The 417,771-nt window shown below is 44.8% G+C and overlaps 3 protein-coding genes across 12 annotated transcripts; 1 reads left to right on the top strand and 2 right to left on the bottom strand.

Moving 5' to 3' along the window:
* Positions 1–51,919: 51,919 nt before the first annotated feature.
* Positions 51,920–59,049, bottom strand: LOC137383632 (zinc finger SWIM domain-containing protein 3-like). Its single transcript, XM_068056787.1, has 5 exons — positions 58,946–59,049; positions 58,405–58,534; positions 58,146–58,312; positions 54,321–56,770; positions 51,920–52,955 (listed from the first exon to the last, which is right to left on the bottom strand). The coding sequence occupies exons 2-4, from the start codon at positions 58,507–58,509 to the stop codon at positions 54,475–54,477; spliced, it is 2,568 nt and encodes an 855-aa protein (XP_067912888.1). The 5' UTR covers positions 58,510–58,534; positions 58,946–59,049; the 3' UTR covers positions 51,920–52,955; positions 54,321–54,474.
* Positions 59,050–59,249: 200 nt separating this feature from the next.
* ift70 (intraflagellar transport 70) lies at positions 59,250–310,192 on the top strand. 3 transcript variants are annotated; one of them, XM_068055664.1, is made up of 21 exons: positions 59,250–59,439; positions 74,065–74,130; positions 83,406–83,615; positions 85,006–85,062; positions 107,024–107,159; positions 127,829–127,933; positions 132,737–132,865; positions 140,639–140,688; positions 196,063–196,215; positions 201,967–202,032; positions 210,270–210,323; positions 218,683–218,748; positions 220,451–220,527; positions 243,687–243,897; positions 247,710–247,739; positions 256,179–256,250; positions 279,207–279,310; positions 281,546–281,624; positions 283,934–284,063; positions 287,627–287,682; positions 309,526–309,634. In XM_068055664.1, the coding sequence occupies exons 1-21, from the start codon at positions 59,386–59,388 to the stop codon at positions 309,544–309,546; spliced, it is 1,926 nt and encodes a 641-aa protein (XP_067911765.1). In that variant the 5' UTR covers positions 59,250–59,385; the 3' UTR covers positions 309,547–309,634. The 3 variants fall into 3 exon arrangements, with proteins under 3 accessions (XP_067911765.1, XP_067911763.1, XP_067911764.1); XM_068055662.1 differs by lacking the exon at positions 287,627–287,682 and having other exon boundaries at positions 59,251–59,439; positions 309,526–310,192; XM_068055663.1 differs by lacking the exons at positions 247,710–247,739; positions 287,627–287,682 and having other exon boundaries at positions 59,251–59,439; positions 309,526–310,192.
* On the bottom strand, positions 248,651–395,028 carry c24h16orf89 (chromosome 24 C16orf89 homolog). Of its 8 annotated transcripts, none has more exons than XR_010977346.1 (10): positions 394,661–395,028; positions 389,704–389,856; positions 380,692–380,842; positions 375,870–375,987; positions 365,518–365,680; positions 360,107–360,208; positions 322,969–323,052; positions 322,136–322,453; positions 313,669–313,710; positions 311,177–311,253 (listed from the first exon to the last, which is right to left on the bottom strand). XR_010977346.1 is itself a non-coding variant. In XM_068055671.1 (9 exons), exons 1-8 carry the CDS (start codon positions 394,821–394,823, stop codon positions 313,694–313,696), a joined length of 951 nt encoding a protein of 316 aa, XP_067911772.1. In that variant the 5' UTR covers positions 394,824–395,028; the 3' UTR covers positions 311,177–311,253; positions 313,669–313,693. The 8 variants fall into 8 exon arrangements, 5 of the variants coding, with proteins under 5 accessions (XP_067911769.1, XP_067911768.1, XP_067911766.1 ...); XR_010977347.1 differs by lacking the exon at positions 313,669–313,710 and adding an exon at positions 312,924–313,071 and having other exon boundaries at positions 311,186–311,253; XR_010977349.1 differs by lacking the exon at positions 322,136–322,453 and adding an exon at positions 312,924–313,071 and having other exon boundaries at positions 311,186–311,253.
* Between the last annotated feature and the right edge of the window lie 22,743 nt (positions 395,029–417,771).

Below are 417,771 nucleotides of genomic sequence, written 5' to 3'. Positions count from 1 at the left end.
TCACACCCATTCCTGGGCACTCACACCCAGACTAGGGCACAGACACACCCATTCCTGGACACTCACACACCCAAACCAGGGCACAGACACACCCATTCCTGGGCACTCACACACCCAGACTAGGGCACAGACACACCCATTCCTGGACACTCACACACCCAGACCAAGGCACAGACACACCCATTCCTGGACACTCGCACCCAGACTAGGGCACAGACACACCCATTCCTGGACACTCACACACCCAGACCAAGGCACAGACACACCCATTCCTGGACACTCACACACCCAGACCAAGGCACAGACACACCCATTCCTGGACACTCACACACCCAGACCAGGGCACAGACACACCCATTCCTGGACACTCGCACACCCAGACCAGGGCACAGACACACCCATTCCTGGACACTCACACACCCAGACCAAGGCACAGACACACCCATTCCTGGACACTCACACACCCAGACCAAGGCACAGACACACCCAGTCCTGGACACTCACACACCCAGACTAGGGCACAGACACACCCATTCCTGGACACTCACACACCCAGACCAAGGCACAGACACACCCATTCCTGGACACTCGCACCCAGACTAGGGCACAGACACACCCATTCCTGGACACTCACACACCCAGACCAAGGCACAGACACACCCATTCCTGGACACTCACACACCCAGACCAAGGCACAGACACACCCATTCCTGGACACTCACACACCCAGACCAAGGCACAGACACACCCATTCCTGGACACTCACACACCCAAACCAGGGCACAGACACACCCATTCCTGGGCACTCACACACCCAGACTAGGGCACAGACACACCCATTCCTGGACACTCACACACCCAGACCAAGGCACAGACACACCCATTCCTGGGCACTCACACCCAGACTAGGGCACAGACACACCCATTCCTGGACACTCGCACCCAGACTAGGGCACAGACACACCCATTCCTGGACACTCACACACCCAGACCAGGGCACAGACACACCCATTCCTGGACACTCGCACCCAGACTAGGGCACAGACACACCCATTCCTGGACACTCACACACCCAGACCAAGGCACAGACACACCCATTCCTGGACACTCACACACCCAGACCAGGGCACAGACACACCCATTCCTGGACACTCACACACCCAGACTAGGGCACAGACACACCCATTCCTGGACACTCGCACCCAGACTAGGGCACAGACACACCCATTCCTGGACACTCACACACCCAGACCAAGGCACAGACACACCCATTCCTGGACACTCACACACCCAGACCAAGGCACAGACACACCCATTCCTGGACACTCACACACCCAGACCAAGGCACAGACACACCCATTCCTGGACACTCACACACCCAGACTAGGGCACAGACACACCCATTCCTGGACACTCGCACCCAGACTAGGGCACAGACACACCCATTCCTGGACACTCACACACCCAGACTAGGGCACAGACACACCCATTCCTGGACACTCGCACCCAGACTAGGGCACAGACACACCCATTCCTGGACACTCACACACCCAGACCAAGGCACAGACACACCCATTCCTGGACACTCACACACCCAGACCAAGGCACAGACACACCCATTCCTGGACACTCACACACCCAGACCAAGGCACAGACACACCCATTCCTGGACACTCACACACCCAGACCAAGGCACAGACACACCCATTCCTGGACACTCACACACCCAGACCAAGGCACAGACACACCCATTCCTGGACACTCACACACCCAGACCAAGGCACAGACACACCCATTCCTGGACACTCACACACCCAGACCAAGGCACAGACACACCCATTCCTGGACACTCACACACCCAGACCAGGGCACAGACACACCCATTCCTGGACACTCGCACCCAGACTAGGGCACAGACACACCCATTCCTGGACACTCACACACCCAGACCAAGGCACAGACACACCCATTCCTGGACACTCACACACCCAGACCAGGGCACAGACACACCCATTCCTGGACACTCACACACCCAGACTAGGGCACAGACACACCCATTCCTGGACACTCGCACCCAGACTAGGGCACAGACACACCCATTCCTGGACACTCACACACCCAGACCAAGGCACAGACACACCCATTCCTGGACACTCACACACCCAGACCAAGGCACAGACACACCCATTCCTGGACACTCACACACCCAGACCAAGGCACAGACACACCCATTCCTGGACACTCACACACCCAGACCAAGGCACAGACACACCCATTCCTGGACACTCACACACCCAGACCAAGGCACAGACACACCCATTCCTGGACACTCACACACCCAGACCAAGGCACAGACACACCCATTCCTGGACACTCACACACCCAGACCAGGGCACAGACACACCCATTCCTGGACACTCACACACCCAGACCAAGGCACAGACACACCCATTCCTGGACACTCACACACCCAGACCAAGGCACAGACACACCCATTCCTGGACACTCACACACCCAGACCAAGGCACAGACACACCCATTCCTGGACACTCACACACCCAGACCAAGGCACAGACACACCCATTCCTGGACACTCACACACCCAGACCAAGGCACAGACACACCCATTCCTGGACACTCACACACCCAGACCAGGGCACAGACACACCCATTCCTGGACACTCGCACCCAGACTAGGGCACAGACACACCCATTCCTGGACACTCACACACCCAGACCAAGGCACAGACACACCCATTCCTGGACACTCACACACCCAGACCAGGGCACAGACACACCCATTCCTGGACACTCACACACCCAGACTAGGGCACAGACACACCCATTCCTGGACACTCGCACCCAGACTAGGGCACAGACACACCCATTCCTGGACACTCACACACCCAGACCAAGGCACAGACACACCCATTCCTGGACACTCACACACCCAGACCAAGGCACAGACACACCCATTCCTGGACACTCACACACCCAGACCAAGGCACAGACACACCCATTCCTGGACACTCACACACCCAGACCAAGGCACAGACACACCCATTCCTGGACACTCACACACCCAGACCAAGGCACAGACACACCCATTCCTGGACACTCACACACCCAGACCAAGGCACAGACACACCCATTCCTGGACACTCACACACCCAGACCAGGGCACAGACACACCCATTCCTGGACACTCACACACCCAGACCAAGGCACAGACACACCCATTCCTGGACACTCACACACCCAGACCAAGGCACAGACACACCCATTCCTGGACACTCACACACCCAGACCAAGGCACAGACACACCCATTCCTGGACACTCACACACCCAGACCAAGGCACAGACACACCCATTCCTGGACACTCACACACCCAGACCAAGGCACAGACACACCCATTCCTGGACACTCGCACCCAGACTAGGGCACAGACACACCCATTCCTGGACACTCACACACCCAGACCAAGGCACAGACACACCCATTCCTGGACACTCACACACCCAGACCAGGGCACAGACACACCCATTCCTGGACACTCACACACCCAGACCAAGGCACAGACACACCCATTCCTGGACACTCACACACCCAGACCAGGGCACAGACACACCCATTCCTGGACACTCACACACCCAGACCAAGGCACAGACACACCCATTCCTGGACACTCGCACCCAGACTAGGGCACAGACACACCCATTCCTGGACACTCACACACCCAGACCAAGGCACAGACACACCCATTCCTGGACACTCACACCCAGACCAGGGCACAGACACACCCATTCCTGGACACTCACACACCCAGACCAGGGCACAGACACACCCATTCCTGGACACTCACACACCCAGACCAAGGCACAGACACACCCATTCCTGGACACTCACACACGCAGACCAGGGCACAGACACACCCATTCCTGGACACTCACACACCCAGACCAGGGCACAGACACACCCATTCCTGGACACTCACACACCCAGACCAGGGCACAGACACACCCATTCCTGGACACTCACACACCCAGACTAGGGCACAGACACACCCATTCCTGGACACTCACACACGCAGACCAGGGCACAGACACACCCATTCCTGGACACTCACACACCCAGACTAGGGCACAGACACACCCATTCCTGGACACTCACACACGCAGACCAGGGCACAGACACACCCATTCCTGGACACTCACACACCCAGACCAGGGCACAGACACACCCATTCCTGGACACTCACACACCCAAACCAGGGCACAGACACACCCATTCCTGGACACTCACACACCCAGACCAAGGCACAGACACACCCATTCCTGGACACTCACACACGCAGACCAGGGCACAGACACACCCATTCCATGGCACTCACACCCAGACTAGGGCACAGACACACCCATTCCTGGACACTCACACACCCAGACTAGGGCACAGACACACCCATTCCTGGACACTCACACACCCAGACCAGGGCACAGACACTCCCATTCCTGGACACTCACACACCCAGATCAGGGCACAGTCACACCCATTCCTGGGCACTCACACACCCAAACAAGGGCACAGACACACCCATTCCTGGACACTCACACACCCAGACCAAGGCACAGACACACCCATTCCTGGACACTCACACACCCAAACCAGGGCACAGACACACCCATTCCTGGACACTCACACACCCAGACCAAGGCACAGACACACCCATTCCTGGACACTCACACACCCAGACCAGGGCACAGACACACCCATTCCTGGACACTCACACACGCAGACCAGGGCACAGACACACCCATTCCTGGACACTCACACACGCAGACCAGGGCACAGACACACCCATTCCTGGACACTCACACACCCAGACCAGGGCACAGACACACCCATTCCTGGACACTCACACACGCAGACCAGGGCACAGACACACCCATTCCATGGCACTCACACCCAGACTAGGGCACAGACACACCCATTCCTGGACACTCACACACCCAGACCAGGGCACAGACACACCCATTCCTGGACACTCACACACCCAGATCAGGGCACAGTCACACCCATTCCTGGGCACTCACACACCCAGACTAGGGCACAGACACACCCATTCCTGGACACTCACACACCCAAACCAGGGCACAGACACACCCATTCCTGGACACTCACACACCCAGATCAGGGCACAGACACACCCATTCCTGGACACTCACACACGCAGACCAGGGCACAGACACACCCATTCCTGGACACTCACACACCCAGATCAGGGCACAGACACACCCATTCCTGGACACTCACACACGCAGACCAGGGCACAGACACACCCATTCCTGGACACTCACACACGCAGACCAGGGCACAGACACACCCATTCCTGGACACTCACACACCCAAACCAGGGCACAGACACACCCATTCCTGGACACACACACCCAGACCAGGGCACAGACACACCCATTCCTGGGCACTCACACACCCAAACCAGGGCACAGACACACCCATTCCTGGACACTCACACACCCAGACCAGGGCACAGACACACCCAGTCCTGGACACTCACACACGCAGACCAGCGCACAGACACACCCATTCCTGGGCACTCACACCCGGACTAGGGCACAGACACACCCATTCCTGGGCACTCACACACCCAAACCATGGCACAGACACACCCATTCCTGGACACTCACACACCCAGACCAGGGCACAGACACACCCATTCCTGGGCACTCACACACCCAAACCAGGGCACAGACACACCCATTCCTGGACACTCACACACCCAGACCAGGGCACAGACACACCCATTCCTGGGCACTCACACCCAAACCAGGGCACAGACACACCCATTCCTGGGCACTCACACCCGGACTAGGGCACAGACACACCCATTCCTGGGCACTCACACACCCAAACCAGGGCACAGACACACCCATTCCTGGACACTCACACACCCAGACCAGGGCACAGACACACCCATTCCTGGGCACTCACACACCCAAACCAGGGCACAGACACACCCATTCCTGGACACTCACACACCCAGACCAGGGCACAGACACACCCATTCCTGGACACTCACACACCCAAACCAGGGCACAGACACACCCATTCCTGGGCACTCACACACCCAGACTAGGGCACAGACACACCCATTCCTGGGCACTCACACACCCAGACTAGGGCACAGACACACCCATTCCTGGACACTCACACACCCAGACCAAGGCACAGACACACCCATTCCTGGACACTCGCACCCAGACTAGGGCACAGACACACCCATTCCTGGACACTCACACACCCAGACCAGGGCACAGACACACCCATTCCTGGGCACTCACACACCCAGACCAAGGCACAGACACACCCATTCCTGGACACTCACACACCCAGACCAGGGCACAGACACACCCATTCCTGGACACTCACACACCCAGACCAGGGCACAGACACACCCATTCCTGGGCACTCACACACCCAGACTAGGGCACAGACACACCCATTCCTGGACACTCACACACCCAGACCAGGGCACAGACACACCCATTCCTGGACACTCACACACCCAGACCAGGGCACAGACACACCCATTCCTGGGCACTCACACACCCAGACTAGGGCACAGACACACCCATTCCTGGACACTCACACACCCAGACCAGGGCACAGACACACCCATTCCTGGACACTCACACACCCAGACCAAGGCACAGACACACCCATTCCATGGCACTCACACCCAGACTAGGGCACAGACACACCCATTCCTGGACACTCACACACGCAGACCAGGGCACAGACACACCCATTCCTGGGCACTCACACACCCAGATCAGGGCACAGTCACACCCATTCCTGGGCACTCACACACCCAAACCAGGGCACAGACACACCCATTCCTGGACACTCACACACCCAGATCAGGGCACAGACACACCCATTCCTGGGCACTCACACACCCAGACCAGGGCACAGACACACCCAGTCCTGGACACTCACACACCCAGACTAGGGCACAGACACACCCATTCCTGGACACTCACACACGCAGACCAGGGCACAGACACACCCATTCCTGGGCACTCACACACCCAGATCAGGGCACAGTCACACCCATTCCTGGGCACTCACACACCCAAACCAGGGCACAGACACACCCATTCCTGGGCACTCACACCCAGACTAGGGCACAGACACACCCATTCCTGGACACTCACACACGCAGACCAGGGCACAGACACACCCATTCCTGGGCACTCACACACCCAGATCAGGGCACAGTCACACCCATTCCTGGGCACTCACACACCCAGACCAAGGCACAGACACACCCATTCCTGGGCACTCACACACCCAAACCAGGGCACAGACACACCCATTCCTGGACACTCACACACCCAGATCAGGGCACAGACACACCCATTCCTGGACACTCACACACCCAGACCAGGGCACAGACACACCCAGTCCTGGACACTCACACACGCAGACCAGCGCACAGACACACCCATTCCTGGGCACTCACACCCGGACTAGGGCACAGACACACCCATTCCTGGGCACTCACACACCCAAACCATGGCACAGACACACCCATTCCTGGACACTCACACACCCAGACCAGGGCACAGACACACCCATTCCTGGGCACTCACACACCCAAACCAGGGCACAGACACACCCATTCCTGGACACTCACACACCCAAACCAGGGCACAGACACACCCATTCCTGGACACTCACACACCCAGACCAGGGCACAGACACACCCATTCCTGGGCACTCACACCCAGACTAGGGCACAGACACACCCATTCCTGGGCACTCACACCCAAACCAGGGCACAGACACACCCATTCCTGGGCACTCACACCCGGACTAGGGCACAGACACACCCATTCCTGGGCACTCACACACCCAAACCAGGGCACAGACACACCCATTCCTGGGCACTCACACACCCAAACCAGGGCACAGACACACCCATTCCTGGACACTCACACACCCAAACCAGGGCACAGACACACCCATTCCTGGGCACTCACACACCCAGACTAGGGCACAGACACACCCATTCCTGGGCACTCACACGCCCAGACTAGGGCACAGACACACCCATTCCTGGACACTCACACACCCAGACTAGGGCACAGACACACCCATTCCTGGACACTCACACACCCAGACTAGGGCACAGACACACCCATTCCTGGACACTCACACACGCAGACCAGGGCACAGACACACCCATTCCTGGACACTCACACACCCAGACTAGGGCACAGACACACCCATTCCTGGACACTCACACACCCAGATCAGGGCACAGACACACCCATTCCTGGACACTCACACACCCAGATCAGGGCACAGACACACCCATTCCTGGGCACTCACACCCAGACTAGGGCACAGACACACCCATTCCTGGGCACTCACACACGCAGATCAGGGCACAGACACACCCATTCCTGGGCACTCACACCCAGACTAGGGCACAGACACACCCATTCCTGGACACTCACACACCCAGATCAGGGCACAGACACACCCATTCCTGGGCACTCACACCCAGACTAGGGCACAGACACACCCATTCCTGGACACTCACACACGCAGACCAGGGCACAGACACACCCATTCCTGGGCACTCACACACGCAGACCAGGGCACAGACACACCCATTCCTGGGCACTCACACACGCAGACCAGGGCACAGACACACCCATTCCTGGGCACTCACACCCAGACCAGGGCACAGACACACCCATTCCTGGACACTCACACACCCAAACCAGGGCACAGACACACCCATTCCTGGACACTCACACACCCAGACCAGGGCACAGACACACCCATTCCTGGACACTCGCACACCCAGACCAGGGCACAGACACACCCATTCCTGGACACTCGCACACCCAGACCAGGGCACAGACACACCCATTCCTGGACACTCACACACCCAGACCAGGGCACAGACACACCCATTCCTGGACACTCGCACACCCAGACCAGGGCACAGACACACCCATTCCTGGGCACTCACACCCAGACTAGGGCACAGACACACCCATTCCTGGGCACTCACACACCCAAACCAGGGCACAGACACACCCATTCCTGGACACTCACACACCCAGACCAGGGCACAGACACACCCATTCCTGGACACACACACCCAGACCAGGGCACAGACACACCCATTCCTGGGCACTCACACACCCAAACCAGGGCACAGACACACCCATTCCTGGACACTCACACACCCAGACCAGGGCACAGACACACCCATTCCTGGACACTCACACACCCAGACTAGGGCACAGACACACCCATTCCTGGACACTCACACACCCAGACTAGGGCACAGACACACCCATTCCTGGACACTCACACACCCAGACTAGGGCACAGACACACCCATTCCTGGACACTCACACACCCAGACCAGGGCACAGACACACCCAGTCCTGGACACTCACACACGCAGACCAGTGCACAGACACACCCATTCCTGGGCACTCACACACCCAAACCAGGGCACAGACACACCCATTCCTGGACACTCACACACCCAGACCAGGGCACAGACACACCCAGTCCTGGACACTCACACACGCAGACCAGTGCACAGACACACCCATTCCTGGGCACTCACACCCAGACTAGGGCACAGACACACCCATTCCTGGGCACTCACACACCCAAACCAGGGCACAGACACACCCATTCCTGGGCACTCACACACCCAAACCAGGGCACAGACACACCCATTCCTGGGCACTCACACACCCAAACCAGGGCACAGACACACCCATTCCTGGACACTCACACACCCAAACCAGGGCACAGACACACCCATTCCTGGACACTCACACACCCAGACCAGGGCACAGACACACCCATTCCTGGGCACTCACACACCCAAACCAGGGCACAGACACACCCATTCCTGGGCACTCACACACCCAAACCAGGGCACAGACACACCCAGTCCTGGACACTCACACACCCAAACCAGGGCACAGACACACCCATTCCTGGGCACTCACACACCCAAACCAGGGCACAGACACACCCATTCCTGGGCACTCACACACCCAAACCAGGGCACAGACACACCCATTCCTGGACACTCACACACCCAAACCAGGGCACAGACACACCCATTCCTGGACACTCACACACCCAGACCAGGGCACAGACACACCCATTCCTGGGCACTCACACACCCAAACCAGGGCACAGACACACCCATTCCTGGGCACTCACACACCCAAACCAGGGCACAGACACACCCAGTCCTGGACACTCACACACCCAAACCAGGGCACAGACACACCCAGTCCTGGACACTCACACACCCAAACCAGGGCACAGACACACCCATTCCTGGGCACTCACACACCCAAACCAGGGCACAGACACACCCATTCCTGGGCACTCACACACCCAAACCAGGGCACAGACACACCCATTCCTGGACACTCACACACTCAGACCAGGGCACAGACACACCCATTCCTGGGCACTCACACACCCAAACCAGGGCACAGACACACCCATTCCTGGGCACTCACACACCCAAACCAGGGCACAGACACACCCATTCCTGGGCACTCACACACCCAAACCAGGGCACAGACACACCCATTCCTGGGCACTCACACACCCAAACCAGGGCACAGACACACCCATTCCTGGACACTCACACACTCAGACAGGGCACAGACACACCCATTCCTGGACACTCACACACGCAGACCAGGGCACAGACACACCCATTCCTGGGCACTCACACACCCAGACCAGGGCACAGACACACCCATTCCTGGGCACTCACACACCCAGACCAGTGCACAGACACACCCAGTCCTGGACACTCACACACCCAGACTAGGGCACAGACACACCCATTCCTGGGCACTCACACACCCAAACCAGGGCACAGACACACCCATTCCTGGACACTCACACACCCAGATCAGGGCACAGACACACCCAGTCCTGGGCACTCACACCCAGACTAGGGCACAGACACACCCATTCCTGGACACTCACACACCCAGACCAGGGCACAGACACACCCATTCCTGGACACTCACACACCCAAACCAGGGCACAGACACACCCATTCCTGGGCACTCACACACCCAGACCAGGGCACAGACACACCCATTCCTGGGCACTCACACACCCAGACCAGTGCACAGACACACCCAGTCCTGGACACTCACACACCCAGATCAGGGCACAGACACACCCATTCCTGGACACTCACACACTCAGACCAGGGCACAGACACACCCATTCCTGGGCACTCACACACCCAGACCAGGGCACAGACACACCCATTCCTGGACACTCACACACTCAGACCAGGGCACAGACACACCCAGTCCTGGACACTCACACACCCAGATCAGGGCACAGACACACCCATTCCTGGACACTCACACACTCAGACCAGGGCACAGACACACCCATTCCTGGGCACTCACACACCCAGACCAGGGCACAGACACACCCATTCCTGGGCACTCACACACCCAGACCAGGGCACAGACACACCCATTCCTGGGCACTCACACACCCAGACCAGGGCACAGACACACCCATTCCTGGACACTCACACACTCAGACCAGGGCACAGACACACCCATTCCTGGACACTCACACACCCAGATCAGGGCACAGACACACCCATTCCTGGGCACTCACACACCCAGACCAGGGCACAGACACACCCATTCCTGGACACTCACACACTCAGACCAGGGCACAGACACACCCATTCCTGGACACTCACACACTCAGACCAGGGCACAGACACACCCAGTCCTGGACACTCACACACTCAGACCAGGGCACAGACACACCCATTCCTGGACACTCACACACCCAGATCAGGGCACAGACACACCCATTCCTGGACACTCACACACTCAGACAGGGCACAGACACACCCATTCCTGGACACTCACACACTCAGACCAGGGCACAGACACACCCATTCCTGGACACTCACACACCCAGATCAGGGCACAGACACACCCATTCCTGGGCACTCACACACCCAGACCAGGGCACAGACACACCCATTCCTGGACACTCACACACCCAGATCAGGGCACAGACACACCCAGTCCTGGACACTCACACACCCAGACTAGGGCACAGACACACCCAGTCCTGGACACTCACACACTCAGACCAGGGCACAGACACACCCATTCCTGGACACTCACACACTCAGACCAGGGCACAGACACACCCATTCCTGGACACTCACACACTCAGACCAGGGCACAGACACACCCATTCCTGGACACTCACACACTCAGACCAGGGCACAGACACACCCATTCCTGGACACTCACACACTCAGACCAGGGCACAGACACACCCATTCCTGGACACTCACACACTCAGACCAGGGCACAGACACACCCATTCCTGGACACTCACACACCCAGACTAGGGCACAGACACACCCATTCCTGGACACTCACACACCCAGACTAGGGCACAGACACACCCATTCCTGGACACTCACACACTCAGACCAGGGCACAGACACACCCATTCCTGGACACTCACACACTCAGACAGGGCACAGACACACCCATTCCTGGACACTCACACACTCAGACCAGGGCACAGACACACCCATTCCTGGACACTCACACACTCAGACCAGGGCACAGACACACCCATTCCTGGACACTCACACACCCAGACCAGGGCACAGACACACCCATTCCTGGACACTCACACACTCAGACCAGGGCACAGACACACCCATTCCTGGACACTCACACACTCAGACCAGGGCACAGACACACCCAGTCCTGGACACTCACACACCCAGACTAGGGCACAGACACACCCATTCCTGGACACTCACACACCCAGACCAGGGCACAGACACACCCATTCCTGGACACTCACACACTCAGACCAGGGCACAGACACACCCATTCCTGGACACTCACACACTCAGACAGGGCACAGACACACCCATTCCTGGACACTCACACACTCAGACCAGGGCACAGACACACCCATTCCTGGACACTCACACACCCAGATCAGGGCACAGACACACCCATTCCTGGGCACTCACACACCCAGACCAGTGCACAGACACACCCAGTCCTGGACACTCACACACCCAGACTAGGGCACAGACACACCCATTCCTGGGCACTCACACACCCAAACCAGGGCACAGACACACCCATTCCTGGACACTCACACACCCAGACTAGGGCACAGACACACCCATTCCTGGACACTCACACACCCAGACCAGTGCACAGACACACCCAGTCCTGGACACTCACACACCCAGACTAGGGCACAGACACACCCATTCCTGGGCACTCACACACCCAAACCAGGGCACAGACACACCCATTCCTGGACACTCACACACTCAGACCAGGGCACAGACACACCCAGTCCTGGACACTCACACACTCAGACCAGGGCACAGACACACCCATTCCTGGACACTCACACACCCAGATCAGGGCACAGACACACCCAGTCCTGGACACTCACACACCCAGATCAGGGCACAGACACACCCAGTCCTGGACACTCACACACCCAGATCAGGGCACAGACACACCCATTCCTGGACACTCACACACTCAGACCAGGGCACAGACACACCCATTCCTGGACACTCACACACCCAGACAAGGGCACAGACACACCCATTCCTGGACACTCACACACCCAGATCAGGGCACAGACACACCCAGTCCTGGACACTCACACACCCAGATCAGGGCACAGACACACCCAGTCCTGGACACTCACACACCCAGACAAGGGCACAGACACACCCATTCCTGGACACTCACACACCCAGATCAGGGCACAGACACACCCAGTCCTGGACACTCACACACCCAGATCAGGGCACAGACACACCCAGTCCTGGACACTCACACACCCAGATCAGGGCACAGACACACCCATTCCTGGACACTCACACACCCAGACAAGGGCACAGACACACCCATTCCTGGACACTCACACACCCAGATCAGGGCACAGACACACCCAGTCCTGGACACTCACACACCCAGATCAGGGCACAGACACACCCAGTCCTGGACACTCACACACCCAGATCAGGGCACAGACACACCCATTCCTGGACACTCACACACTCAGACCAGGGCACAGACACACCCATTCCTGGACACTCACACACTCAGACCAGGGCACAGACACACCCATTCCTGGACACTCACACACTCAGACCAGGGCACAGACACACCCATTCCTGGACACTCACACACCCAGATCAGGGCACAGACACACCCAGTCCTGGACACTCACACACCCAGATCAGGGCACAGACACACCCATTCCTGGACACTCACACACCCAGACCAAGGCACAGACACACCCATTCCTGGACACTCACACACTCAGACCAGGGCACAGACACACCCATTCCTGGACACTCACACACCCAGATCAGGGCACAGACACACCCATTCCTGGACACTCACACACCCAGACCAGGGCATTGTGCACAATCTGCAGTTGCGCCGACTCAACCCAAAATGCAAGCATCTGGTACTTGGAAAAAGGACACCGTGTGGCAGCAGTGAGCAGCTGAATCACCTGTTGCACCATTTCAAAATAGGTCGTGTTTGTTGACAATGCAATCACTAGCTGGTACACTACCCTGCACATGAACAAATGCAGTGTCATTGGCTGAAACGTCACTACCTGTGCCGTCTCAGGAAGCTGCCTGTAATAAAGAAGGCACTGCTCAATCATACACAAAAAAGCGAATAAACTCTGCATTGGCAAATTCCGCTTGGTGCATATGTACGTATTTGAGTCTGAAAGTCAGTCGAGAAAATGAAATCCCCCCGCCCCCTCAATCGCTTCTTCTCCCCTGCTTCCTCCTTGCTCAATCTCTTCCCTCTCCTTCCCCTCCATTCCCACACCCCTCCTTCTTGTCCTTTACTCCACTTCCTCCTTCACCCATCCTTCCCCCTTCCCCCCTGACATTTCCCTCTCTCCCTCCCTCCCCCCTCCAATTCCCCTTTCCCTCCTCCCTCCCGACCTTTCCCTCCCTCCCATCCCCCACTTTCTCCTCCCCTTCCCCTCCCCCCTTCCTGCTCCCTTGCCCGTTTTGCTTCCGTGAGAGACTGGGTAAAGTGGGGAGGGAGACAGGGGGAGAGAGAGAGAGAGAAACTGTGGGAGGGAGACTAGGGGAGAGAGAGAGTCTGGAGAAGGAGGGGGAGGGACGCTGAAGTGGTCTGAGATGTCACAGTCCCGCTAATGGATCGCCCCTTGGTTTAACTGTGTCCCCTCCTCCAGATCATCTGTGAATGCAAAGACATCCTGTTTCCTGCTGATGGCCACAGAAGGCCCTCACGAATGACCAAAGAGGCCTGTATGGAGGTCCAGTGCAGAAAGAGGAATGACCTCCTCCGCACCACAGGGGTGAGTTTGAGTGACAGACTCGGAAACAAAGTGGATGAAAGGTGGGCAGAGACAGAAGGGCCTCTCAATTATAATGGGCATTGACGTGTTCACCGTGGCTCCTCATCAGTTCCCCATCTGAATGGGTTTTGTGTGTGTCACATAAATCTGCTTCTTCCTTTCTGCCGCAGCCACCTTTCCAGAGAGCATAACTTTTGGAAGGACAGATGGGCAACATTACACTTCGTGGGACCAGGGGGCAGTCTGGTGTTAAGAGTTTTTACTCAGCATCACTGGAAACCTCATTAGCTCTCCCCTTATACTAACAAGACAAGAGAGCCCACAAAACAGGGAGAGGGCCAAGGCGGGGGTGGGGTAGGGGTGCAGTTCCAGAGATAAGACTGAGGCTGAGCTGGTAGCACTGGAGCTGGTAGGGGAGCAGGGAGGACACTCCATATCGGATGCTGAGTTTAGAGTGGCAGACATGGAGAGTGAGGAGGATTTGCACTTACCCATCATCTCTGTCTACAATGGTAGTCAGCTGCACACATAGATGGTAGTGGACCATTCAAACATTACTCAAATAATTGCGTTTGTGCTTCCTGTGCAGGTTCAGCTGCTGCAGAGTCTCAGGAGCAGCCCGCCTGTGCGTCACCTCACACCACCGTCGTGACGTCTCTGAGGGCGCAGCGTCACATCTGTCCCCTGCACCCAGCACATAGTAATGACCAAGGCAGGAGGAGTGCACCCTTTATTCTAGTCCCACTTCTCCACAGGTCACAACATATTTTTAAATTTTCCCACTTTCTGATACAGTTGTAGATTCTATTTTTCCCAGAATAAAACACACCAACCAGGTTTCTTTAAGAAACAACTAAATTATCTTTATTAAAAAACAAGTCCTAACCAGTAATGAAGTAAAGCATAAATGCACAGATTGAAATAATAAAGTTCCTTTTTTACCTTAGCCCCTCACACACACGCGTATACATACACACATACACTAGTTAACTGGAAAAAATAAAGGTTGCATTTGCTGACAATGCTACCGCTAGGGGGCGCTGCTGTGGCACATGTGCAAATGCAGCATGTGCCACTAAAACATCACAGACTGTGACTTCAGGCAGCTGCCGGGACTAAAGATGGCGCTGCTCAAATAATCACACGGAGGCAACCTAACAAACACATGTCAGCACACAATGGCGGAGTGAGAGAGCGAACGAGCGGGCCGGGAGCGGGCCGGGGAGGTGGGGGAGAGAGGAGCGGGCCTGGTAGGAGCGGAGCGGTTGGCGAGTGGGCGAGCGAACGGGCCGGTGACGGAGGGGAGTGGAGCGGGCCTGGGGGGAGCGGAGCGGCCGGAGAGAGCAGCGGGGGGGGGGGCAGGGGGGAGGAGTGCGTTTTACTGCACATGCGCCATAAATTTGCAACGGCAAAAGACGCACCGGCCGCTCCCCGCACCCGGCGACACCAAGCTCCTCGGCCGCTCGCTCCCCGCGGCTCTCTACGGCCTCTCGCTTCCGGCCCTCTCCATCCAGCCGTTTCTTCCAGCTGCAGATCCCCCATCCAGCCGCTTTCTCCCTTACTTCTCAACTGTACTTCAGGCATTGCAGCTCTCTGGTCCCTGCCTTTTGCGTCCCCCTCTTCAGGAGCTTCTGAATTTAACTCCCTCCCACTACACCCCCACACCCCCTCTCCCTCCACACCCTCTCTACCACCCCCCCACCCCCCTCTCTCCCCACCTCCCCCACATGAAGTGCCCCAGACAATGGAAATGTTTTCAGAACAACTTACCTTGGAGCAATCTCCTCTTTCTGATAAAAATGAAGCAGACTGAAATCTTCAAAACGACTAAATAATTGCGAGAAAATGCCCGACGAAGCCTCTCCTCCTTCCACTTTCAGAAACTCGGCCCGAAGCTTAACGCATGCGTGAATATCCAAAGGTTGACGCATGTGTGAATACCCGTTGGTGTTGCATAAAGCACATGCGCAGAGGCCGACCAGGCGCGTTGCCCGAAGATGCACACGTCAGGCGATGACGTCATCGGTGCATGCGCTAACCAGTCCTGGCAAGCCGGATTGCAGCGCATGCGCAGAGAGCAGGAGACCGTCTGCGCATGTGCGCACTGCGGCGCAGCCTGATGACGCCAGTGGCGGCCAGCGTTGTCAGGAATCACTTTGAAAAATAAAAGGGATTTTTATTTAGAGCTCTGTTACAAAAAAAAAGACAAAAAAAAAAACATTTAGGCTAAATACTTGCTCATTCTTGAAGAAAAAAAGAGAAGATATGGAAAGATGTCCTTTGTTTTGGTTTGGCGTCCCAAATGTGTATAGACTGCTGTTACTGGGATCTTCCTCGAACAGTTATTTCCAGGAGATGTTGAAGATCAGTTTGGGTAGCCTTTCCTAGAAATGCAGCTACAGAGGCTTCAGATGGGCCTTACTGCAAAAATGTGGCAACAGCAGTTTCAGTTTCCACACATTCATTACACAGGGTTTCTTCAAATACAGGAGGAAAGAGGAGACTGACACACTGGATATGCAGGGTTTCTTTCCAAGTGAGAGAAAGAGATGAGCTGGATTTTCTTGGCAGGCAAAAACCACCTGTCCTTTGTAACAATTCAAAGTGAAACCAAAACATTCCAGAAGTCATGCTCCTGACCTCTATAAATCTTGACCTATGACTTCTTTGTAAATGTCTCCCCAAGTCAAAGCAACAAGCTCCCTGCTGGCATTTTATCTGAAAATAGGTGGCTTCCAGTAAGGGCTTGTTTACAAGCCAAGTCCAAGTTCTGGTGACCTCTTTTGAAAAAACACTAAGTTCTGCATCTCTTCAAGGTTCCAAAGGAATCAATGTCCATAATTTAACTATAAGACTTTAAAACATATTTTACAAAAAATAAAAGCACTCTCGTAACAGCAGATACACTCACCTCGGTGGGTGGGGGCATGTTTGTGATTTGGCTCTGGGTCACAATCTGGTAAGTACCTCACAGCTATGCAGGTGCATATGGTGGAGGCAGTGGAAGGCGAGGCTACTGACAGTCAGAGGAATACTGGAGGCCAAGCGCCTGCTGAGTCCCAGGCTGTTGAAGGACCTCTGATGACCCCCATACTCAACCTGTTGGAGTTGCAGAGGTAAAGAGGGGAGAATCTGGTGGAGCACTCAGTGGATGCCTAGTGTTAGCGTGAACTGCAGACCAATGATGGTATCATGAGCTCACTGCAGCAGTGGGCCAGCGAGAAGTTGTCAGTGCCTCCTGGACACCTCTCCAGGTGCACCTCAATCAATGGGAAGCTGGGAGGCGCCATCTTGCACTGAGAGGCTGGGGAAGCTGCAGCCTGACACACTTGAGGGTTCTTCTCAAGCCACTCCGAGTGCTGTCAGGAGCTCCCCAGCCTCTCTGCCAGTGACCCAAAACTCCTCCAGCCACAGTGGCTACTGTAGGGACAAATATATCCCTCTAATTTTGATTTAGTTCAGATAAGTCAACCAATCTGGTGAGACACAGAGATGACAGCCAAAGTATAGTCAAGCAATCAGAATTTATTAAGGTATACTTAACAAAGAGGCAATGAGCAACGACTGTCCACGGGGCCTTGCTTTCACAAACGGTTGGACTCTAGGCGAGGTTCTCCCCTCGGGTCTGTCCTTCTTCTTCAAGTGGACCTACAGTATCTTCAGGCAGGTTTCAGGAATTTTTAGACAGGTGCAACAATGTATTTCCAGTGGTCCAGAATCTGACCTCATACATTCCTTTTCTTTTGAGGTCTTAGGCTCGTCAAACGGCATTCATTGTATTTGGTAAAAGCAATTAACTTTGACCCTCACCATCTACATCATAACTGATACAATCAATAGCACATTCATGGTTATGTTGGTAGACCATGAGGTATGATCATGGCCATCTCCTGGATTACCCTGGGTGAGGTTAACATGCAGACAATCACTTGTAGAATTGTAGCAACAGCCAGAGGAAACCAATCAGCAGCAAACCTGTAAGTAGTTGATGATCCCTTTAAATAGTGCTGGTAGACGGTCCTTCCTGTTGCTTAATATGTGTTCAGCTATGCGAGGTTAAGAGAAGGCGTCAGCTGGATCACTGAGGTCTAAAATGGCATCATGGGTGTCAAATCAGTGCTGCATGCTGATTGACATTATGACCTGCCTGCTCAGTATATTTCTGAAGGACATTAGCTGTGTGCATGCTAAAACCCTCACCAAGGTGGAGTCCTGTATGATTCATAGAAGTGAGTGTGTCGCATTGGATGTCATTTTGGTCCCTGAATGGAACATCAGGCACTACTCAGCTCAATTTCACCCCTTGTATTGATGTACTCTACTTTTAATGTAGAAAAGTTCCAGGATACTTCATAGAAGAATAACAAAAATGGATGCAGTGTCAGAGAAGGGTATATTAGGAGGGATGACCAAAACAGGTAGATTTTAAGGAGGCTCTCAAAGGACGACATTGAGGTGGAGAGGCTTAGAGAAGGAATTTCAGAACATGGCTCCTCGACAGCCAAAGGCATTACCAGCAATGCTACGCTGAAGGAGGGAGGGAGCAGGTGGAAACTGCTCTGAAGTCTTTTCCTGTAGAATGCCTATACCTCCAACCTAGCAAGTTACTTCCTTCCAACAATTATTAAACCACAAACACATATTTGAAGGATTTTGCTGAATGCAACTCACTTCTCAAGGCCTTCATCGTACTCATTTACTGCCTTTTTCACAGCTTCGTCATCTCGATTATGTCTCGCTTCCTGTACCTCTTTTACAATTAGATAGGCATAACTGAGTTGGTCTCCAGCTCACAGAGAGGTGATTATGAACCTAAAACGAACCCAGAAAATGCCTGACTTAGTTCTCTGACATTGCACCTCCACATCTATATCCCATTCCTTTCTGTGCAATTATCAGTGCTAGGGCTCTCCCATGTGTTTTGTTTAACCAAGATCAGAGGGGGTGACGCAAAAAATGCATGGATCGCTCTGTCTAATACTCATACTGATTCCACCATACAGTATCTGAGCTAATCCAAGGAAGCCATAAGATTACGGGCACAATTGAGTGGTTACTATAATCTCGATTCCCTTTACCTAGGTGTGCCAGTCCGTGCTGTCTGGTCTTCTCTACCTCATCATGATTGTGCAGCCATATTCTGATCATGGAGTCATTGACAACTGAGGGGACTCAGTTACATTCTATTTCATTCAATCCTGCCATTATTTTGTCTCACATGTAGCTCCCATAAATGGAGCATACAATGGCCTTAGAGATGCCCTTTTCTGCCTCCCCAAGGTCTTTGGTGAGGGCGGCACAGTGGCGCAGTGGTTAGCACCGCAGCCTCACAGCTCCAGGGACCCGGGTTCGATTCTGGGTACTGCCTGTGTGGAGTTTGCAAGTTCTCCCTGTGTCTGCGTGGGTTTTCTCCGGGTGCTCCGGTTTCCTCCCACAAGCCAAAAGACTTGCAGGTTGACAGGTAAATTGGCCATTATAAATTGTCACTAGTATAGGTAGGTGGTAGGGAAATATAGGGACAGGTGGGGATGTTTGGTAGGAATATGGGATTAGTGTAGGATTAGTATAAATGGGTGGTTGATGGTCGGCACAGACTCGGTGGGCCGAAGGGCCTGTTTCAGTGCTTTATCTCTAATCTAATCTAATCTAATCATGTCCCTGACCTTTCCCTCAATTTGCTTGAATATCGCTTGACTCTTGATGTTATTAGCATACTCTCCAATTCCTGTATCACATCTGAATTCTCCTTATTCATACTGGACAACAAACCTTCCAACTGTATTGTTATTGCTTCATTATGGTCCCACATGCTGTCTGTATCAACTCAGTGTCAGGCGAATATGCCTGCCGTGGCCCCAATGCCTGTCCACACCAACAATCCACTCCTTCTTCTAAAATGGGTATGATTATTAAATCCGGAAATGTCTATTTCTACAGGTGCTTGGTTTGGGTTCCAGGCGCCCCATCTGTCCTGAGCATGATTCCTTCCCAGGACATCTTTCACCATTTTCCCTACTAGTTGGTTATATTATGTCTGATATCCATGCAGGCACAACCCTAATGGGAGAGGGATGCCCTTGAAGTTAAGAACTACTCGAACTATCTCTTATCAAATGTTATTGTACAATTGTTCATATGTCTGGGACAGCACAAGACCATTAGTTGGTCCTTCCTCTGACTGTGAGCACTCTAGGCGGGGGGCTCTATATCTTATAGCTCGTGTCCTTTCTCCTCTCTGTCATGCTCACATGTACTTCCCATTTGTACATCCGGCCGGTGGTTTTCCCCTGCTTGCTGGATGAGGCTTCCAATGTATTCTTACATTCCACACCAGGGCACAATGATAAGTCTCCCCACCACCAGAGGGGCAGTCAGGGGCATGGATACATAATCTCGGCCCTTGGACGTTTCCTTGGACATCTAACAGTTGGTGAGAATGAATCACTGCTACTGAGGCGGGTGCCAGCTCTGGGGAATTCTCTGGGGGACTCCACGAGAGGCTATATTGGGGTGCTTCTCCAGGTAGGGGACCCCAATGTACATCTCTGTGATGAGGGTTTTCTCCCAAAAGAACAAAGAACAGTACAGCACAGGAACAGGCCATTCGGCCCTCCAAGACTGTGCACTCTTGATGCCTGTCTAAACTCAAACCTTCTGCACTTCCGGGGTCTGTATCCCTTTATTCCCATCCTATTCATGTATTTGTCAAGATGCCTCTTAAACGTCGCTATCACACCTGCTTCCACCACCTCCCCTGGCAGCAAGTTCCAGGCACTCACCACCCTCTATGTAAAAAACTTGCCTCGCACATCCCCTCTAAACTTTGCCCCTCACACCTTAAACCTATGTCCCCTAGTAACTGACTCTTCCACCCTGGGAAAAAGCTTCTGATTATCCACTCTGTCCATGCCACTCATAACTTGGTAAACCTCTATCAGGTCGCCCCTCCACCTCCGTCGTTCCAGTGAAATCAATCCGAGTTTATCCAACCTCTCCTCATAGAGACCAGGGCTTTTTGTCTCCCCATTTTTCTTGTAACTCCTGGATTTTTAACTGACACTGTGAGTGGTCAGCCTCTCTATGAGATTGTCTTAGGGCTTCATGCAGTGTCCCTCTTGTATTTTCAAAGGTTTGTTTAACAACAGCACTTTATTTTTTACATTTCTCTCGGAACCTCTTAGTTTCCTGCAGTTCCTGAATTGTACTCCCTGTCTGGAGGGTCATCATGCTCTGCTGCTTCAAGTTCCAACTCCCTCCATCTCAGCTACATGTACTTGTTTACTTAAATCTTCATTCTCGGACTGTAAATCCATCCAAATTTTATCTTTTTCATCCTTCAATTTCCTACAGTGCTTATCATCTCGCTGAGTGCTAATAGGAGGCTGCATATGTGATCAATTTGGTAGCTTTATCTGCCTTAATTTTCTTCTGGTTATCTCGCTCTTGTACGAAATTAATTACTTCCTCAGACGGGACTCTCCCTTATTTAAATATTCTGTCAACAGAACTTTCACTTCTTCTGTACATGCCTTACTGACTTTATCTTAATAGCTCGCAACAATATTTTTACTTGACATACCTAATCACAATACCAAAAATCCCCACAATTCCTGTGAACTATATGGGCCTATGTGTTTTACTAAGAAGATTCAAACATGGAAATCATTGGCGTGCCTTTAGACCTCGCATTCTCCAGGCTTCACCCAGGTTCTTCCCTCTCCGGTGTGGTTGCTGAACAGGCAAGCACAACTGAAGTCTGCTTGACTCAACTATGGGCTGAAGTCTGTTGTCTCTTAGTCTTGTCCTGCCATGGTCACTATTTCTAGGGACAAATATATCCCTCTAATTTTGATTTAGTTTGGACAAGATAACCAATCTGATGAGACACAGAGACGACAGCCAAAGTATAGCCAATCAATCAGAATTTATTAAGGGATACTTAACAAAGAGGCAATGAGCAACAACCGTCCACGGGTCCTTGCTTTCACAAACAGTCGGACTCTAAACAATGTTCTCCCCTCGGGTCTGTCCTTCTCTTTCAAGTGGGCCTACAGTATCTTCAGGCAGGTTTCAGGAATTTTTAGACAGGTGCAACTATGTATTTCCAGTGATCCAGAATCATACATTCCTTTTCTTTTGACGTCTTAGGCTCGTCAGATGGCATTCATTGTATTTGGTAAAAGCAATTAACGTTGACCCTCACCATCCACATTGTAATTGATACAATCAATAACACATTCATGGTTATGTTGGTGGACCATCACGGATAATCATGGCCATCTCCTGGACTACCCTGGGTGATGTTAACATGCAGACACCGTCAGAGCTTGTTTTTAACAATGAGATCCTTCCACAGTGCGCCCCTGTGACTGTCTTGTGGTCTTGAACTACACATTCCCCAGATAAACTTAATTCTTCTAAACTGTTCTCATTTCCATTCAATCATCCTGGATTGTTCCAATGTTCTGTCTTTTTTTTCTATAAGTTTCTGTTCTCCACTAACATAATGTCCCTAATCATCGTGGCACAGTGGCGCAGTGGTTAGCACCGCAGCCTCACAGCTCCAGGGACCCGGGTTCGATTCCGGGTACTGCCTGTGTGGAGTTTGCAAGTTCTCCCTGTGTCTGCGTGGGTTTCCTCCGGGTGCTCCGGTTTCCTCCCACGTGCCAAAGACTTGCAGGTTGATAGGTAAATTGGCCATTAGAAATTGCCCCTAGTATAGGTAGGTGGTAGGGAAATATATAGGGACAGGTGGGGATGTGGTAGGAATATGGAATTAGTATAGGATTAGTATGAACGGGTGGTTGATGGTCGGCACAGACTCGGTGGGCCGAAGGGCCTGTTTCAGTGCTGTATCTCTAAACTAAACTAAAATCGTGTGAGATCGTTTGTTTATGCTTAACGTAAACAATGCAGCTTTGCACATACCAGCAGTTCAATTCCTTGCTTCCCAAAAGAACCCACACCACACAAATATATATTACGGTGCCTAAAATTCACAGTTCCATGAACAATATATAAAAATTCATGCTTCTATGAAACCCCATACTTCTTACACCACAGAGGAGGCTCCTGTTCAGGTACAGGAGACCGTTAATTGCCCTGGCCCATTTGGGCCTGCAGCTGCCAGAGGACGCTCCCACGGTCATAAAAGGCCATGGGGCAACAAGAGCAGCAGCCTGCCCCCACCACATCTGTTGATGCTGGGGATGCACCTCACAGCAGCACTCAGAAACTTTTGAAAAAGGTCACACACACAGTAGGTTTGCACTGCTGCTTACATCATAAGAACATTAGAATAGGAGCAGTAGTAGGCCATTCGGCCCCTCAAGCTTGCTCTGACATTCAAAAAGATCATGGCTGATCTAACTGTGGCCATACTCCACTTTCCTGCCTGCCCCCACCCCCATAACCCCTGACTTCCTAATCAATCAAAAATCTGTCTAACGCAGCCTTGAATATATTCAATGACCCAGACTCCACTGCTCTCTGGGGATCAGAATTCCAAAGATTAATAACGCTCTGAGAGTAGAAATTCCTCCTTATCTCCATCTTAAATGGGAAACTTTTTTTTAAAACTGTGCCCCCCTAGTTCTAGATTCCCCCATGAGGGGAAATATCCTCTTAGCATCTACCCTGTCAAGCCCCCTCAGAACCTTGTATGTTTCAATAAGATCCCCCTTCATTCTTCGAAACTCCAATGAGTACAGGCCCAACCTACTCAACCTTTCCTCATAAGACAACCCTTTCATCCCAGGAGGCAGGCTAGTGAACCTTCTCTGGACAGCTTCCAATGCAAGTATATCTTACCTTAAGGAGACCAAAATTGTATATAGTACTCCAGGTGCGGTCTCGCCAATGCCCTGTATAGCTTTAGTAAGATTACCTTACTTTTATACTCTATCCCACTTGCAATAAAGGCCAACATTCCAGTTGCCTTCCTAATTACTTCCTGTACCCCCTGCTTTTCTACATTTCCTGGGATGCTTTTTGTGCCTTCTACTGTGAAAAGATACAAAATACTTGTTTAAATTCTCTGCCATTTCCTTGTTTTCCATTAGTAATTCCCCAGTCTCACCCTCTAAGGGACCAATGTTCACTGTCACTACTATCCTTTCTTTATATTTGTAGAGAACTTTTAATGCCTGCTTTTATATTTCTTACGGGTTTTCTCTCATACTCCAATTTCTCTCTATTATTTTTAAGTCAGCCTGTGCTGGTTTATAAAATTTTCCCAATCTTCTGGCCTACCATTAATCTTTGCAGCATTGTACATCATTTCTTTCAATTTGATACCATCCTTAACTTCTTTAGTTAGCCATGGATGGTGCATCCTTCTCATAGAATTTTTCTTTCTCAATGGAATATATCTTTGTTGAGAGTTATGAAATATCTCCTTAAATATCTGCCACTGCTTCTCTTCTGTCTTACCTTTTAACTTATTTCCCCAGCCCACTTTAGCCAACTTTGTCTTCATACCCTTGCCTTTGATTGTGATTTGGGAGATGGGGTGGGTGGGGGGGGGGGGGGGGGTGGTGGGTGGAGAGAGACAGAGAGACAGGGTGCGAGAGGGGCAGGGCGGAGTGAGAGAGAGATAGATTCTGGGGAGGGGGAGACACAGTCCACATCTTTGGGTGGAGCTCTCTATCTGACCCCTCAGTTAATTTTACTCCGTTAGCTTCCTGTTTGGTTCTGCCCACCACCCCTCCCCCACAACCCAGGGGGAAACATCTATTTAATCTTTTCTTTTCCTGATTTGCTTGGCTGTTATGATTGTTTGCAAGACAAGTCTCAAATGCATCTCGGAGGAGGGAGTTTTTAAATTAAATTTACTTCCGTAGCTGATTCTCTTCCAGCATCCCAGTGCAGCTCTTACCCTTTCCTAGCATGATCTTCACTAGGCGGGTTACATGGGTTATAGACATTAGGCAGGTTAGTGTTACCAATGGAACCACTGTCGTTGCACGAGATAATACGAACCAAAATTTGAGCGGATATATTAAGCCCAATACCCCGTCAGTGTGTAGTATCCCCTGGGTTATCAATCTCAAGGTTACTTTTTGTCTCAATATAGAAATGTTGCCTGGTGCAATTTAAACATTACACAAGCTCAATAAAGTCCTCAGGCTGAAATGGAACCTGGTAACTACTACTTAAGTGTTTTGGAGACTATTACTATTTTTTGTGTATGGGTTTTGATGTTGGCTGCATTTGTCTGAACTGGCAAATATGAGAAATGTAAAATGTTTCAAGCAAATAAAGCAGGAGTGGGGCAAGAGATAACAAAAGGCAAGGTGTTGATAGGACAAGGTCACAGAGAATAACTGACCTGAAGGTCATGGAGCAAAAGCTTCAGTAATACCTCACCTTTGCATCACCCCTGTGTTTCACATACAGTAACAAATGGACCCCTATCTCCTCCATCCTGCAAGCAGGACTAGCTATCTTTCCTTGCCTAATATTGCTCATCCTGAGCATCAACCTTATGTATGCTTGATCCCTTGTACATAAACATTGCAGTTGCTGCAGGCATGAGGAGTCAACAGCACCTTTGTAAACCTGCAAATCTGACACATATGAGCATTTATTCTCTACAATCCACCTTTTAAAATCTCAATTCGTAATCATCTCCCCTGCTCTATTGTCCAGGCCCCATATATGCTGGTGATCCCCAGAGAGGCCCCTTATCACAGCAGTAACTGCATGTATAGTTTGCTTGTCCTGGCTTGCTAGGTCTCTACCAGAGGCTTCCAAAGGGGGGTATACGTACCCCTGGCGACAACAGATGTCTCTGGGGGGTACTCTTCTTTTAATTGTGCAATGGCTGATTTTCCAGCCTCCCCCTTTCTGTAAATCAGGGATTCCAAAATGCAAGTGTCTCTGGTGCTCAGGCTAATGTGTCGCCACTCACCTTCCCACTGCTCCTACAATCACACGTTGTTTCTCTCCTGTGCTTGCTGCTAATAGGCACACGAGTGAGATGCAGTTGAGCCTATTAGCAGCAAGCACAGGAGAGAAACAGCCTGAGATTGGAAGAACAGCGAGCAGTGGGAAAGTGAGTGACAGTGCATGAGTCTGAGCACCAGAGTGGCGCAGCTGAGAAATTGTGGGGATCAGGTGCCAGGTAGAAAATACTATTGAGAACCAGGCTGAATATAGAAGGTCCAGAGAGGAAGTGAAAAAGCAAATAAGAGAAGCAAAGAGACAGCATGAAAAGAGACTGGCAGCTAGCATTAAACGATATCCCAAAGTTTTCTCTGAGGCATATAAATAGTAGAAAGGTGGGAAAAGGAGTGGGGCCAATTAGGGCCCAGAAAGGGGATTTACACATGGAGGCAGAGGGCATAGCTGAAATGTTAAATGAATACTTTGCATCTGTCTTTACCAAGGAAGAAGATGCAACCCAAGCAATGTTGAAAGAGGAGGTAAATCAGACACTAGAGAGATTTAAAATTGATAAAGAAGTATTAGATACTTAAAGTGGATAAAGCACCAGGATCAGATGAGATGCATCCAAGAATACTGAGGGAAGTGAGGGTGGTCATCGCAGAGGCACTGACCATAATTTTTCAGTCTTCCTTAGACCCAAGGTGGTGCCAGAGGACTGGAGAATTGCAAACATTACACCCTTGTTCAAAAAAGGGTGTAAAGATAAGTTCAGGAGCAACAGGTCATTCAGTATAACTTAGGTGGTGGGAAAACATCTCGAAAAAATAATTCGGAACAAAATCAATAGTCACATAGACAAATGTGAGTTAATTAAGGAAAGCCAGCATGGATGTCTTCAGGGAAAATCATGTTTAACTAACTTGCTGGAGTTTTTTGAGGAGGTAACAGAGAGGGTTGATGAGGGCAATACTGTTGATGTGGTGTACATGGACTTTCAAAAGGCATTTCATACGGTGCCACAGAACAGATATGTGAGCAAACTTGTAGCTCATGGAATAAAAGGGACAGTAGCAACCAGGATACGGAATTGGCTGAGTGAATGAAAACAAAGAGTAGTGGTTAATAGATGTTTTTTGGGCTGGAGGAAGGTTTGTTGTGGAGTTCCCAGTGTTGGGACCCTTGCTTTAATGACCTAGACCTTGGTGTACATGGCACAATTTCAAAGTTTGTAGATGATACAAAACTTGGAAGCATTGTGAACTGTGAGGAGGATAGTGTAGAACTTCAAAAGGACATAGACAAGTTGGTGGAATGGGCACACAGGTGGCAGATGAAGTTCAATGCAGAGAAATGTGAAGTGATTCATTTTGGTAGGAAGAACATGGAGAGACAATATAGAATAAAGGGGACAATTCTAAAAGGGGTGCAGGAACAGAGTTACCTAGGTGTACATGTGCATAAGTCATTCAAGGTGGCAGGACAGGTTGAGAGAGCAGTTAATAAAGCATACAGTATCCTGGGCTTTATTAACAGGGACATAGAGTACAAGACCAAGGACATTATGTTGAACTTGTATAAGACACTAGTTCGGCCTCAGCTGGAGTATCATGTCCAGTTCTGGGCTGTTTTCGTTGAAGAGAAGGCTGAGAGGTGATTTGTTAGAGGTATTTAAAATCATAAGGGGTCTGGACAGAGTAGAAACTCATGAAAGGATCGAGAACGAGAGGGCAAAGATTTAAAGTATTTATCAAGAGAAGCAAAAATGACATGAGGAAAAACGTTTTCATGCAGCAAGTGGTTAAGGTCTGGAATGCGTTGCCTGAGAACGTGGTGGAGGCAGATTCAATTGAAGCATTCAAAAGGAATTAGACTGTTCTATGAAAAGGAAGAATGTGCAGGGTTATGGGACTGGGAGAATTGCTCTTTCAGAAAGCTGGTGCGGACACGTTGGGCCGAATGGCCTCCTTCTCCACTGTAATGATTCTGTGATTCTGTGAGCTTCTGGGTCAGCGAGGGAGACTGCGAGAGAGAAACTGTGCGGGTCATGAACCATGAACCATGAGAGAAGATAAAAATTACAGTCTATAGAATTGTCACGCCATCAACTATTCATCAACTGAAGCTTCGTATGACAATGTTCATTTTAGCATTGCTGAAAATAGAGACATGTTGTCTAAGCTTTTCATCTTGCACTCGTCAGTACAATCCGCAAGAATACCAATACCTTATCAAACAACATGTCCCTTCTGCTGTTTGCAACGGGCAAGGTACAGCCCATGCTTGCAAAACTCAAAACACAATGTCCAACATTCGATGTGATTCCGCGATTGGACAACATTTGCTAAACAATCCTCAGTGTGCTAAGAATTAAATTGACAACCAATTTAAGATTGTCAGTAGGGCTCGCAGTGTGGCAGATTTGCGCATACTGGAAGCTACATATATTAATGCACAGGGCCTTGTTCTTTGCATACCGAAATAACATGTATGACATTGTGCCTGTTTCAGCTAAACAAAATAAGTGACAGGCATTCACTGGTTCATTCCTCAGGGCAATGCCTTGATCAATCAGAGTCAACCATTTGCCACCCCCTTGCCCACTTTCCCAGTTGATCTATATCCTGTTGTAACCTTAGACAACCTTCTTCACTGTCCACTATAGCACCAATTTTGGTGTCATCTGCAGACTTACTAATCATGCCCTTTACATTCACATCCAAGTCATTAATATATATGACAAACAACAGAGGGCCCAGCACCGATCCCTGCGGCACACACTGGTCACTGACCTCCAATCTGAAAAACAACCCTCCCCTACCACCCTCTGCCTCTTATCACCAAGCCAATTTTGTATCCAATTTGCTAGCTCACCCTGGATCCTATGTGTTCGAACCTTCTGGACCAGCCTACCATGCGGGACCTTGTCAAAGACCTTGCTAAAGTCCATGTAGACAACATCCATCGCCCTGCCCTCGTCAATCCTCTTGGGCACCTCCTCGAAAAACTCAATCAAATTCGTCAGACATGATTTCCCATGCACAAAGCCATGCTGACTATCCCTAATCAGACCATGCCTCTCCAGATGCATATAAATCCTGTCTCTCAGAATCCCTTCCAATAACTTTCCCACCACTGATGTAAGGCTCACCGGCCTGTAGTTCCCTGGCTTATCCCTGCTGCCCTTCTTAAATAAAGGCATAACATTAGCTATCCTCCTGTCTTCCGGTACCTCACCCGTGGCTAACGATGATACAAAAATCTCAGCCAGGGCCCCAGCAATCTCCTCCCTTGCTTCCCATAGCATCCTAGGATACACCTGGTCAGGCCCTGGGGATTTATCCACCTTAATGCGCTTCAAAACCTCCAACACCTCCTCCTTTGTAATGTTGATATGCTCCAGGATAACGGTGTTCCCTCCCTTGAACTCACTAGCTTCCATGGCCTTCTCCATGGTAAATACGGACGAGAAATATTCATTTCAGACCTCGCCCATTTCCCGTGGCTCCACACATAGATCACCACATTGATCCTTAAGGGGACCTACTCTCTCCCGAGCTACCCTTTTACTCTTAATATACTTACAGAATCTTTTAGGATTCTCCTTTATCTTATCTGCTAGGGAAATCTCATGGCCCCTTTTCGCCCTCCTAATTTCCTTCTTAAGTGTAGTCCTACATCCCCTATACTCCTCGAGGGACTCGCTCGATCCCAGCTGCCTATACCTGACATATGCGTCCTTATTTGTCCTGACCAGACCCTCAATATCCCTCGTCAACCAAGGTTCCCTAAACTTGCCAGCCTTGCCCTTCCATCTAACAGGAACATTCCGGCCCGGAACTCTTCCTATCTCACTTTTAAAAGCCTCCCACTTGCCAGACGTCCCTTTATCTGTAAACAGCCTCTCCTATTCAACTTTTGAGAGTTCCTGTCTGATGCCATCGAAATCAACCTTCCCCCAATTTAGGACTTCAACCTGAGGACCAGTTCTATCCTTTTCCATAACTATCTTGAAGCTAATAGAGTTATGGTCACTGGTCCCAAAGTGCTCCCCCACTGGCACAGTGGCGCAGTGGTTAGCACCGCAGCCTCACAGCTCCAGCGACCCGGGTTCAATTCTGGGCGCTGCCTGTGTGGAGTTTGCAAGTTCTCCCTGTGTCTGCGTGGGTTTTCTCCGGGTGCTCCGGTTTCCTCCCACAAGCCAAAAGACTTGCAGGTTGGTAGGTAAATTGGCCATTATAAATTGCCCCTAGTATAGGTAGGTGGTAGGGAAATATAGGGACAGGTGGGGATGTGGTAGGAATATGGGATTAGTGTAGGATTAGTATAAATGGGTGGTTGATGGTCGGCACAGACAAGGTGGGCCGAAGGGCCTGTTTCAGTGCTGTATCTCTAAACTAAACTAAACTAAACATCGACCACCTGCCCATCCTCATTTCCTAAGCGGAGGTTGAGTGTAACCCCTTCTCTAGTCGGGCTATCCACATACTGCTTCAGAAAACTATCCTGGACACACTTAACAAATTCTTCCCCATCTGATCCCTTGGCACAAAGGCTGTCCCAGTCAATATTAGGGAAGTTAAAATCACCGACTATTACAACCCTCTCATTCCCACACCTATCTGTGATCTCCCTGCATATATGCTCCTCCACTTCCCTCTGACTATTGGAGAGCCTATAGTAGAATCAAATAAAATAAAGAAGGGCTCGTCCGGGATAGTATAGACACACACAAGAACATAACCTTGAAATCTTTTCCATAAATCTGTGCCAAAGCTTTACAAACACTGCTCTAACTGACTGGCTTGGTTTTCCTTTTGCCAGGTGAATGCACGGTTGTGACCTGGACCTTTACTGGCTTTCTGAGCAGCAGTCATCATCATTGCCTCAGCAGATTGTTCTGTGACCAGTTTCTGCCGTGTGATTTCTAGCCATTTCCTCTGTTTCTCTTTTCCCTTTTCACCCCTGATGTTTCTCCTCAGCATACATCTTGTGGGCGTCTTGCAAACACTTCACCAGCTTGCTACTGACAAGGATCACTATTCTTGTTTTGTCTTGCAGTCTACTCCAAACTCAACTGATCCTCTTCTCTCAGTGCTTATTTCACATTTTGGATGGCTGTGTATGTGCTGACATTCATCTGGGTAGACCCTGAGTCAATGATGTTACCCATGGTGAAGGACAACAATGAGTTAACTTCTGGTGGGAGACTTTGCTTGCTAGGAGCCAAACCGCAGCACAAAAGGACAATGCTGCAAGAACAAAGATGGGGTCAAAACTGTTTAAAGTGACCTGAGCGTAGGAAACATGTTTGCCATCTGCTAACCTTATAGTCAGACAATGGGGCAAGAAAAGCCAACCGTCAGCAGGAAATAGATGGCCTTTGTGCCCCTTTGCAGAAAGATTAAAACCTGTTTAAAATGAATGAGGGCTTAAGTTAACGAGATCAGCCAAGTCGGCTGCCGGAGTTATGTGGAAATCAACATTGTGTGCGAAGAACTATATATAAATGTGAAGCAAGGTCTGCAGTATAACACTGAAGCTAACGCCAGTCAGAGGAAGCAGGTCGAGTCCAGTCAGCTCTACTGGGAGCTACATCATCATCGGAAAACAACCGAGGGGTGATTGTTAGCATTATACCAGGAACTTTGAGAATAGCTAAATAAGAGAGGGATAGTCTAGGGTCTTTATCCTCATATAGATCAGATGTGCAACTAAGTGTAAGCTTACTGTAAGTAAACATGGAAACTGTTCAATAAAGATTGAGAATTGATTTTGAATCGTGCATTCGTGTTGTTCTGTTGGATGTTGAACCTCGTTGTACTCGCCGTAATTCTAGGGTAGCGAGCCTAAAGGGATACTTTCCCCGACAGGATTTTGGCAAGTCATCCAGGAGCCCTAGTTGACAGTATGAGTAAGGAGATATTACACCAACAAAAGGGGGGTAAAGAAGAATAATAACTCGGTGACTATGCAAACCAGATTACAGTAGAATATCTGTAAGAAACTGAAACCCAGCAAAGGTTGGTTGAAGGAGATTGCTCAGAAAGAGTGAATGGAGTTACCCCAAAGAGGAAAGGCGACAGAAAAGGCTATGTGGTTATATGCATAGGACCACCAGTACAGATGGGATCAATGTGAAACCATTAAACTATGGAAAGAGTTAGAACAAGTGAGGAAACATTTTCGAGACCACAAAGCCATAGTGAACCGACTCATGAAGGAGTATTATTAAAGGCAGACAAACTAAAGGCAGAGCCTGTCTGTGAGCAGACTGTTAGTTACCATCAGGCCCAAGTGCAGTCTGAATTTAAATGTTAAAATGTGAGGAGGTTATCTGGGACGCCTTTAAGGATGCATTAAGAGTAGCCATGGGACAGGGAATGGGAGATCCTTTTCAAGCCTTGTCTGAGATCAAGCAGGGAAGCCAAGAGGCAGTAGATAGCTATGCCAAGCGGAAATGGGGAGCAAACCATTATGCGATGGGAGGAGTGCCAGTGAGGGCCAATCTGCAGGAGGAACAGAGGTTGAGGACTCTGGTCTCGGGACTCTGCCCTGGGGGAGAGGGAAAGGGTAGAGAACTGGTACAACCCCAGTGATCACAACCTTGACCCACCAGAAAACCCCAGTACCCATCCAAAGTGGGAAGGTACATGCAGTACAGCCAGGAACAGGGAAGACATCTGGGCCCACCCCTGCTGCTGCTTGGTAATAGGAGGGGGTGAAACCAAAGTCTGTCACCCGTCCAGTGAAAGGACAGTGTTACAACTGTGGAAAGGCAGGGTATTTTGCCAGAGAGTGCAAGGTTCCTCCGAAAGGGAAAGAGACCAACTCTAATTGGATTTTTTTTTTCATTCCTGGGATGTGGGCGTCGCTGGCTAGGTCAGCATTTATTGCCCACCCCCAACTGCCGTTGAGAAGGTAGTGGTGAGCTGCCTTCTTGAACCGCTGTAGTCCATTTGAGGTAGGTATACCCATAGTGCTGTCAGGATGTGAGTTCCAGGATTTTGACCCAGCAACAGTGAAGGAACAGGGATATAGTTCCAAATCAGGATGGTGTGTGACTTGGAGGGGAACTTGCAGGTGGTGGTGTTCCCATGGATCTGCTGCCCTTGTCCTTCTAGGTGGTACAGGTCGCGGGTTTGGAAGGTTCTGTCGAAGGAACCTTGGTGAGTTGCTGCAGTGCATCTTGTAGATGGTGCACACTGCTGCTACTGTGCATCGGTGGTGGAGGGAGTGAATGTTGAAGGTGATGGATGGGGTGCCAATCAAGTGGGCTGCTTTGTCCTGGATGGTGTTGAGCTTCTTGAGTGTTGTTGGAGCTGCACCCATCCAGGCAAGTGGAGAGTACTCCATCACATTCCTGACTTGTGCCTTGTAAATGGTGGACAGGCTTTGGGGAGTCAGGAGGCGAGTTACTCACCGCAGGCTTTCTAGCCTTTGACCTGCTCTTGTAGCCATGGTATTTATATGGCTACTCCAGTTCAGTTTCTGGTCAATAGTAAGCCCCAGGATGTTGAAAGTGGCGGAATTCAGCAATGGCAATGCCATTGAATGTCAAGGGGAGTTAGATTCTCTCTAGTTTGAGATGGTTATTGTCTGGCACTTGTAACCTGCCACTTATCAGCCCAAGACTGGATGTTGTGCAGGTCTTGCTGCATATGTGGACAGACTGCTTCAGTATCTGAGGAGTCATGAATGGTGCTGAACATTGTGCAATCATTAGCGAACATCCCCACTTCTGACCTTATGGTGGAGAGGTGGTCATTGATGAAACAGCTGAAGATGGTTGGGTCTGGGACGCTACCCTGAGGAACACCTACAATGATGTCCTGGCACTGAGATGGTTGAACTCCAACAACCACAACCATCTTCATTTTTGCTAGGTATGACTACAACCAGCAGAGAATTGACTCCAGTTTTACTAGGGCTCCTTGATGCCATACTCGGTCAAATGCTGCCTTGATGACAAGGACAGTCACTCTCACCTCTCCTCTGGAGTTCAGCTCTTTTGTCCATGTTTGGACGTCTTTACCTTTTCCCAGTTCTGATGAAAGGTCACAGACCTGAAACATTAGCACTGTTTTTCTCTCCACAGATGCTGCCTGACCTGCTGAGTATTTGCAGTATTTTCTGTTTTTATTTCACTTTTCCAGCATCTGTACTATTTTGTTGTATTTAGCATCCTGTGGAGTCTTGTGAAAAGGATGACAATTGTAGATGGTCTTTCAATTTTTTTTAATGGAGTTAGGTTTTGCTTAATTAACCTTTTAATTTAACTACTGCTACTACTCGATGTGATCTCTGCTGTGTTCAGCTGACGTTGCGAGAAATACAACAGCTTGAGTGACTTGTTACAGAATTTTCCTTGACCAATATCTTAGACCTGTACATTACATTACAACTGATCAGGTTCACCTTCATTCACACGTTATTAACCTTTGCAATGTTCATTTGGTTTCGTAAAATTGACTCTTGTGGAGATAAATCCTTCAGCTTTAATGATGTACCATTCAAATCATGAAACATAAGGTGAGGAGCTGAATGGCCCTGGCGGAAACCCAAAGTGAACATCAGTGAGCAGGTTATTGCTGATAGCCCTGTCGACAACCCCTTCCATCATTTTGCTGATGATCGGGAGTAAACGGATAGGGTGGTAATTGGCAGGGGTGGATTTGTCCTGCTTTTTGTGCACAGGACATACCTGGGCAATTTTCCACATTGTCGGGTAGATGCCAGTGTTGTAGCTGTACTGGAACAGCTTGACTAGGGGCGCAGCACAGGTCTTCAGTACTATTGTTGGAACGTTGTCAGGACGCATAGCCTTTGCAGAATCCAGTGCCTTCAGCCATTTCTTGATATCACGTGGAGTGAATCGAACTGGCTGAAGACTGGCATCTGTGATGCTGGGGACCTCAGGAGGCAGAGATGGATCATCCATTCAGCACTTTTGGCTGAACTTGGATGCAAATGCTTCAGCCTTATCTTCTGCACTGATGTGCTGGGCTCCCCCATCATTGAGGATGGGGATATTTGTACAGCCTCCTCCTCCTGTCAGTTCTTTAATTGCCCAGCACCATTCACAACTGGATGTGGCAGGACTGCAGAGCTTAGATCTGATCCGTTGGTTGTGGGATCGCTTAGCCCTGTCTATTGCATGCTGCTTCTGCTGTTTGGCACGCAAGTAGTCCTGTGTTGTAGCTTCACCAGGTTGACACCTCATTTTAAGGTATGCCTGGTCCTGCTGCTGACCTGCCTTCCTACACTTCACTGAACCAGGGTTGGTCCCCCGGCTTGATGGTAATGGTAGAGCGGGGGATATGTTGGGCCATCAAGCCCAAAATGTATGTGTAAAAGATAGACTGCAATTTAAAAAGGATAAATGGGTGGTGCCAGCAGGTAACAGAGGAGTTTATATAATTGGCCCATGGGGGAACCAGGGGTCGATAATACATTAAGTAGAGTTGCAGCTGTAGCCTGGTGACCAAACATGGGACAGGATGTAGAGATGTGCACAATTGCCTAGTACGTGCAGCTAACAACGCGGATGCTCACAAAAGGAAAGCATCAATGGGACAGACCCGATGGGTAGAGGGACCTTGGAAGATTTTATCAGGCCCCTCCCCACTACTGAGAAAGGGAATAAGTACTGTCTGGCATTAGTGGATAGAGATCCAGAATGGGCTGAAGCCTTCCCATACAAAGTTGCCACAGCTTTATTTATGGCAAAGACACTGGTAAAGGATGTATTCTCCCGATGGGCTCTACTGGACACAGAGGAATCAGATCAGGGAATCTCATTTTACAGACAGGTGATGCAACTGACCCTAGCCATCTGGGGAATAAAAGGGAAATGGCACATGCCCCATAACCCACAAACATCCAGGATAGGGGAAAGGATAAGCAGAACTCTCAAGGGAAGGCTGAGGATACAGCTAGGGGAAGCAAATGAGAAGAAATGGGACGTGGTTCTACCCTTATTCTGGATGGAGTTAAGAGCAGGAGTCTCGAGGTTGGCCGAGATAGATATGTACAGGAATTGAGAGAACAGTTGTGAGAAATATTGCTGAGAGCCGCAACTAACCGCAAGAGTCACTGGGAAAATAAGTTGCGACTGGAGTTCGCGGGGACTCAAGAATAAGACATAGACGACCAAGTTATGGTCCGGAATTATGCACAAGTGGGAATGTTTGAACCTGTACAAGGGCCCAAACACCATTGTGGATAAGGCTAGCCCTATGCCGTACAGCTGCTCAAGAGGGTAAAGATCAAACATTATCAAATCATTTGGGATGAGATAGATGGGTCCCCGCCTGACGGTGGAGGAGTATGCAGAGGTCAGAGGCTCAAAAGGCCTAAAGTGCATTGGACACCACCTGGACCTTTTGTGGTACGAGCGGCAAAATGGGTACCGACTGGGCCCACCGGTGCACCCTCCCCTACACATTTGGCTACCGCCAGACGAAAACCCTGTAAAGAAATGTTATAAACATGCATGTACATAACTAATACTTAATGTACTTGTGGCAGGAAAACCATCATGGAGCAAATCCGTATTGTATTCGATCTTGCAGATAACCCCATTGGACAGAGGAAGATGAGGACCCTCGTAATCTGTATAATCACCTTCAGCCTGAACCTGACCCAGGGGAGCACAGGGTTAGGAGTTAATACCACCCCATGTTGCTACCCTGAAATGGATCCACCCCCTCTGAGGACCCAAAGATCATGGTGGGATGATTAAGGAAAATGACATTTTGCAACATCATCGATACCAAAGGTTATTGTGGAATGATGTTTGTAGGAGGAAAGGGGACAAGGTGTGTAGGCATCATGCCCCATGGGAAAACAGGTCTGTTCTGATTAAAGATGACCAAGGGGTGGACACAGGATCTGAATACTGGGATCGTTGTACGACTGGGAGGACAAATAGGAGGGAACAGGGAGAATTGGAGAGAGTGAGGGGTTGTTATGGATCAGAAGAATAATGCAGGTTGGAGTTGTGGGAGTAACAAGCTAACATGGACAGGAGCCCACAAGGGTATAACCCAGAAAGATGTTCAAGTTTTTTATTCAGCTAAAGATGAACGGGACAGAGGAAATTAAGGGTGCACATAAACATAACAGCGGTAAAAGTGAGAGTTGTGGTGCAGTTCCATATTATGTGACCCTAACAAGGGAACAGGATAAGGGGGGCATAAAAGGAGGATCTGATTTGAAACAATTCAAAGGTACCGGTTGTTGGACTCAAAGGGGGAGCAGGGTGTGTACACACATGATGCCACCACAATTTTAACACTGGCACCTCTTTGGTTAATAGCTTAGATTTGGTCACATTAGATCAGGTGATTGAGAAGCCGGTTGAAGGAGATCGTGGAGGGAAACACAGAAGTTCAGGGGAAGGAACTAAATGAAAGCCAGGCTGCAATGATTCACCTACACAGAATAGTGGATTGGTTAGAAACTGAGGCGGTAAAAATAAATCAATTAATCAAGATAACAACACCTCGGCAAGAGCCGCACAGAAAGACGTGTACCTCTTGTATAGCTCCTGGCTGATTGAACAGCTAGGGAAAATTTCCAACAAATTAGGAAAGAGGAGGTACTGTCGTGGATAAGAGATGACGATTTGCATGATATGCACAAGTATCAGAATAATATCACCAAGTGCCAACTCAGAAGTCTGATACAGGTTTACCTTGTACAGGAAAATTGTAAATAGTCATTTGGTAGTACACGCACTAAAAGATTGGCCTCATCGACAACCGCGTAAATAGGGCCCGAGCCATTTGCTCACCATGCAAGCTTGACGCTGAAATAGGCCCAAAGACATCCTGCGTGACAATGGCTTCTCTGATCAGATCATTTCTCGCTGTATATCGCGCAAACTTATGAACTGGCCTACGGCCATGATTTTCAGACCTGAAAAGTGCCCAGTCTACCTCAAATTATCCTGGAAGGGTAATGTCCTGCCTACCACACAAATGAGTAATGTTTGTTTTTATTCATTCACGGGAGGGTTTAAACTAGTATGGCAGGGGAGTGGGAACCAGAGCAGTAGGACAGCAAGTGAAATAAATGAGGGGGAACTAATAAATAAGGCCAGTAAGACTAAGAGGAAGAGCAGGCAGGGAGATGTTGCTGAGCACAGCGGGACTGGTGGTCTGAAGTGCATTTGTTTCAATGCGAGAAGTATAACAGGTAAGGCAGATGAACTTAGAGCTTGGATTAGTACTTGGAACAATGATGTTGTTGTTATTACAGAAACTTGGTTGAGGGAAGGGCAGGATTGGCAGCTAAATGTTCCAGGCTTTAGAAGCTTCAGGCGGGATAGAGGGGGATGTAAAAGGGGTGGGGGAGTTGTATTACTTGTTAAGGAGAATATCACAGCTGTACTGCGGGAGGACACCTCGGAGGGGTCATGCAGCGAGGCAATATGGGTGGAGCTCAGGAATAGGAAGGGTGCAGTCACGATGTTGGGGGTTTTCTACAGGCCTCCCAACAGCGAGCGGGAGGTAGAGGAGCAGATATGTAGACAGATTTTGGAAAGATGTAGAAGTAACAGGGTTGTAGTGGTGGGTGATTTTAACTTCCCCTATATTGACTGGGACTCATTTGTGCGAGGGGCTTGGATGGGGCAGAATTTGTGAGGAGCATCCAGGAGGGCTTCTTGAAACAATATGTAGATAGTCCAACTAGGGATGGGGCCGTACTGGACCTGCTATTGGGGAAGACCGCAATTGTTGACAACGCGATCGGTAGGTGGCGCTGTTTTGGCACATGCGCAGATACAGCATGTGCCACGAAAACGTCACAGATTGCGACTGTTGCAGCTGCCAGGACTAAAGATGGCGCTGCTCAAAAAATCACAGAGATGAAACCTAACAAACACGTGGCAGAATACAATGGCCGGAGTGAGAGAGTGGAGCGGGCCGGGGAGAGCAGCGCGGAGGACGGGGAGAGCAGCGCGGGGGCCGTGGAGATCAGCGCGGGGGCCGGGGAGATCAGCGTGGGGGCCGGGGACAGCAGCGCGGGGAGACCAGCGGTAGCGGTACCGGGGAGGGGGGGGGAGAAAGAGGGAGAGGGAGGGGGGGAGAAAGAGGGAGGGGAGAGGGGGAGAAAGAGGGAGGGGAGAGGGGGAGAAAGAGGGAGAGGGAGGGGGGGAGAAAGAGGGAGAGGGAGGGGGGGAGAAAGAGGGAGAGGGAGGGGGGAGAGAGAGGGAGGGGGGAGAAAGAGGGAGAGGGGAGAAAGAGGGAGGGGGGGAGAAAGAGGGAGAGGGGAGAAAGAGGGAGAGGGGGAGAAAGAGGGAGAGAAAGGGGGAGGGGGGTGAAAGAGGGAGAGGGAGGGGTAAGGAAGGGGGGAGGGGGAGAGCTGGGGGGAGAGGGAGGAAGGGGAGAGAGTGGGGGGGGAGCAGCGGAACGGAAGAGGAGTGCCTTTTTCTGTGCATGCGCCATAAACACAACAGCAAAAGACTTACTGGCCAGTCCCTGGACCCGGTGACATCAAGGTCTTCGCACGCTCGCTCCCCGCGGCTCTCTACGGCCTCTCGCTTCCGGCCCTCTCCATTCAGCCGTTCCCTCCAGCTGCGGATGCCCAATCCAGTTGCTTTCTCCCCTACCCAGTTGCTTTCTCTACTTCTCCTCAGTACTTCAGGCATTGCAACTGTTTGGTCCCTGCATTTTGCATGCTCCCTCTCCCCACCCCTCCCCGCACTCCCCACCCCTCCTCGCACTCCCCACCCCTCCCCCTCTTCAAACACCCCTCCCTCTACCCCCCCACCATAGTTGAATATCTGAAGTGCAGTTGCAAAGTCAGGGAAATAGCATGCAAAACAAAACCTCAACAATTCTGGGTTTAATTATTGAAAAGTTTTATTAAGTTCATTAAGTATCCGAGGAACTGCTGTGCATGGATACGAGTGTTGTGTCCAGCATTCCCGTTAGACAGACAGGCCGAGTCTCTGCTATGCACAGCTAAAGAGATTGTTCCTGGAGAGCCTTGTGGTGAATAAAAGCTTTGGCTCTCTATTCCACTACTGTATTGTCCATGTGAAGAAGGCAAAGTCACAAGAGTCTGAGCTCAGTCTATTCTTGGTGAATGTTCCCCAAGTGCTTGACCCCTTTGGACGCCCTCTCTGCTTGACAGGCAGCAACTGGCAATTGCGGAGTCTCACAAGGCTCTGCATGGTTGTTTCAACGTCGGATGGGGTAACAGGTGGCTGTGTGTCCATGAGCACTGCCCTGATGGGTGTAGGAGCAGGTGACTGTGTAACCGAGCAGCAAGGAGAGGGTACCACAGGTAGGGGAAGTGGAGATTTGAACAGGTAGGCATATGCATGGTCCATCAGATCATTAGGCCAGGGGGTGAGACGCTCAGGATCCAGGGTTTGTGACACGTGACTGATGTCCAGCGCGCAGCCACCTCCATCCGAAGGTGCTTCCGGGCAATTGTTGGGCATAGTAAATGGCTCCATCTCATCAGCCAGTCCTTGCTGCCAGCGGAGAGTCTGTTGCCGCAGCCAGTCCAGTCTCCTCATGAATGCTGCCGTTCCACTCTGCAGAACGGCCTGTTGTAGCTGGTACAATTGATCTGAAAGCAAGCGGTATTTTTCATTGTGGCTGAGGGGCCTTGGCTGTTCCTCTGTAATCACAATGGCAGCAGCCATGCCTGTCGTGGTTGGTGTCTGAGATGCACGCCAGCGACAATTGGGGGCGAGCCTGTCCAAAGGCAGACCCAGATGCCTCTGCACAACAACAGCATGTTTGCAGGGCAACAAAGTCTGAATGGAGAAGATGCAGCTGCAGGTAGCCTGGACATCATGTATCTGCAGTGTGTACTGTTTGGCGCCAGAAATCACAGTCACTGTGCCTTCATCCTGCCACATGCGGTGGCCCAGACAATGGAAATGTTTTCAGAGCAACTTACAACAGGGACTGGAGAACATGCGGTGGCCCAGACAATGGAAATGTTTTCAGAGCAACTCACAACAGGGACTGGAGAACATGTGGTGGCCCAGACAATGGAAATGTTTTCAGAGCAACTCACAACAGGGACTGGAGAACATGCGGTGGCCCAGACAATGGAAATGTTTTCAGAGCAACTTACAACAGGGACTGGAGAACATGCGGTGGCCCAGACAATGGAAATGTTTTCAGAGCAACTTACCTTGGAACAATCTCCTGTGTCAAATAAAAATGAAGCAAGTCTCCAAAACGAATAAATAATTCAGATAAGATGCCCGACGAAACCTCCCCTCCTTCCACTTTCAAAAAGTCGCGCCGAAGCTTTGACGCATGCGCAGAGGCCAAACTGGCGCGTCGGCGAGGAAGACGAAATAACGCGATGACGTCATCTGCGCATGCGCACAACCTTACCGGCAGGTTGGACCGCAGCGCATGCGCAGAGATGAAGAGACTGTGTGCGCATGTGCGCACCGCGGCGCATCCTGATGACGTTTTCCGATGAAGTAGCGTTGTCATGAATTACTTTGATTGGGGAATGAGCCCGGCCAGGTGGTCGAAGTTTCAGTCGGGGAGCATTTCGGGAACAGTGACCATAATTCCATAAGTTTTAAGGTACTTGTGGAAAAGGATAAGAGTAGTCCTTGGGTGAAGGTGCTAAATTGGGGGAAGGCTAATTATAACAATATTAGGCAGGAACTGAAGAATTTAGATTGGGGGCGGCTGTTTGAGGGTAAATCAACATCTGACACGTGGGAGTCTTTCAAACGTCAGTTGATTAGAATCCAGGACCAGCATGTTCCTGTGAGGAAGAAGGATAAGTTTGGCAAGTTTCGGGAACCTTGGATAACGCGGGATATTGTGAGCCGAGTCAAAAAGAAAAAGGAAGCATTCGTAAGGGCTGGAAGGCTAGGAACAGACGAATCCCTTGAGGAATATAAAGACAGTAGGAAGAAACTTAAGCAAGGAGTCAGGAGGGCTAAAAGGGGTCATGAAAAGTCATTGGCAAACAAGATTAAGCAAAATCCCAAGGATTTTTATAAGTATATAAAGAGCAAGAGGGTAACCAGGGAAAGGGCTGGCACACTCAAGGACAGAGAAGGGAATCTATGGGTGGAGCCAGAGGAAATGGGTGAGGTACTAAATGAGTACTTTGCATCAGTATTCACCAAAGAGAAGGACTTGGTCGATGATGAGCTGAGGGAAGGGAGTGTAGATAGTCTCAGTCATCTCATTATCAAAAAGGAGGTGTTGGGTGTCTTGCAAAGCATTAAGGTAGATAAGTCCCCAGGGCCTGATGGGATCTACCCCAGAATACTGAGGGAGGCAAGGGAAGAAATTGCTGGGGCCTTGACAGAAATCTTTGCATCCTCATTGGCTACAGGTTAGGTCCCAGGGGACTGGAGAATAGCCAATGTTGTTCCTTTGTTTAAGAAGGGTAGCAAGGATAATCCAGGAAATTATAGGCCGGTGAGCCTTGCGTCAGTGGTAGGGAAATTATTAGAGAGGATTCTTCGGGACAGGATTTACTCCCATTTGGAAACAAACAAACTTATTAGTGAGAGGCAGCATGGTTTTGTGAAGGGGAGGTCGTGTCTCACTAATTTGATTGAGTTTTTTGAGGAAGTGACAAAGATGATTGATGAAGGAAGGGCAGTGGATGTTATCTATATGGACTTCAGTAAAGCCTTTGACAAGGTCCCTCATGGCAGACTGGTACAAAAGGTGAAGTCACACGGGATCAGAGGTGAGCTGGCAAGATGGATACAGAACTGGCACGGTCACAGAAGACAGAGGGTAGCAGTGGAAGTGTGCTTTTCTGAATGGAGGGATGTGACCAGTGGTGTTCCGCACGGATCAGTGCTGGGACCTTTGCTCTTTGTCGTGTAAAAAAAGATTTGGAGGAAAATGTAGCTGGTCTGATTAGTAAGTTTGCGGACGACACAAAGGTTGGTGGAGTTCCAGATAGTGATGAGGATTGTCAGAGGATACAGCAGGATATAGATCAGTTGGAAACTTGGTCGGAGAAATGGCAGATGGATTTAAATCCGGACAAATGTGAGGTAATGCATTTTGGAAGGTCTAATGCAGGTGGGAAGTATACAGTAAATGGCAGAACCCTTAGGAGTATTGACAGGCAGAGAGATCTGGGCGTACAGGTCCACAGGTCGCAAAGTGGCAACGCAGGTGGATAAGGTAGTCAAGAAGGCATACGGCATACAAAGAACAAAGAAAATTACAGCACAGGAACAGGCCCTTCGGCCCTCCAAGCCGGCGCCGATCCAGATCCTCTATCTAAACATGACGCCTATTTTCTAAGGGTCTGTATCTCTTTACTTCCTGCCCATTCATGTATCTGTCTAGATACATCTTAAAAGACGCTATCGTGCCTGCGTCTACCACCTCCGCTGGCAACGCGTTCCAGGCACCCACCACCCTCTGCGTAAAGAAATTTCCATGCATATCCCCCCTAAACTTTTCCCCTTTCACTTTGAACTCGTGACCCCTAGTAATTGAATCCCCCACTCTGGGAAAAAGCTTCTTGCTATCCAAACTGTCTATACCTCTCATGATTTTGTACACCTCAATCAGGTCCCCCCTCAACCTCCGTCTTTCTAATGAAAATAATCCTAATTTGCTCAACCTCTCTTCATAGCTAGCGCCCTCCATACCCGGCAACATCCTGGTGAACCTCCTCTGCACCCTCTCCAAAGCATCCACATCCTTTTGGTAATGTGGCGACCAGAACTGCACGCAGTATTCCAAATGTGGCCGAACCAAAGTCCAAAACAACTGTAACATGACCTGCCAACTCTTGTACTCAATAACCCATCCGATGAAGGAAAGCATGCCGTTTGCCTTCTTGACCACTCTATTTACCTGCGTTGCCACCTTCAGGGAACAATGGACTTGAACACCCAAATCTCTCTGTACATCAATTTTCCCCAGGACTTTTCCATTTACTGTATAGTTCACTCTTGAATTGGATCTTCCAAAATGCATCACCTCGCATTTGCCCTGATTGAACTCCATCTGCCATTTCTCTGCCCAACTCTCCAGTCTATCTATATTCTGCTGTATTCTCTGACAGTCCCCTTCACTATCTGCTATTCCACCAATCTTAGTGTCGTCTGCAAACTTGCTAATCAGACCACCTATACTTTCCTCCAAATCATTTATGGATATCACAAACAGTGGTCCCAGCACGGATCCCTGTGGAACACCACTGGTCACACGTCTCCATTTTGAGAAACTCCCTTCCACTGCTACTCTCTGTCTCCTGTTGCCCAGCCAGTTCTTTATCCATCTAGCCAGTACACCTTGGACCCCATGCGCCTTCACTTTCTCCATCAGCCTACCATGGGGAACCTTATCAAACGCCTTACTGAAGTCCATGTATATGACATCTACAGCCCTTCCCGCATCAATCAACTTTGTCACTTCCTCAAAGAATTCTATTCAGTTGGTAAGACATGACCTTCCCTGCACAAAACCATGTTGCCTATCACTGATAAGCCCATTTTCTTCCAAATGGGAATAGATCCTATCCCTCAGTAACTTCTCCAGCAGCTTCCCTACCACTGATGTCAGGCTCACCGGTCTATAATTACCTGGATTATCCCTGCTACCCTTCTTAAACAAGGGGACAACATTAGCAATTCTCCAGTCCTCCGGGACCTCACCCGTGTTTAAGGATGCTGCAAAGATATCTGTTAAGGCCCCAGCTATTTCCTCTCTCGCTTCCCTCAGAAACCTGGGATAGATCCCATCTGGACCTGGGGACTTGTCCACCTTAATGCCTTTTAGAATACCCAACACTTCCTCCCTCCTTATGCCGACTTGACCTAGAGTAATCAAACATCTGTTCCTAACCTCAACATCCTTCATGTCCCTCTCCTCGGTGAATACCGATGCAAAGTACTCGTTTAGAATCTCACCCATTTTCTCTGACTCCACGCATAACTTTCCTCCTTTGTCCTTGAGTGGGTCAATCCTTTCTCTAGTTACCCTCTTGCTCCTATAAAATGGGAATAAAAGGCTTTGGGATTTTCCTTAACGCTGTTTGCTAAAGATATTTCATGACCCTTTTTAGCCCTCTTAATTCCTCATTTCAGATTGGTCCTACATTCCCGATATTCTTTCAATGCTTCGTCTTTTTTCAGCCACCTAGACCTTATGTATGCTTCCTTTTTCCTCTTAGCTAGTCTCACAATTTCACCTGTCATCCATGGTTCCCTAATCTTGCTATTTCTATCCCTCATTTTCACAGGAACATGTCTCACCTGCACGCTAATCAACCTCTCTTTAAAAGCCTCCCACTTATCACATGTGGATTTACCTTCAAACAGCTGCTCTCAATCTACATTCCCCAGCTCCTGCCGAATTTTGGTATAGTTGGCCTTCCCTCAATTTAGCACTCTTCCTTTGGGACTACTCTCGTCTTTGTCCATGAGTATTTTAAAGCTAACGGAATTGTGATCACTATTCCCAAAGTAGTCCCTACTGAAACTTCAACCACCTGGCCGGGCTCATTTCCCAACACCGGGTCCAGTATGGCCCCTTCCCGAGTTGGACTATTTACGTACTGCTCTAGAAAACCCTCCTGGATGCTCCTGACAAATTCTGCTCCATCTAGACCTCGAACACTAAGTGAATCTCAGTCAATGTTGGGAAAATTAAAATCTCCTATCACCACCACCCGGTTGCTGCTACATCTTTCCATAATCTGTTTACATATTTGTACCTCTATCTCACGCTCGCTGTTGGGAGGCCTGTAGTACAGCCCCAACATTGTTACCGCACCCTTCCTATTTCTGAGTTCTGCCCATATTGCCTCACTGCTCGAGTCCTCCATAGTGCCCTCCTTCAGCACAGCTGTGATATCCTCTTTGACCAGTAATGCAACTCCTCCACCCCTTTTACCTCCCTCTCTATCCCGCCTGAAGCATCGATATCCTGGGATATTTAGTTGCCAATCATGCCCTTCCCTCAACCAAGTCTCAGTAATAGCACTAACATCATACTCCCAGGTACTAATCCAAGCCCTAAGTTCATCTGCCTTACCTACTAAACTTCTTGCATTAAAACAAATGCACCTCAGACCACCACTCCCTTTGCGTTCATCATCTGCTCCCTGCCTACTCTTCCCCCTAGTCACACTGACTTAGTCATGCTTGCCTTCATCGGTCAGGGCATAGAGTATAAAAATTGACAAGTCATGCTGCAGCTGTACAGAACTTTAGTTAGGTCACACTTGGAATATTGCGTGCAATTCTGGTCGCCACACTACCAGAAGGACGTGGAGGCTTTGGAGAGGGTACAGAAGAGGTTTACCAGCATGTTGCCTGGTCTGGAGGGCATTGGCTATGAGGAGAGGTTGGATAAACTCGGATTGTTTTCACTGGAACGACGGAGGTGGAGGGGCGACATGATAGAGGTTTACAAAGTTATGAGCCGCATGGACAGAGTGAATAGTCAGAAGCTTTTTCCCAGGGTGGAAGAGTCAGTTACTAGGGGACATAGGTTTAAGGTGCGAGGGGCAAAGTTTAGAGGGGATGCGCGAGGCAAGTTCTTTACACAGATGGTGGTGAGTGCCTGGAACTTGCTGCCGGGTGAGGTAGTGGAAGCAGATACGATAGCGACGTTTAAGAGACATCTTGACAAATACATGAATAGGATGGGAATAGAGGGATACGGTCCCCGGAAGTACAGAAGGTTTTAGTTTAGGCAAGCATCAAGATCGGCACAGTCTTGGAGGGCCAAATGGCTTGTTCCTGTGCTGTGCTGTTCTTTGTTTGTTCTTTGATGTGGGTGTCGCTGGCCAGACCAGCATTTATTGCCCATCCCTAATTGCCCTTGAGAAGGTGGTGGTGAGCTGCCTTCTTGAACTGCTGCAGTCGATGTGGGGTAGGTGCACCCACAGTGCTGTTAGGAAGGGAGTTCCAGGATTTTGATCCAGCGACAGTGAAGGAACGGCGATATAGTTTCAAGTCAGGATGGTGTGTGACTTGGAGGGGAACTTGCAGGTGGTGGTGTTCCCATGCATTTGCTGCCCTTGTCCTTCTAGTTGGTACAGGTTGATGATATATGTGATGTATGAATTTCAATGCCCAGTGTGATGCTGGGTATATAGGCCATACATCCCAAAAACTGGCGGATTGAATCAAACAACATGTCCCTTCCACTGTTCGCAATGGGCAAGGTACAGGCCGTACCCAACCCGCCGTGCTTGCAAAATTCAGAACACAGTGTCCAAGATTAGATATGCGATTTCACGATTGGACAACATTTGCTAAATAATCTTAAGTGTGCTAAGAATTACGCTGACAACAAATTTAAGAAAGTCGGTCAGGCTCACAGTGTGGCACATCTACACGTAGTGGAAGCAACATATATTAATACACCGGGGCCTGTTCTTTGCAGTCAGAAAGAACATGTACAACCATTGCGCGCCTGTTTCAGCTAAACAAAATAAGTGACAGGCATTCGCTGGTTCATGCCTCAGGGCAACGCCTTGACCAGTCAAGCTGCCTGGTTTAAATTTCAAACAAAGCTTGGCAGTTAACTGTCAGTCACCATAACTGGTGCATTCCCCTTGGGCCTAAGGAGTCCACTTGCCAACTCCTTAGCACTCTCTTCTCATACAGTATAACTTTGTTGTTTTCTCTTACTTTGTTATTCTTTCGAATTGTCCTGATGAGTGCAAGACGAAAAGTTTCGACAATATGTCTCTATTTTCAGGAATACTAAAATTGTAAATCAGAAATTTGACTATGCTTGGATTAGTGATGTACTTCCCTGTCCTCTCCCCTGCTGCCATACTGCTACCACTTTAAAATCGGGTGGAGAATATAGGGGTAGTCAGAGATGGCATGCTAGTAAAACACTAAGACATTACAACCTATGCAGTGAATCTGGGAGATTATATGATGGGAGTTAGTTTGGAGGGTTGTAAGGAATGGGACGGATGGATGGTATGTCTATACCAAATAAGACACAGCAGCAAGAACAAAGATGGGGTCAGAACTGTTTCCAGTGACCATTAACACCTGACCATAGGAAACATGTTTGGCATCTGCTAACCTTATAATCAGACAATGGGGTGAGAAAAGCTTGTATGGGTCAACTATTTTAACCTGATGTGAACAGTACCATGGAAGCTGAGATATCATGGTTTGCGGGTACCCAGGTTGCCTATGCTGAGTACTCAGGAAAAGGAATTGGTGTACAGTCAAAACCTTTCATGACCCAATCAAACAACACTCTGTTTTGTCCCAGAGAGGCCAGTCAGGTTAGTACAGCATGAACTGCTTAGCATTTACCATCACAATATGGGAGATAAAGGCAACAGATAAACTCTGAAGGCAGTTGAGACAGTATGACATTACCCCACTCCCTGAACATCTGAGAGAATTACACAAGGAGTAGAACAATCTAGATGCATGTTGTATAAATTGGAACAAAACAGGTGGTGGTTCAGGCAATCCCTGACCAAAATTGGTGGGAAATGTTTTGGAATTATGGGACCAATATTCAAATCCACCCTTGGATCTGTATTATCACACATGTTTTAGTTATTGTACAATTGTTTATTGTATTGTATTTGTTGTGGGATTTATGCCGTAGATTTGACAAAAGAAAATACAACACTTTGTGAAACCTATGAGGAGGGAAGAGAAGGAAAGACAAATGAAGGGAAATTAGTGAAGGGGGAGGAAATGCTTAGTCATCCATGGTTGGCAGAAGACACATGACTAAGTGGTAATATCTCATTTCAAGATTAAAAGAGATATTAAAAGGAGGACTGAAGGACAACAATGAGTCAACCTCTGGTGGGAGACTTTGCTTGCTGAGAGCCAAATCGCAGCACAAAAGGACACAGCTGCAAGAACAAAGATTGTTTAAAGTGACCATTAACACCTGAGTGTTTGGCGTCTGCTAACCTTATAATCAGACAACGGGGTGAGAAAACCCTGTATGGGTCAACCATCAGCAGGAAATAGATAACCTTTGTACCCCTTTGCAGAAAGATTAAAACCTGTTTAAAATGAATGAGGGCTTAAGTTAACGAGATCAGCCAAGTCGGCCGCCAGAGTTATGTAGAAATCAACACTGCAAGTGAAGGACTGTATAGATGTGAATCAAGATCTGCAGTATAACATTGAAGCCAATGCCAGCTGGAGGAAGCAGGTAGAGGTCAGCTCTAATGGGAGCTACATCGTCATCGGAAAACAACCAAGGGGTGATTGTTAGTTAGCTATTCTCAAAATTCCTGATATGATATTAAAAGAGGGATAGTCTAGCGGCTTTATTCTAAGTGTAAGCTTAATGTAAGTAAAAGTAAAATGGGAACTATTCAACAAACATTGAGAATTGATTTTGAACTGTACGTTCTTGTTCTTCTGTTGGGTGTTGAACCTCACCATACTCCCCTAATTCTAGGGTCATGAGCTGAAAGGGATAGTTCCCCGACAATGTGCGGAAAGAACATTCAACCATAGTTGCATAGAAGCAGCTCATCAAGACAAGTTTGCAGAGAGTGCTAAACTTGCCCTTCTTTGTGTGCTTTATTCCACCATAAGTCTACCCTTCCTTCCTCATTGGGGCCGGGGAGGGGTGAGGGGCAGCATTTGTCTGTCTGTATGAATGCGTCTCACCTACATATTAATAGGGAAGGCGCTCAACATATGCCAAAAACTCTCCTTGAATATATATGGAAGGTCAAAGATGTGGCAGACCAGGTGCATGCTATGAGTTTCACTTTGGCAACATTCAAGGGCAGGCCGAGTTTCTGGTATGCAGAATTAAGAGATCAAGAGTGGCTTGTGAATCTGGTGCAGTGTGGGCAACGACAGTGCAGTCATCTGCAAATTGTATATCTTGTACATCTACGGTGGCCATTTTTAGCTTTGGCACTGAGGTGAAAGAGTTTTCCATCTAGATGACATTTAAGATTGAAACCAGAAGGAAGTTGATCTTTGATGAGGTCTGAGGGGAATGGCCTGTATCAGGTTCATTGTAAATTGGCTGCGTTTGCTGACAACACAACCACTAACTCACGCAAATGCAGGGTCTTCAACTGGAACATCCGTGTCTGCGACGTTCAGGCAGCTGCCAGGATTAAAGATGGCGCTGCTCAATTTATCACAGGAAATGCTATGGCGAAATCGTTCGAGCAAACTAACCTTACATTAAGTTGGATGGATCCCCAGTAATATACTCTGTAATTATAGGATACTAACTGTAATCCTCAGATCCATTTAATATTCCAGTAATCTTATTAAATACAAAAGGAACTTTATGATTGAGTTTCCATTGGAAGGTAGTGAACTGTCACCCTGATTGAAAATCGGGCACAGTATAAAATGTGCTGTCAATTAGTCATTGTGATTTGTTTATATGACTGACCAAGACTGATTTCACCTGAACGCAGCTACTAGCTCCCGCCCCACTGAGCGCTCTCCCCCCTTGGCAACTCGCTTTCGCACACCCCCCCCCCTCCCCACTTTCACCCCAACAGCTGCTCGCTCCAGGCCTCGCTGCTTCCACCCCCCCCCCCCAACTTCCCAGATCGATTGTTCCCCACTCCTTGGCAACACGCTCTCTGGCCGCTTGCTCCCCGCATCGCTCACCACCCCCCCACCTCCAGCTGCTAGCTCTCAGCCACTCGCTGCCACGTTTGATCAGTAGGAGCGAGCTGCCGAAGAGTAGGGTGGCGCGAAGCAAGTAACAATCGGCCAGGGGAATGGGGGTGGGGTGGGGAAGCAGTGAGGTGTGGAGCGAGTGACTGAGGGGAGGAAGCTTCAAAGCGTGGAGCGAATTACAAGGGGGGTGGGGAGAGCGGCTAGTGGGACAGGGATCGAGCTCCAGCCTCAAAGTCTCCCATTCAGCCACTTCCTCCAGCCGAGGGGGGTGGGTCTCGATACCCGATGACGTTTATTCGCACATGCGCGAAGATGGACCAGGCAAAGCTACGCGATGATGTACCCCGGTCCACATTTTGAGGGTATCAGTTTCAGATCTCCCACTCAGGACAGTTACAGTCATATCATCACAAAGCAATTGCAGGATTGCAAAGTAGTTTCTTGGACATCCAAATTTTTGGAGCACAATCCGCACAGCCTCACGATTTATTGAGTCAAAGGCTACCTCTCCTCGTCCTGATGAAAAGTAGCCAGCTGGTACTCTAAACACTGTGTGATGGCATTCAAATACAGCTTCATCAATGTTCAGAGAAAGGAAACTTGTCTTCACATCCTCCTCTAGCTATTCTTGGAGGAATCTCCCAATGCCAAATCGCAGCTATATAAAGCTGATGTACGATCTACTGAAAGCTTGCTTGACACTTTCTGCTCTTTGGAAAACTCTTCGGCAAAAGCGATGACCTTTGCTGGCATGGTGAAAGGCAGATTGTTCTCAGCAAGAAAACCAAGAAGCATTGCTTCAAAATTTGACCTCTGATCTTTGATTGGTACAGATGGCTTTGGTGGAGATAAGGAAACGGATGCATAGGTACTTGTAGCAGTAGCAGCTGCAGCCTTGAAGAATGGATGTAGATTATATGGTTGATCCTTCAGAGTTTGACTGGGAGTCCTCAGCAGGCCAGCTGTAGAATGTAACAAAAAAAGTGCCGTCTTAGTTTCAATGCAATTGTACACTATTGAAGCAGACTGGCTGGCTAATGGTAAAACTAAATACCAAAGAATTTTGCGTGTACTATGAAAAAAAACTAAAAGATCATTTGGCTGTCTGCCCTTAGCAAAGTAGTAATGGGATTTTCATTGTACTCAGAACACGATTTCAGGAGACTCACCTGGAAGCTGATGATTGAAAATATGAAGCTTCATAAGATCAATGTGCTTTTCACTTGCACCGTGCAACAGTAGTGCATTCTTTCCCCATGCACCTTAGTGTACTTCTGAGTGCACCATAGGCACAACACTTTGCCTGACTTGCCTGAGGGTGGCAAAGTGGTTAGCACCGCAGCCTCACAGCTCCAGGGACCCGGGTTCGATTCTGGGTACTGCCTGTGCGGAGTTTGCAAGTTCTCCCTGTGACTGCGTGGGTTTTCGCCGGGTGCTCCGGTTTCCTCCCACAGCCAAAGACTTGCAGGTGATAGATAAATTGGCCATTATAAATTGCCCCTAGTGCAGGTAGGTGGCAAGGAATATGGAATTACTGTAGGGTTAGTATAAATGGGTAGTTGTTGGTCGGCACAGACTCGGTGGGCCGAAGGGCCTGTTTCAGTGCTGTATCTCTAAATAAATAAAATAAATCTTTCAAAGTCGCCAAGCAACCCATTACCAGCTTTTGCTCCCAGCTAGTGCCACATATTTTTCAATCCCTTGTCAACCTTACCAAGTCTCTCACCTTCGTCGCCACTATCAACAATATCCTTCTTGTGGCTTTCATGGTGCATGTTTGCATTCATGAGTAAACAACATGGCTGAAATAAATCAACAGCCACTGGCTGAATACTGTACAAGCTTTCAGTCCAATGTATATGAAGCCAATCACAAATGTGCTTGCAAATCAAGACCAATTCAATAAGAATATCCTAGAAGGGAGGAGGCCACTTGGACTGTGCTGTTCATTAAAATGGAACCTTAATCATGTTGGTGAAAGTTGGCTTTCATCCTTTTCACCCAGTTTGAAGTTAGTGGCTTTACACCAAAGTCACATAACTTCCACAGGATATTGTCACAATGAGACAACAAATCAATCCACTCAAGACACCATTTAACAACGTGTGCAGTTCACTCGCAGAGAGATTTGTAGCCTTTTTACTGCAATCATGCAGTGATTGGGAGCGATGTTATAATGTATATAATTTCCATACTCTAAGATGGCTTCAGGTTAAAGTAACAATGGTGCCACATTCCGAAGGCAGATTTCCCACCTGGGGAAAGGCTTTAAATCACACAACTACAAAACTAGGTTCCCCACAACATTCCAAATAAATTTTACTTACATTCCAATGGCTGTCTGCTATCTGATGTAGTCAAAGAACTTGGCGTTGCTGGCTGCAGGTTCCCTCTTGCCCTTCCATGCCGCTCCCCCAATGTCCTCGTCTTCGCCGCTTTCCCAATGTCCTCGCCGCTCCTCTAAGAAGATGGGGCTGGAGATTACAGGGCTGGAGAGGGGCAAGGCAAAGGGGATACTGGAGAACAAGAATGAGAATCATTCAAAGGAGGCATTGCTGAACTGGGAGCCAAAGTGGGCATTGGAGCACAGTGTGGATGCATTCCCACTCCAGCAATGGTGGAATCAGCGACAGCATTCATGTTCACACTGCCACTGGACACTGCACACTGTTGTTGTTTTGTGTGCCGTTTTTTCGTACTGACTGTTGCCCAAGTGCTTGATCCCTTTGTCGGTCCTCGCTGCTTGACAGACATCAGCTGACAATCACGGAGCTTCAGAAGGCTCTGCACGGTTGTTTCGTGGGTGGATGAGGAAACAGATGTTTGTGTGCCAGTGCCCATTGTTGTGACCCGTGAGGTGTTTGGCTCTCCCAGACTGACCGGACACAGAGAAGTGGGCTCCTCACGTGAGGAAAGTGGATCTGTGTACAAGCAGGCATACGTATGGTCCGTCAGCTCATTAGGCCAGGGACCTCCATCATCCATGGATGGTGGCGTGATGCTGATGTCCTCCTGACCCTCGGTGAACTGTGCAGGATAACGAATGTCATTTGGAACCTCGGGGCCACCTCCATCCAAAGGTGCCTCTCGCCAACTGGGTGTCAAATTACTCGGACCAGCACCTTCATCGAGACACTCCATCGCATCTGGTGGCCCTTGCTGACAGCTGTGATTCTGACGTCGCAGCCAGTCGAGATTTTGCTGGAAAGACACTGTTCCATTCTGCAAAATGGTGTGTGGCAGCTGATCATGTTTAGTTTCAGACTTATTGTATTTCTCATTATTGCTGAGGGGCCTTGGCTGGCTCTCTGTAACACCAATGGCAGCAGTCATGCCAGGCAACATGGGTGACTGAGATACTCGCCAGCGGCAGTTGGGGGCAAGTCTCTCCAAAGGCAAGCCGAGATGCCTCTGCACAACGATAGCATGTTTGCAGGGTAACAGTGTCTGAATAGAGAAGCTGCAGCAACAGGTAGCTTGGCCATCATGTGTCTGCAATGTGTACTCCTTTTCACCAGAACACACAATCACTGTGCCCGCATTCTGCTGCTTGACACTTACTTCATGAAGGGGGCTATGATCCTGATGCATCAGCTTCACCGCGTGACTGGTGAACCCTGCATAGAATGACTGGAGATCAGCTGGTGCCTCTGCGATACGCTTGAAAGAGGCTCCCTGCAGGAATGTGGAATAGGAACGCTCCTGATCCAGGACATCATTGTGGAACATCAGTGCGGAGATGCATTCCTTCATGGATGAGGAGCAGCGGAGCAGCTGCTTTATCTTGCCTTTCTCCGACGCAATGCGATTGTTGGTGTTGTTCCCAAAAGTTAGAATATTGTCTCGGAAACATGATGCCCACATCTCCTTCTGTGGAATCCAGTTTGTAAGCAGATACTCCTGCAGGGGTCGGTGGAGCTGTCCAATCCTTTGCACACATCTTGTTATTTCCTCCTCCAAAGGAGCATGAACCATCTCCTTGCAGGCCCAAAACAACTCCTTTTTCCTTTCACCGCTTAATGTACAACTGCTGATTTTGCTCCTCATGCTCTGCATTACATGAAAGTGACAGAGGAGGACCGTGACATCTGGAAGATGTTTCCTGATCGCATTGATCTCATCAATGTCCTTATCCACAATGGCCGTCTTCACCTGACAGGCGCTGGATCCCATGAACTCAACGAAAACACCCACAATCTCATCCAGTATCTCAGCTGTCTCATTCCACACTATGGCATAGAAAACAGCCCTGCCCCTGCCAACATTGTCCTGCACCATCACCTGATACAGAGGGTAGCCGCACTTGTTAATTTTGTATGTTCCACCCATGAACAGCAGTTCAGGAAAGGCCTCCAGACGGGCCTTCATGGCCAGTGTCATGAAGGCAATGTACAGGATGCAGTTTTCTTGCATACCAACATGCACGATGGCCCCGTCCTGCTGAATCTTCTCCAGTGTATCACAGAGTGCATCCATGCTGTCACCCCCTGCCTTGAGCTGGGTCTTTAAATTTCTGATGTAGCTCAGGGTTACAGTCTTATTGAATGGACGCTGGATGTTATCCTTGAGCTGCTTGTTCCCGGCCTGCAGCTTGACCAACTCTTCTATCTTCTGCCTTTCATCCTGGTTCAGTTGCCGTCTCCTGACATAGATACGTAAACATTCTGGAACTAGGACATGGCCGGTATGTACAAGACGATAGTCGGTGATACACAGCCTGTTCTTGAACGTATCGAATTTCACTGTGATGAAGGCCTCACAGCCCATGGCGAGATACCTGAAAAATAATACAGGAAATCAATGAGCACTCCAGAGATTAACATCTATCAGGCTCTGCTTTGAGTTCACACCCAAGTTCCTCAAACCCTCAGCAGAACCTCATCCATCCCTAGTTGTGTATGTCAATGGTTCATATACAGGCCATGACAAGGTTCCAAAAGGCTATGCGCATCTGTTTAGAAGCGAAGAGGTGGCCTTGCTGCTGCCACCCACCTCCACTTGGCATGGCTCACTATCCACTGCTGTATCAGAAGGCAACAGAGAATGTATGCCAGGGAGGGAGCTGCATACACATGGCTTTGAGGTTATCTCAATGCTGAGATGCATTGGTGCTGCAAAACTTATCTTGACTCAAATACTCACCTAACGTGTAAGCACACCCTGCTAATCCTTTTGGCACATGCCAGTCATCCTGGCAGCAGGATGGTACCTGCACCCGGTGCCATTCGGCTGTTCCTACAATTTGTTTGAGCCACGCAAAGCATCAGAAATGGCTATCCGTTCTACACCTGGCCGATGTCTCCCTCAACAACACTCATATGAGGAGAGCTAGGACACCACAAGCAACGGCATTGTGAAGCAATTTGGTGCCAAAGCAAACATACGAACAAGGAGCAGGAGTAGGCCACTTGGCCCCTGAAGCCTGCTCCGCCATTCAATAAGACCATGGCTGATTTGATTGTCACCTCGACTTCACATTCCCACCTACCCCCGATAATCTTTCGCCCCCTTGCTGATCAAGAATCTATCTACCTCTGACTTAAAAATATTTAAAGACTCTGCTTCCACTGCCTTTTGAGGAAGCAAATTCCACAGACTAATGACCCTCTGTGAAAAAATTTCACCTCATCTGTCTTAAATAGGCATTCCTTTATTTTTAGACAGTGACCCCGAGTTCTAAGTTCTCCCGCAACAGAAAAATTCCTTTCCACATCCAACCTGTCAAGACCCCTTAGAATCTTATATGTTTTAATCAAGTCACCGCTTACTCTTCTAAACTCCGGCGGATACAAGCCTAGCCTGTCCAGTTTTTCCTCATAACATAATCTGCTCATTCCAGGTTTTGCAGCCTTAGCTGCTGTGTGGGGGGGAGGAGGTGGTAAAGACCTCCAACATTTGGGTTATGATTGTGCAGAATGCAGCAGCAATCTGGAATGCATGAAAGCACAGCCCCGCCACAACTTACCTGGCAACATCAGGAGGAGAAGAAGAAAGAGGAGGAGGGCGCAGCATGATCATGCCAGATTTTGGGAGCTATGCATTGCTGCACCGTTAACCTGATACAATGGTCAACAACTGTTTTATCAAATGAAAACACAGCAATACTGACTGACACACTACACTACTGGAAAAGTACCAACTGCAACACCTACCTCTGATTTGGTCTCACCCCAGTGGAACGGATGCGTGGTTGCCCATAGTGGACACAGTACAGCTTCACTGAAGCATACTTAAAGCGGCTGGGAATTTGGATTCGCCGTCTCTTGTTCTCTCTCTCGAGTACATGGGTGCTTACTTTCTTAAATAGACTCCCTGTTGCCTGTAACCACAACAACGCACATTTAAACAGCTCCATTAACACAGTAAAACATAACAAGGCACATTACAGGATGTGCCTGCGGACTATGTTACCTGTTGAAACATCTCCAGTCTCATGCTGAATTCGTCGTAACTGTCGAACTCCAGGGTTGTGAAGGTGGCGAGGAACTGCTCTGTTGAATCAATTGAAGTATTCATCTTGATATTGGCAGTTCAAGGAAGCCTGAAAATGATCACACGTGAAACATGAGATGGAAGATACAAAAGGCACTTTGTATAAAACGAAGAGAAATAAAATGGACCACAATGCAGGAAAACAATTCCTGGTCATGAAGTAAGCTGGTAAGCAGGTAAAACTGATAATCCAGGAGCACATGGTCAGGGGATGGACAGCAAAGCCTCATGAAGACAAAAGTAACATTTAAACACTAAACATGGTTAGAAGCGACATCATAGAGAATAGCAGTGAGGCTTTTTGCAGAAGACAGAGGTTAAAAATGCAGTGGATGGAAATGGATTTTGATGTTCAGGAGCAGCACAATGGCTCCTACAGCTATTGAACCTCTCGCATAGTTCAGTGCGAGTAACAAAATAATAATATCCTTTCCCAACAAATAACGTCAGACTTACTCACCTTTCCAACAATATTGCTGTACGAATTAATTCCTGTAGCTGTGACCAAAGTTAAGCTGAGTACGTTCTGGCTGCTTTCCAAACACACACGACAATATCAAGTACTGCGCATGAACTAGATAACGCCACAACGTTGATGACTATGTGCGTGATGACGTTGGATCTATGCGCAAGCGCAGGCTGGGTTGGCACGACCTCTTTCCTTGGTTCGATGTCGACTTGCAAAACGGAGACTGTGCCAGTAGTAAAGATGGCACCCGCACCTCCGGTCAGCTGACCAATCGTACTGGATGCCTTATTTTCCGATTCTGCAGTCATTTCCGGTCGGTTGCCATGGTAACGCTGTAATTCTGTTCCAGATTCCGATGCTGCTTTGTGACCGATAATTAATGGGACTTATGTGAGGTTAATTTGCACAGTTATTTATTCAGAAAGTCTGAAATGGCGGTGTTGCAGATAAAGGATGGCGAGTATACAGCGACTATCTACAGGCTGGTGAGTTAGTGCAGCAACTCTTGGGGGAGGTGGGCCGGGAGTTCCCACTCGTGAAAGGATCAAGAACGAGACGGCACAGATTCAATAAAAACAAGAAATGCTGCACTCAGCAGGTCTGGCAGCATCTGTGGAAAGAGAAGAGTTAACATTTCAGGTCAGTGACCTTCTTTGGAACTAGCAAATATTAGAAATGTCAAAGGTTATAAGCAAGTGAGGCAGGGCTGGGGCAAGGGATAACAAAGGAGAAGGTGTAGATTGGACAAGGCCACATAGCTGACCAAAAGGTTATGGAGCAAAGACAAACAATGTGTTAATGGTGTGTTGAAAAACAAAGCATTAGTACAGATAGGGTGTTAACGGACTGAAGATTGAACAGCAGCAAGTACAAACATGAAAAAAGTGGGTAAGCAAACTGAACAAACTATGAAATGAAATAAACATTTAAAAAAAAATTGTAAAAAAAACTAAAAATAAAAGTAAAATGTGGGGGTGGCCCCGTCATGCTCTGAAATTATTGAACTCAATGTTCCCTCTCAATGCTCAATATTTAGGCTGTAGTGTGCCTAATCGGTAAATGAGATGTTGTTCCTTGAGCTTGCGTTGATGTTCACTGGAACACTGCAGCAATCCCAGGACAGAGATGTGAGCATTAGAGTGGGGGGAGTGTTGAAATGGCAAGCAACCGGAAACTCAGGGTTCTGCTTGCGGACTGAGCGGAGGTGTTCCGCAAAACGGTCACCCAGTCTGCGTTTGGTCTCCCCAATGTAGAGGAGACCACATTATGAGCAGCGAATACAGTATACTACATTGAAAGAAGTACAAGTAAATCGCTGCTTCACCTGAAAGGAGTGTTTGGGGCCTGGGATACTGAGGACAGAGGAGGTAAATGGGCAGGTATTACACCTCCTGCGATTGCAGGGGAAGGTGCCATGGGATGGGGACGTGGTGGTGGGGGTAATGGGCCGGACACGGTTGAGGGCCCTGTCAACAACAGTTGGGGGGTATCCTCGGTTGAGGAAAAAGGTCATATCAGAAGCACCGTCCTGGAAGGTAGCATCATCAGAGCAGATGCATCGGAGGAGGAGAAACTGGGAGAATGGAATGGAGTCCTTACAGGAGGTAGGGTGTGAGGAAGTGTAGTCGAGGTAGCTGTGGGAGTCAGTGGGCTTATAATGGATATTAGGCGGCAACCTATCCCCAGAGATACAGTCAGAGAAGTCGAGGAAGGGAAGTGTCAGAGATGGACCATGTAAAGGTGAGAGAAGGGTGGAAATTGGAAGCAAAGTTGATAAAGTTTTTCAGTTCAGGGTGGGAGCAGGAAACTGGACCGATACAGTCATCAATGTACCGGAAAAAGGGTTGGGGGGAGAGGGCCTGAGTAGAACTGGAACAAAGAATGCTCGACATATCCCACAAAAAGACAGGCATAACTAGGACTCATGCGGGTACCCATAGCAACACCTTTTACCTGAAGGAAGTGAGTGGAGTTGAAGGAGAAGTTGTTCAATGTGGGAACAAGTTCAGCCAGGCGGAGGAGGGTGGTGGTGGATGGGGTCTGGTTGGGCCTCTGTTCAAGGAAGAAGCGGAGAGCCCTTAAACCATCCTGGTGGGGGATGGAGGTGCAGAGAGATTGGACGTCCATTGTGAAGAGGAGGCGGTTGGGACCCCAACTCTGGGGATAGGTTGCCTACTAATATCCATTATAAGCCCACCGACTCCCACAGCTACCTCGACTGCACTTCTTCACACTCTACCTCCTGTAAGGACTCCATTCCATTCTCCCAGTTTCTCCGCCTCCGATGCATCTGCTCTGATGATGCTACCGTCCATGACAGTGCTTCTGATATGGCCTTTTCTCCTCAACCGAGGATTCTCCCCCACTGTTGTTGACAGGGCCCTCAACCGTGTCCGGCCCATTTCCCGCACCTCTACCCTCACCCCTTCCCCTCCCTCCCAGAACCGTTTTAGGGTTCCCCTCGTCCTCACTTTCCACCCCATCAGCCTCCATATCCAAAGGATCATCCTCCGCCATTTCCGCCACCTCCAGCGTGATGCCACTACCAAATGCATCTTCCCCTCCCTTCCCCTGACATCATTCCGAAGGGATCGTTTCCTCCGCGACACCCTTTTCCACTCCTCCATTACCCCCACCACCTCGTCCCCGTCCCATGGCACCTTCCCCTGCAATCGCAGGAGGTGTAATACCTGCCCATTTACCTCCTCTCTGCTCACTATCCCAGGCCCCAAACACTCCTTTCAGGTGAAGCAGCGATTTACTTGTACTTCTTTCAATGTAGTATACTGTATTCACTGCTCACAATGTGGTCTCCTCTATATTGGGGAGACCAAACGCAAACTGGGTGACTGCCTTGCGGAACACCTCCGCTCAGTCCACAAGCAGGACCCTGAACTTCCGGTTGCTTGCCATTTCAACACTCCCCCCACTCTAATGCTCACATCTCTGTGCTGGGATTGCTGCAGTGTTCCAGTGAACATCAACGCAAGCTCGAGGAACAACATCTCATTTACTGATTAGGCACACTACAGCCTGCCGGACTGAACATTGGGTTCAATAATTTCAGAGCATGACGGGGCCCCCACGTTTTACTTTTATTTTTAGTTATTTTTTCTTTTTTACATTTTTTACAATTTAAAAAAAATGTTTATTTCATTTCATAGTTTGTTCAGTTTGCTTACCCACTTTTTTCAGGTTTGTACTTGCTGCTGTTCAATCTTCAGTCCGTTAACACCCTATCTGTACTAATGCTTTGTCTTTCAACACACCATTAACATATTGTTTGTCTTTGCTCCATAACCTTTTGGTCAGCTATGTGGCCTTGTCCAATCTACACCTCCTTTTGTTATCTCTTGCCCTACCCCCGCCTCGCTTGCTTATAACCATTGACATTTCTAATATTTGCTAGTTCCGAAAAAGGGTCACTGACCCGAAACGTTAACTCTGCTTCTCTTTCCGCAGATGCTGCCAGACTTGCTGAGTGGTTCCAGCATTTCTTGTTTTTATTTCAGATTTCCAGCATCCGCAGTATTTTGCTTTTACTTTACAGATTCAAGGTAATTGGCAAAAGAAGCAATGGTGTCATGAGGAAAAACCTTTTCTCTGAATCTGGAATGCATTGCATTGCCTGAGAGTGTGGTGGACGTAAATTCAATCGAAGCTTTCAAAATGGAATTAGGCAGTTACCTGAAAAGGCAGAATGTACAGGGTTATCGGGAGAAGGTGGCAGAGTGGCACTAAATGAATTGCTCATTTGGAGAGCTGGTGCAGACACGATGGACCATATGGCCGCCTTCTGTACTGTAACAATTTTGTGATTTGTGTATCTACACCTCGGTCCTTTTGCTTCTGTACTCCATTTAATCTCTTATTATCCCAGCAGCATGTGGCTTTCTTATTCTTCCTACCGCAATGCAGCACGTCACACTTATTTATATTGAAATACATTTGGCAATTAAATGTCCATTCTGTAAGTTTATTAATGTTGTCTTATCTTAGAATATAATCATAAATGGCTGAGCACACAGAAGAGAGCCATTTGGCCAGTCGTGTCTGCATTGTCTCTCTGCAAGAGCAACTCAGCTAGTGCCACTCCACTGCCCTTTCCCTGTAGCCCTGCAATTTTCTTTCTCTTCAGGTGTTTATCCAATTCCATTTTGAAAGCCACAATTGAATCTGCCTCCACCACACACTCTGTGCATTCCAGATCCTACCCACTCACTGTGTAAAAAGTTCTTCCTCATGTTGCCGTTCTATTGCCCTTCACCTTGTATCAGTGTCCTCTGGTTCTCGACCCTTCTGCAAATGGGAACAGTTTTCTTTATCTACTCTGTCTACTCTTGAACACTTTGATCAAATCTCCTCTTCATTTTCTCTTTAAGAACAGCCCAGTTTCTCCAGACTATTCATGTAATTGAAGATCCGTGTTCCCAGAACCATTCTCCTGAATCTTTTCTGCATCCTCTCTGATGCTTTCACATCCTTCGTAAAGTGTGGTCCCCAGAATTGGATGCAATACTCTAGTTAAGGCAGAACCAGTGTTTTAATAAAGATTCATTATAACTTCCTTGCTTTTGTACTCCATGCCTCTATTTATAAATTCCAGGATCCCGTATGCCTTTTAAACCACTTTCTCAACCTGCTCTGTCACCTTCAACAGTTAGTGCATAAGCACCACCAGGTCTCCATCTTCCTGTGCCACCTATTGTATTAAAAACAGGAAGTGCTGGAAATACTCAGCAGGTCAGGCAGCAACTGTAGAGAGAGAAACAGAGTTGTCGTTTCAGTTCTGACCCTCTTTTTTTCATTTCCCCCAATTGTATTGCCTTGTATTTTGTCATATTCTGCCTTAGTATTTGGTGTCATCTGCAAATTTAGAAATTGTATTTCCAATTCCTGAGTCCTAATCAGTCATGTAAATTGTGAACAATAGTGACTTGCCAGTTTTTCATTCTCCCAATTCAACTTGCCTTAACTTCCACTGCCTCAGTTATTCACATGTTCTGTATGTCTTGTAAGTGTTTTTGATTTTACTGATTTCTCTCATTGTGCTAATATCACTCCAGGTATTTTACTGTCTCCTGTTTTCTGCTTGTACACTATACAGATCATTCTCTATGTGTGTGCAGTTAGAGGCGTTCCACAAAATGTGATCATATGGCATCTGCAGGTGTTGTTGCATTTACCTGTTTATAATGCCCTCTAGTTCAGTATGTTCATAGTTTTGCTGTTGTGTGAGAAGGCAGAGATTCAGGAGCCCATCTGTGAATACAAAACTGAGCAAGAGGGAAAAATTGAAGTCAGGGTAAGGATTCATGAGGAAGAAAGCAGAAGTACAGCCCCCACTTGCTATACTGCCATTGTTGCTCCAACCTAGGAAATTCTAGATCCTTTCCCACTCTCTCTTCCACCTCCCCCTGCACAGTCTCCTGACTCCATTCTGCAGTACCCCTCTCTCGAACTGCCTCAATCCTTGATACTCCTCTATCATTCACTCTTTTCCCATCCCATGTGCCCCAAACACCTGCTCCCTCGTCTCTGTTCATCCTAGCAACGCACTTCTCCCCACTCTGTCCCTTGTCTTTCTTTCCCCCCTCCCAGGCAGAAGATGGGATGATGTCACTGAGCAGAGCCTTCCCTGCGGCAGCAGCTGGCGATCTCATGGAGCAGGGGGTTTGTTGCTTCGACAGGAAATTTACATATGAATATATAAATTGGGTGCAGGAGTAGGCCACTCGGCCCATTGAGCCTGCCCCGTCATTCAACAAGATCATGGCTGATCTGATTGTAACCTCAACTCCACATTCCCATCTACCCCCATAATCTTTCACCCCCTTGCTTATCAAGAATCTATCTACCTCTGCCTTAAAAATATTCAAAGACTCTGCTTCCACTGCCTTTTGAGGAAGAGAGTTTCAAAGACTCATGACTCTAAGAGAAAACATTTATCCTCATCTCTGTCCTAAATGGGTGACCCCTTATATTTAAACAGTGACCCCTAGTTCTAGATTCTCCCACAAGAGGAAATATCCTTTTCACATCCACCCTATCAAAACCCCTCAGAATATTATGTTTCAATCAAGTTTGCCTCATGCTCTTCTAAACTCCAGCGGATGCAAGCCTAGTTTGTTCAACCTTTCCTCATAAGACAACCTGCTTATTCCAGGTATTGGTCTAGTAAACCTTTGAACTAACCTACTTTGCCAGTTCACTTTAGCTAGCTTTGCTTTTATGCCCTCATAACTGCCCTTATTTAAGTTTAAAATACTAGTCTTAGACCCACTCTTCTCTGCCTCAAATGTAAAATTTAATCATGCTGTGATCGTTGCTGTGGGAGTCGGTGGGCTTATAATGAATATTAGTGGACAGCCTATCCCCACAGATGGAGACAGAGAAGTTAGGGAAGGGAAGTGTCGGAGATGGACTATGTAAAGATGAGAGAAGGTTAGAAATTGGAAGCAAAGTTGATTGAAGTTTTTCAGTTCAGGGTGGGAGCAGGAAACGGCACCGATACAGTCATCAATGTACCGGAAAAAGAGTCGGGGGAGGGGGCCTGAGTAGGACTGTAACAAGGAATGTTCGACATATCCCACAAAGAGACAGGCATAACTAGGACGCTTGTGGGTACCCATATCAACCCCTTTTACTTGAAGAAAGTAAGTGGAGTTGAAGGAGACGTTCAATGTGAGAACAAGTTCAGCCAGGCAGAGGAGGGGATGGGAACTGGTTGGGCCTCTGTTCAAGGAAGAAGCGGAGAGCCCTCAAACCATCCTGGTGGGGGATGGAGGTGTAGAGAGATTGGACGTCCATTGTGAAGAGGAGGCGGTTGGGACCCCAACTCTGGGGATAGGTTGCCTACTAATATCCATGCATAGCGAAGAGGAGGCGGTTAGAGCCAGGAAACTGGAAATTGTCAAAATGACACTGGACATCAGAAGAGTCAAGGATGTAGGTGGGAAGAGACTGGACCAAGGGTGAAAAGATGAAGTCAAGATAGGAAGAAATAAGTTCAGTGGGGAAGGAACAAGCTGAAATGATGGGTCTGCCAAGACAACCCTGTTTGTGGATTTTAGGAAGGAGGTAGAAGTGGGCTGTCCGGGGTTGCGGGACTGAGGTTGGAAGCTGTAGAGGGAAGATCTCCAGAGGAGATGAGGTCATTGACAGTTCTGTGGACAGTAGCTTGAAGTTCAGTGGTGAGGTCATGGTCCAGGAGGAGGTAGGAAGAAGTGTCTGAGAGTTGGCACTCAGCCTCTGCAAGGTAGAGATTGGTATGCCAGACAACAACAGCACCACCCTTGTCTGCAGGTTTGAGGACAATGTCGGGGTTCGACTTGAGAGAACGGAGTGCAGCAATTTCAGAGGGAGACAGGTTAGAGTGAGTGACGGGAGCAGAAAAATTGAGACGGCCGATGTCTCGTCGACAGTTCTCAATGAAAGTGGGTAAGTGGCCGGAGGGAGAATGTTAGAGGTGGATGAACTGGTCTGCTGGTCGGGGAGGACTCCTGGTCAAAGAAGTGAGCCTGGAGGTGAAGGCAGTGGAAGAAGAGCTCAGTGTCATGCCGAGTGCGAAATTCATTCAGGTGGGGGCGTAAGGGGATAAAACTGAGTCCTTTGAGTACAAATCATTCAGCATCAGAGAGGGGAAGATCAGAGGGTAATGCGAATACACGGCAAGGGGTCAGATCAGAAGGGATGGGGGCAGAGGGGAGTAAAGGAAGGAGGATCTGGACGGACGTTAGTCCCCATCAGCTGCTGGAGCTTGTGTTCCGTAACACCTGAAAGGAAGGAAAAAAGTTTTTTGTCAATGTGTCGGATAAGATGAAGGATGAAATGAAACTGCGGAGTAGAACAGCTTTGTGGTAAGGTGAGGCGATGCTTCTAGAGAGAGAGGTCCAGTGTGTACATGTGGTGGCACATGGCACTGAGTGTGGATCTCAGGATGCGGTGAGAGCAGCAGTCTGAGGAACAATGTATTTCTTGGAGATACCTGTAATCCTGGGTGGATTCAAAAACGAAGGATGAAACTTCAGTTGGAATCCATGTGGAATAGGTCAGAGCCGGAGACAGTCACTGAGGAAGGAGATGTGGCTGTGAAAATTAGTTTTGGTAGACACTTTATCAAACACCAGGAGAGAAATAGAAAGCAATGAAGGTGAATAAGGTAAAAGAGATAAACCAAAATCCTGTCGGAGAGAAGAGCAGAACTTCAAGGTAGGCAATCCTGGAAGAGAAGTGGCAGTGAATTAAACACTAAAGTAAAAGCAAAATACTGCAGATGCTGGAAATCTGAAACTAAAACAAAAGGTTTCTGGAAATACTCAGATTATGCTGGAACTGTATAAATCATTAGTTAGGCCACTGCTTGAGTACTGTGTGCAGTTCTGGTCACCTTATCACAGAAAGGATGTAATTACACTAGGGAGGGTACAAAGGAGATTACAAGGATGTTGCCAGGACTGGAAAGTTGCAACAATGAGGAAAGATTGGATAGGCTAGAGCTGTTTTCCTTAGAACAGAGGAGGCTGGGGGGTGAATTAATTGAGGTGTACAAAATTATGAGGGGCCTCGATGGAGTGGACAGGAAGGACCTGTTTCCCCCCGTGGAGAGGTCAATTACCAGGGGGCAGAGATTTAAGGTGATTGGTAGAAGGATTAGAGGGGACTTGAGGAAAAGTTGAAGCTCAAAGTTATCTCTGGCTGGTATAGCAGCAGTCCCCAGGAGATTTGTGCTCCATTCTGGGAGGCCTTGAGAGAGAGACTGAGAGAGAGACTGAGAGAGAGACTGAGAGAGAGACTGAGACTGTGTGGCCGGCTGTTCCTCTGCACTATCGTCCAGTGCTGATGACGGGTCTACCCCGGACACATCGGCCTGTCAGGTCCGTCCATAGATATTACCACACCTATTCAGCATTTTCAGCATTGTTGATGTGATTTCACATTTCCTCCATTTGTACTTTTTCCTCTTTGCTGATTTGTGTCACTGTGTAACATGCAGCTGCAAGCTTGCATTTCAATCGTGTCTTTCATGACCTCGATGTCCCAAAGCGCATCTCAGGCATTGAAGTACTTTTATGGGGTGTAGTCACTGTTGGAATTTGGGGAAACATGGCAGCCATTTTGCATAGAGGAAGGTGCCACAAACAATCGTGACTTAAATTACCACATAATCTGTTTAGTATTGTTGGTTAAGGGATATTAACCAGGACACTGGGAAAATACCTCTCTTTTTGAGAGGACAGACAGGGCCTCAGCTTCTTCACACCCTACCTCCTGTAAGGACTCCATTCCATTCACCCAGTTTCTCCGTCTCCGACGCATCTGCTCTGATGATGCTACCTTCCATGACGGTGCTTCTGATATGACCTCCTTTTTCCTCAACCGAGGATTTGCCCCCACTGTGGTTGACAGGGCCCTCAACCGTGTCCGGCCCATTCCCCGCACCTCTACCCTCACCCCTTCCCCTCCCTCCCAGAACCGTGACAGGGTTCCCCTTGTCCTCACTTTCCACCCAATCAGCCTCCATATCCAAAGGATCATCCTCCGCCACCTCCAGCGTGATGCCACTACCAGTCGCATCTTCCCCTCCCTTCCCCTGTCAGCATTCCGAAGGGATTGTTCCCTCCGCGACACCCTGGTCCACTCCTCCATTACCCCCACCTTCCCCTGCAATCGCAGGAGGTGTAATACCTGCCCATTTACCTCCTCTCTCCTCACTATCCCAGGCCCCAAACACTCCTTTCAGGTGAAGCAGCGATTTACTTGTACTTCTTTCAATGTAGTATACTGTATTCGCTGCTCACAGTGTGGTCTCCTCTACATTGGGGAGACCAAGCGCAGACTGGGTGACTGCTTTGCGGAACATCTCCGCTCAGTCCGCAAGTAGGACCCTGAGCTTCTGGTTGCTTGCCATTTCAACACTCCCCCTTGCTCTCATGCTCACATCTCTGTGCTGGGATTGCTGCAGTGTTCCAGTGAACATCAACGCAAGCTCGAGGAACAGTATCTCATCTACCGATTAGGCACACTACAGCCTGCCGGACTGAACATTGGACAATAATTTCAGAGCATGACAGCCCCCCATTTTACTTTCATTTTTAGTTATTTTTTCTTTACATTCTTTTTTACATTTTTTACAATCTTTTTTTTGCATTTATTTCATTTCATCTTAGTTTGTTCAGTTTGCTTACCCACTGTTTTTTTTCAGGTTTGCACTTGCTGCTGTTCAATATTCTGTGTATTAATACCTAATCTGTACTAATGCTTTGTCTTTCAACACACCATTAACATACTGTTTGCCTTTGTTCCATGACCTTTTGGTCAGCTATGTGGCCTGGTCCAATCTACACCTCCTTTGTTATCTCTTGCCCCACCCCCACCTCACTTGCTTATAACCTGTGACTTTTCTAATATTTGTCAGTTCCGAAGAAGGGTCACTGACCCGAAACGTTAACTCTGCTTCTCTTTTCACAGATGCTGCCAGACCTGCTGAGTGGTTCCAGTATTTCTTGTTTTTATCTGTTTAATATTTTGTCTGAAATATGGCACCTCTGACCTGAGCAGCATTCTCAGTAATGTACTGAAATGGCAGTCTAGATTATATATTCAGCTGTCTGCAGTGGGGTTTAAACCCACAAACGTCTGACCCTGAGGCATGGGTATTGTTCCAACCGTTAGTTTAAATACATTAGACCATATCCAATGGTTTCCCAATGTATTTTCACAAAAGTTGCATTTATCTGAACGATTGTCAGCATCTTAATAAAACTGCTTAGTTTATCAGTTAACTAGTGCTGTCGTGGAGGGTTTAAACGTATTTGGCAGGGCGAAGGGAACCAGGATGAAGCATTAAAGAGAAGAACCAAATTCATATTGGACTAGTGGAGACATACAACCATACCAACAACAACTTGCATTTATATAGCACATTTAATGTAATAAAACGTCTCAAGACCCTTTGTTCCTTTGTTCCTTTGTTCCTTTGTTCCTTCTTTCATCTCCTTGTCTCGAGAGACAATGGGTAAGCGCTTAGAGGTGGTCAGTGGTTTGTGGAGCAGTGCCTGGAGTGGCTATAAAGGCTAATTCCAGAGTGACAGACTCTTCCACAGGCACTGCAGATAAAATTGGTTCTCCGGGCTGTTACACAGTTGGCTCTCTCCTTGCACTTCTGTCTTTTTTCCTGCCAACTGCTAAGTCTCTTCGACTTGCCACTCTTTCGCCCCGTCTTTATGGCTGTCTGCCAGCTTTGGCGATCACTGGCAACTGACTCCCACGACTTGTGGTCAATGTCACAGCACTTCATGTCGCGTTTACAGACGTCTTTAAAGCAGAGGCATGGATGGCTGGCGCGGGTCTGATACCAGTGACGAGCTCGCTGTACAATGTGTCCTTGGGGATCCTGCCATCTTCCATGCGGCTTACATGGCCAAGCCATCTCAAGCGCCGCTGGCTCAGTAGGGTGTATATGCTGGGGATGTTGGCTGCCTCGAGGACTTCTGCGTTGGAGATATGGTCCTGCCACCTGATGCCAAGGATTCTCCGGAGGCAGCGAAGATGGAATGAGTTGAGATGTCGCTCTTGGCTGAGAGACGTTGTCCAGGCCTTGCTGCCATGGAGCAAGGTACTGAGGACACTGGTTTGAAACACTCGGACTTTTGTGTTCCGTGTCAGTGCGCCATTTTCCCACACCCTCTTGGCCAGTCTGGACATAGCAGCGGACGCCTTTCCCATGCGCTTGTTGATTTCTGCATCGAGAGGCAGGTTTCCGGTGATAGTTGAGCCTAGGTAGGTGAATTCTTGAACAACTTCCAGAGCGTGGTCGCCGATATTGATGGATGGAGCATTTCTGATGTCCTGTCCCATGACGTTCATTTTCTTGAGGCTGATGGTTAGGCCAAATTCATTGCAGGCAGCCGCAATCGTGTCTGAGTCTCTGCAGACACTGTTCTGTGTGGGATGTTAATGCAGCATTGTCAGCAAAGAGGAGTTCCCTGATGAGGCCTTTCCATACTTTGGTCTTCGCTCTAAGACGGGCAAGGTTGAACAACCTGCCATCTGATCTTGTCTGGAGGAAATTCCTTCTTCTGAAGACTTGAACGCATGTGAGAGCAGCAGGGAGAAGAAGATCCCAAACAGTGTAGGTGCAAGCAGCGAATACAGTATACTAAATTGAAAGAAGTAGAAATAAACCGCTGCTTCACCTGAAAGGAGTGTTTGGGGCCTTGGATCGTGAGGAGAGAGGAGGTAAATGGGCAGATATTACACCTCCTGCAATTGTAGGAATTGTAGGGGAAGGGGACGAGGTGGTGGGGGGAATAGAGGAGTGGACCAGGGTGTCACGCAGGGAACGATCCCTTCTGAATGCTGACAGGGGAAGATGCGTTTTGCAGTGGCATCACGCTGGATGTGGCGGAGGATGATCCTTTTGGATCTGGAGGCTGGTGGGATGAAAAGTGGGGACAAGGGGCGCCCTGTTGTGGTTCTGGGAGGGAGGGGAAGGGGTGAGGGTAGAGGTGCGGGAAATGGGCTGGACATGGTTGAGGGCCCTGTCAACCACAGTGGGGCGGGGGGGGGTAGAATCCTCGGTTGAGGAAAAAGGAAGACATATCCGAAGCACTGTTGTGGAAAGTAGCATCATCAGAACAGATGCATCGGCGATGGAGAAATTGGGAGAATGGAATGGAGTGGAGTCCTTGCAGGAGGCAGGTGTGAAGATGTGTAGTCGAGGTAGCCTTGGGAGTCGGTGGGCTTATAATGAATATTAGTAGACAGCCTGTCTCTGGAGATGGAGACAGAGAAGTCGAGGAAGGGAAGTGTCAGCGATGTGAAGGTTAGAGAAGGGTAGAAATTCGAAGAAAAGTTGATAAAAGTTTTCTGATTCGGGGCAGGAGCAGGAAATTGCACCGATAGTCATCAAAAAGAGTTGGGGAGGGGGTCTGAGTAGGACTGGAACAAGAAATGTTCGACATATCCCACAAAAAGACAGGCATAACTAGGACCCATGCGGGTACCCATAGCAACACCTTTTACTTGGAGGAAGTGAGTGAAGTCGAAGGAGAAGTTGTTCAATATGAGAACAAGTTCAGCCAGGCGGAGAAGGGTGGTGGTGGATGGGGACTGGTTGGGCCTCTGTTCAAGGAAGAAGCAGAGAGCCTCAAACCATCCTGGTGGGGAATGGAGGTGTAGAGAGATTGGATGTCCGTAGTGAAGAGGAGGCAGTTAGGGCCAGGAAACTGGAAATTGTCAAAATGATGTAGAGTGTCAGAAGAGTCACGGATGTGGTGGGAAAAGACTTCAGCTAGAGTATTGTGTCCAATTCTGGGCACCACACTTTAGAAAAGATGTCAAGAGTTTGAAGAGAGTACTGAAGCAATTTACTAGAATGTTACCAGGGATCAGGGGGTTTCAGTTATCTGGAGACACTAGCGAAGCTGGTCTTCCAGCGCACAGAGTTGTCCACGACCGACTGTTGCAGACTGGCACATTCCAAGGTCCAGGACTACGTGCTGAGGGACGCACTAAAGCTTGGGGTAGCTGCAGCAAAGGCTCAATGGGGAAAGACCACTGTGTAAGGTCCCCCCCACACCCACCAAGGTGAACTGAGGGGCTGGATCCACGGAAAAGCCCTCAGGCTGTATCCAGAAAATATTTTATTGCTGTAAAATGTACATGGCGTGTAAAATGAAATGGAAGGGTTGTGAAGCAACTCACTCCTGTATTGAAGGAAACTGATCTCCTTTGCACTCTGTATTGTTTGACTTGGCGCTTTTTGGAACTGTTTTAGTTTAGTTTAGAGATACGGCACTGAAGCAGGCCCTTCGGCCCACCGAGTCTGTGCTGACCATCAACCACCCATTTATACTAATCCTACACTAATTCCATATTCCTACCACATCCCCACCTGTCCCTATATTTCCCTACCACCTACCTACACTAGGGGCAATTGCTAATGGCCAATTTACCTAAAAACCTGCAAGTCTTTGGCATGTGGGAGGAAACCGGAGCACTCGGAGGAAACCCACGCAGACACAGGGAGAACTTGCAAACTCCACACAGGTAGTACCCAGAATTGAACCCGAGTCGCTGGAGCTGTGAGGTTTCGGTGCTAACCACTGCGCCACTGTGCTGCATTTTTATGAATAAAGTATATTTTGGAAATAAAAACTAGAGAAGCTGGGATTATTCTCCTTCGAGCAGAGAAGGTTAAGAGATCAATTTGTGTGTTCAAAATTATGAATTGTTTTGAGACAGTAACGGAAGGGAGGCAGGAAGGTCATAAACAGAGGAAGCAGATTTAAAATAATTGGCAAAAAAAGCCAAGGAAGAGATGAAGACATTTTTTTTTCTGGAATGCATTCCCTGAAAGGGTAGTAACTTTGTCCACTATGTTTGCTAAGCCTAGTCCAATGCCCAGGTCAGTACAGGTAATGGAAGCAGATTTGATGGTAACTTTCAAAAGGGAATTGGATCTTTACTTAAAAAGGAAGTATCTGGAGGGCTATGGGGGAAAGAATAGGGAATGGGACTAATTGGCATTTCTTGCAGAGAGGCAGCACAGGCACAGTGGGATGAATGGCTTCTTTGTGCTCTATAATTCAATGATTATGAAGTAATGTATAAATGTTTGTTTGTTCCCCTTTCTCTCCGGTTATCATACTGTAATTTTAATTTTACTTAGTTTTCATAACCCGTTATCCTACTTTGTGAACATTTTACATAAATAATGTGCCTTTTTTCTTCTGCCTTCTGATTTTACTGCTCATTTTTACAGCTGCCAGTAACTTTTTTTATTTTGAAAACATGTATTCATTAGCTGAAACTGACTTTGAAATATTGGCTATGTTGTCCAGATGCAACTCTAGTGGTAGAATGCTGAGATGAAAATGCTGTAAAAGGGAATGGAAGTTATGTTTTCTGTTTTTTTTTTAAAGCGGCATGCAATCAATTTTTCTTTAGCATTATTTTGCACTGTTAGAATTGTGCTCCGAAAATAAATTTAATTTTATAATACATTATCTGAAATACACATGAGCAGTGATGTGTTCAGTATATTCTGCTTATCAGTAACTAGCATTTTTACTGCTGACATCTAATGGCATCTTTTAAATTTTCAGATTCGTGATGGAAGATATGGAGAAGCCATTCAGATACTCAGTAATGAACTTCAGAAACATTCAAAAGTAACTTATCATTTTGAACATGTTTTTTTTTTACTCTATCCGATTTATTGACAAAAAAACAATGTACATCCAATGTAAAGAAAATTGAATGTTATAACTGTGCCTTAAAACCAAACTTCTGAAAATGGAATGTCCATGGGTAAACCTCTTTGATAGCCATTTGCAATGGTGCAGAATATCTCTGCAGTACTATAGTGGGAGGTCCAGAAGCCGTGAAGTTCGATGCCAGTGGTTTAACATCTCGTTAACGACTTTGTTTGGCCTTATCTCATGAATTTCATTCAAATAGCTTCACTTTCATGTTATAATGATGTTTACATGAAATATAGTGTGAACAACAGAAATGTAGTGCTATCTATAGTGCAGTTTGATCAGATCTTCTGTGAACTGTTAAGTACATTTATTCTTTAAAAAGATTTTTTTTTGCCATCAAGCTGTAAATGTGAGGTCGAGCATATTTCTACAAAGAACAGTACAGCACAGGAACAGGCTATTCGGCCCCCCAAGCCTGCGCCAATCTTGATGCCTGTCTAAACTAAAACCTTCTGCACTTCCGGGGTCCGTATCCCTCTATTCCCATCCTATTCATGCATTTGTCAAGATGCCTCTTAAACGTCGCTATCGTACCTGCTTCCACCATCTCCTCCGGCAGCAAGTTCCAGGCACTCGCCACCCTCTGCCTCGCACATCCCCTCTAAACTTTGCCCCTTGCCCCTTAAACCTAGGTCCCCTAGTAACTGACTCTTCCACCCAGGGGAAAAGGCTTCTGACTATCCACTCTGTCCATGCCACTCATAACTTTGTAAACCTCTATCAGGTCGCCCCTCCACCTCCGTCGTTCCAGTGAAAACAATCCGAGTTTATCCAACCTCTCCTCATAGCTAATACCCTCCAGACCAGGCAACATCCTGGTAAACCTCTTCTGTACCCTCTCCAAAGCCTCCACATCCTTCTGGTAGTGTGGCGACCAGAATTGTATGCAACATTCCAAGTGTGGCCTGACTAAGGTTCTGTATAGCTGCAACATGACTTGCCAATTTTTACACTCTATGCCCTGACCGATGAAGGCAAGCATGCCGTATGCCTTTTTGACTACCTTATCCACCTGCATTGCCACGTTCAGTGATCTGTGGTCCCGAACGCCCAGATCTCTCTGCCTGTCAATACTCCTAAGGGTTCTGCCATTTACTGTATACTTCTCACCTGTATTAAACCTTCCAAAATGCATTACCTCACATTTGCCGGATCAAACTCCATCTACCATTTCTCCGCCCAAGTCTCCAACCGATCTATATCCCACTGTATCCTCTGACAATCCTCATCACTATCCGCAACTCCACCAACCTTTGTATCGTCCGCAAACTTACTGATCAGACCAGCTACATTTTCTTCCAAATTATTTATATATACTTCAAACAGCAAAGGTCCCAGCACTGATCGCTGCGGAACACCACTAGTCACAGCCCTCCATTCAGAAAAGCACCCTTCCACTGCTACCCTCTGTCGTCTATGACCGAGCCAGTTCTGTATCCATCTTGCCAGCTCACCTCTGATCCCGTGTGACTTCACCTTTTGTACCAGTCTGCCATGAGGGACCTTGTCAAAGGCTTTACTGAAATCCATATAGATAACATCCACTGCCCTTCCTTCATCAATCATCTTCAACACTTCCTCAAAAAACTCAAATCAAGTTAGTGAGACATGACCTTCCCTTCACAAAACCATGCTGCCTCTCGCTAATTAGTCCATTTGTTTCCAAATGGGAGTAAATCCTGTCCTGAAGAATCTTCTCCAATAATTTCCCTACCACTGACGTAAGGCCTGTAATTTGCTGGATTATCCTTGCTACCCTTCTTAAACAAAGGAACAACATTGGCTATTCTCCAGTCCTCTGGGACCTCACCTGTAGCCAATGAGGATACAAAGATTTCTGTCAAGGCCCCAGCAATTTCCTCCCTTGCCTCCTTCAGTATTCTGGGGTAGATCCCATCAGGCCCTGGGGACTTATCTACCTAATGCTTTGCAAGATGCCCAACACCACCTCCTTTTTGATAACGACATGACCCAGACTATCCACACTCTCTTCTCTAGACTCATCATCCACCAAGTCCTTCTCTTTGATAAATACTGATGCAAAGTACTCATTTAGTACCTCGCCCATTTCCTCTGGCTCCATTCATAGATTCCCTCCTCTGTCCTTGACTGGGCCAACCCTTTCCCTGGCTACCCTCTTGCTCTTTATATACGTATAAAAAGCCTTGGGATTCTCCTTAATCCTGTTTGCCAATGACTTTTCATGACACCTTTTAGCCCTCCTGACTCCTTGCTTAAGTTCCTTCTTACTTTCTCTTTATTCCTCAAGGGCTTCGTCTGTTCCCATCCTTCTAGCCCTTACGAATGCTTCCTTTTTCTTTTTGACTAGGCTCACAATATCCCTCGTTATCCAAGGTTCCCGAAACTTGCCAAACATATCCTTCTTCATCACAGGAACATGCCGGTCCTGGATTCTAATCAACTGACTCCCACATGTCAGATGTTGATTTACCCTCAAACAGCCACCCCCAGTCTAAATTCTTCAGTTCCTGCCTAATATTGTTATGATTAGCCTTCCCCCAATTTAGCTCCTTCAATTTAGGACTACTCTTATCCTTATCCACAAGTACCTTAAAACTTACAGAATTATGGTCACTGTTCCCGAAATGCTCCCTTACTGAGACTTCGACCACCTGGCCGGGCTCATTCCCCAATACCAGGTCCAGTAAGGCCCCTTCCCTAGTTGGACTATCTACATATTGTTGAGCTCTTGGCTCTTATTGTTGGATTGAAGTGTTCAGGAATGTCAAGCCTCTTGGTAGATCCAAACCTGTATCTTGCTATCTGCAAAATATGCTTGAATCCAGACCCTCAAAAAAAAAAAATAGACAGACTAATCTGGATCTAGTAATTTGAACATATTTAATATTTTTTTCTCTAGAAAAGCAATGAGTACTAAATTATAGAAAATAAGTCTATTTGGCTACGGGATACCATACTCAACAGATTTAAGGGTTAAAAGGAATGCTGATGAAATGATTATGAAGCTATGCTTTGCGCTGTATATTCTTTCATAAATTTTCTTCTGTCTAATCACTGCTTTTAAAATTTGTTATGTTCTATAAGCAAGGATGTGATGGCTGAATTATATAGCTTGGTGAATATGGTAGAAGCGTAATTCAAGTAAAACCTGGCTAGCTTTACTTCTGTACCAGAGCTCGGCAAAATAACACAATGAACTTTTATAGCTAGGTGTTTTTTAATAGCTTATTGATTTCTAACTGTTTTTTTGGTATCCTAATTAATATGCAACTCCATTATTGCTAGTATTATTGAAGGCTATTTTCTGCAACAAACTGTACTTGTGTAAACAATATTTTACTTGCACTATACAAAACTTATAAAATGTCTGTATTTATTGTATGCTGTATGCATCTTCCTGACAAATATTTATTTTGCTACTAGGTGAAAATGAAACATACTTTTCTCAGAGTGTATTTGAAATATTTAAGTTTTATTGAAAAAATCTAGGATTGTTCATTAGTGGAGATTAGTGGAGAGGGCGGCACAGTGGCGCAGTGGTTAGCACCGCAGCCTCACAGCTCCAGGGACCCAGGTTCGATTCTGGGTACTGCCTGTGTGGAGTTTGCAAGTTCTCCCTGTGTCTGCGTGGGTTTTCCCCGGGTGCTCCGGTTTCCTCCCACAGCCAAAGACTTGCAGGTGATAGGTAAATTGGCCATTGTAAATTGCCCCTAGTGTAGGTAGGTGATGGGGAATATGGGATTACTGTAGGGTTAGTATAAATGGGTGGTCGTTGGTCGGCACAGACTCGGTGGGCCGAAGGGCCTGTTTCAGTGCTGTATCTCTAAATAAACTAACAGTAAATAGAGCTCTGTGTTATGTCAAATAATGCTGTTCAATGGGACTATCGACACCACACTTGTAAACATTCATTTTCAGTGCTAGAGGGGTTGTTTGGCAGTAATTCAGATTTATTTCGCTTTTAAAGTTCACTTGTGCTGAAATGGACAAGCTCTAATTTTTTCTAGCTTCTGGAGGACCAGGGCAACTTGGACAGCAACTTCCTAATTTCTTCATTTAACTGCATGTGTATGGTCACCGAAGGTTACTGTACAGTTTACCCTTTGTTAATGGTGAGCGCTGATAGCGTCACCATTATTTTCATTGGATGGGTCTGATCTGGCGTATTGTGGATAATTCTGGGCACCACATTTCAGGAAAGATGTGAAGGGTTTAGAAAGGGTCCAGAGGAGATTTACCAGGACAGAGGGATTTCAGTTATGAGGGGCAGGGTTGGAAAAGTTAGAACTTGGAACAGAGAATGTTAAGAAATGACATAATGGAGGTTTCCGGGGATGATTATGGGTTTGATAGGGTAGATAGGGAAAAACTATTCCCTCTGGCAAGTGGGTCAATAACTGGAGGTGATAAATTCAAAGTCATTTGGCAAAAGATGTAGAGGAGAGATGCAAATACTTTTTCACTGAGTTGTTGGGATCTGGAACATTTTACGTGAAAAAGTGTTAGGAGCTGATTCCATAAATAATATTAAAAGGGAGTTGGACAGGTACTTCAGGTTGATTAATCTTACAGGGTTACAGCCAAAAAGCAGAAGCATGAGACTAAGCATGACTGCTTTTTCAAAGAGCCAGCAGACGCATGACGAGCAGAATGGCCTCCTTCTTCCCTTACATATTTCTACAAGATTTTGAGGCAATGCTATTGCAGTATTTGAATTCTGTCAATGTAAACTGTTAGTGGTTTTTACTGAACATACGAATTAGGAGCGGGAGTAGGCCACTCGACCCCTCGAGCCTGCTCTGCCATTCAATAAGTTAATGGCTGATCTGATTACTCCACATTTCCACCTACCCCCGATAACCTTTCCACCCCCTTGCTTATCAAGAATCTTTCTACCTCTGCCTTAAAAATATTCAAAGACTCTGCTTCCACTGCATTTTGAGGAAGAGAATTCCAAAGTCTCGTGACCCTCAGAGAAAACATTTCTCCTCATCTCTGTCTTAAATGGGCGACCCCTTATTTTTAAACAGTGACCCCTAGTTATAGATTCTCCCATAAGGGGAAATATCCTTTCCACATCCACCCTGTCAAGACCCCTCAGGATCTTGTATGTTTCAATCAAGTCGCCTCTTACTCTTCTAAATTCCAGCGGATACAAGCCTAGCCTGTTCAATCTTTCCTTGTAAGACAGCCCACCCAGTCCAGGTAAACCTTCTCTGTACTTCCTCCAATGCATTTATATCCTTCCTTAAATAAGGAGACCCGTACTGTACACAGTACTCCAGATGTGGTCTCACCAATGCCCTGTATAGCTGAAGCATAACCACTCTACTTTTGTATTCAGTTCCCCTCGCGATAAATGATAAAATTCTATTGGCTTTCCTAATTTACGTGCTGTACCTGCATACTAACCTTTTGTGATTCATGCACTGGGACACCCAGATCCCTCTGCATCTCAGAGCTCTGCAATCTCTCACCATTTAGATAATATGCTTTATTATTCTTCCTGCCAAAGGGGACAATTTCACACTTTCCCATATTATACTCCATTTGCCAGGTCTTTGCCCACTCACTTAACCTATCTATATCCCTTTGTAGCCTCCTTATGTCCTCTTCTCAAGTAACTTTCCGACCTGGTAAAAGAGGGGGGGGGTGTGGCATTGTTAATCAAGGAGAGTATTACGGCGGCAGAAAGGACGTTTGAGGACTCGTCTACTGAGGTAATATGGGCCGAGGTTAGAAACAGGAGAGGAGAGGTCACCCTGTTGGGAGTTTTCTGTAGACCTCCGAATAGTTCCAGAGATGTAGAGGAAAGGATAGCGAAGATGATTCTCGACAGGGGCGAGAGTAGCAGGGTAGTTGTTATGGGGGACTTTAACTTTCCAAATATTGACTGGAAATACTATAGTTCGAGTACTTTAGATGGGTCAGTTTTTGTCCAGTGTGTGCAGGAGGGTTTTCTGACACAGTATGTAGACAGGCCAACCAGGGACGATGCCACATTGGATTTGGTACTGGGTAATGAACCCGGCCAGGTGTTAGATTTAGATGTAGGTGAGCACTTTGGTGATAGTGATCACAACTCGGTTAGGTTTACCTTAGCGATGGGCAGGGACAGGTATATACCGCAGGGCAAGAATTATAGCTGGGGGAAAGGAAATTATGATGCGATTAGGCAAGATTTGGGATGCGTAGGATGGGGAAGGAAACTGCAGGGGATGGGCACAATCGAAATGTGGAGCTTATTCAAGGAGCAGCTACTGCGTGTCCTTGATAAGTATGTACCTGTCAGGCAGGGAGGAAGTTGTCGAGCGAGGGAGCCGTGGTTTACTAAAGAAGTTGAAGCGCTTGTCAAGAGGAAGAAGAAGGCTTATGTTAGGATGAGACGTGAAGGCTCAGTTAGGGCGCTTGAGAGTTACAAGCGAGCCAGGAAGGATCTAAAGGGACAGCTAAGAAGAACGAGGAGAGGACACGAGAAGTCATTGGTGGATAGGATCAAGGAAAACCCTAAGGCTTTCTATAGGTATATCAGGAATAAAAGAATGATTAGAGTTAGATTAGGGCCAATCAAGGATAGTAGTGGGAAGTTGTGTGTGGAATCAGAGGAGATAGGGGAAGCGTTAAATGAATATTTTTCATCAGTATTTACAGTAGAGAAAGAAAATGTTGTTGAGGAGAATACTGAGATACAGACTACTAGGCTAGATGGGATTGAGGTTCACAAGGAGGAGGTGTTAGCAATTTTGGAAAGTGTGAAAATAGATAAGTCCCCTGGGCCAGATGGGATTTATCCTAGGATTCTCTGGGAAGCCAGGGAGGAGATTGCAGAACCTTTGTCCTTGATCTTTATCTCGTCATTGTCGACAGGAATAGTGCCGGAAGACTGGAGGATAGCAAATGTTGTCCCCTTGTTCAAGAAGGGGAGTAGAGACAGCCCTGGTAATTATAGACCTGTGAGCCTTACTTCGGTTGTGGGTAAAATGTTGGAAAAGGTTATAAGAGACAGGATTTATAATCATCTTGAAAAGAATAAGTTCATTAGCGATAGTCAGCACGGTTTTGTGAAGGGTAGGTCGTGCCTCACAAACCTTATTGAGTTTTTCGAGAAGGTGACCAAACAGGTGGATGAGGGTAAAGCCGTGGATGTGGTGTATATGGATTTCAGTAAGGCGTTTGATAAGGTTCCCCACGGTAGGCTATTGCAGAAAATACGGAAGTATGGGATTGAAGGTGATTTAGAGCTTTGGATCAGAAATTGGCTAGCTGAAAGAAGACAGAGGGTGGTGGTTGATGGCAAATGTTCATCCTGGAGTTTAGCTACTAGTGGTGTACCGCAAGGATCTGTTTTGGGGCCACTGCTGTTTGTCATTTTTATAAATGACCTGGATGAGGGTGTAGAAGGGTGGGTTAGTAAATTTGCAGATGACACGAAGGTCGGTGGAGTTGTGGATAGTGCTGAAGGATGTTGTAGGTTACAGAGGGACATAGATAGGCTGCAGAGCTGGGCTGAGAGATGGCAAATGGAGTTTAATGCGGAAAAGTGCGAGGTGATTCACTTTGGAAGGAATAACAGGAATGCAGAGTACTGGGCTAATGGGAAGATTCTTGGTAGTGTAGATGAGCAGAGAGATCTTGGTGTCCAGGTACATAAATCCCTGAAAGTTGCCACCCAGGTCAATAGGGCTGTTAAGAAGGCATATGGTGTGTTCGCTTTTATTAGTAGGGGGATCGAGTTTCGGAGCCACGAGGTCATGCTGCAGCTGTACAAAACTCTGGTGCGGCCGCACCTGGAGTACTGCGTGCAGTTCTGGTCACCGCATTATAGGAAGGATGTGGAAGCTTTGGAAAGGGTGCAGAGGAGATTTACTAGGATGTTGCCTGGTATGGAGGGAAGGTCTTACGAGGAAAGGCTGAGGGACTTGAGGTTGTTTTCGTTAGAGAGAAGGAGGAGGAGAGGTGACTTAATAGAGACATATAAGATAATCAGAGGGTTGGATAGGGTGGATAGTGAGAGTCTTTTTCCTCTGATGGTGATGGCAAACACGAGGGGACATAGCTTTAAGTTGAGGGGTGATAGATATAGGACAGATGTCAGAGGTAGTTTCTTTACTCAGAGAGTAGTAGGGGCGTGGAATGCCCTGCCTGCAACAGTAGTAGACTCGCCAACTTTAAGGGCATTTAAGTGGTCATTGGATAGACATATGGATGGAAATGGAATAGTGTAGGTCAGATGGTTTCACAGGTCGGCGCGACATCGAGGGCCGAAGGGCCTGTACTGCGCTGTAATGTTCTATGTTCTATCTTTGTGTCATCAGCAAATTTAGGAACCATACCTTCTGTCCCTTCATCTAAGTCGTTTATATAAATTGTAAAAAGTTGATGCCCCACAACAGATCCCTGTGGCACACCACTCATTACATCTTGCCAACCAGAAAATGACCCATTTATACCTACTCTGTAGCTAATCTTCTGTCCATGCCAATATGTTACCCCTACACCATGAGCTTTTATTTTCTGCAATAACCTTTGATGTGGCACCTTATCAAATGCCTTCTGGAAATTGAAGTACAATATATCCACCTGTTCCCCTTTATCCACAGCACATGTAACTCTCTCTAAGAACTTGACTTCCCTTTCACAAAACCATGTTGACTCTCCCTGATTACCTTGAATTTTTCTAAATGCTCTGCTATAGCATCTTTAATAATAGCTTCTAACATTTTCCCCAAGACAGATGTTGAGCTAACTGGCCTGTAGTTTCCTGCCTTGTGTCTCCCTCCCTTTTTGAATAAAGGAGTTACATTCGCTATTTTCCAATCTAAAAGAAATAAAATGCTGTAAAAGTACAGTAGACCTAATGCTTTTATTGTTATGCCAGTATATTTTGTTTGCAGGTCTTTAACCCATGTACCCACAGATCAAAAAGTAAACACTGCTTAGGCTGATTTCTTTTTTTCTCTAAACCTGTAAATGATAGACCAGTGTGTTGATGCCCAGTTTGTAGCATTTACTTGTTTGAAATATTGAGTCCTATTGCAGATGTATTGTCTGTCAGTTTGATTGCGTTCTTTCAGTTGTCCATTTATGTTTGCTCTTAGCTTGTAAAGATCATATTTTGGTTTTAAAAAATGATTGTTATTGCTAAATAGTGATCAGTTCTCTATCGTTCTGTTCTTTTAAGTATGTGAATTTGTTTCCAGTCCCGGGCAGCGCTCTCTCTTCTGGGTTACTGCTACTTTCAGATACAAGATTTTTCCAATGCTGCAGACTGCTATGAGCAATTGATACAGGTTCACCCAGAAGTAGATGACTACAAACTCTACCATGCACAGTCCCTTTACAAGGCCTGCATGTATGCAGAGGCTATGAAAGCAACCTTTCTTATAGATAATCCAGCTTATCAAACTAAGGTAAGATTAGAGATACATTATACCATATGTTTAGAACTTTTATTCTTAAGAATATTGTTTTCTCCATTTTATTGGGAGATTCATCACTTTTTACCTGATTCAAAACTAAAGAATTCATGTAATATATTTCTGATATTGCATTTATATTTGGGCTGCAATTAATCATATGATGTAAATATATCCTTGTCAGAAGTCATCTTCCTGTAAAGAGCAAGTCTGTTCTAAAATTTCTTTGCTTCTCTATTTTGCAATTGTGTTATTACCAACTAATGAGATAGAACACAAAAATTTGATTCCTGCAGTTCTGAGGGGAAAGAAAAACCATAGTTCTAATTTGTGGAGCTATTATGTGGACTTAATATAACTCCAGTTGGATATGTTTTTTTCTTTCCAACGCAGGCATATTTCTGCTCTAAAAATGACAATTAAAAGCTCTTTCAATTCCATTTTCACAATGTGACCCATTTACAGAATATAGTTATTCCTATTTTAAGTAAATTTTCTCAGTTTTAGGCTCCCTGTACCAAGTAACATTTATTGCAAAACAGAGGGCTAAAAACTCAATAGATTCACAAATTTCAAGGGTTAAAATCAGTTACTGCTTTTTTCTTTTCTCATTCGGTAAGGAGCCTTTTCCCTTCCCTTCAAACAATTATACTTCCCAATCCAAGCGGAGCTAAACTGCAGGATCTTCAAGACAACGGGGTAGATTTTCTGCTTTGGCTGCAATCGGTAATCTTGGCGCAAATTGCACCAGTTTTGACAATTATTTTATTTTCCCTTGAATTTCTGCTCAAACTCAGTTACATATCGCCAGCCATGCAATCCGGCAGCGTTCTAAAACTTTATAATCTATTCCTTGCTGCAGTTTAATTATTATAGCTGATAATTAGTTTATCACAAAAATTTGCATTTTTAATGATGGTTTCATTCCAGCACCTGTGAGTAACCTGATTTTAAATTCTTGAAAATTGCCTTTAAAAAATTTACAGAGCCCTTTGCTCGGTTATGTTGAGGTAGGGGTCAGTTTCTTAATAAATGAAAAGAAAAAAAAATTCAGTAGATTTTAACACATGCTTATTAGTGCCCTTGCACCCAAAAGAACCAGCTTAATTTTTCGAGCCTTCTGAACAGCCTGCAAACAAGTGCAATTAGGAAACGCCCACTGGTGAATAATTCAGCCTAGGGGTATGGCCAGGTTCTAGCACAACGTTATTTTAAACTAGTGCAGCTATTGTGGAAACTTGACTTGTCCTTGAAATTCCACAATCTTTTGCACTGATTTCACCAATTTGTTTTTGATGTCGTTAGTAATTTATATGTTACAGTTCAAAGCTGATTTCTTAAAACATTTAGCAATAAATAAAATTGGATCTAATTTCTTAATCAGGTGTTGAAATTGCAAGCTGCAATTAAATATGGAGAAGAAGATCTTTCCGGAGCAAAGGTAAGCATTGAATAATTCTAATTAAGTTTCAGATACCAGATTGTTTAAAGCAAATCTAGAAACTTAATTTCAGTCTATATCTGAATAAAATTGCAACTTTGACTTGAGCATTGCAAATGTTTTCCCTTGCCAAAGGTAAACTGCACATGATCCACAAGAGCTGGCAAGTGCATTTACAGATAGTCCATTAGAAGATGCCTACATATCCATGTACCAGTTTATCTCTGCAATTCCTTCCCTCTCAAAATATCCTTCCTTCTGATTTATACCACAACCCAACCCCTCTGCCTCTTCAACTCTCTCTTCGCCTTTAAAAACCTTCTCGAAACCCATCTCATTGATGTAGTTTTGGTCACCCCTCCTAACTTCTTGCTGATTCAGCAGCTGTTCTTGTTATACCTGTTCATAAAGTGTCAATTTTTTTTACATTAAAGGCATTGGGATAGAGTTTCCACTTATTACGCCCAGACTGAACTTCTGTTGTTGGCCCAAATCAGTGCAACAGATTGGGGAATGTTAAACATGAAATTTATGTCCAAAGCCACTTTCATTAGCATTTCACATGATATTTTACATTAGTTTAAGTTTTAGTTCGCCTGGTTCAAGCCATCGCCACAAAACTGGGCATACCCCCAGGTCAGAACTGAGAGATTTGTCAATCAGTGCTGGTTAGAGATGGCTCTTTAAATTGCACTTATTTTCTTAGGCGCACAAGTACTAGGAGACACATTTTTAAAATGTTCTCATATCAAAAAGTTTAAGAAGTTGACTAGTGTAGATCAATGAAATGATTAAATGGTTAAGTGTAGATTTTTAAAATAATTTCCAGCGATTTGTAAAATCAGGTGTGGCGGCAGAAAATGCGGGCATGGCTCCGAATGAATACTTTGCGTCTGCACTCACAAAAGAGGGGGATGATGCAGACATTGTAGTTAAACAAGAGAAGTGTGAAATTTTGAATGGGGTGAGCATAGAGAGAGAGGAAATATTAAGGGGTTCAGCATCTTTGAAAGTGGATAAATCCTCAGGCCCAGACTAAATATATTCCAGGCTGTTAAGAGAAGCAAGGGAAAAAATAGTAGAGGCTCTAATAATTTTGCAATCCTGTCTGGCTACAGGTGTGGTACTGGAGGTCTGCTAACATTGTACCATTTTTAAAAAAGGGATGAAGTGACAGACTGAGTAATTACAGGCCAGTCAACCTAACCTTGGTGGGAAATTCATTAATTTCTGTGGGACAGTAAATTTCATCATTTAGAAAGTCAAAAAATTATCAAGGATAATCAGCATGAATTTGTTAAGAGAAGGTTGTGTCTGATTAACTTGATTGAATTTTTTGAGGAGGTAGCAAGGAGGGTTGCTGAGGGTAACATTTGATATAGCCTATGTGGATTTTTGCAAGGCTTTTGACAAGATTCTAGATGTAGGACTGGTCAGAAAAATTGTGCCCATGGGTTCCAAGGCCAAGTGGCAAGTTGGATCCAAAACTGCCTCAGTGACAAGAAGCAAAGAGTAATGGTCGATGGGTGTTTTTGTGATTTGAAGGCTGTATCCAGTGGAGTTCCCTTGCTGTTCGTGGTGAATATATATCAATGATTTATACTTAAATGTACAGGGCAGGATTAAGAAGTTTGCAGATGATCCCAAAGTTGGCAAAGTGATTGATAGGAAGAAAGCTGTAGATTGCAGGATGACTCTCTATGACTCTCGGTCAGGTGGAAAGGAAAATGGAATTCAATCTGGAAAAGTGTGATGTAATGCATTTGGGGAGGGCAAACAAGGTAAGAGAATACACCTTAAATGGTAGGTTACTGAGAAGGGTCGAGGATATTGGAGTTCATGCCCACAGAAGCTGAGGAGAGGCAGAGAGAGAGATAAAGGCCGCGAACAGGGCAGAGAGGCCAAGACTTGCGAGGAGCTGAGGAGAGGTATACCTTCGGGACCTTCAGGCAGCGGAATTCCAAGTGACATCAGGATTCAAACAATGACGTGGGCGCAGGGAAGCAGCTGATTGGTAAGTAGGTTCAGGTGAGTTTTTCTACTTTTTTTTACTATTTATACTACTGCAGTTCATTAACTTCAAAAGTAAAGGTAAGGACTTTAGATTGTAGTGGGTAGTGTTTGGAGTAGTACAAGGCCCCTAGCGTAATTTCAATTTTTTAATTGAAGGGAGTAACTAAGTAATCTAAAGGTAAGTCATGGCAGGAGATCTCGCACCCGTGATGTGGGAAATCAGGAACGCTTCCAGTGCCCCTGGTGACCATGTGTGCAGGAAGTGTATCCGTCTGCTGCTACTGACTACCCGCATTACAGAGCTAGAGCTGTGGGTGGATTCACTGTGGAGCATCCGCGATGCTGAGATCATTATGGATAGCACGTTTAGTGAGGGGTCAAATGCTGCAAAGGCAGAAAGGGAATGGGTGACCACCAGGCAGAGTAGAGAAAGGCAGGTAGTGCAGGAGTCCCCTGTGGCCATCCCCCTCTCTAACAGATATACCGCTTTGGATATTGTTGGGGGAGATGGCTCAGGGGAAAGCAGCAAGAGCCAAGTTCATGGCACCATGGGTGGCTCTGCTGCACAGAAGGGAAGGAAGAAGAGTGACAGGGCTATAGTGATAGGGGAACAGACAAGCATTTCTGCGGCTGCAAAAGAGGCTACAGGATGTTATTTTGCCTCCCTGGTGTTCGGGTTAAGGATGTCTCTGAGCTGCTGCAGGGCGTTCTGAGAGGGGAGGGTGAGCAGCCAGTTGTTATGATACATATTGGTACCAATGACATAGGTTAAAGAAAGGGATGAGGCCCTGCAAGCTGAATATGTTAGGGAGTTAGGACGTAAATTAAAAAAGTAGGACCTCAAAGGTAGTACTCTCAGGATTGCTACCAGTGTCACGTGCTAGCGAGAGCAGAAATAGCAGTTATATCAAATGAATATGTGGCTGGAGAAATGGTGTGGTGGGGAGGGATTCAGATTCCTGGGACATTGGGACGGGTTCTGGGGAAGGTGGGACCAATACAAGCTGGTCGGGTTGCATCTGGGCAGGACCGGGACCAATTTCCTCGGTGGGGGGGGGTGGGGGGGTTGGGGGGGTGTTTGCTAGTGCTGTCGGGGAGGGTTTAAACTGCAATGATGGGATGGGAATCTGAGCAGGGAGACAGAAGAGGGTAAATCAAGGATAGAAATGAAAGACAGAAAGGTAAGAAGCAAAAGTGGAAGGCAGAGAAAACAAGGGCAAGAAACAAATGGGGCCATCTTGCAAAATAAAGCTAAGATGACTAATAATGTTAAAAAGACAAGTCTAAAGGCATTGTGTCTTAATGTGCGGAGCATTCGCTATAAGTTAGATGAATTAACAACGCAAATAGATGTAAATAGGTATGATATAGTTGCAATTACGGAGACATGGCTGCAGGGTGACCAAGGGTGGGAACTGAACATCCAGGGGTATTCAGTATTTAGGAAGGACAGGCAAAAAGGGAAAGGAGGTGAGGTAGCGTTGTTAGTAAAGGAGGAAATCAATGCAATAGCGAGGAAGGATATTGGCTCGGAAAATCGTGGAGCTAAGAAATACCAAGGGGCAGAAAACATTGGTGGGGGTTGTCTATAGGCCCCCCAAACAATAGTGGAGATGTAAGGGATGGCATTAAACAGGAAATTAGAGACGCGTGTAATCATGGGTGACTTTAATCTACATATAGATTGTCAAACCAAGTTAGCAATAATACTATGGAGGAGGATTTCCTGTAGTGTGTACGTGATGGGTTTTTTAGACCAATACGTTGAGGAACCAACTAGAAAACAGGCTATCCGAGACTGGGTGTTGTGCAATGAGAAAGGATTAATTAACAATCTTGTTGTCCAGGGTCCCTTTGGGACGAGCGACCGTAACATGACAGAATTCTTCATTAAGATGGAGAGTGAAGTATTGAATCCAAAACTAGTCCTGAATCTAAATAAAGGAAACTATGAAGGTATGAGGTGCAAGTTGGCTATGGTAGATTGGGGAACTTCACTAAAACGTTTGACGTTGGATAAGCAATGGATAATATTTAAAGAACGTGTGCATGAACTACAACAATTATTAATTCCTGTCTGGCACAAAAATAAAACCGGAAAGGTGGCTCAACCGTTGCTTACGAAAGAAATTACGCATAGTATTAGATCCGAAGAGGAGGCATATAAACTTGCCAGAAAAAGCAGTAAGTCTGAGGATTGGGAGCAGTTTACAATTCAGCAAAAGAGGACAAAGAGGTTGATTAAGTGGGGGAAAATAGAGTATGAGAGTAAACTTGCGGGAAACATAAAAACTGACTGTAAAAGCTTCTATATATGTGTGAAAAGAAAAAGATTAGTGAAGACAAATGTAGGTCCCTTACAGTCAGAAACAGGGGAAATTATAATGGGGAACAAAGAAATGGCAGAACAGTTAAACACATACTTTGGTTCTGTCTTCCCAAAGGAGGGCACAAATAACCTCCCAGAAATGTTAGGGAACCAAGGGTCTAAGAGGGAGGAAATCAGTATTAGTAAAAAATATAGTGCTAGGGAAATGAATGGGGTTAAAGGCTGACTAATTCCCAGGGCCTGATAATCTACATCCCAGAGTTCTAAAGGAAGTGGCCCTGGAAATAGTGGATGCTTTGGTGGTCATCTTCCAAAATTCTATAGACTCTGGAACAGTTCCCACAGATTGGAGGGTGGCAAATGTAACCCCACTGTGTTTAAAAAAAAAAAGGAGGGAAAGTAAAAACAGAATTACAGACCAGTTAGCCTTACATCAGTAGTGGGGAAAATGCTAGAGTCTATTATGAAGGATGTGATAGCAGAAAACCTGGAAAGCATAAACGGGATGGACAAAGTCAGCATGGGTTTACAACAGGGAAATCATGCTTAACAAATCTACTGGAGTTTTTTGAGGATGTAACTAAGGAAAAGATAAGGGAGAACCAGTGGATGTGGTGTATTTGGATTTTCAGATAGCTTTTGATAAGGTCCCACATAAGAGGTTAGTGTGCAAAATTAAAGCACATGGGATTGGGGTAACATACTGGCATGGATTGAGAATTGGTTGACAGACAGGAAACAGAGAGTAGGAATAAACGGGTCTTTTTCCGGGTGGCAGGCAGTGACTAGTGGGGTACTGCAAGGATCAGTGCTTGAGCCCCAGCTATTCACCATATATATGAATCACTTGGGTGAGGGAACTAAATGTAACATTTCCAAGTTTGCAGACGACTCAAAACTGGGGGAGCGGGGTTGGGGGGAGAATGTGAGCTGCGAGGAGGATAGAGAGAGACTCCAATGTGACTTGGACAAGTTGAGTGAGTGGGCAGATGCAGTATAATGTGGATAAATGTGAGGTTATCCACTTTGGTTGTAAAAACAGAAAGGCAGATTATTATCTGAATGGTGATAGATTGGGAAAGGGGGAGGTGCAACGAGACCTGGGAGTCCTTGTACACCAGTTGCTGAAAGCAAGTACTCGGGTGCAGCAAGCAGTTAGGAAGGCGAATGGTATGTTGGCCTTCATTGCAAGAGGATTTGAGTACAGGAGCAAGGATATCTTACTGCAGTTATACAGGGCCTTGGTGAGACCACATCTGGAGTATTGTGTGCAGTTGGTCTTATCTGAGGATGGATGTTCTTGCCATGGAGGGAGTGTAAAGTAGATTTACTAGGCTGATTTCTGGGATGGCAGGATTGACATATGAGGAGAGATTGGGTCGACTAGGCCTATATTCACTAGTGTTTAGAAGAATGAGCGGGATCTCATAGAAACCTATAAAATTCTAACAGGACTAGACAGGCTAGATGCAGGGAGGATGTTCCCGATGGCTGGAGAGTCCAGAACCAGGGGTCACAGTCTCAGGATACGGGGTAGGCCATTTAGAACCGAGATGAGAGATTTTTTCACTCACAGGGTGGTGAACGTGTGGAATTCTCTACCGTAGAAGGCAGTGGAGGCCAAGTCATTAAATATATTTATTTAATTATTAGGGCGGCACAGTGGCGCAGTGGTTAGCACTGCAGCCTCACAGCTCCAGGGACCCGGGTTCGATTCTGGGTACTGCCTGTGTAGAGTTTGCAAGTTCTCCCTGTGTCTGCGTGGGTTTTCTCCGGGTGCTCCGGTTTCCTCCCACAAGCCAAAAGACTTGCAGGTTGATAGGTAAATTGGCCATTATAAATTGTCACTAGTATAGGTAGGTGGTAGGGAAATATAGGGACAGGTGGGGATGTTTGGTAGGAATATGGGATTAGTGTAGGATTAGTATAAATGGGTGGTTGATGGTCGGCACAGACTCGGTGGGCCGAAGGGCCTGTTTCAGTGCTGTATCTCTAATCTAAAAAAAAATATTCAAGAAGGAGATAGATATATTTCTTGATGCCAAAGGGATCAAAGGATAAGGGGAGAAAGCAGAAACAGAGTACTGAATGAGATGATCAGCCATGATCTTTTTTGAATGGCGGAGCAGGCCCGAGGGGCCAAATGGCCTACTCCTGCTCCTATTTTCTATGTTTCTATGAAGTTAACAAGATAGGTAGAAAAAGTGGTTAAGAAGTTATATGGGATACTTTCCGTTATTAGCTGAGGCATAGAATATATCTGCTGGCACAAACACAATGGGCCCAGTGGCCTCCTTCTGTGTCATAATCTTTTCTGTGTTTCAGTAAGAGTGGGGAGGTTATGCTAGAATTATACAGAACACTAGTTAGGCACAGCTAGTGTACTGTGTACGGTTATGATCACTGCATTACAGGAAGGATGTGATCAAACTAGAAAGGCTACAAAGGAGGTTTACGAGGATATTGCCAATAATGAAGAATTTTAGTTATGAGGAAAGATTGGATAGACTGGGGTTGTTTTCTTTGAAAGTGAGGGGAAGTTTAATTGAGTTGCATAAAATTATGAGGGGCCTGGATAGAATGAATAGAAAGGACCAATTTCCCTTGGAGAGGTTATTACCAAGGGGCATAGATTTAAAGTAATTGGTGGAAGAATTAGAGTCGAATTTTTGTTTTTCTTTCACCCAGAGGATGGTGGAGGTCTGGAACTCTCTGAAAGGTGTTACGAGGATTTTTTTGGTATTAAAACTTGGTATTCTATATTTTTAATAAAATTGAAAAGGATTTCAGTTGACATTGAGACATCTGGAAATAGCTGAACTTTATGGATGTTTTGAAAGGATGTTCAACAAAAGCTGAATTTGTAAACAAGGATTGGAAAGCAGGTAATTTCAAGGAAACCAGCAGAGGGTTTGACCTCAGCTACCCTTTGAGTGATGAGAGAATTTATGACGGGGCATGTGACTTGTTTATGCAAGGTTTTGGTTTCATTTTTGAACTTTAAAAGCCAATGGGTTTGCACTAAAGCAGGCAATTGGAATTTAATTTTGACCTCCTTGGAGATCAGAAGACGACCTAGAAAAGTATTACCACTTTGTAAAGAATCCTTTCTCTTGAAAAGCAAAAGCTTGTATGAAGTGGTACTGTTGCCTCCTGCATTTTCGAAGAAACCCTGAATTGGCAGAAATCTTGCATCTTTAAATAAAGGACTTTTGCATCGAATGTGAGAACTGACACCTGCTGCTAGACCCCTGATGGAAGACCTATGTGAAACCTTCTACTGTTGAAGTTCTTTGAATACCTACCCATCACAGACTGTTCACTAACGTCACCTGGAAAGATGTCGAGTGTCCTCCAACTTATTCGACTTTGGGCCACCTCACCAAACTGAAGAACTTTCTTCCAGATCATGAGAATCTACATTTTCTTTTTATTCCTCGCATTCCTATGAAACGGCTGTAAATCCTTTTTTTCCCCCGGTTAATCGGTTTTTGGATGTATGTGCATGAGGGCTGGGGAAAATAAGGAGCTTTAATATCTCAATTTGTCTATAGATTTACTTCATTATTGGTTAAGACTTGGTTGTTTTAAAATAAATAGTTAATTTTATTGATTAAAGAAACCTGGTTGGTGTGCTTTATTCTGTGGACAAATAGAATATCTATGGGCTATTTCAGTAACTAGGAAAATTTATTGATATGCTGTGATCTGTGGAGAAGTGGGACTGAATTAACAGTGCACTCCTCCTGCCTTGGTTGTAACAAAGGATGATAGAGGCAGAAATCCTCATCGCATTTAAAAATATTCAGATATGCACTTGAGGTGCTGTAACTTGCAGGGTTATGGGCCAAGAGCTAGAAGGTAGGATTAGGCTAGATAATGTTTTTCAGTTGGCACAGACATGATGGATCAAGTGGCCTCCTTCTGTGCTGTAAATTTTCAATTAGATTTGATTTCTATTACCACTCTCAAATATAGCAAGAAATACTTTCTAATGGGGAAAAAAGTAATTGTGCTCCATTACCTTGCTCTATTTGCATTGATTTATTGAAGATTTTATATTTTGCGATTATGAAAGTGAATTTTATGGGAAACCTGTATTGTAACTTAACAAATGTAATTTTCAAGTGCATTGTGGGTGTGATTTCCCAATTGTGTTCTAAGTGACAACTCTATCCCATTATATAAATGCATGTTCCTCCTTTGGGGAGGAAGGAGTAGGACTTCCAGAATGGAACTTGCCAGACTTGAAGGGTACTGTATTCCTTGGATGTGCTGCACTGGCTCAGTGTAAGTGGACTAAAGGCGTGAGGGCATTGGAGAGAGAACAGAAAAGATTCACGCGAATGGTTCCAGGGATGAGGAATTTCAGTTATGAAGAAAGATTGGGGCAGTTAGAACTATTTCCTTGGAGAAGAGAAGGCTGAGAGTTGATTTGATAGAGATATTAAAATCATGAAGGGTCTGGACAGAGTAGATAGAGAGAAACTGTTCCCACTCGTGAAAGGATCGAGAATGAGAGGGCACAGATTTAAAGTATTTGGTAAGAGAAGCAAAAGTGACATGAGGAAAAACATTTTCAGGCAGCGAGTGGTTTAGGTCTGGAATGCGCTACCTGAGAACATGGTGGAGGCAGGTTCAATTGAAGCATTCAGAAGAGAATTGGACAGTTATATGTAAAGGAAGAATGTGCAGAGTTATGGGGAGAAGGCAGGGGAATGGAACTGAGGGAGTTGATCTTTCAGAGAGCTGGTGCGCACAAGATGGGCCAAATGGCCTCCTCCTGCACTGTAACGATTCTGTTTGTACAGTGGCTGTAGACCTCACCTTTAACTTGACACCACTTTCAGACTGTTAGCTAAAGCTGAGCTAGCAGAGGGCATTATTTGGGGAAGAAGTGCCCTGTCTGTTTATAGGATGGTTCACCAAATGTTTTAGTTTCCAGCCTGTACGTAAAGTATTTCCATTTTAACAATAAGGTGGAGAGTTCACCCTCGGGCAGGAGGATTCCAATGGGGACCAGGTGATGTATGTTAGAGTCTGTTGAATCTGATATAGCAACAACCAGCTGTAATAAACAGTGTAAAGAAGCTGGTCAGAGGCTCAGGAATTTCATTCAGCTCTGAACCAAGCTGGCACAGAATGTGTGAGCCTGGGCCAGCAGTGGAGTCAGGAGGAGTACACTACAAAATGAAAGTAATGAGGGGGAGAAACAACTCTTGCCTCTGTAGTTGACCTCAAAAGACCCAGAACAACTGGGGATACTCCCCAGCCTGTGTGGAGTTTGCAGGTTCTCCCTGTGACCGCGTGGGTTTTTGCCGGGTGCTCCGGTTTCCTCCCACAGCCAAAGACTTGCAGGTTGATAGGTAAATTGGCCATTGTAAATTGGCCCTAGTGTAGGTAGGTGGTAGGGAATATGGGATTACTGCAGGGTTAGTATAAATGGGTGTTTGTTGGTCGCACAGACTCGGTGGGCCGAAGGGCCTGTTTCAGTGCTGTATCTCTAAATAGAAATAAAGATCAGTATTGACAACTGTTACAATCTCAATTAGGACCCCAATTCAAAATTGGAAATTATCTAATGTCTTGTGTGTAGGGGATTGTGATCCAAAATTGGCCAGTGGGCAAATAAGATTCCTTTTGGACAAGTTGAGGTTTCAGGAGATTGGCATGTCAGAAAGGAGTCTAATGCACTATCAGGTTTTGTTGGCAGAACCCAGCAATGCTGTACAAGGGCGGCACAGTGGTTAGCACCACAGCCTCACAGCTCCAGCGAGCTGGGTTCGGTTCTGGGTACTGCCTGTGCGGAGTTTGCAAGTTTTCCCTGTGACTGCGTGGGTTTAGTTTAGTTTTAGTTTAGAGATACAGCACTGAAACAGGCCCTTCAGCCCACCGAGTCTGTGCTGACCATCAACCACCCCATTTATACTAATCCTACACTAATTCCATATTCCTACCACACCCCACCTGTCCCTATATTTCCCTACCACCTACCTATACTAGGGGCAATTTATAATGGCCAATTAACCTATCAACCAGCAAGTCTTTGGCATGTGGGAGGAAACCGGAGCACCCGGAGGAAACCCACGCAGACACAGGGAGAACTTGCAAACTCCACACAGGCAGTATCCAGAATTGAGCCCGGGTCCCTGGAGCTGTGAGGCTGCGGTGCTAACCACTGCGCCACTGTGCCACCCCGGTTTCCACCGGGTGCTCCGGTTTCCTCCCACAGCCAAAGACTTGCAGGTTGTTGGTAAATAGGTCACTGTAAATTTCCCCTGGTGTAGGTAGGTGGTAGGAGAATTGAGGGAAGGTGGGGATGTGGCAGGGGACATGGGATTAATATAGGATTAGTATAAATGGGCGGTTGATGGTCGGTATGGACTCGGTGGGCCGAAGGGCCTGTTTCAGTGCTGTATCTCTCTATGACTTTATGGCAGTTGAAATAGGCAGTTGAAGTGATGACTAGGACAAAGGGGTAAAGCTGAGCCCTGGGTTAAAATTTCAAGTCAGTCAGATTAAATTTAAGTGAGTAGCCAGCAAGGGGGATAAGCTAAGTATTAAGGAGAGTATTTTATGGCAGGGGTGGAGAATGTTGACTTCAGCCTTCCTAGCATTGAAGGTTATAGAACCATAGAAAAATTATGGCCAGAAAGAGGCCATTCAGCCCATGTCTGCGCCAACTGAAAAAAAAAAACGAGCCATCCAACTGAATCCCATCTCCCAGCACCTAGTCCATAGCCTTGCAAGTTACAGCACTTCAGGTGCATGCTCAGGTAACCTTTTAAATGAATTGAGGGTTTCTGCCTCCACCACCATTCCTGGCAGTGAATTCCAGACACCCACCACCCTCTGGGTGAAAAAGTTTTTCCTCGTGTCCCCTCTAATTGTTCTACCAATCACCTACTGAATCATAGAAAATTGTAGTACATGATTGGCCTATCATGTCTCTGCTGGTTCTTTGAAAGAGCAATTGTGCTTAATCCTATACCATTTTTTTTTTGTCCCTGTTATGACCAGGCGGGAATGGTGTCAAGGGGTTCTTTACTGTCTTCACCTGGTCTTATTGTAACAGGGTTTAATTTTTAAACACTGTTTTGAGCTCCCCCTTTGGTGAATCCTTGTTCACAGCTTTCCAATTATAAGGCAAAGAAATGAGCATACCAGGTTTCTTAGGTTTAAAGAAGAAAAGTGAAATTTATTAAACCTTACACTTTAATACGGTTAACGTCTATGGATATACGACGTGCCCACGTTAGTATGCACAGGCGATACACACCTCAAAAGAGCTGAAAAAAAATAAATGGAGAGGGTTGAGGTAATATCAGAAGAGTTTCTTGTTTACTGTGCTTCAAGCTCACTATAGTCCTTTTGTAAGTAGTCTTGCTTTTCGTTGGGGCCCAGTATTCCTCTTAAACCTTGTTCACTGTAGGAGACTTTTCTCTCTTGGGATTCATGTATCTTCAATGGTTTCCAAAGCTGGTGAGAGCGAGATGAGAGGAGACAGGTGTTCTCAGTCCAGGAGAAAGCAGCCTTCTGAGTTTAAATTCCCTGTTGGAAGTTCAAATTCTAAAAACGCCAACAGTCAGTTAGTCATGTGACCAAACTGGTCTGACCACTTCTTCTGTGTTTTGGGGAAGCAAGGACTGGGGTGCCTTGTTTCAACACTGTCAATTATTATGCAAATGTATTTCCAGTCAGGGGCTCCAATTGTTTTTTTTAAATCAAGTTCTTTCTTCAATAGTAGTTTAAAATCAATGTTCATGTGGCAAAATTAATTTTCCTCATTCTTGGCAGGTTGTGGGGCTTGCCTGACAGTCCCTAACTCTAAGTTCATCATCCACGAGTACCTGTCCAACTTCCCTTTTGAAATTTATTTATGGAATCAGCTTCCTTTTCAGGTTGAGTGATCCAGATCCCAACAACTCTCTGAACAAACCTCTCATCTCCCCTCTAGATTTTTTACCAGTGATTTTGAATCTCTGACCTCTGGTTATTGACCCACTCTCGAGAGGGAATAGTTTTTCTCTCTATTCTCTCAAAACTTATCATCATCTTAAAAACCAGTCCTAACTTTTCCAACCCTCTCCTCATGACTGAGGTAAAGGCCTGCTCAGGTCAGGAAAAAGAACCCAACCTGAACCCGGCCGATCCACAGCTGACCCGGATCCGACCTGACCACCCCTTTACTTACTTTCCGACTGGGAAGCTCCACGAAGCTGCAGCGCATGCGTGATGATGTCATAGTGATGTCACTTGCTCACAGCGCAGACTCAGTTTCGTCCTGGACTCCCAGCTCAGCTAAGTTTTTTTTTTTTTTGTTTTTTATACTGACTGGCAGAGCACTTACCGTGCGTGTCCGACCCGACGCATGTCGTCGGATCGGGTTGGATAGCAGGCCTTTAAACTGAGGTCCCTCATTCCTGGTAACGTCCTGATAAACGTCCTCCGGACCCTTTCCAAGGCCTTTACTTCTTTCCTGAAGAGTGGTGCCCTGAATTATCCACAGTACTCCAGCTGAGACCTAACCAGTGATTTATAACATTCCACCATGATCTCTTTTTGGTTTTATATTCTATTCCACTATTTATTAGCCCATCTAACCTGCTTTTTTTAACCACCTTTTACCAATTTGCTCTGCCACCATTAGTGTATGTAGATACCAATGTGTCTCTGCTCGTCTACACTTTTCAAAATCATGCCATTTATAGTATACCCTTTTCCATAGAATCATAGAATGGTTACAGCACAGAAGGAGGCCCTTCAGCTCATCGTGTCTGTGCTAGCTCTCTGTAACAGCACCCAGCTAATACCACTTCTCTCTTTCCCCACCTCCACTTCTATGTAGCCCTGCACATTTTTTCTGTTCAGTTAATCCAATTCCCTTTTGAAAGCCACAATTGAACCTGCCTCCACCACACTCAGGCAGTGCATTCCAGATCCTAACTACTCGATGTATTTATATTTTTTTAAAAAAAGGTATTTTCTTATGTCACTGTTGGTTCTTTTGCCGTTCATCTTAAATCGGTGTACTCTGGTGCAGGATCCTTTTTGCTAATTCATTCATGGGATGCGGGCGTTGCTGGCTCGGCCATCATTTATTGCCCATCCCTAATTTCCCTTGAGAAGGTGGTGGTGAGCTGCCTTCTTGAACCGCTGCAGTCCATGTGGGGTAGGTGCACCCACCGTGCCATTAGGAAGGGAATTCCAGGATTTTGACCCAGCGACAGTGAAGGAACGGCAATATAGTTCCAAGTCAGGATGGTGTGTGACTTGGAGGGGAACTTGCAGGTGGTGGTGGTCCCATGCATTTGCTACCCTTGTCCTTCGTGTTGGTAGAGGTCACGGGTTTGGAAGGTGCTGTCTAAGGAGCCTTAGTGCATTGCTGCAGTACATCTTGTAGATGGTACACATTGCTGCACGGTGCGTCGGTGGTGGAGGGAGTGAATGTTTGTAGATGGGGTGCCAATCAAGCGGGCTGCTTTGTCCTGGATTGTGTCGAGCTTCTTGAGTGATGTTGGAGCTGCCCTCATCCAGGCAAGTGGAGAGTATTCCATCACACTCCTGACTTGTGCCTTGTAGATGGTGGACAGGCTTTGGGGAGTCCGGAGATGAGTTACTCGCCTCAGGATTCCTAGCCTCTGACCTGCTCTTGTAGCCACAGTATTTATTTTATATGGCTACTCCAGTTCAGTTTCTGGTTAATGGTAGCCCCTAGGATGTTCATAGTGGGGGATTTAATGATTGTAATGCCATTGAATGTCAAGGGGAGATGGTTAGATTCTCTCTTGTTGGAGATGGTCATTGCCAATGGTAACAGTTTTTCCATATCCTGTCCAGACCCTTTATGGTTTTGAACATCTCTTTCAAATCTCCTCACAACCTTCTCTGCTCTAAGGAGAACAACTCCACCTGTTCTAATCTAGCCACATAACTGAAGTCCCTCATCCCTAAAACAATTCTTGTAAATCTTTTCTGCTCTCTAATGCGGTCACATCCTTCCTAATGTATGGTGCCCAGAATGGGACACATTATTCCAGTTGAGGCTGAACCAGTGTTTTATAACGGTTCATCATAACTTCCTTGCTTTTGCATTCTATGCCTCTTTTTATAAAGCCCAGGATCCTATTTGTCTTTTTAATCACTTTCTCAACCTGCCCTGCCACCTTCAGCAATTTGTGCACATACACCCCAAGGTCCCTCTGCTCCTGCACCCCCTTGAGAAATATATCCTTTTTTGTATTGCCTTTACTCATTCTTCCTGCCAAAATGTATCACTTCATACTTCTCTGAACTAGTTATCGGCCACATGTCTGTCCATTCCACCAACCTCTTGAAGTCTATCACTATCCTCCTCACAGTTCACAATGCTTCCAAGTTTTGGAAGCATCTGCAAATTTTGAAATTGTGCCCTGCATACCCAAGTCAAGATCATTAATATAGATTGAGAAAAGCAATGGTCCAGGGAATTCCCACTGTATGCCGCCTTCTAGTGCGAAAAGCAATCATTCACCACTACTGTTTCCTGTCACTCGGCCAACGTTGTGTCCATGCTGCCACTGTCCCTTGTATTCCATGGGCTTTAACCTTGTTGACAAGCATATTCTGTGGTACTTTGCCTTTTGGAAGTCTATGTGCACCACATCACATTACACTCATCAACCATCTGTGTTAGCTAATCAAAAAACTCAATCAAGTTAGTAAAGCGTGATTTGCTTTTAACAACTCTGTGCTGGTTTTCTTTAACCCATATTTGTCCAAATGACAATTTTGCCCCCAGATTATTGTTTCTAAAAGCTTTCCTACTAACTGGCCTGTTGTTGCTGGGTTTATCCTTTCATCCTTTTTTGAACAAGTGTGCAACATTTGCAGTTCTCGAGTCCTTTGGCACCGCCCCTGTATCTAAGCAGGATTAGAAGATTATGACCACAATTTTCACCCTTACTTCCCTCCGTATCCTCCATGGTGACTGATCAGCCAGCCTTTTTAACACCTTTTTATCAATTATTATCCCATTTAGTCTCTCAACTACCTCTTGCACTATGACTTTGGCAGCATCTTCTTCCTTGGTAAAGACAGAGGCAAAGTGCTCATTTAGTACCTCAGCTATGCCCTTTGTTTCCATGTGTAAATCTTCTTTTTGATCCCTAATCAGCCCTGCTCATCTTTTTACTACCATTTTGCTATTCATATGCCTATTAAGGCTTTTGGATTCCCTTTTATGTTAGCTGCCAGTCTCTTCTCCAAACTCTTTCTTTGCTGCTTTTTTTTTACACTTCCTCTCGAACTTTCTGTATTCAGCCTGGTTCTCACTTGTATCATCAGCCTGACAACTGTTTCACACCTCCCCCTCCCATCGGCTTCATCTTACTCTATCTCTTTTGTCATCCAGGGAGCTCTGGATTTTTTTTGTCCTACCTTTTGCCCTTCATGGAAATGTACCTTGACCGTACCACAACCATCTCCTTTTTGAAGGTCATTGTTCCATTATGGTTTTGCCTGCCAATCTTTGATTCCAGTTTACCTGGGCCAGCTCTGTTCTCACTTCCCTGATATTGGGCCTCCTTCAATTAAGTATTTTTTTTACTCTAGATTGCTCCTTGTCTTTTCCATAGCTGATCTAAACCTCATGATGCTATGATCACTGTCCCCTAAATGTTCTACTGCCACTTGATCCATTTGATTCATTCTGCAGAACCAGATCTTGCAATGCCTTCTTCCTCCATGGGCCGGAAATAGATAATTCTCCTGTAAGCATTTCAGAAATTCTTCACCTCTCTGCCCTTTACACTGTTATCCCAGTGTGTTAATTAAAGCCCCCCATTATAATTACTCTATTGTTTTTGCACCTTTCTGAAATTGCCTTGCAAATTTTTTTCCTTTTATATCTTTCCCACTAGTTGAACTATAGTTCTGACTATAGCATGCACCCAGTAATATAATGGTACCTCCATTGTTTCTTACTCTAACCAAATAGATTCTGAACTTGACCCTTCCGGGATAACCTCTCTTTCCAGCACTGCAATCTTCTCCTTAATCAGTACTGCCACCTCCTTCTTTTCTCTCCTTCCCTATCTTTCCTGAACACCTTGAATCCAATAATATTTAGTACCCAGTCCTGCCATTTTTTTGAGTCGGGTTTCTTTTCCTCATGACATTGTATTCTCACTTGGCTATCTGCACCCGTAGCTCACCAAGCTCTGTGCATTCACATACATGCACTGTAAAGCTAGTTTAGACCTTAATTGCAGTCCCTCTTTTTATGACCTCATCTAATACCTTACTATTTCTTACTCTGGTGCTATCTGTTCTTCCCAATCCTTTTGTGCACCTTATTTTTCCTTTCTAATGTTAAATCATGGCTCCCACCCTGCCACCCCCTGCCAAGTTAGTTTAAACTCTTCCCCAGTAACAAGAGGAAACTGCCCACATGAAGATTAGTCCTGGCCCTGTTGAGGTGATATCTGTGGCTTGTACGGGTCCAAGCTCCCCCAGAACTGGTTTCAACGTTCCAAAATCTAAAGACCTCCGCTGCACCTTCTCTCATTCATCTTCTCTATCCTATTTCTATACTCACAAGCCCGTAGCATTGGGAGTAATCTGGAGAATACTGAGGTGCTGCTTGCTCGATTCTTTTCTAGCTCCCGAAAATCTGCTTGCAGGACCTTATCCCTCTTTCTGCTTATGATGTTGCTACTGATGTGAGCCATAACTATTGGTTGTCCATCCTTCCCTCTCTGTGCTCTGCAGTCACTTGGTTACATGCTTGACCCTGGCACCAGGATTCACAACTCCGGCCACAGAAACCCCTGTCTGTTCCCCTAACTATAGAATCCCTTATTATTGTTTTCCCAATCTTTCTCCTGTCCCCTCTGTACAGCTGAGCCAGCCGTGGTGCCTTGGAGTTGGCTCTGGCTACGTTCCCCAGAGGAACCAGCACTCTAACTGGTATTCAGATCGTAATATGGCTTGGAGAGTGAGATGTACTCAAGGGACTCCTGCATGACCTTGCTTGCTGTTCCTTGATTTCTTGACAGTCACCAATTCCGTCCCTGTCTGCATACCCTTAAGCTGAGAGGTGACCACATCTAGAAACATGTTATCGATGTAGCTCTCTGCTGACATCAGCTGCTGCTCCAGTTCCTCCAGCTGATGACACTTCCTGTACATGTGGTTGTACAGGATACAAGAATTTTCTTGGCGTTCCCACGTGGAACAGGATGTACATTGAATGGAACTAAGGTGCCCTAAAGCCTGGGTACCCGATCTGAACCCGACTGCATGTGTCGGGTTCAGGTCAGGTCTACATTCTGTGTCCAGCATTCGGGCTCGGGTCGGGCTGGACTACTGTTTAGCTTTGGCAGTCTTGGTGCCACTTGTCATGTCTGCTTATGTGAAAACCCCAATATAAATATTTATTATGTACTAAAACTTAAATGTGACATTTTTAAACCAAACTTTTCACTGTTATGATAAAAATAAAAAAAATATGGGAACATGTTTTATTTTTCCAGACTGGTTTTATGTCTGGAAATTTTTGTGAATTGCATTTCGAAGGCAATTGTTTTAAAAATGACTTTAGAGTATGAAATTCATTTTCACAAATTAGAGGCTGCCTTCTCTGCCCAAAGGAAACCCAGGAGTAGATTATAAGGTCCATTCATATTTCAGTTATTGACTGGATAATGTGAGTTAAAATTAGCCTCTAAAGGAATACGAATGTCTCATTTTATACATACCACATGCTTAAAATGTAATTTGTGAACTTGTTTGTTTTAACATTGCAAGTACAGACTGGAAAAATAGCTGTAGTGCCCTGCCCAGACCACCCTGGTTGTAAGCATGTTGATGATTTGTCTTAACTTTTAAAAAAAAAACAAAAATATTCAAGAATTCGATCTATCCAGTTATTGAAAGAGGACAAAAAAAAGGTCTACCAGGGAATTCCATGATGGAATTGTTTATGTAGAAAGTCATGTTGTAACTGTTGTGTGATGTACATATGGGAAGCTGTCACATTATGATTGAAAGCGAGTGCCATTGATCACCTTAATGGATCGTGTGGACAAAATCCACTAGGAGCTATGAGATAAGCCAAAATACAGGATCCAACTTGCTTAATTCTCATTACTGAATGGGTGAGAGACTAACCTATACTCAAATTATCTTAGTTTTGATAATCCAGTGTTTCAAAGGCAAATATTAAAAATGAAAATGCATAGAACCAATATTTATTGTACCTAGTCTAGACGCTAATTGGCATTGTGCACAGTTTTTTTAAGGATATATGGGGTGGGGGAGGGGGGTGGTGGTGTTGAATAATCACCACTGGCCATCCAAGTATAAATTCTAAATCTTCCACAGTACTGAATTAAAACATCCTGGCATATTAATCTGCCATTACAGTCACCCACACTGTTTGGGATTTTCTTCTCCCTGCTGCTCTCACATGCGTTCAAGTCTTCAGAAGAAGGAATTTTCCTCCACTCAAGATCAGGTGGCAGGTTGTTCAACCTGGCCCGTCCAAGAGCGAAGACCAAAGTACGGAAAGTTCTCATCAGGGAACTCCTCTTTGCTGACGATGTTGCATTAACATCTCACAATGAAGAGTGTCTGCAGAGTCTCATCGACAGGTTTGCGGCTGCCTGCAACGAATTTGGCCTAACCATCATCCTCAAGAAAACGAACATCATGGGACAGGACATCAGAAATGCTCCATCCATCAATATCGACGATCATTCTCTGGAAGTGGTTCAAGAGTTCACCTGTCTAGGCTCAACTATCACCAGGAACCTGTCTCTCGATGCAGAAATCAACAAGCGCATGGGAAAGGCTTCCACTACTATGTCCAGACTGGCCAAGAGAGTGTGGGAAAATGGCGCACTGACACGGAACACAAAAGTCCGAGTGCATCAAGCCTGTGTCCTCAGTATCTTGCTCTACGGCAGCGAGGCCTGGACAATGTATGTCAGCCAAGAGGGACGTCTCAATTCATTCCATCTTCGCTGCCTCCTGAGAATCCTTGGCATCAGGTGGCAGGACTGTATTTCCAACACAGAAGTCCTCAAGGCGGCCAACATCCCCAGCTTATACACACTACTGAGTCAGCGGCGCTTGAGATGGCTTGGCCATGTGAGCCGCATGGAAGATGGCAGGATCCCCAAAGACACATTGTACAGCGAGCTCGCCACTGGTATCAGACCCACCGGCCATCCATGTATCCACTTTAAAGACGTCTACAAACGCGACATGAAGTCCTGTGACATTGATCACAAATCGTGGGAGTCAGTTGCCAGCGATCGCCAGAGCAGGCGGGCAGCCATAAAGGCGGGGCTAAAGTGTGGCGAGTCTAAGAGACTTAGCAGTTGGCAGGAAAAAAGACAGAAGCGCAAGGGGAGAGCCAACTGTGCAACAGCCCCGACAACCAATTTTTTCTGGAGCAAGGAGTCAGGAGGGCTAAAAGGGGTCATGCAAAGTCATTGGCAAACAGGATTAAGGATAATCCCAAGGCTTTTTATACGTATATAAAAAGCAAGAGGGTAACTAGGGAAAGGGTTGGCCCACTCGAGGACAGAGGAGGGAATCTATGTGTGGAACCAGAGGAAATGGGCGAGGTACTAAATGAGTACTTTGCATCAGTATTCACCAAAGAGAAGGACTTGGTGGATGATGAGCCTAGGGAAGGGAGTACAGATAGTCTCAGTCATCTCATTATCAAAAAGGAGGAGGTGTTGGGTGTCTTGCAAAGCATTAGGTAGATAAGTCCCCAGGGCCTGATGGGATCTACCCTAGAATACTGAGGGAGGCAAGGGAAGAAATTGCTGGGGCCTTGCCAGAAATCTTTGCATCCTCATTGGCTACAGGTGAGGTCCCAGAGGACTGGAGAATAGCCAATGTTGTGCCTTTTGTTTAAGAAGGGTGGCAAGGATAATCCAGGAAATTATAGGCCGGTGAGCCTTACGTCAGTGGTAGGGAAACTATTAGAGAGGATTATTCGGGACAGGATTTACTCCCATTTGGAAACAAACAAACTTATTAGCGTGAGACAGCATGGTTTTGTGAAGGGGAGGTCGTGACTTACTAATTTGATTGAGTTTTTTGAGGAAGTGACGAAGATGATTGATGAAGGGAGGGCAGTGGATGTTATCTATATGGACTTTAGTAAAGCCTTTGACAAGGTCCCGCATGGCAGACTGGTACACAAGGTGAAGTCACACGGGATCAGAAGTGAGCTGGCAAGATGGATACAGAACTGGCTCGGTCATAGACAGAGGGTATCAGTGGATGGGTGTTTTTCTGAATGGAGGGATGTGACTAGTGGTGTTCCGCAGGGATCAGTGCTGGGACCTTTGCTGTTTGTAGTATATATAAATGATTTAGAGGAAAATGTAGCTGGTCTGATTAGTAAGTTTGCGGACGACACAAAGGTTGGTGGAGTTGCGGATAATGATGATGATTGTCAGAGGATACAGCAGGATATAGATCAGTTGGAGACTTGGGCGGAGAAATGGCAGATGGAGTTTAATCCGGACAAATGTGAGGTAATGCATTTTGGAAGGTCTAATGCAGGTGGGAGGTATACAGTAAATGGCAGAACCCTTCGGAGTATTGACAGGCAGAGAGATCTGGGCGTACAGGTCCACAGGTCACTGAAAGTGGCAACGCAGGTGGATAAGGTAGTCAAGAAGGCATAAGGCATACTTGCCTTCATCGGTCGGGGCATAGAGTGTAAAAATTGGCAAGTCATGTTGCAGCTGTACAGAACCTTAGTTAGGCCACACTTAGAATATTGCGTGCAATTCTGGTCACCACACTACCAGAAGGACGTGGAGGCTTTGGAGAGGGTACAGAGGAGGTTTAGCAGGATGTTGCCTGGTCTGGAGGGCATTAGCTATGAGGCGAGGTTGGAAAAACTCGGATTGTTTTCACTGGAACGACGGAGGTGGAGGGGCGACATGATAGAGGTTTACAAAGTTATGAGCGGCATGGACAGAGTGGATAGTCAGAAGCTTTTTCCCAGGGTGCAAGAGTCAGTTACTAGGGGACAAAAACAAGAAATGCTGGAATCACTCAGCAGGTCTGGCAGCATCTGTGGAAAGAGAAGCAGAGTTAACGTTTCGGGTCAGTGACCCTTCTTCGTAACTGACAGTTACTAGGGGACATAGGTTTAAAGTGCGAGGGGCAATGTTTAGAGGGGATGTGCGAGGCAAGTTTTTTTACACAGAGGGTGGTGAGTGCCTGGAACTTGCTGCCAGGGGAGGTGGTGGAAGCAGATACGATAGCAACGTTTAAGAGACATCTTGACAAATATATGAATAGGAAGGGAATAGAGGGATATGGGCCCCGGAAGTGCAGAAGGTGTTAGTTTAGGCAGGCATCAAGATCGGCGCAGGCTTGGAGGGCCAAATGGCCTGTTCCTGTGCTGTACTGTTCTTTGTTCTTTGAAACTATATATAAAAAAAAATTCTGATAACCATATGTAACCAATTACTCACTATTGTGATTAGAAAGAAGTTGCAGATAAAACTGTTATGTCGTGTTTGAATTATTGTTTCAGAACATATTTTTGCTGATATGATGCAGAATGAAGTGTAACAAAATATATTTTTATTATGTTAGAGTCTAGTGGAGCAGCAGCCCACTGATGATCCAGACACTGAGATTAATCTTGGATGCTTGCTGTACAAGGAAGGACACTATGAAGAGGCATGCAAGAAATTTACCACGGCCATGCAGGTTGTGGGCTACAAACCAGGTAGACTGCCTCAAACATAAAAACTAATGTTTGACTAAGTATTTGTCAAATTATACTTCTTTTAAAATCTTTTTAAGAGTCTTTACACCCCAGATTATTTTGACTGTTATAGAATCATAGAATGATACAGCACAGAGGATGTCATTTGGCCCATCATGTCTGTACTAGCTCTCTGGTAGCGAAATCCCAATTAGTCCCATTCCCCTGCTCTTTCCTCAAAGCCTTGCATTTTTTCCTCTTCAAATATTTATCCAATTCCCTTTTAAACATTACAATTGCATCTCCTTCCACCACCCTTTCAGGTAGTGTATTCTGGATCGCAACAGCTTACTACGTAAAAAGAAAAATGTTTTTTCCTGTTACCTCTGGTTCTTTTCCAATCACCTTAAATCTGTTTCCTCTGGTTACTCACCCTTCTGTCACTGGAAACAGTTTATCATTATTTACTGCTGTCAAAACCCTTCTTGATTTTGAACATCTCTATCAAATCTCCTCACTGCTGTGAGGATAGCAATCCCACCTTCTCTAATCTCGCCACATAACCAAAGTCCTTCATTCCTGGTACCATTCTAGTAAATCTCCTCTGCACCCTCTCGAAGACTTTGGCATGCTTCCTAAGGTGTGTTGGTTAGAATTGAAGAACGAGACTCCAGCTGACACCTATCCAGTGTTTTATAAAAGTTTAGCATAACTTCCTTGCTCTTGTGTGCTATACGTCTCTTGAAAGCTAAGGATCCCATATGCTTTTTTTTTTAAAACAACCTTGTCCACTTGTCCTGTCACCTTCAGCGATTTGTGTACATACACCCTCGGATCTCTCTGTTCTTGTACCCACTTTAAAATTGTACCATTTATACCGAAGCATGATGTTAAGAGAGGACGTTGACTGGAACGTGGAGCTCAAAAATGGTAGTCCTGGTGTCCGATCAGCTTGTAAGCTGATTGGTGTCATGACTTGTCTGCTCTGCATACTTGTGGCAGATGTTAGCTGCGCGCGAGCTAATGCCTTCACCAATACAGTGAGATTCGTGGCAGGGGTATGTACATAAGGTGACATTCTTGTCCCTGAACGGCACCCGTAGTGCCCAAACGACGAGTGCTATGGCGCTCAATTTTGCACCTATTGAGATTAAAATGAAACCGGAAAAGAAGGCTTATGATAAATATAAAGTTCATAATATAGTAGAGTATTGGGCAAAGTACAAAAAGTGCAAATGATAACTGAATGGTGTGATTAAAAAGAGCAAAGAGAACTAATGGGAAAAGATTAGCAAGTAACATAAAAGGGAACACGAAAATACCTTAGTGTACAAAGAGTGAAAGGGAAGTCAAAGAAAGGGTGGGCCAATTACAGAACATCAGGAAATCTTGTGAAGACAGGTTGAGGGTACTTGAGTACTTTGCACCTGTCTTTACAAAAAAGAGAAGCAGTTGCCAGTGCTACAGTAAAGGAGGAGGTTGTAGAGAAATTGAATAGAGCAAAAATAAAGAGCCAGTACTTAAAAGGTTGGCAGCACTTAAAAGTAGAAAACTGGTCTGTCTGGGATGTGTTGCAGGTAAATAGAAGTAGAAATGGAGATACTAGTGGTTCTGGCCACCATCTTCCAAAGCTCCTTAGCTATGGGAGTGGTGCCAGCGGATTGGAGAATTGCAAGGGTTACACCCCTGTTCAAAAAATGGGAGACTGATAAACCAGCTAACTACAGGCCAGCCAGCCTAACGTCCGTATTGAGGAAACTTTTAGAGACAATAATATAGAAAAAAATTAGTTGTCGTTTGGAAAAACATGGGTTAATCAATGGCAACCAGCACGGATTTGTTTATGGCAAATCATGTTTGCCAAATTAGATTTGAATTCTTGGATACAATAATGAAGAGGATTGAAGAGTAAAGCCATTTATATTGTTTATATGGACTTCTAAAAGGTATTTGATAAAGTACCACATAATGGACCTGTTAGCAAAATTGATGCCCGTGGAATTAAAGGGACAATGACATCAAGGATGCAAAATTAGAGTACTGGTGAACAATTATTTTTCAGATTATAGAGAGGTATACAGCAGTGTCACCCAGGGGTCAGTATTTGGACCACTACACTACTTGGTTATGCAAGGCATAGTTTCCGTGTTTATAGATGACACAAAGCTTAGAATGTAGTAAGCAGTGAGGAAGAAATGCAAAGTGATGCATTTTGGTAGGAAGAATGAGGGGAGGTAATATAAACTAAATTGTACAATTTTAAAGGGGGTACAGGAACAGAGGGACCCTGGGTTTTAGGTACAGAAATCTTTGAAAGTTGCATGGCATGCCTTTAAGGGTATTGTGGGAACAGGTTAAAGATAAGCTAACAGTTTATAAAGAAAACTAACATGTAGAAACTGACAGGACAGCTGCAGCTAATGGTTCAAGGAAGTGGGGGGGGAATGTGAAACTTGCTGGTACGAGCAGACCAATTAGGCTCTGACACCAGAAAAATTGCAGAAGTCTGCAGACCAATTAGGAACAAAGGGTGGGGGGGCGGTGTTACGGACAAGTATAAAGGAGGCTGGTTTTGGCGCGCAAAGAGCAGTTTGTTTTCAGTGTGCAAAATTTGGTCCGACTTTTCTCCAAGCTGTAACACAAAGTGCGGTCCGTTTTTATAACATGGCTGAGCTGTTTGCTGTAGTGAAGAAAACCTACATCAGGGAGAGGAAGTCAAGCTATAACAATTACTTACCTCAATAAAGTTTTGAAAGTTACCATCAGACTCTGACTGTCTCTGAAATTGATGAAATCTAACAACTTGGCGGAGTCGGCAGGATCGCTGGAGGATAGAGACCAAAGCCCTGGACATCGGACCTATATTGGCCCCGGAGGTAAGGACTCCTCTTTACTGAAAAAAAAAGTCCTCGGCCGTTGTCTAGTTTCGGTACTCCACCACGCGATCCCGAACTTTTCCGGCTCGAGACCCCCTTTATACTCGGCGGTGTTCGACGGTAACACACCGACCCGGCTAAAAAGCCCCACGGCATCTGCAAAAGAAGCCCCACGGCTCGAGACCCCCTACACAAAATCGGTACAATGCCTGACGAAGGCAACCGACAGTTACCAACCACCGTAAAAGGCGGACGGGCCCCGCCAAAGACGAAATTCTTCAGCAACTAAAAGAATACATAGAGCAACGGTTTAACCTGGCCAAAGCCTGTACCGAGATCGAAAAGAAATACGGTGTCTCCAAAGGACAGTAGTCCCTGGAAGATATAAAAAGAGTTTGGGGGAAGGCGACCCCTTTAAAGGATAAAGAACGAACCAGATGGTCCTTAGCCGTAATGGGCCAAATCCGACAGCGTAATGAAATTATCCGACAAGTTCAACATGGTCGTGACCTGAGTAATGCGAAGGACCAACTGAAGGTGGTCTGTGAACAATTAGGAAAGGAAAAGCTTAAATTAGAAAAATTGGAGACTGAAAAACAATCTGAAAAGGAAAGGCTGGAGACTGAAATTAAAGAACTTAAAAAAACAATTACAAGATGGACAGGTGCCTCAATTGAAAGGACCGGGACCGCCCTGCGGACCCCGCCGACCACAACCGTCTCGCCTGTACCCGAATCTGGAGTCGTTACTAAAAAAACTATGAAAAACACAACGGCGTGAAGACGGTATGGAGGAAGCTGAGTCCTCCAGCGATCAAAGTGATACTGATGATGAGTTGCCTTTTGCGTGGCTCGCCCCACTTAAGCAGAGACGCATTAAGGTCAAGCAGGAAAAGAGGACTACAGACGGTAACGAAGTGATCATGTCTGAGCACCACACTCATTGGCTGCATGTCCCGGCGGATCCTGAGAAAATTGATAAATGGTCTAAAGAATTGCCTGACCCGAAAAAGGGGGGCCAGAAGACATGGGAACAGTTGGAACGTCTGAAGGGAATTTACCACCTCCATCCGTGGGACGGGGTACAGATCTTGACCGTGATGATGCCCGGGCGAGCAGGGCGAAGGCTGAACAGAGAGGTCCAAACCGCTCTGGGCAAGGATGAGCAACAACTAGATGCTGGATGGGCTGCGATTAGCCAGTGGCTGCAAGCGTTCTTCCCGCAAAGACGGATTGGGGTAAAATTGCGCCCTGTCAGCAAAAAGGCACGGAGGAGGTGCGGGAATATGAAGAGAGGTTTAGATCTGCTTGGTTGGAATACTTGGGGATAACGGACATTGCCCCAGAGCCACTAGACGACGCCTGCTTTCCACCTCTGAAGTCGGCTTTTGTCACGGGATTAAAACCAGAACTATCCAAGATGTTGAAGGTAACCCTACCGAATTGGGACGGCACAGATATATCCTTCGCAGCATTGGTTGACCGATGCAGTCAGCTGGACAGGGACATGGGAGCAAAGCTCCGAGCCCTACAGGCGGGCTGGACGCCCAAAGGGCCTGATAAGCAACCCGGGACATGCCACCACTGCGGAAAGGAAGGCCATTGGGCTAAGATGTGTAGAGTTAAGGGACGGGGAAGAGGACGGCAAGGATACAATTCGGCACCAAGACTAGGTCCCTCCCCTGAGGACGATGACCGAGAAAAATTCCAACAGTTGTCACCCCAGCGACAGAAGGAGCTACTGGCATTATTTGGTGCGGTAAAAAACTAGCAGAGCCCTCCCTCGCCCTTTCGGGGCCCCGCCTGGTGCTAATAGAACAACGAAGCGATGGATTGCATATAACTGCGAGGGTGGGCGATCAAGATATAGACTGCCTATTGGATACTGGAGCCGAATTAACATATCGACCTCAACGATGCAGGAACTCTATACCGATGGACGGTAAAGTTAAGACTGCCCACGGAGCTGGTGGCCATGGGGTGGTGATCAGGAAAACTCAGCCCATACGTATTGGTTTTGGCCCACACGAATTGATAACACCAGTCTCGATAGGTTCGGTGGACCAGGCCCTTCTTGCTATGGATGTTCTTACCCAGCTGAACTCCTTGTTGCATTTCGAAGGCGGCCAGGTAACATGGTCTATCAGAAGTCTGAAGAAGGAGGAGCTGAGGGAGCACCCAATATGGGTTCAGGATAAGAAGGATTGTGGGCTACTTCAAATGGAACCGGCAACGTTTACAGGATCCGCTCCGCCTTGTACTAAACAATACCCCATTAGTCCAACATCTATTGCAGGAATCTTGCCCGTAATTAGACAGCTAGAGGAGCGAGGCATGCTGGTTAAAACACACAGTACCTCCAACAGCCCTGTGTGACCAGTACGGAAACCAAACGGGACCTGGCAGCTTACGGTTGACTATAGAAGGGCTAACCAGTGTATTGATCAAAAGGCCCCTCTGGTAGCTGAACCCTCCACAATATTCAATGCCCTGAGGCCGGAACATGAATGGTTCTCTGTTATCGACATGGCCAATGGATTTTGGTCGGTGCCACTGGCACCCGAGGTCCAACTGTGGTTCGCCTTTACGGTTCAACAACAACGGTACACCTGGACCTGGCTGCCACAGGGTTTCCACAACAGCCCTACGGTATTTCATATGGCCCTACAAAATCATTTGAGGGAGTTACCTCCCATGCATTCCACGGCCATCCAGTACGTAGATGACATCCTGTTAGCCTCTGAAACGGAAGAACAACACGAACAAGATCTGCGTACCCTGCTGGACCACCTTCATCGGAGAGGACACAAGGCCAGTATCGACAAAGCGCAAATAGCCCAAGAAGAGGTCGTGTACCTGGGACAGAAGATTTCGATAGGAAAGAGGGAACTTACCCAGGACAGGACCACAGCCATCCGAGCTGCCAAACAGCCCACCACTATCCAGGAGCTTAGGTCCTTTTTGGGTTTGTGTAACTTCAACAGAAATTGGATCGACTCCTACACACAACTGGCTCAACCGTTAAATGATCTCTTGAAACGGAAGCGGGCCTTGAAGGAAGCGGTCACCCTTACGAGAGAGTTCTTCGAGAATTTAAAGAGGGCCTTGTGTTCGGCGCTGACCCTGGGAATCCCTGACAACGGGAAACCGTTTACACTGTTTGTACTTAAAAAAGAGGGATATATGACTGCCATATTGACACAGGAGCATGGGGACCAACAGAGACCTATTGGATACTATTCGAGAAAACTGGACACCGTAGCCCTAGGATGGGGCAGTTGCCTAAGGGCCATGGAAGCCACATGCCAAGCTGTGATGGCTACTGCGGATCTGGTGTTGGATCAAAAGCTAACAGTCATGTGTCCGCACACCATCCACACATTGTTATCCATGAATGGAGTATTCCAAGTGACAGCAGCCAGATGGACCTGATGGACAACGGTCCTAGAGGCCCCCAACCTCCATATAGTCCGAGCCAGCCCGGTAAACCCAGCAACTATGCTCCCGTTGCCTGGGGAGCAAGAGGGGGAAGAGCATGACTGTGTGGAGGCTATGAGAGAGACAGAGGAAGTAACCTTAGTGGCGGAGGAGGCATTGCACAATCCGGATTTAATACTTTTTAAAGACAGCTCCTCCTCTGTTGACAACGGTACCCGGAAAGCAGAATGGGCAGTTACAACCCTGCATGAGGTCGTGGCGACTGGATGTCTGCCTTTGGGTCGTCAGCCCAACAGGCCGAATTACAGGCCCTGTCGGAGGCATGTCGGATAGCAGAGGGAAAGATGGCTAATATTTATACGGACTCACGATATGCCTTTGGAGTTGATCACGACTTTGGTCAGTTGTGGCGTAAGAGGGGATTTCTCACTGCCGCTGGTACACCTATCCGAAACGGGAAAGAGGTTCGAGACTTGCCAGAGGCGATGCAATTACCTCGAGGTGTCCATTCTGAAATGTAAAGTCCATACGAAGGACAATACCATAGAGACAAAGGGGAATGCCCTAGCCAACCAGGCAGCCAAGGGAGCCGCCTCACAGGGTGATTCTTCGGATGTACTGACGCGAATACGTAAACCGGATGCACCCAGTCTGGCACAAGATCTACAAATAATGCAGAGCGAGTGCTCCAGAGACGAAAAATGGACCTGGATAGAAGCAGGGATCAAGCTATGTGAAGACGGCATCTGGAGTCAAAGGGACACTGAGAGACCAGTCGTGCCACAGGCGCTGATGCCCTTTTTAGCCCAACAGATTCACTCCTGGGGGCACCTGGCCCCGCAACAGATGGGTCGGTTCCAGAAAAGCTGGTGGGGTCGGGGGTTCAAATAACACGCCCAGCTGGTGACTGACCGCTGTATGGTCTGTCAGATAAACAATCCAGGACCCACCACGATAATGCCTCAACTAAGAGCTCCTGCTCCAGCCAGCCCATTCCAGTGCTTGCAAGCCGACTATGTCACTCTCTCACCTTGCCAGGTATACACCGGCATTCGCGTCATTGTCGACAGATTTTCCAGATGGGTAGAGGCCGTCCCAGCCAGAAGAGCCACGGCCAATCACACTGCTAAGGTCCTGTGTAAGGACTACATCCCCAGATGGGGAGTACCGGTCAGCATTGATTCTGACCAAGGGACTCATTTTACAGGCGCGGTCTGTCAGGAAGTCTGTCGGCTACTGAACATTACATAGGGTTCACACTGTCCTCACCACCCACAGTCCTCGGGCCAAGTGGAGCGAATGAACCAGACTGTAAAACGACGACTATCTAAGTATCACCAGGAAGGAATACCATGGCTCCAGGTGTTGCCGATAGTTCTGTGCAGTATTAGAGCAACTCCAAACAGAACTACGGGCCTGAGTTCTTTTGAAATAATAACAGGGAGACCCATGTCTCTGCCAGGAACAATTGATTTGCGAAAAGCTGATTGTCACCTGATGGGTGATGCTCTATTAGAGTATTGTCAGAACCTAGCAAATGCTATCAGTTCTGCTTCCTCGCAGGTATTGGCAGCTTGGGGTGTCCCACCAGAAGGAGGGCACGACATCGTCCTGGGGGTCTGGGTCTACGTGAAGAAAATACATAAATAACCATTGGGCGTCAAGTGGGAGGGACCTTTCCAGGTGATACTGACCACCCAGGCAGCAGTTAAAGTCGAAGGGAAGAAAGCCTGGATACACGCCTCTCACATCAAACGAGCGATCCGTAACTAAACACCGACCTGCTATTAGGACAATTACCATTTGCAATATGTTCAGAATTTTTAAGTGTTGCTGCAAACAAATGACCGAAACCCCCGCCAAGCTTATGCCCTTACAGAGCTCCCACCGTTCCCTCTTGCAGCACAACCCCTCCGGGTTGCACCAAGGCAGGATTGAGGGAGTGATTCTTAAAGAAGTTTGAAGAATCAAAGGGGGGACTGTGCGAAAAGATTAAAGATAAGCTAACAGTTTATAAAGAAAACTAACAGGCAGAAACTGACAGGACAGTTGCAGCTGAACTGACAGGACAGCTGCAGCTAATGGTTCAAGGAAGTGGGGGGGGGGGGGAAGGAATGTGAAACTTGCTGGTACGAGCAGACCAATTAGGCTCTGACACCAGAAAAATTGCAGAAGTCTGCAGAACAATTAGGAACAAAGGGTGGGGGGGGGGGGGTGGGGGTGTTATGGACAAGTATAAAGGAGGCTGGTTTTGGCGCGCAAAGAGCAGTTCGTTTTCGGCGCACAAAGTTCGGTCAGTCTTTTCTCCAAGCTGTACACCAAGTTCGGTCTGTTTTTATAACATGGCTGAGCTGTTTGCTGTAGTGAAGAAAACCTACATCAAGGAGAGGAAGTCAAGCTGTGACAATTACTTACCTCAATAAAGTTTCGAAACTTACCATCGGACCCTGTCTCTGAAATTGATGAGATCTAACAGGTAATAAAAAGCATGCAATGTCTTTGGCTTTGTGAATAGAAGCATGGAGTAAAAAGCAAGTAAATTATGCTAAAACTTTCTCAATCACTGGTTGAGCCTCAGTTGGATATTGTGTGCAGTCCTTGGTACTACAATTTAGTGAGGAAGTTAATATTTGGAAATATTGCAGAAGAGGTTTACGATAATAAATGGCGAATGGTACCAGGGATGAGCGACTTCAGTTACAGACTAGAGAATCTGGGATTATTCTCCTTAGACCAAGGAGAGTTAATGGAGGTAATCATGAAAATCATGGAGGGTTTTGATAAACAAGGAGAAACAGTTTCTACTGGCAGGAGGATCAGTAACCAGAGAACACAGATTTAGAGTAAATAGAATGACAAGTAAGATGAGAAGTTTATGCAATGATTTGTGATGATTTGGAGTGCACTGCCTGAAAGGCTGATGGAAGTAGATCAAATAGTAACTTTCTAAAGGCAAAATAGGGTATAGGTTACGATCTGAAATTCTTCAACTCGTCGTTGAGTTCAAAAGGCTGCAAAGTGTCTAATTGAAAGATGAGGTTCTGTTTCTCGAGCTAAGAACAAAGAACAGTACAGTACAGGAACAGGCCATTCGGCCCTCCATGCCTGCGCCGATCTTGATGCCTGTCTAAACTAAAACCTTCTGCACTTCCAGGGACCGTATCCCTCTATTCCCACCCTATTCATGTATTTGTCAAGATGCCTCTTAAACGTCGCTATTGTACTTGCTTCCACCACCTCCCCTGGCAGCAAGTTCCAGGCACTCACCACCCTCCGTGTAAAGAACTTGCCTCGCACATCCCCTCTAAACTTTGCCCCTCGCACCTTAAACCTATGTCCCCTAGTAACTGACTCTTCCACCCTGGGAAAAAGCTTCTGACTATCCACTCTGTCCATGCCACTCATAACTTTGTAAACCTCTATCATGTCGCCCCTCCACCTCCGTCGTTCCAGTGAAAGGAGGAATGGAAGATTATGACCAGTGCCTCTGCAATTTCCACCCTTACTTCCCTCAGTTTCCTCAGACGCATCTGATCCGGTCTTTGACTCAGAAGAAAACTATGCTGACATTATATAATTCAAGCTAAGCTGTCATTGCAAATTTATTGTAAGAAATAAGATTACTGAAACCAACAGTAAGTCAACTGATGAGGTAGCAAGCCATCTATTATAGAATGAAACTGGTGAGTGCTCTCAACATTCTAATGAAATTATGTATGCATGCAGTGCTGTCCGCATAATCATAATATAAGTAGGGCTCTCCATAACATTTTTAAAAATTCCTTCATAGGATGCGAGAGTCACTGGCAAGGCCAGCATTTATTGCCCATCCCTAATTGCCCTTGAAGATGGTGAGCTGCCTTCTGCAGTCTTTGAAGTGAAGGTGCTCCCAGTACTGTGAGGTAGTGAGTTCCAGAATTTTGACTCGGCGACGATGGCCAAAAAGCAGTTATATTTCCAAGTCAGAATGGTTTGTGACTTGGAAGGGAGCTTGCAAGTGGTGGTGTTCCCATGTGTCAGTGCCCTTGTCCTTCTAGGTGGTAGAGGCCATGTGTTTGTGAGGTGCTGTTGAAAAAACCTTGATGAGTTGCTGCAGTGCATCTTGAAGCAGAATCAATCACAACCTGAAGTTCTATCCGACTGTCTCATTTTACTATTTCCTCCACTTCCCACCCACAGCCCCCTCCCCTCTCCTGGAGGTGCTGACTCTCACTGGGCTTCTGGTCCCCTCCTCTTCTGAAGGTGCTGACTCTCACTGGGGTTCAGGTCCCCTCCTCTCCTGAAGGTGCTGACTCTCACTGGATCTTTGACTACTTTTCGTGTACAAGTCCAGACAGCAAGTGTCAGACGGCTGCTTAACCTGGGGGTGCATCGCACACCAGTTTCTTCTTATCTCCTTTGATGTGTACACATGTGCACTTTCCACGGGCGGGAAAGGAGGTGGTTCTGTGGATAGTCATTGAGGGTTGCCACTGTGCACAGGTGGTGGACGTGGTGACAATCACACGGGCTGCTTTATCCTGGATGGTATCAATCTTTGAGTGTTGTTGGAATTGCACCCATCCAAGCAAGTTGAGAGTATTCCATCACGCTCCTGACTTGTGCCTTGTGGAAAGACTTTTGGGAGTCAGGAGGTGAGTTACTCACCAAAGAATTCCCAGATTCTGACCTCTATATTTATGTGGCTGCAGTCCAGTTTCTGGTCAATGGTGACTGCCAGGATGTTGATGGTGGGGGAATCCAACAATGGTGATGCGCTGTTCATCAAGGTAAGGTGGTCGGTTTCTGTTATTGGAGATGGTCATTGCCTGGCACTTGTGTGGTTTAAATGTTACTTGCCACTTATCAGCCCAAACCTGGATGTTGTCCAGCTCTTCTTGCATGTGGGCACAGACTGCTTCAATATTTGAGGAGTTGTGAATGGAACTGATCACTGATAAATTGCACAGTGAACATCCCTACTTCTGATCTAATGGTGGAGGGAAGATCATTGAAGCAGCTGAAGATGTTTGGGCCTAGGAACTACCCTGAGGAACATCTGCAACAATGTCCTGAGTCTGTGGTCATCTCCATCATATTCCTTTGTGCTAGGTATGACTCCAACCTGTGGAGACTTTTCCCCCTAATTCCCATTGACCTCAATTTACTCAGGCCCCTCCATGGTGTACTTGGTCAAATGCTGATGTCAAGGGCAGTCACTCTCACCTCGCCTCTGGAATTCAGCTCTTTTGTCCATGCTTGGGCCAAGGGGTTTGATAAACTACCACATATTAGGCTTGTTAGCAGAATTGAAGCCCAAAGGATAAAAGGGACAGTAGCAGCATGGATACAAAATTGGGATGGAACAGGGATAGAAAATGGGGAATTATGGTGAATGGCTTTTTTGGACTGGAGGGAGGTATTCAGTGAAGTTCCCCAAGGTTCAGTAGGAGGTCCAGTGCTGTTTTTGATATACATCAGTGCCTTGGTGTGGGTGATATAAGGCACAATTTCAAAATTTGCAAATGACGTGCAACATAGAAGTGTAGTAAATAATGAGGAAGATAGTAATCGACTTCAAGAGGGCATAGATAGCCTGGTGCAATGGGCAGACATAACAGATGAAATTCGATGCAGATAAGTAAAGTTGATACATTTTGGTAGGAAGAATGAGAAAAGACAACACAAGCTGAATAGTACCATTTTAAAGGAAAAATATGAGCAGTGAGATCTGGGGATGTTTTTGCACAAAACATTGAAGGTGACAGGACAGGTTGCAAAGAAGTTCATATAGCATATGGGATCCTGAGCTTTAAAAGGGAGCCATAGGGCTGAATTTTGTCCCCAAGGCACGAGTCGCAACATGGGCCGGAAAGCCGGGGCAACCCGGCCTTGACTGTTTGGAGAACCCTTGGCCATGCTTTCCGATGCTCAGGAAATTAATTGCCTGGCGCTGGGGCTCCCATACCTTTTAAATGACTGCCGATTGGTGGGTCGTAGCTCTTCAGTCAAAGAACAAAGACCAGTACAGCACAGGAACAGGCCATTCGGCCCTCCAAGCCTGCGCCGATCTTGATGCCTGCCTAAACTAACACCTTCTGCACTTCCGGAGCCCATATCCCTCTATTCCCTTCCTATTCATATATTTGTCAAGATGTCTCTTAAACGTCACTATCGTATCTGCTTCCACCACCTCCCCTGCAGCAAGTTCCAGGCACTCACCACCCTCTGTGCAAAGAAACTTGCCTCGCACATCCCCTCTAAACTTTGCCCCTCGCATCTTAAACCTATGTCCCCCAGTAACTGACTCTTCCACCCTGGGAAAAAGCTTCTGACTATCCACTCTGTCCATGCCACTCATAACTTTGTAAACCTCTATCATGTCGCCCCTCCACCTCCGTCGTTCCAGTGAAAACAATCCGAGTTTATCCAACCACTCCTCATAGCTAATGCCCTCCAGACCAGGCAACATCCTGCTAAACCTCCTCTGTACCCTCTCCAAAGCCTCCACGTCCGTCTGGTAATGTGGTGACCAGAATTGCACGCAATATTCTAAGTGTGGCCTAACTAAGGTTCTGTACAGCTGCAACATGACTTGCCAATTTTTATACTCTGTGCCCCGACCGATGAAGGCAAGCATGCCGTATGCCTTCTTGACTACCTGATCCACCTGCATTGCCACTTTCAGTGACCTGTGGACCTGTACGCCCAGATCTCTCTGCCTGTCAATACTCCTAAGGGTTCTGCCATTTACTGTATACCTCCCACCTGCACTAGACCTTCCAAAATGCATTACCTCACATTTGTCCGGATTAAATTCCATCTGCCATTTTTCCGCCCAAGTCTCCAACCGATCTATATCCTGCTGTATCCTCTGACAATCCTCATCATTATCCGCAACTCCACCAACCTTTGTGTCGTCCGCAAACTTACTAATCAGACCTGCTACATTTTCCTCCAAATCATTTATATATACTACAAACAGCAAAGGTCCCAGCACTGATCCCTGCGGAACACAACTAGTCACATCCCTCCATTCAGAAAAGCACCCTTCCACTGCTACCCTCTGTCTTCTATGACCGAGCCAGTTCTGTATCCATCTTGCCAGCTCACCTCTGATCCCGTGTGACTTCACCTTTTGCACCAGTCTGCTATGCGGGACCTTCGAAAAGGCTTTACTAAAGCCCATATAGATACAGTGGCGCAGTGGTTAGCACCGCAGCCTCACAGCTCCAGCGACCCGGGTTCAATTCTGGGTACTGCCTGTGTGGAGTTTGCAAGTTCTCACTGTGTCTGCGTGAGTTTCCTCCGGGTGCTCCGGTTTCCTCCCACATGCCAAAGACTTGCAGGTTGACAGGTTAATTGGCCATTATAAATTGCCCCTAGTATAAGTAGGTGGTAGGGAAATATAGGGACAGGTGGGGATGTGGTAGGAATATGGAATTAGTGCAGGATTAGTATAAATGGGTGGTTGATGGTCGGCACAGACACGATGGGCCGAAGGGCCTGTTTCAGTGCTGTATCTCGAAACTAAAACTAAACTAAACATCCACCGCCCTTCCCTCATCAATCATCATCGTCACTTCCTCAAAAAACTCAATCAAATTAGTAAGACACGACCTCCCCTTCACAAAACCATGCTGTCTCTCGCTGATAAGTTTGTTTGTTTCCAAATGGGAGTAAATCCTGTCCCGAATAATCCTCTCTAATAGTTTCCCTAGCACTGACGTATGGCTCACCGGCCTATAATTTCCTGGATTATCCTTGCCACCCTTCTTCAACAAAGGCACAACATTGGCGAATCTCCAGTCCTCTGGGACCTCACCTGTAGCCAATGAGGATGCAAAGATTTCTGTCAAGGCCCCTGCAATTTCTTCCCTTGCCACCCTCAGTATTCCAGGGTAGATCCCATCAGGCCCTGGGGACTTATCTACCTTAATGCTTTGCAAGACACCCAACACCACCACCTTTTTGATGATGAGATGACTGAGACTATCTGCACTCCCGTCCCTAGACTCATCATCCACCAAGTCCTTCTCTTTGGTGAATACTGATGCAAAGTACTCATTTAGTACCTCGCCCATTTCCTCTGGCTCCACACACAGATTCCCATCTCTGTCCTTGAGTGCGCCAACCCTTTCCCTGGTTACCCTCTTGCTCTTTATATATGTATAAAAAGCCTTGGGATTTTCCTTAATCCTGTTTGCCAATGACTTTTCATGACCCCTTTTAGCCCTCCTAACTCCTTGCTTAAGTTCCTTCCTACTGTCTTTATATTCCTCAAGTGCTTCATCTGTTCCTAACCTTCCAGCCCTTACAAATGCTTCCCTTTTCTTTTTGACTAGGCTCACAATATCCCGTGTTATCCACGCTTCCGAAACTTGCCAAACTTGTCTTTCTTCCTCACAGGAACATGCTGGTCCTGGATTCTAATCAGCTGACGTTTGAAAGACTCCCACATGTCAGATGTTGATTTACCCTCAAACAGCCGCCCCCAATCTAAATTCTTCAGTTCCTGCCTAATATTGTTATAATTAGCCTTCCCCCAATTTAGCACCTTCACCCGAGGACTACTCTTATCCTTATCCACAAGTACCTTAAAATTTATGGAATTATGGTCACTGCTCACGAAATGCTCCCCCACTGAAACTTTGACCACCTGGCCGGGCTCATTCCCCAATAGCAGATCCAGAATGGCCCCATCCCTAGTTGGACTATCTACATACTGTTTCAAGAAGCCCTCCTGGATGCTCCTCACAAATTCTGCCCCATCCAAGCCCTTAGCACAAATGAGTCCCAGTCAATATAGGGGAAGTTAAAATCACCCACCACCACAACCCTGTTACCTTTACATCTTTCCAAAATCTGTCTACATATCTGCTCCTCTACCTCCCGCTGGCTGTTGGGAAGTCTGTAGTAAACCCCCAACATCGTGAGTGCACCCTTCCTATTCCTGAGCTCCACCCATATTGCCTCGCTGCATAACCCCTCCGAGGTGTCCTCCCGCAGTACAGCTGTGATATTCTCCTTAACCAGTAATGCAACTCCCCCACCCCTTTTACATCCCCCTCTATCCTGCCTGAAGCTTCTAAAGCCTGGAATGTTTGGCTGCCAATCCTGCCCTTCCCTCAACCAAGTCTCTGTAATAGCAACAACATCATATTTCCAAGTACTAATCCAAGCTCTAAGTTCATCTGCCTTACCTGTTATACTTCTCGCATTGAAACAAATGCACTTCAGACCACCAGTCCCGCTGTGCTCAGCAACATCTCCCTGCCTGCTCTTCCTCTTAGTCCTACTGGCCTTATTTACTATGTCCTCCTCATTTATTTCACTAGCTGTCCTATTGCTCTGGTTCCCACCCCCCTGCCACACTAATTTAAACCCTCCCGAGTGACGCTAGCAAACCTTGCAGCCAGGATATTAGTGCCCTTCCAGTTTAGATGCAACCCATCCTTCTTGTACAGGTCCCATCTGTCCCTGAAGAGAGCCCAATGGTCCAGATATCTGAAACCCTCCCTTCTACACCAGCTGCTTTGCCACGTGTTTGGCTGCACTATCTTCCTATTTCTAGCCTCACTGGCACGTGGCACAGGGAGTAATCCAGAGATTACAAACCTTGAGGTCCTGTTTTTTAACTTACTACCTAACTCCCTAAACTCCCCCTGCAGGACCTCATCACTCTTCCTGCCTATGTCATTGGTACCGATGTGTACCACAACCGTTGGCTGTTCACCCTCCCCCTTCAGAATGCCCCCTGTCCGTTCAGAGACATCCTTAACCCTGGCACCAGGGAGGCAACATACCATCCTGGAGTCTCTTTCACGTCCACAGAAGCGCCTATCTGTGCCCCTGACTATCGAGTCCCCTATAACTATTGCTCTTCTGCGCTTTGTCCCTCCCTGCTGAACAACAGTGCCAGCCATGGTGCCACTGCTCTGGCTGCTGCTGTTGTTTTCCCCTGATAGGCCATCTCCCCCAACAGTATCCAAAACGGTATACTTGTTCGAGAGGGGGATAGCCACAGGGGATTCCTGCACTGACTGCCTGCCCCCTCTAGCGGTCACCCATCTATCTGCCTGCACCTTGGGTGTAACCACTTCTCTAAAACTGCTGTCTGTGACGCTTTCCGCCACCTGCATGCTCCTAAGTGCATCCAGTTGCCGCTCCAACCGATCCATGTGGTCTGTGAGGAGCTGCATCTGGGTACACTTCCTGCAGACGTAGTCACCCGGAACGCTGGAAGCGGCACGGAACTCCCACATCTCACAGGTGAAGCACTTCACCCCTCTAACTGTCATTTCGAGCACTATTTAGTTAATTAATATAAAATAAATAAATACTTATTAAATCCTTACTAAATTATGATACACTTAACTATATGGTCCCTAGTGCTAGATTTCTACAATAAATACTAAATGGTAACTAAATACAGTAATCTCCTCCCTCCGGTTTAGTTACTCTACTTATTAGTTAGTTAATTAGTGTTTTAATTAATTTTTATCAGTTTTATTTTCAAATTCGGTACAGGTGCCCTACCAGCCAATCAGGTGACAGCTTTACTGTGACGTCACTTTTTCAGTTTTTTTCCCCTACCCGAGTTAACTTGTCGGTCTGGAACTCTGCCCTCCGAGTCTGCTCCGACAATCCCCGAGGTAAGTTTTTTATATTTACCGCTCTGGAACTCCGCCCTCCGAGTCTGTGGCCACTGCTGGGACTGCAATCAGTCTCGAGTTTCAGTGCTCGTCGCTGACCTCCCTGCAAGATAAGGGGGGTGGGGGTCGGGGTTGCTGGGGCCAATTAGACAGACCTCAGAGAGGGTTGGGGAGTGTGCTGTGTTTCTGTGGGGATGGCCATTGCTGCAGGGATGGGGAGTGGGTATCCTCCGTGGACCACAGAGTGTCCCATCAAGAGGCCGCTCCCAGTACCCCCCAACCTACAGGGAGGCCACCTGGTTTTACTAGGTGGTCTCCGCATGGTGGGGAGGGACCCACTTGCCACTGGTAAAATGGCCCTTTAAATTACCCTTAATTGGCCGCAAGCGCCCCTGGGTGGGAAGGCCATCCTCAACCATCCCCACCCTGGTAGAATTCCATGGCGTTGGGAAGGTGATGGGCACTTCACCCCCTCTATCCCAGCCTTCCCTTGCTATTTTACGCCCCTTCGCCTCCCAACCTGTCCCTAGAGGGCTAGAATTTTTTTTAGTTCCTAACAGTACGAGAGCCAGGAAGTTTTTTGCTGGAGTATTGTCTGATTCTGAGTGCCACTGTTTAGGAAGTACGTGAAAGTTTTGGAGACATTGTGAAAGAGATTAACTGGACTGATTCCCAGGATGAAGGATTACAGGTAACTGGATAGATTAGAGAAGCTGGGTTGTTCTCCTTAGAACAGAGAAGGCTAAATAAGAGGAAATTTGACAGGTAGAATAAATAAAGAGGAACTGTTCCTAATGGCTGAAGGGTTGTTAATCAGAGGGCGCAGATTTAAGATGATTTGGAATGCACAGCTTGATGATGGGGTGATAGATACAGAATCCATAGTGGTCTTCAAAGGGGAATGGTCCTGGCAGAACCCAAACTGGGTATAAGTTAGGTTATTGGTGAATAAATGCCACTTGATAAGTGTCGTTGACAGTGCTTCCATCACTTTGCTGATAATTGAGAGTAGATTAATGGGCTGATAATTGGTGAGATTGGATTTGTCCTGCCTTTTGTGGATAGGACATATCTGGGCTATTTTTGGATAGATGCCATTGTTGTAACTGTACTGGAACAATTTGATTAGGGGTGCAGCTAGCTCTCTAACTAATCTTAAACACTGCATTTTGGGCTGTTTGGGACCCTAAAGCCTTTGCTGTATCCAGTGCTTTCAGTTGTTTCTTGATATCGCGTGGAATGAATCCTATTGGCTAAAGACTGGTATCTGTGATGGTGAGGACGTCAGGAGGAGGCAGAGATGGATCATTCACTCAACACTTCTGGCTGAAACTGTTTGCATATGCTTCACCCTTGTCTTTTATACTGACATGTTAGGCTCCACTGTCATTGAGGATAGGATGTACGTGGAGTCTCCTCCTCCTCTGGTTCATTGTTTAATTGTCCACCAGTATTCATAACTGGATGTGGCAGGGCTGCAGAGCTTTGAACTGATCCATTGGTTGTGGGATTACTTAGCTCAGTCAATTGCATACTGCTTCTGCTGTTTGGCATGCTGTAGTCCTGTGTTGTATCTTCACCAGTTGGCATCTCATTTTTAGGTATGCCTGGTGCTGCTCCTGGCATGCTCTGTGAAGCGGGGTTGATCCCTTGGCTTGATGGTAATGGTAGAGTGAGAGATATGCTGAGCCATGAGGTTACAGTTTGTAGTGGAATACAATTCTTCTGCTCCTGATGGCCCAAAGTGCCTCATGGATGCCACGTTTTGAGCTGCAAAATCTGAATCTTATCTCATTTAGCATGGTGGTAGTGCCACACAACATGGAGTGTGTCCTCAGTGTGAAGATGGGGCTCTGTCTTCAAGGGACTGTGCGGTCATCACTCTTTTCAATACTGTCATGGACAGATGAGTCCATGACAGCAAGTAGGTACTGTAAGAATTGACCAGCCTGGTCAGTATTGGTGCTACTGAGTCACATCCTCCACCGAGTTCATTCTGTGCCTTCAGTACTTCTTCCAAATGGTGTTCAACATGGAGGAGTATGGATTCAGCAGCTGAGGGAGGGCAGTAGGTGGTAATCAGCAGGAAGTTTCCTTGCCCATGTTTGAGCTAATGCCATGAGAATTCTTGGGGACCAGAGTCAATGTTGACTCCCAGGGTGACTGCTCCCGAATGTATACCACTGTGTCATCACCTCTGGTGGGTCTGTCCTGTTGGTGAGACAGGACTACCCAGGGATGGTGATGGAGGAGTCTGGGACATTGGCTGAATGTCATACTCACAGATTCATATCTATGTTGGACTGTTGCTTGTTGAGTCTGTGGGACAGCATAGAGTCATTATGCACAGAAGGAGGCCATTTGGCCTATTGAGTCCATGCTGGCTCTCTGTAGAGCGATCCAGTCAGTCCCACTCCCCCAACTTCGGCGCAAATCCCCAGATGTTAGTTGACTCGGCTGTGGATGCTTTTGCCGTACCAACTCTGATGTTTAGACCAATACTGGGAACCCTATTTGGTTTTATTCTTTTTTGTAGTGGTTTGATAAAACTGAGTTGCTTGCTTGGCCATTTCAGAGGGCATTTAAGAGTCAACCACATTGCTGTGGGTCTGGAGTCACATGTAGGCCAGACGGGGTAAGGGTGGAAGGTTTGCTTTCCTAAAGTGAACCAGATGTTTTTTTTTTAATGATCTGGTAATTTCACCCACAGCACCAGGCCAATGCATTTGCTGGTGCACAAACAAGTAATGTATGCAATTTTTAAAACTTTAATTGTAGTTTTATTTTTGTTTCTGTATTTAAAACTCAATTGGATTTCACATTCTATGATTCTATGACATTAAGGAAAATACTTTTGGTTCTGATGCCTTTCAAGTTCGAAAGTACAAATTTGCTGCTCCTTTAATTTCCTAGTTTCCTGTGCTTTACTAGTAGCTTAACATATTTAGCTATTAATAGTTATTTGATTGTTAAGCCATTTGGGAGAATGGCTATTATTGGCCAAGAAAATCCTAAGAAATAAACTCACTGAGTAAAAAAACTTAAGTATTAATAAAACTGATGCAATCAACAGTGATGGCATGTTTTTAATATTTATTTTTTATTTAGAGATACAGCACTGAAACAGGCCCTTCGGCCCACCGAGTCTGTGCTGACCAAGAACCACCCATTTATACTAACCCTACAGTAATCCCTATTCCCTACCACCTACCTACACTGGGGGCAATTCACAATGGCCAATTTACCTATCACCTGCAAGTCTTTAGCGGTAGGAGGAAACCGGAGCACCCGGCGAAAACCCACACTGTCACAGGGAGAACTTGCAAACTCCGCACAGGCAGTACCCAGAATTGAACTCGGCTCCCTGTAGCTGTGAGGCTGTGGTGCTAACCACTGCGCCACTGTGCCGCATAAAAATAAGTAAAATAAAAATGTTCTGTTAAACTTTGCAACAAGATAAAGAAAATTAGTTTAGATTACTGAGCATCATTTATACTTTGCAAAATGCAGCTATTCTGATTAGTACGAACTAAAATGGTAGAAGTGTATAGCATGGTAAAATATAACTTTACTCAAAATTAATTTGAAATTTTTTAAGTAACAATCAATTTACTTTTACAGAATTCTTGATTTAGTCATATTGGATTATGGATAACTAAAGTTTTAAAACAGGCAGCAGGTTGCAACTTTTATTTGGAATATATTCTGAATTTTTTTTGAAGTGTCACTGTTTTCTCTTTCAGATTTGACCTACAATATCGCCCTCTGTTATTACAGCATGAAACAGTATGCACCAGCTTTGAAGTACATTGCAGAAATAATAGAGCGTGGAATTAGGGAACATCCAGGCAAGATTCTTTATCTAATTTAGCCTTTATTTAAAAATGTTATCCTAAGGATGATAATCTCAGGATTACTACACTGCGGCGCAGTGGTTAGCACCGCAGCCTCACAGCTCCAGCGACCCGGGTTCAATTCTGGGTACTGCCTGTGTGGAGTTTGCAAGTTCTCCCTGTGTCTGCGTGGGTTTCCTCCGGGTGCTCCGGTTTCCTCCCACATGCCAAAGACTTGCAGGTTGATAGGTAAATTGGCCATTAGCAATTGCCCCTAGTATAAGTAGGTAGGTGGTAGGGAAATATAGGGACAGGTGGGGATGTGGTAGGAATATGGAATTAGTGTAGGATTAGTATAAATGGGTGGTTGATGGTCGGCACAGACTCGGTGGGCCGAAGGGCCTGTTTCAGTGCTGTATCTCTAAAATAAACCACATACTAATTGGCAGGGAGATACACAGATCTGCAGGTAAATATGTAACTGAAAGAGAGTGGTATGGGAAGGAGGGTTTTCATTTCATGGGACAGTAGTACAAGTACTGGATAGGAAAGAACTGGCTCCTCCTGAACCAGAATGGGACCAAGGTTCTAGATTAATAGGAATGTGGATAAGACGTTAAATTAGTAAAACTGGCGGAGGATCTGTTGGAAAAAGGAGAAGTCTGAAAATAAAAAATAGATGAGTGTAGCAAATCCATGTTACACATGGCTACACATTACAAATCCATGTTATCCGTGTTAGATGAGCTGAACAAATCCAGCTAAGGAGTAAGGGTAACAAATAGTCGGAACAGCTAAAATTATAGAGCATAAGTGTAAAGTAACTGTTAAAAAATAAAGAAGTAAGAATGATTAAATCAAATTAAATTCCCTTTACAGTATCTGAAGCAAGTGGGAACTAGAGGCAATAAATACATGGAGGAACCAGATGTAGTAGGAATAATTGAAACATGGCTACTTAAAGAACAGGACTGGCAATCAAATATTGCCAGTTGTCAAGTATTTAGAAAGGATAGGGAAGAAAGGAAATAAGGTCCCTGTACTAATTAGAGATAACATAATTTAGAAAAAAGGGCATAGCTAACAAAAAGATAGAAGCCATGTTTATATGCATTAAGACAAAGGATAAGAAGGAATCGATCATGCTAATAGGGGTATTGGTAGCCCACCTGATGGTGGAAAAGAATTGGAAGAAGAAGTACAGAGGCAAATGTATGAAATGAGTAGAAGACTTGGAATAATCATGAGAGATTTCAACAACCTCCAATTAAATAAGAGGTAGTAAAAGGGAATGGAGTTCCTACAATTGTACAGGACTCCTTTCTTACCCAGTATATAAGAAGTCCAATGAGGGAAGAGTCACTGCTGGATCTAGAAATAGAAAATGAACCAGAGCAGATAAAAGAAGTAAGTTTCGGGGAACATCTAGGCACCAGTGATCGCAACTTAAGATGTAAGATAACTGATTGAGAAAGACATAAACAAGACTAAGACTGAGTAATCGATTGGAAAAAGCTAATTTTGAGATGATGAAAATGGAACTAGGGGAGATAAGCAAGAAAACAAATCACAACGAATAGCAGTGAAAAATGTTTAGAAAGGTGTTTAATATAGTCAGGAGAAATATATTCTGCCAAAAGTCAAGAATAAACTATCTAATAACAGAACACCTGGATGATTAAAGAAATAAGGGCAAAATTGAAACTACATAGTGCATACTAAAGGAAGCTAGAGATGACATAGCAGAGGCATTAGTGTGTGCATAGTGAATAGTGCTATGGGACTGGCATATGTCTGATGATCTTGCATTTTAAAAAACAGGACTAGAACAAATCCAGGGAACCATAGACCAGTTAGTTGAACATTGATGTAGGAAAGACAAAGTATCGTTACTCAAAGATGTATTGGACAAATACCTAGAAAACTGAAAATATTGTAGTCAACACAGATTTCGCAAGGGGAGGTCGTGCTTGATGCACCTTATTCAATTCTTTGAAGAAGTAGCAACAGGGAAAGTAGATGAGGGTAATGTAGTGGATGCGATCTACTTGGATTTTCAAAAGGCCTTTGATAAGGTATTGCACAGTAGATTCATGACTAAGGTCAGAGCATTGTAATCAATTCGGACATGATGCCACAAAACAACGATAATAGAACCTCTCAACCCGACCAGAGATTGACCAGATTGGTTTTAATAGAATTCCACCTGATTGCCTTGCCTCCAGATCTAACATTAATCACCTAGCTGTCTTGCCATTGTTCAATGTTCATTAATTAGTCCAATTTACTATTTTGCTGCTTCAGTAACACAGCTTGTAAAGCATAATAGTTAAAAGCATTAAGCAAAAGATGTCAATTTGACCTTTCCCCAGTATTCGTACAGCATGTGGAGTTGGGACAAGTAGCAGAATGTATAGATAACTGACTACAAACAGAAAATAGAGCGACTGGTGGTTAAACATGTTTGCTCAGACTGGCAGAAGATTGGAAGTGGCATTCCACAGGGATCAGTGCTGGAGCCACCGTTGTTAGCCATTTCCTTTAAAACTTGGGCACTGGAGGTACAATATCAAAATTTGCAGACGATACCACATTGCAGGGTGTAGTTAACATTAAGACCTCAACAAACTTACAGAATGGACGTGCAACTGAGTATACATGGACATTCATTTTTAAATCATATTTTAAGGTGGCAGCTTTTAAAATGATGCTTGTTTTCCTAGCTTATTGCCAAGGGATAAATGCTTTATTTTGTTTTTTCTTCGAGATACAGCACTGAAACAGGCCCTTCGGCCCACCGAGTCTGTGCTGACCAACAACCACCCATTAATACTAATCCTACATTAATCCCATACTTCCTACCACATCCCCACCATTCTCCTACCACCTACCTACACTAGGGGCAATTTACAATGGCCAATTTATCTATCAACCTGCAAGTCTTTGGCTGTGGCAGGAAACCAGAGCACCCAGCGGAAATCTATGCGGTCACAGGGAGAATTTGCAAACTCCGCACAGGCAGTACCCAGAACCGAACCTGGGTCGCTGGAGCTGTGAGGCTGCGGTGCTAACCACTGCGCCACTGTGCCGCCCAGATTCTTCTGTGGGTCTAGAAAAAAACTTGTTTAAGCAATTCATGGTTCTGTGTTGCTGAATTGCTAATTGATCTGGTTTAGACATGCATCGCAGTCACAGTACAGAAACAGGCTATTGGCCCTACAAGTTCATTTATGCTCCTTTGAGTCTCCACGCACCCTTTTTCATCAAACTCGCATCAACATTTTTCTTCAATTCCTTTCTCCTTCATGTGTTTATCTAGCTACTCCTTAAATGTAGCTATGTGATGTGCTCACATTCTCTGCATAAACATTGCGCTCCTTAAGCCCCTATTGGATTTATTAGTAACTATCTTTTTTTTTTATTCATTCATGGGATGTGGGTGTCGCTGGCCAGGCCAGCATTTATTGCCCATCTCTAATTGCCCTTGGTGGTGGTGGTGAACTGCTGCAGTCCATTTGGGGTAGGTAGACCCACAGTGCTGTTAGGAAGGGAGTTCCAGGATTTTGACCCAGCGACAGTGATATAGTTCCAAGTCAGGATGGTGTGTGACTTGGAGAGGAACTTGCAGGTGGTGGTGTTCCCATGCATTTGCTGCCCTTGTCCTTCTAGTGGTAGAGTCCCAGGTTTGGAAGGTGCTGTTTAAGGAGCCTTGGTGCATTGCTGCAGTGCATCTTGTAAATGGTACACACTGCTGCCACTGTGCGTCGGTGATGGAGGAAGTGAATGTTTGTAGATGGGATGCCAATCAAGCGGCTGCTTTGTCCTGGATGGTGTTGAGCTTCATGAGTGTTGTTGGAGCTGCACCCATCCAGGCAAGTGGAGAGTATTCCATCACACTCCTAACTTGTGCCTTGTAGATGGTGGACAGGCTTTGGGGAGTCAGGAGGTGAGTTACTCGCCTCAGGATTCCTAGCCTCTGACCTGCTCTTGTAGTCACAGTATTTATATGGCTACTCTTGTTCAGTTTCTGGTCAATGGTAGCCCCTAGGATGTTGATAGTGGGAGATTCAGCGATGGTATTGCTGTTGAATGTCAAGGAGAGATGGTTAGATTCTCTTTTGTTGGAGATGGTCATTGCCTGACACTTCTGTGGCGCGAATGTTACTTGCCACTTATCAGCCCAAGCCTAGATATTGTCCAGGTCTTGCTGCATTTCTACACAGACTGCTTCAGTCTGCTTATTTATGGCCCATAGTTCTGGTTTCTCTCACAAGTGAAAACATTGCTGTCTACCCTGTCAAACTTGTTCATAACCTTAAAGGTCTCTATCAGGTCACCCTTGTGTTTTCTGGAGAAAAGTGCCCAAGCCTGTTCAATCTTTTCCTGGTAAATATAACCTTTCAGTTCTGGTAGTCTTCTAGTATATCTTTTATTTTCATCTTCTGCAGTGCCTCTATATCCTTTTTATAATGTAGAAACTAGTCCTGTTCACAGTACTACAAGTGTGTTCGAACTAAAGTTCTGTACAAGTTGAACAGAAGCTCTCTGCTTTTCAATTCCATCCCACTAAAAATGAACTCCAGTGCTTTGTTCACTTTTTTGTGTATATGTACCCTCAGATCTCTGTTTTTCTACTCCATTTAGACACTTCTAAGGAGTACGCGACCTCCTTATTCCTACTAGAATGTACCACCTCAGACTTATCTATAATGAATTTCATTTGCCAATTGCATGCTCATTCTGGAAATTTATTATACCTGATGATTTTTGAATTGCAACCTCGTGCTAATTGTCATATTAGCTTTTGTTCTTTTTCAGAGCTCAGTGTTGGTATGACAACTGAAGGGATTGACGTGAGAAGTGTTGGAAATACATTAGTGCTTCATGAAACAGCACTGATTGAAGCTTTTAATCTTAAAGCAGCCATTGAATACCAACTGAAGAACTGTAAGTGTACAAAACAAAAATAATTAGAACTATATTATAGCTTGTGATATATACTTACTGAAGCTAACTTGTTTTCTAAAAGTTTCAAAAAGTTTGTAGATTAAATTTGCACCTAAGTTGTCAACTAATTAATATAAGGCTGTGTTTGCTGACAATGCAACCACTAGGTGGAGCAGTACTGGCACGTGCGCAAATGCAGCCTCATCCACTGAAACGTCACTGTCTATGACATCTCAGGCAGCTGCCAGTAATAAAGATGGCGCTGCTCAACTTATCACAAAAAACAAATTAAACCCAAATCCCCTCAATGGTTGCAATTGCCACTTCTCTTCGCCACTCCCTCCTGCACCCATCTTCTTGATGCTCGCTCCCCACCTCACCGCTTCCCCCCACTCCTGCCGCCTCCCTCCTCTCAGCCACTCGCTTCCACGTCGCCTGTCATCTCTCACTCCCTGCCTTGCGCTTCGGTGGCTCGTTCCCCGCCTTTCCTTCAGATGGCGCAACAGGAAACGATCGGCCGAGGGGAGGGGGGAGCACTGAAGCTGGGAGCGAGCAGCCAAGGGAGGAGAGGAAGCGGCGAAGGCGGGAGTGAGCAACCGAGAGAGGCAAGGAACGCGGGTGGGAGCGAGTGGCTAAGGGAAGGCGACAGGGAGCGAGTGGCTAAGGGGGGGGGGGGCGGCGCGGGGAAGCAGCGATTGAAGCAGGGATGGTGGCAGCGAGCGGGGTACTGTTCGGGGGAATGGAGGAGGCTATTGAGTGGTGAGGACGTCATTGCGTGGTGACCACTTGCACGCATTCATACTGGCAGGACAGCAAATGTTCGTGCGCAGTAATGATGCCGCGATCGCTCCGTGCGTGCTCTGCATTGTCAGGAGTCACTTGGTTCATACTTTGTTAATGAGCTCAAGATCATTGATGCCAGCAGGCAATCTTTGTTGCTATTATTCTGTTAAAACATAATGGCCCAAAATATGCTGGGAAAATAAGAGATGTTAATGCTCACTGTTAATTGTGTGTAAATAACCTAGCAATTTGGGGCGAGGAGGCAATATGCTGTGAATTGCGAATAGCCACAAAATGCTGAATGATGTTTAGGCTTTCGCTGTTGGGGAACAATTTGAACTGTTCATTCTTATTCCTTCATATAATAAGTTCTCTGAGACTTAAATAGTTCAAAATTTATGACTTTAATAAAAACTTACTTTTCCTTTCTGTCCCTTATTTCTCTCCAATCAAATCTTTCTTTACTTCTCTCTTTCTCTTTCTATAGCTAATTTGACTCTAATTCACCCTATTTCTTGCTCACCCTATTTCTCGGTCATTCATCTATTTATTTCTCTATCCTTAAGTCTCATTGTTTAAGCAGATAGATTGATGGTCCCAAGGTTCACTAAGATTCCAGATACTCCATTATCAGCTTGCACAGTTATTAGCTTGTGATGCTTAGCACGTTCAGGATCTTTCAGCAAGTGCTGTCCAATCGTGCTGTTAGACATTGTGTTCTGAGTTTTGCAAGTATGGGCTGATTGTGTACAGTCAGTCCTCTGCCTATTGCCAACAGTTGAAGGGGCGTGCTCTTTGATAAAATCTGCCAGTTGTTGAAAATTGCAGTACAAAAGTTATCAAGCTGAATTATGAGGGGAAAAAATGTCCAACAAACTGGGCAGGCCCCAAATGCCCGACTCCAGCAACTTCTAGTCAATAACTACTTTTTTTGAAATTGGATTTTCTGATGGTAGCACTCAATATTTGATTTGATTTATTTCTCATACCTCAATATTTATCTATTTAATATATAGTTGCTTGGCAGTATAGAACTTGAGTATTGCTGAAAAAAAGAGACACGCTGTCGAAGCTTTTTGCCTTGCACTCATCAACTAGCTATTTCACATTGCTACTATGCAGTAGCAACACACATGGTGTTTTCCAATAATAGGATGCTGCCCTCAAGCCAAAAAGACGTTCTGCCTACCACACAAATGAGTAATGTGGTAAATGAATTCCAGTTCTGGTGTGATACCAGACACGCAGGCTGTACGACCCAACGATTGGTGTATCATATCAAAGAACACACCCTTTCAGCTGTTAGCAATAGGCAGAGTACTGACCGTACGTAGCCAGCCCACCAGCTCACCACCACCTTCTCGAGGGCAATTAGGGATGGGCAATAAATGCTGGCCTGGCCAGCGATGCATGAATGAATTTTTAAAAAACCCGTACCTGCAAAGCTCAAAGCACGATGTCTAATGTTAGATGTGATTCCACTTGCTAAACAATTCTAAGTGTGTTAAGAATGACACTACCAACCAGTTTAAGGTTATCAGTTGGGCTCCCAATGTGGCTCACTTACGCTTGCTAGAAGCTGCATATATTCATATGCAGGGATCTGTCCTCTGCAGGGAAAAGGAACATGTCCAGGCATTGTGCCTTTTTGAGTTAAACAAAAGCGTGGGGGATAATAGTTCCCTGGTACATTCTTCATGGCAAAGCCTTGACCAATCTGAGTCGACATGCCAACCAATCAGCACCCTTTTCTCATACAGTATAAATTGTTGCTGCCTTTGAAACTTGGCATTCTTGCATCTGTCCTGATTTGTGCAAGACGAAAATCTTCAGCAATATTTAATATATCTAACAAAAAGAAAATCAAGCTAGGGCTGCTAAAAGCTACACAAGATAAACTCTCAGGTAATGGCAGCAATATTGAATAATTATTATGCCTCAATATTTATCAGGGAGACTAACAGGGTGTACATGACATTTGAGGAAGAGAGAATCTAACCATCTTCCCTTGACATTCAATGGCATTACTTTTGCTGAACCCCCTATTGTTGAACAGCTCTTGGAGGAAGCACTGAGGGTGGCGAGGGCACAAAATGTACTCTGGGTGGGGGACTTCAATGTCCATCACCAAGAGTGGCTCGGTAGCACCACTACTGACCGAGCTGGCTGAGTCCTAAAGGACACAGCTGCTAGACTGGGTATGCGGCAGGTGGTGAGGGAACCAACAAGAGGGGAAAACATACTTGACCCTCGTCCTCACCAATCTGCCTGCCACAGATGCATCTGTCCATGACAGTATTGGTAGGAGTGACCACTGCACTGTCCTTGTGGAGACGAAGTCCTGCCTTCACATTGATGATGCCCTCTGTCGTGTTGTGTGGCACTACCACCGTGCTAAATAGGATAGATTTCAAACCGATCTAGCAATGTAAAACTGGGCATCCATGAGGCGCTGTGGGCCATCAGCAGCAGCAGAATTGTACTCAACCACAATCTGTAACCTCATGGCCCGGCATATCCCCCACTCTACCATTACCATCAAGCCAGGAGACCAAAATGAAAGCAAAATACTGCGGATGCTGGAAATCTGAAATAAAAACAAGAAATGCTGGAATCACTCAGCAGGTCTGGCAGCATCTGTGGAAAGAGTAGCAGAGTTAATGTTTCGGGTCAGTGACCCTTCATCGGAACTGACAAATATTAGAAAAGTCACAGGTTATAAGCAAGTGAGGTGGGGGTGGGGCAAGAGATAACAAAGGAGGTCTAGTTTGGACCAGGCCACATAGCTGACCAAAAGGTCACGGAGCAAAGGCAAACAATATATTAATGGTGTGTTGAAAGACAAAGCATTAGCACAGATTAGAGATACAGCACTGAAACAGGCCCTTCGGCCCACCGAATCAGTGCCGACCATCAACCACCCATTTATACTAATCCTACACTAATCCCATATTCCTACCAAACATCCCCACCTGTCCCTATATTTCCCTACCACCTACCTATACTAGTGATAATTTTATAATGGCCAATTTACCTACCAACCTGCAAGTCTTTTTGGCTTGTGGGAGGAAACCGGAGCACCCGGAGAAAACCCACGCAGACACAGGGAGAACTTGCAAACTCCACACAGGCAGTACCCAGAATCGAACCCGGGTCCCTGGAGCTGTGAGGCTGCAGTGCTAACCACTGTGCCACTGTGGTTAGGTGTAAATACACTGAATATTGAACAGCAGCAAGAGCAAACCTGAAAAAAAAAGTGGGTAAGCAAACTGAACAAACAAAGATGAAATGAAATAAATGCAAAAAAAAAAGATTGTAAAGAATGTTTAAAAAAAAAAGGAAGAAAAAATAACTAAAAATGAAAGTAAAATGGGGGGCTGTCATGCTCTGAAATTATTGAACTCAATGTTCAGTCCGGCAGGCTGTAGTGTGCCTAATCGGTAAATGAGATGCTGTTCCTCGAGCTTGCGTTGATGTTCACTGGAACACTGCAGCAATCCCAGGACGGAGATGTGAGCATGAGAGCAGGGGGGAGTGTTGAAATGGCAAGCAACCGGAAGGTCAGGGTCCTGCTTGCGGACCGAGCGGAGATGTTCCGCAAAGCGGTCACCCAGTCTGCGCTTAGTCTCCCCAATGTAGAGGAGACCACACTGTGAGCTAACTGGAGGAGGTGGCTCCACAAATATCCCCATCCTCAATGATGGGGGAGCCCAGCACATCACTGCAAAAGATAAGGCTGAAGCATTTGCAATAATCTTCAGCCAGAAGTGCCGAGTTGATGATCCATCTCTGGCTCCTCCTGAAGTCCCCAGCATCACAGATGCCAGTCTTCAGCCAATTTGATTCACTCCACATGATATCAAGAAACAACTGCAAAATCTATGGGCCCTGACAATATTCCGGCAATAGTACTGAGAACCTGTGCTCCAGAACTTGCCGCGCCCCTAGCCAAGCTGTTCCAGTACAGCTACAACTAGCAATGTGGAAAATTGCCCAGGTATGTTCTGTGCACAAAAAGCAGGACAAATCCAACCCGGCCAATTACCGCCCCATCAGCCTACTCTCAATCATCAGTACAGTGATGGAAGGTGTCATCAACAGTGCCATCAAGCGACACTTGCTTAGCAATAACCTGCTCAGTGACGCTCAGTTTGGGTTCCACCAGGGCCACTCAGCTCCTGACCTCATTACAGCCTTGGTTCAAACATGGACTAACGAGCTGGACTGGTGAGGTGAGAGTGACTGCCCTTGACATCAATGTAGCATTTGACTGAGTATGGCATCAAGGAGCCCCAGCAAAACTGAGGTCAATGGGAATCAGGGCGAAAACTCTCCGCTGGCTGGAGTCATACCTAGCGCAAAGGAAGATGATTGTGGTTGTTGGAGGTCAATCATCTGAGCTGCAGGACATCACTGCGGGTGTTCCTCAGGGTAGTGTCCTAGGGCCAACCATCTTCAGCTGCTTCATCAATGACCTTCCTTCAATCATAAGGTCAGAAGTGGGGATGTTCGCTGATGATTGCACAATGTTCAGCACCATTCGTGACTCCTCAGATACTGAAGGAGTCCGTGTAGAAATGCAGCAAGACCTGCACAATATCCAGGCTTGGGCTGATAAGTGGCAAGTAATATTCATGCCACACAGGTGCCAGGCAATGACCATCTCCAACAAGAGAGAATCTAACCACCTTCCCTTGACTTTCAACAGCATTACCATCGCTGAATCTCTCATTATCAACTTCCTAGGGGCTACCATTGACCAGAACCTGAACTGGGGTAGCCCTATAAATACCGTGGCTACAAGAGCAGGTCAGAGGCTAGGAATCCTGAGGCGAGTTACTCGCTTCCTGACTCCCCATTGCCTGTCCACCATCTACAAGGCACAAGTCAGGAGTGTGATGGAATACTCTCCACTTGCCTGGATGGGTGCAGCAACAACAACACTCAAGAAGCTCGACACCATCCAGGCCAAAGCAGCCCGCTTGATTGGCACCCCATCTAAAAACATTCACTCCCTCCACCACCGACGCACAGTGGCAGCAGTGTGTACCATCTGCAAGATGCACTGCAGCAATGCACCAAGGCTCCTTAGACAGCACCTTCCAAACCCACGACCTCTACCAACTAGAAGGACAAGGGCAGCAAATACATGGGAACACCACCACCTGCAAGTTCCCGTCCAAGTCACACACCATCCTGACTTGGAACTATATCGCCGTTCCTTCACTGTCGCTGGGACAAAATCCTGGAACTCCCTTCCTAACAGCACTGTGGGTGTACCTACCTCACATGGACTGCAGCAGTTCAAGAAGGCAGCTCACCGTGCCTTCTCGAGGGCAACTAGGGATGGGATATAAATGCTGACCTGCCTAGCGACGCCCACATCCCATGAATGAATTTAAAAAAATCAACATCCTGGGGGTTACCATTGACTAGAAACTGAACTGGACCAGCCATATAAGTTGGGAATTCTGCGGTGAGTAATTCACCTCCTGACTCTCCAAAGCCTGTCCACCATCTACAAGTTAGGAATGTGATGGAATGTTCTCCACTTGCCTGGATGAATGTGGTTCCAACAACACTCCGGAAGCTCGACATCATGCAGGACAAAGCAGCCCGCTTGATCAGCACCCCATTCACCGCCTTAAACATTCACTCCCTCTATCTCCGGCACAGTGGCAGCAGTGTGTACCATCTACAAGATGCACTCTGGCAATTTCCAAATGCTCCTTTGAGTGCACATTCCAAACTCGCAACTTATGCCACCAAGAAGGACTAGAGCAGCAGACACACGGAGCACCACTACCTGCAAGTTCCCCTCCAAGTCACACCTCATTCTGACTTGGAACTATATCGCCGTTCCTTCACTGTCACTGGATCACAAACCTGGAACTCCTTTCCTAATTGTACCTACATCAGATGGACTGCAGCGGTTCAAGAAGGCAGCTCATCACCACTCTCTCGAGCAATTAAGGAGATGGGCAGCAAATGCTGGCCTTGCCAGTGATGCTCACATCCCATGAAAGTATTTTTAAAAATATTTAAATGCTTTTCAGGGGAAGCTAGATAAACACAAGGGAGCAAGGAGTAGAAGGATCTGCTTTTGGGTTCAATGAAGTATGGAGAGAGGAGGATCATATGGACATAAACATCAGAATAGACCAGAAATAAAAACAAAAAGTGCTGAAAATACTCAGCAGATCTGGCAGCATCTGTGGAGAGAGAAGCCGAGTTAGTGTTTCAGATCAGTGACCTTTCAGTTCTGATGAAAGGTCACTGACCTGAAACGTTAACTCTGCTTTTCTCTCCACAGATGCTGCCAGATCTGCTGAGTATTTCCAGCACTTTTTGTTTTTATTTCAGATTTCCAGCATCTTTAGTATTTTGCTTTTATACCAGCATAGACCAGTTAGTCTGAATGACCTGTTTTCTGTGCTGTACATACTATGCAAATTTGCTAAACCCTTATTGTTCAACTGTAACACAAATGATACTTGTATATATTGCTCCATTGCAATTAACATGGGAACAAAGTGCTCTGTTCAATACCAGCTTTACCAGTCATTCATTTAACATTGTTTTGTTAAAGGATGGTTTCAAGAGGGTTTGTAGGAGAATGGTTTATTTTCCATTCATGATGTTGACAAACTCACTTGTGACTTCAGCCTGAAATTTCTTTGAAGCTGCTCTTGCTTCACATGCCGTAGCTTCACAGAAGTTGCCAGAAATTCTGTTTGTTTAACAAGGTTTCTGGCACGCTTCTGACTAAGTGGACTGAGCACAGTTCCAAGGAAATTCTGGGCCTTTTGTTATGATGCATTGGGTTAACCAATTTGAGAGAGAAATCATATCCCATGGGTTTTCTGTTTTGATTGATTTTCTGTGTTTTAAAGCTATTTGTAATATGTAATCTGGTTTCTTGGGGTGGTGGGAGTGTGAATATTGTTGCAATGATAATTACGCTGTCTGTCCTTTGGTGTCATTTAACAGATGAAGCTGCACAAGAAGCATTGACAGACATGCCACCACGATCTGAAGAGGTAAGCGGATTTGCTGATTGGTAAAGGCGTTTTATTAAACTCCACACTTAAAGATGCTAGTAACTTTGTTTTCTCAACTGTTTAAAATGTAACTAATTTGGTCTCACACATCCGTACAGGATTGAGATTGTGCCTATGAATGTTCTTTCTCTGCTTCATAAAGCTGGCAACTCTGACCCTTACAGCTATTCTTACTCTAATTTTCGTTCTAAAACTTGCTGAATTAAAACCAAAGGATAAAACACTACAAAAGCTATGCTCCGTTACCTTTTGAAATTCAGTTTTTAAGAATCTTTTCATTTTGCTTCAATTGAAATTATCCAGAAGTTACACCTGGTTTGTTTGCTCTGAAACTTCCACTTTAAATTTGTAGAACTAAGGCAAAAATCATAACTTTGAAAGTAATGGGAGCTTACAATGTAGGGGTACCAAGGACTGAATCCAGCGATTTTTGAACTGATATACAAAGGGATCAAAAATAAAGGTTGCCTTCTCAATGTATAAAAATATTATTGTAACTCTTCCAAGAGAAACTTGCGGATTTGGATCTCCTTGTCCAGACCAGGCCATCATCATCCACAGGACTTGATCAGGAGCAGACAGTTGTCCCCCTTTTGGTAGGTCATGAACAGCTCGAATCATTTCGTAGAAGAGACTGATGAAGGACACATCCCCTGAGGGGTGGGGGAATCTGGGGATGGCTGACTAAATAGAACGTCATCGATTACTTTTAAACTTGTGATTAGAAAACAGAGGCGGATCACCATTCCTGACTCATGATGTCAGTTTGGGGATGTCTGGTTGAAATGACTTCAGATCGGTGTAACAGTGCTGCTGCGTGACTCAATGGTGACCGTGTCTGTGGGGGAAGGTTTTTCTGATGGACCCAAACCTGAGTAGACACTGTGGCGCCTTTTGCAGCACAATCTACCTTATTATTCCATTTCTTAGTGTTCAGGTGTGGCCTTTTACTTTGACAGTAAAAAACTGGGAAATGTTGGTAGTTAAAGATGTAAGAAGTTAGTGTTTTTTGGGTTTACTGTTGGTGGACCAAAAGGAATTCAGTTGCCAAAATGAAAGGAGCTTCGTATGCACGGCACAAGTGAAGGTAGAGTCAGAGCATATTATGGTGGTATCTCTAACTGAGGTGCTCTGGAGGACCTGTAAAACAGCAGCAACCTCTACATATTGAGCAGAGGACAGTTTGTGCTTAGGCAGTTCAGGTTCTGTTGTGTTCTAGATACAAGGCCAACTACTGCAGGAGCTATCCACATAGAAAATGGGGAAATTACATAGAAACATAGAAAATAGGAACAGGAGTAGGCTATTCGGGCCCTTCGAGCCTGCTCCGCCATTCATTATAATCATGGCTGATCATCCAACTCGGTCACCTGTTCCCGCTTTCTCCCCATACCCTTTGATCCCTTTTGCCCCAAGAGCTATATCTAACTCCTTCTTGAAAACATACAATGTTTTGACTTCAACAGCTTTCTGTGGTAGCGAATTCCACGGGCTCACCACTGTCTGGGTGAAGTAATTTCTCCTCATCTCAGTCCTGAAAGGTTTACCCTGTATCCTTAGACTATGACCCCTGGTTCTGGACTCCCCCACCATCGGGAACATCCTTCCTGCATCTACCCTGTCAAGTCCTGTTAAAATTTTATAGGTTTCTGAGATCGCCCCTCACTCTTCTGAGCTCCAGCGAATATAATCCTAACCGACTCAATCTCTCCTCGTACGTCAGTCCCGCCATCCCATGAATCAGTCTGGTAAACCTTCGCTGCACTCCCTCTATAGCAAGAACATCCTTCCTCAGATAAGGAGACCAAAATTGCACACAATATTCCAGGTGTGGCCTCACCAAGGCCCTGTATAATTGCAGCAAGATATCCCTGCTCCTGTACTCGAACCCTCTTGCCAAGAAGACCAACATACCATTTGCCTTTTTTACCGCCTGTTGCACCTTGCATGCTTACCTTCAGCGACTGGTGTACAAGAACACCCAGGTCTCGTTGCATATTCCCCCCTGTCAGTTTATAGCCGTTCAGATAATCTGCCTTCCTGTTTTTGCTACCAAAGTGGATAACCTCACATTTATCCACATTATACTGCATCTGCCATGCTTTTACCCACTCAGTTAACTTGTCCAAATCACCCTGAAGCCTCTCTGCATCCTCCTCACAACTCGCCCTCCCACCCAATTTTGTGTCATCTGCAAATTTGGAGACATTACATTTAGTTCCCTCATCTAAATCATTCATATATATTGTGAATAACTGGGGTCCTAGCACAGATCCCTGCGGTACCCCACTAGTCACTGCCTGCCATTCGGAAAACAACCCATTTATTCCTACTCTTTGTTTCCTGTCTGCCGCCCTATTTTCTATCCATTGCAATACACTACCCTCAATCCCATGCGCTTTAATTTTACACACTAACCTCTTATGTGGGACTTTGTCGAAAGCCTTCTGAAAGTCCAACTAAACCACATCCACTGGCTCTCCCTCATCAACTCTCTAGTTACATCCTCGAAGAATTCTAGTAGATTTGTCCAGCATGATTTCCCTTTTGTAAATCCATGCTGACTCTGTCGGATTCTACCACTGTTCTCTAAGTGCTCTGCTATAAAATCTTTGATAATGGTCTCTAAAATTTTCCCCACTACCGACATCAGGCTGACTGGTGTATAATTCCCTGTTTTCTCTCTAGCTCGCATTTTAAATAGTGGGGTTACATTAGCTATCCTCCAATCTGTAGGAACTGTTTCAGAGTCTGTAGGATCTTGGAAGATGTCCACCTCTTTAAATTGCAGGTGTCCCATTTATGGTCAAGTTCAAGGGGATCCGACTATGAATCTACCACTCTCTTCCCTACTAAAGTGAGTGCTTGAATGGGCAGATGTCAAATATCTCTGTGAACAGGTTAGCTATCCAATTACTTATTCCCGCACCGGAAGCATAACTATCTTTGATTCGACTCTTCATAAGGAAAAGCAGAGGGCTGTGATGTATATAAACCTTAACCCCTTTGTCGCCCAGTAATGATTCTAAATTTGAGGAGCCTAGTACAGTGCTAGGACTTGCCATTTGCACTTAGTAAATCTTTGCTTGATAACTGTTAGTTGCTGTGGTGCCTCTGACCTAACATGGTCACAGTGTTCCCCAATGAATATAACGCAGTGGGGTAGAAATTCATCTCTGGCAGTGGCGCAAAGTATGCAGTATTGGATCAGCTGCATGTTATACACAGCGCGTGATAATTCAGTTCCATTGCAGGCCAATCTGATACCACCTGTTTTACGTCATTGCCTGAGTCTAATTTCTACCCCAATGTCTTTAGAATAGTCGAGGGTGAAGAGGATTCGGGCCACAGCCAGATATTTTTGTGCAAAATCACAATGAAACCTGTATACTATCAAAAAAAACACACATAAATATGAAATAAAATATCAAGATGCCATGGAAACCAGTTTTAAATAGCAATAAGCATGATGCAAATGGTTTTGACAAAAGGCAGACTATATATAAACAAATAACAGCAAAATACTGCGGATGCTGGAGTAAAAACAAGAAATGCTGGAAATACTCAGCAGGTCTGGCAGCATCTGTGGAGAGAGAAGTTGAGTTAACGTTTCGGGTCAGTGGCCCTTCTTCGGAACTGGCAAATATTAGAAATGTCAAAGGTTATAAGCAAGTGAAGCGGGGGTGGGGCAAGAGATAACAAAGGAGAAGGTGTAAATTGGACAAGGCCACATAGCTGACCAAAAGGTCATGGAGCAAAGGCAAACAATATGTTAATGGTGTGTTCAAAGACAAAGCATGAGTACAGATAGAGTGTTAACGGACTGAAGATTGAACAGCAGCAAGTACAAACATGAAAAAAAAAAGTGGGGAAGCAAACTGAACAAAATAAGATGAAATGAAATAAACATACAAAAAAAAGATTGTAAAAAAGAAAAAATAACTAAAATAAAAGTAAAATGGGGGGCCTGTCATGCTCTGAAATTATTGAACTCAATGTTCAGTCCGGCAGGCTGTAGTGTGCCTAATCGGTAAATGAGATGCTGTTCCTCGAGCTTGTGTTGAGGTTCACTGTAACACTGCAGCAATCCCAGCACAGAGATGTGAGCATGAGAGCAAGGGGGAGTGTTGAAATGGCAAGCAACCGGAAGCTCAGGGTCCTGCTTGCAGACTGAGCGGAGGTGTTCCGCAAAGCGGTCGCCCAGGCTGCGTTTGGTCTCCCCAATGTAGAGGAGACCACATTGTGAGCAGCGAATACAGTATACTACATTGAAAGAAGTAAAAATAAATCACTGCTTCACCTGAAAGGAGTGTTTGGGGCCTGGGATAGTGAGGAGAGAGGAGGTAAATGGGCAGGTATTACACCTGCTCTGGCAGTGGCGCAAAATATGCAGTATTTATATTATATATAAACAAAACTTTGTTCAGTTTTATCAAAATAATGCTTTTTCTGCATAAATGCTTCAAATTTCTTAAACATACAGTGATGATGAGGACATGACATTGTGCAAGAGGCTAGTACAGTGCGCAGGAGTGAAAGTCAAAGTGATTCTTTGTAATTGTACGAGCAAAATTCCTCAGCTGGGAGAGAGGAATAGATGGTGCATGTCAGTGGCGCTGCATGTATGAGCCACAAAACTGAATATGGATTGAACACAGTGAGCAGTTTATCAGCATGGGGACTTCTTTTACTGAATCATTGTGGTAACTATCTCATAGTTTTGGTTGTAGATGTTGCTGTTTCAAAATTTAAAGGGTGAAACAGTACAGAGACCATAGTCCTTGGCTTTTGGGGTTCTGTTCTGTCTGCTTGCTTTCTCTTCCAGCATTCAGCATTTGTCACTTTAATTTGACCCCTGTTAATTATTTGGAGATTCCTGTTTTATTGTTTCACCTTTACTATAGTCATGGAGAGGGACAGGAGCAGACGGGATGGGAAAATATTTAATTGGGGGAGGGGGAATTACAATGCTATTAGGCAGGAACTGGGGAGCATAAATTGGGAACAGATGTTCTCAGGGAAATGCACGACAGAAATGTGGAGGTTGTTTAGGGAGCACTTGCTGCGACTGCTGGATAGGTTTGTCCTGATGAGGCAGGGAAGGGATGGTAGGGTGAAGGAACCTTGGATGACAAGAGCTGTGGAACAGCTAGTCAAGAGGAAGAGCGAAGCTTACTTAAGGTTGAGGAAGCAAGGATCAGACAGGGCTCTAGAGGGTTACAAGGTAGCCAGGAAGGAACTGAAGAATGGACTTAGGAGAGCTAGAAGGAGACATGAAAAAGTCTTGGCAGGTAGGATTAAGGAAAATCCCAAGGCATTCTACACTTATGTGAGGAACAAGAGGATGGCCAGAGTGAGGGTAGGGCCGATCAGGGATAGTGGAGGGAACTTGTGACTGGAGTCGGAGGAGGTAGGGGAGGTCCTAAATGAATACTTTGCTTCAGTATTCACTAGTGAGAGGGACCTGGTCGTTTGTGAGGACAGCGTGGAACAGGCTGATATGCTCGAACAGGTTGAGGTTAAGAGGGAGGATATGCTGGAAATTTTGAATGATATGAGGATAGATAAGTCTCCGGGGCCAGACGGGATATACCTAAGGATATTACGGGAAGCGAGGGAAGAGATTGCTGCGCCTTTGGCGATGATCTTTGCGTCTTCACTGTCCACTGGAGTAGTACCGGATGATTGGAGGGTGGCAAACGTTGTTCCCTTATTCAAGAAGGGGAATAGGGATAACCCTGGGAATTATAGACCAGTCAGTCTTACGTCGGTAGTGGGCAAATTATTGGAGAGGATGCGGAATACAGGCTTAAAGACAGGATTCTTGGTAGTGTGGAGGAACAGAGGGATCTTGGGGTCCATGTCCATAGATCGCTCAAAGTTGCCACCCAAGTTGATAGGGTTGTTAAGAAGGCGTATGGTGTGTTGGCTTTCATTAACAGGGGGATTGAGTTTAAGAGCGCGAGGTTATGCTGCAGCTCTATAAGGCCCTGGTTCGACCACACTTGGAATATTGTGTTCAGTTCTGGTCGCCTCGTTATAGGAAGGATGTGGAAGCTTTAGAGAGGGTGCAGAGGAGATTTACCAGGATGCTGCCTGGACTGGAGGGCATGTCCTACGAAGAAAGATTGAGGGAGCTAGGGCTTTTCTCATTGCAGCGAAGAAGGATGAGAGGTGACTTGATAGAGGGGTACAAGATGATGAGAGGCTTAGATAGAGTGGATAGCCAGAGACTTTTTCCCAGGGTGGAAAGGGCTATCACCAGGGGGCATAATTTTAAGATGATTGGAGGAAGGTTTCGGGGAGATGTCAGAGGTAGGTTCTTTACACAGAGAGTGGTGGGTGCGTGGAATGCGCTGCCAGCGGTGGTGGTAGAAGCAGATACGTTAGGGGCATTTAAGTGACTCTTGGATAGGTACATGGATGATAGTAGAATGAAGGGTAGGTAGTTAGTTTGATCTTAGAGTAGGTTAAAGGTTCGGCACAACATCGTGGGCCGAAGGGCCTGTACTGTGCTGTACTGTTCTATGTTCTGTGTCCTATATCTAGGCAGGGAAAGTTAGGTTTTTTTTCCCCCTATAGTGAAGGATGCTATAATAACTCTTGTTCAGTCTTGCCACATTGAAGGATTGATGTCTGAAAAAGTAAATATTTCTCCTCCATTTTTTCATTTTGGTTTCCAACTTGAAGCATTGCATCTCCTGTTCTATAGAATGCTGGCAAAATCGTCATAGTCTTTTGTTATCATAGTAGCAAGGAAGGAAATGCGACCTAATTATTGACACTTCATTAGTTAACTCAGTACTGATTTATTATGTACTGACACCATGCTTCCATGGATCATTAGTGAGTGGGAACTGGGATACCCATTTGTTATAAATAAAAACTGAAAATGCTGGAAATACTCAGCAGTTCTGGTAGATTCCGTGGAGAGAGAAAAACAGAGTTAACGATCTGAAATGTTAACTCTGTTTCTCTCTCCATAGATGCTGCTGGGCCTGCTGAGTGTTTGTAGCATTTTCAGTTTTTAGTTCAAATTTTCAGCAGCAACAATATTGTGCTTTTGTACCCATTTGTTACCTTTTTTAACTATAGGATTTCAAAGGTGTTTGATCATTTCAATTTTCCCACTGGCAGGACAGACCCAGCAGAGGTGGTGGCACAGTGGTATAACAGTCGGTAGGGAGTTACCCTGGGAGTCCTCAACATCGTCTCCAGACCCCATGAAGTCTTATGGCATTAGGTCAAGCATGGACAAGGAAACCTCCTGCTGATTACCACCTACCGCCCTCCCTCAGCTGATGAGTCAGTACTCCTCCATGTTGAACAGCACTTGGACGAAGCAAGAGCACAGAATGTACTCTGGGTGGGGGACTTCAATGTCCATCACCAAGAGTGGCTCGGTACTAACTGACTGAGCGGGTCAAGTCCTATTGGGTATGTGGCAGGTGGTGGGGGAACCAACACGAGGGAAAAACATCCTTGACCTCGTCCTCCCCAATCTGCCTGCCGCAGATGCATCTGTCCATGACAGTATTGGTAGGAGTGACCACCGCACAGTCCTTGTGGAGACTAAGTCCCGCGTTCACATTGAGGATACCCTCCTTCGTGTTGTGTGGCACTACCACCGTGCTAAATAGGATAGATTTCAAACCGATCGAGCAATGTAAAACTGGGCATCCATGAGGCGCTGTGGGCCATTAGCAGCAGCAGCAGCAGAATTGTACTCAACCACAATCTGTAACCTCATGGCTTGGCATATCCCCCACTCTACCATTACCATCAAGCTAGGAGACCAACCCTGGTTCAATGAAGAGTGCAGGAGGGCATGCCAGGAGCAGCAACAGGCATACCTCAATGAGGTGTCAACCTGGTGAAACTACAACACAGGACTATCTGCGTGCCAAACTGCTTAAGCAGCATGCGACCGAGCTAAGCGATCCCATAACCAACAGATCAGATCTGAGCTCTGCAGTCCAGCCACATCCAGCCATGAATGGTGGTGGACAATCAAACAACTAACTGGAGGAGGTGGCTCCACAAATATCCCTGTCCTCAATGATGTGGGTGCCCAGCACATCAATGCGAAAGGTAAAGTTGCAGCATTTGCAACAATCGTCAGCCAGAAGTGCCGAGTTGATGATTCATCTCTGCCTCCTCCTAAAGTATCCAGCATCACAGATGCCAGTCTTCAACCAATTCAATTTACTCCGTGTGATATCACGAAACGACTGAAGGCTCTGGATACTCCAAAAGCTATGGGCCCTCACAATATTCCAGCAGTAGTACTGAAGACCTGTGCTGCAGAACATGCCGCGCCCCTAGCCAAGCTATTCCAGTGCAGCTACAACACTGGCATCTACCCTGCAGTATGGAAAAATGCCCAGGTATGTCCTGTACACAAAAAGCAGGACGAATGCAACCTGGCCAATTACCGGCCCATCAGCCTACTCTCAATCATCAGTAAAGTGATGAAAGGTGTCATCAACAGTGCCATTAAGCGGCACTTGCTTAGCAATAACCTGCTCAGTGACACTCAGTTTGGGTTCCGCCAAGGCCACTCAGCTCCTGACCTCATTACAGCCTTGGTTCAAACATGGCCAAAAGAGCTGAACTTACGAGGTGAGGTGAGGTGAGATTGACTGCCCTTGACATCAAGGCAGCATTTGACCAAGTATGGCATCAAGGAGTCCTAGCAAAACTGACGTCAATAGGAATCGGGGAAAACTGTGCTCCAGGACATCACTGCAGGAGTTCCTCAGGGTGGTGTCCTCGGCCCAACCATCTTCAGCTGCTTCATCAATGAACTTCCTTCAATCATAAGGTCAGAAGTGGGGATGTTCGCTGATGATTGCACAATGTTCAGCACCATTCGTGACTCCTCAGATACTGAAGCAGTCCATGTTGAAATGCAGCAAGACCTGGACAATATCCAGACTTGGGCTGATAAGTGGCAAGTAGCATTCTCACACAAGTGCCAGTCAATGACCATCTCCAACAAGAGAGAATCTAACCATCTCCCCTTGACTTTCAACGGCATTACGAGTGCTGAATCCCCCACTATCAACATCCTAGGGGCTACCATTGACCAGAAACTGAACTGGAGTAGCCATATAAATACAGTGGCTACAGGAGCAAGTCAGAGGCTCGGAATCCTGAGGCGAGTAACTCACCTCCTGACTCCCCAAATTTGTCCACCATCTACAAGGCACAAATCAGGAATATGATGGAATACTTTCCCCTTGCCTGGATGGGTGCAGTTCCAACAACACTCAAGAAGCTCGACACCATCCAGGACAAAGCAGTCTGCTTGATTGGCACCCTATCTACAAACATTCACTCCCTCTGCCACCGATGCATAGTGGCAGCAGTGTGTATCATCAACAAGATGCACTGCAGCAACGCACCAAGGTTCCTTCCAAACCCACGACCTCTACCAACTAGAAGGACAAGGGCAGCAAATGGTTGGGAACACCACCACCTGCAAGTTCCCCTCCAAGTCACATACCATCCTGACTTGGAACAATATCGCCGTTCCTTTACTGTTGCTGCGTCAAAACCCTGGAACTCCCTTCCTAACAGCACTGTGGGTGTACCTACCCAACATGGACTGCAGCAATTCAAGAAGTCAGCTCACCACCACCTTCTCGAGGGCAATTAGGGATGGGCAACAAATGCAGGCCTGGCCAGCGACGCCCACATCTCATGACTGAATACGTTTTTTTTTATCTTTATACCAAGTTGGTAACTGTTTTTCCCCAGTAACCTGCACCTGTTGTATCCAGAAACTATGGCTAGTTTTTATACGTGTTATTTTGTATTGCTCATTTTAGGATTAAAAATAGGTGAAGAGGTACACGATAAGTTGGAGCACTCAAAGTAGAAAAGTCACCCAGTCCATACAGCATGTAACCTAGGTTTCTGAGAAAGGTAAGGGTGGAAACTGCAGAGGCTCTAGCCACAACCTCCTATCTTAGATATGGGAGTGGTGCTGGAGCACTGAGGGATTGCAAATGTTTATACTCTGTTTAAAAAAATGACAGAGGGATAAACCTAGTTATAAGCTCGTCAGCCCAATATCTGTGGTGGAGAAACTTTGAGACACCTAGGACAAAATTAATTGGCACTTGGAAAATTGTGGGCTAATAAATGAAAGTCAGTATAGATTTGTTAAAGGCAGTTAAGTTTGACTAACTTTTTGGGTTGTTTGATGAAGTAGCAGAGAAGGTTAATGAGAGTAGTGCAATTGATGTTGTAAATATGGACTTTCAAAAGGTATTTGTCAAAGTACCATAAAACAGACCTGCAAGCAAAATTAAAACTCATGGAATTAAAGGGGCAGTGGTACTGTGGATAAAAAATTGGCTAAGGGACAGTAAACCCCAAGAATAGTGGTGAACAGTTTTCCACACTATGAGGAAGCGTGCAGTGCTTGACGGGGTTCGATATTAGGACCACTGCTCTTGTTGAAATATTCATGACCTGGACTTGGGCATAATTGCAAACTTTGCAGATGACGCAAATCTTTCAACTGTAGTAAACAATGAGGAGATAGTAACAGACCACAGAAGGACTTGGACAAAAGGAAAGTCTCCTCTGTATCCTAACCATCCCCTACTTGAATATTTCCTGTTGCATTATGATTACTGTTTTTTCTGATCGTCTGAGCTAGTTCCTTTTTAATCTAATTGAAGTCAGCATTTTTCCAATTAAGTATTGTTTCAATCTTTGTTTCCTTTTTAATTCCTTACATTGAACTTAATTATGTTGTGGTTGTTGCTTCTAGATGTTCCCCTATCTGTGCGTGACCTACTTTGCCACTTCCCAGCCCTGAGCATATTTCCCCTCCCGCCACCCTCGCCTCCCTTACCACTTACTTTTAAACTACTCTACATTTTAATAATGACAGTAAACAATTATTATGGTGCTGTTCTTGTAGGGTTTTTTTCTTTCATTTTCTATATATATCTCTTCCTCTATTTTCTTTACAGTGGTCATTGACTATAATCTACTCTCAGTCAAACAATAGGTCCCCTTCTTATTTCTTAAATCCAACCAAATGAATTTAGGGCCAATGTTACGGAATTTCCATTTTTTATATGTTAAAACTTGGTGTTACCACAGAGGCAGGAGCAACGCACTGTCAGTTCAGTCCTGACACTCCACAGGTCGCAGCATATTATTAAGCTTTCATACCCAATCGGAAAACAGCCAAATTAAACACTCTAGTAACCCCAGAGTGAAACAGACAAAACTTTAGACAACAGCAAATTAACTATTTATTTAAAAAAACCTAAATCTTAAATACTATTAAGATAAACCTATGTCTAAAGACCTTATAACTTCTTATTTTAACCTAACTCCTGCATTCACACACACCTACTCAAAAAACTAACAGTTAATCAGTTTTAAAAGTGGAGTTTTTAAAATTAGCTGTCTCTTAAGAATAAATAAAATAAGTATGTTCTTGTGGGTTACATTCCTGATGAATCAGGTCTTCTAATGTGAAAAAATAATCAAAGGTCACTCAAGGTCATCACGTGGATTTGATGAAAATAGTCCTTCAGTAAATAGGCATTCAACTCTTTGGCTGCAGCAAGCATTAAACAGTTCTTTGAACAATGAGCACAGCAATATTAATGATTACTTGAAAAAGAAGGCTTTTCTTTATATAGGGAATTAACTAGGTTTGTAGCTCCTTGTAGAATTTTCTGCTGACGGAATAAAACAGCTCCTTTTCTTCAGTACGCCTCACTGGAAAGTTTCTCAGAACTAACTGGTTTCTGCCAGTTCCCCACACAGCCAAGTGGAAACATTACCATGTGACCTCTCTCCTGCTGTTGCCCATGGTAACAAAAATGCAGCTGCTGCACACAGTGTCTCAGAAATTCCAGAACCTTTTCTCCCTCAAAGGTGCACTATTTTTAACCGTCTTAAAGGCGCACACACTGTTTTTAATCCGAGGAGAAGAATGATTACAGGTCCGTGACACCTCTGCCCTTGGCGAAGTGAAATGCCATTCACGAAATGTGTTTCATTGCAATGCAAAAAAAAAGAAACTGGAAGAACAGTAACATTTTCTCACATTCACGCACCATTCAGTCTACTAATAATTTGCAGCATTTTCTTTGTACCATCGCTGTCTATACAAGTTAACTGAGTGAGACCGGCGGTGTTTAAAAAGAGCAGAGACAGCGGGAAAGAAGGAGACTGAGTAAGACCAGCGGTGTTTAAAAGGAGCAGCATCAGCGTGCCTGAGTTTTGAAAGGGGAAGCCAACAGTGACATCACAGGAGAGCTGCAAGGTGATTGGTTGGTGAGTAGCAGCTGTTAGAATATCTTAAAAAAATAAGGGGTAAGTTTTTTTTTGTTGAAAATAAAACCTCTAGAGATAAGGTGAGTACTACTAAAGTGTTTTTTTTTCAAGAATTTTATATTGAAGTGGGTAGAACTAGGTCCCTAATAAAATTAGTATTTTTTAATTCAGGGAGTAACTAATTAACCTAAGGGTAAGGCATGGCAGGAGAGCTCAACCCCGTGATATGCTCCTCCTGCGCTATGTGGGAAATCAGGGACGCTTCCAGTGTCCCTGACAACCATGTGTGCAGGAAGTGTATCCATCTGCAGCAACTGACTACACGCATTATGGAGCTGGAACTGCGGGCAGATTCACTGTGGAGCATCTGCAATGCCGAGGACGTCGTGGATAGCACGTTTAGTGAGGTGGTCGCACCGCAGGTAATGGCTGCACAGGCACAAAAGAGATGGGTGACCACCAGACAGAGTAGTAGGCGCAGGCAGGTAGTGCAGCAGTCCCCTGTGGCCATCCCCCTCTCAAACAGATGGATATACCGCTTTGGATATTGTTGGGGGGGATGACCTCCCAGGGGAAAGCAGCAACAGACAAGTTTGTGGCACCACGGAGGGCTCTGCTGCACAGCAGGGGAGGAAAAGGGTTGGAAGAGCTATAGTGATAGGGGATTCTATTGTAAGGGGTGCAGATAGGCGTTTCTGTGGCCGCAAACGAGACTCCAGGATGGTATGTTGCCTCCCTGGTGCTAGGGTCAAGGATGTCTCGGAGCAGCTGCAGGACATTCTGAAAGGGGAGGGTGAGCAGCCAGAGGTCGTGGTCCATATTGGTACTAACAACATAGGCAGGAAATGAGATGAGGTCCTGCAAAGTGAATATAGGGAGTTAGGCAGAAGGTTAAAAAGCAGGACCTCTAGGGTTGTAATCTCAGGATTACTCCCTGTGCCACGTGCTAGTGAGGGTAGGAATAGGAGGATTAGGCAAATGAATGCGTGGCTGAAGAGCTGGTGCAGGCGGGAGGGCTTTAGTGACTTGGATCATTGGGATCTTTTCTGGTGCAGAGGTGACCTGTACAAGAATGACAGGTTGCATATAAACTGGAGGGGGACCAATATCCTTGCGGGGAGGTTTGCTAGCACTACTCGGAAGGGTTTAAACTAGTCTTGCAGGGGGGTGGGACCCAAAGTAGTAGTCACTCAGATGAGATAGCTGAGGCAAATGTAGAGATTAAAGCAAGCAAGTCCAGTAGGCAGGCCAGGCAGGGGCAGAACAGGGAGCGTGAAGGACTGGTAGGCTAAACTGCATTTACTTTATTTCAAGAAGCCTTACAGGTAAGACAGATGAATTCAGAGCATGGATCGGTACATGGGATTGTGATATTATTGCTATTACGGAAACGTGATTGAGGGATGGGAAGGACTGGCAGCTCAATGTTCCGGGGTACCGATCTTTCCGGCGTGACAGAGGTGGAGGTGAGAGATGAGGAGGAGTTGCACTATTGATTAGGGAGGACATCACTGCAGTACTTAGAGAGGATATCCCGGGGGGAATGTCTAGCGAGGCCATATGGGTAGAACTTAGAAATAAGAAAGAAGTGATCACTTTCATGGGATTATACTATAGGCCCCCCAATAATCAGAGGGAAGTGGAGGAGCATATATGTAGGGAAATCACAGATAGATGTAGGAATTATAGGGTTGTAATAGTAGGTGATTTTAACTTCCCTAATATTGACTTGGACTGCCTAAGTGCTAAGGGATCAGATGGGGAAGAATTTAAGTGTGTCCAGGATAGCTTTCTGAAGCAGTATGTGGATGGTCCTACTAGAGAAAAGACTACACTTGACTTCCGCTTAGGAAATGAGGATGGGCAGGTGGTTGATGTGTCAGTGGGGGAGCACTTTGGGACTAGTGACCATAACTCTATTAGCTTCAAGATAGTTATGAAAAAGGATAGGACTGGTCCTCAGGTTGAAGTCCTAAATTGGGGGAAGGCTAATTTCGACAGCATCAGACAGGAACTCTCAGAAGTTGAATGGGAGAGGCTGTTTACAGGTAAAGGAACGTCTGGCAAGTGGGATGCTTTTAAAAGTGAGATAGGAAGAGTTCCGGGCCGGAATGTTCCTGTTCGATGGAAGGGCATGGCTGGCAAGTTTAGGGAACCTTGGTTGACGAGGGATATTGAGGGTCTGGTCAGGACAAAGAAGGAGGCATATATCTGGTATAGGCAGCCGGATTGAGTGAGTCCCTCAGAGTATAGGGGATGTAGGACGACACTTAAGAAGGAAATTAGGAGGGCGAAAAGGGGCCATGAGATTTCCCTAGCAGATAAGATAAAGGAGAATCCTAAAAGATTTTATAAGTATATTAAGAGTAAAAGGGTAGCTAGGGAGAGAGTAGGTCCCCTTAAGGATCAGTGTGGCAATCTATGTGTGGAGCCACGGGAAATGGGCGACGTCAAAAATGAATATTTCTCGTCCGTATTTACCGTGGAGAAGGTCATGGAAGCTAGTGAGTTCAAGGGAGGGAACACCGATATCCTGGAGCATATCAACATTACAAAGGAGGAGGTGTTGGAGGTTTTGAAGGTATTAAGGTGGATAAATCCCCAGGGCCTGACCAGGTGTACCCTGGGATGCTATGGGAAGCAAGGGAGGAGATTGCTGGGGCCCTGGCAGAGATTTTTGTATCAACATTAGCCACGGGTGAGGTACTGGAAGACTGGAGGATAGCCAATGTGCCTTTATTTAAGAAGGGCAGCAGGGATAAGCCAGGGAACTACAGGCCGGTGAGCCTTACATCAGTGGTGGGAAAGTTATTGGAAGGGATTCTGAGAGACAGGATTTATATGCATCTGGAAAGGCATAGTCTGATTAGGGATAGTCAGCATGGCTTTGTGTGTGGGAAATCATGTCTCACGAATTTGATTGAGTTTTTCGAGGAGGTGACCAAGAGGTTTGACGAGGGCAGGGTGATGGACTTTGGCAAGGCCTTTGACAAGGTCCCGCGTGGTAGGCTGGTCCAGAAGGTTCGAACACATGGGATCCAGGGTGAGCTAGCAATTCGGATACAAAGTTGGCTTGGTGATAGCAGGCAGAGGATGGTAGTGAAGGGTTGTTTTTCAGATTGGAGGCGGTGACCCAGTGGTGTGCCGCAGGGATCGGTGCTGTGCCCTCTGTTGTTTGTCATATATATTAATGACCTGGATGTGAATGCAAGGGGCATGATTAGTAAGTTTGCAGATGACACCAAAATTGGTGGTATAGTGGACAGTGACGAAGGTTGTCTAAGGTTATCTCAGGATATAGATAAAGTGGGCAAGGGATTGGCAAATGGAATTTAACGCAGACAAGTGTGAAGTGATGCATTTTGGGAAGTTAAACCAGGGCAGGGCATATACAGTGAATGGCAGGGTCCTGGGGAGTGTTGTTGAGCAGAGAGACATTGGGGTGCAAGTACATAGTTCCCTGAAAGTGGCAACCCAGGTAGACAGGGTGGTGAAGAAGGCATATGGCATGCTTGCCTTCATTGGCCGAGGCATTGAGTACAAGAGTTGGGACGTCATGTTACAGTAGTACATAAAGTTGGTTAGGCCGCATTTGGAGTACTGTGTGCAGATCTGGTCACCGGACTACAGGAAAGATGTGATTAAGCGAGAGACGGTGCAGAGAAGATTCACAAGGATAATTGGGGCTCTTTCTGGGGTAGGTGGGACCTCTACAAACAGGATGGTCTTCACCTGAACCAGAGGGGTACCAATATCCTGGGGGGGAGATTTGCTAGTGCTCTTCGGGGGGGTTTAAACTAATTCAGCAGGGGAATGGGAACCTAAATTGTAGTTCCAGTGTACAGGATGTTGAGAGTAGTGAGGTCAGGGATAAGGTTACAAGGACGCAAGAGGGCACTGGCAAGCAAGAACTTGGTTTAAAGTGTGTCTACTTCAACGCCAGGAGCATCCGGAATAAGGTGGGTGAGTTTGCAGCATGGGTTGGTACCTGGGATCTCGATGTAGTGGCTATTTCGGAGACATGGGTAGAGCAGGGGCAGGAATGGATGTTGCAGGTTCCGGGATTTAGATGTTTCAGTAAGAACAAAGAAGATGGTAAAAGAGGGGGGGGGTGTGGCATTGTTAATCAAGGAGAGTATTACAGCGGCAGAAAGGACTCTTGAGGACTCGTCTACTGAGGTAGTATGGGCTGATGTTAGACACAGGAGAGGAGAGGTCACCCTGTTGGGAATCTTCTATAGACCTCCGAATAGTTCCAGAGATGTAGAGGAAAGGATAGCGAAGATGATTCTCGACAGGGGCGAGAGTAACAGGGTAGTTGTTATGGGGGACTTTAACTTTCCAAATATTGACTGGAAATACTATAGTTCGAGTACTTTAGATGGGTCAGTTTTTGTCCAGTGTGTGCAGGAGGATTTTCTGACACAGTATGTAGACAGGCCAACCAGGGGCGATGCCACATTGGATTTGGTACTGGGTAATGAACCCGGCCAGGTGTTAGATTTAGATGTAGGTGAGCACTTTGGTGATAGTGATCACAATTCGGTTAGGTTTACCTTAGCGATGGGCAGGGACAGGTATATACCGCAGGGCAAGAATTATAGCTGGGGGAAAGGAAATTATGATGCGATTAGGCAAGATTTAGGATGCGTAGGATGGGGAAGGAAACTGCAGGGGATGGGCACAATCGAAATGTGGAGCTTATTCAAGGAGCAGCTACTGCGTGTCCTTGATAAGTATGTACCTGTGAGGCAGGGAGGAAGTTGTCGAGCGAGGGAGCCGTGGTTTACTAAAGAAGTTGAAGCGCTTGTCAAGAGGAAGAAGAAGGCTTATGTTAGGATGAGACGTGAAGGCTCAGTTAGGGCGCTTGAGAGTTACAAGCTAGCCAGGAAGGATCTAAAGGGAGAGCTAAGAAGAGCAAGGAGAGGACACGAGAAGTCATTGGCGGATAGGATCAGGGAAAACCCTAAGGCTTTCTATAGGTATATCAGGAATAAAAGAATGACTAGAGTTAGATTAGGGCCAATCAAGGATAGTAGTGGGAAGTTGTGTGTGGAATCAGAGGAGATAGGGGAAGCGTTAAATGAATATTTTTCGTCAGTATTTACAGTGGAGAAAGAAAATGTTGTCGAGGAGAATACTGAGATTCAGACTACTAGGCTAGATGGGATTGAGGTTCACAAGGAGGAGGTGTTATCAATTTTGGAAAGTGTGAAAATAGATAAGTCCCCTGGGCCAGATGGGATTTATCCTAGGATTCTCTGGGAAGCCAGGGAGGAGATTGCAGAGCCTTTGTCCTTGATCTTTATGTCGTCATTGTCGACAGGAATCGTGCCGGAAGACTGGAGGATAGCAAATGTTGTCCCCTTGTTCAAGAAGGGGAGTAGAGACAGCCCTGGTAATTATAGACCTGTGAGCCTTACTTCGGTTGTGGGTAAAATGTTGGAAAAGGTTATAAGAGACAGGATTTATAATCATCTTGAAAAGAATAAGTTCATTAGCGATAGTCAGCATGGTTTTGTGAAGGGTAGGTCGTGCCTCACAAACCTTATTGAGTTTTTCGAGAAGGTGACCAAACAGGTGGATGAGAGTAAAGCAGTGGATGTGGTGTATGTGGATTTCAGTAAGGCGTTTGATAAGGTTCCCCACAGTAGGCTATTGCAGAAAATACGGAAGTATGGGGTTGAAGGTGATTTAGAGCTTTGGATCAGAAATTGGCTAGCTGAAAGAAGACAGAGGGTGGTGGTTGATGGCAAATGTTCATCCTGCAGTTTAGTTACTAGTGGTGTACCGCAAGGATCTGTTTTGGGGCCACTGCTGTTTGTCATTTTTATAAATGACCTGGAAGAGGGTGTAGAAGGGTGAGTTAGTAAATTTGCGGATGACACGAAGGTCGGTGGAGTTGTGGATAGTGCCGAAGGATGTTGTAGGGTACAGAGGGACATAGATAGGCTGCAGAGCTGGGCTGAGAGATGGCAAATGGAGTTTAATGCGGAAAAGTGTGAGGTGATTCACTTTGGAAGGAGTAACAGGAATGCAGAGTACTGGGCTAATGGGAAGATTCTTGGTAGTGTAGATGGACAGAGAGATCTTGGTGTCCAGGTACATAAATCCCTGAAAGTTGCTACCCAGGTTAATAGGGCTGTTAAGAAGGCATATGGTGTGTTAGCTTTTATTAGTAGGGGGATCGAGTTTCGGAGCCACGAGGTCATGCTGCAGCTGTACAAAACTCTGGTGAGACCGCACCTGGAGTATTGCGTGCAGTTCTGGTCACCGCATTATAGGAAGGATGTGGAAGCTTTGGAAAGGGTGCAGAGGAGACTTACTAGGATGTTGCCTGGTATGGAGGGAAGGTCTTACGAGGAAAGGCTGAGGGACTTGAGGTTGTTTTTGTTGGAGAGAAGGAGGAGGAGAGGTGACTTACTGGAGACATATAAGATAATCAGAGGGTTAGATAGGGTGGATAGTGAGAGTCTTTTTCCTCGGATGGTGATGGCAAACACGAGGGGACATAGCTTTAAGTTGAGGGGTGATAGATATAGGACAGATGTCAGAGGTAGTTTCTTTACTCAGGGAGTAGAAGGGGCGTGGAACGCCCTGCCTGCAACAGTAGCAGACTCGCCAACTTTAAGGGCATTTAAGTGGTCATTGGATAGACATATGGATGAAAATGGAATAGTGTAGGTCAGATGGTTTCACAGGTCGGCGCAACATCGAGGGCCGACGGGCCTGTACTGCGCTGTAATGTTCTTATTAAAAAAAAAGTATGTTGCCTGGTTTGGAGGGCTTGAGTTATGAAGTGCGATTGGATAGGCTGGGTCTGTTTTCCCTGGAGTGAAGGAGGCTGAGAGGGGACATGATAGAGGTATATAAAATTATGAGAGGCATAGATAGGGTAGATAGCCAGGGCCTGTTTCCTGTGGTAGGGGTGACTAAAACTAGAGGGCATAGATTTAAGGTGAGAGGGAGGAGGTTTAAAGGGGATCAAAAGGGTAAATTTTTTACACAAAGAATAGTGGGTATCTGGAATGAGCTGCCTGAGGAGGTGGTGGGGGCAGGAACAGTAGCGACATTTAAGAGGCATCTGGACAGGTACTTGAATGAGCAAGGCATAGAGTGATATGGAATTAATGCAGACAGGTGGGATTAGTATAGATAGGAATTATGGTTGGCATGGGTGCAGTCGGCCGAAGGGCCTGTTTCTATGCTGTACGACTCTGACTCTAACATGGTTACATTCGTGACAAAGCATCGGTGATGACATTTCTTTCCCCAAAATATATACAATGCTAAAAACGATAAGGCTGCAGCAACAACAAACTCCCTCAAAACATTTTGGCTTTGATATTTTTTACAAAGGTTGTCACATTCAGCCCATTGCAAACTTCCAAACATAGTCTCCCAGTTGTTTTTATGTTTTCCTTCCAAGTGTTCCTATAGTCCAACACCCCAGCCAAGGGTTTGGCACAATTAGGAACACTGGCTACTACTGGGTTCACTATTTTCTGAGAAGTCTCTTGAGTATCCATTAACCTGTGTGATATCACTTGATACTGAAAAACCCTGTCCAGTGTAACAAAACTGACTTTTCCTTATCTCAGGGTGTCAAAGGAATTTGACAGTATCTCTTCAATGCACTTGTCTCTGTAAGACATATGGTGTTACCCACTCTGTCCATACAATCTTCTAAATGAGAATTTGGGTAGGAGTCTGCCTTTGCCACTCACTGACTTCTCTGTAGTCTCTGCAAATTTGGGCTGACCCACCAGGTTTAGGCATCAAGGCCACCGACAAATTCCAGCTGCTCTGACTAGGCTCAACTAAGCTGCCCTCCAGCATGCTTTGGATCTCCTCCTTTTATTTGGGCCTGTCTGTCTGGAACTAAGCAGCAAGGATGTTGTTTTAAAGGAATGGTTCCCCCTATACCCACATCGTGTGTGGCTAAGGTTGTACATCGCGGCATATCCCGATAGACTTTTTTTTAACTGATGTGAAAAGCCTGGTTAGGTCTTTGCATTGTTTTGCCTCTGCCTGTTGTCCAATTTTCTTAGCCATTCTGTATTCGCGAATTTGATAGTTGCAGGTTCAATCTGAGAATTTTCTATGCCTCCTTCTGCCTCATCCTCACCATTCTTTTTCCTTCTCAGCAGTCCCGATTACCTGATATACCTGTACTGGTTTAGTCTCCTCCCTGCGATAACATTGCTTTAACATATTGATGTGACACAACTGGTTCTTCCAGCAATCAGCGGTGTCAATCAAGTAATCTACCTTACCCATTCTTTTGATCACTCTATATGGGTCACTGAACTGTGCTTTTAATTGTTCTCCCTGTAATGGGAACACCAATACTTCATCTCCTGGTTGAAAATGGCAGGCTTTTGCATTCTTGTCTGCCTATTTTTACATATTGGATTGAGATGCTTTAAGGTGTTCCTGAACCACACTGCAAGCTCTCGTGAGCCTTTCCTGGAACACAGATACATAGTCGAAGATTCATTCTTTGATGTGTTGAAGATGTCAACTGTCTAATCCCCACATTGCCCATGATTTCTTGAAATATCTTAGGCATGTAATTAGAACCTTGATCTGATGAAACTTCAAGTGGTAATCCATATCTCGTAAAGAATTGGGTTAATTTTTCTACTATTCTGGGAGTAATTGTCCTCATAGGAATGGCCTCTGGAAATCAAGTAGCCATATCCATGACAGTAAGTATTTATTGATGTCCTGCTTTTGTTTTTGGCAAGGGTCCTACACAGTCTAACAATACCCTGCTAAATGGTTCCTCAGTCACTAGTATGGGAACTAGTGGTTGTGGTTTTCCCACCATTTGACATGTATGACATGTCCTATAAAATTTTCTCACATCCTTTGTAAGACCTGGCCAGTAATAATGTTGACTTATGCGTGATTTGGTCCTCTGAATCCCCCTATGTCCTGAAAAAGGAATGTCATGTGCTAACCTTAATAATCCCTGGCGATTTTTAGGTGGTACCACTATCTGTTCAACAACTGTCAAGTCTTTGTCAGCAGGTCTATGAGGCAGCTTCCATTTCCTCCTCAGAACCCCGTTTGCCATATAAAATAGCCTTCCGGAACTCCTTTCGCCTCTGCTTCTGTCAGAGCCATCTGTGCTATTCGGTATATCTCTGGATCAGCTTGCTGTGCTGCAATGATAGATGATCTGTTAAACATCCCATTTGGACTATCTAAATTCCCAAATAAGGTTTCAGATACTTGGCTATCTGTTTGTTGTGCCACTTTTACCTCTGACAATGGATCCTGTTTAGCCATTGCTCGGGTAACTACACGCAGGAAATATTGCTGGAACTTGTTCCTGTAATTGCTCCGTTTCCTTAACTTCATTTGGTTCCTCTGTAATTATAGGAGAAACTGATGCTTTTGATCCAGCCAAATCATTTCCTAAGAGTACATCAATTCCCTCTACTGGCAAACTGTGGACAACTCCTACAGTTATTATCCCAGATATTAAGTCATACTCTAGGCATACTTTACGTAAAGGTACGGCTATATGCTCCCTGCCAATTCCGTTAACTAAAACCTTAGCATTCAAGGTGATCTCTGGTGGAAACATTATATCTTTCCCCAGCAAGAGTGTTTTGGGTTGCTCCTGTATCCCTGAGTATAATAGGTTTTCCTGCCTCACTTACAGGATATGGAGTTACTGTCCCCTTTGACAGAAATTCATTATAACTTTTGACTACCTTATACTTAATCTCTACACTCACTTTAGTTTTTGTATCTGGTTTTACAGCTGCCATCAAAGCTATAACCTGGTCTGCTATACTCTGTCAGAGTCTTTTCCTCTGCATCAGCTTTGTGTACACCAACAAGTCCTATGGGTTTACCTCACAATTTCCAGCATTCTGAACGAAGGTGATCCATTTTGTGGTAATGGTAACCCTTCAGCTTGCAAACCTCACTTCTACCCTCAGCACCTTCCTTTCTGGCCTGAGGAGGTGATCCTGGAACATCCCCAGCTGTTCCTTCTTGTCCCAGGCTACTTGCCTTCCTTTCACCCTCCCACTTTCTATTCTTGGGTTTATGGGGGTGAAGGACAAAAGGATTTGGCTTATTCACGAGCTTGAAATCATCATCAACTTCCACTGCTTGCTTTCAAAACCTTCAGGTTATCTACGTGAGTACTCACTACTGAAGAAATTGAATTTTTAAATTCCTCCAGGAGAATCAACTCTCGAAGGTTCTCGTATGTGGTTTCCATCTTCAATGTCCATATGCAACCTTCAAAATTAATTTGCTTCACCCTCTCAAATTCTACACAGTCTGCCCAGCCAATCTCCATAAGTTCCGAAACTTCTGACTGTAAACTTCAGGGACTAACTCGTACACAGCGAGAATGGCTTTATTGCCATCTCATAATCTGCAGAAGCCTCTTCAGGAAGCATGACATAAACTTCATAAGCCCTGCCTACTAACCTGCTTTGCATAAGCAGTGTCCGCTTTCCTTCTGCCATTTCATTTGTTTGGCTATTTTTTCAAAAGATATGAAAAATGCCTATGTCCCTTTCCTCAAACTTCGGAAGAGCTTGTATAAATTTAAACAGATTTTTTCTAGTTCCTGGGCTGAATTCAGATTCTTCCTGACCCGAATTTTTCCTGGAGTCAAGACCACCCCTTTGTCTTAGTTCCATCTTTCTTAACCTAAATTCCCTCTCTTTCTCCCTTTCCTCTTTTTCCAAGTTCAAGTTTTCTTAATTCTTTTTCAGCCTCGAGTTTTCTTATTACTATTTATTTTTCCTATTCAAGTTTTATTGTTACACGATGAATCTTAGCCAATTCCACTGCATCACACTCTGACTTTCTATCATCCTGTCCCACCTCCTCCTCTTCTAATTTTAAATGATGGACTATTACATCAATTATCTCTGCTTTTTTAGCACCTGATTTCAACTCTGACCTCAATTTTGCTGCCTGTTCTTTTAGTTTATTCTTAGTTAAAGTTATCAAGTCACTAAGGGAAACATTATCCTTACCCAGAAACTCCTCTTATTTATAACTTATTTAATCTAACTCCTGCATTCACACACACACACAAAACTAACAGTTAACTGGTTTTAAAAGTGGAGTTTTTAAAATTAGCTGTCTCAAGAAAAAATAAAATAACTAAGTTTTTGTAGGTTACATTCCTGATGGATGAGGTCTTCTAATGTGGAAAAATAATCAAAGGTCACTCGAAGTCTTCACGTGAATTTGATGAAAATAGTCCTTCAGTAGATAGGCATTCAACTCTTCGGCTGCAGCAAGCAAAACCAGATCTTTGAACGATGAGCACAGCAATGCAAATGGTTTCTTGAAAAAGAAGGCTTTTCTTCTTTACTTAGGGAATTAACTAGGCTTGTAGCTCCTTGAATTTTCTGCTGAGAGAATAAAAGTGCTCCATTTCTTCAGTACGCGTCGCTGGAAAGTCAGAACTAGCTGGTTTCTGCCAGTTCCACACACAGTCAAGTGGAAACATTACCACGTGACCTCTTTCTCTCCTGCTGTTGCCCCGGGTAATAAAAATGCAGCTGTTGCACGAATTACAGAACATTTCCTCCCTTTAAAGGTGCACTGTTTTTAACAGAGTCTTAAAGGCATACACACTGTTTTTAATCTGAGGAGGAAAAGTAACTACAGGTCCGTGACTCTTGGGAATCTATACTTTTAAAAACTAAAAAAGGATTTAATGGACATTGAAAGATCTGGCGATAGCTGAACTTTATGGATGCTTTTTTTTTTAAAAAAAAGAGGAAGGTCAACTAGTGGTTCCTGGTTTTGACCAGTAAACAAATACTGGAAAGCAGGTGATTTCAAGTAAGTAAACACCACAGGGGGTTTGACTGAAGAGCCATTCTTTGTTGTGACAATAGAGAATTTATGACTAGCATGAGAATTGCTTGGGAAAAAAATTAGTTTCACTTTGAACTGTTAAAAGATGCTGGTGTTTGGACTAAAAGTAGGCAGTCGGAATCTGCATATGGATCTGCCAGGAGATCAGAAGAAAAAAACAGACAAATATTACCTGTCTCTAAGGAATCCCAGCTCTTGAAAAGCAAAAGCTTGTATGAAGTTGTACTGTTGCCTCCTGTATTTTTTTTGAAGACATCCTGAATGCTTGCAGAAACCTTGCATCTTTTAAAGGACTTTGGCATCGAATGTGTGTGAGAACTGACCTCTGCTGCACACCTGCTATAAGACCTATGTGAAGCCTTCTGCAGTTGAATTTCTTTGAACGCCTACTCCAAACAGACTGTTCATCAACCTCGCCTGGATAAATTCCTAGTGGCAGCCAATTCTTCGACTTTGGGACACCTCGCCAAACCAAAGGACTGCCTTCCAGATCATTGCAGTCGAAGTTTGTTTTTCCTTCTATTCCTTTGTAATAGCTGTAATCAAAAATCCCTTTTTTCCACGGTTAACTGGTTTGTGGATGTATGAGTGTGTGAGGGCTAGGATATAAAAAAAAAAGGGCTTTAATATTTCAACTCGCATGTATATTTACTTCATTAGCGATTTAAGACCTGGTTTATAATAAAGGGATCATTTTGTTTATTAAAGAAACTTGGTTGGTGTGCTTTATTCTGGGAACAAATGAAGTATCGAATTGGCTGTTTCGGTAAGTGGGAAAATTTATTGATATAGAGTCATAGAGAGATACAGCACTAAAACAGGCCCTTCGGCCCACCGAGTCTGTGCTGACCAACAACCACCCATTTATACTTCTTTCTTTTGGGCCTCCTTATCTCGAGAGACAATGGATACGCGCCTGGAGGTGGTCAGTGGTTTGTGAAGCAGTGCCTGGAGTGGCTATAAAGGCCAATTCTGGAGTGACAGGCTCTTCCACAGGTGCTGCAGAGAAATTTGTTTGTTGGGGCTGTTGCACAGTTGGCTCTCCCCTTGCGCCTCTGTCTTTTTTCCTGCCAACTACTAAGTCTCTTCGACTCGCCACAATTTAGCCCTGTCTTTATGGCTGCCCGCCAGCTCTGGCGAATGCTGGCAACTGACTCCCACGACTTGTGATCAATGTCACACGATTTCATGTCGCGTTTGCAGACGTCTTTATAACGGAGACATGGACGGCCGGTGGGTCTGATACCAGTGGCGAGCTCGCTGTACAATGTGTCTTTGGGGATCCTGCCATCTTCCATGCGGCTCACATGGCCAAGCCATCTCAAGCGCCGCTGACTCAGTAGTGTGTATAAGCTGGGGGTGTTGGCCGCTTCAAGGACTTCTGTGTTGGAGATATAGTCCTGCCACCTGATGCCAAGTATTCTCCGAAGGCAGCGAAGATGGAATGAATTGAGACGTCGCTCTTGGCTGGCATACGTTGTCCAGGCCTCGCTGCCGTAGAGCAAGGTACTGAGGACACAGGCCTGATACACTCGGACTTTTGTGTTTTATACTAATCCTACATTAATCCCATATTCCCTATCACATCCCCACCATTCTCTTACCTACACTAGGGCCAATTTACAATGGCCAATTTACCTAGCAACCTGCAAGTCTTTGGCTGTGGGAAGAAACCGGAGCACCCGCGGAAACCCACGCGGTCACAGGGAGAACTTGCAAACTCCGCACAGGCAGTACCCAGAACTGAACCTGGGTCACTGGAGCTGTGGGGCTGCGGTGCTAACCACTGTGCTGCCCATATGTTGTGACCTGTGGAGAAGTGGGACTGAATTAACAGTGCACTTCTTCCGCCTTGATCGTGACATATTATTGGGGGCACTTGTCGGGATTAAACCCAACGCCAGCAAAGTTCACTTGTAAGTGGAGTAATAACTGAAAAAGGAAAATAAAAGAACCAGGTTTCTTGTGTAATAGGGTAAAGTCTACACCATTGGAATGTCTGGAGCAGTTGCTGAAACTTTTCTGGGGAAGGAGAATGTATCCCTCAGTGATTTGAAAACATTAACTGAAGTTGAACTAAAGGAGTTGCCAGCACAATTGGGGTTAGAATTGAAATCAGGTGCTAAACAAGCAGACATAATTGAAGTAATAGCCCAACATTTGAAATTGGAAGAAAAGGAAGACAGTAAATCAGAGGGTAGTGGAACTGACTTAGCTGAAATTCAGTTACAAATTAAACAACCTGAGCGGGAGAAAAGAAATAGAATTGGAAAGACTTGGGCTTGAATTTCAAAAAGAAAGTGAAAAAGAAGCAAGGGAATTTGAATTTAAAAAATTGGAACTAAGACAAATGGGTGGTCTTGAACCCAGTGAAAATTCTGGTCAGGAAGAATCTGAATCCAGCCCAGGACCCAGCGAAAAGCTGTTTAAATTTATACAGGCTCTCCCTAAGTTTGAGGAAAGGGATGTAGAGGCATTTTTCATATCTTTTGAAAAAAATAGCCGAATAAATGAAATGGTCAAAGGAAAGCTGGACACTGCTTATGCAAAGCAGGTTGATTGGCAGAGCTCATGAAGTTTATGCCATGCTTTCTGAAGAGGCTTCTGCAGACTGAGATGGCAAAAAAGGCTATTCTTGCTGCGTGTGAGTTAGTCCCTGAAGCTTACTCACAGAAGTTTCAGAACCTCGGAGATTGGCTGGGCAGACTTGTGTGGAATTTGAGGGGTTAAAGCAAATTAATTTTGATTGTTGGATGTGGGCATTAAAGATAGAAGCCACGTATGAGAATCTTGGAGAACTGATTCAGTAGTGAGAGCTCACATAGAGAACCAAAGGTTTTCAAGGTCCAGGCAAGCAGCAGAAATTGCAGATGACTTCAAGCTTGTGGTTGAGCCCAAACCCTTTGTCCGTCACCCCCACAAACTGAAGAAGGATAGAAGGTGGGAGAGTGAAAGGAAGGCAAGTAGCTGGGGACAAGAAGGAACAGCTGGGAATGCCACAGGATCTCCCGCCACCCCCAGGCCAGAAAGGAAGCTGCTGAGGGTGGAAGTGAGATCTGCAAGCCGAAGTGTTATCATTGCCACAAGGTGGGACATCTTTGTTTAGAATGCTGGAAGTTGCAAGGTAAACCCATGGAACTTGTTGGGGTACACCAAGTTAATGCAGAGAAAGGGGCAGATCAGACTGTAGCTTTGACGGCAGCTGTAAAGCCAAATACAAAACCAATATGAGTGTAGGGCTTGAGAATAAGATACCTGAAAGTTTTAGGGAAGTCTTGTTGAAAGGAAAAGTAACTACTCATCCCTCAAGTGAGGCAGGCAATAGTTATAGGGATACAGAAGTAACCCAAACACTTTTGCTGGGGAAAGGTATAACATTTCCACCAGAAATCTCACTGAATGCTAAAGTTTTAGTGAATGGTATTGGTGGGGAGTATATTCCTGTACCTTTGTATCGAGTGCACCCAGAGTGTGACCTAATGTCTAGGACGGTAACTGTCCATAGTTTGTCGGTAGATGGAATTGACCTACTCCTAAAGGATGATTTGGCCAGAGAAACCAAGTGAAGTTAGAGACAAAAAAGTTAAAGGAAAAGGTTCCAGGAATTTACTTATTTATTTTATTTAGAGATACAGCACTGAAACAGGCCCTTCGGCCCACCGAGTTTGTGCCGACCATCAACCACACATTTATACTAATCCCACACTAAACCCATATTCCTACCACATCCCCACCTGTCCCTATATTCTCCTACCACCTACCTATACTAGGGGCAATTTATAATGGCCAATTTACCTATCAACCTGCAAGTCTTTTGGTGGTGGGAGGAAACCGTAGTACCCGGCGAAAACCCACGCGGACACAGGGAGAACTTGCACACTCCACACAGGCAGTACCCAGAATTGAACCCGGGTCGCTGGAGTTGTGAGGCTGCGGTGCTAACCACTGCACCACTGTGCCGCCCATTATTCCATCGTGTGCAGTGTCATGCAGACCCCCACCTGCTAAGAATGAGTCATATTATTTTTGTTATATGAACATTGATTTTAAACTGTTGCTGGGCTGGAAGGACATCTGCATACTAAGAGATGCTGCTTGTGGAGACAAAGGACTATTCCCTGCTCCAATTAACCCAAATGGATTTTGATCACCAGACATTGAAGAGGTAAGGAAGTGCATTCCGGGTCCTGCTAAGATGTCCTGCTAATCCACAGAGCCAGGACTGGTTAAATCAGCTGGTCACATGACTAACTGGCTGGTCCTGGTTTTTTGAACTAGCCACAGGACAGTTTGAATTCAGGAGGCAGTGTGCAACTGAAGCTGACACAAGCAAGTCTCTCACCTGGCTGTCTCTCTCTCGCTTTCTCCCACGCCACCGGACCCACGAAGACATGTAAACCTCGAGAGAAAAGACTCCTACATCGGAACAAGTTGAAGGGTGAACTGGGCCCCAACGAATTGCAAGACTTAACGCCAACTAAAGACTCCACATTGAACGTAAAGGACTGTAACTACCAGATATTGCCTCAAACCTTTTCCTCTTTATTCCTCCTTTTTCTGTCTCTGTCTGCGTGTGTGTTTATCGCATATGCATGCTAGAGTGGTCGTGTTGCTTATTTGTAGTCGTTAACTGGATTAGAGTTTAAGATTAATAAACTTCTCCCTTTCTTGTTCAAATCTAAGGAAACATGTCTGATTTATTTGCCTTACAATTGGAGCAGTGAACAAGGATTCACTGTGGGGGAGCTATAAACAGTGTTTTTAAATTGAACCCTGTTGCAGTTAAACCAGGCAAAGGCTGATAGGGTACCCCTAGACCCCTTCTCACCTGGTTGCAACAGTAGTAACCCGAGTAATGGCTAAACAAATACCAATGTCAGAGGTAAAATTGGCACCACAGATAGCCGAGAAACTGAAACTTTCTTTGAGGATTTAGATAATCCAAATGAAACATTTAACAAATCGCCTCTGCTCACAGCTGAACAAGCTGATCAAGCGTTAGTGGCACAATCAGCTCTGACAGAAGCTGAGGCAAAAGGAGTTAAAGGTGGGGTTCTGATGAGGAAGTGGAGACTGCCTGATGGACCTGCGGATGAATGTATTCATTCATAGGATATGGGCATAGCTGACCAGGCCAGCATTTATTACCCATTCCTAATTGCCCTTGAGAAGGTGCTGGTGAGCTGCCTTCTTGAACCGCTGCAGTCCATGTGGGGTAGGCACATCCACAGTGCTGTTAGGAAGGGAGTTCCAGTATTTTGACCCAGCGACAGTGAAGGAACAGGGATATAGTTCCAAGTCAGGATAGTGTGTGACTTGGAGGGGAACTTGCAGGTGGTGGTATTCCCATGCAACTGCTGCCCTTGTCCTTCTAGGTGGTAGGAGGTTTGGGAAGGTTCTGTCGAAGGAGCCTTGGTGCATTGCTGCAGTACATCTTGTAGGTGGTACACACTGCTGCTACTGTGTTTTGGTGGTGGAGGGAGTGAATGTTTGTGGATGGAGTGCCAATCAAGTGGGCTGCTTTGGCCTGGATGGTGTCGAGCTTCTTGAGTGTGGTGAAGCTGTACCCATCCAGACAAGTGGATAGTATTCCATCACACTCCTGACTTGTGCCTTGTATATGGTGGACAGGTTTTGGGGAGTCAAGAGGTGAGTTACTTGCCGCAAGATTCCTAGCCTTTGACCTGCTCTTGTAGCCATGGCTACTCCAGTTTCTGGTTAGTGGTAACCTCTAGGATGTTGATAGTGGGGCATTCAGCGATGGTAATGCCATTGAATGTCAAGGGGAGATGGTTAGATTCACTCTAGTTGGAGATGGTCATTGCCTGGCACTTGTGTGACGCGCATGTTACTTGCCACTTATCAGCCCAAGCCTGGATATTGTCCAGGTCTTGCTGCATTTCTACATGGACTGCTTCAGTATCTGAGGAGTTGTGAATGGTGCTGAACATTGTGCAATCATCAGCGAACATCCCCATTTCTGACCTTATATTTAAGGAAGGTCATTGATGAAGCAGCTGAAGATGGTTAAGCCTAGGACACTACCCTGAGGAACTCCTGCAGTGATGCCCTGGAGCTCAGATGATTGACCTCCAACAACTACAGCCATCTTCCTTTGCGCTAGGTACAACTCCAACCAGCGGAGAGTTTTCCCCCGATTCTCATTGACTTCAGTTTTGTTAGGGCTCCTTGATTCCGTACTTGGTTAAATGCTGCCTTGATGTCAAGGGCAGTTACTCTCACCTCACCTCTTGAGTTTGGCTCTCTTGTCCATTTTTGAACCAAGACTGTAATGAGGTCAGGAGCTGAGTGGCCCTGGCGGAACCCAAACTGATAGTCACTGAGCAGGTTATTGCTAAGCAATTGCAGCTTGATAGCACTGTCAACCACACTTTCCATCACTTTACTGATGATTGAGAGTAGACTGATGGGGCGGTAATTGGTCGGATTGCATTTGTCCTGCTTTTTGTGGATAGGACATACCTGGGCAATTTTCCACATTGCTGGGTAGATGCCAGTGTTGTAGCTGTACTGGAACAGTTTGGCTAGGGGTGCGGCAAGTTCTGGAGCACATGTCTCCACTACTATTGTCAGAATGTTGTCAGGGCCCATAGCTGTGAGAGGTTCCGTTCCCTCAACGATAAATATGTTTTAACGAACCCACTAATATCCCTAATACAAATACCTCTATGGTTAGTTGAAAAGAAATAAAGAAAACTGTCCCCAATACAAAACCTTCTGCACTTATCTAAAATTGACGCTTCCAAATCCCAGCTGAACTCTTCTGTGATTTGACTGCTATTCCCAGTTATCCAAACGAGGTCGGTACAACTTGGTTTAAACTTACAAAACACAGGCAAAATCACTACATTTTTGTCCCAAAACCTTACAAAGCCCTCAGACCAATATCACTATGTTTTGGCTGAAAACCCTTACAACCCCAACACAGCTGGTCCGTCTGGTGTTGATTGTAGGTCCTGAGTCAAGATGACTGATCCTGAAATAAAAACAAGAAATGCTGGAACCACTCAGCAGGTCTGGCAGCATCTGTGGAAAGAGAAGCAGAGTTAACGTTTCGGGTCAGTGACCCTTCATCGGAACTGATCCTGACCCTTCTTTCGACTGCAGCCCCACAGTACAAACCTGTTCAAGATTTGACTGAAAACTTACAATCACCCACACGGCTGGTCGTTACCAATGTTGATTGTAGACCTGGATCTGGAGATGACTGGTCCCCATCCTTCTTCACCTGACTGCAGCATAGTCGTTCCAATACTCCCTCTTTTTATAATCATTCAACTCAAGACACATCAAACATATTTCCTGTTGTTCGTGCTGTTCAAAATGTCTGGTAGTTAACACCTTAGTTTATTTCACGCATACTCCAGACGAATATGATTAGCTCATATTGGTTGAAACAATACAGTCATACCATGGAAGAAAAATAGACCAGATGAATATGATCAGCTCTTGCATTGTTTAAACAATCCTCCTGCTGTTTTGAGGCAATACAGTAAAAGCACCTGGCTCCGAGGTTGATGAAAGTGTGAATTGCATTTCTCTCCTCGAGAGGAACCAATCATAGTTACAATGGCCAGATTCCAGTACCATTGTTTATGATGCTGCCCTTATTATCATATTGATGGCATGTTTCTTGTACCATTGTGTAGGGTAATCAGTCTCTTGATTGCATTCGCCGGTGGCAGGTAATGGCTTTTCCCTGGTACCATTGACTGATTGCTTTCATGGGACAATGTCCAAATCTTGTTAATGAGCCACTGTCTTTTACTAAATATCCAAATTAACCCCTTGCTGCCCACCCCTTTGCTGTTGGCTGCATCTTGGCTTTTGTATTTTATAGTTCAAAACATTAGGTCAAAACATGTCCGTGGGCCAGGGTTTTTATATTCCATAAATTTCCAAGTTGGAGGGGATTTCCATCCTACACCTTTGCAGTATCCAGTGCCTTTAGTCGTTTCTTGATATCACGCGGAGTGAATCGAATTGGCTGAAGACTGGCATCTGTGATATTGGGGACTTCAGGAGGAGGCCAAGATGGATCATCTACTCAGCACTTCTGGCTGAAGATTGTTGCAAATGCTTCAGCCTTATTAGATTAGATTAGAGATACAGCACTGAAACAGGCCCTTCGGCCCACCGAGTCTGTGCCGAACATCAACCACCCATTTATACTAATCCTACACTAATCCCATATTCCTACCAAACATCCCCACCTGTCTCTATATTTCCCTACCACCTACCTATACTAGTGACAATTTATAATGGCCAATTTACCTATCAACCTGCAAGTCTTTTGGCTTGTGGGAGGAAACCGGAGCACCCGGAGAAAACCCACGCAGACACAGGGAGAACTTGCAAACTCCACACAGGCAGTACCCGGAATCGAACCCGGGTCCCTGGAGCTGTGAGGCTGCGGTGCTAACCACTGCGCCACTGTGCCGCCCTAACCACTGCGCCACTGTGCCACCTATCTTTTGCAGTGATGTGCTGGGCTCCCCCATCATTGATGATGGGGATATTTGTGGAGCCACCTCCTCCGGTTAGTTGTTTCATTGTCCAACACCATTCACGACTGGATGTGGCAGGACTGCAGAGCTAAGATTCAATCCGTTGGTTATGGAATCGCTTAGCTCTATTGCATGCTGGTTCTGCTGTAGGTTCACCAGGCTGACCCCTCATTTTGAGGTATGCCTGATGCTGCTCCTGGCATGCCTTCCTGCACTCTTCATTGAACTAGGGTTGATCCCCCGGCTTGATGGTAATGTTAGAGTGGGGGATATGCTGGGCCATGAGGTCACAGATTGTGGTTGAGAATTCTGCTGCTGCTGACGGCCCACGGGGCCTCATGGATGCCCAGTTTTGCATTGCTAGATCTGTTCTAAATCTATCTATAGGTATGGCCAGGAATTAAGGTTAGCGCATGAAATTCGTATAGCAGGACATATGGGGATTCGGAAGACCAAATCACGTATAAGTCAATATTATTACTGGCCAGGGCTTTCAAAGGACGTGGTGCAGTTTTGTAAAACATGCCATGCGTGCCAGACTGTAGGAAAAACGCAACCTGCCATAAAACCAGCACTTCTGATTCCCATACCAGTTATTGGGGAACCATTTAGTAGCGTATTAGTAAACTGTGTAGGAACCTTGCCAAACACAAAGGTGGGACACCAATATATACTCACTATCATGGATATGACTACTTGATTCCCAGAGGCCATTTTCTTAAGGGCAATTACTTGATATGGATTACCAATTGAAGTTCAGTCGAATGAAGGTTCCAATTTTATGTCTAAAATGTTTCAAGAAGTTATGGGTAATTTGGGTATAACACAGTTAAAGTCTTCAGGATACCACCCACAGACACTGGGAGCTTTAGAAAGGTACCATCAGACTCTCAAAATAATGATTCGGGCATGCTGTCATGAATATCCCCATGATAAAGGGGGTAAAGAGCTAGACTTTTTTATTTGCCACTAGAGATTCACCGAATGAGTCTACAGATTTTAGTCCTTTTCAATTAGTTTACGGACATGAGAACAGAGGTCCTCTAAAACTAATTAAAGGAAGGTTTTTAGAACAGAGGGATGAATCTTCTGTACTGGACTATGTATCCATGTTCCAGAAACGACTCATGAGCTTGCAATGCAGGAACACCTTAAAGCATTCCAAACCACTATGAAAAAATGGGCAGACAAGTATGCTAAGACCTGAACATTTCAACCAGGAGATGAAGTGTTAGTACTATTACCTTTGCAGGGTGAACCATTAAAAGCATGGTTCAGTAGTCTGTATTAAGTCGTCAAAAGAATCGGAAAGGTAAATTATTTGACACCCCAGATCGCCAAAAAAGGAGTTGCATGTGTCATGTCAATATGTTAAAACAATATTATCACCGGGGAGCAGGATAAGCAAGCACAGGTATGTCGGGTAGTAGGGTCCATGAAGAATCAAAGGGAGAGTGAGAATGAGGCAGAAGGAGGCCTAGACAATTCTCAAATTGAACCTCCTACTATCTGGTTCGCTAATACTGAATTGCTAGGAAGATTGGACACCATGCTTTCGTATTTAGATACAGAACAATGAGAAGACCTTACAAGGCTACTCACAACATTTAAGAGTCTGTAGGGATAAGCCAGGAAGTACAACCTTAGCCACACATGATGTGGATGTAGGAGAATCTGTTCCTATAAAACAGCATCCTTATTACTTAAGTCCAGACAAACAGGCCCTAATAAATGCAGAAATCCAATACATGCTGGAAAACAACTTAATTGAACCCAGTCAAAGCAGCTGGAGCTCACCAGTAGTATTAGTCCCTAAACCTGATGGGTCAACCAGACTTTACAGAAAAGATAATGCAATAACAAAGGCAGACTCCTACCCAACCCCTTGTTCGGAAGACTGTATTGACAGAGTGGGTATGTCAAAGGGATATTGGCAAGTTCCTTTTAACACCCTGAGATCAAGAAATATCAGCTTTTGTCACACGGGACAGTCTTTACCAGTGATAAGTGATGCCATTCGGGCTAAAAGATGCCCTCGCAACCTTTCAGAAATTAATGAGTCAAATGGTAGCCAATGTTCTTAACTGGGGTTAACTGCTGGTATACAGTAACACTTGAAAGGAACACTTCAAACAGCTAGAAACTCTTTTTTAAAAAATTACAAGCAGCTGATTTAATGGCAAAACTAGTCAAAAACAAATTCGCAAAAGTGAGAGTGACCTACCTCAGGCATATAGTAGGGCAAGGATAAGTGTTGCCAAGAATGTCTCAAGTACAAGCATTGGTGGAGGTCCTTACCCCTAAGACTAAGCGAGAAATCATGAGGTTTTTGGAGATGTGTGGTTTCTACGGGAAGTTTGAACCAAATTTCAGCACTGTACCTGCTCCACTGACGGATTTGCTACAGAAAAAGAAAACCAAGGTAGTGTGTCAGGAGAGTGCAAAGCATCTTTTGAAAAGCTGAAGGCCATTTTGATTAATGAATCAGTGTTGGCTGCTCCAAATTTCACAAAGCCCTTCAAGGTAGCTATTGATGCTAGTGACCTGAGGGTTGGTGCAGTCCTGTTACAAGATGATAAATTGGGCATAGATAGACCAGTGGGATACATGCCTCCAAAAAAGATATTCCACCCTGGAAAAAGAAATGTTAGGTCTATTATTGGCTCTTAAACATTTTTAAATCTATGTCCGCCACGAGAAACTCCGATATGCACTGATCATAACCTACTAATCTTTGTGGAAAAATTTAAAACCCAGAATGCCAGAATATTCCGATGGAGTTTACTGTTGCAGCCCTATCATTTAAAGATTGTCCACATTTCAGGAAAAAGTAATGCTATTGTAGATGCTTTGTCGCGAATCTAACTTTGTTTGAGTTATATGATGGTACAAAGCAAAATTGTATTAACTACGAGTATAGAGTGAATGGGGGGCATGAATGTGGAAATGTGTTTTAAAATGTTTTCAACTTCTGTTTTTATTCCATTGTAATGAAGCGCATTCAAATATGGTGTTCCCTTTCGCCAAAGGCAGAGGTGTTACAGAATTTCCATTTTTTTGTTAAAACTTGAGAATCTATATGTACTTCATTGTCGGTTAAGACTTGGTTTATAATAAAGGGATAATTTTGTTGTTTAATAAAGAAACCTGGGTGTGCTTTATTCTGGGAACAAATAGAGTAGCTAATTGGCTGTTTTGGTAAGTGGGAAAATATGTTGTGATCTGTGGAGAAGTGGGGCTGAATTAACAGCGCACTACTCCTGCCTCAGTTGTAACACTAGAAATTTGTTTGCCTGATTTTCAGGCATGGTAGGTACAATTCACAACATGACCATGCCTGTTTAGATATAGGTGAGCAACATACAAAAAAAAAGTGTACCAACCTCATCTGAATGATTATGATGCTAGCTGGTGCACTTCCAGTGCTGCTCTCTGCTGCATAATGTTGCTGCACACACTGTAGGATGCCCTGGTCATGTGGTCTGCTGATCATGTGATGTAGACATCTCTTAAAGGCAATGTCAGGCAAACACCCCACCTGGCAAGACTGGGACACGCATGATTTCACCACATGAACATTAAAACTTAAAATTGCAAGTCCCTGGCTGGAAGGACATTTGCATAATACTGGACAGTGTTGAAACAAAGGAACCAGCCCCTGCCCCAGTCAAACCAGTCAGTCACGTGACCACCTGCTGGCCAACTAGGGGAGCGTTAAACTGGAAAAAACAGAATTTGAACTCAGAATACCGTGTGCTCCTGGAACTGAAGCAAGAATTACGTCCTCTCCTGTCTGCCTGCTCATCTCTCAGGGAACTGAATCTTGTGAAGACACGTGAACCTCAAAGAGAGAAAAGTTTCCTACGTGAACAGGGTTTAAGCAGAATACTAGGCCCCAACGAAATGCAAGAATTGCCTACAAAAGGACTATACTGTGAGCGAAGCACAGTAACAAGATATTGCCTCAAACTGTTACACTTTATCTTTTCTTCTCTTTTCTGCCCCTATCTGCATGTGTATATTGCTTGTGCATGCTAGCTTGGGCACCTCGTATAGCCGTAGGCGTGAATCGTATTAGAGTTTAAGTTTTAATAAAATTTCATCTTTCTTCTTTAAACCTCAGAAAGCCTGTGTGAATTAGTTTCTTTGTCTTATAATTGGAAAGCTGTGAACAAGGATTCACAAAAAGGGGAGTTCAAAACAAAGTGTTTAAAAATAAAGCCCTGTTACAATAAGACCAGTAACAGACCCCGAGACACTTCTCTCGCCTGTCGTAACAACAAGCTGCCTCTTAAATGGAAGCTGCACAAAAAGATTGCTGCAATGGAAATTCTTGAAAAATGAATACCAAGGTAGACAGAGGGATCTATATTGTGTCAGTTGTGGCTCAGTTGGTAGCACTCTGCCTCTGAGTCAGAAGATTCTGGGTTGAAGTCCCACTTCAAGGCTTGAGCACAAAAATCAAGGGTGACACTCCAGTGCAGTACTGTGGTAGTGCTGCATTGTCTGAGGTGCCAACTTTCAGATGGAGTGGATGTAAAAGATCCCATGGCACTATTTTGAAGAGCAGGGGAGTTATCCCTGATTCCCGGCCAATATTTATCCCACAACCAATGTCACAAAAACAGATCATCTGGTCATTATCACATTGCTGTTTGTGGGAGTTTGCTGTACTCATACTGGCTACCACATTTCCCGCATTACAACTGTGACAACTTACTAGGGATCAATTTGGTATCCCACTTCCAATTTCTCATTTGTCTTTTGATCCTGGATGATCCCCAAATTTCTGTTACGATCAGGTGAGGAGGGGTTGAAAGGCTCCACTCTTGTCCCTCTCCTTGTTTGACTGCAATGGGGTTTATTTCTTTTAAACAGTGGATATTCTTACCAATTCATTGAGTGTTTAACCCTTTTATGTGCTATGATCATAAAAGAACCAATCGGACAGATTTTCTTGAATTTAAACAAGGAAGAGGTTCATTTATTGTACTTAATCAAAACCCAATCTAAGTAAAAATAATAAGCTGCACTCCAACTTTCTCAAGCAAGAACCATGCAGACACAAATAAGTTACAGAGTGAAGAAGAATAGTTTGGTTGGATTAGAGTCCAGAACAAATAAAATAATATACAGTCCGTGGAGTCTGGTACTTCAGTTGTCTTCCGGCTGAATTCGTGGTCCTGAAGTTTCTGGTTGGTAGAGGTGGCTACCTGGTTCAGGGTTTTCATGGAGACAGTGATGTAGATGGTTTACTCCCTGGAGTCTCTGTCTGCAGCAATGATAGACTTGGATGTTTTGCTGTCCGCAGACCTGGTTCGAAACTTACAGTATTGCCTGTAGATGGAGAGAGACCACCCCCCACTGGGGTCTTGTACTGATTAGCACTCAAAGCTGGTCTCTCATGTCCAAAAGAAACTCCAAGGTTTCACAGATGGACAGACTGTCACATGATGGATCTCAAAGTGAAAAAGAGAACACACTGAGACAAAGTCTAAGAATTTCAATGTTCTGATGAAAGGTCACAGGCCTGAAACGTTAACTTGGCTTCTCTCTCCACAGTTGCTGGCAGACCTGCTGAGTATTTCCAGCACTTTTTGTTTTTGTTTCCGATTTACAGCATCTGCAGTATTTTGCTTTTATCTAAGAATTTCAATCTCTCTCAGCTCTTATTGTTTCACTGCTTACCCCTGGAGGTTCATATCCACTAAGGTTAATCTTCCAAGATGACTTTAAATGCCTTGAAACAAGGGTGATACCAGATAATTCATTCAGCTGCTCAAGCTATTGTTCTGGATGAGGGCTTGTTTAGACATGCATCTCCACCTCGATAAGATATTTCAATGAAAATTGTAGTGCCCATCTTACCTGTTGTCTTTTTAAAAGTTTAATGTAGATTTCCAACCAATGAAAAAAAAAATCATCCTTCAGCATAGCATGTTTTCATAACAAACTGAACTTTTAATCGAGTGAAATCTACAATCATCTCAGGCCTGCACCCAACAAGAATTCCATTTCCGAGAGAATTCAACAGGATTATCATGACCTCTTCCCCCACCCCCACCCCCGCCCAATAAAGATCACTTTCCCTTTTTTCCCCCTCTGTCTCTTGTGGGTGTGCGTGCGAGCAAATGCGTGAGTGGATGCGGTTGAGACAATTTTGTATTGATCAATAAGCAATTGATCTTTTGTTTTTAAACCTACAAGAAGACCTGTCCTGTTTTTTATTTCAAAAATAAAACACTAAGGGGTTAACCCTAATAACAAAACCCATTTGCCACAGTCAGGTGCGGAGTTGAACAATGGGAGCCATCCACATTGCACCACGTGGCCCTAACACTAGACTTGGTTATACAGTACATTAAATACTTGATTTAATTTTATAATATATTTAAACCCAGCTGCATTTTCCTCGGGTTCCACTGCTCCTCAGACATTGCTTCAGAGTTTTCCCTGCATCACAGAGACATTGAGTCATAATCCCTCTTCCCACGCTTTGCACACACCTCTCCCCTTTTTATGGCCTCTGTTCTCTGCTGCTGTTCTCGAATTTTATAGCTGCTCCTTCCATGCTTTATAACTGCTTCTCAGCCAATTTTCACCTGTTTTATGGTCTATGCTCTCAAATTTCATAGCGGCCCATCTCAGTCACTACCCCTGCATTTTATAGCCAATGTACCATTTAAGATTCTCATTTTATGATCACAGAAGTGCCTATTTGTTCCCTTGATTATGGAATTCTTCATGACTATATTTTTGCACCTTACAACCTTCCACTTTGGCAACCATTTTCTTCATGATGCTGTGGTTTAGTTGGTGGTTGCCTTTCTTCAAATCCCTGCAGATGGCCTTGGAGAATGACCATGGGCAGCTCTGGGTCTAGAGGCCCAGCTGTGCACTGCACCATCTTGGCATGGGTGGCAGCAGACTAGGCTGAATAGCTGACAGGCAACAGCAAGGGCACTGGCAGAGTGGCAGGGGTGAGAGAATAAATGCTGTCTTCCTGAAAGAGAACATGTTCATGCTCCATGGAGCCATGGCTGGGGTGACTCCTCAGCAGTCTTAGTACTCTGTTGGAGGACAGATTGTTGGACTGCTCTGAGACCCTACAAGGCCTTTTGTACACTAATCGAGAGCCATGATAGCAGTATTCTGAGATGAGGAGAAATTTCTGCACTCAAAGTTTTGTGAATCTTTGAAATTATCTGTCCCAGAGGGTTGTGGATGCCCTATCGTTGAATATATTTAAGGTTAAGATAGACAGATATTTTGTCACTCAGTGAATCAAGGAATATGGGGAGCAGGCAAGGAAGTGGAGTTGGGCAGAAGATCAGCCATGATGTATTGAATGGCTAAGCAGGCTTGAACAACCATATGGTCTACTGCTTCTATTTCTTAAGTTCTTAATTTTAGCCATAGTACTGAAGCACCTTAGCAGATTATCCAATAGCTGGTATGACTGCTTGTAAGAGGCAAACAGTTTTTACAATATAGGGTCCCTTACGTCTTCATCTCTGTCCAGCTCAGCAGAGCTGGGAGAGAACCTTGCCCTCTGTCAAGCTCTCGCTGGGTTGTCCCTGCACCTGTTGCGCTGGGTGCCTCACTATGTGCCGACCTCTATTTAAGTCACACAGGGTGCCAGTATCTGGACTAGTGCTTGGGAGGGATGGAGTATGTGACTTGTGCATTCTCAGGAGGATTGTACTACAGGGTCCAAGGTGCAGAGAAGGTCCTACAAATCCATTATGTCTGTGAAGTAGAGCTAACAACTATCAGTTCCTATTTTGATGGCTCCACTGTTAGTATTTCATCATCTACTTGCATTCTTGGCCTCACTATCTCTTCTGGCATCAAATGGAAATTTTCACATCTCCACTGCTGCAGTAACTACAAGATACTTCTTTCCTCTTTCAAATTGTTTTGAAATTATTTTTTATTCTCTATAAAACTCAAGTCCATCAAAACTGAATTTCTTTTATTTAGTTTGAGGACCAGTTGGTGAGACTGTCACACTGTGGAGGTTGCATGTTCTTCGGCATGCTTAGCCCAGAAAGTGATCACCCTGCAGACATGCCAAGTTAGTGAACAAGGGAAATGGGTAGGGGGCAGACAGGGCGAGGAGGGAAAGTTTACCTTTGTCACAGTCACTTCAGATTCGGGATTTGGAATGCACTGCCTGATAGGGCAGTGGATACAAATTCAATAGTAACCCTCAAAAGAGAATTGGATAAATACTTGAAGGAGAAATAAATTGGAGGGATATGACGAAGTGGCAGTAGTGCGACTAAGTGGATTGCTCTTTGAAAGAGCTGGCACAGACTCGATGGACCGAATGGCCTCCTTCTGTGCAGAACTGTTGTATGACTCTGTCATTTGTGAATTTAAGAGCCATTTCAGTATGGTGGCAAGAATGGAAAACTGATTGAAGGAATTCAAATATGGTGTTCTGGGGGAAAATGGACACAGATTTGGGAGGCAACAACATGTTCAAAGACTTCGGAGAGAAAAGTTAGATTCAAGATGTGGCAGTAGTTTGTAAGGATTGGGGGGGGGGGCAGTGTTTTTTTTTGAGAGGTGTGATGATGGCAAATTTAAATAGAGAGAGAGGCAACACCTGAAGAGAGAGAACCATTAATAAAATCGGAGAGTACCAGGAGGGAGAGATGGGTGGTTAGTAGTTTAGTGGGAATATTGTCGAGGGAGCAGAAGGTGGGTTTCATGAGCCAGATGAGCTCAGAGAGGGTATGATGGAAGAAGGGAGAGATAGAGAAAAATGCGAGTTCAGGGCTAGGGAGAGGGGAAGTTTGGCGCAGTGGGCCTGTGGAAGGGTGAGACGCAGCTGATCGGCTAGTCTTGATCTTAGTGGCAAAGAAGTCCATGAGCTGCTTACACTTACTGTTGGAGGTGATGATGGAGGAGACAAGGCAGAGTGGTTTAGGAAGATGGTTTGCAGTAGAGAAAAGAAGCCAGCGATTATCTTCACATTTCAGGGTGATCCTGGAATAGTGAGCAGTTTTAGCAGATGAGAACTGGACTCGATTGTGCTTTATGTGGTCCAGTCAGATCTGGCAGAGAATGCAAAACCAGTTGTTCGCCTTACTCTTTCAAGTCTATGTCCCTTGGACTCAAGGGAGCGGAGATGAGGGCTGCACTGAGGCAACAGTCAGGTTGAGTGAGTGTAATGGTTTTACTGAGGATTGGGGCATCAAAGGTGGAGGTGAGCACGCAGTTGAGAAAATCAGTAGCTGCAGAAATGTTGGGCGAATGGAGCACCAAAAGCTGGACATCTCTGATTTTGGAAGTGCAGTTGTAAGTGAATAGGGGAATAGGTTTTTTTTCCGGGGGCAGGTACAGAAGGAGGTAGGGTTGGGGCATGTAACTGGGATGTGGGTCGAATGTGATCAAATGAAGTGATCAGAAATAATATGGGATTAACATGACCACGTGAGATGGCAAGGTCAAGGGAGTACTGTGAATATGAGTTGGGGATTTTACATGCAGGGACAGATTTAAGAGGGGAGTGAACTCAGAGGAGAGGGGACATGATGAATTGAGATGGAGGATGAAATAACCAAGGATGAGAAGTCACTCGCTGCAGAGGCTGAAGGAGGAAAGCAGTGAGGATATCTTTTTGAGAAAACTTTTATCAGACTTGGGAAGGCAGTGGAAAATAATTATTTTGAATGAGATGAGGGGATGGAATAAGGCAAGATGTGAAGTGTACAAATGCCTTAAATTCATGATTACTGTATGACAGGTCAACTTAAAATGGCTGTGTTTTATAAATGATCTTTACACTCTAATCCAAAGGATGTACTTATTCTCCTAATTTTATCAATTTACATACAATTACAAGTATATACTTCACAAACTGTCAGTCCTTTTTTCATAAGAACATAAGAAATAGGAGTGGGAAAAGGCCATTTGACCCTTCGAGCCTGCTCCACCATTCAACAAGATCATGGCTGGTCTACCTTAACTCCACCTTCCCACATATTCCCCATATCCCTTAATTCCCTTAGTATCTTGAATATACTCAGTGACTGAACATTCAAAGTTCTCTGAGGTAAAGAATTCCAAAGATTCACAATCCTTTGAGTGAAGAATTTTCTCCTCATTTCAGCCCTAAATGACCGGCCCCTTATTCTGAGACTGTGACCCTGTGTTCTACATTCCCTAGCTACGGGAATCATTTCTTCAGCATCTACCTTGTCACGCTGCTTAAAAAGATTTCTATGTTTCAATTAGATCACCTCTCATTCTTCTAAACTCCAGGGAATATAGGCTTCGTCTACTCAATCTCTTCTCATAAAACAATCCCCTCATGCAAAGAACCAATCTTAAGAACCTTTATTGCAATCCCTCTAGGGCAAGTATGTAAGGGGACCAAAACTGCACACAGCATTCCAGATGTGGTCTCACCAATGCCCTGTAGAATTGTAATCAAACTTCTTTACTCTTATACTCCAATCCCTTTGCAACTAAAGCTAACATATCGTTTGCCTTCCTAATTGCTTGTTGCACCTGCATGTTAACTTTCTGTGATTTGTGTACAAAGACACCCAGGTCACTCTGAATGCAAACATTTCTCAGCCTCTCACTATTCAGAAAATATTCTGCTTTTGTTTTATTTTTCCTATCAGTGAATAACTTCACACTTTGCCACATTATATTCCATAAAAAAAACTCCCAACAGATTTGTCAAACACTATTTCCCTTTCATAAATTTGTGTTGGCTCTGCTTAATCATATAATGATTTTCTAAATGCCCTAATACCACTTCCTTCAGTGATCAGACACAGCCGCAGGATGGAAGTATGGTGATAGTTAGGGCAAAATGATCAGTGGGCTGCCCAAAGCTCCGCTTTAAGGATGCTTGCAAGCATAACATGAAGGCCTTAAATGTCAGTTGTTGTACCTGGGAGTCACCAGCTGACGAAAAAGGGAAATGACGACACATCTTTTGGACTGGTGTGCATTACCACGATGATCAATTGCTGCAGCAGCTTGGCAAAAGGGACCAAGGTCAAAAACAACAACTCACAGCATCACTCGGCAGCTTCACATGCAGCACTTGTGGCAGAACCTGCCTCTCAAGGATTGGCCTTGGCAGCCATCAACAAATGTGCACCAAGAGAAGTCACCCCACCTAAATGGATTGTTTGCTGCGTGTCCATCATCTTTCGTAGATGGAATGATGCCAACCAGATACCACCTCATTAATAATGTATTCTCGCATTTTGCCTACTACTGATGTCAGACTAATTGGCCTATAGTTTCTGTTTTCTCTCTTCCTCCTTTCTTAAATAGCAGGGTCGTGTTTGTTACCTTCTAATCCTTGGGAACTGTTCGAGAATCTATGGAATTCTGGAGGATCAAAACCAATGTATCCTCTATCTCTGCAGCTATTCCTTTTAAATCCCTAGGATGCAGGTCATCAGGCCCAGGGATTTGTTAACACTTAGTCCCATTAATTTCTCCAGTACTATTTCTTGTACTGATTTTTTTTTCAAGTTCCTCATTCTCATTAGACCTTGGTTCCCATTTATTTCTGGAATATTTCTTGCGCTTTCTACCGTGTAGACAGATACAAAGTATTTGTTTAATATCTCTGCCATTTCCTTATTCCCCATTATGATTTCACTTGTCTCTGCTAATGGGCCCACATTTACTTTCACTAATCTCTTCCTGTTTACATACCTATAAAAACGCTTTTATATCTCTTCCTATCATATTTTTTTTTCTCTCTCCTTACCAATTTTATGGTGCAATTTTGTTGAAGTCTAAAATCCTCCCGATCCTCAGGCTTACCGCTCTTTTTGGCATCATGAGCCTCTTCCTTTGATCTGATCCTACCTTTAACTCTTGTTAGCTACGGTTGGAGCACTTTTTCAGTGGGGGTTTTGTGCCTTAAAGGAATGTATATTTGTTGCAAACTATGTATTCTTGAAATGTTAGTCCCTCATGCCTACATAATTTGTTTTGTTTGGAGAAAAGACCCTAATTTGAAACTTAATTTAAATCACTTTCTTATAGGTTTTTACTCTACTGGAAATGCCCTTGCATTTAGTTAATTAGAAATTAGAATTTTGAGACTATATACATTTCATATGCTTTTCTAAAAGATTCAATTATACATTTGTAATCTAATAGCTTTTCGATAAGGTCTACTTTGGTTCCTGGTTAAGCAATTTTCATCCTGAGCTGCCAACTGCCACAGCCTCAAGATATGGAATTCCGTCCCTAAACCTCTCTGCCTTTCTATCTCTCTCTCTTCCTATAAAATTGAAGGTTTCAGGACATTAAGGGGAACCGAGAGGGTAGATAGAAAGAAATTGTTTCTGCTGGTAGGGGAGTCTGAGTGGGGGCATAGTCTAAAAATTAGAGCCAGACCTTTCAGGAGTGAAATTAAGAAACACTTCTGCACACAAAGGGTGGTAGAAGCTTTGATCTCTCTTCCGCAAATAACAATGAATGCTAGAGCAATTGGAAATTTTAAATCTGAGATTATTTTGTTATCTAAAGGTAATAAGCGATATGGGACAAAGACCCCATATGGAGTTAGGTCGCAGATCAACCATGATCTCACCGAATGGCTGAACAGGCTCGAGGGGCTAAATGGCTTGCCCCTGTTCCTTTCTTCCTACCTTTGGTGGCTGTACCAAGGTGCTAAGCTCTGGAATTCCCTCTCTACCTCTCTTTCCTTTTAAGACAATCCTTAAAACTTACCTCTTAGATCAAGCTTTTGATCATCTGCCCTAATACCTCCTTTTGTGGCTTGATGGCATATTTTGCTTTATAGTGCTCCTGTAAAGTGTCTTGGCATGTTTTATTGTGTTAAATGCACTATATAAATACAGGTTGTTTGTTTAGAATATTACTGTTCTCCAGTTGCACTCTTTTAACTTTTGATAGTTGAGTTAATTTTGGCATTAGATTAGATTACTGAGTAGCTTCTGACCTGAATCATTGCTGTACTACACTGGAAGGTAATTTCTCGCTTATTTGTAACCTTTGTGATACTGTACACTCTCAGCAATAGACAGTATTTCAGTAGATATGAATTCCTGCATTTAAAGCAACAATTACTAATAAAGTAGCAGGTACAAGTGATTTGAAGATGTTTACTGAAATAAAACCCTTCAGCAGAATTTCAAAGTTGGGAGGGGTTAGTTTGAGTAGCATAAGAATATAGAACATTCATTCACCTTTGATCTTGGTTTCAACGGCAGCCCATATCAAAGGGATGAAAGTTTTCTCAGTTGAAGATCCTAGAAGACATGGGTTCACACTAAAAGAATGTCTATTGTTTGAGTGGGAAGTTGGTGGAGTAGTGGTAATGTCACTGGACTAGCAATGCAGAGGCCCAAGCTAGTGCTCTGGGGACATGGGTTCAAATCCCAACACAGCAGATGGTGAAATTTGAGTTCAATTAATAAAAAATCTAGTCCAATTGTGACCATGAAACCATTCTTGTAAAAATCCATCTGGTTCACTAATGTCCTTTAGGGCCTACATGTGACTCCAGATCCACAGCAATGTGGTTGACCTCTGCAATGGCCTAGCAAGTGGCAATTAGGGATGGGCAATAAACATACAAATTAAGAGCAGAAGTAGGCCATTCAGCCCCTCCAGTCTGCTCTGCCACTCATTAAGATCATGGCTGATCTGTTTGTGTCTCAAATTCCACACTGCATATACCCCTGATAACTTTTGAGTCCCTTGCCTAACAAGAATCTATCTACCCCTGCCTCCACCACCTTCTGAAGCAGAGTTCCAAAGTCGCACAACCCTCTGAGAGAAAATATTTCTCCCCATCTCTGTCCTAAAAGGGCAACCCCTAATTTTAAAACAGTATCCATTAGTTCTCGACTCCCTCACAAGAGGAAACATCCTTTCAACATCCACCTTGTCAAGACTGTTCAGGATCTTATATGCTCCAATCAAGTCTCCCCTCACTCTTTTAAATTCGAGTGAAAACAAGCCCAACGTTCCTCATAAGACAACCCGCTCAACTGAGGTGCCAATCTAGTAAACCTCCTCTGAACCGCCTCCAAATTCACATCCTTCCTTAAATAAGGAGACCAAAACTGCACACAATATTCGAGATGTAGTCTCATGAAGCATAAATGAAGCATAACATCCTTATTTTTATTTTCAATTCCTCTCGTAATAAAGGATAGCATTCCATTAGCGTTCTTTATTACTTGCTGTAACTGTATACTAACTGTTTGTGACTCATGCACTAGAACACTTTGATCTCTCTGCACCTTAGATAAATGCTGACCTAGCCAGCGATGCCCACATCCCATGAATGAATTTTTTAAAAACCTCTTATCAGAAGCTGCAATGCTGGTTGTTGTGGAAGTGACAAATTACTTCTGAAGTTGAACTGAGGTGTATTTTGGTCTGGGAGTGTTTGCTGATGCTATGATAAAAAGTGGAAAAGTATTCTATTTTCCAACATTGACCATCCCTTCCTTTGAATCATAGATATTTACAGCATGGAAGGAGGCCACTCAGCCCAAAATGTCCATGCCAGCCAACAAGCAATCTAATCCCATTTTCCAGCTTTTGGTCCGTAGCATTGCAGGTCACAGCACTTCAAATGCATATCCAAGTACTTATTAAATGTTATGAGGGTTTCTGCCTCTACCACCCTTTCAGGCAGCGAGTTTCAGATTCCCATCACCCTCTGGGTGAAAAATATTTCCCCTTGTATCCCCTCTAAACCTCCTACCTCTTACCCTAAATCAACACCCCCTGGTTATGGCCCCCTCAACCAAGGGGAATAAGGTCTTCCTCTCCACTCTCTCTGGACTTCTCATAATTTTATACACTTCAATTAGCTCACCCATCAGGCTTCTCTGTTCCTAAGAGGCTACAACCGTAGCCTATTCAATCTTTTCTCATAACTAAAATTCTCCAGGCCAGGCAACATACTCTTAAGTTTCCTCTCTACCCTCTGTAGTGCAATCACATCTTTCCTGTATTGTGGTGACCAGAACTGCATACAGTACTCCAGCTGTGACCGAACTAATGTTTTGTACAGTTCCAGCATAACCTCCCAGTCCTTATATTCTATGCCTCGACTAATAAAGGCAAGTATCCCCTATGCCTTCTTGGCCACCTTATCGACTTATCTAGCCATCTTCAAGGATCTGTGACATGCACTCTTAAGGTCCCTCTGTTCCTCTATCCCTCTCAGTCTCCTACCATTTATTGTGTATTGCCTTGCCTTATTAACCTCGCCCAAATGCATTACCTTTCTCCCTTTAAAACAATGGTACAATGTGAGCTGTCCTCCAGTCCTCTGGCACTACACTTGTCGGCAGAGAGAATTGGAAAATGATGGTTAGAATCTCTGCTATTTCCTCTCTTGTTTCCCTTGACAGCCTAGGATACATTCCATCTGTCCTAGGGATTTATCCATTTTGAAAGCCCTGAATATGTCCTCTCTCACTATGTTAATTTCATCTAATATTTCGCACTCCTCCTCCCTGTTTTGCCATGTCTTTAACGTCCCTTTCTTTTGTGAAAGTCGACACCAAGTATTCATTACAACATCCTTTGCATCCACATATAGGTAACCTGTGTGGTCCCTAATAGGCCCTACTCTTTATTTAGTGATCTCTTATTCAGTATGTATTTATAAAATAATTTTTGGGTTTTCATTGATTTTACTTGCCAATATTTTTCATGCCCTCTCTTTGCTTTCCTAATTTTGTTTTTAATTTCACCTTGCACTTTTTATACTCCTCTAGGTTTTCTGCAGTATTGAGCACTCAGTCTCTGTCATAAGCTTCCCTTTTTTGCTTTCTCCTCTCTTTTAAGTCCCTTGTCATCCAGGGGGCTCTGGATTTGTTCGTCCCACCTTTTTATTTAAGGGAACATACTTGCTCTGAACCATTATTATCTCTAACTTGAATGCCTCCCATGGATCTGGCATTGATTTACCTTCAAGTAGCTGCTTCCAGTCCACTATAGCTAAATCACATCTCAACTTAGTAAAATTAGCTTTCCCCAGTTGAAAACTTTGATTCCTGGTATATTGTTGTCCTTTTTCATAATTACCCTAAATCTGACTGTATTATGATCACTTCCACCAAAGTGCTCCCCAATTGACATCCCTCATACCTGCTCAGATTCATTCCCTAAACTAAGTGCAGAACCACCCCTCTCCTGTTGGGCTTGCTATGTGCTGGCTCAAGTTCTTCTGAATGCATTTTAAGAATTCTGCTTCCTCTATGCCTTTCATTCTAATTCTATCTCAGTTAATATTTAGGGTGTTTAAAAACCCCACTATTACTACCGTATTGTTTTTTGCACTTCTCAGAGATTTGCCTACATATTTGCTCTTCTCTCTTCCTCTGACTATGTTTGAAGGTCTTTAGTACACTTCCAGTAGTGTGATTGCTCCTTTTTTTCTTCAGTCCAACTCATATGGCATCATTTGATGATCCTTCTACTATATCATCTCTTCAGAGCTATAATTATTTCTTTAATTAATGTTGTGACCTCCCCCTCTCCGCTTTATACCCCTCTCTATCTTGTTTGAAAACCCTGCAACCAAGAATGTTGAGCTGCCATTGCTGCCCTTCTTTCAGTCATTCTCAGTAATAGCTATAATATCACACTCCCACATGTCAATCTGTGCTCTTATTTCATCTGTCTTATTCCCTAGGCTTCTTGCATTGAAGTATATCCTACTTAACACTGCCAAACTCCCTTGTTATCTATTTTCTAGCTTTTCTTTCCTCTGCCTTCCAAACACCTTCCTAATTTTCTGCCTTTCATTTCCAACTTTGCTTCTCTCCCTTCTGAATCTACTCTTAGGTTCCCATCCATCTGCCAAGCTCGTTTAAATCCTCCCCAACAGCACTAGCAAAACCCTCAATGAGGATATTGGTCCTGACCCTGTTGAGCAAACTTTCTTTCAGGAGAGGAAGAATGACATTTTAAAGTTTCCATCACACAAGTTTTCTTTATAAGGTGCAGAGAGTTGGCTGCTGGGAAGATCATTCCTCTAGTTTGAGACTTGTAAATATCTCATAAGGACTAATTCTGTGACAATGTCAAAGCTAGGTAGTTTGTTTACATCTGCATTGGAATTTTACAAGCCATTTCCTCTAATTCTTGTCTGCAATGGAAATAAATTCAGCTGAATCTCTCTTTATAATAGAGTTCCAAACTCTCCTGGAATGACCAGGATTTTATTAGAATTGAGGATTCCTCGCCCAAGTGCTACCTCCAGCGTCTCAGGAGATCAACAATTTAAATTTTCCAGCACAGTCTGCCTCCGCACCCTCCACCGCCATTCTCCAGCTCCCTGCTCTCGCTGTCGTCACTAGATTACTAGCGCTAAAATCTGTGACCATGCAGTCTGGAGGGCGCTGAAGAGCAGTAGTGCTCAGAAATTGGAGTGGGGGTGTTGAGAGCTCTGAAATTGATGGGGACTTGAAAGTGGAGCAGAAAGAGCAGAAGACTGGGAAATGGGATCTTAGGGGGAAGGGAGACAAGGGAATGGGGACTTGGGAGGGGGAGGGGTGGAGAGAGATAGAGACTGGGGAATGGGAGCGGGGGGAGAGAGAGTAATTGGAATGACAATGCCATGAGTGGGAGCATCACTGAAAGGAGGGGACAGTAAAGGATTAAATGTAACCTTGGGGACCTTACTGTGGGTAAATCATGAAAGGTTATTTCCACTAGTGGGTGAATGAGGAACTAGGGAATGAAATCCATACTTCACCACCTGTGACTATTGCGGCAGAGACTAAAACTTCATTTGAAAGGAAATGGGATAAATATTTGAAATGGAGCAAGATAAAAAGAACAGTATTTTTCAGTGGTTATAGGTTTATTGCTAGTTACAGGTAGGATATCAGGGTATTACACCTAGTCTATATCAGTGAGTTATTGTGTTACTTTTGGTTATGAGTGTTAACTAATAGCAACAGTAATAGCGGTAACAGTGCAATTTCAGTGAGTTACTGTCGGTTACTGATGGAATCAAAGTTGCTTCCGGCTCTGGTTTCCCCTCTGAATCACTCTCCCACCTTCGCTTTCCCCACTTCACCTGCACTTGAGTGGCCTCCTGGTTATTGGAATTTACTACGTAACAATTGCTGGCGTGAAACCAGAAGCAAAAACACAGGGGACATAAACTTTATAAGGTAAACGCAGTAACATTTGTTGATGTCAAGTGATTGGATATCAGGTTTCTGGAATGTCATGACCAAACCTCCAGGAATGGCAACCCTACTTCATTTTTTTTTATTCGTTCATGGGATGTAGGCATTGCTGGCTAGGCCAGAATTTATTGCCCATTCCTAATTGCCCTTGAGAAGGTGATGGTGAGCTGCCTTCTTGAACTGCTGCAGTCCATGTGGGGTAGGTACGCCCACAGTGCTGTTAGGAAGGGACTTCCAGGATTTTGACCCAGCGACAGTGAAGGAACGATGATATAGTTCCAAGTCAGGATGGTGTGTGACTTGGAGGGGAACTTGCAGGTGGTGGCCTTCCCATGCATCTGCTACCCTTGTCCTTCTAGGTGGTAGAGGTTGCAGGTTTGGAAGGTTCTGTCGAAGGAGCCTTGGTGCGTTGTTGCAGTGCATCTTGTAGATGGTACACACTGCTGCCACAGTGCGTCAGTGGTGGAAGGAGTGAATGTTTGTGGATGGGGTGCCAATTGAGCGGGCTGCTTTGTCCTGGATGGTGTCGAGCTTCTTGAGTGTTGTTGGAGCTGTACCCATCCAGGTAAGTGGAGTGTATTCCATCACACTCCTGACTTGTGCCTTGCTGATGGTGGACAGGCTTTGGAGAGTCAGGAGATGAGTTACTTGCCACAGGATTCCTAGCCTCTGACCTGCTCTTGTCGCCATGGTATTTATAAGGCTACTGTAGTTCAGTTCTGGTCAATGGTAACCCCCAGGATCTTGGAAGGTGGGGGATTCAGCGATGGTCATGCCATTGAATGTCAAGGGGAGATGGTTAGATTTTCTCTTGTTGGAGATAGTCCTTGTGTGGCGCGAATGTTACTTGCCACTTATCACCCAAGCATGGATATTGTCCAGGTCTTGTTGCATTTCTACACGGACTTCTTCAGTATCTGAGGAGTCGAGAATGGTGCTGAACATTGTACAATCATCAGCGAACATCCCCACTTCTGACCTTATGATTGAAGGAAGGTCATTGATGAAGAGCTGAAACTGGTTGGGCCTAGGACACTACACTGAGGAACTCCTGCAGTGATGTCCTGGAGCTGAGATGATTGACCTCCAACAACCACAACCGTCTTTGCTAGGGCTCCTTGATGGCATACACGGTCAAATGCTGCCTTGATGTCAAGGGCAGTCACTCTCACCTCACCATAATCTAGTGGTAATAATTCATGACAAATGAGTATGATAAAAAGAAAGTAAAACATTGATTTATCAACTTTATAGCCTGGGAATTATTATATTCTACATACAACAAAAAAAATTATCAAGTTCTAGTTTGAAAGCAGTTGGGGCCTGACCTGATGCTTGGCAGCATTCAGGTCTTGTCTTTGGGCCAGTGAGCACTGGGGGCAGATGGTGGAGAACACTTGTAGGCAGACCACAAGGTATTATCACACTTGAAGGACAAGAGGCTGGCTGAAGTCTACAGAGACCTGCTTACCTTTTTTTTCTCATCGTTGTATCAAGGGGGACCGATCCCACTCCGGTGGATAATGGAGAAAATGTAGGAGAGTGATATGGTTGGCCGTGCCAAAGGCTACAGAGAGGTTGAGGCGAGATAATTGTATGTGTGTGTGTGTGTGTATCTATCTATATGGGCTTTCAAAAGACATTTGAAGTGTCATAGAATAGACTTGTTAGCAAAATTAAAACCCATGGGACTAAAGGGAAAGTGGCAGTGGGATGCGACATTAGCTAAGAGGCAGAGGAGTGGTGGAGTTTTTCAGACCACAGGGATGTATACAGGTGTCCCACCAAGGATTGGTATTGGGACCAATGATTCTTATGTATAATAATGACCGAGACTTGGGTAAAGAGGGAAATAATTTTGAAGTTTGCAGATGACACAAAACTTGGAAATGTAGTAAACAGTGTAGAGACATCAGGACAGACTGGTGAAACGGGCAGATACATGGCAGATGAAAACTAATGCAAATAAGTATGAAGTGTTACATTTCGGAAGGAAAAATACCAACTGTATTGAATTAAACCATTTTAACAAAGAGATCTGGGGGTTCATAAATCTTTGAAGGTGACAGGACATGATGAGAAGGCTGTTAAAGCATTTGGGATCACTGGCTTTATAAATAAAAGCATAGAATACAAAACCAAGTGAGTTATGGTAAGCCTTTGCAAATCACTGATTAGGTGTCAGTCGTGTCCAACTCGGGACACCACATTTCAGGAAGGATATCAGATGCTTGGGGGAGGTGCAGAGGAGATTTACTACTATGGTACTAGGGATTAGGGACTTCAGTTATGTAGAGAGATTAGGCAAACTGGGATTCTTCTTAAAATAGAGAAAGTTAAGAGGCGATTCAATAGAGGTGTTCACAGTTATGAGTTTTGATAGAGTAGATAAGGAGAAAAATTGTTTCCATTGGCAGGAGAGTACAGATTTAAGATTAGCAGAAGATGAGAACTTTTTAACCCAGTGAGTTATTATGATCTGACCTTCACTGTCTGAAAGAGTACTGGAAGCAGATTCAATAGTAGCATTCAAAAGGGAATTGAAAGAAAAAGATTGTAGCTCTGTGCAACGTTCCCTGTAAGCTGCGTAGATGAGTGGCCACACGGCATTCAGGAATGTGCCATGGCGGGGCAAACAAGCAGTGCTCCCTATAAGATGTGTGGCAATCTTAAAGGGATCGCGCAGTGTAAGAAACAGGCCATGCACAGCCAAGGGGAATTCAAGGGAACTTTAGGGCTATGGGAAAAGAGTAGGTGAATGAGAATAATTGAAAAGCTCTTCCAAATAGCTGACACAGGCACAATGGGCTGAATAGCTTCCTGTGCTGTATGAGTCTTTGATAATGCCCTCAGTTCCCTCAGCTGCACGAGGGGTGTGGAGTTAGTGGGAGCCCTGTGTTGAGTGCTGTTGGAGAAGTTTTGCAAATTTTTTGGATTTACAAGGGAGTGGTGCTGGATTTTGATGAGGAGGGGTTCGAAGGCCTTTCAGGAGAAAGCTTGCTTCCATAAAGGGGGCTCCCTCTTGGGCTGCTGCAAGACTTGGAAATGGAGCACAGGCAGCAGAGAGGGGAAGCTGTGCGCAGAAGAAGGAAGAGGTGAGAGAGAAGGAGAAAGGGATGTGGAATTTGGGACCCCTCACTTGGGATGGGCTGTCCATGAATGGATACTCAGACTTTGGTGCCCCTGAGATCCCATCCTCACATCGCAGTTGCTCCACAAGTGTCCACCTTTCTGTCTATCTGCGACGCTCTCTTGGCCAAAATTCCCGTATCTTTATCCCAAAACACTTTCAATAATTCATACAAAACTGAACTATGCACCCTTGTGCATTTCCTTAATGCCTATCCTAGTGCTGCTATGCAGTGCTATCCCAGTGGCTGCAGCATGGCTGATGGAAGGCTGCTGACTTTCAGTGGGGGAGACTGCAGATGACATTGCAGGGCTTCCCAAAGCAGCCACGGGTCTTCTGGGCCCTTCTTTGGACTACACCATCTCAACATGGGTGGCAGTAATCTGGGCTGGCTGGCTGAAAGGCAATAGCAGGAGTGGTGGTGGGAGAACGAATGCTGTCAACCTGAGAGAGGACAGCAGGTTCATACTCCACAGAGTCACTGTCACTCCCCCAGGGCAATGCCTCAGCAATCCTAGTAAACTGCTGAAGGACAGGTTGCTTAACTGCTGTGAGAGCCTGCAAGTCCCTTTGAGCACTGGTATCCACATCCATGATGGCAGCAGTCTGACCCTGTATGACATCAGACTGGGCTTGCATGGTAACAAGCATTGGTCTCATGTCTTCCATCTGAGCTTTCACTGCAGCACTGAGATGTTGGGTGGCTTCTGCTTGTGCTGCAATGGAAGCTGAAACATTGACTACTGATGCTGCATCACAGGTGGAGCTACAAGTGCTATCATGGAGTTTCCCACCACTTCCAAACTCTGCATTGAAGCCTTGTGGAGCTCCTTGACAGAGACAACAGAAACCACTAGGAGTACAGCTGGCGTTGATATGGAATGCATGCTGAAGAAAAGGCAGATCAGAAGACCACCAGAAAGCATAAATGTCTGGGAATCAGAAATGGCAGGACAGAATTGATGTGACACGTGGAAGAACTAGGAATGGGACTGGAGAACAAGGAAGAAGATGGAGCATGATATTAAAGTGGTGGGAACAGGCCCAAGGCAGCCCAGAAACATAAACAAGACTGCGATGGGAGGGAATGAAGGTGAAATCAAAGCATGGCAGGACCTGAAAGGAGGGGGAATAGAGCTAGAGGCTTCTGTAGCTGGCAGAGGGAGAGAAATTAGATATTTAGAAATATCTTAACTTATTTTAAAACTGAGGGAGAACCTTGAGTTTTTAATAAAGCTTGCTTCGTTAGCAGTTTGTCATTTTATTTCAGTGAAGATAATTAAGCCTGCACTAATCTACTGTATTTTCTTTATAGGAACTTGACCCAGTCACTCTTCACAACCAAGCCCTAATGAACATGGATTCCAAGCCAACTGAGGGATTTGAAAAACTACAGTTCTTACTTCAGCAGAACCCCTTCCCACCAGAAACCTTTGGCAACCTGCTTCTTCTGTACTGCAAATATGAAGTGTGTTTATTTCAATGCTTTTTTAAATATCTACTTGTATATGTTTGACATGTTCCACTTAGTGTGATTGACATTTTTACATAACATTACTTCCTTTTAAAGATTAAACACGGCAGCTGTGCAATGGAAAAAAACATTTTATTGACCAAAATAAGGTGGACCTTAGTTGTGCCTTTTCCTCAGTTAGAAAAATAGCCTGACAATCTTTTGCGATTTTCTTATATCCAGTATGCCATCATATCCTTCCTTTCCTGGGCAAGTTATCACCCCCTCCCCTGATTTATCTTACTGCCTTTAACCCATTGGAGGCACATAGGGTGGAAGGATATGGAGAAGCACATTGATGATGAGGAGGACTCAACTGCATTGAGCAGTAGTGAAATTTCAGGAGCATAATAAATGAAGAGAGAACTCAGACACTTGCAGAGAGGTGAAGTGCAACTGCGGGGGCCCAAAGCAGACGGTCATGGATCAGCCGCCTACTTTATAGTCCGCTCAATTTTTCTTTTCCATCAATATCTGTATTGGGGTGGCCAATGCATTGCTGTGCTCTCGCCAAAGTGGAGTTTTATCTCCATATAGTGAAAGTAAGGGAATAAAAGCCAAAAAGGGAAAAGACGAGGCAGAAATGAATTTGAGGAAAAATAACTTTTTAGGTAGAATGATCCATTATTTTTCCTCATTAATTAAATTCTAGGTTTTATATGATCAGTTTATGTACAGAATACCACAGTACAAGGAAAACTAAAATACATCAAGGGAAGGAACTTATTGAATATAAGTCTCATTTTCTCTATTACTTTTTTTATACATAAGATAAACAAATATCCTGAACCTGTTGGTTTCTACCCCAGAGTATTAAAAGATGTAGGTAAGGAAATTACTGGGCCTGTATTCTCTAGAGTTTCGAAGAATGAGAGGTGATCTCATTGAAACTTACAAAATTCTTACAGGGCATGACAGGGTGGATGTGGATAGGATGTTTCCCTTAGCTGATGAATCTAGAACCAGGGGACATGGTCTCAGAATAAAGGGTAGGCCATTTAAGACCGAGATGAGGAGGAATTTCTTCTCTCAGAGGGTCGTGAGTCTTTGGAGCTCTCCTCCTCAAAAGGTGGTGGAACAGAGTCTTTAGAAATTTTTAAGGCAGAAGTAGATCGATTCTTGATAAGCAAAGGGGTGAAAGGTTTTGGGGGGAAAGCGGGAATGTGGAGTTGAGGTTACAATCTGATCAGCATGACGTTGTTAAATGTCGGAGCAGGCTCGAGGGGCCGAGTAGCCTACTCCTGCTCCTAGTTCTTATGTTCGCACATATCTAATTGAATGGCAGAACAGGCTTGACGGGCTGAATGGCCTATTCCTGCTTCTATGTTTCTATATTACAGGGACACTAATGATAATCCCTCAAAACTCTCTTGATTCAGGAGATGTGCTGTTGAATTGGTAAATTGTTAATATTTCTCTATTATTTAAGAAGGGTGGGTGAAAGAAACCAAAGGCAGTATTTTTGCCCCCATATGGGGGTGAGTACGGAAGCGGGCAGGTGTGAAAATCGGTGCCACCAATGGCGTGCCCGTTTGCCACCACCATCCCTCCCCTGGGCCAGTTTCCCGGAAGTGGGATCAGGGGCGAAAGGCTACCCACTCACAAGCAGTGGGTAGCCAATTAAGGTAGGTGACAAGCCAATTATCAGAGGCCAACTGGAATTTTAAGATTAAATGATTGGGCAAAACTGGCAAATGGTATTCAATGTGAGGAAGTGTTAGGTTATCCATTTTGGATCCAAGAGGGGCATATCAGAGTATTTTATAAATAGTGAGAGACTAGAAACTGGAGGAGCAAATTGATTTGGGTGTCCATTTACACAAACCACTAAAGGCTAGTGGGCAGGTACAAAAAGCAATCAAAAATCCTCGTGGAATGTTGGCCTTTATCTCATGGAGAGGAAGTGGTGCTTCAGTTGTGTAGAACCTTGGTCAGTTGATGACGTGCATCCACCCATTTAATTTTAGAGATTTCCTTTCTCTCCAGCATTTATTTCGAGACAACAAGGTCAATCTGTAACCTTTTCTCACTCTCAGTGCTCATGGGGTATATATTATCCCACAATGAACGACTATCTACATAACATTCAATGGGTATACTATCTTTAGTACACCCCTTGTACAGAATCTCACTTAAAATATTTGACACACACAATCCCAAATCCACTCCCTCCACAAGACCCAGTGTTTCAGCAGCTAAAGAACTTTTAACAACTTTTTTTTATTAGCTTCCCAAACCAAAGGACTACATTTCCCATTTTCATCCATAAGAAATATTATGAAATCAGCTGCACCAGAATACACATTAGGAATATTAGCATCACTAAAAATGTTCTTTGGGTCACCTAAGATTGGGAATTTAAGTACACATTACTTCAGATTTAATTTTTTTAATGTTTTATTTGCCCTTAAAACATTCCCAAATTTAGGGTGTTTCATTATCGTACTTATCTCCAATACATCAAAACTAGCATCTGGTCTAGTCTGAGTGCCAACCAATTCAACTGACCAATCAAACTTTGCAATTGCTCTGTCTCTTTTAGATATAACATCATCTTTCTGTGATGACCTAGTATGGTTAACCAGGATGGGAGTAACACTCTCAAAATAGGATTGTTGATTTAAAGTTGATTTAAAGTTATTCCAGATCTACTCTGCTTAATATCTAAACCAATATTTAAATGTTCTACAAATGTGACTCCCAATTTTAAATTCTATTCTAATCTTATTAAAAATAACACATTTCTCAAATGCCACAGCACTACCCCTGAAGAAATCATCAACATAGAATTAGAATTAGAACATTACAGCACAGTACAGGCCCTTTGGCCCTCGATGTTGTGCCGACCTGTGAAACCATCTGACCTACACTATTCCATTTTCATCCATATGTCTATCCAATGACCACTTAAATGCCCTTAAAGTTGGCGAGTCATCATGAAGATGCCTGAAAGCTTTCCTTTATGATGCAAATAAAATATTGCAGGATCTGCTTTTAGTTAAGTACAATCCTTTTTTCAGCAAAACAGATTTCACTGAAAAATACCACACCCAGGCTTCTGATGAAAGGTCACAGACCTGAAACTTTAACTCTGTTTCTCTCTCCACAGATGCTGCCTGACCTACTGAGTATTTGCAGCACTTACTGTTTTTATTTCAGATTTCCAGCATCTGCAGTATTTTGCTTTTACTTTTATGTTAATTGACTTACACTGTCATGAATATTTCGCCTGAAGACCTAAAATGAGGTTACTTTTCCAGCTGTGAGAGAATCTAAACCATCATCTGTATTCCCCAGTCCTTCTTCAAAATTCCAAGCAACTAGCCTTGCTTTATCCTTATAAGTCCCATCTGCAAGGACTTTTTCAGTACAAATACACCTATGTGACAAAGCTGGTTGCTCCCTATCTGGTGCCTCAGAATAAACTCCAAACTCTCTTGAACTATCTAATTCCATGTTTTGCCTTTCTTGTTAGTTTATCCTCATGTTTATTGGCAGCCACCAAAACGTCACGATCATGAGGACTTCTGCATCTAATTCTGTTCTGAGACTGTTCTGTGGCTTTTATTACATCATGTAATCTATTTCAACAATGGCCTCTGCTTGCACTTTTCTGTCTGTCGGGACTACACATGTGCGATCGCTCTCTTGCAATATCAGAGGGTCTTTCTCCAGTACATGATTGTTTTCTGATGCAAGAGTCACTTCTGGATCCACTATCGATGTTTGCACTACACTTTCTTTCTCTCCACTCTTTCACCCCATTCTGCCAATCCAGGGATCCCACTTCCTGGCCATCATACTGAACATCCAACGAATATTTAAACTTGCCAGTTGCTTTTCCTGCACGTCCCACAATTGTTGCATCCCTCCATTAATTCATCCCCTCTGGAATATTTGTTACCCAAGTACCCACTCTGGGCAATTGGACTTTGGATGTGATATCTCTGCCATGTGTGTCATGATTGCTCACATTACCACTATCCAGCCCTTGATTCTGTGTTCTGTTCCCCAGGACCTTCATCCCAAAACACACGAGCACTTGAGGTACAAGGTGTCTTGTTTACTTCTACCAGCTGCTCAGCATTCTAGATTTCATAATTAATTCCAATTAATTGTGATGAATGAACCTTAATAGTTTGATTGCCATATTTGATAAGTACTGTCTTGCCATCACAACCTATTACCTTACCAGGGCCTTTCCATTCCCTATGACCCTCTCTTCCATAATGTACCAAATCTCCTGAATTAAATTGTCTTGGGTGGTCTTATACGATGCCTCAGTGCTCTCTGAATTTTCTGCGAGACCTCAGCCTTAATGAAAACCCGCCTCCCTGCATGCAAAACATTCAAATGTGCACAAATAATGGAACTAATTGTAGTACCTTCCAGAGCAGAAGAACTAACACATTATTAATATTAAGGGCTGTGTTGTTATTTTCATCTGATTTAGAGAGAGATACAGCACTGAAACAGGCCCTTCGGCCCACCGAGTCTGTGCTGACCAACAACCACCCATTGATACTAATCCTACATTAATCCCATATTCCCTACCACATCCCCAACATTCTCCTACCACCTACCTACACTAGGGGCAATTTACAATGGCCAATTTACCTATCAACCTGCAAGTCTTTGGCTGTGGGAGGAAACTGGAGCACCCGCGGAAACCCACGCGGTCACAGGGAGAACTTGCAAAGTTCACACAGGCAGTACCCAGAATTGAACCTGGGTCGCTGGAGCTGTGAGGCTGCGGTGCTAACCACTGTGCCGCCCTTTTTGCTTTATATTTATTTATGCTTCTGTAAAAAATTAGTTTAGATATTTTAGTTTAGAGATACAGCACTGAAACAGGCCCTCCGGCCCACCGAGTCTGTGCCGACCATCAACCACCCATTTATACTAATCCTACACTAATCCCATATTCCTACCACATCCCCACCTGTCCCTATATATTTTCCCTACCACCTACCTATACTAGGGGCAATTTGTAATGGCCAATTAACCTATCAACCTGCAAGTCTTTGGCGTGTGGGAGGAAACCCACGCAGACACAGGGAGAACTTGCAAACTCCGCACAGGCAGTACCCAGAATTGAACCCGGGTCCCTGGAGCTATGAGGCTGCGGTGCTAACCACTGCGCCGCCCCCTATTAAATTAATAGTTTGTGTATCTCAACCTAAATCACACAAAAGATCAAGTGTTGGTTCTCTGGAAACAGAAGGCTGTCTATGAAACACAAACAGGCTTCCTAACAGTGTTCACAGCTAGCAAATTAAATTGTGCAGACTTTCTGATTGCACTGTGCTGGGATAGAAGTCCGTCAGAATATACTTTCACATGACTTGACATAAAAGATCACATAGATTTTTGCAATTTAATACCTCACAAATATTTAAAGTCAAAATGTTAATTGATTGTTTTCCAGTGTGTTAATGTTAGTGAAATAATTCATATAAAGCCAAATTTGATGATTAATCCTAATATAATGCGTAATTGGAAAAGCACAGGTAGAGAGTAATTAAGCACGAAAGCTAGTAAATTCCATAATCATTTTAATATATGCATTATATTTATGTGAGATATTGAAGATGCAGTTTAAAATTTCATTATTAGAACTGGTATAGAATATAGATTATAAATTTCAAACACATTTTAATGGTACAACTCAGAAAACTGATAAATTGTTTTGCTTTACTTTTTCAGTATTTTGACTTGGCTGCTGATGTTTTGGCAGAAAATGCTCATCTTACTTACAAGTTCCTCACACCGGTAAGAAATTGGAATGGTTTGACACGTGTGTGTAAGGTATAACATAGAGTCTATTGGTGATAAAGTAGTTTTCTTGCTCTAAACAAAATACAAAAATTGGTCACGTGGAAAGAAACCTGTATAGATTTTAGGATCAGGTGGGCAAATGGAATTTGATCAGGAGATATGCAAGGTAATGTATTTGGGGAGGGCAAACTAGGCAAGGGAATACACAATAAATGATAAGATCCTGAGAAGTGCAGATGAACAGAAGGACATTTGATTGTATGTCTCCCGATCCCTGCAGGTAGCAGGACAGGTAGATAAAGTGGTTAAAAAGGCATACAGGATATTCTCCTTTATTAAATGAAGCCTAGAATATAGGAGAAAGCAAATTATGCTAGAATTATGTAAAACACTAGTTAGATCACAGAACTGCATACCATCCTGGTCACCGCTTTAGAGGAAGGATGTGATCGCACTGGAGAGGCGACAGAGGAGATTTATGAGGCTGTTGCCAGGGCTAGAGAATTTTAGTTATGAGGAAAGATTGGATAGGCTGGGGTGTTTGGAATAGAGGAGGCTGACGGGAGATTTAATTAAGGTGTATAAAATTATGAGGGGTCTAGATAGAATGGAGGTGGTGGTCTCATTGAACTAGTAATTCAGACGCCTAGGCTAATGTCCTGGGGACATGGGTTCAAATCCCACCATGGCAGCTGGTGGAATTTAAATTCAATTGATTGATTGAAAAAATTAATTAATCTGAAATTGAAAGCTAGCCTTAGTAATGGTGCCATGAAACTATCATCAATTATCATAAAAATCCATCTGTTTCAATCATGTCTTTAGGGAAGGCAATCTGCCGTCCTTACCCGGTCTGGCCTACATGTGACTCCAGACCCACAGCAATGTGGTTGACTCTTAACTGCCCTCTGAAATGGCCATTCAGTTGTCAAGGGCAATTAGGGGTGAGCAACAAATGCTGGCCTTGCCAGTGATGCCCGCAGAAAGAATAACAAAAAATTCCATTAGAGAACCAAATAATCAGGGGGCAAAAAGTTAAAGTAGTTGGCAGAAAACTTAAAGGGGAAAATTGAAGAGTATTTTTTCACCCAGATGATGGTGGGGGTCTGGAACTCACAGCCTGAAAGGGTGATGGAGGTAGAAACCCTCATTACATTTTGGAAATACTTGGCTATGCAATTGAAGTGCCATAACCTACAGGGCTTCAGACCAAGAGCTGGGAAGTGTAATTGGGCGAATAGCTCTTTTTAAGTACAGATACGATGGACTGCATGACCTCCTTCTGTGCAGTAAATTTTCTTTGTTTCTTGAAATGGCTAAGAATTAAGTAGTATTAAGTCATTACACAGCAAGGTGTGAATTTAGTGCTTAAAAAAAAGGATTGCACATCCATGTAAACACTAGTTATTAAGAGGGATTTTGTAAATACGTTTTGGCTTTGAGTTTGCCTTGTATATTCTCTCAGGTGCAGTGATGTTGATTACTCCCATAAGGCATTGTAGTGTTTTACATTCAGCAATGTTTAATTATATCATAGTGCAACCTGTGACTTTGACAATAGGATGTCTTGTGATCTAAACTGGATATTGTGTCATTTGCACTTGTGTGCATTTCTCCAATTTTTCCAAAGATAGATTGAAAAGGTTTAGTGGAATGGAAACCAGATACAATTGTTAAGCTGCTATATTTTAATAAGAGAGCAAGTGAATTTACAGCACAACGATTAACTGATACATGTATTCAAAATGAGTACAGTTTTTATTAAGGTAAATCTGGAAAAACTAGTTATAGTGGTCATACAGAAAATATTTACACTAGTCAGTGAGTTGGTAACAAGAAGATATAAACATAGAATCACAGAATAACAAAGAGAACAATAAATGGAGTAAGCTACCAGAATCATTGGTAAAAGCAGAATCCATAATAGCTCTTAAGAGGCAAATAACTAGCGTCTGTGCTGTAAAATTCTATGATTCTATGGGTTAAAGGAGCTGTGTTCTGAGTGTTTGTTTAGAAAGTACAGTGCAGCGTCTCATGATAATGTAAATTTGAGGGTTACTGGCTGGATCTTCCACTTGTGTGATTTTCTACTCATTAAGACAATTTCTATTATTCTTTCACCCACCAGTTCAAACTAGCACTTTTTTCCTTTCTCCTCCTATCACTGCCAACTTATACTGGCACTATTTTCTTCTTCGCTCCATCCAGTTCACAGAGATTCACTTCTCTGATTCTGTCTCCCCCAAGTTCACAGATACACTCCTCTACAATTCTCCAATCCTTTCCACATCTCTTCCCACCAGTTTGTATTGTTGCTGTTGTCCAATTCTTTCATGCTACGTACCACCAATTCAAACTGGCACTGCTTTGCGAGATCGGGAATTCCTGCATACTGCATAGAGCTTGGCTTCAGTCCCCTAGAACTGCGGCATTATCAGGGAGCAGTGATGAGGGAATCAGGAAGTCTCGCTGCTTTTTGCCCCCAGAAGCTAACAGTCTACGTAAGACATGTACGGATTGTTCAGTTATGGACAAATGAACTGATTGAGTCAATTCATTATTTTTCAGGTGTTACGACCAGGTGAGAAAGGTGTCTTATTGTAACATGGTTTAATTTTAAACACACTGTGTTTTGAGCTCCCTCTTGGTGAATCCTTATTCACCACTTTCCAATTGGAAGGCAAAGAAATGAGCATAACCAGGTTTTCAGGTTTAAAGAAGAAAAGTGAAAGTTATTAAACCTTAAACTTAAACTCTAATTCGGTTAGCGCCTACGGATACATGCCGCACCCCACGCTAGCATGCATACACGATATGCACATGCAAATGGAGACAGAAAAGAGAAGAAAAATATAGTAAAAAAGTTTGAGGCAATCTCTGAAGAGGGCTTTTTTATTGTGCTTCGAGCTTGCTGTGGTCCTTGATTGTAAGTAGACTTGCTTTTCGTTGGGGCCCAGTATTCTTCTTAAACCTATTCACTGTAAGAGACTTTTCTCTCTTGGGGTTCATGTGTCTTCAATGGGTCTTCAGTTCTGTGAGAAAGAGATGGGAGCAGACAGGAGAGAGGTGTTCTCAGTCCAGGAGAAAAGAGCTTTCTCAGTTCAAAAATTCCCTTTGGCAAGTTCAAATTCAAAAAAACTCCAACAGTCAGTCATGTGACTAAACTGGTCTGACCAAGTCTGTTTGTGTATTCGACCATCTTAGCAGTTAACCTGGAGTGCTAGCCTCTCAACCTTCAACGTCTGGTAATCAAATGTCCATTGTGGATTAAATTGGATCAGGGAGTGGCCCCTTTGTCCATTCCAAGTACTGTCTGTTACTGTGCAAAAAAGGTCTTTGCAGCGAGGAGCCTGGCAATTCCTTGTGATAGGCCCTCTTTTCTTCCCAGCAGCAATTTTAAGTTTTAATGTTCATGTGGTGAAATAATGTGTGCCTCATTCTTGGCAGGTGGGGGCCTGCATGACACCTCCACACCCAGGGGAATGAAATGCGATTTGAAAAAAAAAAGCGCATTTCATTACAAGGTTTGAGAGAAATGTAAGATACAGAAAGAAAAATCATGCATTTCTCTCTTCATTTCCATTCATTCATCAGTCTTAAAGCTTATTATAATTGTCTTTTCTGGGTGCTAGTTCTGCTTTAATTTCCCCTTTTTTTCCTCAGGAGAGTTAGAAGTGGGCAGGTCTATCCTGAACTCAGTCATGCAAAGACTTTTGACTTCAGGGAACGGGTGGTTCCCTTTCCTCTGACTGTAAGGGAGGATTCTTTGTTAATCTCCCCTTTGCTCTCTAGGACACTCCTACCTGCAGGTACTTGTGCAGACTCGACTGCACTCTCCTGTGACACTTCGACTAGGTGAGGCATCATCCTCACGGTTTGTGTATCCACGAGAGGTCTCTCTTTATCCTGCAGGTTCCTGTAAATGCTGTTAGCAAGTCTAGTTGGGTGCTTCTAGAGTCTGCATTTAGATAGGAGGATGTGGGGTCTAACTTTTCACCTTTTTCGGGGTTGGTTGACCGGACAGTAGAGGTTCACATCCGGGATTCCTCCCAAACTTCCTTTAATCTGCCCTCTTGGTCACTTTTCCCCCTTCTCTTTCTAAACTTTTGCCAGCCGTGTGCCTGCCTGTTCCCTTTTGCTCTCGGCGGGGTGGGGTTCCTTACAGTTCATTAGCCCTCGACTGGAGGGTCCTCCTAACACCTGTACAGGACTTAGGGGTGCAGGTTGGGGTTTCCCCTCAACCTGGCACATGTGGCAACTCCTGCAGTACTCCACCACATCTTTTTGGAGTTGTGGCTTGTCAAACTGCTGTCTTATCCGCGCTTTGGTCTTTTATACACCAGCATGTACAACCACTGTCGTCCCATGGGCTCTTCTTAATATTTCTCCCTGGTAACTCTGTGGCACCACTAACTGTTGAACGACTATCCACTCCTTGCCCTCAGGTCTGTGAGGAGAAGTCCATTTCCTCATCAGTACTTCATTCTTTAAATAGTAGCAATCAGGGACTCCCTCTGCTTCACTTTCAGACTGGGCAGCCTGTGCTAACTCTCGCAATGCTGGGTCAGCTCGCTGAGCCTCAGCTAGGGAAAATCCATTTAATTCATTCCCTGGGTCTCCTACCTTTCCAAAGGAAGTCTCAGACAGGCAGACCTCATGGTCATCTGCCTGCAGTGCCAATTCAGTCTCCTCTGAAAGAGCTGGTTTGATCATGGCCTGATCCACTACACATTCAGGGAAACTGCAGGGGACTGTTTCCTGCCCCTGCCCTGTCTCTGACCTCCTGTGGTCTTTCTTTCACTGCTGGGAGGGCTACCACCTTCACCCCCACCAGATCATTACCTAGGAACAGGTCAACCCCGTCCACAGGCAAACTGGGGACGATCCCAAGGTCACACCCGGTGTACAGGTACAAGCATACACTGCCCTCCAATACCATTCACCATCATTGTGGTGTTCACTGCACTCTCTGGGGGAAAGGTCAGTCCTTTTCCCAGTAAAAGGGATCGAGTGGCCCCTGTGTCCCTGAGAATCAGTATGTGCTTGTTTACCCCACTTGAGGGTTATGGTGTTACTTTCCCTTCAAACACAAAGCCCTGATAACCTTCAGAAATTCCATTAACTTTTTCTGCACTGGCTGTAGTAAGCTTCCTGGGTTGCACTCTTACTGCAGTTAAAGCCACAGCTTGTTCTGTATTTGCCATCAGGGTCCCATCTATTAAGCAGGCAGATATCCATTCACCAAGATGAGGAAGCTGATGACAGTCTCTGATCCATAACTGTTTTATTGTCAATTCATATTTCAGTCCAAATATCAGTTTCCATTCTGAACTAACTCTCTGTCCAGGCAACTCCCCCACTGGCTAAAAACCCATCCCTTAAATGCAAAACTATAATGAGCATCACCTGCTCTCTATTAACACTGAAAGGAGTCCTGTTTAATTAAAGGGCCCAGCATTTTCAATATTGTCAGAATCCCTTTTATAGCGTCATACAGCACTGAAACAGGCACTTAGGCCCACCGAGTCTGTGCCGACCAACAACCACCCATTTATACTAATCCTACATTAATCCCATATTCCCTACCACATCCCCACCATTCTCCTATCACCTACCTACACTAGGGGTAATTTACAATGGCCAATTTACCTATCAACTTGCAAGTCTTTGGCTGTGGGAGGAAACCGGAGCACTCAGTGGAAACCCACGCAGTCCCAGAGAGAACTTGCAAACTCCGCACAGGCAGTACCCAGAACCAAACCCGGGTCACTGGAGTTGTGAGGCTGCAGTGCTAACCACTGTGCCATTGTGCTGCTTTTTTAAGAATAAAAAATATTTACAGACAATAATATATAAAAAAGTTCCAATTCCCAAATGTTACATAGCAAGATATCCTCCTTCTAGAACCATCAACAACTTTTCAGTAGAAGCATTCCTTAGTGAAGCAGCCTGTTAGTTGATGACTAGTATTTACCTATCTTAGCTTAGAGATACCTTTCCAACATTTGCTTTAAACTGGCTTTGTCTATCCTCAGCCTTTTATCATTTACGCTTTTTGTCGAATGTATATTATCCCACGTGGATCAATGATCTATGTAACATTCAATTGGTATTGCCCTTTCAGTCTCTCTTTTATATAACATTTCTTCCAAGATCTTGGACAAATAGAACACCATATCAACAGCATCCACGAATGCAAGAATTTCAGCATTCTGCGGCGATTAACTCACCTCCTGATTCCCCAAAGCCTGTCCACAAGGCACAAGTCAGGAGTGTGATGGAATATTGCCCACTTGCCTGGATGAGTGCAGCTCCAACAACACTCGAGAAGCTCGTGATTTCACGATGGGCCGAAGGGCCTGTTTCTGTGCTGTATAACTCTATGACTCTAAACATCCATGACAAATAAGCCCGATTGATTGGTACCCCGTCCACCACCTTAAGCGTTCACTCTTTCCACCACTGGCACACCGTGACAGCAGTATGTACCATTTACATGATGCAATGCAGCAACCCATAAAGGCTCCTTTGACAGCACCTTCCAAACTCATGACCTCTAGAAGGATAAGGGTTGCAGATGCATGGACCACCTGCAAGTTCCCTTCCAAATTACACCCCCCCCCCCCGACTTTGAAATATATTGCCCCTCCTTCATCATCACTGGGCCCTAATCCTGGAACTCCCTCCCTAACAGCACTGATTGTACCTGCACTACATGGATTGCAGCAGTTCAAGATGATGGCTTTCCACCACCTTCGCAAGAGCAATTAGGGATGGGCAATAAATGTTGACCGAGCCAGCAATGCTAATATCCCATGAGCAGATTTTTTAAAAAAAGGAAACATTTAAAGAACCGCTGTCATCTAGGCAGCCACAGGCAGTGTTGTTCTTGCCCTACTTTGAGAATGCAGTTGTGGCCGCAGCAGTTTGCAGATTTCAGTCCTGGCCTTTTTGTGAAGCGAAGGTGTCGTCTACATTGTTGTTCAATGCAGTTGAGATAAAAAAAAAATCTCCCTTAAAGACCCTTGATGGATATGGCCACCTGCTGAGAGCCGTCTCCCCATCCTCCTCCTCCCTTTTCTAGCAGGTTGTCCTGCTCTGGGTAACCTCTCTTCATCCTCACAATGATGCCCAATTACCAGAGGAAGGCCTGTCAGGCCACCCATTTCTGGGAACAACTTATTTCAGCATAAGCTTGTAAATCAACTAAAAGCTCTTCAGCTCCAGACAAACCACTCCCTGTAAACATTCCAAACTTCAGGCATGTATTTTCTTCTTTTTGTTTAATTTTGTGCTCAGCTGTGCAAGACAGGTAAGGCATAGGCTGGAGCATGGAATTAGAAAATGGCAGTACAGCATCAAATCAGTGTTGCACACTGCTTGATGGTATCTGCTGGTTCAGCATGTTGCTGGCAGTCATTAGGTGCATGCACGCAAACCCTTTTACCAAGATGGCAGCTGACATGCTTCCTGCAGATGTGTGTGCACACATCTTGAGCCTTAGGAGGCCATGAAGTGGAGGATTAAGCAGGTACTATGCAGCTGTATTTCACCTCTGTGTTCAGATGTGATCCTACACTCTACCCTTTTATGGCTTATCATGTTGGCGATTCATTGTGCAGCACCACCACAACCCTCTGCAGCTCCTTGGATTTTTTATTTTATTTCCTCATGTAGGTTTTCAGTTTGGTAAATTGATCCGTAGCTTGCACCTTTTGAAATGCTCGCCTGAAAGTGAAAAGTATTATATTTGTAGAATGTTCTTAAAATCAGTTTTGATTTGCATCCTCTAAAGAACGTACGCCAAAATTGTCAGGACTTGAATATGAATACTTTTCAAGGCGCAGTGGCGCAGTGGTCAGCACCGCAGCCTCACAGCTCCAGCGACTCGGGTTCGATTCTGGGTACTGCCTGTGTGGAGTTTGCAAGTTCTCCCTGTGACTGTGTGGGTTTCTGCCGGGTGCTCCGGTTTCCTCCCACAGCCAAAGACTTGCAGGTTGATAGGTAAATTGGCCATTGTAAATTGCCCCGAGTATAGGTAGGTGGTAGGGGAATTGAATGAAGGTGGGGATGTGAGAGGGTAATGAGATTAATGTAGGATTAGTATAAATGGGTGGTTGATGATTGGCACAGACTCGGTGGGCCGAAGGGCCTGTTTCAGTGCTGTATCTCTAAATAAATAAAGGTTGATTAATATCTTTCTAATTATCTGGATTTTTTTTATTGTGCAGTACTTGTATGAGTTCCTGGATGCCATGATAACCTGTCAGACAGCACCAGAAGAGGTGAGAACTTGGTTTTCCTCTAAAGGTCTCAAATATCTTTTTGAATTCTGAAATATGTGTTATACTTCACCCAATACAATTATATTCCCAAATATTAAGCACCATGTAAATATTAATTAAATAGGCTTTGTTGGATAATATATCTGAATGCTCATTTTGTTCTTCTCATATGCCTCTTCATTATCTTAGGTGAGATGTTAACCTGTTTAAAATAATGTGTAAAAACTTCTTCAAAAATAATGGAGAGCTTCTCAAGTGTTATTGGCGCTGTACTCATTCAGGCAAGTGGGGAAAATTCCATTATACTCCTGACTTGTCCCTTGCAGATGGTGGACAGACTTTGGGGAGTCTGGAGTGAGTTACTTGCCGCAGGATTCCTAGCCTCTGACCTGCTCTTGTAGCCACTGTATTTATATGGCTACTCCAGTTCAGTTTATCGTCAATGGTAACCCCCAGCATCCCACTTTCTAACCGGTATTTAGTTCTGAGTACCAATGGGAGAGAGGGTTCCTCTGGAGAGTGCAACGAGTCATGACCAGAGCACCATGGGTGGCTCAGCTGTGCATGGAGAGAGGAGAAAGGACAAGAGAGCAATAGTGGTAGGGAATTCTATAATTAGGGGAACAGATAGGCGTTTTTGTGGTCGCAGATGTGATTCCAGGATGGTATGTTGCCTCCCTGGTGCAAGGGTCATGGACATCACCGAGCGGCTACAGAGCATTCTGGAGGGCAAGAGTGCACAGCCAGAGCTCGTTGTCCTGCAGGCTGAGTTTAGGGAATTAGGAACAAGACTAGCAAGTAGGACATCAAAGGTAATAATCTCCAGATTACTCCCAAGGCCACGTGCTAGTGAGTATAGAAATAGGAAAACATGCCAGATGAATGCGTGGCTGGAGAGATGGTGCAGGAGGGAGGACTTCAGTTTTCTGGGGCATTGGGACCAGTTCTGGGGAAGGTGGGACCTGTACAAGTCAGACGGTTTAATCTGAACAGGACTGGGACAAATATCCTTGCAGGAAGGTTTGCTAGTGCTGTTGGGGATTGTTTAAACTAGTTTGGCAGGGAGATGGGAACCTGAGCGCTGTCTTAGATAGGACAATTTCAGGGCAGGGAACAGGAGGTAGAAAATTAGCGAGTGACTCTGAAAGACAGAATAAGCAAAGGTTAAAAAGTATGCAGCACAGGAATTTGCTAGTGTTAAAGGGTACTTATTTAAATGCTAGGAGTATAGTAAATAAAACCAATGAGCTGAGGGCACAGATAGACACATGGCAACACACGATATTGTTGCTATAGTGGAAACTTAGCTTAAAGAGGGGCTAGAATGGCAGCTCAACATCCCTGAATATAAAGTTTTCAGGAAGGATAGAGAAGGAGATAAAAAAACGATGGGGTGTACATTATTAGTTAAAGAATCAATAACAGCTTTGAGGAGGGATGATATGCTAATTGAATCATCAAATGAGGCCATATGGGTGGCGCTTAAATAAAAAAGGGGCAGCCACACTACTAGGAGTGTTTAATAGACCCCCAAATAGTGAGAGGGAGATAGAAGAACAAATAGATAAACAAATTTCTGAGTGCAAAAACTATAGGGCAGTAATAGTTGGGGATTTCAACTACCCTAATATCAACTGGGATGCAAACAGTGCGAAGAGCACGGAGGGGACAAAATTCGTGAACTGCGTTCAAGAGAACTTTTTTAGGCAGCATGTAGCAAGCCCAAGGAGAGGGGGCGCAATTCTAGATTTAGTCTTCTGTAATGAAACTGGGCAAGTGGATGAATTAACAGTGGGTGACCATTTTGGAGCTAGTGACTATAATAGTTAGTTTTAGCATAATCATGGAAAAGGACAAAGATAAAATGGGAGTAAAGGTTCTATATTATATAGTAAAGGTTCTAAATTGGGGGAAGGGAAATTTTACAAAAACTGAGAGGTGACCTGGCGAAAGTGGACTGGATATAGCTACTTGAAGGAAAATCAGTGGCAAACCAGTGGAAGGCATTCAAAAGTGAGATAGTACAGGCACAATGTAGGCATGTCCCCACGAGGATAAAGGATGGTACTGCCAAATCTAGAGCCCCTTGGTTATCTGGAAGCTTACAGGGTAAGTTAAAGCAGAAAAAGAAAGCTTATGACGATCACAAAAAACGTAATGCTTTAGAAAACCTAGACGAGTATAGAAAGTGCAGGGGTGAAGTAAAAAAGGAAATTAGAAAAGCAAAAAGAGTACATGAAAAATTATTGGCAGGTAATATCAAGGAAAACCCAAAAATGTTTTATCAGAACATTAAGAGCAAGAGGAAAGCTAAGGAAAGGGTAGGGCCTATCAGAAATAGACAAGGGAACTTATGCGTGGATGCAGAAGATGTGGGTAGGGTATTTAATGAGTTTTTTGTCTCTGTCTTCACAAAGCAGAGGGTTGATGCAGATATTGTAGTTAAAGAGGAGATAAGAGTCAAAATATTAGATACGATAAGCATAATGAAGTACTAGAGGATCTGACATCCTTGAAAGTGGATAAATCGCCAGGACCAGATGGATTGCATCCCAGGTTGTTAAATGAAACCAGGGAGGAAATAGCAGATGTGCTGAGGATCATCTTCAAATCCTCACTAGATACAGGAGAGGTACCAGACGATTGGAGGTGTGCGAACGTAGTACCATTGTTTAAAAAGGGTGCGAGGGATAGGCCAAATAATTATAGGCCGGTCAGTCTGACCTCAGTGGTGGGTAAATTGTTAGAATCAATTCTGAGGGACAGGATTAACTGCCACTTAGAAAGGCACGGATTAATCATGGATAGTCAGCGTGAATTTGTCAGAGGAAGGTCATGTCTTACTAACTTCATTGAGTTTTTTGAGGAAGTAACAAGGAGCATTGATGAGGGTAGTGCCGTGAATGTGGTCTACATGGATTTTAGTAAGGCATTTGACAAGGTCCCACATGGCAGACTGGTCAGTAAAATGAAAACCCATGGGACACAGGGGAATGTGGCCGGTTGGATCCAGAATTGGCTCAGGGACAGGGAACAAAGGTTGATGGATGTTTTTGCGAATGGAAAGATGTTTCCAGTGGTGTTCCACAGAGCTCAGTGTTGGGTCCCTTGCTGTTTGTGGTATATATTAATGATTTGGACTTAAATGTGGGAGGCATGATTGGGAAATTTGCTGATGACACTAAAATTGGCCTTGTAGTTGATAGTGAAGAGGATAGCTGTAGACTCCAGAATGATACCAATGGTTTGGTTGAGTAGGTGGAAAAGGGACAAATGGAATTCAATCCAGAGAAGTGTGAGGTAATGCATTTGGGGAGGACAAATAAAGCAAGGGAATACACAATAAACAGGAGGATATTGAGAGGGGTAGAAAAAGTGAGAGACCTTGGAGTGCATGTCCACAGGTCCCTGAAGATGGCAGGATAGGTAGATAGAGTGGTGAAAAAGGCATATGGAACGTTTTCCTTTATTGGCCGAGCTATAGAATACAAAAGCAGGGATGTAATGCTTGAACTGTAGAAAACACTGGTTAGGTCACAGCTGGAATATTGCGTACAGTTCTGGTCACCACATTACAGGAAGGACATAATTGCTCTGGAGAGAGTACAGAGGAGATTTACAAGAATGTTGCCAGGGCTTGAAAGTTGTAGCGATGGGGAAAGATTGGATAGGCTAGGGTTATTTTTCCTAGAACAGAGGAGGCTGAGGGGTGACTTAATTGAGGTGTACAAAATTATTGAGACTGCCCTCAATGCAGCCCAGCCTCTACCAGTCATGGATGAGCTGGACATACAGCCAACCAAATCGGAACTCAGTGATGCCATTGATTCTCTAGCCAGCGGAAAAGCCCCTGGGAAGGACAGCATTACTCCTGAAATAATCACGAGTGCCAAGCCTGCTATACTCTCAGCACTACATGAACTGCTATGCCTGTGCTGGGACGAGGGAGCAGTACCCCAGGGCATGCGCGATGCCAATATAAAAACAAAGGTGACCGCGGTGACTGCAACAACTACCGTGGAATCTCCCTGCTCAGCATAGTGGGGAAAGTCTTTGCTCGAGTCGCTCTGAACAGGCTCCAGAAGCTGGCTGAGCGCGTCTACCCTGAGGCACAGTGTGGCTTTCGTGCAGAGAGATCGACCATTGACATGCTGTTCTCCCTTCATCAGATACAGGAGAAATGCCGCGAACAACAGATGCCCCTCTACATTGCTTTCATTGATCTCACCAAAGCCTTTGACCTCGTCAGCAGACGTGGTCTCTTCAGACTACTAGAAAAGATTGGATGTCCACCAAAGCTACTAAGTATCATCACCTCATTCCATGACAATATGAAAGGCACAATTCAACATGGTGGCTCCTCATCAGAGCCCTTTCCTATCCTGAGTGGTGTGAAACAGGGCTGTGTTCTCGCACCCACACTTTTTGGGATTTTCTTCTCCCTGCTGCTTTCACATGCGTTCAAATCCTCTGAAGAAGGAATTTTCCTCCACACAAGATCAGGGGGCAGGTTGTTCAACCTTGCCCGTCTAAGAGCGAAGTCCAAAGTACGGAAAGTCCTCATCAGAGAACTCCTCTTTGCTGACGATGCTGCTTTAACATCTCACACTGAAGAGTGCCTGCAGAGTCTCATCGACAGGTTTGCGGCTGCCTGCAATGAATTTGGCCTAACCATCAGCCTCAAGAAAACGAAAATCATGGGGCAGGACGTCAGAAATGCTCCATCCATCAATATTGGCGACCACGCTCTGGAAGTGGTTCAAGAGTTCACCTACCTAGGCTCAACTATCACCAGTAACCTGTCTCTAGATGCAGAAATCAACAAGCGCATGGGTAAGGCTTCCACTGCTATGTCCAGACTGGCCAAGAGAGTGTGGGAAAATGGCGCACTGACACGGAACACAAAAGTCCGAGTGTATCAGGCCTGTGTCCTCAGTACCTTGCTCTATGGCAGCGAGGCCTGGACAACGTATGCCAGCCAAGAGCTACGTCTCAATTCATTCCATCTTCGCTGCCTCCGGAGAATACTTGGCATCAGGTGGCAGGACCATATCTCCAACACAGAAGTCCTTGAAGCGGTTAACATCCCCAGCTTGTACACACTACTGAGTCAGCGGCGCTTGAGATGGCTTGGCCATGTGAGCCGCATGGAAGATGGCAGGATCCCCAAAGATACATTGTACAGCGAGCTCGCCACTGGTATCAGACCCACCGGCCGTCCATGTCTCCGCTATAAAGACGTCTGCAAACGCGACATGAAATCGTGTGACATTGATCACAAGTCGTGGGAGTCAATTGCCAGCATTCGCCAGAGCTGGCGGGTAGCCATAAAGACAGGGCTAAATTGTGGCGAGTCGAAGAGACTTCGTAGTTGGCAGGAAAAAAGACAGAGGCGCAAGGGGAGAGCTAACTGTGCAACAGCCCCGACAAACAAATTTCTCTACAGCACCTGTGGAAGAGCCTGTCACTCCAGAATTGGCCTTTGTAGCCACTCCAGGCGCTGCTTCACAAACCACTGACCACCTCCAGGCGCGTATCCATTGTCTCTCGAGATAAGGAGGCCCAAAAGAGAAAAAAAAGAAGAAAAGAACAAAATTATGAGGGGCCTAGATATAGTAGACAGGAAGGACCTGTTTCCCCTAACAAAGAGGTCAATTACCAGGGGGCACAGATTTAAGGTGATTGGTAGAAGGATTAGAGGGGACATGAGGAAAACCTTTTCACCCAGAGGCTGGTGGGTATCTGGAATTCAGTGCCAGGAATGGTCATGGAGGCAGAAACCCTCAACTCTTTTAAAAGATGCAACTGAAATCCTGTAACATGCAAGGCTATGGACCAAGTGTTGGAAGGTGGGATTAGACAGCGGCTAGTTTGTTCGGCTGGCATGGACATGACAGGCTAAATGGACTCCTTCTGTGCTGTAATTTTTCTATGGTTCTGTGATTCTATATGGATAGTGAGGGATTCAGCAATCGTAATCACATTGAATGTCAAGGAGATGGTTAGATTCTCTCTTGTTTGAGATAGTCATTGCCTGGCACTTGTGTGGCACGAATGTTACTTGCCACCTATCAGCCCAAGCCTGTATATGTCCAGGTCTTGCTGCATTTCTACATGGACTGCTTCAGTATCTGCAGTCGTGAATGGTGCTGAACATTGTGCAATCATCAGCAAACATCCCCACTTCTGACCTTATGATTGAAGGAAGTTCATTAATGAAGCAGCTAAAGTTGGGCCTAGGACACTACCCTGAGGAACTCCTGCAGTGATGTCCTGGAGCTGAGATGATTGACCTCCAACCACCACAACCATCTTCCTTTGCGCTACGTATGACTCCAACCAGTGGAGAGCTTTCCCCCTGATTCCCATTAACTCCAGTTTTTCTAGGGCTCCTTGATGCCATACACAGTCAAATGCTGCCTTGCTATATAGGGCAGTCACTCTTACCTCACCTCTTGAGTTCAACTCGTCTGTCCACGTTTGAACCAAAGCTGTAATGAGGTCAGGAGCTGAGTGGCCCTGGCGGAACCCAATCTGAGTGTCACTGAGCAGGTTATTACTAAGAAAGTGCCGCTTGATAGCACTGCCTACGACACCTTCCATCACTTTACTGATGATTGAGAGTAGACTGATGGGGCGGTAATTGACCGGGTTGGACTTGTCCTGCTATTTGTGTGCAGGATTTACCTGGGTAACTCTCCACATTGCAGGGTAGATGCCCGTATTGTAGCTGTACAGGAACAGCTTGGCTAGGGGCGAGGCAAGTTCTGGAGCACAGGTCTTCAGTACTATTGCCGGAATGTTGTCAGGGCCCATAGCCTTTGCAGTATCCAGTGCCTTCAGTGATTTCTTGATATCACGCGGAGTGAATCAAATTGGCTGAAGACTGGCATCTGTGATGCTATGGACTTCAGGAGGAGCCCGAGATGGATCATCAACTCGGCACTTCTGGCTGAAGATTGTTGCAAATGCTTCAGCCTTATCTTTTGCACTGATGTGCTGGGCTCTCCCATCATTGAGGATGGGGATATTTGTGGAGCCACCTCCTCCTGTTAGTTGTTTAATTGTCCACCACCATTCACAACTGGATGTGGCAGTACTGCAGAGCTTGGATCTGATCCGTTGGTTGTGCTTAGCTCTGTCTATCGCATGCTGGTTCCGCTGTTTGGCACACAAGTATTCCTGTGTTGTAGCTTCACCAGGTTGACACCTTATTTTAAGGTATGCCTGGTCCTGCTCTTGGCATGCCCTCCTGCACTCTTCATTGAACCAGGGTTGATCTCCCAGCTTGATGGTAATGGTAGAGTGGGAGATATGCCGAGCCATGAGGTTACAGATTGTGGTTGAGTACAGTTCTGCTGCTGATGGCCCACAGCACCTTATGGATGCCTAGTTTTGATTTGCTAGATCTGTTCAAAGTCTAGCCCATTTAGCAAGGTGGTAGTGCCGCAAAACACGATGGAGGGTATCCTCAATGTGAAGACAGGACTTGGTCTCTGCAAGGACTGTGCGGTGGTCACTCCTGCCAATACTGTCATGGACAGATGCATCTGCAACAGACAGATTGGTGAGGACAAGGTCAAGTGTGATATTCCCTCTTCTTGGTTTCCTCACCAGCTGCAGCAGACCCAGTCTAGCAGCTGTGTCCTTTAGGACTCGGCCAGCCTGGTCAGTAATGGTGCTACCAAGCCACTCTTGATAATGGACATTGAAGTCCCCCACCCAGAGTACATTCTGCGCCCTGGCCACCCTCAGTGTTTCCTCTAAGTGGTGTTCAACAAAGAGGAGTACTGATTCATCAGCTGAGGAGGGTGGTAGGTGGTAATCAGCAGGAGGTTTCCTTGCCCATGTTTTACCTGATGCCAATAGACTTCATGGAGTCTGTAGTCGATGTTGAGGACTCCCAGGTCAACTCCCTCCCAACTGTATACCACTGTGCCGCCACCTCTGCTGGGTCTGTCCTGCTGCTGGGGCAGGACATACCCGGGAATGGTGATGGCGGTGTCTGGGACATTGTAAGGTATGATTCTGTGAGTATGAGTATGTCAGGCTGTTGCTTGACTAGTCTGTGGGACAGCTCTCCCAATTTGGCACAAGCCCCCAGATGTTAGTAAGGAGGACTTTGCAGGGTCAACAGGGCTGGGTTTGCTGTTGACGTTTCTGGTACCTAGGTCGATGCCAGGTGGTCCGTCTGGTTTCATTCCTTATCGACTTTGTAGCGGTTTGATACAACTGAGTAGCTTGCTAGGCCATTTCAAGGACATTAAGAGTCAACCACATTGCTGGTATTCTGGACAATGTGTACTAGTGACTTTTTCAAACAATGAATTTTAATCATTGATTCTCTACATTTTTATAGGCATTCAGAAAGTTTGATGAAATGGCAGGTAAACTCACTGAGCAGTTACGGAAATTGACCAAACAGGTAATTCATCAATTTCAGAATCAATTGATCATTATTTGGATTTGATGGTCGTGTGTATTTCGTGCCTTTTTCCTTAATTGTCAGTTATCACAAGGCCTATTTCGCTTATCACTGTTATTTTTACCACAAAATTCAGGCCTAAATATTTTAACTTGCAAGGACTTAACATAGGATGAAGTCAAACTTCTCCAAGTTATACTGACAACAGAATGAACTGCTGATCACCTGAAAAAAACTGACGCGAAGAAGGGTAGACAACAACCACATGGTCAATAAACTGAAGTGTGGTGTCAGCCTCAAAGTATCACAATGCCATATGAAAAATTTGAATTGTGTTTTAATATACCAATGACTGTTAATTTATCAAACTCCTGCCTGCCTGTGACAAATCTATAATTGCTTCTCCCAAGTGCTGTACAGCTCAGATTGCTCTCTCGGCAAAACCCAAGGTTTGGAAGTACAAGATCTGTAATAACTGTTGGCTATTTTTCACTGCTCAAGTAAACAGTACATGCTTAATTGAAATTTTGCTGATGATGCTTTTTATGAAAGTGATTTACCCCAGTTTAAATTAAAATGTACTGTTTTCTTGGTCTTCCAAGTTACTAATTTTCTGTGGGCATGATGATTTTATGTAGATTTAATTATATTTTTTCCTCATGCTTAACAGCTATCTGAGTGAATTAGACTTCTTATAAAAAGAGGTAAACCTTTTTCTTTGAGGCTGGCTCCACACTTCAGTTTGTTGACCACGTGGCTCTCTTCTATCCTTCTTCGCGTCAGTTTTTTTCAGGTGATCAGCAGTTCATTCTGTCGTCAGTATAACTCGGAGAAGTTTGATTTCACCCTATGTTAAGTCCTTTCAAGTTAGAATATTTAGGCCCCAATTTTGTGGTAAAAATAACAGTGACCCTATTAAAGTGTAAATCGGACAGCAAATTCCAGCAACCTCATTTGCTGTAAGCATCTAAGTTTGTGAGGGTATTTCGAAGGATTAGGCATTGCAAGTGTTAAGTGTCCCAAAATTTATCTGGAACTAAGTCAGGGTTAGGAGCAGGGGGTGGGGTATTAGAAGGTCAGGGGCAATGTCATAGGGGCTGAGTGAAACAAATGGAAAGACCTGAATCAAGCAGTCATCACCTCATTTAAGCTGTCGGGTTTCCCGAGACCCAGAAAACGTCGTCGGCCCGAGTTGAATTTAAAATGGTAGTTAAATATGAGGCACACAGCCTCATTATAGTATTTAAATGGACAACCTGCCTCCTGGAAGCAGATTGGTTCTCCGCCCCCCTGTCCTGCCTCTGTTAAAACTGGAAGTGGCTGCGTTTGGGTATGGATTCAGATTTATTTTACATACCATCCATCCAAACCCATCTGTTTTTTTAGGGGTTAAAATTCCCCCTAAATGTTTATGGGCTTGGATACATGTTTTCATTGAAGAGAACATTTTCTCAAATGCATATCTTTATTTAGTTTAACCCATCATAGACTCCAAAATTTAAATTAGGACGATATTATTGTTACAAGAAAGGATTATTGATCATTCCACTGAGAGATATGAAAAATGTGGTATTGCTGTAGTGTCATTTTAACATTACACTTCTGTAACTTCCAGGAGACAATGATAGATTGTGTCTTTGATTTTAGAAAAAGCCTGTTAATGTGTGGTAAAATAAAATAGCAAAACTTGTTTTCCATCTAGGTACAGGAAGCGAGACATAATCGAGATGACGAAGCTGTGAAAAAGGCAGTAAATGAGTACGATGAAGGCCTTGAGAAGTGAGTTGCATTCAGCAAAATCCTTCAAATATGTGTTTGTGGTTTAATAATTGTTGGAAGGAAGTAACTTGCTAGGTTGGAGGTATAGGCATTCTACAGGAAAAGACTTCAGAGCAGTTTCCACCCGTTCCCTCCCTCCTTCAGCGTAGCATTGCTGGTAATGCCTTTGGCTGTCGAGGAGCCATGTTCTGAAATTCCTTCTCTAAGCCTCTCCACCTCAATGTCGTCCTTTGAGAGCCTCCTTAAAATCTACCTGTTTTGGTCATCCCTCCTAATATACCTAATATAATGGCCTCCTTCTGTGCTGTAAATGACTGACTTTAGAGGAATTTGATGAACGAATGTCAACTGTAAATGTAAATCTACATTGCTGTTGGTTATGCTTATTAATATGAATTTATTTGATATTTTAAACTTAAAATAAGGTCTGAGATGCTCCACTATGTTCAAAGACTGGAGTGAGATCTTACGGAGGCCCAGGATAACTCCAGTGGTTGAGAGCAATCACCAGACAGGGTTTGCTGTTCATCTCCTGGGCAGGGGAACCAAAGCTGACCCAGCTGGGGAAAGGAGATTATGATGCGATTAGGCAAGATTTAGGATGCGTAGGATGGGGAAGGAAACTGCAGGGGATGGGCACAATCGAAATGTGGAGCTTATTCAAGGAGCAGCTACTGCGTGTCCTTGATAAGTATGTACCTGTCAGGCAGGGAGGAAGTTGTTGAGCGAGGGAGCCGTGGTTTACTAAAGAAGGCGGCGCAGTGGTTAGCACCGCAGCCTCACAGCTCCAGGGACCCGGGTTCGATTCCGGGTACTGCCTGTGTGGAGTTTGCAAGTTCTCCCTGTGTCTGCGTGGGTTTTCTCCGGGTGCTCCGGTTTCCTCCCACAAGCCAAAAGACTTGCAGGTTGATAGGTAAATTGGCCATTATAAATTGTCACTAGTATAGGTAGGTGGTAGGGCATTATAGGGACAGGTGGGGATGTTTGGTAGGAATATGGGATTAGTGTAGGATTAGTATAAATGGGTGGTTGATGTTCGGCACAGACTCGGTGGGCCGAAGGGCCTGTTTCAGTGCTGTATCTCTAATCTAATCTAAAAAATGTTGAAGAGCTTGTCAAGAGGAAGAAGAAGGCTTATGTTAGGATGAGACGTGAAGGCTCAGTTAGGGCGCTTGAGAGTTACAAGCTAGCCAGGAAGGATCTAAAGGGAGAGATAAGAAGAGCAAGGAGAGGACACGAGAAGTCATTGGCGGATAGGATCAAAGAAAACCCTAAGGCTTTCTATAGGTATATCAGGAATAAAAGAATGACTAGAGATAGGTTAGGGCCAATCAAGGATAGTAGTGGGAAGTTGTGTGTGGAATGGGAGGAGATAGGGGAAGTGTTAAAGGAATATTTTTCGTCAGTATTTACAGTGGAGAAAGAAAATGTTGTCGAGGAGAATACTGAGATACAGACTACTAGGCTAGATGGGATTGAGGTTCACAAGGAGGAGGTGTTAGCAATTTTGGAAAGTGTGAAAATAGATAAGTCCCCTGGGCCAGATGGGATTTATCCTAGGATTCTCTGGGAAGCCAGGGAGGAGATTGCAGAACCTTTGTCCTTGATTTTTATGTCGTCATTGTCGACAGGAATAGTGCCAGAAGACTGGAGGATAGCAAATGTTGTCCCCTTGTTCAAGAAGGGGAGTAGAGACAGCCCTGGTAATTATAGACCTGTGAGCCTTACTTCGGTTGTGGGTAAAATGTTGGAAAAGGTTATAAGAGATAGGATTTATAATCATCTTGAAAAGAATAAGTTCATTAGAGATAGTCAGCACGGTTTTGTGAAGGGTAGGTCGTGCCTCACAAACCTTATTGAGTTTTTTGACAAGGTGACCAAACAGGTGGATGAGGGTAAAGCCATGGATGTGGTCTATATGGATTTCAGTAAGGCGTTTGATAAAGTTCCCCACGGTAGACTATTGCAGAAAATACAGAAGTATGGGATTGAAGGTGAATTAGTGCTTTGGATCAGAAATTGGCTAGCTGAAAGAAGACAGAGGGTGGTGGTTGATGGTAAATGTTCATCCTGGAGTATAGTTTCTAGTGGTGTACCGCAAGGATCTGTTTTGGGGCCACTGCTGTTTGTCATTTTTATAAATGACCTGGATGAGGGTGTAGAAGGGTGGGTTAGTAAATTTGCGGATGACACGAAGGTCGGTGGAGTTGTGGATAGTGCCGAAGGATGTTGTAGGTTACAGAGGGACATAGATAGGCTGCAGAGCTGGGCTGAGAGATGGCAAATGGAGTTTAATGCGGAAAAGTGTGAGGTGATTCACTTCGGAAGGAGTAACAGGATTGCAGAATACTGGGCTAATGGGAAGATTCTTGGTAGTGTAGATGAGCAGAGAGATCTTGGTGTCCAGGTACATAAATCCCTGAAAGTTGCCACCCAGGTTAATAGAGCTGTTAAGAAGGCATATGGTGTGTTAGCTTTTATTAGTAGGGGGATCGAGTTTAGGAGCCACGAGGTCCTGCTGCAGCTGTACAGAACTCTGGTGCGGCCGCACCTGGAGTATTGCGTGCAGTTCTGGTCACCGCATTATAGGAAGGATGTGGAAGCTTTGGAAAAGGTGCAGAGGAGATTTACTAGGATGTTGTCTGGTATGGAGGGAAGGTCTTACGAGGAAAGGCTGAGGGACTTGAGGTTGTTTTCGTTAGAGAGAAGGAGGAGAAGAGGTGACTTAATAGAGACATATAAGATAATCAGAGGGCTGGACAGGGTGGATAGTGATAGCCTTTTTCCTCGGATGGTGATGGCAAACACGAGGGGACATAGCTTTAAGTTGAGGGGTGATAGATATAGGACAGATGTCAGAGGTAGTTTCTTTACTCAGAGAGTAGTAGGGGCGTGGAACGCCCTGCCTGCAACAGTAGTAGACTCGCCAACTTTAAGGTCATTTAAGTGGTCATTGGATAGACATATGGATGAAAATGGAATAGTGTACGTCAGATGGTTTCACAGGTCGGCGCAACATCGAGGGCTGAAGGGCCTGTACTGCGCTGTAATGTTCTATGTTCTATACCCTTCTCTGACTCTGCATCCAATTTTGTTATTCTTCTATGAAGTATCCTGGAACTTTTCTACATTAAAAGTAGAGTACATCAATACAAGGGGTGAAATTGAGCTGAGTAGTGCCTGATGTTCCATTCAGGGACCAAAATGACATCCAATGCGACACACTCACTTCTATGAATCATACAGGACTCCACCTTGGTGAGGGTTTTAGCATGCACACAGCTAATGTCCTTCAGAAATATACTGAGCAGGCAGGTCATAATGTCAATCAGCATGCAGCACTGATTTGACACCCATGATGCCATTTTAGACCTCAGTGATCCAGCTGACGCCTTCTCTTAACCTCGCATAGCTGAACACATATTAAGCAACAGGAAGGACCGTCTACCAGCACTATTTAAAGGGATCATCAACTACTTACAGGTTTGCTGCTGATTGGTTTCCTCTGGCTGTTGCTACAATTCTACAAGTGATTGGCTGCTTTCCATAGTTCTTTCAAGTGGGAAAGTCTACAGGGAGTGGTATGGCAGGTGCTAAAGGACTTTTTGCTGACTTCAGAGCTTCAGCACAAACCAGTTGCTCCCAGACATAGGTAAAGTACCAGGCAGTGCCCTTGGAATACAGCACAGGTGAATGAACTGAGGCCACGTAGAGCAAGACAAGCTGCTGGAAGAGGGACGAGGAGGGAGAGAAAGGCTCTCAGCAGGAGGCTACATCCGCAAAGGGTGTTCAAGGAGCAATTCTCCTACGTGAAACTTAGAAGCGATATGTGAGGTATCTGTGCTTCAATAGGGATATCCTCTCTGAAATTTGCCACCTGCTGCAGCTACAACTGCAACCCAGAGCAGAGAAAAGACGACATTACCAATGGCTGTGAAGATGACCGTGATGATGAACTTTCATGTGTCTGGCTCCTTCCAGGCTGGAGCTGGAGTTATTTGCAACATCTCACAGTTTGCTGTCCATGGTTGTCTAAGACTCTCTATTCAAAGAGAGCTAACTACATGTTCTTTCTTGCCAGAGACCAGCAGGGAGAGCAAGATGAAGCTTTTCTAGGCTTACACACCTCCCCATGGTTCAGGGTACCATTGATTTGAGGGCACTGCATGTCAACTGTGCCCTATACCAGAACTGAAAGGGATTCCCCTTCCTCAACATCCAGCTGGCATGTGACCATCGACAGCGGATCGTGTAGGTCAATACAGGTATTCTGCCAGCAGTCATGATAACTTCATTCTGTTTCTGTGGTGGTCCACTTTGCCAGCTATGTTTCAGTCACCACGGCAATCCAAAAAGTGGCTACTGGGCAACAAGGGCTATCGACGAGGCCCATGGCTCCGAGGCACAACTGATGCACAAGTGTGAAGCCTGCATTGCAATGGAAGTCATGCGGCCACAGGAAATGTGATAGAGCAGACCACTGGCATGTTAGAATAATGCTTCCACTGGCTGGACTGCTCTGGAGGAGCCATACAAAATGGGTGTCAAGATTCATGGTTGTCTGCTGCATGCTGCAGAACCTTGCCAACATTAGGGGACTGCCCTTCCCACCGGCTATACGGCAAACAGCTGAGGAACAGGAGCATAAGGAGGGGGAGAGGAGGAAGGGCGGAGTCAATCTAAACAAACCTTTCTACTGGGCTATCCATGAAAAACTAATTTGAGTGCAAATCCTCATTCACCAGCAGTCCCACACCCTACATTCCCTCTGTTACTGACCATCACAGCCTCCACTTGGCCACAATGCAAAAATAAAAGCCACCACAAAGCAAACATTACAAACTAAATTTATAAATGAAACCATGGCATACTGTATACAAAAGTCAACTAACCACCCTTGTGCATTCTTTCATGCCTGTCCTCTGTGTCCCTGTGCTTGTCATGTGCTCCGATGCAGTGCTACCCAAGTAGCTGAGGCATGGTTGGTGGAAGGCTGCTGACTTTTCAGTGGAGGAGACTGTAGATGACCTCGGAAGATAATCTCGAGCAGCTCTGGACCTGGCTTCAGACTGTATGTGCGGCAGCGATCTGGACTGGCAGGCAACAGCAAGGGCACTGGCGGAGTCGCAATGGTGGGAGAATGAATGCTTTCTGCCTTCTACTGAAAACCTTGAAGCCTGCGCCCTACTCCTCACAGCTTCCGAAGACAGAGTCCCTTTCTGCACGACTCCCAACACCTGGTCCAGCCAAAATGCACCATCCCTCTAAGAGGTGCAGGCTAAGTTTAAGCAGTGCAAGCTAGCTTGAAGTGGTGCTAGAAGTTACGATTTTGATGTAGACTGCAGCAGTGCAAGGCGGGGGCTCACTATCACCACCTCAAGGCAATTAGGGATGGGCAACAAATGCTGGTCTTGCCATCGACACTCACATCCCATCCTATGAAAGAATTGAAAAAAATGCAGCAAATGACCAGTGTGGTTAGCGCTGGCTGCACCCAGCAATGATAATGAACAGGCAGCATGAAGTTGATGTACAGCCTGCATTAAAATCAACAGACATGGGTTAATGGCTCATTGTAATTCCCATGTCCATTTCCCCCTTGTTTTTTGATGAAGCTGTGTATCCATTGTTTCTTCAGTAGAATTCAATGGAAAATAAAAATTGTATATAATGAAATGAAAACCTCTAGCTAGGTGTAATTTCTCTTACCACATCTTCTCCTCCCCTCTACTAACAGCATTCCAAAACGACCATTCCCTCCATGACGCCCTGATCTACTCTGCCTACGATCATATGAATTAGGAGCAGGAGTAGGCCACTCGGCCCTTCAAGCCTGCTCTGCCATTCAATACGTTCATGGCTGAACTGATTACTCCACATTTCCACCTACCGCCCTTGCTTAGAACCCCCTCCACTTTCCACGCCACCTTCCTTTGCAAGTGCAGGAGTTGCAATGCCTGCCCTTTCACCCCCTCCCTTCTCACCACCCAGGGCCCCAAATAATTCTAAGTGAAACAGCATTTTACTTGTATTTCTTTTCATTAAGTATATTGTATTCACTGCTCACGATGTAGTTTCCTCTACATTGGCGAAATGTTCGGTCCCCAAGCGTGATCCTGAGCTTCAGATCTCTTGCCAGTTTAATTTGCCATCCCACTGTGGCCTCTCTGTCTACAGCCTCACTCACTATTCCATTATTTAAGAAAGGTGACAGGAAAACCAGGGGATTATAAACTAGTTAGCCTAACCTCTGTTGGGAGGAAATTGCTAGAGTCTACAGGTAAGGATAGGGCAACTCAGCACCTTGAACATTTTCAGCTGATTAGAGAGAGCCAGAATGGCTTTGTAAAGGGTAGGACATATCTGACAAATCTTATTGAATTTTATGAAACGGTGACTAAAGTACTGAAAAAGACTTGCATTTATATCGTGCCTTTCACAACCAGTAAATGTCCCAAAGTGCTTTACAGTCAATGAAGTACTTTTAAATTGTAGTCACTGTTGTAATGTAGGGAATGTATGATGTATCCTGTCGTGGCACTGGCACATTATCATTGGTCGCAACACACTCGGGCCAAAAGGGGAATGTCGGCCCGGGTTCCTACTCTTATTCTGTGACTCCTGCAATTAATCTAAGGGTAAGTCATGGCAGGAGAGCTCAGCCCCGTGATCTGCTCCTCCTGCACTATGTGGGAAATCAGGGACGCTGCCAGTGTCCCTGATGACCATGTGTGCAGGAAGTATATCCAGCTGCAGCTACTGGCTACCCGCATTATGGAGCTGGAGATGCGGGTGGATTCACCGTGGAGCATCCGCGATGCTGAGGAAGTCGTGGATAGCATGTTTAGTGAGGTGGTCACAGCGCAGGTAATTGCTTCACAGGCAGAAAAGAGATGGGTGACCGTCAGAGTAGTAGGCGCAGGCAGGTAGTGCAGGATTCCCCTGTGGCCATCCCCTCTCAAACAGATATACTGCTTTGGATACTGTTGGGGGGGAAGACCTCCCAGGGGAAAGCAGCAACAGCCAAGTTCGTGGCACCACGGAGGGCTCTGCTGCACAGCAGGGGAGGAAAAGGGTTGGAAGAGCTATAGTGAAAGGGGATTCTATCATAAGGGGTGCAGATAGGTGTTTCTGTGGCCACGAACGAGACTCCAGGATGGTATGTTGCCTCCCTAGTGCTGGGGTCAAGGATGTCTCGGAGCGGCTGCAGGACATTCTGAAAGGGGAGGGTGAGCAGCCAGAGGTCGTGGTCCATATTGGTACTAACAACATAGGCAGGAAATGAGATGAGGTCCTGCAAAGTGAATATAGGGAGTTAGGCAGAAGGTTAAAAAGCAGGACCTCTAGGGTTGTAATCTCAGGATTACTCCCTGTGCCACGTGCTAGTGAGGGTAGGAATAGGAGGATTAGGCAAATGAATGCATGGCTGAAGAGCTGGTGGGCAGGAGGGCTTCAGCTACTTGGATCATTGGGATCTCATCTGGTGCAGAGGTGACCTGTACAAGAAGGACGGGTTGCATCTAAACTATCTTTGCGGGAAGGTTTGCTAGCACTACTCGGGAGGGTTTAACCTAGTCTTGCAGGGGGGTGGGACACAAAGTAGTAGTCTCTCAGATGCGATAGTTGAGGCAATTGTAGAGGTTAAAGCAAGCAAATCCAGTCGGCAGACCGGGCAGGGGCAGGACAGGGAGCGTGGAAGGTCTGTTAGGCTTAACTGCATTTACTTTAATGCAAGAAGCCTTACAGGTAAGGCAGATGAACTCAGAGCATGGATCGGTACATGGGATTGTGATATTATAGCTATTACGGAAACGTGGTTGAGGGATGGGCAAGACTGGCAGCTCAATGTTCCGGGGTACCAATGCTTCCGGCGTGACAGAGGTAGAGGTAAGAGAGGAGGGGGAGTTGCACTATTGATTAGGGAGGACATCACGGCAGTACTTAGAGAGGATATCTCAGGGGGAATGTCCAGTGAGGCCATATGGGTAGAATTTAGTAACTTAGAACTATAATCCCATCACTTTGATATACTATAGGCCCCCCCAATAGTCAGAGGGAAGTGGAGGAGCATATATGTAGGGAAATCACAGATAGGTGTAGGAATTATAGGGTTGTAATAGTAGGTGATTTTAACTTCCCTAATATTGACTGGGACTGCCTTAGTGCCAAGGGATCAGATGGGGAAGAATTTGTTAAGTGTGTCCAGGATAGTTTTCTGAAGCACCAGGGAGGCAACATACCATCCTGGAGTCTCGTTTTCTGAAGCTTTACGAGAGAAGGGACTGCACTCAACCTCCTCTTAGGAAGTGAGGATGGGCAGGTGGTTGATGTGTCAGTGGGGGAGCACTTGGGGACCAGTGACCATAACTCTATTAGCTTCAAGATAGTTATGGAAAAGGATAAGACTGGTCCTCAGGTTGAAGTCCTAAATTGGGGAAAGGCTAATTTTGATGGCATCAGACAGGAACTCTCAAAAGTTGAATGGGAGAGGCTGTTTACAGGTAAAGGGACATCTGGCAAGTGGGAGGCTTTTAAAAGTGAGATAGGAAGAGTTCAGGGCTGGCATGTTCCTGTTAGATGGAAGGGCATGGCTGGCAAGTTTAGGGAACTTTGGTTGACGAGGGATATTGAGGGTCTGGTCAGGACAAAGAAGGAGGCATATGTCAGGTATAGGCAGCTGGGATCGAGCGAGTCCCTCAGGGACTATAGGGGATGTAGGACTACACTTAAGAAGGAAATTAGGAGGGCAAAAGGGGCCATGAGATTTCCCTAGCAGATAAGATAAAGGAGAATCCTAAAAGATTCTATAAGTATATTAAGAGTAAAAGGGTAGCTAGGGAGAGAGTAGGTCCCCTTAAGGATCAGTGTGGCATTCTATGTGTGGAGCCACAGGAAATGGGCGAGGTCTGAAATGAATATTTCTCATCCGTATTTACCGTGGAGAAGGTCATGGAAGCTAGTGAGTTCAAGGGAGGGAACACCGATATCCTGGAGCATATCAACATTACAAAGGAGGAGGTGTTGGAGGTTTTGAAGAGCATTAAGGTGGATAAATCCCCAGAGCCTGACCAGGTGTATCCTAGGATGCTCTGGGAAGCAAGGGAGGGGATTGCTGGGTCCCTGGCAGAGATGTTTGTATCATTGTTAACCACGGGTGAGGTACCGGAAGACAGGAGGATAGCTAATGTTGTGCCTTTATTTAAGAAGGGCAGCAGGGATTAGCCAGGGAACTACAGGCCGGTGAGCCTTATATCAGTGGTGGGAAAGTTATTGTGAAGGGATTCTGAGAGACAGGATTTATATGCATCTGGAAAGGAATGGTGTGATTAGGGATAGTCAGCATGGGTTTGTGCATGGGAAATCATGTCTCATGAATTTGATTGAGTTTTTCGAGGAGGTGACAAAGAGGATTGACGAGGGCAGGGCGATGGACGTTGTCTACATGGACTTTAGCAAGGCCTTTGACAAGGTCCCGCATGGTAGGCTGGTCCGGAAGGTTCGAACACATGGGATCCAGGGTGAGCTAGCAAATTGGATACAAAATTGGCTTGGTGATAGTAGGCAGAGGGTGGTAGTGGAGGGTTCTTTGTCAGATTGGAGTCCGGTGACCAGTGGTGTGCCGCAGGGATCGGTGCTGGGCCCTCTGTTGTTTGTCTTATGTATTAATGACTTGGATGTGAATGCAAGGGGCATGATTAGTAAGTTTGCAGATGACACCAAAATTGGTGGTATAGTGGACAGTGAAGAAGGTTGACTAAGGTTACAACAGGATATAGATCAACTGGGAAAATGGGCAAGGGATTGGCAAATGGAATTTAATGCAGACAAGTGTGAAGTGATGCATTTTGGGAAGTTAAACCAGGGCAGGACATATACAGTGAATGGCAGGGCCCTGGGGAGTGTTGTTGAGCAGAGAGACCTTGGGGTGCAAGTACATAGTTCCCTGAAAGTGGCAACACAGGTAGACAGGGTGGTGAAGAAGGCGTATGGCATGCTTGCCTTCATCGGCCGAGGCATTGAGTACAAGAGTTGGGACGTCATTTTACAGTTGTATATAATGTTGGTTAGGCCGCATTTGGAGTACTGTGTGCAGTTCTGGTCGCCGCCCTACAGGAAAGATGTGATTAAGCGAGAAAGGGTGCAGAAAATATTCACAAGGATGTTGCCTGGTTTGGAGGGCTTAAGTTTTCAAGAGAGATTGGATAGGCTGGGTCTGTTTTCCCTGGAGTGAAGGAGGCTGAGAGGGGACATGATAGAGGTATATACAATTATGAGAGGCATAGATAGGGTAGATAGCCAGAGTCTGTTTCCCATGGTAGGGGTGACTAAAACTAGAGGGCATAGATTTAAGGTGAGAGGGAGGAGGTTTAAAGGTGATCAAAGGGGTAAATTTTTCACACAAAGAATAGTGGGTATCTGGAATGAGCTGCCTGAGGAGGTGGTAGAGGCAGGAACAGTAGCGACATTTAAGAGGCATCTGGACAGGTACTTGAATGAGCAAGGCATAGAGGGATATAGAATTAATGCAGGCAGGTGGGATTAGTATAGATAGGCATCATGGTCAGTCTGGACGTGGTGGGCTGAAGGGCCTGTTTTTTATTTATTTGGAGATACAGCACTGAAACAGGCCCTTTGGCCCACTGAGTCTGTGCCAACCATCAACCACCCATTCATACTAATCCTACATTAATCCCATATTCCTACCACTTCCCCACCTTCCCTCAATTCCCCTACCTATACGAGGGGCAATTTATAATGGCCAATTTTCCTATCAACCTGTAAGTCTTTGACATGTGAGAGGAAACCGGAGCACCCGGCAGAAACCCACACGATCACAGGGCGAACTTGCAAACTCCGCACAGGCAGTACCCAGAATTGAACCCAGGTCGCTGCAGCTGTGAGGCTGCAGTGCTAACCACTGCGTCACTGTGCTGTACGACTCTATGACTCTAACTCTCGGTGCATGGATGCTGGCTGAGGACAAGATTGAGCTTCGGGTGTGCAAGCCCCTTCCCGACTATTGAACAATCTGCTGGACAGGGGAATGTCTATGGATGTTAATTGTAGGAACTTCCAAAAGTCATTTGATAAAGTTCCTCATAAGAGACTGTTAGCTAATATTGAAGTTCATGGAATTGAAGGCAAATTATTGGTCTGGTTAGGATCGGCAGGAGACAGAGGGATAAGGGGCAGCTACTCTAATTGGCAGAATGTGACTAGTGGTTGTATCCATATTGGGCCACAACTATTCACTGTATTTATTAACAACTTAGATGGTGGAATAGAAAGCCACATATCCAGCTTAACTGATGACACAAAGATAGGAAACATAGTAAGCATATAATTACAAAGAAATATTGATAGATTAAGTGAATGGGCAAAACTGTTCCAAATGGCTTTCAGTGTTGGTAAATGTGAGGTTATCCAATTTGGACTTAAAAAGGACAGAACAGGGTAATTTCTAAATGGTGAAAAGCTAGAAACAGTGGAAGTCCAAACAGACTTAAGGATCCTGGTACATAGATCATTAAAATGTCATGGAGAAGTACAGAAAATAATCTAAAAGGTGAATGGAATGAGGGCCTTTATATTTAGAGGACTAGAATACAAGGGGTAGAAGTCATGTTTCAGCTGTACAAAGCATGGTCAGACCACACCTAGAGTTACTGTGAGCAGTTCTCGGCCCCACACCTGAGGAAGGCTATAATGGCCTTGGAAGGAGTGCAGTGTAGGTTTACCAGGATGATACCTGGACTCCAAGGGTTAAACTACAAGGAGAGATTACACAAACTAGGGTTGTATTTCCTGAAATTCAGAAGGTTAAAGGTTGTTTGGCACTACATCATATTCTCACACCACTTTTCGTGCTTGTACCTCATTAACCTTATATACCACACTTAGTATGTTTACATAAATGCATTGTAAACCTGTCTTTGTATTCCTTGTAATCCTTCTTAGTCTGCTCCTTTCTCGCTGATGCAAAAGCCGTGTGTAATGGATAAAGCAGTTTCTCAGTGCTTCAATGTTGAGCCAGGCAGCCATCTTATCATTAATCGCTTTCTTATCTTTGTGGATCTTGATCATCTCAGATAGCCGGCAAAAGTCTGAAGCCACAATAAAACCTTTCAATCTTTGTCTTCCAGCATGCTTTCTTAAACAGTCAAGTTTAACAGTTCTGTGTTCTGTCTTTTTGGTTCATTAAATTCCATCTGTCACTTCTTAGCCCATTCCCCCAGTTTATCAATATCCCTTTGCAGCTTCCTTTCATCTTGTAAAGGTGTATCATCTGAAAATTTTGACACCACTCCCTTTAGGTTAATCAAAATCATTGTCACAATGAAAAGAAGTGGCCACAGAGCTAAATTCTGTGACAACACCACTTTGAAAAACTGCCCTTAACTTATCCTTAACTTGCCTAAAGTCCACGTATACTACATCTACTGAATTTCCGTTATCTACCATGTCTGTTACCTCCTCAAAGAATTCTATGAAGCTTATCAAGAACAGTTGTTCCTTTTAAAATCCTTTTTATCTAGATTCTATGGTGATTAAATCTTCAATTAGAGACTTAATCAGTAGAGGAACATTTAGGGGACAATGATCATTGTATGATAAGGTTTCGGCTGACTATGGAAAAGGAGAAAGAACAATCTAAGAATAATTAACTTGGGCAAAGCCAACTTCAATAAGGTAAGAAAAGATCTGAGACAAATAAATTGGAGTCAAAGGTTGGCAATGAAGAGATAGTTCAGGCACAGTCAAGGTATGTTCCCTCCAAGGGGAAAGATAGGGTAAACAAGTTCAGAGCTCCCTGGATGACAAATGGAGATCAAGATAAAAAAGAAAAAGTGTGCCGATGGCAGATGCCAGGTAGAAAATACCATTGAGAACCAGGCTGAATAGAGAAGGTTCAGTGGGAAGTGAAAAAGCAAATAAGAGAAGCAAGCAAAGAGCATGAAAAGAGACTGGCAGTTAACATAAAAGGGAATTCCAAAGTTTTCTATAGACGTATAAATAGTAAAAGGGTAGTAAAAGGAGGAGTTGGGCCGATTAGGGACCAAAAAGGGGATTTACGCATGGAGGCAGGGGGCATAGCTGAGGTATTAAATGAATACTTTTCCTGGGTTGCATCTTCTTCCTTAGTAAAGACAGATGCAATCTTGAAAGACGAGGTAATTCAGACACAAGAAGGGTTTTAAATTGATATGGAGGAGATGTTGGATAGGCTGGCTATACTTAAAGTGGATAAATCACCAGGACTGGATATGATGCATCCAAGGAAATTGTGGAGGCACTGGCCATAATTTTTCAGTCGTCCTTGGACTCGGGGTTGGTGCCAGAGGACTGGAGAATTGCAAATGTTACACCCTTGTTCAAAAAAGGATGTAAAGATAAGCCCAGCAACTATAGGCCATCAGTTTCTCTTTGGTGGTGGGGAAACCTCTCAAAAGAATAATTCAGGACAAAATTCATAGAAACATGGACCAATGTGGATTAATTAAAGAAAGCCAGCATGGATTTCTTAAGGGAAAATCATTAACTAACTTGCTGGAGTTCTTTGAAGAGGATGATGACGGAAATGCTGTTGATGTGGTGCACATGAATTTTCAAAAGGCATTTGATACAGTGCCACACAACAGACTTGTGAGCACAAAGAACAAAGAACAGTACAGCACGGGAACAGGCCATTCGGCCCTCCAAGCCTGCGCCGATCATGATGCCTGTCTAAACTAACACCTTCTGCACTTCCGGGGTCCGTATCCCTCTATTCCCATCCTATTCATGTTTTGCCAAGATGCCTCTTAAATGTCACTATCGTACCTGCTTCAACCACCTCTCCCGGCAGCAAGTTCCAGGCACTCACCAACCTCTGTGTAAAACACTTGCCTCGCACATCCCCTCTAAACTTTGCCCCTCTCACCTTAAACCTATGTCCCCAAGTAACTGACTCTTCCACCCTGGGAAAAAGCTTCTGATTATCCACTCTGTCCATGCCACTCATAACTTTGTAAACCTCTATCATGTCGCCCCTCCACCTCCGTTGTTCCAGTGAAAACAATCTCCTCAAAGCTAATACCAGGCAACATCCTGGTAAACCTCTTCTGTACCCTCTCCAAAGCCTCCACATCCTTCTGGTAGTGTGGCGACCAGAATTGTACACAATATTCCAAGTGTGGCCTAACTAAGGTTCTGTACAGCTGAAGCATGACTTGCCTATTTTTATACTCTATGCCCCGACCGATGAAGGGAAGCATGCCGTATGCCTTCTTGACTACCTTATCCACCTGCGTTGCCAGTTTCAGTGATCTGTGGACCTGTACGCCCAGATCTCTCTGCCTGTCAGTACTCCTAAGGGTTCTGCCACTTACTGTATACCTCCCACCTGTATTAGACTTTCCAAAATGCATTACCTCACATTTGTCTGGATCAAACTCCATCTGCCATTTCTCCCCCCAAGTCTCCAACCAATCTATAGCCTGCTTGTATCCTCTGACAATCCTCATCGCTATCCGCAACTCCACCAACCTTTGTGTTGTCCGCAAACTTACTAATCAGACCAGCTACATTTTCCTCCAAATCATTTATATATAATACAAACAGCAAAGGTCCCAGCACTGATCCCTGCGGAACACCACTACCCACAGCCCTCCATTCAGAAAAGCACCCTTCCACTGCTACCCTCTGTCTTCTATGACCGAGCCTGTTCTGTATCCATCTTGCCAGCTCACTTCTGATCCCGTGTGACGTCTCCTTTTGTACCAGTCTGCCATGAGGGACCTTGTCAAAGGCTTTACTGAAGTCCATGTAAACAACATCCACTGCCCTTCCTTCATCAATCATCTTCGTCACTTCCTCAAAAAACTCGATCAAGTTGGTGAGACACGACCTCCCCTTCACAAAACCATGCTGCCTCTCGCTAATAAGTCCATTTGTTTCCAAATGGGAGCAAATCCTGTCCCGAAGAATACTCCCTAATAATTTCCCTACCACTGACGTAAGGCTCACCGGTCTGTAATTTCCTGGATTATCCTTGCTACCCTTCTTAAACAAAGGAACAACATTGGCTATTCTCCAGTCCTCTGGGACCTCACCTGTAGCCAATGAGGATACAAAGATTTCTGTCAAGGCCCCAGCAATTTCCTCCCTTGCCTCCCTCAGTATTCTGGGGTAGATCCCATCAGGCCCTGGGGACTTATCTGCCTTAATGTTTTTCAAGACGCCCAACACCTCCTCCTTTTTGATATCGACATGACCCAGACTATCTACACTCCCTTCTCTGGACTCATCATCCACCAAGTCCTTCTCTTTGGTGAATACTGATGCAAAGTTCTCATTTAGTACCTCGCCCATTTCCTCTGGCTCCACACATAGATTCCCTCCTCTGTCCTTGAGTGGGCCAACCCTTTCCCTGTCCACCCTCTTGCTCTTTATATACGTATAAAAAGCCTTGGGATTCTCCATAATCCATTTTGCCAATGACTTTTCATTACCCCTTTTAGCCCTCCTGACTCCTTGCTTAAGTTCCTTCCTACTTTCTTTATATCCCTGAAGGGCTTTGTCTGTTCCCAGTATTCCAGCCCTTATGAATGCTTCCTTTTTCTTTTTGACCAGGCTCACAATATCCCTCGTTATCCAAGGTTCCGGAAACTTGCCAAAGTTATCCTTCTTCCTCACAGGAACATACTATCCTGAGGAACTCCTTCAGTGATGTTCTGGGACTGAGATGATTGACCTTATCAATCAGGACTCAGAGTACAAGAGCAAGGAGGTTATGTTGAACTGTATAAGGCACTCGTTAGGCCTCAGCTGCAGTTCTGGGCTCTGCACTTTGTAGGAAAGATGTGCAGGCATTAGAGAGCATGCAGAAAAGCTTCACAAGAATGGTTCGAGGGTTGAGGAGCTTTAGTTATGAAGATAGATTGGAGAAATTAGGACTATTTTCTTTGGAGAAAAGAAGGTTGAGAGGATATTTGATAGAGATATTCAAACTCATAGGGTGGTCTGGACAGAGTAGATAGGGCGAAACTGTTCCCATTCATGAAAGGATTGAGAACGAGAGGGTACAGATTTAAAGTAATTGGTGAAAGAAGCAAAAGCAACATGAAGAAAAATGTTTTCATGCTGCGAGTGGTTAAGGTCTGGTATACACTGCCTGAGAGTGTGGTGGAGGCAGGTTCAATTGAAGCATTCAAAAGGGAATTAGATTGTTGTATGAAAAGGAAGAATGTGCAGGGTTTTGGGGAGAAGGTAGGGGAATGGCACTGTGAGTTGCTCATTCAAAGAACTGGTGCAGACACGATGGGCCGAATGGCTGCCTTCTGTAATAATTCTGTGAAATTTTCCCGATAAGGATTATTAAATTAACTTAACCAGATTAACTCTTTTTCCCTTTTAGAAATCGATAGCATGTTACTTACTGCCCAATATTCATCACACATCCATATTCAGTCGACCCCTGAAATATGCTTCTAGGCTTCTAAGCCCTTGGCACTTTCCTTCCTTATTTCACACAGGATCTTATGATGTATTCTGTCAGAGATCTAGCCATTATCATTGGTCTCAATGCACTAGGATCAAGAAGAGGAAAATTGGCTCAGGTTCCTACTCTTATTCTGTGACTCCTACAGGAACTGAAGGTGTATTAATGTTGCTCGAGGACGAGGCTAAGCTTAGGATGCACAAGCCCCTTTCCCCACTATTAAACAATCTGCTGACCCCCATTTGTTGGGGATCAGGAGTTGGGGGTGTAAATCTGCCTGCCACAAAGATGCAACGCTGACCACTGCTATATTTATGACTTGGGGTCATTATCATATTAGAGGCAAACTCCCCATTGCCCACAAGATAGCAATGGCAATTAAAAAAAAGTCATGCCACATCTTGGGTCTGGGCAAGGCAGTACTCCCTGAGGTGACTATGCCAGGTTTTATGGACAATCCTTCTGCATAACACCAAATGCTGGCCTCTGCATCCAACATTTGTAGAGTATACATGGTGCAAAATACAGTGAAGACATGTTCTCTTCATTTGCATGAAGCTAATAGACACCTCCCCATATATGGATGTGTGTACTCCGTCAAAGAACAAAGAAAATTACAGCACAGGTACAGGCCCTTCGGCCCTCCAAGCCTACGCCGTTGCATTGGGAACTTCCATCGAAGGCTGCAGGAGGGCAAGGGCATGGCAGGTCTTTCCTATCCTGTCCACGTGAGAATGAACGAAAGATTACAATGAGTTATTTTATTTTTTATACAATTAGAGATACAGCACTGAAACAGGCTCTTCGGCCCATTTATATTAATCCTACATTGATCCCATATTCCCTACCACATCCCCACCATTCTCCTCCCACCTACCTACACTAAGGGCAATTTACCTATCAACCTGCAAGTCTTTGGCTGTGGGAGGAAACCGGAGCACCCAGCAGAAACCCTCACAGTCACAGCGAGAACTTGCAAACTCCGCACAGGCAGTACCCAGAACTGAACCCAGGTCGCTGGAGCTATGAAGCTGTGGTGCTAACCACTGCGCCACTGTGTCGCCTGAGTTGGCCTCCTTGTCTTCATCCGTGAAGGATAGTTACTTGACCAAGCTGGCCATGTGCCCTTCAAACTGTGCCCCGCAAGGAGTCAGATTGATGGAGAACTGGTAATGATTTTTTCAATGTATCCCTTGTAGTAATTTTACACCTTGACTATTATATAGTCGTACATAAGTCCAAAATTAGAATATTAAATTTAGATAAAGCCAATTACATATTTATGAGGGGCAAGTTGGCGAAAGTTGATTGGGAAATTTGATTAACATGTGTAACAGTAGATAAACAATGGTGGACGTTTAAGGAAATATTTCACAATTCTCAACAAAACTACATTGCATTATGAATGAAAACTCCACCAGAAAACTGACCCATCTGTGGTGAACTAAAGAGGTTAGGGATAGTATCAGATTAAATGAAGAGGCTTATAATGTTGCCAAGAAGAGTTGTAAGCCTGAGGATTGGGAGAGTTCTAGAAATCAGCAAAGGATGACCAAAAATTTAATAAAAGAAAGAAATAGAATAAGTGCATACTAACCAGAAATATTAAAAAAATTACAAGGGCATATCCCCACTCTACCATTACCATTAAGCTGGAGGACCAACCCTGGTTCATTGAAAAGCACAGGAGGGCATGCCAGGAGCAGCACCAGGCATACCTCAAAATGAGGTGTCAACCTGGTGAAGCTAACCATCTCCCCTGGATGTTCAATGGCATTATGATCGCTGAATCCCCCACTGTCAACATCCTGGGAGTTACCATTGACCAGAAACTTAACTGGAGTAGCCATATAAATACCGTAGCTACAACAACAGGTCAGAGGTTAGGAATCCTGTGGTGAGTAATTCACCTCCAGACTCCCCAAGCCTGTCCGCCATCTACAAGGTATAAGTCAGGAGTGTGATGGAATACTCTCCACTCGCCTGGATGGGTGCGGCTCCAACAACACTCAAGAAACTCAACACCATCCAGGACAAAGCAGCCTGCTTGATTGGCACCCCATCCGCACACATTCACTCCCTCCACCACTGACGCACTGTGGCAGCAGTGTGTACCATCTACAAGATGCACTGCAGCAACGTACCAAGGCTCCTTAGATAGCACCTTCCAAACCCGCGACCTCTACCACCTAGAAAGACAAAGGCAGCAGATGCATGGGAATGAAGCTCCCCTCCAAGCCACACACCATCCTGACTTGGAACTATATCACCGTTCCTTCACTGTCCCTTGGTTAAAATCCTGGAACTCCCTTCCTAACAGCACTGTGGGTGTACCTACCTCGCATGGATTGCAGCGGTTCAAGAAGGCAGCTCATCAGCACCTTCTCAAGGGCTATTAGGGATGGGCAATAAATGATGGCCTAGCTAGTGACGCCACATTTCATGAAGGAATAAAAAAAAATGTACAAATTTGTAAAAAGAAAAAGTTAGAGGTGGAGACAGGAGAAATTATAATGGAGAGTAAGGAAGTGGCGGTGACATTAAACAAGTATTTTAGGCTGCATCTTTAGTGTCCACCCGCCTTCATCCAGCCGTGGCAGGGCCTAAAATTCAAATAACAGAAATAGTGGGAAACCAAGGACCTAATGAGTGTGAGGAACTAAAGTATTAGAAAGAAAAAGTACTGGAGAAATTAATGGGACTAAAAGCTGACAAGTTTCCTGGATCTGACAACCTACATGCTAGAGTTCTAAAAGAAGTGGCTGCAGAGATTGTAGATGCACTGGTTGTGATCTTCCAAAATTCACTAGATTGTGGAATGGTCCCAGCGGATTGGAAGGTAGCAAATGAAACACTGCTATTCAAGAAAGGAGGGAGAGAAAATACAGGGAACTGCAGGCCAGTTAGTCTGACATCAGCCATCGAGAAAATGCTGAAATCCATACCTAATGAATTGGTAACAGGGCGTTTAGAAACTTGTAATATGATTAGGCAGAGTCAACATGGTTTTGTGAAAGGGAAATCAAGTTTGAAAAATCTATTAGAGCCCTTTGAGGATGTAACTAGCAGAGTAGAGATAGGGGGACCGCTGGATATAGTTTATTTGGATTTTCAAAAGGTTGTTAAACAAGATAAGAGTTCATGTTTTTTTTATATTAGTTTTTCATGGGATATGGGCGTCGCTGGCAAAGCCAGCATTTGTTGCCCATCCCAAATTGCCCTTGAGAAGGTATGGTGAGCTGCCTTCTTGAAGTCCATCTGGTGCGGGTACATCCACAATGCGGTTAGGGAGGGTGTTCCAGGATTTTGATCCAGCAAGAGTGAGGGAACGGCAATATATTTCCAAATCAGGGTGGTGTGTGGCTTGGAGGGGAACTTGCAGATGCTGGCATTCCCGTGCCTCTGCTGCCCTTTTCCTTCTCGATGGTCGAGGTCACAGGTTTGGAAGGTTCTGTTGAAGGACGCTTGGTGAGTTGCTGCAGTGCATCTTCTACATGGTATACACTGTTGCCTCTGTGCATCGATGGTGGAGGGAGTGAATGTTGAAAGTGCTGGGTGGGTTGCCGATTTAGTGGGCTACTTTGCCCTGGATGGTGTCAAGCTTCCTGAATGTTGTTAGAGCAGCAGTCATCCAGGCAAGTGAAGAGTATTCCAACACACTCCTGATTTGTGCCTTTTAGATGATGGACAGGCTTTGGGGAGTCAGGAGCTGGGTTACCTGCTGCAGAATTCCCAGCCTCTGACCTGCTGTTGTAGCCACAGTATTTATGTGGCTGCTCCAGTTCAGTTTATGGTCAATGGTAACCCCCAAGATGTTGATAGTGGGGGTATCAGCAATGGTAATGCCGTTGAATGTCAAAGTGAGATGGTTTGATTCTCTGTTTTTGGAGATCGTCATTGCCTGACACTTGTGTGACACGAATGTTACTTGCCCCTTATCAGCCCAAGCCTGAATGTTGTTCAGGTCTTTCTGCATATGATGTTGGGGATAATATATTCGCATGGATAGAGGACTGGCTAACTAACAAAAAATGGATCATCAGGATAAACAGCCAATTTTGGGTTGGCAGGATATTGCTAGTGGGGTGCCACAAGGATCAGTGCTTGGACCTCAGCTATGTGCAATCTATATTAAGGATGTAGATGAAGGGACCAAGTGTATCCCATCACAAAGCCCTCCCACCACCACCACCAGGTTGCCGATTTCTGGCCCCCTCCCCGCTGCTCCGCCATGAGGCATCCATTCCATCCAGGCCTACCCCCTCCCCACCTAGGCCTCCAAACCATGATTTGCCCCCAAACACTTCCTCCCTGAGGTCTCCATACCCCGCTAAGTCTTCACTCTTTCCCCACCACCAGACCTCCAAGCTTCATATTCACCTCCACCCACGCACCCCCTCCCGATCCTGCCCATCAGGCCCCCAACCTAGACCGCCAGCTCCCCCTCCCCCAGGAACAGCAGTCCACCCAACCAACTCCCTCCCTCCACTGTGTCAATCAGGTTGCCCTTTGAGGAGTTGATCAGTGACATCACTGACATGTCCTCTCCTCTTTGGCCTCCTTGTCTCGAGAGACAATGGGTCAGCGCCTGGATGTGGTCAGTGGTTTGTGAAGCAGCGCCTGGAGTGGCTATAAAGGCCAATTCTAGAGTGACAGACTCTTTCACAGGTGCTGCAGATAAAATTGGTTGTCGAGGCTGTTACACAGTTGGCTCTCTCCTTGCACTTCTGTCTTTTTTCCTGCCAACTGCTAAGTCTCTTCGACTCGCCACGCTTTAGCCCCGCCTTTATGGTTGCCCGCCAGCTCTGGCGATCGCTGGCAACTAACTCCCACGACTTGTGATCAATGTCACAGGATATCATGTCGCGTTAGCAGACGTCTTTAAAGTGGAGACATGGACGGCCGGTGGGTCTGGTAACAGTGATGAGCTCGCTGTACAATGTGTCCTTGGGGATCCTGCCATCTTCCATGCGGCTCACATGGCCAAACCATGTGACATGTGGTGAAGATAAAACTCCGCAGTGTGTGGGGAAATCCCGAATTGCGGGTTATAGAGTCATAGAGTCGTACAGCATAGAAACAGGCCCTTCGGCTCACCATGTCCATGCCGACCATAATGCCTATCTATACTAATCCCACCTGCCTGCATTAATTCCATATCCCTCTATGCCTTGCTCATTCAAGTACCTGTCCAGATTCCTCTTAAATGTCGCTATTGTTCCTGCCTCCACCACCTCCTCAGGCAGCTCATTCCAGATACCCACTATTCTTTGTGTGAAAAATTTACCCCTTTGATCCCCTTTAAACCTCCTCCCTCTCACCTTAAATCTATGTCCTCTAGTTTTAGTCACCCCTACCATGGGAAACAGACTCTGGCTATCTACCCTATCTATGCCTCTCATAATTTTATATACCTCTGTCATGTCCCCTCTCAGCCTCCGTCACTCCAGGGAAAACAGACCCAGCCTATCCAATCTCTCTTTATAACTCAAGCCCTCCAAACCAGGCAACATCCTTGTGAATCTTTCCTGCACCCTCTCTAACTTAATCACATCTTTCCTGTAGTGCGGTGACCAGAACTGCACACAGTACTCCAAATGTGGCCCAACCAACATTATGTACAACTGTAACATGACGTCCCAACTCTTGTACTCAATGCCTGGGCTGATGAAGGCAAGCATGCCATACGCCTTCTTCACCACCCTGTCTACCTGTGTTGCCACTTTCAGGAAGCTATGTACTTGCACCCCAAGTAAGTTTCTGACTGACTCACTCCCTGCGGGTCGTCAGTAAAAATTCCCCCAAGTATCCTGCAAAGAGCTAAAAGACAGGTTAGGTGAGTGGACAAGAAGGTGGCAGATGGAGTATATGTGTGACATTCATTTTGGTAGGAAAAATAAAAAAACATAATTTTTTTTAAATGGTGAGAAACTATTAAATGTTGATGTTAAGAGGGATCTGGGTGTCCTTAAACATGAAACACAGAAAGTTAGCATGCAAGTACAGAATGCAATTAGGAAGGCAAATGGTACATGGATCTTTATTGCAAGGGAGTTGGAGTGCAAGAGTAACAAAGTCTTGCTGCAAATGTACAGGGCTTTGGTGAGACCACACCTGGAGCACTGTGTTGTGCTGGCTTCCTTATTTAAGGAAGGATATACTTGCTTAGAGAGGGTGCAACAAAGATTCACTAGATTGATTCCTGGGATGAGAGGATTATCCTTTGAGGAGAGATTGAGTCGAATGGGTCTTTACTCTTTCGAGTTTAGAAGAAAGAGAGGTGATCTCATTGAACCATGTAAGATTCTGAGAGGGCTTGACAGGGTAGATACTGAGAGGCTGTGTACCCTGGATGGACAGTCTTGAACTAGGGGGCATAGTCTCAGGATAAGGGATCGGCCTTCAGCTGAGACGAGAAAACATTTTTACTCAAAGGGTTGTGGATCTTTGGAATTCTCTACCCCAAAGAGCTGTGGATGTTCAACCATTGAGTATATTCAAGACTGAGATTTATAGATCTTTGAACTCTAATGGAAGTAAGGGATATGTGATCATGCGGGAAAGTGGCGTTGAGGTAGAAGATCAGCCATGATCTTCTTGAATGGCAGAGCTGGCTTAAGAGGCTGAATGATCTATTCCTGCTCCTATTTCTTATGTTCTTATTATCTTATTTTGTCAGGTATATTCCAGTGCTTATGGCTCAGGCCAGAATCTACTGGAACTTGGAAAACTACCAAATGGTTGAGAAGATCTTCCGAAAGTCAGTGGAGTTCTGCAATGAGCATGATGTTTGGAAATTGAATGTTGCCCATGTTCTCTTTATGCAGGAGAACAAGTATAAAGAGGCAATAGGTTTCTATGAACCAATTGTGAAAAAGCATTACGACAATGTAAGATACCAACATTTGCATGTGCTTTTGTTTTATTTAAACCATAGTGAATTGTCATTTTTATGTCATTTTGTGTCCCTGATGATTTTATTTAACACTTGTTATTTACAGTCTAATGGCTATCAAACTACTGTAAAGAAATTATTGAGCGGTTAATCAGTAATGTGTGTGTGTATATATATATATATATATTCAACCAGCATTTAAAATTATTCTTCATAAAACATTTGTGGCATACTGTATATCCGTAATCCTAAATTGCGCTTTCTGATAGGTGACCAAGTTTGTGCTCTTAACCTGAGATTTTTTTTTGCTATCTTGGAGCCATACACAGAATCCTTTAGTTTATTTTTAAATTGAAAAGAATAACTTAGTAAAGGTGAGTGTGAGTCTTGGGTAGTATCAGTCATCTGATCACTACCTGATATTTTCTGTGATGTTGTTAGTTTTTTGGAAGAGTTCCTCGTGTGTGTGTATAGGATCAAGATTTTTCAAGGTGAAATCAAATGTAAACCCTAAATTTACCAGATTCGATGTTGAAGCAGTGACGAATATTTCCTCATTGAGCACAAACTTAATAATTTAAATTGACAGAAGACTGATTATCACTGAAATGTTTCCATTTGGTGATTTTTGTCTATCCATTAAGTTAGAACTATATGTACCAGTTTTTATTGGATACATAATGTACAATTTATACAAGCATTGAATTGGAAAATGCGGTCTCGCTAACAGTTTACCTCTGATTTCATTCACAGACTAATAGGCTGCCCTTTCTTTCAAGTAGTGCATTTTTTATATGGAATCCATGACATTCTACAGTCAGAGAGACTGATGAATTTCATCTAAATCTCCTAAAAGCTGTGCAAAATACTCCACAGTTCATCGAGCTTTCCCAACTTCACAGAATTTCATAGATTCTACAGAACAAATGTTTTAATTAAAATGTGTGCAGTACTCTTAAAAATATTGGTAATTCTATCTTTGGAATAAAAAGATGATTAAAATTGTCAGAATGTCCAAATCTATACAATAGGACAATGGCTAAGAATTAGTGGTCTCAAACACTGAAAAGGAGTTTGCATTCTGAATGTTATTCCAACCACAAAATGGTTCAACATGGGTTCACTGAAACTGAGTGAGCAAGCCCTCTAGTATTTCTTATATATAAACTGAGAGGCAACAATAGAGCCTTATGAAAAAGCAAAAATAAAATGTTATAAACAGGGGACATCAAAATATGCATTTTAGGATGCTACATAAAATTGATTGAGAACAAGGTTTTTTGATGTACATTTACGTACAAATGCATTGAATTAGGTAGAAATTACAAGACAGAAACAGGCTGTTAGACACAACCAATCCTTGTTGATGTTTATTCTCTACATGGTCCTGATCCCATATGCTCGCTCTGTTCCCATATTTTATTCCTTTTTCTGTCAACCACTTATTCTTAAATGTTAACATGGGTCTCTGTTTCAATCAGTAACTCTGGTAGTACATTCTATAGCCTCACAACCCCTTGTGTAAAATTGTTTCTCCTGCTCTCTTTCCTAAATCTCTCACATTTAATTTTGTAGCTGTACCTTTACATTATAGACCTCTCAATCACTGGGAACAGGCAGTTTTAATTCACTCCATCCCACCCCTTATTAATTTTAAACATCTCTGTCAAACCCCCTCATAATCTTACGTTGTCACTAAAGCAGTACCAATTTTTCAAGTCTCTCTTCATATTTGAACTTCCTCAAACTTAAGTAGCAGCTTCATGAATCTGCATTGTCCACTCTTACTGTCTTAACATCCTTCCTGTGGTATGAAGCCCAAACTGAAATCTGTGTTGCCTGCTTCTATTTCCTTTTCATCCAGATATTTAGGAATTTAATTTTTAAATAGATACCAATTTTTTCCTGGCCGCAGTTTTCTAGCACACAACCACTGTTTGTATTGTTAAACTCGAAAGCCAGTTGGTGAAGTACAGTCTCACATTTATTTACAGAGTGAGACTTTACAAGCATGCACCTCCTAGCTCAACCACACCACAGTTTCAATGTCTCTTTATATCTTCTTAAGGGAAACCTCAATTAATGCCCTCCACCTGCATTTAATTAAACACAATTGACATACAATTAGCATCTCGAACCCTGAAGTATCATTTTTATGGTCTATGCTATTTCTTCCCCCATTTCTTTCTGCATCCTCAGATTTTGGGCATCATACTATAGAAAGGATGTCACCTTAGAGAGGGAGCAGAAGAGATTAACTAGAACAGTGACAGGGATGAGGGACTTCAATTATGTGAAGAGACTGGAGAAACTGGGATTGTTGACTTTACAGCAGAGAAGATAAGGGTTAATAGAGACGTTCAAAATCACAAAGGGTTTTGCTAGAGTTCATAAAGAGAAGCTATTTCTACTGGCTGAAGGATCAGTAACCAGAGGTCACAGATTTATGGTAATTGGTAAAAGAGACAGAGGTGAGATGAGAATTGTTATTTTGTGGATAGTTATTATAAACTGGAATGCACTGCCTGAAAGGGAAGCAGATACACTGGTAATCTTCAAAAGAGAACAGGATGAATATTTGAAGGGAAGAAAATTGCAGGGCTATAGGGAAAGAACAGAAAGTTTAGCTCTTTCAAAGAGCCAGCACAGGCCTGATGGGCCAAATGGCTGCCTGTGCTATCAGGTTCTATGAATTTATGTATCCTCTTCAGGTCCTGGCACTTTAGCCTCCTTTAACTAATTAACTTTGCTAACACTTTCCTTTTGATTTATTATATCTCACATATCTTTAGACAATTTAGAATTTATCTCCTCCCCAGCATTTGTTTCTTCTGTATGCATCGAATCAAAGTAATTAAGTATTGCTGCCAATTTCTGCTCATCCTCAAGTCACTCACCACCTTCTCCCCCCAGGTCCTACCTCAAATTTGGCAATTGTCCTTTTACTAATATGTTTGGAAAATACTTTATTCTTTTTAAATTCAATCCTTGTACTCCCTTATTACTTTCCTATCCCTTTCTTAATCTGCCCTTTTCTTGCATTGTTTCTTAATTTTTATTATACCTATAGCCCTCATGTCCTGTTCTCGAATCTAAATTTGTTTTAGCTTCTTATCTTACCTGGAGTATTCTGAAACTTGAAGCAGTGTTGGTTTTTTAAATAGTATATATTTATTCTGCCATGTTGCAATCTTCTTTTTCAAAAGTATGCAATTGTTGATCTACAATTCTGTGTATCAGTTTCTCTTTATACCTCTTGGTTGCCAGATCACTCATTTTTTTTACAACCTGCCCTATTCCTATCTAGTGCCTTTGGTTTTGTAGTAATTACTTGCTTTTTTTATTTCAACCTGCCCATCTTTCTCCCAACAGTGCAATTTCTGACCAGAAATAGCAAAGTTAAAGGCCCTGTATTCCAACTACCATGTAGGTGATGCCAGGCAGCTGAGTACGCCAGCACCAAGAGATTGCCTACACAAATATATGTCATCCCTTGCAACATTGTCAGCTATAATACCTTTAAAAAGCTGTTAACTCATGCACTAGATTCTACAGGGAGCCAAATTATTAATACTCTTCATTAGAAAAAGTATATCCACTGTTAGGATACAGGAAAATTGGGAAGTAAAGTTATTCAAATGATTGCTTAAGAAGATACAATTATTGTAGAACATTGTTCCAAAAGAGAAATTATTATAAATGTTTCTTTAAATTTTGTAAAAATAATTAATTTTGGTAAAATATAATTTCTAGTTGTTACATTTTAAGGGAGATTGTTCTTAAAATATTGCATCTATATTCCATCAGGATTTGTACTTGAACATGGCAAAATTGCAGGTAATTTAGAGTCCATTCTAATCAGATTTTTTAGAATTGTGCCAAAATTAAAAATATGTTATTAAGTAACTGCTACAGTGGGCAGATGGTAGATATATTTCTGTGAGTTACCATTAACATTAATACATGAAGAGCATAAAGCATTAAATATGTATTGTTATCTGCTTAAGTAAACAAAGGATGTATTGCCTTATCTGGTAACTTCTCACCTGCGACGACTGTAGTCAGGTCAGTGTAACATCACCTTTCTCCAGTGACTACTCTAGTTGGGTCAGTGTAATATCACCTTTCTCCTGTGTCTACTGCAGTCAGATCAGTGTAACGTTACCTTTCTCCTGTGTTTACTGTAGTCAGATCAGTGTAACGTCACCTTTCTCCTGTGTTTACTGTAGTCAGATCAGTGTAACGTTACCTTTCTCCTGTGTTTACTGTAGTCAGATCAGTGTAACGTTACCTTTCTCCTGTGTCTACTGCAGTCAGATCAGTGTAACGTCACCTTTCTCCTGTGTTTACTGTAGTCAGATCAGTGTAACGTCACCTTTCTCCTGTGTTTACTGTAGTTGGGTCAGTGTAACATCATCTTTTCCCATATCTACTGTCGTTCGGTCAGTGTAACTTCACCTTTCTCCTGTGTGTACTGTAGTCAGGGCAGTATAACATCACCTTTCTCCTGTGTGTACTGTAGTCATCATCTTTCCCCATGTCTACTGTAGTCGGGTCAGTGTAACATCATCTTTCCCCTGTGTCTGCCATCATTAGGCCAGTGTAACATCACCTTTCTCCTGCGCCAACTGTAGTCAGTTCAGTGTAACATCATCTTTCCCCATGTCTACTGTAGTCAGGTCAATGTAACATCACTATTCCCTTGTGTGTGCTGTAGTTGGGTCAGTGTAACATCATCTTTCCCCCATGTCTGCCATCATTAGGCCAGTGTAACATCCAACGATGTCCCTGCAAGAGAAAAATCTGAGTAATCAACAATGGGAATTTTTTTTTAAACAACCGACAGTATGATTTAACAGAGCATGATTTAAATCTGTGAAGTGTTGTTTAGTATTAAAAAGTGTTCTTGTTACGTCTTTATTGTAATATATAACCTATGAAGTTGCAATATTCTATCTCAAGACTTCTATAGTGAATCTTCTAAATCAAATCATTTTTTATTGTAAAGTGACCTACTGTACTTCTACATATTATTTTCTTTTATCGCATTGTTTTAAAACTGGCATAAGTATCTATTTTGGGAACTGTCGGGACAGGTGATGATAATGGGGAGTTGCATATAAAAGTTTAAATTATGAAAACAACGAGTTAGGGGAACTATAAAGTGTTGATTGGCCTTTAAATCATAGGTTTGAGCTAAATTGTCATTCTCTTGCCAAGTCTATGAGTAAAACATAACAAATGCAGCCATTATTACAGAATTAGACCTTTCCTTATTATTTCCGTGATTATTCTGTTTTGGTCAAGATTATTGCACTAAAATGTACTATAATCTTTAAAATGTCACCAGATGTAAAATTTAAAATTTAAAAATGTTGCAAAATACTCAGATTATTTGGAAAATGGCTGTGACAAAACATTAAAATCAATTTCTAGTCAGCTTTAAATGTGACAACAGTTGCAAAAGAGGAAATTGTTAGACAAATTGAGAAAGTTAATATTCAAACATTTAGGAAACAACTATACAATATAGTAAAACTCCACCGAAACATGAAGGGCTGTTTCTTTATTTTCACAAAAATACATTTGAAAACATTATAGTTACTATATTCTGGATAAATAGGAAAATAGTCTAAAGATATATGATGTTTGGATAGGCAATATAAAACTTGTGGAGTATTAATTTTCCAAAATTCTCTAGATTCGGGGAAGGTTCCATTAGATTGGAAAATAGCCAATGTAACTCCTTTATTCAAAAAGGGAGGGAGACAGAAAGCAGGAAAGTACAGGTCAGTTAGCTTAACATCTGTCATAGGGAAAATATTAGAAGCTATTATTAAAGACATTATAGCAGAGCAGTTAGAAAAATTCATGGTGATCAGGCAGAGTCAACAGGTTTCTGTGAAAGGGGTATCATTTTAACCAATTTATTGGAGTTTTGTGAAGGGGAACTGTCCTTAGATTTCCAGAAGGCATTTAATAAGGTGCCACATCAAAGTTTATTGCAGAAAATAAAAGCTCATTGTATAGGGAGTAACATATTGGCATGGATAGAAGCTAGCTAACAGGAAACAGAGTAGGCATAAATGGGTCATTTTCTGGTTGGCAAGATGTAATGAGTGGTGTGCCACAGAGATCAGTGCTGGAACCTCAACTTTTTACAATTTATATAAATGGTTTGGATGAAAGGTCTGGTTGCTAAATTTACTTACGACACAAAGATAGGTAGGAAAGTAAGTTGTGAGGAGGACATAAGGAGGCTACAAAAGGATATAGATAGGTTAAGTGAGTGGGAAAAGATCTGGCAAATGGAGTATAATGTGGGAAAATGTGAAATTGTCCATTTTGGCAGGAAGAATAAAAAAGAAGCATATTATCTAAATGGTGAGAGATTGCAGAGCTCTGAGATGCAGAGGGATCTTGGTGTCCTAGTGCATGAATCACAAAAGGTTAGTCTGCAGGTACATCAAGTAATTAGGAAAGCTAATAGAACGTTATCATTTATTGTGAGGGGAATTGAATACAAAAGTGGGGAGGTTATGCTTCAGTTATACAGGGCATTAGTGAGAGCACATCTGGAGTACTATGTACAGTATTGGTTTCCTTATTTAAGGAAGGATGTAAATGCATTAGAAGCAGTTCAGAGAAGGTTCACTAGACTAATACCTGGAATGGGCAGGTTTTCTTATGAGGAAAGGTTGGACAGGCTTATATCCAGTGGAGTTTAGAAGAGTAAGAGGCCACTTGATTGAAACACATAAGATCCTGAGGGGTCTTGACAAGGTGGATGTGGAAAGGATGTTTCCTCTTGTGGGAGAATCTTGAACTAGGGGTCACTGTTTAAAAATAAGGGGTCATCCATTTAAGACAGAGATGAGGAGAATTTTTTTTCTCTCATAGGGTCGTGAGTCTTTGGAACTCTCTTCCTCAAAAGGCGGTGCAAGCAGAGTCTTTGAATATTTTTAAGGCAGGGGTAGATAGATTCTTTATAAGCAAGGAGGTGGAAGGTTATTGGGGGTAGGCAGGAATGCGGAGTTGAGGTTACAATCAGATCAGCAGTTGAATGGCGGAGCAGGCTCAAGGGGCCGAGTGACCTGCTCCTGCTCCTAATTCGTATGTACGTTCATATGACATCACCATCTTGTGTCCAGTAATTGATGTTGATTTTACAAAACTTAACTTTCCATGCCCAATATCAAATGAAGCATGAGAGGTTGTATGCAGTTTTATTGATCGTTTCCGCTATAGCTACACAAAAGCAAGTGCAATATTATTGCATGTAGCAATTTTAAAAAGGGACAACCTAAGTTACTTCATGAGTGATATTGAAGCAGCAGTGGTGAAGCTGAAAGATCCAGATGCCTTTGGAGATGCCATTCTCAGGATGGGTACCGCATGGATCAGTGTTGGGGCCACAGCTGTTCACAATCCATACAAATGATTTGGATTTGGGGACCAAATGTAATATTTCCAAATTTGCTAACAACACAAAACTAGGTGGAAATGTTAAGTTGTGAGGAGGATGCGAAGAGGCTTCAAGGGGACTTGGACAGGCTAAGTGATTGGGCGAACACATGTTAGATGGAATATAATGTGAATAAATGTGAAGTTATCCACTTTGGTAGAAAAAACAGAAAGACAGACTATTTCTTAAATAATGAGAGATTGGGAAGTATTGATGTCCAAAGGGATCTGGTTGTCCTTGTTATTGAGTTACTAAAAGCTAGCATGCAGGTGCATCAAGCAATTAGGAAGGCAAATGGTAAGTTGGCCTTCATCGCAAGGGGCTTTGAGTATAGAAGTAAAGAAGTCTTGCTGCAATTATATAGACCCTTGATGGACTTGTTGATGCCCAAGCAGCTCACTTGCCTTAAAGAGGCATAAGGCTGCTTCACTATGCAAATCCGGGTCCTACACTGGTTTTGGTGCCCCAGTGTAAAATTCAGGTACAAATGGGCAGAGCTAGACTGCACAAATTCCGGCTGCTTGTACTCGATGTTGGGCAGCCTAATCAGCAGTTCTGAAAAGGACCACTGGTAGCCAGTCAAAAAACACCTACAACATTTTTTCAGTTGTATTTTTGTGGAGCCAGAAGAGCGCTGCTCCTGACTCTATAAAACTACTCTGGGCCATTACCAGTCAGATTTCTCTCCCAAGGAGTGGATATCTGCATGTGGTAATGGGAGCAAAAACAAAAGAATCACTTGAGAAATTGTTGTGATGGGAAGTGCAGTGTCCTTCTGAACAAGTGAGCGAAGAATGGCCTTCCTTATCTGGATCGATCTTGTAAGCAAAACTTTTGTTACCTGCACTGTAAAAGGACAAGCGCGCATCAGAGAACAGATCAATGTAATAGTTTTCAGAGCCAATTTAAATGATAGATACCTGCTTATTTCTAGCTGTGGTTCTGTTAGCCCACAGACTGACCATGCAGTTAAATCTCTGTGATAATCAAAGGCTATAACTGTCTGATGTGAGACATCCTTCATCCTTATACATCCAATAAAATGATGATTCTTTCTTTGTCTTGCTTGTAATTAACTAGTTAAAGCATTTGAAAGTTTCATAGTATTTGCTACACAACTGAAAGGAACAGCAATGCTGTCTTAACAGTTAAACTACCAATTTACAGTAACGATCGAGTGCTAATCTTCCATCATTTAGCTTGTAAGGGACAGTGGAATGTTCTTAATAAAATCAGTGAAGTTACTGTTGGCAGTTGTAAAGCATTGAAAGAAAATTTTTAAAACCTTCATCTCAGTTTAGCTGCAGGAAATAGTATTTAAATATGATGTCTTAGTTGAAGTTCACTTAGATTATCTTCTAAATACTGAAATATAGCTCTCTTTATTCTTTCATTTAAAAAAATGTTTGTGATCTTAAAATCAACTGCTTACTATCACTGAAACTTGTGTTTTCTTTGTTTGATCAAACTGTTAATACTATTCAGTTTGCAATCTCCAGATATAATCAAATAAACCACAGTACTGAAAAAGGCCATTGAACTCATTGCCATTACACCAGTGCTGACTCCTCACCAGGAGCAATCTAGTCTAATCCCAGTTTCCTGCATCCTTTTATATTCCTTTCAAGTGCTTACTAAATTCCCTTTTTAAGTTATAATTTTTGCCTCAATAGTCATTTCTAAAGAATTATATGTTCCAATTTTAAGATACAGAAAATTAGCAAACTACAATAAAACATAATCCATAATCCGTAGGAAGTAAATTAGCAAACCCATACCCATAATACTCCCAATATTGTTCCTATGGAATTACATAGAATCTATAGAACACAACAGGCCATTCATCTCAACTGGTATGTGCCTGCATGTATGCTCCACACGAGCCTTCTCCCACCAATTTCAGCTGTCCCTGTTAGGATATCCTTCTATTCCTTTCTTCCTCATATGCCTCTCTGGTTTCCCTTCAAATGCATCTATGCTATTCACCTTAACTTCTCCATGTGGTACTGAGTTTCACATTCACACCTCTCTTTGACTAAAGAAGGTCCTCCTTATTGAATTTGTTGGTGAACATTTTATGGCCTTAGTTTTGGTCTGCCCCACAAGTGGAAATATCTTCTCTAAGTTGTTATTTTAATAATTTTAAAGACCTCTCTGCAGTCATCCCACAACCTTCTCTTTTGTAGAGAAAAGAGACCTAACCTGCTTAGGCTTTCCTGATAAGTATATCGTTTCAGTTCTAGGTTTTTTTTATTCTCACATAGGGTGCAGGAATCGTTAGAAAGACCAGCATTTGTTGCCCGTTCCTAATTATCCTTGACAGCTCACTTGTAGACCAGACAAGGTCAGGACAGCAGATTTCCTTCCATAAAGAGCATTAGCAAACCAGATGGGTTTTTATGACAATCAATGGTAGTTTCATGGCACCATTACTGAGACTGGCTTTCAGGATTTTTATTAATTGAATTTAAATTCCACCTGCTGCTGTGGTGGGACTTGAACCCGTGTCCCCAGGACATTGGTCTGGGCCTCTGGATTACTAATTCAGTGACATTACCACAGCACCACTGTCTCCCCTAATATTATCCTTCTAAACCTTTTTTGTATCTTCACAGAATTACAGAATCGATACAGTGCAGAAAGAGGCCATTCAGCCCATTGTGTCCACACCAGCTCTCCGAAAAAGCAATTCCCTCAGTTCCATTCCCCTGCCTTCTCCCCATAACCCTGCACATGTTTTCTTTTTATATAACTGTCTAATTCCATTTTGAATACTTCAATTGAACCTGCCTCCACCACGTTCTCAGGCAGCGCATTCCAGACCTTAACTACTTGCTGCGTGAAAACGTTTTTCCTCATGTCACTTTTGCTTCTCTTACCAAATACTTTAAATCTGTGCCCTCTCATTCTCGATCCTTTCAAGAGTGGGAACAGTTTCTCTCTATCTTCTCTGTTCACACCCCTCATGATTTTGAATACCTCTATCAAATCACCTCTCAGCCTTCTCTTCAAGGAAAACAGTCCTAACTTTTCCAATCTATCTTCATAACTGAAACTCCTCATCCCTGGAACAATTCTTGTGAATCTTTTCTGTACTCTCTCCAATGCCCTCATGCCTTTCCTAAAGTGCGGCGCCCAGAACTGGACACAATACTCCAGCTGAGGCTGAGCTAGTGTCTTTAAAGTTCAACATAACTTCCTTGCTCTTGTACTCTATGCCCCTATTAATAAAGCCCAGGATACTCTATGCTTTATTAACCACTCTCTCAACCAGTCCTGTCATCTTCAATGACTTATGCACATATACACCTAGGTAATTCTGCTCCTGCACCCCCTTTAGAATTGTACCCTTTATTCTATATTGTCTCTCCATGAACTTCCGACCAAAATGTTTCATGATATATTAACATCTAGACTCAGACTTCCTGCAACTCTTGCCACAGTATCCTTTTTATATTATGGAGCCCAAAACTGTGCACAGGACTGCAAGTATGTTTTAACTAAAGTTCTATACAAGTTTAACATAACTTCTCTGCTCTTCAATTCTATCCCTCTGGAAATTAACCTTAGTGCTTTCTTTGTGGCCTTATTAACCTGTGCCACTACTTTTAGTGATTTGTGTGACTGTATACCTAGATCCCTTTGTCCCTTACTCCATTTAGACTTGATCCAAGCTGTATGTGGCCTCCTTGTACTTCCAACACAAATGTTACACTTCACGCTTTTCAATGTTGAAATTAATTTGCCAATTATATGCCCATTCTGCAAATTTATTAATGTCATTGTATTTCACTGGAGATTAAGGCTGTTTAATTACCTTATTAGGATATATTTGATATGAGTGTTTATATCAAAATAATTCACCATCATATCTTGTTTTTTTTCTTTATAGTGGTTAAATTAAAGATAACGATGTATTTCTCTCCACCTGCCCCATTTTGTGGCCTGCTAAATAGACGCTATTTTCTGCTCACTTCTCAGCCTAGAATGTTCAGCACCACTGAACCATAATATATTAATGTCAAGACTCATCTCCTGCAACTCTGCCCCTTCCCTGCTATACTTAATGGCACATAGCAACTACACCATTTTCTAAGATTATTTAATTTGCAGAATGGATCTATAAATGTCAGGATAATGGATTATTTAATTTATGAAATGCAAATTAGAAATTATTCACACAAGACCAATAACATGATTTAAAATGACACAAATGATTTAGTTCACTCAATTATTTTCTGACATTTTTCCTCACTTTATGTTTTCTGGACTCATAGTTTATCATTTCACTCCATGTCCTACTGCTTCATCAACTAAGAAAATTTTTTTTCCCCTTTAGACAAGTTAGCTTTTGATATATTCTGAAGCGGGTGGCAGAAGATTTACACTTTCTCATGATTCGGTAGATATTTTGGTCAGTAAAATAGAATATGCTGCCCTCAACTAAACTAGTGCTGTTAGAACTCACTTCATTAACCTTACTTATATGTAGTAGACTTTACTACAATAACAGATTTGAACTTGTGTCACAAATGAATTGTGACTTGGTAACAATTTACATATATCGCATCTTTGCTCAGAATATGCTGATATGCTTACACATACTTAAATTTGATTGTACTACTTAAAATGCTTAAATTGCCCATGCTATTGAATGTGTGGTTAAATATTGTGTGCACTGTAGTTGTCACTTTGCTTGCTTTGATTTTGAGATCCAGACTTGGTGCATATAATTTTACACCCTTTACATTTTTAATGTAGTGTTACTTTTATGTAGACAAACGTTCATAATCATTTTACTTTGTTTCCAGATCTTAAACGTGAGTGCCATTGTCCTTGCTAATCTATGCGTTTCCTATATTATGACCAGTCAAAACGAAGAGGTGAGTGAAACATCTATCTACAGGTGACCTATATAAGAATACAGTAGATCACATTTGTATTTTATTAACTAATTTGTTTTGTATGGATATGTCTTAACTTCAGTCATTTTGTGTTTAAATTTGACCTCTACTCACCCTTCCGGTCTCTAGCTCGAAGGCAGCATGCCACTCATGTAAAAATGTTTTATGTCAATTTTGATATCCTTTGCAAGTTTCTTTTCATACTCCCTTTTGTAACTCTTACTCTGTTTTATCACTCTTTGCTGTTCTTTGTATGTTTCCTACTTGTCAGGATCTATTCCTTTTTTGTTACTTTTTATATGCTTTTATTTTTAGTTTTATGTTGTCTCTACCTCTTTAGTCATCCATGGCTGTTCTTTTTGGCAAGTAGAGCTCTTGCCCCTTAAGGGTATAATCTGATGCTTTATCATGTTAAAAATCTTTTTTGAACACCTCATTAATCATCTGTCATTTTACCCATTAACTGATTTGCCCAGTTTACCGTGGACAGTCTCTGTCTCATCCCATTGATGTCAGCCTTACCTAACGTAGAATCTTAGTAGCTGTTTTGTGTTTTTCACTTTCAAACACTATTTTGAACTCATTCATATTATGATCGCTATTGGATAAATGTTCACACACTGTGGGGCTATTATTTAAATCTGGCTTATTACTCATTACCAAATCTAAATAGTATACCCCCTTGTTGGTTCTGAAACATTGTGTCAGAAATCTCCCATTAAAACCACTCTGCCATTGCTACATGCGTGTCTAATCACTGAATTTATACAAAATGTCACTTCACAGCTGCTACCACTACCACTACAAAACTCCCACTACAGTCTTAAATCCTTTTCTATTTCTCAAATCTATCCATAAACTCTGCATGCATGCAATCAAAACCATTGGCATGCAGAATCAACGCTTCTACTGCTGTGGAGGAGCCCTGCAGTACTTGGCAGAGCAGGTGTCAAGGCTTATGGTGGTTTGCTGTATACTGCACAGTCTCACCATCATGAGGCACAGTCCTTACCATCTTGTGTGGGGTTTGTTTGTTTATTTATTTAGTCATTCATTCTTTCTTCCATGGGATATGAGCAAGGCCAGCATTTATTACTCATCACTAATTGCTCTTCTGAGCTGCCTTCTTGAATCACTGCAGTCCATATGGGGTAGGTACACCAACAGTACTGTTAGGGAAGGAGTTCCAGGAATTTGGTGAAGGAACAGCGATATAGTTCCAAGTCAGGATGGTGTGTGGCTTGGAGGGGAACTTGCAGGTGGTGGTGTTCCCATGCATCTGCTGCCCTTGTTCTTCTATATGGTAGCGATCACAGGTTCAAGGAGGAGATAGAGGAATGGAGGAAGCAACCTAGACAACCCCTTTCTGTCTGGGCTGTCTGTGAACAACTCGTCCAATTGCAATCCCAGTAAACAGCCCCAATTCCCCATTTTCCAAAAGACCCACACCTTACCTTCCCTCTGCAATTGATCATCACAGTATCTGCTTGGACACAATGCAAAAATAAAAGACACCATAAAATAAACGTTCCAAACCAATTTTATAAATCAAAGCATGCCAGGATGCAAACAAACGTCAACAACTCACCCTTGTACATTCCCTTGCATGTGCCTTTGCCTATTCTAGTGCTCATACACAGTACTGCTCCAGTAGCTGCAGCATGACTGGTGGAAAGCTGCAGACTTTCAGTGGGGTGACTGTAAATAGCCTTTAATGATGACTTCGAACAGTCTGGGCTGGCTGGCAGGGAACAGCAAGGGAACTGGCAGAGTGACAGTGGTGGGAGGATAAAAGCTATGTTCATGTTCCACAAAGACACTTCTACTCCTCAGTGCCTCAGTAATCTTGCTGAATCACAGATTGCTGGCTGGCTGTGGCACCTTGCAAACCCCTTTTAACATTGGTATCCGCAGTTATAATGTTATTAGTGTGAGCTTCCATGGCAGCAAGCTGACCTTGCATGGCAAAAGTCTGAGCTTCCAGACATTAGGCGGCATTTGCTTGTTTTACAGCAGAAGCTGAGACATCGGACACTACATCAGGGTTGGATCCGCAAGTGTGCTAATGGAGTTAGCCACCAGTTCCATGCTGGAAAGAATGGGCTCCAAGCTCAGCGCCTTGACATTGTATGCTGGCTTTCTGGCAGGCCTGCCAATGCACCAAGGCTTTCATTGTGCATACCCCTCAGCCTCCTTCTGTAGCCTGTCCCATCGACATACTCATCTGAGTCCTCTGCAGAAAAACTCGGGCTGGATCTAGTGTTCGCAACGTGACTTCCGGTGGTGGACCTGTAAGTGGGCGCCATCGCCGCTCATCGCGTGTGTGGCCGGCCCACCGCAATCACGTGGCAGATGGCGGATTATCATAATGGAGGCACAGCGCCCAGCCAATTACACGATGGGGGCGGGAATCAAGGCGCCGAATGCATGCGGCATCAGATGACTCCGGATTGCATTGCTGCCTTTGAGTCATTTGTTGTTTGCTGCTGAGACTGGTGCTGGAGTGACTTCTCGACCCCTCCGCCCCCCACCTCGCTCTAAAGGAAACTGCAGGAAAGCAGAGGCAAGACACAGGGAGGTTCCACAGTTTAGCAATGCCTCCCTGGAGATTCTGTTCCCTGCTGCAAGAGAAAGGTGGAAGGTCCTCTTCTCCAGCAATGGCAAGTGATCCTCCTACCTGATCAAACAAGTGGTGGGTTTCCACTCAGCTTTAGAATCAGGATCACAAGCTGCTGAGAGTGCCACATGCACCCAAGCAGCTGGCTAAGGCTGAGACAGCCAAGGACTGTGGGTGGCCAGGCCCATGCTGAGCCCAAAACTAATTTTTTTTTTATTCATTCATGGGATGTGAGCGTCACTGGCAAGGCCAGCATTTATTGCCCATCCCTAATTGCCCTTGAGAAGGTGGTGGTGAGCTGCCTTCTTGAACCGTTGCAGTCCATGTGGGGTAGGTACACCCACAGTGCTGTTAGGAAGGTAGTTCCAGGATTTTGACCCAGAGACAGTGAAGGAATGGCGATATAGTTCCAAGTCAGGATGGTGTGTGACTTGGAGGGGAACTTGCAGGTGGTGGTGTTCCCATGCATTTGCTGCCCTTGTCCTTATAGTTGGTAGAGGTCGCGGGTTTGGAAGGTGCTGTCTAAGGAGCCTTGGTGCATTGCTGCAGTGCATCTTGCAGATGGTACACACGGCTGCCACTGTGCGTCGGTGGTGGAGGGAGTGAATGTTTGTAGATAGGGTGCCAATCAAGTGGGCTGCTTTGTCCTGGATGGTGTCGAGCTTCTTGAGTGTTGTTGGAGCTGCACCCATCCAGGCAAGTGGAGAGTATTCCATCACACTCCTGACTTGTGCCTTGTAGATGTTGGACAGGCTTTGGGGAGTCAGGAGGTGAGTTACTCGCCGCAGGATTCCTAGCCTCTGACCTGCTGTTGTAGCCATGGTATTAATATGGCTACTCCAGTTCAGTTTCTGGTCAATGGTAGCCCCTAGGATGTTGATAGTGGGAGATTCAGCGATGGTTATGCCATTGAATGTCAAGGGGAGATGGTTAGATCCTCTCTTGTTGGAGATGGTTATTGCCTGGCACTTGTGTGGCACGAATGTTAGTTGCCACTTATCAGCCCAAGCCTGGATATTGTCCAAGTCTTGCTGCATTTCTACATGGACTGCTTCAGTATCTGAGGAGTCACGAATGGTGCTGAACATTGTGCAATCATCAGCGAACATCCCCACTTCTGACCTTATGATTCAAAGAAGGTCATTGATGAAACAGCTGAAGGTGGTTGGACCGAGGACCTAACCCTGAGGAACTCCTGCAGTGATGTCCTGGAGCTCAGATGATTGACCTCCAACAACCACAACCATCTTCCCTTGCGCTAGGTATGACTCCAACCAGCGGAGGGTTTTCCCCCTGATTCCCATTGACCTCAGTTTTGCTAGGGCTCCTTGGTGCTATACTTGGTCAAATGCTGCCTTGATGTCAAGGGCAGTCACTCTCACCTCACCTCTTGAGTTCAGCTCTTTTGCCCATGTTTGAACCAAGACTGTAATCAGGTCTGGAGCTGAGTGGCCCTGGCGGAACCCAAACTGAACGTCACTGAGCAGGTTATTGCTAAGCAAGTGCCACTTGATGGCACTGTTGATGACACCTTCCATCACTTTACTGATGATTGAGAGTAGGCTGATGGGGCGATAATTGGCCGGGTTGGACTTGTCCTGCTTTCTGTGTACAGGACATACCTGGGCAATTTTCTACACAGCAGGGTAGATGCCAGTGTTGTAGCTGTACTGGAACAGCTTGGCTATGGGCGTGGCAAGTTCTGGAGCACAGGTCTTCAGAACTATTGCCGGAATATTGTCAGGTCCCATAGCCTTTGCAGTATCCAGTGCCTTCAGTCGTTTCTTGATGTCACGCGGAGTGAGTCGAATTGGCTGAAGTCTGGCATCTGTGATGCTGGGGACCTCAGGAGGAGGCTGAGATGGATCATCAACTCAGCACTTCTGGCTGAAGATTGTTGCAAATGCTTCAGCCTTATTTTTCGCACTGATGTGCTGGGCTCCCCCATTATTGAGGATGGGGATATTTGTGGAGCCACCTCCTCCAGTTAGTTGTTTAATTGTCCACCACCATTCATGGCTGGATGTGGATACGGACCCCGGAAGTGCAGAAGGTTTTAGTTTCGACAGGCATCAAGATCGGTGCAGACTTGGAGGGCCGAATGGCCTGTTCCTGTGCTGTACTGTTCTTTGTTCTTTGATTGCAGTGCTTAGATCTGATCCGTTGGTTATGGGATCGTTTAGCTCTGTCTATTGCATGCTGCTTATGCAGTTTGGCACGCAGATAGTCCTGTGTTGTAGCTTCACCAGGTTGACACCTCCTTTTGAGGTATGCCTGGTGCTGCTTCTGGTATGTCCTCCTGCACTCTTCATTGAACGAGGGTTGGTCTCCTGGCTTGATGGTAATGGTAGAGTGGGGGATATGCCGGGCCATGAGGTTACAGATTGTGGTTGAGCACAATTCTGCTGCTGCTGAAGGCCCACAGCGCCTCATGGATGCCCAGTTTTGCTTTGCTATATCTGTTCGAAATCTATCCCATTTAGCATGGTGGTAGTGCCACACAACACGAAGGAGGGTATCCTCAATGTGAAGGTGGGACTTTGTATCCACTCCCACCAATACTGTCATGGACAACTGCATCTGCGGCAGGCAGATTGGTGAGGACGAGGTCAAGTATGTTTTCCCCTCTGTACGAATGCTTTGTCTTTCAACACAGCATTAACATATTGTTTTCCTTTGTTCCACGACCTTCTTGTCTGCTATTCTGTGATGTCCTATCTACACCTCCTTTGTTATCTTCTGCCCCACCCCCGCTTTACTTGCTTATAACCTTTTACATTTCTAATATTTGCCAGTTCTGAAGAAGGGTCACTGACGTGAAACGTTAACTCTGCTACTCTCTCCACAGATGCTGCCAGATCTGCTGAGTATTTCCAACCTTTCTAGTTTTTATTTCTGTTTTCCCCTCTTGTTGGTTCCCTCACCACCTGCCACGTACCCAGTCTAGCAGATATGTCCTTTAGGACTCGGCCAGCTCGGTCAGTTTGGTGCTACCGAGCCATTGAAGTCCCCCATCCAGAGTACATTCTGTGCCCTTGCCACCCTCAGTGCTTCCTCCAAGTGCTGTTCGACATGGAGGAACAAAGAACACAGAACAGTACAGCACAGGAATAGGCCATTCGGCCCACCAAGCCTGCACCGATCATGATGCCTGTCTAATCTAAAACCTTCTGCACTTCGGGGGTCTGCATCCCTCTATTCCCATCCTGTTCATGTATTTGTCGAGATGCCTCTTAAACTTCGCTATCGTACAAGCTTCCACCACCTCCCCTGGCAGCAAGTTCCAGGCACTCACCACCCTCTGTGTAAAAAATTTGCCTCGCACATCCCCTCTAAACTTTGCCCCTCACACCTTAAACCTATGTCCCCTAGTAACTGACACTTGCACCCTGGGAAAAAGCTTCTGACGATCCACTCTGCCCATGCCACTCATAACTTTGTAAACCTCTATCATGTCGCCCCTCCACCTCCGTCATTCCAGTGAAAACAATCCGAGTTTGTCCAACCTCTCCTCATAGCTAATACCCTCCAGACCAGGCAACATCCTGGAAAACCTCTTCTGTACCCTCTCCAAAGCCTCCACATCCTTCTGGCAGTGTGGTGACCAGAATTGTACACAATATTCCAAGTGTGGCCTAACTAAGGTTCTGTACAGCTGCAACATGACTTGCCAATTTTTGTACTCTATGCCACGACCGATGAAGGCAAGCATGCTGTATGCCTTCTTGACTACCTTATCCACCTGCGTTGCCACTTTCAGTGATCTGTGGACCTGAATGTCCAGATCTCTCTGCCTGTAAATACTCCTAAGGGTTCTGCCATTAACTGTATACTTCCCACCTGTATTAGACCTTCCAAAATGCATTACCTCACATTTGTCCGGATTAAACTCCATCTGCCATTTCTCCGCCCAAGTCTCCAACCGATCTATATCCTGCTGTATCCTCTGACAATCCTCATCACTATCCGCAACTCCACCAACCTTTGTGTCGTCCGCAAACTTACTAATCAGACCAGCTACATTTTCCTCCAAATCATTTATATATACGACAAACAGCAAGGGTCCCAGCACTGATTCCTGCAGAACACCACTACCCACAGCCCTCCATTCAGAAAAGCACCCTTCCACTGCTACCCTCTGTCTTCTATGACTGAGCCAGTCTGTATCCATCGTGCCAGCTCACATCTGATCCCATGTGACTTCACCTTTTGTATCTTGTCAAAGGCTTTACGGAAGTCCATGTAGACAACATCCACTGCCCTTCCTTCATCAATCATCTTCGTCACTTCCTCAAAAAACCTGATCAAGTTAGTGAGACGCGACCTCCCCTTCACAAAACCATGCTGCCTTTCGCTAATAAGTCCATTTGCTTCCAATGGGAGTAAATCCTGTCCCAAAGAATCCTCTCCAATAATTTCCCTACCACTGACCTACAGCTCACCCGCCTGTAATTTCCTGGATTATCCTTGCTATCCTTCTTAAACAAAGGAACAACATTGGCTATTCTCCAGTTCTCTGGGACCTCACCTGTAGCCAATGAGAATACAAAGATTTCTGTCAAGGCCCCAGCAATTTCCTCTCTTGCCTCTTTCAGTATTCTGGGGTAGATCCCATCAGGCCCTGGGGACTTATCTACCTTAATGTTTTTCAAGACGCCCAACACCTCCTTTTTGATATCGACATGACCCAGACTATCTACACTCCCTTCCCTAGACTCATCATCCACCAAGTCCTTCTCTTTGGTGAATACTGATGCAAAATATTTAGTACCTCGCCCATTTCCTCTGGCTCCATGCATAGATTCCCTCCTCTGTCCTTGAGTGGGTCAACCCTTTCCTCTTGCTCCTAATGTACGTATAAAAAGCCTTGGGATTCTCCTTAATCTTGTTTTCCAATGACTTTTCATTAACCCTTTTAGCCCTCCTGACTCCTTGCTTAAGTTCCTTCCTACTTTCTTTATATTCCTCAAGGGCTTTGTCTGTTCCCAGCCTTCCAGCCCTTACGAATGTTTTCTTTTTGTTTTTGACTCGGCTCACAATATCCTGCGTTATCCAAGGTTCCCGAAACTTGCCAAACTTATCCTTCATCCTCACAGGAACATGCTGGTCCTGGATTCTAATCAACTGACGTTTGAAGGACTCCCACATGTCAGATGTTGATTTACCCTCAAACAGCCGCCCCCAATCTAAATTCTGCAGTTCCTGCCTAATATTGTTATAATTAGCCTTCCCCCAATTTAGCACCTTCACCCGAGGACTACGCTTATCCTTATCCACGCGTACCTTAAAACTTACGGAATTATGGTCATTGTTCCCGAAATGCTCCCCTACTGAAACTTTGACCACCTGGCCGGGCTCATTCCCCAATACCACGGCCCCTTCCCTAGTTGGACTATCACCATATTGTTTCAAGAAGCCCTCCTGGATGCTCCTTCTAAATTCTGCCCCATCCAAGCCCCTAGCACTATGTGAGTCCCAGTCAATGTAGGGGAAGTTAAAATCACCCACCACAACGACCCTGTTGCTTTTACATCTTTCCAACATTTGTCTACATATCCGCTCCTCTGTCTCCCGCTGGCTGGTGGGAGGCCTATAGTAAACCCCCAACATTGTGACTGCACCCTTCCTATTCCTGAGCTTCCTATTGCCTCGCTGCATGATCCCTCCGAGGTGTCCTCCCACAGTACAGCTGTGATATTGTCCTTAACCAGTAATGTAACTCACCCACTCCTTTTACATCCCTCTCTATCCTGTCTGAAGCATTTAAATTCCGGAACGTTTAGCTGCCAATCCTGTCCTTCCCTCAACCAAGTCTCTGCAATTGCAACAATATCATAGTTCCAAGTACTAATCCAAGCTCATCTGCCTTACCTGTTATACTTCTCGCATTGAAACAAATGCACTTCAGACCACCAGTCCTACTGTGCTCAGCAACATCTCCCTGCCTGCTCTTCCTCTCAGTCTTACTGGCCTTATTCACTAGTTCCCCCTCAGTTATTTCATCTGCTGTCCTGCTGCTCTGGAGTACTGACTCATCAGCTGAGGGAGGTGGGTAGGTGGTAATCAGCAGGAGGTTTTCTTGTCCATGTTTGGCCTGATGCCATGAGACTTTATGGGGTCCAGAGTCGATGTTGAGGACTTCCAGGGTAACTCCCTCCCTACTGTATACCACTGTGCCACCACCTCTGCTGGGTCTGTCGTGCCGGTGGGACAGGACATACCCGGGGATGGTGATGGCAGTGTCTGGGACATTGTCTGTAAGGTATGATTCTGTGAGTATGGGACTAGTTGCTTGACTAGTCTGTGGGACAGCTCTCCCAACTTTGACACAAGCCCCCAGATGTTAGTTAGGAGGGCTTTGCAGGGTCGAAAGGGCTGGGTTTACCATTGTCGTTTCCGGTGCCAAGGTCGAGGCCGGGTGGTCCGTCCGGTTTCATTCCTTTTTATTGACTTCGTAGCGGTTAGGTACAACTGAGTGGCTTTCTGGGCCATTTTAGAGGGAATTTAAGAGTCAACCACATTGCTGTGGGTCTGGAGTCACATGTAGGCCAGACCAGGTAAGGACAGCAGATTTCCTTCCCTAAAGGACATTAGTGAACCAGATGGGTTTTTTCAACAATCGACAATGGTTTCATGGCCATCATTAGACTAGCTTTTTAATTCCAGATTTATTAATTGAATTCAAATTCGACCTTCTGCTGTGGTGGGATTTGAACCCATGTCCCCAGAGCAATACCCTGGTCTCTGGGTTATTAGTTATCAGTGACAATACCACTACGCCACCACTGGGCCACAGATTGCTCATGGAGGAGGCTCCCCCCTACCCCAATGACGAGCCTCTGGAGTCAACAGCACAGGGCATGCTGGAGTTGCAGAGAGAGATAAGGCAGCAGCTGGCGGAGCTGCCAGAGGCCATGCACAGCCATGAGCAGACAACGGAGGAATCCATTCATGCCATGAGTGCTGCCATGTCTCAGGCATGTGAGTGCATGGCTTCCTCTATTGAGAAGTTGGCGATCCCCATGGAGAGCCAGATCTCACAGATGACCGCTGACCTGCGCACCATCGCCTGGGCCATGAACGAGGCCACTGCCGGTACTGCACCAGGCCTGGGAGCAGGCCTAGCACTGGAGATCCAGACTAAAGGTAAGTGAGGCGGGGTGCCAGGGCCAGTCCAGCAGTCCCTGGAAATGGGATGGGAGGGAGAGACGTTAACGGAGGGGAGGCCTTTGCCGCTGTGGCCCTGCGTGGGCCACAGATTGCTCATGGAGGAGGTTCCCCCCTACCCCAAGTTTGCAGGTGGGCAACCTCACTCCCCAGCCCCCCCACCGCTGGCTTAATTCCAGTGGCAGCAGGAAGATGCCCTAAGTGGCTATTAATTGGCCACTTTGGGACTCAATTGTTATATGGGAAGGAAGGCAGTCTTTGGGCTTTGCTGCCCCCGAATTAATTGCAATGCAATGGGAAGGTGACGGGCCCTCTGCCCCCTGCCTTGCATCGCAATTGAGGATTCCACCTCCGAGCCTGTCTCTGGGGTGGGGGTGCCCTTAAGTTCTGCCCTTAAGTTCTGCCCTTAATGCACAATCTCGCCCTATGGTGAGCTGGTATCTGCCCTATCCTTTTTCCCCCTTTCCTAGATGCAGGCCACTCATGCCCGGTGTCTCATCACATATAGATCCTGCCACTGTTTTTCTGAATGGAGGGCTGTGACTAGTGGTGTTCCGCAGGGATCAGTGCTGGGACCTTTGCTGTTTGTAGTATATATAAATGATTTGGAGGAAAATGTAGCTGGTCTGATTAGTAAGTTTGCGGACGACACAAAGGTTGGTGGAGTTGCGGATAATGATGAGGATTGTCAGATTGCGTGCAGTTCTGGTCACCGCATTATAGGAAGGATGTGGAAGCTATGGAAAGGGTGCAGAGGAGATTTACTAGGATGTTGCCTGGTATGGAGGGAAGGTCTTACGAGGAAAGGCTGAGGGACTTGAGGTTGTTTTCGTTGGAGAGAAGGAGGAGGAGAGGTGACTTAATAGAGACATATAAGATAATCAGAGGGTTGGATAGGGTGGATAGTGAGAGTCTTTTTCCTCGGATGGTGATGGCAAACACGAGGGGACATAGCTTTAAGTTGAGGGGTGATAGATATAGGACAGATGTCAGAGGTAGTTTCTTTACTCAGAGAGTAGTAGGGGCGTGGAACGCCCTGCCTGCAACAGTAGTAGACTCGCCAACTTTAAGGGCATTTAAGTGGTCATTGGATAAACATATGGATGAAAATGGAATAGTGTAGGTCAGATGGTTTCACAGGTCGGCGCAACATCGAGGGCCGAAGGGCCTGTACTGCGCTGTAATGTTCTAAAAAAAGAGGATACAGCAGGATATAGATCGGTTGGAGACTTGAGCGGAGAAATGGCAGATGGAGTTTTTCCGGACAAATGTGAGGTAATACATTTTGGAAGGTCTAATGCAGGTGGGAGGTATACAGTAAATGGCAGAACCCTTAGGAGTATTGACAGGCAAAGAGATCTGGGCGTACAGGTCCACAGGTCACTGAAAGTGGCAACGCAGGTGGATAAGGTAGTCAAGAAGGCATACGGCATGCTTGCCTTCATCGGTCGGGGCATAGAGTATAAAAATTGGCAAGTCATGTTGCAGCTGTACAGAACCTTAGTTAGGCCACACTTAGAATATTGCATGCAATTCTGGTCGCCACACCACCAGAAGGACATGGAGGCTTTGGAGAGGGTACAGAGGAGGTTTACCAGGATGTTGCCTGGTCTGGAGGGCATTAGCTATGAGGAGAGGTTGGAAAAACTTGGATTGTTTTCACTGGAATGACGGAGGTGGAGGGGCGACATGATAGAGGTTTACAAAGTTATGAGCGGCATGGACAGAGTGGATAGTCAGAAGCTTTTTCGCAGGGTGGAAGAGTCAGTTACTAGGGGACATAGGTTTAAGGTGCGAGGGGCAAAGTTTCGAGGGGATGTGCGAGGCAAGTTTTTTACAGAGAGGGTGGTGAGTGCCTGGAACTTGCTGCCAGGGGAGGTGGTGGAAGCAGATACAATAGCGACGTTTCAGAGACATCTTGACAAATATATGAATAGGAAGGGAATAGAGGGATATGGGCCCTGGAAGTGCAGAAGATGTAAGTTTCCGCAGGCATCAAGATCGGCGCAGGCTTGGAGGGCCGAATGGCCTGTTCCTGTGCTGTACTGTTCTTTGTTCTTTGTTCACTACGTTATCCTCTAAGTTATGCGCAGTATAAATATCTGAGCTGGTGGCTGAGAGTATGAGATCGGGTAATGGTGTTTCTTCTTCATCACTGTCTTCTTGCTGTTACACCACTGGCCTGGTTGCAGTTCTTGGATATCTAAAGGCAGAAAGGCAGAAGGGTAAGGTTGTACAAAGGGGAGGGGGAAATGTAAGAGGTTACATACACCACCTCAAGCTTCTAAATCTAAAGAGATTGTGGATTGAGAGGGAAGTGGGATGTGAGAAGGAGGATTAAATATGGGATTGCCCATCTTCTGTCATTTCAGCCCCACCGCTGTACATGGCCTCAGCAATGGCCGTTCCAATGATGGTGTGCACTGTCTCCTCCATGGGGCTAAGGACATGCGGGTGCCCTGTCCTCCACTGGTTTTCACCTGCTGTCTTCAGTTGTGTGCCAACTAGTCCTGCATGAGAAAGGGAAGTGTGTCATCTGTTTGGGTGATGTATCTGTCAGTGTGTGCAAGCTGTGAGATGCACAATGCATGTATGTAAGCGCACAAAGTGTGCTGAATTAGGTTGGTGCCTAAGCACAAACAGCAGTATGGGAATGTGATGTAGTGGCAATGACAGAAACATGGCTTAAAAATGGTGAAGTCTTGGTACTTTATATACAAGGATATAAAGTGTTCAGAAAGATAGAGAAGGAAAGAAGGGAGGTGGGATGGCAGTACTGATTAGGGAAGACATTGTAGTGTTGGAAAAGGAGGATATTCTTGAGGGGGCAAGGACAGAATCCATTTGGTTAACATTGAGAAGCAAAAGGGGTATTATCACATTACTAAGGGTACTCTATAGACCTCCAAATAGTGAGAGAGAGAGAGAGACAGTGGAGCAAATTTGCAGGGAAATCACAGAGATGTGCAAGAACTATAGAATGGTGATATTGATGGACTTTATTTACCCAAATGTCAATTGAGATAATTTTAGAGTAAAGGAGGGGAAGGAATTTCTGGAGAACTTCCTTGACCAGTATGTTCTCGGCCCAACTGGAAAGGAGGCATTGCTGGATCTAATGCTGGGAAATGAGGTGGGCCAAGCGGACCAAGTGTCCATGAGGGAGCACTTGGGTAAGAGTGATCATTGTATCATAAGGTTTAGACTCGTTATACAGAAAAGCAAGGAACAATATAAGGTAGAATGGCTGGATTGGAAAAGGGCTAATTTGAATGCGATGAGAAGGGATCTAGCCAGGATAAAATGGAACCCAACACTGACAGTAAAAACTTTAAAGGAACAATGGGTTATTTTCAAGGAAGAGATTCTTCAGGTACAGGCTAGGTACATTGCAACTAGGGTGAAAGGTAGGGGAACCAAAGACAGGGCTCCTTGGGTGACGGGGGAGTTAGAGATCATGATGAACTCACAAAAGAGGGTGTATGATGCATTTCAGGTAAGTCCTTCAAGTGAGTACCAGGCCAAATGCAATAAGTTGAGAGGGGAGGTGAAGAGTAAAATAAGACTGGCAAAGAGAGAATATGAGAATAGAATGGCTGTCAACATAAAGGAACCCAAAATCTTCTACTGGCATGTAAATAGTAAGCGGGTAGTAAGAGCAGGAGTGAGGCTTATTAGGGACAAAGAGGGTAATCTATACTTAGAGGCACTAGACACAGCTAGAATACTTAATGAGTACTTTGTATCAGTGTTTAATAAGGAAGAGAAATCTGACAAAATATTGGTAGAAGTGGAGAGAGTAGAGGCAATGGATAGAGTAAAATTGAGAGGGCAAAGGTACTGGAAAGGCTGGCTATGCTTAGGGTTAATAATTCACCTGTCCAAATGGCTTGCATCCCAGGTTGCTAAAGGAAGTGGAGATGGAGATAGCAGATGGGCTTGTCACAATCTTCCAATTGTCCCTCGATATGGAGGGTTGAAGAGTGGCAAATGTGTCACCCTTATTCAAGAAAGGGTGTAAGGCCAGTCCTCGCAGCTACAGGCCAGTTAGTTTAACATCAGTGGTGGGTAAGGTTTTAGAAACAGTAGTCACAGAAGGAGGCCATGTGGCCCATCGTGTCTGCACAAGCACTCCGAGTGAGCAATTTACTTAGTGCCATTCCTCCGCCTTCTCCCCATAACCCTGCACATTCTTTCTTTTCAGGTAACGATTTATTCCTTTCTGAATGCCTTGATTAAATCAAGGAAAAAAATCAACAGACACTTGGAGAGGTTTCAGTTAATTAAGGTTAGCCATCACGGATTTGTAAAGGGCACATCATGCTTGACTAATCCAATTGAATTTTTGAATCAAGTACAAGAGGTGTGTAAAAATAATAGGGTAATTATATCAGGTGATTTCAACTTTCCCAACATTAATTGGGATAGTCATCGTGTTAAGGGCTTAGATGGAGTGGAGTTCTTAAAATGTATACAGGAGAACTTTTTAGCCCAATATGTAGAGGATCCAACAAGGGAGGGTGCAGTGCTGGACCTAATTCTGGGGAATGATGCCGGACAGGTGGTTGATGTGTTGGTAGGGGAGCATTTTGGTGATAGTGACCATAACATGGTACAGTTTAAGCTTGTTATGGAGAAAGAAATAGGCAAGTTGCAAAAAACGGTTTTGGATTGGGGGAGACCGAATTTTAGTAAAATAAGGCAGGATCTGGCCAAGGTAGACTGGAATGAGTTACTTGTCGGGAAATCTACAGAAGAGCAGTGGGGGGCATTCAAAAAGGAAATGGGGAGGGTACAGGCCCAACATGTTCCCTCTAGGGTAATAGGTAGGAGCAACAAGCCCAGAGAACCATGGATGACCAGAAACATTCAGGGTAAGATGAGAAGGAAAAGAGAGGCTTTTAGCAAATACAAGGAGAGCATTAGTGGAATACAGAAAGTTTAGTTTAGTTTAGTTTAGAGATACAGCATTGAAATAGGCCCTTCGGCCCACCGAGTCTGTGCCGACCATCAACCACCCATATACTAATCCTACACTAATCCCATATTCCTACCACATCCCCACCTGTCTCTATATTTCCCTACCACCTACCTATACTAGGGGCAATTTATAATGGCCAATTTACCTACCAACCTGCAAGTCTTTTGGCTTGTGGGAGGAAACCGGAGCACCTGGAGGAAACCCACGCAGACACAGGGAGAACTTGCAGACTCCACACGGGCAGTACCCAGAATTGAACCCAGGTCGCTGGAGCTGTGAAGCTGCGGTGCTAACCACTGCGCCACCCACTGTAGGATGGAGCTTAAGAAAGCAATTAGGAGAGCAAAGAGGGGATATGAGAAAGCTCTGGCTGGTAAAAGTAGGGAAAATCCCAAGATATTCGATAAGTATATCAATGGGAAGCGGATAACCAGGGAAAGAGTAGGACCCATTAGGGAAAATGTGTGGGTGAAGCCAGAGGACATTGGTAGGGTGTTGAATGACTACTTCACATCTGTCTTCACCCACGAGAATGAGGATGTAGACATGGAACTTAGAGAGAGAGACTGTGAGGTTCTTGAGCAAATTGTCATAGGGAGTGACAAGGTATTGGAGGTTTTGGAAGGCTTAAAAGTGGACAAATCTCCAGGTCTGGACGATTTGTGTCCCAGGATGCTGTGGGAGGCGAGGGTGGAGATTGCAGGGGCTCTGATCCTAATTTTGAATTCCTCTCTGGCCACGGGGGAGGTGCCAGAGGTCTGGAGAACAACTAATGTGGTCTCACTATTTAAGAAAGGTTGTAGAGATAAGCCAGGGAACTACAGACCAGTGAGTCTCACGTCAGTGGGAGGGAAACTATTGGAGAAAATTCTGAAGGAGAGAATCTATCTCCACTTGGAGAGGCAAAATTTGATTAGGAATAGTCAGCATGGCTTTGTCAGAGGGAGGTCATGCCTAACAAATTTGATTGAATTTTTTGAGCATGTGACCAGGTGTGTAGATGAGGGTAGTGCAGTTGATGTAGTTTACATGGATTTCAGCAAAGCCTTTGACAAGGTCCCACATGGAAGACTTAGCAAGAAAGCAAATGCACATGGGATACAAGGTGGATTCAAAATTGGCTTAGTTGTAGGAGACAGAGAGTGATGACAGTGAAAGGAAGACAGTGTCCAGTGGCGTACCACAGGGATCTGTGCTGGGTCCCCTATTGTTTGTCATTTATATAAACGACGTAGATGACTATATGGGGGGCAGGATCAGTGAGTTCACGGATGACACAAAGATTGGCTGAGTGGTGAACAGTGAGGTGCAGTGTCTTAGGTTACAGGAAAATATAGACGAGATGGTCAAATGGGCAGAAAAGTGGCAGATGGAATTTAACGCTGAAAAGTGTGAGGTGAAAAACTTTGGAAGGAATAATGTGACACGGAAGTATTCAATGAATGGCCTGACACTGGGAAGTTTCGATGAACAAAGGGACCTTGGCGTGTTTGTCCATAGATCTCTGAAGGCAGAAGAGCAGGTTAATAGGGTGGTGAAAAAGGCATATGGGACACTTGCCTTTATCAATCGAGGCATAGATTACAAAAGCAGGGAGGTCATGTTGGAGTTGTACAGAACTTTGGTAAGGCCACAGCTGGAGTACTGTGTGCAATTCTGGTCACCACATTATAGGAAGGAAGTGATTGCATTGGAGGGGGTGCAGAGGCAATTCACCAGGATGTTGCCTGGGATGGAACATTTAAGCTATGAAGAGAGGTTGGAAGGCTTGGGTTGTTTTCGCTGGGTCAGAGAAGACTGAGGGGTGACCTGATCGAGGTGTACAAGATTATGAGGGGCATGGACAGGGTGGATAGGGAGCAGCTGTTTCCCTTAGTTGAAGGGTCAGTTACGAGGGGTCACAAGTTTAAGGTGAGGGGCAGGAGGTTTAAGGGGGATTTGAGGAAGAACTTTTTTACCCAGAGGGTGGTGACGGTCTGGAATGCACTGCCTGGGAGGGTGGTAGAGGCAGGTTGCCTCACATTCTTTAAAATGTACCTAGATGAGCACTTAGCACGTCATAACATTCAAGGCTTTGGGCCAAGTGCTGGCAAATGGGATTAGGTAGACAGGTCAGGTGTCTTTAATGCACCGGTGCAGACTCGATGGGCCGAAGGGCCTCTTCTGCACTGTGATTCTGTAAACAACTCTCAGCAGAGTTTTGCATCTTTTGCTTTATCCTTACTTCTGCCCAAAGTGTTTCCACTGTATGATCACCCTTACTGAAGTCCCTGTTTTCTTTATCAATATTGCTGCTCGTCTTCCTATCCCAATTTCCTTTTCCTTATAACCCACTGACCTTACAACAACTATATCAAAACCATTAAAGCTGACCTTGTGCTTCTAACTCACTTGTTTTCCCCTTGTGCTATGTGCGTTCGGGCGCAGAATTTTTTTTTTAGTAACTCTTCCCACCCTGCACATTTGACCTGATGGTGCCTTGTCACATTTATTGACTTAGACGCCTTCTGCTGCTAATGCTGTGTACATTGTTATACCTGCAATTTATTATGTTCTTATTTTCCATCACTCCTTTATTTTTAACAGCTAATTTGTTATTACTTCCTATAGCCTTTTCTGCAGTTGGGTGCAGTCTTGTATTTGTATTTTCCTTATCATTGTTTGTGCTCTGACCTTTGCTCTCTTTTTTTGTCTTTAGGTTACTATTATTTCTACTCAAACCCTCACCTCTTGCCTGACACCCCCTTGTATTGGTTGAATGTCCTTTCTATAGTCCTATTTATCCCTTAGTCCTAGCCTGGTTGTGGTGCAATCTGTCCCAGTGGCACAGCTTCTTCCTGTCCTAGTATTGATGCTCGTGTCCCGTGAAATAAAAGTCATCCTTTCCACATCAATCTTTCAACAATACATTTATTTTCCTGGTTATCACTCTGTCAATTAGCACATGGTTTGGTGGAGATTACCATCATTAAGGTCCTGCTTTATAATTTAGCTCCTAGCTCCTTTAACAGGACCAACTCCCTGTTCCTTTGTATTTCATTAGTTACGACATGAACCTGATAGACAACACGTCCTTCTGGATTTCAGTCACAACTTCAAGGGATACCATCTATCCCCCTAATTACCAAACACTCCTATAACTGCATCCTTTCAATTCTGCTGCTCCCATCACCCCTTCACTCCCTCCTTGAAATCTTTCCTGTCCTTGACTGTCTTAGTATTCTGGCATGTTTATTTGGGTGTTCAGCTATCACTCAGTGGCAGCACTCATGCTTCTGAGTCAGAAGGTTGTGAGTTTAAGTCTTATTCCACTGGCTCAACCATACAATAAAGGTTGATGGTCCAGTACGGTACTAAGAGGAGCATTGCACTGCCGGAGGTGCCATCCTTCACATGAGATGTTAAATTTCTGCCCTCTCAAGTGGACATAAAAGTACCCAAAGCAATATTCAAACCATTATTTATTGCTCATCCAACATCAATAAAACAGATTATCTAGTCATTTATCTCATTGAAATTTGTGGGATCTTGCTATGCACATATTTCCTGCCATATTTTCTACATTACAACAGTCACTCCAGTCACTCTACCTCAAAAGTATTTCATTGATTGTAAAGCTCTTTAGGATATCCTAAAGTTGTGAAAACTGCTATATAATATATATATTTATATATGACCGCAATTGTTGACAACGCGATCGGTAGGTGGCGCTGTTTTGGCACATGCGCAAATACAGCATGTGCCACGAAAACGTCACAGCCTGCGACTGTAGCAGCTGCCAGGACTAAAGATGGCGCTGCTCAAAGAATCACAGAGATGAAACCTAACAAGCACGTGGCAAAATACAATGGCCGGAGTGAGAGAGTGGAGCGGGCCGGGGAGAGCAGCGCGGGGGCCGGGGAGAGCAGCGCGGGGGGTGGGGAGAGCAGCGTGGGGAGACCAGCGGTAGCGGTGGCGGGGGGGGGGGGGGGCGGTGGGGAGAGAAGAAAGAGGGGGGGAGAGGGAGGGGGGGAGAAAGAGGGAGAGGGAGGGGGGGAGAAAGAGGGAGAGGGAGGGGGGAGAAAGGGGGAGACGGAGGGGGGGAGAAAGGGGGAGAGGGAGGGGGGGAGAAAGGGGGGAGAAAGAGGGAGGGGGGGAGTAAGAGGGAGAGGGAGGGGGGGAGAAAGAGGGGGGGGAGGGGGAGGAAGGGGAGAGAGTGAGGGGGGGGAGCAGCGGAACGGAAGAGGAATGCCTTTTTCTGTGCATGCGCCATAAACACAACAGCAAAAGACTTACTGGCCAGTCCCTGGACCCGGTGACACCAAGGTCTTCGCATGCTCGCTCCCTGCGGCTCTCTACGGCCTCTCGCTTCCGGCCCTCTCCATTCAGCCGTTCCCTCCAGCTGCGGATGCCCAATCCAGTTGCTTTCTCCCCTTCTCCACAGTACTTCAGGCATTGCAACTGTCTGGTCCCTGCATTTTGCATGCTCCCTCTCCCCACCCCTCCCTGCTCTCCCCACGCCTCCCCCTCTTCACCCACCCCTCCCTCTACCCCCCTACCTCCACCCCTCCACCATAGTTGAATATCTGAAGTGCAGTTGCAAAGTCGGGGAAATAGCATGCAAAACAAAACCTCAACAATTCTGGGTTTAATTATTGAAAAGTTTTATTAAGTTCATTAAGTATCCGAGGAACTGCTGTGCATGGATACATGAGTGTTGTGTCCAGCATTCCCGTTAGACAGACAGGCCGAGTCTCTGCTATGCACAGCTAAAGAGATTGTTCCTGGAGAGCCTTGTGGTGAATGAACGCTTGGCTCTCTATTCCACTACTGTATTGTCCATGTGAAGAAGGCAAAGTCACAAGAGTCTGAGCTCAGTCTATTCTTGGTGAATGTTCCCCAAGCGCATCCCAATGTGCATTCCCAATTCATCCATAAATGCAATGTTCCTTTCCACATCGTGATGAGCTCCGCAGCATGATCCAGTTGCTTTCGTTGCTTGAATGCTGACCGTAAGTCTCGAGGATTGTTTTCTCGACGGCATGTTTTACATGAAAAGAAGAAAAGCAAATCAGAGTCAGAGCTTGCCTCCCTCCATTCACTGAAATTACTGTTGCGCACACCTTTTTAAGTTCTGCAGTGAAGGCACCAATTGATAACGTCGCCAATGAAGCACTTATTACCCACGTCAGATGCAGGAATCATCACATTCTTGCGTCATCTCCTGCACTGCCTCCTTTGCTGGAATGCCGTCCTTAAGTGTCAAGGATTGTTTTCTCAAGGGCACATTTTACATGAAAGGAAATAATGAAAGAACATCAGTGTCAGAGCTTCCCTCCCTCCAATGAAATTACTGTTGCGCATGCTTTATGCTCTGCAGTATAGGCCAATGAATCACTTAGTACCCACCTCAGCTGTAGGAGTCAGGATGATGTAACTGCCCCTATCTCGTGATGGTTCAATGCTGCTCTCAGGGAAAACATGAATGATGTGAGGGTGCTGGAAAAAGAAGCACATTTCTTTTGGATTATGAACATAAAGCAGGCCATTTAGCCCAGCTGTTCCCTGCTAGTGGTTATGCTACTCGTGCGTCTTCCCATCCATTCCCATTTAATACTGCCTACTACTATCAGCATCATCTTCCATTTCTTTCACTCTTATCTACCTTTGCCTTAAAGCAACACTGAGGATGGAGAATGGTGTGGCTGCACTCCCACCTCACCAGTTGTGTACGCAGCAAGAGCATTCACATTTGTGCTACCACTGGACACTGCATGCTTGTTTCTTTTAGTGCTCAGTCTCTTCTTGCTGAATGTTCCCCAAGTGCTTGACCCCTTTGGACGCCTTCTCTGCTTGACAGGCAGCAGCTGGCAATTGCGGAGTCTCACAAGGCTCTGCATGGTTGTTTCAAGGGCGGTTGGGGAAACATGTGGCTGTGTGTCCACGTGCACTGCTTGGATGGGTGCAGGAACAGGTGACTGTGTGTCCATGTGCACTGCTCGGATGAGTGCAGGAACAGGTGACTGTGTAACTGAACAGCAAGGAGAGGGTACCGCAGGTGGGGGAAGTGGAGCTTTGAACAGGCAGGCGTATGTATGGTCCATCAGATCATTAGGCCAGGGGGTGAAACGCTCAGGATCCATGGATTGTGGCACGCGACTGATGTCCAGCGCATGGCCACCTCCATCCGAAGCTGCTTCCGGGCAATTGTTGGGCAAATTAATTGGCTCCATCTCATCAGCCAGTCCTTGTGTTTATGGCGCATGCACAGAAAAAGGCACTCCCCTTCCGCTCCGCTGCTCCCCCCTCCGCCCCGACCTCCCTTCCCCCCCTCCCTCCCGACCTCCCTTTCCCCCTCCCTCCCTTCCCCACCCTGTCTCTCCCTCCCTTCCCCACCCTGTCCCTCCCTCCCTTCCCCACCCGTCCCTCCCTCCCTTCCCCACCCGTCCCTCCCTCCCTTCCCCCCCCGTCCCTCCCTCCCTTCCCCCCCCGTCCCTCCCTCCCTTACCCCCCGTCCCTCCCTCCCTTCCTTCCTCCTTCCCTCCCTCTCTTCCCTCCTCCTTCCCTCCCTCCCTTCCCTCCTCCTTCCCTCCCTCCCTTCCCCCCTCCCTTCCCCCCTCCCTTCCCCCCTCCTGCCCCTCCCTTGAAATGTTTTCAGACCAACTTAACAACAGGGACTGGAGCACATGCGATGCCCCAGACAATGTAAATATTTTCAGAGCAACTTACCTTGGAACAATTTCCTCTGTCTAATAAAAATGAAGCAAATGTCCAAAATGACTAAATAATTGAGATAAAATGCCCGACAAAACCTCTCCTCCTTCCATTTTCAAAAACTCGCGCCGAAGCTTTCGGAAGATTGTCGCACATGCGCACACGGGCTCCGGCCCTCTGCGCATGCGCTGCGGTCCGGCTTGCCAGGACCAGTTTGCGCATGCGCAGAGGCCAACCTGGCGTGTTCCCCGAGGAAGATGACGTTACGCGATGACGTCATCTGCACATGCACAAACTGGTTCTGGCAATTCGGACCGCAGCGCATGCGCAGAGGGCCTGAGACCATGTGCGCATGTGCGCACCGCGGCGCATCCTGATGATGTAGCGTTGTCATCAATCACTTTGTTTATATATATAGCATGTCTTTTTTCTTCCTGCAGCCTTTCACATTATCCTTTCAGGTAGCAAGTGCATTATAGCTGTTGCACAGGACAAGAGCCTGCAGTTTCTCCTCTCTCCACTAGGTTCCTCATATCCTGCTGACTGACAATTGCACACTCCTCAACGTGTACCCGTAACTCTCTATGTGGTGTGACTATTGTTGAGGGCCTTCCCCCAACTGGTTCCATTCTTGTTAATCCAGTCGTAGCTAGCAAATCACATGCAATGGTTGTCTTCTTCCAGTTTCCACACCATTACCCCAGAGTTCCCCAAGGATCTCTCCTTCTCCTCCTTGTATTCCTTATCTCTCATAGACAGACTGGTGAAATGGGCAGACACATGGCAGGTGAAATTTAATGCAGAGAAGTGTGAAGTGATGCATTTTAGTTCCCTGTGCTGTTTAACTTCGCTTCAGGCCTCTTCTGTGATGTTCTGTTGTCCCGCTCGGGTTTCTCTGCTGTTACTATTGACCCCACGTTTCTCATGCAGTGTTCCGCTACTCCCACTTGGGCTCTCTGTACTATTTAAATACATTCTGGTCCTCTTCCATGATGCTGCACTGGCCCGCTCAGGTGCCTCTCACTGTTCAATCTGTTCTCCGTTTCCCCAAGACATAACAACAGTAACTGCATTTCAAAGTATTGCATTGATGAAAGCATTTATAAGTACAAGTTTTCATAGTTTTGTAATTAACCATTGGCTAGTAAGTTCTTGTATAAATATATAAATACACAAAAATTACCAAATCATTTCTGACGACTGAGATGATGAATATATAATTTAGTAATATATATAAGAGATGTATTCTGAAGAAATAAATTTTAAATACTGTGACTGCTTGTTGAGGGATTGCCTTCATAGCTTATTCTGTACTTCCATTTACTTACACTTACATTAATATTGTTCAAATATCTGTTTATATTTTGGTCACACTTTCAGAAGTAAACACATTGATTTTATGAATTGTTTTTATGAAAGGCCTGTTTTCAGTTAGCTTACTTTGTACTAATGTGGATGTATATGTCTCCCTTGAAAGGCAGAGGAACTGATGAGGAAGATTGAAAAGGAAGAGGAGCAACTGGCATATGATGATCCAGACAAAAAAATTTATCACCTCTGCATTGTTAATCTTGTCATAGGGTAGGGTATAGATCATTTGATGGTGACAGATTAACTGCTAGAGCTATAAAATGGTGTGTAGTATATAACAGAGGATTGCATCTCAGAGAAATAAATGATACCTTGAATGGTATAGTTGCTGAGGGGCTGAAATAATTTTCAGGAGGCAGAAAAACATTGCAAGATAGATGCTGACTCCAAGTAAGTCAATTGAGTGCTTAGGGAATGCAAGTTGTGATGCCATGGACATCAGAGTTTGGATAATAAATGCAGCGGTGACACTATGAAGACTGACAGTGATTGTCCAGGCTAAACTTTAAAATGTAGCATTCATGTCATTGTACCTCGAATGAAATTTTAAAAAGCATTTTCTAAAAAAAAAAGAATCTTCTCATAAAACTGAGATTGAACAGTTCTCCTTTCTAGCATTATCTGTTCAGATGTGTCATCAACTACATCAACCAATTATTTCCATTAACTGACTGTTTTAGTTTTACCTTCGCACAAAAATTTGCTTATGATAAAGAATTTTTATTTAGATTTGGTCCAAAAATAAAGCCAGATTTCAGAGAATGCATGTAGCAAAATTCCCAGAGATGCACAGTTCAGTGTTGTGAGGGCATTTACTGACTTCTACCCAAAATCCAGTCACTTCAGGTCACTTCAAAATAAAAAACAATGTATTACACTAAATTAATAATGCCACTAGAGGTTAGAGGATCTAACTGTCATCTGAGCGGCATGGACAGAGTGGATAGTCAGAAGCTTTTTCCCAGGGTGGAAGAGTCAGTTACTAGGGGACATAGGTTTAAGGTGAGAGGGGCAAGGTTTCGAGGGGATGTGCGAGGCAAGTTCTTTACACAGAGGGTGGTGAGTGCCTGGAACTTGTTGCCGGGGGAGGTGCTGGAAGCAGGTATCAGAGAGACGTGTAAGAGGCATCTTGACAAATACATGAATAGAATGGGAATAGAGGGATACGGACCCCGGAAGTGCAGAAGGTTTTAGTTTAAACAGGCATCAAGATCGGCACAGGCTTTGAGGGGCGAATGGCCTGTTCCTGTGCTGTACTGTTCTTTGTTCTTTTTGAAGTAACTTACTTCAAAGGATATGGAACCTTCTGATGATTTTCTTAAGTTAGATTAATTCATGTATTTTGGGACAATCCAATCAGGGTGTTGCATACATATTTCCATCTTTGAAAATTGATCTTTATTAAAATCAATAGGCAGGTTGTTTCTTCCAATAAAAATTATGTCCCCTATATTTTGATTTTTGCTTAATTATCAATGGATCATGAGGAAATAGTTCAAATCAAGTTCACATATACACAATATGTAAATGTAAACCAGTATAACATGGTAATATATGTGATATGAAAACCACATTTCATTGCAATCAATTGCAAATCCTTAAGTCATATTTTATTCAGACTAGCAGGTTTTGCATGACATTGTTTGTGATAAGTTGAGTAATATTCTATTTGATTGGTAGAGCTATATTTAAATTCACCTGTCCTTTTTATATATGTAAGTAAATCCAATTTGCAGTCAAACTGTAATTGTTATGTAGAGAGGAATGTTTGCAGTTAGGAAGGTGCTTATAAATCTCCAGCTCCAAAGCAGAAAGAAAGAATTTTAAAACACTTCAAAGTATAACCAAGACTTTCAACATCCATAAACAGATTTTGTTTAAAATTTTATACTAGTGGACAGGTACTTTTATGATGTGAAGGATGATTAGTTCCATTGAGATTCTTTATGTAATTGAATCCTCAGTGAAAAGGGGCTGCCAATGGAACAAACTCATGCTAATGAGTGATAAAGAAACAAAAATGCATTAATATAGCTGAAGGTGAACTTTTGGGGGATTATTTTCTGATGCTTATGGAAACCAAGGCGGTGTGGTCTTTAATGGATAGTTTTAGGATTCGGATTGTACTTTGTACCAGTAATGGTATATATGCCAAATTAAAATATGGTTTAATACAAGCTTTACAGCATTGCTGCTACTGAGCCACGGTTGTTTTACATGTTTGTGTATGGGGTAGATGGCAGATGCACATTCACATCCAATCTACTTGCATCCTGACCCTGTTATTAAGTGTTTAGTTATTCTGAGAAAGTTAACAACTCTCTTTTTAAAAAAGAAATAAAAAGCTACTCTTATTACAGTTCCTTCAATTATACGTTGATATTGTTAGTGATAAAATTAATGCTTTTCTCTTTTGATGTAGATTTATGTTTTTCATTCTCTCAGGACCTTATACTGTGCTAAAGGAAATTATGAATTTGGCATTTCAAGAGTTATAAAAAGCTTGGAGCCATACAATAAAAAGGTAAGGTGAAACAAAGCTGGCAGATTTTATCAACTGAAAACTTCTAACCAAGTAAGGCTTGTACAATAATATTGCTAGTCTGCAAAGTAAATCAGATCAGACCATTTTGGCAATCCAATTCTAGCTTTCAAATTAACCTCTTTAAAATGTGTGTAATTATGACAGTTTGCTTAAAATGTCCACAAATGCTAAATCACTTGAGACAAAAAAAATCAAAAATACCAGTTGTATTCAGATTGTTTGAATAATTCTATTGCAAATCACCTGGAAATCCAACATTGGTTCAGTCTGTATCAATCATTGATTAAGAAATTAACTAGTCAAAATTGAGACACCTGAAAGCTGGTTTGTGATAATTGGCAAATACTTGACTTTAGCAAGAAGCCATTTCCAGTTGTGTAGATCATGAAAGAAAAGTAAGGAAGAAGTGTAAAAATTTGGTATCTTGAAAAGCTCTAACGATGAATTACCAAATACAGGACTGATGTGCAATAGTTTAAATTCTTCCCTTTCGGTGCTAGAGAGATTGATTGACATTGCATTAACAATTATCATGTCATTAAAAGGGCATTTATGTTATTAAATAACTTTCTGCAGTGAGTTTAATATGTAAATCCAGCCAGTTCTTAAAAATAACAGGGAGGTTAAGGGTGAAATGCCATTTGCATGAGGTGAACAATGGAGCAGTATAAATCTATCAGCTGGTTCTGGAGATTCGTAGCTCACACTGTTTCTCTTCATCCCCTGAACCTCCTGGCTGATTTATATGTTAGCACACTGTTATTTTTCCAGGAAAATCAAGCCCAATGTGTGCAGTACTATATCAACAGCGAACATTAAGAAAGCACTGCATTTCATTACATGGATGAGTTATAGGTGCATGTGATATAGGCTTGTCTGATACAATGCAAGGCAATAACCCAATCAGAGCTACTCTGTGAAATTGAAATAAATCAAATGGTAGTGCATTGGTGTTTGTTGTCAGTGAGAAGTATAATTATTGCAACTCTTTTGATGTTACTCATGAAATTAACATTGTATTCAACAATTTCATTGTCGTTTCCTTGATCGACAATGCCTTGGGATGAATTTCATATTCCAGTTTTCCAGTGTTGTATATTCCTCTACCAAAAATAACAATTTAGATAACAAGTCAAATATTTTACTTCTTAGAAATTGAAGAAGGGTTAGAGATTGGATGAGAGATGGTTCGTAGAATTTTACATCAGGAGTGGAAGTCAAGGGAAACGAAAACTGATTTTTTTTAATTGGCAATCACCATCAAATACTGTGCAAATATTTCAATAATGTAAATATTAGGATTTGTGTAAATGAAACTAATCCTTTGAACTTTAAAATTAATTTATCTTACTGCATTTCAATATGCATTCTCTGACATTAAAACTACAATGCAGTTACAGTGTAATGCCTCAAAATGTGTTTTTTCTGGTTTAGGTACTCTATCTGGAGTGTTTGATTTGCATACTTGTTAATGTCTGACCACTTATATATAGAAATTGTTTGTAAATAAAATTGTGTACCAGTAGATTACAGATATTGCTAGTGGAAAACAAAATAATGTTTTTCACAAAACAATAATAGGGTTGAAAATTCTTTTAAGTTGAGGTGGCAAAAAACCCTACTTTTTTTTATTTCTTATTTATTTAGAGATACAGCACTGAAACAGGCCCTTCGGCCCACCGAGTCTGTGCCGACCAACAACCACCCATTTATACTAACCCTACAGTAATCCCATATTCCCTATCACCTACCTACACTAGGGGCAATTTACAACAGCCAATTTACCTATCACCTGCAAGTCTTTGGCTGTAGCAGGAAACCAGAGCACCCGGGGAAAACCCATGCAGACACAGGGAGAACTTGCAAACTCCACACAGGCAGTACCCAGAATCGAACCCGGGTCCCTGGAGCTGTGAGGCTGCGGTGCTAACCACTGTGCCACTGTGCTGCCCCTTCACACAAAGTGTTCATGAATGCTTGGAAATTTTTGATTTACAAAATAACAGAAATATCTTTCGATAGATACCATTTCTATGAAAGAAATTCATGCAATCTACTTTGAACCTGATGTTTTAAAATAGACAAGTGGATCCCAATACATGAAACTTTTAGAAAAGATAAATAAAAGTATTTTCTAACAAATGATTTTGTAGCCGTGTTACACACCTTCAAGTTCATGAAATACAATTGTTGTATATCATTAACAACCCCAGCTGGTTCAGTACAAAATGTTGGTCACGTTTCATGCTTTTAAAGCTCTCTACAAAAATTTGTCTTTTTCTTTACAGCTTGGAACAGATACTTGGTATTATGCCAAACGGTGCTTCTTGTCTTTACTGGAAAATATGGCAAAACATATGATTATGCTAAGGGACACTGTTATACAAGAATGTATTCAGTTCTTAGAGCATTGTGAAAGTAAGTACCAATCAGTATTACTCAAGATATTGAACGATATAAGGTAATAAGAACTAGGAGCAGGAATAGGCAATTCAGCCCCTCGAGCCTGCTCCGCCATTCAGTACGGTCATGGCTGATCTCAACTCCACTTTCCTGCCCGTTCTCCATAACCCTTCAACCCTTTACTAATTAAAAATCTGTCTATCTCCTCCTTAAATTTACTCAATGTCCCGGCATCCACCGCAGTCTGGGGTAGTGAATTCCACAGACCCACGACCCTTTGAGAGAAGTAATTTCTCCTCATCTCTGTTTTAAATCTGCTACCCCTTATCCTAAAACTATGACCTCTCGTTCTAGATTGCCCACAAGAGGAAACACCCTCTCTACGTCTATTTTGTCAATCCCCTTAATCATCTTATATACCTCAATTAGATCTCCTCTCATTCTTCTAAACTCAAGAGAGTAAAGGCCTAAACTGCTCAATCTCTCTTCATGAGACAAACCCCTCATCCCTGGAATCAATCTAGTGAACCTCCTCTGAACATCCCTCCTCATATAAGGGGACCAAAACTGTACGCAATACTCCAGGTGCGGTTTCATTAATGCTCTGTACAGTTGCAGCAACACTTCCCTACTTTTATATTCTATTCCTTTAGCAATAAATGCCAAAACTCCATTTGCCTTCCTTATTACCTGCAGTACCTGCATACTAGTTTTCTGCGATTCGTGCACGAGGACACCCAGATCCCTCTGCACCGAGGCATTCTGAAGTTTCTCTCTATTTAGATAATAATTTGCCTTTCTATTCTTCCGCCCAAATGGATAACCTCAAACCTATCCACGTTAAACTCTATCTGCCAAATTTTGGCCCATTCACCTAACCTATCCATATCCATTTGTAAATTTCTTATTTATTTATTGCAACTTACGATCCCATCTATTTTAGTGTCATCTGCAAATTTGGCTGTAGTACCTTTTATCCCTGCAACTAAGTCATTAATATATATTGTAAATAGTTGGGGCCTAAGGACCAAACCCTGTGGCACCCCACTAGTTACATCTTGCCAACCAGAAAAAGACCCATTTATCCCAACTCTCTGTTTTCTGTTGGTTAGCCAATCCTCTATCCAAGCTAATAAATTGCCCCTAACCCCATGTGATCTTACCTTGTGTATTAACCTTTTGTGCGGCACCTTATCAAATGCCTTCTGGAAGTCCAGATAAACTAGGTCTACAGGATCCCCATTATCCACTTTGCTTGTTACAGCTTCGAAGAACTCTAGAAAATTAGTCAAACACGATTTACCCTTCATAAAACCATGCTGACTCTGATGGATTGCATTTTGACTTTCTAAATGTTCTGTTATTGCTTCCTTAATAACGGATTCTAACAATTTCCCAATGACAGATGTTAAACTAACTGGTCTGTAGTTTCCTAATTTCTGCCTCCCTCCCTTTTTGATATTGTAATCACTTTTGAAAAGTGATGTTCCAGTGGCTGGAATAGAATTAAACATCCAACCTTGAAGGTTCTTTTTATTCAGTTTATTTTATTGAGGTAAAATTGTTGTGGTAATTGGATTCTAATTTGGCAACTATGTTCTCAAAATAGCAGCTATACCTGAATTAGATGGAATATAGAAAGCTTTTCTGAAACATTCTGAGTAGTATTTAGAGTGAAGTGCATCCTGAACAAAGCTAAAAAGCTGTTGCTGCAAGATACTGTTAGCAAGCTAATATAACTTTTATAAATACCCAAAAAAGTATAGAGATTTATATAACTGATTATCATTGTATGTGACATGAATGTACTGCTGAAAAACAGATAGGAACATAGGAACAGGGCCATTCAGTGAAACATGACTGATCTGCAGCCTAACTCCATATACTGTACCATATCCTTTAATATCTTTGGATAACAAAAATCTATCAATCTCATATTTAATTAACAGTTGGTCGAGCATCAATTGCTGTTGGTGGAAGAGAGTTCCAAACTTCTACCGCCCTTGGTGCATAGAAGCATCTCCTGATTTCACTCCTGAAAGGTCTGGCTCTAATTTTAGGCTATATCCCCTCGTCCTGGACTCCCGCACCAGTGGAAATAATTTCTCTCTATCTACCCTATCTGTTCCCCTTAATATCTTGAAAACGTTGATCATATCACCCCTTGATCCAGAGAATATAACCCTAGTTTGTGTAACCTCTCCTTGTAGCTCAACCCTTAGAGTCCAAGTATCATTCTAGTAAACCTAAACTGCACTCCCTCTAAGACCAATATATCATTTCTAAGGTATGGTGCCCAGAACTGCTGATAGTACTCCTGACATGGTCTGATCAGGGCTTTGTATAGCTGAAGCATGACTTCTATCCCCTTGTATTCTAAACTTCTATATATAAAGGCCAGCATTCCATTAGCCTTTTAGATTATTTTCTGCACATGTTCATGACATTTTAATGATCGATATACCTGGAACCCCAAGTCTCTTTGGATCTCCCACTATTTCTAGCTTGTCACCATTTAGAAAGTACACTATTTTATCCTTTTTAGGTCCAAGATAGTTGATTTCACACTTTCCTATATTTAAATCCATTTACCACAGTTTTACTCATTCATTTAATCTGTCAATATCTCTTTGTAAGGTTATGCGCCCATCTGTACTACTTACAATGCCACCTATCTTTGTGTCATCAGTAAACTTGGATATGTGGCTCTCTATCATCTAAATCGTTAATAAATACATTGAATAGTTGAGGTCACAACACAGATCATTGTGGGACAGCACGAGTCACAATTATAATACCTGCCCATTATCCCTACTCTGCTACCTGCCGCTCAGCCAATTTCCTAACCAAGTCAGTAATTTTCCCTCAATTCCTTGGGTTTCAACTTTAGCTAACAATCTCTTATGAGGGACTTTATCAAATGCTTTCTGGAAGTCCATATAAATAACATCCAAAGATGTTCCCCTGTCCGCTACATTAGTCACCTCTTCAAAAGAATTCAATCAGATTCGTTAGGTATGACGTACCCTTTACAAATCCATGCTGGATTTCTCTCTGATCAGCTGAAAATTTTCAAGTTGTTCAGTGGGGACTCTAGTTTTAATTATAGAGTCCAGTAATTTCTGAACAACAGATGTTAGGCCAACTGGTCTATAATTCCCTTGTTCTCTCACGAACATACATACGAATTAGGAGCAGGAATAAGCCACTCGGCCCCTCAAGCCTGCTCTGCCATTCAATAAGTTCATGACTGAACTGATTACTCCACATTCCACCTACCCCCAATAACCTCTCACCCCCTTCCTTATCAAGAATCTATCTATCTCTGCCTTAAAAATATTCAAAGACTCTGCTTCCACTGTCTTTTGAGGAAGAGAATTCCAAAGACTCACGACCCTCTGAAAGAAAACATTTCTCCTCATCTCTGTCTTAGATGGACGACCCCTTATTTTTAAAACATGACCTCTCGTTCTAGATTCTGCCACAAGGGGAAACATCTTTTCCACATCTACCCTGTCAAGACCTCTCAGAATCTTATTTGTTTCAATCAAGTCACCTCTTCCTCTTCTAAATTCCAGCGGATACAAGCCTAGCCTGTCCAATCTTTCCTCGGAAGACAGCCCGCCCATTTCAGGTATTAGTTTAGTAAACCTTCTCTGTACTGTATCCAATGCATTTACATCCTTCCTTAAATAAGGAGACCAGTACTGTCCAGAGTTCTCCAGATGTGGTCTCACCAATGCCCTGTGTAGCTGAAGCATAACCTCCCTACTTATGTATTCAATTCCCCTTGTGATAAATGATAACATTCTACTGGCTTTCCTAATTACATGCTGTACCTGCATACTAACCTTTATGCACTAGGACACCTAGATCCCTCTGCTCATCTCAGAGCTCTGCAATCTCTCACCATTTAGATAATATGCTTCTTTTTTATTCTTCCTGCCAAAGTAGATAATTCCACACTTTCTCACATTATACTCCATTTGCCAGGTCTTTGCCCACTCACTTAACCTATCTATATCCCTTTGTAGTCCCCTTATGTACTCTTCACAAGGTACTTTCCTACCTATCTTTGTGTCATCAACAAATTTAGCAAACATACCTCCAGTCCCTTCATTGAAGTTATTTATATAAATTGTAAAAGGTTGAAGCCCCAGCACAGATCCCTGTGGCACATCCTGCCAACCAGAAAATGACCCATTTATGCCTAATCTCTGTTTCCTATTAGCTAACCAATCTTCTATCCATGCCAATATGTTACCCGCTACACCATGAGCTTTTATTTTCTGCAATAACCTTTGATGTGGCGCCTGATCAAATGCCTTCTGGAAATTGAAGTACAATACATCCACTGGTTCATCTTCATCCTTCATGTAACTCCTTCAAAGAACTCCAATAAATTGATTAAACATGATTTCCCTTTCACAAAACCATGTTGACTCTGCCTGATTACCTTGAATTTGTCTAAATGCCCTGCTATAATGTCTTTAATAATAGCTTCTAATATTTTCCCCATGACAGATGCTAAGCTAACTGACCTGTAGTTTCCTGCTTTCTGTCTCCCTCCCTTTTTGAATGAAATAGTGACATTCGCTATTTTCCAATCTAACGGAACCTTCCCCGAATCTAGGGAATTTTGGAAAATTAAAACAAACACATCAACTATCTCGCTAGCCACTTATCTTAACACCCTAGGATGAAGTCCATCAGGACCCGGGGACTTGTCAGCCCGCAGCTCCAACAACTTGTTCAGTACCACTTCCCTGCTGATTATAATTTTCTTGAGCTCCTCCCTCCCTTCCATTTCCTGACTTCGAGCTAATACTGGAATGTTACTTGTATCCTCAACAGTGACAACCGATGAAAAATATCTGTTCATCTGCCATCTCCTTATTATACATTATTAATTCTCCAGACTCACTTTCTATGGGACCAACGCTCACTTAGTTAACTCTTTTCTTCTTTAAATATCTATAGAAACTCTTGCTATCTGTCTTTATATTACCAGCTAACTTTCTCTCGTACTCTAATTCTTCCTTATCAATCTTTTAGTCATTCTTTGCTGCTTTTTATATTCTGTCCACTCTTCTGACCTGTCTCCTATCTTTGTGCAATTTTATGCTTTTTCTTTAAGTTTGATACTAACTGTTTTAATTAAGCACGAATGGCGGGTCCCACCCTTGGAATTTTTCTTTCTCGTTGAAATGTGTCTATTCTGTGTACTCTGAAATATTCTGTTAAATGTCTGCCACTGCATCTCTATTGGCCTAACCCTTAACCTAATTTGCCAGTTCACTTCAGCTAGCTCTGCTTTTATGCCCTCATAATTGCCCTTATTTAAGTTTAAAATCCTAGTCTTGGACCAATCTTCTCTCCCTCAAACTGAATGTAAAATTCAAATATATTATGATTGCTGCTACCTAGGGGTGCCTTAACTATGTGGTCAATAATTAATCCTATCTCATTGCACAATACTAGGTCTAGTGTAGCCTGCTCTCTGGTTGGCTACAGAATGTACTGAACCAAGAAATTATCCTGAAAACTTTCTATGTACTCCTCATCGAGGCCACCTCTGCCCATCTGATTTTTCCAGTCTATATGTAGTTTAAAATTCCCCATAATTATCATCGTACCTTTCTGACAAACTGCCATTATTTCTTCCTTTATACTCTGTCCTACAGTGTGGTTACTGCTAGGGGGCCTGTACACCATCCCACAAGTGACTTCTTGCCTTTATGATTTCTCATCTCTACTCAAACTGCTTCTACGTCCTGGTTTCCTGAACTTAGGTTATCCCTCTCTATTGTGCAAATACCATCATTAATTAACAGAGCTACCCCTCACCTTTTCTTAGCTTCCTGTCCTTCCTAAATGCCATGTACTCTTCAATATTCAGGTCCCAATCTATGTCATCCTGCAGCCGTGTCTCTGTAATGGCTATCAGATCGTACTTATTTATTTCTATTTGTGCTCTCAGTTCCTCTGTTTTGTTTCGAATGCCACGTGCATTCTGATACAGAGCCTTTAGTTTTGTCCTTTTATTATTTTTGTAACCTCTAGCCTTATCTGTTGATTTACTCTTAGATTTGTATGCTCTGTCCCGTCCTGTCACTGTCTGTTTATCATTTCCCATATTAATACCTCTCTCTCACGCCTTGTTTCTACTCCTTGATTTACTATATCTTCCAAAATTTGATCCCTTGCCCCCACTATTCAGTTTAAAACCCTCTCTACTTCCCTAGTTACGTGGCTCGCTAGAATACTGGCCCCAGCACGGTTCAGGTGTAGACTGTCCCAACAATACACTTTCCCCAATACTGGTACCAGCGCCCCACGATCCGGAACCCACTTCTACCACACCAGTCTTTGAGCCACGCATTAATTTCTCTAATCTTATTTGGCCTATGCCAATTTGCACGTGGCTCAGGTAATAATCCAGAGATTTGGTGCCAAGTACCTCATACTGACTATGCAGAACCTCTTTCCTTGTTCTGCCTATGTCGTTGGTACCTACCTTCCTTACATAGCAGAGTGTCATATAGTTTTCCAATCTAAAGGAACAGTCTAAAGGTACCTTCATGGGTCCTAGTTATGCCTGTCTTTTTGTGGGATATGTCGAATATTCCTTGTTCCAGTCCTACTCAGGCCCCCTCCCACAACTCTTTTTCCGGTACATTGATGACTGTATCGGTGCCGTTTCATGCTCCCACCCGGAACTGGAAAATTTTATCAACTTTGCTTCTAATTTCCACCCTTCTCTCACCTTTACATGGTCCATCTCCGACACTTCCCTTCCCTTCCTTGACTTCTCTGTCTCCATCTCTGGGGATAGGCTGTCTACTAATATTCATTATAAGCCCACCAACTCCCACAGCTGCCTCTACTACACTTCTTCACACCCTCCCTCCTGTAAGGACTCCATTCCATTCTCCCAGTTTCTCCGTCTCCGACGCACCTGCTCTGATGATGCTATCTTCCATGATGGGTGCTTTTGATATGACCTTTTTCCTCAACCGAGGATTCCCCCCCACTGTTGTTGACAGGGCCCTCAACCGTGTCCGGCCCATTTCCCCCACCTCTACCCTCACCCCTTCCCCCCCCTCCCAGAACCGCGACAGGGTTCTCCTTATCCTCACTTTCCACACCATCAGCCTCCATATCCAAAGGATCATCCTCCGCCATTTCCACTACCTCCAGTGTGATGTCACTACCACACACATCTTCCACTCCCTTCCCCTGTCAGCATTTCGAAGGAATCGTTCCCTCCACAACACCCTGGTCTACTCCTCCATTACCCCCACCACCTCGACCCCTTCCCACGGCACCTTCCCCTGCAATCGCAGCAGGTGTAATAGCTGCCCATTTACGTCCTCTGTCCTCACTATCCATGGCCCCAAACACTCCTTTCAGGTGAAGCAATGATTTACTTGTACTTCTTTCAATTTAGTGTACTGTATTCGCTGCTCACAATGTGGTCTCCTCTACATTGATGACACCAAACGTAGACTGGGTGACCGCTTTGCAGAACACTTCCTTTCAGTCCGAAAGCATGACCCCGAGCTTCTGGTTGCCGGCCATTTCAACACTCCTCCCTGCTCTCGTGCTCACATCTCTGCTCTGGGATTGCTGCAGTGTTCCAGTGAACATCAACACAAGCTCGAGGAACAGCATCTCATTTACCAATTAGGCACACGACAGCCTGTCGGACTGATCATTGAGTTCACTAATTTCAGAGCATGACGGGCCCCCCTTTTTATTTTTAGTTATTTTTTCTTTTTTGTGGTTATTTTATTTTAGTTTGTTTCATGTTTGTGCTTGGGGTCAGGCTGCTCAGTTTTCTGTCCATTAACACCCTCTCCATACTAATGCTTTGTCTTTCAGCACACCATTAACATACCGTTTGCCTTTGCTCCATGACCTTCTGGTCAGTTATTCTCTGTGACCTTGTCCTATCAATACCTCTTTTGTTAACTCTTGCCCTACCCCTGCTTTACTTGCTTAAAACCTTTCACATTTCTAATATCTGCCAGTTCTGAAGAAGGGTCACTGACCTGAAATGTTAACTCTGCTTCTCTCTCCACAGATGCTGCCAGACCTGCTGAGTATTTCCAGCATTTCTTGTTTGTGTTTACTAAAGGAACAGTTCCTTGATCAAGGGCATCTGCAATGTTCTCACCTACTTCCTTGAAACCCCTGAGATGGAAACTACCTGGTCTCAGGGTTATGACCCTCTTTTATGCCACTATTTTCTTTATCACTGCTAATTTGCTTATAGTAATTTTGATAACTCCCAGTCCCTAATTCAATGTTAGTTTCCTTGAGATTTTCGGCATGCTGACTTCTTCCTCTACTGAAAATGCTTATTATTCGACATGTCGACCAGTTCCTTATTTTTATTGAATATCACAGTTTTCAAGAGGTCAACATGTAAGAGATTGTTTTGTTGATTTTGATATTCCTTGCAAGTTTCTTTTCGTTTTCCTTTTGTAGCTCTTACAGTCTGTTTCGTCACTCTTTGCTGTTCTTTGTATCTCTCCCATTCACTTTTGTTCTTTTTTAGTTTTATATTGTTCCTTTACCTCTTTAGTCATCGTTTTTTTCCTGGAAAATCCAACTTAAAGGTGTAAGCTGGATCGGTATCAGATTTAATTCTTCTTTGAACACCTCCCCCTAATCTTCTATCAATTTAACCCAGCAGATTTACCCAGTTTACGGTGGACAGTCTCTGACTCATCCCATTGAAGTCAGGCTTATCTAAATCTAGAATCTTAGTAGCCATTTCGCCTTTCTAACTTTCAAATATTACGTTGAACTCGATCATATTATGATCACTTTTAGATAAACGTTCATGCACTGTTAACTAAATCTGGCCCATAGCTTATTACTAAATCTAATATGGCATACCCCCTTGTTAGTTCTCGAACATATTTTGCAGAAAACTGTCCTGAGCACTGACAAAAAAATGGTACCTCAAAATCCCTATTAAAACTACACTGCCTTTTTAGATTAGAGATACAGCACTGAAACAGGCCCTTCGGCCCACCGAGTCTGTGCCGAACATCAACCACCCATTTATACTAATCCTACACTAGTCCCATATTACTACCAAACACCCCCACCTGTTCCTATATTTCCCTACCACCTACCTATACAAGTGACAATTTATAATAGCCAATTTACCTATCAACCTGCAAGTCTTTTGGCTTGTGGGAGGAAACCGGAGCACCCGGAGAAAACCCACGCAGACACAGGGAGAACTTGCAAACTCCACACAGGCAGCACCCGGAATCGAACCCGGGTCCTTGGAGCTGCGAGGCTGCGGTGCTAACCACTGCGCCACTGTGCCTTTACTGCGTGCTTGTCTAATCGCTGCATTAAAACATGGAAACATAGGAAATAGAAACACAGAAAAATAGGAGCAGGAGTACGCCATTCGGCCCTTTGAGTCTGCTCCGCCATTCAATAAGATCATGGCTGATCATCCAAACTCAGTACTCTGTTCCAACTTTCTTCCCGAATCCCTTGATCCCTTTAGCCCTAAGAACTATATCTAACTCTTTCTTGAATATATTTAATGATTGGGACGCAACTGCTTTCTATGGTAGAGAATTCTACAGGTTCACCACTCTCTGGGTGAAGAAATCCTTCCTCATCTCAGTCCTAAGTCACTAGTCACTGGCTGCCACTCGGAAAAAGACCCGTTTATTCCTACTCTTTGTTTCCTGTCTGCCAACCAGTTCTCCATCCACCTCACCCCCAATCCCATGTGCTTTAATTTTGCACGCTAATCTCTTATGTGGGACCTTATCGAAAGCCTTCTGAAAGTCCAAATACACCACATCCACTGGTTCTCCCTTATCTATTCTACTAGTTACATCCTCAAAAAATTCCAGTAGATTTGTCAAGCATGACTTGGGGGCGGCACAGTGGTGCAGTGGTTAGCACCGCAGCCTCACAGCTCCAGTGACCGGGTTCAGTTCTGGGTACTGTGTGTGCGGAGTTTGCAAGTTCTCCCTGTAACCGTGTGGGTTTCCGCCAGGTGCTCCGGTTTCCTCCCACAGCCAAAGACTTGCAGGTTGATAGGTTAAATTGGCCATTGTAAAATTGCCCCTAGTGTAGGTAGGTGGTAGGAGAATGGTGGGGATGTGGTAGGGAATATGGAATTAATGTAGGATTAGTATAAATGGGTGGTTGTTGGTCGGCACAGACTCGGTGGGCCGAAGGGCCTGTTTCGGTGCTCTATCTCTATATAAATCAATAAATCCATGTTGACTTTGTCCGATCCTGTCACTGCTACTACATCTTTTATAATGGACTCGAGCATTTTCTCCACTACCGATGTTAGGCTAACCAGTCTATAATTCCCTGTTTTCTCTCTACCTCCTTTTTTAAATAGTGGGGTTACATTAGCTACCCTCCAATCCGTTGGAACTGTTCCAATATAAATAGGGGCAGGAGTAGGCCATTTGACCCAATGAACCTGCTGTGCCATTCAGCTAGGTCATGGCTGATCTTCTACCTCAACACCATTTTCCTGCACTATCCCCATGTCCCTTGTATCATTAATATCTAGATATCTATCAGTCTCTGTCTTGAACATAATGACTGAGCCTCCACAGCCCTCTGGGATAGAGAATTCCAAAGATTCAGCACCTTCTGATTGAAGAAATTCCTCCTCATCTCAGTCCTAAATGGCCTACCTCTTATTCTGAGACTGTGTCCCCTGGTTCTAGACTCCCCAGCAAAGTGAAACATCTTTCTTGCATCAAGTCTGTCGAGCCCTGTAAGAATTTTGTATGCTTCAATGAGATCACCTCTCATTCTTCTAAAGTCGGGGGAATACAGGCCAGTTTCTTCAATCTCTCCTAATCGGACAATCCTGCCATCCCAGGAATCAGTGTGGTGAACCTTCGTTGCACTCCCTCTGTGGCAAGTATATCCTTCCTTAGATAAGGAGTCCAAAACTGTACACAATACTCCAGGTGCAGTCTCACCAAGACTCGATACGACTGCAGCAAGACTTCTTTACTCCTGTACTCAAATCATCTTGCAATAAAGGCCAACATACCATTTGTCTTCTGAATTGCTTGCTGCACCTGTATATTAGCTTTCAGTGACTTATGAACAGGGGCACCCAGGTCCCTTTGAATATCAACATTTCCCAATCTCTCACCATTTAAGAAATACTCTGCATTTCTGTTTTTCCTACCAAAGTGGATAACTGCACATTTTTCCACAATATATTCCATCTGCCATGTTCTTGCCCACTCACTAAGTCTGTCCAAATCCCCTTGAAGCCTCTTTGCATCCTCCTCACAACTCACATTCCTACCTAGTTTTGTGTCTTCAGCAAATTTGGCAATATTACATTTGGTCCCCACATCTAAATCATTGATATTGATTGTTAATAACTGGTGCCCAAGCACTCATCCTTGTGGTTCCCCACTAGTCACAGCCGGCCAACCTGAAAATGAACCATTTATTCTTCCTCTCTGTTTTCTGTCCATTAACCAATTCTCAATCTATGCCAGTATATTACCCCCAATCCCATATTCCCCACTTTTGCTTACTAAACTCTTATGTGGGACCTTATCAAAAGCCTTCTGAAAATACAAATACACCACATCACCCTTATCTATTCTCCTAGTTACATCCTCAAAGAACTCCAACAGGTTTGCTAAATGTGGTTTCCCTTTCATAAATCCATGTTGACTCTGCCCAATTATACCATTATTTTCTAAGTTTTCAAGTTATCACATCCTTTATAATAGATTCTAGCATTTTCCCTACTACTGATGTCAGGCCAACAGGCCTGTAGTTCCCCTTTTCTCTCTCTCTCCTTTCTTAAATAGTGGGGCTACATTTGCTACCTTCCAATCTATAGACTTTTGGAAGGTGATCACCAGTACATCCATTATCTCTACAGCCACCTCTTTCAACACTCTGGGATGTAGATCATCCATTCCTGACTATTTATCAACTTTCAGTCCCATTAATTTCTCCAGTACTACTTTTTTAATAATACTAATTTCTTTCAGTTTCTCATTTTCACTTGTCCCTTGACTCTCTAGTATTCCTGGGAGGATTTTTTGTATCTTCCTCCATGAAGACAGATGTAAAGTATTTATTTAGTGTCTCTGCCATTTCCTTATTCCTCGTTATAAATTCCCCTGTCTCTGCCTGTAATTGGTCCACATTTGTCTTTGCAAATCTTTTCCTTTTTACATCCTTCTAGAAGCTTTTACAGTTGTTTTTTATGTTTCTTGCTAGTTTACTATCATATTCTATTTTCTGCTTTTCATCATAGCTGGGGGAAAGGAAATTATGATGCGATTAGGCAAGATTTAGGATGCGTAGGATGGGGAAGGAAACTGCAGGGGATGGGAACAATCGAAATGTGGAGCTTATTCAAGGAGCAGCTACTGCGTGTCCTTGATAAGTATGTACCTGTGAGGCAGGGAGGAAGTTGTCGAGCGAGGGAGCCATGGTTTACTAAAGAAGTTGAAGCGCTTGTCAAGAGGAAGAAGAAGGCTTATGTTAGGATGAGACGTGAAGGCTCAGTTAGGGCACTTGAGAGTTACAAGCTAGCCAGGAAGGATCTAAAGGGGGAGCTAAGAAGAGCAAGGAGAGGACACGAGAAGTCATTGGCGGATAGGATCAGGGAAAACCCTAAGGCTTTCTATAGGTATATCAGGAATAAAAGAATGACTAGAGTTAGATTAGGGCCAATCAAGGATAGTAGTGGGAAGTTGTGTGTGGAATCAGAGGAGATAGGGGAAGCGTTAAATGAATATTTTGCGTCAGTATTTACAGTAGAGAAAGAAAATGTTGTCGAGGAGAATACTGAGATTCAGGCTACTAGGCTAGATGGGATTGAGGTTCACAAGGAGGAGGTGTTATCAATTTTGGAAAGTGTGAAAATAGATAAGTCCCCTGGGCCAGATGGGATTTATCCTAGGATTCTCTGGGAAGCTAGGGAGGAGATTGCAGAGCCTTTGTCCTTGATCTTTATGTCGTCATTGTCGACAGGAATAGTGCCGGAAGACTGGAAGAAAGCAAATGTTGTCCCCTTGTTCAAGAAGGGGAGTAGAGACAGCCCTGGTAATTATAGACCTGTGAGCCTTACTTCGGTTATGAGTAAAATGTTGGAAAAGGTTATAAGAGACAGGATTTATAATCATCTCGAAAAGAATAAGTTAATTAGCGATATTCAGCACAGTTTTGTGACAGGTAGGTCGTGCCTCACAAACGTTATTGAGTTTTTCGAGAAGGTGACCAAACAGGTGGATGAGGGTAAAGCAGTGGATGTGGTGTATATGGATTTCAGTAAGGCGTTTGATAAGGTTCCCCACGGTAGGCTATTGCAGAAAATACGGAAGTATGGGGTTGAAGGTGATTTAGAGCTTTGGATCAGAAATTGGCTAGCTGAAAGAAGACAGAGGGTGGTGGTTGATGGCAAATGTTCATCCTGGAGTTTAGTTACTAGTGGTGTACCGCAAGGATCTGTTTTGGGGCCACTGCTGTTTGTCATTTTTATAAATGACCTGGAAGAGGGTGTAGAAGGATGGGTTAGTATATTCGCGGATGACACGAAGGTTGGTGGAGTTGTGGATAGTGCCGAAGGATGTTGTAGGGTACAGAGGGACATAGATAGGCTGCAGAGCTGGGCTGAGAGATGGCAAATGGAGTTTAATGCGGAAAATTGTGAGGTGATTCACTTTGGAAGGAGTAACAGGAATGCAGAGTACTGGGCTAATGGGAAGATTCTTGGTAGTGTAGATGAACAGAGAGATCTTGGTGTCCAGGTACATAAATCCCTGAAGGTTGCTACCCAGGTTAATAGGGCTGTTAAGAAGGCATATGGTGTGTTAGCTTTTATTAGTAGGGGGATCGAGTTTCGGAGCCACGAGGTCATGCTGCAGCTGTACAAAACTCTGGTGAGACCGCACCTGGAGTATTGCGTGCAGTTCTGGTCACCGCATTATAGGAAGGATGTGGAAGCTTTGGAAAGGGTGCAGAGGAGATTTACTAGGATGTTGCCTGGTATGTCGGGAAGGTCTTACGAGGAAAGGCTGAGGGACTTGAGGTTGTTTTCGTTGGAGAGAAGGAGGAGGAGAGGTGACTTAATAGAGACATATAAGATAATCAGAGGGTTAGATAGGGTGGATAGTGAGAGTCTTTTTCCTCGGATGGTGATGGCAAACACGAGGGGACATAGCTTTAAGTTGAGGGGTGATAGATATAGGACAGATGTTAGAGGTAGTTTCTTTACTCAGAGAGTAATAGGGGCGTGGAATGCCCTGCCTGCAGCAGTAGTAGACTCGCCAACTTTAAGGGCATTTAAGTGGTCATTGGATAGACATATGGATGAAAATGGAATAGTGTAGGTCGGATGGTTTCACAGGTCGGCGCAACATCGAGGGCCGAAGGGCCTGTACTGCGCTGTAATGTTCTAATTCTAAAATCAGTTTCTTGATCCTCCTTTGCTGAATTCTAAAATTCTGCCAATCCTCAGGCTTTCTACTTCTTTGGCAACTTTATAAGCCTCTTGCTGTGATCTAATACAATCTTTAACTTCACTGATTAGCCATGGTTGGATCATTTTTCCTGCTGGATTTTTGTTCCTCAAAGTCATGTAAATTTGTTATAAACCATGTATTAATTCTTTAAATGCTAGCCATTGCCTATCTACTGTCATACTTCTAATGTAGTTTTGCAATCTACCACAACCAACTTGATTGTCATACATTCATAGTTTCATCAGACCCCTTTCCTATCCTGAGTGGCATGAAACAGGGCTGTGTTCTCGCACCTACACTGTTTGGGATTTTCTTCTCCCTGCTGCTCTCACATGCGTTCAAGTCTTCAGAAGAAGGAATTTTCCTCCACACAAGATCAGATGGCAGGTTTTCAACCTTGCCTGTCTTAGAGCGAAGACCAAAGTACGGAAGGTCCTCATCGGGGAACTCTGCTTTGCTGACGATGCTGCATTATCATCCCACATAGAAGAGACTCATCGACAGGATTGCGGCTGCCTGCAATGAATTTGGCCTAACCATCATCCCCGAGAAAACTAACATCATGGGACAGGACATCAGAAATGCTCCATTCATCAATATCGGCGACCACGCTCTGGAAGTGGTTCAAGAGTTCACCTACCTAGGCTCAACTATCACCAGTAACCTATCTCTCGATGCAGAAATCAACAAACGCATGGGAAAGGCGTCCGCTGCTATGTCCAGACTGGCCAAGAGAGTGTGGGAAAATGGCGCAATGACACGGAACACAAAAGTCCGAGTGTATCAAGCCTGTGTCCTCAGTACCTTGCTCTACGGCAGTGAGGCCTGGACAACGTATGTCAGCCAAGAGCGACGTCTCAATTCATTCCATCTTCGCTGCCTCCGGAGAATCCTTGGTATCAGGTGACAGGACCATATCTCCAACGCAGAAGCCCTTGAGGCAGCCAACATCCCCAGCACATACACCCTACTGAGCCAGCAGCGCTTGAGATGGCTTGGCCATGTAAGCCGCATGGAAGATGGCAGGATCCCCAAGGACGTATTGTACAGTGAGCTCATCACTGGTATCACCAGCCGTCCATGCCTCTGCTTTAAAGATGTCTGCAAACGTGACATGAAATCCTGTGACATTGACCACAAGTCGTGGGAGTCAGTTGCCAGTAATCGTCAGAGCTGGCGGACAGCCATAAAGGCGGGACTAAAGAGTGGCGAGTCGACGAGACTTAGCAGTTGGCAGGAAAAAAGACAGAAGCGCAAGGAGAGAGCCAACTGTGTAACAGCCCCGACAACCAATTTTATGTGCAGTGCCTGTGGAAAAGTCTGTCACTCTAGAATTGGCCTTTATAGCCACTCCAGGTGCTGCTTCACAAACCACTGACCACCTCTAGGCACTTACCCATTGTCTCCCGAGACAAGGAGGCCAAAGAAGAAAAAAAGATTTAAGACCCTAGTTTCAATTGAACGACATCACTTTCAAACTTAAAGTAAAATCATATCATATTCCCTGAAGGCTCCCTTACAACGAGATTACTAATTAGCCCTTTCTCACTGCACAATATTGGATCTAAAATAGCCCATTCTCTAGCTGGTTCCTCAACATACTGTTCTAGAAAAACCATGTTGTATGCTTTCCAGGAATTCATTCTCCACAGCGTTAGTGCTAATTAAGTTTACCTTGTCTATATGTATATCGATGTCCCCCATTATTACTGTATTACCTTTGTTACATGCACCTCAAATTTCCTGATTTCTCCCTTGCCTTACATTGCCACTACTGTTTGGTGGCCTATGAACAACTCCTCCCAATGTTTGCTGCCCCTTGCTGCTATTTAGCTCTACCCAAACTGATTCTGCATCTTGATCTTTTGATCTAACATCCTCTCTCACTAATGTACTGATCTCATCCTTTATTAACAGCACTAAACAGCGCTATCCCACCTTCTTTTCCTTTTTTCTCATCCTTCCGAAATGTCGAATACCCTTGATCATCCAGTTCCCAGTCTTGGTCACCCTGCAGTCATGTCTCCATAACGGCAATTAGATCACACCTGTTTACTTCTATCTGTGTCATCAATTCATCTACCTTGATGCAAATGCCGTGTGCATTCAGATAGAGTGCCTTTAATTCTGTCTTTTTTATTATTTTCACAACCTCTAGCCTTATCTGCTGGCGCACTGTTAAGTTTGTACGCTCTATCCCTTCCTGCCACATTCTAATTATCATTGCCCTTATTGCCACCTTGCTCTCTTGTCTTCTCCTCTTTTAAAATTATTATATTTGATCACCTGATCTTTCGCCCCCACTATTTTATTTAAAGCCCTCTCTACTGCTCTAGTTATACGACTCGCCAGAACACTGGTGCCAGAACGGTTCAGGTGTAGACCGTCCCAACGGTACAGCTTCCACTTTCCCCAGTACTGGTGCCAGGGCCCCATGAATTGAACCCATTTCTCCCACACCAATCTTCGAACCACGCATTTAACTCTCTAATCCATTTACCCTTTGCCAATTTCCTCGTGCCTCAGGTAATAATCCAAAGATTATTACCTTTGAGGTTCTGCTTTTCAATTTAACCCCTAGCTATTCATATTGCCTTTGCAGAACTTCTTTCCAAGTCCTATCTATGTTTTTGGTACCCATGTGGACCACGACAACTGGATCCTCCACCTCCCACTGCAAGTTCCTCTCCAGCCCTGAGCAGATGTCCCGAACCCTGGCACCGGGCAGGCAACACAGCCTTCTGGACTCTTGCTTTTGGATCAGAGAAGTGTTTCTATCCCCCGACTATACTATCTCTTACTACCACTATATTCCTATTTACTCCCGCCGCTTGAATGGCTTGCTGTACCACAGTGCCATAGTCAGTTTGCTCATCCACCCTGTAGCCCTCGCCCTCATCCATACAAGTTGAAAGAACGTCAAACCTGTTGGATAATTGCAAGGGCTGAGGCTCCTCCATTTTTGCCTTCTGAATCCCCTTAACTACCTCACTCGCAGTCACATGCTCCTTTCCCTGACTACTGACCAAATCAAAAGACCCTATCCTAAGAGTTGTGACTGTCTTCAGGGACAAAGTGTCCAGGTAACCTTCCCCCTCCCTGATGCATCGCAATGTCTATAGCTCAGTCTCCAGTTCTGAGCCGAAGCTCCTCAAGCCACGGCACTTGCTGCAGATGTGTTTGCCGTGGATCACATTGGCATCCACCAGCTCCTATATACTGTAGCCGAAACACATCACATGCCCTGCGATCTTTATTATGTGTTAATTAATTTATTTTTCTTAATTAATAAGCCCCACTACTACTAATAGACTTTACTACTGCTAGTAAAGCTTACTACTAAATTACCTGAGTATCAGAAGATTCTTATTATTTCAATTCATGTTATACTAACATCAATTAAAATGCCATAGTTTAGATAAGAGAAAAAGAGAAAATGTTCACCAACCAATCAATTACCTTCTTTGCTGTAATGTCACACATCAGGTTTTTTTGGAATGCTCTCAACCCACAGACTCACCTGCTGCTGTCTCTAAGTTACCCTCTATTTCTGGGAAGCAATATGCATTTTCTACAGCTACTGGAGGCTGAAAAAGGAGCGCCTCTTTCCCCCACTGCACTGAATTCCCATGTGAACGAAGGTTCCACATTCACATTCGGCCTGCGTCTCACTCAGGCGAAGTCTCCTCTCGTAAGGGGAAGTACGTCCCCTTACTTCATATATTCTGCCGCTTTATAGCTGCTACCAGGGACCCTATACACAATTCCCAATACAACAGCAACTTGTATTTACACAGTGCCTTTTCTTTCTTTTGGGCCTCCTTATCTCGAGAGACAATGGATACGCGCCTGGAGGTGGTCAGTGGTTTGTGAAGCAGCGCCTGGAGTGGCTATAAAGGCCAATTCTGGAGTGACAGGCTCTTCCACAGGTGCTGCAGAGAAATTTGTTTGTTGGGGCTGTTGCACAGTTGGCTCTCCCCTTGCGCCTCTGTCTTTTTTCCTGCCAACTACTAAGTCTCTTCGACTCGCCGCAATTTAGCCCTGTCTTTATGGCTGCCCGCCAGCTCTGGCGAATGCTGGCAACTGACTCCCACGACTTGTGATCAATGTCACACGATTTCATGTCGCGTTTGCAGACGTCTTTATAACGGAGACATGGACGGCCGGTGGGTCTGATACCAGTGGCGAGCTCGCTGTACAATGTGTCTTTGGGGATCCTGCCATCTTCCATGCGGCTCACATGGCCAAGCCATCTCAAGCGCCGCTGACTCAGTAGTGTGTATAAGCTGGGGATGTTGGCCGCTTCAAGGACTTCTGTGTTGGAGATATAGTCCTGCCACCTGATGCCAAGTATTCTCCGAAGGCAGCGAAGATGGAATGAATTGAGACGTCGCTCTTGGCTGGCATACGTTGTCCAGGCCTCGCTGCCGTAGAGCAAGGTACTGAGGACACAGGCCTGATACACTCGGACTTTTGTGTTCCGTGTCAGTGCGCCATTTTCCCACACTCTCTTGGCCAGTCTGAACATAGCAGTGGAAGCCTTACCCATGCGCTTGTTGATTTCTGCATCTAGAGACAGGTTACTGGTGATAGTTGAGCCTAGGTAGGTGAACTCTTGAACCACTTCCAGAGCGTGGTCGCCAATATTGATGGATGGAGCATTTCTGACATCCTGCCCCATGATGTTCGTTTTCTTGAGGCTGATGGTTAGGCCAAATTCATTGCAGGCAGACGCAAACCTGTCGATGAGACTCTGCAGGCATTCTTCAGTGTGAGATGTTAAAGCAGCATCGTCAGCAAAGAGGAGTTCTCTGATGAGGACTTTCCGTACTTTGGACTTCGCTCTTAGACGGGCAAGGTTGAACAACCTGCCCCCTGATCTTGTGTGGAGGAAAATTCCTTCTTCAGAGGATTTGAACGCATGTGAAAGCAGCAGGGAGAAGAAAATCCCAAAAAGTGTGGGTGCGAGAACACAGCCCTGTTTCACACCACTCAGGATAGGAAAGGGCTCTGATGAGGAGCCACCATGTTGAATTGTGCCTTTCATATTGTCATGGAATGAGGTGATGATACTTAGTAGCTTTGGTGGACATCCGATCTTTTCTAGTAGTCTGAAGAGGCCACGTCTGCTGACGAGGTCAAAGGCTTTGGTGAGATCAATGAAAGCAATGTAGAGGGGCATCTGTTGTTCACGGCATTTCTCCTGTATCTGACGAAGGGAGAACAGCATGTCAATAGTCGATCTCTCTGCACGAAAGCCACACTGTGCCTCAGGGTAGACGCGCTCGGCCAGCTTCTGGAGCCTGTTCAGAGCGACTCGAGCAAAGACTTTCCCCACTATGCTGAGCAGGGAGATTCCACGGTAGTTGTTGCAGTCACCGCGGTCACCTTTGTTTTTATAGAGGGTGATGATGTTGGCATCGCGCATGTCCTGGGGTACTGCTCCCTCGTCCCAGCACAGGCATAGCAGTTCATGTAGTGCTGAGAGTATAGCAGGCTTGGCACTCTTGATTATTTCAGGGGTAATGCTGTCCTTTCCAGGGGCTTTTCCGCTGGCTAGGGAATCAATGGCATCACTGAGTTCCGATTTGGTTGGCTGTATGTCCAGCTCATCCATGACTGGTAGAGGCTGGGCTGCATTGAGGGCAGTCTCAGTGACAGCATTCTCCCTGGAGTACAGTTCTAGGTAGTGCTCAACCCAGCGGTCCATCTGTTTGCGTTGGTCAGTGATTATGTCCCCCGATTTAGATTTGAGGGGGGTGATCTTCTGAAGAACCAAGACAGCATGGAGTGGGCTTCGCCATCAGAAACTCCTTGCTCAGCATGATAGAGCCTCCCTCAAATGGCTCGGAACGCATACTGTCCATCCGACTGCTCACCACCTCTGGTCCAGTACACCTACTCAGCATCTATGCTCCAACACTCTGTTCCGCACCTGAAGCTAAAGACCAGTTCTATGAACAACTCCATAACATCATTAGCAGCATCCCCAACACCGAACACCTATTCCTGCTGGGGGACTTTAATGCCAGGGTTGGGGCCGACCATGACTCATGGCCCTCCTGCCTTGGGCGCTATGGCGTTGGAAGGATGAATGAGAACGGGCAGAGACTGCTTGAGTTGTGTACCTATCATAACCTCTGCATCACCAACTCGTTCTTTCACACTAAACCCTGTCACCAGGTTTCATGGAGGCACCCAAGATCACGTCGTTGGCACCAGCTAGACCTCATTGTCACAAGGCGAGCCGCCTTAAACAGTGTTCAAATCACACGCAGCTTCCACAGTGCGGACTGCGACACCGACCAGTCCCTGGTGTGCAGCAAGGTTAGACTCAGACCAAAGAAGTTGCATCATTCCAAGCAGAAGGGCCACCCGCGCATCAACACGAGCAGAATTTCTCACCCACAGCTGTTACAAAAATTTCTAAATTCACTTGTAACAGCCCTTCAAAACACTCCCACAGGGGATGCTGAGACCAAGTGGGCCCACATCAGAGACGCCATCTATGAGTCAGCTTTGACCACCTACGGCAAAAGTGCGAAGAGAAATGCAGACTGGTTTCAATCTCATAATGAAGAGCTGGAACCTGTCATAGCCGCTAAGCGCATTGCACTTTTGAACTACAAGAAAGCCCCCAGCGATTTAACATCCGCAGCACTTAAAGCAGCCAGAAGTACTGCACAAAGAACAGCTAGGCGTTGCGCAAACGACTACTGGCAACACCTATGCAGTCATATTCAGCTGGCCTCAGACACCGGAAACATCAGAGGAATGTATGATGGCATGAAGAGAGCTCTTGGGCCAACCATCAAGAAGATCACCCCCCTCAAATCTAAATCGGGGGACATAATCACTGACACAGTGCCTTTAATGTAATAAAATGTCCCAAGGCACTTCACAGGAACATTATAAGCAAAATTTGGCACTGAGCCACATAATGCGACATTAAGGCAAATGGCCAAAAGCTTGGTCAAAGAGGTAGGTTTTAAAGAGTGTCTTAAAGTAGGAAAAGAGATGGAGAGAGGTGGAGGGAGGAATTTCCAGAGCTTAGGGCCTAGACAGCTGAAGGCATGACCACTAATGGTGCAGCAATTAAAATTTGGGATGCTCAAAAGGCCAGAATTAGATGGGTGCAGAGATCTTGGATCTGTGGGTGGAGGAGGTTACAGAGATAGGGAGGAGTGAGGAAATGGGGAGATTTGAAAACAAGGATGAGAATTTTAAAATTCAGGTATTGTTTAACTGGAAGCCAGTGTAGGAAGGCAGGGGTGAGAGGTGAATGGGACTTGGTGCAAGTAAAGATCCAGGCAGCAGAGTTATGGATGACTGAATGTTTACAAGAGAGCATGTGGTAGGCTGGTCAGAGGTGTGTTGGAATAGTCAGGTCTAGAGGTAATAAAGGCATCGATGATAGTTTCAACAGCAGATGAGTTGAGGCAGGAGCAGAGTCGGATAATGTTATGGAGGTGGAAGTAGGTGGTCTTCATGATGTGGATATGTGGTCGGAAGCTCTCTCAGAGTCAAATAAGATACCAAGGTTCTGAGCAGTCTAATTCAGTGTCAGACAGTTGGGAGGGAGAGGGATAGAGTTGGTAGCTAGACATCAAAGACACTGCCTTCAGTGTTACTAATATTTAATTGGAAATTTCAGCTTATCCAGTATTCAGTGGTGGACATCAGTCTGAAAATTTCGAAGCAATAGAGGACTCGAGAGAGGTGGTGGTGAAGTAGAAATAAAACAAGAAGTGCTGGAAATACTCAGCAGGTCTGGCAGCATCTGGTGCTGCGAAACCCCTTGGGGATGAGCGACCATGATATGATAGAATTCTTCATCAAGATGGAGAGTGACGTAGTTGATTCTGAGACCAGGGTCCTGAATCTTAGTGAAAGAAACTATGAAGGTATGAGGCGTGAGTTGACTCTGACAGATTGGGAAACGTTACTTAAAGGGATAATGGTGGATAGGCAATGGCAAACATTTAAAGAGCGCGTGGATGAACTGCAACAATTGTTTATCCCTGACTGGCGCAAAAGTAAAGCGGGAAAGGTAGCCAAACCATGGCTTGCAAGGGAAATTAGAGATAGCATTAGATACAAGGAAGAGGCATATAAATTCACCAGAAACAATAGACCTGAGCATTGGGAGCAGTTTAGAATTCAGCAAAGGAGGACCAAGGGATTGATTAAGAAGGGGAAAATAGAGTACGGGAGCAAGCTTGTGGGAACATAAAAACTGAATGTAAAAGTGTCTATAGATATGTGGAGAGATAAAGATTGGTGAAGACAAATGTAGGTCCGTTACAGTCAGAAACAGGGGAATTTATTATAGGGAACAAAGAAATAGCTGACCAACTAAATGCATACTTTGGTTCTGTCTTCACAAAGGAGGACACAAATATCATACCAGAAATGTTGGGGAACACAGGGCTTAGTGAAAGAGAGGAACTGAAGGAAATCAGTATTAGTAGAGAAATGGTGTTGGGGAAATTGATGGGATTGAAGGCCGATAAATCCCCAGGGCCTGATGGTATGCAACCCAGAGTACTTAAGGAAGTGACCCTAGAAATAGTGGATGCATTGGTGGTCATCTTCCAAGATTCTATAGACTCTGGAACAGTTCCTACAGATTGGAGGGTAGCTAATGTAACCCCACTATTTAAAAAGGGAGAGGTAGAGAGAAATCAGGGAATTATGGACCAGTCAGCCTGATGTCGGTAGTGGGGAAAATTCTAGAGACCACTATCAAAGATTTTATAGCAGAGCACTGAAAGAACAGTGGTAGAATTGGGCAGAGTCAGCATGGATTTACAAAGGGAAATCGTGCTTGACAAATCTACTAGAATTCTTTGAGGATGTAACTAGTAGAATTGATGAGGGAGAGCCAGTGGATGTGATTTATTTGGACTTTCAGAAGGCTTTCGACAAAGTCCCACATAAGAAATTAGCGTGTAAAATTAAAGCACATGGGATTGGGCGAGTGTATTGCAATGAATAGAAAATTGTTTGGCAGACAGGAAACAAAGAGTAGGGATAAATGATTCTTTTTCCGAATGGCAGGCAGTGACTAGTGGGGTACTGCAGGGATCGGTGCTAGGACCCCAGCTATTGACAATGTATATTCATGATTTAGATGAGGGAACTAAATGTAATATCTCCAAATTTTGCAGATGACACAAAACTGGGTGGGAGGGAGAGTTGCGAGGAGGATGCAGAGAGGCTTCAGGGTGATTTGGACAAGTTGAGTGAGTGGGCAAATGCATGGCAGATGCAGTATAATGTGGATAAATGTGAGGTTATACACATTGGTAGCAAAAACAGGAAGGCAGATTATTATCTGAAGGGCTATAAACTGAGAGAGGGGAATATGCAGCGAGACCTGGGTGTTCTCGTACACCAGTCGCTGAAGGTAAGCATGCAGGTGCAACAGGTGGTAAAAAAGGCAAATGGTATGTTAGCCTTCAAAGCGAGAGGATTTGATTACAGGAGCAGTGATGTCTTGCTTCAATTATACAGGGCCTTGTTGAGGCCACACGTGGAATATTGTGTGCAGTTTTGGTCTCCTTATCTGAGGAAGGATGTTCTTGTTATAGAGGGAGTGCAGCGAAGGTTTACAGACTGATTCCTGGGATGGTGGGACTGACGTATGAGGAGAGATTGAATCGGTTAGGATTATATTCGCTGGAGTTCAGAAGAGTGAGGGGGGATCTCATAGAAATCTATAAAGTTCTAACAGGATTTGACAGGGTAAATGCAGGAAGGATGTTCCCGATGGTGGAGGAGTCCAGAACCAGGGATCATAGTCTAAGGATACAGGGTAAACCTTTCAGGACTGAGATGAGGAGAAATTACTCCACCCAGAGAGTGGTGAGCCTGTGGAATTTGCTACCACAGAAAGCAATTGAGGCCAAAACATTGTATGTTTTCAAGAAGCAGTTAGATATAGCTCTTGGGTCTAAAGGGATCAAAGGATATGGGGCGAAAGCGGGAACAGGTTACTGAGTTGGATGATCAGCCATGATCATAATGAATGGCGGAGCAGGCTCGAAGGGCCAAATAGCCTACTCCTGCTCCTATTTTCTATGTTTATATGTTTCTATCTGTGGAGGGAGAAGCAGAGTTAACATTTCAGGTCAGTGACCCTTCATCAGAACTCGCAAATGTTAAAAATATAATAGGTTTAAGCAAATAAAATGGGTGTGGGGCAAGAGGTAACAAAAGACAAGGCGTCGATAGGACAGTGGGTCATAGAGAATAACTGAGCAGAAGGTCATGGAGCAAAGGATAGTTAATGGTGTCCTGAAAGACAGAGTGCAGAGAGGGTGTTAATTGACAGAAAAATGAACAGCCTCAGCACATGGTTAAAAAAAAGAATGATGAAACAAACTAAAGTAAAATAAACAAATAAAAAATAATAAAAGAAGAAAAAATAACTAAACCTATTACATTTCTAACATTTGCAAGTTCTGATGGTCACTGAGAGGATTTTTCAGAGGAGTACACAGAAAGAAGTAAATTGGGAAGCGGGGGGAAGGGCGATGTTGGTGGAGAGTAATATAAGGAAGTGATCAAAGATGGCCTTATATCTGATATGATGGGAGTAGCGATGCCGCATATGATGGCAATGCCAAAGGGGTGGCCATGAATATGGGTTGGAGTGTTTATATGGCAGGAAATATTAAGGGAGGATAGGACAGTGAACTTGAGAGAGAACATAATGAATTTGGATGGAGGTTGAAAACACCAAGGATGAGAAGTGGCTTAGTGCAGAGGCTGAAGGAAGAAAGCAGTGAAGATATCTAGATGAGAAAATCTTTCTGGTACTTGAGGAATGAGAATTTTAAATGAAGTACTGTGGGATGTCCCGAGATTGTGAAAAGCACTCTATAAATGTATGTTCTTTCTTTTAATGTGCAGTTTTAATAATATTGTAATTTTATTTTTGACCCATTTAGTTTATGGCAAGAATGTATTAGCAGTGATTGAACAGCCCTTAGAGGAACAGAAACTGCATACAGGAAAGAATACAGTTACATACCAGGCACGGCTGTTGAAGTCACTGATTTATGAGATCATCAGCTGGAACAACTAACTAGTATTTATCTTGTTTAAAACAAGGTTCACTAACCCATTGACCTTGCTAAGGATTATTTTATATTTCAACTCATTCAAAGGCAGATAATATTTTGGAAAATTTTTGGCTTTAATTTTTTTTCTCATTGAAATATTAAAATGTTGGCTGTATACAGTCAGCCATTACATAATTCATATTTTATATACCATTCCAAATTTCACAAATATGTCCTTTGACCAGCTTGTTAGGAAATAAAACCTACTGTTCTGCATGAGAGAAAAGTAATGTTCCAAATCTTATTTGTGACTTAATCATTTGTCAGTTCAGGTGCAATGGAAAATGTAAAATTTCATGGAAAGTCTGTCGAGCTCTTGAAAAAATACTTACTCAGTTGTATCTGTTCTTACTGTTATTGTATTTTTGTAAGTATAGGACTGGTTGATGTATTTAATGTACTTTTGTTGGAACACTTTGTTCTGAAGGATCTGTCTTAGAAAGCTTTGCACTTCACTTTATATTTTATTGAATAAAGTAGACAATGACTAATACAGCAGACTATGTTGCATCATTTAACCTAGATCAGAATTGCATAGTTCTACAATATGACTCAAGTCAGATTTATTTTGTGAGGATAGGGAAATAGAAATAACAATCAAGTGTACACTAGAACCATATGAAGATCCTCCCTGACTAGTGAGAATTGCTGCTATTTCTCTATAAAACTCAGGAAGAAACAGGGAAGAAGTCACCAACAAAATAAACCTACAGGGAAAAATTGAAAACCAAAAGAGAGGTAACATATTACACCAGCATGAACTTATTATTTCAAGCAAGGTGCCAGATTTCCAACAGTATTTTGCAAGTGGACTGCTATAACAACTTAGCCTGCCAGTGAAATGTAATCTTGTATTATAATCTTATGCTAGAACAACCCATGGGGTGGAACTTTTTCTGTAAATTGCTATCTTGTACTTTTGGTAACATTTTTACTGTAAATGAAATGCATTTCACTCCTTTACTGTAAAACATACAGACTACCATACCCTTTTGTCTTAATTTCTTACTCTGCCAGCACATCACTTACATTAATGCAGAACTAAAGAGATAAATGAATTGGCTTCTCTTGGGTTTCATTCCATTATTAGCCAACATAGATTGTCCCTTAATGTGACCCCCTAGGTGCTACCAAGTCAATTTTCTTCAGTCCCTTATGGGAAAAAATCTGCCCAGTCTAGATGTTCCAGATAAGATCAGAAACTCGCCATTTGAAAACAAAACTGGTTTTACTTTATAAACAAATGGATAATTAGAATTGGTATCATTCATGAATGCTATACACTATACATACAGCATTGTATATCTGACACTATGCTGAGTTGTAGAAATTGTATGAATAATTGCTACTAATTAAATTAATTGTCATCAGAAATGGGATGAAAAGCAAAAGTATAGTTTTAGTATACAGATGAAACAAATACTATAAATAATGCAATAAAGCCTTATTGCTAAATTTCTGGTGATTCTCCAATGTTCTAGCTTGTTCCAGAGAAACGAAGGTAACCACCTAGAGCTCCGACAGCAACAGCAGTCATGTGACTTGAGCAACCATCTGAAAAGAAAGTGGTGCAATAAACATTTTGAGCTCCACATCTTTTCCGGTGCATGTTAATACCCACCATTGTAATCCATTATTGTACATTTTGCTGATTTGTTTAAAACATAAAACCACAAAAATTTAGTAAATCAGGTGCAATTAAGTCCTTAATATTTAATCCCACTGATGCACGTGGAGGGAAGGGGACTTTTTGCTTGGAGGAATAGGGAGCGTAGTCAGGGAGAACAGGGTGGAGTCTCGGGTGCATGGAGGAGCAGGGGAGGGAGGAGGGCAGAGTCTAGGGTGTGTAGTGGCTGATTTTGACGATGATTCTGGCTGTGTGTGGTTGCAGGGGGTGATGGGTTGATATGTTCCTGTCAGAAAACTGATGGTCATGAGAGGCCTAAAAGGAGGGAGGTTCACTGTTGTCATCGGAGTCCTGTGTGTCCACATCAGGGTACTGGCTGGCAGAAGGTACAGTCACAAACACGGGGGCAACAGTATATGGTAGAGGGGGAAGGTCAAGACTTTTAGGGTTGGGTATTCAAGCTGATCATCGGGAGGGGATTGGGAATCTGTAACTATTTCAAAAGGGATTCTTGGAGGTTGAAAGGCCAGCGTCAGCAGTTGAATGGTAACGGGAGTAGGGATGGGGGGAGGGATGACATGTATAAATTGATGATGAGCCAGTCCACAGTAATGGAGGTAAGTTTTATGGTAACGGTGGAAGGGTGAAGGTTAAGTTGGGTGGGTCAAGGGTGATGGGTGCAGGCTGGAATGTGGCAGGAGGAAGTAGGAAGGTGGGCAAACGTGCCTGGTATCGCAGATGCAACATTTTCTGGAAGGAGAATGCGAACCATGTGTCCAAAGGAGGAATGCAAATCGATTGATGGTGGGTGAGATCTCCTGCTACATGCAAGTGTCAGGCACATAACAGCAATCTGCTCATGACTTTCATGGTTCTGCTGAATGGCAGAAGGACAGTTTTTCTTATTTCAGCAATTGAAAAATTGCAAAGACATGAGTCTCATGCATGCAATTTGTCCTCTAACACATGAACAATTGCAGAGGGAGAGACTGAGGAGGGGTCTTGGCGATAACGGATGATACCTCAGGAGGCAGCACAAGAGTCTGAGGCTGCTCAGAATGAAGCCATCCAGGAAAGGCGTTAGCGAAGATGGGCATGTTATTGTATCCTCAAACCAAGGACACATTACCTTCAGATGTCTGAGAGGCAATGCCAGAGAAGCCTGAGGATGTAACTTGCAATGGTGACAGAACTGTGTATGAGGAACTTTGGCTCAGAGTGAGTGAGCTGTAATTTGAGCTGCAGACACTGCGATGTATCAGGGAAGGGGAAAGTTACCTGGACACTTTGTTCCAGAAGACAGTCACAACACTCAGGTTCGGGTTGCCCGAGCTGGTCAGCGGTCAGGAAAAGGAGAGTGTGACTGCGTGTCAAGCAGGTAAGGGGATCGAGAAGGTGGGAGTGGAGGAGCCTCAGCCCTTGCAATTGGACAACATGTTCGTGATCCTCGCAGCTTGTATGGACAAAAGCATGTGCTGTAGTGTGGCGAAGCAGACTGACCATGGTACAGGAAGCTGTTCAAGTTGGGAGGGAATTATAAGGAATGTCGTGTTAGTAGGGGACGGTATAGTCAGGTGGTAGACACTGTTCTCTGCACCTGTGAGTGAGAATCCAGAAGGCTGTGTTGCCTGCCCAATGCCAGGGTTCAGGACATCTGCTCAGGGCTGGAGAAGAACTTGCCAGTAGGAGGGGCAGGATCCAGTTGTTGTGGTCCATGTAGGTAACAACAACATAGGAAAGAGGTTCTGCATAGTCAATATGAGGAGTTAGGCACTACATTCAAAAGCAGAACTTCAGAGGTAATAATCTCTCAATTTTTAACAGAGTCACATGCAAATTGGCATATGGTGAATAAGATTAGAGAGATGATTGCGTGACTCAACGACTGGTGTGGGAGAAATGGGCTCTGGTTCATAGGCCATTGGCACGTGTACTGGGGAAAGTGGGTGCTGTACCATTGGGATGGACTTCACCTCAACAGTGCTAGTGAGTCGTAAAACTAGGGAAGTAGAGAGGGTATAAAACTAAATAGAGAGGGAAAGGGATCATGTAGGGGAAGATTGAGTAAATTAAAGGGAAATGACAAGGCAATAGATCAAGGTAGCATTAAAGATAATGATAATCAGAATATGGCAAAGGGACAGTGATTACAAACTTGAGTGTGCCAACAAATAGGGCCAAAGTTTACAAAAACAGTAAAAAAAAACGGAATTAGGGCTCTGTATCTGAATGCCCACAACATTCACATTAAAACAGATGAATTGGCAGCTCAAATAGAAATTCATATGTAAGGCCTGGTGGACATTACAGAGATGTGGCTAAAAGGAAAACAAAGCTGGTACCTGAATATCCAATGGTAAATGACATTCAGGAAGGACAGGAAGCTGGGGAAAAATGGTGGAGTAGCTCTGTTAATTAAAGAGGGCATAGTACTGTAGTGAGACAAGACTTTTGTTCGAAAGAGCAAGACAGAGAATTAGTTTGGGTGGAACGAAAGAGGCATAAAATATTGGTGGCAGTTGTTTACCACTGCTGTTTGATGGCCTATAATGTAAATTACAGTATACAGGAAATTAGAGGTGGATGTAACAAGGGCAATACAGTAATTATGGGGGATTTCAATCTACATATAGACTGGGTAAACCTAATTAATACTAATTTTGTGGAAGACAAATTCTTAGAATGCATGCAAGATGCTTTTCTAGAGCACTATGTTGAGAAACCAAAAAGGGAACGGGCTATTTTAGATCTAGTATTTGTTATGATCAGGTGAGAAAGGTGTCTAGGGGTCTTTTACTGTCTTTACCTGGTCTCTTTGTAACAGGGTTTGATTTTTAAACATATTGTGTTTTGAACTCCCCCTTGGTGAATCCTTGTTCACCACTTTCCAATTATAAATGTGAGGTTATCCACTTTGGTAGCAAAAACAGGAAGGCAGATTATTATCTGAACAGCGACAAACAGAGAGGGGAATATGCAACGAGCCCTGGGTGTTCTCGTACACCAGTCACTGAAGGTAAGTGACAGATGCAACAGGTGGTAAAAAAGGCAAATGGTAAGTTGGCCTTCATAGCGAGAGGATTCGAGTACAGGAGTAGGGATGTCTTGCTGCAATTGGTGAGGCCACACTTGGAATATTGTGTGCAGTTTTGGTCTCCTTATCTGAGGAAGGATGTTCTTCCTATAGAGGGAATGTTTACCAGACTGATTCCTGGGATGGTGGGACTGACGTATGAGGAGAGATTTAGTCGGTTGGGATTATATTCGCTGGGAGTTCAGAAGAGTGAAGGGGATCTCATAGAAATCTATAAAATTCTAACAGGACTTGACAGGGTAGATGCAGGAAGGATATTCCCAATGGTGGGGGAGTCCAGAACCAGGGGTCATAGTCTAAGGATACGGGGTAAACCTCTCAGGACTGAGATGAGGAGAAAGTTCTTCACCCAGAGAGTGGTGAGCCTGTGGAATTCGTTAACACAGAAAGCAGTTGAGGCCAAAACATTGTATGTTTTCAAGAAGGAGTTAGATATAGCTCTTGGGTCGAAAGGGATCAAAGGGTATGGGGGAAAGCGGGAACAGGTTACTGAGTTGGTTGATCAGCCATGATCATAATGAATGGCGGAGCAGGCTCGAAGGGCTGAATGGCCTACTCCTGCTCCTATTTTCTATGTTTCTATGTTTAAGTCGCTGGAACCATTCTTTGTTGAACCTTCTCTAAGGCCTTCAGATCCTTCTTAAAGTGTGATGCACAGAATTGAACACAATATTCCAATTGATGCCTAACCAGTGATTTTATAAAGGTTTCGCATAGATTCCTTGCTCTTGTACTCTATGCTTCTATTTATAAAGTCCAGGATCCCGTGTACTTTTTTTAAAAAACAGTCTTGTCAACTTGTCCTGTCACCTTCAAAACTTTGCGTACATATGCTGAGAGAAGCATTTTGTGCCGGCTGCTGTACAATTATTAATCTGGTTAAGATGGTTGATCCTTGATGAAACTACAGAGTAAAATACACTAACTCTATGTATGATGTTGCGTTTATGGGATTGTGGCATGAGAAATTGCTAGTTGTCTGTTACTGCTCATTGTGAAATGTGCAGGAGTCAGCAGATGACTGATTGATCAGCTCAAGGTCCTGTAAACTAATGGGTGCTTTTACTATGTAAGACTGGACTTAAAGCCTCAGAGTGAAAGTGGACACTCTCAGGTGATTCAAGTTTCATCACCTCGGAACCTGATCAATGTGAAGCTTGGTCAGGTTGTATTTCAAAGTCTTTTAGTATTTTACAATTGTACACTTCATACTTTAAATATTTACTTCTCATCTTGTAGATTTTTAATAAAATCTACCTGTTTTGGAACAAAGTTCCCTCTGGTCTCTGCGTATCAAAGACTAAATCCAAGATATTTTATTTTCATACTCGTGTATTTTACTCTCTGTTCCTGCAGCTCTTTTAAAATTGGACCATTTATTTTATATTGCCTCTCCTCATTTTTCTTACCAAAATTCATCACTTTACACTTCTCTGTGTTAAGTTTTATCTGCCAGATATCCGCCCATTCCACCAGTTTGTCTATATCCTCCCGAGTTCTGTTACTGTCCTCCTCTCCACAACATTTCTGAGGCATCTGCAAACTTTGAAATGATTTCCTGTATACCAAAGTCCAGGTCACTAATATATATCAAAAAGAACAGTGGTCCTCTGACCTCTGGGGAACACCACTGTACACCTCCCTCCAGTCTAAAAAACAACCATGCACAACCTCTTTCTGCTTTTTGTTACTTAACTGATTTTGTCTCCAAGCGGCCATTACCCCTTTAATATCATGTGCTTCAATTTTGCTTATTATATGGCACTTTATCAAATGTGTTTTGAAAGTCCATGTATGCATCAATTTCCTCACATTAGGCTAATTGTTGTTGCCAGGTTTATCCCACTGCCATTTTTTGAACAGTGATTGGAATCAAAGATTGGCAGGTAAAACAAAAAATGAGCAATAAGAGGCTTTCAAAGAGGAGTTAGCTCAGGTACAAACTTGACACAGTGCCATGAGGGAGAAAGGAAGGGATTCCAAAACAAGAGCTTCCTGGATCTAAAAATATAGAAACTAAAATGAAATAGAAAATGGCTATAAATATCAGGCTCATAATACAGTACAGAATCAAGCTGAATACAGAAAGAACAATGGGATGCCTTTAAAGAGATGGCCCAGCTACAGGTGAGGTAGATTCCCACAAGGGAGAAGGTAGGGCAAACAAAGTCAGAGCTCAGGGTTCCGAAGAAGGGTCACTGACCCGAAGCGTTAACTCTGCTTCTCTTTCCACAGATGCTGCCAGACCTGCTGATTGATTCCAGCATTTCTTGTTTTTATTTCAAAGTCAGAGCTCTCTGGATGAAGAGAGAGACAGAAGGCTTGAACTTCAAATTGGAGTCGAGAACATGACGCCTAGATAATTTATGGGTCTCGTCCCCGTGCCGTATCTGCGACGCCCACGCAACACTATCTTGAAATGTAAATGCCTTAACTGGGCTGACAGCGAGCATCACCAGGAGGCAGGAGCTGCCTGCAGAAGTGCCAGTGGCAAAGGCAGATGTCAGCCACGATGGGGCCTGCCGCTGCCTTGCAGAAGAGAGGAGCAGCACCTCGGAGGGCCAGCAGCCTCAGAGGGCCAGCGGCCTCGGAGGGCCAACAGCCTCGGAGGGCCAGCAGCCTCGGAGGGACAGCAGCCTCGGAGGGACAGCAGCCTCAACCAGCACAAAAGTGGCCAAATGGAAGTGCACAATCAGACGCAAGAACCTACAGCTCCCAAAATTTTTCAACATTAAAATGAATCCGCCAGATGTGTACCAGAATTATTCAAGTTCTGTAATTTCAACTTTGAAAATTGCGTTAATTGGAGGTGAGTGGGTTCCCTGTTCACCATCCCCACCCCCACCCTCCCTTTGAAACTTGCATTGTGTTCTGGAGGTGGCAGGATCCAGTGGCTCCCTCCAGGTACACAAAATTCAAATCACCCCCCGACCCCTTCCCGACCCCACCAACAATTAAAAATCTCGGCCAGAGGGTCCGATGAAGCAGAAAAAGGGAATGTGTGACAGATACAGGTGAGAACCTGAATATGGAAGGTTCAGAAGGGATGTGAATAAGGAAATCAGAGAAGCAAAGAGAGAGTAAGAAAAGTTACAATGCCACAGAAGGGGACCATTCAGCCTATCGAGTCCATGTCAGCTCTCTGTAGAGCAATCCAATCAGTCCTATTCACCACTCCTTCCCCAGAGTCTGTAAGTTTATTTCAAGTGCCCATCCAATTTCCTTTTCAAATCAATGATCTTCTCCACTTCCACCACTCTCGTGGGCAGCGAGTTCCAGGCCATCACCACTCGCTGCGTAAAAAGGTTCTTCTTAACATTTCCCTCCTCTCCCCCTGCCCCGCTCCGCATTTCTTGCCTAAAACCTTAAATCTGGCTTGACTAGTCCTTGTGCCATCAGCTAATGGGAACAGCTTTTCTTTGTCTACCTTACTTAAACCTGCCATAATCCTGTACACCTCTATCAAATCTCCCCTCGATCTCCTTTGCTCTAAGTAGAACAATCCCACCTTCTCCAACCTAACCTTGTAGCTAAAATCCCTCATCTCTGGAACCATTCTGCTAAATTTCCTCTGCACCCTCTCAAGGACCCTCACATCCTTCCTATAGTGTGGTGACCAGAACTGGATGCAATACTCTAGTTGGGGCCTAACCAGAGCTTTATAAAGGTTCAGCATAACTTCACTTCTTTTGTACTCAATATTTCTATTTATGAAGCCCAAGATCCCATATGCTTTGCTAATTATTCTCTCAATATGTCCTACCACCTTCAAAGATCTATGCACATGAACCCCCAGGTCTCTCTGTTCCTGCACACTCTTTAGAACTGTCCCATTAGGTATATATTGCCTCTCCCCCATCCCTTTTGCCAAAATGCTTCACCTCACACCTCTCCATATTAAATTCCATCTGCCACTTGTCTGCCCATTCTGCTAGCCTATCTACGTCCTGTTGCAGTTGATTGGTATCATCCTCTCTGTTTGCCACATCTCCAAGTTTGATACCATTAAATTTTGATTTAATTTAATTCTAAATTTTAATTTAGGAGATTGACAGCCAATATAAAAGGAATCCCAAAGTCTTCTATAGGCATATAAACAGTAAAATGGTAGTAAGAGGAGGATTGGGGCTGATAAGCGACCAAAAAGGGGATTTACGCATGGAGGAGCATGGCTGAGGTCCTAAATGAGTACTTTGCATCAGTCTTTACCAAGGAAGATGCTGCCAAAGTCACAGTGAAAAAGGAGGCAGCAGAGACACAGGATGAGCTAAATATTGATAAAGAAGGTGTGATGAAAACCCCACATGACAAATGGAAAATATTAATTTCATTGAGTAGAACTCTGCCTGAGACTTTTACTGGAAATTGTTACAAATAACTTTTTTTAAACAGAAAAGCTAGCAGCCAAAATGGCAATGGCAATTTGCACATGAATCAGCAACAGAGCAGACTGGAGACAAATGTGATTGACTCAGCCTAGCCAGAATAATAGGGTACTCTCTGATTCAAATACTGAGATAGCCTTGTCAATATATGGTCATCAGAAGCTATCGACACATTTGAAAGAGCCACCCCCACCCCACCACCAAGTATGTCTGGGCAGCCTAAGGGGACAGCCTTGAATTTCAGAGAAAATTCCAGAAACTTTTCATTAAATTATGTCCAAAGAGATGGTCATAGCACTGCTTGGGCTACTCTGGAGATTGAGTGGTGACTCAGAAGGCAGACTGTATCTGAGATCCAACAAGGGAACATCTCTCTCTCCTCTCTCCCTCTTTCCAGTAAAGACCCAGGGAAGCCTCGGGGGCAACTACTAAGCTTCAAACCTACAGCCCAGCAAAGCCAACAACTAGGCAACAAGGATAAAACAAACAAAAGAACAAAGAACAGTACAGCACAGGAACAGGCCATTCGGCCCTCCAAGCCTGCGCCGATCTTGATGCCTGCCTAAACTAAAACCTTCTGCACTTCCGGGGACCGTATCCCTCTATTCCCATCATATTCATGTATTTGTCAAGATGCCTCTTAAACGTCGCTATCGTACCTGCTTCCACCATCTCCCCTGGCAGAAAGTTCCAGGCACTCACCACCCTCTGTGTAAAGAAATTGCCTCGCACATCCCCTCTAAACTTTGCCCCTCGCACCTTAAACCTATGTCCCCTAGTAACTGACTCTTCCACCCTGGGAAAAAGCTTCTGACTATCCACTCTGTCCATGCCACTCATAACTTTGTAAACCTCGATCATGTCGCCCCTCCATCTCCGTCATTCCAGTGAAAACAATCCGAGTTTATCCAACCTCTCCTCATAGCTAATGCCCTCCAGACCAGGCAATGTCCTGGTAAACCTCTTCTGTACCCTCTCCAAAGCCTCCACGTCCTTCTGGTAGTGTGGCGACCAGAATTGCATGCAACATTCCAAGTGTGGCCTAACTAAGGTTCTGTACAGCTGCAGCATGACTTGCCAATATTCATACTCTATGCCCCAACCAATGATGGAAAGCATGCCGTATGCCTTCTTGACTACCTTATCCCCCTGCGTTGCCACTTTCAGTGACCTGTGGACCTGTATGCCCAGATCTCTCTGCCAGTCAATACTCCTAAGGGTTCTGCCATTTACTGTATACTTCCCACCTGCATTAGACCTTCCAAAATGCATTACCTCACATTTGTCCGGATTAAACTCCATCTGCCATTCCTCCGCTCAAGTCTCCAACCGATCTATATCCTGCTGTATCCTCTGACAATCCTCATCACTATCCGCAACTCCACCAACCTTTGTGTTGTCCGCAAACTTACTAATCAGACCAGCTACATTTTCCTCCAAATCATTTATATATACTACAAACAGCAAAGGTCCCAGCACTGATCCATGCGGAACAGCACAAGTCACAGCCCTCCATTCAGAAAAGCACCCTTCCACTGCTATCCTCTGTCTTCTATGACTGAGCCAGTTCTGTATCCATCTTGCCAGCTCACCTCTGATCCCGTGTGACTTCACCTTTTGTACCAGTCTGCCATGAGGGACCTTGTCAAAGGCTTTACTGAAGTCCAAATAGACAACATCCACTGCCCTTCCTTCATCAATCATCTTCGTCACTTCCTCAAAAAACTCAATCAAGTTAGTGAGACACGACCTCCCCTTCACAAAACCATGCTGCCTCTCGCTAATAAGTTCATTTGTTTCCAAATGGGAGTAAATCCTGTCCCGAAGAATCCTCTCTAATAATTTCCCTACCACTGACGTAAGGCTCACCGGCCTATAATTTGCTGGATTATCCTTGCTACCCTTCTTAAACAAAGGAACAACATTGGCTATTCTCCAGTCCTCTGGGACCTCACCTGTAGCCAATGAGGATGCAAAGATTTCTGTCAAGGTCCCAGCAATTTCTTCCCTTGCCTCCCTCAGCCCCTATTCTGTCTTCCAGAACCTGAGAATCAAGCCCGAACCGTGCACGTGGCCTAGCGAGGACTTCAGAACTACAATTTCAACTAAAAACTCTGGGACTGAGATTCAGTATTTAAATTCCATTTATTACAGACTCTACTCCAACCTCCCAACTCTGTTTTCCCTCTGTAATCTATTTGTGTGTGTGTGTGGGTAGCTCTTGTGTGACTGTGGGGTGTGAATGCTTAGCGTATTTTACTCATTTTAACCGGTTTAGAGTGATAAGGATAATAAACTTACATCTTTCCTGTTGAGACTCAAGAAAACCTGTCTGATTGGTTCATCTGCAATTACATTAGAGTAACAGGAGCAAGTGCTCACTGAGATGGTAAGTTAAATCACATAAGGTGAAACCAGAGAAGGGGTGAAAGGGGGAGCCTGGGACCCCTTCCTCACCTGGTCCTAACAGGGGGTATTAGGAGGCTGGATATACTTAAAGTTGATAAGTCACCAGGGACAGATGGGATGTATCCAAGGATGCTGAGTGAAGAGTGGAAATTGCAAAGGCACTAGCCATAATTTTCCAATCCTCCTTAGATACAGAGGTGGTGCCTGAGGACAATGTTACACCCTTGTTCAAAAAAGGGTGTAAGCATAAACCCAGCAACTACAAGCCAGTCAGTTTAACCTCAGTGGTGGGAAAACATTGTGAGACAATAATCCGGGATAAATTTAACAGTCACTTGAACAAGTGTGGGTTAATTAAGGAAATAAAGGGGATCTAGAACAAGGGGTCATAGTTTCAGAATAAGGGGTTGGTTATTTAGGACTGAGATGAGGACAACTCTCTTCATAAAAATGAACAAAAACAAAAGAACAATACAGCACAGGAACAGGCCATTCGGCCCTCCAAGCCTGCGCTGATCATGATGCCTGTCTAAACTAAAACCTTCTGCACTTCCAGGGTCCGTATGGTTGTGAATCTTTGAAATTCTCTACCACAGAGGGCTGTGGAGGCTCAGTCATTGAGTATATTTAAGGCAGAATTTGGTAGATTTTTGGAAACTAAGGTTATGAAGGGATATGGGGATAGTACAGGAAGGTGGAGTTGAGGTAGATCAGCCATGATCTTGTTAAATGGCCAAGCAGGCTAGAAGGGCCAAATGGCCTCCTCCAGCTTTTATTTCTTATGGTCTTATGTAAAGAATATTGTGAAGTGCGCTGTACTGCTTGGGGCAGAGAGCATGGTGTAGGGAGAGGGGATTTGTGTGGATGGTGCAATGAATGAGGCTGTGACTGGTGTAGCTGTGATGAGAACAGTGCTCTTACCTTGACAAATTTAATCAAATCATTAAAATTCTTGCAGCACTGCAGCCATGACCTGGGGGCAGTACTTCTGGTATAGAACTCCAGGCGATTTCCTCCAACTGCCTCCGCATTATCTGCTTGGATGGCTTCTTGCTGCCTGAGGAATAAAGAGGTTCCCTCCTCCTCACCACATCCTGTACCTAGACCTTCAGTGTAGCATCAGGAAACCTTGGCGCTGGCTTTCTCCCAGCTTTAACCATTTCAGATTTTCACACAATTCCTCTCAGCAATTCTCACTGCCTTTACCATAGTGTGGGTTCCTCCTGATGTCACAGAAACCTGACAATTGTGCAGCTAATGAACAGCGAAGGCTACATACATACAATATTAACAAGCAACATGGAATTCATGCATTACCGACACGGCTCACAATGAATTCGGGTGATTTGCGCATCACCCCTAGAACACAGATCCAGTGAATTTCTAGCCCTTTCAATCTACTTTGGACATCATATTAAAAAATAAAACAGTTTCCTTTACTGGAATATTGAAATAAGCAACAATATTATTGGGAGAGATGATGCGCATTATTTCATCATGAAATTCAAATTGCAAGTATCACTGGAACATTTAGACAATGTTATAATTGTTAAGATCAGTTTATGAAGCAATTGTAATTTATTTTCTTCGAATAAGACTTTCATAAATCAAAAAACATGGATGGTATTGAGATTTATCATCAAACATGAACATGCATTTGTCATTTATTCATGGTTTGTGAGTCAACCACTCGGGGTAAGTTTGTAACATAACATCTCACTAGCAGCAAACATTTAAAAATCTCAATATTTTACCTTTCAACTGCCTATCTCTTCTCTTCACTCGCTTGTGTTCTGTGAACTCATGTTGTTCTTTCATTGGTGGAGATGCAGACTCGTCTAAGTTCAAATGAAATACAAGGCAAGAATCCTTACGATATAGCAAAAAAATACAACTGTCAACAGAGCAGGCATTTTCAACTTCATTTTTTATTCATTAAAAAATTTATATCCATCAACACATGGGGTGTAGCTGATAATGTTTGAAGAAAAATCTAGGTGAAATTGATCCTGATTCTCATAGAAGAAAATTATGTTCCATCTTAAAATTTCTTCATTTAAAAAAAAAATCAGCTTCCTTTTGTGAAGGAAGCTATTGAATAGGGTCTAGCTCACTGCTAGGCTGTCTCAATGAAGTTAATTATTGGCAAAATCCCACAGTTTTACATTGTTATACTATCTGCAGAGTGCTAGGAACTAATTAGCTAGGAACTGTTATGTGTAAGTTTTCCACGGCCGGACTAGAAAGTCATGTGACATGTAACGGGACACCAGCCTAGGGCAGCATGGAAGCTAAATGAATAAACAAAGAGCTCCAGCCTTTCCAAGTCTAAAGTGTGATTATTTCTAATGTATGGGAACCAAAAGACAACCAGAAGACATAATAGGGTAGCAGCGAGTGTCTGTGAGTAAACCTGCAACATTTTAAATGAATTTAATGCTGAATTAGATTGGGAAAAATTGACCCAAATTAGTGCCAGAGAGAGAGAGAAAAAAAACTTTGTGAATCATGTGAAAATGAAAAATGAAATGTCAGCCGGGACTGGTATGAATACACAGCTACAGCCCATAATGAATTGGGAAGTTGATGATGTCATAGAAACAGTTGAGAAGTTTTAAAAAAGTGCAAACTGACACTCACCAGTTTCCTAAAAGGCATTACTGAAGAGAAAACAGTCAGCTATATCCTTTTGTGGGCAGGTGATAAAGGGTTAAATTTATTTAACAGCTGGGTGCTGAGTGAAGAGGACACACAAACCCAGACAAAACTCTTGGACGATTCAGCACCCATCTCCAGCCAAAATCAAATCATCAGATATACTGATACTAATTTCAAGGCCTCAGACAGGAACCAGGTGAGCCTATAACAATTTTTTAACAAGATTGAAAAATGCAGCCAGGAAGTGTAAATTTAAGGACACAGATGAACAGCTGATAGATCAGCTCATTTAGGGTTCTGCACATCCTGAAGGACAGAAAGCTCTAATCAGACAGGATAAGCTCACAATATCACAGGCTGTAGACACTGCCAGAGCACATGAAGCCACAAGAAGACAGATGAAGACTCTGACTACCCAAATGGCTATCCTTCAGTTAAGCCAAGAGAAAGGCAGCAGGGTGATGCAGTGAAACAACAAAAGAATGTACACCAGACAGAGAGAATGAGATGCAGGAGCTGTGGACGACCAGATGAATTTACAGACAGAAGGAAATGTCCCACATATGGATCAATCTGCAGAGCTTATGGAAAGACCAATCACTAGGAATGGATTTGCAGAACAAGACAAGAATGTGGTAGACGTGTCATCAGAGCCAGAGTAACAGGGCAAATGAGTAGGGAAAGAAACCAAACATCCATACCCTGGAAGATGACGATGGGTTTGAGAACATGATAGACATGGGAACCACACAATTGCATGAAATGTCTGGATGTGACAGTTCCCAGAGAAAAGAAATTCACACGACCATTCAGATCAGGAAGATAGAGAGAAACAACCCACAACGATAAATCTGAAGGTGAAGATTGATACTGGATCAGAGTAACATCATCCCGTTCAGACTATACCAGGTCTTTGCTGCAAATTTGGAGTAAAATGGCTATCCAAGGAATTGTGCTGTTACACTGAACAACGTCATGCTAACAGCATGCAGGGGAACTGAGATTCGACAGATAGGAACAACCCAAATGAGAGGGACACACAAAGGAAAAGATGTTAACTGTATGTTCTACGTCACTGAAACAGATTGTTCTGTTATCCTGGGGTTGAGCAGTTGCAAAGAGCTGCAGATTATCTCAGTAAACCATGAGGTGAAGGAGGTGACACTGAAGGTTGAAGACAGTACACCCATTGAAAAGCGCCCTCCGATCAGAAACAAAGATCCGGTACAAATGTACCCAAAGTGTTTTGATGAGACGGTTGGATGCTTTGAATATTTTGAGTATCACATCACTACTGACCCAGCGATGAAACCAGTGATTCATCCCCCACATAAAGTACCAGTAGAATTAAAAGGAAAACTTGAAAGAGAGTTTCAAGAAATGGAAGAAAAGAAAGTGATCGCTGGAGTCACAGAGCCTACAGATTGGGTAAATTCCATCGTGGTGAGAGAGAAGCCAAATGGACGGCTAAGAATTTGCCTGGATCCAAAATATCTTAACCAAGCAATAAAGAGGGATCCCTATCCTATTCCAACATTGGAAGAAATCCCACCAGCACTGGCAGGGCAAAAGTTTTCAGCAAGCTTGATGCCAGAAATGACTACTGGAATGTGAAACTAGATGCAGAATCTTCACTGTTGACAACATTCAACACACCCTTTGGACGGTACAAATTCCTGCACCTACCCTTTGGTCACAAAGTGAGCCAGGATGTGTTCCAACAGAAAGTAGACGAGACATACAGGGGTTGCAAAGGAGTAGTTGGCATAGCAGATGATATCCAGATATATGGTGCAGATGGAAAAGATCATAACAACCATCGACATGAAGCATGGAGAGAATCAGGAATAAAAGCAAAATACTGCAGATGCTGTAAATCTGAAATAACAACAAAAAATGCTGGAAATACTCAGCAGGTCTGGCAGCATCTGTGGAGAGAGAAGCAGAGTTAACTTTTCAGGTCAGTGACCCTTCTTCAAAACCAGGAAAGCTGTGATTAAGCAAAACGCAGACAAATGCAATGTGGAAGTGACAGAATGCCAGTTCTTCGGAATGGTGTACACATCTGACGGAGTCAAGCCGAGTCCTGAAAGAATCTCAGTCATCTCTGAGATGGAAGCCCCAAGACATAAGAGAGAGTTGAGAAGTTTCCTTGGCTTGATACAATACATGAGCTCCTTCATACCGTACAAGTCGGAACACACAGCAAACCTGTGGGAGCTGATGAAAGAAGATGTAGAGTTCCAGTGGTCAGGATTACACAACAGGAGTTTCAACAAACTCAAAAAGGTAGTATGCAAGGAGACAAATCTGTCATACTACGACAGAAAGAAACCTGTCAGTCTGCAAGTTGTTACGACCGACCGCTCCTGTCCAAGCCCCCAATCAAAATATACGATTCTGATTGTGGTGGAACCAATGCACTGTTAATTCAATACCATCGTTCCACAGATCAGCTAACATATCATTTCAAAACTTTCCAAATTAAAGACCCAGCCAAATTGTACCATCTATTAACCCCAAATGAGGCTAACCAAACCAGGTGTCTTTAAATCAACAAATTAACTCTTTAATTAGAAGAACTAAATTCTTAAACACTATCAAGATATAAACAACATTTAAAATAGAAAAAATTAGAGTCCTTGCAAATTTACAGTCCAATGTTGCTCGAAGTCCGCAAAGGATGTTGCTTTCCATCTCCAGTGAATTTCAACAATTAACGACTTGCAAATACTTTCAACAGAATCAATCTGACTTTAGAGTTTTTGAAGGATAAAAGATTGTGACAGTCTAACTTCCCTTTCTTAAATTTAAATTAGCAGAGATCTCTGTTTTGGCTTGATGTTTTAGAATTTTGAGAGATAATAATTGAACAGACTAAAATCCTCTTCCTTCAGTTTAAACGGTAGAGAGCTCTTTTTCAGGTGTGCTCATCATAGCTGTCTGTGTCTTCTGTCTGTGTTCTGTTAGCACAAACTGTCTCACTAATAGCCAGTTCAAAACTCAATTGTGACAAATATATTGCATCCGACTCAATCCCAGTGGCTATATCTATGGTAACAAGAATGCACCCTTTGAATCACAGTCTCCAAATGGCTGTTTTTAGCGGCAACCGAAAATATACCTTCCTATAACTCCTAAGGTTTGCCGGCTCTTAAAGCAATACCGATCCCTTGCAAGCCTTAAAGGTGAACCGCATGTTCCGAAAAAAAACTGCAAGACCATGATTAAGTAGTGGCTTTCACAAAAGGACTGGGAGCAGCCTTCGTACAAGAGGGAAAGCCAATAGCATTTACGTCCAAAACTCTAACATCAGCTGAGACAAGGTATGCCAACATAGAAAGTGAGCTTTTGGCAGTCTTGTATGAATCTGAGAAGTTCCACACATATCTCTATGGGAGAAAGTTCATAGTGGAGAGTGATCATCATCCACTGGAGCAGATCTACAAGAAAAATTGATGTAAAGCACCAGCAAGACTGCAGAGATTACTCGAGGCTTCAGAGTTACAATTTCACTCTGAAATTCAAGCCAGGAAGAGAAACGGTGCTATAATAGAAACATAGAAAATAGGAGCAGGAGTAGGCCATTCGGCTCTTCGAGCTTGTTCTGCCATTCATTGTGATCATGGCTGATCATCCAACTCAGTAACCTGTTCCGGCTTTCCCCCCATATCCTTTGATCCTTGTAGACCCAAGGGCTATATCTAACTGCTTCTTGAAAACATACAATGTTTTGGCCTCAACTGCTTTCTGTGGTAACGAATTCCACAGGCTCACCACTCTCTGGGTGAAGAAATTTCTCCTCATCTCAGTCCTGAAAGGTTTACCCTGTATCCTTAGACTATGACCCCTGGATCTGGACTCCCCCACCATTGGGAACATCCTTCCTGCATCTACCCTGTCAAGTCCTGTTAAAACTTTATAGGTTTCTATGAGATCCCCCCTCACTTTTCTGAACTCCAGCGAATATAATCCTAACAGACTCAATCTCTCCTCATACGTCAGTCCCACCATCCCAGGAATCAGTCTGGTAAACCTTCGCTGTACTCCCTCTATAGCAAGAACATCCTTCCTCAGATAAAGAGACCAAAACTGCACACAATATTCCAGGTGTGGCCTCACCAATGCCCTGTATAATTGCAGCAAGACATCCCTGCTCCTGTACTCGAATCCTCTCGCTATGAAGGCCAACATACCATTTGCCTTTTTTACCGCCTGTTGCATCTGCATGCTTACCTTCAGCGACTGGTGCATGAGAACACCCAGGTCTTGTTGCATATTCCCCTCTCTCAGTTTATAGCCATTCAGATAATAATCTGCCTTCCTGTTTTTGCCAGCAAAGTGGATAATCTCACATTTATCCACATTATACTGCATCTGCCATGCATTTGCCCACTCACTTGACTTGTCCAAATCACCCTGAAGCCTCTCTGCATCCTCCTCACAACTCACCCTCCCACCCAGTTTTGTGTCATCTGCAAATTTGGAGATGTTATATTTAGTTCCCTCATCTAAATCATTATTATATATTGTGAATCGCTGGGGTCCTAGCACCGATCCCTGCGGTACCCCACTCGTCACTGCCTGCCATTCGGAAAAAGACCCATTTATCCCTACTCTTTGTTTCCTCTCCGCCAACCAATTTTCCAGCCATCACAATACACTACCCCCAATCCCATGCGCTTTAATTTTACAAGCTGATCTCTTATGTGGGACTTTGTCAAAAGCCTTCTGAGAGTCCAAATAAACCACATCAACTGGCTCCCCTCAAAGAATTCTAGTAGATTTGTCAAGCATGATTTCCCTTTCGTAAATCCATGCTGACTCTGTACGATTTTACCACTAATTTCTAAGTATTCTGCTATAAAATCTTTGATAATGGACTCTAGAATTTTCCCCATTACCGACGTCAGGCTGACTGGTCTATAATTCCCTGCTTTCTACCTCCCTTTTTAAATAGTGGGGTTACATTAGCTACCCTCCAATCTGTAGGAACTGTTCCAGAGTCTATAGAATCTTGGAAGATGACCACCAATGCATCCACTATTTCTGGGGCCACTTCCTTAAGTACTCTGGGATGTAGACTATCAGACCCTGGGGATTTATCGGCCTCCAATCCCATCAATTTCCCCAACACTATTTCTCTACTAATACTGATTTCCTTCAGTTCCTCTCTCTCACTAAGCCCAGTGTTCCCCAACATTTCTGGTATGATATTTGTGTCCTCCTTTGTGAAGACAGAACCAAAGTATGCATTTAGTTGGTCAGCCATTTCTTTGTTCCCCATAATAAATTCCCCTGTTTGTGACTGTAAGGGACCTACATTTGTCTTCACCAATCTTTTTCTCTTCACATACCTATAGAAACTTTTACAGTCAGTTTTTATGCTCCCCGCAAGCTTGCTCTCGTACTCTATTTTCCCCTTCTTAATCAATCCCTTGGTCCTCCTTTGCTGAATTCTAAACTGCTCCCAATCCTCAGGTCAGTTGCTTTTTCTGGCGAATTTGTATGCCTCTTCCTTGGATCTAATGCTATCTCTAATTTGCCTTGTAAGCCATGGTTTGGCTACCTTTTCCGTTTTACTTCTGCGCCAGACAGGAATAAACAATTGTTGCAGTTCATCCATGCGCTCTTTGAATGTTTGCCATTGCCTATCCATCGTCATCTCTTTAAGTAACATTTCCCAATCCATCATAGCCAGTTCGCGCCTCATACCTCCGTAGTTTCCTTTATTAAGATTCAGAACCCTAGTCTCAGAATCAACTACGTCACTCTTCATCTTGACCCTTCATCAGGTCACTGATCTGAAACGTTAACTCTGCTTCTCTTTCCACAGATGCTGCCAAACCTGCTGAGTATTTCCAGCATTTCTTGCTTTTATTTCAAATTTCCAGCATCTGCAGTATTTTGCTTTTATTTTAGAGAAATGGCGCTGGCAGACACCCTAACTCGGTTGTCACCATAGGAGAAACACGAGATAGAAGATCTAGGTATTAGGATTGATCACCTAGTGAACGTAACATCACCAAAACTGAGTCAAATTAGAGATGAGACCAGCAAAGATGAGGAGTTACAGATGCTGCCTCAGCAAGTGATCCAGGGATGGTCTGATAAGATACAGCACACATAGCCAGCAATACGGCAGTACTGGTCTATCAGAGATGACATCTCACTAGGAGATGGTGTTCTGCTGGCTGGATCCAGAATAATCAAACCCAAAACAATGCAGGAAGAACTTCTCCAAAAGATACACAAAGGCCATATGGGAATGGAGAAGTATAAACTCAGAGCCAAATTAGCTGTGTACTGGATAGGCATATACAAAAACATCGAAAATATGGTGTCTACATGCAATGTATGCCAGAAGTACAGAAACTCACAACAGAAAGAGATGATAGCTACTGAAGTACCACCCAGACCATAGCATACTGTAGGGGTCGAGGATGTAACTAGTAGAGCTGATGAGGGGGAGCCAGTTGATGTGGTTTATTTGGACTTTGAGAAGGCTTTCGACAAAGTCCCACATAAGAGATCAGCTTGTAAAACTAAAGCGCGTGGGATTGGGGGTAGTGTACTGTGATGGATAGAAAATTGGTTGGCGGAGAGGAAACAAAGAGTAGGGATAAATGGGTCTTTTTCCGAATGGCAGGCAGTGACTAGTGGGGTACTGCAGGGATCGGTGCTAGGACCCCAGCTATTCACAATATATATTAGTGATTTAGATGAGGGAACTAAATGTAATATCTCCAAATTTTCAGATGACACAAAACCGGGTGGGAGGGTGAGTTCTGAGGAGGATGCAGAGAGGCTTCAGCGTGATTTGGACAAGTTGAGTGAGTGGGCTAACGCATGGCAGATGCAGTATAATGTGGATAAATGTGAGGTTATCCAGTTTGGTAGCAAAAATAGGAAGGCAGATTATTATCTGAAGGGCTATAAACTGAGAGAGGGGAATATGCAGCGAGACCTGGGTGTTCTCGTACACCAGTTGCTGAAGGTAAGCATGCAGGTGCAACAGGTGGTAAAAAAGGCAAATGGCATGTTGGCCTTCATAGCGAGAGGATTCGAGTACAGGAGCAGGGATGTCTTGCTGCAATTATACAGGGCCTTGGTGAAGCCACACCTGGAATATTGTATACAGTTTTGGTCTCCTTATCTGAGGAAGGATGTTCTTGCTATAGAGGGAGTGCAGCGAAGGTTCACAAGACTGATTCCTGGGATGGTGGGACTGACGTATCATAGAGTCATAGAGAGATACAGCACTGAAACATGCCCTTCGGCCCACCGAGTCTGTGCCAACCATCAGTTTATACTAATCCTACATTAACCCCATATTCCCTACCACATCCCCACCTTCCTTCAATTCTCCTGTCACCAACCTACACTAGGGACAATTTACAATGGCCAATTTACCTATCAACCTGCAAGTCTTTGGCTGTGGGAGGAAACTGGAGCACCCAGCGAAAACCCACGCAGTCACGGGGAGAACTTGCAAACTCTGCACAGGTAGTACCCAGAACTGAACCCGGGTCGCTGGAGCTGTGAGGCTGCGGTGCTAACCACTGCACCACTGTGCCACCCAGGCACAGTATGAGGAAAGATTGAGTCCATTAGGATTATATTAGCTGGAGTTCAGAAGAGTGAGGGGGGATCTCATAGAAACCTATAAAATTCTAACAGGACTTGACAGGGTAGATGCAGGAAGGATGTTCCCGATGGTGGCGGAGCCCAGAACCAGGGGGTCATAGTCTAAGGATACGGGGTAAACCTTTCAGGACTGAGATTGGGAGAAATTTCTTCACCCAGAGAGTGGTGCGCCTGTGGAATTTGCTACCACAGAAAGCAGTTGAGGCCAAAACATTGTATGTTTTCAAGAAGCAGTTAGATATAGCTCTTGGGTCTAAAGGGGTCAAAGGATATGGGGGGAAAGCCGGAACAGGTTACTGAGTTGGACGATCAGCCATGATCATAATGAATGGTGGAGCAGGCTCGAAGGCCGAATGGCCTACTCCTGCTCCTATTTTCTATGTTTCTAAGAGTCGATTTATTCACACATAATCAAGAATGGTATCTCATAGTCGCAGACTACTACTCAAAATTCCCTTTTCTCCAGAAGATGAAAGACCTGAGAGCCACAACAATAATCTCAGCAGTACGAGTTCTGTTCGTTGAGCAAGGGATTCCTGAAAGGTTAGTATGTGACAATGGCACCTGCTTCGCATCCAGAGAATTTAAGAAATTTGCTGACCAGTATGGGTTCAACACCATCACCTCATTTTCACACTACCCACGGGGACATGGATTTATAGAAAGACAGGTCCAGACGGTCAAAAGAACACTGGTGAAATGCCAAGAGACAAAGGAAGACCTAAACCCGGCTTTATTGTCACTCCGATCCACACCTCTCAAGGCTGACATGAAATCACCTGCAGAGCTGTTAAATGGAAGAAAATATAAGACTACTCTGCCAAGCAAAATACATACTTCAAGTGACCAGGAGGAAGTGGGACAACAACTCACTGAAGCACAGGTGAGAGGAGAGCAACACTTCAACAAATATGCTAAATCCCTACCCGAGCTGTTGAAAGGACAAACTGTTCATGTACAGGATCCAATCATGAAAACCTGGAGCCCAGTAAAAGTTATTGGTGAATCTGAGACTCCAAGGTCATATATCATTGAGACTGAAACCGGTAACCAAATGAGAAGGAACAGAATCCATATTCGACCTGCAGCTGAGCTGGAACAACAGAAAAGACCATCAACACTGGAAACATCATTATCCCGTGAAACAACATTAACAGCGTCCCCAGCAAGTGACACAACATTCGCAACAGCATGCACAACTCCGACAACACCAGGAGCAACAGGCACAACATCGCCTGCAGTGTGCCAACTCACCACTGAGAGCAACAAATGCCAAATCTACAAGATGGAGGTGCAGCATCTTACCACCTAAGTAAAACCGTGAATAATATTTTTAGAAATGAATACATGCTATAAAAGACTATAAAAAGGAGTTCCGATTATTTCCAAAAGTTGGTTGATAATCTTCTTTAGAAAAAGTTAATGACTGGGACAGTTATATTGATATAGGGACATTATGTTTTTCAAGAAAAAGGGATATCATATATTGTTATACTATCAGTAAAGTACTAGGAACTAATTAGCTAGGAACTAATTGTTATGTGTAAGTGTTCCAGGGGGCCATATTGATGGTTGTATTCCAGAGTCACGTAATGTGCAATGGGAGACCGGCCTAGAGCAGTCCTATACCAGGCAGCATGGAAGCTGAATGAATAAACAAAGACTCCAGCCTTTCCTAGTCCAGAGTGTGATTATTTCTAACATATGGGAACCAGAAGACAACATACCCACAGCACCTGCACTGCTAATGGCACAAGAGGAGAAGCAAAACTTTTAACCGGCCTGAGATTTGCTTTAGATCGGTACCAACCCCAGTACAGTTAAGGGTGGCTTTTGTAAGAGGGGAAGGGGGCGAGGAGTTTTGGTTGAGCCCTTTTTGCTACAGATTTCTCTCCCACCCCAGACTGACAGGCTTGGCTCCTTGTTGGGCAGTGAATACTCCGAGGTCAGGCTGCAGCCCCAGGAGCAGGAAGGAACTGGCTGTGTTAATGGCAACATGGGGATTGGTCGTAATCTGGGGGGGTAGGCTTGATCCATGATCCCAGTGAGTTGGGGGGGGGAGGAGTCTGATCCCCGGTGCCTGTGGGAGGGTTCTTTAGATGTTGGGGGAGGGGTGTCTGATGACAGGGTAACAGGTTTGCTTTGGGCGGGGGGCGGGGGTTGGTGGTGTGGGGGGGAGGAAGTACTCCTGCTCCTCTTGGCCCACAAGCAGTGCTGGAAGCACACTTACCTTTCCCCTGAAGCGAAATCCTCATCTTTCTCGAGTTGTCGGATTTTCCAGGTCTCGGGAAACCTCGCGGGCCAGGGTTAAACCAGTAAAACAGGTCAAATGTGAGGCTTCTATTCTCATTGTAATGGCTAAATGGCCAACTCACCTCCTGCCCACCTCCATTAAACCCAGAAGTGGCTGCTTGGGATGGGTTTTGAGGCTTCAAGAGATACAGGGGGCTGTGAGGAAGAACTTTTTATGCAGCAAGTGGTAACAATTTGGAAGTGGCTGCCTATGAGGGTGGTGGAAGACGAATGATTTGGAAAGGAAACTGGATGGGCATTTGCGAGAAGTAACCTTAAAGGATTGCAGGAATATAGCGGGGGGAATGGAACTGACTAGATTGCTCTACAAAGAGCTGGCATAGGCTCAATGGGCTGAATGGCCTTCTGTGCCATTATGACTCTATAACTCTATGAAGATCAGCACTCTAAGGATGCACTGTCAAGCGAGTCATGCACACCCACTACCAGCACTCAGTCGCAGACAGAATGGGTGGAATAAGGTGAGCAGCATGTCACATGTATGCAGGAGTAGGTGAGGGAGGCAGTGACAGCTGTGGGCAGTGCCCATTGGAGGACTGAGCTATGCTCAGCATAACAGAGATGTTGGAGCATGGAAGTGAGCAGGCTGTGCCAGCATCTGCTCCAGCCACAGGGGTAGTAACATCTAGAAGAACAAGGAAGAGAACTGGAAATTGGTGATTGGAGGAAGGTTTCGGGGAGATGTCAGAGGAAGGTTTTTTACACAGAGAGTGGTGGGTGCGTGGAATGCGCTGCCAGCGGTGGTAGTAGAAGCAGATACATTGGGGACATTTAAGCGACTCTTGGATAGGTACATGGATGATAGTAGTATGAAGGGTACGTAGGTAGTTTGATCCTAGAGTAGGTTAAAGGTTCGGCACAACATCGTGGGCCGAAGGGCCTGTACTGTGCTGTACTGTTCTATGTTCTATGAAACAGTCTTAGTTGCACAATGGGATTTCCCTGGATATGTGCTTTTATGTCACTATCATGTTGATGCACTTTATTGCAATTAATCTGTTTGTTTTGACTAACTGATAAGTGTCACGTAGTTACAGTGCCCCATTGCACATTGACCATGAGGAGCCACCTGGCTGAGAGCAATGAATGTTATGGGTCACATTGTTAAAGTGGAAATGTAGCAGTTTGGGATGCCTTAAAGCAAGGAGATCTGTAGGTTGTGATTGTGCCCACAACTGCTACCACAGAGGCCTGGGTGCTAAGAGTGAAATGCTGCATGCCACACGCTCCAATCTTTCCTGATGAGTACATCACAGGCTTCCCTGGCATGCAGAATGGGCACAGGCTTCAGTGGGTCCTCTGGACAGGCATGTTCCACCAGGCGATCATCATTTCCTCCTCCTCTGAGGAAGCGGAGTGGTCATCACCTCTTCCGGCACCCGTTCCCCTCCCCTCCGTAGTGCCAAGTTGTGCAGAGTGCAGCACACCACCACAGTGTGTGAGGCCATTGAAGGGCTCCTCCAGAGTGGTCAAAGCACACGAACCATATTTTCATCATGTCAATGACCTGCTCAATGGTTGCACTGGTCATCAAATGGCTACGGTTGTATTGAGTGTGCACCTCTGTGGTGGGGTCCCACACTGGCACCAGAGACATTCTTTGGATCGGCAGACAATGCTGCGGGAAGCTTCAGCAATTTCTTTCTCCCCAATGTTATCAGTAGCAGCAGTTTCAATCAGCTAATCCTGGAATGCCCAGCCTCTGCCTATGGCTGTCCTCAGCACCTCACCCTTTATCATACTGTAACCAGATGGCTAACAGCTAAAATTGTGCAAAGCATGAAGGAGAAAGTTGCCAGCTTTACACAAGGAGAAGGACAGTGAAACAATGCAGTAGTTGTTTAACAAACCCAGTCTGTTGTGATAAGATGGGCTCTGAATGAGACTGCTAGATAAGGACAGAAAACAAGAACAAGGCCAGCAGATGTACTTTGTTTTGCTTTTAACTAGCACTAGACAAAATGGATGACTCCAAGTCAGGGGTGTACGTAACTAAGGGCATTCTTGGGGTTGGGAACAACTGGATAAAAAGGGGAGGCAAGGAGCCCGAAAAGGAGAAGCCCTACAGGACCATCGGCAAAAGGGAACCCTGAGTCCACTTCAGTGAAGAGAACCCATCAGAGGGAGACTGATCACCTCACCTTGCAACAGGTAGTATTTAAGCCCAAGCCATGAGTCTTGTGATTTATTGTAACAAGTAGTTTCACAAAACAGCAGATAAGTGCCTTAAGTATCAGGTCAGAGGCTAGGAATCCTGCGGCGAGTAACTCACCTCCTGACTCCCCATTGCCTGTCCACCATCTACAAGGCACAAGTCAGGAGTGTGATGGAATACTCCCACTTGCCTGGATGGGTGCAGCTCCAACAACACTCGAGAAGCTCGACACCATCCAGGACAAAGCAGCCCGCTTGATTGGCACCCCATCCACAAACATTCACTCCCTCCACCACTGACGCACAGTGGCAGCCGTGTGTACCATCTACAAGATGCACTGCAGCAACGCACCGAGGCTCCTTAGACAGCACCTTCCAAACCCACGACCTCTACCAACTATAAAGGACAAGAGCAGCAGATTCATGGGAACACCACCACCTGCAAGTTCCCCTCCAAGTCACACACCATCCTGACTTGGAACTATATCACCGTTTCTTCACTGTCGCTGGGTCAAAATCCTGGAACTCCCTTCCGAACAGCACTGTGGGTGTTCCTACACCACATGGACTGCAGCAGTTCAAGAAGGCAGCTCACCGCCACCTTCTCAAGGGCAATTAGAGATGGGCAATAAATGCTGGCTTAGACAGTGATGCCCACTTCCCATGAATGAATAAACCCATCCCTGCCTCCAAAAAGCCCACCTCCATGGGCCTGGGAAAATTCTGTTTGAGATTTTAAGCTAGTACAGAGGCAGGGAAAGGAGGAATGGAGAAAGAACAAAAGGGAAGGTCTACAATAAAGTAGAAGGCAGGAGAGATTAAATGACGAAAGGGATGATTCCCATTGAAGTGCCCAGCTACCTTGATTAGACTCCCTCCAACCCTGCTTCCTGTAAGGACTCTGTCCCTTTCTCCCAGGTTCTCCACCTCCATGATGTCTGTTCTGAAAGCACAACCTTCTACAACAGTCCTTCCTATACGCCTTCCTTTTCCCACTGCCCACAGCGGTTGACAGGATCTTCAATTGTATCCATCCCATTTCCTGCACTCACTCCTTACTTCTTCACCTCCCTCCCAGAACCACAGGCGGGGACCCGTTCTCCTCACTTTCTGCTCCATCAGCCTCTGTATTCAACGGATCATCCTCTGCCATTTCTGCCACCTCCAGTGTGATTCTACCACAAACACATCTTCCCCTCCCTGTTCAGCAATCCAAAGGAACCATTCCATCCATGACAACCTGGTCCACTCCTCAATCGTAACAAATATTTATATAGCACCTTTAATGTAATAAAACGTCCCAAAACGCCTCACAGGAGCGTTATAAAATAAAATATGACACCGAGCCACAAAAGGAAATATTAGATCAGATGACCAAAGGTTTGGTCAAAGAAGTAGATTTTAAGCGTCTTACATAGAAACATAGAAAATAGGAGCAGGAGTAGGCTATTCGGCCCTTCGGGCCTGCTCCGCCATTCATTAGGATCATGGCTGATCATCAAACTTAGTAACTTGTTCCCGCTTTCCCCCCATATCCTTTGATCCCTTAAGACCCAACAGCTATGTCTAACTCCTTCTTGAAAACATACAATGTTTTGGCCTCAACTGCTTTCTGTGGTAGTGAATTCCACAGGCTCACCACTCTCTGGGTGAAGAAATTTCTCCTCATCTCAGTCCTGAAAGGTTTACCCTGTATCCTTAGACTATCACCCCTGGTTCTGGACTCCCCCACCATCGGGAACATCCTTCCTGCATCTACCCTGTCAAGTCCTGTTAAAATTTTATAGGTTTCTATGAGATCCCCCCTCACTCTTCTGAACTCCAGCGAATATAATCCGAAACGACTCAATCTCTCCTCATACGTCAGTCCTGTCATCCCAGGAATCAGTCTGGTAAACCTTCGCTGCACTCCCTCGATAGCAAGAACATCCTTCCTCAGATAAGGAGACCAAAACTGCACACAATATTCCAGGTGTGGCCTCACCAAGGCCCTGTATAATTGCAGCAAGATATCCCTGCTCCTGCATTCGAATCCTTCTGGTAGTGTGGCGACCAGAATTGCACGCAATCTTCTAAATGTGGCCTAACTAAGGTTCTGTACAGCTGCAGCATGACTTGCCAATTTTTATACTCTATGCCCCGGCCGATGAAGGCAAGCACGCCGTATGCCTTCTTGACTACCTTATCCACCTGCGTTGCCACTTTCAGTGACCTGTGGACCTGTACGCCCAGATCTCTCTGCCTGTCAATACTCCGAAGGGTTCTGCCATCTACTGTATACTTCCCACCTGCATTAGACCTTCCAAAATACATTACCTCACATGTGTCCGGATTAAACTTCATCTGCCATTTCTCTGCCCAACTCTCCAATCTATCTATATCCTGCTGTATCCTCTGACAATCCTCATCATTATCCGCAACTCCACCAACCTTTGTGTCGTCCGCAAACTTACTAATCAGACCAGCTACATTTTCAAAGAACAAAGAACAAAGAAAATTACAGCACAGGAACAGGCCCTTCGGCCCTCCAAGCCTGCGCCGATCCAGATCCTCTATCTAAACATGTCGCCTATTTTCTAAGGGTCTGTATCTCTTTTCTTTCTGCCCATTCATGTATCTGTCTAGATACATCTTAAAAGACGCTATCGTGCCCGCGTCTACCACCTCCACTGGCAACGCGTTCCAGGCACCCACCACCCTCTGCGTAAAGTACTTTCCACGCATATCCCCCCTAAACTTTACCCCTCTCACTTTGAACTCGTGACCCCCAGTAATTGAATCCCCCACTCTGGGAAAAAGCTTCTTGCTATCCACCCTGTCTATACCTCTCATGATTTTGTACACCTCAATCAGGTCCCCCCTCAACCTCCGTCTTTCTAATCAAAATAATCCTAATCTGCTCAACCTCTCTTCATAGCTAGCGCCCTCCATACCAGGCAACATCCTGGTGAACCTCCTCTGCACCCTCTCCAAAGCATCCACATCCTTTTGGTAATGTGGCGACCAGAACAGCACGCAGTATTCCAAATGTGGCCGAACCAAAGTCTTATACAACTGTAACATGACCTGCCAACCCTTGTACTCAATACCCCGTCCGATGAAGGAAAGCATGCCGTATGCCTTCTTGACCACTCTATTGACCTGCATTGCCACCTTCAGGGAACAATGGACCTGAACACCCAAATCTCTCTGTACATCAATTTTCCCCAGGACTTTTCCATTTACTGTATAGTTCACTCTTGAATTGGATCTTCCAAAATGCATCACCTCCCATTTGCCCGGATTGAACTCCATCTGCCATTTTTCTGCCCAACTCGCCAATCTATCTATATTCTGCTGTATTCTCTGACCCCTTCACTATCTGCTACTCAACCAATCTTAGTGTCATCTGCAAACTTGCTAATCAGATCACCTATACTTTCCTCCAAATCATTTATGTACATCACAAACAACAGTGGTCCAGCACGGATTCCTGTGGAACGCCACTGGTCACACGTCTCCATTTTGAGAAAGTCCCTTCCACTGCTACTCTCTGTCTGCTGTTGCCCAGCCAGTTCTTTATCCATCTAGCTAGTACACCCTGGACCCCATGCGACTTCACTTTCTCCATCAGCCTACCATGGGTAACCTTATCAAACGCCTTACTGAAGTCCATGTATATGACATCTACAGCCCTTCCCTCATCAATCAACTTTGTCACTTCCTCAAAGAATTCTATTAAGTTGGTAAGACATGACCTTCTGTGCACAAAACCATGTTGCCCATCACTGATAAGCCCATTTTCTTCCAAATGGGAATAGATCCTATCCCTCAGTATCTTCCTGAAGCCTCTCTGCATCCTCCTCACAACTCACCCTCCCACCCGGTTTTGTGTCATCTTAAAGGAGGAAAGTTAGGTGGAGAGGTGAGGGAGGGAATTCCAGAGCTTGGAGCCTAGACATTGAAGGCATGCCCACTAATTGTGGAGCAACTAAAATCAGGGATGCACAAGAGGCCAGAATTACAGGAGCGCAGATACCTTAGAGTGTTGTGGGGCTGGAGGAGATTACAGAGATAGGCATGGGTGGGACCAGGGAGGGATTTTATAACAAGGATGAGAATTTTAAAATCATGACATTGCTTAACCAGGAGCCAAAGTAGGTCAGCAAGCACAGGGGTAATAGGCGAACGAGACTTGGTGCGAGTTAAGACACAGGGAGCAGAGTTTTGGATGACCTCATGTTTGCAGATAGTATAATGTGGGAGACCAGCCAGGCTTGCGTTGGAATAGTCAAGTCTAGAGGTAATGAAGAACATGTAAGAACGTAAGAAATAGGAGCAGGAGTAGGCCATTCAACCCTTTGAGCCAGCTCCGCCATTCAATGAGATCATGGCTGATCTTCTACCGCAGCAGCATTTTCCTGCATGGTATCCAATCGCTGGGGACATTAACAGGTTTACTTGGGACGGTCAGAATGAAGCACTCCTGCTGCTGCTGGCCCATATGCAGCACTGGAAAAATACTTAACTCTACTGTGATAATATCAGAGGCACATGGCCTCATTAAGATATTCAAATGAGTGAACCACCTCCTGGGAGTGAGTTGGTCGGTGATCCCCTGATCCACTGTCAATAAAAATGATGTGGGTTTGGGCTGGGTTGGGTTTGGGTTTGAGATTTTCTTTACATATTTACCGCTCACCCGGCCCAAACACATTTGTTTTTGGAGGTTAAAATTCCCCTTTTGGTTGCACCAGTGACCGATGTTAGAAGCACATGCAATGGCCACTCTTCCTGCCCATCTTCATCTCCTCCTCAATGCCACTGACACAAAGTCAGTCCTGCAAACAATCAACTCCCCTCGAACATTTCCCCATTAGTTGCCATCAATTCATGTCTTTACATTCATCAGCAAACAAAGAACAAACAATAAAGAACAGTACAGCACAGGAACAGGCCATTCGGCCCTCCATGCCTGCGCCAATCTTGATGCCTGCCAAAACTAACACCTTCTGCACTTCTGGGGCCCATATCCCTCTATTCCCTTCCTATTCATGTATTTGTCAAGATGTCTCTGAAACGTCGCTATCGTATCTGCTTCCACCACCTCCCCTGGCAGCAAGTTCCAGGCACTCACCACTCTCTGTGAAAATAAACTTGCCTCGCACATCGCCTCTAAACTTTGCCCCTCTCACCTTAAACCGATGTCCCCGAGTAACTGACTCTTCCACCCTGGGAAAAAGCTTCTGACTATCCACTCTGTCCATGCCGCTCATAACTTTGTAAACCTCGATCATGTCGCCCCTCCACCTCCGTCGTTCCAGTGAAAACAATCCAAGTTTTTCCAACCTCTACTCATAGCTAATGCCCTCCAGAACAGGCAACATCCTGGTAAACCTCCTCTGTACCCTCTCCAAAGCCTCCACGTCCTTCTGGTAGTGTGGCGACCAGAATTGCACGCAATCTTCTAAATGTGGCCTAACTAAGGTTCTGTACAGCTGCAGCATGACTTGCCAATTTTTATACTCTATGCCCCGGCCGATGAAGGCAAGCACGCCGTATGCCTTCTTGACTACCTTATCCACCTGCGTTGCCACTTTCAGTGACCTGTGGACCTGTACGCCCAGATCTCTCTGCCTGTCAATACTCCGAAGGGTTCTGCCATCTACTGTATACTTCCCACCTGCATTAGACCTTCCAAAATACATTACCTCACATGTGTCCGGATTAAACTTCATCTGCCATTTCTCTGCCCAACTCTCCAATCTATCTATATCCTGCTGTATCCTCTGACAATCCTCATCATTATCCGCAACTCCACCAACCTTTGTGTCGTCCGCAAACTTACTAATCAGACCAGCTACATTTTCAAAGAACAAAGAACAAAGAAAATTACAGCACAGGAACAGGCCCTTCGGCCCTCCAAGCCTGCGCCGATCCAGATCCTCTATCTAAACATGTCGCCTATTTTCTAAGGGTCTGTATCTCTTTTCTTTCTGCCCATTCATGTATCTGTCTAGATACATCTTAAAAGACGCCATCGTGCCCGCATCTACCACCTCCGCTGGCAACGCGTTCCAGACACCCACCACCCTCTGCGTAAAGAACTTTCCACGCATATCCCCCCTAAACTTTTCCCCTTTCACTTTGAACTCGTGTCCTCTAGTAATTGAATCCCCCACTCTGGGAAAAAGCTTTTTGCTATCCACCCTGTCTATACCCCTCATGATTTTGTACACCTCAATCAGGTCCCCCCTCAACCTCCGTCTTTCTAATGAAAATAATCCTAATCTACTCAACCTCTCTTCATAGCTAGCACCCTCCATACCAGGCAACATCCTGGTGAACCTCCTCTGCACCCTCTCCAAAGCATCCACATCCTTTTGGTAATGTGGCGACCAGAACTGCACGCAGTATTCCAAATGCGGCCGAACCAAAGTCCTATACAACTATAACATGACCTGCCAACTCTTGTACTCAATACCCCGTCCGATGAAGGAAAGCATGCCGTATGCCTTCTTGACCACTCTATTTACTTGCGTTGCCACCTTCAGGGAACAATGGACCTGAACACCCAAATCTCTCTGGACATCAATTTTCCCCAGGACTTTTCCATTTACTGTATAGTTCACTCTTGAATTGGATCTTCCAAAATGCATCACCTCGCATTTGCCCTGATTGAACTCCATCTGCCATTTCTCTGCCCAACTCTCCAATCTATCTATATTCTGCTGTATTCTCTGACAGTCCCCTTCACTATCTGCTACTCCACCAATCTTAGTATCGTCTGCAAACTTGCTAATCAGTCCACCTATACTTTCCTCCAAATCATTAATGTATATCACAAACAACAGTGGTCCCAGCACGGATCCCTGTGGAACACCACTGGTCACACGTCTCTATTTTGAGAAACTCCCTTCTACTGCTACTCTCTGTTTCCTGTTGCCCAGCCAGTTCTTTATCCATCTAGCTAGTACACCTTGGACCCCATGCGCCTTCACTTTCTCCATCAGCCTGCCATGGGGAACCTTATCAAATGCCTTACTGAAGTCCATGTATATGACATCGACAGCCCTTCCCTCATCAATCAACTTTGTCACTTCCTCAAAGAATTCTATTAAGTTGGTAAGACATGACCTTCCCTGCACAAAACCATGTTGCCTATCACTGATAATCCCATTTTCTTCCAAATGGGAATAGATCCTATTCCTCAGTATCTTCTCCAGCAGCTTCCCTACCACTGACGTCAGGCTTATCGGTCTATAATTACCTGGATTATCCCTGCTACCCTTCTTAAACAAGGGGACAACATTAGCAATTCTCCAGTCCTCCGGGACCTCACCCGTGTTTAAGGATGCTGCAAAGATATCTGTTATGGCCCCAGCTATTTCCTCTCTCGCTTCCCTCAGTAACCTGGGATAGATCCCATCCGGACCTGGGGACTTGTCCACTTTAATGCCCTTTAGAATACCCAACACTTCCTCCCTCCTTATGCCGACTTGACCTAGAGTAATCAAACATCTGTTCCTAACCTCAACATCCGTCATGTCCCTCTCCTCGGTGAATACCGATGCAAAGTACTCGTTTAGAATCTCACCCATTTTCTCTGAGTCCAAGCATAACATTCCTCCTTTGTCCTTTAGTGGGCCAATCCTTTCTCTAGTTACCCTCAAATTATCCTCCAAATCATTTATAGATACTACAAACAGCAAAGGTCCCAGCACTGATCCCTGCAGAACACGACTAGTCACATCCCTCCATTCAGAAAAACACCCATCCACTGTTACCCTCTGTCTTCTGTGACTGAGCCAGCTCTGTATCCATCTTGCCAGCTCTCCTCTGATTCCATGTGACTCATCTTTTGCACCAGTCTGCCATGCGGGACCTTCTCAAAGGCTTTACTAAAGTCCATATGGACAACATCCACCGCCCTTCCCTCATCAAATTGGCTTAGGGATAAGAATATTAGGGAAGTAAACACGTGGCTAAGGGAATGGAGTGGGAAAGAGGGGTTTCATTTCATGGGGCATTGGCATCAGTTTTGGAACTGGGGGGATCTGTACCGATGGGACGGTCTCCACCTGAACCGATCTGGAACCAGTGTTCTAGCGAAACGGATAAATAGGGTGGTCGCTAGGACTTTAAACTAGTGACTCGGGTGGAAGGGAAAGGGAAAACGACAGGGAGTATGATGATAAATAAAAAGGTAAGCAGCAGGTTAACATGTGTGCAGGAGGGTTTAAGTTCAAGGCAGACTATGAAAGAAGCAGAAAGGAGGGATAACTCAGGAGTTATTATTAGAGATGTTGGAAATCATGTGGGTGAGAAAGCTAGCATAAAGGCACTTTACCTGAATGCTCGTAGCATTCGTAACAAGGTGATGAGTTAACAGCACAAATCATCGCGAATAAATATGATTTGGTAGCCATTACGGAGACATGGTTACAGGTTGGTCACGACTGGGAGTTAAATATCCAGGGGTACCAGACTATTCGGAAGGACAGACAGGAAGGTAAGGGAGGTGGTGTAGCTCTGATATTCAAGGACGACATCAGGGCGGTGCTGAGAGATGATATAGGTTCTATGGAGAATGAGGTTGAATCCATTTGGGTGGAAATTAGAAACTCTAAGAAGAAAAAGTCATTGATAGGCGTAGTCTATAGGCCACCAAATAATATCACATTGGGGCGGGCAATAAACAAAGAAATAACTAATGTGTGTAAAATGGTACGGCAATTATCATGGGGGATTTTAATCTCCATGTAGATTGGTCGAACCAGCTCAGTCAGGGTAGCCTTGAGGAGGAGTTCGTTGAGTGTATCCGTGATAGTTTTCTTGAACAGTATGTAATGGAACCGACGAGGGAGCAAGCTATCCTAGATCTAGTCCTGAGTAATGAGACAGGAATAATTAATGACCTCATAGTTAGGGATCCTCTTGGAAGGAGTGATCACAGTATGGTTGAATTTAAAATACAGATGGAGAGTGTGAAGATAAAATCCAATACCAGGGTCCTGCGCTTGAACAAGGGGGACTACAATAGAATGAGGGAGGACTTGGCTAAAGTAGACTGGAAACAAAGATTTTATGGTGGGACAGTTGACGAGCAGTGGAGGACTTTCAAAGTAATTTTTCAAAGTGCTCAGCAAAAGTATATTCCAGTGAAAAGGAAGGACTGGAAGAAAAGGGGTAATCTGCCATGGGTGTCTAAGGTAATAAGGGAAGCTATCAAATTGAAAGAGAAGGCATACAAAGTGGCCAAAAGCAGCATGAAACTAGAAGATTGGGAAAACTTTAAAGGTCAACAGAAAGCCACAAAAAGAGCTATAAAGAAAAGTAAGATAGAACATGAGAAAAAACTAGCACAGAATATAAAGACTGATAACAAAAGTTTCTATAAATATATAAAACGAAAAAGAGTGGCTAAACGTTGGTCCTTTAGAGGATGAGAAGGGGAATTTAGTTATGGGATATGATGAAATGGCCGAGGCATTGAACAGGTATTTTGTATCGGTCTTCACAGTGGACGACATTAATAACATGCCAGTAATTGACAAAGAGACGAACTTAGGTGAGGACCTGGAAACAATCATTATTACGGAAGAGGTAGTGTTGGGCAAGCTAATGGAGCTAAGGATTGATAATCTCCTGGCCCTGATGGAATGCATCCCAGGGTACTAAAAGAGATGGCGGGAGAAATAGCAGGTGCACTGGCGGTAATTTTCCAAAATTCGCTGGACTCTGGGGTAGTCCCAGCTGATTGGAAAACAGCAGATGTGACGCCACTGTTTAAAAAGAGAGGTCGACAAAAGATGGGGAATTATAGACCGGTTAGCTTAGCCTCTGTAGTGGGGAAGATGCTTGAGTCTATTATCAAGGGAGAAATAGCAGGGCATCTCGATAGAAATTGTCCCGTTGGGCAGACGCAGCATGGGTTCATGAAGGGCATAGCCTCAAGATTAGAGGGAGCAGATTTAGGACTGAATTGAGAAGGAACTTCTTCACTCAGGGGGTTGTTAATCTATGGAATTCCTTGCCCAGTGAAGTAGTTGACGCTTCTTCAGTAAACATTTTTAAAGCTAAGGTAGATATCTATTTGAACAATAAAGGAATTAAGGGATACGGTGAGAGCGCGGGTAAGTGGATCTGAGTCCACGAAAAGATCAGCCATGATCTTATTGAATGGCGGAGCAAGCTCAAGGGGCCGGACGGCCTACTCCTGCTCCTAGTTCTTATGATCTTATGAATCATCTTCGTCACTTCCTCAAAAAACTCAATCAAATTAGTAAGACATGACCTCCCCTTCACAAAACCATGCTGTCTCTCGCTAATAAGTTTGTTTGTTTCCAAATGGGAGTAAATTCTGTCCCGAAGAATCCTCTCTAATAATTTCCCTACCACTGACATAAGGCTCACCGACCTATAATTTCCTGGATTATCCTTGCTACCCTTCTTAAACAATGGAACAACATTGGCTATTCTCCAGTCCTCTGGGACCTCACCTGTAGCCAATGAGGATGCAAAGATTTCTCTCAAGGCCCCAGCAATTTCTTCCCTTGCCTCCCTCAGTATTCTTGGGTAGATCCCATCAGGCCCTGGGGACTTATCTACCTTAATGCTTTGCAAGACACCCAACACCTCCTCCTTTTTGATAATGAGATGACTGAGACTATCTGCACTCCCTTCCCTAGGTTCATCAACCACCAAGTCCTTCTCCTTGGTGAATACTGATGCAAAGTACTCATTTAGCACCTCGCCCATTTCCTCTGGCTCCACGCATAGATTCCCATCTCTGTCCTTGAGTGGGCCAACCCTTTCCCTGGTTACCCTCTTGCTCTTTATATACGTATAAAAAGCCTTGGGATTTTCCTTAATCCTGTTTGCCAATGACTTTTCATGACCCCTTTTAGCCCTCCTAACTCCTTGCTTATGTTCCTTCCTACTGTCTTTATATTCCTCAAGTGCTTTGTCTGTTCCTAGCCTTCCAGCCCTTACAAATGCTTCCTTTTTCTTTTTGACTAGGCTCACAATATCCCGTGTTATCCAAGCTTCCCGAAACTTGCCAAACTTGTCTTTCTTCCTCACAGGAACATGCTGGTCCTGGATTCTAATCAGCTGACGTTTGAAAGACTCCCACATGTCAGATGTTGATTTACCCTCAAACAGCCGCCCCCAATCTAAATTCTTCAGTTCCTGCCTAATATTGTTATAATTAGCCTTCCTTCAATTTAGCACCTTCACCCGAGGCCTACTCTTATCCTTATCCACAAGTACTTTAAAACTTATGGAATTATGGTCACTGCTCCCGAAATGCTCCCCACTGAAACTTCGACCACCTGGCCGGGCTCATTCCCAATACCAGGTCCAGAATGGCCCCATCCCTAGTTGGACCATCTACATACTGTTTCAAGAATGGATGCTCCTCACAAATTCTGCCCCATCCAAGCCCCTAGCACTAAGTGAGTCCCAGTAAATATTGGGGAAGTTAAAATCACCCACCACTACAACCCTGTTACCTTTACATCTTTCCAAAATCTGTCTACATATCTGCTCCTCTACCTCCCGCTGGCTGTTGGGAAGCCTGTAGTAAACCCGCAACATCGTGACTGCACCCTTCCTATTCCTGAGCTCCACCCATATTGCCTCGCTGCATGACCCCTCTGAGGTGTCCTCCTGCAGTACAGCTGTGATATTCTCCTTAACCAGTAATGCAACTCCCCCACCCCTTTTACATCCCCCTCTATCCCACCTGAAGCTTCTAAATCCTGGAACATTTAGCTGCCAATCCTGTGTTTTCCCTCAACCAAGTCTCTGTAATAGCAACATCATATTCCCAAGTACTAATCCAAGCTCTTAAGTTCATCTGCCTTACCTGTTATACTTCTCGCATTGAAACAAATGCACTTCAGACCACCAGTCCCTCTGTGCTCAGCAACATCTCCCTGCCTGCTCTTCCTCTTAGTCCTACTGGCTTATTTACTAGTTCCCCCTCAGTTATTTCACTAGCTGTCCTACTGCTCTGGTTCCCACCCCCCTGCCACACTAGTTTAAACCCTCCCGAGTGACGCTAGCAAACCTTGCAGCCAGGATATTAGTGCCCGTCCAGTTTAGATGCAACCCGTCCTTCTTGTACAGGTTCCATCTGTCCCTGAAGAGAACCCAATGGTCCAGATATCTGAAACCCTCCCTTCTGCACCAGCTGCTCAGCCACATGTTTAGCTGCACTATCTTCCTATTTTTAGCCTCACTGGCACGTGGCACAGGGAGTAAACCCGAGATTACAACCCTCGAGGTTCTGTTTTTTTAAACTTACTACCTAACTCCCTAAACTCCCCCTGCAGGACCTCATCACTCTTCCAGCCTATGTCATTGGTACCAATGTGTACCACAACCTCTGGCTGTTCACCCTCCCCCTTCAGAATGCCCCCTTTCCGTTCAGAGACATCCTTGACCCTGGCACTAGGGATGCAACATACCATCCTGGAATCTCTTTCACGTCCACAGAAGCGCCTATCTGTGCCCCTGACTATCGAGTCCCCTATAACTATTGCTCTTCTGCGTTTTGTCCCTCCCTGCTGAACAACAGTGCCAGCCGTGGTACCACTGCTCTGGCTGCTGCTGTTTTCCCCTGATAGTTAGAAGATCACTTCACCATCCAGGATCCACGAATGGACAAGACCAGAAAGTGGGGAAAAAGAATAACATTTATGTGATTGAACAACAGAACAGAAATTCACAACACTGCATTTTCTCAGAAATCCATTTGCATATCCTTGTGCATCTACAAGGTTTTTCCTTGTCTTTGCTCCTATGTGGTGAAACCCTGTGGTTTTAGCAGAGGTAGAGACTGGCTGGTCAAATCCCAGCTCTGACTGCTCAGATAGTCTTGGCCGATGTCCAACGGATTTTGGAGCCACTGAGGGGCCTCGTCAAAGTCTGCTCCACCTGTACCTGTGCAGGGGCTGACTCAGTCATTGGAACATGAGTCAGCATATCAGATATTGACTGTGGGCGAGAGGTTTTGAATGGAGTTCCCACTTCAATGTCCCTCTCACCATCATCCCTCTCAAGGCCCAGCTACACTTCACTGTTATCACTTTGGTGCAGATCAGTGTGGCTCTGTAAGGCTAAGGATGAGGTATATGTCATTGTATTGAAGGTGGAAGACATGTTGTCATCCAGAATCTGCATAGTGACAGTCAAGACATACATGGAGTCATGTGATTGGAGCGTTTGATGGTCCATGGAGCTGGCCACTCTATCCAAGGAAGAACACATCATCACAATGCCCTGAAACAACAAACCACTCACGTTGAGGCAGATTCCTCCATTCACTCTGCAATCATGGTCAGTGGGAATGGAAGGTCTGACAGTGCATCACATTCTCAGCTGCTGCTCAATGATTCTCCTCTTCATCAATGGACCCTGATGTATAGCATCTGTGTTCAGCTGAGCAAAGCCTGGACAGAGACCCTCTGACACAGACTCTCCATTCCTGTCCCTGTCTCCACCATCTGCTCTTACTCACTTATGAAGTGAGAGTCACCAGGTGAAAACCCGACTGTCTCTCTAACTGGCTCCACTGAAATGTGAGTATCTGAGCTGGAGCATGGTCTGCATGAGTCCTGTGACAGTGCATCCTCAAAGGGACTCAGCTCCTCTGAGTGATTGTCGTTGAAACCAAGTCAACATGAGTGAGTGTTGCATGCTATGTGGCCGTGTGCTATTTAATTCCGACACCAGGTAGCTGGGACCGAGGACAGCGAGACTCTGCTGATCTCCAGTGCCTCTTCCTTGGCAGTTGTGAGATCTGTAGAGGCCAAGCTCCGGTTCACTCCCTCTCCCTGAGGCTCTGTGCTCTCTTCTCCTGTAAGGAGGGAAAGATCAGACCTGTGAGTGAGCATAATGGCATGTGTTCATCTGATGGTTGAGTGTGTTTAGTGAGGGTTACTATGAGAAAGAGGCATCAAACTGTATAAGAATTAGGGTGAGTAGGGGTGGTGGATGGAGAGATGGGGATATAAGTAAGTGCATAGACAGAGAAGGATGGGTGGACCTGCAAGGTAAGTGGGTGTAGGAAGTGATGTGATGGGGTTGGCTTGACAAGGTAGAGTGAGAAGGTGGAGTAACGTGCATAACAGGATATAGGTGAATGTGTCACTGCACTCACCGTTCCTAATGTGGTTAGTTCACTAAAGAGCTTCCTACACTGAACATGACACTACACTCCTGCTATTTATTTATTTAGAGATACAGCACTGAAACAGGCCCTTCGGCCCACTGAGTCTGTGCTGATCATCAACCACCCATTTATACTAATCCTACACTAATTCCATATTCCTATCACATTCCCACCTGGCAAGATGGATACAGAACTGGCTCGGTCATAGAAGACAGAGGGTATCAGTGGATGGGTGTTTTTCTGAATGGAGGGCTGTGGCTAGTGGTGTTCCGCAGGGATCAGTGCTGGGACCTTTGCTGTTTGTAGTATATATAAATGATTTGGAGGAAAATGTAGCTGGTCTGATTAGTAAGTTTGCGGACGACACAAAGGTTGGTGGAGTTGCGGATAATGATGAGGATTGTCAGAGGATACAGCAGGATATAAGTCGTTTGGAGAACTGGGCGGAGAAATGGCAGATGGAGTTTAATCCGGACAAATGTGAGGTAATGCATTTTGGAAGGTCTAATGCAGGTGGGAGGTATACAGTAAATGGCAGAACCCTTAGGAGTATTGACAGGCAGAGAGATCTGGGCGTACAGGTCCACAGGTCACTGAAAGTGGCAACGCAGGTGGATAAGGTAGTCAAGAAGGCATACGGCATGCTTGCCTTCATCGGTCGGGGCATAGAGTATAAAAATTGGCAAGTCATGTTGCAGCTGTACAGAACTTTAGTTAGGCCACACTTAGAATATTGCGTGCAATTCTGGTCGCCACACTACCAGAAGGACGTGGAGGCTTTGGAGAGGGTACAGAGGAGGTTTACCAGGATGTTGCCTGGTCTGGAGGGTATTAGCTACGAGGAGAGGTTGGTAAAACTTGGATTGTTTTCACTGGAACGACGGAGGTGGAGGGGCGACATGATAGAGGTTTACAAAGTTATGAGCGGCATGGACAGAGTGGATAGTCAGAAGCTTTTTCCCAGGGTGGAAGAGTCAGTTACTCGGGGACATAGGTTTAAGGTGAGAGGGGCAAAGTTTAGAGGGGATTCGCGAGGCAAGTTTTTTTACACAGAGAGTGGTGAGTGCCTGGAACTTGCTGCCAGGGGAGGTGGTGGAAGCAGATACGATAGCAACGTTTAAGAGACATCTTGACAAATACATGAATAGGAAGGGAATAGAGGGATATGGGCTCCGGAAGTGCAGAAGGTGTTAGTTTAGGCAGGCATCAAGATTGGCGCAGGCTTGGAGGGCCAAATGGCCTGTTCCTGTGCTGTACTGTTCTTTGTTCTCTCTGGGCCAATCTCCTATGTTCTACCACACACAAACTTGAACTCGTCCAAATCTCTGGTGCCTGTGTCCTAACTCTCATCAAGTCTGCTTCACCTATCACCTCTGTGCTCGCCGATTGACATTGGCTCCTGGTTAATGCCTTGATTTTAAAATTTTTATCCTAATTTTTTAATCACTCCAGGGCCTCACCCCTCCCGAACTCTAACCACCTCCAGCCCTACAACCTCCTTGACCACTTTGCCAATTCTGGCCTCTGGACCATCCCCGTTTTTAATCACTTCCCCATTGGGGGCCTTGCCTTCAGCTGCCAATGCCCGAAGCTCTGGAATTCCCTCCCTGCACCTCTCTGCCTCTCCACCTCACTTTTCTCCTTTTAAGACATTCCTTAAAGCTTATCTCTTTGACCTAATATCTCCTCATGAGACTCAGTGTCAATTTCTTTCCCCATAACACTCCTGTAAAGTGCCGTGGGCCTTTTTACTATTTTATTAAAGTGCTATATAAATGCAAGTTGCTGTTGTAATTGTCGTCGTCGTCCTCTGCTGCTTCTGGTGGGGATGTGGTAGGGAATATGGGATTGATGTAGGATTAATATAAATGATTGCTGGTCGGCACAGACTCGGTGGGCCGAAGGGCCTGTTTCAGTGCTGTAACTCGCAATGACTCTTCCCTCAATTCCCCTACCACCTACCTACACTAGGGGCAATTTATAATGGCCAATTTACCCATCAATCTGCAAGTCTTTGGCTGTGGGAGGAAACCAGAGCACCCGGCGAAAACCCACGCGGTCACAGGTAGAACATGCAAACTCCGCACAGGCAGTACCCAGAACCGAACCCGGGTCACTGGAGCTGTGAGGCTGCAGTGCGAACCACTGCGCCACTGTGCCGCCTGCCTGGACCTTCCAACCAGACCTGTTTTGTAGCAGCAGCAGGTTTCTCCCTCCCGTTGTAGAGTAAGAGTATCTCTCTCCAGCTCTTCACTTAGGGGAAACAGACTTGAAACTATTCCACCACAAATAGAAAACCTAACCAGGTAAAATGTTGCAAGACTTGCACTTTTTCCTCTTGGAAATAATAATGTTAGATATAGTGTGCATCCAGTCAACACTTCTAAAGCCATGCTCTTTTTCGAGACCTAATACACGTTTATAATTTGTTTTACAACCTAAAGAGATTTCTCCCAGCAGCACATCAAGTGGATCTCAGCCTTTAGGCATCTTGATTCCACACTGAGAGTTCTTCCTCTGTTGTTTCCAACTCCAAGCTCCTGCAAAATACATCTTTGGATTGACCCTTTAAATGCTGGAATTGAGATGTTTTCATGTTGGGCCTCATCTCACCCGCTGCCACTCAATCAACAGCAAACCCACGAGTCAGGTGACAGAATTAGGAAGCTACAGGCAGACATGCTGAACTTACTTTTGTGGTTCCCATTGATACTGGAACATTCCCCTCACCCTGGTCCCAACATGACTGTGAGTTAATATTGGGCTCTTTATCTCTGCTCCAGCTTCATCATTGACCAGCAAGATTTCCCAGGCCTCCAGTTGTAAGAAGGTGAATACTGCTCAATGAATTGCTTGTGTGCTAGGAACAGCAGGAGTGTTTCCCCAAAGTCCCCAAACTAACAGATCCCTCACCTTCCCCTCCGATGTCCTTCGCCCAGAACCTCGATCTCTCTGGTCCCCTCCTCAATGCAGCCCACCCTCTCATGATCATCAATCTTGCTGCGTCCTCTAACAATGCACACCCCCACCCTGCCCTGGATTTCCCCCTCCTTCCCTCCCTCCTCTTTATTCCCAGTCTGTGGCCTGGTGCCACAGGTTGACCTGCTCAGCAGCCAGCCTGCCTCTCAATCTGGCTGGCTATAGCCAGGAAGCAGAGCATCACCTGAGAGGAACCCATACTAATGGGTTTGTGAACGCGAAACACCCCTTTCCGCAGCTCATTCCAGGTCTTCCTGTCGATAGCGGGTGGACATTGCATAAGGAGTCATGTCCTCGCACACTTGTAGTGCAGCCAATTTGTATAGTAATACATGTTTTGAAAGTCACAGAGTCATAGAGTTATACAGCACAGAAACAGGCCTTTCGGCCCATCGTGTCTGTGCTGGCCATCAAGCACCTATCTATTCTAATCCCATTTTCCAGCACTTGGTCCATAGCCTTGTATTCTATGGTATTTCAAGTGCTCATCTAAATACTTCTTAAATGTTGTGAGGGTTCCTGGCTCTACCACCTCTTCAGGCAGTGTGTTCCAGATTCCAACCACCCTCTGGGTGAAACTTTTTTCCCTCAAATCCCCTCTAAACCTTCTGCCCCTTACCTTAAATCTATGCCCTCTGGTTATTGACCCCTCCGCTGAGGGAAAAAGTTTCTTCCTATCTATCCTATCTATGCCCCTCATAATTTTGTATACCTCAATCAGGTCTCCCCTCAGCCTTCTCTGCTCTAAGGAAAACAATCCTAGCCTATCCAGTCTCTCTTCATAGCTGAAATGCTCCAGCCCAGGCAACATCCTGGTGAATCTCCTCTGCACCCTCTCCAGTACAATCACATCCTTCCTATAGTGTGGTGCCCAGAACTGTACACAGTACTCCAGCTGTGGCTTAACTAGTGTTTTATACAGCTCCATCATAACCTCCCTGCTCATACATTCTATGCCTCGGCTAATAAAGGCAAGTAAGCCAATATGCCTTCCTAACCACCTTATCTACCTATGCTGCTGCCTTCAGTGATCGATGGACAAGTACACCAAGGTCCCTCTGACCCTCTGTACTTCCTAGGGTCCTACCATCTATTGTATATTTCCTTGCCTTGTTAGTCCTCCCAAAGTGCATCACCTCACACTTCTCAGGATTAAATTCCATTTGCCACTGCTCCACCCATCTTACCAGCCCATCAATATTGTCCTGGAATCTAAAGCTTTCCTCCTCACCAGTTACAACACCACCAATTTTCATGGCATCTGCGAACTTACTGATCAGACCTCCTATAGTCACGTCTAAATCATTAATGTGATTCTGTTTTTGTTAAAAATATTTTTAAATGTTAAACTGAATAAATGTTGGACCAGTTTTTTTTTAAAGAGAGCCATAACGGGGGCATTGAAGGAACTGAATTGGCAACAATGTTACTGGTTGTCACATGACTCAAGTTAAAGATAGAACAGAAACCCTGGTAACAGGGGCAGAGAAGTGACAATGTCCCTTGATTGGACAAGCCCAGCAGCAGCGCACCTGGGATCACTGGAAAAAAAAGCTCAAGCTTTTTGGCTGTTGGGTCAGAATGTGTGTTTTACCTTCTTGAGTGAGCAGCTGATAAAGTCAAGTCTGCTGAAGAAGTGTAAAATGGAGAGAAGACCACAACCCAGCTCGCTTTGTAGCAATTCCATAAAAGACCCTGAGAAGTCCATTGTGTCAATTCATTTCGTTTCCTGCCTTTGAAGAAAGTCTGCTAAAATACTTTTCAACGCTACCTGAAAAGAACTGTTCAAAAAGATCACAGTGACCTGTCTACGTGTGCTCAGAAGTTGGACTGTCTGCCAGTTTTGCAACAACATGTCTCATCTGCTGTTTCTTCAAAAATGAGCAACTAATATGCCCAAGTTTCTCTTACTAATTACTTTAAATCTGTGTCGATGTTTCAGTAGGGGACCATTTCGGGAACAATGACCATAATTCCCTAAGTTATAAGGTACTTGTGGATAAGGATAAGAGTAGTCCTTGGGTGAAGGTGCTAAATTGGGGGAAGGCGCTAAATTGGGGGAAGGCTAATTATAACAATATTAAGCAGGAACTGAAGAATTTAGATTGGGGGCGGCTGTTTGAGGATAAATCAACATCTGATATGTGGGAGTCTTTCAAACGTCAGTTGATTAGAAACCAGGACCGGCATGTTCCTGTGAGGATGAAGGATAGGTTTGGCAAGTTTCAGGAACCCTGGATAACGAGGGATATTGTGAGCCTAGTCAAAAAGAAAAATGAAGCATTCGTAAGGGCTGGAAGGCTGGAAAAAGACAAAGCCCTTGAGGAATATGAAGAAAGTAGGAAGGAACTTAAGCAAGGAGTCAAGAGGGCTAAAAGGGGGCATAGAGTCATACGGCACTGAAACAGGTCCTTCAGCCCACCTAGTCTGTGCCGACCAACAACCACCCCTTGAAACTAATCCGACATTAATCCCATATTCCATACCACATCCCCGCCATTCTCCTACCACCCACCTATACTAGGGGCAATTTACAATGGCCAATTTACTATCAACCTGCAAGTCTTCGGCTGTGGGAGGAAACCGGAGCACCCAGCGGAAACCCACGCGGTCATAGGGAAAACTTGCAAACTCCGCACTGGCAGTACCCAGAACCAAACCCAGGTTGCTGGAGCTGTGAGGCTGCGGTGCGCGCCACTGCACCACTGTGCCGGGTCATGAAAAGTCATTGGCAAACAGGATTAAGGAGAATCCCAAGGCTTTTTATACGTATATAAAAGAGCACGAGGGTAGCCCGGGAAAGGGTTGACCCACTCAAGGACAGAGGAGGGAATCTATGCATGGAGCCAGAGGAAATGGGCGAGGTACTAAATGAGTACTTTGCATCAATATTCACCAAAGACAAGGACTTGGTGGATGATGGGTCTAGGGAAGGGTGTGTAGATAGTCTGTGTCATGCTGATATCAAAGAGGAGGAGTTGGGCGACTTGAAAAACATTAAGGTAGATAAGTCGGTTCCGAAGAAGGGTCACTGACCCGAAACGTTAACTCTGCTTCTCTTTCCACAGATGCTGCCAGACCTGCTGAGTGATTCCAGCATTTCTTGTTTTTGTTTCAGATTTCCAGCATCCGCAGTATTTTGCTTTTATTAAGGTAGATAAGTCCCCAGGGCCTGATGGGATCTACCCCAGATTACTGAGGGAGGCAAGGGAGGAAATTGCTGGGGCCTTGACAGAAATCTTTGTATCCTCATTGGCTACAGGTGAGGTCCCAGAGGACTGGAGAATAGAAAATGTTGTTCCTTTGTTTAAGAAGGGTGGTCAGGATAATCCAGGAAATTACAGGCCGATGAGCCTTAAGTCAGTGGTAGGGAAATTATTGGAGAGGATTCTTCGGGATAGGATTTACTCCCATTTGGAAACAAGTGGACTTATTAGTGAGAGCAGCATGGTTTTGTGAAGGGGAGGTCGTGTCTCACTAACTTGATCGGGTTTTTTGAGGAAGTGACGAAGATGATTGATGAAAGAAGGGCAGCGGATGTCGTCTACATGGACTTCAGTAAAGCCTTTGACAAGGTACAAAAGGTGAAGTCACAAAGGATCAGAGGTGAGCTGGCAAGATGGATACAGAACTAGCTCGGTCATAGAAGACAGAGGGTAGCAGTGGAAGGGTGTTTTTCTGAATGGAGGGATGTGACTAGTGCTGTTCCGCAGGGATCAGTGCTGGGACCTTTGCTGTTTGTAGTACATATAAATGATTTGGAGGAAAATGTAGCTGGTCTGATTAGTAAGTTTGCGGACGACACAAAGGTTGGTGGAGTTGCGGACAGTGATGAGAATTGTCAGAGGATACAGCAGGATATAGATCGGTTGGAGACTTGGGCGGAGAAATGGCAGATGGAGTTTAATCCGGACAAATGTGAGGTAATGCATTTTGGAAGGTCTAATACAGGTGGGAAGTATACGGCAGAACCCTTAGGAGTATTGACAGGCAGAGAGATCTGGGCGTACAGGTCCACAGATCACTGACAGTGGCAATGCAGGCGGATAAGGTAGTCAAGAAGGCATACGGCATGCTTGCCTTCATCGGTCGGGGCATTGAGTATAAAAATTGGCAAGTCATGCTGGAGCTGTACAAAACCTTAGTTCGGCCACACTTGGAATATTGCGTACAATTCTGGTTGCCACACTACCAGAAGGATGTGGAGGCTTTGGAGAGGGTACAGAAGAGGTTTACCAGGACGTTGCCTGGTCTGGAGGGCATTAGCTATGAGGAGAGGTTGGATAAACTCAGATTGTTTTCACTGGAACGACGGAGGTGATAGAGGTTTACAAAGTTATGAGTGGCATGGACAGAGTGGATAGTCAGAAACTTTTTCCCCGGGGGGGGGAAGAGTCAGTTACTAGGGGACATAGGTTTAAGGTGAGAGGGGCAAAGTTTAGAGGGGATGTGTGAGGCAATTTTTTTTACACAGAGGGTGGTGAGTGCCTGGAACTTGCTGCCGGGGAGATGGTGGAAGCAGGTACAATAGCGATGTTTAAGAGGCATCTTCACAAATATATGAATAGGATGGGAATAGAGGGATACGGACCCCGGAAGTGCAGAAGGTTTTAGTTTAGACAGGCATCAAGATCGGCGCAGGCTTGGAGGGCCGAATGGCCTGTTCCTGTGCTGTACTGTTCTTTGTTCGTTCTTTGAAATATGGAACTCTGATGTGGGGTCACTAACCTGAAATGTTAACTCTGCTTCTCTCTCCACAGATGCTGCCAGACCTGCTGAGTATTTTCAGCATTTCTTGTTTTTATCTCCGATTGCTGTGCTCACTTGCACATGGCATTGGGAGTAATCCTGAGATTACTGCTTTTGAGGTCCTGCTTTTTAATTTTCTTCCTAGCTCCCTAAAATCTGCTTTAAGGGCCTCATCTCTTTTCTTACCAATGTCATTGGTAACAATGTGGACCATGGCCACTGGCTGTTCACCCTCCCCCAGAAGAATGTCCTGCAGCCACTCCGTGACATCCATGACCCCGGCACCATCCTGGAGTCACATTTACTGCCACAGAAATGCCTGTCTGTTTCCCTAACTAATGAATCCCCTATAACTATTGCTCTTTCACTCTTCTTCCTTCCCTCCTATGCAGCTGAGCCACCAGTGGTGCCACAAACTTGGCTCTGACTGCACTCCTCTGAGGAACCATCACCCTCACCAGTATGCAAAATGGAAAACCGATTAGTGAGTGAGATCATATCAGGGGACTCCTGCACTACCCGCCTGGTTCTCTTAGACTGCCTGGCGGTCACCCATTCCCTACCTGCCTACATGTTCCTAACCTGTGGTGTGACCACATCCCTAAATGTGCTATCCGCATAGTCCTCCACCTCGTGGATGAACAACAGTGACTCCAGCCTCCGCTCAAGTTCCGAAACCCGGAGCTCAAGCTTCTGCAGCTGGTGACACTTCCTTGCAGATGTTTTTGTCTCGGACACATGGTGCTTCCATGACTTCCCACATACCACAGGCAGTACATTTCAATCGGTAGAACTGCCCTGCCATACCTTAACTTTACAGACTATTTATTATAAGTAGAATAGCTTACCAGGTACTCACCAATCAGCTCCTTCCCAGCACTGAAGCAAGAACCAAATACAGGAGGGTTAAAAAAGTAGGAACAAAAAGTAGAAAAATGGAGCCCCTCCTCCCCCCTTCACTGACCTCATCACTCACCAAACTCGAATCTCCAGAATCAGCTTGCAATCTGCACACCTGAGTGATTTGAGATACTTAACCAAAGTTAAACTAAAGGATTTGGCAGGCTTGTTGGCATTAGAGTTACAATCAGAAGCCATGTAAGCAGACATTATTGAAGTAATAGCACATTTGAAATTGGAAGAAGAAATCAAATCAGAGGGTAGTGCAGTTGAATTAGCTAAAATTCAGTTGCAGATGAGGCAGCTTGAACTTTAAACGGGAAAAGAAAAAGCAAAAGAAATGGAAAAAACTTAAGCTTGGCAAGGAAAAAAAAATAGAAATAAGAAAACTTGAGCTTGAGGAAAAATTGACAACAAAAAAACGAACTAGAATTACAAAGAGAAAGAGAGGAAGAAGAAGGAAAGTTGAAGTTAAAAAGATGGAACTAAGACAAAAGAGTGGTCTTACCTCCAGTGGATGTTCAGGTGGGGAAAGGTCTGTCTCCAGCTCAGGACACAGTGGAGAGCTGTTTAAATTTGTGCAATCCCTCCCTCCCTGGAAAAGACAGCCAAACAGATGAAGTGGCCAAAGGAAAGCTGAGCACCGCTTATGCAAAGCAGGTTGCTGAGCAGAGCTCATTAAGTTTATGCCATGCTTTCTAAGGAGGCTTCTGCAGATTATGAGATGGCAAAAAAGGCTATTCTCGCTATGTATAAGTCCCGGGAGCTTCCCAAGAGAAGTTTCAGAACCTCCGGAGATTGTCTGGGCAGACTTATATAGAATTTGGGAGGATAAAGCAAATTAATTTTGATTGTTGGATACAAGCACTAAAGACGAAAGCCACGTATGAGCACCTCAGCGAATTAATTCTCCTGTAAGTGTTTAAAAATCCACTCCCTCTGTTCGGAAGAACCAGAAAGTTTAAAAGGCCAGACAGGCAGTCGAATTGCTGATGATTATCAGCTTGTGTACAAGCCCAAACCTTTTGTCCATCACTCCTCGGTCGTAACATAAATTACATCATAGCTGAATCCAATCTGACAAAGTGTAACAAGGTTTAACAAAAAATACCTTTCAATAATTAGGGATAGATGAACAGGGTGGGTAAATATGATGAGGACTATTTAATCACATGGGCAGTAAACATCAATATGGACCGGTTAGGGCCTGATTCCGTACTGTAACTTTTAGGTATTTCCATGCAACTGTTTTAAATCAGCTTATGAGGCATGTCAACAGAACATTATCTGTAGCATTGATTAATATTCACTGTTTAAAATGAATCACTTACCAGGCTTTCCAAAGCAACCATCTGCCTGCTGCCACATCACAATGGGTTCAAGCCATTGGGCCTTGTAAAAATCAGAAAATCCAACCAGCCCACAAAGCATCACTGCAAAAAGTTAAACATTTAGTGATTTCAAACAGGTAAAAGCACTAAAATAAAAACAAAATACTGCAGATGCTGGAAATCTGAAATTAAAACAGAAAGTGCTGGAAATACTCAGCAAGTCTGGCAGCATCTGTGGAGAGAGAAGCAGAGCTAACGTTTCAGGTCTGTGACCTTCAATCAGAACTGGGAAAGGTTAGAAAAGAATTAGGTTGTAAGCAAGTGAAGGGTGGGGGGCGATGGTGGCGAAGGGAACAAAAGGGGAGGTGTGTGTTAAGGAAAAGGGCAGGAGAGATTAAATAACAAAGCTGTCCTGGGACAAAGGCAAAGAGAGTGTTAATGCTTGTGGTGAAAGACAAAGCATTAGTCCAGAGAGACAAAGCATTAGTTAATAGCGGAATAATGAGCAGCTCTGTCTACATGAAAAACAGGCACATGATTAAAAAATAAAATAAAACAAAATAAAAAATATAAAAAAAGGCCAGTCATGCTCTGAAATTATTGAACTCTATGTTCAGTCCGCAAGGCTGTAGAGTGCCTAATCGAAAGATCAGGTGCTGCTCCTCGAGCTTGCGTTGATGTTCACTGCAGCAATCCCAAGACAGAAATGTTGGCATGACAGCAGTGGAGCGTGTTGAAATGGCAAGCAACCGGAAGCTCGGGGTCATGCTTTCAGACTGAGCGGAAGTGTTCAGCAAAGCGGTCACCCAATCTGCATTTGGTCTCCCCAATATGGAGGCGACCACATTGTGAGCAGCGAATACAGTATACTAAATTGAAGGAAGTACAAGTAAATCGCTGCTTCACTTGGAAGGAGTGTTTGGGGTCTTGGATGGTGAGGAGAGAGGAGACAAAAGGGCAGGTATTACACCTACTGCAATTGCATGGAAAGGTGCTGTGGGAAGGGGACGAGGTATCGGGGGTGATGAAGGAGTGAACCAGGGTGTCGCGGAGGGAATGATCCCTTTGGAATGCTGCCAGGGGAGAGGAAGGGAAGATGTGTTTGCTGGTGACATCATGCTGGAGGTGGCTGAAATGACGGAGGATGATCCTTTGGATGTGGAGGCTGGCGGGGTGGAAAGGGGAACCCTGTCGCGATTCTGGGAGGGAGGGAGGGGAAGTGGTGAGGGCAGAAGTGCAGGAAGACACGATTGAGGGTCCTGTCAACCACAGTGGGGGGGAATCCTTGGTTGACGTAAAAGGAAGACATGTCAGAAGCACTGTTATGGAAGTTGCATCGTCAGAGCAGATGCGTCAGAGACGGAGAAACTGGGAGAATGGGATGGAGTCCTTACAGGAAACAGGGTGTGAGGAAGTGTAGTCAGGGTAGCCGTGGGAGTCGGTGGGCGTATAATGAATATTAGTAGACAGCCTACCCCCAGAGATGGAGACAGAGAAGTTGAGGAAAGGAAGGGAAGTGTTGGCGATGGACCGTGTAAAGGTGAGAGAAGGGTGGAAATTAGAAGCAAAGTTGATAAAGTTTTTCAGTTCAGGGCGGGAACAGGAAATGGCATTGATACAGTCATCAATGTACCGGAAAAAGAGTTGGGGGAGGGGGTCTGAGTAGGACTGGAACAAAGAATGTTTGACATATCTCACAAAAAGACAGGCATAACTAGGACCCATGCGGGTACCCATAGCAACACCTTTTACTTGAAGGAAGTGAGTGGAGTTGAAGGAAAAGTTGTTCAATGTGAGAACAAGTTCAGTCAGGCGAAGGAGGGTGCTGGTGGATTGGTTGGGCCTCTGTTCAAGGAAGAAGCGGACAGCCCTCAAACCATCCTGGTGGGGGATGGAGGTGTAGAGAGATTGGACGTCCATAGTGAAGAGGAGGAGGTTATTTCCAGGAAACTGGAAATTGTCAAAATGACTTCAGAAGAGTCACAGATGTAGGTGGGAAGAGACTGGACCAGGGAAGAAAAGATAGTCAAGATATGAAGAAATAAGTTCAGTGAGGCAGGAACAGGCTGAATCGATGGGTCTACCAGGACAGTCCTGCCTGTGGATTTTGGGAAGGAGGTAGAAGTGGGCTGTCCGGGGTTGTGAGACTATGAGGTTGGAAGCTGTAGAGGAAAGATCTCTGGAGGGGATGAGGTCAGTGACAGTACTGGATACAGTGGTTTGATGTTCAGTGGTGGGGTCAGGGTCCGGGGGGAAGTTGGAAGAAGTGTCTGAGAGTTGGCGCTGAGCCTCTGCAAGGTGGAGGTCAGTATGCCAGACAACAACGCACCACGCTTATCAGCAGGTTTGATCACAACATTGGGATTAGACCTGAGAGAATGGAGTGCAGCAAGTTTGGAGGGAGACACATGAGAATGAGTGAGGGGAGCAGAGAAATTGAGATGGCCAATGTCACCCTGGCAGTTCTCAATTAAAAGAAGGCAAAAGGTTAGTATACAGGTACAGCAAGTAATTGGGAAAGCCAATAGAATGTTATCATTTATTGTGAGGGGAATGGAATGCAGAAAGTATGGAGGTTATGCTTCAGCTATACAGCGCATTGGTGAGACCACATCTGGAGTACTGTGTACAGTATTAGTCTCCTTCTTTAAGGAAGGATATAAAGGCATTGGAAGCAGTTCAGAGAAGGTTTATTGGACTCATGCCTAGAATGGGAGGGTTGTCTTATGAGGAAAGGTTGGACAGGCTAGGCTTGTATCCACTAAAGTTTAGAAGCTAAGAGTTAACTTGATTGAAACATATAAGATCCTGAGGGGTCTTTGACAGGGTGGATGTGGAAAGGATGTTTCCCCTTGTTGGAGAATCTAGAACTTGGGGTCACTGTTTAAAAATAAGGGGTTCGCCCATTTAAGACAGAGATGAGGAGAATTTGTTTCTCTCAGAGCCTCCTTTAAAATCTACGTCTTTGACTATGCCTTTTATCATTGGTCCTAATATCTCATATAGAGAGTCTTTGGAATTTTCTTCCTCAAAAGGCAGTGGAAGCAGAGTCTTTGACTATTTTTAAGGCAGAGGTAGATCGATTCTTGATAAGCAAGAGGGTGGAAGGATATCGGGGGCAGGCGGGAATGTGGAGTTGAGCATACAATCCAATCAGCCATGATCTTGTTGAATGGTGGAGCAGGCTTGAGGGGCCGAGTGGCCTACTCCCGCTCCTTGTTCGTGTGTAGGTTGATTGGGTAAATAGTATAAAAACTATGGGAGCAAATAAACAGTGAGGAACATTCAAAGAAGCAATTCAAACTATTCAACAAAAATACATTCATTTAAAACAAAAACTCAGCGAGAAAGATTCATCCATGGCTTACTAGGTAAGTTAAGGATAGTATTAGATTAAAAGAAGAGGCTTATTATATTGCAAAGAATCGTAGTAAGCGTGAGGATTGGGAGTGGTTTAAAAATCAGCAAAAGTTGATAAAAGGGGAAAAAATAGAATGAGAACAAACTAGCCAGAAATATAAAAACAGATTGTGAGAGCTTTTACAAGCATATAAAAATAGAGTAGCTAAAATAAATGTTGGTCCCTTAGAGGCAAAGGCAGGAGAAATTATCATGGGGAACGAGGAAATGGCAGAGATGTTGAACAAATGTTTTGTGTCTGTCTTCACAATAGAAATCACAAATTACATACCAGAAATAAAGGGTAACAAAGGGGCCAATATGAGTGAGGAGCTTAATGTAATCAATATCAGCAGAGAAAAAGCATTGGAGAAACTTAAAGGGACTAAATGCTGACAAATCGCAGGACCTGATGGCCTACATCCTAGGGTTCTAAAAGGGGTAGCTGCAGCGATAGTGGGTGCACTGGTTCCAATTTTCCAAAATTCCCTAGATTTTAAAATGGTCCCAGAGAATTGGAAGTTAGCAAATGTTGTTACTATTCAAGAAAGGAGGGTGAGAGAAAACAGGGAACTGCAGCCCAGTTAGCATGGACGAAGGATTGGTTAATTAACAGGAAGCAGAAAGTAGGGATAAATGGGGCATTTTTAAGTTGGCAGGCTATATCAAGTGGAGTACTGCAAGGATCAGTGCTGGGGCCTCACCTATTTACAATCTATATAACTGACTTAGACTAAGAGACCGAGAGTAATATATCTAAGTTTGCTGACAATACAAAGCTAGATGGGAACGTAAGCTGTGAGGATGACACAAAGAGATATAGACAGGTTAAGTGAAGAGGTAACAAGGTGGCAGATGGAGTATAATGTGAGGAAATGTGAGGTTATTCACTTTGGTTGTAAGAACAGAAAGGCAGAATAATTTTTAAAAGGCATGAAACTTCTAAATGTTGATGTTTAGAGAGATTTGGGGTGTACTCATACAAAGAACTTAGAAAGTTAGCATGCAGATACAGCAAGCAATTAGGAAGGCAAATGGCATATTGGCCTTTATTACAAGGGAATTGAAGTTCATGAATAAGGAACTCTTGCTACACTTGTACAGGGCTTTGGCGAGTTCACACCCGGAGTACTGTGTGCAGTTTTGGTTTCCATATTTAAGGAAGGATATACTTGCATTGGAGATGGTACAACGAAGGTTCATTAGATTGGTCCCTGGGATGAGAGGGTTGCATTCTGATGAGGTGTTGAGTAAACTGGGTCTATACTCTCTAGAGTTTAGAAGAATGAGGCGATCTCATTGAAACATACAAGATTCTGAAGGGGCTGGACAGGGTAGACACTGAGAGGTTGTTTCTCCTGGCTGGGGAATCTAGAACACAGGGGCACAGTCTCAGGATAAGGGGACAATCATTCAGGACTGAGATGAGGAGAAATTTCTTTACTCAGAGGGTTGTGAATCTTTAGAATTCTCTACCCTAGAGATGTGGATGCTCTGTCATTGAGCATATTTAAGGCTGAGATAGATAGATTTTTGGTCTCTGAGGGAAGAGGGATATGGGGAGTGGGCAGGAAAGTGGAGTTGAGGCAGAAGATCAGCTATGATCGTATTGAATAGCAGAGCAGACTTGACAGGCTGTATGGTCTACTCCTGCTCCCAATTCTCATGTTCACTATGCAGAAAGAAATGAATATATGATACTCAGGCACAGAGGAAGTTTCCCCTCCCTTAAAATCATTCCCCTTGTTTCCCAGAGTACTGCAGTGACAGTGGGTTTACCTGAGGAAGATACACAGTGCAAAGATTCTTTTAAAGGGAACTAATGAAGAGAATATAACAATGTAAAACACATTCCAAAAGGAATTTAAGCCACTGTTACAACAAACAATAAATGTAGAAAAAAAAATCACATGCACATTATGACCCCTGAGGTATACATTGGGAATTCTTCAACCTTGTTTACTATTTTCAATTTTATCATAGCAATTTGTCTTTGAATTGAAGCTACTTACCATTTTCCAGAAATAAATCTTGTAGATAAAATGGAAAATCATTGTCTTCAATTTCCAGATTTCTTTTCATCATATTGGAGCAGAAAATCTTCTTATAACCCTGGATAACGAGGGAAGCTTTTGATTCCTTGTGCTGTGCTCCAACAATATTTGAGCATCTTTTCTAGAATTTGAAAAAAAAGGATCATTTGGGAAGTAAAGGCTCTATCAAAATTAATTTTACCACAAAGTTTGATTTGTCTCATTTAAACCTTGACTTTTATTTCTTGAAGTTGTACTGATGAGCTGCCACCATGTAATGAGTTCTTTTTGTGTTGTCGGATGCAACATAAATGAGATGTGTGGAGTCCAGTTGGTTGAAGATCTCAAACAAGTTTATTAACAGCTAACAAGTATATACAGTGCAGGGCTAACTATTTACAGAGACTGCCTCTAGGTGTTACAGTAGCAGAGTGACTCTGTCCTCGAGTCACATGACTCTGAGACCTTAAAGGACTATCACTCTTGAAGGCAATCATACAACAGAAGTTATTATTCAATATCTAGCACTGTTTATATTGATACGCCCAGGTGAGTAAGAGGTCTCGGGTTCCATTTCAGCCTTCACCTGGTCTTACTGTAACAGGGTTTAATTTTAAACACACCGTGTTTTGAGCTCCCCCTTGGTGAATCCTTGTTCATCACTTTCCAATTATAAGGCAAAGAAACCAGCACAAACAGGTTTTCTTACATTTAAAGAAGAAAAGTTGAAATTTATTAAATTTAAACTCTAATTTGGTTAACACCTATGGATACACGCTGCGCTCCATGCTAGCATGCATACTTGATACAGACATGCAAGTAGAGACAGAAAAGAGCAGAAGAAAAATAAAGTGGAAAGGTTTGAGGCAATATCTGAAGAGTTGTTGTTATGGTTCTTCGAGCTAACTGTAGAGTCCTTGATTGCAGGTAGATCTTGCTTTTTGTTGGGGCTCAGTATTCTTCTTAAATCTTGTTCACTGTAGGAGACTTTTCTCTCTTGGGGTTAATGTGTCTTCAGTGGATTCAGAGGCTCATGAAAAAGAGATGGGAGCAGAAAGGAGAGATCTCCTCAGTCCAGGAGCAAACAGCTTTCTGCCCAAACTGTTTATACAAATTCAAAAAACTCAGGTTGCCCAGCAGGTTAGTCATGTGACTAGCTAGTTTCACCATGTCCAATTGTGCATTCAGCCATCTTAGCAGTCAACCTGGAATGTGAGCTTCCCCACCTTCAATGTCTGCTGATCAAAAGTCTATTGTGGGTTGAATGTGTCAGGGAATGGCTGCTTTGTCCTTCTAAACACGGTCTGTTAATAGGCAAATGTCTTTTCCAGCCATAGCTGATCTGTTCAACAAGTCCTCCCCTCACTCCAGAAACAGTTTAAAATCAATGTTCATGACAAAATTAATGTGCCTCATTCTTGGCAGGTGGGAGCCGGGCATGACAATACCAACCTTATACAGTTTATTATTTCTTAGAATGAAGATCCTGTCTTTGTACTCAGCCTTATATGTCTTTCTCAAGAGCTTTATTACTCTAAAGGGAAATACTATTCCTTTCTCTAATTCATGGTTTAAGTTTTTAAATTGGAAAATCATCAAAATTAAGAGCCACATAATGAAATGAATTCCCATTCGAGTCCCATAATCATTTGTTCAATATTTGAAAGTGAATGCTTTTTTCTTCTTTAACCCTCTCCTTTCCACATGTCAGGCACAGTGAGGCTGGACAGCTGGCCTGCTCATCAACTTCTGCAATGAGAGCAAGTGGAAACCATAATGTTAACCACATCAACCCGGCAGGGCTCTCCTTCACATTTCCCTGCTGTTCCTGTGATGATGATTTTAAGGTATCAGCCTGGGTTCAGTGGTTAGCTCTCTTGTGTCTGAGCCAGAATATTATGGGTTAAAGTCCATCTCCAGTAATTTAAGCAGGTAATTCAGGCTGATATTTCAGTGCAGCACAGAGAGTGCTACACTGTCAGATGTGCCATCTTTTGGATGATGTGATTACATTGAGGTCCTTTCAGGTCGGCATAAAAAGGTCTATCTGAAGGAGAGCAGGAATCCTCCCTTGACTAAAATACTAAAAGATATTGTCTCATTAACTGTCTATTTTTGTATAATCTTGTGTGCGCAAATTGGCTGCCACTTTTCCCTACATAACAATAGTAACTGCACTTCAAAAGTAATTCATTGATTGTAAAGTGCTTTGAGAAGTCCTGAGGTGGTGAAAGGGGTTATATAAATGTACATTCTTTCTCTCTAATCAATGTCACCACTTCAAGTTTCATAACTTAGACAATCCTTAGTCAGATTCTCAAATTTTAGAAATGAATCTGGGTCTGTACTTCTGTTGGTGCACCATTGGTCAACTGCTCGAAATTGGAATTATTACAGCAGATTTTCCTGCTATTGCACTCGATACAACAGATTCCACAGGTGCTGTTCACAGAAGAAAATAGTGTGGGGAGCATTACACACCCACAATGGAGCCAGCCCAATTTCCCATCTATTGATTGAAATAGATCAAAATCCAATGGATACCAGCACATGTGTGCAATATGCTGCATGATTTTTACTCTACGCACTGCACTCGAGTGGAAAAGGAAAATCTATCCAGTATATGAAATACACTGTAATCCACAGAACAGTTTTACCCCAAGGTGAAAATTGATCTTTGATGATTTAATCATAGCACTTTTTTTAACCAGTGACACAATAGTGATAGTTACACAATGTTCACAAAAGGTGAAGTCACACGGGATCAGTGGTGAGCTGGCAAGATGGATACAGAACTAGCTCGGTCATAGAAGACAGAGGGTAGAAGTGGAAGGGTGCTTTTCTGAATGGAGGGCTGTGGGTAGTGGTGTTCCGCAGGGATCAGTGCTGGGACCTTTGCTGTTTGTAGTATATATAAATGATTTGGAGGAAAATGTAGCTGGTTAGTAAGTTTGCGGACGACACAAAGGTTGGTGGAGTTGTGGATAGTGAAGAGGATTGTCAGAGGATACAGCAGGATATAGATCAGTTGGAGACTTGGGCGGAGAAATGGCAGATGGAGTTTAATCCGGACAAATGTGAGGTAATGCATTTTGGAAGGTCTAATACATTGGGAGGTATACAGTAAATGGCAGAACCCTTAGGAGCATTGACAGGCAGAGAGATCTGGGCGTACAGGTCCACAGGTCACTGAAAGTGGCAACGCAGGTGGATAAGGTAGTCAAGAAGGCATACGGCATGCTTGCCTTCATCGGTCGGGGCATAGAGTATAAAAATAGGCAAGTCATGCTGCAGCTGTACAGAACTTTAGTTAGGCCACACTTAGAATATTGCGTGCAATTCTGGTCGCCACACTACCAGAAGGACGTGGAGGCTTTGGAGAGGGTACAGAAGAGGTTTACCAGGATGTTGCCTGGTCTGGAGGGCATTAGCTATGAGGAGAGGTTGGATAAACTCGGATTGCTTTCACTGGAACGACGGAGGTGGAGGGGTGACATGATGGAGGTTTACAAAGTTATGAGTGGCATGGACAGAGTGGATAGTCAGAAGCTTTTTCCCAGGGTGGAAGAGTCAGTTACTAGGGGACATAGGTTTAAGGTGTGAGGGGCAAAGTTTAGAGGGGATGTGTGAGGCAAGTTCTTTACACAGAGGGTGGTGAGTGCCTGGACGTTGCTGCCGTGGGAGGTGGTGGAAGCAGGTACGATAGCGATGTTTAAGAGGCATCTTGACAAATACATGAATAGGATGGGAATAGAGGGATACGGTCCCTGGAAGTGCAGAAGGTTTTAGTTTAGACAGGCATCAAGATTGGCGCAGTCTTGGAGGGCCAAATGGCCTGTTCCTGTGCTGTACTGTTCTTTGTTCATATAAATTAAAATCTATAAAGCATGCTCATTTAACTAGGGTTTTAGTTGATTTTAGATTATATGATATACTCATCTTTAACTTGTGCATGTGAGCAATGATGAGTGCAAGATAACTCCGACCCCAAAATAATTTAAAAATGTGGAAACATTACTGAAAAGCTCATGTCAAATGTGCACATTCCTAATAAATAAATATTTCAGATAATTTTATCATTATTATTTTGGTTGACATCAAATTGGACCAAATCTTGCTCGAGTGGGGCACTTTGCAGCATTCGCTATTAGACATTTTCCTGCACCCTTCAGTTCAAAAAGTTTTTGTGGTGGAACTTGCTGGAAGATGTTGCTATTGTTCTTAATGAATACTTTGCATCCGTCTTCACAAAAGATGGGAACGATGCAGATATTGTAGTTAAGGAAGAGGTGTGTGAAGTATTGGATGTGATAAACGTAGGGAGAGAGGACGTAATAATAGGATTATTTGGCCTCCTTGTCTCGAGAGACAATGGGTAAGTGCCTGGAGGTGGTCAGTGGTTTGTGAAGCAGCGTCTGGAGTGGCTACAGAGGCCAATTCTAGAGTGACAGACTCTTCCCCAGGCGCTGCAGATAAAATTGGTTGTCGGGGCTGTTACATAGTTGGCTCTCTCCTTGCGCTTCTGTCTTTTTTCCTGCCAACTGCTAAGTCTCTTCGACTCGCCACTCTTTAGCCCCGCCTTTATGGTTGCCCACCAGCATTAGCATCCTTGAAAGTTGATAAATCACCAGGGCCGGATGAAAGGTCCCCCAGGCTGTTAAAAGAAGCAAAAGAGGAAACAACATTATTTTCCAGTCCTCACTGGATACAGGTGTGGTGCCAGAGGATTAGAGAACTGCTAACATTGCACCTCTGTTTAAAAAGGGAGTGAGTGATAGACTGAATAATTACAGGCCCCAGTCTAACCTCTGTAGTGGGCAGATTACTGGAATCTATTCTGAGAGACAGGATAAACTGTCACTTGGAAAGGCACAGGTTAATCAAGGATAGTCAGCATGGATTTGTTAAGGGAAAATCTTGTTTGATCAACTTGATTGAATTTTTTGAAGAAGTAACAAAGGAAGATAGATGAGGGTAGTGCAGTTGATGTGGTCTACATGGATTTTACCAAGGCTTTTGACAAGGCCCCACATGGAAGACTGGTTAAAAATATAAAAGCCCATGGAATCCAGGGAAATGTAGCAAGGTGGATACAAAATTGGCTCTGTGGCAGGAAACAAAGGGTGTTTTAGCGATTGGAGGGCTGTTTCCAGTGCTGTTTCGCAGGGCTCAGTACTGAGTCCCCTGCTTTTCGTGGTATATATCAACGATTTGGACGTAAATGTAGAGGACATGATCAAGAAGATTGCCGACAACACAAAGATTAGCCATGTGATAGATAGCGAGGAGGATAACTGTAGGCTGCAGGAAGATATTGATGGTCTGGTCAGATGGGCAGAAAAGTGGCAAATCGAATTCAATGCGGAGAAGTGTGAGGTGATGCATTTGGGGAGGTCAAATAAGTTAAAGGAACACACGACTAATGGGAAAATACTGAGAAGTGTAGAGGAAGTGAGGGACCATGGAGTGAATCTCCACAGATCCCTGAAGATAGCAGGACAGGTCGATAAGGTGCTTAAAAAGGCATATGGAATCCTTTGCTTTATTAGCCGAGGTATAGAATATAAGAGCAGGGAGGTTATGCTGGAACTGTATAAATCATTGGTTAGGCCACAACTTGAGCACTGTGTGCAGTTCTGATCACCTCATTACAGAAAGGATGTAATTACACTGGAGAGGGTACCGACGAGATTTACAAGGATGTTGCAGGGACTGGAAAAATGCAGCTATGAGGAAAGATTGGATAGGCTGGGGTTGTTCCCCATTGTAACAGAGAAGGCTGAAGGGAGATCTGATTGAAATGTACAAAATTGTGAGTGGCCTAGATAGAGTGGATGAGAAGACCTCAGCAGACAGGTCAGTGACTAGGGGGCATAGATTTAAAGTGATTGGTAGAAAGATTAGAGGGGAAATGAGGAAATCTTATTTCACCCAGAGGTTGGTGGGGGTCTGGAACTCACTGTGAAAGGGTAGTTGAGGCAGAAACCCTCAACTCATTCAAAAGAAGTCTGGATATGCACCTCAAATGCCAAATCTGCAAGACTGCAGACCAAATGCTAGAAGGAGAGCCGGGAAGAAGCCACTTGTTTGGTGAGTATCTTCTAAGTGATTCAGGTCCATTCTAATCCAAATATTTAAAATAGTAAAGGAACTAGTGGTAAGCTTCATATATAAAAAAGAATAATTGAATAAAATAATTAAGTAGTTAATTAAAACACATTAAGGATGGCAGGACAGGTGATGTGTCATGGCTGCAGCACGTGGAAGTTCCTGGATGCCAGTGTGATCCAGGGCAAACACGTCTGCAGTAAGTGTTTGCGGCTCGAAGAACGTTGGCTAAATCATTGAACTGGAGTCCGAGCTGCAGACACGGCGACACATCAGGGCGGGGGAATGTTACCTGGACATTTTGTACCAAGAGGCGGTCACACCCCTTAGGATAGGGTCTTCTGATCAGGAGTGGCTGCAGCTGAGGCAGGTAAGGAGACACAGAGGGCAGGAGTGCAGGAGCCTCAGCCTTTGCGATTGTCCAACAGGTTTAAGGTTCTTTCAGCTTGTTTGGATGAGAGTGGGGGCTGCAGGGTGGATGAGCAACCTGACCAAGGCACCATGGTACAGGAAGCCATTCAAGTGGAGGGAGAAAAAAGGAATGTAGTGGTAGTAGGGGACAGTATAGTTAGGGGGATTGATACTGTTCCCTGCAGCAAAGAGCGAGAGTCCAGAAGGCTGTGTTGCCTGCCCGGTGCCAGGGTTCGGGACATCTGCTCGGGGCTGGAGAGGAACTTACAGTGGGAGGGGGAGGATCCAGACGTCATGGTCCATGTAGGTACCAACGACATAGGTAGGACAAGGATAGAGGTTCTGCATAGTCAGTATGAGGAACTAGGCACCAAATTAAGAAGCAGAACCTCAAAGGTAATGTTCTCTGGATTATTACCTGATCCACGTGCAAATTGGCATAGGGCAAATAAAATTAGAAAAATTAATGTGTGGCTCAAAGACTGGTGTGGTAGAAGTGGGTTCTGGTTCGTGTGGCACTGACACCAGTACTGGGGAAAGTGATGGCTATACCATTGGGATGGTCCATATCTGAACCATGCTGGGGCCAGTATTCTAGTGAGCTGCATAACTAGGGAAGTAGAGAGGGTTTTAAACTGAATAGTGGGGGCAAGAGATCATATTTGGGAAGATATAGTAAATCAAGGAGTAGAGCCAAGGTGAGAGAGAAAGGAATTAATATGGGAAATGATAAACAGAGAGTGACAGGAAGGGACAGAGCATACAAACCTAAGAGTAAATCAACAGATGAAGCTCGAGGTTACAAAAATAATAAAAGTACAAAACTAAAGGCTCTGTATCTGAATGCATGTAGCATTCGAAACAAAACAGAGGAACTGAGAACACAAATAGAAATAAATAAGTACGACCTAACAGCCACTACAGAGATATGGCTATAATAAAAGCAAAATACTGCAGATGCTGGAAATCTGAAATAAAAACAAGAAATGCTGGAAATACTCAGCAGGTCTGGCAGCATCTGTGAGAGAGAAGCAGAGTTAACGTTTCAGGTCGGTGACCCTTCATCAGAACAGCAGAAGTATAGAGGAAGTGAGGGACCGTGGAGTGAATGTACACAGATCCGTGAAGGTAGCAGGACGGGTCAATAAGGTAGTTAAGAAGGCATATAGAATCCTTTCCGTTTATTAGCCAAGGTATAGAACACAAGAGCAGGGAGGTTATGCTGGAACTGGAACTCATTGGTTAGGCCACAACTTGAGTACTCTGTGGAGTTCTGATCACCTCATTACAGAAAGGTTGTAATTGCACTAGAGAGGGTACAGAAGGGATTTACAAGATGTTGCCGGGACTGGAAAAATGCAGCTTCTGTTGAAGGGTCACTGACCTGAAACGTTAACTCTGCTTCTCTCTCCACAGATTTGCCAGATCTGCTGAGTAGTTCCAGCATTTCTTGTTTTTATTACAGAGTCATGGCTGCAGGACGACATAGATCGGGACCTGAATAAAAGGTGTAGCAGTAGCTCTGTTAATTAGTAATGGTATTAATGCAATAGAGAGGGATGACCTAAGTTCAGGAGACCAGGATGTCGAAGCAGTTTGGGTACAGATGAGAAATCATAAAGGCAAGAACTCACTTGTGGGAGTGGTGTACAGGCCACCTAACTAACCACACTGTAGGATGGAGTATAAAGGAAGAAAGAATGGTAGCTTAACAGAAAGGTACGGCGATAATTATGGAGGATTTTAACTTACATATAGACTGAAAAAAATCAGATGGACAGAGTTAGCCTAGATGAGGAGTACATCTGGAGCACTGTGTACAGTACTGATCTCCTTATTTAAGGAAGGACGTAAATTCATTGAATACAGTACAGAGAAGGTTTACGAGACTAATACCTGGACTGGGTGGGCTGTCCTATGAGGAATGATTGGACAAGCTAGGTTTGTATCCGCTGGAATTTAGAAGCGTAAGAGGCGACTTGATTGAAACATATAAGATCCTGAGGGGTCTTGACAGGGTGGATGTGGAAACGATGTTTCCCCTTGTGGGAGAATCTAGAACTCGGGGTCACTGTTTAAAAATAAGGGGTCACCCATTTAAGACAGAGATGAGCAGAAATTGTTTCTCTCTGAGGATCGTGAGTCTTTGGAATTTTCTTCCTCAAAAGGCAGTGGAAGCAGAGTCTTTGAATATTTTTAAGGCAGAGGCAGATAGATTCTTGATAAGCAAGGGGGTGGAAGGTTATCGAGGGTAGGTGGAAATGTGGAGTAATCAGTTCAACCATGAACTTATTGAATGGTGGAGCAGGCTCAAAGGGCCAAGTGGCCTACTCCTGCTCCTAATTTGTATGTTCGTATGTAGGTGGGATTAGACTGGTCGATCATTTCTCGGTTGGTGCAAACACGATGTGCCAAGTAGCCCCTTTCTGTGTCGTAATCTATGATTCTAAGTGTGGGCTGATAATGACATGGTGAGGGGAACAAAGGCATCTGGAACCTTAGTGAATATAGGGATTAATTGTGTACCTCCTTAACCAATGCGATTTAAGAGAAAGAAAGAGAGGAATGGCAGAGAAGGAAATTGGGTGAATTAGAGTAAGATCAGGTACAGAAAAAGAACGAACGATAGGAAAGATTGTATATTTTCTCTCTCCCTCAATTCAAAGAAAAGGTTTTTTTTTTAAATGTGATTTTTATAATCTCCACCAACAATTAATACCTTAAGGAATGAGACTCCACACTTAATTTTCCATACTAGAAATTGATTAGCAGTAACTAACAAGTATCATGTTGTTAGAAAAGGTGCTTAGGCTTGTAATGATAAGACTTAATGTTCTGTGGTGAGTTTACTTCATTTCTACCACACAAATACGTCAACTGCGTGACATTCATGGCACGTCAATAGTGAGTCAGACAGCAAGATCCTGTTTTCACAAAGCTAACGACAGAACGCCACATTCAGTCAACATTTTTTGGATATTGACATTTAACTACACATCTGTTCCCCGCCTGAAGTTGTATAGAAAATCATAACTCAATGAGATAAGCACTTCATGCCAGAAAATCAGAATGAGTAACACCTTAATAACAGCGAGCACTATTAGTCGCACCATTATTTTCACAGTAAACTTTGACCCCTTATTTTCGCAGCAAGATTTGGCCTATAGTATAATATGAATGTAACTGAATGTTAAAGGTATATGGTACAATACCTTGTGGTGACTGAACTTCACCACATGCCTGGGATTGTGGACAAAACAATAGGGACTGACTCCAGGGAGTGGCAATGAGCACATTGGTGTTTTTACTATGTCAGTGCCTAATGGGTTCTGCTTAGGTTAACAGATCATCAACAGTTCTCCTGTTTGGGCAGGATGAAGCACGATCCAGGTGTTTTGCATGTGATGTGTGTGGGAGACAGTCTTGACATGCTGATCAACTGCTGGACGGGGGTCAGGTTCTCAATCATTTGGTTCAGACTCTGAATACAGACTACTTTCTCAGAAATACCAGTGAATTGCACTGAACAGTTACAGCCAAGTACATTCAAAGTGAAAAATACAAATTTGCCAACATCAACATAGCAAACAAATGCAATGTTCGGGGTAAATAAGTATCACTAATGAAAATGCTAGTTCAGGGAATGCTGGTGTATGTCCTTGGAAAGTATGCTGAGAATAGTACTTCGAACCATACTTCTAATAATTAGAATACAGATATCACAGTTACAATTTAAAGAAAACAATAACAGACAATGGAGACAAAACTATTTTTCAATAGTAGCTGTTAAATCAGTAAATAGTTTTGCTTACATGCTCAGCAATAATGAAATACAGCAGCTGGTGTGATAGGGAGTAATCTGGACAATTTAAAGTCCTCATCAGTCTCCTGCATGTACCTGTTTCCAGGCAAGGGACTCCATTATCCTCCCTTCATTTAAAAGAATGAACAAACATTTATAAAACTATTTTTAGTGGATTACCAGCTCATGTGAAATTATATAGTAAACTGATCAACTGTCACTTAAAAAAAAAATGCTGTTACTTTTTAAACCATTGTTCGTGAGCCAAGACCTTGCTCCACAGCTTCCTCCAAACTTTCTGTGTAGAAGCAAGCATGGTTCACAGGACAGTGACACATTTTTGGATTTCTCAGGGGCTGAGGAAGTGTCACAATGGGTGGAAGTCACTGCTTTACTGGAGTTTCCACAGTATGCTGAGTTCTTGAGAAAGGGATCAATTGAGAGGCATTGGAACAGATTCAGTTCACACTGGCCAGGAACTGGCCTCATGTCAAACCCCATGCTTGAGAGCTCTGTTTTATGCCATTTTTCAGTAGGTAGCAATGCCTCTCGCTACAAGGAGTAGTTTGGGCACAATTATGGAGAGCCTCCAGACCCTGTCTGAATAGTTACTTTGTTCAATTGAAATTCATGTTATAGCTTTCCCAACACTATACATGCTTTATAAAAACACACCAGCAATTAAAGTTACTGGGCAAAAATGTTTAGATTCAATACACTTTCAGAAACATTATTTGACTGTTTCAGTGTGGGGACACTTTATAATTGATTTAAGTAATTTGAAGAGCAGAATAATTCCCATGTGCCTAAGTTTGCAATATCACCAAGTTCGGAGACATAATGTTAATCAGCGTGCAAAAATCCAGAAAGGATCCAAACAGAATAAAATCAATGAGTAAAGGGGTGCTAAATGGAAGTGTAAAATCATGAAATTATGTAGAATCGAAAATATGAATTATGTATTAAATGGTAGGGTGGTTACGCTAACAAAGTAAGAAATATATCTTGTTAATAGATTAAAACCAGTACTCACAGGCAGCAAAGATATTAGTACAGCTAGAGGTGTGATTTATATCATAAAGTGGCATGTTTTGAATTTGTTCCTGACTTTGATGAGACTACATCTGTGTTCTCCTGGATTCCTGATTTGAATGAATTATTAGGTAAGATCATCTGCCCTGGAACTTCGCTGTTCAGAAGTGGTGGTCAGTGGGCTGAGTCAATCAAGTTCTGTAAATTTTCAGGATTATGGAGAATTTGGATGCAGGAAAGTTTTTTTCGCAAAAGATCCAAGGACGAGGGGAGGGGACACAGTTTAAAACGAAGGGTAACAAAAATAAAAATTTGGGAGTGATGGAACCACCATAGCACAATATTACAACAGGTTTTTTTTTTACAAAGAATTGGATGAAATCCTGTTCGTAAATAAGATTCAAGATAATTGGTTCTAGAGTCAGAGTAAGGAATCTGATAGGAAGTTTGGAAGGGTAGGTGAAATGGACGAATGATCTTCTCCTTCTCAAAACTTTACAAAGTTAGTTTGTATTATATCCTAACATTCTATTGTGAAATATGTAGAAGTCAGCCTACATTGCATTGTCTTGAGATTTAAAGCTTTGAATCCTATTTCCACTAAACCAAAATCTTCCCTCCTGACTTCCATGCCAACATTGTAAATGGTTCCATTCCCGCAGGTACTACCTCTGCTTTTTTCAAAACTGCCCATCAATCACATGTCTCCTAAAAGGAACACCCTTCCTGTCCTCTCCAAAGTCCTTGGATATGTTGTCGGCTTTCAAATCAATGCTCAACTTTCCCACAACTTCATGTTTGAATCTTTCCAGTGAGGTTTCTGGCTTTGTCACGCTCCTGAAATCTGTTCATGGCCCATTTCTCTTCCTTATTTACATGCTGCTCCTTGGTGACATCATCTATCAAAATGAAACATTAGTGGCACCCAGCTCTATCACTATCAACCTTGCTGTTTCTGTGTGTTTGGACTGTTTGTACAATAACAATTGCTCTTCAAAGAGCTGCAATTTCCTTAGTTAACTGAAGCCATCCTTTTAGTCGTAACCACAGACTCTGTACCCTCACCACTGTCACATGTCAGCTGGGGCTCAGTGATAGCTCACAGAGTCAAATATTTATGGGTTCATGTCCCACTCCAGAGGTTTGGGCACAGAAACTGAGGATGGCATTTCAGTGCAGTACTGAGAGAGTGTGGCACTGTCAGAGGTGCTATTTTTTGGACGTGATATTTAAACTGAGACTCCATCTGTCCTCTCAGGTGGACATAAATGATCTCATGGAACTATTTTGAAAAAGTGCAGGTGAGCTCTCACTGGTGTTTGAGTCAATATTTATCCCTCAACTAATATCAGTAAAAACAGATGATATGGCCATGATCACATTGCTGTTTGTGGGAGCTTGCTGTGCACAAATTGTCTGCCACGTTTCCTACATTACAACAGTGGTGACACTTCAAAAGCATATCATTGGCTGTAAAGTACTCTGGATGGTCCTGAGGTCATGAAAGGTGCTATATCAAGGCAAGGCCCCGCATTCTTTCTTTCACCAATATCCATCCCCTCCCTGGCTGAATATGACTGTTAGCAATCTCAGCATCCGATTGGAGCCTGAACTGAGCTTCCAACCTCATATTCTCTACATCAAAGACCACCTATTTCCACTTCTGTAACATCACCCTCCTTGAACTCTGCCTCAGCCCATCAGCTGGAAACCCAGATCCTTGCCTTATCATCTCCAGACTGGTATATTCACCTGCTTTCTTGGTTGGCCATTACCCACCCTCCGTCAACTTCAGCTCATCTAAAACTTGGCTGCCATATCCTAACCCAAACAAGTCCGGTTCATCCATCGACTGTATCTTTACTGACCAAGATTGGCTCCTGGTCCTACCAAGCCTCAAATTTATCCCCATATCTAAACCCTTCATGACCATGCCCCTTTTCTGTAACCTCCTTCAGCCTTGCAAGCATGTCACCATTCAGGTCTGTGCCTTCATCAAGCTCGCACCTAGTTTCTGGAAATCCCTTAAAGATCTTTATCTCTCCCTGCCTTCAAGACCCTCCTAATGCCTCACCTTTGGCTCAATGTCTATTTTTGTCAGATTACACCTCTGTGAAATATCTTGGGATGTTTTCCAAGTAAAAGGTGCTATAAGGTGCTGCTATCATTACACAACAACAAATGTATTTCAATATCATTTGTGCCCGAGCAACAAAGAACAGGCCATTCGGTCCTCCAAGCCTGCGCCGATCTTGATTCCTGTCTAAACTAAAACCTTCTGCACTTCCAGGGACCGTATCCCTCTATTCCCATCCTATTCACTTATTTGTCAAGATGCCTCTTAAACATCGCGATCGTACCTGCTTCCACCACCTCCCCCGGCAGCAAGTTCCAGGCACTCACCACCCTCTGTGTAAAGAACTTGCCTTGCACATCCCCTCTAAACTTTGTTCCTCGCACCTTAAACCTATGTCCCCTAGTAACTGACTCTTCCACCCAGGGAAAAAGCTTCTGACTATCCACTCTGTCCATGCCACTCATAACTTTGTAAACCTCCATCATGTCGCCCCTCCACCTCCGTCGTTCCAGCGAAAACAATCCGAGTTTATCCAACATCTCCTCATAGCTAATGCCCTCCAGAACAGGCAACATCCTGGTAAATCTCTTCTGTACCCTCTCCAAAGCCTCCACGTCCTTCTGGTAGCTTGGCGACCAGAATTGTACGCAACATTCCAAGTGTGGCCTAACTAAGGTTCTGTATAGCTGCCGCATGACTTGCCAATTTTTATACTCTATGCCCCGACCGATGAAGGCAAGCATGCCGTAAGCCTTCTTGAATACCTTATCCACCTGCGTTGCCACTTTCAGTGACCTGTGGACCTGTACACCCAGATCTCTCTGCCTGTCAATACTCCTAAGGGTTCTGCCATTTACTGTATACTTCCCACCTGTATTAGACCTTCCAAAATGCATTACCTCACATTTGTCCGGATTAAACTCCATCTGCCATTTCTCCTCCCAAGTCTCCAACCGATCTATATCCTGCTGTATCCTCTGACAATCCTCATCACTATCCGCAACATTTCTGCATTACAGAAATTAACAAATGCAAAGGAAGACTTCAAACTATTTTTAGATACTTCCCAAGGCTATTAGACCTCCTTACACTGTGATCACAATGGAACTTTCCCAAACCCCAAAAAATGTGTGAAGATGACAACAGGATTGATTCACAATTGATTATTGCTTCCAATCCTAACATATGGAGTGGGTCATGGCTACATCTCTGGGGCAGGGAAAAGTCCTGAGAAGCTTCCTCTGAAAATTGTGAGCATCCTGTCTAAACTCTTTGTTCTTCTCAAATTTTACTGGTGTTAAGCATGGTGTGTGGGATAAACTAAGTATAGTTGTTGCATTGTCTACCTCATCCACAAGCTAGATAAAAGTTAGCAAGTATATGGATAAGAAGTACTCCAAACGTTCAAAGGAAAGCATATTTGACAGAAATAGTGGGAAGAAAATGCAAAGTCCACGTAAATCTGTTGCAAATACATCTCTAAGCAAGGGATTGCAACTGATGCATAACATTGGGCTGCAGACATTAAACTGTAATTAAACATCTGGACCGTGATGGTAAAAGGCTGTTTACACATATTATAGCCTCAAGAAAATTAAATATTTAAATTAATGTTAGATGAATTGTTAAAGTTATTTTAGTAGAGCAGCAAGATTTATTTTGTCTATTATAAACATCAGGTGTATGTTATCGACCATTTATGGAATTCAAAGGCAAGACATACCAAGTACCCAGCAGCTCAGTCATACATCTGTCACTGATATCCTCTCCAAAACATTCTGCAGCCCTCAGTACAGGATAGACCAATTTGGTATCAGTTTGTGTCCACCCAGGATTAAGACTCCAGAAATTAGTGTGTAGTATTTGTTGAAATGCTGCATAAAGACACAACATACCTCAAGGTTAAAAGAGCACTATTAAAACATAACATAAGTCGGAACAGGAGTAGGCCATTCAATCCTTCAAGCTGGCTCCACCATTCAATACAATCATGGCTGAAACAAATAAAGGTGACTAAAAAGTCTCAACAGTTTGAGATAAAATCTCAAATTATTTTAGCAAATAATATTGTTAATTAGATTTATTATTAGCAAGTCCAGATGAGTGATGCAAATACAATTAACTCTTCTTAGGGCAGCACAGTGGCGCAGTGGTTAGCACCGCAGCCTCACAGTTCCAGCGACCCGGGTTCGATTCCGGGTACTGCCTGTGTGGAGTTTGCAAGTTCTCCCTGTGTCTGCGTGGGTTTTCTCCGGGTGCTCCAGTTTCCTCCCACAAGCCAAAAGACTTGCAGGTTGATAGGTAAATTGGCTATTATAAATTGTCACTAGTATAGGTAGGTGGTAGGGAAATATAGGGACAGGTGGGGATGTTTGGTAGGAATATGGGATTAGTGTAGGATTAGTATAAATGGGTGGTTGATGTTCAGCACAGACTCGGTGGGCCGAAGGGCCTGTTTCAGTGCTGTATCTCTAATCTTCGCATTCGTTGGATCAGTTGTCTCATTTGGATTGATTAATACTCCTTCATTCCCATTTTGATGTATTCTTGCAGAAATTGACTTGTTAACTTTTACTCTTTTTTGCCATTTGGTTTGTAGCAGGGAGGAGAAAACCATTGCAACCAATTCTTTTCCAATCAAGTGGCCAATTATTTCCAAGTTATTGTTATCACCAAAATAGACAGTGAGAGCAGGATGTAGGGAATGCAAGGTATCTAAACTATTTATACTCCAAAAATGTGTTGGTAGTTAGAGCAAATTATATTTAATATAGGAAAAGAATTGTCAAAATAATATACATATATAACAGTGGAAACACTTGTACTGTAGGCCCTGCAGCTGCCAGGACAACATGACCAAATAATAAATGTTGCACTATGTATTATCTTAAAGATTATTGTGCTGACGATTGTGTTTATGTAATCTTTCATTGTTGGCCGATTCAATTCTGTTCAGCTAGCCAGTTAGGGTCGCCAACTCTGATTGGACATTGTCCTGGAGGTTTCATCACATGACCTCCCACCTCCAATTGCTCCGCCCAAATAGCTGCTTTTCCCATCTCCAAAATTTTTAATGCCTCTATTATTTTTCTCATGGGTTCATTTTACTGGTACAAGAGCAAAGTATTTTTTCTTTTCAGAAGGAAGTGTTAAACAAGTAACACCACAATGTCTGAATATGAATATAATAACCTTACGACCATGCTCACGTCCGGAGCAAATCTGTAGAAAACGAGGTGTATAGGTGTGAAAATCAGATGGCCTTGTGGTTATGGATGACCCCGAGTGAGTGACTCCACAGAAAGGTCAATTACATTACCCAAGTTGTAAAAAAGCTTGCATACAAAAAGAGGCGGCACAGCTCTCGTCTGTTGGAACAGATAGTGTTGAAGCCACTGTACTTCTGTTCTCCAGACTGAAGTAAACATGGTTTTTCATATATTGAATTCCTGTACATAAAGTCTTAAAAGAAAAATTGTTGTTGTGAGCTTGATCAATTGGTGTCCAAAATCACAAGACTCCTAATCCTTAAGCATCAACAAGTGATACCACTATTTGCATGGACAAGCAAGGATTCCACTCTTAGGCTGGGATTTTACGTTGGGCTGGAGGCTCCGCTCACCGGCCAAAAAAAGTCAGTGGCGAGCCCCCTCCACCGGGCCTGGAAGCCACACTATGATTTTACGTGGCCGAGGCCCTTTCTTGGCTTTGGGCAGGACTTACGCCCCTCTGAGGCAGCAAGTCCCGCTTCCAAGAGCTGCTGGCTCGTAAATTTGCAGCAGGGGCGGGAAGGCAACGTGAGACTGAGGCACACATTATTTCACCACATGAACATTAAAACTTAAAATTGCAAACCCCTGACTGGAAGGACATTTGCATAATACCAGACAGTGTTGAAACAAAGAAACCAGTCCCTGCCCCAATACAGTCATGTGACCACCTGCTGGCCAACTAGGAGAGTTTTAAATTGGAAAAACAGAATTTGACCTCAGAAAAGCTGTGTGCTCATGGAGTGAAGATCTCTCCTGTCTGCCCGCTCCTATCTCCTTCCCACTGAACTGAATCTTGTGAAAACATGTGAACCTCAAAGAGAGAAAAGTCTCCTACGTGAACAAGGTTTAAGCAGAATACTGGGCCCCAACGAAATAGCAAGAATTACCTACAAAAGGACTAGACCATGAGCTCGAAGCACAGTAACAAGATATTGCCTCAAACTGTTCCACTTTTTCTTTTCCTCTTCTCTTTTCTGTCCCTATCTACATGTATGTATCGTGTGTGCACGCTAGCATGGGCGCGTCATATATCCATTGGCATGAACCATATTAGAGTTTAAGTTTTAGCTTAAGGTTTAATAAATTTCATCTTTCTCCTTTAAACATGAGAAAACCTGGTGTGTTGATTTCTTTGCCTTATAATTAGAAAGTTGCGAACAAGGATTTACAAAAGGGGGAAGCTCAAAACACAGTGTATTTAAAAATAAAACCCTGTTACAATAAGACCTGATAAAGACAGCAAAAGACCCCTCGACACATTTCTCACCTGGTCATAAGTCTAGTAAACCTTCTAAAAGGTAAACATGGTAAACAGCCTCAATAAATACTTTCCTTACAATTAGTGAAGGAGAGAAAATTGCAGCAGAAGGAAGTTTTCTTATAGTTAAGTAACTAAAACATAGCAATTTGGTAAGTAGGTTTGATTGGAACATTGGGCAACGCAGGCCGAGGAGCTGAGAAATGCAAAACTAAGGTACAATGATGACAAGTCTACATAGGCAATTTCCATTTTGTATCTGAACACAAATTTATAATGGTAAAAGATGACAGAAAAATGTATCAAGAGGAAGCAAGGTTTTGTAGACAGGATGCATGGACAGAAATCAGCTTATTACAGATGGCAGGTTCTCCTACAGTGGCTATGCTAGTAAGTGTCAGGCAAACCCCACCTGCCAAGACTGAGGCACACATTATTTCGCCACATGAACATTAAAACTTAAAATTGCAAGCCCTGACTGGAAAGATATTTCCATGGTAACAGACAATGTTGAAACAATGTGGATCCAGCAGTTGCTTCCCCAATACATTGAAGTGGTCAAACCAGTTTTAGTCACACGGCTATCTGGCTGTTGCAGAGAAATTTGAACCTCCAATCAAGGATGTGAAGAGACTGTTACATGGAAGGAACTAGTCACATGACTAACTTGTGGGTCAACCTGGGAGTTTCTTTTGAATTTGAACTCCCATCGAAGGGATTTGAACTCAGAAACAAAGCCGTGTGCTCATGGACTGAGAAGATCTCCTCTGCCTGCCTGTCTCCTATCTGCCTGCCTTCATCTCTTCCCATGGAACTGAATCTTGTGAAAACATGTGAAACTCAGAGAGAGAAGGGTTTGCCACGTGAACAAAGTTTTAAGAAGATTACTGGGCCCCAACGAATCGCAAGACCATAGCTTCAATCAAAGACTACAGTGAGCTCGAGAAACGGTAACAAGATATTGCCTCAAACTGTTCTACTGATCTTTTCTTCTGCTCTTTTCGATTGTGTGTGCATCCTAGCATGAGCGCATCATATATCTGTAGGCATGAACCGTATTAGAGGTTAAGTTTAAGGTTTTAATGCATTTCCGCTTTCTGCTTCAAACCAAAGAAAGCCTGTGTGTGCTCAGTTCTTTGCCTTATAATTGGAAACTGTGAACAAGGATTCACAAAAAGGGGAGCTCAAAACACAGCATGTTTAAAATTAAACCCATTTACAATAAGACCAGGTAAAGATAGCAAAAGACCCCTAGACATTGCTCACCTGGTCGTAACATAAGATTATTGAACTTTTTCTTGCACTGCTTCCATGTTCACTACTATGTTAGGAACAAAGCATTAATAGATAATGGGTGCCCTCCTCCTAATCCCTCTGCTTTTCATAGGCACCTTCAGAACTCTATAAAAACAGCCCCCTCTTCTATCTCAAGAAGAATCTTGATGATCCCAGCATCAAGCTGGGTAACTGTACTTCCATCCTTCCAGTCTTTCCCTACTCCCACCTTTCAAAACTTCATCAACGTGTCTGTTCCTTTTAGCTGCTCCAGGACATTAATTCTTACAGCAAAATTAAAAGAAAGACTTTCATTTATATAACGCCTTTCAGGACTACTGGGCATCTCAAAGCACATTACTTTCTGAAGTGTGGTCACTGTTATAATGCAGGAAATGCAGCAGCCAGTATGTGCACAGTAAGCTCCCACAAACAGCAATGTGATAATGACCTGTTTTTGTCATGTTGATTGAGGGATAATTATTGGCCAGGACACAGGGTAGAACTCCCCTGCTCTTCTTCAAAATAGTGCCACAATTATAGCAGTTCATGATTGACACCATGGCCAGTGGGAAGGAGACAATCAGAGATGACTCCCATGCTGGAGTTGAGCTGTCATATAAATGGGGTGCTTTCTAGAAGTTGACATGGGGCCATGACACGGCAGAGTCTATGGCTACAATTCACCATTGACCTCTGGTTGGCATATCCTGATTGTAAAATCTAGGCTAATATCTTCAGGAGAAGTCAGAGGGGGGGAAGAAACAGTCCACAAAGGGAGAGGATAATGACTATACCATTAAATGTATTAAGTCAATAGATTGTTTTTAAGTTGGTTAGAATAGAGTCATAGCGAGTTACAGCACTGAAACAGGCTCTTTGGCCCACCGAGTCTGTGCCAACCAATAACCATCCATTTATATTAATCCTACATCAATCCCATATTCCCTACCACATCCCCACCAGAAGCAGCAGAGGACGACGACGACAATTACAACAGCAACTTGCATTTATATAGCACTTTAATAAAATAGTAAAAAGGCCCACGGCACTTTACAGGAGTGTTATGGGGAAAGAAATTGACAGAGTCTCATGAGGAGATATTAGGTCAAAGAGATAAGCTTTAAGGAATGGCTTAAAAGGAGGAAAGTGAGGTGGAGAGGCAGAGAGGTGCAGGGAGGGAATTCCAGAGCTTCGGGCATTGGCAGCTGAAGGCAAGGCCCCCAATGGGGAAGTGATTAAAAACGGGGATGCTCCAGAGGCCAGAATTGGCAAAGTGCAGAGATCAAGGAGGTTGTCGGGCTGGAGGTGGTTAGAGTTCGGGAGGGGTGAGGCCCTGGAGTGATTAAAAAATTAGCATAAGAATTTAAAAATCAAGGCATTAACCAGGAGCCAATGTCAATCGGCGAGCACAGAGGTGATAGGTGAAGCAGACTTGATGAGAGTTAGGACACAGGCACCAGAGTTTTGGACGAGTTCAAGTTTGTGTGTGGTAGAACATAGGAGATTGGCCAAGAGAGAACAAAGAACAGTACAGCACAAGAACAGGCCATTCGGCCCTTCAAGCCTACGCCGATCTTGATGCCTGCCTAAACTAACACCTTCTGCATTTCCAGGGCCCATATCCCTCTATTCCCTTCCTATTCATGTATTTGTCAAGATGTCTCTTAAACGTCGCTATCGTATCTGCTTCCACCACCTCCCCTGGCAGCAAGTTCCAGGCACTCACCACCCTCTGTGTAAAAAAACTTGCCTCGCACACCCCCTCTAAACTTTGCCCCTCGCACCTTAAACCTATGTCCCCTAGTAACTGACTCTTCCACCCTGCGAAAAAGCTTCTGACTATACACTCTGTCCATGCCGCTCATAACTTTGTAAACCTCTATCATGTCGCCCCTCCACCTCCGTCGTTCCAGTGAAAACAATCCAAGTTTTTCCAACCTCTCCTCATAGCTAATGCACTCCAGACCAGGCAACATCCTGGTAAACCTCCTCTGTACCCTCTCCAAAGCCTCCACGTCCTTCTGGTAGCGTGGCGACCAGAATTGCACGCAATATTCTAAGTGTGGCCTAACTAAAGTTCTGTACAGCTGCAACATGACTTGCCAATTTTTATACTCTATGCCCCGACCGATGAAGGCAAGCATGTCGTATGCCTTCTTGACTACCTTATCCACCTGCATTGCCACTTTCAGTGACTTGTGGACCTGTACGCCCAGATCTCTCTGCCTGTCAATACTCCTAAGGGTTCTGCCATTTACTGTACACCTCCCACCTGCATTAGACCTTCCAATATGCATTACCTCACATTTGTCCGGATTAAACTCCATCAGCCATTTCTCCGCCCAAGTCTCCAACCGACCAATATCCTGCTGGCAATCCTCATCATTATCCGCAACTCCACCAACCTTTGTGTCGTCCGCAAACTTACTAATCAGACCAGCTACATTTTCCTCCAAATCATTTATATATAATACAAACAGCAAAGGTCCCAGCACTGATCCCTGCGGAACACCACTAGTCACATCCCTTCATTCAGAAAAACACCCATCCACTGATACCCTCTGTCTTCTATGACAGAGCCAGTTCTGTATCCATCTTGCCAGCTCACCTCTGATCCCATGTGACTTCACCTTTTGTACCAGTCTGCCATGAGGGACCTTGTCAAAGGCTTTACTAAAGTCCATATAGATAACATCCACTACCCTTCCTTCATCAATCATCTTCATCACTTCCTCAAAAAACTCAATCAAATTAGTAAGACACGACCTCCCCTTCACAAAACCATGCTGTCTCTCGCTAATAAGTTTGTTTGTTTCCAAATGGAAGTAAATCCTGTCCCGAATAATCCTCTCTAATAGTTTCCCTACCACTGACGTAAGGCTCACCGGCCTATAATTTCCTGGATTATCCTTGCCACCCTTCTTAAACAAAGGCACAACATTGGCCATTCTCCAGTCCTCTGGGACCTCACCTGTCGCCAATGTGGATGCAAAGATTTCTGTCAAGGCCCCAACAATTTCTTCCCTTGCCTCCCTCAGTATTCTAGGGTAGATCCCATCAGGCCCTGGGGACTTATCTACCTTAATGCTTTGCAAGACGCCCAACACCTCGTCCTTTTTGATAATGAGATGACTGAGACGATCTGCACTCCCTTCCCTATGCTCATCATCCACCAAGTCCTTCTCTTTGGTGAATACTAATGCAAAGTACTCATTTAGCACCTCGCCCATTTCCTCTGGCTCCACACTTAGATTCCCATCTCTGTCCTTGAGCGGGCCAACCCTTTCCCTGTTTACCCTCTTGCTCTTTATATATGTATAAAAAGCCTTGGGATTTTCCTTAATCCTGTTTGCCAATGAGCTTTGGAATAATCAAGTTTAGAGGTAACAAAGACATGGATGAGGATTTCAACAGTATATAAGCTGAGGCAGGGGCAAAGTCAGATGGTCCTAGTGATGGCACGAGTATGAGGTCCGAACGTCATCTCGTGCTCAAATATAACACCAAGGTTGCAAACAGTCTGATTCAGCCTCTGTCAGTTGCAAGGGAGAAGGATGGAGTCAGTGGTGATGGAACAGATCCATTTTGGCCACATCTTGTCTTGGTTCAGTCCAGGTACTTTTTCCAAAGTTCTCTGGTAAAGGCAAAGATTTTTCCATCTTCTCTTCAGTTTATCATTGTCACCGTATATTATTCTGATAATTCTTAAGGCTTAGTACAGAATATCTAAGAGTCTGACTGTTCGAGAAACAGGAGTTTATTTACACACGTTTTGCTTCTGAGGCTTCCACTTATACTCTAAATGAGGACCTGTAAAGATATTACATCACTTCCTGTGATGATGCTCACAGTCTATTTACATATTCCACCCAATTACAATATCCTACAGCTACCACACGGAGTAGTTGAGGTGAGTAGCATAGGTGCACTTAAGGGGAAGCTAGATCAACATAAGGGGGAAACGAATAGTGGGTTATGCTGATTGGATTAAGGTGAAGTAACATGGGGGGAGGCTAATGATAGGGTTATAGAATAGTAAGCACAGAAGGAGACCATTTGGTCCATCGAGTCTGCACTGGCCCTTTCGAAGAGCAAACCAGTTAGTCCCATTTCCCTGCAGTTTCCCCATATCCCTGAGATGTAGTCTCCTTCAAGTATTTATCCAGTTCCCTTTTGAAGGATATTGTTGAAATTGTAGCCATCACTCTGTCAGATGGTGCGTTCCAGATCTGAACCACTCGGCCATTAAAAGTTTTTTCCTCATGTCACCTCTGGTTCTTTTGCCTAGCATCTTAAATCTCTGTTCTCTGGCTATTCAACCTTCATCCATGGGAAGACAGTGCACCCTTATTTTATTTATCTAAACCGTTCATGATTTTAAACACTTCTATCAAATCTCCTCTTAGTCTTCTCTGCTCTAAGTAAAATAATGCCAGCTTCTCCAGTCCATCCATGTAACTATAAATCCTTATTCCTCATCCCTGGAACTATTCTAGTAAATCTCTTTGGGTGGGAGGGGTGGTGAGGGCCAGGGGAGGCGGGTGTGGGGGCCGGCCTGTGCGCCGCTCACAAAATTGGGCTTAATTGCTCTTTAAAGTGCCTTAATTGGCTACCCAAAGCTGCCGTCATAGGCCCAAAAACCCCATCACTCTCTCCCCACAGATACTGTTTAACCTGGTGAGTGGTTGAGCATTTTCTGTTTTTATTTAAAATTAGATTTTATTGGCAGCTATAAACTTTGGACTAAATCAGCATCTCTCACTGATGTTGTGATCAAGTCACATACAACCCATCTGTAAATTATTTACAACAGCCCAGGAGTGAAAATGCCTTCTTCTTGCTCTTGATCACTTTTGTAAGAATTACATATTTGTGATATGATAGAAATGATGAAATTATGACATTTATAAAGGTAATTAAAGATTACCATTGAAATACACGGGATCATTTGCTTTTATTGCTTTGATGGCTTTTACCATGATGAGGTCCAATCTTCTTACTAGATCATCCACCTTTGTGTACTGTGAAGCAGCTTCAGGTCCTGAAAGTGACCATCTCTTCAATGCATCTTCCAGCTGAGCTGAGAGAGTAAAACAATACCAATCAAATTCACATTTAGCACCAATACTGGAGAGAACTTTAACCACTGCAAAATCTGATGGCCAAAGCCTTTGAGTGTTACACTAAAGGGCAGCGATTGAAAATATAGAACCCAAACTGAAGTGTTATAAAAATTGAATTTTCCTTTTGAAATAAAGTTGACAATGTGCTGCAAAATGGCTGCCGAAAATCAAAAGACCTGGCCCTGTATATTCAAACTGTTTTACTGTCTGTTAAGGACAAAAGGATATATTCCAAACTAAGAGGTGTCAGTTACACCCATCCTGAACCCATTGAGACATTCTTGAATTGAATGGGTTCTTCTGAAACAAAGAAGGTGTGATGCGGCGACATCCTGGGCCATTGTTGGTCACCACAGGGAGGGGACCCTGTGCCTCCCAACAAAGGCAACATGTGAGAGAAATTTACCTTAAGAAAAAAGTATCTCTCTGGAAAGGGAGAGATCAGAACAAACTTCACAAAAGCCTGTCCATCTGAGAGCTGTGAGAGATCCAGCAAAAACCAAAGAAGGAGCCCTGCTATGAATTCTACCCTTCAACTTGTGCAGAGGACTGAAAGTGATCCCATCTCCAGACTGAAATCTCAATGACCAGAAAAATGTACAAACAACCCAGGCCTGGAACTTTAAAAGAGAAATTATCCTGAGAAGATTTAACAGGTTTACCGTGAACCCCGAACACCTACCTCACTTCAAAATATTTACCCTCTTCCTCTCCAGCTATCTATTTTTCTGTGTGTGTGTGTGTGTGTGTGTGTGTGTGTGTGTGTGTGTGTGAATGCGTGTATGGGTGCTGTTGTGACCATTTCAGGAATGAATATTGCTCAATGAATAGTTAATCTTCTGTTTTAAACCTACAAGAAAACCTGTTCCTGTCTGTTTATTTGACAAATAAAACAAAAGGAGTTAAAATAGTGGGAACTACCCACACCTGCTGGCTGTAACAAGAGTGTAATTTTAAACAAAAATATTTGCTATTGGTGGTGTTTGCTTAGGATGAGCTTGGTGGATCAAACCTTGATGTACTTTGACATTTTAGGGTAGATTTTTATTTCCGCCACCGGGTGGAAAAAGAAACTGGTTCTTCAATCTCCTTTAGGGAAGGAAACCTGCTGCCCTTACCCATTCTGGCCAATATGTCACTCCAGTCTCATATTAAGGTGGTTGAATCTTTGCCTAGCCTGCCACTCAATTGTAGCTAATACTCACAGACTGCAGCACTTCAAAGTGAAGGCTCACTGCCACCTTCCTCACTACAGCAAGAAATGTCAGTTTTGCCAGTGACGCCACACCCCTAGATTACATTTTGTTTTTTTAAAAGCGATATTCCCACAGGTCTTCAAATCTCCAAGCAGGAAGTATATATTTTAAATAGATTTTAAAGGAGGATGGGATCACGTTTGTCTGTGTTAGTAGTTTATAATGGACAAATAACAATGTACTATGCTGCAGATGAACTAAAGTGTTGCAACTTTTGCTGCCGCCAATAACCACAGCACAGCAGAGGAACATAGAATCATACAGCACATAAGTAGGCCATTCAGCCCATCGTATCTGTACTGGCTCTTTGAAAGATAGATCCAATTACTCCAACACCCCTGCTCTTTCCACGTAGCCCTGCCAAAGGTTCACTTCTCTGGTTCCTGAGATGAGGGAACTGTCCTTTCATGAGAAATTGAGTAGACTAGAACTATAGTCTCCAGAATTTGTAAGAATTAGAGTTAATCCCATTGAAACATGCAAAATTCTGAAGGGGCTTGACATGGTAGATGTTGGAATGATATTTTCCCTAGCTGGAGAGTCTAGAACACAGAGTCACAAGTCTCAGAATAAGGGGTCAACCATTTAGGAATGAGATGAGGAGAAATTTCTTTCCTCTGAGGGTTGTGAATCTTTGGAATTCTGTATCCCAGAGAGCTGTGCATGCTCCGTCATTGATTATATTCAGGACAGAGGTGGATAGATTTTTGGAAACTGGGGATCAATGGAGATAGGGATAGTGCAGGAAGATACAGTTGAGGTCACAGATTAGCCATGATCATACTGAATTGCACAGCAGGCTCGAAGGAACAAATGCTCTACTCCTGCTCTATTTCTTTTGTTCTTATATCATACAAAAAGGCAGGCATAGGTGGGACCCAGACAAGTTACAGCAACATCTTTTACTTGGAGGAAATGAGTGAAGTCAAAGAAGAAGTTATTCAAAGTGAGAAGTAGTTCAGCCAGGCAGTGGAGGATGGGGACTGGTTGGACCTCCATTCAAGGAAGAAGCAGTGAGCTCTCGGACTGTCCTGGCACTGATTCCCACAGCTACCTTGACTACACTTGCTCCGAGCCAGCTTGCTGTAAGAATTCTATCCCAGTTTCTCTAGCTCATCTGCTCTGATGATGCTATCTTCCATACTAGTGCTTCCAATACATCTTCCTTTCTCTTCAACTAAGATGCCTCCTCCCCACCCCCGCACTGTGGTTGACAGGGTCCTCGACTACATTTATTCCATTTCCCACACTTCTCTCTCATCCCTTCCCCTTTCCCAGAACCATGACAGCGTTCCCCTTGTTCTCAACCTCCACCCACTAGCCTCCACATTCAACGGATTATCCTCCTCCATTTCTGCCACATCCAGCGTGATGTTACCCCAAACACATCTTCCCTTCCCCTTTCAACATTCTGAAGGGACTGTTCCCTAAACATCCTAGCCCACACTTCAAGCACCAACATCCCCTCCTCTTCCCTTCCCATGGCAGCTTCCCATGCAAACACAGACGATGAAACACCTGTACTTTTACCTCCTCTCTTCCCACCCTCCAGGGCATTCTTTCCAGCTGAAACAGTGATTTACATATAAAATAAAAACAAGAAATGCTGGAACCACTCAGCAGGATTTACATGTTTTTTTTTACTTTAGTATACTACATTCACTGTTCACAATATGGTCTCCTTTACATTTGGAAGACTAAACACAGATTGGATGATTGCTTTGTTGACCATCTCCATCCAGCCTGCAAGCATGATCCCAAGTTTCCACTCACATGCTATTATAATTCCGTGCCCCACACCCACACTGACTTCTCTGTCCTCGCCCTCCTATACTGCTTCAATGAAGTGCAACATAAGTTCCAGGGACTGCACCTCATAGTTCTCAACATCAAGTTTAACATTTTCAGATCAGAACTGCTGCTCCCTTTTCCCCCAGACATCAGCTAATGATTTTCCCATTTACACTTCCTCGAGGCCGTTTTCTTTAAAAGTCTCATCTTTGTTTTCAAATCTCTCCATGGCCTCACCCCTCCCTATCTCTATAATCTCCTCCAGCCCACAACCCTCCAAGATATCCACACTCCTCTAATTCTGGTCTTATGAGCACCACCATTTTAATCACTCCACTGTTGGCACCTGTACTTTCAGCTGCCTTAAGCACTGGAATTCCCTCCCACAACCTCTCCATCTCTCTTTGCTCTTTCAAAACACTCCTTAAAACTCTATCTCTTTAACACACTTTGATCATCTGCCCTAATGACTCGTTGGCATTAAAATTTTATTTTATAATGCCTCTGAAGCACCTTGGGATGCTTGATATTGTTAAAGGCGCTATATAAATACACCTTATTGGTAATGGGACAAGTAACAACATCTCCTTTTGCTTTACATCATCATTCCTTTTGTCATTAACTCTCTCCTGCCTTCTTGGCCAACACAGACCATTGCTTTTGTTCTTCCCCCCCCACCCCCTTCCCTGCATTTTTTTCAAATCTGTTACAACTTTAACTTTTTCCACTTATGATGAAAAGTTATCAACCTGAAACATCAAGTTTAAGTAATTTAAATTCATATTTTTAAAATCAGCTTAGTATAGAAATCTTACTGTAGTTCACCAAGCATTTACTAACTTCACCGACTGGACAAGTAGATATTGTCAATAGAATTAGACGCTAATCACATATATAATAAAAGCAAAATACTGCAGATGCTGAAAATCTGAAATAAAAACAAAGTACTGGAAATACTCAGCAGGTCTGGCAGCATCTGTGGAGAGAAAAACAGAGTTAACGTTTGAGGTCTGTGACCTTTCATTAGATTGATGCTATTCATGTTTTATTGAAGAGTGCGAACTTTAGAACGCGTAGAATTAAAAATGTATGTTGGGAATTCAGTACTATCCTCTATCCGTGAATACAGGCATGTACCAGAGCAAAACTATAATTTACTTTAGTTCCATCACTGCATGTATTCTACAACATAGTTGCTGAATCACACATCACACCTTTACTGTTAGAGCAGTTTGAATTACCTTTTCATCTCAAAAGTATTTATCACTTTCGTCCATTATATTTCACACCAACTTTCTACAAATTTATATTGTCAAAACTCCAGCCAACATTTTTAATTACTTAATTTTCAATTACTTGAGTTCTGATGAAAACTCATCGACCTAAAACGTTAACCCTAGTTCTCTTCCCATAGATACTGCCTGACCTGCTCAGTATTTACAGCATTTTCTGTATCGTTTTTAATTACCTCCATATCATTATGTCATCATAGCTAAATTAAAACACAGAGTATGTATTTGGCGATTTCAGGCTGTATAGTAACACTCCAAATCGCAGCTATGCTGGAGACGATTGGGTCAACTACTGTTGTCAGTTACTCAGTGGATAACACAGCGGTGTTAACATTCACTGTAATATACAGGAGAAATAACCCAATCATCTACATCGTGACTGGGACTTGTATTGGCGTTATATTGCAGCCTGTTTAACTTACCTTGTAGCAGGCGAAACCCTACCACACCATCTAAATTGAGACGATCGTATGTATTTTCAAAGAAGAAAGTTGCTTTCTCTAATGTGGAAATAATATTATTGAGCTTTAGATCGTTTGCTGAAACGAAACTAAGAGTGGTAAATGTGATCAGAGCAGAATTCATACTTCCTCTGCAGTCTCTACAGCCTCTCTAAACTCAGCAGCTGGTAGCTTTGAGATCATTCCCTTGTCTGTGGTGTTTCCCTGTGAGAGGCTTGTGTCTTTCCGCGTGACTTGTGTGTATTCCCTCCGCTCCTGTATTTACTGAATAATTCCATTAAGGTCCTCAACTTCATCAAAAGCCGGCAGATAAAAATCGGCTTTGTGAATTCATGCAGTCTTTTATGAAAAAAATCATTTATCACAAAAAGCTTTCAGTAGATGGAAGCTGCAACTGTCTGTCTAATGAGGAACCAGATTCAACTGGTTACATCATCCACATCGAATCACCTCCCCCACAAAGTGGATGTTGAGTGAGTATACAGCTTGTCTAATGAATATTTGAACATCTTTCAATGGAGTTCTTTCGGGATGAATGGCCCAACATTTGGATAAACGCACCAAAGTCTGCTAATACTGAACCAACCAGACAATAAGGTTCACATCTGTTCCTCGCTGCATTCACTAATTTAATGATTATATGTTCTATAAAAACACAGTAAGTGAAACATCCCAAAGGCTCTAACTGATAGTAATTGGTGTTACCTGTGTTCTGGGCTACAAACTGCACAGTTGAAAAGGACGGTGTAAAGTTCCAGCAAAGCCTATTGTCACAGCACAAAGAACAATTATTGTTGCTTTAAAGAAGCCAGATTTTCTTTGTAAAAAGTTTGGTAGTAGTTTTTCTCAATGGCATGGGTTTAATTGAGGCAAAATTATACTTTTATTTTGAAATTAAATTATTTAATTTTTATATTTATCATAACCATTGGTAAAATAAAAAAACATATCAACAGATCCGGACATGGAGACATCTGCATCTCCAAACGTAATGGTTATGTACAATGAAAATCCCACCACCAGAACTGACTCCCATTCCACTCCCATCTTTTAGCTGTTGCCCTTTGTCACAAAGTCAGTAGCAACATCACCAATAAATCCAACATTTTTATTTCAAACTACAGAGTGCAAATCCAGCATTTTGTCCCATCTGGTTCACTAATGTCCTTTACGGAAGGAAATCTGCTGTCCTTACCTGGTCTGGCCTATATGTGACTCCAGACCCACAGCAATGTGGTTGACTCTTACATGCCCTCTGAAATGGCCTAGCAAGCCACTCAGTTGTATCTAACCGCTACAAAGTCGATAAAGAGGAATGAAACCGGACGGACCACCCGGCATCGACCTAGGCACCGGAAATGACAACGGCAAACCCAGCCCTGTCGACCCTGCAAAGTCCTCTTTACTAACATCTGGGGGCTTGTGCCAAAGTTGGGAGAGCTGTCCTACAGACAGAAAGAAATAATGCATATTTACATCTTTAAAAATTATCCTTTTGAAAACCAATTCAGGTTTCTTGTTCTCCCATGCTCATCAGTAATGTTTCCACCCACCTGCAAGATTTTGGCTTCTGCCACATTCCATTAATGAATAGGTCTGAGAGTGTAGTGTCAGCAACTTTCATACTTTACTAAAATTTCAAGGTACAGCAGATTTTATGTCCTCTGCCTTTCCTTATATTGATACATCAATCATAGTAAGAACACAACTGATGCATATCCGCAAACCTGTAGGTAGACAATCCATTGGTGGAAACCTTGCACATCTTGAATTTTACCTCTGATGTCTTCATTTCCAACATCCTACAGTTTACTAGGACACACTGACTTTGATACCTCTTCTATAACACACCCACTTTCGGGATATGATGGAACCACAGCACCATGTGCCATTCACTTTCTGGAAAAACGGTCTACTCTTGCAGTACAGACATTTGACCACATCCCTTATCTCTTGAAGGTTGTCATATTCGGCACTGTCCTACTATAATTCTGTATCCAATGGTAAGCTTGCTTAACGATTGTAAACCTATATACTGCTAATGTTATGTATCCAAGGGTATATAGTCTACACATGGCCAACATGTCCAGCTGGTGAGCCCGGATGCAGGCCGTGTCGGTCTGCGTCAGGATGTTTTTGAAGGGGTAGCTGAAAGCCTGCTCCAAGTCTACCCACTCCGTGAGGGGTCTCAGGGGACCCTCGTCACCGGCCTCCGGTACTGTGTCTTCTTGATGCTCCGATGTGTACGACAGGACCAAGATGGCTCTTTATCCCACTCTGCTCCCAGCTCCTCGCTCTTTGTCCCGACTCCACCACTGATTAGTGACCAAGCAGGTCAAGATCTGCTGACCCAGTCGCTGAAGTGGATGTTGTTTCTGACAGGCAGCTGAACGGACAGGTGCTGGGTGCAAGCGGGGTCCTCGCTGCTGCTTCTAACGGTTGGAGCGGCGCGAGTCAGGATACGCAAGCTGCAGGCTTCAGGCCTACGTAAGGGGAGAGAGCCGCACCCCCGGCCTCCCAGAGTGGACAGAATGTGCTGAGGGCTCCGATTTACCTTCAAGGTGGCGAGCATTACCCTGTCGGTCCGGCTCCGCTCCCGCTATCTCCCTGTCGGTCGGTTCGGCTCGGGTCGCTCCCGCTCTCTCCCTGTCGGTCGGTCCCGCTCTCGCCCTGCCGGTCGGTTCGGGTCGGGTCGGTCCCACTCTCTCCCTGTCGGTCGGTCCCACTCTCGCCCTGCCGGTCGGTTCGGGTCGGGTCGGTCCCACTCTCTCCCTGTCGGTCGGTCCCGCTCTCGCCCTGCCGGTCGGTTCGGGTCGGGTCGGTCCCACTCTCTCCCTGTCGGTCGGTCCCACTCTCGCCCTGCCGGTCGGTTCGGGTCGGGTCGGTCCCACTCTCGCCCTGCCGGTCGGTTCGGGTCGGGTCGGTCCCACTCTCGCCCTGCCGGTCGGTTCGGGTCGGGTCGGTCCCACTCTCGCCCTGCCGGTCGGTTCGGGTCGGGTCGGTCCCACTCTCGCCCTGCCGGTCGGTTCGGGTCGGGTCGGTCCCACTCTCGCCCTGCCGGTCGGTTCGGGTCGGGTCGGTCCCACTCTCGCCCTGCCGGTCGGTTCGGGTCGGGTCGGTCCCACTCTCTCCCTGTCGGTCGGTTCGGCTCGGGTCGGTCCCACTCTCGCCCTGTCGGTCGGTCCCACTCTCGCCCTGCCGGTCGGTTCGGGTCAGGTCGGTCCCACTCTCGCCCTGTCGGTCAGTCCCACTCTCGCCCTGCCGGTCGGTTCGGGTCGGGTCGGTCCCACTCTCGCCCTGCCGGTCGGTTCGGGTCGGGTCGGTCCCACTCTCGCCCTGCCGGTCGGTTCGGGTCGGGTCGGTCCCACTCTCGCCCTGCCGGTCGGTTCGGGTCGGGTCGGTCCCACTCTCGCCCTGCCGGTCGGTTCGGGTCGGGTCGGTCCCACTCTCTCCCTGTCGGTCGGTTCGGCTCGGGTCGGTCCCACTCTCGCCCTGTCGGTCGGTCCCACTCTCGCCCTGTCGGTCGGTCCCACTCTCTCCCTGTCGGTCGTTCGGGTCAGGTCTGTCCCACTCTCTCCCTGTCGGTCAGTTCGGGTCGGGTGTGTGCCACTCTCTCCCTGTCGGTCGTTCGGGTCAGGTCTGTCCCGCTCTCTCCCTGTCGGTCAGTTCGGGTCAGGTGTGTGCCACTCTCTCCCTGTCGGTCAGTTCGGGTCAGGTCTGTCCCGCTCTCTCCCTGTCGGTCGTTCGGGTCAGGTGTGTGCCACTCTCTCCCTGTCGGTCAGTTCGGGTCAGGTCTGTCCCGCTCTCTCCCTGTCGGTCGTTCGGGTCAGGTGTGTGCCACTCTCTCCCTGTCGGTCAGTTCGGGTCAGGTCTGTCCCGCTCTCTCCCTGTCGGTCAGTTCGGGTCAGGTGTGTGCCACTCTCTCCCTGTCGGTCAGTTCGGGTCAGGTCTGTCCCGCTCTCTCCCTGTCGGTCGTTCGGGTCAGGTCTGTCACGTACTCTCCCTGTCGGTCAGTTCGGGTCAGGTGTGTGCCACTCTCTCCCTGTCGGTCAGTTCGGGTCAGGTCTGTCCCGCTCTCTCCCTGTCGGTCGTTCGGGTCAGGTGTGTGCCACTCTCTCCCTGTCGGTCAGTTCGGGTCAGGTCTGTCCCGCTCTCTCCCTGTCGGTCAGTTCGGGTCAGGTGTGTGCCACTCTCTCCCTGTCGGTCAGTTCGGGTCAGGTCTGTCCCGCTCTCTCCCTGTCGGTCGTTCGGGTCAGTCCCGCTCTCTCCCTGTCGGTCGGTTCGGGTCGGGTCAGTCCCGCTCTCTCCCTGTCGGTCGGTTCGGGTCGGGTCTGTCCCGCTCTCTCCCTGTCGGTCGTTCGGGTCAGTCCCGCTCTCTCCCTGTCGGTCGTTCGGGTCAGGTCTGTCCCGCTCTCTCCCTGTCGGTCGTTCGGGTCAGGTCTGTCCCGCTCTCTCCCTGTCGGTCGTTCGGGTCAGGTCTGTCCCGCTCTCTCCCTGTCGGTCGTTCGGGTCAGGTCTGTCCCGCTCTCTCCCTGTCGGTCGTTCGGGTCAGGTCTGTCCCGCTCTCTCCCTGTCGGTCGTTCGGGTCAGGTCAGTCCCGCTCTCTCCCTGTCGGTCGTTCGGGTCAGGTCTGTCCCGCTCTCTCCCTGTTGGTCAGTTCAGGTCGGGTCTGTCACGTACTCTCCCTGTCGGTCAGTTCGGGTCGGGTCTGTCCCGCTCTCTCCCTGTCGGTCGTTCGGGTCAGGTCAGTCCCGCTCTCTCCCTGTCGGTCGTTCGGGTCGGGTCAGTCCTGCTCTCTCCCTGTCGGTCGTTCGGGTCAGGTCTGTCCCGCTCTCTCCCTGTTGGTCAGTTCGGGTCGGGTCAGTCCTGCTCTCTCCCTGTCGGTCAGGTAGGTCCCACTCCGCTCCCTCTATGAGACCCAATTAAATATTGGTGTGAAAGACTGCTGAGATCAGTAATTACTGTGTTAACATTTTGACAGCCATTTCTCTTGCTACATAAGTCTTACTCTTGATCTTATTGCATCACAGTGGAAACAAATTGAATTGCATTGCTGAAGAGCTCCTACTGGAATCACAATGTGGATTCCATTCAACTAAATGCATACTTTGGTTCTGTCTTCACAAAGGAGGACACAAATATCATACCAGAAATATTGGGGAACACAGGGCTTAGTGAGAGAGAGGAACTGAAAGAAATCAGTATTAGTAGAGAAATGGTGTTGGGGAATTTGATAGGATTGAAGGTGGTTAAATCCCCAGGGCCTGATGGTCTGCATCCCAGAGTACTTAAGGAAGTGGCCCTAGAAATAGTGGATGCATTGGTGGTCATTTTTCAAGATTCTATAGACTCTGGAACAGTTCCTACAGATTGGAGGGTAGCTAATGTAACCCCACTATTTAAAAAGGGAGGTAGAGATAAAGCAAGGAATTATAGACCAGTCAGATTGGCGTTGGTAGTGGGGAAAATTCTAGAGTCCATTATCAAAGATTTTATAGCAGAGCACTTAGAGAAGAGTGGTAGAATCGGGCAGAGTCAGCATAGATTTACGAAAGGGAAATAATGCTTGACAAATCTACTAGAATTATTCGAAGATGTAACTAGTAGAGTTGATGAGGGGGAGCCAGTGGATGTGGTTTATTTGGACTTTCAGAAGGCTTTCGACAAAGTCCCACGTAAGAGATTAGCGTGTAAAATTAAAGCACATGGGATTGGGGTTAGTGTCTTGCGATGGATAGAAAATTGGTTGGCAGACAGGAAACAAAGAGTAGGAATAAATGGGTCTTTTTCCAAATTGCAGGCAGTGACTAGTGGGGTACTGCAGTCATCAGTGCTAGGACCCCAGCTTTTCACAATATATATTAATGATTTAGATGAGGGAACTAAATGTAATATCTCCAAATTTGAAGATGACACAAAACTGGGTGGGAGGGTAAGTTGTGAGGAGGATGCAGAGAGGCTTCAGGGTGATATGGACAAGTTGAGTGAGAGGGCAAATGCATGGCAGATGCAGTATAATGTGGATAAATGTAAGGTTATACACATTGGTAGCAAAAACAGGAAGGCAGATTATTATCTGAATGGCTATAAACTGAGAGAGGGGAATATGCAGCGAGACCTGGGTGTTCTCGTACACCAGTCGCTGAAGGTAAGGTGCAACAGGCGGTAAAAAAGGCAAATGGTATGTTGGCCTTCATAGTGAAAGGATTCGAGTACAGGAGCAGGGGTGTCTTGCTGCAATTATACAGGGCCTTGGTGAGACCACACCTGGAATATTGTGTGTAGTTTTGGTCTCCTTATCTGAGGAAAGATGTTCTTGCTATAGAGGGAGTGCAGCGAAGGTTTATCAGACTGATTCCTGGGATGGTGGGACTGACGTATGAGGAGAGATTGAGTCGGTTAGGATTATATTCGCTGGAGTTCAGAAGAGTGAGGGAGGGATCTCATAGAAACCTATAAAATTATAACAGGACTTGACAGGGTAGATGCAGGAAGGATGTTCCCGATGGTGGGAGAGTCCAGAACCAGGGGTCATAGTCTAAGGATACGGGGTAAACCTTTCAGGACTGAGATGAGGAGAAATTTCTTCACCCAGAGAGCCTGTGGAATTCGCTACCACAGAAAGCAGTTGAGGCCAAAACATTGTATGTTTTCAAGAAGGAGTTAGATATAGCTCTTGGGGCAAAAGGGATCAAAGGATATGAAGCGAAAGCGGGAACAGGTTACGGAGCTGGATGATGAGTCATGATCATAATGAATGGTGGAGCAGGCTCGAAGGGCTGAATGGCCTATTCCTGCTCCTATTTTCTATGTTTCTGTAAGAACTAGGAGCAGGAGTTGGCAATTCAGCCCCTCGAGCCTGCTCCGCCGCCATTCAATACAATCTTGGCTGATCTCATCTTGGCCTCAACTCCACTTTCCTGCCCATTCTCCATAACCCTTCAACCCATTTCTAATTTAAAAATCTGTCTATCTCCTCCTTGAATTCCACAGATTCACGACTCTTTGAGAGAAGTAATTTCTTCTCATCTCTGTTTTAAATCTGCTACCCCTTATCCTAAAACTATGACCTCTCGTTCTAGATTGCCCCACAAGAGGAAACATTCTCTCTATGTCTACTTTGTCAATCCCTCTGATCATCTTATATACCTCAATTAGATCTCCTCTCATTCTTCTAAACTCAAGAGAGTAAAGGCCTAAACTGCTTAATCTCTCTTCATAAGACAAACCCCTCATCTCTGGAATCAATCTAGTAAACCTCCTCTGAACTGCCTCCAATGCAACTACATCCTTTCTCAAGTAAGGGGACCAAAATTGTACGCAATACTCCAGGTGCGGTTTCACTAATGCCTTGTACAGTTGCAGCAACATTTCCCTACTTTTATACTCTATTCCTTTCGCAATAAATGCCAAAATTCCATTTGCCTTCCTTATTGCCTGCAGTACCTGCATACTAGTTTTCTGCGATTCATACCCGCGTCGATGCATTCACGGAGGTGTATCAAAGCTAAACATCCGGAAGACAAAGGTCCTCTACCAGCCTACTCCTGCAGCAGAACACTGCCCCCTGACTATCCAGAGCCACAGTGAACCAATGGACAATGTGGATCAATTCTCATACCTTGGGAGCCTCCTCTCAGCAAGGGCAGAAATCAACGATGAAACTCAGCATCACCTCCAGTGTGCCAGCGCAGCCTTCGGTCGTTTGAGGAAAAGAGTGTTTGATGACAAAGAACTCAAACCTGACACCAAGCTCATGGTCTACGGGGCCGCAGTGTTACCTGCCCTCCTGTATGTGTCGGAAACATGGACACTGTACAGCAGACATCTCAAAGCCCTGGAGAGGTATCACCAGTGGTGCCTCTGCAAGATCCTGCAAATTCATGGCAGGACAGGCGCTCCAATATCAGTGTCCTCTCTCAGGCCAACATCCCCAGTATTGAGATACTGGTCATGGCTAGTCAGATACACTGGGCGGGCCACATGGTCCGCATGCCTGACACAAGATTCCCCAAACAAGCTTTCTACTCCGAGCTCCGTCACGGCAAGAGGCTACCAGGAGGGCAGAGGAAATACTACAAGGATGTCCTTAAAGCCTCTCTGAAAAAATGTGACATTTCCACTCATTTGTGGGAATCTTTTGCCCAAGGTGCCAGCCTGTTCGAACAACATCGACATGCCCAGGCAGCGACGAAGTGCAAGCAGTCGAAGGAGCTTTTGGAAATTTGAGCATCCCATTCACTCGCCTCATCGCACACCATCTGCCCCACCTGTGGCAGAGTGTGCAGATCCAGAATTGGATTTTGCAATCACCTAAGGACCCACAACCCTGGAGTGGAAGAAAGTCATCCTCGTTCCTGAGGGACTGCCTAAGAAGAAGATATTGGCTACAGGAGTACAGTTAATTACATCAACATATCCGCGTTCATCCCATATCTTGTCTGTGATTGCACCAAAATTCTTTGGATTTCAGATTCTCCCTGTCTCTTTCTCTCTACACCAATTAATGTACAATGCTTTTTTAATCCATATCAATCTGTTATATTACAGCCCATCCAACAAGACTCAGGGTAGTCAACCGTTCCTCATGTCATTCCCTTAAATTCTGGGTCTACTGTGTAGCTCTTCTCTGTACCCTCTAATAATGGAATTTTATTTTAAATGAGGAGACCAAAGCTGTGCGCACTATTCCAGATGTAGCTTTTCTAGCGCATAATACAATTTTAAAATGACCTCACTGTGTTTATGCTCTAACCCTGCCAGGCATCCCAACATTCTGTTTAGCTTTTAACATCCCAGAAAGATTCTTTGCATGGTTTTCGAGACCTAGCCACTAAAGGTCTCCTCCTCTCTGAAACCTGAAATGCACTTCAATTTTGCACATTATCTACATCAAATCTCCTATCAGATCTCATAACCATACATTTTCCTGTATGAGATTTCATCTGCCATTTCTTTGTCCATCGATCAAGCTTGTCAATATCCTTTTGAATTTGTGCGCATTGATATCGATCATTTGCCACTGCTTCTAATTGGTATGATCTAATTGAATGATGGAACAGGCTAGAGCGGCTGAATGGCCTACTTCAGTTCTTATATAAAAGCAAAATATTGCAGATGCTGGAAAAGTGAAATAAAAACAGAAAATGCTGGAAATACTCAGCAGGTCTGGCAGCATCTGTGGAGACAGAAACAGAGTTAACGCTTCAGGTCGATGACATTTCAACAGAACACAGGCCGCAGCCCTGAAATCTTAACTCTGTTTCTCTCTCTACAGATGCTGCCTGACCTGCTGAATATTTACAGCATTTTCTGTTTTTATTTCAGTTCTTATATATTGTTTGCTAATTTGGATATAATATCTCCCCAAATTATCTATAAAAATTATAAATAGTAGCCCCCACCTATGGCATCCAGTGGAAACTGGCTGCCAACCAGATATCTGCCCATACATCTAAAGCTCCCCCCCCGCCCTAGCCCTGAACTCGCATCTTTCTCTAATTCCTCTATCTGCCTCGTGCCCTCCCTCAGCTCACTTTGTCCATGAGACTCACCTCCTGCTCCCTGGACCCGATTCCCACTAAGCTGCTGATCCCCCAACCTCCCCTCCTGGACCCCATGTTAGCCGCTATTAGTAAACGGTACTCTCTTTAGGTTCTGTCCCTCTCTCCTTTGAATCTGTCATCATCACCCCCTCCTCAAAAAATCACCCCTTGACTCCACCATCCTTGCAAACTACCATCCAATTTCCAACCTCCCTTCCCTCTCCAAAGTCCCTGAATGTGTTGTTGCTTCCCAAAGTAGTGCCTATCATTCTTGGATCTCCATGTTTGAATCGCTCCAATCAGGTTTCCCCTCCTGCCACAGTATCAAAGTGGCTCTTATCAAAGTCACAAATGACACCCTATGTGACTGTGATAAAGGTAAACTTTCCCCCCTCATCCTTCTCGACCTGTCTGCAGCTTTTGACATAGTTGACCACACCATCCTCCTGCAACGCCTCTCCACCATTGTCTAGCTCTTGCTTGGTTCCATTCTAATCATAGCCAGAATATCAACTGCAATGCTTTCTCTTCCCTTGGCGACATCATCTGAAAGCACAGTGTTAGTTTTCACATGTACACTGCCAACACTCAGCCCTACCTCACCACCAACTCTCTCAACTACTCAAATGTTGCTAAATTATCATACTGCTTATTCAACATCCACCTCGTGGATGAACAGAAGTTACCTCCAATTAAATACTGGGAAGACTCAAGCCATTGTTTTCGGTCCCTGCTCCAAAACTCCATTCTCTAGCTACTGCCTCCATCCCTCTCCCTGGCAACAGCCTGAGGCTGAACCAGTTTGTTTGCTACCTTGCTGTAATATATGACCCCAAGATGAGCTTCTGACCTCATATTCGCGCCATCACTGAGATCGCCTATTGCCACTCTAACATTGCCCAACTTCACTCCAGTCTCAGCTCATCTGCTGCTGAAACTTTCATTCATGCCTTCATTACCTCGAGACCTAAATATTCTCATGCACGCCTAGAACTCCCACGTTCTACTCTCCATGAACTTTAGGTGCATCCAAAACTCTGCTGCCCATGTCCTAACCTGCACCAAGACCTGTTCCCTATCACCTCTGTGCTCGCTGACGTACATTGGCTCTCAGTCAAACAAAGTCTTGATTTTAAAATTCTCATCCTTGTTTTCAAGTCCCTCCATGGCCTCCCTATCTCAGTAATTTGCTCCAGCCCCACAATAGCCCCCTTCTCCAAGATATCTGCATTCCTCTAATTCTGGCCTGTTGCACATCCCCGATTTTAATTGCTCCATCATTAGTGGATGGGATTTCAGTTGTCTAGGCCCCAAACTCTGGAATACCCTTCTTACACCTCTCCGCCTCGCCACCTTGCTTTCTTCCTTTAAGACTCTCCTTAAAACCCATCTCATTGTCCAAGCTTTTGGTCATCTGACCTAATATCTCCATATGTGGCTTGGTGTCATATTTTGTTTTATTACGCTCCTGTGAAGTGCCTTGGAATGTTCCATGATGTTCAAGGTACTTTTGAAATATAAGTTACTGTTGTTACATGACCATGCTTTGCTACCAAGCAACTGTTTGCGAATCCAGCTTAATGCATTCCTATCTATCGATGGATTTGAACCTTATATAGAGCAGTGTAACATGGTTTAATGAAATCCAAAAAGATAACATCTACTCTCTGTCATTTCCTCAAAGCAATCCAATTAGTCAAGCATAATCTCCCACTCGTAAAACTATGCTGTCTCACATTAGCTCCTGCCCCTCAAGATTTGACCTGAGTCCAGTGAGTTTTGAAAAATATCTATAATAGGCCTCTCAATCATTTCAGCCAATTTTTTCAGGAACCTGGGATCAAAGTCATCAGCCAGGAGCATTACTGACCTATTGAACTTAGGTTTCAACAACCTCCTTATTTGTCTTTGAACTGTATCTCCAATTCTGGCATTTCTCCTCCATTTCTTTTGTGAACACACAATTTCTCTAACTTCAAACATCACTGCCTCATTGTCAGTTTTTAGTGGACCAACCAGTCTTTCCACCCTTTGTTTATTCCTGACATGCTGTTCTGCTTCATGTTTCCAGATATTTTTCGTTGTGATCCCTCTTTGCAGCCCTTATCAGTTTCCTGGCATTCATCATTATAGATATATATCTTTATCGATTTCACTATCCTGTTTGGTTCTTGAGCATTCCAAATTTAAAAAAAAAAAAATTTGTTTATGGGATGGAGGCTAGGCCAGCATTTATCGCCCATCTCTAATTGCCTTTGAGAAGGTGGTGGTGAGCTGCTTTCTTGAACCGCTGCAGTCTATGTAGGGTAGGTACACCCACAGTGCTGTTAGGGAGTTCCAGGATTTTGGCCCAGCGACAGTGAAGGAACGGCGATATAGTTCCAAGTCAGGATGGTGTGTGACTTGAAGGGGAACTTGCAGGTGGTGGTGTTCCCATGCATCTGCTGCCCTTGTCCTTCTAGTGTTAGAGTCCCAGGTTTGGAAGGTGCTGTTTAAGAAGCCTTGGTGCATTGCTGCAGTGCATCTTGCAAAAGGTACACACTGCTGCCACTGTGCGTCGGTGGTGAATGGAGTGAATGTTTGTCGATGGGGTGCCAATCAAGTCAGCTGCTTTGTCCTGGATGGCGTCAAGCTTCTTAAGTGTTGTTGGAGCTGTACCCAAACAGGCAAGTGGAGAGTATTCCATCCTGACTTGTGCCTGGTCAATGGTGGACAGGCTTTGGGGAGTCACGAGGTGAGTTACACGCTGCAGAATTCCTAGCCTCTGACCTGCTGTTGTAACCATAGTATCTATATGGCTACTCCAGCTCAGTTTCTGGTCAATGGTAGCCCCTAGGATGTGGATAGTGGGGGATTCAGCGATGGTAATGCCATTGAATGTCAAGGGGAGATGGTTAGATTCTCTCTTGTTGGAGATGGTCATTGCCTGGCACTTGTGTAGCGTAAATGTTATTTGTCAGTTATCAGCCCAAGCCTGGTGTCCAGGTATTGCTGCATTTCTACATAGACTGCTTCAGTATCTGAGGAGTCACAAATGGTGCTGAACATTGTGCAATCATCAGCAAACATCCCCACTTCTGACCTTGTGATGAAAGGAAAGATGATTGATGAAGAGCTGAAGAGATTTGGGCCTAGGACACTACCCTGAGGAACTCCTGCAATGATGTCCTGGAGCTCAGATGATTGACCTCCAACAACCACAACCATCTTCCTTTGCGCTAGGTATAACTCCAACCAGCGGAGAGTTTTCCCTCCGATTCCCATTAACACCAGTTTTGCTAGGGCTCGTTGATGCCAAACTTGGTCAAATGCTGCCCTGATGTCAGGGGCAGTCACTCTCACCTCTTGAGTTCAGCTCTTTTGTCCATGTTTGAACCAAGGCTGTAATGAGGTCAGGATCTGAGTGGTCCTGACGAAACCCAAACTGAGTGTCACTGAGCAGGGCATTGCTAAGCAAGTGCCGCTTGATCGCACTGTCGATGAAATCTTCCATCACTTTGCTGATGATTGAGAGTAGACTGATGGGGCAGTAATTGGCTGGGCTGGATTTGTCCTGTTTTTTGTGTACAGGACATCTTCTTCTTTGGCCTCCTTGTCTCGAGAGACAATGGGTAAGCGCCTGGAGGTGGTCAGTGGTTTGTGGAGCAGCGCCTGGAGTGGCTATAAAGGCCAATATTAGAGTGACAGACTCTTCCACAGGTGCTGCAGAAAAAATTGTTTGTCGGGGCTGGACATACCTGAGCAATTTTTCACATTGTCGGATAGATGCCAGTGTTGTAACTGTACAGGAACAGCTTGGCTAGTGGCGCGGAAAATTCTGGAGCACAGGTCTTCAGTACTATTGCCGGAATATTGTCAGGGCTCACAGCCTTTGCAGTATCTAGTGTATTCAGTCGTTTCTTGATATCACACGGAATAAATCGAATTGGTTGAAGTCTGGCATCTGTGATATTGGGGACTTCAGGAGGAGGCCGAGATGGATCATCGGCTCGGCATTTCTGGCTGAAGATTGTTGCAAATGCTTCAGCCTTATCTTTTGCTCTGATGTGCTGGGTTCGCCCATCATTGAGGACGGGGATATTTGTGGAGCCACCTCCACAAATGTATCCTGCATTTTTCTCCCTAAGCCTTTCACAACCTTGTTAGTAAGCCATCAATATTGCATTATGTCTCATTGGTCTCTTGTTTTCAAAACAAATCCCTGAGAGTTTCAGTAAATTCCTGCTCACATGCACATTGACCCCTTGGGCAAACCAGTTAATATGAAGAAAACTGAAATCTCCAAGATTACTACTGAAAACTTGAGAATCATTTTATCGTCAAGTCAATATTGCATCAGCCTCATGTTGGCCTTTAGCATATTCCTATTACTAACCCTTTCCCTTTATGGTTCCTTAATTCTACCCAGAGAGACTCAGTACCACTTCCAGCATCCAACTTTGTTGTAACCAGTACGTTTCTAACAAATAATGCTAACCCACCTATTGCCTTATCTTCCTAATTCACCAATCATCATTTGGTTTTAACCAGCTTTCAGTCACCCCTGCAACATCTATTTCCTTCCTAAATTCAAGCTCTTACATTTTAATCCTCGTACTCCTTGATTTCATAGAGGATTAATTCAGATTATCCTTTAATATCAGTACTTCACAGGTCAGGAAGGATATAAGGGCCCTTGAGAGGGTGCAGAAGAGATTTACCAGAATGGTTCCAGAGATGGAGGACTTTAGATTAGATTAGAGATACAGCACTGAAACAGGCCCTTCGGCCCACCGAGTCTGTGCCGACCATCAACCACCCATTTATACTAATCCTACACTAATCCCATATTCCTACCAAACATCCCCACCTGTCCCTATATTTCCCTACCACCTACCTATACTAGTGACAATTTATAATGGCCAATTTACCGACCAACCTGCAAGTCTTTTGGCTTGTGGGAGGAAACCGGAGCACCCGGAGAAAACGCACGCAGACACAGGGAGAACTTGCAAACTCCACATAGGCAGTACCCAGAATCGAACCCGGGTCCCTGGAGCTGTGAGGCTGCAGTGCTAACCACTGCGCCACTGTGCCCATTGTGTAACCCTTAGTTACAAGGTTAGGTTGCAAAAGGAGATTGAGGGGAGATTTAATGGAAGTGTACAAAATTATGACAGGCTTAGATAAATTAGACAAGGAAAAACTGTTCCCATTAATAAATGGTAGAAGCTCTTGGGGATACAGATTGAAAGTTTTGGGCAAGGGATACAGGGGGAATATGAGGAAGCACTTTTTTACACAACAGGTGGTAATGACCTGGAACTCACTGCCCACAAGGGTGGCGGAAGCAAGATAATCAATGACTTGAAGAGGAAGTTGGATGGCCACCTGGGAGAAATAGAGTTGCAGGGTTACGGGTATTGAGCCAGGGAGTAGGACTAACTGCATAGCTCTGTGGAGAGCTGGCATGGACTCGATGGGCCAAATGGCCTTCTTCTGTGTCGTTATGACTTCTTCTTTCCTAACTATTCTTTCAGTAAATTCTGTTCGGCCTTTCCCTCCCCTCCCCCTGCCTCCACCATACAATTTTAAATCTACCCCCATTGTCTTATTTACTGTTTCTGTCAGTACATTGGTAACCCTCCAGTTCAACTGATCTGTCCCTCTTGTACAGATTCCCACTTTTCCAGAACTGCCTTTCCATCCCAGGAATCTGACACCCTCCCTCCTGCACCATCTCTCAAGCCACACATTAATGGCTGTAATCTGCCGTTGTCTAACCTGCCCAACCTGTGACACAGGAAGCAAAACTGCAGTCCATCAATATAATAATGTCACCAAGAAATCAAACAGGGAATTCAGAAAAAAGTTCTTTACCCAGAGCGGGTGGTGAGAATGTGGAACTTGCTACTGCAGGGAGTAGTTGAGGCGAATCGTGTAGATGCATTTAATGGGAAGCTAGATAAGCATCTGGGAGAGAAGGGACTAGAGTCATAGAGTTATACAGAACAGAAACAGGCTCTTCTGCCCATTGTGTCTGTGCTGGCCATCAAGCACCCAAATATTGTAATCCCATATTCCTGCACTTGGCCCATAGCCTTGTATGCTATGGCTTTTCAAGTGCTCATCTAAATACTTCTTAAGTGTTGTGAGGGTTCCTGCCTCCACCACCTCTTCAGGCAGTGTGTTCCAAATTCCAACCACCCTCTAGAGAGTAATTCTGATCGAGTTAGATGAAGGAAGGATGGAAGGAGACTCGAATGAAGCATGGACTGGTTTTGCCAAATGGCCTGTTTCTATGCTGTATATTCTATACTATAAATAACACAATTTTGAAAAGTGGAGATGAGCAGAGAGACCTTGGTGATCACCTACACAAATTCTTCAAGTTCATATAGTGGTTAAAAAAACATATGTGTTACTTGGGTTTATAAATCGAGGAATAGAACAGAAAGAGATCATGCTGGTTATGCAGCTGGAGTATTGTGGATAATTCTGGGCACCACACCTCAGGAAAGATGTAAAGGCCTTAGAAAGGGTCCAGAGGAGGATTACCAGGATGTTTCCAGGAATGAGAGATTCAGTTATGAGGAGAGGATTGGAAAAGTTAGGAGTGTTCACCTTGGAACAGAGAAGGTTAAAAGGAGACATAATCAAGGTTTTTAAGATGATGAGAGGTTTTGATAGAGCAGAGAGAGAGAGAAAACATTCTCTCTGGAGAGTGGGTCAATAACCAAAGGTCAGAGATTCAAAATCACTGGTAAAAGATCTAGAGGGGAGATGAGATTTTTTTTCACTCAGAGTTGTCGGGTTCTGGAACACTCAACATGAAAAGGTGGCAGAAGCTGATTCCATAAATAATTTTAAAAGGGAGCTGAACAGTTACTTGAGCATAAGAAACTGACAGAGTTACAGACAAAAAGCGGGCATGTGAGACTAAGTACAACGGCTCTTTCAAAGAACCAGCACAGGCACGATAGGCCGAATCACCACCTTCTGTGCTGTAAGTTTCTGATTCCCCGTATGTTATGTTAAATTTGTATAGCACCTTGGTGAACCAGCCTTGAATAACTGAATGTCCCACCACTACAACTTGCCTATTTTCCTCTTCTTGTCCCCCGGGTAAGCAGTTGCTGACGGTGCCATGGCATTGTTTGTGGTTACTCTCCCCTGTACGTCTGATCTTGTCCTCATCACAAGTGCACCACTGAATAATGATTGGACAATTTTCCTTCCTGCACTAGGAGTGGTCACCCAGTTTTCCTCCTCCTGACTCCTCTCTGCCTTTTTGGTGACCAAGATTATGATGGCTTAGATAAGTTAGACAAGGAAAAGCTGTTCCCATTCACAAATGGTACAAGGACGAGAGGACGCAGATTGAAGGGTTTGAGCAAAAGATGCAGGGGGAATGTGAGAAAGCACTGTTTTACACAGCAGGTGGTAATGACCTGGAACTCGCTGCCCACAAGGGTGGTGGAAGCGGAGAAGATCAGTAACTTCAAGCGGAACAAAGAACAAAGAACAGTACAGCACAGGAACAGGCCATTCAGCCCTCCAAGCCTGCGCCGATCTTGATGCCTGTCTAAACTAAAACCTTCTGCACTTCCGGGGTCTGTATCCCTTTATTCCCATCCTATTCATGTATTTGTCAAGATGCCTCTTAAACGTCGCTATCGTACCAGCTTCCACCACCTCCACCGGCAGCAAGTTCCAGGCACTCACCAAATTCTGTATAAAAAACTTGCCTCACACATCCCCTCTAAACTTTGCCCCTCGCACCTTAAACCTATGTTCCCTAGTAACTGATTCTTCCACCCTGGGAAAAAGCTTCTGACTATCCACTCTGTCCATGCCATTCATAACTTTGTAAACCTCCATCAGGTCGCTCCTCCACCTCCGTCGTTTCAGTGAAAATAATCTGAGTTTATCCAACCTCTCCTCATAGCTAATACCCTCCAGACCAGGCAACATCTTGGTAAACCTCTTCTGTACCCTCTCCAAAGCCTCCACATCCTTCTGGTAGCGTGGCGACCAGAATTGCACGCAATATTCCAAGTGTGGCCTAACTAAAGTTCTGTACAACTGCAGCATGACTTGCCAATTTTTATACTCTATGCCCCGACCGATGAAGGCAAGCATGCCGTATGCCTTCTTGACTACCTTATCCACCTGCGTTGCCACTTTCAGTGACCTGTGAACCTGTATGCCCAGATCTCTCTGCCTGTCAATACTCCTAAGGGTTCTGCCATTTACTGTATACTTCCCACCTGCATTAGATCTTCCAAAATGCATTACCTCACATTTGTCTGGATTAAACTCCATCTGCCATTTCTCCGCCCAAGTCTCCAACCGATCTATATCCTGTTGTATCCTCTGACAATCCTTATCACTGTCTGCAACTCCACCAACCTTTGTGTCATCCGCAAACTTACTAATCAGACCAGCTACATTTTCCTCCAAATCATTTATATATACTACAAAGAGCAAAGGTGCCAGTTGGATGATCACCTGGGAGAAATAGACTTGCAGGGCTAGGGGATCGAGCCTGGGAGTGGGACCAACAGCATAGTTCTGTGAAATGCTGGCATGGACTCGATGGGCCAAATGACCTCCTTCTGTACTGTAAGTGACTCTATGACTTCCTGGAATTCTATTCCACCAGCCTTTTCTCCTTCTGTATGGTGTGGATGTGAACAACAGGAGCTCAAGCACAGCACTTTTCTGCTCGAGTCACACAATCTTCCAACACTTCATGCATGTGTCCTCCTCCCGGATATCTTGTGGATGCATGAAGACCCACATACATAACTGGCATTAAAAGTGCAATTGCTGTTGTTCTAAATCTAATTCTTTTACCTTAGTTTCTAAAAGTAAGTAGTTTCATGGATCACCATAGAATATGAAGTGAAGTTTTGGCACTGTTACCTACTGAAATATAACATTTATATTTCATGTTAGCCTTCACCTACCCTTGGATATATAGTTACATGGAAAACATTAGTGTCAAGATCAATTCACTCAGGAAAGCATTTCAATCTCATCTAAACAAGTATCTTTGCTTCTGTTGTTCTTAAACAATACATTTGCATTACAATTAACACTGAGTTGGCATGTTACCCAAAATTTATTTTCTGGTTGATCAAAGATGTAAAGAAGCAAAAGGAATGCATGTTAATCTGCAAATTCTTTCAAGAACCCATTTGCTGACAACACCACTAGGTGGCGCACAATTCAAGCATCTGCAAATGACAAACATCACTGTCTGAAATGTCTCAGGCAGCTGCCAGTAATAAAGATGGCACCGTTCAATTTGGCACAAAGAGCAAGCAAACACTCTCCCACTATAGCCGCTTCTATTCACCCCCAAAGCACCTATTTCCGCTGGCTCGCTGATCCCCATCGCTGCTCGGTCCCCCACCCTCCTCCGTCCCCCTCCGCATTCACCATTGGCTATCCTTTGCCGCTCTTTCCACTTACCCCCTCCAGTTCCGCTCGCTGCTTGAATGCACCCTCGCCGCTCGCCATACTTGCCAGGATCAATCTACGCATGTGCTTGACGACGTCACCACGCATATATGTTGCTGACTTCACCACGGGTAAGGCAAGCGGCAAGGAGGGCTGTTTGAGCTGGGCGGGCCGTTCCATCTACGACTCCCTGGTCCAATCCTCCATCACCCATCTCCTTCCCACGGCACCTTTACATGCAATTGCAGGAGGAGTAATACCTCTCCTTTTACCTCCTCTCTCCTCACTATCCAAGGCCCCAAATACTCCTTCCAGGTGAAGCAGTGATTTACTTGTACTTCTTTCAATTCAGTACACTGTATTCGCTGCACACAAGGTGGTCTCCTCTACATTGGAGAGACCAAATGCAGATTGGGTGACTGCTTTGTGGAATACCTCCACTCGCTATGCAAGCATGGCCCTGAACTTCTGGTTGCTTGTCATTTCAATTCACCACCCTACTCTCAGACGCACATTTCTGTCCTCGGCCTGCTGCAGTGTTCCACTGAACCTCAACGCAAGCTCGAGGAACAGCACCTCATCTTCCAATTAGGCACTCTACTGCCTTCTGGACTCAATATTGAGTTCAACAATTTCAGACAAAGCCCCCCATTATTTTTGATGTATTTATTTTTAAAAATATTTTAATTTATCATTTATTTTTGAACCATGTGCTAGTCTTAAACTTGTTTTTCATGTTTTTGCCTTCAGACTGAGCTGTTCATTATTCTGCCATCAGCACGTTCACTGGACAAATGCTTTGTCTTTTACTACAACTATTTAGCACTTCATTTCCATTCTGTTCATGACATCTGTCATTTACTCTCTCCCCCCTCCGCCTTATCACAGACCTTTCCTCTTGTTCTTCCTCCCTTTCACTTGCTCAAAGACTGTTACATTTCTAACCTTTGCCAGTTCTGATGAAAGGTCACTGACCTGAAACGTTAACTCTGTTTCTCTCTCCTCAGATGCTGCCAGACCTGTTGAGTATTTCCAGCACTTTCTATTCTCACCACAGAAAGCCTGTCCAGCCAGGGACTGTGCAAGACACCCTGCCAGGCAAGTGCTGAACATGAACCACGACTACACAGAGACATCACAAAGTGACTCTGAGGCTGTCCATCTGTGAAGGTAACAAGATACACATCACCAGCTTTGGGTTGAGTTATAACCACTAGAACTCTACAACATCTCTGCAAGTTCAAGACTACAAACAACCATGCCTGCACCTTTTAAAAAGACTTTTCCTCCCAAGAAGACTCAGTAATATTCTGCAAACCATGAACACTGATCTCACCCACACCCCTTACCACGTGTCTGTAACATTACTGTACTTCTTAGCAATCCAAACAAAAAATTGCGATATCTTTCCAGTAGCTCTCTCCTCAGGCTTAATTAATTAAGCACTGTGAGCATCAATTGGTGAACAGACTAATATGATCAAACACAGATCAATCGACTGAACACTACAGTCTACAGCAAGGAATACGCCTCGGTGCTCATGGTCAGCAGGCAGAGTTCGAAGCTTGCAAGGTTTGAGTGGTTCGTTTCCACCAGTTTAATATTCAGGTTTCCAACCCGTGGATTAAAAATAATCATTCGACCTCATACGTTTTTGTGACAATGTTGATGAACAGGCAAGGTGATGAAGGAAAGATCTTTGGGAAACTCCAGAGGTAACAGTGTGGGTTGGTTAGAGGGGTTATTGCTGGTGAAGCTCCAGCTACGATTGATGGGTATTGAGAGTGGAATCAGGATGGGCAGTTCCATTGAGTTGGATAACAGAGGAGAGGCGTTAAATAATGTGTTCAATTGTGTCAAAGGCAGCAGCAAAGTTGATGAGGGATAATGCACCATAGAAACTGTCAAAGAGAACATCATTGATATTTGTTACTGTCTCTCAGTGCTGTGGAGTTACAGGAAACATGGACAAGAATTTAGGAGACTAAACAGTCAAAGACTGAAAGGAAAGGAATGTTGGAGATGAGCTGGTAGTTTGCAAGGATAAAGGTTGACAGGTAGATTGTTCAGGAGGGGGTGATGACGGTTTTAAAAGGGAGGGGCTAGTACCTAAAGAGAATAATGGGGGAGAATAAAGGTTTTGCAGGGAACAAGGGCATCGAAGGTGAGGGAGTGGTTGAGCAGATCGACAGGTGCAAAGTATCATGGTAAATGACAGGCCAAATGCTATGCAGCCAGCCATTGGGGGAGAGTTTTTTTCTCGGATGGCTGCAGAAGAAATAGTGTTGGGAGGCCAGTGGTGAGGGATACAATGAAGTGATCAGAGATGCCCTTGTCTGATCAAAACCACAGGAATAGAAAAGCCATGAGATGGTAAGTTCAGCAGGTAGCCATGAATATGGGTAGAAGCATTTATATGGGTAGGACAAGGTATCAGTGGGCATTGGAGGTCATCCAGTGGAATCGGAGAATTGTGCAGGAGTCAATGAGCCATCAGAGGCTGATGCAGGGGCCAGTGGAGATGCGTAGCTGGTTAATCATCGACTCCACTCCTCATCCTGTTGTGAGCTAAATGTGAATTCAAGTGTCAGAGGTTAGAAGTGATGCATCTGAGGTTGCTGAGGGAAGTTCGGATGGAAATGGTCAACGCCTTTCAACACTCCTTAGATATGGGAGTGATCTCAGAGGACGGGAAGATTGCAAATTTTACACATCAATTCAAAAAGGGGGAGATCAATAAATCGGGTAACTGCAGGCTAGTCAGACTAACATCGATGGTGGGGAAACATCGAGAAACCATAATCCAGGAAATAAAGGAGACCGGTGATGAAGGAAGTGCAGTTCATGTGTATATGGACTTTCAAAAGGTGCTTGATAAAAATCACAAGTAATAGGCTTGTTAGCAAAATTGAAGCCCATGGGATTAAATGGACAGTAACAGCATGGATATGAAATTGGGTAAGAAACAGATAGTGGAACATAGTGGTGAATGGTTGTTTATCAAACTAGAAGAAAGTATGGCAATGTAATTCCCCAGGGGTTGGTACTAGGAACATTGTTCTTTTTGATATATATTAATGACTTGAACTTGGAATTTGGGGTATAGTTTCAAAGTTTGCAGGTGATATATAATTTGGATATGGACAGTCTCATAGCAGATGAAATGTCATGCAGAATGTGTGAAATTATGCATTTTGGTAGGAAAAATAAAGCAAGACAATATAAATTAAATTATACAAAGTTGAAGGAGATGCAGTAACAGAGACCTGGGGGTTCACATACACAAATCTTTGTTGATAAGACTGTTTTAAAAAAAAATGCATAAAGGATCCTGGGCCTAATAAACAGGCAGACAGTATGAAAGCAAGGAAGTTATGGTAAACTTTTATAAATGACTGGTTAGCCCTCAGCAGGGGTATTGTGTTTAATACTGGGCAGCCAACATTAGAAGAGGTTGCAGAGGGGATTTACCAGAATGGTACCAGGGATGAGGGTCTTCAGTTATATGGAGAGACTGGAATTGTTCTCCAGAGAAGGTTAAGCGACATTTAATAGGTGTTCAAAATAAAAAAGAGTTTTGTTAGAATTGACAGGGAGAAGATGTTTGGCAGTCGGGTTTGTAACCAGAGGATACAGATTTAGAGTCATAGAGTCGTAAAGTTGTACAGCATAGAAACAGGCCCTTCGGCCCACCGTGTCCATGCCAACCATAATTCCTATCTATACTAATCCCACCTGCCTGCATTAATTCCATATCCCTCTATGCCTTGCTCATTCAAGTACCTGTCCAGATGCCTCTTAAATGTCGTTACTGTTCCTGCCTTCACCACCTCCTCAGGCAGCTCATTCCAGATACCCACAATTCTTTGTGTGAAAAATTCACCCCTTTGATCCCCTTTAAACCTCCTCCCTCTCACCTTAAATATATGCCCTCTAGTTTTAGTCATCCCTACCATGGGAAACAGACTCTGGCTATCTACCCTATCTATGCATAGAGTCACAGAGTCATAGAGAGATACAGCACTGAAACAGGCCCTTCGGCCTGTGCCTCTCATAATTTTATATACCTCTATCATGTCC

This window comes from Heterodontus francisci, chromosome 24 (assembly GCF_036365525.1).
Source record: "Heterodontus francisci isolate sHetFra1 chromosome 24, sHetFra1.hap1, whole genome shotgun sequence".
NCBI lineage: Eukaryota > Metazoa > Chordata > Chondrichthyes > Heterodontiformes > Heterodontidae > Heterodontus > Heterodontus francisci.
The sequence above is the reverse complement of the archived record's forward strand: the minus strand, read 5'-3'. Positions and strand labels throughout refer to the sequence as shown.

Bases quoted from the DNA above. Each gene is read 5' to 3' on its own strand.
- LOC137383632 (XM_068056787.1), bottom strand. From the start codon at position 58,509: ATGAATACTTCAATTGATTCAACAGAGCAGTTCCTCGCCACCTTCACA. The intron at 58,313-58,404 runs GTAACATAGTCC...TTGTGGTTACAG, and splicing joins GACTGGAGATGTTTCAACAG to GCAACAGGGAGTCTATTTAA. The intron at 56,771-58,145 runs GTAGGTGTTGCA...ATTATTTTTCAG, and splicing joins GGGGTGAGACCAAATCAGAG to GTATCTCGCCATGGGCTGTG.
- ift70 (XM_068055662.1), top strand. From the start codon at position 59,386: ATGGCGGTGTTGCAGATAAAGGATGGCGAGTATACAGCGACTATCTAC. The intron at 107,160-127,828 runs GTAGACTGCCTC...TTTCTCTTTCAG, and splicing joins GGTTGTGGGCTACAAACCAG to ATTTGACCTACAATATCGCC. The intron at 132,866-140,638 runs GTAAGTGTACAA...GTCATTTAACAG, and splicing joins TGAATACCAACTGAAGAACT to ATGAAGCTGCACAAGAAGCA.
- c24h16orf89 (XM_068055665.1), bottom strand. From the start codon at position 394,823: ATGAATTCTGCTCTGATCACATTTACCACTCTTAGTTTCGTTTCAGCA. The intron at 375,988-380,691 runs GTATGTCTTGCC...TTTTAAATGAAG, and splicing joins ACTGAGCTGCTGGGTACTTG to GGAGGATAATGGAGTCCCTT. The intron at 323,053-360,106 runs GTAAGTGATTCA...ATTTGAACTTAG, and splicing joins TGGTTGCTTTGGAAAGCCTG to ACGAGTCTGCATCTCCACCA.